General features: G+C 40.7%; 1 protein-coding gene and 2 long non-coding RNA genes across 11 annotated transcripts; 1 reads left to right on the top strand and 2 right to left on the bottom strand.

Moving 5' to 3' along the window:
- Window positions 1-152,604: 152,604 nt before the first annotated feature.
- On the top strand, window positions 152,605-529,044 carry SIPA1L1 (signal induced proliferation associated 1 like 1). 9 transcript variants are annotated; one of them, XM_082384312.1, is made up of 24 exons: window positions 152,605-152,658; window positions 239,367-239,433; window positions 336,567-336,628; window positions 391,996-393,796; window positions 412,078-412,208; window positions 417,597-417,785; window positions 431,159-431,333; window positions 439,729-439,832; window positions 442,719-442,876; window positions 452,744-453,317; window positions 453,913-454,187; window positions 463,179-463,448; window positions 478,332-478,481; window positions 482,984-483,108; window positions 485,441-485,503; window positions 485,941-486,059; window positions 489,085-489,527; window positions 503,806-504,042; window positions 504,832-504,997; window positions 510,033-510,279; window positions 521,494-521,640; window positions 523,534-523,648; window positions 526,260-526,344; window positions 527,021-529,044. In XM_082384312.1, the coding sequence occupies exons 4-24, from the start codon at window positions 392,299-392,301 to the stop codon at window positions 527,162-527,164; spliced, it is 5,415 nt and encodes a 1,804-aa protein (XP_082240438.1). In that variant the 5' UTR covers window positions 152,605-152,658; window positions 239,367-239,433; window positions 336,567-336,628; window positions 391,996-392,298; the 3' UTR covers window positions 527,165-529,044. The 9 variants fall into 9 exon arrangements, with proteins under 9 accessions (XP_082240438.1, XP_082240443.1, XP_082240437.1 ...); XM_082384317.1 differs by lacking the exon at window positions 152,605-152,658 and adding an exon at window positions 187,847-187,915 and having other exon boundaries at window positions 526,263-526,344; XM_082384311.1 differs by lacking the exon at window positions 152,605-152,658 and adding an exon at window positions 187,847-187,915.
- Window positions 353,765-357,101, bottom strand: LOC309625893. Its single transcript, XR_014242782.1, has 2 exons — window positions 355,196-357,101; window positions 353,765-355,160 (listed from the first exon to the last, which is right to left on the bottom strand). It is a non-coding gene; the product is annotated as an uncharacterized lncRNA (long non-coding RNA).
- A 31,824-nt stretch (window positions 529,045-560,868) lies between the features above and the next one.
- Window positions 560,869-574,941, bottom strand: LOC309625201. Its single transcript, XR_014242384.1, has 2 exons — window positions 568,553-574,941; window positions 560,869-564,409 (listed from the first exon to the last, which is right to left on the bottom strand). It is a non-coding gene; the product is annotated as an uncharacterized lncRNA (long non-coding RNA).
- Between the last annotated feature and the right edge of the window lie 1,775 nt (window positions 574,942-576,716).

The raw sequence follows: 576,716 nt of genomic DNA, 5'->3' as shown, positions 1-576,716 counted from the left end.
TTCAGGCCCTTCTGAGGCTCCCTAGGGATTGTCTGAGTGTCTCTTGTCACCTCAGCACTGAATCGCAGGACCCAGCCTGTCCCATCACCCCCAGCTAGCCCATCCACTCTCCTCCAGGCTACTTTTTCTCCACACCCCACTGTCCTTTCCCAGGGCTCGGTGAGCACAGAACTGACCAGCTTGCTGAATGAAGACTTGGGTGTGTGTGCAAAATGGGAATAATAATCATTATTATTTTATATCTCAAGGCTGTGTAAGGATTAGGGAGAACTAACCGTGTAACTGTTAGTTCTTACACAACCTTGAGATATATTATGATGACGATGATGCTGATGATGGTGATGATGTGTAACTGTTGCGTGTAGCTGTTATGCTCTGTGTCTCCAATGTGGAATATACATAAGAACACATTCATTCCCTATTCAGAATAAATGGCTTATGCACCCAGGTCACTATCATGGCATTAGCCTTCCTCTCCTGGGGGTCCCTCCCTGATAAATCCACTACTGCCAGGGACAGAATCAGTCGCTACTGCCAGGGACAGAATCAGTTTAAGCCATCTGGTCTTGGTTGCAATTTCCTCGTAAAGAGGAGCTTGGCAGACCTCACCAGTCTGCTGTGGAGTAGGAATCTAGGCCACTGCTGCCACTCTGGGTCATGCCCAGCACCATCCTCTTCTCCCACCCGCAGACTTGCTGGGAACCAGGCCCGCACCCCGCACCCCTGAAGCCAGGCCTCCGCTGGCTGTTGTAAGTCCTGTCCACCCTGGTCTCAGTCCCCTCGGGGACAATGGGGGGGCATGACTGCAGGGTGTGCGCATCTGCCCGTGCCACTGCCTTCCTCCTGCAGGAGCTTGGCCAGGGGCCCTGGTCATAGGTAACATGTAACACGTAAATGGGATTACGATCCAGCGTGTTCTCTAATTACCTGGCAATTTGATCTCTTAATCATTCCCTTCCCCTCCCCACCCCTCCCCCGTCTCTCTCTCTCTCTCTCTCACACACACACACACACACACACACGCACACACCATGCTCCTCTTCTACAGCGCCAGTGAATAGGGTGTAAAAGCGTTTCTAACCTCAGTCACATGCAGAAACCCCTACCCTCTCCAGCTCCTGATCCCTGGCCAGTGACCCTATAGCCCCACACACCCTCCATGGCGGCCACCTTGCTCCCAAGGCCCACCAGCTTCCCCGGAGGACCCACTCCTCTTCCAGGGACAGGTCCATCTCCACCCCGTGCCGAGAGAGCCCCCCGACACTCGCCTGACACGTAATTGGGACTCACACTCAATAAACAACAGTAACTTCGGTTACTACTGAATCCCCGACTGACTGCCTGTCTGTGTCGTGAGGCCCCAAATCCCAGTCCCCAGACTAGTCATTAGAATTCTTCTCATCCCCACAAGGGGGAGTGGGGGGCAGTAGAGATCTTATTGCTGATCACAGAGGCCACATGGTAGACACTGGGCCTCTGTGAGGATCCATCTGACAGGCTGAGTGTCCCTGGGATGCCAGCACAGTCATTAAACTGATTGAAAGCACCCCTGCACAATGAGGTAGGAAGAGGACCATTTTAATGAGCTCAAGGAAACCGTTCTGGAATGACTTAAATGTTCACCAGGGTAGTCCAGAGGGAAACGGGGGGAAAGGAATGCGTGAGAAGACTCTACGTTTTGGCGTGACCCATGCCATTCAGCCTTTGGACTGACCCCCTGCTCCCCACGGAGACTCGCTGGGCGCTCAGACCTGTGGGCTGGAGGTGGCCCAGCTCTGCTTGCCCAGCCAGAAAGAGGCAGATGCACGGGAGATGGGGGCTCCCAAGGCCATCAGCCTTTCTCTGGGGCAGATCGAATGGCCCCAATCCTTTACCTCTCCCTGCATCCAGACCCTTACCACGGCCTTATCGTAGGCAAGGCGCATACCCCTTGACCTTGACTTTGGCCAGTGATGTGGATGGAAGGAATGGTGTGTGGTTCTGAGCCTAAGAGGCCTCCTATGCTTCCGCTTGTTCCCTTGCGAAGGTAACAGCCACCTTCCGCCTGAGCCCCGACTGAGCGCGGGGTGGAGCAGAGCAGCCCCCAGACCTGCGGTGCGGCTCAGGTCCCGCCAGCTGAGCCCGGCCTAGCCTGATCCATGACAATAAAGGATTGTTATTTTACACCAGGGCTGTGGGCTGCTCTGCTATGTGGCAAAGTGATACCCAGTCCCATCCCAGTCTCCATGGTCCGCCTCGTCCATGGATCTGGGAGGTGCTGGCGGCCACGTGTACTCTCTGAGGCCTTCCCTTCCCGCCTCGGGATGTGGGAGCTGGCAGGTCCTTCCGTGCTTTCCCACAGCTCGGGAGCGGACTTCTCTTCAGCTGTGGACTCTTATTAAAAGGCAATCTCTTACGTAACCCCATGTGTATATAAAGTGGTGTGACCAGTTTGGGGTACAGATAACTATATTTTTTCATTTCCAGTGTGTCGTTCAGGTGCCCACCTGCTGGAAGCCCAACACCTTCTTCTTGAGGCCTTGAATTGTCCTTCGGACTTAAGGGGATTCAGTCCAAAGGGCCCACCTCCTTCCCAATGTCAGGCAGAGACTGTGGTGGAGGTGTCTGCTCAGCCTGCAGCAGGGCCAAGGACTGGATTATTGTTGCTTCTGTTACTGCCACATGGCAGCATGATGCAAGCAGCTTCTGTACTGCCCAATGTGTCCCAGGCCCTGCTGGGCTGACATTCAGCCTGTCCAGGTCCCCAGACATGGAGTCCCCAAGGTTCCGGCCTTTGTATGTTACACTCACGTATTTTGCTGTTGTTTCCTAAGCACGAGTGTTACGTCAAGGTTTGCAAGTCTGTGGGAACTTCTAGCGCAAGACACACATGAGAGAAATGGCCCCAAACCTCACGTAGGAACATACTGATTTAGTCTATATCAGCTCTTCATTCTGATGAACTTCCCCTTGGGATCTGTGATTCCTTTTGTCCACAGGGGACCTGGGTAATGACCATCGTAGCCCATTAGAAAGTTCTAATACTATTGAGCATTATCAATTCACATGTTTTTGTCTCTCATAATACTTAGAGCCCTCAGTTTTTAGCTGGGCAAGTATAATGTTCAAAAATTAAAAGCATGACTTTCTTACAAATATGGAATGAACCCATGTCAAAAACTTTATTCAATTCATTCATTAAGGAGGGAAACAGCGGAATGGTCAGGCTGGTTCTAAGAGCATTGGAGGCCTTGGGGTTTACGTAATCGTACTAAAGAAAGAATATTGGCTACATAGGTTGGATACAAAACTCATTAACGTCCTCCTGGCAATTAGCCCTCACCTTTGAGGTTATCTTTTCTACTACACAGGAGTCATTTGCATCTATACAACTCTACAAGACAACATTTAACTTCAGAGTCTGAGCCCTTAGTTAATAGAAAATAGTGCAGTCAAACAATAGTACATTCTCCTAGAATGTTGATAATCCTTGGGTGAGCCTGTTAAACAATACTTCAGCATGATGTTAAAAGGACACGCAGGGCTTTCCTGGTGGTGCAGTGGTTGAGAATCTGCCTGCTAATGCAGGGGACACGGGTTCGCGCCCTGGCCTGGGAGGATCCCACATGCCACGGAGCAACTGGGCCCGTGAGCCACAACTACTGAGCCTGCGCGTCTGGAGCCTGTGCTCCGCAACAAAAGAGGCCACAATAGTGAGAGGCCCGCGCACCGCGATGAAGAGTGGCCCCCGCTTGCCGCAACTACAGGAAGCCCTAGCACAGAAACGAAGACCCAACATAGTAATCAATCAATCAATAAATAAATCTTTAAAAAAAAAAAAAAAAAAAAAAAAAAAAAAGGACACGCAGATAACCCCTTGGCCTTGTTTCCAGGTTCTGGGTGGTTTTTCTTAATACTTGTCAGGTGACCCTTACAGCCATAGCAGCTGGTCAAGGGCACGGCCTCACCGCAGTGGGGTACTGAACACATCAGGCTTTGTCAGGCAGGCTGCGCAGAAGTTGCTGAAAGCAGAGGTAGAACGCCAGTGGAAAAGGGCCAAACTTCCCAGTTCTGTGCTTTGACCAGAAGGCCATTCCTGGTTAATTGGACATTCCGCCTGTTGGTCTGCTCTCCAGGGTCCCAAAGTTCTCCCAGCACAGGGCCCAGAGAAATGTGTCCCTTGTCTGAACCCCTACACGGCCCTGGGTTTTCCTCACGGCCCTTTCTGCCAGTGACTTCTCTATATTTGGAATGCACGAATGTGCTATCATGTAAGAGCATTTGCTTTTTTGTCATTTCCTGAGGCCCCTATAGCACGTAGTAAATGCTTAGCAGACACGATTAACCACACACCTCCGTGCCGTATCAGACACACCAGATCCGTTCTGCAGACGTGCTCTTCCCTCCCCCTCCGCCTTCCCTCCCCTCCTGGACTGCCCATCCTCTTCTCGGCTCTTCTCCACCCACCACAACCCGACCCAGCCATGGCGACTCCATTCTGATGCCGCGTCCTCCAACGAAGTTTCTTCTCCCCGCTCACAACTGTGTTCCTTTCCCCACAGTTTTCTCTGTATTTGGGCCTCCTTCTCCCCCTGCACTGTATCACAGGTCATTCACACTTCACACTGCCTGCCCCAGGGTCCTGGGCTCCCGGAAACACGGGCCAAGTCTTAATCATCTCTGTGCTCGTGGGCAGCGCTTTGCACCTAGTGATGCTGAACGAATGTTCCCTGACTGAGAGAATAGCCATGTGAGTTCAGGGGTGGCTGTTCCTGCCTTTGGCAGCAAATTCTTCCTTGTTTGCTGTTGCCAGCGCTCCAGGGCCCACCCATCACCTGCTGGCGTCAGGCCTCTAAGGCGCTGAGGAGGGGACACGTGGCGCCCATCCTCTCCCGCACTAACGGGAGTCCGTGGTGCACGGCTGATCTCGGTGGAGCAGGTCCCTTCCTGCTTAATCAGCAGCTTATCACTTTCTCTGTTGTTGGGCCGGGGTGGGGGGGGTGGTGTCGGGTAAAAGCAGCTGCTGCCTTTGCCGTTGTCCCAGCCTGCATCCTCTCTGGAGCCTCAGCCTGGTGCAGAGGCAAGCATCCCCGGGGGTACTCCCGGAGAGCCTGGTGGCTCCCATGAGCTTCTGCTCAAAAAAGGCCTGCCTGCCCCTTCCCTTGGAGCTGGATTCTCCAGGAGAAGCAGCAGAGGCTCTGCAGCTCTGGCAGAGAAGCTCTGGATGCAAGTTGCTCAGCGTGGGGTCCGTGGACAGGAGCACCAGCATCGCCCGGAGCTGATGAAAGATGCAGAATCTAGGGCAATACCGGACATCCTGAATCAGACCCTGCACCGAGGGTAACACTGGGCTCCGGTGGTAGTTTGATTGTTTTATGGCAGGAGACTGGAAATGCTCAAATGCTGTCTTATTTTTTAAACACACAGAATAGGAATCAATACCCCACTTTATTAATAGCTGAGCCATAACTCAGTAGCCTCTTTGCAGACCTGGGGCGAAAACTGGGTAGGAGCCCGTAGCCACCATCCCTCATCCCACTCCTGAATCCCCGTCTCAGGATGCACGGAGAAACAGAGCTGAGGGCAGAGCTGAAGGCCAGGAGGATCCGGATTCAGTGAGCCATGCCCCTCCCTCGGAGGAGTAGGGGAGGGTGTGGCAGAAACAACCGCGCTCACGCCTCTAACAGCAGTGGCCTCGGCGCCTGCTGGCAGAGTGCCGAGTCCTTGGTGGGTGTCTTGTCCTCATCTGCTCAAGTGTCCATAAAAAAAACTGTCTTTTGAGATACTTTCATTTTCTGAAACTACTTTACTGAAGTCTAATTTATTTTTATTTTATTTTATTTTTTTAACATCTTTATTGGAGTATAATTGCTTTACAATGGTGTGTTTGTTTCTACTTTATAACAAAGTGAATCAGTTATACATATACATATGTTCCCATATCTCTTCCCACTTGCATCTCCCTCCCTCCCACCCTCCCTATCCCACCCCTCTAGGTGGTCACAAAGCACCGAGCTGCTCTCCCTGTGCTATGCGGTTGCTTCCCACCAGCTCTCTATTTTACGTTTGGTAGTGTATATATGTCCATGCCACTCTCTCACTTTGTCACAGCTTATCCTTCCCCCTCCCCATATCCTCAAGTCCATTCTCTAGTAGGTCTGTGTCTTTATTCCCGTCTTGCCACTAGGTTCATCATGACCTTTTTTTTTTTTTCCTTAGATTCCATATATATGTGTTAGCATACGGTATTTGTTTTTCTCTTTCTGACTTACTTCACTCTGTATGACAGACTCTAGGTCCATCCACCTCACTACAAATAACTCCATTTCGTTTCTTTTTATGGCTGAGTAATATTCCATTGTGTATATGTGCCACATCTTCTTTATCCATTCATCCGATGATGGACACTTAGGTCTAATTTACATACCATAAAATTCGCCCGTTTTAAGTGTGCAGTTCAGTGACTGTCAGCATCTTTACAGAGTTGTGCGCCATCCCATAATCTCATTTCAGAGCATCCTCACTACTCCAAAGAGGGGCCTGGTGCCCATTGCAGTCACTCCCCGTTCCCACCCCCAGCCCTGGCACCGCTGATTTCCCTTCTCTGTGTCTCTGTCTCTCCCTGTCTCTCTCTGCCTCTCTCTTCCTCCTTCCCTAAATGTCCACAGCAGTCTGGGTTCAGGCACTTTTCTCACCCAGATTTCCCAGTTCCCCCCACAGGGCTCAGCAACGGATGTTTTCTCCTGTCAGGGCAAGGAGTGATTTAAAAATGCCGGGAGTTTAGATTTCTAAAATGATTTAGAAGTGCTTGGCGCACAGTAGGCATGTGACACACATTTCCGAAGTAAAACAAAAGAGCTGCCGTTGAAGTGTGTTTGCATTTTGTAAGAGGAGGGAGCAGTGACCTCAAAGGAACGAGCCCTTGAATGGGGGTATTTCAGACCCGGTGGCCCTCACAAACACCCACCCAGTGCGGTGCAGCTGGCGAGCTCCTTGCACACCAGGACGTGGTGGCTTCTAGAACCAGGTGCCTCCTGTCTACAAATCGTCAGAGCTAGAAATATTCCACCCAGCTTCCGGTTGCTGACTCTGGGCCAGGGGGATAGAAGGAGCTCCTGCCTTGCCTGTGACTCCTGCTGTCATCAGACTCTCTCTTACTCAACAGTTGCCCTGCTCCCCAGTATTTCCACAACTGAGTTCCTGTCCTACGTCCCCAGCCTCCCGGGCCCTCTGCTGTGAATGTTTCTTGCTCTGATTGCCTGGCATCTCCTTCAGACCTTTTTTTCAGAAGCCAGAAACCTCCTTCCTTTGGGGAACACTTACCTCCCTGTGACACTTATTAAGTAATTGCCTTTCTGCTTCACACTCACCCTTTCCTATGATGCTTTGGGACTCCACACCTTCCCTGCTCGGCTCTGCAGAGAAGAGTCCTTAAAGAGACTCTGAGAAGCAGGAGGAGGGTGAAGGGTAAAAACCTGCCTATGGTTTTCTGTCTACTTGCCTTTCCCCCCCAGATTTATTGAGACATAACGGATGTATAACGTTCTGTAAGTTTAAGGTGTACAATGTGTTGATTTAACACACTCCTATCTTGCAAAATAATTACTACCATAGTGTGGGCTAGCCCTGGGATCATCCTTGCTTATTTTTTAAAAAGATTTTATAGAGGTATAATTTACGTGCTATAAAATTCACCTGTTTAAAGTGTGCCATTCAATAATTGCTAGTATTGTTGACAATTGTGCAACCATATCACAATCTTATCTTACAGCATTTCCATCAGCTCGTAAAGAAACCCGAGCCTGTGAGCAATCACTCTCCACCCGAGGCAACCACTAGTCTCCTTTCTGTCTCTGTGGATTTATCTTTTCTGGATGTTCATAAAAATAGAAGCACACAACCTGTGTCCTCTTGTGTCTGGCGTCTTTCACTTAGCGTAATATTTCTGATGTTGTTCCATGTTATCAGCAGGCATCGGGACTTTGTTCCTTTGTGCTGTCGAATAGTACGTACTCCATTGGGCGGATATACCACATTTGTTCATCCATCAGCAGCAACGCAGTCCTGTGCAGCAGCTGAATCCAGTTAGCAGTTTTTCCAACCCGAGTTAAACCAGTTTTATTGCATCCCCCTCAGAGATACCAACCAGCTGGTGCCCCCTCTTCAGAAGTCTGGTTCCCAGCTCGCAGGGTCCCCATCTTTCAATTTCTATATTTAAATAATTCCAACATCTTCCCTTTCTTCCCCAGTCCTAGGATTAGTAACTGTTTCAGGCAGTTGCTAACTCTGTGATCCATTAGAATTCTCTTTTTACCTTTCCAGGTCCTCAGTTAACAACTTGACACATAATTAGAAACTCTTTCTAGAAATTCCTCTCTGTTCCCGGAACTGTCGTTTCCTGACCCGTCTGGAGGTGAGCGCGGCAGTCCAGGTGGGCTAATCAGAGTCCTTCCCAATGCTTTCATTTACCTGAAGCTTGGTCAGAGGAGAGAAGTGAGTGGTCCCCTCTGTTGGTGACATAGGGTGATGGTGGGCCTGGGAGCTGTCTGAGTCTGGACAAAGCAGGTCTGAAAGGACACAGCTGGCAACTGGGGGTGGGGTGCAGATCCGAGAAAACCACAGAAAATGCCTCCTCTCAGCCCTGGAATCCTGGTTCCAAAGGGTAATCCGTGGAGCAGCCCTGATTCTGCTTCTCAAGCCTGATTGTGTGGACTAACGTCCTTCTCTCATGCCCCTAACCTAGGTGAGTTGGGTTTCTATCACTTGCAACCCCAAGGATGCAAAATAACCCACTGGGTACTGGGTTTCTGGGTTTGTTCCTCCGTGTCCTGGATTTCTCCAATGCCATCAACTGCCCCCTGGAATCTTCACTGATCTTTCTGGTCTGTGTCTGGATAGCACCCCTTGGGGGCAAGAATTGAATCAAAGCTGTGGGGTCTTAGCCCCAGAGTGACCCATGTCACCTGGTAGGTGTAGATGGTCTCACCTCACGGCAGGTGGCTGGCACAAGGATGGTGTCTGGCATGAGGTATCTCATTGTTGGCTGGTCCAAGGGATCAATTAGAGCACAAGATTCAGAGCCTCCCGCCAGGCTCCAACTTTAATCAGAGAGGCAGCGTGCAGCCCCGCAGGGGGAGCCGGTGCCAGCACGCGCTGAAAGCTCTGTAGGGGGACCTCCTTTCCCAGGGCGTGTCAACGTTCACACCTTAGCTCTGATTGGCTGTGTGCAAATCAGCCAGCCATCATCTGTTGTTCCTGGCTCTGATTAGTGCACCGGCAGGCACTGCTACCCCACGCCCCATCCACTGAGCTATAGGTTTTTACAGCGATGGGTATTAAGCAACCCTATTGTGCTGAGATAAGGTGTGACAGTCCTTTCCAGGAGGCCGGCAGCTCCCTGGAGTTGTTGATGAGGTGCTGTGACCACAGCTGGGCGTAGAGTCATAAGTCCTTTTTTTAAATTAATTAATTAATTTATTTATTTTTGGCTGCGTTGGGTCTTTGTTGCTGCGAGCCGGCTTTCTCCAGTTGCAGCGAGCGGGGGCTACTCTTTGTTGCGGTGCGCAGGCTTCTCATCGCGGTGGCTTTTCTTGTCGCAGAGCATGGGCTCTAGGCGCGTGGGTTTCAGTAGTTGTGGCTTGCGGGCTCTAGAGCGCAGGCTCAGTAGTTGTGGCACATGGGCTTCATTGCTCCACGTCATGTGGGATCTCCCCGGACCAAGGCTCGAACCCGTGTTCCCTGCATTGGCAGGCGGATTCTTAACCACTGCGCCACCAGGGAAGTCCGAGTCATAAGTCTTGGCTCTCCAGTGTGTTTCTTCCTCTGCTTTCTGTCCTGTCTGGTACCTGATCAAAACCGAGTTGCCATGTGTGGAGCACTTACCATCTACTAGGCACTGTGCTAAGCACTTTTCATGCTTTATCATAATCCTCACAACACTATGAGGCAGACAGTAGTTTTTAACTAAATTTTTAGTTTTAGAACAGGTTTAGATTTACAGAAAAGTGGTGAAGATTGTTCAGAGAGTTCCCATATAACCCATTCCCAGTTTCCCCTATTATTAACATTTTACATTAGTATGGTACATTTGTCACGGCTAATGATTCAACATTGATACATTATTATTCACTAAAGTCTGTACTTGACTCAAATTTCATTTTTATAGAAGGTCCTTTTTCGGTTCAAGGATCTCATCTAGGATATTACATTACTTTTTGCTTCCTCTTGGCCATGATAGTTTCTCAGACTTGCCTTGTTTTTGATGACCTTGACAATTTTGAAGAGGAGGTATTTTATAGAATAGCCCTCAGTTGTAATTTGATGTTTTTCTTGTCATTAGATCAGACTTCGTGTGTTCTGGGAAGAAGACCCCAGAGGCAACATGCCGTTTTCATCACATCCTATCAAGAGCACATGCTGATAACATGAGGTATCACTGTTGATGTTAATCTTGGTCACCTGGCTTGAGAGAGGCTTTGTCGGTTTCTCTGCTGTAGGTTTACTCTTTTTCCCTTTGCGTACTGTCCTCTTTGGAAGGAAGTCACCAGGCACAACTCATGCCTCCTTGAAGGCAGAGCATCTATATAAATTATTTGGAATTCTTTTGCATGGAAGATTTGTCTCTTCCCATCCATTTATTTATGTTTCTAATCATTTTTTTTTTTTTTTTGGTGTTACTTTGCAGTCTTTTTAAAAAGTTACTGAAGTATAGTTGATTTACAATGTTGTATTAGTTTCTGGTATACAGCAAAGTGATTCAGATACACACATTTTTTTTCAGATTATTTTCCATTATGGTTTATCACAGGATATTGAATAGAGTTCCTTGTGCTATACAGTAGGACTTTGTTGTATAATAGTTGTATAATAATTTGCATCTGCTAGTCACAAACTCCCAATCCATCCCTCCCCCACCCCCTCCCCCTTGGCAACCACAAGTCTGTTCTCTGATCATTTCTTTGTATCAATATGGGCTCATGGAAATTTATTTTGTACCTTGGGTTATAATATAACACTATTTATTTCATTGTCAAGTTGTCCCAACTTTGGTCATTGAGAGTTCTTTCAGTTCCCTGCTGTGTCCCTTTCACAGAACTCCCCATCCCCACCCCGCCCCATCATTGTGAGTTGGGTAATTTTTTGTTTTATTTGTTTTTTCAGTACTTCCTTACTTTCTGGCACTACAAGGTACTCCAGGCTTATCTTGGAAATTTCCTGCTCTAGTCCTAGAATCAGCCATTTCTCCCAGGAGCCCTGGTTCCTTTTATTGGAGACTAGTACTAGCAACCAAGATCTGGGAGCCAGGTGTGCTCAGGTCGTTAACATTATCCTTATATTACAGAGAAACAAACCGCAGCTTGGAGAGGTTAAATAATTAGCTCAAAGTCACATGGCTACTTTACTCCTAATGCTGTGCTCATTTCATTAGAAAGCATCACCTGTCTGCCTCCCCTTCCTAATTATTCTTCTCAAACTAAGCACGATGCGTCCGGCTGGGTTGCACAAGAGAGACTATACCCATGCTATTCCTGCTCCTTGTAAACTGTAAAGTACTGCACTCCTATGAGTTGTGGTTATTGTTATTACTGCCTCACATTGTTCTTTTATGAAAGAAAGTCTGTGTGTGTGCCTCCCAGGCACATGCCGTGTGCTATGAGCAGCCGACTCAAATGGGAATGTCTCCAGCCTCCCCCGCCTTCATCCCCAACTTGACCCAAGGCGCACAGGACTGCTGAGCACGAGGTTCCCGCAATCTCCACCAGGCGCCCAGTATCCCTGGGGTGACAGTGGGTCAGCACTGCCGCCTGCCATCTGGCCTCCCTCTTCCACCTGGGCTGCCATCAGCAACCCCCTGCTGGGGCAGAAGGTGGGGCTAACGTCTGGAAATTGCCAGAAGGCTGAGCCCCATAATGAAGTGAGACAGGAGACTTGAGAAATGAGAGGCAAACCAGCCGGAGGAATTGGGAGAGCTGCAGGCCCACAGGGAGGTCTGGGGTCTCTGCTCCCTGTCCCATCTCTGACGGCCACCCAGGGCAAGCTGCCTGCCCAGGGCAGCTTGGACAAACCTAAGTGCAGCCTTGCAGTCCCTGAGCAAACCACTCCTCACTGGGACCCCTCATGGCTGGGCAGCCCTTCAGCCCAGGCGTGACCCTCTCCCGGTAATTCACTCCCTTCCAGCCAGGGCTTTCCTTGGCTTCTGATGTTTTCCATGAAAGAATGGCCATGGCTGAGCCCTGCAGCCCTTTGAGAGGCCCCCAGACTCGGACCAGCTCTCCCCGTCCACCCCAGCCATGGCCCTGCCCTTGGCTCAGAAGGTGGCCTGGGGATCGGGTATCACGGTGGAGAGCCTGGGGGTGGCAGCAGTGGCTCGCCTGCAGGCATTTGGAGCCCAGAGTCCTGGGCTGGCTGCTATGAGCAACGCGAAGACCAAGCACAGAGGACGGGCGGGTATTAGGATGGTAGCACCATAGAGGTGTCCTTTCTCTATTCCTCAAGCGTTCTGTAGTGTGGTACCATATTTCTCTTCATACTAAGGGGAAAACCCAACAAAAAGAGAGCCATGGACTCATCAGACACGGGGGAGACAGAGTAATTTTCAAGTGAAGTTTTGACAAGAAAAGGGGGAGCTGGAGGCCGATGGAAGCAGCAGCTGCATAAGCCTCTCTGCAGAAGACCACGTGGAATAGCTCACCGCCTCCCAGCAAGAGGCCCCGACCCCAGTCAGCGCACATTTGGGCTCAGCGGGGTCTGTGAGGGTGTCCCAGATGCAAGTGGGGGAGGGCCCCAGGGCTCTAGCTGGAGGCACAGCTCTCCTCCCCTCCCCCTTTGGGAGTGGCGCTGCCTCCTTGGCTGCTTTTCTCCTCTCCCTCAGGGGGGCCCGAGGAGCATCTCCTGCAAGCCTGAGGTCGGGATGCAGAAACAACAGTGGGATCCAGTCAGGGCACACACCTAGCCTGCCCTCCGTGTTCTCTCTCCTTCTCCAGGGAGGACCGAGCAGGACTTGTGTTCTTTCATCCATTCGTTCCTTCGTTCGCCAACCATTTGCCAAGAGCCTGCTGTGTGCCAGGCACACAGGTAGGTGCAAAGGCTTCTTCCTTTCCCAATTACACAGGAACGCAGTTTTCCACTAAAATCAGTGGTTCCCAGGGGTGCTTGGCATGGACTTCCCCATCTTTGAGTTTTGGCTTCTATGGTGGTCCCTGTCCCCCACTCCTCATCTCACTGCATCACTCCAGGGACTGACTTCTCAGGTCACAGCATGTAAGCAGCGGTAGAGGAGAGTCCGGATCACAGAGCCTTGCAGCTCTATTCTCGCACGCTGTGTGGTGCCAGTTGCCGCCTTCCAAGTGCCCTGTATCAGCATGCCACTTGGATGCAGCTGGGGCAGTGAGGAGGTGTCCTGGGGATGGAGACTGGAACGAAATCCAAGCCAGAAGAGGAGTGGGTTAGGATGGAGGGAGGGATATCGTCGGTTCCTCAGGTGTCGGAGCAGGAGCAGCCTTCTTGGGCTCTGAGCACGGCAGCCTCATGAGCCAGGCCAGCTCCCCTGTCCTCTCAGAGCTGATCAGCAGTGCAGGTGGACCGGGGACCCGGCGAGGGCCTTCTTGGCAGGGGAAAGCTCACACATTCCCACACCAGCACTGAGGAATGAACAAGCATTTGGGGAACAGAGTAATGCGCTGTCTGAAACCCTCTTCTGTCCACCCTGTTACCCCCCCAAGTGTCACCGCCTTAGAGAAGGTGTCCTAAAGGTGTCATTCCCTTTGTCACACAACTTCAGAGATGGCTCTGTGTTCTTCTCCTCCATGGAGCTAATCAGTTTTTAATTGTAAACATTTAGTGTGATTATTTGATGGTATTTGATGGCAAGCGCCAAGAGAGCAGACTCTATCTGTGTTTGCTCCTCCCTGCACGTAGCACATGGAATTTCTCAGCAGTTAATAAAGGTCAAGCTTCAGGACCCTCCCCTGCATGGCCCCTGTGAGGGCTGGGAGTTCCAGAACATTCTAGTGTGGCAGGCTGCAATGAGGGAAGCATTTCTGTTCAAGCCTGGCACATCATTGCTGAATAAAGGAGCTGAATGTCCAAGACACTAATAAAATGTTGTGATTTCTCTTCTCATTCTAAATATTCATTATTGTACTTAATTTTTTACTTGTAATTTTTCTTACAGAGGGTTCCCAAATAAGTGTCTGGCCCTACAAAACTAGATCTGCCCTTGAGAGAGAATTCAATAACATTTTATTGAGTGAATAAAAGAATGAATGAGTCAATCACAAGTAATTAGAATAAAATACTGGTGTAGGAAAAAACAGTGCACATGCAAATATTCCCCTCCTATCCTCAGGGCTGCCTGGGCATTCAAAGTTTAGCCTGACAGCTCAGCTGGAGGGGTCATCCACCCGCAGGATGCTGTGAGCTTTGGAATCTGTGGAACTTGAGTCCACGAGGTGCCCATGGATCGGAACCTGGCTTCCCCGCTTGCCCTGTCAGCCCTCTTGAAACACTGCTAATTGCATGAGGTGGCTTGGAAGAGAGAGTGGGGAGGATCTGAGTTGGCTGCTGACCCCCATGCCCTTCAGACCCTGCAGGAACAGTAACTGGCAGTATCCTGGGCAAGTCTCAGTTTTCCTGTCTCTGAAATGGGTCGAGAACCTCACTTTTTATGGGGCTATTGTGAGGATCAGAGTCTCTCTCTGAAATCCCCTGCAGCTAATGTGTTGCAAATGCCAAGTAACATTCCCTCCTCTCCCAGTTTCCCTTGGAACCTCTCAATTACCACCTGATTAGAGGGGAAGTTTGATCCCATGGAACGAAAGAACTGGCTCAGCGTGGGGTCACTGCCCAAACTGGGTTAGCACTCTGAGAAAACAGCCCTGTCTCCAGACCAGAACTCACTTGCCCACGTCCCCGAGGTGGGTCAGTCTGTCCGCCCCACTCTCTGTCTCCTGCTTGAGATTAAATGATGGAGAAGGAGCTATGTTTCTCACCCAGGGAATTTGTAATAATTAGTGAACGCCGCAGGGTTGCAAAAGGCCCAGTTTCTTTGCTCTGCAAGTTACACCACAGAGGAATTCTGCTGGTGTGGTTGGCAGGGGCTGGGCTTTTGTTCGAGGCTCATGGTGCCACTTCTGCAGTGCAAAGAACCCAGGCCAGCCAGGGTCCTGAAGTGAGTGAAAAGAGAAGGCTGCAGGTCCAAGAGTTTTCTGGGCAGCAGAAGAGACCAAATGTGTTTTATGATATTCCACTGAGTAAAGGATGGATTTTCATTCTTGCAAAAGCATTTTAACATTGCTGGCTATTTAGGCTGTTTCCAAAGTTTTTGTGAATAATGCTGCCACCAATATTCTTATATATAAATTTTGACGCTGACTATATCATTGGACTATATTTCTAGAAGTGTCTTTCTGGTTCAAAAGATATGGACCTTTTGGTAAGTATTGTTACTTCCACATTTTGGAGGCCCATCATTAAGAGAATACCCATTACAATGGCATGCTCGCCAACAGCGTAAACCATTGTTTTCTGATCACTGACAGTTTGGTGGGTCCCAAATTCTTTTTTCCAAAATGCCATTTTAGTGAAAGCTTTTAGAATCCGCTTATACTTTCCGTTTTATTATTCCTAATGACATATCCTCAGAAGGCTCACTCCTTTGATTTTCCTGACACCCTGCTCATTTTTCCTGGAAACATACCCCCATCTGAGCTGGAGTCCTGTGCCCAGAGATCACACCAACATGTTTGTCAGGAGCTAGTTTTTCTGAGAACAGCAATTCCAACCAGCCGACATTTACTGAGTACCCTCAGCCTGAGCAAGGCATCGCTACCCAGTGTTGAGTTGGGCCATGTCCAGGAGAGGCTGGCCATCCTGGGTCTCACAGGAGGCAGGTAGGTGCCCGTGATGGGGGCTAGGCAGGCCAAGACAAGCAGGGTCTGAGAGATGCTTGGTTGAATAGATGATGACAGAAACCAGGAAACTGAAGGTCAAAGGCAGGAATATGGGTATGAATGAAGTCAGGAAGCTACTTCCCAGAACAATTAGGCTGTTGCAGAGAATGATGATAATAATGCAATAGCTATGATTTATTGAGTGTTTACTGTTTGCCAGGCATTTAATATGTATTTTAGGTGCATTATTTTCTTTAATTCTTTCAGCAGCTCCAGGGGATATATACTACAGATGGCCCCGACTTAAGATGGTTCGGCTTATGATTTTTCAACTTTTCAGTGGTGCAAAAGTGATACACATTCAGTAGAAACCATACCTTGAATTTCAGATTTTGATCTTTTTCTGGTGTTATGCAGTACGATCCTCTCTCCTGATGCTGGGCAGGGCATTGAGCCGCATTTCCCAGGCAGCCTTGCGATCACGAGGGTAAGCAACCCATACACTTACCACCATTCTGGACCCAGATAACCATTCTGTTTTTCACTTTCAGTACGGTAGTCAATAAATCACATGAGCTATTCAACACTTTATTATCAAATCGGCTTTGTGTTAAGATGATTTTGCCCAAGTGTAGGCTAATGTCAGTATTCCGAGCATGTTTAAGGTAGGCTGGGCTAAGCTATGATGTTTAGTATTTCAGTATTTTCAACTTACAATGGGCCTATTGGATGTAACCCCATCATTTAAGTAGAAGAAGTTCTGTATTTATATCCCCATTTTACAGAAAATGAGGCCCAGAGAGGTGAGATAACTTTCCTGATGTCACCCAGTGAGTAAGGGGCCGAGGTGGGGTCTGAGCTTGTAGTGACACTCCAGTCCCTCCCGAAGCAGGGGCCCTGGCCAGTGGTTGAATGAAGCTGCAGTCAGTGGCAAGCACAGAGGCCACCATTAGGGTCTCCCTGTGACAAGTGTATAGGTCAAAGCCATCCCACAAAACTCTTCAGGGTGGACCCTCCAGGGTTTACGAGGATCAGGTCCTGCTAATTAATGTCTGCCACGTTACGACATGGCACCCCGTGCTGGGCTGGGTGACAAACATGGGGCCTTTCACTCCAAGGAGTTTGCTATCCAATAGAGGAGAAGAGGAGGCCGACAGACTACCTCGGGTTCAAGGCACGATGCATAAGTACTCTTGGAGATTTGAAAAGAAAGAGCTAAGAGGGGCTTCACAGAGAGTCAGGGAGGTCCTGGAGGTGGTGGCATTTGAGACCGTGGAGAAGAATGGGGGAGATTTTGACAGGCAGAAAAGGTGTCAAGGACGTGCCTGTCTATTCATCTGTGGCCGGGGAAGAGTGTGAGGAAAGCCAGCAGCCCTTAACTGCTCCGTGGAAAGCACTGAGGGGGCCTTTTCACCCAACTTCATCCGCAGCCTGGATCTGAACTGGTGACTGGTTAAGCTGCCAGTCACGAAGCTGCTGGCACGTAGCGTGGCCTGAAAGGCATTCCCAGTTGGGGCCCTTGTGAGCCCAGGGACACGGGCTTTACACAGCCTCCCCTACCTGTAGGTCACCAGGTGGACTCTGCTCTCGCGCAATGCGTTCCTGGGAGAACGGTCCTCGCCAGATGGCCCTTTTATCAGGACTGATACTTCAACCGTCAGGCGGGGTTTTTTGTTTTCTTTTCTTTTTTAAATTTTTTACTTTTTAAGCTGCGTTGGGTCTTAGTTGCAGCACGAGGGATCTTCCTTGTGGTGCGCGGGCTCTTTGTTGTGGCACACGGGCTTCTCTCTAGTTGTGGCACATGGGGTCCAGGGCGCGTGGGCTCTGTAGTTTGCGGCACACGGGCTCTCTAGCTGAGGCGCGCGAGCTCAGTAGTTGTGGCGCGCTGGCTTAGCTGCGCCGCAGCACGTGGGATCTTAGTTCCCCAAGGAGGTAGTGAACCCGCCTCCCCTGCATTGGAAGGCGGATTTTTTACCACTGGACCACCAGGGAAGTCCCAGGCTGGGTTTTTAAAGTTTATTTTTATTAAAAGCTAGGTGAATCAGTCTGGGAGAGTGCTGTCCAGTAGAACTGTGGTGATGGGAATGTTCTATAATCTGCTCTGTTCAGTGCGATAGGCACCAGCCCCCTGTAGCTATGGAGCTCCTGACGTGGGGCCAGTGTGACTGAGAAACTGAATTTTTTATTTCACTTAATTTTTACTTATTTAGATTTCAGTGTCTAGTGGCTACCATATTGAACAGATGGGGGATCTTGGTCAAAATGAAGAGGCTCACAAATTTGCAAATACAAAAACAGTGCCTGAGTCTTTTGTCATATTTACAGAGGACCCTGGTCACAGAGAACGGGAGAATCTTATGCAGTGTTTTGAAAGGGGACAAGCAAGCTAGTATTCCCCTTTCCAGTGAATAGGTGTGCTGTTCTCTAAATGTGTTAGTTATCAGATGCGGGGATGACCAGTCAGCTTGAGTGTGGAAAGTATAGAGCAGAAAAAAATTGAGTACTTCTGAGACCCAAAACTAAAAATTTCAAGATGTTTGCTTTTGATAATTTTTTGTTGTTGTCACCACCCAAAGGACAACCGCGTTTTCCCTTTGATCACAGATCATCACGTTTCATCTTCAATTCCTTTATTTTAGGAATGGAAATTCCTTAAGTGCCTACTATGGGCCATAGGCCTTGCACATGTTATCTTTAATCCTCATATCAACACCCTGATGTGGGCATTAGTAAGGCCATTTGCATTTAAGGAAACTGAAGCTAAGAGAAGTCAAGTGACCCTATGAGTGGTAGAGTTCCAAATTACATCTTCTTTGTGTTCTGAGGCCATCTCTTAGAATATGAGTGACACTCTAGACACCCGAGGGTACAGAAAGGAGCTTGACGTGGACCCCACACGTGATGACAGGATTGTCAGTTACCCAAGCTGGAAGGGCACTCAGATATCCTCTTGTACAAATACCTATGTTACAGCTGTTCACCTGTTTGAGACTCTGAAACCCGTGTTAACAATTTGCCAGGCACTGACTAGCACCACTGACTAGCAAGCTAGCACCAGGGGGGAGTAGTGGGGTGGGGGAGTTACTGGTAATAATTAGTGTTGAATCTCTCATTTGGTTGAGTTCCAGAGTGGAGTCACAATCAACTGTGCAAGCAAAGTCATTCCAAAATCCTCATGACTTTACTTACATTTTTCTAACCCAATGACAAGGACTGTAGCCCCCAGCTCCTGTGCTCTCTCTTCAGAGACCTTGGGAAAACTCCTAATTACCTTCCTAATTCTATTCTCTTTCCCCTTCCTTCTATCAGACTTTTATGAGGTATATTGACACACTTTCTCAATAAAGTCTACCTTGCTTCTCCCATCTAATTCACTCCTCTTTGCCCATTACAGAATAGGTTTCTTTGCCCAAGAAAATCATTTTGTCTGGGCAGGTTCTTTCTTTGGAGGGCTGGAGCCAGGAGCAGGGGAGGGAGTGAGAATTCACTGGCAGAACTAGAGTCCACTGGAATGCACAGGGGGTCTGTGTACAGCCTGGGAATATTCACATCCCATCGCATTACAAAATGCAAACATGACATGTGACAGGGAAATCCGCCCAAAGTCAGCTGCTGCGTGCGGTGACAGGCAGTCAGCAGCCAATCCAATATCCATTCCTTCACCCCTTTCCTTGCAAATGCAGCCCTGATTTGATTTAACAAAGACACCAGATTCAGATGATGAAACGTGATTAGTCTAAGCCAGTCGTGATCTCCTGCTCCCTTTCACAGACTAATTGATTTACCAATCTCGCTTGCAATTGGTGGTAGCCACGGGATCTGGTTTGGCCAAGGACGCTATGGTAGGCAGAATAACGACCTCAGAAAGATGTCCGCATCCTAATCCTTGGAAACTGAGACTATGTTACACAGTAAAGGGGATTTAAGGTTGTAGAGGGAATTAAGTTTGCTAATCAGCTGACCTTTACATAGGGAGAGTATCCTGGATTATCCAGGTGGGCCCAATATAACCACAAGTGTCCTTTAACATGGAAGGAGGAAGCAGAAGAGTCAGTGTCAGTGTGATGCAGCATGAGAGAGGCTCAGCCAGGCATTGCTGGATTTGGAGATGGAAGTGGGCCATGAGCCAAGGAATGTGGGCAGCTTTTAGAAGCTGGAAAAGTCAAGGAAATAGATTCTCCCCTAGAGCCTGCAGAAGGAATGCAGTCCTGCTGACACCTTGATTTTAGCCCAGTGAAACCCATTTCAAACTTCTGGTCTCCAGAACTGGAAGATAAATAAATATATGTTGTTTTAAGCCACTAAATTTGTGGTAATTTATTACAGCAGTGTTACGAAACTAATACAGACACATAAGAGAAACTCTAATGGGGGGTTGCTGCAAAAACTTTTGCTTTTCTGATTAAAAAACCAAAAAACATGGCTGGGTCCACCCTTTACTCTTTCTGCCTTGAAAATAGACATGATAGCAAGGGCTGTGGCAGCCCTCTTGTGGCTATTAGGTCACAGCAAGAGAGTGAAAAGCCACGTGTCAAGGATAGCTGAGAGATAAGAAAAAAACAAACCTGGGATGTTGATTACATTGTTGAATTACCAAAATAATCCAAGAACTGTGAACTTCCACACTCCTTGTTATATGAGAATGATATATCATTTAAGCCCTGTTAGTTGGGTCTTCTGTTACTTACACAGCCCATCAAAATTTTTATTGTAGCAGAAAATGGGCATGAATCAAAAAGAAACAAGGAAGTACCGTTTCCTGAGCACCTACTGTCTGTTAAGCATCATAGAAAGCACTTATTTGATCTCACGTGACTTAAGTGGAGGGGAGACAAGGGGGTGGAGGATATGGAGCCCATTCCCAGCCCCAAGGCTTTAGGAAAAGCTAATCAGGCCCCAGATCTCAGCCCCTCCTTGGACAGCCTGGTCCCTACCTTTGGAGTTTGGAGAGGAAGTGCGGGCTTCCAGCAACTCTCACACCTGAGGAAGCAGCCAGACTTCCCCGGGCAGGTGCTGAAACATGGACTCCTGCCACCTGACCTCAGCTTGAAGCTGTAGACTGATTTCTGAGGGACTCCCTGAACCCCCTGAAAATTTAGAGAAGTGGAGCTAGCATGTCTCCCTGACCTTCTCCAAAGCCTGGGGAGCAGGGAGGGAGGGTCTTGTTCCCTCCAGGCTGGGCAGAGAGCTGCGGTTCCGGACAGGGTTATGATGATGGTGACATAGGGCTGCAGCTCCTAAGGCTGCTTCCTCAGATGTCGAGGGAAGCCCGTTCACACCTGTGTCCCTTCCTGGAGGGGGCAGGCAGCTGCCCGCAGTGAGACTGCGCCGGCATTAATGCCGGCCAGCAGCGCCCTTGATGATAACAAAGCAATCACTCTCCCTTGAGCCCCTGGCAGCTGTGGGTCGCAGCAAAGTAAGTAAATAGAGCCCCAGTGCCCCTTCCTGCCAGGCGGGGTGGGAGCAGGACAGAGAGCAGACAACAAGCCCAACATCCATTTATTTACTGCTGTGCTGCTGTGATTTATAAGAAATGTATATTTGTTGTTCGTCCCCATTTCTGGCACAAAGCTCCTAAAACCCTGGGACTTTCCTGTGAAGAGAGAGCTATGGGGTGACTTTGAACCCACACCCGTGGATGGCACTGGTTGCCAGAACTAATCACTTTCAGTCCTATCCCCCTGACCTCGGGGGAAGGGAGAGGGTCTGGAGGCTGAGTCAGTTGACCTTGGCCAATGATTTCATCAATCATGCCTATGTAATGAAGCCTCCAAAGAAACCCAAAAGGATGGGGTTTGGGGAGCTCCCCAGTTAGTGAACACATGGAGATGCAGGGAGACTGTCCAGCTTGGAGGGCATGGAAGGTCTGTACCCGCCCCCATACCCTGCCCTATGCACCGCTTCCGTCTGACTGTTCCTGAGTTGTATCCTCTTATAACAAACAGGTTATATAGTGAGTAAAATCTTCTCTGAGTTCTGTGAGCTGCTCTAGCAAATTAATTGAACCCAAAGAGGGGGTCATTGAAACCTGCAATCTATAGCCAGTCAGTCAGAAACACAGGTGACAACCTGGACTTGTGAAGTGGCATCTGAAGTGTGTGTGTGGTGAGGTGGGGGGGGAGGCAGTATTATAGGACTGAGCCCTTAACCTGTGGAATCTGACGCTATCGCTGGGTAGACAGTGTCAGAATTGAGTTCGACTGTAGGACGCCCAGCTGGTGTGGGAGACTTGCTTGGATGTGTGGGGACACTGCCCTCCCCCCACCAACACACACATTGAAAATTGGTGGCTAGAATCTTTAGTTGGTGATCAGAAGTGGGAGCAGAGTCAGACCACTTTAAATGCTCTTGTTGAGGGCCTGCTGTGTGCCAAGTATCGAATTACAAAGAAGGATGAAAAAAGTCCTGGCCTTGAGAACCACACAGCCTTGTGGAGAAATCGTGGATGAGAACGACTCCAGCCAGGCAGAAGGTGCACAGCGCCACGAGGGAGGCACAAAAATCATAAGATGACTTCAACTGAGAGCCCCTGGAGGGCTTCCTGGAGGAGGTGCTATGAAGAGGAGGCCACAGGGAAGCCACTCCAGGTGGGGAGGATTGGCATAAGGAGAGGAAACATGAAGTGTGGGAACAGAAGTGCAGCCTGACTGAGGCACAAGGCCCAGGTAGGGTGGTAGCTGATTGTTAGGCTGAGGAGATGGCTTGGAGCCGGATGAGTGTCTGGAACGCTGTGTGACAAGCCATGGAGGGCCGTTAATAGGGAAACAACCTGAGTGTGTTTGGGGGAATTGAACCTGGCTGAAGGAATTGAAGAGGGAGAGAGATCTGAGAGCCATTCCACGAGATGGAACCCCTAGCGATATTCCAGGCAGGTAAGGAGAGTGCAAACAACAGTAGGGCAAAGGGCAGGGCGGAAGATGAGGGCCGATGCCAGCCCTAAGGTGCCCACCCTGCCCATCAGATTCTCTGGTCCCAAGTACAACCGAAAGAGCTCATTTTGCTGCACAGGAAAGCATACCTTTGTTCATCACCAAGCAGCACTTTCTTTGATAAAGCAAACCGAAGTTTAAAGTTCTTGAAAGTTAAAGCTAAAACTACATAAAATATAAACGAAAGAATTCTGTCATTTAAAAAAATAGATAATTTTGCTTTAAACAAACCTAGAATGATCTTCACTAGGATTGAGCATTGAATGCGGGGGCAGGGGAGACATAGGGTCGTGTCCCCCCACCCCTCTCTGCTTCAAGCCCCGGGGTTCCTGAGCTCTCTCTTCAGAGAGAGACACCCCACACCAAGCTGGGGAGGTGTGCTTACCCCTGCCCACGTGGGCGTGGGCTCAGCTCTGACACAGCCCCCCTCACAGGGCCATCGGTGGAAACACATCCTCTGATGAGGGGGCAGTGCTCTAGGGACCCTGAGCAGCACCGGGTTGGTGTCATCACCTCTGAGACACCTCCAGCAGGTGCTGTGGTGCATTCACACAGCCTTTGTGCCCTTGGAGGGTGAGGCTGAGCTTTTGCAGGCATCTCTTGTTGAGGTAAATGTCCCAGGGTTACCCAGCCCAAGCTCACACTGCTTGCCACGCAACAGGCCAATAAATCGAGAGACGAGCTGTTGGGTCCTCAGAACAGCGACTTATTTGGAAAGCCAGCAGACTGAGAAGCTGGTGGACTAGTGTCCCAAAGAACCATCTTCCCCAAGTTAGAATTCAGGCTTCTTTTATACTAAAAGGGGAAAGTCCTGGTTCTGGCCAGACTCGGAGGGGATGTGTTAATTTCTTCCTTCCTGCAGCCATTCACAGGTGAGCCTGGTCAGGATGTTTCCCTGTGAGCTAAACAAAGGTATTTTAACTTAATGCTCATTACCTGGGAGGCAGGGTTCCCAGAGATGAGCCATTACGTATAATTTAAGCTTATAGGCAACATCCCTTTAGTGATTAACTTGTACTAGAGTACAAAGTTTCTTCCCTATTACACTCCCATTTAAAATGTACAACTAAATGGTTTTTAGTATATTCACAGATTTGCACAACCACTACCTCAATCAGCTTTAGAACATTTCATCACCCCGATTGAAACTCTGTACCCACTAGCTGTACCCCCTGGCCGTACCCACTCTGTACCCATTCTTCCCTCCCTCCAACTATAGGCAGCCAATCTACTTTCTGTCTCTGTAGATCTATTCTGAACATTTCATATGAATGAAATGGCACAATATCTGGACTTTTGTGACTGGCTTCTTTCAGGTAACAATGTTCTCAAGATGCAGCCACGTTGTAGCAGGTGTTGGTGCCCCAGGCCCCTCTATGCCTAATGATATTCCACTGTGTGGACCCATCACATCTTCTTTATCCGCTCACCTGTCGATGGACACTTGGGTTGCTTCCACTTTTTGGCAATTGCGAACAGTGCTGCTGTGAACATTTTTGTACAAGTTTTTTAAGCAAAGATGTAAAGGAGATGAAGGAATTAACCACACACAACCACGTAAAGGCCCTAAGTCGGGAGCCTGGGTGGCGTGTGTGAGGAAAAGCGAGGAGGCCTCTGTGAGGCAGAGACGGAGGGAGACGAGGGCTGAGAGAAATGGGTGGTGAGTCACGGGGGGCATCGGGAGCCATTGTAAGGGTTTGAGTAACTTGAGGACCACTGGAGGGTGTTGAGCAGGGAAACGCATGAGCGGACGCCTGACCCTCTGTGTTCGGTCAGCGTGTTCTCTGAGGTCATGGGGAGGATGGGAAGATGCTGGATAGGGTGGAAGAGAGAGGGGAGGAAAGTGTGGGAAGCCCCTAAGGAGCCAGGAACGCCCAGTGAGCAGAGGGGACGGGCCACGAGGCCCCAGGCCCAGGAGCGGCAGCCTGGCTGATGCTGGGAGGGGCTCGGGGCAAGACTGGGCAGGCCTGAGTGGGCCAGGCTTCCACGCTCCTGGCGTCCCCCCATGAACACTGATGCATCTCTATCCAGAGAGCTCCTCTGAGAAGCACATCCTCTGACATCCTGGGGAGGGCAGGTGATGGGAGGTGGGCAGCTACTGTCACTTGATCAGGAGTCCCACACCCTGTGACATCTGCTCTCCCTCCCCCGGCTGCCACCCCCATCCTCAGCTCTCAGTAACTTGGCTTTCACCCCAGGGACTCTGCGGAAGTTCTTTTGATTACCAGAGCTCTTTGAAACGGCCCAAACGCTTCCTCTTTCGGTCCACTCTGTCTTACCCTGTAGAGCTTTTCTCCCAAAGGATGCAAGTACTCAGGCACCAACAGCATCGACCTTGACCAGGAGCAGGTCGGAAATGCAGAATTCCAGGCCCAGCCCCACGGAAGCAATCTGCCCCTTAGCAAGATGCCTGGGTTTGAGAAGGACAGTTTTATCTGCCCATGTTGAGGGGGACAGCTCTTTCCTCCACTTTGCCAAATAAAGGAGTGAGGGCTGCTGTCCTTTTATAGGACTTCGTCCCCCAGGACTCAGTGACTGTCGAGCAATGGGCAGAGTTAAAGTCAAAACCCTGGGTTTTCCCTCTCTGGTCAGCTTTTGCATGCCCAAGCTGCAGAGAGTAGAGCCTGGGTCTCTCTATGCCTAAATGATTTGGTAGAATAAGTGCTGCCGTCCAAGGGAGAGAAAGTGAAGCCTAGAGTACCGAGTGCTAGTGCTGTTGCTGGATACTCAGCGGACACTGAATCAGGGCACTGTGCCTTTAAGAAAGATGAAAGCACATCTCGCGGGTGGAGCCTGGCCCAATTATCCAGGTCCTGGGAAGTTGCTAGGGCCTGCCTTTGTTGAGACCAGGCCTTGGCGGTTCTGGTTTGCAGTTCTGGCAGCCCCGGCCCCGCGTCCCCACTTCCCTGCTGCCACACGACTGAGCTTTGGCACCGGTGAGCATCCCTCCCACCCACCCGCCCACGAGCTCTCTGTGCCGCCGTCTTTCCAAGCCGAGTGTTGACAGCTATCATTTTCAAACTCCTCTTCAGGCCTTTCTTCTTCCTTTCAAGTTCAGGCTCTTCTGTGGTTAAAATCATCTTCTCTACATTTTCCCTTTCCTACCTGTCAGCCTGTGCTGGGGGGAAGAGCAGCCAAAAGTAAGGAAGAAGGCTGATTTTCTAGGCTGAACTTCAGAGGGTGAAGGTGAGGCCACCCAGTCTGCTGGCTGAGCAGGTGTTTTGAATCGTGTGTGTGTGTGTGTGTGTGTGTGTGTCCTCTGAGCTGGAATCAATGACTCTCTGGAGAGAGGCTCCAGGTGTCCCATGCCGCCAACCCTTACCTGGCATTCCAGGTACACACAGTAGGTACTCAGCAATAATGGGCAAAGATTAAGAAGTGCAGAGTAATGGCAGGAGAACTGGTCTGGGAAATTAAGACACTTGGATTCTATCTCCAATTCCACCTGTAGCGTTTTCAAACCTCCTTAACCTCCCCAGGCGTGCACTTTCTATAAAAGAGGCCAATAATTCCATCCTCACCTCCTCTGGCTACTGTGAGACCAATTAGAGGACTGAGGAGATATTTTCTTCCAAGGACCAGAGAACAGAACCAGGTGGGTGGAAGTCACAAGGGGGCAGATTTTAGGTCAAAATCAAGAAGAAATTTCCATTAACCAAAGTCCCTTCTATAGGCCACCTAATCAAGCAGAGAGCCTTCTGTTCTGGGAACTACTCAAGACAGACAGGTGGATCACCTGCCTGAAGTCCTGCATGAGGGGGGCTGAACCCTGGGCTGTAAGGTCCCTTTGAAATGCGAGCGGCTACATTTTGGTGGATATCAAAGGGCTTTGGGAAGAATCTACGTGAGGCTGTAAGTATGTTGGCCGTTCTGCGCATTTCCCAGAAGCCAGGCCAGGTTCAGGGACGGGAGATGGGCCCCAAAAGCCAGGGGAGAGCCAACTGACCACCTGGGTTCTGGCGTCACAGAGTGACCTTGCCACTGCCGGCAGCACCTGGAGTCCAGAGCTTCTGCGTGTGGCAAGTGCACCGACAGAGAGCACAGGCACTTTCTGCTCAGGTTCCCGCAGTGGGCTGACTCTAGTGGGAACCGGCTCTCGGGACCCGTAGAGCCCAGGCTCCTCTGGCTGGGCCGCATGCTCCCAAGGGAGGAGGCCGATGGTGAGACTGGCCCCTCAAGGAGATGCGAGTGCTCAGACAGGGAGGCCAGGTGTCTTCCACCGTGAAATCAGGCCCTGCAAATCTGGTACAAGCGGGGCCTCCCCGGGAGACAAGCCCACCCTTCTTTCCTGGTGGTTCTTAGCTATAAACTCTGATCAAAGGAAATGTTATCTTTCACATCTTTCAAAGCCTACCCCTCGGATCCAAGACTGAGAATCAGACCCTCTCCTTCCACTCCCTAAAGGTCCTTCTGGAAGGATTCTCTCCCATTCCACAAGAATTGACTCAGGGTGGCTGGACAGACAGCTCCTGCCCTCAGCGCCCCTGCAGGAGCCTGGCCCTCTCCTCCCCACCGTACGCACCCTCCGGTCTCTGCTGCCCACCCTCCATGCAAGGGAGATTTTCTTCTGTAACTTGGGGAGGATAAAATATTTTTGGTAGGGGAAAGGCCAGAGGAGGTAAAGGGGTTATTTGTCATCCCTCCTTTTGGCTGGTCCTGTGAGCTGGTGTATCGCCCAATTTGGCAGTGGGGGGTAGGTAGGGAGGACAGAGTTGGAGCTGAAGGAGACCGTTGAGGAAACCTTGAACACAAGTACAGCTGCTCTGGGGCTCAAGAGAAGATGTGCAGCTGGGGGTCAGGGGGCCCTCCCCACTCCCCTGCTTGAAGCCCAGCCCGCTCTGGCGCCCCCCGGAACTAGACGTGTTGGGAACATCTGAGACAGCCCCAGGTGTTGATGTGCCCATGGTGGACGCCAGCCAGCGGGGGGAACTGAGCAGGGGAGGAAGCAGAGATGCCAGGCAGCACAGAGAGAAATTTGGACCCCTTGGGTGGTAAGAGAGGAGAGAGAAAAAGTGCTGCTCTGAGAAGAAGCTTTGCAGTTAGGGAAGGAGAGTAACCAGAGTGGAACACATGTTTGGTTTAGCTGTTTTTATGTAGGAGAGACAGAAACGTGATTATAGACTGAGGAGGAGGAGCTCACAGAAAAGCCGAAGTTGAACCATTAGGAGGAAGAAAATTAATGGATCAAAGACACAGCCAGGGCGGGGAAGGGATCCTGAAGGCAGAAGGGATTTTCCTTAAACAGGACAGGGGAGGAGGAAGGCAGGAAGGAGGTAGAGACCCACCAGGTAGCCTTCACCCCACCCCTGCAATGGAAGGGGGAGGTCCCTCACAGCACCCGCTGCAGGCGAGGGGCTCGAGGAAGCGGAAGGTCTGAAGTGGCTGCAGTGGGGCTGGGGAGACACTGCACAGGACCTGGGGACCTCAGGGCTTGAAGATGTGCCGAAGCCACCACAGCCAGCTGTGAGCCTCGGCTGGGAATCCGTAGAGGGGACAACTAGGGAAATGGCCCAAGAGTCACCAGGAGGGACTGCTGAGTGTAGACATTCACCACCCCCCCCACCCCAGGGAGGGCTGGCCTGAAAACCCCAGAGGCCCACTTCTGGCTCTGTTCCCATGATGCCATAATGATGGGATATTGGGCGAACCTGGAAACTCTCGGGGTTTCCTCTGTCTGGTTGGTGGAGACAGTGGAAACTCATCGCCTGGCTCAGGAGTTGATGAAGGTGGGGAAAGCTGGCTAAAGGCTCACTGTAGCTCTTGGGAAGAGCAGAGTACATTATTAATGGCACCACCCACTGCCCCGGAGAGCAGATATTGAAGGCAAAGCAAATCCTGCAAGGCCCATCGAATTATTTCCTTGGGATGCAGGGTCTAGTGGCAAATGATGAAGGATTGGTGCTCAGGATATCGAAAGCCCAGCCTGACTGCCTCAGAAAACTGTGGGACTTTGCTTAGGTCATTGGCCTCCGTTTCCTCGTCTTCTTGGGGGGTGTATTTGTGGTCACATCATCTGGTGAGGGAGCAACTTCATAGGAGTTGGGTCTTACCAAATCTGAGAGCAGAAAGAGAGTCAAGAGTCAGTCAGGTTCGCATCTCTTCTCCCCCCCACCCCCCCGAATGGGCGCAGACATCCCACAGATTTCGGAGCAGGATCTGCGTGAACTGGTCCATCCAGTACCCAAGGGCTCTCTTTCCCCCCCCCCACCACTCCCCACCTGCTGCCGTCATCAGACACAGGCAGCCGGGGTGGGGAGCCCACCCCTTGTCACATGCTCTAGTCGCTGCACCAGCTTCTTTGCTGCTGACCCCGACCTGGCTCTCCAGCCAGCTCTGTGACCCGCACAGCTCGGGCTGCGCTCACCAATTTGGCGTCTGAACCCAGAACACCACCAGAGCAGCCCCAGCTCCCTGGCGGCAGGTGGCTTGTTCTCTGCCCCTACAGGGATCTGAGATTGATTTAGCCTGTTTCCGTGGCAGCGCTGGTTGCAGTGGCAGCATCTGCTTCCCCACGAGGCTGGGTGAGCCACGGCCGCCCACGCTAAGCCGTGGCACAGCACCATCCTGCCGGGAGCATGGATAAATCAGCAGGAGGTTGCCGGAGTGCTTTGCAGTGCCTGGTGGCTTCCTGCCCTGGGTCTCAGGCCCAGTACAAATAGTGCACTGGGCATAGGGCCATGGACTGGGCTTACCCACCCAGAAAACTGGCAGTCTCTGCCCACGAGAGCTGTTAGATCAGCCTTGACTGAATTCAGAGTGGTTTTATCTTGGCTCTTGCCAGTAGCTGCAAGGCCTTATGGGAGAGAAATGCAGGTTTTCAGACTCCAAATCTAGTGCTCTTTTTCACTACCCAATGATCAGCTCTCAAACTTGTCTTTCTCTGGCTACCTCAGCACCCAGGTTCCTTCTGGCTCTCATCCCAGGACCTTCCTTTGTGACACCCATCAGCCCTCCCCTCTGGACAACAGTCCTCAAATTGGATTCTTTCCCAGGCCTTCTCCTCCCTGAAACTTATCTTTTCTTCATCCTTTCCTCTCTGCTGAACTGGGTAATCTGAAAAAAAAAAAGAGTTCCTTCTGTATCATTAAGGCTAATAGTAGGTTATAGGGCTAATCTCAAAGGTATTGCTTTTATCCTTGACTTTGAGAGGCAGAGCATCCATCTAAGGCAATGGTTTCTCCAAATATAGTCCCTGGACCAGCATCAGCATCACTGGGGAGCTTGTTAGAAATGCGAATTCCCAGGCCCCACCCCAGAGCACTGCATCACAAACTCTGGGAATGAGTGTTGACAGTCTGTGTTTGAGCAAGCGCTCCAGGTGATTCGAATACGCTCCAGAGTTTGAGAACCCCTGGTCTAAGGAAGTGGGTCTGTGGCAGTGGGGATGGAGTGTTTTGGTCCTTACCTCTGGCTGTGGTCACAGCACAGCTGCAAGTGTCTCTGTTTTGTGTGAGCCACACTGGGGGGCTTGGGTAGGCAAAGACCCCAACTGCTCCAACTCTGGGGGCCTGGAGTTTTCCTCGATTACGTCCTTCCTCCAGATTGTTTGCATCAATGGAAAGAAGCTGGTGTGTTTTTTCCTATGTGGAAAAGGCAGCATTACCTTACCTACCACAGAGAGGGCCTTGGGGGTAAAAGGAAACCCACCTATTGGAAATGAACAATCCAGCCATTGTGTCTGGGGCCTGGGGCCCACAGAGCACATTCTAAGAGCTGAGGAATTCCAGCAGAGGTAAAAGGCACTGATAATACTTATTAATCCATGTACATTCCTCTTCCACCTCTCCGTTCTTTTTTTTTTAACATTTACTGATCTCCTCTGTGCTTCGTCCAATAAACGGCCCCATGACCCAACTCACAGGAAAGTGAGAGCATCAGTCGGAATAGATCAGTCTATGCCAGGGTATCAAACAACCCCACAGACTCAGTGGCTTAACATAACAAAGGCTTATTTTATAAATGCTTCTTAGCCAATGAGGGGCCGCTCTGCTCCGCTCCACAGAATCTCTCAGGGGCTCAGGGTGATAGAATCCATCATCTTATAGCTGCCTTGGTCACCGCAGCAGGAAAAGAAACAGCTGGAGGGGATCAGGCACCGCACCCCACCCCGCCCTGCCAGCCCAAAAAAGTGAATCCTGGCACTTCTGCTGGCATCACACTGGGCAGATTTAGTCACAGGGGCCAGGAGGTGTGTGCAGAAAGAAAAATGGATACGGTCAGACATTAAAAGCCGTCACCACACTGGGGAAGACCCCTCATTTAATCCTCTTTTGCGCTTTAACAAATCTTTACAGCATCGGGCATTAGGCCAGACCCTGGGAACGTGGTGACACGAGGGCTGCTGCCGCCCTGCACAATCTGGGGAACATCACCCTCACTGTGTTCTGTATGAATCTGCCCCCTGGACTTGGGCGATGCAGGAGCTCTGCCTCTGTTTTTCTTGGTCTGTTCTCTTTTATCACGAATATCCATTTTCCCCAGCAGAAGAAACACTCTCAAAGGGCGGGGAGGGTACCTGGGTAGCTTAGCACTTATCATCTTAGAGTTTAGCACAGTGCCGGGTGGGCTCAGTCAATGCTGGTTAAGTGGATGCTTGAAAATGAATAATTCTTGACTGCGTTTCCCACCAATCCCAGCCTTCAGGGAGCTTATAATCGGCAGAGTCAAGAGCGATACAAACAGTTAACTGAAATATCAAAAGAAAATCTCATGCCAGAGAGAGCAAAATACATGTCACATAAAAATCTGGGCTACGTGGCTTGGAGCACCGAAAAGCACGGGGTCACTTTGACCCAGATGGGCTCAAGGAAGCTATCCTTGTTCTGTCGGTGAAGGACTCAGGTCCAAAGAGGTTGATGGCCCTGTCTGACACGGGGTGAGCTGCAAAGCAGTGGAAGGACCCTGTTGTATCTCTTGGTCTGGTGTTATTTTCTTCTCCCCACACTATTAACTAACAAATCGCTATATTTGCAGAGCAGTTCACAGTTTTCTGACAGCTTTCCTGTGCAGCTAAGACCTAAAATACCCCCAGGCGCCCAGCCTGAGAATTCGGTTAGCTTTTGGTGCTGCTGCGTTCACTTCCCGTAGGGGATGTGGGATGTGTCTTTTGTTGTGAGGCTGGAACGTCTAGTTCTCCCTGCCTGGCTCTACCTCACAGCACTTTCCCCCCACCTGCCCCACTCCCCAGCTGCCCAGGACAGCCTCGAAGAGCAGGTAGCATTTCCAAAAGGCATCTGCAGAGAGGATGGGAAGGCCCCATCTCAGCAGTGATGGACAGAGAGAGGTGGAGGATGGCTACCTTCCCCCGCAGGCAGGAACGCGACCCATTATTTTGAGCTCGCGAGGGAACACAATGACATAAGCTTCCCATCTGGCTCCCCAAACACTTTTGAAACGATTCCATCTCAAGTCCATTAATTTTAGGGGGACTCCAAAGACAGGGCAAAGTTAGCGTTTATCATCTGGAATCTCCATCATTCAGGCTTTGTCACTCTGTGTCCTTTTCTCTCTCACCTGCCTTCCTTCCCCTTCTGCAAACCTCTCCCTGACTCAGGCCCAGCTAGGGCTCCATTCAGTCTAACAAACATTTCCTGAGTGCCAACTCTGTACCAGGCCCATGCTGGGTGTTGGAGATTCAAGGACGAGTAGGACAAAGTCGGAACCTCAGGGAGCTTGCTGTCAGTGGGTTTGGCCCAATCGTGACACCTTCCTAAGATACCTGCTTTCATCCCGTTCCACCTTCTACCGTCTCCCTTTCACAGAACACGTGTCCTCCTTAGAGTCTTCTGTGTGCCAAGCAGTGAGCTAAGGGTTTGCATGCATTCTTTCATTTAAGTTTTCACATCAGGCAGATTCTATTGTGTCCATTTTCCAGATAAGGACATTAAAGCTTAAGAGGTTATATAAATTGTCCAAGCTCACACAGCTAGGAAAGGGCCCAGCTGGGATTCCTCCCAGACGGACTGCCTTCAAGACCCACCTTCTTCCTTCTTCCATTGTAGCCACCTACAAACTCGGCAGTTGGCTACCTACACTCAGAACAAAAAGAAGAAAGAAATATCTAGGGCTTTAGCGCTCTCTCTACCACGCCTTCCTTTTGACAGTTAGGGGTTTTTTTTTGTTGTTGTTGTTGTTTTTAAGTCTAGTGATTCTTTCTAAGACCAGGGACTTGGAGGTCATTGTCTCAGATTCCTGGAGTTTTAAAAACTGGATGTTTTAAACATTTCTTCACCCTCTAGAGGGTAGGGGAAACCTTTTCTGACACCACCACTTGAGCACTGTGGCTTGGCCTCTGTCTCAGAAGTCATCTCCTGGAGTCCGGGAAACAGCATGGATGCTGGACTGTCTTTTCACATCCTCGGAGAGGGAGTTTCAATGGTCCAACAGGTGGTTCACACTGTCAATCTACTGAAAAGCTTCATTCATGACCCTCTTTCATCCTGTGATCCCCTTGGAAGAGCAGGAGATGGCACAGACCCCCATGGAGGTTTCTGAAGGGTCCCATCAGGAAAATGGACAGCACTGGAGGGCCGTCTGTTGGTTGTCATGTGATTTGCATGTTGCGTGTAGTTTTCAAGCATTCCCACAAACTAGCCAAATATCTATGGCAGGATTCACAGTATGATTTTGTTATTCTGGTGTTTGAAGCTGTCAAGTCTTGACTTTTTTTTAAATTGGGGTACAGTTGTTTTACAATGTTGTGTTAGTTTCTACTGCACAGCAGAGTGAATCAGTCATATGTATATATATATCCTCTCTTTTTTGGATTTCCTTCCCATTTAGGTCACTACAGAGCACTAAGTAGTGTTCCCTGTGCTATACAGCAAGTTCTCATTAGTTATCTATTTTATACATATTAGTGTATATATGTCAATCCCAGTCTCCCAGTTCATCCCACCCTCCATTTCCCCACTTGGTGTCCATACGTTTGTTCTCTATGTCTGTGTCTCTATTTCTGCTTTGGAAACAGGTTCATCTGTACCATTTTTCTAGATTCCACATATGTGCGTTAATATACGATATTTGTTTTTCTCTTTCTGACTTACTGCACTCTGTATAACAGCCTCTGGGTCCATCCACGTCTCTACAAATGACCCAATAGCGTTCCTTTTTATGGCTGAGTAATATTCCATTGTATATATGTACCACATCTTCTTTATCCATTCGTCTGTCAATGGGCATTTAGGTTGCTTCCATGACCTGGCTATTGTAAATAGTGCTGCAGTGAACATCGGGGTGCATGTGTCTTTTTGAATTATGGTTTTCTCAGGGTATATGCCCAATAGTGGAATTGCTGGGTCATATGGTAGTTCTATTTTTAGTTTTTTAAGGAACCTCCATACTGTTCTCCGTAGTGGCTGTATGCATTTACATTCCCACCAACAGTGAAAGAGGGTTCTCTTTTCTCCTCACCCTCTCCAGCATTTATTGTTTGTAGATTTATTATTATTATTATTAATTTATTTTATTTTTGGCTGTGTTGGGTCTTTGTTGCTGTGCGTGGGCTTTTCTCTAGTTGTGGAGAGCAGGGGCTACTCTTCATTGTACTTCGTGGGCTTCTCATTGCGGTGGCTTCTCGTTGTGGAGCATGGGCTCTAGGCTTGCAGGCTTCAGTAATTGTGGCATGCAGGCTCAGTAGTTGTGGCTCACGGGCTCTAGAGTGCAGGCTCAGTAGTTGTGGCACACGGGCTTAGTTGCTCCGCGGCATGTGGGATCTTCCTGGACCAGGGCTCGAACCCGTGTCCCCTGCATTGGCAGGCGGATTCTTAACCACTGTGCCACCAGGGAAGCCCTGTTTGTAGATTTTTTGATGATGGCCATTCTGACTGGTGTGAGGTGATACATCATTGTAGTTTTGATTTGCATTTCTCTAGCAATTAGCGATGTTGAACATCTTTTCATGTGCCCCTTGGCCATCTGTATGTCTTCTTTGGAGAAATGTCTGTTTAGGTCTTCTGCCCATTTTTTGATTGGGTTGCTTGTTTTTTTGATATCAAGCTACAAGAGCTGTTTGTATATTTTGGAGATTAATCCCTTGTCCGTTGCTTCGTTTGCAAATATTTTCTCCCATTCTGAGGGTTGTCTTTTCGTCTTGTTTATGGTTTCCTTTGCTGTGCAGAAGCTTTTAAGTTTCATTAGGTCCCATTTGTTTCCATTACTCTAGGTGGTGGGTCAAAAAAGATTTCTTTTTCGTACTCCCCCTCACCCAGCCACTCCAGCCCATTCAAATTCCCTATGCGTCTGTATGGAGAGGCAAGGAAAGCAGGAAAAATGTAAGAACTCCCTCGATGGTCTTTCGCGGCCACCTGCCCTCCCCGACAGTTTTGGCGCCAAATGCCTCCAGGAACACTGACTCAGTCTCATATCGCGTCACCCGCACCAAAGCCTGCAAAGCCCTCACACTGAGCTCGGTCTTGAAAGCAGCCTTGGTTAGGTAGTGATCAAGACTCAGTTAACTGCAGCAGGAAGGGGGCAGACGTGGAGCTGAAAGTATGGCCGCTGGGGATCCAGGAAAAGACAAGAGGTCGTGTGTTGACATAAGGAAAGTCTCTCAGCAGATAGTGAAGCTGGGGACATAGGTCCAGGTTCAGAATAAGGACCTCTGCCCCAAGAAGTCCAGTCCTAGAAAGACTGAGTTACTGGGGCAGGTTACAAAAGTGGGGACTCACATGGTGCAGGGTGAAGAACCATAATTAGTTTCAACAATCTGGGTGGGGATTTGTTTTCTCATCCTCACTCACTTTTTAGAACTGGGGCTTAATATCCGAGTCACAGAAGCAACAAGAGTAACTCAGTGCTAAGTGGCAGGACGTTGAAGTTGAGCTACTGAAATCTCTCCAGCTAAAGGCAGGCATACTGAACACGTGTTTTTGTCTGTCCTGCTCCTCCCCAGCCCCAATTACCCTCTGATAGTACACGATCCACATCATTACCTTCCCTGCACGGCTACTACAGAATCATCAGCTATTTTTTTGTGACATACCCCTCCCACTATGGCCCCAGTTGACTGGTCCAAGGGCAACATCTGACCAGGGTGACTGACCGGGGCCCTTCCCAGAGATGTTTAAACTTGGGACCCAACTCATTGAGACACCTTCTCCGTGGTGACTCTCGCCCACCCTGCCAGTGCTCAGCATGTGTCCCCTCTTTCTTACTCTCTGTTCTGACTTCCTATGACACATCTCCTGTAACGGATTCTCTATCCATTGACCAGCGCGCTCTCCAAATGGGTAACATGCCATTGGAAATCTGATGTTCCCGCTTCTTTTCCACGTATGCCTTGCTCTAAAGCCAAAAATCAAGAATGATTTAGTCATTTTCTTCATTGGATTTCACACAGCTTCTTTCAGGACAGTCAAAAGATTCTGACTTCATTTTGAAGCCAAAGGATTCCTTTCAACACTACAGCTCTCTGTGCAACCTCCAAAATCTTTCCTGGTATTCAGAGCTTCTGAGTGGCCCTTTTTATACCAGATACTTGAGTCAAACCTTAGCTAATTTCAGTTAAACTCCTCAAGCTGAGAGTTAGGTGAACTTAGTAAGCTGTCTTTTTAAAGAAACAGACTGATTCTGGCATAGAATCATATTTAGTTATTTTTGTGCTATGCACTAATTTCATCTAGTAGATTGTAAACTTTTGGAGGAGACTTAAGTGTTAAATACCTTTGTATCCCTTGGCTCACAACCATACACTTATTAAATATTCAATAAATACAAGTTTAATACATAAATGAATCATTCAATCACATTCCTTATATTAAATATAAAATTAATGCTTTAAGTATTATTAATCAAATAGATAATCCCACTAGCATACATTTTAAGGTATACTGTTATATATTAGAGTGGTTTTATTTATTTATTTTTTATTAAAGTATAGTTGATTTACAATGTTGTATTAGTTTCTGGTGTACAGCAAAGTCATTCAGTTATACATACATATATACATATTCTTTTTTATATTCTTTTCCATTATGGTTTATTACAGGATATTGAATATAGTTCCCTGTGGTATACAGTAGGACCTTGTTGTTTATCTGTTTTATATATAGTAGTTTGTAACTGCTAATCCTAAACTCCTAATTTATCCCTCTCTTACCCCCTTTCCCCTTTAGTAACCATAAGTTTGTTTTCTATGTCTGTGAGTCTGTTTCTATTTCATAAATAAGATCATTTGTGTCATATTTTAGATTCAACATGTAAGTGATATTATATGGTATTTGTCTTTTTCTTTCTGACTTATTTCACTTAGTATGATAATCTCTAGGTCCATCGTGTTGCTGCAAATGGCATTATTTCATTATTTTTTTATGGCTGAGTAATATTCCTTTGTATGTGTTTCCCACATCTTCTTTATCCATTTATCTGTCAATGGACACTTAGGTTGTCTCCATGTCTTGGCTATTGTAAATAGTGCTGCTATGAACATTGGAGTGCATATATCTTTTTGAATTAGAGTTTTCTCTGGATATATGCCCAAGATTGGGATTGCTGGATCATATGGCTAACTAAACTAAAACTATTTTTAGTTTTTTGAGGAACCTCCGTACTTTTTTCCACAGTGGCTGCACCAATTTATATTCTTACCAACAGTGTAGTAAAGTTCCCTTTTCTCCACACCCTCTCCAGCGTTTGTTATTTGTAGACTTTTTAATGATGGCCATTCGGACTGGTGTGAGATAGTACCTCATTGTAGTTTTGATGTGCATTTTAGAGTGGTTTTATAATAGACCCCGATATTAATAAAATTGGGCTAAACTAACTGACACTTTCCTTTTGCATATGGCACACCCAACTTCTAAGAGACCAGTTTCCAAATATGTGTCCTATATAAGGAAGATCTCCTGCCTTTCCCATCAAAAACTGTTTAACCCTTTGATGGAATAGGAAAATCTCACTGGCAGAGCAGAAATGGAAGCTGTTCAAGGCAGTTGGTTGGGGGGGCCACCTTGAACCGTCAGTGAGTATTTGTTCTGTCTGCCATGCGCCAGAGCTCAGTTAGAAGGAACTTATGAGATCCCTCTCCCTGCCCCAATCCAGAAAGCAGGGGTCATGGCACCCCTGACAGATGCACAAGGAAAACCCATTAGAAGTGGGCACAGAAAGGTCCTACCAGGTGGCAGGTCTGATAGGTCATGAGTGGGGACAGAGCAACCCCATGGAGAGAAGCAGTAGCTCCAGGGGCCCCCCAAAGCCTGGGACACAGGCTTACCCCAGCTTCCCCTTTTCTTGCTGCACCCAGACTCCCACACATGGCAGGCCAGGTCTCTGGTGTGAAGTCTTCATGTGGCCCCAGATTTTCTGAGTATTGAGGGAAGGCAGTCCACTCTCAGAGGAGTACAGGTATAAGAGCACAGAAATTTCTACCACCTTGTAGCCAGGAGAGGAAATTAGAAGGCCCAGGGCAGAGCAGAAATGTGTTATAAATTTACACCTTGACTCTGTTTCTCAGCTGATGACCTGGGTGAAATGCACACACACATACAGGTGAACATATAGGATTCCGGTGGCTCAGTGGAAGCACAGAGGAAGAGAGAGAACCCTTGCTCCCAATTGCCTCTCCAGGTCCCACCTGCTCCCAAATATCCTGCATTAGAATAGGTCAGACGGCTGAGGACATCAGTTGTTCTGGCCTGCCCAGTGTCCATTCCACCCTGTTCTGACAATGGCATCCTGATTTTCCTTTGGACATCCACCCTTCCCTTCCCCCGCCCCAGTCCTTGTGACCTCATACTCCTGCTCTAGAAGTGGACACCTGCTCCCATCCTGGCCAAACAGTGGGTTCCATCCCCCTGGCCATGGTGATGATTTAGGAGAAGGGCATGAGACCCAAGCTCAACCAGTTAGCCCAGGGTAGATGGCTGGAATAGGAGAAAGAGGCACCCTTTTCCCATGGGGCAAGCCCAGGGATTCGGGGTGGGGTGGGGAGGAGAGGGGTGCTGTGTGGGGTGTTGGTGCCTGAGAATAGAACCAACATGGGGAGGTCAAAGGGAGCAGCACAACCCTTATTCAACAGGTTCCCAAGCCAAGAAATTCCCTATTCTTAAGCCAGATTGAGTCAGCTCTTAATGCAACCAAGAGTCCCTTTGGTGAATACAACTGCCAATGGTCCCGTCAATTAGAAAAGGGAACAAAGGGAGGGACCATCACTGAGGTGACAACCTGGAAGGGGTCCACTTCTGGGCCTTTTCCATTTTCTCCCCTGAGAGGGGTTCACACAGAGGCAATACTCCTTGAGAGGCCGCCTGCAAATCCCAACAACCAGAGGGCCCTCGGCTCCCTCCCCACTTCCCTCCCTCTGTGTCATTGTTGAGGGAGGGGTGGGTTTCTTGTGTGTGCACTTTACCTGCAGAGCCATTTTTGGACCTTGTTTTCTGTAGACCAGAAAACTGCTGAAATTAGGAGGCATTTGAAGTGGCTCTTCATCAAGCCCAGAAGAGATTTCTGCAGTTGCTATATTTAAAAGCCCAGCAGCAGGTTGTTTGGGCTTATGTCGTGCTGTTATGTAATAAACATAATGTTAAGCTTTGGAAGACTTGAACACTGGTTGGGAGGGAGGAAAACAGTTAGCCTCACAATGATGTGTGCCCTGCAGATGCTTTGTAGAGGTTGGGGAGAAGATAATATAGTTTCTGCGTTAAATAGTGTTAAAATAACAACGTGTACACAGCAGATCTGAATTACTATGTAAATTCCTAAAGGAAACAGTAGGGGAAAAAAAGAAAGAAGAAGAAAGAAAGGAGGTTGTGTATTAATATAAGGGAAAATGTAATCAACAACCAAAGAGAAGCTGGTTTTAGGAAGATAAAGGGACTCAAGAGATGTGGGCTGATCTCCTGTAGAAAGGAGGTTGTATTGTTTTTCTAGGCTGTGTAACAAATTGCCATAAACTTAGTGGCTGAAAACATCATGAATTTATTATCACAGTGTTTTGTAGATCAGAGGTCCAGTCATGGTGTGGCTGTGTTCTCGGCTCACGGTTTCATGACATGAAATCAAGGTGTCAGCCAGGCTGGGGCCTCATCTGAAGTATGGGATCCTCTTCCAAGCTCACACAGCTTTAGGCAGAATTTAGTTACTTTTGGTTGTAGGGCTGAGGGTCCCCGTTACTTTTTGGCTGTCGCTGGGAATTGCTGTCAGCTCTTAGAAGCCTCCTACGTTTCCTTACCATGTGATCCCCTCCATAGGCCCTCTTACGACATAGCTCTTAGCTCCTTCAAGGCCCCAGGAAAATCCCTCTCACGTTTCCAATCTCTCTGACTTCTTCCATCTCTGACCGCTAGACCCTCTTTAAAGAGCTCACCTGTTTAAGTCAGGCTCACTCACCTCAAGGAAGGAGATTACATGAGTATGCACACTAGGGGGTGAGAATCTTGGGAGCCATCTTAGAATTCTGTCTACCTCAGTGATCAAACTTTCGTACAGAAGCAGGGATCCAAAATACGTAATCTTAATACGCTACTGACAGGGGCTAAACGTTTATGTCCCACCAAAATTGATATGTTGAAGCCTTAACCCCCAATGTGATGATGTTCAGAGGGGAAGCCTTTGGGAGGTGATTAGGTTTATTTGAGGTCATGAGGGTGGGGGTCTCACAATGGGATTGGTGTCCTTATAAGAAGAGGAAGAGAGACCAAAGCCCTCTGTCTCTGCCATGTGAGGATATAGTGAGAAGGCAGCTGTCTACAAGCCAGAACGAGGCCCTCACTGGGACCTGAACTAGCTGGCACCTTCATCTTGACTTCCAGCCTCCAGGACTGTGAGAAATAGACGTCAGTCTGTGGTATTTTGTTATAGCAGCCCAAGCTGACTAAGATGACTACAACACCAAAGGTCCCATTCATCTACCTTCACACGAGCCTTCTGGAAAACAGGGTGTTCAAAGGCTGTGAAAACATTCAGTATCTAGAGTTTTCCAATGACTGTCCTTCTTCTCTACCTCATTTGTTTGTGCCTTTATTCATTCAATGACTGAGCTCCTATTCTCCCCTTGGCACTGTGCTTGACCCCAGGGCCATGTCTAGAGTGAGATTAGTGAGACACCTGGGGACAGGTAAGATGTAAAGGGTGCCCATTTGCGCAACCCTGAGAATGACTGCCCCCCTGAGATTTTGCACACTAGCTTCAGAAGGGCACAAAATTTCTCTTAAAAAGCATAGTTGAGTACAACTAAAAACTGACCCCTTCTGACCTTTGATGAGTCCATAAATAAAGGTGTAGAGTCATTTATAACACTATTAAGATAAAATCTGACCCTAGTATAAACTTGGTGCTCTGTTTCATTGAATCATAACTCTGATGAAACCTCCGCCACCTGGTGCTCCACCAAAATGTTTGTGCAGTTTTCTCACATCCCGGGGAGAAGCCCATGTGTCCCAGCAGCATCCTCATATCCTCTTCACCTCTAGCTCAAGTTTTCTCCCTTATTGGCCATTTCAGTGCCAGCTGGGTTGCCTGTTGGGAGATTTACATGAATTTCTTTCTTTCCCCTTACTTCCATCCACAATACGGAGCTGAGCCACTCATCAAAATCTGACTTGCCATCCTGTACGTTGCCCAGAATTTCTCTCATCTGACTGAGAAGCCCTTGGCTCTGTTCTGAGTGCCCTGGGGGCCTTGCCGGTCCTCGGGTGCAAAGGCAGCTGAACCCTGTGACCTCAGCCCTAAAGCAGAGCCTGGGAAAGGAGACCACCCCCAACGCTGCCTCTTGCTCGGGAGCTTTCAGGCTCTTTGGTGAACCATCCTCTACTCACTGTTCTCTGCTCCCCCGTTGGGTGGGAAAACGAGCCCCACATGGTTACAGCTTTGGGGCTGAGAGCCCTGCCACATCCTTGTTTAGGTTAAATTTCCTTAAGAAACCAAGCACAGCCCTGAGTTAGATTTCCTAGGGTATTTCTCTGTGCTGAGTGCTTCACCGGGAAGAAAGTTAAACAGAGTACTGAGCTGATGGCAAATACATGGGACTGATTCCCCAACCTCAGCCACGGAAGGGACTTGAGGGGTTGGACCTTGGGGCCTCTCGTGCTGCCACAACCCAGATCTGCGTCTTCTAGAACTCTTTGCACAACAGCAAAGGACTGTTGCTGTTGTGAGGACTTTCTTTACTCCCACCCTCATGTCCTGAGCAAGGCAGATGTTTACTTCCAGCACTAGAAGACGGAGGGGGTGAGGGCAGAGATGGGAGGAATGCTGACCATAGCTAACCTAAGTCAGATCACCAGGCTGACCGCTAGCCAGGCTCTGCATCGCCCTCTGCAGATAGCATAGGCAAAAAGCTGGGTCTTTGCGCCCTGCTCTCTAGATTAAAGTTCTGATTCAAGGCTCAGTCACTCCCCCTCTGATGCTATTATTAATCATCCCTTTGCAGAGGTGACTTGTTTAGACAACAAAAGAAACTTGAGATGGACCCTTACCTAGGGGTTCTCAGAACTGAAGGAGGTTCATTAATTTCTGTCCACCTCAGTTTCTTCATTCAAAAAAGTAGGCATAATTATATTTGGCATTCAGGATTTTTTTTTTAATTAGAAATAATATATACCTGGCACAATGCTTGGAAACTGTTACCCACTTAAGAAAGGGTTGCTATGGCTATTACTGTTATCCCTGCCTCAGGGTATGTGTTATTGATCTGGGCTGTGAGTTTGAGAGCTAAGATTGTGTGCATGGCTGATGGCAATGACAGTGCCTGACACAGAGGAGGTGTGCAATCAATGAATAAGTCTGGAATTTGAGCATGGGACATCAGCCCCACCAGGAAATAAGAGTCTACATGCAATTACCTGCTCTATTTCCTGGGTTGGTAGTTCTCAAATTCTTTGTGTTCTGGACACATCTGATGGAACTGATATATTCAGACAGCTGTGAGTCAGCAGTAATTGCCACTCAATCCCTGCTATGGAAGAACGATGTCTCCCAATATCTATGAAAGCAACCACTGTGGTCCTACCATGTATTTGGATGCCCTTTGTCATTGTGGTTGGGGGTAGAATGTTTACTGCCCTGACCTCCCCAACTAACATACGCAAGAAGAATTCTCACATACCCACTTAACCACTGTATTTCTTGGCCACTGGTTTGATAAAACACACCTTTTACCTTTTCCCAGCATTTCAGGTTGTAGCCATGGTATGTTGGCCTGCAGGTCTCAGGCAGGCACTTCAATTGCCCTTGGAATTCCAGGATTTAGCTTTGCAGTCTCTATTTGTCAACAATCTCAAAGGTCCTTGACATATAGTCATTTGTAATTTTGCAAAAATGTCAATTTTTAGAAATTAGTTTATTATGGACTTCCCTGGTGGTGTAGTGGTTAAGAATCCACCTGCCAATGCAGGGGACACGGGTTCGAGCCCTGCTCTGGGCCGATCCCACATGCTGTGGAGCAACAAATTCTGTGTGCCACAACTACAGAGCCTGCGCTCTAGAGCCTGCGAGCCACAACTACTGAGCCCACGTGCCACACCTACTGAAGCCCATGAGCCTAGAGCCTGTGCTCCACAACAAGAGAAGCCACTGCAATGAGAAGCCCGCGCACCGCAACGAAGAGTAGCCCCTGCTCACCGCAACTAGAGAAAGCCTGCTCACAGCAACGAAAACCCAACGCAGCCAAAAATGAATAAATAAATAATGTTAAAATAATTAAACTATTAAAAAAATTAGTTTATTATACAAGTAATATATGAGTGTATATATATATTGCAAAATGCTTATATAGTTGAGAAGTACACAAAGAAAATGTGTAGAAGTCTTCCTTTATTTGTATCAGTCAGAGTAGGCCATGTTATACTGCAGTAACAAACACCCCCAAAATCTCAGTGGCTTATAGCAACAAATGTTTATTTCTTGTTCACACTACATGTTTATCACGAGTTGGCTACAAGCTTTGCTTATTGCCTTTTTCACACCAGAACCAAAGCTGATGGAAAAACCTATCCTCTATCTGGAACACTGTCAATCTGGCAGAAAGAAAAAGACAAGACAAATGAGGCCCTGACTTCTACAACTTAGCACAAAAGTGATCAACATCTCTTCTTTGGCCAAAGCAAGTCACATGGCCATTCCCAAGGTCAACAGTGTGGGGATATATCCTACAGAGAGGAGCGCAGCTGGGAAAGAAACTGGAAAGTTTGGTGAACAAGAAGACATCTCCCACTACCTCCTCCTAGGACAACTTCCCTCCCAGAGGTAACTGCTCTCAGCACTTCAGTCCCCTTTCTTATGTATTTGCCTAAGTGTGTGTGTGTGTGTGTGTGTGTGTGTATGAATATATATATGCACATAAATGTAGAATATTCACATGTTGTTCTGCAGCTTGCTCTGTTCATTTAATCTACCTCAGAGACCTTTGCATATCAGTACATATAAGCCTACCCCACTCCTTCTAACAACTGTATGGCATTTCATGCCATAATATATTTAAATTCTTGGTGTACTTTTGGATCTTTTCAAAAATTTTTTCTATTGCAAATAATGTTGTGATATTTATCCTTATGCACATGTCTGTGCACATGTGTATTTCTGAATAATAGGTTTCTAGAAATTGTTAAAGTAGAGCATGTGTGCATTACCATTTCTAATAGATACCACCAATTTGCCTGGAAAAATGCCTCATCAATGTACACAGACATCAGCAATATGCCTGATTTCCCAAATCCTCAACAACTCTTAATATTATTAAACTTTTTCTTTTTGTTGATCTGATAAGGTTTTTAAATGGTTGTTCATTGTTTTAATGCATAGAGTGCATTTTCTTGTTTGTTGGTGAGGTCGAGTGTCGTTTGTATTTATTGGCTAATTTCACAGTTTTTTCTTTTGTGAGTTGTCTGTTTCCCTTCTTCACCCATTCTCTAGTGGTTGTTTATTCTTTCACATTTGAATATGTAGAATTATAGTTTTTCTCAATATTAATCCTTTGTACTACTGCTTGTGAATATGAGTATCTTTCATTTACCATCAGGAACCTTTCTAAAAGCCAGACACAGAGTGAAAATATTAACCGGTAGCCCCTTTTTTGCTAATCCATCACTACCAACCAGTTTCCTAAAACAAAGAGAAAGTCAGTAAACGTAACAAATTACTTAGTATGTCAGATGTAGAAAACATTGCTTCCTGTTGACCACACAGTGACTCTGACGTTTAACAGACATTTGCGTGTGTGCAGCCGCACGGCCTCTCAGCACCGTCAACATCTGACTCTCATCCCTTTGTTGACATTCTGCCTCTTCAAAACATCTGCATATGATTCTGAAATTCCTCCAGTTATATTTGGAAAGTAACTAAAGAATTCCTGCCCCCTCCACCATAAATATATTACTTTGTTTAAAATGTTATATTGAGTTTGGGAGATGTACAAATAAAGTTTTCTATATAAATCTAGGCCCTAAACATGTTACATTGGAGAGGTATGTATGCTTTATGAAATCTGAGTGTTGATAAAGAGGAATTCTACTGAGAAAAGATTGCTAGGGAGGCAGCTTGTGAGGTGTATCTCTATTTGCTTCCAGTTGGGCCATTTAGTTTTTAATTTTGTTTTTGGCTTTTTTTCCCCAACTTTATTGAGATATAATTGGCATATAACATTGTGTAGGTTTATGATGTACAATGTGATGATTCAATATGTAATATATTGAAAAATGTTCATCACAATCCATCACCTCATGAAAATATCTTATGTGTGTATGTGTGTGGTAAGAACATTTAAGATCTACTCTCTTAGCAGCTTTCAAGTGTACAATACAGTATTGTTACCTACAGTCACCATGCTGTACATGAGGTCCACAGAACTTATTCATCTTGTAACTGGAGTTTGTACCCTTTGATCAACATCTCCCCACATCCACATTTGCCCCTGGCAATCACCATCCCACTGTTTCTATGAGTTTGGCTTTTTAAGATCCTACATATAAGTGAGATCATCCAGTATTTGTCTTTCTCTGTCTGACTTATTTCACTTAGCATAATGTCCTCAAGGTCCACCCATGTTTTCGATTTCCTTCTTTTTTTATGGCTGCAGAATATATATATACCATATTTTCTTTATGCATTCATCCCTCAAACAAACTTAGGTTATTTCCAAGTCTTAGCTCTTGTGAGTAATGCTGCAGTGACTATGGGAGTGTGGCTATCTCTTGGAGATAGTAATTTCATTTCACTTAAATACATACCCAGAAGTGGAATTGCTGGATTATAGGATAGTTCTAATTTTAATGTTTTGGGGAAACTTCATACTCTTTTCCACTGTGGCTGTGCCATTGTTTTTCATTTCGTTCATGGCATTTTTTTAGTCGCACAGTTCGCCATTTTCATGTACTCAAATCTCAGTTATTTTTATTGACTATTTCTGGATTTGAAGTCTTGCTTTAAGAAGGCTTTTCCTAACTCAGGATTTCTTTTTGAAATTATCCTATATATACAGATATTTTAAAGTTGTTAGTTTTGTTTTTTGTTTAGCCCTTTAATCATAAGGAATTAATTATTGGATAAGATGTGAGGTGGGGTAGAGAAGGCTAGGCTACCTTTTCTCTGCCCTGAAGCAGGTAGCATATCAACCCAATACCATTTATTGGATATTTCTTTCTTTCTCCAACTGGTTTGAAATGTACCATGAATTAAATTCTCAGCATTAAAAAAAAAGGTATTCTGTATCTTAAGGCATCAGATTTTATGGTGGAGCTGGTGTACAGGTGTGCAAATCTCAGGGAGCATGAGGTTAATTACAGCATCCGTGGATCAACACAAGCATTCCCTGCACATTGTAATTATTCTCACAAACATAAAAACTTTCTTATGTGTGACAAGCGATTCTGATAGCCAGACAGCTGCTAATGATGCATGTCAAGGTGTTACCGACTTGGGTCCTTGGACTCTTTAATCAATAGAAATTGATAACAGGCCAGACTAGGAATTCAGGCAAGGCTTTATTGGGAGTGAAAACAAGTAACAGATTCCCTTTCTTGCTCTCCGAGGAGAGCGGGCTGGTTCCTTAAATGGGGTGAGTGTAGGGGTGGATCTGTGGGTCAGGCAGGGGGGGTGGCTTAAGTGATCTGCCCGCCCCCTTGGTAGTGCTGTGTGCAGGGATCATGTGCAGTGCCCTGCTTTTGCTCCCCACACCTAAGAAATGGCAGTTGGTTTGTGGCTTTTTTGTATCTTATTGCTCATAATTTGTCCCAACTGCACATGCATGCAGTTATTTTTAGTCCCTTATAGTTTCTTTGTATTCTGTTGCTGGAGGAGACATTAGCAAGCACTCCGGTAAAGGGTCCCAGGTGCTAGGTCCCAGCCTATCTCGAAGGGATCTAAGAAAGTGAAAGACCATTACAAGTAACTAGAGTCCTGTAGTAATAGAATTATTAAAGTTTTTAAGGGGTTGTTTTAATTTCTCAGTTATCCTTTAATATGTTTTACACGGGGCCTGTTTTGGTTTGATGGTGTTCAAGAATTCAAGGATTCAATAGTTCTGGGCTGAGTCCCTGGAAACATTCAGGTTCTACTGTGCCATGAGCTTTCCTGGTTCTGGAGATTTTCCTGCAACTGGTACCACCTTGGGGGCAGGAGCGGGTGAGACTTTTCCAAGTGTTTCCGTCCCCCACGTTGTGTGAGAGAGAAGGCTGTCGTCTGTGCGTCCATTTCTCACCACCAATGGCTCCTCATCCCATGGCAATCTGAGTGGCCCTTCTCCACACCTCAGAAATGCCTCATGCTGGTCTAGTCAGAGGAGTTTAAAGGTGCTGGGGGGGGGGGGTGTGTAGAGGAGTGCAGGTAGTATTCAGAGGATGGTTGACATCATACGGCAGATGCTTTGAGCCTACTGTGTCCCAGGGGGTGGACTTAGATAATTAGCACATGAGTTGACAGTTGCCTAAAGAAAGAGAACAGAGTGCGGTAGGAAAGGGGAGTGGGTCAGAGGTCCGTCTCCTCTCCCCCCACCACATGCCCCACTGGCTCCTTTGTGTCCCAAGACAAACAGTTTCATCTACACCCTGATGGAAGATTAGATGATAACTTAAAACAAGAGGGGCTTCCTGGGCTGAGGAGACAACACTGAAATGTTCGTGAAGAATTTGGAGAATGCCACAGCAGGTAAAGGAGTTGCTGGCTGCCAATCTGGGCCAGGGATCTCCTGGCCCTGGGCTGCCCCCCAGCCAGCCAGAAGGTGTCTTCTCATGTCTTTAGAGGGCTTCACCCCTGGAGCCCAAGCCCACTGTGCCCCAGCCAGGGTTTCTCAAACTCTTCCTACTCAGCCACCCCTTGAGGCTGGAAGACTCAACACAGAACCCAGGAGAGGATGAGGCATAGCCAGGCCCACTCCAGGCAAATGCGATTTCTCTGCCGTCTCCACCTTTATCTCTAACACTGAAGCAAGTTTGTGTTCTACATCATGTATCTATGCTCGTTTTGATATAAAAGTTGTGTTTGCAATTTCATGCCTAACCTCCCCTCTCCCCTTTCCATCAGGTCCCAGTATAAAATCCAGTGCTGCTCTGTATTTCATGGGGTTCATTAGAGTTGTAATTATGTTTGCCCATCATGTATTTGCTGTCTTTCCCACTAGAGTGTAAGCTCCAGGAGGGTAGTGGCCATGCCTGTCTGGCTCAGTGCATTCTCAGTGGCTGGCCCGTGCCTGTCTGTGGCCTTTAGCCTTGGTAGTTAGAGCCTTCTTACAATTAGGCACCTGTAGGTCAAGAGTCTGTTCTTCCTTTCACCAGAAGAAAGGCCTGGTAACTCACAAAGGGGCTATTGTTCTCAAAGGGTCCAGGTGAGAGGAGCCATCCTTCATTGCTGGGCCCCAGCCCTGTCACAATTCCTGGCCCCCTCCCAGTGAACGTGAGACAATGACATCGTCTCAGAATATATACAAAGAACAGCCTTTCTGTAAATCTCTTTGTGGAGAATTACTTTAAGCTCATTCCTACTCTATTAGGTGCATAATATCATAAGTCAGAGTTTCCCAGATTTAGTTCAAGGGCATAGATGATTTGGTTAGGTATAAGATTTTTAGAAATTTTCTTGTCCAAGAAGAATTTGAAGCATGTCTTGCTGATGGTAGGAAATCAACTCAATTTGGGAGAGGAACTGATTTTTCAAATAAGTAATTATAAGTCATACCAACCTCCCTCACCTATGGGTCTAGTTCTCCCATCTCTTACATGGATTTTCTGTGACAACCGTTACCATTATCATTCTTGATATCCACAGAGCACTATTCAAAAGATTTATTGGTTAAAAAATGCAAATTCCATAAAACAGAAAAGTGCTGGCTCCAAGTTTCATGTAAAGGTGTGCTTAAACAAATGAGCCCATATTTGAAGACAATGCTAAAGAAAAGTAGTAAGAAATCTGAATTGTGGGATAGTTATTTTTACCATAATTCCTTACATTTATTGAATAAATATTGTGCCAGATACTAAACTGAGTTCTTTGCATGAATTGGCTTGTTTAATTCTCACAGAAACCATTTGATATAGGGAGAATTTTATTCCCATTTCATAGATGAGGAAACTGTTACTTGGGAGGGAGTACGTAACTTTCCCAAGATCAGGCCTAGTGGGGAACTGGGCCAGAGCTCCGGTGCTGATTTATACCGTTCCATGGTCCATTCTCTTACCACTGGACGTGAACAAGTGTTACCGAATCAGGTCTGGCTGCTCGCCGCTCGAAAATCAATACCCAAGAAAGATATGTTGGTAGAAAGGAAAGTTGCTTTTAATCAGAATGCTCGCAATCTGGGGAGTTGGTGGACTCAGTGTCCTCCAAAAGCATCTCCGAAGATTCTGCTCGGCCATGAAAGTTTTTAAAGGGAAAAAGGGAAGTAATCTCCGTTAATCGTGGAGATAGGGGATCGGAGTCGTTGCCATTCCCCACTGCGTGCAGGCTTGTCGACTTCTTGTGATTTTTCTTTCTATGCTATCTTGTTCACACAGTTTGTTCACAGGATTACTGAAGGGGAAACTAGGGAAGAGATCTGGTCATCTGATAATTACTTATTCTTCATTTCTATTTCTTTGATCTACAGAAAGAACCAACAAACTAGGCAAGGTATTGGGTGATCAAAAGATTTGAAAAGGGTGCTAAGACCGGAGATGAGTAGAGCATGGGGGTGCCTGGTTTAAGTTTAGTGACAAGACAAAAGGGTGCCTTCTGCAAAGAGCTCTTTCCTGCCAAAATCTGCTTACACAAGCAGTAGACATCTGTGAAAAAGAAAAAGAAAGAAACTTTCACCACTTTAAGTGCTGGTTAGCTTGTGCTGCTCAATCCAGGGCCTTACAGATTTGTTTCAGTGAACAAATTCATAATGATCCTTTGTAAGTGGCTCATTGGTTCATTCATTTTTTCAGGTGATGGAAAATCTGTTAAACGTTGCCTCTCCCCTCCAACCTCATTACAATCTCACAAAAACAATTTTCATAGGTGAGTTTGGCCCATTTCTAAATTGCTTCAAGATCCAAATTTCTGTTTGACCAGCCATCAAACAGGAAGTCCTGACTAGTGGTGCACTTTTGAACAATGTGTTGACATTTAAAGTCCCTGTTTGAGTTCCTGCTCCAGGCATTATCTCATTGAATGCATTATCTCATTTTATTCTTACAGTCACCCTCTTGGTCCCATTTTTCAGACAAGGAAACTGAGGCTCAGAGTGGATGAGCCCCAGGTCACACAGCTAGTGGACTAAGGATCTAGGTTGATCGCAGGTCTGACATCACAGTCTGAGCTTTTAACCTCTATTCTTTAGTACCTTTTCAGTGAGTGCCAGGGAGTTTGGAGATAGAGGCTGTAGTAGTTCAGGAAGATTCCACGGAGGAAGTGGAAGATGAGTTGGATTTTGAGGATTGCATTGGAAATATGAGAATTGCATTGGGGAGGGAGTAAGGCAGAAAAACAAACAGAGCAGGCTCCCTTGCTTCTGTAGAGAAGGTGAATTAGACCATTTTGTGGTTGACATTGCCAGTTAATTTTCAATTCAACACCTGCCTTGCCATTTGAACTTAATCTTATTATAGCAGATCTCTTTGCATGCCTTTTGTTTGTGCAGATTTTGCACACGGGGGTTTTTAAGTCAATCAATGAGCATCTGTGCTGAAAGGAATTATTTTTGTGTGCATAAAAATAATTGACCCAATTCCTCTGTGAACCAACAAGTAAAACCTATCTAATTCCTGTCTTAGAGGTAAAGAGTGATGCAGTATAGGAAGAAAAGCCTTTACCTAACTACCTCTCTTCTGTTTCTAGTCCATTCCATGATTTCCAGGGAGATGAATTTATACTGTTTGGAGGAAAGGCTGAGATCAGCATAACTAGCCTGAATTTAGCATACAGACAGTGTCCTTGACAGTCATGCTCAATGTGCATAAATGTGCAAGGTATTCCAATAGCAGAGAGGGAACCAGCCAAGAAAGAGATTTGAACTTTAATTTCCCACACATGACATCCAGATATACCACTGTCCTTTTCTTAAATTCTGTTTTGTACCATCCCACCATGAGAGTGTCTCATATAAAATATTCTTTCTCAAATATCCGGACTTCGTTTCCAAGTCATTTAATTTTCGCCAGGCTGTTGACTCTGTGTCCTTGTCTTTAAATCATCTACTTCTTTCACCATTTCCATTTTTCTTATCTTTTTTGCAGAAAGTAATTTTTCCAAAGACATATTTCAATGCATAGAAGGGGGAAATTACTTCACTTTTATTTAGCATCTCCCGAAACTTTCTTTGTTTCAGGGAAAGCTGGAATCAAGTGACTTTCTCCTCTGTATATCTGAGCAACGCAGTTTCTCCATCTCTGTATAAAGGTAAGCACCACTGGCGGCAGCCATCTAGCCATTGTTGGGTGGGACCAAACCTACTGTCAGCTCCAGCAGATAGCCCTGATTGGTCTAGGCTACTGTCAGCTCCAGCAGATAGCCCTGATTGGTCTAGGCTACTGGAGGCCCAATTGTCATGGTCACAAGCTTTGGTTCAGGGATGAGCCAGTCAGTGCAAAGCTTTGAGCTGCTGTTGGTGGACTGTGAGAGACAAACTCTCCTGTAACGTGAGAACAAGAGAGCGTGAAATCCTTCTACAATCACCAGGAAGTTAGCCCTAGGAGGCAACGAACATTGGGTATAAAAGAGAAGAGAGGTAGAAAGAAACTGAGTCTTCACATCGTTGTAGCCATCAGTACAGTCCATTTACCTCTATGCTCCCAGTTAGCCGATAAATCCCTTCTTGTTTGTGAATTCCAATTAGGTTTTCTGTCACTTGCAGCCAAAACCCTTTTATCTGATACACCCGACTACTGGGCAGTGGAACTAAAACACAATATTACACCTCAAAATGCAGTTTATCCAGTCTAACCATCTAACAATAGAGTACTGGATAATTAAATTGCATTCGATGGTGATATATTAGCCAGGACAGACTAGGCTGTTATAAATAGAAATGACAGTCACATAACAATAGGAAACAAGTGTTCCTGGTCAGCAGCTGGCTTTCTTCTGCATGGTTTCATTGGTTTTTCAGGAACCTGGGTTCCTTCCATCTTTTGGCTCCCCCGTCGCTTAGGGCCTTGTCATCACCCTTATCAAGCTGGCGGAAGGGAAAGGAGGATGAGGTGGGCACCACTGCTTTTTAAAAGCCTTGGCCTAGAAATGGGACAAACTCTTTACACCCTCCCTTGGCGAAAACTAGTCACGTGGGCACATCTAACTGCAAAGGAACCCAGGAAGAGGAAGTGGATTTTTGGTAACTAGTTCCTAGTCTTGGCCTAGATAGAATACTTTAGGAGACTATTAAATACGTGGGGAAATGCCAGCAGAGCATTGTGCATAGTATGAGCCCAGGTTTTCTAAGGTCCCAGTCTCTAAGGTTCTAAGGTCCCACATAGCGTAAGCTATGTCTCTTTCTGCTCCAGCCCTGTGGCCAGGCTCCGCTCTTGCTCTTTTCCAGCCGTGTTGGTACATTCATGATGTTCTCTATAGCAAACCCATCCCACCATACCCTGATGAGCAATATGGATGTCACTGAAGTTCTTGGAGGAAGACAGAAATGTAATCAAATTCCTCCATGGATATCTGTTCTTTGCTCCAAAATTCTCTTCCCTTGTAGCACACTCACCTCACTTGTTCCTCTTCTCGTCCACATGCTTCTCGGCCACATGCTTCCCTTTCGCCATCTCCAGCCCCTGAAAGTGTCCTCATTGAGCAGTTGGCTCTTGCCCTTTGTTATATGTCCACTCAGCAAAACAAAAACCTGATATTAAGCCTAAAACCAAACAAGATATTTTTACCTCCAGCATACCCCTCAGGGAACTTAGCAGATCATTCACTGAACAAAAAAGGTCTCTTCTTGGGGCAGGGCTGGGTGGGAAGTTGCTAAATAAGGAAATGAATTTTTGCCATAAAAATTCATTTACATAGAAAGAAAGGCTGGAAGGATATTCCCAAAATGTTAACAGTGTTTATCTCTAGGTAACTGGATTGCAAGTGGTTTTTTCCTCTTGTGTGTTCCTGTACTTTAATTTCTGTTTCCCTATCTTTCAAATTTTTTAAAGTACATGATGTAGTTCTTTAATCTGAAAGAAAAAAAGTAAAGAAAATTGTCTTTTGCTCAATTTTACTTATCAGTAGGGAAATGCAAATCAAAACCACAGTGAGATACCACTTCATACCCATTAGGAGGGCAATTACGGAAAAAAAAAAAAAACGGAACAGAAAATAACAAGTGTTGGCAAGGATGCAGAGGAATTAGAACCCTTGTGCATGTTGGTGGCGATGTAAAATGGTGCTGCCACTGTGGGAAGCAGTATGGTGGTTTCTCAAAAAATTAAATATAGGATTTATCATATGATCCAGCAATTCCACTTCTGGGTTTACACCCCAAAGAACTGAAAGCAGGGTCTTGAAGAGATAATTGTTCAGCCATGTTCATAGCAGCATTATTCACAATATCCAAGAGATGAAAGCTACCCACATGTCCATCAGCGAATGAATAAATGAAATGTGGCATATACATATGATGAAATATTATTCAGCTTTAAAAGGAAGGAAATTCTGACACATGCACACGGATGAACCTTGAGGAATTATGCCAAGAGAAATAAGGAGTCACAAAAAGACAAATATTGTATAATTCCACTTATGTGACTACGTAGAGTGGTCAAATTCACAGAGACAGAAAGTAATATGGTGGTTGCCAGGGCTAGGGGAAGCAGGGACGGTGTGTTAGTGTTTAATGGGTGTAGAGTTTTAGATGGGAAAGGTGAAAATGTTCTAGAGATGGATGGTGGTGATGGTTGCAGAACAGTGTGAATGTACTTAATGCCACTGAACTGTACACTTAAAAATGGTTAACATGGTAAATTTTATGTTATGTATATTTTTCATAGTTTTTTTAAAAAAAGAATTTATCTTTCCATAGGCAATTTTACAAGAATTTTTGACTTGGATAGCTTGTGATCTCTTTTGAAAACCAGATATTTCCCTAGTTTGGGCTTTCCACCTACACAGTATGCCTTTTTATATGAATTTGTAAAAAAGAAGAAATACTCATTTTACCAGTATTACATAAGGCTCAGGGGTTTAATAAGATATGGCTTCTCTTCAAGGATTTGCCATCTAATAAGTGGGAAAGACAGGTAAGCAATTAACTGCAATCCACAGGGAAGTGCAATAGTGGCCAAGTGTAGAGATACAAGCAGTGAATTCTGCCTGGGTAGTTAAAGAGGCTTTTCAGAGAAAGAGGTGTTTAAACTGGACTTTGAAAAACCCTTATGAATTTACTCATGAAAAAGATGGGATGAACATGGGGGGCATACTGGAAAGTGACATAGAGACGGGGGACAGCACTGAGACAGGAGGAAATCAGTCACCCCAGTCTTAGGGCATCATGGGACACTGAACACACCTGGCTGAATGCCAGCAGGGGGGCAAGCTGAGGCCTGGACGTGGCAGCGTTGTCTTTCCTGGGGAGATGACCCAGGATGTGGGCTGAACTCAGAAAGCAAAGTCCAAGCCAGCCATGTGTCAGGACCAGAGCTGAGACCTTGGCTGGCTCGGTGGTGTGATTCTAGAGGGACATGGAGCATGCTGGAGCTTCCTGTGCAAACGGGAATGGCTCCCTGCATGTTGGTGCCTGATTGTGTGCAGCTGTTGGTTTTGCAGTCTGACAAGGAACGGAGTAGAAGTGCTTTTCATTAACTGCAAAAGCTTATGTAATATTTCTTGTCGGCATCTTGGACTTGGCCATTCTGCAGCACGTCTCCCCCCAGTACCCACACACACATGGACTTGCGTGGGGCAGTGGAGTGCAAATGGTGCACAGCTGTACAACCAGTGCCTTGGCCCCAGCAGGGGGAGAACAGAGCGTGCTTGTGAGCTGGAAATCCGTGGGTGCTGTGTCAGTCATTCTGAGTCGTGGGATTGGTGGTGGGGGGAATCAGCTTGCGAGAAGGAGACAGAGGGCGTGTAGAATTACACGTCTTGGACCTGGAAGATCATCAAGATCAACTCATTCGCTAGTTTATTGTCGATCGGTGTGGGTCACTCTTGTCACTGCAGCTGTTTCTGCTCTTTGAATCCTCTGCCATGTGCCGGTCCCTGCCTTCTGTTGGGCACTTCTATTTCCAGCAACCACAAAGGTGGCCTTTACGGCTCCTCTCTGCATCCCCAGGCTCCCCTAAGAGGAACTTTACCCCTGCTCCCAAGGCCACAGAAGTGTCCAGGATCCATGAGCGTCCACAGCCAAATCTCATCTGGCCATGGCAGGAGCACAGAGTATAGGGGACGGGCCATGTGGAGAATCCTGCAAATGTACCCTATCTCATTTTCTAAGTTCCCAGGATTCTATCACCTACCTGGGGTCAGACCTTGACTCTCTTACCCAAACAGCACATAAACCTCTACCCTCTTCCCTTCTTGGAAGCCTCCTTAATTCCCCAGGTGGGCCTGACTCACAAAGAGCTGGAAATTCCCTGCCTGGGGTCAGGATACCCAGGTCTGGGAACACAAAGCCCTGGCTGCCTTTCCTGGAAGGGAAAGGGGGAAATTATCTTCCCATTGTTTTTTGCTGATAGGTCAGAATAGCACAAAAGATAAGCTATGATTAATTTCTCAATATCTCACCTTGTTGCACATGGATGGTCTCATTCACCTGAACACCTGGAGACAGGTGAGCTGGGCTCACTCATCTGATAGCATAATGTCAAGTGGAGCCGTTGGCCCTACCACCTGGTAGTCTGTTCATGGGTCTTTCTTGACTCCCCAAGATGTAACTCCTGGACACTTTTGGGTGGGCCACTGATTGCTCCTTCATTTCCTTTAATTTACATTCACAGCTGCTCCTAGGTGGCACCTCCCATCTCATCCCAGCTCTGTCTCCTGTTCACTCCTAGACATTCTCCTGCATCCCTAGGCACAAAGTCCCAGGGAATCTGATCTGATTTTAGGGCAGAGTCCCACTGATATAGCAGGACCTAACCCTAACAAAGCAGTGACTGAGGGTTGGGAATCTAAGGTATGAACCCTCCATACTTTCATACAATTCTAAAACTACTTTTGAACTAGGAATCCTGGCACTTCTGACCCAGAGGAGTACTGCCATTTGTGACAAGCCAGCTGTCCCCAGGCCCAGGTCAAGAAACCCTGGGATCAAATGGCCTGAACTCTGCTAAATGGACAAGGCCCTTCTTTTCCGGAATTTGAAACAATTAACTGGCTCAATGGAGGCACTTTTCTTTGTTCACTGAAGGAAGGGCCTTGTTGGTTGGCTTTTTCTAGAGTGTTCTTTAAGGAAGTTTCCCACCTTCCAGGTTCTATATATTTGATTTTCCATCTTGTCTGGGTTCCTAGGAAAGCTGAAGCCTTCCCTCTGATGTCCAAATGCAGGAAATTGACAAGCTCTTTACGCTGGAAGATTTGCTAACATCGGGGCCACTCCTTAGGCATCCTTTTCCAGCCCCTCCCAACAATCTCTGAGCCTGAACTCCACTTCACGTCTGGTGTCTGGGATGTATGTCAGCACGTTTAAAGCTTCTTCTGCATGTCAGCTCCTGCCCTCCGTTCCCAGGTCTGGAAACTACGTCCTTTTACCTCCTCCTGGCTGTAGCCCCCAAAGAGTTGGAGGGTATGTCACCGTGCCTGCTGCAGCAGCCTATGTGTACGAACAGATATAGCATCCAACGATCTGATTTATGTTTTCCAGATTTACCGCATCACTCGCATACCCAGGCCGGCTGATATTTTAGGAGCGTGAATCAGAGTGTCTGGCATGGTTCCCTCTGCAGCCGAGCTCCGGCTGCAGGCATAATGAAGTTGGGAGGGGGGAAGAACTCTACTTATCGGGGAGGCAATGTGTGTCAGTAACAAGTCTGCCTGGCAACAGCACTAGGAGAGATCCCAGGCCCCAAGATCAGAGCCAGCATCTCCACACTGGTGGAGAAGCATCACGCTGCACAAGTTTCCTCCTTGGTGGGCTGACTACCCTCTTTAAAAAAAAAAAAAAAAAGAGGAAAATACGTGTTTTGTACATGCATTCTCCAAAAGATATCCCCTAACTTGCCATCAAACAGGGAGACTGCAATAAACTGAAATGTCACCGGGCTGGGTCTGTCCACGGAGATGTTATACATGAATAATAAGAAACGAGTTTCTGCAATACAGTGAGAGGCAGGAAGATGAAGCTGAAAGAAGCAGAGCTAACTGACTCTCTGCGACTCAGTGTAGGACTCTGCTTAGGGAGAAGGGCTCAAGGCTAGGGAGACAGGGAAATATTCCTCTATTTTTTTCCTAAGCTTTTAGGCATGTGCTGCTAAATATAGAGTTTCCTATTTCTCAAGGAGTCTATTCAGAATGAGGGAGAAAGTGGAACAAGGACTGATCTAGACATCTGCACATGTGGGGCTATGTCAAGAGCAGTGGTTCTTTTTCACCTCTGGATCCCAATGCCTAGAGCAACAATAGACACCAGGTTGCAGCCTCATACAGGTGTGTTGAGCCAAACCTGGACCTGGCTCTGTTTGTACTTTGAGTGCCCTTGAGTGTATCTCTTTGCCCTTCCAGGCATCCTTTTTACCATCTGGAGAATGAACCGATGATCTCTTAGGGATTGTCCCAGGTCCAACATTCTAGGGTCTCAAGGTCAAAAGTGGTCTTACAATTTTTAAAAAGCAGGGAATTAAAAATGTTCCCATAAATGTTTATATCTCAAATGCCTGATCTTCAGGTTCTGCTTTATTATCACAGTGTGTGCACACAACTGTTCAGGCTTGAATGTTCCCATGAATACATCATTCAGTGGTATCTGGGATACATTTACATTTTTAGCATCAGTGTAATTCTATTTGGTTTTATGCCATGGGAAGTTCAAGCCTGATTCAATTACGGGGTTTCACAAAATGAGTTTTTAAAAAGGAAAGACAATGCATTGCACATGTTATACCATTGTACTTTGCATTGTTATCCAATCAGGCATGTTGGGTGTGGCTCATGCTTCGGTCCAAGAATCTGTTAGCAATCCATAAAGTTGAATATTTTACTATCTTATTTGGAAACATGGAATTTAAGAGCTGGAATGGACCTTCGAGGTAGGCAGGCATCACCTACTAAAATAAGGGCAGGGAACTTTGCGTGCACTTTTGCATACCTCTCACCTCCCAATGTAGCTTTCATATTGTTGGCCTGAAAAACTGAACAGAAAAAGCCCTGGTTGCTAAACCTGGGAATGAGGAGGGGTTTGGGAGCATCAAACAGAACTGCATGCAATCTGAGAGTGCTTCCCTTTCTATCAAAAACAGCCATAGCAAGATTGCAATTCCTGTCTGTCAGAGAAGGGGCAAAGGTAACCGTGCAGAACTGCACAGAGGGAGAATTCTTCCCAGGTAACAGCTGCAGCTGGCTTTTTCCATAAAGTACACACTGAAAAGAAGCAACCCTCCGTGGAAATAGAGTTGAAGTCAACTCAGACTTAACAGGGGGAACACTGAGTCAGTTCAGCCCGACTGAGGAGTTATAGCAGTTGGATAAAACCTCTGGTCTGAGTAAGCAGACATGGTAGCTGTAGAACCCAGAAGGGAAATTCAAACCAAAAAGGATGAGAAACAAAAGTCCTGAGATCACCCAAGTGAGGTATGAGATGAGAGGGGAAATCACAGGGACATCTTCCTAAGTCCTACTGAGGCCATGTAGTTGCAGGGAGACCCCTAGTCTTAACCAGTGAGAAGTGTAAGCTGTAATGGTGAAGGCAGGTCTCACGGTCAAGCCTGAGGACGAGGGGAAGTTGAATACTGGAGACTGAAAAAAGAAGTCAAAGGCAAGCTGGAAGAACTGAGGGAAGGGAAGGGTCAAAGCAGCAAATTCAGAACAAAGACAGTGAGTCTTAAATTTCTGGAGTTCTTTTATATGATGCTTGATCCATGGCTAGGGTGACCATTTAGAGGGACTACATAGAGGTTTGGACAAATAAGAGGATCCAAACAGGATCGTGACAAAATTATTTCCTTTAGACAATGTCCTTAAATATTAGAAGTTAATACCAGAACCACAATCTATATGTATCTATCTTCATTTTATTTTGGCTACAAGCAATGTTACCCCAAAACTGGGTTCATCTTTTGGTGGGTGTCAAGCCAAGAGACAAAACGGAGCCAAAGATCGGGAGAAGGCAGTATTTATTACTTGCAGCAAGTAAGGAAAACACCGGGGAAATTTTAAGCTAAGGGTACATGCATATTCTTGAAGGGGTTTGGGCAGTATATGCATATTCATGAAGGGGCTTGAGCAGAGGAGAATTCAGCATTGAATTGGGGCAGAGGTTGACAGAGTCTAAGCTTTAGTTGATTGAAGTCATAAGGGTCAGAAAAGGTCAATGTCATCATTCCTTAGGTCCTGACCAGACTGGGGTCTCATTAAGCAGTTACCATCCTCCACCTAGGTAGGGACCTTAGTTCCTGCAGAATTCAAAGATGCGTATCAGATTGTGATGTATATCGCCTGAGGAGGAACTAGGATTCTGTTTCATTGCTGAACTATTGTTTCTTGACTGCTTTTCATTCCTTTGTTCCCTAAAGGTCATTAATTACTGAGACCTCCTCAAGGACAAGCATTGTGGCCAGGCTCAGATCACAAAATGGCTTCTCTTATGTCAAGAAGGCCATGACTGGTTCTCTTTCTCTGGGCACCCCCCACCCCCATCTACTAACAGTAACAGAAAACCCGGCAGAAAGGAGTTTGAACCATAAGGAACAGTTATTGTCTCATAAAACAGGAAGTTAGGTGAGATAGGGCAATTCCAGGGTTCTTCCAATCAGGGTCCCCATGCCTCCTGCAAGAACCCAATTCTTTCCATCTTTCGCCTCCCCCATCCTCAAAGTGGTGTCCTCTTAGGATGGCTCTCCTCATGGCTTCTGCAGTTTTAGGCATCCATGTAGATAACAATGTTCAAGACAGGAAAAAAAGAAAGTCCCTCACTTGTGTAACTTCTTAACAGCAAAGAATCCCTTCCCAGAAGTGCTTCTCATAATTTTTCCTCACATCTTTTCAACCATAATTGCATTACACTCCCATGCAATTGCCGAAAGCAATCTTTTGGCAAGGGAAGCTAGATAAACAGACCAGCTGAGACTGATAAAAGTTCATTCTGTGGGGCCTTCCCCTATGCTACTTTGAATGGGATTGTTTTCTTCTCTTTCAGATATTTCATTGTTAATGTACAGAAATGCAACTGATTTTTGTACGTTGATTTTGTATCCTGTAGCTTTATTGAATTCATTTATTCTAAGAGTTTTTTGGTGGAGTCTTTGGGGTTTTCTATATACAAGATCATGTCATCTGCAGATAGAGATAATGTTTTGCTATTCTTTCCAGTTTGGATGGCATTTATTTCTTTTTCTTGTCTGATTGCTTTTGGCTAGGACTTCCAGTACTATGTTGAAAAACAGTGGTGAGAGTGGTTACCCTTGTCTTGTTCCTGATTTTAGAGGAAAAGCTTTCAGCCTTTCACAGTTGAGTATGATGTTAGCTGTGGATTTTTTCATATATGACCTTTATGTTGAGGGATGTTGCTTCTATACCTCATTTGTTGAGAGCTTTTATCATGAAAGGGTGTTGAATTTTGTCAAGTGCTTTTTCTGCATCTATTGAGAGGATCATATGATTTTTATTCTATTAAAGTAGTGTATAATGTTTATTGATTTATTGATTTGTGTATATTGAACCATCCTTGCATCCCATGTATAAATCCCACTTGATCATGGTACAGGATCCTTTTAATGTGCTGTTGAATTCAGTTTACTAAAATTTTGTTGAGAATTTTTGCGTCTATATTTATCAAGGATATTGGCCTGTAGTTTCCTTTTCTTATAATGTCCTTATCTGGCTTTGGTATCAGGGTAATGCTGGCCTCATAAAACGAATTTAGCAGTGTTCCCTCCCCTTCAATTTTTTGGAAGAATTTGAGAAGATTGACATTAATCCTTCTGTAAATGTTTGGTAGAATTTACCAATGATCATCTGGTACTGGGCTTTTCTTTGTTGGGAGATTTTGATTACTGATTCAATATCATTAGTCATTATTGGTCTATTCAGATTTTCTGTCTCTTCATGATTCCATCTTGGTAGGTTATGTGTTTCTAGGAGTTTATCCATTTCTTCTAGTTATCCAGTTCGTTGATGTATAATTGTTCACAGTGACCTCTATGATCCTTTATATTTTTGTGGTCTCAGTTGCAATGCTTCCTCTTTTATTTATAATTTTATTTGAAACCTCTCTCTCTCTCTCTGTTAGTCTAGCTAAAGGTTTGTCAACTTTGTTTAACTTTTTAAAAAATCAACTCAGTTTCATTGATTTTTTTTTATTGTCTTTGTACTTTCTATTTTATTTGTGTCTGCTGTAGTCTTTATTATTTCCTTCCTTATGTTAATTTTGGACTTAGTTTGTTCTTCTGTTTCTAATTCCTTGAGATGTAAAGCTAGGTTGTTTATTTAGATCTTTCTTTTTTTTAATGTAGGCATTTATTGCTAAATACTTCCCTCTTAGAACTTCTTTTGCTGAAACCCATACGTTTTTGTATGTTGTGTTTTCATTTTTGTTTTTTTTTCTTCTTCCATAGTCTATGATTAAAAGATTATTTTAATGTTATTGACAGATAGAGAAGTGCTGAAATCACACATGAATTATCACAAAGTGAGCACCCCAGTGTAACCAGCGCCAGGTCAAGAAATAGGACTACATCAGGACCCTCAGAAGCCCCTAGTATGCCCTCCCAATCAGACCCCCTCCCTTCTCCCCAAGATCTCCATTCATCTCATTTCTAACACCACATATTGTTTTTGAAGCTTACATAAATGGAACCCTACAGGATGTGTTCTTTTATGTCAAGCTTCTTCACTCAAAATTGTATCTGCCAGATTTAGTCCTGCTGGTGACTGTAGCGATAGTTTGTTCATGTTCATTGGAGTATAGAGTTCATTGCAATTATTTACCCATTCGCTGTTGATGGGCGTTTAGGGTTTTCCAATTTGGGACTGTTACAAACAGTGTTGTAATATTGTTGTGTCTTTTGGTACATATGCACTCATATATCTAGGAGTGGAACTGCTTGGTAATAGGATATACACACATTCAATTTTAATGGATAATACCACACTTTTCTAAAGCACCTATTTACATTTCTACCAAAAGTGTTTGATGGCTCCAACAGTTCTTCAACAACACTGGTATGATCTGTCTTTTTTATTTTAGCTTTTCTGGTAGAGTCTATAGTGGGACCCCCTAGTTGTTTTCATTGCATTTCTCTCATGACAAGTGAGATTCAGCATTTTCCCATGTTTATTTGGATATCCCCTTTTGTGAAATATCTGTTGATCAATCCTGCCCACTTTTCTATTGGATTGTCTCTTGTTTGCTTATAGGAGTTCCAGATATGAGCTCTTTGTCAGTTATATGTGCTGTAATACCTTCTCCCATCCTGTGGCTTGTGCTTTCACTCTGCCATGATGTCTTTTGATGACCATGAGGATGAATGGCAATCAAGCTCAGGCTCCTTCCTGGTTTTAGTCTTATCTTCTGTTCTCTTTCTAGCCTTCCTGCTTTTGCTGGAACAAACTTCATCATAAGACAGAGAACTCACCTCTTCCAATCCTGCAAGGTATAGTTTTACCTGGCTCTCAGCTACGAAAGGCAGAAAAGACATTTTATCAGACATATTTTTCTACTTGTAGATGGACGAACTTTGAGAGAAGCTTATCTCTTTCTCGTAAAAACTCACTGAGATCTTTAAGAAGCAGCAAACACATTCTACAGCCTGAAAAGTTCTGCTAAATAATGATTCGGTCTCAAACGGCACATGCCCTGAGTCCCAAGAGAGAATGGGCAACAATTTAACCAGCTGCTTTGTTAAAGCATAACAAAGACAGCTAACTTAGCCAGGGATAGACAAATCCTCGCTGACCTTCATCCTACCTTGGATGGTACCTTTTAAAGTCTATCATTTGTAACACTTCACTGCTAGGTACTGATACCTATTAGGAATCATTCACAATTCAAACTAGTTTATGTGAAAAAAAGGGGGGTGAAGATTTATTAGGTCATGTAACTGAATAGTCCTAGTATAAATCTGTCATAGCTGCATACAGGGGCTCAAGCAATTTCATTTGGACCAAGTTTCTCACTATCTTTCCATTTTACTTTCCTCTGTGTTAGCATTGTGTGTCATTCATGGGAATTTCTGGTGGTCCACTGGTTAGGACTCCATGCTTTCACTGCCAGCGGTGCTGGTTTGATCCCTGGTCAGGGAACTAAGATCCCACAAGCCACGCGGTGCAGCTGCCACTGGAAGTGAGTGAGGAGGGCCGTATAGGCATTTCCTGTGATGCAAGAGCCTGGACTCCATTGGGCAGCAGGTGGGGAAGAATCAACACGCCAGGGAGCAGAGCGGAGCAGACCCAAGGACAGAGGTGGCAGCTGTCTCTGCTGCCACCCGCCACCACCGCCACCGCTGTCGGGGCTCAGCCCAGCGACAGGCCCTGTGCCCCCGCAGCTGCCCCGCGGTGCCCGCCCTGTGTTTTCATTTTTGTTTGTCTCAAGATGCTTTCTGATTTCCCTTTAGATTTCTTTATTGATCCATTTGTTGTTCAGGAGTGTGTTGTTTAATTTCCATGTATTTGTGAATTTTTCAGTTTTCTTCCTGTTCTTGATTACTGGTTTCATACCATTGTGATTGGAAAAGATACTAGATATGATTTCAGTCTTCTTAAATTTGTTAAGGCTTGCTTGGTGGCCCAACATATAATCTATCCTGCAGAATTTCCCATGTGCACTTAAGAAGGATGTGTGTTCTGTTGGATGGAATGTTCTGTATGTGTCTGTTAGTGCCATTTGTTGTACAGTATTATTCAGGTCAGGGAAAACTGATGTTGCCATGAAATTGGAAGACATATCCAACATAGCAATAATGAGATGTAGCCATTTCAGTGAAGAATCAGACAGACTTGGTTTCATTCTTGACTCCATTTTCTAGTTGACAGTCCTTGGGCAGTTACTTAGTTTCTCTAGACCCATTTCCATTGCCAGTATTCCTTTGGCACATGAGTTCTTTCATGGGAGGCAGTGTTGTGAAGGATACCACGGCAATGAATGAGGCATTTTATAAGTCCCCAAAAAAGAGTGCTGGCCTAGAGGCTGTGGACAAGGAAGCAGGGGAAACAAATGTCCCCATTTTTCTCTCCTCTCACCTTCTGATCTCTGTTACTGTCTCCCCACCTTGGCCAAACCCAACAAGAAGCCAAAGAGACAAGGGTGGAGAATGGATGGGGGAGGGGCAAAGGAGAATAGCCAGCAAAGTTGTTGTATGCACCTGGTACGTACTACCAGATGTATGCAGGTAAATGAATATTATTTTTATTTTCATAATCTTGAAGTCAAGTTTTGGAAAAACGAAAAGTCAAATTTCCCACGTATAAGAAACAAGCTTGGTGCCCTAGACTGTATGTTAGGGATCATGGTTCCCGACCTTCCTGCTCCTCACTTCTCTCATCCACAGATCAAGACATGTTAAAAGAAAGTTAGTATCTACTGAGATTCAGCTCTTTGAGGAGAGTTGTGAAAAGTGTGTTTAGAATAGCTTTGTGATCTTCCTGCCCCTGTAAATGCACTGTGGCCCCCCTCTACACAGATTGTCTCTTTGTGCCAAATGAGTTCCTCCCATCTAACTAAAATGACCTGGCAGTATAGCCAGACACTCGATAAACACGTCTGACAGAAGCTGTGGTAATAACAAGAAGGAAGGCCATCTGTCTTCAGCTGTGATGACAGCATCAATAGTGCATGCATCTTGAATAGTTTTTTCTGAAGTGATGGTGATTCCAGCCAACCATTCAGTACAGCCACTCTCTCTTCTCTCTACCCTTCAGTGACCAGTGAGTGATGACAGGTCACTATTCCATTCTAAACTCAAGAGCCAAACTTCTGCAGCCCATGCAGGTTTCTCCTAGCTCAGAGATGATCCAGTGTCAATGAGGGTCAATGAATTACAAATGGGATCTGATGAGTATGGACATTTAAAGGTACACCCTTCTCACACCTCCCATTCTCACCCACTTCACCTTTCTTCACTTCTCCCCACTGCCTCAGATTTTTGCCTTCCTTATCTCCTCTTTACTCTGTGCCCTGCACCTATGGATTCAGGTAGGATGAACCACACAGTCAACCAGGCTTAGCTGCCTTTGAGGGGTGGAGCACATTTCCCAGCCACAGAAGAAAACCAGCTTAGTTTCCAAAGTAGATCAGTTTTCCTCACTAATTTACCTTGAGACAGTAACCGATATGGCCTCCAGTTTTGATTACTTACGAACTTGGGTGCCATTCCTGGTTGTTTATTCCACAAATTACACTCTTCTGATGGCTTGACTCATCACACAAGGATGCCAGATACTCACCAGTTCTGTTCCAAGGGAAGTAATGTGTGAATCCCTCCCCTGCTTACCCCTTACTCAACTGCTGAAGGAGCCAGAGAGAAAGTATTTTTAACTGGGTCCTGTTTTGATAAGATTTTAGGTGTTACCTTTAAAATAAACACATAAAAACCTTCCTCTTCTTCCGCTCTTCCAACTGTAGCTAAAGAAATAAAAGAAAAGCACACCTGGGGGAGGGAAGAAGATGTTCTCTCAACAGTAAGAAATGTGTCAGCAGCTACAAGTTAATTTAGAAATTTATAGATAGTTCCAAAGAGGGGAAGATTTAGTACAAATTACATTTCTTGTAAAAGCAGCAGTTACCTTTATTTAATGGATACGTGGAAGAACTTCTTGTCATCTGTGCCTGGAGTTATTTGCTTCAATTATCTTGGTAGATGTCAATTTCACCTTTTCCTCTTCTCTTGAAAGAGAAAACATGGTTTATTAAAAAGGAGATCCAGTTCCCTTCTAAAGTATCAGGTGCCTGTCATGTCACTAAAGAAAAATGTCTATAAGCAGCCTCCTCTGCAGGGGTGGGCGTAGGATCCTTGCTCAGATAAGATGATTAGATTTTTTTCTGTTTTTTTCCAAACAACAGTCATTTATTTCTCACAGTTCTGGATTCTGGGAAGTCCAAGGTCAAAACTTTGGCAGATTCTGTATCTAGTACAGGACATCCCCCTGGTTCATAAATGGCTGTCTTCTCTCTGAGTTATCACACAGTGGAACAGGTTAGGGGGCAAGATGATTAGATCTTAACATCGCATCTGAAAGGGTACAAGCTTGAGCATCATACCCTTAGAGCAGTACTTCTTTTTTTTTTAAAATGCTTTGGACCCTAGTGCTGCCATTTATTAGTTATGTGTTCTTTGGCAAATTTCTTTTTTTTTTTAATTTTATTTATTTATTTATGGCTGTGTTGAGTCTTCGTTTCTGTGCGAGGGCTTTCTCTAATTGCGGCAAGTGGGGGCCACTCCTCATCGCGGTGCGCGGGCCTCTCACTATCCTGACCTCTCTTGTTGCGGAGCACAGGCTCCAGACGCGCAGGCTCAGTAATTGTGGCTCACGGGCCCAGCTGCTCCGCGGCATGTGGGATCTTCCCAGACCAGGGCTCGAACCCGTGTCCCCTGCGTTGGCAGGCAGATTCTCAACCACTGCACCACCAGGGAAGCCCAGAGCAGTACTTCTTAACTGAATTTGCACATTAGAACCACGTGTGTGTGTCTGTGTGTGCACGCGCACATACATACACATACACACTGATTTCCTGGGCATCACCCTGGAGAATCTGGTTCAATTGTTCTGAGGTAGGGCCAGGCACTGGCAAGTTTTTAAAGCTCCTTAGTGATTCTAACGAGCATCCAGGTTGAGAATCACTGACTCATAGCTTCAAGTAGAAATCTGACCATTCCCATACCTGGCTTTGTTGCCCTATGAATTAGAAAACTTTCTTCTGAGATTCAAAAGGAGATTCTTGAAACTGGTTGCCTGTCTGCAGCCAATGACAATCAGCAACGAAGGAGAAAGGAAGTGTAACACCTAAAGATAATAAGGGCCAAAGTTCTGAAAAGTCAAATATTAGAATCTGAACGCTGGGCAAACTGTGATGATGCTTCTTTCCCTCCTTCCCTGCTCCTCCCCCATGTGCATGCATGTGCAACACACATGTGTGTTAGCGCACCCGCACACACACATACACACAGTGACATACTGTAGCTCTACGCACAAACTCCAGCTTTGGCCAACCTGGCACAAAGCAGCGAAGTGGCTGATGTCTCTTTGTCAAAATGGTCTTCCTGCCCTTACTGGGCTGCAGGTGGCCTCAACTTAGTGACAAGTTGTATTCCATCTTAAGTTATTTGTTTGGAATTCCAACACGTTCTCATAGAAATGGTGTGATCGTTGTGATAAAGTTCCTAAGTCTGCTCAGTGCAGCCTGTTAACCCGTAATACATCTGAACCAAAGCGCACAAAAAATTCTAGGGCAGTCGTGGATTTAGAGCACTAATGGCATGTGTCCACCCTGCTGGATTCCTGATATAGCAAGGTGTTCCCTGAAAGACTAATGGCAGAAGCAGGAAGACTGACATGAAATGGCAATGGTGTAGGGACAGGGGTAGATCAAGAGCAGAACTTTAAGATCTAAGGGATAGGCTGAGGCAGCTGTGAGTGAGGTGGTATGAGATGGGGCCTGCCTGTTTAGTAGACCATTGACATTCACAAGGAGGTATTTGGAGATCTTAAAAATTCCCAAATACTTGAACAAGGAGCTGTTTATGGAGGGTCTGGCTTTCCTACAAATCACATGCCCATGGAGATTGTTCTCTGATTTTTGTGAAGATCTTGGTATACCTTGACCATGTTTTCAATTTAAACAGAAATTTTAATACTCTCTTGATTGCCATTTTTCACAAAGGAGCAAAGTGTTGTGACCATGAATGGCGGGGACTGCAGTAAACTAGAAGCAGATACTCCATCTCAACTCCAGCCAACTTCTTCCAAGATAGGCTGCTTGCCCAGTTCTCTATTTTTTTCAAGAGAAGCCAGAAATAGAGATATTTATATTAAATATCCTAATTTTAGACTAGAAATACTAGTTAATGCAATAAAACAGGGAAAGGAAATACAAGATATATAGATTTAGGAAAGAAGAAATAAAACCGTCTTTGTTCACAGATGACATGATATTCTGTGTAGAAAATCCCAAAGAACTGGAACTAATAAGCAATTATAGCAAGTTTGCAGGATACAAAATTAATATACAAACGTCAATTGCTTTCTTATATACTAGAAATGAACAGTGGGAATTTGAAATTAGAAAAAAAACCACCATTTCCATTAGCACAAAAAATTTATATACCTAGGTACAAATATAATAAAATATGTATAAGATCTATATGAGGAAAACTGCAAAACTCTGATGAAAGAAATCAAAGATGTAAATAAAACAGAGAGGTGTTTCATGTTTATGGCTACAAAGACTTGACATTGTTGAGATGTATGTTCTTCCCAACTTGACCTGTAGATTCCACACAATCCCAGTCAAAATTCCAGTAAGTTATTTTGTGGACATCAATAAGCTGATTCTCAAGTTTATATGGAAAGGCAAAAGACCAAGAATAGCCAACACAATACTAAAGAAGAACAAAGTCAGAGGACTGACACAACCCAACTTCAAGACTTACTACAAAGTTACAGTAATCAAGGCAGAGTGGTATAGGTAAAAGAATAGACAAATAGTTCAATGAGACAAAATAGAGAGCACAGAAATACACCCACATAAATATAGCCAACTGATCTCTGACAAAGGACCAAAGGCAATTCAATGGAGAAAGGATGTCTTTTCAATAAATGATGCTAGAACAACAGCACATTCATGGTTAAAAAAAAATTAACATAGATCCGGACCTGAGACCTTTCACAAAATTAATTCAGAATGGATCATCATAGTCCTAAGTTTAAAATATAATACTTCTAGAAGGTACCATAGGAGAAAATCCAGGTGAGCTTGGATTTGGTGATGACTTTTTTGATAAGACACCAAAAAAATACAATCCCTGAAAGGAAAAGCTAATAAGTTGAGCTTCATTAAAATTTAAAACTTCTGCCCTGTGAAAGACACTGTTAAGAAGAATGAAAAGGCAAACCACAGACTTGGAGAAAATCTTTACAAAACGCATATTTTGTGGCATTGTATCCAAAATACACAAAGAGTGCTTAAAACTCAACAATAAAGCAAACGACACAATTAAAATAGACAAAAGACCTGAACAAACACTTCACCAAAGAAGAAATGCAGATGGCAAATAACATATGAAAAGATGCTCTACATCATGTGTCATTAGGGAACTGCAAATTAAAAAAAAAATGAGACACCACTACACATCTATTAGAATGGCTAAAATCCAAAGCACTAACAACTCCAAATGCTGGTGAGGATGGGGAGCAACAGAAAATCTCATTCATTACTGCTTTAGAAGACAGTTTAGCAGTTTCTTACAAAGCTAAACACAGTCTTACCATATAATCCATCAGTCATGCTCCTTGTTATTTACACAAATTAGTTGAAAACTTGTGTCCACGCAAAAACCTGCACACAAATGTTTATAGCAGAGGAGATTGGTTCAAGATGGTGGAGTAGAAGGACGTGCTCTCACTCCCTCTTGTGAGAGCACCGGAATCACAACTAACTGCTGAACAATCATCAACAGGAAGACACTGGAACTCACCAAAAAAGATACCCCACATCCAAAGACAAAGGAGAAGCCACAATGAGACGGTAGGAGGGGCACAATCACAATAAAATCAAATCCCATAACTGCTGGGTGGGTGACTCACAAACTGGAGAACACTTATATCACAGAAGTCCACCCACTGAAGTGAAGGTTCTGAGCCCCGCGTCAGGCTTCCTAACCTGGGGGTCTGGCAGTGGAAGGAGGAATTCCTAGAGAATCAGACTTTGAAGGCTAGTGGAATTTGATTGCAGGATTTCAACAGGACTGGGGGAAACAGAGACTCCGCTCTTTGGAGGGCGCACACAAAGTAGCGTGCGCATTGGGACCCAGGGGAAGGAGCAGTGACCCCATAGGAGACTGAACCAAACCTACCTGCTAGTGTTGGAGGGTCTCCTGCAGAGGCAGGGGGTGGCTGTGTCTCACCATGAGGACAAGGACACTGGCAGCAGAAGTTCTGGGAAGTACTCCTTGGCGTGAGCCCTGCCAGAGTCCACCATTAACCCCACCAAAGAGCCTGGGTAGGCTCCAGGGTTGGGTCGCCTCAGTCCAAACAACCAACAGGGAGGGAACCCAGCCCCACCCATCAGCAGACAAGCAGATTAAAGTTTTACTGAGCTCTGCCCACCAGAGCAACAGCCAGCTCTACCCACCACCAGTCCCTCCCATCAGGAAATTTGCACAAGCCTCTTAGATAGCCTCATCCACCAGAGGGCAGACAGCAGAAGCAAGATGAACTACAATCCTGCAGCCTGTGGAACAAAAACCACATTCACAGAAAGATAGACAAGATGAAAAGGCAGAGGGCTATGTACCAGATGAAGGAACAAGATAAAACCGCAGAAAAACAACTAAAGTTGTTTAGTGGAGATAGGCAACCTTCCAGAAAAAGAATTCAGAATAATGATAGTGAAGATGATCCAGGACTTCGGAAAAACAATGGAGGCAAAGATCGAGAAGATGCAAGAAATGTTTAACAAAGACCTAGAAGAATTAAAGAACAAACAAACAGAGATGAACAATACAATAACTGAAATGAAAACTACACTAGAAGGAATCAGTAGCAGAATAACTGAGAGAGAAGAACGGATAAGTGACCTGGAAGACAGAATAGTGGAATTCACTGCTGTGGAACAGAATAAAGAAAAAAGAATGAAAAGAAATGAGGACAGCCTAAGAGACCTCTCAGACAACATTAAACACACCAACATTCACATTATAGGGGTCCAAGAAGAAGAAGAAAGAGAGAAAGGACACGAGAAAATACTTGAAGAGATTATGGTCGAAAACATCCCTAACATGGGAAAGGAAATGGCCACCCAAGTCCAGGAAGCACAGAGAGTGCCATACAGGATAAACCCAAGGAGAAACATGCCAAGACACATAGTAATCCAATTGGCAAAAATTAAAGACAAAGAAAAATTATTGAAAGCAGCAAGGGAAAAATGACAAATAACATAACAAGGGAACTCCCATAAAGTTAACAGCTGATTTCTCGGCAGAAATTCTACAAACCAGAAGGGAGCGGCATGACATATTTAAAGTGATGAAAGGGAAGAACCTACAACCAAGATTACTCTACCCGGCAAGGATCTCATCCAGATTCGATGGAGAAATCAAAAGCTTTACAGACAAGCAAAAGCTAAGAGAATTCAGCACCACCAAACCAGCTCTACAACAAATGCTAAAGGAACTTCTCTAAATGGGAAACACAAGAGAAGAAAAGGACCTACAAAAACAAACCCCAAACAATTAAGAAAATGGTAATAGGAACATACATATCAATAATTACCTTAAACGTGAATGGATTAAATGCTCCAACCAAAAGACACAAGCTTGCTGAATGAACACAAAAACAAGACCCATATATATGCTGTCTACGAGAGACCCACTTCAGGGACACATAGGGACTGAAAGTGAGGGGATGGAAAAAGATATTCCATGCAAATGGAAATCAAAAGAAAGCTGGAGTAGCAATACTCGTATCAGATAAAATAGACTTTAAAATAAAGAATGTTACAAGAGACAAGGAAAAACACTACATAATGATCAAGGGATCAATCCAAGAAGAAGATATAACAATTTTAAATATATATGCACCCAACATAGGAGCACCTCAATACATAAGGCAACTGCTAACAGTTATAAAAGAGGAAATCGACAGTAACACAATCATAGTGGGGGACTTAACAACTCACTTACACCAATGGACAGACCATCCAAACAGAAAATTCATGAGGAAACAGAAGCTTTAAATGACACAATAGACCAGATAGATTTAATTGATGTTTATAGGACATTCCATCCAAAAACAGCAGATTACACTTTCGTCTCAAGTGTACACAGAACACTCTCCAGGATAAATCACATCTTGGCTCACAAATCAAGCCTCAGTAAATTTAAGAAAATTAAAATCATATCCAGCATCTTTTCTGACCACAGTGCTATGAGATTAGAAATCAATTACAGGGAAAAAAACGTAAAAAACACAAACACATGGAGGTTAAACAATATGTTACCTAATAACCAAGAGATCACTGAAGAAATCAAAGAGGAAATCAAAAAATACTTAGAGACAAATGACAATGAAAACACGACGATCCAAAACCTATGGGATGCAGCAAAAGCAGTTCTAAGAGGGAAGATTATAGCAATACAATCCTACATCAAGAAACAACAAACATCTCAAATAAACAATCTAACCTTACACCTAAAGGAACTAGAGAAAGAAGAACAAACAAAACCCAAAGTTAGTACAAGGAAAGAAATCATAAAAATCCGAGCAGAAATAAATGAAATAGAAACAAAGAAAACAATAACAAAGATCACTAAAACTAAAAGCTGGTTCTTTGAGAAGACAAACAAAATTGATAAACCCTTAGCCAGACTCATCAAGAAAAAGAGGGAGAGGACTCAAATCAAGAAAATTAGAAATGAAAAGGAGAAGTGACAACGGACACTGCAGAAATACAAAGCATCCTAAGAGACTACTACAGGCAACTCTATGCCAATAAAATGGACAACCTGGAAGAAATGGACAGATTTTTAGAAAGGTATAACCTTCCAAGACTGGACCAGGAAGAAGTAGAAAATATGAACAGACCAATCACAAGCACTGAAATTGAAATTGTGATTAAAAATCTTCCAACAAAAAAAAATCCAGGACCAGATGGCTTCACAAGTGAATTTATCAAACATTTAGAGAAGGGCTAACACCCATCCTTCTCAAACTCTTCTAAAACATTGCAGAGGAAGGAACACTCCCAAACTCATTCTATGAGGCCACCATCACCCTGATACCAAAACCAGGCAAAGATACTACCAAAACAGAAAATTACAGACCAATATCACTGATGAATATAGATGCAAAAATCCTCAACAAAATACTAGCAAACAGAATCCAACAACACATTAAAAGGATCATACACCATGATCAAGTGGGATTTATCTCAGGGATGCAAGGATTCTTCAATATATGCAAATCAATCAATATGATACATCATATTAACAAATCGAAGAAGAAAAACCATATGATCATCTCAATAGATGCAGAGAAAGCTTTTGACACAATTCAACATCCATTTATGATAAAAACTCTCTAGAACGTGGGCATAGTGGGAACCTACCTCAACATAAATAGGCCACATATGACAAACCCACAGCAAACATCATTCTCAATGGTGAAAAACTGGAAGCATTTCCTCTAAGATCAGGAACGAGACAAGGATGTCTACTCTCACCACTATTATTCAACATAGTCTTGGAAGTTTTAGCCACAGCAATCAGAGAAGAAAAAGAAATAAAAGGAATACAAATGGGAAAAGAAGAAGTAAAACTGTCACTGTTTGCAGGTGACATGATACTATACATAGAGAATCCTAAAGATGCTACCAGAAAACTACTAGAGCTAATCAGTGAATTTGGTAAAGTTGCAGGATACAAAATTAATGCACAGAAATCTCTTGCATTCCTATACACTAATGATGAAGAATCTGAAAGAGAAATTAAGGAAACACTCCCATTTACCATTGCAACAAAAAGAGTAAAATACCTATGAATAAACCTCCCTAGGGAGACAGAAGACCTGTATGCAGAAAACTGTAGGACACTGATGAAAGAAATTAAAGATGATACCAACAGATGGAGAGATATACCATGTTTTTGGATTGGAAGAATCAATATTGTGAAAATTTCTATACTACCCAAAGCAGTCTACATATTCAATGCAATCCCTATCAAATTACCAATGGCATTTTTTACAGAACTAGAACAAAATATCTTAAAATTTGTATGGAGACACAGAAGACCCCGAATAGCCAAAGCAGACTTAAGGGAAAAAAACGGAGCTGGAGGAATCAGACTCCCTGACTTCAGACTATAATACAACACTATAGTAATCAAGACTATATGGTATTGTCACAAAAACAGAAATATAGATCAGTGGAACAGGATAGAAAGCCCAGAGATAAACCCACACACCTATTGTCAACTAATCTATGCCAAAGGAGGCAAGGATATACAATAGAGAAAAGACAGTCTCTTCAATAAGTGTTGCTGGGAAAACTGGACAGCTACATGTAAAAGAATTAAATTAGCACACTCCCTAACACCATACACAAAAATAAACTCAAAATGGTTTAGAGACCTAAATGTAAGACCAGACACTGTAAAACTCTTAGAGGAGAGCATGGGCAGAACACTCTATGACATAAATCACAGAAAGATCCTTTTTGACCCAAGTCCTAGAGAAATGGAAATAAAAACAAAAATAAACAAATGGGACCTAATGAAACTTAAAAGCTTTTGCACAGCAAAGGAGACTATAAACAAGAAGAAAAGACAACCCTCAGAATGGGAGAAAATATTTGCAAATGAATCAGTGGACAAAGGATTAATCTCCAAAATATATAAACAGCTCATGCAGCTCAATATTAAAAAAACAAACAACCCAATCCAAAAATGGGCAGAAGACCTAAATAGACATTTCTCCAAAGAAGACATACAGATGGCCAAGAGGCACATGAAAAGCTGCTCAACATCACTAATTATAAGAGAAATGCAAATCAAAACTAAAATGAGGTATCACCTCACACCAGTTAGAATGGGCATCATCAGACAATCTACAAACAGCAGATACTGGAGAGGGTGTGGAGAAAAGGGAACCCTCGTGCACTGTTGGTGGGAATGTAAATTGATACAGCCACTATGGAGAACAGTATGGAGGTTCCTTAAAAAACTAAAAATAGAATTACCACATGATCCAGCAATCCCACTACTGGGCATATACCCAGAGAAAACCATCATTCAAAAAGACACATGCACCCCAGTGTTCATTGCAGCACTATTTACAATAGCCAGGACATGGAAGCAACCTAAATGCCCATCGACAGACGAATGGATAAAGAAGAGGTGGTACATATATACCATGGAATATTACTCAGCCATAAAACAGAACGAAATTGAGTCATTTGTAGAGACGTGGATGGATCTAGAGACTGTCATACAGAGTGAAGTAAGTCAGAAAGAGAAAAACAAATATTGTATATTAAAGCATATATGTGGAACCTAGAAAAATGGTGCAGATGAACCGGTTTGCAGGGGAGAAATTGAGACACAGATGTAGAGAACAAACGTATGGACACCAAGGTGGGAAAGCGGTGGGGGGTGGGGGGGTAGTGTGATGAATTGGGAGATTGGGATTGACATGTATACACTAATATGTGTAAAATGGATAACTAATAAGAACCTGATGTATAAAAAAATAAATAAAGTTCAAAAATTCAAAACAAAGCAAAAAGAAATGTTTATAGCAGCTTTACTCATAATTTCTAAAACCTAGAATAACCAAGGTATCCTACAGCAGGTGAATGGATAAACAAATCATGATCCATCCAAACAGTGGAATATTATTCAGCACTAAAGAGAAGTGAGCTATTAAGCTAAGAAAAGACATGAAGGAACCTGAAATGCATATTGCTAAGTGAAAGAAGCTGGTCTGAAAACTCTATACACACTGTATGAGCTCAACCATATAACATTTTGGAAAAGACAAAGCTATAGAGACACTGAAAAGATCAGTGGTTGTCAGGGGGTTGGGAGAAGGGAGGGAGGAATGAAAAGGAGGACCATGGGGGATCTTTAGGGTGATGAAACTACTCCTATGATATAGTGGAGGATACATGACATTATCCATTTGTCAAAACCCATAGAACTGCACAATGTAAAGAATGAACCCTAATATAAACTCTGGACTTTAATAAAAATATATCGGAATTTTAAAAAATGTTGGTAACCAATGTGTTTTTCTAAATTTGATACAAATCAACACTGAGTAGGCCAAACAAACATATCTGAGTCCAGTTACCTCTTTGAGACTCTAGGCTTTCCCCTCCTGAGTCAACAGAATTCTAAAGTGACTAGCAAACAAAAAAGCTGTGTTGAAATATGGTGGGTGGTCAGCTGGGTATGCCCATCTTCAAGTGGTTTACACTTTCACACGAGGCAGCTCTTATAAATCCAAGTCCCTGGAAGATCATAAATTATGACACATCGTTAACCTCCTAGGCCACTCATGAGTGGTCAAAACTATGGGTGAGAATAGCTTGCTCTGTTAGTAATCCAAGTTAAATGCATGTTTGAAGATGAGCCATCAGCAGTAGGGGATGGGAGAGGAATTCTCCATGGGACCAAGCTGTTGTTCAGTCAGAAAAAAAAAAGACAGATCTGCCTGGCCAAAAAAAGAAAAAAAAAAGTATATAATTTTAAACACATATATAGTTTTAAAATAGAGTGAGGGGTAAGTTTTTGAGAAGGAAGTCACTCTATCTCCAGGTAAGGTCCAAATCAGTTCACTGCAAATAAACTGAAATCGTTTCACTTTCCATGCCCAATAGATGCCTTCTGCATTGATCTGCACTGGGCTGTACTCTAGGAGATTGAGAGACAAAGTGGTCAATGACATTTGCAGTTGAATAAGAGAAAACAAGTACACAAATAACGACTTGAAGATAAAAGTCACAGAAAAGGATTCTCTGCAAGGAGGGAGACTAGGGCATCCATTGGAGAGAATAAAAGAAAGCCTTCAAGGAAGAGGCACATTTTGGAAGAGCCTTGAAGGATTAGTAGAATTTTTATAGAAGGAAATATAACAAGGGGACAGTCCAGATCAAGAGGGCATTGTGAGCAATGACCCAGATCAACAAAGGACAAATATAAGCGACGTAGTTTGGCTGAACTGGGGCACACACACAGGGATAATGGAAAATGTGGCTGAAGGGAGAGATTTGGATGTTAAGTGGATAATTCTGAATGTCAGGCTAAAGCATTTGCATTTAATTCAGTGGTCACTTATCAAACATTAAGCACTAGATGAGATGCTAAAAATTTCCTTCTCTACTCTGTCCTTGCACCTGATGCTGATGGAAAATTTCTTTTCTTCCCATATATATTTTTCTTTCTACTCTTGTCTTCCCCCTTTGCCATCCTTATTCTTCCCTTGCTTCCCCCCTTTCTTACTCTATTCCTGATAAATTTCAGGACTCCTTTCATCTGCTCCTCTCCTCTAGGCAAGGAAGAATGGCTGTTGTCAAATCTAATTCCATTCTCCTTGGGCCTATTTTTAAGGACTTTTTCTGGGATGTTTCTAATATCCTAACCTAACATATGCCACTAAATAAACAGCTCTCTGATCTCTGACTTTTAAAAAATCTTTCTTAAATCCCCAAGTTAACAGCTCCATCAAGAGGTGAAAGAACTTTTCCTATGTGGTTATGAAATGACAGATAGTGTTGGTGGGCCCAAGGTAGAGTGGGTCCAATTATTTGCTAGAGGGTGATAATTAAAACAAACCTTGGTAAGAAAGCAGCAGCCAGCCTTAGGTGCAGCCCTCACCAAAAGCAAACAACTTCTTAGTAGGAGTGTCATTATCCCCATTTTATTCATCCTGTAAGCATTTATTGAACATCCACTCTGTACCAATTGCAGTGTAGGTCTAAGGGATAGAATTATAAAAGATGATGTTTCTATGTATATTGGTCACATTCTAGCAGGAGATAAAAAGAAAACATCACAATGGTATGATGATGTCTAGAACTGTGCTTCTCAAAATTTAATGTGTATGCAACATTACCCAAAGATCTTGTTGAAAGTATCTTTTCATTCAGTAGGTCTGGGGTTGGGCCAGCCTGCATTTCTAACCTGAGGCAGTCAGGTGATGACCATTCTACTGGTCCTGTACCACATTTGGAGAGGCAAAGTTGCAGGGAGGTCCCAAGCACTACAGAACCTCTATGTTCTCTCTTGCTTACAGTTGGCCACCAAAGATTTAGAAATATTAATGGTAACATCTGAATATACATGTGTGACATAGTTTTTTGTAGCCAAAACAAAAACAAAAAAACAGTAGTCATTAAAAGAACAGAAATGCAATGATACAATGTATAGCTCCAAATCCAGAAGAAGGGAAAAAAAGAAAAGTATCTTCGGTTTTGTCATATTCCACAAAAGGTATAAGAGAAGAAAGAAAGAAGCAAAGGAAAAAATAGCAAACTGAAAATATCAATATAAAATAAAATGATAGAAATTATTCCAAATATATCAAATAACAATAAATGTAAGTTAGTTAACTCTGCAATAAAAATATAGAGATTAACAAATTGCTTGTTTTATTTTTCTGTGGTAAGAACACTTAACATAAGATCTACCCTCTTAAATTTTTAAGTGTATAGAACTCTTCATTTCCATCCTACCCCCACTCCCTGGTAACCACCATTCTACTCTCTGATTCTACGACTTTGATTATTTTAGATAGCTTATGCAAGTGGAATCATTCAGTATTTGTCCTTCTGTGACTGGCTTATTTTACTTAGCATGCTGTCCTCAAGGTTCATCCATGTTGTTGCATATTGCAGAATTTCTTTGTTTTTTTAAGTCTGAATAATATTCCATTATATGTTTATACCACATTTTCTTTATCCATTCATCTGCCTACAGACATTTAGGTTGTTTCCGCATCTTGGATATTGTGTGCTACAATGAATATGGGAGTGCTAATATCTCTTCAAGATCCTGGTTTCAATTCTTTTGGATAAATATACAGAAGTGGGGTTACTGGATCATATGGTAGCTCTAGTTGTAATTTTTAATTTTTTAAGCATCTCCATACTGTTCTCCATAGTGGCTGCACCATTTTGCATTCTCACCAACAGTGTACAAGGTTCCAATTTCTCCACATCCTCCCCAACATTTCTGTCTTTTTTTTTCTTTTTTTTTGATAACAGCTATCTAAACAGATATGAAATGATATCTCATTGTGGTTTTGTTTTCTGTTTGTTTGTTTTTAAATGTAGGAGGAATTGGATTTTTTTTTTTTGGCTGCGTTGGGTCTTTGTTGCTGAGCGTGGGCTTTCTCTAGTTGCGGTGAGTGGGGGCTACTCTGCATTGCAGTGGGTAGGCTTTTCATTGAGGTAGCTTCTCTTGTTGCGGAGCATGGGCTTTAGGTACGCAGGCTTCTGTAGTTGTGGCACATGGGCTCAGTAGTTGTGGTGCACAGGCTCTAGAGCGCAGGCTCAGTAGTTGTGGTCCATGGGGTTAGTTGCTCCACAGCATGTGAGATCTTCCCAGACCAGGGATCAAACCCGTGTCCCCTGCATTGGCAGGGGTATTCTTAACCACTGCACCACCAGAGAAGTCCCTGTGGTTTTGATTTGCATTTCCCTGATGACTAGTGACACTGAGCATCTTTTCATATACCTGTTGGCCATTTGTGTGTCTTCTCTGGAGAAGTATTCAAGCCTTTGGTCCATTTTTAAATTAGGCTATTAGGGTTTTTTGCTATTGAGTTATAAGAGTTCCTTGGATATTTGGAATTAACCCCTTTCCAGATGTATGGTTTGCAAATATTTTCTGCCATTATGTAGGTTGCATTTTCACTATGTTGTTTGCTTTGCTGTGCAAAAGTTTTTTAGTTTGATGTAGTCCTACTCATCTATTTTTGCTTTTGTTGCCTGTGCTTTTGGTGTCATAGCCATGAAATCATTTCCAAGACCAATGTCCTGAAGCTTTTCTCCCATGTTTTGTTCTATGAGATTTACAGTTTTGTTCTTACTTTATAAGTCTTTAATCCATTTTGAGTTGATTTTTGTGTATGGCATAAGATAAGGGTCTAATTTCACACTTATGTATATCCAATTTTCCCAATGTTATTTGTTAAAGAGACTATCCTTTCCTCAATGTGTGTTCTTGGCACCCTCATCAAAGATCATTTGACTACATGCATGGATGTATTCCTGTCCCCTTGGTTTATATGTCTGCCTTTATGCCATACCATATCAGTTTAATTACTGTAGCTTTGTAATATATTTTGAAATCAAAATATATTACAAAAGTGTGATGCCACCAGGTTTGTCCTTCTTTCTCAAGATTAATTTGGCTCTTTGCAGTCCTTCATGGTTCCAAATAAATTCTAGAATTATTTTTCTATTCTGTAAAAAGTACTCTTAGGATTTTGATAGGGATTGTATTGAATCTGTAGATTGCTTTTAGTAATATGAACATTTTAACAATATTTAGTCTTCCAGTCCATAAACATGGGATGTTTCAATCTGTTTGTGTCTTCTTTCATTTCTTTTAACAATGTTTTGTAGTTTTCTGTGTATAAGTCTTTCACCTCCTTAGTTAAGTTTATTCCTAAGTATTTTATTTTTGATACTATTGTAAATGGATTGTTTTCCTAATTTCTTTCTCAGATAGTTATTGTTGGTGTAAAACCCAGGTAAACAGCTTATTAGAAACATGCCTAAACAAACTACTTCCCCCAAAAAAAGGTTTGAAATAAAGAAGTGAAAATAAATTACCATGCAAATGCCAATCAAAAGAAAGCCTATACACAGAAACTAACACACCATTGTAAAGCAATTAGACTGCAATAAAGATGTAAAAGAAAAAAAAGAAAGCCTATGTACCAATATTAATAGCAGACAAAATAGAATTTAATAAAAAAGTGTTTAATAGGCTTTAAGAGAGATTAACAATAAAAAGTCTACCAATAACAATAACAGTGAATATTTAGTTAGGGATGAAGAGGCATGATGTCTGCAACTTGCATTCAAATGGTTCATCAAAAAAAAAAGTTAATGGAGAAAAAATGTGACAAAATGTTCCTAACTTGTAAATCTAAGTAAATAGTATAAGGGTGTTCATTTTACAATTATTTCAATTCATTGTATAAGTATTTCAGTTTTTCTACTCTTTGGAAATTTTTCAAAATAAAATTTTACAAAGCAAAATGTTGGGGAAAATTAACTTGAATAACTCATGAGCTAAAGAGGAAATCAGAAGAAACTATAAAATATTTAAGATGGAAAACAAAAACACATGTTAAAACCTGTGGAAAACGGCTAAAGTAGTATTCAGAGGGAAAATTATAGCTTTAAATAAATTTATTAAAACAAGAAATATTTAAAATAAATAAGTAAATCCTTATGCTCAGATACCTAAAAAAATTGAATAATAAAGTAAATCCAAAGAAAGTAATATGAAGAAAAAACTTGATATGAAAAAATGTTGATGATATAAAAAACGAACAATGGAGAGATTCAACAAAAACAAGAACTTTCACTCTGAAAAATTAAGAGATACAATACCTAGAAAGACTGAAACAAAACCAAAAGAAGTTCAAATAAACAATAGTAACAAAAAGGAGGGTGTAATAACAGGCACAGTAACTATATTAAAAATCAATAGTACAATGATACAAATGAATGTGGCCATTAAATTGAAAAACTTAGATAAAATATGTATTTTTTCTAGAAAAATGTGAATTACCAAAATTACTTTAAGAAGCAATTATTAAAATTAACCTAAGAAAAAGTAGAAAATCTGTATAAACCAATACTTACTAGAGAAATTGAATCAATAATTTAAAGTACACGTAAACCCACCACCTTCAAAATACCAAATGTATTACAGGCAAGTTTTAGGAGACTTTCAAGAAACAGATAATTCCCATGTTTAAAATTTTTTGCAGTGAACAGAAAAAGAAGGAAATCTTCATCAATCTGTCACTTTGCTCCTGTGCAAATTTATGAATAAAGTCCTACCAGTAAAGTTGCTGGATCAAGGGTATATGCACTTGTAATTTTGATAATTATTACCATAAAGATCATACCAATTTATACTTCCACCAGCAGTGTATGAATGGAATGCCTGTTTTCACATATCTTTACCAACAATGTCTTCAAATTTTAAAACCTTTGCTAATCAAGTGATGAAAACTGGTATTCCATTGCAGTTTTAATTTGCACTTCTCTTACTATTAATATAGTTTATAATAAATTTTATCTTTTCATTTGTTTAAAAGCCACATGTAACTCTTTTATGCATACTATTTATGTTCTTTGCCTCTTTCTATGCATTTGTTTTCTTTATTGATGAGTAGAGGCTCTATATGAGATGTGTAGAGGCTCTATATGAGATATATTTAGAGATATATCTAAATATCTTATATTTAGATATTTTATAATGTTTTTAACATGGAGAATTCAAAAACATTTACGTAATTGTATCTAATAGTCTTTCTAAATTGGCTTCTGTGTTTTATGTCATATATTCAAAGATTTTCACCACTCCAAGATTATTTTTTAATCCTCCTATTTTTTAATCCACTGGGAAATTATTATGATGTATGGATTGAGGTAGGAATCAAACTTTATTTTTCTTCCCAAAGAGCTGAAAGTCCCCCCCAAGCTTATTCTATGATGCCCATAGTCATGGCCACAGATGATGAGGGTGCTCTGGGTAAGCCATAAGGGAAAATGGGGACATCTTCCTGAAAAAGACCATACCTGAGCTGAGTCTTAAGGAATATGTAGGAGTTAACCAGACAAATAATGACTGGAGAACTGAAATAATTCATTCCAGCTAAAGATTAGCATTTCAGAGAGAGAATGACTTAGAGACGAGTCTCAAGAGATGAGCAGGATGGCCTTGGATGCCACACTTAGAAATTTGAACTTTATTTTGAAAATGAAAGGGTACCATTAAAGATTATTTTTTAAGAGGGAAAAGGTAACGTGCTTAGATTTGCATCTCAGAAAAATTACTGTGGCAGCAACTTTGAAAATGAATTGGAATGGGGCAAACCTGAAGCCAGCAGAGCCCATTTAAGCGAAAGCAGCCTTTTTGTGAAAGTCACCTGACCCACATCCCTTGGTTAATAAGTGGTTGGACCAAGCATGAAACCTAAGTATCCTACTTTTAATTATTTCTTCATAGTTTAGACAAAACCAGCAGACAGTGTACCAGGAAAGGATATAACCTGCCAATAAGTGGTTTTAAGTGTGACTATTTTAAAGCCCACATCTAGTGTACTTGAACTCCAATAAGCTCATCTGAAGCCTGACTGTACAGTGATTTCTAAGTCAGTTCAACTATCGAATCACATTGTTGGAGGAAGTCCAGTGGGCCCTCTCCCACCCATGACAGGAATCTCTTCCAAAACACGCCCAACAGATGGTCTAAGAGCCCTGTGTGAACACTCTTCACCTTCAAAAAGAGCTCCCCGGCCTCCTGTTCTTCTGTTTCAGATCTAAACATAGAAAGTTCTTTCTCATGTTGAGCCAAAATTCTTCCTCCCTGTAACTTTCACCCATCAGTCAGCAAGGTCTTCTCCCTGAGTCTTTTTTCCTCAAGGAGAAACTATTAGCCTTAGGAAACACTGTCATAGAGCCATCATAAAGGCTATAATGTTTATACCAATGGTTGCACAACCATGTGAATGTATGTAATGCCACAGAACTGTGCACTTAAAAATAGTTAAGATGATAGATTTTGTGTTATACGTGTTTTACCACAATTAAATTTTTTTAAATAATTTTTTAAAGATACTAGCGATACCTGACCAGTTAAAAGGCTTTGAACTTGAAATGTTGATGACTCTTCACAATGGTACTGAATTTTTATTTTGCTTCCTTTTAACTCTCTCTTATTTCCCTCTCATAACATTTTCATGGTGTACCCCATCCCTTCTGGCTTTTAGCCAGGATCTCAGTTTATCTTTGAGAGCCAAGTCTTACTCTCTTTGGCCCTAAATCCTGATGGTTTGTTGGATCATGTGAACTTGCTTTAAAAAAAAAAATCTAAATTAGGGTCATTAGCTCTGTTTTTTCAGGGCAAAAATTATGATACTTTGAACTCAATAGTCCCCATGTTGCTATGACACAGCTCTAGAGGAGGAAAGATTTTTAAAAATATTTTCATTCCAAAATGTTAAGATCTTAACAGGAGGAGTTTCATTTTTAAAAGTGGAATCTGAGAGAACACTCATGACCCAAGGGAACCCGTGATAATAGTGGAGTTTTTAACTGGCCCATCTTGCTAATCCATTAACCAGTTATCTGCTTGTAAAACCAGCTTCAGTCATGTGACTTAAAATATTTTGATCTGCATGAGATATTTACTATAAAATTTTCTTGCCAAAGAGTGAACCTGAGCTTTTCTGTGGGGACAAAATCTGTCATGAGCTCTGCTCATCCAACAGGCCAGTCCCTGATGTGCTGCCGTTCCCCACAGCAGCTAGGACCTTGAGTCTGTGGGATCACTCTGTGCCCTACCACCGTCAGCCTCACTGGCTCTGTGGCAGCTGCTTTAGTGACAGCCTCAGGAATGCTTGTTGTTTGTCATTTATAGCTATAGATATTTTGAGTGTGATGGGATCAACTAGAAGACATCTAACATAGCAATTGACCACAATTTGAGAGAGTACATTTAAAATTTAAGACTTAGAATGACACGCAGCCATGCATCAATCTCTTCGATGTTAAACAAAGTCTTCTATGAAAAATACCGATTTTTAAGTTTGGTATAATCGTTTGACTGCTTACTCCTTCTTCAGTGTTCTTTCCCTTTTAAAAACTAATGTAAGCACCTCAGAGAGATGAATGTAATTTTCCCATAAAGACTTATATTTCCTTAATTTTTATATTCTTAGTTAATCTTGATTCTTTCCAAAACCACATTCTCATGATCCATCATACCTATATCCCTTCCCTGTAAGATCTTTGCAAGTGGTATGCTTTTAAAAAAAATTGTTTGAAAACAAATTTTGACTTCTGATAATGGCAGAGCAGCTTGGTTGGACTAACTCTCTCATAAACAATAATTATAAAACCTGAACAAGATGTTTTAAAAAAACAATTTGAGTACACTGGAGACCTATCAAAAGTAAAAAAAGTGGAGAGCAGTCCACCATTAAAAGCAGAAAGTGTACCTGTGAGATTTGCAAGTTTACAACTTTTTACCTGAGCACACCCACAATCCACTGTCTTGGGTTGTCAGGGGAGAGTTCAGGCTGGCAGATCAGCCAGAATTAAGGGGGAAATCCTAGAACAAAATGAACTGCAGGAGGTGTGAAACCCAAATCTATCTAAAACATCCACCCAACTTCTTGACGAGGAAGGAAGGAAGGAAGAAGGGAGGGAGGGAGAGAGAAAGGGAAAAGAAAAGAATAAAAAGAAAGGACTTCCCTGGTGGTCCAGTAGTTGGGACTTCACCTTCCAATGTCAGGGGTGCAGGTTCAAGCCCTGGTTGGGGAGCTAGGATCCCACACACCTCACGGCCAAAGGACCAAAACATAAAACAGAAGCAATATTGTAACAAATTCAATAAAGACTTTTAAAAACTGGTCCACATCAAAAAAAAATCTAAAAAAAAAAAAAAAGAATAAAAAGAAAGAAGGAAAGGAAGGAAAAGGCATCAACTGGAAGCTGAAAGAACTGAGCAGAAAATTCAACTGTTGTTGAGTGCAGGAAAACATAGTTTGGAATTTGAGTCTAGCCAAGTTAATAACGATTACTCTTCAAAGGAACATAGCAGAATCTAGTCTCCACATTGTACATTTCTTTATAACCAGCATCCAATTATAAATCACTAGATATGCAAAGTAAGAGTAAAATGTGACCCATACTCAGGGGGGAAAAAAAAAAAAGGAACTCTGAGATTATCTAGATGCTGTTGCAATAAATAGACAGGACTAAGGCAACCACTTTAAATATGTTCAAGGATTTAAGAAAAAAATAGTCACAGCAAATGAACATAATGGGATAATCACAGCAGAAAAACAGAAACTATAAAAACAGAACCAATGGAGTTTTAGAACTGGAAAGTACAATAACTGAAATGAAAAATTCATTGGATGTTTTTAACAGCATTTTGGAGGCAGCTGAAGAAACAGTGAACATGAAAGTAGATCTTAGAGATTATTCAACCTACAGGACATAGACAAAAGTCCCACACATTTGGAAGTTAATCAATACATTTATAAAAATCCATGGCTTATTTCATAAGGGAAATTTGAAAATATTTTGAATAGAATTATAATGAAAATATAAGATATCAAAGTTCATATGATGCAGCTAAAGGAGTTGTCAGAGGAAATTTTATATCTTTAAATTCATATATTAGGAATGAAGAAGACATTAAAATCAATCATCTATTCATACATTGATTAATGGATACATAAAATGTGGTGAATCCATACAATGAAATATTATTTGGTTGTTAAAAGGAATAAAGTGCTGACATATGCTACAACATGGATGAACCTTGAAAACATGTTTAGTGAAAGAAGCCAGTCACAAAAGACCACATATTGTATGATTCCATTTATAAGAAATGTCCCAAACAGGCAAATTATAAAGACAGAAATTAGGTTAGTGGTTGTTTAGAGCTGAGCGAGGAAGTTAGCAAGGGGCAGGGTGACTGATAAAGGGTATAGGATTTCTTTGGGGGGTGATAAAAATACTGTAAAATGTATTTGATTTTGGTTGCACAGCTTTGTGAATATACTAAGAACCATCATACTGTACATTTTAAATGGGTGAATTGTATAGAATGTGAATTCTATCTCAATAAAGCTGTTACCAAAAAAATAATCTAAATATTCAACATAAGAAACTAGAAACAAAGTGAGCAAATTAAACCCAAAGTTAGTAAAAATTAGGAAATAAAAGATAAGAGCACAAGTCAATGTACTAGAAAAGAGATGAACAATAGAGAAAATAAAGCCAAAAGTTGATTCTCTGAAATTAGTCAAAGTGGTAAACACGTAGCAAGACTGATAAAGAAAAAAAGAGAGAAAATATAAATTACCTATGTCAGGAATGGGAGAGAGAAACACAAGTCCTGCAGACATTGGGTGGTTGCATGGCTGTAAGTATATGTGCCAAAATTCAGTAAACTATATGCTTAAAATGGGTGAATTTGATTGTAAGCAAGTTAAACCTCAATAAAACTGTAAAAGAAACAATCAGTGTAATCTACTTGATTAATAGAATAAAGAAGAAAAGCCGTGTGATTATATCAGTTGATGACAATTCTCCAGACTTTGAGATAGAGGACTCAAATTAGTTATTTGCACACTGATCTAAGCATCTTTCTTGACCGTTGCTTGGTAAGAGTGATCCCCATCCATCTCCATGATGTGAGACTGTACATCTTTCAAAGGCCATGTTATTTCCTCTCATCAAGGTACCCCATGATTTGTAATGACCATTCCCACCCTACCGCTACCCTTTTTCTTTCTCACTTGAAAAGGCCCAGGTGAAACTCTGAAGATTTGCTCGTGCTAGCCACTTCTGTCTTAGCAGGATTCCAAGAACAGGTCACTGACTAACCGCTACTACAGTTTATTGACCTTGTTGTGACAAAACCATCCCATTCCATTCCATTCAGTGGTTTCTTTTTCCTCCTGTGGTGGTGATGTATTATAACAAAATGAAGTTCAGTGCCTGGTTCTGTGAGTGAACACATATCCAAGGAGGATCAAATAGGCAGAGACGGCCCTGTGGGAACCTCACCTCGGGTCTATGACAAAGAACAGGAAAAGCCTGAGACTTTCTTTAAAAGCATAACCAGAAGTCACAGTTAGTTCCTACTGAGTAAAGGGAAGAAAAGGTGAAAATAAGTTTCCTTTATTCCTATGTTATTCACACTGCTGAAAACCGTAAAAGGGAGACCTCTTTATGTAAGATTCTTGAAGGTTTTCTTATTGAATAATACTGCTTTGTGGCTTTGTGGTGTCTCAGACTTACTCTGGGTAGTATTGATTTCTACCAAATTCTAGCCTTTGCAATGTTAGGGCTTCTGGACAGAATCCTGAGGCAAGATAGACAAGTCTTTCCATGTTTTTCCATGTAGACTAAAGACCCAGTAGGAAGAAGTTGTAAGGCAGTAGAGTACAGGGTTTAAGACAATGGACTTGGTGTCAAATAAGCCTAGGTTCCAGTCTCAATTTTGCCAATGATGAAGTGACTGGCCTTGGGCAGCTGTTTAATCTTTCTGAGACTTAGTTTCTTCATCTCTAGGATGAGTATAATAACACTACCTGCCTCATAGGGTAGCCAGGAGAATCACATAAAATAATGATTTTAAGGGCATATGATGGTGTCTGACAAAGAATAGAAGAACTCATAATATTTATTTCTTCATGTTCACGTGTATTTTCTGCTAGGCGAATTGGCACACTAGAACATTGCTGGAAGGAATATAAATTTGTACAGTCTTTTTGGAGGGCTATTTCTGTTAAATTTTTTAAATCTCATGGGCTTCAAGCCTGCAATTGCACTTCTAGGTGTCTATATTAGAGAACTATTCATAAGTGCATATTTAACTGAAAACTTGAATTTCATATGCTAGTAAGCCTTATTAAACATACCTATAGACAACATTTTCCCTGGGTCCTACACTGTGCCCTTCTGAACAAATTTATTGAAGAATCATCAACAGGTTTCTCAGGCTTCCAAGAAAGTCAGTCATAGTCTCCTGCTATTTTAGAAATAGATGTTATATAAGCCCTTAAAATTATAGATTGTACAATTTTTTTAAAACTTAGAAACAATATGGCTTAAGCATCTCCTCTTATAGATGAGAAAAATTTAGGCCCCCAGTTACCCAACTAGCTAATGATGGAACCCAGGACAAATTAGTGCTATTAGCAGTTTGTGTTCTCAAAACCTAACTGTGTCCTTTACATTGCCTGAGAATTCATTCTTACTTATTGTCAGTGCAGCAGGCATAGCTGGTTGTTTACCCAATATCTCTTTTTTCCTTCCTAAAAACACTAACTACCCAGCTTCCCTTGCAGCCAGACTTAGTTCTGGCCAGTGAGATATAAATGGAAATCCACTGGGTGAGGGCTTTCAGGAAAGCCATTGTCTTCCTGATTTAAAAAGAGCAGGCTATATAGCTGGCATGCAATTTCTTTACCCTTCTCCATGTTTCCTCCTGAAATGAAGACACGCTATCTGGAGTGTCAACTGCCATATTGTCCCTAGGGTGACAGAGAAGGACTATAGAAGGAGTCTGGGCATTGGTGACATTTTGAGCCCCTGCATCAGCCTCAGACTGGCTCTTCTTGTTGCTTCTTATTATGCTAGAAAAATAAGCCCCTTTTCGGTTAAGGGACTGCGGTCCTATTTTACATTCCTCTCAATTCCCAAGAAGAATAGAGGCTGTGGGGTATAAACTCTGCCATAGCTAAATTCATCTTGCCTTATTCATTCTTAGAGGAGGAAGGGACCATCTTTCTTTCCAAACATAACCATTTCCATCTCTTTCTGTCTCCTTCCATTTCCTTTTCTTTTTGACATACCAAAATGTTTATTTTGTATTTATGAATACTATTATTGTTATTACATCTTAGTTTGGTAAAGTACTTGGAAGAACAATATTTTATTAAAGAATTTATCAAAAGTTTTGTAAGCTATAAAACACTAAATATAGATTACTTTATTAATTTTACTTTTTTTTTTTTTAAAGCAACACAAGTGGACTTTTTTTTTTTTTAAGGGAATGCTATTTATTTATTTATTTATTTAGGCTGTGTTGGGTCTTCAATTCTGTGCGAGGGCTTTCTCTAGTTGCGGCGAGCGGGGGCCACTCTTCATCACAGTGCGCGGGCCTCTCACTGTCGTGGCCTCTCTTGTTGCAGAGCACAAGCTCCAGACGTGCTGACTCAGTAGTTGTGGCTCACGGGCCTAGTTGCTCCGCGGCATGTGGGATCTTCCCAGACCAGGCCTCGAACCCGTGTCCCCTGCATTGGCAGGCAGATTATCAACCACTGCGCCACCAGGGAAACCCATTAATTTTACTTATAATTTTAACTAATATTAGTTTTACCTCTGCTTCTACTATTACTATTTTTTTGTTTTTTGTTTTTTTTTAACATCTTTATTGGAGTATAATTGCTTTACAATGGTGTGTTAGTTTCTGCTTTATAACAAAGTGAATCAGCTGTACATATACATATATCCCCATATCTCCTCCCTCTTTCGTCTCCCTCCCATCCTTCCTATCCCACCCCTCTAAGTGGTCACAAAGCACTGAGCTGATCTCCCTGTGCTATGCGGCTGCTTCCCACTAGCTATCTATTTTACATTTGGTTGTGTATATATGTCCATGCCACTCTCTCACTTCGTCCCAGCTTACCCTTCCCCCTCCCTGTGACCTCAAGTCCATTTTCTAGGTCTGCGTCTTTATTCCTGTCCTGCTCCTAGGTTCTTCAGAACCTTTTTTTTTTTTTTTAGATTCCATATGTATGTGTTAGCATACAGTATTTGTTTTTCTCTTTCTGACTTACTTCACTATGTATGACAGACTCTAGGTCCATCCACCTCACTACAAATAACTCAATTTCGTTTCTTTTTCTGGTTGAGTAATATTCCATTGTATATATGTGCCACATCGTCCTTATCCATTCATCTGTCAGTGGACACTTAGGTTGCTTCCATGTCCTGGCTATTGTAAATACAGCTGCAATGAACATTGGGGTACATGACTCTTTTTGAATTATGGTTTTCTCAGGGTATATGCCCAGTAGTGGGATTGCTGGGTCATATGGTAGTTCTATTTTTAGTTTTTTAAGGAACCTCCATAATGTTTTCCATAGTGGTTGTATCAATTTATATTCCCACCAGCAGTGTAGGAGGGTTCCCTTTTCATCACACCCTTTCCAGTATTTATTGTTTCTAGCTTTTTTGATAATGCCCATTCTGACCGGCATGAGGTGATACCTCACTGTAGTTTTGATTTGCATTTCTCTAATAATTAGTGATGTTGAGCAGCTTTTCATGTGCCTCTTGACCATCTGTATGTCTTCCTTGGTGAAATGTCTATTTAGGTCTTCTGCCCATTTTTTAACTGGATTGTTTGTTTTTTTGATATTGAGCTCCATGAGCTGTTTGTATATTTTGGAGATTAATCCTTTGTCTGTTGTTTCACTTGCAAATATTTTCTCCCATTCTGAGGGTTGTCTTTTTGTCTTGTTTATGGTTTCCTTTGCTGTGGAAAAGCTCTTAAGTTTAATTAAGTCCCATTTGTTTATTTTTGTTTTTGTTTTTGTTTTTGTTTTTTAAACATCTTTATTGAAGTATAATTGCCTTACAATGGTGTGTTAGCTTCTGCTTTATAACAAAGTGAATCAGTTATACATATACAATATGTTCCCATTTCTCTTCCCTCTTGCATCTCCCTCCCTCCCACCCTCCCCATCCCACCCCTCTAGGTGGTCACAAAGCACCGAGCTGATTTCCCTGTGCTATGCAGCTGCTTCCCACTAGCTATCTATTTTACATTTGGTAGTGTATATATGTCCATGACACTCTCTTACCCTGTCACATCTCACCCCACCCCCTCCCCATATCCTCAAGTCCATTCTCTAGTAAGTCTGTGTCTTTATTCCCATCTTGCCACTAGGTTCTTCATGGCCTTTTTTTTTTTTCTCCTTAGATTCCGTATATATGTGTTAGCATACTGTATTTGTTTTTCTCTTTCTGACTTACTTCACTCTGTATGACAGACTCTAACTCCATCCACCTCATTACAAATACCTCCATTTCATTTCTTTTTATGGCTGAGTAATATTCCATTGTATATATGTGCCACATCTTCTTTATCCATTCATCTGTCGATGGACATTTAGGTTGCTTCCATGTCCTGGCTATTGTAAATAGAGCTGCAATGAACATTTTGGTACATGACTCTTTTTGACCTATGGTTTTCTCAGGGTATATGCCCAGTAGTGGGATTGCTGGGTCGTATGGTAGTTCTATTTGTAGTTTTTTAAGGAACCTCCATACTGTTCTCCATAGTGGCTGTATCAATTTACATTCCCACCAACAGTGCAAGAGTGTTCCCTTTCCTCCACACCCTGTCCAGCATTTATTGTTTCTAGATTTCTTGATGATGGCCATTCTGACCGGTGTGAGATGATATCTCATTGTAGTTTTGATTTGCATTTCTCTAATGATGAATGATGTTGAGCATTCTTTCATGTATTTGTTGTCAATCTGTATATCTTCTTTGGAGAAATGTCTATTTAGGTCTTCTGCCCATTTTTGGATTGGGTTGTTCGTTTTTTTGTTATTGAGCTGCATGAGCTGCTTGTAAATCTTGGAGATTAATCCTTTGTCAGTTGCTTCATTTGCAAATATTTTCTCCCATTCTGATGGTTGTCTTTTCATCTTGTTTATGGTTTCCTTTGCTGTGCAAAAGCTTTTAAGTTTCATTAGGTCCCATTTGTTTATTTGTGTTCTTATTTCCATTTCTCTGGGAGCTGGGTCAAAAAGAATCTTGCTGTGATGTATGTCATAGAGTGTTCTGCCTATGTTTTCCTCTAAGGGTTTGATAGTGTCTGGCCTTACACTTAGGTCTTTAATCCATTTTGAGTTTATTTTTGTGCATGGTGTCAGGGAGTGTTCTAATTTCATACTTTTACATGTACCTGTCCAATTTTCCCAGCACCACTTATTGAAGAGGCTGTCTTTTCTCCACTGTATATGCTTGCCTCCTTTATCAAAGATAAGGTGACCATATGTGTGTGGGTTTATCTCTGGGATTTCTATCCTGTTCCATTGATCTATATTTCTGTTTTTGTGCCAGTACCAAACTGTCTTGATTACTGCAGCTTTGTAATATAGTCTGAAGTCAGGGAGCCTGATTCCCCCAGCTCCATTTTTCGTTCTCAAGATTGCTTTGGCTATTCGGGGTCTTTTGTGTTTCCATACAAATTGTGAAATTTTTTGTTCTAGTTCTGTGAAAAATGCCAGTGGTAGTTTGATAGGGATTGCATTGAATCTGTAGATTGCTTTGGGTAGTAGAGTCATTTTCACAATGTTGATTCTTCCAATCCAGGAACATGGTATATCTCTCCATCTATTTGTATCATCTTTAATTTCTTTCATCAGTGTCTTATACTTTTCTGCATACAGGTCTTTTGTCTCCTTAGGTAGGTTTATTCCTAGATATTTTATTCTTTTTGTTGCAATGGTAAACGGGAGTGTTTTCTTAATTTCACTTTCAGATTTTTCTTCATGAGTGTATAGAAATGCAAGAGATTTCTGTACATTCATTTTGTATCCTGCTACTTTACCAAATTCATTGATTAGCTCTAGGAGTTTTCTGGTAGCATCTTTAGGATTCTCTATGTATAGTATCATGTCATCTGCAAATAGTGACAGCTTTACTTCTTCTTTTCTGATTTGGATTCCTTTTATTTCTTTGTCTTCTCTGATTGCAGTGGCTAAAACTTCCAAAACTATGTTGAATAATAGTGGTGAGAGTGGGCAACCTTGTCTTGTTCCTGATCTTAGTGGAAATGGTTTCAGTTTTTCACCATTGAGGACAATCTTGGCTGTGGGTTTGTCATATATGGCCTTTATTATGTTGAGGAAAGTTCCCTCTATGCCTACTTTCTGCAGGGCTTTTATCATAAATGGGTGTTGAATTTTGTCGAAAGCTTTCTCTGCATCTATTGAGATGATCATATGGTTTTTCTCCTTCAATTTGTTAATATGGTGTATCACATTGATTGATTTGCGTATGTTGAAGAATCCTTGCATTCCTGGGATAAACCCCACTTGATCATGGTGTATGATCCTTTTAATGTGCTGTTGGATTCTGTTTGCTAGTATTTTGTTGAGGATTTTTGCATCTGTGTTCATCAGTGATATTGGCCTGTAGTTTTCTTTCTTTATGACATCTTTGTCTGGTTTTGGTATCAGGGTGATGGTGGCCTCGTAGAATGAGTTTGGGAGTGTTCCTCCCTCTGCAATATTTTGGAAGAGTTTGAGAAGGATAGGTGTTAGCTCTTCTCTAAATGTTTGATAGAATCGCCTGTGAAGCCATCTGGTCCTGGGCTTTTGTTTGTTGGAAGGTTTTTAATCACAGTTTCAATTTCAGTGCTTGTGATTGGTCTGTTCATATGTTCTATTTCTTCCTGGTTCAGTCTCGGCAGTTTGTGCATTTCTAAGAATCTGTCCGTTTCTTCCAGGTTGTCCATTTTATTGGCATAGGGTTGCTTGTAGTAATCTCTCATGATCTTTTGTATTTCTGCAGTGTCAGTGGTTACTTCTCCTTTTTCATTTCTAATTCTATTGATTTGAGTCTTCTCCCTTTTTCTCTTGATGAGTCTGGCTAATGGTTTATCAATTTTGTTTATCTTCTCAAAGAACCAGCTTTTAGTTTCATTGATTTTTGCTATTGTTTCCTTCATTTCTTTTTCATTTATTTCTGATCTGATCTTTATGATTTCTTTCCTTCTGCTAACTTTGGGGTTTTTTTGTTCTTCTTTCTCTGATTGCTTTAGGTGCAAGATTAGGTTGTTTATTTGAGATGTTTCCTGTTTCTTGAGGTAGGCTTGTATTGCTATAAACTTCCCTCTTAGCACTGCTTTTGCTGCGTCCCATAGGTTTTGGGTCGTCGTATCTCCATTGTCATTTGTTTCTAGGTATTTTTTGATTTCCCCTTTGATTTCTTCAGTGATCACTTCGTTATTAAGTAGTGTATTGTGTAGCCTCCATGTGTTTGTATTTTTTACAGATCTTTTCCTGTAATTGATATCTAGTCTCATAGCGTTGTGGTCAGAAAACATACTTGATACGATTTCAATTTTCTTAAATTTACCAAGGCTTGATTTGTGACCCAAGATATGATCTATCCTGGAGAATGTTCCATGAGCACTTGAGAAAAATGTGTATCCTGTTGTTTTTGGGTGGAATGTCCTATAAATATCAATTAAGTCCATCTTGTTTAATGTATCATTTAAAGCTTGTGTTTCCTTATTTATTTTCATTTTGGATGATCTGTCCATTGGTGAAAGTGGGGTGTTAAAGTCCCCTACTATGATTGTGTTGCTGTCGATTTCCCCTTTTATGGCTGTTAGTATTTGCCTTATGTATTGAGGTGCTCCTATGTTGGGTGCATAAATATTTACAATTGTTATACCTTCCTCTTGGATCGATCCCTTGATCATTATATAGTGTCCTTCTTTGTCTCTTGTAATAGTCTTTATTTTAAAGTCTATTTTGTCTGATATGAGAATTGCTACTCCAGCTTTCTTTTGATTTCCATTTGCATGGAATATCTTTTTCCATCCCCTCACTTTCAGTCTGTATGTGTCTCTAGGTCTGAAGTGGTTCTCTTGTAGACAGCATATATATGGGTCTTGTTTTTGTATCCATTCAGCCAGCCTGTGTCTTTTGGTGGGAGCATTTAATCCATTTACATTCAAGGTAATTATCGATATATATGTTCCTATTCCCATTTTCTTAAATGTTTTGGGTTTGTTATTGTAGGTGTTTTCCTTCTCTTGTGTTTCTTGCCTAGAGAAGTTCCTTTAGTATTTGTTGTAAAGCTGGTTTGGTGGTGCTGAACTCTCTCAGCTTTTGCTTGTCTGTAAAGGTTTTAATTTCTCCATCAAATCTGAATGAGATCCTTGCTGGGTAGAGTAATCTTGGTTGTAGGTTTTTCTCCTTCATCACTTTAGGTATATCCTGCCACTCCCTTCTGGCTTGCAGAGTTTCTGCTGAAAGATCAGATGTTAACCTTATGGGGATTCCCTTGTGTGTTATTTGTTGTTTTTCCCTTGCTGCTTTTAATATGTTTTCCTTATATTTAATTTTTGACAGTTTGATTAATATGTGTCTTGGCGTGTTTCTCCTTGGGTTTATCCTGTATGGGACTCTCTGTGCTTCCAGGACTTGATTAACTATTTCCTTTCCCATATTAGGGAAGTTTTCAACTATAATCTCTTCAAATATTTTCTCAGTCCCTTTCTTTTTCTCTTCTTCTTCTGGGACCCCTATAATTCGAATGTTGGTGCATTTAATGTTGTCCCAGAGGTCTCTGAGACTGTCCTCAGTTCTTTTCATTCTTTTTTCTTTATCCTGCTCTGCAATAGTTATTTCCACCATTTTATCTTCCAGGTCACTTATCCTTTCTTCTGCCTCAGTTATTCTGCTATTGATCCCATCTAGAGTATTTTTAATTTCATTTATTGTGTTTTTCATCGTTGCTTGGTTCCTCTTTAGTTCTTCTACATCCTTGTTAAATGTTTCTTGCATTTTGTCTATTCTATTTCCCAGATTTTGGATCATCCTTACTATCATTATTCTGAATTCTTTTTCAGGTAGACTACCTATTTCCTCTTCATTTGTTAAGTCTGGTGTGTTTTGACCCTGCTCCTTCATCTGCTGTGTGTTTTTCTGTCGTCTCATTTTGCTTATCTTACTGTGTTTGGGGTCTCCTTTTCACAGGCTGCAGGTTCATAGTTCCCGTTGTTTTTGGTATCTGTCCCCAGTGGCTAAGGTTGGTTCAGTGGGTTGTGTAGGCTTCCTGGTGGAGGGAACTAGTGCCTGAGTTCTGGTGGATCTTGTCTTTCTGGTGGGCACGTCCACGTCTGGTGGTGTATTTTGGGGTGTCTGTGGCCTTATTATGATTTTAGGCAGCCTCTCTGCTAATGGATGGGGCTGTGTTCCTGTCTTGCTAGTTGTTTGGCATAGGGTGTTCAGCACTGTAGCTTGCTGGTCATTGAGTGATGCTGGGTGTTGATGTTGAGATGGAGATCTCTGAGAGATTTTTGCCGTTTGGTATTACGTGGAGCTGGGAGGTCTATTGTGGACCAGTGTCCTGAAGTTGGCTCTCCCACCTCAGAGGTACGGCCCTGATGCCTGGCTGGAGCACCAAGAGCCTTTCGTCCACACGGCTCAGAGTAAAAGGGAGAAAAAATAGAAAGAAAGAAAGAAAGAGGCTATAATATAGTGAAGTAAAATAAAGCTATTATAAAGCAAAGCTATACAGACAAAATCTCCCCCAGAAGCATTTACATATACACTCACAAAAAAAGGAAAAGGGGAAAAATTAATATATCCTGCTCCCAAAGTCCACCTCCTGAATTTGGGATGATTCGTTGTCTATTCAGGTATTCAACAGATGCAGGCACATCAAGTTGTTTGTGGAGTTTTAATCCGTTTCTTCTGAGGCTGCTGGGAGAGATTTCCCCTTCTCTTCTCTGTTCGCACAGCTCCCGGGGTTCAGCTTTGGATTTGGACCCGCCTCTGCATGTAGGTCGCCTGAGGGTGTCTGTTCCCCGCCCAGACAGAACGGGGTTAAAGGAGCAGCTGCTTCGGGGGCTCTGGCTCACCCAGACCGCGGGGAGGGAGGGGTACAGAGGAGGCGGGGCGAGCCTGCGGCGTCAGAGGCCGGCGTGACGTTGCAGCAGCCTGAGGCGCGCCGTGCGTTCTCCCCGGGAAGTTGTCCCTGGATCACAGGACCCTGGCAGTGGCGGGCTGCACAGGCTCCCGGGAGGGGCGGTGTGGAGAGTGACCTGTGCTCGCACACAGGAATTTTGGAGGCGGCAGCAGCAGCCCCAGCGTCTCACGCCCATCTCTGGGGTCCGCGCTGATCGCCGCGGCTCGCGCCCTTTTCTGGAGTTCGTTTAGGCGGCACTCTGAATCCTCCCTCCCCGCGCGCCGTGAAACAAAGAGGCAAGAAAAAGTCTCTTGCCTCTTGGGCAGCTGCAGACTTTTTCCCGGTCTCCCTCCCAGCCAGCTGTGGTGCGCTAACCCCTTCAGGCTGTGTTCACGCCGCCAACCCCATCCTCTCCCTGCGATCCGACAGAAGCCCGAGCCTCTGCTCCCAGCCCTGCCCGCCCCGGCGGGGGAGCAGACAAGCCTCCCGGGCTGCTGAGTGCTGCTCGGCGCCGAGCCTCTGTGCGGGAGTCTCTCCGTTTTTTCCTCTGCGCCCCTGTTGCTGTGGGATCCGCGCTGTTAGCTGCGGCTCGCGCCCGTCTCTGAAGTTCGTTTAGGCGGCGCTCTGAATCCCCTCTCCTCGCGCACCAGGAAACAAAGAGGGAAGAAATAGTCTCTTGCCTCTTCGGCAGCTGCAGACTTTTTCCCGGACTCCCTCCCGGCTAGCTGTGGTGCGCTAACCCCTTCAGGCTGTGTTCACGCCGCCAACCCCAGTCCTCTCCCTGGGATCTGACTGAAGCCTGAGCCTCAGCTCCCAGCCCCGCCCGCCCCGGCGGCTGAGCAGACAAGCCTCTCGGGCTGATGAGTGCTGGTCAGCGCCGAGCCTCCGTGCGGGAAGTGCGGGAATCTCTCCGCTTTGCCCTCTGCACCACCGTGGCTGCGCTCTCCTCCGTGGCTCCGAAGCTTCCCCCTCCGCCACCCGCAGTCTCTGCCCGCGAAGGGGCTTCCTAGTGCGTGGAAATCTTTCCTCCTTCACAGCTCCCTCCCACTGGTGCAGGTGCCATCCCTATTCTTTTGTCTCTGTTGTTTCTTTTTTTCTTTTGCCCTACCCAAGTACGTGGGGAGTTTCTTGCCTTTTGGGAGGTCTGAGGTCTTCTGCCAGCATTCAGTAGGTGTTCTGTAGGAGTTGTTCCACATGTAGATGTATTTCTGATGTATCTGTGGGGAGGAAGGTGATCTCCGCGTCTTACTCTTCCGCCATCTTCTCGTAAAATTCTATTTTTGTTTTTATTTCTGTTACTCTAGGAGGTGGGTCAAAAAAGATCTTGCTGTGGTTTATGTCAAAGAGTGTTTTTCCTATGTTTTCCTCTAAAAGTTTTATAGTTTCAGGTCTTACATTTAAGTCTTTAATCCATCTGGAGTTTATTTTTGTGTATGGTGTTAGGTAGTGTTCTAATTTCATTCTTTAACATGTAGCTGTCCATTTTTCCCAGCACCACTTATTGAAGAGGCTGTCTTTTCTCCATTGTATGTTCTTGCCTCCTTTGTCATAAATTAGGTGCCCATATGTGCTTGGGTTTATCTCTGGGCATTCTATCCTGTACCATTGATCTATATTTCTGTTTTTGTGCTAGTACCATGCTGACTTGATTACTATAGCTTTGTGGTATTGTTTGAAGTCAGGGAGCCTGATTCCTCCAGCTCTGTTTTTCTTTCTCAAGATTGCTTTGGCTATTCGGGGTCTTTTGTGTTTCCATACAAATTTTAAGATTTTTTGTCCTAATTCTGTGAAGAATGCCATTGGTAGTTTGATAGGGATTGCATTGAATCTGCAGATTGCTTTGGGTAGTATAGTCATTTTCACAATATTGATTCTTCCAATCCAAGAACATGGTATATTTCTCCATCTGTTTATGTCATCTTTGATTTCTTTCATCAGTGTTTTACAGTTTTCTGAGTACAAGTCTTTTGCCTCCTTAGGCAGGTTTATTCCTAGGTATTTTATTCTTTTTGTTGCAATGGTAAATGGAAGTGTTTAAAAACAGCTTTTAAATTTTCCTTCAGCTTTGGCTCCCTTCCAAAATACCATTCTTTTGCTTCACTTCACATCTAAAAATCTTGGGAGAAGAGACTCCCAAAGCCTGCCCTCCCTATGGCTAAAAATGAATTACGAATGCCCTGATTCAACCAACACCTTTCACTCTTCTTTCTATCTGAACTTTGTAACATTTGACATTGTTGGCCCACCTTTCCCATCTTGGACTCTGACCTCTCTTGACTTCTTGACACCACACTCTCCCACCTCTCTGACCCCATCGCTGCCCGGGCTCCTTCCCTGGCCCCTCTTTCCCTGCCTTGTCTTTGGATGCTGGTGTCCTCAGGTGTCCTGCTAGACTCTCTCTGTCCACACCTTTCTCTGGGAAGCCTCTCTCACTTATGTGGCTTGCTATTTGCTAATTGTCTACAAACTACTTACATATCCCCTAGTTGTTTTTTTCCTGAACTTCAGATCAATATTTTTAGTCAGTTCCAACTGCTGGAACTTCAAACTCAGTATGTCCAAAGCCAAAGCCGCAATTTCCCCTGTCCCCCCCACCAAACCCCCTTTCTATAAAGTGAATAATCATACATCCAGGTATTCGAAGCAGAAACCTTAAACGTATAGTCAATCGTATTATAAGCCTAAAAATTTGAAATCATCCTTGAAAATTTTGTTGTACAAAATTGATCGATGAAAACCACAGGGTTCATGGGGAAAATGAGCACAACGCTCAGAAACTTCATCAGTGACATTTTATTTATTTATTTATGGCTGTGTTGGGTCTTCGTTTCTGCGCGAGCGCTTTCTCCAGTTGCGGCAAGTGGGGGCCACTCTTCATCGCGGCGCGCGGGCCTCTCACTATGGCAGCCTCTCTTGTTGCGGAGCACAGGCTCCAGACACGCAGGCTCAGCAATTGTGGCTCACGGGCCCAGTTGCTCCGCGGCATGTGGGATCTTCCCGGACCGGGGCTCGAACCCGTGTCCCTTGCATTGGCAGGCAGACTCTCAACCACTGCGCCACCAGGGAAGCCCCATCAGTGACATTTTTAAAAAAAGAGATAGAAACGTATTAAATGGTAGCATGGTCTTACACATGTTCAGTAGTTGAGAAATTTGTAAATAATAGAATAAATGTGGCACTTTCTAAAGACCTGAAGTTTGCTTGGGGAAGTGGGCATCAGAAGGGCTGCAGTTTGTGGGTTATTGTGAAGTGGTGGAAATCAGGCAGAAAGTTGTCACCCCAGATGTGGATAAGTGTGACTCATAACACACATGGTGAACTGAGGAAGCTGGTAAATGTCTGAGGGGCGTGTGTGTGTGTGTGTGTGCGCGCGTGCATGTGTGTATGCATGTGTATCATGCATTCCTAAACTAGGTGCAGTTTTCTGCCTTCACCTAGTGTTTTTTGAGGGACAGGTATGCTCAAAATGTTCCCTAATATCTCAGTAGGGTTGGAACAAATTTGAATTCTCAAAGCAAAGACTATAGTTGAACTACTGTGTCCTGAAAAACTCCATCTTTTCACCCACACAGGGCTTTGGTCGTGAATTCCCATGCATTTTGCTCCTATTCACATCCGTTCTCTTCTCCTCTTCACTTCTTCGCCGTCCCTGCCGCTGCGGCTCCAACCCGGACGCTCATCACCTCCCATGGCAACAGCTGCCCCCGCTCTTTCCGCTGCAAGGGCCCTGTCCCGCCCCCATCAGAGGCTTGGGAACTGCCACACCTGCAGGCGTATCCCTGAGCAAACATCAGCCGGCGAGGGCTTCTGTTACTTGATCAGGACATGGCCCCTGATCCCTGAGCCATTTGTTCATTTTTTTTTTTTAATACTTTTATTTATTTATTTATTTATGGCTGTGTTGGGTCTTCGTTTCTGTGCGAGGGCTTTCTCTAGTTGCAGCAAGTGGGGGCCACTCTTCATCGCGGCGCGCGGGCCTCTCACTATCGCGGCCTCTCTTGTTGCGGAGCACAGGCTCCAGACGCGCAGGCTCAGTAATTGTGGCTCACGGGCCTAGTCGCTCCGCGGCATGTGGGATCCTCCCAGACCAGGGCTCGAACCCGTGTCCCCTGCATTGGCGGGCAGATTCTCAACCACTGCACCACCAGGGAAGCCCCCATTTGTTCATTTTAACATGGGGCAGTGATAGCTTTCCAGTAGAGCTGTCGTGAGGATTAAAGGAGGGAATCTATGTAAAGCATCAACACGGCATCTACCACATAGAAGGCATTCAATAAGTGATTATTCTTCTTCCCCTTTCCTATTTCTCAATTTAAAAATAGGATTTTTAAATATTAAGAATACATGTACTGACTCTACACTTCCCGTGGGATCTAGTGCAATCCTTTGAGAAGGGCTTAGAAGACCCTCTCCACCTGGATCTGACACAGCTTTCAGCCTTCTATTCTTTATCCCCAGCCCAGCTCCCAAGTCACCTCCTTTTTGAAATCTTCCCAGCTGCCTCCCTCATCCAGAAAAAAACTTTGTCTTTCCCCATGAACCCCACCATGCAATGTACATACACCTCTGATATAGCATCTCCCTAGTCCTATGTAGTAGATGCAGTTTGCCACCTGCCAAACACCCAGAGCTCTCACTCCATTCTCCTTTGCTAGCAGAACTCAGTTTTATTCAGGTATCTACTCCTGCCCCCATGAGACTCGAGGATGGTGACCTCATTCTCAGCATTAGGAATAGAACCTAACTAGTCTGTGCCCGTCAGAGTTATCTCATTCCCTTTGCCAGTGATGAAGTTTGGAATGGGCACATGACCTGATTCTGGGAACTAAGACATGAAGGAACGTCTGCTGGGAAATTTGTGAGAGGTGTCCTCTTTTCTTAAAAAAAAAAAAAAAAAAAAAAAGATACAGGAAGAAGTGGTTTTCTTTCTTCCTTTGGCTGTTGTGATATCTGATGTGATGGCTGGAACTGCTGCAGCCATATTATCTCTAGCCTGGTTTACACACCAGTGCACATAGAACAGGGCAAATTCAAGAGTATTACAGAGAAGAGGAACTAAAATTTATGTAATGTTCATGGCAACTGCCCTACCTCTGGACTATTTGATATTTGAGGCAATAAATGTCTTTGTTGTTCAAGCCATTCTGAGTTAGGTTTTCTGTCACTTGTAGTGGAACACATCTTGATGAAAATTGGCATTAGAGTTATTTATGAGTCTCTCTCCCCAGTGATGTTGAGAACCCCAAAGAACGCCTTTGATTTTATACCCCCAGCACTAGGAAGCCCATGCCACTTACTGGATGCTCAGCACATTTTTGTTGGATGGATGGATGGATGGATGGATGGACAGACAGATGAATCTTCTGGCATCCTGCCCATTGTGCTTTCCAGTATGTGCCTCCTTCTCAAATATCCTTCTAATCCTTTTATCCTTGACATTAGATAAAATATCAAGGGGAGGTAAGGTGTTTAGTCAGGAAGTCCAGAAAGCCATAAAACAGAAAGGCAGCCAAGATTGGTATCCTAGGAGTGCCTTAAGGTTAGTCAGGGTTCTTTCCAATGTCCCACAGCTGCTTTCATTCTCAACTCTGGCAAGAGCCTAGAGAAGATAAGCTATACATAGGAAGGTACCCATGCATTAAATCCAAGAAGCAAGGTGAACATTTTGTAACAAAATTGGAGAATGGTGACCTGTATTCCCAAACCACTGAAGTACCAACAAGCAGTCACTGAAGGGCCTGAAACCAGGGCCAAGTTTTCTTTGCAGACAGTAGTGTGCTGTAAACTGGCTCTTTGGAAGGAAAGTTGTAATTTGTAATGTTGTCCTCATTGTGTAACTTCTCCCCCCAGAGCTGATTTCAAGTAACCAAACGCTGAGCAGCTGGCTTGAGGGTGTAAGCTGGCTCCAGCACACTCTACCTACAGGGCAGTGGTCGCTCTGCTCAAGAGGCAAGATCAACATTGGCCAAGGCCCTGGAATTCCAGACCATGTGGGACTCTGGTTCCCTCTCTCAGGAATGGCACCTCCGTCTATCCAGGTGCCCAAGGGCGAAAGTCATGGAGAGCTACTTTACGGCCCCCTCTGCCCACTTCTAAACAGTGACCACATCTGCTCTCTTCCACCTCCAAAATATCCTTCAAACCCACCTATTTAGCTCCCTCCCCTCTGCTCCTGCCAGATCCAGGCCTTTATCTTCTCTGGCCCAGACATGGTCTCCTAATTGGTCTCCCTTCATCCACTTTCACCCCCTGAGTAAGTGTATTCATCATATTGTGCCTGAGTCATCCTCTGAAAATGCAAATCTGATCGTGTTAGTCTTTTGAGGAAAACCTTCACTGGCTCCCTGTAGCTTTAGGATTATGACCAGTCCTTACCACTCTAGATGCAGCCCTACAGGCGTGGCCCCTCCTTAACTAGCATTAACCCACTACCCTGGCCCTGGCTTACTATGCTTCAGCCTCTTTGATGTTGTTTTGGTCCACCCAATGAGTCCATGCTTTTTCATGCCTAGAGTCTTTATATGTGTCTTTTCCTTTCCCTGGAAAGCTCTTCCCCTCCCCTCTTTATCTCCTCTATTCCTACTCATCCCTTAAGTCTCAGCTTAAAATCAATTCCTCCAGAAAGCCTTCCCTTGGATCCTCAGACTAGGTCAGATCCTCCTTTTTTAGATTCCAAAACATCCTGCATTTCTCTTTCCAGTTACCCTTTACCTGCCTTCCCCCCTGGGCCATCAGCTTCCTCACTGCTTATGGTGAGAAATGCTAGGCTCTGGAGGTAGCATTTTCCACATAGCAGCCAGAGTGGTCCTTCTAAAAGGCAAGTCAGCTCTTATCACTCCTCTGTTCAAAATTTTGAATGGCTTTGCATCTCTCTCGGCATAAGCTTCAAGGTCTGTAAGAGGGCCTCTAAAGCCCTACAGGTCTGGCATCTTCGGTCACTCTCACCCTCTCTTACTCCGCTCTAGCCACACTGGCTTCCTTGCTTTTCCTTGACTATGGCAAACATAATCCTGCCTCAGGACCTTTGCATGTGCTGTTTCTTCTGCAAGAAAACCACAAGGCTCACTCCCTCATTTTCTTCAGATCTCTGCTCAGATGTTACCTTATCAGAGAAGCCTTCATGGTCCAACCTACCTCACTCTGATATTTGTTTTCCAAAACCACCAAGGAATTCTCTGATTCTCAGTGGACACTGATTGGGTGTCCTACAAATTAAATTAAGTTCTGACACTATCTACCTGGAGATAGTGTTATATTCCACAGGTTAAGAGCTCAGTCCCATAAGACGGCCTCCACTTCAGGGGCCAATCACAAGTCCAGGTTGTTGCCTGTGCTTCTGACTGACTAGCTATAAACAGGAGATTCCTACAACTCCCTCCTGAGGTTTGATTAATTTGCTAGAGTGGCTCAGAGAAAGCAGAGAAACATTTACTTACATTTACCAGTTAGTTATAAAGGATATTATAAAGGATAAAAATGAACGCCAGATGAAGCAGTACATAGGGCAAGGTCTGGAAGGGTCCCAAGCACAGGAGCTTCTGTCCCCATGTAACTGGGATGTGCAACCCTCTGGCATGTGAATGCATTCACCAACCCCCAAACTCATCAAACCTTTCTCTCTCTCTCTTTTTTTTTTAGTTGAAGTATAGTTGATTTGCAATGTTGTGTTAGTTTCAGGTGTATAGCAAACTGATTCAGCTATATATATATATACATATATATGTATATATATATATGTATATATATATATATATATATATATATATATATATATATATATATATACACACACATACATATATATATATATATTCCTTTTCAAATTCTTTTCCCATATAGGTTATTACAAAATACTGAGTATATTTCCCTGTGCTATACAGTAGGTCCCAGATCTCATTGTTCAAGAGTTTTTATAGAGCTTAATCTGTAGCCCCCTCCTTCCCTGTCCCAGAAGTCAGTGGTGGGGCTGAAAGTTACAGCCTTCTAATCTCAGGGTCTTTCTGGTGACCATCCCCATCCTGAGGGCCTATCTAGCAGCCCAACGCTGTCATCTCATTAACATAAATTCAGGTGTGCTCAAAAGGGGCTCGTTAATGAATACAAAAGACACTCTTATCACTCAAGACATTCCAAGGGTTTTAGGAGCTTTGTGACAGGAATTGGAAACAAAGACTAAATATATTTCATATTATACCACACCTTGCAAACCCTCATCTCATCAGTATCTCTCCCCCTTGCCCTGCTTTTTTTTCCTTCTTAGCCCTTATCACAACATGACAAATTACATACTTACTGGCTCATTTGTTTATTGCCTGTCTCTTCTCCTCTAGAAGATGAGCTCCAGGAGAGCAAGGATTTCATCTATTTTGATCACTCTGTGCCCCTGCCATCCAAAACAGCACCTGGCCTAACAGTACTTCCCTTATAATGATTTATTCAATTGCTGAATCCTGGAAAGTTTTGTGGAAGAAGCTCAGAATGGCTCTGGTACACTGCTGGTTGTTTTTAGTTACATTGCCCCCAGGTGATACATTTACTTGTATTTTCTGGTAATAGCCTTCCAGCATTGGTCACTCTACTTTTCCACTAATTCACCTTTGTGTGGAGAAAATAGTCCCCTAGGCCATAGTTCTAGCACTTACCATGTACAGTTAGATGCAGCTTTTGAGAAGAAAAAATAGAAGGGTTTGAGGAGACTGTACAATCTCCCTGTGCTTTGGCACACTCTGAGGAAAAAGGAAAGATACTTTAATACCAAAGTTCAGAGGCACAGTTTATTTTATCCTCTGTCCCTCAGAAGAAATTACTTTTAGTTTAAAGAACAGGCGCAGGCAATTTCTATCAGTAAACAAAGGGAAATTGAAAGTGAATGGATTAACATACCCATATTTGCTCAGTACGAACCAATCAAAAGAGTTTCTTTTGTTCCTTCTTGTCTTAAGGAAAGGATAGTATCAGAGGGTAGGGGGTTTTCTGGGATTCCTTAGAAACGACTTGAAAGTGATAGATCAGATTTGGAGTGAGGGGTGGTTCATGTCCATTAGAAAGGGGGAGAGAGAGAGAGAGTCCGAGACAGAGAGAGAAACAGAGATGCATCTGGATTTCTAACATTGCCATGAGAAATGCCATCTCCTGGTTGGGCTAGAACTGAACCCATGTCCTGCCACGAGGTTGACTAGATGCTTCTTGGGCCATTTTGACTGCCCTCTATCCTTGTCTAACCTTGGTTCTGCCCTGACTTGCTGCTTTGGCTGGAGAAGTTCTTTAACATACTTCAGGCTCTGTTTGTAAAATGCAGCCTGGACCCTGTAGAGCAGGACGCTCAAGTGCACAGGCTCAAGAACTTGATGGCTTGGGTTCTAATCCTGGCTCTGTAAGGTACCAGATTCCTGAATTGGGCAAGTTATTTAACCTCTCTCACATATAAAATGAGGAAGGCATGTACCCACCACTTAAGGTTGTTATAAGGATTAAGTGATGGCTTAATCCAGAACAGTGTCTGGACTTCCAGACTGCCTGGGCAGACGGTGTCAGGACAGGCAGCGTCTGGATCCTGGAAGCCCTGTGTGTGGTTTTTGTCACCAACTTGTGTGTCCCTGAATGAGTTTCTTATCCAGAATCTTTACTTTCTCTGTTTACAGAATGATAGGCAACCATTGCCAGCACACCTGCTCAGAGGCTTGTCAGTATAGGGATGTATTAGTGGGAGCGGGAAAGGACCTTCCTTGGCAGGTGTGGGGAGTGACATAGAAGCTTGGCAATGGTGTGCAAGCTCGCCCTTGGCCTGACTGTTTAGTCCTAGCGTGGGGACAACGGCAATGTCGCCACACAGTGATGTCAGGGGGCTAGGCACACATGTCAGAGATGAAGATTCACAGACTACAGCTAGGATATGTACACTCTACAGAGATGAGAAGAAAAACAGAGCAAACTCCCACACATGCTGTCCTATGGCACCAATACCTATTCTCCAACCACCTGAAGGATTTGCCTGCAAGGATGGCAATGAAAATGTGGCCTTACTCATTGGACAAGGTCTGGAAAATGTGAATGAGGAAAAAAAAGCTTACGGTTCCATCGGAAAATGCCATATATCTCACGAATGCAGCAGAAGCTCTGGCTGTTGTTAAATGGGAGGGGCTGGTCACAGAGCAGAGGGGAGAGCTCAGAGTCCGTCAGAGCACCAGCTGTGGTCTCAGAGGGCATCACAAGCTCAGAGGGCATTCCCAAGGGAATGAGTGATGCTGGGCTGCGTTCCAGGAAGACAGCATCTCTGTGGGAGGAGGAAGACGAGTGCTCTGGCCTCTGCTGCTCCCTATAGCTGGTGGATTACAACCCCCTACCATGGGCACACAGTAGCTCCGTACTGCCCCTCCTATGGGCAGAGCCTATAAAGACAACAGCTGAAGCCATCATGCTACGTAATTGGGGTAGAGACCCGGATTTTAATCATTTGGAGATGGTTTAAAGACCCATAAATAAATGAGAGTAAAAGGACATAGAGCAGAAGTCCAACAAAGGAGGAGAAGAGGGAAAGGATGGGGACCAAGTCTGAAGGAGACTGTACGTAATCCACAATGGGGACACATTGTGCTGGTCACCGAGGTGGGAGAAACTCAGCCCTCCTGGAATTAGCAACTCAGGAAAGCCAAGGACACAAGTACAAAATAATGCCAGGACAGCTATAAAGCAAAAGTCAACCAGTACAAAATAATGAAAAACCCCAAAGAGGGATTGCATAGAAGTAAAGAATATTCTGGGGCAGTTGGTGAAGGCTGCTTAAGAAGTGAGTTCTGAGCCAGGCTGAGTTGAGAAGAGGATGAGAGATGTACGCTGAGTAAAGGAGAGAGAAGGAAGGTTAAGGCACTATTTCAAAGAAGGCTGAGTTTTTTTTTTAATTGAAATATAGTTGATTTACAATGTTGTATTAATTTCTACTATACAGCAAAGTGATTCAGTTATACATATACATACATTCTTTTTCATATTCTTTTCCATTATGGTTTATCACAGGATATTGAATATAGTTCCCTGTGCTATACAGTAGGATCTTGTTGTTTATCTTGTTTGCATCAGCTAACCCAAAACTCCCACTCCATCCCTCCCCCCACACCCCCTGCAAAGGAGGCTGAGTTCTGCAACATGATGCACTGGAGAGACAAACTTGGATGTGAATCCCAACAGCTTGATTTACAGCTCTGTGACTTTAGGGTTCTCTCAACTTGACTTTCCCATCATTGTAAAGTAAGCATTATAATATCTCCTTCTTGGGTGATTGTGAAGAATAAGATAATGTATATTGTAGGGCCCAGCATTGTGCTTAGCATGCAGTAGGCACTTAATATGTGGTAGTTCCCTTTCTCTTTCCAGTCTTTCATATAAACCCATTGCTCAGGCTCCAATCAGCATAAAGGTATGTTCTTTTACATCTGGTAGAGGTCATTACTTGCTCCAGAGTTATCCTATGCTCTCAGGTTCTAAAAAGAAAGTGGCTCAAAAGAGAGTAAAAATACCAAAAATGGAATTGTGACAAAGTAATCACTGTACTGGAACTTCCTGTTTATTTGTCTATTTCCTCCAGCTTCTTGAGAATGGGAACCATGTGTTATATCCCCAGTGCTCAACACAGTATCTGGCACACAGTTAAACCCTGATAAATATTTTCAAAATGAATGGAAATGGGTGAGGAAAAAATGGGGAGATGGCCAAAGAATTAGATGTGATTATACAGAGAGCACTATGAGAAACTGAGTGTAAGAACAAAAAACAGAAGCACACAAACAAGGAAGAGAAGAATGTCTTTAAAACTCGAAGAGGATTAGACAGATCACCACATATACATGGTAAATAATCAAAGAAACGAGCAAGAATAGAAATGAGAGTGACAGAGAGAGAAAAAGAGAGAAATTGAGAGTCATTCCCAATTTGTAAAAGCCATAGGGATTCTACAACGCAGAACAGCTGGGTCCTGTGTCCTGCTAAGACAATGCAACAGGCTTTTTCAGTTATAGGAGGAAGAACAAGGAAGACACAGTCCTTTTGCTTGGGGCAAGGTGTGTAATTATAACAGATGACAGAGAAAACAGAGCTACTGGGTCCGGCAGTGCTCCTGCCTCCCAGGAAGAGAGGAAGTTCTTCATCCTGGAAGGGGAGCTACAGGAGGTGGTGAGCATGAACGGAAGCCAGGGGTCCAGAGCCCCAAGCATCCCAGGTGGATGTGAGTCTCTCCTCCCAAGTAAGGTATGTCATCTCAGAAGTCAGAAGGAACTTGTTGCAGATAAACTTGCTGTCCTCTTCTTGTGACCTGTGACAGGCCATAAAGACCTGGAATGTTGTTTTTAAACTCAAGGGGTGCAAAGGATAAAAAAGCGAGATCTCAATATAGCTCAGACCAGTTGTTTCCAAATGATGGCTCTCAGATCCCTCCTGATGCCCTTTTTTAAAAAATGCAGTCTGAGGCTACAGAACTCAAACATAGAAAACTGGTCAAAGCAGAGATGCTCTGGGTGTCATAGGGAAAGGAGGCTAGGAACACCCCCATTTTGCCTCCCCCTCTTCCCCTGGAAAGGGGGCATACTCTGAGACACTCTATTGAAGCCTAGAGTGAAAACCACCTCTCTAGATCAGGAAAGTTGACATTTGCTGAATAAATCATTCGTTAGCTCCTATAAAGGGAAGCAGTGAACCCTGGAGGCCAGCAAGCTGGGGTTGCCTAAGAAAGAACAAGGCCAGACCAACTTCATTTCCTTTTCCATAGACTGTTGGTGGAATGCTACAGCAGAGTTCATCAAGACTTGAGCAACATGTATAACAACATTTTTCATTATAGCATTACAAACAAAATGAAGTTTCTATGATGATGCCATTGGGTGGATGCAACACTATTAAGACCATCCCCAAAAGTTGTTGGTTAAAGGGTTAATGCAAACTTCGGGGGAATTTCTAATGACCTGCCAAGGGGCTCTTTTCAGTCGGCTGTTTTTTGACATTTTAATCAATAATTCTAGCAATAATTACCTTTCATTAGATGCTTAATATATTTGAGGCATGGTGCTAAGCACTTTATATTCAATCCTAAAGGCAGGTACCATTTTTATCTCCACTTCATAGGCTCAGAATGGACAATTAGTTTATTCAACATCATATAACTAGCAAGTGGAGGAGTGAGGACTATGCCTAATGGATTCCAAACACTTTGCTATTACTCAGATGAAGACATTGGTGACACTCTTATGACGTGAAACTATCAGGGATAAGTAATGAGTCAGATAATAAAATTATCATCCAAAAAGATCAGCAGTTCAAAATGGTGGATCACATTTAAAATAGTGAATGTAAACAGAAAGAATAACTGAAGGTCTAAAACAAAACAAACAAAAAACAACAGCAAAAAAACACACAAAAAACCCGCTACCTACCTCCAAGATAGGAGAGATATGGCTTGACAGCAGCATGTGTAAAAGAGTCTTGGAGGTTTTAATTAAAGACAGACTTGTCATGAGTAAATGGTGAAATATAGCTGCCAAAAATGTTAACATGAACTTGAGCCATATTAATAGGCTTAGCGGGTCCCAAACAAAGGAAGGCCCAAGTCTGCTCAGACCTGCAGTGTCCTTGCAGATATGTCATTGTCATATCTGCAGTGTTCTGTGCTGGAAATCACATTAGAAGAGGGATGGTGATAAAAAGAAATCCTGTCAAGATGGCAAAAGATGTGGAAATGATTTGGGAACACTTATCCTAGAAAGAAGTAGAGACTGGGAATAGGAGAGCCATTTGCAAACATATGAAGGGCCACTTCTCAGGTTGCTACTTGTAGCAGGAGTGTACTTTGCTCTAGCAGAGAGAACCAGCCTGTAGGGACACTCTGAATGTGTGCCTTCAATATTTATGAACAATAGAGGCCCCAGGACCTGGCTACCAGATGGAGTTTCCAACACTGATCTTCCAAACAAGTCTTTGGAGAGTTTCAGGTAAAGGTGGCAAGGAAAACTGGTTCCCAGATTAATATGCAATAATATGCAAATAATAAAACCTGCCTCTCCAAACAAAACAAAAACAACCAACTAACCAATAAACATACAAACAAGCTTCACTAACAACAACCAAACAAGGAGAAAAGTACAACTTCTTCCAGAGGGCAGACAGCAGAAGCAAGAAGAACTACAATCCTGCAGCCTGTGGAATGAAAACCGCATTCACAGAAAGACAGACAAAATGAAAAGGCAGAGGACCATGTACCAGATGAAGGAACAAGATAAAACCCCAGAAAAACAACTAAATGAAGTGGAGATAGGCAAACTTCTGGGAAAAGAATTCAGAATAATGATAGTGAACATGATCCAGGACCTCAGAAATAGAATGGAGGCAAAGACTGAGAAGATGCAATAAATGTTTAACAAAGACCTAGAAGAATTAAAGAACAAACACCTAGAAGAAATAAAGAATAAACAAACAGAGATAAACAATACAATAACTGAAATGAAAAATACACTAGGAGGAATCAATAGCAGAATAACTGAGGCAGAAGAACAGATAAGTGACCTGGAAGACAGAATGGTGGACATCACTGCCATGGAACAGAATAAAGAAAAATGAATGAAAAGAAATGAAGATATCCTAAGAGACCTCTGGGACAACATTAAACACACCAACATTCTCATTATAGGGGTCCCAGAAGGAGAAGAGAGAGAGAAAGGACCCGAGAAAATATTTGAAGAGATTATAGTCAAAAAATTCCCTAACATGGGAAAGGAAATAGCTACCCAAGTCCAGGAAGCACAGAGAGTCACAGGCAGGATAAACCCAAACAGAAACACGCCGAGACACATAATAATCAAATTGGCAAAAATTAAAACAAAGAAAAATTATTGAAAGCAACAAGGTAAAAACGACAAATAACATACATAGGAACTCCCATAAGGTTAACAGCTGATTTCTCAGCAGAAACTCTATGAGCCAGAAGGGATTGGCATGATATATTTAAAGTGATGGAAGGGAAGAACCTACAACCAAGATTACTCTACCCAGCGAGGATCTCATTCAGATTCAACAGAAAAATCAAAAACTTCACAGACAAGCAAAAGCTAAGAGAATTCAGCACCTCCAAACCAGCTCTACAACAAATGTTAAAGGAACTTCTCTAAATGGGAAACACAAGAGAAGAAAAGGACCTACAAAAACAAACCCAAAACAACTAAGAAAATGGTAATAGGAACATGCACATCAATAATGACCTCAAATGTGAATGGATTAAATGCTCCAACCAAAAGGCACAGGCTTGCTGAATGGATACAAAAACCAGACCCATATATAAGCTGTCTACAAGAGACCCACTTCAGACCTAGGGACACATACAGACTGAAAGTGAGGGGATGGAAAAATATATTCCATGCAAATGGAAATCAAAAGAAAGTTGGAGTAACAATACTCATATCAGATAAAATAGACTTTAAAATAAAGAATGTTACAAGAGACAAGGAAGGACACTACACAATGATCAAGGGATCAATCCAAGAAGAAGATATAACAATTATAGATATATATGCACCCAACAAAGGAGCACCTCAATACATAAGGCAACTGCTAACAGCTATAAAAGAGGAAATCAACAGTAACACAATAACAGTGAGTAACTTTAACAACTCACACCAATGGACAGATCATCCAGACAGAAAATTAATAAGGAAAAACAAGCTTTAAATGACACAATAGGCCAGATAGATTTAATTGATATTTATAGGACATTCCAACTGAAAAGAGCAGATTGCACTTTCTTCTCAAGTGCACAGGGAACATTCTCCAGGATAGATCACATCTTGGGTCACAACTCAAGCCTTGGTAAATTTAAGAAAATTGAAATCATATCAAGCATCTTTTCCAACCACAACACTATGAGATTAGAAATAAATTACAGGGAAAAAAACGTAAAAAACACAAACACATGGAGGCTAAACAATACCTTACTAAATAACCAAGAGATCACTAAAAAAATCAAAGAGGAAATCAAAAAACACCTAGAGACAAGTGACAATGAGAACATGATGATCCAAAACCTATGGGATGCAGCAAAAGCAGTTCTAAGAGGGAAGTTTATAGCAATACAAGCCTGCCTCAAGAAACAACAAAAATCTCAAAGAAACAATCTAACCTTACACCTACAGGAACTAGAGAAAGAAGAACAAACAAAACCCAAAGTTAATAGAAGGAAAGAAATCATAAAGATCAGATCAGAAATAAATGAAATAGAAACAAAGAAAACCATAGCAAAGATCAGTAAAACTAAAAGCTGGTTCTTTGAGAAGATAAACAAAATTGATAAACCATTAGCCAGACTCATCAAGAAAATGAGGGAGAGGATCAAATCAATAAAATTAGAAACGAAAAAGGAGAAGTTACAATGGACACTGCAGAAATACAAAGCATCATAAGAGACTACTACAAAAAACTCTATGCCAATAAAATAGACAACCTGGAAGAAATGGGCACATTTTTAGAAAGGTATAACCTTCCAAGACTGGACCAGGAAGAAATAGAAAATATGAACAGACCAATCACAGGTAATGAAATTGAAACTGTGATTAAAAATCTTCCAACAAACAAAAGTCCATGACCAGATGGCTTCACAGGTGAATTCTATCAAACATTTAGTGAAGTGCTAACACCTATCTTTCTCAAACTCTTCCAAAAACTTGCAGAGGAAGGAACACTCCCAAACTCATTCTACGAAGCCACCATCACCCTAATACCAAAACCAGACAGAGATACTACAAAAAAAAAGAATATTACAGACCAATATCACTGATGATTATAGATGCAGAAATCCTCAGCAGAATACTAGCAAACAGAATCCGACAGCACATTAAAAGGATCATACACCATGATCAAGTGGGATTTATCCCAGGGATGCAAGGATTCTTCAATATATGCAAATCAATCAGTGTGACACACCATATTAACAAACTGAAGAATAAAAATCATATGATCATCTCAATAGATGCAGAAAAAGCTTTTGACAAAATTCAACACCCATTTATGATAACAGCTTTCCAGAAAGTGAGCATAGAGGGAACCTACCTCAACATAGTAAAGGCCGTATATGACAAATCCACAGCAAACATCATTCTCAATGGTGAAAAACTGAAAGCATTTCCTCTAAGATCAGGAACAAGACAAGGACGTCCACTCTCACCACTGTATTTCAACATAGTTTTGGAAGTCTTAGCCACACCCATCAGAGAAGAAAAAGAAATAAAAGGAATACAAATCAGAAAAGAAGAAGTAAAACTGTCACTGTTTGCAGATGACATGATACTATACTTAGAGAATCCTAAAGATGCCACCAGGAAACTACTAGAGCTAATCAATGAATTTGGTAAAGTTGCACAATACAAAATTAATGCACAGAAATCTCTTGCATTCCTATACATGAACAATGAAAGATCAGAAAGAGAAATTAAGGAAACAATCCCATTCACCATTGCAACAAAAAGAATAAAATACCGAGGAATAAACCTACCTAAGGAAGTAAAAGGCCTGTAGTCGGAAAACTATAAGACACTGATGAAAGAAATCAAGGATGACACAAACAGATGGAGAGATATACCATGTTCTTGGATTAGAAGAATCAGTATTGTGAAAATGACTCTACTACCCAAAACAATCTACAGATTCAGTGCAATCCCTATCAAATTACCAATGGCATATTTTACAGAACTAGAACCAAAAAATCTTAAAATTTGTGTGGAGACACAAAAGACCCCAAATAGCAAAAGCAATTTTGAGGGAAAAAAACGGAGCTGGAGGAATCAGACTCCCTCATTTCAGACTATACTACAAAGCTACAGTAATCAAGACAATATAGCACTGGCAGAAAAACAGAAATACAGATCAATGGAACAGGATAGAAAGCCCAGAGATAAACCCACGCACCTATGGTTCAACTAATCTATGCCAAAGAAGGCAAGGCTATACAATGGAGAAAAGACAGTCTCTTCAATAGGTGGTGCTGGGAAAACTGGACAGCTACATGTAAAAGAATGAAATTAGAACACTCCCTAACACCATACACAAAAATAAACTCAAAATGGATTAAAGACCTAAATGTGGGCTTCCCTGGTGGCACAGTGGTTAAGAATCTGCCTGCCAGTGCAGGGGACATGGGTTCGAGCCCTTGTCTGGGAAGATCCCACATGCCACGGAGCAACTAAGCCCGTGAGCCGCAACTACTGAGCCTGCGCGTCTGGAGCCTGTGCTCCGCAGCAAGAGAGGCCGCGATAGTGAGAGGCCCGCGCGCCGCGATGAGGAGTGGCCCCCGCTCGCCACCACTGGAGAAAGCCCTCGCACAGAAACGAAGACCCAACACAGCCAAAAATAAATAAATAAATAAATAAATTTATTAAAAAAAAAAAAAAAAAGACCTAAATGTAAGACCAGACACTATAAAACTCTTAGAGGGGGCTTCCCTGGTGGTGCAGTGGTTGAGAATCTGCCTGCCAATGCAGGGGACACGGGTTCGAGCCCTGGTCTGGGAGGATCCCACATGCCAGGGAGCAACTGGGCCCGTGAGCCACAATTGCTGAGCCTGCGCGTCTGGAGCCTGTGTTCCGCAACAAGAGAGGCCGCGATAGAAAGAGGCCCGTGCACTGCGATGAAGGGTGGCCCCCACTTGCCACAACTAGAGAAAGCCCTCGCACAGAAACGAAGACCCAACACAGCCATAAATTAATTAATTAATTAATTAAAAAAAAAAAAAAACTCTTAGAGGAAAACATGGGAAGAACACTCTTTGACATAAACCACAGCAAGATCTTTTTGACCCACCTCCTAGAGTAACGGAAATAAAAACAAAAATAAACAAATGGGGCCTAGTGAAACTTAAAAGCATTTGCACAGCAAAGGAAACTATAAACAAGACAAAAAGACAACCCTCAGAATGGGAGAAAATATTTGCAAACAAATCAATGGACAAAGGATTAATCTCCAAAATATATAATCAGCTCATTGCAGCTCAATATTAAAAAAACAAGCAACCCAGGGCTTCCCTGGTGGCGCAGTGGTTGAGAATCTGCCTGCCAATGCAGGGGACACGGGTTTGAGCCCTGGTCTGGGAAGATCCCACATGCCGCGGATCTACTAGGCCCGTGAGCCACAACTACTGAGCCTGCGCGTCTGGAGCCTGTGCTCTGCAACAAGAGAGGCCATGACAGTGAGAGGCCCACGCACCACGATGAAGAGTGGCTCCCGCTCGCCACAACTAGAGAAAGTCCTCGCACAGAAACGAAGACCCAACACAGCCATAAATAAATAAATAAATAAATAAAATTTAAGAAATTCTCCCCTCAATAAAAAAAAAAAGCAACCCAATAAAAAAATGGGCAGAAGACCTAAATAGACATTTCTCCAAAGAAGACATACAGATGGCCAAGAAGCACATGAAAAGCTGCTCAGCATCACTAATTATTAGAGAAATGCAAATCAAAACTAAAATGAGGTATCTCCTCACACCGGTTAGAATGGGTATCATCAGAAAATCTACAAACAGTAAATGCTGGAGAGGATGTGGAGAAAAGGGAACCCTCTTGCACTGTTGGTGGAAAGTAAATTGATACAGCCGCTATGGAGAACAGTATGGAGGTTCCTTAAAAAACTAAAAATAGAATTACCATATCACCCAGGAATCCCACTACTGGACATATACCCTGAGAAAACCATAAAGCAAAAAGATACATCCACCCTAATGTTCATTGCAGCACTATTTACGATAGCCAGGTCATGGAAGCATCCTAAATGCCCATCGACAGATGAATGGATAAAGAAGATTTGGTACATATATACAATGGAGTATTATTCAGCCATAAAAAGGGACGAAATTGGGTCATTTGTTGAGACGTGGATGGATCTAGAGACTGTCATACAGAGTGAAGTAAGTCAGAAAGAGAAAAACAAATATCGTATATTAACACATATATGTGGAATCTACAAAAATGGTACAGATGAACCAGTTTTCAGGGCAGAAATAGAGACACAGATGTAGAGAACAAATGTATGGACACCAAGGGGGAAAGTGGCCGGGAGGGTGGTGGTGTGATGAATTGGGAGACTGGGATTGACATGTATACACTGATATGTATAAAATAGATAACTAATAAGAACCTGTTGTATAAAAAATAAATAAATTTAAAATTTTTTTAAAGGTTTTAAAAAGTACAACTTCCTGCCAGAAATATTTTAAAGGCTTATGAAATCCAGTTAGACAGGATGAATAGGTAAACTGTAGTAAACACAAACAAACAAACAAAAAACCCTGCACAGGGATTTCCCTGGTGGCGCAGTGGTTAAGAATCCACCTGCCAATGCAGGGGACACAGGTTCAAGCCCTGGTCCAGGAAGAGCCCACATGCCGTGGAGCAGCTAAGCCCGTGCACCACAACTACTGAAGCCCACGTGCCTAGAGTCTGTGCTCTGCAACAAGAGAAGCCAATGCAATGAGAAGCCTGCACACGGCAACAAAGAGTAGCCCCTGCTCGCCGCAACTAGAGAAATCCTGCGTGCAGCAACGAAGACCCAATGCAACCAAATATATAAATAAAATAAATAAATAACGTTTTTAAAAAACCAAAAAACCCTGCCCAACACTCAATGCTAGGTGACAATAGAAGAATGTTTACTATCTTCTCAGAGAAAAGATTTGTGACCTAACAATTTATGTAGTTTATCCTTCAAGAAAAAAGTAAATAGGCACATAGTCTCAAGCATGCAAGAGCTCGGTATATATTACTATGGGTCCTTCTTGAATAAATTACTTATTGATAAAGTTGAAATACAAGACCCTAGGAGAGGAATCAAAATAGAGAAGTCAAAAAAGGAAAAAGAATCAGAAATTAGCCTTGGATCCTATGGGATTTATGCTATACATGTGGATGTAAATGTTAAAACCTTGACAAGGTAAATTTAATATAATCAAACTTCAGTTGTATTCAGAGGGGCACTGGGAACAAGCTATGAATGTATACCAGGAAGTCAAAATATCTTGTCTAAAATTAAAGCAGTTGTTTAAAGGCACTTTAACCTGTTGAGTTTTGTTTTGTTTTGAGTAATATTTTCATCTTAATTGTAGGGGGCTCTTTGAGGAAGCAATATCTTGAGTGGTGAAGGTAACATTTATCTGAAGTTTGGCACTTTCCTCTTTTCACTTCAAGTTCATTTATTTTCTTTTTTCCTTTTTTTTTGAGTAATATTAAATTTAATACTTTCCTAAAAATAGCGTGGATAGTATGGTAGATGCAATATTTAACATCTCTTCAGTTTCAGTCTACTGTGTCTTCCTGTTCTTCTGGGGCTGGAATGATACAGTGGGTCTGTATTTCCACACTCTTGCAGCTCCTGTTCCAATAGAATTTAGCAGCCACCAATCAGATGCACTTCTGTGAGATGAATTCAGCACAGGGTTCAGTGAGGATAAGGTGGTGGCATTGGAGCTTCAGCAGTTACATCATGGCTCTGGAGCCCACAATTCCTTTGGGGCTTCTGACTCCTGTGTTGCAGCTAAGGCAACCCCGTGGTTCCTGAGCCACCACTGAGAACTAAGGTGGTGACTTCCTTGTGGCCAGATCACCTTCAGGTGGTATATTAATTTCCTGTGGCTCCTGTAACAAATTACCACAAACTTGGTGGCTTAAAACAACAGAAAATTATTGTACTATAGTTCTGGAAGCCCAAAGATCAAAATTATTATCACTGGGCTGAAACTGAGGTGCCAGCAGGGCCAGGCTCCCTCAGGAGGCTCTAGGGAGAAATCTGTTCCTTGCTTCTTCCGTCTTCTGCTGGCTGCCAGCATTCCTTGGCTTGTGGCCACATCACTCTAATCTCTGTCTCTATCTTCAGTTGCCTTCTCCATTTTTGTCTGTGTTAAATCTCCCTCTCCTCCCTCTTATAAGGATTCATTCACTTGTATCCATGCCTTTAGGGTCCACCCTGATAATCCAGGATAATCCTACCATGATAACCATCTCGAGATCCTCAGTTTAATCACATCTGCAGAGACCCTGTTTCCACATAAGGTAATATTGACAGGTTCCAGGGATTAGGACGTGGATACATTTTAGGGCTATCTTTTAATATACCATAAATGGCATGATCCTGGAGCCTGAATTTGGGGCAGTATCTTACTGGTTCTCCAGATTCCTGATGTGGCAGAAGCAGACACTGCCTGACACACTAGTTCTAAAGCATTGTTCTGGAGATTATACCTAGAGGCCCAAGCCTGAAGCCTGATCCCTGGGTCCCTCCTGAATTCTATTTGCACACAACTCCCTGTCTGCTTACACTACAAGAGCTTTCTGCTACCTGCAACTGTGTCCTAATGGATACATACAAACATGGTCACATGTTGGTACAACTGTTTATATTTACCTCTGTATACTTTTATCTGTACATCTATATTGCTGAGCTGTACATTCACTATACTCCTATGTACAAAGAAAAGACACCACTTTGTTTTAAATAAATGCTCTGGTATTGGTTGTAAGCTTCTTCAGCTATGTTGTGGTGGATGGAATACAAAGAAGGAGGGATTGAAATTTTACTCCAGTCTGGTAAACTTAATATAATGAAGTGGTTTAAGGAGTTCATTGCGGTAAATTCTCAGTCTCTCAGATTCTCCTTGCTCTTCTCCAAGGTGGAGTCTGTGGATTTTATGGCCTTATGGTGTCATCAGCAGGGCGGGAAAGACGAAGTCCTCAAATCCACGCTCAACCCTCCGATCACCAGTGATCTCTGCTTTACACTGACAGTTGTAGGCTGTTCCTGGCCTGTGGCTTCTGAGGCACCCACCACTGGCGTTGATGGCGCTGGCCTGTTGCCTCTGGTCTTGAAGTCCCACACAAGCAGGCTTCTGCCTGTCCACTGACCTTGTCACCTCCTCTGCATTCCTGCCCTCAGTCATGCAGGAACTTCTGGGCCCCTTGCAGGCCACACCAAGCCATGGGGGATGAGGAGCACGACCTCAGGTTGAACTATCCTCCTGAGCCCCACCAAAGTTGCTGCACTATTGCCCTGTGCCCTATCGGAGGCGGCGGCATGCAGTGCCGCTCTAGAGATTGACAACCTCCTTGTAGGATGGGTGGGGAAGCCCTCCAGCTCTTTGGCTTCGGTTAGCTATGTGGATGTTTTAAGATTCCCTCTGTGCATACAAGTTTGGTTCTGAGGCAGGCTGAAAACCAGAACTTTGTGTCTGACCTTCTCCATCTCTGTCTGACCCTTCTTCTCCTACAATTCCTGGAGTGAGAATTGGGCAGGTTTGGGGTTTTCTGTTTCATCTGTAGCACATCTGTCTTCTGACATGCTGTTCCTAGGGTAGCCAGCCTCATGACATGACCATCACACACCAGAGAGAGGTCCCCTGTATGCCAGAGAAGAAGCTCTATGATCTAGTACTGATGTTAAAGGGGGAGATGACATAGCTTAAAAATCCTTTTCTCTCTTGATTACATCTGGCTTTCCTGAATATTTTCTTGTTTGAAATCAAGAGGTCAAGGAAGTTAGCTGTGACCCATGCTCCCTGTTCCAGGCCATACTTGTTCTTCCCCAGTAACAATAAGCCTTGTAACTCAACAACTCAACTCTGATGAGGGAAGGCTGCTGGGGAACCAATTCAGAAGGAAATTAGAATGGATCAGTTTCATATTTAAAAATATTAGCTGTTAATCCATGCATTAAGGTATGTCTGGAATGATATCCACTAAATTTTCATCAAGGTTACTTTTGGATTCAAGCAATTGGTAATTACTTTATTCTTTGTACTTCCAGTTATTGCTTGGATTTCTAAAAATAAGCAGTAAGTCTAATAAAAACGTCCTTAAAAATTTGGTTTGAATCCTTTCTCTGCAACTCCCTTTTTTTTTCCTTTATCAAGAACTAGCATCATATAGAACCTCCATAATTCAAGAGTCACTAATTCATTAATTGATTGGGCATCTACTGTGCTCCAGGTCATATATTAGGCATTAAAAATGAAATAAATAAAAATCATGTTGACCTTTTAGGAAACCACAATTTAGAGAAGAATACTAAGCACACAACTCTAACACGTTCTGATACGTATGATGACACCATTTCCTGACTTAACATGTCATGAAGAACTGACTCAATTTCACAACACATTTCATTAAACATCCACATATGAGCCAAGCCCTAGGCAAGTGCTGGGGACAGAAACACATCATTTCATCTGGAGAGCTTTTCACCAAGAGGTCTCAGGGCTTTCAAGTTTCGCCTGAAAGTCTGCAGGACAGAGTTCACAGGCTGGAACTCTCTTCTCCTTCAACCTCCATCCAGTTGGTCTACCTGCAGGAAGCAAGAGCTGTTCTAAGAATTCAGAAGTGACAGGTTCTGTGTTATGGATCAAAGAAAACACAGGTGCCAGGATGGGCAGCTGCATATATCCTGGTCGGGTCTCACCAGCCACCAGGGAGGAGGTGACTAAGGCTGGGAGTCAGAGTTCTGCTCTGTCCCACACAGGAGGACTCTCTTCAAACCTGGTCTCCACGTTGAGCTGACTCACTGGCTTCCTCCTCCTACGGTGTCAGAGGACCATGTCTCTCTCCCAACTGCAGCGCTGAGCTAACGGAGAGAGCGCTTATTTCAAGGTAGATAGTGGGAAACTGGTTTCACTTCTCCTTTCTATTTCTAGGTATGTCACTGACTTGCTGAGTCATATTTGGCAGGCTCAGAACCTCTCTTTTCTCCTGTTTTTTCCATCTAGATAATATGGTTTATAAAGAGCTCTAGGCATTTTGTTTCAAAAAAGGTATAAGCATGTACAAATAATAGTGGTGTTTACCAAAAGGCTTTTTTCTGTATGTAGTTCAATTAAAATATGATCTTACTGCAGTAAAAATATTTGTGTCTATTTTATTCTTCACTGGCATGAAAGCTCTTTGAAAACAGGGACCATGTGTTTACATATTTCTATTCCAACACTCGGCATAGTACAGTATAACAAAGCCTGGTATTCTCTGCCTGGTCCTTGAACCCAGTGGGAAATCCGTGCATGCTGACAAGGAGCCTGGAAGTGTCCTGAAGTTTTGTGATGCATTTCGGCATCTTTTGAGATGTAAGTCTATAGCTTTCATCTGATTTTTCGATGGTGTGGGCCAAAAAACAGAAACAAAAACAACAACAAACAAAAACAGTTAAAAACCATAAAAGAGGCTCTTAATATCTATTTATTGAATGAATGTGCAGCTGCAACTCTTCTCTCTCAACATTATCAATTAATTCTGGTCATTCCTCAGAAGTGCCAGAGTTCTGGAGGAACTTACACCGTTTCACAATATCTGCATTGTCCATTTAATACCAAATGCAAAGGGATAAAATAGAAAAGAAAAAGGTGAACACCATGACCATCTTGCTGACACTGAAGTAGCAAGGGATAGGAAGACTGTCACTTAATACTATGCTCTCACCCCAGCTCAGTGACAATGTGCTCAGGTTATCTATTTAATTCACAACAATCAAACTACTGTAAAACCCTCAATACAGTGTCTTACAAAGAGAAGATACTGTATAAATATTTGATGGTAACAAGAAGGAAGCAAGATGAAATAAAAATAAGATACTGTAAAGATATCACCATAAAAATTTTGCTAGAACTTAATTTTGTCATAAATATTTTAAGAATATTTGGAGGCTTGGGTTATAAATGTGATTTCTAAATTTATACTCCTGTAAAGTTTTTTTTTTTAAAACAAATGTATTGAAGAGAGCAACCAAAAGTATAGTCGATGTTTCTAATTTTATGTAGCTTTATTTGTAGCTTTAAAAAATTCCACTTCTCCCCAATAGACCAAAAGTGCCTTGAGGTTGGACCCATGTTTTGTGTTTATGTGTTCCTTTCTTGTTCCCAACATTTTATACTGAGCACAGGGCTTTACTTTCATTGATGCTTTAGAAATATTACTGATAAAGATGAATGAGAAGTATCTAGTTATGAATAGGTTATCAAATGTCTCTCATATATGAGATTGTTCCATTTTTCACTGATTTATCTAATTTCTGTAGTAGGGTACATGACAGCCTATGTTGAGTCATGAATTAGAATATAGACTATGCAATATATGAGACATATATGTCACAATTATTGTAAAATAAAACACAGATACAAAAAAGCCACCTAAAACAAATGTATACTCTAAAGAATTATTATATGGCTAACATTCCTTTTCTTAAGTATTTATTTATTTATTTATTTGGCTGTGCCAGGTCTTAGTTGCGTCATGCGGGATCTTCACTGCCGCATGTGGGATCTCCGTTGCAGCATGTGGGATATTTAGTTGCAGCATGTGGTATCTTTAGTTGTGGTATGTGGGATCTTTTAGTAGCGGCATGTGGGCTCTTAGTTGCAGCATGCAGGATCTAGTTCGCTGACCAGAGATCAAACCCGGGCCCCCTGCATTGGGAGCATGGAGTCTTAACCACTTGACCACCAGGGAAGTCCCTACATGGCTAACATCATTATAACCAACACCAAAGTCAAGAAATAGAACTTGACCAGCCACCCCAGAAACCCTTCCATGTATCCTGTCCCAATTACAGTTCCCTTCATTCTTTCTCACTCTCCCATCCCAAGTAACCACTGTCCTGATTTTTATAGCAGTGGTTCTCTAAGAGTGGTCCCTGGACCAGCGGTTTCATCACTACCTGGGAAATTGATAGAAATGCAAATTCTTGGGCTCCATCAGACCTACTAAATCAGAAATTCTGGAGGTGGAGCCCAGCAGTCTGTTTTTCTGAGAAATCTTCCAAGTGATTCTGATGTGTTTTTAAAGTTTGAATTCAGCAAGGTAGCAGGATACAAGATTAACATACAGAAATATGTTACATTTCTTTACACTAACAATGAAATATCACAAAAGAAATGTAAAAACAAAAAAAAAAATCCCTTTTAAAATTGCATCAAAAAAAATACTTAGGAATAAACCTGACCAAGGAGGTGAAAGACTTATATGCTGAAAACTATAAAACATTAACAAAAGAAGTTGAAGACGATTCAAAGAAATGGAAAGATATCCCATGCTCTTGGATTGGAAGAATTAATATTGTTAAAATGGCCATACTACACAAAGCAATCTACAGATTTAATGTGATCCCTATCAAATAACCCATGACTTTTTTCACAGAACTAGAACAAATAATCCTAAAATTTATATGGAACCATAAAAATACCAGAATTGCCAAAGCAATCCTGAGGAAAAAGAACAATGCAGGAGGCATAACCCTCCCAGACTTCAGACAATACTACAAAGCTATAGTAATCAAAACAGCTTGGTATTGGCACAAAAAGAGACACATGAATCAATGGAACAGAATAGAGAGCCCAGAAATAAATCCACACACTTACTGTCAGTTAATCTTCAACAAAGGAGGCAAGAATATACAATGGAAAAAGACAGTTTCTTCAGCAAGTGGTGTTGGGAAAGTTGGACAGCCACATGTAAATCAATAAAGTTAGAAGAAACCCTCACACCATACACAAAAGTAAACTCAAAATCGCTTAAAGACTTAAATATAAGACGTGACACCATAAAACTCTTAGAAGAGAACATAGGTTAAACATTCTCTGACATAAATCATACAAATGTTTTCTTAGGTCAGTCTCCCAAAGCAATACAAATAAAAGCAAAAATAAACAAATGGGACCTAATCAAACTTACAAGCTTTTGTACAGCAAAGGAAACTACAAACAAAATGAAAAGACAACCTACAGAGTGGAAGAAAATATTTGCAAACAATGAGACACACAAGGGCTTAATTTCCAAAATATACAAACAGCTCATACAACTCAACAACAACAACAAAGCAAACAACCCAATCAAAAAATGGGCAGAAGACCTACACAGACATTTCTCCAAAGAAGACATCCAGATGTCTAACAAACCCATGAAAAGATTTTCATCATCATTAGAGAAATGCACATCAAAACTACAGTGAGGTACCACCTCACACCAGTCAGAATGGCCATCAGTAAAAAGTCTACAAATGGGAATTCCCTGGCGGTCCAATGGTTAGGGCTCCGTGTTTCCACTGCCCGGGGCCAGGTTTGATCCCTGGTCAGGGAAGTAAGATCTCACATGCTGCGTGGCACAGCCAAATAAATAAATAAATAAAAATAAAAACTTAGTACCAAAAAAAAATAATTTTTAAAGTCTACAAATAATGAATGCTGGAGAGAGTGTGGTGAAAAGGGAACCCTCCTACATTGTTGATGGGAATGTAAACTGGTGCAGCCACTATGAAAAACAGTATGGAGCTTCCTCAAAAAACTAAAAATAGAGTTGCCATATGATCCAGCAATCCCACTCCTGGGCATATATTTGGAGAAAACCATAATTAGAAAAGATACATGCACCCCTATGTTCATAGCAGCACTATTCACAATAACTAAGACATGGTAGCAACCTACATGTCCATCAACAGATGAATGGATAAAGAAGATGTGGTACATATATACAATGGACTACTACTCAGCCATAAAAAAGAATGAAATAATGCCATTTGCAGCAACATGGATGGACCTAGAGATTATCATACTAAGTGAAGTAAGTCAGAAAGAGAAAGACAAATACCATATGATACCACTTATATGTGGAATCTAAAATATGACACAAATGAACTTATGTATGAAACAGAAACAGGCTCACAGACGTAGAGAACAGACTCATGGGGGAGGGATGGATTGGGAGTTTGGGATTAGCAGATGCAAACTATTATATATAGAATGGATAAGCAACAAGGTCCTACTGTATAGCACAGGAAACTATATTCAATATCCTGTGATAAATCATAATGGAAAAGGATATGAAAAAGAACATTTACATATATATGTGTATATATATATATATGTATATATATATATATATATATGACTGAATCACTTTGCTGTACAGCAGAAATTAACACATTGTAAATCAACTATACTTTAATAAAATAAAATTTTTTGAAAAGTTTGAGAACTACTGCTTTACAGTAATCTCTTCCTTGTTTCTCTTTATAGTTTTATCACCAAAACGTGCATCCCAAATACTGTCCTTTATTCTTACCCATTTTTAAGATTTAATATGTTTTTTACATCTCTTTTAATCTAAGTGTTTCCCCATCAGCCCTTTCTTTTCCTTACAATTTGTGTGTTAAATAACTCAGGCTATCTGACCTGTAAAGTTTCCCATGGTTTGGACTTTGCTGATGGAATACATGAATTTGAATTTGAATACATGAATTTGCTGATGAATACATGAATATTCATGGTGCAGTGCAACATATTCTTCTGTCCTCTGTATTTCCTGCATATTGGCAGCTGGATCCAGAAGCTTAATTGGACTTCAGTTTGATCTCATTGGCAAGCCTATAGGTGGTGTTCTGTTCTTTCATCAGGAGATACATAAAGTCTGGTCGTCCCTCCTTTTGTGATGTTAGAAGCTGATAATAATGTCTAGATCCATTAATTTATTATGGGCTGAAAAATGGTGATGTACGAATTCTATCATTTCTTTTTATATTTATTAGCTAGAATACTTTTACAGAGATGTTTCCCTCATCTATTAATCTGATAGTACAATTTATATAGAAAAGGCAATAAATGTTTATTTATTTATTTATTTATTGGCTGTGTTGGGTGTTAGTTGCTGCGCGTGGGCTTTCTCTAGTTGCGGCAAGCAGGGGCTACTCTTTGTTACGGTGCGCAGGCTTCTCATAGCGGTGGCTTCTCTTGTTGTGGAGCACGGGCTCTAGACATGCAGGCTTCAGTAGTTGTGGCTCGCAGGCTCTAGAGCGCAGGCAAAGTAGTTGTGGCGCACAGGGTTAGTTGCTCCGCGGCATGTGGGATCTTCCTTGACCAAGGCTTGAACCCGTGTCCCCTCCATTGGCAGGCAGATTCTTAACCAGTGCACCACAGGGAGGCCCCAGCAATAAATGTTTGCTTCTTTCCCATTTTTTTAAACCAGGTCTGAAGATAGTAAATTAGTTCCCCATTATCCTCCAAAGGTAACCAGTTATTTTTTTAGTATCATTATGACTCATGGATTTACACATATTTGATATGTTTCAATCCATTACTAGTATGATCATTTTTGAAGCTCAAACCATCCCATCTTGGGCCAGTGGGAGTCACTTTAAGTTGACTCCTGAGTCCTTCTGTGAGGACCCTAATAGTCTTTTGTAGCTTCCTTGCTATCTGGAATAATAAGATGTTCCAGATCCATCTTGTACCTTTCTTATCCTGGACCTGAAATCACTTTTTAAGAAGCCCTGGCTACTTTTAGAGTAAAATGGTGCTTCATAACCACAGTCTGAGCACTAGAGGAACCCACTAGGGTGAGACATTGTTTTTAGGCCTTTTCAGTAAATGGAGAAAGTTATAAAATATGTGTGTGTGTTTATGTGTGTGTGTGTTAGTTATCTAGTGCTGTGTAACAAATTACCCCCAAACACAGATGCTTAAAACAATAAACATTTCTTATCTCAAATAGTTTCTGTGGGTCAGGAATCCAAGACAGGCTCACCTGGGTGGGTCTGACTTAGGGTCTCTTATGAGGTTACAGTCAAGATGTTGGCCAGGTCTGCAGTCATCTGAAGGCTTGACTAGGCTAGAAGATCCACTTCCAAGGTAGGGTATTCCAAACCTGGCAATTTGGTGCTGCCTGTTGGCAGGAGGCCCAACTGCTCACCATATGGTCCTCTCAAGGGGCTGCTTAAGTATCTTCAAGACATGGCAGCTGCCTTCCCCTAGAGCAAGTGATCTAAGAGAATAAAGCAGAAACCACTATGTCTTTTATGATCTAGCCTTGGAAGTCACATTCTCTCATCCCAAGTGATCTTCCTAGTTACACAGGAAGGGTCAGCAGAGGGGAGGGGATGACAGAAAGTCACGAACATCCAGAGGACAGAATCACTGGGGACCATCCTGGGGGATGGTTGATATTTAAAGATAAAATAACACACACATTACTACTGATACTTCCATTTCACATGTAAGACTCAGGGTTTTTATTTATTTATGCTATATTATATTGCCTTTCTTTCATACTGAGAATCCTAGCAATTAGAGTTATCTCATAATTACCCATTTGTTCTTAGGTTAGTTCAGGTCTTTCAAGTGTCAAACACCAAGATGGGATTAGACATGCAAAAGATTTTGGAGAGGAAAAGCCTGGAAAGGGTGAATGGGAGGAAACAAGAGTAGCAGGGACAGTCTGCAGACTACAATGCAAGTCTAAGACCTGGGAAAGTGACTGGGGAAAGAAGGAGGATGGGTAGGAAGAGCCCCAGATTACAGCCCAATTCTAAGAAAGTTTGGGCCAGGCAGATGGGGAGCCCTCAAGCCAAAATGTGAGTTGGAGTCTTGCATCCAGCAGGAATGTACTAATGTACCCCGCCCCCCACCTCAGTGCTCCGTTCATCGGTTGAGAGGAGGGGGCGTGGCAATGGGAGATCCAGAGGGTGGAAGTTGGGGCTGTCAGTCAACTACGCTCCAGGAAGCTGAAGATCTGAAAAAGTGGTTCATTTTCATGGATGCTATGGTTTCATCCCACCTTGTACACAACAGACTCAGAATAACGATACCAATACTCTCACCACTAATATGATCACTGAAAAGAGTTAAAATGTTTTAGTATATGCTCATTCCAAAATCCCTCTTGTAAAAATACTTCTGTGTTTATGATTCAGAATATAGTCATTGCATACTGTATTCTCTCCTTTCAACCCTCATTTAAGATGTTTATATTTTTACAAATCCTTCCACCAGGATTTGTAAAGTTACACACATCCTCTCCCTTTACAATCTCCTCTGTCCTTAACCATAATCAGCAAAACTAAACCTGACTTCAGTGTATCCTTTCGTATTTGAGAAAGGATCTGAAATTCTGACTGTAGCACAGTCTGGTTACTTAGACTGCTCTAAGTAAAATGTAATAGATCTATGGCATTTGGTCGCACATGTGACCTCAAAGCCCAAACTGGATAATCCAGAGCTGATCTGATGGCTCAGTAGGTAGATACCTGACCTGCACCCATTCCCATGCTGGCGTAACTCACACCCCCAGCACCAAAGCAGGAATGCAAAACTACATGAATTTTTTAGCTGAAACATGTGATCTTGAGGAGGATGTTCCTTTGAACAGGCTCCTTGCAGGACCCTTAGATATCAGGAGAGTATGGGGGCTGAGGCAGAGCGTGGGTTCAACCCTTCTGCTGTTAGAGGTACTTCAGTTGAAAAGTTTGAGAAGCATTGTTCTATATATAGCTCAGGTATTAGGGGGGATCTTTCAGCTTTGTAACATAATTTAAATAACAATAAGTGAAGAGTCATAAAGAAGCTGGTGCAGGAGAGCAGTTGTTCTGGGAGCACAGGTTTTAGTCTGGGTGTTATGTCTTCCCTCCCCTTTCTTATTCATGGCCCCAGAATTTTCACAGGTCAAAACGGCTTTGTAAATCAGTTAAGTACATAGAGACAAATCCAGGCAAACTCACATCCGTGAGAAGGATCCCATTAAGATTCCCAAGATGAGAGGTCCCTGTGAGAAACTGCCATTGAACTTTTCGATAGTTCACCCTTGGATGAAAGTGTGGAAGAGTTACAAACGATCTCTTTGGCCTTCAGTATGAGAACTACTGCTTCACGTTTTTCTCTCATTTCCTTGATCTTTACCAAAAATTGAATGAGGCTGGCCTTCCAGATGCTGGTGGTCTGGTCCAGTGTTCTTGCTAGGCTTCCGTGGAGTCCACTGTGGGGATTCTTGCTGGGTAAGGCAGCTGCCCCCTGGCATGAGGGCAGCAACTCCCCAGGCAGAGAAATTCACGTCCAGGGCAACCATGCCCGCTCCTGCTACCTTTGTTTTAAGAAGAAGGATTAAAAAAGCAAATGGGCTCTGGCTTTGGCTCCTGATTTGTCCTCTGGGCTAAATTCTTCCCACTCAAACCAAACACCTCCTACCTGCCAAGAAAAAAAAATTCAGACTTATAAACTGGAATATGGAGTGATTATTTTCATTACAAGAAGATTTTTCATTTTCAAGGAGAGCACTTGCCAGTAGATTCCTTCAAATAACCAATTCCCCTGGAATGTTTAAAAGGAGATATGATTGACAATGGCATGACGCATGTGGAGCTTTTGAGCTACACATCCCATACATGTCATCGTGGTGGCCTTGCCAGACAAGAACGATGGAGACCCAGGCGACTCAAGGTTGCATTAAAATAGCATTTCTAGAATCACAGTGGAGAGAAAGAATCTTTGAATACACATTGTCTGACTCAAATGTTATGAAACCAGGTTTTGTCCTTGTCCTTGCCCCTTCAGCCAACCCTTCTTTAATTCAATTCCGCCTGCAGTTGCAGTCAAGTGTAGGAGTTAAGAGTATAAGCCTTGGAGGTTGACTGCCTGGATTTGAGTCCCAGCTGTGCCTCTTTCTCTTTCTGTGACATTGGGAAAGTTATTTAGCCTCTGTTTTCTCATCTGAAAAATGGTTCACATGAGGATTAAGTGTGACAGTGTATTAAATATGATAATATATCTAAAACCCGATCTGCCTGGCACATACTAAGTTATTAAGTCCTGTTAATAACTGTTAGATGAGCAGAATGCCATTTCCTCAAACTCAGCAAATAAGACAGGTGTCGTGTTCTGTTCTGATTACATGATCCATGAACCAAGAGAGGGCTCAATATGCAGATTCTCCTGACTTCGAATTAACACTGAGAGAACAATTCTATGTTAGTTAGACGACACTCCAAACAGCACTATCTTCAGCTAATATCTCCTTAAAGTTCAAATGATCGGTATTAAGCAACTCATCCAGCACATCAATTTCTGCAGGGCACAAAGGGCTGTTAACCCTTCCAAGTGACTTTATGGAGATGTATGTTAATTAAAATTAGAAAATCTTCAAGTGGTATATCAAGACTCTTCTATGATTAAGACAATTGGAAACAATTGTAGTTTTTTAGATGTCCTGGGTAAAATGATTTATGTTATAACCTATAGAAGCCGTTCTCAAAGAGTGGTCCCTAGATCAGTGCCATCAGCATCAACTGGGAACTTGTTAGAAATGCACATTTTGGGGCCCCATCCCGGGCTTATTAAAACACAGCCGTCTGTGGTTTAACAAGCCCTCTGTGACACTGATCTATATAGCATGGATGGCATATAGACCCATGCTTCCCACTGCACTCTACCTCCTCCCTATCCCTGACAGATACTGTTAATGAAACTGAGCATTTCTTTTTTTTTACAAGATTCTTTTTTTTAATATTAATTAATTGATTGATTGATTTTTATTTATTTGGTTGTGCCAAGTCTTATTTGTGGCAGGCGGGCTCCTTAGTTGTGGCTCCAGGGCTCCTTAGTTGCGGCTCCAGGTCTCCTTAGTTGTGGTAGGCAAACTTAATTGCGGCATGCATGTGGAACCTAGTTCCCTGACCAGGTATCAAACCTGGACCCCCTGCATTGGGAGAGCGGAGTCTTATCCACTGCACCACCAGGGAAGTCCCAAACTGAGCATGTTTCCCACTGAGTCTGGATGAAATCGTAGAACCCTTTTCAATACAGTGTCCACAGTCACTACAAATCAATCCAAGTTGGCATGGCTGGTCAGGGGATGGTATTCTGAGGTCTCAATTAAGCATTCTTTCTTTATTATTTTTCTTTTTCTCTTATTTTTTTTTATTTAGCCATGCCATGTGGCATGTGGGATCTTAGTTCCCCTACCAGGGACCGAAACTGCACCCCTTGTGTTGGAAGTGTGGAGTGTTAACCACTGGACCAGGGAAGTCCAAGCATTCTTTCAATTACTTGAATTTTCCTGAAGGAAAATTGTGCCTCTACCTTAAGAGGTCAGGAGACCCTCAGGACACCAAGAAAGTACTTGGTGAACTTTCATAATCAACTCTCCTCCCTGACATATGCATGCTCAGTAACCACAGCGTATGAAATTTCCCCCAGTTAGCAACACAGGCACAATGTATGTAGCACAAGCTCCTGCCAGAGAGCTCAACCTTGATGTAATTGCCATTGAAATCCTTTCAGACGGAACTTCCCTCGTGGCTCAGTGGTTAAGAATCCGCCTGCCAATGCAGGGGACACGGGTTTGAGCCCTGGTCCAGGAAGATCCCACATGCTGCAGAGCAACTAAGCCCGTGCACCACAACTACTCAGCCTGTGCTCTAGAGCCCGTGAGCCACAACTACCGAGCCCACGTGCCACAACTACTGAAGCCTGCACGCCTAGAGCCCGTGCTCCGCAACAAGAGAAGCCACCACAATGAGTAGCCCGCGCACCGCAACAGAGTAGCCCCTGTTCACCGCAACTAGAGAAAGCCCGCGTGCAGGAACAAAGACCCAACGCAGCCAAAAATAAATAAAATTTACTTTTTAAAAAAATCCTTTCAGACCGTGTTAAATGTCCAACTGACATAGTATGAAAGTCACATGCTACCTACTTATTTATCTATATCTAATTATTCTAATATGCTGCATTTCATGGGAAATAGATCACAACAAATTTGTATACTGTGACCTGATTAGCTTCGATCCCTTTGGATTGCCGCCTTCCCACCTTAAAAAACCCTCTCTTTTGAAAAAAGACTTTGAGATGGCTTTCAATAAGACATATATGTGATAAATCAATTAGAGAAAAAAATAGAAAATCAAAAGCTTTGCAGAATTTCAGGGCTGCACATGTACTAGGACTCTAGAATAATTGGTTATTGTGGTTAAGCTTATTCTTGGCTCTGAGCAATAGAGAAATATGGTAGTTTAAATAATTCTCATTATCTGGGTAAAACAAAGTACTTCCACTCTTCAGAGGAGACACGCCTGGAATATAAGCGTCAGGATTCATACGTGATGTCACCCTATTTGCTACCCTGTTATTCTTTAACACTTCTGACTTTCTCTTTTTACTTCTTTAAGGTAAATCTGAAAGCTTAGTCATCAATATTCAGTGTAAATTGGCCATACCGCACAAGATCAACCCATATTAAGATTTGTCCTGTTTTATCATTGTCTGTTGTTGTGGCATTATTCAGCGTATGAAACGTCCAAAAGTTTCCTTTTTAAAAATGGAACTTCATTTATCTTTGACCATATTGCCTAATAAATATGAAGGTAACTTGCTACAAATCTTCATTGAATGAGGTTATTTCCTTAATAGCATTTCTGAAAGATGGCTATTGCTGTTAGTAACAGCCGTTGACATCCTGAGAATTTAAATGTTCAAAGCAATTCAACATGAATTTGTTTAGCAATCTATTATGTGTCATAAGTGGTGTGGCTTGAGCTTCAAGGCATGCTGGGAGTTCCCAGGTAGGAAGAGGATTTGAGCTAAAGTCAGCCAAGACCAAAACCCAATCCAGGTCCAAGTCCAAAATCAACAAGTCTGATTCGGAAAGGTAGAATCGTGCGTGATGCAGACCTTCATCAGTAACAAACAGCACTAGTTCTTAGAGGTCAAGTCTGAGTCCAAGACCAGGACATCTGTTCAGATCGCCAGAAGTTATAACTGGTACAAGGTTCAGAGAGGTTAGCAGGAATTAGCTGAGTTCATGGCTTCTATTCATAACTGGACTTCAGTTCTAGCAGGAAACTGAAATGGATACTAGCAAGGTAGGGAAGAGGGCTGTAGCTGGATGTATATATTGCTGCCCAAAGACTAATTTCATCCCCAAGCAAATTAGACATTGGATTATAGGGCCATAGATGACTTTCATGCTCTACCATGGCAGACACGGTTACATGCCTCTCTGGTATCCAGGACCTTTTTCTTCCTTCTTCTTTGTTCTGGGCAGCAATGTACCCAGCCCAAGGCAATGGATTATGAAAGGTCTAAGAAGCTAGTTATAGCAGTCATGTTCCCTGGCTTCCTAGACTCCCTTGCAGCAGTAAGTGCCATGTGACCCAGTTGTAGCCAGTGAGACAGAGGGGGAATTTGTTTAAGATGCTGTTGGAAAAACTTTTGTTTTTCTTTTAAAAGGAACAGAATTGGCACAGCCCTTCTTCCTGACTTGCCTGCAACTTGTTAACCAGGAAGAAAAGGTAAAGAGAATCATAGGGAGGTCAGCCCTGCCATCACTGAGCCAATAAACTAATGCCAGCAGCCATTTTTGTCCAGACTGCTGTGATGTAAGGATTATAAACCTCTTTGTTCAAACTATTGATAGATATTCTATTATTCACAGTGGAGAGCATTCCTAACTGATACCCCACTCACTATGAAGATGGAAATCCTAACCACTATCACGTTCAGAGACTGGAGCTGAGTGTGAATGTGGCAGAAGATGGAAACAGACATGGCACACTGTGCTTAGGGTTCAGGGCCATGGAAAGGGAAAAGGCAGTGATTCTGGTTTAAGAGCCTCATACTTTTGTTTGGGAAACCAAACTTGCAACATGGTCTGATCAGATCCCATCTGAAATATCTGCTCTACTTCCGAAGGCCGTTTCTTCTTTTTTTATTTTTTTAATTTATTTTTTAATTATTTATTTATTATTTATTTTTGGCTGCGCTGGGTCTTCGTTTCTGTGCGAGGGCTTTCTCTAGTTGCGGCAAGCGGGGGCCACTCTTCATCGCGATGCGCGGGCCTCTCACTATCGCGGCCTCTCTTGCTGCGGAGCACAGGCTCCAGACGCGCAGGCTCAGTAGTTGTGGCTCACGGGCCTAGTTGCTCTGCGGCATGTGGGATCTTCCCAGACCACGGCTCGAACCCGTGTCCCCTGCATTGGCAGGCAGATTCTCAACCACTGCGCCACCAGGGAAGCCCAAAGAAGACCGTTTCTTGAGATGGACATTATCTAAGGTTAGCCTAGGATAGTCAAGACATTGGAAAACATGCCATGAAAAGAAAGGTTGAAATAAGAGAATTCTAGCAACAAGGATGTTGATAAATGGAAGGCGTTGTTGCATTAGGTAGAGAATTCTATGTACTTCACCTTTGCTATACTAGGCAGCAATCTTGTGGTCTCTAGACTCAGTCATAGCTAGTCCCAATCTGGGTTCCCGCTCCTATTAGCCACATGATCTTGACAAAGCTGTTAAAGCTCACTATCTCTCTAATGTAAAACATGGTGACTGTAGTTGATAATGCTGTATTATATAATTGAAATTTGCTAAGAACTTAAATGCTCTCACAAAAACAAAAAAACGAAAACAAACCCCCACTACCTCATACCTCAAAACCTCAATATCGTCATCCTTAAAATGGAGACAATAATGGAATCAAGCTCATGGATATGTGTGAAAAATAAATGAAATAGTCCCTGTAATACACTTAACTCAATGCCTGGAACACAGTAAATATTCAATAAATGTTATTGGTATTATTTTGAGAAGTAATTAAGTACATGGACTCTGGAGTCAGAATACCTGGATTTAAACCCTAAATTCATCATTTGCTGGCCATATAACCTCGAGTACATCTGTTTCCTCACCTGTATAATGGGGATAATGATAGCACCACCATCAAAGGATAATTATGAGTATTAAATGGTGGAAGTGAAGCTTTTGGCACAGTTAAGTGCCCGATAAATGCTGGCTTTTATTATTATTATTAGCTAGACTTTGAGCAATATAAAAACTTGATCGAATTCTTGTTCTCAAAGTGCTTATTATTTTAGTTTCTAAAAACTGAGAGATGGGGATATATATATATATATGTATAGCTGATTCACTTTGTTATAAAGCAGAAACTAACACACCATTGTAAAGCAATTATACTCTAATAAAGGCATTAAAAAAAAAACTGAGAGAATTCAAAAATGATGTATGTGCAAGAGGAGATCAGGGAGGGAAATAATCAGCTGAGGCTGGAAAGGTTAGGGGGAACGTGGTGGAGGAAGTAGGATTTCAGGTGATGGGTAGAATGGATGTGGTGGGAATGGAGAGAGGACAGGGGATTACCAGTACCTTTCATTTTCAGGAGACTACTTTATGTATGTCATTTATTTTTCCTTCTCCTGGAATAAACTGAATATTTTAATAATGTGATTTAGAAAAACACAGCGTGTGAAATAGTTTATTCCTTGTTTCATAACTGCTCATCTAAGCACTTTCAGTGATATTTTTTAAGTTATTGTTCAACGCACAGTTCAGATCATGTCTAAACCAAGAAACATATAAGAACAAGAAGCCAAAGAGAGCACAGGGATGGGTACCTAACCAGTAGGCATTTGATCCCGTGTGTAAATGATGTTTAACAGTGATGACAACAAAGGTATATGAAGCATACAGGTGCTTTTCTTTTTTCGGTGAAGTATGGATTATACCTTTGGAAAGGAATCTATCAAGAGTTCTTTGCCCCCAACAAAGAAATTTCTATTTCTAGAATAAGGAATACCGGCTGCAAAGACTTCGGCAGAGGACTCAAGTGCTTCCTATCTTGGCCACGCCTATCTTGCTAGCCTTATCTCCCAACTTCCTTCAAACACCCATAGAAGCCAGAATGGGCTAGTCTCCTCGAGGCCTCCCGAGTGTGTCCTGGTCCCATGCTTTGCTCATTAGCAGCCAATGCCTGCCCTTGAGTAGGTGCCACTGGCTGGAACCACACCCATTTTTTCCATGTGCTGTTTTGCCAGCCTGGAATCCTTTTCTTGGACATCTCTATTTAGCTAAAGCTTATAAACCCTGTAAGAGGCTTTTTCCCTCCATAAGAGTCCTCATTGATTTCTCTCTTTTCTAAACAACAGCGTTTATCATCTACATCACGGTTGGAAACATTTGCCTTCCAAATACTGGGCTGCTAAGGCCACACCTCTGGTCCCAACTACCGTCTCTTGTTTTCCTTTCTCTTTTCCATGCCAGCCAGACGTATCAGGTAAGAGCAACATGGGCAAAGCCCAGAGGCCCCAAAGAACCTGGCATTAAGGTCTGTGGGCTAGTGACTTAATGGTTGTGTCCCCTAGAAACATCCCTAAAAAGCAGAATGTAAACCAGTTTCTCCATGGTCCGAATCTTAACCATATTTTTGCTTCATGAACACAACGTCCTGTTACAGTGTGACCATCTTTTCCCGCTCTTGCTAGAAATCTCAAACCTTAACAAACTGTGACATATCAGTCTATTAAGTTAAGTGGCTTCATGCCTAACAGGTGTGCTTCAGGGCGAGGCAGCCTCCTAGCTGCAAAGCTGCTGAACTAGAAACATTATCTTCCCTCTTCCCCCTAGAAGATGATGCATGATCGCTCTGCCTTTCCTTTATGATCCTAACACGCTGTTACAAGGGGAAGCCTTCCCTGATTTGTGATTGGCAGGTTTGCACAGGGTGATAACTGGCCTAACTGCTTGCCTTACAGCTGAGAACGGAAGTCGTCTGGAATTTATCCCACTATCACTGAGCTTGGACTCCAATTTCTTCTTAGCGTGCACAAGATCCGTTCCTCAGAGAAGTTGTCTCTGCCATTTATTTTCCCCTCTAACACTTCAAGCTTCGGCTCCACATCACGATGTATTTGTATGCCAGGAGTTGTTGGATAAACAGACATTTGAATTACAAGCAACTGGAGATTATTAGACAGTGGATCTTTCTCTCTTTTTCTTTTTAAATTATCTCCTTCCAAAACGGATTCCTGGTTTCACTCTCTTGGAGAGTTCCTGAAAGGCTGTGAGGAGGAACTATACAACACAGCAGCTTCCCCTCTAGGCTGTGGGCTTATCAATGGCAGGGGGTGTGTTAACTTTCCTCCACACACGCAGAGTCTTACACTGGGCTGGGCCTTAACTACATGCTCTACAAATGTTTGGTGCATAACCTCTGAGATGGATTAAATATGTCACTTACTATTCCTCTCTCTTACTGAATAGGCAGATGACGTAATTTCTTGACCAATAGAATATGGCTGAAGTGATGTCATGCCAATTCCAGGCCCAGACCTTAAGGGACTGGTGGTTTCCGTTTCCTCTCCCTCAGAACACTCTGAAAGCCCTGCCAGGTTAAGTCCAACTGCCCTGAGACAGCTTTGGTGAAGAAGCCATTTGGCAGTCCCAGCGAAGTTCAGCCTTCCCCCCTCTCCCCAAAGAGATGCAGACCTGTGAGTGAAGACTCCAGACTACCAGCTGGGTACCACTTACAACAGAGAATTGCCTGGCTGGGCTCTCCCAGAATTCTCTAACCCACAAAATTGTGGCATATTAAAAAAATGGTTGTTTTAAGCCTTTAAGTTTTAGGATAATTTGTTATACAATAATAACCAGAACAGAATCCTTGGGGAGGCTCCACATATACTATTCAGCATCCTAGAGATCAACTTGTATCCTTATAACTATCATTCACCTGGCTAGAGCAGGGCAGTACACATGTGAGACGAGTAGGGCTGATTCACTCCAGCTAGTTATGGCCCAATAAATGTTGTTTCTCATCTTGTGTGCTGCTGGGCAGTGTAGACCAGAGAACCAGACCAACCTCAGGACACAGAGATTTCAAATAGGATTATATCTGGCACTTGGAACCCAAGAGGACTGAGTCATCCTAGTTTTTTCTTGTGAGTATTGGAAGAGTTAACCACTGAATAGAAATAACATTTCTAATAGAATGGGATAAGATGGAAATTAGACAGAAGACCCAGACTATTCATGGTGATGATGGAGTGAGAACCACTGGACTAAATGAACATAATGACACAAGGCAGATGCCCTTCCTTTCTCATCCTAATGGTAGGTCCAGAGAAATATGGTTGCAGATATCGACTGGGGGTGGGATGAAGAATGAGAGAAATTCGAGCAGAGAACAAGAGGATCTAATCATTCTGTGTGTACTTGGAATTTCTGGTTCAAGCGACTGGAAAGCATCTTAACATTTAAAATTTTTCTGGAAGCAACTGAAGGGAATAACTCAAGAATAAAATAATGACAAGATAATGGCTTAATAAGAAAACCCTCGGGCAGGGTATTAAGAAACTTCCATTTCAGTCCCAACACCTTGCAAATGATTTGACTTCTTTTTTTTTTTTAATTAAATGTTTTTAAAATTTTATTTATTTATTTATTTTTGGCTGCGTTGGGTGTTCATTGCTGCGTGCTTTCCCTAGTTGCGGTGAGCAGGGGCTACTCTTCATTGCGGTGCACGGGCTTCTTATTGCTGTGGCTTCTCTTGTTGCAGAGCATGGGCTCTAGGTGCGTGGGCTTCAGTAGTTGTGGCTCACAGGCTCTAGAGCGCAGGCTCAGTAGTTGTGGTGCACTGGCTTAGTTGCTCCGCGGCATGTGGGATCTTCCCGGACCAGGGCTCGAACCCGTGTCCCTTGCATTGGCAGGCGGATTCTTAACCACTGCGCCACCAGGGAAGTCCTTGACTTCTTCTTAACTCTGTTTTCTTGTAAAATGATACCTTAATGGAAATTATGTGGGTTGAATTGCAGGAGAGGAGATTAAGTGGCTTAGAAAGAAAAAGAAATAATGTAAGATTAAGATATATACCTACCAACTCTTGAGAAGTTTGGAATAGAAACTCTTCAAACAAACAACCTCTTTAAAAAAAAATTAAGAAAAATCACTCTTTTACTATTATATAAAATCTGATTATTAAATTTATATAAAAAATTAACTGTGGGGACTTCCCTGGCAGTCCAGCGGTTAAGATTCCGTGCCTCCACTGCAGGGGGCACAGGTTCGATTCCTGGTCGGGGAACTAAGATCCTGCATGCCATACAGCATGGCACCCCCCCCCCCCCAAAAAACCAAAACTGTGGTTAGATAATGAAAGGCAGTAAATGAACCAGCAAGACATACAAACAGCAACATTGTCTAAGAAGAATTCAACAGCTAGATTCTTTCTGCTGCCTCTTGGTCTGGGTGTAATCCCCCTACAATGAGATGAAGGCCAAGCCAGCTGCCCTTCTGACGTTTGGGGACACAAAGGAGCCCCAGGAAGTGGCCACAATGGCACTGGCTGAGAGCAGCTCTCCTGGGCTGGTAGTCAGCTTCTGTCACTGAGTGAAGATTCTTAAGTACATCCTCAACAGGAGAAGCCATATCTTTTGCCTTGCAGGCAATGCCAGTGGAGACAGCAGTGCATCTCAGAGTGTGCTCTGTAGCCTCTTAGGGTGCTAAGCATGTTGAATCCTGGGAGCCACCCAGACCAACTAAATCAGAACCTCTGACCCCAGGGCCTGGGAACATACATTTAACAGGCACACTGGGTGCTTTCCCTGTGCATCCCGCAGTTTCAGGTCTGCTGCTCCGCATTCCCTTGCACGTGACTATTCCCAAATACTCTACGTGTACTCCAGCCTCGGTTCCTTTGTTTGCTGTTCTCCCTCCAGGAACGCCCCACCCCCTCTACTTCTTCACCACATGGGCCAAGATCCACTGGCTTCATGGAGCCATCCCCAACTTCTTGATCTCTTTTCCATAAACTCTAATTATGCTACTTAATCCTGTCTTATCCTATTTTGTAACCTATTTGATATGGATAGCAAATCCCCCTTCATGACCTAATTCCATTACTTCCTGCCCAGGGCAGAAAGATCCCACCTCAAATGGTTCCCCTTTCTGGCAAGACCTGTCTTCCAGCCATCTTTTATTTTGAGTAAGTGTTTTTACTTCTCATCTTCCAAGACAGAAGGAAGGGTGGGCCTACAGGCCACCCCCACCATTGTATTGGGTTTCAGTGATTGGACCTCAAGAAGCACAAGACTTCTTCCACCACTATTGATTGTTTTGGGGGTTTTTTCCCCTACATTATCCTCCTCAGCATCAAAATCAATTTAAACTGAAGACTTAATGTTTCTGTTTTCTCCCAAGTACCTAATAATTTCCTTGAGGGCTGATACCTAGACTTATACTTCTTACATAACTCTTCCATCCTGCACGTTTATTGTTGCCTGCAGGACCTCTTCTATGGGAACTGCCACTTCCACAGCTATGCCATGGTTCCTTTATGCCCTTTTGTGCAACATGGCCCTGGGCTCCTGGTCACAGCTGATTGGGCTAGAGGCAGGCACCTAATCCAAGGCTGAGTTAGCCAGGTGTTTTGTAAACTTTTCTCTTCGGGAGTTTTGTAAACTTGGGAGATATTTGAATTCCGAATGAACCCAGAAGGTATTTTCCCCATGTGGACAAAAAAGTCGAGGAACCAACCTGCAGAAAGAGAGAAGGATGCTATAGAGGCAGATGCAGAGGGAAAAGCACGTGAATGATGGAGAGAACTCGGATGGTACTGTAGAGTTGACTCCTGAACAAGGCGAAGGTTAAGGGTGCAGAGTAGTTGAAAATTCGAGAATAATTTATACTCACCCCTTGGTATCTGTAGTTGCTCCTTATCCTCAGATTCAGCCAAACATGGATTGTGTAGTACTGTAGTATTTACTACTGAAAAAAATCCAAGTGGATCCCTGCAGTTCAAACCTGTGTTGTTCAAGGGTCAAGGGCCTACCCCTGGGTATCTTGGAATCAGAGTTTTCGGAATAAAGTCCCTGTTTCATTCCAGCTAGTTCTGGAGGCTACGAGGAAGTCTGGAAAGAAAAGGAGGGCAAGGGAAAGGGGGTTTATGGATGGCTTTTAGGTAGCCAATCCACAGGGTCTAACAAAATGTGTATTATCTCATTTAATCCCCCAAACAATTATGTGGTTTTTAAAAAAATCCATCATTATTACTATTCCTGTTTTGAAGGTGAGAAAATCAAGGCTTAAAGAGGTCAAATAACTTATCCTAAAGCCACTTGACTACTAAGGGCAGAGGTGGAGGTGGGATTGAGCCCAGGTCCTTCTGTCTCCACCACGTTGAACTGCCTTCAGGTGAGGACCAGTGGGTGTGATACTTTCATTCTTGCCCCCATAGTATCAGTCTGGACTAGGGGGATGTGAATGAATTCCACAAGTCAATCCTGCACCGTTGCGTTGTCCCCAGCTACTTGGCAGGGACTGTGATTTGTGCTGCCCTCTAGAGGAAGTATGGAGCAAGGAACTCAAAACTGCTCAGCATCCCTAGAGCTGGAGCTGATCTTCCTGAGAGGTGGAAGCAGCTGGGGGCAGCAGTCCTGAGAGCTCCACTCCCAGCCAGAGCAGCTCACATGAGCGAGCCGCACCACAGGCACCGATGAAGATCCACTCTAGCAGTGCCAACAACAGCCACCAAGAGAGCCCAGCAGGAGGTGCCTTTGAGAAGAGTCCACCCTACCAGCATGAGTTAGGGCTGCCCTTGATATCTGAGACGGGCTTGTGCAATGGGAGTGAGGGGAAGGGGCAGGAGAGGTGAGGGGAAGGTAGAGACCATGTTTAAAAGGGCAAAACCAGTGGGGATGGAGGGAGGTTCAGGAAACTTTTTCTTTTTCAGGAACAAAAGCTTCTTGACCAGGAGCATAGAGACCTCTGAAAGAGGATAATGCCTCAACACATAAGTGTTTAGTCTAAAGGGATGGGCCCTTGGCCTTCTCCTTTTGCATTTAAAGAAACAGAAGTCCAGGAAAATTAAATAATATTAGAGTTGAGTTTGAGTCCAGAAATCCACACCAGAATCCAAGGTCTAGTAGATCTTCCTCCACTTCACAGGGTGATCATTTCTCTGTGTATCTACAGAATAAATTTAATAAATTTAATAAATCTACAGAATAAATTTAAAAATTACATGTATTGTCCTCAGCCATTTCTCATACCTGAGTAAATATACTCATCACTACTCCCCCCAAGTTAAAAGAATCAGTGATACGGAAAGAAACTTAAAACGTTCATCTCTAAAAAACGAGCTGTTTTAAGGTCCTGAATATACTTGAACCATCAGCATTATTCATTGTTACCTCTTTGCTCTTCAATAAAGGCTAGGACGGCTTTAACGATCCAGCTGTGCTCCTTGGTATGCCCTGCGAAGGACACCCTCGTTACATCTGTTCCCTGCCCTCAGGAACACGCCAGGTGTGATTTCTCTTGCAGAATCTTGCTGCGCTCTCCTTGGATGCCTTGAGGCAGCTGCAAACTCAAGTGCCCCTGCAGCTCCTGGGTCCTTGTGAATGTCGCCTCAGCTCTGGCTGGGAACAAGGGAACCAGATGGTTCTAGGAGGCCTCAGCCCACAACTTCCAAGTCACGAGCAAGTCTCTTTTCATTTCTAGGCATTTTAAAAAGACAAGGGAGTGGAGAGAGACCTTTTTTTTCCCCCCACCTTCTTTCCCTGACACATCCTCGACCATAAAATCTGATGAAAGGAATAAAGAGACAAGAGTGAGTGGAAGGAAATTTCCACCTCCTAAGAAAATATTCAAGTTGTTTAAAAGAGCTCCCTGAAAGGAAATACTATGGAAAGGATGAATAAAAATATTTGAAATGATCCAAAGATGATTTCTTTTTAAAATGACTGCTGGAGTAGCATGTGCTGATGCCTACATAGAAAAGGATCCAAAGGACAGGTGAACTAGGACTTTCAGTCCTCCTGGAATTTTTATGGAGCCCATGTTAATACGAAAATCATCAGAAAGCCAGGAATAGCTTGAACAGCTCCATGGAGTATGTTTCAAAAGAAGATACCTATGAGAAGGACAAGAAAATTTGTGATGGTGCTTTTAATTAAAACGTTATTTAATGTGACGTATCAGCAGCTATAAGCTACTGCCTCTCACATTTATAACTCTAGTTCTGACCTCTTCTCTGACCCATGGATTTCTAAATATCATGCTTTAAGTGTTCTATAACCTCTTACGTGCACATTTGAATGTGTCTCTGCCTTCTGAAAATCCTTCAGTGGCTCCTTATTGCCTACAGAATAAAGCCCAAGCTCCCGAATGTATCACACAAAGCCCCTTGTGACTGGTCTTCATTCTCTCTAGCTGGCATTGGTGCCTAAACCCTGGATTGTCTCCCTGCCCCAGTCCCCCATATCTTCATGGCTTCAGAAGCTCAAAGAGGCTTCCTAGTAGCAAGATGCTTTCTACCCTTTCTAAGATCAGGTAAAGCCAGTTAGCGATTTGGCCACTCCATCAGGATGGAGCCCTAATTCTCCTTTGCTATTAAACTTTGTTCATTTATTCCACAAACATTTATTGAGTGCCTTGCTTGTGTTAGGAACTATGCTAGAAAGTGGAGATTTAAGAGGAAACAAGACACATATCATGTCTAAGAGTTTATATACTGAGAAAACTCTGTGTATTGGTTTCCTATGACTGCTATACCAAATTACCACAAATTTAGTGGCTTAAAACAGCACAAATCTATTGTCTTGCTGTTATAGAGGTCAGAAGTCTAAAGTGGATTTCACTGAGCTAAAATCAAGAAGTCAGCAGGGGGGCTTCCCTGGTGGCACAGTGGTTAAGAATCCGCCTGCCAATGCAGGAAACATGGGTTCAAGGCCTGGTCCAGGAAGATCCCACATGCTGTGGAGCAATTAAGCTCATGCGCCACAACTACTGAGCCTGCGCTCTAGAGCCTTCGAGCCACAGCTACTGAAGCCCGCATGCCTAGAGCCTGTGCTCTGCAACAAGAGAAGCCACTGCAGTGAGAAGCCTGTGCACCACAACAAAGAGTAGCCCCCGCTCGCCACAACTAGAGAAGGCCTGCACACAGCAGCGAAGACCCAATGCAGCCATAAATAAGTAAAAGTAAGTAAGTAAGTAAGTAAAGTCAGCAGGGCTGTAATCCTTCTGTAGGCTCTAGGGGAGAATCCATTTCCCTTGCCCTCTCTTGCTTCTGGAGGCTGCCTACACTCCTTGGCTCATGGCCCCTTCCTCCAGGGTGAAGCATTTCAACTCTCTCTCTGACTCTGCTTCCATGGTCAGTCCTCCTTCTCTAACTCTGACACTTCTACCTCCCTTTTATGATTGCATTAGGCCCACTTGGATAATTTCAGGATAATCTCCCCATTGCAAGATCTTGAATTTAATCACATCTGTAAGGTAACTTTTGCCATGTAAGGTAACATAGTCACAGGTTCCAGGCATTCAGACATGGAGAGCTAGTCTGCCTACCACACTCTGCTAGCCCTTTTATTTTGTCTTTAAAACAGCACTATTTGCTCATTCGGCAAGCATGCATTGAGTGTCTACTATATGGCAGGCACTGTTCTGGGTGCTGGAAATACAGCGGTAATAAAGCAGACATTCTAGATGAGAGACAGACAGTAAACCGGCAAACAAGTAAACACTGTGTCTGGGGGTGATAAGGACTCCAGAAAAGAATAAAGTTGGGTGAGGCGCCTGGGGAGTATGAGATGTGGGTGGATGCTATTTCATAAAGGGTGACTGTAACAATCAAGGTCCAGTTAGGAGAATATAAACCAGTGTTGGTAATTCAAAACGAGGGAATTTAACACAGGGAACTCTTACATAGGTGATGGAAGGGCTGAGAAGCTAACCAGGATGATGAGACAACCCAGAGATTCTTAACACTAGGAAGTTGCTACCACCCTTAGGCTAAAGATATTACCAGAGCCTGGGGAAGGTTCTTACCCAGTACAACCTGGGGCCAAAGAGGAGATGTATCTGCTGCTAAGACGCTGCCTGAGGCAGACAGAGAGGAGGAGAAAGGTCTGCCCCTTTATCTGGCCACATTCCTCTCCTGCTTCTCAGTGGCTGAACCCAACCAGCTAGAGGCACCAGACAGGGAAGCCTGGGAAACACAACCCATGGGGGGTCCACTGCCAGTAAGATATCACAGGAGGAAGGACAGCAGCCAAGAGCAAGACAACAGATGACCAACACGGCTGCCTTGGAACAGACACCGAAAGGAACTCAGAGAGTGAGTCATGCAGACCCTTGGGGAAACAGTTTTCCAGGCAGAGGGAACAGCAAAAGCAAGGCCTGGAGGCAGGAGAGTACCTTGTGAATTCAAAGAACAGAGAGATGCGGGTATGGCTGGGAAGGAGAGAGGGAGGGTGGGAGGAAGGAGATGAGGCCAGAGCTCCAGACGGGAGTCAGAGAATGAACAGCTTTCCAGGCCAGAATGGGGACTTTGGCTTTTTCTCTGAGTGTGATGAGAAGGCCTGGAAGGCTTTTGAGCAGAGAAGTGACCTGATCTGAGTTGCTTATGCTCCACACTCTGGTTCTGTGTGTAGAATAAAATATTGAGGGAAAGCGCTGGAATCAGGAGACCAGATAGGGAAACTCTTGTGATAATCCAAGTGAGAAATGGCTTGAATCAGAGAGGGAGAGTCGTGGTGGGTAGAAAATGACTGCATTCTGCACATACTCTGAAGGAAGAACCAACAGAATTCATTGCTGGTCTGATGTGTGATCTGAGAGACACAGAAGAATCAACGACACCTCTAAGACTTTTGCTCTGAACAAAAACCTCTGAATCTCTGGAGGGGTACCCTTAGCTGAGGTAGGGAAAACTGCAGGAGGGCACTGGTTTGGGAGGATTATCTGGAGCTTTCCAGTTTTAGACATGTGAAGTTGGAGATACCAACTACACAATCAGTTGGAAATGTTGAGTCAGAGATGGATGTGTAAGTCTGGAGTTTGGGGAGGCATCTGGACTGGAGATGTACATTTGGGAGTTGTCAGTATATGGATGGCGTTTAAGCTATAGGACTGGTGAGACGGCCATGGACTAATAGGAGACCACAAAGAGAAGGTGTCTAAGGACTGAGTTCTGGGGACTTTTATGTTTAGAGATTCGATACTGAGAAGGCCAGAAAGGTAGGAAAAGAATCAAGACAAACTCTTTTTTTTTCTTAAGCTTAAATTTATTTATTATATCGAAAAGACAATTTTAAAAAAATTTTATTGGAGCATAGTTGATTTACAATGTTGTGTTAAGTTTTGGTGTACAGCAAAGTGATTCAGTTATACATATACATGTATTCATTCTTTTTCAGATTCTTTACCCATATAGGTTATTACAGAATACTGAGTAGAGTTCCCTGTGCTATACAGTAGGTCCTTGTTGGTTATCTAGTTTATATATAGTAGTGTGTGTATGTTAATCCCAAGCTCCTAATTTACCCCTACCCACCCCCACGTTATTTATTTTTTAAATTTAAGTATAGTTGATTTACAATGTTGTGTTAGTTTCAGGTATACAGCAAAGTGATTCAATTATATGTACATATAGTGGGTTGGCCAAAAAGTTCGTTCAGGTTTTTCTGTAAGATCTTACCCCAGTGAACTTTTTGGCCAACCGAATATATGTATATGTATGTATATATACATATTCTTTTTCAGATTCTTTTCCCATATGGGTTATTACAGAATATTGAGTAGAGCTCCCTGTGCTATACAGTAGGTCCTTGCTGTTTATCTATTTTATATATAGTAGTGGGTATAGGTTACTCAAGACAGACTCTTAATCCAGAAGCCATGTGAAGAAATTGTTTCAAGGAAATTGTTTCAGACCTCTCCCCAGTGTCTGAGAAGTTGGGTGAGGTGAGGATGGGAATTGCCTACTGGATTTAGCAATGAGGCAGTCACTAGGGACCCTGAGAAGACCTGTTTCCTCTGGAGTGGTGGGCGAGAATGGCTGCTCAGAGAGGATTCAAGACAATGGAAGGGGAGGAATTGAAGATAGCAAGTGTGGAAAAACCTTTTGAAGAATCCAGAGGCGAATTGAAGCAGAGGGAGATATGGAATCTATGAAATGTTTGATTTTTTACCAAGCATCTATTACAGCATGCTTGTAAGCACTCAGAAACAATTCCATAGAGAGGGAAATTTTCCTGATGCAAGAGAGAGAGGCAACAATTGCTGAATCAATGTCCTGGAGTCAGAGGGGATGGGACGGGTACACAGGTGGAGAGGTTAATCTTGGCTAAGAGCACTGAGAGTTTATCCTAAGTGCCAGGAGGACAGAAGAGTACATGCAGACAGTTGCAGGTGGGTTAGTAGATAGAGACGTAGGGATGGAGTGTGTGCTAAGTTCTCTTCTGGTTGCCTCTGTTTTACCAATGAAAGATGCATGGCAGTTATCTGTGAGTAATAAGAAGGAGGTTTGATGGAGGAGGAGAAGGTATGAAATAGTCCTTTAGAAGAGTGGGAGGGTGGACAGGAAGTGTAGTAGCTTTGCTGAGGAATGTTCATTGATTATCCAGTAGGTGATGTTTTAAACATGTAATAAATACTGTAATGTAAATGGGAGAATGAGGTGTTCTAAGAAATCTAGTATTCAGATCAATAGAATTATATCATCTAGGGCTGAAACAATCAAATCCTAAAAGTGAAACAGCACTGGATATAATTTAATCTTGGCTGATTTGAGGAGCACTTTGGTCCTTCTTTATGGTTGAGTCATTTCTCTGAATATTAGTTAGTAATGCCCTGTAGCTGTATAGCCAATAACAGGAAGTTCTGAACTGATGATAATAGGCTGGATAGACCAGATTTTAACTGTAAAACATGCAAATGTGAATCGATGTTTATAATATTAATAAAAACATATATTTTCCTTGCTTGGTAGGCCTTTGTCAAAATTCATTCCATATTTGATATGTTAGGGTGCGTTGTTGAGTAGAAGCGAATAACCAGAGGAAAGTGAATTCAACTGTGCTTTAACAAACTAAGAAGTTAATAGGGAGGGAGTTCGTATCAGAGAAAAGGTTACACGTCCCTTGAGTGTGTTGGGGAGGGGGCTGGGCAGAAGTGGGTAGAGAGCCAGCAGATGGAGTGGGCAGGAAGTGGTTGAGATCTAATCTGTGCTTGACAAACTCTCTAGTCTCACTTTCCCTCTTCTGCTGCCCCTTGTCTACTATTTTGAAACCCCAGGAAGGTCAGGGAAGATGCAGACAGTGCCTGACCCAGAGAACCAGGTAGTTGAAACCTCAGCTTTGGTGGATTTTGCCTTTTATTTCCTTCAAACATACTGCTGAAAGTTCTGCCACCAGTGAGGGGTAAATAGTAGCTTAGGGTCTTGAAAGAGCAGTTTTAGAACCCTAGGACAGTCTTTACTCTTCCACTATGCCTGAAGGTTAGGGAAATTATCTTTGTAATTTGAGGCCAATACCCATCTCTTGAGCCTCATAAGAAACACTGAAAAAAGTTAATAGATTTGGCTAGCACTTGGGTCAGTTATTTCAAATGTATCAAATGGCTATCTGGGAGTCATAAAACAGGTGGTTCTGAAATTGTACTTGGTTGGTGGATACAGATTGGCAGCCATCCTTTAAGGGCAAAAATATGTTAAAAGCGGATCCAGGGCAAATGAACAACTGATTTACAATAGTGTGCTATTTTATGAAAGATAGCTCCTGAAAACAGATCAACAGGATTGATGGTGATGCTCCAATGTGTTTCTTTGTAAAAATTTGATACTAAAAATACCAGTCTGTGAATTTAAGACTCACCCTTCTTCTCCTCCTTCCTTCCCTCCTTCCTCCCTCCCTCCCTTCCTTCCTTCGTTTCTTCCTTCTTCCCTTCCTTCCCTCCCTCCTTCCTTCTTATAGTTATTTTGGTGGGGGTGTGGATGTATTTAGTTTGGGTCTTTGAGTTACCATATTTATTAAATAACAAGAAATCTGTTTTGAGTTAGTGTAAAAGTAAATAAAGAACAATGGATTCCCTTTAAAATTACTGTAACATGGTCAATTTTTAAAAATTAATTAATTAATTTTTGGCTGCGTTGGGTCTTCATTGCTGCGTGCTGGCTTTCCCTAGCTGCGGTGAGTGGGGGCTACTGTTCATGGGGGTGGCTTCTCTTGTTGCAGAGCACGGGCTCTAGGCACGCGGGCTTCAGTAGTTGTGGCATGTGGGCTCAGTAGTTGTGGCTCGCGGGCTCTAGAGCTCAGGCTAGTAGTTGTGGCTCACAGGCTTAGCTGCTCCGCGGCATGTGGGATCTTCTCGGATCAGGGATCGAACCCGTGTCACCTGCATTGGCAGGTGGATTCCTAACCACTGCGCCACCAGGGAAGTCCCTGTTGTTTTTACAGTTGAGACAAGAGAACTTTAAAAGCAACTTGTCAACATGTAGCTGAACTTTGTGAAACTGACCTACTGTAAAATGAAACACTCATTTTGAAAATTCTGTTTGATGTAAAAGGAAAATATCTGTTATTTACTGGAAATTTGTATAGGTCTAAGAGCCACAGAATTTTAAAGCTGTAATGACCTAACATGTGGGCTACCCCTCATTTTAGAGATGAAGAATCAGAAAGATTAAATAACTTCTCAAGGAGACTCAATTATTAGCAACACAGAAAAACTCAAACCCTAGTTTCCTGACTTTGTCCAGTGTTTTTTATCACTGTATCACTATATCACTAGGTTTCTAACATAAAAACCTTCACCGACATGACATTTAAGCTTGCATGTAACCTAAAAGAATCTTTATGTACTTTTTGGGCTTCTGGTTCCAAGGGATTGATTTAAATAATGGTTTCCCCATATTTATGTAAATAGAGATGGCATTTTTAAAAAATTGAGATATAATTCACATACTATGGAATCTATTTTTACTCATTCATTTTGATATCGAAAGTTTAAGCTTAACTTCTATTAACAGTACCCATTTTATTTAGGCAGTGAGTATATAAAACCCCCAAAGAAAAGTTTCTACAATCAAAAGAAGAAACAGGGGATGAGAAAATTTCATCTTCATCCTCAACAGCATTTTGGAGTAGGTAGGATGGTATCTGAAGAAGCTTAATGATTACCCGGTCCCCCATGGTGAATAGGGTTTTTATGAGACAAAGATGGAGAAAGAGAAAGGAGGGATTATAACTCTTGAAAAATAGGTAACTCTGTGTGAAGAGAAGGGGAAGGATAGTTTAGCAAAGTCAAAAGCCAAACTGTGGAGCAGAAAATCATAGTCTAAGCCTAAGTACTTTCCAGGGTAGGGTGAAAGTACTGAGGACACGTACAGCTTGTGGCGTTCATTTCCCCCCACAGACATTAAGTAAATACCTACTATGTACCAAGCCTGTGGAGGCGCTGAGAATACAAAGATGGATAAGGCAGGTCCTCAAGGATCTCAGTCTGATGGTGGCGGTGGTGATGGGGCGGGGGGGGGGGGGGGGGGGCGGGGAGGAGAGAGGGAACGTATGGAGTGGGTGAGGGGTGGGGGATGAGACTAGACAGGAAGGTCGAAAAACTGAATATATGGTAGGAAATTGGGGGTTCAGATATGTGCTGACTTCTATGGCAGAAATCTATCTCAGAATCTCTTAAATAATTAGCCTCATTTGCCAAATTTAGCCAGATATCATGACGCTGGTCTTCTCCGGATGCCCTCTCAAATAGGTTCTAGCTTCTAGCCCTTGCTTTCCCCACCATTAGGGCGTCGGGCAAGGGAGGGGGCAGGTTGCAAACGGCACCCACGTTTGCTGCCTGGGCTCTCTGCAGGAGACAAGAATCCAGGGCTTTGCCGTCGTCATAGCAACTATGAGTTCCGCGGTCCCCCACCTTCCTCTAATTCCTACCACTTCCCCCGCCGTCTGGGCTGAGCTGCCTCTTCTCTCGCGAGATTTGAGCGCAGAGCTGAGCTGCACAGAGGTGATCTCACCCGAGAGTTGGGGAGGGAGTGAAGGAGGGGAAGGAATGGGGCGGGGAGGGGAAGGGCGAGGGAGGCGCCGCCACCGCCGGCAACTTTGTGAGCGAGTTCACTGTGTGCGTGAGCGAGTGAACGAAAAGTCAGAGCGGCGCTGAGTCTCCGGGAGGAGGGTCCTCGGGGAGGGCCAGGTCTGGGCTTCAGAGGCCGCCCTCCCAGCCACTCCACCCTCTCCCACCTCCGTGGCTCCCTCCTCATTTCCTCCCCCCACCAATCCTCCCGGGCCTTCCCGCCCCCCTCCTCTGCAGTTACCTGTCCCCTCCCCCACTCGGCACGCACCTCCCCTTTCCCCGGCGTCCACCTCGGACTCTGGCCCCCGGCCGCTCAGCCACCCCGCGTTCGCTTCCCGCGCCGGCCGCCCCCTCAGCTTTTTCTCTTGGAGGCAGGCGGGTGGGATGGGGAGCGCTGAGCCTCGGAGGCGGCGCGAGTGGGGACCCGAGCGCCCAGACAATAGTTGATGCCCGGGGACGGGGGCACCTCCGCCCCCACTCCGCCGGGAGCGCGGCCCCAGCCGGCTGCTCTCCAGCCTGCATTCCGCGTCTCCTTCGGAGCCAGGCTCGGGAGTTGGGCTGATTCCGCCCCCGCCTCCTCCGGGTCCCCCTCCGCTCGGCGCCCGCCCCTGCCTCGCCGCCTGCCGTTCTCCGCAGAGCAGGCGGCGAGTGAGCGCGCGCCGACCGTCTGTAAGGTTTCTCTTTTACCCCAGGGAGAGCGCGCGGCGGACGCGCCCCGGACGTGCGGCGGCACCGGGAGGCCGGGCCGAGCGGTAAGTGGCTCCCGCGCCCCGGGTCCGGGCAGGGGAGCGGGGGTGCAAGACTGTTGACAGCCCGCACCCCATTTCTGGCCGGGGGGCAGGTCCAGGGCACGGAGCAGGACGCCGAGAGGCCGGTCAAAGTTTTATTTCCGATTTGGTGGCGTGCTGATAGCGCAGCCCGGCGGGGGCGAGTCCGAGCTGCACCGCACCCGGCGCGCGCGCGCGCGCACCTCGGAATCCGAATCTGCACAACTCTCCGCCCGGCGTCTGTGCGAGAGGCCAGGAGACCCGCGACCCCTTGGGGTGGCTGCGCCCACCAGGCTGCTCTCGTCTCCACCGGGAGACTCTTCCAGTTCAGTCACGTGGGTGAGCGCTTTGCAGGCTATGCCGGAGGGACAGGCCGAGAGGTTTGATCGTGAGAAAGGGGGAAGAGCAGCTCGTTGCCCGCGGGTGGTTCGTTTCTCTCCCGGGGTCTGGGGGGGAGTGAAAGCCGGAGCTGCTCTAACCTGCTTTTCTTGGAGCAAGTAAACCACAAGAGGGCTGGGGAGGCGAGAAGGTACTGCAAAAAAGAAGTTTTTCTTCTTCGCCCCATTTGTTTCCAACTTCTATCCTGACCTTAAAGGGTATTTGCCAAGCTCCCTATCGCTCCACGGCATTTCTAGGTGGACAAGTAATCTTGTTGGACAGGTTGAAATTTCATCGGGTTCACCATTTGGAAAACATATAGGCAAGGGAAATGGCTCACTTTCAAGGAAGATGTTTGAGTTGTTGATGCTTGTTTTGAAGAGAAGCATTTGGGGACTGATGGATCCTAGACTGCATTTTCCTTACAGATTTTATTTATCATGACGGGTATTTTAGAGGCAGCACTTACTGAATTCTTACTACCTGCTAAACGATTACATTTCTAAACTGGGAGCCAGTGACGCGATGCAAATTTTAGAGTAAAGGTGTTGACTTTAATCAGGTTCCAGGTCTGTCTGGATGGACTGGGGTTGGCGTTTCCTCTATAAAGCAAACCTTTCATGTTGAAACTCTGACTCAGACTCTTAAAGACATTGTTTTTATACTGGTACGCTGTGGGAGTTGTGTCAACTTTCTCTCGTTTTCTCATATGGAATATTCATCCAAGGCAAAGATTCTCTGACTTCATCTTTTGGAAAAGTACAAGATGAAGTCCTATGGAATCCTTCTCTGCACCCAGTTTAGTAACAGTATTAATTTTCTCTAAAATCCTGATTTAATGACCTTCACTTTCCCCCTTTTCATTTTTTGAAAGCTGCAATTAAGCCACCTTTACCAGGATGAAAAAAAAAAAGCCGATGGAAATAATATAGAACACTAGAAACAGCAGTAGTCTCAAATAAAAGGTTTTCATAAAGAAGTTTATGGTCACTGAAGTGTCCGACTATTAGATGACATACCAGTTATTAACGAGAATATTAATATTAAAACATATTTTTCCTATGGAATAAATTATACTCAGGCATTAGCAATTAACAGTGCATTCAAAATGATTTGGGTGATGATTTGCACGTAAATGGTTAGGGGCAAAATAAGAGATTTTGCCGGATGAATGGTATTATGTGGCTGACAACTTATTTTCTTATCTCTTTATGCTTAAGTAAAGGACTCCTGAAGTTGACTATCATTAGATTTCTCTAGTTGACTGAGAGAACAAGTTTGGCAAGTGGCTCAAGACAGTCAGTAGGTGTTGCTGTTAGCTTCTCTGGGGTTCCTGGTACTGCTCCTCGAGTTCGAAATTGCAGTTCTGGTGCAGTGAACTTTTTAGCGCTGAAGTGTCAGTATTAGTTGTGAGTTCATCATCGGATTCTGTGACAAGGTTGACTTGAACTCCTGGTAATAATTGCAATAATAATTGCAAAGCAACTCACTGAAATTTTGTATTAAGAATCTTTTAACTGTACCCTTTCGCTATTATTTCCTGACTTCCTTACTTGCTTTGCTTTTGCATTGAATTAGGTGTGTAATTTTGGTGTAGGTCTCCCCACCCCCACCCGCCAGCCACATCTTAATTTTTTTTAACAACTTTTAAAATACACCTTCTAGTAACTTTATTTTTATTTTTTTAAATTAATTAATTAATTTATTGGCTGCATTGGGTCTCCGTTGCTGTGCGTGGGCTTTCCCTAGTTGCAGTGAGCGGGGGCTACTCTTTGTTGCGGTGCGCTGGCTTCTCATTGCGGTGGCTTCTCTTGTTGCGGAGCATGGGCTCTAGGCGTGCCGGCTTCAGTAGTTGCCGCTCGCGGGCTGTAGAGCGCAGACTCAGTAGTTGTGGCGCACGGGCTTAGTTGCTCCGCGGCATGTGGGATCTTCCCGGACCAAGGCTCGAACCCATGTCCCCTGCATTGGCAGGCGGATTCTTAAATCACTGTGCCACCAGGGAAGTCCCTCTAGTAAATTTATTGAAGTCATGATTTTGCTTGAGATGAGCGATTCTGTAAAAACTTTGGAGGATCTTGGTTGACTATGAGTTGGGACGTGTGTCTGTTCTATCTTACTTTTGCAGTTTGAGTTTTTCAATACATGGCTGTTCTCTGTCTCTTTGAGCTGTGAAACAGGAGCATGAGAAGAGGCAGAACAGTGTAAGAGTAAATATTCTTTGACTCTTTCCCGTTTAGGAGGAGGTATGTAGTGATTGATGATAACATGGTTATGTGCTTCTACTGGTCTTCACTGTCCTGCTGTCATTTCTGTTGGTCCACTTCAGTGCGCGTATGAAGTGTGCCTAGCCTGAAGATTTTCAGGTGACGTGGCAGATTTGAGCCTTTTGATTCACTGACCAAACTGGACTTTCTCTAAGGAAGACAAATAGACTCATCCCCCACGTATAGAGCTAGCGCTCTGATATAGAATGCTTCTTTCTTCCTTTTGACTCAGATCACAGAAGTTCATATCTCAAATTCAGAAAAAAAATTTTCCTTCATAATGTCACCATATTCCTAATCTTTTGAGATTTGTATTAAGTCAAAAGGTAGTTATTGAGTGCCTCTGTCTGGGAGGCATGCTGTTGAGTTCTGTGATTCCAGTGGTGGGTAAAAGTGTGTTCCTTGCCTCAAGGAACTTACAGTGCAATGGGGCCATTTGTAGTGACCTTCCCTGGTTTGGTGTTCTGATACACTGAAGCCCCCATAAAAGTTTTGCAGAGCAGGCAATTATTTCTGAGTTGTAACTTATTTAAATTAATTTTTTAAATTTATAATAAATTTAAATAAATTTATTTATTTATTTATTTATTTTTGGCTGTATTGGGTCTTTGCTGCGCGCGGGCGTTCTCTAGTTGCGGCAAGCGGGGGGCCACTCTTTGTTGTGGTGCATGGGCTTCTCATTGGGGTGGCTCCTCTTGTTGAGGAGCACGGGTACTAGGCGTGCGACCTTCAGTAGTTGTGGCACGTGGGCTAAGTAGTTGTGGCTCGTGCGCTCAGTACTTGTGGCTCGTGGACTCTAGAGCGCAGGCTCAGTAGTTGTGGTGCACGGTCTTAGTTGCTCCGCGGCATGTGGGATCTTCCTGGACTAGGGCTCAAACCCGTGTCCCCTGCATTGGCAGGCGAATTCTTAACCACTGAGCCACCAGGGAAGTCCTAAATTAATTTTTTAAATAATGGGGCCCAGTATTTGTCCTCAGAAGGCCTGGGTTTCAAATTTTCCAGCTATGGGATCTTAAAAAGTAATCAAACCTCTTCCTGAACTTTCTGAAACAGCGTCTTTTTTTGCAGCAGTGGGCACAATGCTTGCTTCACTGCCTTGCTGCAAAAATTATTGAGAATATATGTATGAAAGTAATTTGTAAACCATAGTCTTACTTGCAATTGCATTTTCTTGCTTCCTGATGAACAGATTCATAGATTGTTGGGTTTAGAAGGGATTTTGAGTATAAATCATTTGGCCCTTCTTCCCCATTTTACGGATGAGGAAACTGAAGCCCAGAAAGTTGAAGTGATTTTTTTAAAGGGTGTAGAAGAACTAGTCAGTGATCATGCAATGATTGGAAGGCAGGTTTTCAGATTTAACTGTACTCTTTTGCTCCCTGGTTTTTTTTTTTTTCCCCCTACCTTAGAGTCTATTATGTTAAAATTTATTTACTACTTTTTCCCCCCCACTCAAGTGTTCAGTATTTATTACATGTCTAAAATGAGAAGAAGAAAAACTTACTGAAACAAAATGTACATGAAGGTTGAAAAGCCATGAACCACACGGATGTAGTGTTTGGTAACTCAGGTTTAGAGTTACTCAAATTACAAAGTTATGGCAAAAGAAATTATGAGTTAAAGTATTTACATGGTAGAGCCTGTAGGTTTTTTTTTTTTTTTTAAAGGAATCTTGGTTAACTCAGAGCATAATATACTTATATGCTCTTTAGAGAAGCCAGGCTTAATTTTTTGTAGTTGACCATCTTTTTTTTCTCTTGTTAAACTCATTTTTCATTTGTAAAAGGAAGTGCTGTGCCTCCCTTATTTTTGGAACAGTGGCTACATGTACGGGTTACTGGGGGCAGGGGTAGGGGCTAGGGAGGATCTGTTAGGTGGAGGTATAACTGCACATAAAACAGGACAGTGTTGTAGGAGCTTCCTGTTGAAAACATGAGTGATTTCTATAGCACCACCCAACTTCCACTGGGGTAATCTGAGCCAGGAGAGAAGAAACATCCCTGCCACTTGGGTGACTGCCCTTTAGATGAGGGACTCTCCCGTTCCCGAGGAGGGTAAAGCATTATGTTATTCCTTCAGCACTCACACAAAAATCTGTGTCTGTTCCACATACGGTGCTATTTAAAATAGGGGTTTTCCACTATCACTTGAGATTGACAGTCCAACCTTATATCCACTGCATGTTTACTGGTTTGGTATGGGAAATAAATTGGCCTCATTGGATTTTTGTTCTTAGTTTTTTTCTGTGCTTAGCTAATAAAGAAAAAAAAAGCAAAACAAAGCCCACACACTTTGATGACACTTTGTTTTCCAAAGGTTTAATACAAATTAAGTTACTTATTCTCAGATGATAGCTCATTTTTTCTTTTGGTGGGTTTCTGATGAGCTGTGGAGTGAGTCATAGAAACGTGGGAAAGAGCCCCTTTTCTTTGGATCTCTTAAAGGCAGGTGATTTGAGTGAGGGTTAGAATAGCATGAGTGTGATTGGGTTTGTGATCAAGTGGGTAAGAAAATCCATTGGGTGTATCTTTTGAGGGTAAGGACTGGTCCACATCCATTTTCTCCTTTTATTCTGGCCTGGGAAGAGTGAGGTAACCCCAGTTGCAAAGATAACATGAAAGCTTTCTTGAAAATCTAGAGAGATGACACCACAGTGACACAGAGGTATGTCAGGGGGTTCTTTCATTGGACGTTAGTCAACAGTAGTGCATTGGGGGTGTGCCACAGTGGCAGGCAAAGCTGTTTCTCTTGGCCTCCGGAGGTCTGGGATGAGAATTTTCAGCCTTTAGATTTCTAATTTGTTATTTGTCACGTTGCACTAAGTTCTCCCTCTAATTAGGATTGTAGTATGCCTAACTTTAAATTGTGGGAAGCAGGCAATTACATAATGTTAGATTTCCCTTTTTTTCAATTATGGAGAGGCACGAGGAGAATGTATGCTTGCTGGAGAACGTTGGCCTGGAGAGGGAGAGTTACTGATTTGCACACATACAGGGGTCACTCAGAGGCAACTTGAGCCGACTGGCCATCCACCCGTGGCGGCCACTGGATTCCTTTATTCCTCTCTCCTCCTCCAAAGCAGGTCTTAGGTTAAATGAATTTCGCAGACACCAGAGTGAATTTTGGTTATTCCTCTTTTCTCTTTCTGTTTTTTCCAGGAAGCCTTTTACCAAAGCTACAAGTATAGTCATTGATTGTTTTTTTGTGGCTTAATGTCTTGCTTCCTTTTAGAATGAGTTCCAAACGTCTCAGAATAAAGCTATTTAGAAGTAAAAAGCAAAGGACCATGTGCTGAATGACCACGTTTCTATAATCGAGACTTGACTATGATCAGTATCATTTACGTTGGCTTCTATATTATCTTTTTCTAATTCATTTTTTTCAATTTTTTCAATTCAATTATTTGTCTAGATAGGGATTCTAGTTTGATATATTCTAAGCTCCTTGCATTTCCTTTAACATCTTAGTTCTCAGAATTGATTGACTATTTGTTTTTACAAGTTTCTTTTCATTTCTTGATGCTTTCAGCAAAGCAACTGATAACTGAACTGTGGTATCTCATGCCTTCAAGAAGAGAGGGTACTTATAAGGAGATACCTATAGGATATATAATTGTACATTAATAGAATGTTCTAAAATTTTCACCCACTTTGACTAACTTTTATTCCTTGCTTCACCTGTACATAGTTAGGGAAAAAAATGGAAAGAAGTATTTTCCCATATTTTTGCAAGAAATATAAGTATGTGACTTTTGAGAACCATATTGCCTTTTCTTCCAAAGACTTAGAAAACAAATGTTCTTACTCTTGAAATGAGGGTTAGTGTGTAGTTGATTTAACTCCTCCCTTTTCCCTAACCATACTTCTGGCTGCCCCAGCGAAGACCTCAGAAGCTTCTGCCAATATATTTTGCCAGAGTCTAACTTCTGAGTAGCTGGAATTTCATGTGTAAAGAGACGGTGCTCTGTGTGTATATATGTTTGGGGTGGGGTTTGACTCCTGGCTCAGAATGTGCCCTTGGGAAACCTGTTAGGAGGCTTGAGACTGAATGTGGTTCCTGACCCTCATCTCTTTTCCAGTTTGAGAAATGCCTGTGATTCTTCCAAGAGTCTCAGTGTTACTTTTTTTTTTTTTTTTTTTTTAAATTAGGATCTTAGTGCTGATCCTTTGTAATAGGAAATGAGGTATGATAATTGCATGACAAAATAATGTTTCAGTAGATACATGATACGTTATGGAGAGCTATAGGATTCACAGAAAAGGCTTATTAAAAGTTAGAGCCTCAGCCTAATAATCGCTTTCAGTGGGATTGTTCTGAAGGTCATTTTCAAGGGAGCATTTTAAAATAGTGGTTTTCAGCGGGTTGGGTCAGGTGTGTGTTTGGGGGAGGGTGCAGGATCGCAGAGAACTCTGGGGTATTACTCTGGGTGGATGGGTTGGGTGGTTTGAAGAAACTCAGTAGGTGGTTCTGTTACGCTTCTCTCCCACCCAGTTGAGAACACAATGGCTTTTATGTCATTTTTGGATTTATGCTTGACAGTAAGGTAAAGGGAGGGCCTTCGATCATGTGTACAGTTCCCTTGATTAAAAAAGACAACTTGGAAGAAATTTGGAAATGACTGCCAGCAGGTAAAAAAGAGTCAGGCTGCTTAGACTCCGGCAGTGGCTGTAGAACAAGTAAATCCAACTTGGTGTTTGCATGTTGGCACTTACTTTTTTTTATTGGGATAAAAAACACGTAGTGTAAAATTTACCATCTTAACCATTTTTTTTTTTTTTTTTTTTTTTTAAATTAATTTATTTTTGGCTGTGTTGGGTCTTCGTTTCTGTGCGAGGGCTTTCTCCAGCCGCGGCAAGCGGGGACCACTCTTCATCGCGGTGCGCGGGCCTCTCACCGTCGCGGCCTCTCCCGTTGCGGAGCACAGGCTCCAGACGCGCAGGCCCAGCAGTTGTGACTCACGGGCCCAGTTGCTCCGCGGCACGTGGGATCCTCCCAGACCAGGGCTCGAACCCGTGTCCCCTGCATTGGCAGGCAGACTCTCAACCACTGCGCCACCAGGGAAGCCCCATCTTAACCATTTTAAGTATGCAGTTTAGTTGTGTTAAGTATATACATATTGTTGTGAAACAGAAGTCCAGACTGTTTTCATCTTGCAAATTGGAAACTATACCCATTAAACAACTTCTCCTTTCCCCTCCCCCCATCCCTGGGACTCACCATTCTACTTTCTGTTTGTATGAATTTGACCTCTTTAGATACCTCATATAAGTGGAATCATGTAGTATTTGTCTTTTTGTGACTGGCTTATTCCACTTAGCATAGTGTCCTCAAGGTTCATACATGTTGGCATGTGGTAGGATTTTCGTCCCTTTTAAGACTGAATAATATTACATTGTATGTATATATCCCGTTTTATTTATCCATTCATCCATAGATGGACATTTGGGTTGCTTCTACCTCTTGGCTATTGTGAATAGTGTGGCTATGAACATGGGTTTTCACATAGCTCTTTGAGACCCTGCTGTCAATTCCTTTGGATATATACTCAAAGGTGGGATTTCTGTATCGTATGGTAGCTCTATTTTTAATTTTTTTGAGTAACCTCCATACTGTTTTTCATAGAGGTTATACCCCACCAGCAGTGTACCAGTGTTATTCCTCATCCTTGCCAACACTTGTTATTTTGTTTCTTTGATAGTGCCATTTAATAGGTGTGAGGTAATATCTCATTGTGGTTTTGATTTTCATTTCTCTGTTGATAAGTTATATTGAGCATCTTTCATATGCTTGTTGGCCATTTGCATATCATCTTTGGAGAAATGTCTTTTCAAGTCTGCTCATTTTTTGAGCAGGTTATTTGATTTTTTGTTGTTGAGTTGTAGGAGTTCTTTATATATTCTGGATATTAACGCCTTATCAGATGCATGATTTGCACATATTTTCTCCCATTTTGTTTTCTTTTTGCTCTTTTGTGTCCTTTGATGCATGAAAGTTTAAAATTTTGATGTAATCCCATTTGTCTATTTTTGCTTTTGTTGCCTGTGCTTTTAGCATCGTATCCAAGAAATCGTTGCCAAGTCCAATGTCATGAAGCTTTCTGTGTTTTCTTCTAGAAGTTTTATAGTTTTAGTTCTTACATTTAGGTCTTTAATCCATTTTGAGTTAATTTTTGTCTGTGGTGTAAGACGAGGATCCAGCTTCATTCTTTTGTGTGCGGATATCCAGTTTTCTCAGCCCCATTCATTGAAGAGACTGTGCTTTCCCCTTTCAGTGGTCTTGGCATCCTTGTTGAAGACCAGCTGGCCATATACATGATGGTTTATTTCTGGGCTTTTTGTTCTAGTCCATTGATCTATTTGTCTGTCTTTATGCCAGTACCACCTTTAGCTTTTTAGATTACTTTAGCTTTGTAATACATTTTGAAATCAGGAAGTTTGAGTGACACTTATTTTTAACTTATGCTATCGTAGGTGCTGAGAAATAGAGAAGTAATAGAGAAATTAACAATTGAGAAAACAATTCAAAGAATTTTTCATTTTTTGGAGGGGACTAGACCCACTTAAAGAATGAAGTGAGGTGATTTAAATGGCAGAATGTATGTGAGGCTGTCAACCGGCAACTAGTATAGTAAGAGCTATAGTCTAGCATTTCCTTGGATATTGAATACAATGGCTTGCAAAAGCTTCAAAAAGGTGATGGACCTTGAATTGGTCTTGAAGCTTGGATGTGTACCTCAGTGGGTATAAAACCTCAAACCATCTGTGTCAGTTCTATCACTGCACTAAAGGGAGGTCTTTAATGAAAGCCTCTGATAGTAATCTCAAGATTTGCAGTGGGGATCAGTTATTATAAGACCCGTCACTATTTTTTTCCTTGACACTCTATTGTCTTCCCCATTCCAATCCAGTAGTTGCTGATTTGCTATTTCTGCTCATTGAATAGCAGTGGGCCGCATACAGAGATAGAATACTTAGCCACAGTACGGTTTTATTTTCTAGGATGTGCAAAGAACACAAAATTCACCTGGCTGGGTTGTATAGGATGAGTTGAAGGAGAGAGATTGAACACAGAACAGCAAACTCAGTGGCTGCTTTAGTAAGTAATTTAGGCTACTTAAGACATACTTTCTCACCTTCTTAATAAAACTATAAGGATATTTTGGTTGGGTGTATTACTTGAGGGGACAATTGGTAGAACTTCTATGGAGGAAAAATATAGTATGCTTGCATATAGTAGGCCTGTAGTAAAGCGTTGTTTAGTGGTGACCAAATGAATTTAAGTCTACATGGGTGGGTCCGTTAAGGAGTAATTTACTCATTTATTTCATAAGTATTTATTGACTCTCACTATATGCCAGGGGCTAGGGGCTGCTTCTAGTGGAAAAAGGATGCATGGCTCCTGCCCTCATGCGGCTGATATTCTTTTAGTGATTGATGTGGTCCTTTTCAGTGTTCCATTCCTCTCATCTGGTTGGATTTTTCTTTTTTTGCCAAAGGCCACCTGTTTTACTTTTGATGCAAAACAATTGTAGTTGTTTATTATGAAAATAGTTCTACATTAAATATTCTTTGTGTGGAGGAAGAAAGAAACACTAGACAATTCTGCCTTTTGGTTTCCAAGGAGATCTGTCTTGGCTAAATTTACTTTATCAAGTGCTTTTCTAAGTAACAGAACTGAAGGAAACTGGCTTTAATGAATTTTGCTTAAGGTTTTCCTGGGGACCCAGATATGGTTTTCAGATCTGCGTTTCCTCTACTTCCAAGCCCACTCCAAGAGAATCTAAACACCTAGTTTTGGCTGATTCTGGATTTTTCCATTAATCGTGAGATCTTGAAAGTCATATACCCCTTTTGGATCTTCATTGATTTGTTCATTCATTTAACAAGTCTTCATTGTTCATTTATTATATACCAGGTAACCTTTTCATTTGTAATAGGAAGGTTGAAGGTTGAATTAAGTTTCCTTTAAGGCCAACTGTTAAAATTCTGTGAATTTATTATTATGGTTTAGTGAGATTTAGGGCTTTCTTTTGCAGATAGTAGAAGTGTTTTTGAAAGAGCTTAAAAAAAGAGAAATTTAGAGTTTTGGTTTTTAACTCAAACATTTTAGTGGGAAAATTCCTCATTGGTGGATAATTTTAGTATTAATTTCACTCTGATCTGAAAATAATCAACATTTTAACTCAGCTGAAAGTCTTTCCTTGTAATTTTGGCAGGACACAATTTTAAAGCTAGCCTTTCTGATGTTACTTGTAACACGCTAGAAACTTAATTCCTGTTTCAGATGATTGGTGTAGTGCCAGTGTGTAGAGATTTAGAAATGCTTAGCACCTCTTCTCCTAGGTGCTCAGTTCTGTGTCTCTTAGAGCCCTTGTCATTTATGTATGAGGTGGTCTTGAGGTATGGTGACATCATGTCACACAGAAGATCTGCGTACCAGTGCTGTGACAATAAGCTGGCAGTTGCCTGTGCTGCCAAATCTGTAATACTCAGATAACCTAGCGTGAGATTTCATGGCTTTTTTCTTTTTTTAATATTTATTTATTTATTTGGCTGCGCCGGGTCTTAGTTGTGGCATGGGGGCTCATAGTTGCGGCATGCATGTGAGATCTAGTTCCCTGACCAGGGATCAAACCCGGGCCCCTGCATTGGGAGCTTGGAGTCTTAGCCACTGGACCACCAGGGCAGTCCCTTCATGGCTTTATAAAATGATATTTTTATTTTAATTTGTTGTTAGAAATTTGACATAGTATTGATTATGTGTTATGTGTTATAAGGTTCAGTTACGCAGAGTAAAATTTAAGAATTTTCTCTCATGTGGATTGTTGGCTGTTATAAATCTGGTCTCCTGTTACCAAAAGAACATTGGAAGATTTGTGTAGCCCTGGCTCTGTGACTGTGGCCATTTTTCCTTCACTTACTCATCAGCAATATTCAGTAAACACCTTCTAGATGGCAGATACTGTTCTCATCCTGGATATACAGCAGTGAACAACTCTGAGTGATAAGGGAAGCCACTGGAGGGTTTTGTACAAAGGGTTTTGATCTGACATATTTGAGAATAGAATGAGGGTTTTGATCTGACATATTTTTAAAGGACAGAACTCCATTGTGTGGAGAATAGAACTCCATTGTGGGGGCAGAGGTGGAGACAGGGAGATATTAAAGGGTTCTAACAATGACCTAGGTGGGGTGTGATGATAGCAATGGTGGAGGAGAAGAGAAGTGCCTGGATTCTGGACTCATCTCAAGTGAGGCTAGCATGGCTCACAGAAGGGTGAATGATACGCGGTGAAAGAAAGAGTGGAGTTAAGGGGAACACCAAGGTTTTTGGCCTGAGCAACTGGAATAATGGTGGTGCCAGGTATTGAAATGGGGAAGGCTGGAGGAGCAGGTTTGGGTGGGGAATTGAGCTGATAGGTACATGTTGGGTTTGAGGTATCCGTGGATGAGGTCAAGTTGGCAGCTGGGCAGGTCTGTTAATCCTCAACGAGCTTCAGTTTTCTCATCTGTGTGAAATGGGGAAAGTGTTTGCCCTTCTCAGAATTCTTGAGATCAAATGAGAGCAAAAAAGTTCAGACTTCTAAAGTAATGTCTCGTTGTGATGGTATTATTTCTGGAAAGTAGACTAGTTTCCATCTTACATACTTTGTGGAACTGCTTAACTCATAGGCCAGAATGTATTGTGGAAAGTTGGCATTTTCCCTCCAAAGGCTGGTTTCCTCTCTGGATAGATGGAAAAGCTTTCTCTTTGATCCATTCTGTGATTCCTGAGCAGCTTTTGGGAGTACTTGGTATTTTGGTTCCCTCCGGCGTGTCAGAGGGCTTCACTTTGTGTGGAGCCATTGGGGCAGTACGTGGTGTACGGTACCAGACTCGCCCCTTAATAAACATGGCTTCGGGCCAGAGTGATTTTATGTACGTGGGAGGATGTTGTAGTAGGAAAAAACCCTGGCTCTTTCCTTTCTCAAAGTCTCTATTATTTTATGCTTTCCATAACTTGGATCAGTTAACAAATAAGGTCTAATAGACCATACTTATTAGGGAGACCATTCTCCTTGTTTCCTGATTCAGAATGCCTATTTACATATTCCTAGGTTTTTTTGATTGCTTAAAATTTTCTTCTGGGCAGGTGAAATATGTTAACTATATATTTGAATCCACTGAATTAAAATTCATTTAAGGGCTTCCCCGGTGGTGCAGTGGTTGAGAATCCACCTGCCAATGCTGGGGACACGGGTTCGAGCCCTGGTCTGGGAAGATCCCACATGCCGCAGAGCAGCTGGGCCCGTGAGCCACGATTACTGAGCCTGCGCGTCTGGAGCCTGTGCTCCGCAACGAGAGGCCGTGATAGTGAGAGGCCCGCGCACCGCGATGAAGAGTGGCCCCCACTTGCCACAACTAGAGAAAGCCCTCGCACAGAAACGAAGACCCAACACTGCCATAAATAAATAAATAAATTAAAAAAAAATTCATTTAAGATTCAAATAAAAGTGTTGAAAGCATCAGTCATATTTCAATCAGTGGTATTTTGAAGTTATTACATGTCTTTCCTTTGAGGTAGTAGTAAATGGTTGTGTCTTTGAAATGCAGTATTTGCTGATAATTGATACCTTCTCAACAGTTAGATGTTGCTTTAGGAACATCTTCAGTCAAGAGATAGGATGGTGGTTCTTGGTTCTTCTCATCCATAAGGCAGTTTGAACAGAAACACTGCTGCTCTTTCTTCACTGCCCTCCTGGTTTCATCCGTGGTTCACAAGATTCAATTGGCATCGGCGGTGTGTGTTCATTGCAGGTTATGTGATGCAGGAGAAGGTAAAGCCATTTTTAAAGGGTGCCTTTGAGAGCCCGACACATGTAGCGAATGTAACGTTTGATGAATAACTGACAATCTTTGGGAACTTGGTCTAAAAAATATTCTGGGTGTTCAGTGGAAAGAGCAGTAATGGCTTTAACACTGAAGCAAGGCGTCGGGGGAACAGGAACTATGTTTTTCAGTAGATATTGTGGAGGAGAAATTGCTTGGGTAGTTCTCTGGTATCTTTCAAGTAAGAGGACATCTCTTTATGTTAGGGCTTTTCTCAGGTCCTCAAATTTATAAAATAAGTTGACCCAGCTGCTCAATAATTGTTAAGTTACATAATCTTTTTGCTTTTCATTGAATCGGCTTACTATATGTTATTTTATTTCAGCTTCTAAGAAACTGAACTATAGGTATTCAGTACAGTATCACTTGACATAATTGTCTGATAAAACCCTAAGCCTTTGTCTTTCCTTTTGAAGTACGTTTTAGAAAACTTACATCAATTGTAAGAAATAATTTGAAAGGCATCTATATATTTAATTCTGTATCTTTTCCATGCCTAATTTTTTTCTCCTAGGAGGAATACAACTCACTAGACTTTCTAAAATCTTTTAGGATTTCCAGATTGCCTAATGGCTTTTTATTTGAACTCTAGTCTAATAATCATTTTTACTGGGGAGATAATCTCTAAGCTTCTGAAGTCATAGTACCTATTTATTGCACTCCTAAGGTTTTTTTTTTAATAACCTTTATTGAGTTTTAATCACTGTACAGTTTCCCCGCTTGAAGTGTACAGGTCAGTAGTTCATAGAGTAGTGTAACCACCATAAACAATTTTAGAACATCTTCATCACCCCAAAAGAAGCTCCAGCCCCATTTGCAGTCACTCCCCATTTCTCCCCAATCCCACCCCACTTCCCTGCCCCCAGCCCTAGGCCACCACAAACCTACTGTCCACCTTTATAGATTTGCCTCTTCTGGACATTTCCTATAAATGGGAACATACGATATGTGTTCTCTTGTGCCTGGCTCATTTCACCGAGCTCTATCAAAGCACTTTAACTTTGGTGGTAATGTTACATATTTCAGAGTCAAAAGCAGACATTCCCTGTCTGCTGACACAGAAACTGCAGCCTGTGCTGGGACCAGAGAAAATAGCAAAACCACCTGTTGCCGGGTGCGTTTGTGGAACCGGGAGTGAACTTTGAAGCTTTTGTACACAAAGCCACCCTGGCACTAATCCACCAATGTGCTCACTACTCTCCATTGCATGGTTGCTTGATTCTCTCTGCCTGACCACTGCCTGCTTCTTCTTTGAGCATTTCAGATACTTCTGAGAAGTCATCTCTGATTCTTGCCTTTCTTTTACCTTGGGTCTGGTCCAGGAGCAAGCCTTGCCTTTTTTTCTTCCTTTTGAATTGACCGTTTTCAACTCGTCCTCTTTGTTTTATCGCCACCATCTGATACAGACCCTTGACCTTTATACCTGGGTGGCTGGAGCAGGCTCCTTTCTGACCAGCTTGAGTCTTGCTAACCCCAGGCTCCGGGTGTCTTGCCTGATTATTCTTTCTGATGGATCGTTTACGTACGTGTGCCACCTGGAGGAATTTAAGTTGTTCCAGCACATCAAAACGTGCGCTTTCCTGCCTGCCTCGTGACCTTTCTCTTGGGTCTCTCCTTTCCTGTTCATCTGGTTTCTTTGGCCTCTCCAGGACTGTAGGACTGTGTTTCTGCCTTCATGTGCAAGGCCTCTGTTCTCTCCTCTTCCCAACTATTTCTGACTTCCTTTGAGCCTTTGTTCATTTTCGATTTTAGTTCCATTCAATTCAAAACGTAGGTGAAATCAATATACTTAGTTCTTTATCTGTCTTATCCCCCTCCCTGCGTATCTTGCTTTTCACCATTATCTTGTCTCCCTTGTCCCTGCTGAGGCAGTTCCAGCCCCTGAACTCTAGTTTTATCTGTAACTTTCTCAGCCTTCAAGGCTCACCTCCTTCATTGCTGTCTTTCTGGTTGCTGTAACTCACCTCGATTTCTCCCTTGTTTGGAATGCTGTTGTACTGCATTGTATACTTAAAGAGCTTACAGTTTAATAATTAATGCATAATTCATCAAGGATGCTTAACCTGGAGAAGACTCAGAAGGAACGTCATCCCTTGTCACAGGAATTGAAAATCAGTCTTAGGGAAGGAGGAGAGTTTACCTTTGTCTTCTCAGACCCCACAGGGTAGAACGGTGAGTAAATACAGGTGTTTGAATGAGCATCAGAAAGGACTTTTCTAGAGCTGCATGCAGGTGTGCCAGGCTATGTTCTGTTCCCCATCGCATGCATAGGCAGGATCATTTAGGACCGGGTCATTGTAAAGGCCATTCATACATACAGTTCGCGGGGGCTCAGTGAGAGGCATGGTTCTCAGTCTCCCTGGAGTATCAGAATCACCTGGGCAGCATTTTAAGTACTCAGATTCTCAGTCTTTGGAAAGTTCAGGTTGAGTAATGAAGCCAGGCTTGGAAACTTTTGAGTTAGATAACACTTTTAGGCCCAAGATCCAATGAGTGTCGCATTTGTTTGCCAAATTTTTATTGAATGCGTGCATCGTGTGGCAGTGTAAAATTGTGGGTTTTGCTTTCGTAGGACCTCGAGTCAAGGGGGACATGCAGACAGACCGTGAAACACCCTGTGATTTCTTCTCAGGCAGATGTAGATTCTTTGAGGATAGGAACCATTTCTCATTTTGTTTATTTGACCCAGAGGGACGGGCCCATTGACATTCATTCTTGGGTGGTAAACTGATTAACCTGCTGTTGACTGATTTACTCCCCGTTGTAAGGCTTGTTACTGTGTTCTTTAACCAGTCGTTTTCATGCAGCTTAACTTCTCGGTTGAAAAGGAACAACTTTATTCCCAATTGCATCATGACAGGTTCATCCTTTTGATTTTGTTGCTTTCTAGTAATAACATTTACATTGGCTCCCATTTATTGAGTACCCACTGTGCCAGGCACTTCGTGTCACATTATTGCTAATCTTTATAATAAGCCTGCAAGATAGATATTAGGACTCTGAGTGGGAGCCAAGATGTTGAGTTCTTGTTATAGAATTTCTTCTTATACATATTAACAGACATTGCTATAGCCACTGAGCTGAGGAATTGTCTAGTACAGTCGTCCGTTGGGACCAGATGGTTGAAATCATGATTTGGCTGTGTGCATAGGATGTGTTTTCTTGTTGGAATGCTAGAAAGCCTGTCTACGTATAATAGGGTTGCTATGACCATCACCCTTAAACCCTATACCATGCTGATGATGAAGCTCCCCACCCATTTCTCCAGTGAAAGGCTAGTTTTGCTGGTGTAATTTTTAAGCGTGGTGGCCGTGTTGTACCACGGTGGAGAGTCAGGGACAGTTCTTTGTATCTTAAGCGATGATCTGGATTTCCCAGAACTGGCATGTGACCCATTTGGTGGTCTCTTTCCCTGTATCTGTTGTAGGACTTTGGCCTGTCAACGTGACCTCCACAGTGCTCCGTTAACAATGGTCATAAATATCTTCCGCTGAACTTCCCCCATGCATTGGTTTTATGGTAGGTTCTTTACTTATACCATCTCATTTTTATCCTCATGGAATTTCTGTGAGGTAGGTATTATCAATATTTAACAGATGATGAAGCTGGAGCTTGGAAAGGTTCAGTAACTTGTGTTGTTTTGAGACTCTATTTGCACTTTTCCAGGGGACTCAGGCATGGTTTACACAGGAGTTAACATCATTTCTTTCCATTTCTCTTACTTCCTCCTATTGCTTCACCAAGAAAACTTGGGTGGTACATGAGTGAACTTTTAGGAGTTGAAGAAAACTATGTCTGATCCCTATCCAAATTTTTGGATAATGTATTTTTCTCCCTTCCAGTGGAGTCAAAATAATAGTTGTCATTGAATGTTCTCTTTGGTCAGTTTTCTGAGATGTGGGAAACAACCTCACGAGGGGCTCCCACCTGCCAGAGAAGTTCCAGGCTCAGGGTTCCTACTATGTCTAGTACAAATAGCTAGAGGAAATGTAAATATTTATAATTGTGGTGAAATAAATAGAAATCTGCACAGAGTTTGGAATAACCACAGAATTTTTTTCTTCTAGTAAGAACACTTTCATTTTACTTCCCAGCTGAAGGCATGACCAAAAAACGTGAGAAATGTATTTTCTGGGTGAAATGCTTACTTTCTCATCTTGCAGCATGAATTCTGCTGTGAAGTTATCATCTTGTCATTGATTTCTGCCTGTTGCCCTAAAATTATTGTGCTGTCATCACGTCAGCATCTGCACTGTTTTGAAATAAGTGTCTTTTAAGAGGTCGGAGGCATGTTAGAAATACATGGATTTTTAAAGAGAGGTTAATGGAACTGAAGTTAATTGCAAATACAAAAAACAGGTGTAAGATCAGTCCTGGCAATCAAGTGTGCTTCTAGGAAACACACATTCAATTGATCAAACAGAATTGAAGTCACTAGAAAAAGTTAATTAGTTAACTTAGGTCATGGTGAAAAGGGGGAACATTTTTAGTGCCCTGATTTTTCTATTGAGTTGTGGGCTTTGTATGTTTATTGAATCCTGCATACCATTCTTTAAGCTTTGTGTTCAGGTCATTCCTCCAAACCAAATATTTGAGACTTCTCTTTCACATTAAATCAACCCTCTAGAGTGTGCTTTAGTATTTCGGCTTATTTAATCTTAAGGACAAAGGTTAATTTTAAAGTGTGTTGTTGGGACTTCCCTGGCGGTCCAGTGGTTGGGACTTTGCCTTCCAGTGCAGGGGGTGCGGGTTCGATCCCTGGTGGGGCAGCTGGGATCCCACATGCCTCATGGCCAAAAAACCAAAACAAAAAACAGAAGCAATATTGTAACAAATTCAATAAAGACTTTAAAAAAAATGGCCCACATCAAAAAAAAATCTTAAAAAAAAATTAGGTAAGTTCTATCTAAAAAAAAAAAAATAATAAAGTGTGTTTTTGAACTTTGGTGGCTGACCAGGGCCAAGATGTGCCTTCTCAGTAGGGCCCGGAGCCCCGAGGTTATTTAATGAACTCAGTTTGTGGTGCCCTCATTCATAGCAAGATGCACAAGGATCTTACATCTGTCACCATCCTGGTCTTGGTTGACCACTGCAGCAGTGAATCACCTTGAGTAGTTCACCTTGTCTTCAGGTTGCAGACTTTTCATGTTTAACTGCATTGACTGTTTGAAAGCTACCTTGTAAATAATGATACACAACTGCAATAATCCAAGTCCCCTAAGGACATGCCACATTCACACCTTGGTCTGCCCACCATCAGTCGATGAAGTCCATTTCTAAATATTACCCGAACATTCATCATTCACTCCACAGCTACTGATTGAGCTGTTTTGTGCCAGGCACCTGCTGTGCATCAGATACTGTGCTGAGTGTTTGTTTTTTTTAAAAAAATTTATTTATTTTTGGCTGCATTGGGTCTTTGTTGCAGTGCACGGGCTTCTCATTGCGGTGGCTTCTCGTGTTGTGGAGCATGGGCTCTAGGCGCATGGGCTTCAGTAGTTGTGGCATGCAGGCTCAGTAGTTGTAGCTCGTGGGCTCTAGAGCACGGGCTCAGTAGTTGTGGCACACGGGCTTAGTTACTCCCCGGCATGTGGGATCTTCCCGGACCAGGGCTCGAACCCGTGTCCCCTGCATTGGCAGGCGGATTCTTAACCACTGCGCCACCAGGGAAGTCCCCTGTGCTGAGTGTTGTGCAGACAATTTAGCAGTCCTGTTCTCAAGATGCTGCCAGCTTGTTGGGGAACTCAGGAAGAATAAAAGAAAATGACCAGCAGGAGACTAAGGAAATCATTTCAATGTATAGTCTTTCTTTTTTATTATGAAAGCATTGCATAAGGCTTTGTGGAAAATTGGGAAACTACAAGAAAGTTTGAAGAAGAAAAAAGTCATCCACCATTCTATCACCCAAGGATAACCACCATTGTTTTCATGTTCCCTGTCTTTTAAAAATGGCTTCTAAAAACAAGCAAAACAGAGAGATCTGTCCAGTAAAAGAGGGCTTTCAGGTGCAGTTTGATGGGGAGAAGGAAGAGAGGCCCTGGGAAAAGTGCAGCGTTTCTATCGCTGGGGCTGTGACACGGAGCATAGCAGCCTTAGGGAGGGGTGTTTGGGATTCCTCAGGAAGGAGGCACTGGGAGCAAAACCAGAGCTGCTTTGACCGTAGATTTCTCTCTGAATAGTTTCCGGGTACAAGTGTGGTGGGTTCTGACGGTTTGTAGGGCGGTAGTTGGCATCCCAGATGCTTTTCTCAGACACTGATTTCACTTATCTATTCTACCAGCGTAAGGCAGAGCCTACCCTCCAGGACAGGATGTGAGGGATGATATACAAATTACATTGTGTCCACTGCTTGCCCAGGGTTTAAGTCTGGGAGAATTCATAGCAGGAGAAACAAGGAAAGAAACAGTGTTATTTTTCAGGGTCATTTATGTACTAGCACTTGTTTTGATATATTGTCCCATTTAATTTCCATCGCCAATGTTTGAGGAAGGAATTTTCCTCATTTTTTATAGTTGAGATTTAGAAGATGGAGTCGGGGGCTAAGGTGCCGGTCTGTGTTACACAGTGTTTCATAGTAAGTGGCAGTGGCGCATCCGGGCTTTGGCACTGGAGGCCTGGGTTCCATCCTACCAGTGTGACCTCAGGTCATTTCTCAACCTCTTTCTTACTGTTTAAAAAGGGGACAGTGCTGATGCTTAGCTCACAAGGTTATTGTCAAGATGAGATGAGACAGTGTATGTAACGTCCTTCTCAGAGGTGGGATTTAGTACTGATAGATGGGAGCACTTAGGATGGCAGTGGGGTGGCAGCAGGCACAGTGCCTGGCACATAATAGATGTCCAAGAGATGCCAGTTACCCGTCCTTCTTCTTTTTTTTTTTTTTTAAATGTTGAGTTTCTTTAGGAGTTTTTGTTTAAATTCCTCTACTTTTTTTTTTTTTTTAATTTTTTTATTTATTATTTATGGGTGTGTTGGGTCTTTGTTTCTGTGCGAGGGCTTTCTCTAGTTGCGGCAAGTGGGGGCCACTCCTCATCGCGGTGCGCGGGCCTCTCATTATCGCGGCCTCTCTTGTTGCGGAGCACAGGCTCCAGATGCGCAGGCTCGGTAATTGCGGCTCACGGGCCTAGTTGCTCCGCGGCATATGGGATCTTCCCAGACCGGGACTCGAACCCGTGTCCCCTGCATTGGCAGGCAGACTCTCAACCACTGCGCCACCAGGGAAGCCCCGTCCTTCCTTCTTACAAGCCCTCTCAGCTTTTCAGTTTTCCTAGTATCTTTCCCTCCGATTTTTAAAGACCCTGATGGAAAGATACATTTCACTTGGGTTGTAAGGGTGGGTTCTTGGATTTATAAAATCAATTTCATCTGCATTACACAGGAAAATCCCATCTCATCAGTAGTTGTCTTTGAAAGGTCATCCTGAACATTTCCCCCTGGGTATCAGGTGAGGAGAGGTTAGGGGTAGGAAAGCTAAGAGCTCAGATGGAGGAAAGGGGAGTGGACAGAGGAAGGAATCAACTTGGGTATTTTCTCAGCTTAATTTGCTGCCTGCCAGCCTCAGCCAGGTGTGGCTGGGATTTGTAACAGTGAGCTGAGGTTAAGAGGGCAGGACAGGAACTTGTGTGGGACACATTTGGTTCTCCTTGCATACTCATGCTTCTTCATTCACATGTTCAATCAACAAACAGTTGGTTGAAACTGTCCTGTGTTCAGGGCACTCTCAGTCCTTGGGATTCAAAGGGAGGATCTGTTTTCATGAGCGTGAGCCAGGTTGATAGATGAGTGACAGAAAATTACAAGTCAAGTTTTAAGTGCCAGGATAGAGGGAAGCTGGGGGAGCTTTGTCAAAACATCTTAAAATTATTTTTCTGTGTTTGCTTCTTCTGTTAAACCTTGAAGGCTGGGGCTGTGTCTTTTTTGATTTTGCAATCCCAGAACCTAATCTGAAATGCATCCCTGAATAAATATGTGTAAGTTCAAAGCTGGCACAGGGATAAAATAGTTTATAAATGGTGTGTTTCAACTATCTGTATATTTGTGGAAATCTCAACCCTATAAATGGAGACATCTGATAAGTCCTTGACTTATTGGTAGTTCTTTTCTTAGAAGGCAAAAGATGGAAATTGTGACTAACTGATTCATACCGAGAACTTTGGGTGAAAGTGGCTATTTCGTCTTGGGGTTTTGCCATGATGGAAGAGAATCTTTTGGCCTGAATTTTTAGGAAGAGATTTCACAAAGTTCAGAGAACAGATAGTGTACCTCCAAGGCCGGCAGAACTATAAAAAGGAGTATGGCTTCATCCAGATAGGTAGGGAGCTCCAAGAAACAAAAGTTGTGATTGTAGGATTTCAAATCCCGCTGATAAGGAAAAATGAGGCCCGCTTCTGAAGAAGTCAGCACAGCTGTTAAAGGCCATTGCAGAAAAAGGCAGATTTTAAAAAAATAACAGCTTTATTGATATATAATTCACATATCATATAATTAGCCCATTTAAAGTATATGGTTCAATGGTTTTTAGTGTATTCACAGCTATGTGCAACCATCACCACAATTTTAGAACATTTTCATCACCTCAAAAAGAAACCTCATGCCCTTTAGCTCTCGCCCCTCCCATCCCCCCAGACCTAAGCAACCACTAATCTACTTTCTGTTTCTACAGATCTGCCTATTTTGCATATTTTATATAAATGGAATCATATAGTATATGGTCTTTTGTGACTGACTTCTTTCACTGACCGTAATGTTTTCAGGGTTCATCCACATTGTAGCATGAATCAGTACTTTATTTTTATTGCTGAGTAATATTCCATTGTATGGATATATAACACTTTGTTTATCCATCAGTTGATGGACATTTGGGTTGTTTTCACTTTCTGGGTATTAAGAATAATGCTGCTGTTCATGTGTAAGCTTTTGTGTGCACATGTGTTTTCATTTCTTTTGGGTCTATACCTAGGAGTGGAATTTCTGGTCATATGGTAACTCTATGTTTAACCTTTTGAGGAATTGCCAGACTGTTTTCCAAAGTAGCTGTACCCTTTTACATTCCCACCAGCAGTGTATGAAGGTTCCAGTTTGCCCACAGCCTTGCCAACACTTGTTTCTATACTGTTTGGCTTTTTTATTTTGGTGATCCTAATGGGTGTGCAGTGGTATCTCACTGTGGATTTGATTTACATTTCTTTAATGACATGATGTTGAGAATCTTTCATGTTTTTATTGGTCATTTGTATATCTTCTTTGGAGAAATGTCTATTCAGATCCTCGGCCCATTTTATAATTGAGTTGTCCTTTTATTATTGAGTTGTAAGAGTTCTTTATATACTCTAGACACACATCTTCTATCAGCTATATGATTTGCAAAATTTTTCTCCTATTCTATGGTCTGTCTTTTTACTTTCATAGGAAGCCAGGTTTTAAGCGGTATATAAAAGAGAAAAGGGCACATAATAAGCATGAAAACAAAATAGGCTGAGTGACTACAAGTGTTTTAGAAAGGTTATAACTAGGATGACCTGTGGCTTGTAGGAAAAATTTAAAAATTACCACGATGATTTAAAAAAGCTTTTTAGAAGTAGAATACATATCAAATGCACAGATCGTAAAGATACAGGTCAATTAGTTATCAGAAAATGAATACACGTGTGTAACCACTATGCAGGGTCGAGAAAGAGAGCAGACCCCCAGAAGCCTTCTCATACATCTTTGCAATCACTAGCCCTCTTTCTTCCTCAAAGGTAAGTGCTCTTTTGACTTCTAACACCAGAGATTGGTTTTTACATATTTTTGAAATTTGTACAAATGGCATTATACAGCATGTTTTCATATGTACTGGGTTTCTTTTGCTTAACATGTAAAATTTATCCGTATGTTACTTGTAACTGTAGTTCCTTTTCCTTGCTCTATAGTTTTCAATTATATGAATGTACAACTATATATTCTACTTTTTTATTGAGGTATAGTTGATTTACAAGGTTGTGTTAGTTTCAGGTGTACAGCAAAGTAATTCAGTTACACACACACACACACACACACACATACATATTCTTTTTCAGATTCTTTTCTAATGTAGGTTATTACACAATATTGAGTATAGTTCCCTGTGCTATGCAGTAGGTCCTTGTTGTTTATCTATTTTATATTTTGTTTATGGTTTCTGTACTTCCAAAAATACATATTGGGCTTCCAGTTCCCATAGGGTCGTGGCATTCCTGGTGCTGGGGGCACAAAGGTTAGTGTCAAGTTCACAGTTTAGATGATCAGCTTGAAGGAAGTATTCTTAGTGCATTTTTTTGCCCATATATATATTTTTAAATTAACTTTTTATTGAAGTGTAGTTCATTTATAATGTTGTGTTAGTTTCAGGTGTACAGCAAAGTGATTCAGCCATATCTAGCTAGCTAGCTAGCTAGCTAGCTAGATAGGTAGATAAAGATATCTACCTGTATATATGTTCTTTTTCAGATTCTTTTCCATTGTAGGTTATTACAAGGTAGTGAATATAGTTCCCTGTGCTATACAGTAGGTTCTTCTTGTTTAATCTATGTTATATACAGTAGTGTATATATGTTAATCCCAAATTTCACCCCCTTTCCCCTTTGGTAACCGTAAGTTTGTTTATGTCTGTGAGTCTGTTTCTGTTTTGTAAATAAGTTCATTTGTATCATTTTTTTAGATTCCACATATAAGTTATGTCATATGATACTTGTCTTTCTCTGTCTGACTTACTTCATTTAGTATGATAATCTCTAGGTCCATCCATGTTGCTGCAGATTTTGCGCATATTTTTTGAAGGGCTCAATTGTGGGAGAAACAGACTGATAAGCAAGTAATTGCCAGATGTAGGCAGAGTGCCTGTAAAGCTGGTTGTGAAATGCTTTGTGACGCTAGGTTGGAGAGTGGGGAAGAAGACTTCTTTGAGGAGGTGGTGTTGCTTCTCAAATCTGCACAGACTAAGGGGAAGTGGATAGGTTGGGGAGGGCAGGTAGGTGCTGGGGCTTGTGTGTAAGAACATTTCTACTCTACAGAGTAAAATGATTATGAAAAAGCTTTCTAGAAGTGGGAAGATGTTGCCACTGTTTGGCTTCATAGTGGAAAGCTTTGCATATCATGCTGAGGAGTTGGGACTTTATCTTACAGGTAGGAGGAGCTCTGGAAGGATTTTAAATGTCCAGGAAGCAGAATGGTCAGATTTGCATTTAAAACATTTGCTAATACATAATGTGGAAAATAAAAAATACTAATCTGAACTTAGGGAAACAGGAAATTCTTAGAAGAGTGAAGGTAGGGATTACCTGGACCAGAAGGCCAAGGAAAGTAACAGATTTTAGAGGGATTTAGGACAGACTAAAACAGGTCATTCTGTGCTAATCTTGTTTTCTTTTTTTTTTTTTTTTAATTTTTTATTTATTTATTTATATTTATTTTTGGCTGTGTTGGGTCTTCGTTTCTGTGCGAGGGCTTTCTCTAGTTGCGGCGACTGGGGGCCACTCTTCATCGCGGTGCGCGGGCCTCTCACTGTCGCGCCCTCTCGTTGCCGAGCACAGGCTCCAGACGCGCAGGCTCAGCAGTTGTGGCTCACGGGCCTAGTTGCTCCGCGGCATGTGGGATCTTCCCAGACCAGGGCTCGAACCCGTGTTCCCTGCATTGGCAGGCAGATTCTCAACCTGCACCACCAGGGAAGCCCCTTGTTTTCTTTTTAAAATAGATTTCAAGAAGGTTCGATAGGTATTAGTCAAGGGACTGCTGTCTTTTGCTTTCAACAGAGTGTTTAGTTTAACAAAATGCTGTCCTTATGAAGAAGATGGAAAATACTGAGTGGGTATTTGGTGGGTTTGTAGCTCGTTGAATAAGTATACTTAAAAAATGGTAGATTTAGTGGATTTGCATCAGCTGGGAGGGAAGCTTTTCCTCCGGTGCTGTTGGACTCTGTACTTGACTTCTGTTAGTTACAACTTTCATCTTTGACTGAAATGGTTTTCTTGTTGACAAATTTACTCGTGAAGTAAAATTAGAAAGGTTAAGGTAATGTAGTAGTTGACAGAATCAAGGTTTTAAAGTATGCGTGTTCAAAGAAGTGAAATTGCTGGGAGGAGGGTAGAAATTTTATCTTTTAATGTTTCAAGCACAATATACATAAGTATATAAACATATACAGTGTAAGTACATAGACATATACAGTATATCTGTGCTATTAAAGTTTCATGGAGAATGATTAAGAAAAATGTCTAAAAAGTCTCCTTTGGGAATGATAGCGAAAAAAGGTTGAGAAGCAACACTGCTTTAAAAAGCACTTGAGGTTTGGAATGGTGAGCAGAATCTTACAGTGATGGATGGGTAGATGAAAGAGCTTGCAGTTTTTAGAGAATCATTGTTTATAACTTTGATAACATCTATGCCAAATGAATACAATGCAATCTCTTTTTTTACTTTTGGTATTGGGGAGAAAGGCAGATAACAAAAAAAAAAAAAAAAAAAATCTTACAGTGAGGTAGAGATACGAGAAAATTTCTACATTTAGGATCAGAAACCAAAGACCTCACTAGAGGATGGGAATATTTCATGATTTATATGTTTATGTGAAGGGAGAAAAATTAGAGTTAAGTTTCTTTGTTAATTTTATTTGACCCTAAACTCAGTATAAGTTGAGCCCACAGGGTAGATATGATAAGAGAATAGTTAATGCCAGCCTTATGCTTCATTTGTAAAAAACAGATGTTATGAGTTCAGAGTGTTCTGTTGTACTCCAAACTGGCCGGAACCTAATCTGGAAATGGGAAAAACTTGAGCATCCAGAGGGTGACCAGGAAGATGAGAGGTCTCGAAACCAGGTTGAGAAATGTACAACCAGAACAGCAACTGGCTTATTGCTTAAATATACCATGATGACTGCAAGAATTTGTGGCATGAATCCACAAACATAATTAAGTTGGGCAAGGCTGTATCATTAATAAATTAATTAAATCAGTGTTTATTGAGTGCCTGTTCTCTGCCAGGCATTGTTTTAGGCATTGGGGACCCAGCACCCAGCAAAATGGACAAAATACCTGCACTTGTGGAATTTGTAGTTTAATGAGTGGAGAGAGACAGTAAACAAGATATGCTTGTAAAATAGACCTAGTGTGTAAGATAGTGTGTTAGATATTGACAAGTGCTAAAGTAGAAAAGTAAGAGAAGAAGAAGGATATGAAATATTGGGGAGTGGTAGAAATTTTAGAGAAGTCAGGCTAGAGAAGGCCTTATTGGGAAGATGATTAAAAGGAAAAACTTTATATATCATAGTATAACAAGCATACAGAAAAGGGCAGAAAGCACAAGTATATGGTGAGATGAATTTTTACAAAGTGAGTACACTGGTGTAGTCAATGCTCAGATTAAGAGCAGACTATTATATTACTGGTCCCTCAGAAGGCCTGGTTACCCCTTCCCAGTCAAAGCACTACCCACTGACTACTAACACCATGGCTTAGTTTTTTTTTGGCCAGTTTCTGAGCTTGATTTTACTGTGATCATGCATAATCTATTCTTTTGTTTCTGGCTTCTTTCACTCAACATTGTGTTTGTGAGACACATCCATGGTCTTACAAGTATTTGCAGTTCATTTATTTTGGTTGCTGCAGAGCATTCCATTGTATGATGATACCACAGTTGTTTCCTGTCTTTGGCTAGTGAATCGTGCTGCCATGAATATTCCCGTATATGTCTTTTGTCAAGACATCTATGGGGGATATAATTAGGAGTAGAATTGTTGGGTCATGGGGTATGTGTATATTCACTTTAGTAGATACTGAGAAACAGTTTTTCCAAAGTTTATATGTCCATCAGCAGCATAGGAGAGCTCCACATTCTTGACAACACGTGGTATTTACTGCCATTTAACTTGAGCTGTTCTGGTGGGTGTGTAGAAGTATTCTATTGTGGCTTTAATTTGCATTTCCCTGAAGACTAATGCAGTTGAGGACTTTTTCATGTGTTTATTGGCCATTTTGATATCCCTCTTGGGGGTGATGGAAACAATCTGTGTCTTCCTCATGCTGGTGAGAATGAATAGGGACACATTTTAAGAGTAAGGCTGACAGGTTTTGCTCATGGTCTAGAAGTGGGGTGTGAGAGAGGAGTCGGGAATGCCATTAGGTTTTATTTATTTTTACTTTTTGCCTGAGCAGCTGGAAGGAGGGGAGTTGGGATGTTGGAGATGGGAAAGGCAAAGAAGATCTGGAGCAGTGGTACCTAGACTTTGGCATTTTACACATGTAATTATGATCTTTTTTTTTTTTTTTTTTTAGCGTTTTGTAAAGAAAGGCCATTTGTATACCACAAGAATAGGAAGGACATAATTTCAGAATAAAGGGCAACCCTTTAAATGAGATAAATTTAGCTTTATGTAAGACTCATGAGCAAGCTTTTTTCCTCATTTCTCTGAGGACCTACAGATGCAGGTATTGTTTTGCAGACCAGCTTTGGGAATCACTGACCTGTGGTATTATGTACGCATCCCTTGATTTTGACACTGTTAATAAATGAGCATCATATCTGTCCTTAAACTTGCAGTAAGATAGACTGAAGTTAGAGTCTAAATATGAGAAACCATAAAAAACATCATAGTAGGCCATGTGTCATTTCTAGCCCAGAAAGACTTCATTTCTTAAAGAAAAAAAAAAAAAAAAGAGAACACCAGATGCATCCAAAGGACACATATGGCACATGCGTAATCATAGTAAAGCTCGGTACTCATCTTAGTAACTTCTTTGCCGATAGGCTCTATGAAATTATTGTTTCAAAGATTTTGTTTTGAAGTAGCCAAGCTCCAAGTTTCCTAGTTTTTTTTTTTTTTTTAAGCAAATTGATTTGCCTGTCCTTAGGGAATCGTAGAGTTATGTTTTAACTTTTCTGTATTCCCATTCTTCCCACCACCAGTGTTAAAGCTAAGTGAGCTGTAAAGTATTTGATGAAAGCAGTTCGAGGCAGCGGGAGGGAAAGTGGTCCTGCAGTAACAGAGGTGAAGCTAGCCTCTGTGCCCGTGCCCCAGAGCTAGGTTGGCACGAACTTTAGTAGGCTGTCTCGAATCTCGTGCTTTCCTTTGAATTGAATACCCACTTTCTATTTGGCAGAGCATTGAGACGCCTTGTGAATAGTATCAGTGTCGTTAATTGGCTTCGGAAGTGTGTAAGTGATCTTTTATATGAAAGTTTTGCCTTTGAGTATTACCTGAGAAAGATTTTGTGCCGTCAGATATACAGAGTAATTTGATTATTCAGAGATATCGAATGTCCTTTGTGAGATCCTGCGGCCATCTTAAAGAACAGTATTAATAACAACTGATTACATTTCCCCTCTTTGCTAATTGATTTTATGGGACGTAATGTCTTTCTACCAAGAAGAGAATTTTAACATGCATAATCACTTCTCACCATTTCCAGTCTGCTTTTGGCGTTAGGTAATAGTGTCATATTTTAGTTCGCTGATGTGTCTGTGGTTTTAACGTGGTTATCTTGCCCTGAGGGATGGGAGAACGTAAGTGAAAAGTTCATTGCCGCCTTGTGAATTAAGTTGTGCCTTGGCACAGAGTGCTGATCGCTTTGGCATTCAAACACAGCATTAGATCACCTTGTCTACAGTTTGGAAACGTTCTCAAAGTGCTACCTAACCCTACAGGATTCTCCATAAACTTGAGCTGCTATAGGAAGTGATGTTTATTGTATCTCGTTCTCTACCTTGCCCAGTTACTGTCATCAGACTCCTTATTGATAGAAAATTAGTTAGGCAAAAATCATTTTCTTCTTTTTGTGTGGCAGAGGTGATGAAATTTAGGAGAAAATACATACAAGGAAAGGTTGGAGGTGTTGATTGTGGATTTGAGCCCTGGCTCAAAACAAAGAACTTTTGACTTACAGTGGAATGTTCTGTGGATTAGTCGTGTCTTTCAGTCTTAGCTCTTGTATGGGGAAATAATGAAAGGAATATGTGCCACATGAATTGGTCAGGGTTTTTAGTTACAGATACTCAGATCTATTCTAGTTATTATTGTAAGCAGAAAGGGATTGATTAAGGCTGCTAGGTAACTCAGAAAATCATCAGGAGAGCTGAAGAAAGAGACTGGGAGTGGTTGGCTATGAGTACCGCACTGTGGAACCTGCCCTCCCAGGAGCTGCAGCCCTTGCTTGGGTCAGGATGCTTTAGATGGGAAGCCAGAGCCAAGATCACTCTGCTTTTGTCTGTGAGCAAAGTGGGTGCCGCACACCCTACCACCCACCTTGCTTCTTTCCCCACGTAACTCTGAGACTCCATTCTGAAGGAGTCCCGTGTGGTGTGTCTGGTTGGTGGTACTGTTACTGACTTGAGTCCTTGGACTCTTTAATCAGTAGAAGTTGAAAAGAGGACAGATGAGAAGTTCAGGCAAGGCTTTATTGGGACTCTTGTTGTGAGGGAGCAGAAACAAGTAACAGGTTCCCTTGGTCACTCTCCAAGGAGGGCAGGCTGGTTCCTTAAATGGGGTGAGGGTCGGGGGATGAGGGTAGGGGTGGAGCCGTGGGTCGGGCCAGAGGTGGTCTGCCCACCCCTTTGGTGGTACTGTGTGCAGGGATCATGTGCAGTGCCCTGCTTTCGCTCCCTGTATTTTGTTGCTGGAGGAGACGTTTGTCCAGGTGTAAGTATATCCCAGAGGAAGGCAGGAAACAATGCTCCCAGCCGAGGTTTGTTTATTTGCTTTTTAAAATTCTCCAGTGAGAAGGTGGGCTTTACACAGCAGGGAACTCTTAATTAAACTGTGGAGAGAATGGACCAAGGATTTTCGGCCCTCCTGAATAAACAGCTGCTCGTTACAGCACCTATTTTTTTTTTTATACATTTATTTATTTATTTTATTTATGGCTGTGTTGGGTCTTCTTTGCTGCACGCAGGCTTTCTCTAGTTGTGGAGAGCGGGGTCTACTCTTTGTTGTGGTACGTGGCTTCTTATCGCAGTGGCTTCTCTTGTTGCGGAGCACGGGCTCTAGGCACGCAGGCTTCAGTAGTTGTGGCACGTGGGCTCAGTAGTTGTGGCTCGCGGGCTCTAGAGTGCAGGCTCAGTAGTTGTGGCTCATGGGCTTAGTTGCTCCGCAGCATGTGGGATCTTCCTGGACCAGGGCTTGAACCTGTGTCCCCTGCATTGGCAGGCGGATTCTTAACCACTGCGCCACCAGGGAAGCCCTACAGTGCCTATTTGAAATAACGTCATAGCAGCTACACTAATGGGTTACAGGTAACTTTTAAGGAAGCCTACTATTTAAAAACATACTTTAAAAAATTGGGGGTAGTGGTTCATAAAGAATATTTAAAACTCTGGCAGTTTCATGCTTGTGTTACTTTAGAATTTCTATATTAGTCTGGTCTAATAAGAGTATGTAGATAATAAAGTTGAGACGAGAATATCATCTTTTTGCACATTCTTTTGCCCTTGGTGAGCTAGTCAAGGCCCATTCTTGTGGATCTTTTGATCAGAGAGGGAGAGTGGTGATTTTATGCATGGGTCGATATGAATTGATACTGTTACTAGAGGAACAAATTAAAGTGTATGGATCTGTGATGGTGGGTTAGCAGAATCACAAAGGGTATATAGGGTTTCCTATAACCCTATGTCAAAAAGTATTATACTTTTTGATATAGAGTTATTTACCAGAAGTTTTTTTCTGAAGTGGACTTATCCCTAGAGGGGACTTAGAAATCATTTGGTTCAAACCCTAGTTTTATAGTTAAGAAAATCGTGTGACGTGATTTGCTCAAGGTTACAGGGCTGGTTGGTGGGGAGACCTCCTGATTTCACAGTCCAGTCTTTTCCCATTAAACCCTAGAAGAGCAGAGGTTTCACCACAGTGGGAAAAGCTCAGTGCCTTTTGAGTGTCCGTCCTGAGATTTAAGTCCTGACTTGTAGTTGGGCCATCTCAGTGGGGTTGTTGGTTGGATAACACTGGTGCTTTTTTTATGTGTCAAATGAATACTTGGAAATTTCTTCTTGAGTTTTGAGGAGTATGAATCATAGAAGTAAGAATTTTGTTAGAACAACCCTTGTGGGTGTGGAGGGGAACGCACAATGAGCATGCCTAATTGAAGATGTAAGTTTCACTTGGTAGACTAAGCTGCAAAAATGAAGGGGGTTTACACACGGCTCTCTTTTATTTACTCTTCTGGGCTGTTCATATGTTTGCTCATACACAGAACTTTTTCTCTTAAGGCATGTGTTATTACATGCATAATAAGTACGAGGTAAAAATTACTAGGAAAATTAAATCTGGTTCACTTCTCATCTCCTTCAAGTCTTGGCTCAGAGCTGTTTTTGTAGTGAGTCTTACCCCGACCCATTCTGTTTAAGAGTGCAACCCATCTTCCCTCCATTTATTCCTGAATCCCCTTATTCTTCCATCCTGGCCTTTTTCTTTTTAATAGCACAGATCCCCTCTAATATTATATGTGTATATCCCATATAATTTGTCTATATATTATGTTTATTGCCTATTATGTATCTTCTCCATTAGACTACAGGCTCCACAAAGGCAGACTTTTGTCAGTTTGTTTGTATATCCCCAGCAAGAAGAATAAATAATGCCTGGTCCATAGTACGTATTCAATATATATATGTTGAATGAATGAACTTGGCAAAAGCAGCTACTCTTTAGGATTCCTACTAGTAAAATGACAGATTCTCAATCCCAGTGATTATTTTATTTGTGAACTCGTTGGGGATGGCAACATCTTCAGTTGGTATATAAAGAAAATAAATTGTTTTAAGTGTGTGAGTTGTGTTACATACAGTGTTCTGGAACCTCCTTGCTTATTTGGCAATAAACAAGGAGTTTGGACTCAGATGAAAAAAATCATTACAGTTTCAGCTTGAATCAGTGGAACAAATTCTTTAGATTTTAGAATCTAGATAACTAAATGATAAAAATGCACACAGAGCTTCTCAAATATAGACTTGGACAGTAGCTGGTTTTAAATGTAATTGACTTAAAAGGTTTTCATTTTCAACATTGAGGCCAAAAAAAAAAAAAGGGCAGGTTTCAGAGTCTTGGGGTACTGAGGCAATAGGGGAGGGAAGAGGAGGGAATTAGAAGTCTCTGCAGAGTGGAAGATGCTTTGGTAGAGTCATCCAGCTGTGAAAGTACATTTCTGGACTTTTTTGGAAAAGCTGAAACACGAGACAAGGAGATACATTTCGTGCAGATAAAGTCTAGACTGTTCTGAAATTGTCACTTCGCTATGCTGGTGGTAGCCTCCTAGGAAGTTCTAGGACATAATGTAGTTTATAAATGCTCATTTTTATTATTTAAAGAGATATTTGACTTTAGAAATTCAAGGGGAATAAAGATGATGCTTTATTAGGAAGATGTTAAGAAACCTAGAAAATACCTTAGAAATCAAGTATTCTGACTTTTTATATAAGCTTAAGCCCAAAGCTTAAATGATTTGCCCAATATCACACAACTTATGAATGGCAGAATTGGTACAAATTTTTTCACAAATTTTCACTGAAGTATCCTTAATAGGAGAGGAGTGTATAAACCTGTCTTTGGAGGTAACCTAGGGAGCAATTATGAATTTGTTTAGAGATTTATATTTTATCTTAAAAATTTCAAAAATTTATGCAGATATTTTATCTTATTCAAATTATTTATGTCCTCTTTTTATGTGTGTAGGCATTTTTTTTTTTTTTTTTTTGCAAAAATGTGCTTATTTGAGGAATCGTCATTTGGAATTTGAGGAAATGAACAGAATGAAAGAACACCTTAGGTTATTACTGTCTTAGAAGTGTTAAAAAAATCAGAGTTTTAAAGAAAACTACAACAGGGAAATAGCTCTACTTGATCTGTTCTGAAGGTAAATATATTGGGGAAACTAATTACAGTGCAGTGAAAATATTTAGAAAATATTTTAAACCTCAACTTGAGAAGATAGGGTTGCTATTTTTGTCATTTCAACATTCTGTGTAAATGAAGTAAGATATGATTGGTATCTTTTTGCTAAAGATACTGGTTTGGAAGGGATCAGTTTTAAAAAAGAGAGAGAGATGATTTGTATATATAATTTGTACATATTTTTTCCTGACCATAAAATTAGACTATACTTATATGGAGAAAGACAATCAACCCCACCCTATCCTTCCCCAGCAGGGAATACTCTGAAGGTTTTTACTTCTTGATCTTTTATGTTAATTGTTTCTTTTGTAACACATGGTTAAATGAGATACTTATTATGTGGTCCCTCGAGTCATAACTTGATTTTAATATGCTCCAAAATATTGTTTCTACAATTAATTAGAGAGCAGGATGTAAAAGGAAGAGCACTAGACTGGTGGTCAGGAGATTGTGATTTAATCTTATTGGTGAAGTGAGAGTTTCACAGTGATAATGGAGTATTGAGGTCCCTTGCAGCTCTAAGAGCTTATGAATCTATATTTGCTCGTAATATGCTTAGTGCCTCCAAACACACATTTTCTAAATTTAAATGTACAAAGAGTGTGCATATTTCAAGTTGTTCATTGTCTCCACACAAAAATTTCCTCAAGATGAATACTTTGGGAGTCAGTGCCCATTGGTTTAGTCTGGTCAGTGGGTTTTCCTATGTGACTCCAGAGGCATCATTATGCAAGAACTTGCTGAATGGTCACTGGTGGCTCATAGCAAGCTCTTCTCTGCTAAGCAGGGTGGATTCTGTGAGCCTCTTGGCAATTTTCAGACCACCTCCTAAGACATGAGGAACTTTCAAATTGGGCCTGCAATCTTAAGGAACTGGAACTTGGAGTCTATCTGAATTTTTATTGTCTGGTGTTTGCAGATTTTCCTTTGATTGCAGGTGTCAAGGTCGGGAGGCCCTTGTCCTTGTCTTGCCATGCTAGTATCACCTTGAAGGTGTGCTGTTGTGTGTGGTTTCAGTGGTCTGTGTCACACTAGCTAGTTTACTAGTGCTGGGTGGAGAGGATATTTCTATACCCTACAGAATTACTGGATTCATATCCCAGTCTGGCAGAGTTATATGTTTAGAAGTTCAAGAATGGTATCTGTTGGCAGGCATGACTTGGCAGATAGTGAGCGGCGAAGAAGTGCAGCTATGATGAAGATAACCAGGCCAGAGCCCCAGCTCCTCAAATAGCTACTATAGCGTAGTACCCAAGAGAGTCATTTTTCAGAAATCATGGCTCTGAAGTGAGAGATAGCTTTACGGCCCCTGAATTATTTTGTGATTTAGCTCTCATTTTTCACATCTTCTGGATTTGAAGTTTTGAAGAACTTGGCAGTGTGCTCAAACATGGTCTAGACAGAATAAGCCCAAGGTACCCCGTTAAAGACTGAGTTGAGGCTGAAGAAAGCCTTTATGCCTCTTTCATTTAACTAAGGTATGACAGTATTAGAGCAGATGGGGGGCTAGCATTTGAGCTTAAGTTGTGTGAAAACTTCAGCAGCCAATTGGCTGACTCTTAATGGTAAGACAGGAAGAACCACCCACGTTTTCCATTTTGGATTTGAGTCACAGAGAACAGGTTTCCTGCAGAAACCATTTGGCTTTAACAAGTGTACGGAAATTTCGTCTTTGATTAAATTGATGTTTTTATCTTCATTATACATGTGGTTCACATTAATTATTTCCCCTTTTCAATCCATAGGTTCAGTTTCAAATTTGAATCTCCTGTAGGACTGACTGTAAACTAATTTCCCAAGATTTTTGTATAAGAGATAGATGAAAAGGACTGTACTTTCAGGTAAGGATCGAGTTTTACTTTCTCTTAGTAATACACGGCTCCCTTGGCCGAAGTTTGGGGTTCCCCTACCCCCTTTCACATGAATAGAAGTATAGGTGAATTTTTTAAAAGGTGGCAAATTGAATTCTCCAGACAAGTTTCCACCTGTTTGGGATGACCTAAGAGGTGTCAGTGGGCTGGCTACTTAAAACAATTAGAGAAGCAATATGTGTTGACGATTGAAACACATGCACATGTTCATTCAAAATGGCTTATAAAACTGTAAGTTTTTTTTAGGGGAAGGAGATCATCTTTCTGATACCTACTACTTCCTGCCTATGATTGATTGATCAGTCTGTCATCTGTTTGTCTGTTTTCTGTTTTAAAGCTTAAAGACATGGATGGTTTTAAGATTAATTTTTCTATCTCTGTGGCATCCCAAAGTACTATAAGAGTTCTGGGCATGAGAAGATTACAGAAAAAAGATCTGTACTCAAAATAATTTGGATAGGGCTAGTATTTAGAAATGAGTTTTCTCTAGGAAGAAAGGGATCTGTGCAGACCAAAACCAAAACCAAAAGCAAAACCAAACACACAACCCCCCCCAACCCAATTTCGAAAAAACCACATGGCATAGGAAAAATTGTGCTGAGTTGGGATTGCCATAGTGTTTCTGGTTACAAATGAAAGTACACTTCCGAGAAGTAATAAATTGGCTTTTTAATCAGTTGCCTAATTTTCCTAATTGATTTTGAGGTATTGAACCACTTCTAAGTTAATTTTTGTACCTCTTTAGGATGGTTACTTCTCAAGTTTAAAATATGTAAAACTCAGCTTTAAGTTGTTGGCATCGTTTGAAGAGGGACAATGGCAATTGAGTGAATAATGCAAAACTCACTTAGTAATGCATTGTAGGATGGCTCTTGGTGCAGATTTAGTTTCCTAACTATATTACTAGTTAAAGGAATTATTTAGCAAAACATTAACACACCAACAAAGAGGCAGCTCAGTAGAGAGAAGCTGGCTTGGGATTTATAACAAGCTACAGATGATGTGTGGACATAATTTCTTTCCAGTGCATCCTGGGATCAGTCTTACTCAGACCTTTGTAGTAACTTAACTAATTTCCCTGCACCATTCTTTGTAAAGTTGGATCCCATTACTTTCTGCTTGAACACTTTAGGGCCTCCCTATTACCTATGGCAGTGGTTCTCAAACTTTTGGTCTCAGACACCTTTTATGCTGTTAAACATTATTAAAGCCCCAAGGGAACTTTTGTTGATTATATCTATCACTATTTATTCGAAATTAAAATGGAGAAAAGTTTAAAATGCAAGAATATACAAGCTTACGTTCCCTTCGTGCAGAGTGTTGACATCATCAAGTCATGCAGCTTCTGGAAAACACTTATGAGAGAATGAGAGTGAAAAAGGCAAACAGCAGCATGGTATTATTTTTAAAAGTTCAATTTATTGAGGTATAACTTATATACAGTGTAGTCCACCCTTTTTAACGTATAGTTCTCTGGATTTTGACAAATGCGCATGGCTCTGTAACCACAATGAAGATAAAGAACATTTCCATCACCCCAAAATGTTCCCCTACCCCTAGCCTCAACACCCTCTGACCTGTTTTCTAGCTCTGTGGTTTTGCTTTTGCTCGGATGTCATGTAAATGGAATTGTACAGTCTGTAACCTTTTGAATCTGGCTTCTTTCATTTAACACAGTGCATTTGAGATTCATCCATGCTGTTGTGTGTATCACTAATTTGTTCCCTTTAATGGCTATCTTACTCCAATGTATGAATATTTATATTCATCCATAGACAAACAGATGAATATGTTTGTCTATTTAACAGTTGGAAGACATTTGAATTGTTTCTAGTTTTTTTTTTAAATTATTTATTTTTTATTTATTTATTTATGGCTGTGTTGGGTCTTCGTTTCTGTGCGAGGGCTTTCTCCAGTTGCGGCAAGGGGGGGCCACTCTTCATCGCGGTGCGCGGGCCTCTCACTATTGCGGCCTCTCTTGTTGCGGAGCACAGGCCCCAGACGCGCAGGCTCAGTAGTTGTGGCTCACGGGCCTAGTTGTTCCGCGGCATGTGGGACCCTCCCAGACCAGGGCTCGAACCCGTGTCCCCTGCATTGGCAGGCAGATTCTCAACCACTGCGCCACCAGGGAAGCCCTGTTTCTAGTTTTTTGGTGGTGATGTGTCTTAGTATTATTATTAAAATAGTTTTAACCTCACAGATTCCCTGAAAGGGTCTCAAGGATTCCCAGGGTCCTGAGACCTCTCTCTGAGGACCTCTGGCCATCCTGAATCACTTGCCTGGGTGTGATGTGCCCCCTGTCTAGAATGTCAAGATCTAGCTCAAGGGTCTCCTCTGCACTGCCCTTTCTAAGCCCTCTTACCCCTACACACCTTCATACCCCAAGGCTGGGCTGGTCACCACCACCTGCTTGGCTGTTATTTGAGGACATGGCAGCTTCCCAGCTTCTTGAGGAGGATGCCTTTCCTCTCCATCCCAGCACATGCCTGGTACACAGAAGATGTGCCACCTGTTGGAAGGAATAAATAGCAATCCGTTACATGTGTTAAGGCATTTTATTGTTTACATGAGGCTTTCCCATATATGATAACTTTGATCCCTCATTTCAACTCTGGGGAAGTACGTAGCATGTGAATTTTTAATTCACTAGTTTTATTTATTTTTATTATTTATTTATTTAATTTATTTATTTTTGGCTGTGTTGTGTCTTCATTGCCGCACGCGGGCTTTCTCTAGTTGCAGCAGGAGGGGGCTACTCTTCGTTGCGGTGCGTGGGCTTCTCATTGCAGTGGCTTCTCTTGTTGTGGAGCACGGGCTGTAGGCGTGTGGGCCTCAGGAGTTGTGGCTCGCAGGCTCTGTAGCGCAGGCTCAGCAGTTGTGGAGCATGGGCTTAGTTGCTCCGCGGCATGTGGGATCCTCCTGGACCAGGGCTCGAAGCCGTGTCCTCTGCATTGGCACGCAGATTCTTAACCACTGCACCACCAGGGAAGCCCCATAGCATGTGATTTTTAATATCTTTTATTTTTATCAGATAATAACATTTAAGTCTTAAAGCTCTGGTCTTAACCAAGCTGCACCTTAGAATAACCAGGGGAGCTTTTAATAAAGGTACTAATGCCCTAGACCAATTAAGTCCTATCTCTGGAGGTTAGGCCTGGGTATTAGTATTTTTTAAAAGTATCACTGTTGAATCTCACGTGTGGCCACAAGAATCATGGTCGAAGGTTTGACTTACTGTGAAGGCTTAGTGGTGGTGTAGTCAAGACTGGAACCCGGGATGACTCCCACTCTAATGCCTTTACCTCCACACTGTGAATTTTCATGAGAAGGGAAGCGTTACAGCGGTTTAGAGAGCCTCGGTATAGATGTCAGCATTTCAATTTATGGAGGGACTGTAGCACAAGAAACTCAACACTGAATTTAGAGTCAGGAGACCATGTTTCCGTTTTGGCTCTGCATTTACTAACTGTGGATTAATAAATACTTGAGTCTGTTCTCACTTGTAAAGGAAGGATACTACCTTAAATTCTAGAAGCTATTGTGGGGATCAAATTAGATGATGTGTTAAAGGATTTATTGAAAGGATTGCAAAATCCTTTTGTAAACTATGAAGTGCTGTCTAAAACTTATTTTTACTTGATTTTAGCCTAGTGTATTTATTGGCTAGCTTTCCTGGGGGTTCATAAATTACACAAGTAATATATAAATAGAGTCTCACTGAAATAGTCAAATAACAGGATTATGCAGAGTAAAACCAAGAGGTTACTATTGGTCACATACTTTGAATCCTTGGTGTATGCGTTTAAGTGCATAAATATGTATGTATGTAACGTAAGTTATTTTTTCAGCTGTCTTAACATAGAGTCTTTCTTTATATGGTTTTTTAAAAAAACTTGACATGTCTTAGATCATTCCATATTAGGATATATAAGTCCCTCTCATTCTTTTCATAGCTGCATATTTTTTCATACATTTTCAAGTTGATGGACATTTAGCCTGTTTTCCACTTTTTTACTTTTATAAAAAAATGCTAATTAACATTCTGAGCTCTTATTAAAACATTAGTTTATTCTTATTAAAAGATTTATTCTGTTTTCAAGATACCGGGAGGTGAAGTAGTAAATGATTTACGTATGAAATCTTAGACATTGTCTACTCAAGTCAGAATACAACTAAGAATTTATTAAAAAAAAAAAAAATCATGGTAAAATACACTAGACCTTGGATAACTTTTTCATATGTTCTTGTATATTTTGTTTTATTTTTGTGGTATTCTTATTTCACTATTTGGATAGACTTTTAAAGACTAGTATGTGTATTGCTTAAGTTTAACTCTTTGGGGTGTGATTATACATACTTGCCCTCCAGTAAAAACAACGCAACAACAATGGCCAGTACTCACTTATGTGGGTACTGCCCTGAGAGCTTATTACATCCATGGTCTCACTTCTTTCTCTCAGTAAGTGGGTGGTGTTCTCCAGGTAAAGCATATAGAAATGGAGAATCAGAGGGGTCAACTCACTTGACCAAGGTTATTTATGGATATAGGATTCAGAGGTCCTGCTTCCAGCTTTGATGTCAGGATTTCGCTGAATCAGAGATGGTACTTTGTATCTATGACACCACAGTTTACTTTCTAAATTAGTTATATTTGTATATTTTATTGTTTAATACCAGTAATAATTTAACATATACAGAAATGGTTCATGCTCTGGAATATCCATTTTGTAGAAAGTATGTATAATAAAAGCAGTCTATTAATGTAACATTATAAAGGCAAATGCTTGCTTATTGAATTTGATAGTAAGAATGGTGTTTTGGAGTGAAAAAGGCTACTAAATAGGAAAGTGATCTTGAATTCTATTTATTATCTAACAGTGACCTTGATAAAATAATGCTTTTTCCTCACTGGTAAAATAGTTCACTTTATACTTAATCAGCCATCAATCCTGAGAAACATTAGTGTGAATAAGATATACTTGCGAGAACATTTGGCAGTGGTGGTCTAGATGACTTGCGAAATGGAATTCTAGTAATACTTCCCTTACCTTGAGTAATAAGAACATTTCCGGAAGGGTTTGTTTATTCATGACAAATGAAAGATTAAAATGATCTGTCTCTATTGATGAAAGTACCAGAAGGCAGCCTCCGAGTTTTTTTAAACACACTGAAATACACGTTCTTATAAATTTATTCTAGGCATAATTGAGTGTTAATTTAAGGGGCCATGAGTGGTTATTTCTCAATAGTGATCATTATAAATGGACTTGTAGCAGAGATACAGTTTCACATATAGTCTTTGTGTACTCTTGTGTTACATCTTGCTTGAATGATAAAATGAAACTGAGGTCTACGTGCATAGTCAGAGCCCAATGATGGTGAGTGTTAGCTCCTTATCCCTTCCTCGGTCTCCTTAGTGTGACTTTCCTGTTCAAGTATGAAATATGGTGGCTGAACAGTTGAAATAGATCTTTTGGTGGACTCTTGGCCTTACAGGCTGAAGTCTGTATTTTATTAGGAAGTCAGAAAACATGATAAATCACAGTTAACACATTATCATACTATCTTATTCCTAGTTTTTAATTTATAAGCCTTTTTCTGAAGGAAATATTTTGGGCCAACACGTATTTGGTGATTGACTTAATGAGTGCATTGGCTCACCTTCCTGTGAGGACTTGTTCACTAAGAATTAGTCACAGGAAGCGACTGGGTGGTAGTGACTTTTGGTTGCTATTGATAATGCATGTGGATTCAAAGCAATAATCTAATGTAATCTACTCGGAACAATACCTTTAAAAAATGTTCTCAGATTCATTTTTTTCTCCTGTTTCTAGACTTACTAATTTGCTTGGATAGATCCAGAGGCAACATCGTCCTTTACTGCCACCTACTTGGAGCTGCTTTCTGAGATAACATACTCCACCCTTCAGAGGAATTCATTTCTTTTTCCAAAATTAAGAATTTGTTATTTTTATCCATGTTCTGTATTTAGATTTCCAGCTTTTAGAATTTAAATACTCATGTACATTCTGCCCTAGAGACTAAGAGGCGTTATATAAGGATTTCCCTCTTTTTTCCATATGTGAACATCACATTCCTTGGCCTAATATTTGTTTTGCATCTGTATTGTGGTGTGATCCTAGCAAGTTCATTCAAGCAGTGGTTGAACTGAGGTTAAGTGTATTATGGTTGTTTGGCAGGATGTGGCCGTAAACACATCTCTTTAAATGCAGAATGGCCTGGGGTGACTGTCATGTTAAGTTGCATAATCACAAATTACAAACATAGGAATGAGCACATGGGCCGCATATATCTTTAGTGAGGAACTGCCCCACAGAATGGAATCTGCTTTAGAAACTATCTGTAGAGTTCCCTTAAGTGTTTTCTTAGACAGTTATATTAATATTATGTGTTTAATTAGAATGCTTCTGATTGAGTAGAACTATGAATAGTTTATCAGAGTTTCCAGAAAGTCTCCCATTTGACCTCTCAAAGAATGAGTTAAAATGTTAACGAGTGTTTTAGAAATATATTGTACGGATTTTTCAAAATTTTATCATATTTTCTCCTGTCCGCTTTTTTCCTTCCCCTCCTGGTATTTTTGTGACTTAAAAGCTGTTTTGCAAAAGATACCCTCAGAAGTAATTCACTCTCGGGCTTCCCTGGTGGCGCAGTGGTTGAGAGTCTGCCTGCTAATGCAGGGGACACGGGTTCGAGCCCTGGTCTGGGAAGATCCCACATGCCGCGGAGCGGCTGGGCCCCTGAGCCACAACTACTGAGCCTGCGCGTCTGGAGCCTGTGCTCCGCAACAAGAGAGGCCACGATAGTGAGAGGCCCGCGCACCGCGATGAAGAGCGGCCACCACTTGCCGGAACTAGAGAAAGCCCTCGCACGAACCGAAGACCCAACACAGCCAAAAATAAATAAATAAATAAATAAAGTAGCTATAAAATTAAAAAAAAAAAAAAAGAAGTAATTCACTCTCTAGAGACTGGATGGAGAGGGGTCCTTCTCAAATACTGGTAATGTGTCCATTCAGTGCGTCTCTGCTATGAATGTCACTGGTCTTTGGAGGTCTTAAGGAGTATTCAAAAATACTCCAGGTACTGTGGGCAGCTGAAGAACTGAAAGTGGGTACCAAGGCCTTTTGGGCATATTATATATTTTTTGAGGTTGATGCGAGTATATTTGAAAAAAAATTTTTTTACTTCCTTAATTACCACTTGCAGTATTTATTAGGAAACTGGATATATTTGATATGGACTCTGTTTCTATAGTCTTAACTTTTACTAAATGTTTTTATTGAACTACTTGTTCTTCAGTTTACAAATAGTTTTAATTTTTTGCAACTGTTTATATACATTTCTCATGTGTTTTACTGAAACTGATTTTTGTCTGTAGACTTGTTTAGAGAAACCAAATTCAGTTAAAAATATTTCCTTGGCAGTGGCCCCAAGGTTGGACAGTATAGATTTTTATTCGAAGTGTTTATTTATTTTAATTTAATTTTAACTTTTAGCAAAGCAATAATATGCCTGGTTTAAATAGTGAGTAAAATAGTTAATACTAATACAGCCTTGAAAAAAAAAAATTCTGTGCTCCAACCTTTCTACCTCTCTTCAGAGGCAATCATTTTCAAGGTTTTTTTTTTTTTTTACATTTTATTTATTTATTTATTTATTTATTTTTATGGCTGTGTTGGGTCTTCGTTTCTGTGCGAGGGCTTTCTCTAGTTGCGGCAAGTGTGGGCCACTCTTCATCGCGGTGCGTGGGCCTCTCACTATCGTGGCCTCTCTTGTTGCGGAGCACAGGCTCCAGACGCGCAGGCTCAGTAATTGTGGCTCACGGGCCCAGTTGCTCCGCGGCATGTGGGATCTTCCCAGACCAGGGCTCGAACCCGTGTCCCCTGCATTGGCAGGCAGATTCTCAACCACTGTGCCACCAGGGAAGCCTGGTTTTTTTTTTTTTTTAAAGCTAGTTCTTTTGGCATTTATTTTCCTATATCTAAATAATTTATTTTTACTCCTTCAGCTTGAGTTTTCAATTCTAAACATTATCTTTTGACGTTTTCCTGCAGAAGGTGATGATTTAGCTCCCCAACTACCCTTTCCCCCTTCTCCCAATGACAGTTTTATCTAATTTTTGGTTAGGCCATCATTCAGTACTTACAGTATTATCATTTGAATATTGATGACCTTGGCCAGAGAGTATTCAGTGATTACTTATTCTTTTTTCAACTTTTTCCCCTCAGAGATAGTGGTTACTTTGTTTTTAATTTGCTTAGCTTTCTATTGATTAAGTGCTAATTTTGCTCTAAGCATTCTGATGGAACTGTAAAGACTCAAATGTTAAAACTTGTTAGGGCATCCGTCAGTTCCAGTTTTCTCTTGGCTCTGTCTCTCCCAGAGCTCTGTGTCCTGCTGGTTCTGAGCTGCTTATTGTTGAGCCTCCACAGAGCTGCCATTTTGGATTTACTGCCATCTTGGGGATTCCCTTGGGTTTTCTCCTTTGAGGATCTTTTATTTTCTGGATTCTGTGTTGTCATCTTTCTTTGTTTATTCCCTGACTTTGCGGGGAGATATATGTATATGTTTGTGTGTGTGTGTGTTTCTCAATATATACCACTATTTGTATGCCCATGAGTAGGATTTAAAAATAAAAGTTCGTTTTCTAATTGCTGCCAGTAAGAACATACTTGATTTTTTACATCAACTTTGTATTCTGCAGTCTTGCTAAATTCATTTATTAGTTCTAGTAGTTGTTTTGTGGATTCCTTGGAATTTTCTACAAGAATGATCATAGGATCTTCAAATAAGTTTTACTTTTTCCTTTTTGATCTTTATGCCTTTTATTTATTTTTCTTGCCTTATTTCAGTGGCTGGAACCTCCAGTATAGCATTGACTAGAAAGTGGTAGATGTGAGCATTCTTGCCTTATTCTTCATCTCAGGGAAAAACAATTCAGTCTTTCACCTTTGAGTGTGATATTGGTTTTAGGTTTTTGGGGTAGTTGTCCTTCATCTGTTTGAGGAGATTCTCTTTTAGTTGCAGCATGTGGACTTCTTAGTTGTGGCATGCAAAAACTCTTAGTTGCGGCATGCATTCGGGATCTAGTTCCCCTACCACGGATCGAACCTGGGCCCCCCTGAATTGGGAGCATGGAGTCTTACTCAGTGGACCACCAGTGAAGTCCCTGAGGAGATTCTCTACTTTTCCTAGTTTGTAGAGAGTTTTTGTCATGATGGTTGTTGGATTTTGTCAGATACCTTTTCTGCATCTATTGAACTGATCCTGAGGTTTTCTTCTTTATTTGTTACATTGATTGATTTTCAAATGTTAAAACAGTCTTGCATTCTTGGGATAAACCGTATGTGCTCATAATGTACCTTTTAAATATATTATTGAATTTAATTTGCTGAAACTTTGTTAAAAATTTTTGTGTCTATATTCAGAAGGGACATGAGTCTGTAATTTTTGTTTTTTGTTATATCTTTGTCAGGTTTTAGTATTAGTGTTATGCTAGTCTTGTAAAATGAGTTGGGCAGTGATCTCTACTTTCTGAAAAAGTTAAATTTCTTTCTTGAATGTATGATAGAATTTATCAGTGAAATCATCTGAAATTGGAGTGGGGTTTTTTTTGGAATATTTTTGATAACAGATTCAGTTTCTTGAAAAGAGATAGGACTAGTTAGATTTTCTGTTTCTTCTTGTGTCAATTTTGATAGGTTTTATTTTTTTAAGAAATGTGTCCATTTCATGTAAGTTGTTGAATTTGTTGGCATAAAGTTATACATCATATTGTCTTATCCTCTTAAATGTCTGTAACATCTCTGGTAATATATGTTTTTTTCATTTCTGATATTGGTGATTTGTGTTTTGTCTCTTTTTTTTTCTTGACTGGTATAACTAGAAGTTTGTCAGTTTTGATGATAATTTTAAAACCCAGCCTTTGACTTTATTAATTTTATCTCTTGTCTGTATGTTTTCTATTTCATTATCTTGTTATTATTATTTCCTTTCTTCTGTTTTGAGTTTAGTTTGCTCTTCTTTTTATTGTTTCTTAAGGTGGAACCTCAGGTCATTTTGGTAGATCTTTCTTATTTTCTTATATTAAGCACTTAGAGTTTTAAGTTTTCCTCTAAGTACTGTTTTAGCTGCATTCCACAAACTTTGATTTTTGTTATTGTTGTTGCCATTCAGTTCAAAATATTTTCTAGTTTCCTTTTTGATTTCATCTTTGATCCATGAACTCTTTAGAGCTGTGTTGCTCAATTTCCTTATATTTGGAATTTTCCTAGATATCTTGTTGATTTCTAGTTTAATTCCATTGTAGTCAGAGAATATACTCTGTGTGATTTCAATCCTTTTAAATTTATCGAGATTTATTTTATAGCACACCATGTGGTCTATGTTGGTAATGTAACATGCATTTGAAAGGAATGTGTATTCTTCAGTTGTTAGATTTTCTATGAATGTCAATTAGATCAAGGTAGTTGATAGTGCTTTTCAGATCTTCTGTGTCTTTCCTGATTTTTCTTCCCTGATTTTTTTTTTTTGGTTTAATTATTGTGTCAGTTACTGAGATGGGATGTGAAAATCTTCTCCTCTAATCATGCATTGTCCTTTTCTTTCCATAATTCTATTTTTGCTTAATGTATTTTGAGGTGCATATACATTCATAATTGCTATGTCTTCATGATAAATTGTCCCTTTTGTAATTACGATGTTCTTTTTTTTTGTGGTAATACTCTTTGTCTTACAGTTGATTAAAAGTTCTGTGTGCATGGTGGTGAAACCGCTGAAATGTGTTTTGGGGTGCTCCGAGGAGCTCCGGTTCTTTCTGTCTCAGTGCAGAAAGAATTCAGAGAGGCAGAGTGGTAGATAAAAGAAGTGACTTATTAGAATAGGACGCGTGTGAGGCTTACAAGTGGGTGGGCAAGAGGGTGCCGCGCTGAGAACTTAGTGGGCTAGAGTTTTATAATCAAGGGAAAAGTAGGGAGGGAGAGAAGACCACCTTCTTCCTCATTCTTAGGTAGACGTCAAGCTTCCATCATCAATTCCTCCTCCATGATGGGTGGGGGAGTTTTCTTGTCCCTATGTGGTCAAACCAGGACTGTCACAGTGCACAGGAAATGTGCAAAAAGGCGGTAACATATACTAAAATATGGTAAATCATCTCAGGTTTCAGTATAATGTCACCTTTTCCTTGTGCTTTTGTATTTAGTGTGTGCAGAGAAGCATGTCCTAGGAATCATTAATGTACTGAGCTCGCTGGGCGGGATGTGGGTCTCATGCCACCATTGTTTTCTTGTTTTGGGCCTTGTCTCATGTTTCTGTTTCATGGTTTAGTTGCTGAGCAGGCCTGCTTGGTTTTCTCATTAAGCAAACCTGCTTTCTTGAGTGTTCATTAACTTGCAGGGGTCTCCCATTCTTTTTTCTTTACTTACAATCCCTTTGTGGGATTAACTGTTTAATCACCTACTTTGTCCTTTACTCTGTCCCTGTCATTGGGGCTGATGTTTCTGGTGTTCTTCTCCTGTGGATGGTGAGCTTGGCTTGTGACATTTCGTTGAGAGTTCTCAAATGTCAGTTTCTATTGATCTTTACTTTCATTTGGTCAGTTTCTCCAGTAAAGAATCTTCTAGTCTATAAGTCTGAAGGGGGCTGGCAGTCTACTATTAACTTGATGGACCCATATTTTTAGTATAGAGATTCATTCCTATTCTCAGTTATGCCTGGTCAAACCCTCTCATTTAATAAACTCCAGACTTATGCTGGTAAAATGCCCAGTTATTGGGTTAGGGAATTGGTTGTTTAGACAGACTCTAAAACCAATTCCTTTTGTTTTCAGCTTCATCCTTTATGTAGAAATCCTTTCTGGAATTCTGCACCATGAATAGACTTGCTTCTTCCTAGCCTATTCCTGGGTTTTCTCCTTATCCCTGACAGGTAGGTTTCAGCTTTCTCCAGTTTGCTAAATCAGTTTTTAGTTATGCATTGGTTTTCCATCTTTCAGAATTTTGTTGGCATCTCTCATATATTATTGTTTCTTCTCCCATTTTTCTTTTATTGTTATTTCTTGAGGGAATGGAGATAGGCATGTATTTGGTCATTCATTTTTATCCTTTAGGGACTTTTTGTTTTATGACAATAAGCCTTTCGATTGGCATACGTTATTGTTATGTTATGTTTACAACCTGATCTTTAGGTTGTAAAACACGAATTCTGCATGATCTGTTGATGTATATGGAAAAAAGAAAGTATGTGTAGGTGGGGTCCATTATGCATGGGTTAGTGATTTGAAAACTAATGTATTTCCTGCTAAGGATTTCGTGTACATTAGAAAGTCTTAGTGATGTTTACTTTCTTTGTGCTTGGTTTGGTAGACATTGAGTAGTAATTTGTACATTTTCTTTTTTCCAGTTTTCATAGTAGTCATTTTTTGTTAAGGGGCTAACAATTGCATGAAATGTTGTTATAAATGATTACCTTTTGTTTTTTGAGAATTTTTAATTGTTGCCATATTCTTTCAAGTGCCTTCTTTTTGAAAATGAACACATTAGGTCTGTTATGTAAAATGGAGATTTCCTAGATTTAGGATTCAGAAGTCACTGAGTTACCGGTTTAATCTGGGTAAATCATTTAAATACATTTTCAGTTTCTGCACCTGTACATGGGAAATGTAAACTTTGTACGGTTGTTAATAGTATCTTACTTGTAAGATAACAGACAAGAAAATATTTAAAAAAAATTATAAAGCAGGACATCTGTGTAAAGTGGTGTATTGAGTGTAATTAATGTGTTCTTGGGTAGTCAGGGATTAAAGTGTTTGTGTTTATACTCTTTGGTAATTGAATGCTTCCTGCAGATAACTTTTAGTAGAATATTTTTCATGGTGTAAAACTTGTCCTATGTTTTCATAATGCTCATTTCGTAATATCTTCATGCCCAGTTCCAGTCTTACATGAAAACAGGATAGACAGCTACCTAAATGCTGTTTTTGCTGTTACTTATAGAATGCTCAGGAACTCAACAAACCTCTACGTTGATCCATGGTTCAACCTGATATTTTGGGATGCTTTCCAAAGACTGCTGTTAAGTTGCTGGTATTATCACTGAAGAAATTATATCTTGAGATGATGTTTGCCTGTGGCATGCCAGCTTACTGTAGTTTATCTGGAGGACAGGACCTTAAGCGAATAGGATATAGGTCTGTTAAGTTTCTTGGAAGAGGGGAGGGTAGAACAAATTAAAATCTAAAGCAGTGCCAAGAATAGTAGGCCTCGATAGACAGCTGTAGCTGTTAACCTTGGGAAGCATGGAAATGATCTCAAGTGGAGTAGGGATAATATGACTATTTTGTAGTACTTTAAGATCCAGCCCTGTCTGATCTCTCTTTTTTTTTTTTTAATTTTTAAATTTTATTTTTTTAGACAGCAGGTTCTTATTAGTCATCAATTTTATACACATCACTGTATACATGTCAATCCCAATCACCCAATTCATCACACCACCACCCCCATCCCCCCGCCGCTTTCCCCCCTTGGTGTCCATACGTTTGTTCTCTACATCTGTGTCTCAATTTCTCCCCTGCAAACCGGTTCATCTGCACCATTTTTCTAGGTTCCACATATATGCTTTAATATACAATATTTGTTTTTCTCTTTCTGACTTACTTCACTCTGTAGGACAGTCTCTAGATCCATCCACGTCTCAACAAATGACCCAATTTTGTTCCTTTTTATGGCTCAGTGATATTCCATTGTATATATTTACCACATCTTCTTTATCCATTCGTCTGTCGATGGGCATTTAGGTTGCTTCCATGACCTTGCTATTGTAAATAGTGCTGCAATGAACATTGGGGTGCATGTGTCTTTTTGAATGATGGTTTTCTCTGGGTATATGCCCAGTAGTGGGATTGCTGGATCGTATGGTAATTCTATTTTTAGTTTTTTAAGGAACCTCCATACTGTTCTCCATAGTGGCTGTATCAATTTACATTCCCACCAACAGTGCAAGAGGCTTCCCTTTTCTCCACACCCTCTCCAGCATTTATTGTTTGTAGATTTTCTGATGATGCCCATTCTAACTGGCATGAGGTGATACCTCATTGTAGTTTTGATTTGCATTTCTCTAATAATTGTTGAGCAGCTTTTCATGTGCTTCTTGGCCATCTGTATGTTTTCCTTGGAGAAGTGTCTATTTAGGTCTTCTGCCCATTTTTGGATTGGGTTGTTTGTTTTTTTAATATTGAGCTGCATGAGCTGTTTATATATTTTGGAGATTAATCCTTTGTCCTTTGATTTGTTTGCAAATATTTTCTCCTATTCTGCGGGTTGTTTTTTCATCTTGTTTATAGTACCCTTTGCTGTGCAAAAGCTTTGAAGTTTCATTAGGTCCCATTTGTTTATTTTTGTTTTTATTTACTCTAGGAGGTGGATCAAAACAGATCTTGCTGTGATTTATGTCAAAGAGTGTTCTTCCTATGTTTTCCTCTAAGAGTTTTATAGTGTCCAGTCTTACATTTAGGTCTCTAATCCATTTTGAGTTTATTTTTGTGTATGGTGTTAGGGAGTGTTCTAATTTCATTCTTTTACATGTAGCTGTCCAGTTTTCCCAGCAACACTTATTGAAGACACTGTCTTTTCTCCATTGTATATCCTTGCCTCCTTTGACATAGATTAGTTGACCATAGGTGCATGAGTTTATGTCTGGGCTTTCTATCTTGTTCCATTGATCTGTGTTTTGGTTTTTGTGCCAGTACCATATTGTCTTGATTACTATAGCTTTGTAGTATAGTCTGAAGTCAGGGAGTCTGATTCCTCCAGCTCCGTTTTTTTCCCTCAAGACTGGCTATTCGGGGTCTTGTGTGTCTCCATACAAATTTTAAGATTTTTTGTTCTAGTTCTGTAAAAAATGCCATTGGTAATTTGATAGGGATTACACTGAATCTGTAGATTGCTTTGGATAGTATAGTCATTTTCACAGTATTGATTCTTCCAATCCAAGAACATGGTATATCTCTCCATCTGTTGGTATCATCTTTAATTTCTTTCGTCAGTGTCTTATAGTTTTCTGCATACAGGTCTTTTGTCTCCCTAGGTAGGTTTATTCCTAGGTATTTTATTCTTTTTGTTGCAATTGTAAATGGGAGTGTTTCTTTAATTTCTATTTCAGATTTTCCATCATTAGTGTATAGGAATGCAAGAGATTTCTGTGTATTAATTTTGTATCCTGCAACTTTACCAAATTCATTGATTAGCTCTAGTAGTTTTCTGGTGACATCTTTAGGATTCTTTATGTATAGTATCATGTCATCTGCAAACAGTGACAGTTTTTCTTCTTCTTTTCCAATTTGTATTCCTTTTACTTCTTTTTCTTCTCTGATTGCCGTGGCTAGGACTTCCAAAACTATGTTGAATAATAGTGGTGAGAGTGGACATCCTTGTCTTCTTAGAGGAAATGCTTTCAGTTTTTCACCATTGAGAATGATGTTGGCTGTGGGTTTGTCATATATGGCCTTTATTATGTTGAGGTAGGTTCCCTCTATGCCCACTTTTTGGAGAGTTTTTATCATAAGTGGGTGTTGAATTTTGTCAAAAGCTTTTTCTGCATCTGTTGAGTTGATCATATGGTTTTTGTTCTTCAGTTTGTTAATATGGTGTATCACATCGATTAATTTGTGTATATTGAAGAATCCTTGCATCCCTGGGATAAATCCCACTTGATCATGGTGTATGATCCTTTTAATGTGTTGTTGGATTTTGTTTGCTAGTATTTTGTTGAGCATTTTTGCATCTATATTCATCAGTGATATTAGTCTGTAATTTTCTTTTTTTGTAGTATCTTTGTCTGGTTTTGGTATCAGGGTGATGGTGGCCTCATAGAATGAGTTTGGGAGTGTTCCTTCCTCTGCAATTTTTTGGAAGAGTTTGAGAAGGATGGGTGTTAGCTTGTCTCTAAATGTTTGATAGAATTCACCTGTGAAGCCATCTGGTCCTGGACTTTTGTTTGTTGGAAGATTTTTAATCACAGTTTCCATTTCATTACTTGTGATTGGTCTGTTCATATTTTCTGTTTCTTCCTGGTTCAGTCTTGGAAGGTTATACCTTTCTAAAAATCTGTCCATTTCTTCCAGGTTGTCCATTTTATTGGCATAGAGTTGCTTGTAGTAGTCACTTATGATGCTTTGTATTTCTGCAGTGTCTGTTGTAACTTCTCCTTTTTCATTTCTAATTTTATTGATTTGAGTCTTCTCCCTCTTTTTCTTGATGAGTCTGGCTAATGGTTTATCAATTTTGTTTATCTTCTCAAAGAACCAGCTTTTAGTTTTATTGATCTTTGCTATTGTCTTGTTTCTATTTCATTTATTTCTGCTCTGATCTGTATGATTTCTTTCCTTCTGCTAACTTTGGGTTTGGGGTTTTGTTTGTTCTTCTTTCTCTAGTTCCTTTAGATGTAAGGTTAGTTTGTTTATTTGAGATTTTTCTTGTTGCTTGAGGTAGGCTTGTATAGCTATAAACTTCCCTCTTAGAACTGCTTTTGCTGCATCCCATAGGTTTTGGATCGTCATGTTTTCATTGTCATTTGTCTCTAGGTAATTTTTGATTTCCTGTTTGATTTCTTCAGTGATCTCTTAGTTATTTAGTAACGTATTGTTTAGCCTCCATGTGTTTGTGTTTTTCACATTTTTTCCCCTGTAATTGATTTCTGATCTCATCGTGTTGTGGTCAGAAAAGATGCTTAATATGATTTCAGTTTTCTTAAATTTACTGAGGCTTGATTTGTGAGCCAAGATGTGATCTATCCTGGAGAATGTTCAATGCACACTTGACAAGAAAGTGTAATCTGCTGTTTTTGGATGGAATGTCCTATAAATATCAATTAAATCTATCTGGTCTATTGTGTCATTTAAAGCTTCTGTTTCCTTATTTATTTTCATTTTGGATGATCTGTCCATTGGTGTAAGTGAGGTGTTAAAGTCTCCCACTATTATTGTGTTACTGTCTATTTCCTCCTTTATAGCTGTTAGCAGTTGCCTTATGTATTGAGGTGCTCCTATGTTGGGTGCATATGTATTTATAATTGTTATATCTTTTTCTTGGATTGATCCCTTGATCATTATGTAGTGGCCTTCTTTGTCTCTTGTAACATTCTTTATTTTAAAGTCTATTTTATCTAAAATGAGTATTGCTACTCCAGCTTTCTTTTGATTTCCATTTGCATGGAATATCTTTTTCCATCCCCTCACTTTCAGTCTGTATGTGTCCCTAGGTCTGAAGTGGGTCTCTTGTAGACAGCATATAGATGGGTCTTGTTTTTGTATCCATTCAGCAAGTCTGTGTCGTTTGGTTGGAGCATTTAATCCATTCACGTTTAGGGTAATTACCAATATGTGTGTTCCTATGACCATTTTCTTAATTGTTTTGAGTTTGTTTTTGTAGGTCCTTTTCTTCTCTTGTGTTTCCCACTTAGAGAAGCTCCTTTAGCATTTGTTGTAGAGCTGGTTTGGTGGTGCTGAATTCTCTTAGCTTTTGCTTGTCTGTAAAGCTTTTGATTTCTCCATAGAATCTGAATGAGATCCTTGCTGGGTAGAGTAATCTTGGTTGTAGGTTCTTCCCTTTCATCACTTGAAGTATATCATACCACTGCCTTCTGGCTTGTAGAGTTTCTGCTGCGAAATCAGCTGTTAACCTTACGGGAGTTCCCTTGTATGTTATTTGTCGTTTTTCCCTTGCTGCTTTCAATAATTTTTCTTTGTCTTTAATTTTTGCCAGTTTGATTACTATGTGTCTCGGCGTGTTTCTCCTTGGGTTTATCCTGTATGGGACTCACTGCGCTTCCTGCACTTGGGTGGCTATTTCCTTTCCCATGTTAGGCAAGTTTTCAACTATAATCTCTTCAAATATTTTCTCTGGTCTTTTCTGTCTCTCTTCTCCTTCTGGGACCCCTATAATGCGAATATTGTTGCATTTAATGTTGTCCCAAAGGTCTCTTAGGCTGTCTTCATTTCTTTTCATTCTTTTTTCTTTATTCTGTCCCACAGCAGTGAATTCCACCATTGTGTCTTCCAGGTCACTTATCTGTTCTTCTGCCTCAGTTATTCTGCTATTGATTCCTTTTAGTGCATTTTTCATTTTAGTTATTGTATTGTTCATCTCTGTTTGTTCTTTAATTCTTCTCGGTCTTTGTTAAACATTTCTTGCATCTTCTTGATCTTTGCCTCCATTCTTTTTCCGAGGTCCTGGATCATGTTCACTATCATTATTCTGAATTCTTTTTCTGGAAGGTTGCCTATCTCCACTTCATTTAGTTGTTTTTCTGGGATTTTATCTTGTTCCTTCATCTGGTGCATAGCCCTCTGCCTTTTCATCTTGTCTATCTTTCTGTGAATGTGGTTTTTGTTCCACAGGCTGCAGGATTGTAGTTCTTCTTGCTTCTGCTGTCTGCCTTCTGGCGGATGAGGCTATCTAAGAGGCTTGTGCAAGTTTCCTCAAGAGGCTTGTGCAAGTTTCCTCTGATCTCTTAATCACCATCCTACTTCTATGGTTATGGTCATACTTGAACATAAGATCTATTGCACTTGAGGACCAAAGATGTAAGTACTAGTGGCTTAGCAATACTTATATGCTGCTCATGTAAGCAAGCCTCTTTCGGCATGTTTCACATGTGAGAAAAAAAATGGAAGTTTTCCCAGTCTTAATTAGGAAAACTGGAAAAAAAAAGAATGTTAATAATTGGCTATTACTATAGTGCAGTTGGCCTTTGGACAAAGTATAAAGCATCCATCCATTTAATGAGTTTGGACCACCCCCGTGCCACCCCCCCAAGCACTCTTGTTTAGTGTATTTAGAAGCAGCTAGATTATAGAGGAAATGGTAAATTTATAGTGATTTTGACAATTTTGGGATAATGGTGATCAATCCATTAGAAATAGTTTTTTTTAAATAGAAAATACAGTCATATAGCTATGAACTTTTTATATTTGTTGATATAAGGTGTAAATAGCTTTACTGCTTGAAAAGTCATGTAGATACTGGTTTTAGAAGCTTTCTAGTGCTTTGCCTTTGCTTATGACCTTTTTGGTCTTAGAAACATTCAGAATAACCTTTATTATAAAGTAACATTACTATTGAATTAAACAGACTTACTTTGGTACTTTGTTGGCCATGTGATTTTATGGATTTCTGATGGACTTTGTGTGTGCTGGTCAGGTTGCATTCTTGATACCCTCGTCTCTGTGAATGGATTTCTGGAATGACCACCTCACTTCTCTCCTGTGCCTAATTCCTTCTTTTTGAATCCATGATATCCAGTGTTTTACTGTGGAAAATAATTGCATACATATTTTAAAGACCAGCCAGTACTATTTGAGTTCTGTTTTATTCTGTTTTCTCCTTTTTTGTTGTTTTGTTAATCCTAATTGTTTAAGGCTCTTCTTTTGGAAAAGTCAAAGTAAATGAAAAAAGAAAAGCATAGTCATTGAAGACTGTCTTTGAATTGCTTGAATGTGCTTGACTGTCAGAATGTTCTTTTTCTAAGAGGAAGCCCATCCTAGTTAACATTTTTCTGTTAATTAAACTTTGGGATTTTAGTCAAGTAACAGTTAGCAATAATTATGTTTTTGAGTTAGATGGGTGTTGGAGGAGAGTGGTGGTTCTGTCTTCCAGGGGACTGTCACTGGAGATAAGGGACACCAGAGATAAGAGTTGTGCATAGTATACTGACACTGTTACTGTGTAAGCCAAGGGTTCTGGGTGGTTCCAGGCTAGCCTTCCTTTGCATGGGTGGAAGAAAGCAGCAAAATCCAGACAGAATAGGTTTTAGAATCTGGATAATCAATGAAAATGACATTGCTATGGAGACTTTGTCCCACCTTTTGTTAACATGTAACAGAAAAGCAATGGCTTAAACAAATTTACATTAGAACTTGTTCGGAGAATGAAGAAAGGAGAGAGATTTGTTTACACAGCAGCAGTCCAAAGGTGACTCAAGTCTGTTGTCAGTCATTCTAAGAATGCCATCTTTATTGACTTTTCTTTAGGATTCACTAACAAAGGAGCTGTGTAGAATTGCATCAGGTTTCTCTCTGGGTGAGGGTTTTTATTAGGAAGAATAGCTTGGTAGATGTTTTAGCAGTTTCAAAAGCTTTTGTCTGTTCTTGACTTAATTAAAGGGGAGAGTATTTTAATTTGTTTGACAGCAAACATTGAGTGTCCAGATGTGAAAAGGACTGTGTCAGTTCTCTGGGGAAGATGAAGATCAGTGAGATGCAGTATGGGTTCTTAAAGAGCTATAGCCTTGTAGGGGAATCAGGCATGGGCACCATGGTGATAGAGTGATGAATGCCCCAAGAGAGGCCGTCCAAATACTGTGGGAGTTAAGAGGAGGGAGAGAGAGACACTCATTTCCCCAGTGAGTGAGGGGAGCAGGCTCAGTTAAACTTCATGTAGGCCATGGTATTTAAGCAGTGTCTTGCTAGGTGGGATTGGGACATGTGAAGAATTCTTTAGTTTGAGGCATGGGCAAGTGTTGAGGATAGGAATTTCAGATTTGCTACAATGTCTAGCATGGAAAAGTAAATAATAATAATAGAAATGGTAATAATAATATAATAATACTAGCATTTATTGAATGCCTAACTTGTGATAATTACTTGTTTTAATTCATTTCCTCTTAACAATAACATAATAACCCTAGGAGGAAGGTACTGTTGTTGTCCCCATTTTACAGATGGAGAAACTGAGTTATAGATAGGTTTAGAAACTTGGGTAAGGCTACGCAGTTAGTAGAATTTGACCCCAGACTAGTTCTGGAGAGCCCACCCTTCCTTGCTGTGTTATACTGTGAGAAATGTAGCAGAAGGGGACTGGGGTCTGTTTATGTAGAGCCTTGAATGCCCACATGAATCATTTAATATATTGGAAGATATTATTTTTTTCTCAATGGTTCTGTCATTTCTTTTAATATTCTGTGCTTTAATGCCTTTGACATGCCTTTCCCACTTTACCCAGTCAATTCCTACTCATTTTTCGATTCTTTGCTCATACAGTACCTTTTCTGTGAGGCTTTTCTCAGTCACCCAGGAAGAAGAGCCCTCCTGTGGCTCCCAGGGCTGTTTGTTTGCACCTTTAATACAGCGTTCATCATTTACTTTTTTTTCCTCAGCTAGGCTGAATTCCTTGAGGATTGGGACTACGTATCCTTTTTGTATCCCTGATGTTAGGCTTATCTTTGTTGTTGAATAAAGCTCAGATAAATGACTGATTGAAAGGGAGGGTGATAAATTTTCAGAGGTCCTGCTGACTCTTTTTCATCACTCTTCTTCTGAGTTACAGGTGTTAGAAATACCTAGAAAAGAGAGAAAGGAATGTATGAGATAATACTTTGGTTGATTGGGTTTCTGTGAAAATGAAGGTGAGAGATTATTTTGGATTTGGGGTTACTGGGGACGATTTCTGTGAGGGCTGGGCTTTGGGCTTGGCCCTTCCAGAGGTGTAACATTTAAGTTGGCCGAGGGGACAGGGCACGCCGGCTGAAAGAGCAGCATGAGCTGAGGACACAAATGGGGTCAGATGGGAAATAACACTGTCAGCTGTGAAACGTGAGCCCCTTGGCTTCCTGCTGTACCCAGTAGAGCATTTTACAGTGTAGAGAATCTCTTGAAAGCCCTGGTTTTCTTTACAGTCTGCCAGGAAGATGTATGGGCAAGCAAAACATTTGCCGTATTGTGGTTTGAATTTAAGGTAAGTTCCTAACACGTGGAATAGGAAATTCAAATGTCCAGGATACCTTTTTGGTAGGCAAAGTGCTGTTGGAGGACAGATCCATTTGGTGTAAATTAAACTTATACTCCAGAAATTCTTTAAAATCTTAAAACAAGGAACCTTACATTTAACAGGCAGGTAGTCAGCCTGACTTGAGCTTTCTTTGCCCGTCTCCTTAGACCAGTAGAGACTTTCAGGTTGCTGTCATGGACTTGTGTTGTTGAATTGAGCTTCTTGCTCTTCATCTAGCAGCACTCTGCTTGTGATGTGGGGAACTAAAGTTATTGAGGAGAGGCAGGGTTAATTGGACCCGTGGAGAGGAACATGCTTAAGAACTCTCATAATAAAGGAGGGCATTGGAATCCAGAGAGAGGGGCTCTTTGTTAAGAAACATCTTCCAACAATTGGAAACCTTTTACAGTACTTTTGAGGCACAACCCAGTGTACTAAAAATGATGCCTTGAAACTGCTGATGCCCAAGATTGAAAGCTTTTCTCCTTCACTAAGTTCGGATTAAAAGCGGTCATGTTCTCAGAAGCATCTCAGAAGGGAAGGGGCAGTCTTCCCCAAGATGGTAAAGGCCATAGCTTACCATTTTACTGACTGATTATTCTGGGGACCAGAGGCCCTACCTTTGGTAGAAGGAAAGACTAAAGGGAAGGTGTGTCTCGCTCTCGTGCATGTGGCCTCCATCCCAGAGTCTTCTCTATGCAAAAGTTTTCCTTTTCTACTGATTACTGAAGATTTTAGGGCTATAGCTGTTTAAACATAAGCTCCATGAGGTTAGGGACATGGTCTTGTTCCCTAATATATCCGCAGACTCTAGAATAGTGCTGTCAAATAGAAATATAATGTGAGTCCCCATACATTTAAATTTTCTAATTGCCACACTAAAAGAAAGAGATGGAATTAATTTTTTTTTGGAATTTTTGAATTTTATTTTATTTATTCATTTTTTATACAGCAGGTTCTTATTAGTTATCTATTGTATACATATTAGTGTATATACGTGAATCCCAATCTCCCAATTTATCACACGCCCCACCCCCCACCACTTTCCCCCCTTGGTGTCCATACGTTTGTTCTCTACATCTGTGTCTCTATTTCTGCCTTGCAAACCGGTTCATCTGTACCATTTTTCTAGATTCCACACATACGCGTTAATACGTGATATTTGTTTTTCTCTTTCTGACTTACTTCACTCTGTATGACAGTCTCTAGATCCATCCATGTCTCTACAAATGACCCAGTTTTGTTCCTTTTTGTGGCTAATAGAGATGGAATTAATTTTAATAATGTATTTAACCTGAATATCCAAAATATTATCATCTTAACATGTAATCAACATAAAAAATTGAGCTATTTTACATTCTTTTGTTCACAGAGTCTTCAAAATCTAGTGTCTATTTCATGCTTATAGCACATATTAATTTGAACTAGAGCTGTTTTGAATGCTTAGTAGCCACATGTGACTACTGCCTGCCGTATTGGACAGTGCAGGTCTGAACTATACCTGGTATATGGTAGAAGCACAATAAATATCAGTTAAATGAAGAAAGGAAGGGAGAGAGGGAAGGAGGAAGGAAATGGTAAAACTTCAAAAATGCGTCAGAGGAGGAACACTATTTTACTTATTTTGGGGTGTCTTAGCAGTTTCTTACTAGACCAGCTGCTGAACGATCCTTATTAGATTAAAAAAATCATTTGCAAATGTGTTGTCTCATTGATACATACCTTCAACAGCATTGTTTAGATAGGTCAAGTTTTACTGTCTTTAATTTAAAGGTGGCCTACCTGAGGTGAGGTTGAATGAGTGTGTGGCTTAACCAAGATTCATACTCGGGTCTTTTGAGTCCTAGTTCAGTGCTTTCTCCTCACTACTGTGTACCTTCCTGTGGGTTTGTTTTAGGTATGCTCATCCTCCTGTGGACACTAGTTGGTTCTCAATATGGATAGATGCTAAAAGATAGACTGAATAAATGTTGTTAATACAGAGCTATTTAAAAGTAGTGATTGGGAGTTTGGGATTAGCAGAAGCAAACTATTATATATTGAATGGATAAACAACAAGGTCCTACTGTATAGCACAGGGAACTATATTCAGAATCCTGGGATAAGCTGTAATGGAAAAGAATATGAAAAAGAATATATGTATATATAACTGAATCACTTTGCTGTACAGCAGAAATGAACACAACATTGTAGATCAACTATACTTCAATAAAATAAAAAAAATAGTTATTAAAGGCCACACTTAGAGTTTGTTTTTGATTCAATAATCAAAGACATGTGTGGGTACAAAGCTGAGAAGGTTGCATGTGTGGCTTCTCTGGATGTCAGGATCTTCTGAATTACAGAAGGCACATAAAAATTTGGTGAGTAAAAAGAGTGTTTATGACAAGGTGTGTGTACATATGTTTGAAATGATCCCTTAGTATATAACCATTTTCCCTCTACAGACATTATTCTGTAGTAGGAATGGGTCATGATTTGCTGTTCTAGTGCATGGCGAAGTGTCTTATCTCTTACACAGAGGAAAAGAGACTTAACCAGCATAATAACCCTCCAGTGCTTAAGTTATCGGAATTAGCGGCTTTCTCGTTTCTCGAGCCGTTAAAATGGTTGGTTTTATTGTGCTTAACATTGAAATAAAACCCTAAAGCAGATACTTTTGGTATCATTCAATTTGTTATGGTTAAAATGCTGAAGAGGAATTGAAGTTAATTTCTAGAGTATCAGTATGATTTTATGGAAACTTTGCATTTCAGCATCCTTTTGGAGAGAGGCCAACGCTGATCACTTTTTGGACCCAAATCCTACTGTGCAGAGCAAAGTGTGTTAATGAGATATCAGTGCACAGTACATACTTTATACAAGGTGTTCAAATATTTGAATTTGTGAGAAGTAATTCTAGTTTGCAGAAAATGGCATTTCTTGAGGAGAAGACAGGCCTAAAATATATAAAGCTTTTCCCAGAGTCAAAAGATATTTGCAAAATATTTTGTTCACTGTTACTCAATTTAGGATAATGTACCATGAATTTGAAAAAAGTAATGCCGAAATTATTCAGTAAAAAAAAATGTCTTTGCAGGTCTTTGTCACAGCAAAATCCACTGCCTCGATTTTAATTGACCCAACCTATGAGCAAAGAAGTGAATTCTAATTTATCTTGCATATTTGGGAGATTATTCATAAGGAATTTTGTACAAAACCACATGAATATCATTATCTACCCTGTACACTAAGGATTTGAGAGTAGGTAGCTCCTACACATACTTTCCCTTCTCTTTTCATAGCCTGGGAAATGCTGTGAATTCACATAAGTGGACTTTTAAAGTGACTGAAGCTTACCCTTTCTGTGCCACCATCCAGACTCCAGAGGTACTTTGGTGGCCTGCAGAGTCATAGCTGCTTTTCTTTCCTAGTAGGATGACTTAGAACCTGAATGGGTGGGGAACCTGGAAGTCCTCCGTGCAGAAGGTAGTGGGCTCCTGATGACACTCGAGTGTGTGGATGGCCGGTGACTGAGGATCTGGGACAGCAGCGCCAAGTCCTGGATGAACATCAGAATCCCCTGGGGCGCTTTAGGACCTTACAGCTGCCCAGACCCATCTGTTTCACATCAGCGTCCCCCTGGTACTACCTACATTTCAGCCAGGATTTTAATTTCTCATTGAAGAGCTTTCTTGAATCTGTAATCATGGGGCGTCATATATATTTTTTTACCACCTCACTTGTTTATTAGTAGTGATTTCTCATGGGTCTCCGAACTATTCAGGAAGGTTGGTTGGTTTGTTTCTGAGACAGAGATAGTAAAGGATGAAATAGAGCTAGCTCCTCTGCAAGAAGTCTTGAGGCAAACGGACCCCGAGGAGGTGGGTAGGTGGTGGCAGTTGGAAGGAAGAGGGCCAAGTAGGCCAGAGCTTAGAGGCTGTCAGTGCACAGAAAGAGATGGGTTGTACAAGGGGTCTTTCTGAGATGGCTCAGTGGGCTATGTATGTGTTTAAACCACCTGGAAACTGTGCACTTCTTCATAATTTATGTTTCCCTTTTGCCATTCCTTGAATAAGGAAGAGACACGATTAATGACCATTGCTCAGAGAACCTTTTACTTCTATTTGGACTGCTTTTAAGATAGTACTATTTGTAGGAGGTCTGACATCTATTTAAAGTGGTAGTTTTTTCCATCACTGTTATATGTTTTATGTAGCCTTACATACAGAAGGGTACTTTAAAACTCCCATTTCAGATTTCCAGTAGATGGCAGGGCATAAGCTAGACACCTCACGTTTCAGAATACTTAGTGTACTTTCCTTCTTTTATTTAGTAAAGAACAGTATTTTGTGGCATTCTTCTTGTTAACCATAGACGAAGGTATCTATTAATTCAGATAGGGACTTTCGTTTATGTTCTGAATGTTTAACTGAGATCTGTTCTCAGAAGCCCTTCTGTCCCTCAGTTTGATGTGCAGTGTGGTGGTGTTGACACATGTAGTTCATTGTTCGAAGGGCCCAACGGAGGTTGTGGAAGGGAATTGATGTTCTGTGGACCAGTGTGGTCCCTGATGCTAGCTTCTGGTTTTTAGTATTACCTGTAAAGATAAGTCCTTTGACACTAATTGTTAAGGCTGAAAAAAGTAGATTAGAACAATCTGGGGGTTGTGGAGGGATTATTTGTAATATTTCTTGGGGACTGAAATTTCTTATCCAGCATTCCTTCTGCTTTACAACGTTCCCATAAAGTATGACATAGAAAAAAACAGTCCACAAACCTTTTGCGATAAAGCCTGAAGACTTAAAACGTTATAGCACTTTCATCCGAATGAGTTAAAAAATCTAGATATTTCCCCCCAGATGATGAAGATCTTTATTATAGAAAATATGGCAACTACAATAAAGTGTAAAGAAGAAAATAAAGATCACCAGTAATCCCACAACCCAGCAGTAGCTACTATTAACATTTAAACTATTTCCTTTTAGGTTTGTGTGTGTGTGTATGTGAATGTGTGTGGGGGGCACATACTGTTTTGTGTCCTGTTTATTACTTCCCATATAAATAACTGTTCTTTAAAAACATAGTTTTCATTGGTTGTTTTCTTGCCCAAATATTTTCCTTATTTTCAATATTTAGTTGAAACACCATTAAGAAATCAGCTTGGATGCCTTTTTTTCCTCCATGATTACTTTCATTCATAGAGGAAGTTGAAAGAATCTCCACTGGGCTTCCATGGAATGTTGATTTAACACTCCTATCACACTGACCATAACTTGCCTCATGTAATATTTTGTCTACATCTAATTCTTCATCTAACATTTACTGAACCCTTCCTTTGGAATAAGTACTATGCTAAGACCTCACGATACAATGGTAATACAAAGGAAATAAAAAGCAAAACACCAAAAACCAGTTTTGTACCTGCATTCAGGTTCCTTAGTTCATGGGCTGGGGAGATGCAGACATTCCTAAGATAATCCCACAAATAAACGTTATCTTATAATTGTGATACGTAATTTGAAGGAGAGGTGAATGGGAACAGTTCAAATGAATAAGGACATGCATTTTTTTTTTGACCACAGATTTAATATGATCCAGGTCCTGTGCTTCTGTAAAGGTCAGTGCAACCAAGAGATACCTTGTTCACTCGAAAACCGTCACGTGTTTGCAGTGCTCTGCTGTGGGTGGAGGACGTGCGGGCTCTTTGTGCCCAGCTCTGGCCAAGTGGGCTACATTCTAAGGGGGACCCATGCTGGAGAAGATTTTAGAAAGGATGTTAACGATGCCTGGCTGGAAGAACTGTAGCAAGTGTTCTGGGGAAATGAAGACCCAGGGCAGACATCGTAGCTGTTGTCCGGTGTGTAACCATTTATCAAGGTGTGTAGAAGGGATTCTGATAGTTGATGGGAAGTGAGACTGCTCTGCTGGTTTCCTTTTCATTTTAAGATTATCTGAAGTCATTCAATATCTGCTGGGTACCAAGAGGACGACCCTCAGGGTGGTGTACAGCTGATGTCCACTCCTCTCCCTGCCCAGTGACCCCACTCCCGTCTCCAGGCAAGAGGAAGCCACAGAGGCTTGGGGACCTCAGGGAAAGCTGTGACTCCCAGTAGCCAGTATCTGCTGAGGACAGGCTCCTGCAGGCAGGCGCTTCAGGAATTCCTCAGAACCCATAGGCTGCCCATAGGTTAAGGCAACCCTGAATGCCTTAATATGGCAGAAGACCATCTTGCTTCCTCTCTGACTCCTGTCCTCACTCTCTGTCCCTGAGCCTTGTTTGTTCCAGTGATGTAGAAATTCCTTGTGTGACGTGACTTCTTGTCCTTTGCTGCCCTTTTCTTTTTCTTAACACACTTTGTCTTAAACACTCCTCTCTACTGCTGAATAAATTCTTTTCTAGGACCAGCTTAAAAGTTAGCATCTGTAGTGTTTTTCTTGCTTCCTAGAGTTAGTTACTTTATAGCATGTACCTCTGTTACAATATTTCTGAGATTAAAAAAATATATATTTATTTATTTTTGGCTGCGTTGGGTCTTAGTTGCTGTGTGTGGGCTTTCTCTAGTTGCGGGGAGCGGGGGCTACTGTTCGTTGTGGTGCGTGGGCTTCTCATTGCGATGGCTTCTCATGTTACGCAGCACAGGCTCTAGGCGCACGGGCTTCAGTCGTTGTGGCACATGGGCTTCAGTAGTTGTGGGCTCTAGAGTGCAGGCTCAGTAGTTGTGGTACACAGGCTTAGTTGCTCCGCGGCATGTGGGATCTTCCCAGACCAGGGCTCAAACCTGTGTCCCCTGCATTGGCAGGTGGATTCTTAACCACTGCACCACCACCACCACTGAAATTTTATGTATGTATGTATGTATGTATGTATTTATTTATTTTTGGCTGTGTTGGGTCTTCGTTGCTGCGTGCGGGCTTTGGTGATGCAGTGGTTAAGAATCCGCCTGCCAATGCAGGGGACATGGGTTCGAGCCCTGGTCTGGGAAGATCCCACATGCTGCGGAGCAACTAAGCTCGTGCGCCACAACTACTGAGCCCACAAGCCACAACTACTGAAGCCCATGTGCCACAACTACTGAAGCCCGCGTGCCTAGAGCCCATGCTCTGCAACATGAGATTTTTTATTTAGCTGTTTAGCTTGCTCCCCTAGAATGTAAAGTCCTTGAAGACTGGGACTGTGTTTTCTGTTTGACTTTTCAATGTCAAAAAGGCAATCAATAAATGGTACATCCTGGGCATCCAGTAATTTTTGGCTGGAGGAATATGATTCTCATTGGCTTTACAATATTGATGCCTTATTGTGGCTTTGGCACTTAATGTCCATGAGATAAATAGTTGAACTTTAGATTGGTTGATTAAAACATTAAGAAGTGCAAGAGTCTGGTTTTCTTGAATCCTTTATTAAAGATGCTAGTAGAGAGGATATTATTATATGGTGAGGCATTCCTAGTTTCCACAAGACCATTTTGTGTTTTGGGTTACCTTCTTTTTAAGCTCTTTCAGAGTTATCAAATTGTTGCAGTCATATTTTCAAGAAGGACCACATCTTAATCAGGACTGAAAAAGGGTGAAATGAGGCTAAGAGAAAATTGAAAATCACCATTTTTTTAAGGTAATCATAGTAAAAAAGTGATAGGTATTTATAGAAAGGTACTAGCATTTGGGGATGAAGGAAATCTGTAGTAAGAAATGTTCCAAATTAAATCAGGTGTACACTGTGGGCAGTTAAAGCACAGATTGTGTTCTAATATGGTGTAGAGCTCAGAGTTTGCAAAAGCTAATTTTAAAATGTTATCAGACCACACTTATGCTTGCAGGACTTGCTTTAAAAAGAGCTTCATAGTTTAACAACAGTGGTCTGGTTATCTAGGGTTGATCAGACTCTGGAAAATCTGATATGCTTAAATAGAAATTTTTGAACATTGATGTCTACTAGAAAATCAGTCGTTAAATGCAATGAGAAATATATTTCCAAGCAGACAGGAATTTTATAGTATAATAAGTGGGTAGTGTTCCCAGATGGCAGATTTCCAGGGCAGTGTTATTATCTTCAGAAAGCTTCCTGGTACATGTGTGTGGCATCAAGACTGGTAAGGGTGAAACTGATTGGTTACTCCCACAGGAGAAGCTTAAGACTTGCTACCCAAGTTTTGTTTCCTGCCAGCATACCATCCTAAATTTCTTCAGGGAGTTGTTCTGCTGGGCACTAATCCTTTTTTCTCATAGCTTCTGGCTGATTCTAATCAAAATAGGGTGTACCTCTCCTGCTACCCTATATAGTTTCAGTTCCTCTGTTCACCAAATTACATCATATTCATTTCTAAATGTTGATTCATTAACTGGAACCCTCTGTAAGGGACTATTATTTTGTAGGTGGAGACGTTGTAAATTGGTTTAAGTTCTTAGCATATTACATTGTTGATCTCTTGTTCCATTAATACACTCTCTGAACTTTAAGATGGATACCCAGATTTTTGTTTATAAGGAAGAACTTTTACTTGAGAAACTGTCTGTGGTGTGACGGTCCCTCTTTATCCAAATCTGTTCTCCAGCTGTATACATCCTTTGTAAAATGTTCATCTAAAATCAGCAGTGAATAAAATGACCTTCATCCAAAAGCAAATTATTTAGCTGTGTATTTGAGTTTAATGATTTAGATTCATGTTTGAATTAGGTGATGTGGATTCATATTGCAAAAAAACAAACATTTTAGATATTCCTGAAGCTTATAGTTGAATAAGATGCTCAAGGCACCTTCTGAAGTTAAGGTACATTCCTTTCTGGCTGATTAAGAGGAAAGGTAACCTGCTGTTGACTTCACCTGATGGATAAGCAATAACTAGAAAGTTAGTTAAGAAAATTTTTTTGATTTATTTTGCTACTGACTCAAAAGAGGAAACTTATATTAGAATTTGTTAAAATATTATTTTCACCTTTTTGGTTATGGATAAGAGGTTTGGGGGTTTTAGTCATGTTTTATAATTGGGCTGCATTGTATGATATGGTGCTATAAAAGTAGGAAAGAGAAAATACATGAGGGCATAATTATAGCCAAATGTGTAGTTAGTTGTCTTGGTTTCTTAGAGGTGGGGCCTGGATAGGACCCTTAGGAAATTTTTCTCAGAAAGAATCCTTAATGATGCATACTTTCATCAAATTAACAAAATATACTTCAGATATTATCAATAAAGTAGCTTTGACGGTATAGCAGAGAGAAGTATGCCTGATTTTGGCAAGTGTGAAATTGTCAAGCACGGAGCATATGCTAGTTGTTTCATTTTATATTTCCTTGCACTGTCAGAGTCCTGTTCTCTTTTTGAATCCTGTGAAGGCTCATGCTATGATTGTTAATTCCTCTAACGTGATATGATGAGCTGGGCCTTTGGATTGATAGTTTACAATGACTCCAGAGCTGTCCTGCTGTGGACTACACTAGAATTCCTTTCACTGAGACCCCTCCCTTGGACTTTATCCTTAAGACCAAGACTGTGTCAGCACTAGGGGACGTTTCTCTTGGCCCAGTACATGGAGAGATTTATATTTATTAAGTACTACTTATGTGCTAGGTACTTGCTAGGTACTCCATATATGTTATTTCATTAAAGCCTTTTTACAACTTCAAGATTAAGGAATTAGTCTATGCATTTCCGTCATGGAGTAGTCATCTGTCCAGGGACACACTAAAGGTAAGCCTGAAACTTGGCTTCCCACCCAGGTGTGATGAGGAAGCCCATGCTTTTCCCACTCTCCTGTGGCCTCCTGTATTTGGAGAAGGGAGCGGAGCGGCTTGGAGACCATTTCTTGCTCCCTCTCTCCTAAGCTGCCAGGATCTCTTTGGGTCTCTGTGGGTAGACCAACATTGTTATTAAAAATATCTATTCATTCATCCAGCAGCCCTCCATACATTCATCCATGCACCTAATAAATATTTATGGAGTACTTACTGTGTGCCGGGTGCTGATTGAGAACCTGGAGATCTGCTGGTTGCCAAGCCCTCTACCTTCATGAAGCTTACGCGAATTATCCAAAGACTCATTATATAGTGGGTTTGGGGTGGGAGTGAGTGTCTGCACTTCTTAGCCCTGTGCCAGACTTAGAGGAGGCCCTCAATGAGTGTTCGTTTCTTTTGCCCCATCCCTTTTAACCTAATTTTTATGCCCCCAGCCAACCCCTGCCCTTTGTTCATTTATGGTTGTACTTTGAATTATTGACTTGGGTCTGTATGTTTTTTTTCTCAGTTCAAGATCAGTCTATTAATCTTTAGAAACTAGCATGTTCCACAAAGACATTTGGTCTAAGTGGTCAGTTACTCTGATTTTGAATATGAAAAATGTGGTATGGGCTACAAACTTTCAGTTATAAGGTGAATAAGGTCTGAGGATATAAAGTATAATGTGGTGACTGTAGTTGATAACACTGTATGGTATCATTGACATTTCAGTTCAATAATTGAATTTTTTAAAAGTCTATAGGCAGAGCTTTATTTTTTTTTAATTGAACCGTCTTTTTCCCTTTATTTATTTATTTATTTATTTATTTATTTATTTATTTATTATTTATGGCTGTGTTGGGTCTTCGTTTCTGTGTGAGGGCTTTCTTTAGTTGCACCACTCTTCATCGCGGTGCGCGGGCCTCTCACTATCGTGGCCTCTCTTGTTGCGGAGCACAGGCTCCAGATGCGCAGGCTCAGTAGTTGTGGCTCATGGGCCTAGTTGCTCTGCGGCATGTGGGATCTTCCCAGACCAGGGCTCGAACCTGTGTCCCCTGCATTAGCAGGCAGATTCTCAACCACTGCGCCACCAGGGAAGCCCTGAATTTTTTAAAAAGTTCTACTTTCAGGAAGAAAAGAGAGATAAATATGGGAAGTGATGGATTTACTACTTAACTCAGTGGAAAGTATCCTTTCACAGTGTATATACATATATCAAATCATCACATTGTACACTTTAAATATCTTACAAATATCTTAACAATATTTTACAATATCTTACAATATTTTTATTTGTTGATTATACCTCAAAGTTGGAAAGAAAAGAAGATGGTATGATAAAAATGGAGTAATTTTTTGCTAAAAAGTTGTCTTTTAGCTCTTGTATTAGGCATTAATCCTAATTACATTGTATAGGTATACCTTTGTATTGTTTTGAGTAGCATTGTTAATAATTTACCATATATTAAATTGTACGTTTTTTAAAAGGTTTACTATATTTTAAAATGTGATGTAATGAGTTAATGCTAAAACTCATAAACTAGAGCGTCAACCTTAGATTCTATTATGAAATTGATTGAGCAAATGTTTTTCATTATGGAGAATCTTGAGTTAGTCCTATTTTTGGAATGTTTCTTCTGTAGGGTATCTTGTGTCTTTTTGATAAATTTAAACTATTTCCTGACAGATTTTCAAGGTAAACTCAATTGACAAATTTCAAAGTGCCATTTGGAGCTGAGTCTGTTTCTTGGACCAGTCTCTGTGTGGTTAATGGATGATTTCAGACCGTGTTGGAGAGAAATATTAATAACGTCAAAGATCAGTTAAGTGTCACCTTGACAGAAATATGAGTTTTGAGAGAAGTGCAGGGATTCATTTTCTGGCGATGCAGCTTCTTACTTGGGCAACAGCACCACTGTCCTCTCTGGTCCCTCAAGACAGAGATTTTAGTTGATTTTGGTTCCATTTTTCTCAGTTACCCCATCTGATTGCTTTGCATGTGTTGTCAGTGTTCTGTCTCTCTTAAATTCCTTCTTTTCCCTCTTCCCACTCTCCTAGTTCAGGTCCCAGGCATCTCTCACCTAGAAAATAGCAACAACTTTGATAGTAGCATCTCTGTATTCAGTGTCTGTCCTCTTGCAGGCTCTCTTCCACAGCACTGTTGAAATTTTTGGGGGGGAAAATAAAAAATATATATATGCATGTGTGTTTGCACACATATATACGTGCACATTTGGTTCTGATGATGACAATCTCCAGTAAACCTTTGATAGTTTCTCATTGCCTCTAGGGTAATCTTAAGCTCTGTAGCGCGTTGTTTAAAAACTTTGTGGAATGGTTCTAGCCTTCCATCACGAACCCCTCAGTCCTTCTCCTGCCCCTTCCAGTTGGTTCCAGCGAATGAACTACTTTCTTTGCGATTTGTCATTATTGGTGCTTTGTTGGCATTATTTGCCAGGTGTGGTACTCAAACTTTCTTTGATCTAGGCAGCCTTTAAATGTATAAGCCACTGTTTTGTCTTGTCTGAACATCTCATGTAAGTAAATGATGAGTCATTTCTACTGTCTAAGGTAGCAAAGTTTGTTTTCTGCTTTACAAGGTGTGAAGAAGTCCCACATAGAGTACTTTTTTTCTTGAAAGGCTTTTGGCCTAAATGGAATTAAATAACTAAAATTTAATTGCAGTTCTTTAGACTAATTTGTTGAAGGTTATTATCTTCCAGTTTAGGCACTATGTGAAAATTCTGAACTATTTTTGTAAATAAAAGTAAGTTTTCAAATTCATCATTAGAATTGTAGCCTTCTCTTCTGCTGTGATAAATACTCATTTATTTGTAACTATGCGAAGTGATGGATGGTAACTAAACTTATTGTGGTAATCATTTCATAATATATAGATACATCAAATCATTATGTTGTATACCTTAAACTAATACAATATTATATGTCAACTGTATTTCAATAAAACTGGAGGGGGACTCCCCCCCCCCACTCACTGTGCTAGCCTGCCTCTCCCTGTACAACGAACACCAACACCACCACAAAGCTTCATAAGCCATTAACACTACCATAGGTTAAAAAAAATAGTCATTTATGTTTCAGCTGCCTGATAGAATTACAAGTCCTCCAAGTTTCATCTTAATGCTTCTCTGTATTTAAATGTCCACAGCACAACAGTAACTCTGAATGACATGCCGTGTGCTGGTAACTAGCACAGTTAGAATGATGAGATTCGATGGTCATCTCTGTCATCATGTGATGATTGATCCCACACAAGTTCACGGGTGCCAGAAATGATGTTGAAGTAGGCAACATGAAGGATGAGGCCAAAGCTAGAAGACAGCCACTGAATGGACAGTAAAGCCAATTCATCTCCTGTGGCTCTCAGGGAAAATTTCCACGCAACCTTTAGAGTTTAAGTGTTTCTTTGTATGTTTGATATTTAAAATGTGTTTCCATGGTTTATACTTTCTGTTTACTTAAACACCACATGCATGGCAGCCTTTTCTGTCCTTATTCTCTTTTCTCCCCCTAATTGCTTTTCCTCTGCCTCTTGTTTGCCCATTGGAAACTTATTTGTTATTCTTGCCATTGAGTTGACCTTCTGAACTTTATGTTCTTTTGCCATCCTTAAAGTTGTACCTACCAACACTTCGGTCTGTGTTATTGCTGTTTTTACATATCCTACCCCATGAGTTAGGTTGTAAACTTTTTGAAAGGAAAGTCTGTGCCACTGTGATCTTTGGAACACTACAGCTTTTTGCAAATTGATGTCGGAGAAGTGTTTGAATTGAAGTAAATACTTGTTTTAATAAAGTAAATAATTACATCTCAATTAAGATCTGACTTGCTTGGCTGGTGGGTGAGGTTACAGATGGACCCCAGTTTTAACTGAGACTGTGGCAAGTGTAACGCTCGTTTTTGAGAACAAGGAAACAATTTGAAATGTTCTTTGTCCTTTAGGTCTAACCACTCCTTGATGCTCATAACAAGTTCCTTGATGTTTGTTCAAGACCTGCTCAGCTCTGAACTTCTGCTTTTCTAGTTTGTTTCATTATTAACTGAGTGTTTCTTAAATTCTAGTGGAGGGAAGAGGGTGGCAGTTGATTATCTCGTTGCATCATGCACCCCATCTGTTTCCTGAATATGACAGCAGTTTCCACGTAGTGCCTTTGCCCACTGAGTCAAAAGCTCCATACGAATGTGGATTCTGGTTCTTTCAAGTGAGAGGAAAGTTAAAAACTCACTTTCTAAAGATCTGTTTAGTTTTTTTCAGGTCACAAGCTTGCCCTTAATAGAGATCTTCTTGTCACTTTAATACCAAAAGTGACTTTTTTGGTGTAGGTGGCACATTTTGTAAGGTGTCTTGAGCCTGTGGTTTCCCGTGGGGGATTAGGACTGTCTGTTCTGGAAAAGTGCCGTTCGAGAAGTAAACTTATTTATTTTCATTTTAGAAATGGATTCAATACATACACACAGAACTTCTCAGGTGCTTTATGACTATTCTGACATCATTACATAAAGAATTTTAAATTTTATTTACCTATTTACTTTTAATTGATTTTTTATTGAAGTATAGTTGATTTACAATGCTGTGTTAGTTTCAAGTGTACAGCAAAGTGATTCAGTTATACATATATATATTCTTTTTTAGATTCTTTTCCCATATAGGTTATTACAGTACACTGAGTGTAGTTCCCTGTGCTATACAGTAGGTCCTTGTTGTAAGAATTTTTAATTTTTTTATTCTGTCACATGGCAGTTTTTTTGAACTCATGCTTTGCAAAGGAGCAAACGAAATATTGGGGAATGTTTGGTATTCATGTCAAAAATGGCTTCCACAGGGGTGTAAAATGCCGCATGTTGGGCTGGAGGGACGTGGATATGGTGTGTGTGTGTTTTCATCAATACAGGAGTGCTGAGAGGAGTGAGAGTTGTATTGACGTACACAAACATTATTATTTTTTTAACTTAAAATTATTTCAGATGGACTGGAAAAGATAGGGGCTTATATGTAATACCTTCCAGCTTCACCAGGTCTTAACATTTTGCCATATTTGTTTTAGATCGTAAAACATTTTGGAAAAAGTTGAAGCTCTGCTTTTCTCCCTCCTGATCCAACGGTGTTTTTTTCTATTGGAATGCATTTTATTTGATGGCTTTGAAGACAGATTACATAGTGAGTAGTTGAGTGGTGGTTTCCTGTAGGGAAATGAAGTTTATGCACCTCCCATTTTCAGGTTATGGTTACAGCGCTTCTGAAGAGGTTGTGTGAACATGACATAGGGTCATTGAACAAGATGAGAAATGTATGTATTTTGAAAAGTAAACTTGGTTGAATGTGGGCATTCACATTCCAATTAGTTGTTTGGCTTACACGACATTCCAGAGCCACTAAGTAGTAGTTTCTTCAGATTAACTGTTAATCTGTTAAAATGCCTGGACAATCACCAAAACTGACTGTTTTCCATGAAGACTTTGTACCGTGGTTTCCAAGGGTGTTTTCCTCGAATTGAATTGACTTTTGTTGGTTTTGGTAATTTTCCTCTAAGCATTTCCTTCAAGTTATGGAATTCTGACTACCTCTCTATTTTACTTACTTTTTTTTTTTTTGGTTAAGTATAATACAGAAACCGAAAGGCTATTTATTTTTCCTTAGTGCTACCAAGTTTCTCTGTGATTTTAATGCTGTGCCATATTTTTCATTGTTGTTCACCTTTTGTTCAACTCTGAGCCTCTGTTAAACTTGTATCATGTTTTATCATCTAAATTTAGTTTTGATAGGTTCCAGAGAACAGGGGGAAGAATGTCTGTACTAAAGTGTAGTTTTTTGGTGTGTGCTCTACTTTTTGTAAGTTATATATCATAATTAAGGAGAAACTAGAAAAATAGAAATTGAGAAGATTCACTAGCGATCCAATCACTCATAAATATAATAAATTTTTTTGCCGTGTATTTTTCTGAAAAAATATTTATAAAATATATATTTTAACATAGGCTATAGTTTATAATGTGCATTTTCGTGTAATGTCATGAACAATAAACTAGTAATATATAAATAATTCCTAAATTACAATTATCCTATCTAATATACTGTAAGGTAGAGGTTGTATAATACAGTAGTAGAAACACAGGCTTTTTATCAAATAGACTTGGGTTTGGATTCTTGCTTGTCTGATTACTCAGTTTGTGGTTTGACCTTGGCCAGGGGACTTTATCTTGGGTAAGATTTAAAACTTCACTGATTCCTACGTGTACTCCTTTGTACAATGGGGATAATAATACCCATCTCCCTGGATTGTTACATTGATTACATGAGATAGAGAATATAATGTGCCTGGTGTATTGTAGGTACTCAGATAGTAACTCTCATTATTATTTATAAGGGAGATTACTTAATCAAAAGACAAGATTAGACACTGGCTATTTAAAGCAGTATCAAGGAAGAAGTTTCTAGATGCCTATATTGTATTTACTATTGTAAAAGTGTGGTTAACGAGGCCTGTGTGAATAGTTTGGTAACTGCTCCTGTCCCCTTCCTCCCAGATTTGGAATAGGTAGCCATCTTTAAAATACATAATATGTATGGAGGCATTTTTTTTTTTTTTTAACTTTGGGTTTATTTATTTATTTATGGCTGTGTTGGGCTTCATTTCTGTGCGAGGGCTTTCTCCAGCTGCGGCGAGCGGGGGCCACTCTTCATCGCGGTGCGCAGGCCTCTCACCATCGTGGCCTCTCTTGTTGCGGAGCACAGGCTCCAGACGCGCAGGCTCAGTAGTTGTGGCTCACGGGCCCAGCCGCTCCGCAGCATGTGGGATCCTCCCAGACCAGGGCTCGAACCCGTGTCCCCTGCATTGGCAGGCAGACTCCCAACCACTGCGCCACCAGGGAAGCCCTGTATGGAGGCATTTTTTGAGAGATCTTCACATGTGTAATGAAAAGCTACTGAATACAATTGTGTGTGTGTGTGTGTGTATAGACGCATATGTCTCTAATGTTTCTCATACGTACGTTGTGGATCATCTGTCTCCATCCCTCTTAACCTGGATGTCTTTCTTAGCTCCAAAGAGCCTTCCCATGTACTTCTCTCCCCCATTTTCATACTTTCTTCTTCTTTTTTTTTGAATTTTATTTATTTATTTATTTATTTTGGCTGCGTTGGGTCTTCGTTGCTGCGTGTGGGCTTTCTCTAGTTGTGGTGAGCGGGGGCTACTCTTCGTTGCGGTGCACGGGCTTCTCATTGCGGTGGCTTCTTTTGTTGCAGAGCACAGGCTCTAGGCATGCGGACTTTAGTAGTTGCAGCACGCGGGCTCAGTAGTTGTGGCGTGTGGGCTCTAGAGCGCAGGCTCAGTAGTTGTGGCTCACGGGCTTAGTTGCTCTGCAGCACGTGGGATCTTCCCAGACCAGGGCTCGAACCCGTGTTCCCTGCATTGGCGGGCGGATTCCTAATCACTGCACCATGAGGGAAGTCCCTCATATTTTCTTCTTGATTTTAACTTTTAACTTCGTGCTAACATGAATTAGTACCAATTCGTGTTATTCCTCCTGTTTACCAGCACTATGTACCTGTGGTTAGTTATTTCTGTATAGGCATATTGAGTTTGAAAAGTGTTATCTAAAAGGAATCTTAGTCATATGGTTCTCACATTCCACTTTACCTCCTTTCTAAAGAATGTTGCATAAACTCTCATCTTTATCAGTTTATGCTTCATTTTGTATCATAGAAGCAATACCCTTTTTAATTAATTTCGAGTAATTTTATTGTGAGGTCATAGGAGATGAGTTCATTGGCGAACTCACGCCAGCTGTGTGGTGTGTCTGCCTTGACTGTCCCTGTTTGCAGTCAAGTTGCCTGTCCTCTGCTCACACGTCAGCATTTTCGCCTGTTGGCTACCTGGTGCGATGACTCTGAAGCTGCTCTTTTTAATCTAAGATGCAGCTTACTTTCCCTTCATTTTACACACACAGACACACACACACACACACCATGTTGCAGTGAAGAGACTGTGTTTAGTTTCACATGAAGTCAGTAAAAGGAGACAAAATTAATAAATTCCTAACTTTGTTAGAAGGCTAAAAATTCCTGTTTTGGAGATTGGCATTCAGGGATGTAAATACAGTCTAAAATTTTTCTAAATTGGCATTTGAATGGCTTGCTTAAAAATCACTTAAGCTGGGGCTTCCCTGGTGTCGCAGTGGTTGAGAATCTGCCTGCCAATGCAGGGGACAAGGGTTCGAGCCCTGGTCTGGGAAGATCCCACATGCCGCGGAGCAACTAGGCCCGTGAGCCACAATTACTGAGCCTGCACATCTGGAGCCTGTGCTCCACAACGAGAGGCCGCGATAATGAGAGGCCCGCACACCACGATGAAGAGTGGCCCCCACTTGCCGCAACTAGAGAAAGCCCTCGCACAGAAATGAAGACCCAACACAGCCATAAATAAATAAATAAACCCAAAGTTTAAAAACAAAAAAAATCACTTAAGCTCACTGCAGCACTGTTTACAATAGCCAAGACATGGAAGCAACCTACATGTCCATCAACAGATGAATGGGTAAAGAAGATGTGGTACATATACACAATGGAATATTACTCAGCCATAAAAAAGAATGAAATCACGCCCATTTGCAGCAACATGGATAGACCTAGAGATTGTCATATTGAGTGAAGTAAGTCAGACAGAGAAAGACAGATATCATATGATATCACTTATATGTGGAATCTGAAAAAAAATTAATACAAATGAACTTACATACAAAACAGAAATAGACCCACAGACATAGAAAACAAACTTATGGTTACCACAGGGGAAAGAGGGGAGGGATAAAGTTGGAGGTTGGGATTAACATATACACACTATTATATATAAAATAGATAACCAGCAAGGACCTACTGTATAGCCCAGGGAATTATACTTAATATTTTACAATAACCTATAAGGGAAAAGAATCTGAAAAAGAATATATATATATATATATATATATATATATATATATATATCACTTAAGTAACCAAAAAAACATGATATTCTGGGATCAGGGGCAGATAAAGGTGACTCACCTTTTATCTGAAAGTTTTTAAGATATGTCCATAGGGTATTTAAAGGGGAAAAATGACTCCCCTTCAAGTTTATTAAAGAACAAAACGTTTTCTAATTTCATTTTAAGTTATACATTTTTATTATAAATTCCCATAATAAGGTCAGCCTCATAGTAGGGGCCTAGTATATTCTTGTTGAATGAATAACTATCTCATGACTGTTAACTATCAATTTGTTACTTGTTTTAAATTATATTTAGCATTGCAAGGGCTTCCAAATAGATTCCATCATTTGATCCTCACATAATCTTGTGAGTTAGGCGGGAGAGGGATTTTCTTCATTTTACAGGGAGCTTAGTAGAATTGCTCACGTATTACCAAAAGATGACTCCAGGGTTTGACTTTAGGACTTTAGCTTCTTATTCCATCCTTTGGTGCACTGCTCTGCTGTTTTCCCATATTGACCTGGAAATATTTCAGTACTTCATATTGTAATAGTTGTTCATTTATTCAGCAGAATTTTATTGAGGGCATGGTTTTAAGTTCTAGGCCTTTGTGGCTGAATGTAAAGACAAAGTTTCTACTCTCAAAAGGAAGACTGTCAGTAAATAAATAAACAATAATAATAATAATGATTAGAACATAGTAGGTGCTCAATAAATGGTTATTGAATGAGTGAATGAGTGATCAAAGTGATAAAAAGGAAATGAGGGCTTCCCTGGTGGCGCAGTAATTAAGAATCTGCCTGCCAATGCAGGGGACATGGGTTTGAGCCCTGGTCCAGGAAAATCCCACATGCTGCGGAGCAATTAAGCCCGTGTGCCACAACTACTGAGCCTGCGCTCTAGAACCCGCGAGCCACAACTACTGAAGCCCACGTGCCACGACTACTGAAGCCTGCCCACCTAGAGCCTGTGCTCCACAGCAAGAGAAGTCACTGCAATGAGAAGCCCGCGTACCGCAACGAAGAGTAGCACTCGCTCGCTGCATCTAGAGAAAGCCCGCGCGCAGCAACAAAGACCCAATGTGCAACCAAAAAAAAAAAAAAAAAAAGCCTTTAAAGTTATTTAAAAAAAAAAAAAAAAAGGAAATGAACAGTGAGTGTGGGGTTGTAAATGGATAGGTTGATGAAGGAAGGTCTTCCTGAGGAAGTGACGTCTAAGCCAGGGAAAGAGCATTTCAGATAAAAGGACCAGTACAGGCAAAGGCCCTGAGGCAGCAAAGAGCTTGGCTTATTTAAGAGGACACCAAAGATGGCCAATGGAGCTAGAGCATAGTAAGCTGGGGAGACAGGGGGTTCCACATGAAATTGAAGAGGAAGGGATCAATTTTTTAGGGCCTTGTAGACCATATTGAGAAATTTGACTTTCATTCTAGTGTTGAAAGAGAGTTTTCCATGTGTCTTATGTTTCTGCACTGTCTACCTTTGTTCTGGACTGCCTTTTCAAGGATGATTTGTATGGTCAGCAGCCTTGGAAGATAGAGTGTCTCCCTCCAGAGCAAAGATCAGGCACACTATTGTCTAGTGTAGTAAAGACAATGTCTCCTTCTGGGGAAAAGGTCAGACGGGCTTACTGCCCACTGTAAAAGACTTGGGTTCATTAACCTTAGGGTTCCTCTCCTGTTACACAACCCACTGCTGTGCAGGTGTCATCTGGCCTTTTTTGTGTTACCTCATGGGAGTTGGGACTGAAGGGACTGGCACCAAAAGTGCTGATACTCTGGTTGTTGCTATTGCTGTGAGTAATGATACTCTGGTTGTTGCTATTGCTGTGAGTAATGATACTCTGGTTGTTGCTATTGCTGTGAGTAATGATACTCTGGTTGTTGCTATTGCTGTGAGTAATGAAGTCCTTTGTCTTTGACCCAAGAGTCTCATGTCTTCTGCCAGCATCCATACAACTGTGGCAGCTAACTTGTTAGCTTGAAATTAGGGTAAAATCTTACATCCTTCACATTCTTGGCATCTCAGGACATGGAAAGCATTGGGGGATTTTCAGCAGGGGGATAATATATAGTTTAGCCTTTTAAGAAGTCAGTGTGACCACTCTGTAAAAATTGATCAGGGGTAGAAAGATGAATGTGTGTCAGCTGTCTAGTTGAGAGATAACAGTGGCTGGGATCAGTGTGGTGACTGTGGACGTGGGGAGGCGTGAGGAATTCAAGGTGGTCTTCAGGAGGTGGAAGTTATAGGTCTCAACAGCATGGATATGGGCTGTGAAAGAAAGGAATGGAGAATGAATCCCGGGTTTTTGGTTTGAGCAAATGAATAGATAGAGATGGAGAAGCCTTACGATGATAATAAGCCTGTAAAAGGACTTGTTTCTCTTGTCATCACCACTTTAGCCTTTTTCCAGTCAGTTTATTTGCTTGACTCTCTCCTTCTCTGTGTAGAACTTTTATGCTTAGAATTACAGGGAAAGGAAGAATAAGAAGTAGTTTGTACAACTCGGGATCAAAGAACCACTGGTATGTGCTTTTCTGGGAAGAACATTTTTCCTGTGTCTTCACGAATTGTCAAATCCATTAACGTTAAGAAATGCAACTCCTGCAGTCCCTTGATAAGTGGGTTGTCTCAATAACAATAAATTAGATTAGCTTGGGAGGATTTATTTTTCAATAGCCATATTGATTTTTACCCAAAATTCATTATCTGGGAATTTACAATGAAACTCTTTAATGTGTTTCCAGGTTTTCTCTTTTTTGATGTTAAAGAAATACATTTTTTATGTATGTTTCAGTTTTTAAATTTCCTTTAAAGCTGGGCTATTCTCCCTTAATTCTCAAGGATAATTACTGCTCATCTTGTGATCACGTAAGCTTAATACAGTAGGATGAAAGAAACAAGTGCCTATGGGCTAATTTATTCAGTTTGTCATCCTCACTGAGAAATTCCTTAGGATAACTTCTTGTCTCTGTAATGCCTGATGCTGATTTCAACAGCACCTGATTGCTTTTCATAAAGAAAGTAACTACAAAGCTTAAAAAAAAAAAAAAAAAAGGCTTGGCCCTGAAGAGTTCTTTTAAATGACTTCCCTTTTTTATCTAGTGAGATTTATTTTTGTGTGTGTGCTTTTTGTGTGCTTATTATATTTACAGGATGATTTTATGTTTCTTAACCTTTATATATTGTAGACAATTTTAGGCTACAATATAAAGCTTGAGTGAGTTTTGATTTATCTTTGCACCGTCTTGCACATGTCCTTTTATTTCATTTGTTCTGTAGCATTTCCTATAGTCTCTCGCCTAGGTCTAGATTTTTCCTCTTCAGAAAGAGAAGGTTGATAGAGAGGGAAGATAGAGCTTCGTGAATTTGGGGGAGAGGGTTTGGGAGGAAGGCTAGGCTTACAATTATTTCTGATTCAATTTATACTCTGCTCCCTGGAAATCAACAATGGAAAAACTTACTCCTTTTTAAAGATAAACTTAGAAAGCATGAACTGAGATCACAAAATCATTAGTGCTGATCATGAGACTTTTCCAGGTGGTGTGAGTTGTTATTAATCACTTCAGTAGACTCTGGAGATTTTTCTACCAGAAATGCAGTTAGAATGTGTTTATTTCTGAGTCTTTGAGACGATAAATATACTATCTTTTTGCTTTTTTTTTTTTTTTCTTTTGTTTTCTTTTTAAGGAGATCCATCTTTTGGGGTTTTAGCATTTTTAAACCCCCTCAGGTGGTTGAGTGGTATCTAAGCTTCCCAGGATGTCCCAGTCTTTCCTTTGGAGTAGTATTGTTGTTCTGCCTTCCTATCTCATTGTATAAATTCTTAAAAAGGGCCTGATGTTGTGTCACTGATTTCATGTTTCAAGCTGTGCACTAAGTCATGTACAGATGCACCATATTTAGGCTGTGGTTGGAATTTCATGAATGGGTTGCTGGTCTTCTCTCCCTTGTCCCCTGATTTCAAAACAAAACCAAGCAACAATTAGTAGGATTTTACCAGGGGCCTCTAAAGAGAGACCTTATTAGTGACTGAATTGAACTAGAATTTGTAGCCTATGGAATGTGATAGAAACTATCCCTAAAGGATTGTGTCCCTGCCTTCAGGAAGATTTTTACCCGCCTGGTTTTGGCCTAGACTCTCCCATACCCTGAAAACCATTCTGGAAATGGTTCAGAGGCACAGAAGGAATCTTACCCTCAGAATCGTAACTTCACTTCTCCTACCCGTCTTCTTTCCTCTGTTGGAGGAATAGTAGAGGGCACAGTAGAAAGAGGATTTGAGTCAGACCTGGGTTTGTATCTGAGCTCTTGTTTATTAGTTGCGTGACCACAGGCAGCGTGCTTAACCTCTTTAAGCCTCAAATCTCAAATATAAAATTGAGACCGTGCTAGACTTTGTGGTTTGGTGAAGCACTGTGTCTGTCAAGGAACTGGTGCTCAGCACGTGCAGGTTCTCACTAAGAACTGGAACGGGGTCAGGACTTGAACTTGCTGTGTGTTCCTCCAGGATCCCACCCTCCTGCCTCCCTGTGGAGGGGAGAGCTGTCCTGAATTTTATGTTCAGCACTCCCTTGCTTTTTAAAATGAGTGTATCTGTAGACAATACGGCAGTCCCCCCTTATCCGAGGGGTAGTCCCCCCTTATCCGAGGTTTCTCTTTTTGTGGTTTCAGTTACCTGTGATCAGCTGTGGGCTGAAAATATTAAATGGAAAATTCCAGAAATAAACAGTTCATAAGTTTTAAATCGTGTGCTGTTTTGAGTAATGTGATGAAATCTCGTGCCATCCCAGGCCGTCCCTCCCCTGATGTGAACCATCCCTTTGTCCAGCATATCCCCTCCCGGTTAGTCACTTTGTAGCCGGCTCAGTTTATCAGATTGACTGTTGTGGAATCGCACTGCTTATGTTAAAGGGATCCTTATTTTACTTAATAATGGCCCCAAAACACAAGAATAGTGATGCTGGCAATTCACACGTGCCAAAGAGAAGCCGCGAAGTGCTTCCTTTAAGTAAAAAGGTGAAAGTTCTTGATGTAATAAGGAAAGAAAAAAAAATCATATGCTGCTGGTAAGGTAAGAATGAATCTTCTACCCATGAAATTGTGAAGAAGGAAAAAGAAATTTGTGCTAGTTTGCTGCCACATATCAGACCGTAAAAGTTATGGCCACAGTGTGTGGTAAGTGCTTAGTTAAAACAGAAAAGGCGTTAAATTTATACAATAAGGTATCTTGAAAGAGACTGCATTCACATAACTTTTATTACAGTGTATTATAATTGTTCTGTTTTATTATTATTGTTGTTAATCGCTTACTGTGCCTAATTTATAAATTAAACTTTATCATGTATGCATGCATGATATGTATGTATGCATAGGAAAAAACATGGTATGTGTAGGCATACCTCATTTTATTACGCTTCGCTTTATTGTGCTTCGCAGATATTGTGTTTTTTACAAATTGAAGGTTTGTGGCAACCCCGTGTCAGGCAGTTGCTCACTTCGTGTCTCTGTGTCACATTTTGGTAATCCTCAAAATATTTCAAGCCCTCCACCAGCCAAAAGATTACGATTCCCTGAAGGCCCAGATGATGGTTAGCATTCTCTAGCAGTATTTTTTTTTTTTTTTTTTTTTTTTTTATTTTTTTATTTTTTTTTTTTTTTTATCTAGCAGTATTTTTAAATTAAGGTATGTATCTTGTTTTTTTAGACAAAATGCTGTTGCACACTTAGTAGACTGCAGTATAGTGTAAACATGACTTTTATACGCAGTGGGAAACCAAAATTTGTGTGACTTGCTCTATTGCGATATTTGCTTTATTGCAGTGGTCTGGAACTGAACCTGCAGCATCTCCGAGAGGTACCTGTTATAGGAGTCAACATTATCTGTGGCTTCAGGCATCCACTGGGGGGCTCGGCACGTGTCCTTTGAGAATAGGAAGGGACTCCTGTGTGTTTTTAGCTTTGCCTGTTTGGGCCCTGTAACAACGGCATCCTGTTATATGTAGTCTCTAATAAGAGTGCTTCATCACTGCCAAGGAGTGTAGAACTCTTGGTTCTCCACTTGGCCTTTGCTGATGGTCATGGATGTGGGGTTGCAGTTTTTTCTGTGGTGTTTGGTGTAGAGTGGTTTTTACCTAAGACGTTTTTGTCTATCTAGGCTTCCCCATTACTGATCCTGTAGAGCAGGCTGTTTCTGATACTGGGTCAGACGTAGGGACAGCATTGCGTGACACGGGGGTGGGGGTGAATCCAGTAAGGAAATAGAGGTTAATGGGAACTAGATATACCACTCTTATAGGAAGGGAAAGGGGAAAACTAGAATGAATCTTGCAGTATTGGAGTGGAATTCAGGCTAACTGTATGAACTCATGGTTTTCAGTATACATGGATAGATATAGAAAGAAATGAAGAAGTAAGTGTGTGCATATATGTGTGTGCCTCTGTTCACCTAGATGACCTAGGAATAGTGATAATCCAGTTGCAATACGCACACCCAGATCTTGGTTTCTAAATACCATTTTCCCCCACTAAAATGGTTGAAATTATCGGACTAAAAAATTACTTTTTTAAAAAAATTATCAATGGACAAAGTATTGGGTGAAAGTTGGTTGAGAAATAGGATATTTATATAGTCTGAAAGTATCACCTCGCAAAATACTTATTAATTACAAAGAGGAAAAGAGTCACTTTACAGTGGGGAAATCTGGCAGATACCACCCTAATCAAGTGATGTAAGTTCACACTACCAGTCAGGGAAAAAAATCAAAATCGCGTACTACCTGATAGGGTACAACGAGAGGAAGGAACTTTTCTGTGGTATTCCTGCTGAAAAGTCATAACTTGAATCTAATCAACAATTAAGTATCAACAAACCCAAAGTAAGGAACATTCTATTCAATATAAAACTGGCCTGAAATCTTCAAAATTGTCAAGTTCATGAAAGTCAAGGACAGTCTGAGGAGTTCTAGTTTGATATAGACTAATGAGCAGTGAAAGGTCAGTGCCAGTGTGAGATCCTGGATTGGATCCTTTTACTAAAATGGACACTATTGGGATCATTGGAGAAAGTCAAACCTGGGCGCTGTTGGGACCATTAGATGACCATACTATGTCCGTGTTAATTTCTGGATGTTGATGGTCATAGTTATTGCAGTTTTGTTTATAGAAATGACTCAGCAAACTCTGTAGGGGTGATAGGCCGTGATGTTGGCTACTTAACTCTCAAGTGGTTCAGGGAAATTATTTGTTCTAGTCTTGCAGCTCTTTTTCTTTTTTTTTTCTGGTACATTGGTCTGAGATTATTACAGAAAACAAAAAAGACCCCTCCTGTGAGTTGACTTTTTCAATATCATTAGCTTATCAAACCAATCATTTGAAGGGTTTAAGAGGTTTGCTTTCCTGTGCTGTCTTGTCTGGCAACTGCCCTTCCTGTGTGGCTTCCTGTTATATCTTTTGTCTTTTGGTATTCTGGTTTTAAAATATTCACCATCATTTCCTTACTGTGTTCTTTTCCCTGCTCATTATTTATTTCCCTTCAATTATGTTTTGTTTTTGTGACTAACTTCTTTCGAGGGAAAGTATGATTTACAGAAATCTGGCACTTTACTGTGTTTCAATTCAGTGATAATATTGTATTTAGTTTCAACTTACTTTGTGCTATTCTTTTCTCCTCAGTTTTCTGGTGAGCTGTTTAAGCTTGCTTTTTCTTTCTCTTTTTTTTTTTTTAATTTATTTATTTATGGCTGTGTTGGGTCTTCGTTTCTGTGCGAGGGCTTTCCCCAGCTGCAGCGAGCGGGGGCCACTCTTCATCGCGGTGCGCGGGCCTCTCACCATCGCGGCCTCTCTTGTTGCGGAGCACAGGCTCCAGATGCGCAGGCTCAGTAGTTGTGGCTCACGGGCCCAGTTGCTCCGCGGCATGTGGGATCCTCCCAGACCAGGGCTCAAACCCGTGTCCCCTGCACTGGCAGGCAGACTCTCAACCACTGCGCCACCAGGGAAGCCCCTCTTTTTTTTTCTTTTACCATACTGCCTCTGCCTTAGTACTGAGCATGTTTCAGTAGGCTTTTAGTAAAATGTATTGGGCTGGTTGATTGCCGTCTTAGAATTTAGAGTTTTCAGAAAGTATAAGCAGGGTAAGGGGAAATTGATAGAGTGGCGAATTCAATGCTGTCCTAATCCACAATCTGGTCGTCTCATTACTGTGTGTATGATTGGTTAGCCCCCAAAGGTTTAGGTTAAGCGTATTAGGACCAAGCTGGCCCTAGTCTAAAAATTTGCATGGTTTGAGATGGGAGTAGGGTGTTATGGGGAGAGGGTTAATTGTCAGAGCAGCCTTCTCTTTCTGTGAACGTTAAGTGTAAGTTATCTATTTGGTAGAATCTACCCTTTCCTTTTAGTACAGAAAATCGCGGGGTAAAGCCTTGAATTGCCCACCCCCCTCCTCTCTTTCTTTCGTGGAACTAAAATCCATCATAGGGCTTGTTTTCCTTAGATAGGTTAGAGGACAAACTTCTCTTTAGCAGTTACACTAATTTTTATATTTCTCAGAATGATCGAGGAAAAAAAGCTTTTAAAATCCAGAGTGGTAGTTACATTTCACTTAGAACACTCCCACACATACAGGCTTTTCTTCAGCATTTTTTTTTTCTTTTTCTTGCTGCTTTTACAGTGTAGGTGGCCTTCTCTGGATTGCTTTTGACAGGAAATTGAGCAAGCTTTCTTTTTTGGAACAGCATATATTTTACTGCTGAGAGAGAGAGAAAAAGAAGTGTTTATGTTTTGAAATTTAATTATGAATTTTTATTTGAAGGCTGATTTAAATCTAGAAAAATGGAGGTGGGGCTTAAATTTCAGATTGTGCACTAATATTTCTGAACCTTCCTATTTATTTTTGGGCTTTCTTTTCTTCCTTTCTTGGAGGAAGAAAGGAAGGCCCCCAAATTACTTTGCTTCGTAAAGCCACAGCCATGGATGGATATTAAGAAGTTTGTCTTTGTTTTTCTGCTTTTGTCTGAGGCTGCCTTCCCCGGTTGTCTTCTTTTTGTAGTGGGGGTATGTTTGGCTCTACACTGAGTTAATGGGCATCTTGAATCTAGAACGTGTGTTAGCCCTACCTTTGGAAAAGCGTGTCATTCAGCAAAGCTTCCTAATGATACGGCTTGTGCACAGGTCTCCAGGGCTGGGCAGGGAGCTCTAGACTGGAACCCTGCCTGTGCCACAGATTCTACCTGGACTCCTGAACCCCCTGGTGCTTTGAGATAGGAATACCAGTCCACCTGCCAACCAGCCAGGTGCTTGCTGCCTGGGATGACTGTGGGTGAGTTTGATTTGTGTAGTTTCTTTATAGCACTGGAGATTCAGGGGAAGAAATCAGACTGTAATTAGAATATAAGCGCATATGCCACATCATGGAAATGTTATCCAGTTGGAATGGAGTAATTCTGGTGGAATCTTTCTAAGTATGTTTATAAATCATATCCTTTCACTTGAGTTTGACATTGGCATGTTTGTTCATGTCTCTAAGTAGACTACTAGTGCAAATCGACTGTCAGGTGTGTTTTGTTTATATAATTAGCTGGTTATAGCTTATTACTTAAGATGAACAAAACAAAGTATATATTTCAAGTGTTCCAGGCTTCCTTACCCATTCTGTAGGTGCAATTTGTAGGCCAATCATGTGAAAACTGCACGTTTCATCATCTGGGGTATCCGATGCTCAGAATATCCTTTTTAGGTTTCTTTTTCCCACAGTTTTCGTCTGATGTTTATACCATTGATTATGGTAGGGTAGGAAAGACCTGTTGCAGGGTCTTCTGGAACTCTGTTCTGCTGTATTATGTAAGATCATAGTGCCAGGGACATGGTAGGCCCTCAGCGAGTCTCATTTTGAATGCAAGTAGTGTAAGTTTTGAAGTACCTTTATATTTGGCTGAATGAAAGATGTCCTACTATCCAAGATGACAGGCTGGGAAATTTTCCCCTTTGTCCTCACCAGGAATTGGAAATACCTGTGAGTGAAACGAAGTTCTGGTTCTTCTTACTCTTCTAAGCTTCCATTTTATATGTTTGGGAACAGGGTTTGGGAATTAACCCAGTTTGAAATAGTGTTTCATCTCAGCAAATATTAAAACTTGGTTTCTTGGAAGCTCTTTTGGACATGTATAGTCTGACTTATTTTAATATTTTTAGAAATAGGTACATGTGCTGCAAATTTTAATGTTGGGCATATATATGTATTCTTTTAACTAATAATATGCCTGCAGTCACAGGAAATGTTTTATGGTTATAGTAGAGTTTTTATATATAGCCTATCTGAAATGACAAGTGTGAGAATTGTAGAATTTCTAAATCGTCAGAATGTTTGGTTGCTTTGGAACAGGCTTTCTCAGTCTCACTGCTATTGACATTTTGGGCTGGAGAAGTCTTTGTACTGTCCTGTGCCTTGTAGGATATTTAGCAGTGTTCCTGGCTTCTACCCATTAAATTCCAGTAGTATAACCCCTTCCTCTGTTGTGACAACCAAAAATATCTTCAGACATTGCAAGATGTCCCCCTGGGGTATAGAATTGCCCCCTGTGGAGAACCACTGGTTGGGAACAGTGGTTCCCACAGGCAGGTGATAGACCAGCTACATCAAAATCACCTTATTGGGGCACTTCTTACTCATATTGGTTCCTGGGTTTCTCCCCAGACTTTCTGATCAGATCATGTGGAGAGAAACGTGATCTTCCAGACTGAACAGTCAGGTTTAGGAATTTGTTGTATAAGTGGGAGTGGCTGTTGGTTGGCTTAAATTTAAGTGTGTGTTGAACTGCACATAAAGAGATTACAAATTAAAGAGGGTTTTAGAGGTAAAGTATGACATTTCACAATTATGATTTGATTTGTAGCTATGATTTTTCCCCTTTATCACTATTTTCAGAATTTGAAAATAATCTTATACTAAAGTTCATAATTATTTTACTCTAGGTTTTGCGAGAATACCTCAAGTTGGACTCGGAAGCAAGATTTACCACCAACTTTGAAGTGGAATCAGGTGAGTTGGTAGATAAGTCACAAAGGCTTGTCAAACTCCTGTGTTCATTCCTAGAAGACCTGCCACTCACAGCAGACTTTTGATTTAGTAAATTTGGATTCTATATTTTTTCCCCACTGGTGTTTCCTTCTTTGTTGTTCTACTGCTGAGAGGCAGAAATGGGGAAGAGGGGAGACTCCTGTGCCGTTTTTAGTCATTGATTTCTGAATTCAGCATTTTCATTGTTACAGTAAATACTTAAGATATTTTTCTGGCAACTTAATAATAAAAATAGTTTTGTTACATATGTCTATTTTCATTCCATAATAATTGCATTTCAGAACATCTTCTATGTGTTTCTTAAAATTTGATGGGAGGTTGTACCCCAACCCATGTTCTGAATAAGAGCCTTGTTAACCCTGATGCATTAATGTATAATTTGGAATACCAAGTGTATCCTGAAAAATTGAGAGATGGCTGGATGATCTGATTGATTGACATTTGCCATTGATTTAAGTGATTGCTCTTGGTTAGTGCTAGGTAGAGACCCAGTTCTGTCCTGTGCCTATCCCAGCGTTTTAGTGGATATTTCTCAAACATTTGACTCAGTTGTCAAACGACATTCTCATTGAACAAAATAACAGTTTAATTCGACTGAAAGAGACTTTTCTACAGACTGAAATGCTATAATATGCTAAGCTCCTAAATTCAGATAAAAAAGTGGTTTGGGGTTATGTAGGTTTCTTTGGTTTTGGTACTTTGTACTTAACCTTCTTTTCAGCCAGATGCTGAAACAAAGAGTTTGGGAATTTTTTATCGCCTGCTTTGTCAGAAGCAGAAACAAATTGCCTAAGGAGCCAGCTCTTCTGGAGAGCTGCATTCTATAAAGGACAGTCAAGGTTATCTGAGCATCTCACCTCTGTAAACCTGTGTGCAGAGCTGAGGGCTTCTTTTCAGACTCCCGCTGGGTAATTGGAGCACTGATTTCAAAGTGGCTTGCTATTTCTGACCTTCCTTGAATTTCAGTAAGAGAAATTGGGGAATGATTATCTCTGAAAATGTTTTTAAAGTACATTAGGACACTTTCCTGTTAGCATTGATTTGACCATTCCCAGAGTCATTCTTTAAAAGAGGTAGGAATCCAAGAAAGATTTCTAGATCTCTGTAATTTTTAGCCATTTGAAGAGTCTAAGTTTTCTTATTAGCAACACAACTGAAAAACTACCTTTGAGAATGCAGCACTTTGCAACCATCAAAAAATTGCTGAGTGGTGAAGCAAACAGCCTGCAGGGTTGCTCAATGTAGGTAGCTGTAGCTCAGGTACTTTGCGAAGGACGAAAAAATCAGTGCATGTTATTGAGTGCCCTCTGGTTTTCACCTCTATCTTGGAAGTTGTTTTCCAAGATTTACTTTTTTTTTCTCTCCTCAGTACCTGTATACTATTGAAATGTGCACCTTCAGTGCACTCCCTGTATGTCTTAAGGTATTTTTAAACACTCTTAAATAAGGGTCATCTCCTGGTTGGTACACTTGAATATGACAGTTCTTAGCAGAAGTGTTAAGTTCTAGGGTTACTATGAAGGCCAAGCCTGTTTAGCTTTTATGTTGGAGCAGCTACATCTTGTCTTTTAAATTGAGTTTAATAACCTGAACGCCTGGGCACTTAGATCACTTCTTTTAACGGTGGTAACATCTGATGATGCTGGTACAGTACATCTGTTAGGTGAGGTGGGAGAGTCTTCTCTTAAGCATTCATGCACGCTGGCTCCACTGGGGCAACAGAGGGGAAGAAGCCATGAATGCAACAGTTCTCCACACCTACTGGTGGCATGACTCTTGGCTTTTCTAAATCGATTCTTCTTTCCTAACTTCTCTCTATTTAAGGAATATCCAAAACAATTCCCTTCCTTCAAAAGAAAACAAAAATCCAAAAAGACAAAAAAAAATCCATAAAGCCGAAACCCACAAAACCTTGTATTTTATATGTAGTCCTATGTGTATCTTATTGAATGCATCATTCTTATACTTTTTAATTTATTTATGTTTTGAGTAGTGTTGTTCTAGAACATAAAACTGAACTGAGAAAGTATACTTTTTTCCTTCCCTTAACAATTTTAAAAAATTGCTATATTCTTTCTAAACACCCAACGAGAAACAGAGTGATATTAATTGAAAATGATCTCTGACTAAATTATGTGCTTTAGCTTTAACTTTAAGACATTTGAATAATTTTCTCAAGTATATTTTTCTTTGGATTTTCCAATTTTTGTATAGACAATTAGGTACTCATAGGTGAGTGAGATATTACTTAAATTTTTCCCTTGTTTCAGTTTGGTTATTGCATTCCAAGCTTCTGCTTTTCATGGGAGAGTAACTGAGGAAATTTTAAAAAGCTCTTCACTTCTTTTTTTTCTTGAAAATAATATAAAAAAGAATAACACTAGTCACATTTACTTAAGACTAATAGCTTGCGGGTGTAATACACAAAAGTAAAGACATCCTTTTTGTTGTTTTATGGGAAGTCCCAACCATTTAGTAAGTGTAAAAAGAGAGAAAAAAGATGTGTGTCATTGCATTCTCCTAGACTTTTCTTGGTGTTATATGGAGTGGTAGCAAGAAACCTAATAATCTAATGCCTTACATTGGCCATCCAGATGATAGAACGTCTGTAGCAGATTCACAAATCAGTTAAGAAATGGAAGCTTGGAAAACATTTTCTCCCTGGCTGTCCATCCTGTAGAACTCCCTCTTATCCACTGATGCACCCTACCCCTTTTCTCATTTTTCTTACAAATTATGTCTTCCTTAAAACATGCGAGAACAGCTGTTTATATCCAATATTTCCTCTTTAAACATAGCCCAGTGACAAAGACAGTAGATTAACTAATAACAGGAGTTTGAATATATTAACTCTTAGAAGAAAAAAGCTCAAATGTTGACCTTGAGTAGACTTGTTAGATTCTGTGGGTCAACCTGAATTAGAGTTTCACAGTGGCACTGAGGGTACAAAAGGGAGGCAACTTTTTCAGATAAATAATAGTTGAAATTTTATATTTTGTTTTTTCTAAACTTTTACTGTATATTATAGTTGATTTACAATGTTGTGTTAGCTTCAGGTGTACAGCAAAGTGATTCAGTTACACATATACATATATCTGTTCTTTTTCAAATTCTTTTCCCATTTAGGTTATTGCAGAATATTGAGTTCCCTGTGTTATACAGTAGGTCCTTGTTGGTTATCTATTTTAAATACGGTAGTGTGTGTATGTCAATCCCAAACTCCCAAGGTATCCCTCCCCCGCACCTTTCCCCTTTGGTAACCATAAGTTTGTTTTCTAAGTCTGTGAATCTGTTTGCATTTTATAAATAAGTTCATTTGTATCATTTTTAAGATTTTTTCAGATAAATACAAGTTGAAATTTTATTAACTAAAAGCTGACTATAATGTAATATGAAAATATTAAAAATTTAGAGTAGCAAAGGGATGATTGCAGAGTTTTCCTTTTGTCTTTGGCCATGACTAATTTGACTTGAATTTGGCATGCCTGGGGGTCACTTCAGCATTATTTCATTGTGCTTATTTATTATTCAAAACTTCTTCTTTGTTCTTAAAAAAAAAAAAACATTTTAACAGACTGTAGAACTGTACTGTGACCCCTGCACATTTGCTAATGCTATCATCACCTTTCTCTTTTCAGTGAGAACAACTTATTCTCACCGAATTCTTACCTTTATCTTCTTCAGAACCTAAGAGTACAGCTGTCCCCATCAAATAGAGCGTTGCCTCTTCTAAATTCATTGGTGACAAATAGAACACATGGGAATAGGAATTAAGTTGTCTTTGGAGGAGTGTCTTGTTTCTTAGTACCTGCTCATATTTTGAGGGCCCTGAATTTGTATGGATATGATTCTTTCTAACGATACCATGTTACCCACTTTCTTGACTGTCCCATAAATTTAAAATTTGCTGTTAGGAGTAGATTTGAACTTCTAAAGTAAGGAATCAGAAAATAGAGAAGCAAGAACATGAACTGTGTTTGAGTGTGGGTGGAGGGCAGGGTGGGAATTGTGCATCGCTCTGCCTCCCCTACCTGCCTTGAAAACCTGGGTGGGTGAAAGCATTTTTGAACACCTGGCTTCTGGGAGCGGATCACAGGATGGAATGAGAGGTGAAACTTGGGGAGAGCTAGCACCTGCCAGTTCTTCATGATACACTGGTATTTCTCAAAGGCCTTGGGAAACTCTTAGTGGTGGGGGTTTTGCTTTAAAACCTGAGCTTTGTTTTAATGTTTGTCAATACCTAAGAATATTTTAGACATAAAAGGAACTTGTAAATGTCTTCACTAGTATTTGAGTGGCTTTCGTCAAAATCATGCAAGCAAAATTCGGGTCATGTGGTGGGTGAAGTCTTATGTGTAGGAGTGTCCAGTATGCCGTGTTTTGGGGGTCTTGGTACTCCTTCTCCTGGGAGGAGGGCTTTATTGTGTCTTTTTGGAAAAGACTTTTTTTTTTAGTTGACATGTTTGTTTGTTTCTTTCTTTCTTTATTTATTTTTGGCTACATTGGGTCTTCGTTGCTGTGCACGGGCTTTCTCTAGTTGCAGCGAGCTGGGGCTACTCTTTGTTGTGGTGCACAGGCTTCTCATCGTGGTGGCTTCTCTTGTTGCGGAGCACGTGCTCTAGGTGTGCGGGCTTCAGTAGTTGTGGCGCGTGGGCTCAGTAGTTGTGGCTCACGGGCTCTAGAGCGCAGGCTCAGTAGTTGTGGCGCGTGGGCCCCAGAGAGTGTGGGCTTCAGTAGTTGTGATGCATGGGCTTAGTTGCTCCGTGGCATGTGGGATCTTCCCGGACCAGGGTTCGAACCCATGTCCCCTGCATTTGCAGGCAGATTCTTAACCACTGTGCCACCAGGGAAGTCCCTGGAAATGACTTTTAAGCAAGACCCTAGGCTTGAGGAAAGCTACTGTTCACATCTGCACAGAAGATGCCAGAGTTTCTAGTGAGTCTATGAGAGTTGTGGGTGTACAGCCCTTCCAGATAACATCAGCCTTTTCAGAGCAGGGGATGTTTCTCAAACCATTGTTTGTCTCCGCACATGGCTAGCTCTGTGTTCTTCCTGTAATGGTTTCCTTAATGAAAATGGACTGATCAGTGCTCTGGAGGAGTCTTCAGTAGCTAAATAATGAATGGTTGCTCAAGAACTAATAGACTTTGATTTTTTTTTTTCAAGGAGTCATTAAAAAAAAAGTCTAACTCAGTTCAGTAACTGACCCCTTTCTGCTACTGACTGATGTTTTTTTCCCCAGTCAGTTGGAAAATAAATGGTTTGAGAAATTGTCTAGGTAACATTTGATGGGTATAGGGACCTCTGGGCATGTTCTAACCATAAAGCTTTTGTAGTTACAAGCAGTAGGATATTCTACTGCTATTGCCGCTTGTTTCTTCCCTGGATTTATTAGTGGAAAAGTTAATTCAATTAAGTATATAACTATTTAACTCCAATTATTTAGAGAGCTTTTTGCTTAGTGTTGACAGGAATGGAAATACAAAAAAGAAATGCCCCTTATTTTTCTAAAGGGGGAAATAAGACATAATTAAAAATTGTCATACTAAGTGATCAAATATAATTAGGCCTTTAGTGGAAGTACAAGTAAAATGTATTGAGGTGTCTGTAGAGGGAGAATTAAATCCATGGAGGTGGCATCATTGGAACTGGGCTTTGAAAGACCCATCCATCCATCCATCCATCCATCCACTAAAAGAGTAACATTTATTTCTTCAAACAACCAAAGTAATTCATATTTATTGTGTAAAATGTGGATGTTCCTAAAAGGCACAGACGTCAAAGTAAAAATCACCAAATTCCTACAAGATCACCCAGTCTCTACCACCCAGGGATAACTAGCCCTACAAGCATTTTCACTTTTTATTTGTGAGGTTTTTCAAACATGCACAAAAATAGAATAGCACAGCAATCCCCCATGTTCCCATCAGTCTAGCTTCAACAGGTACAGACATCTTGCCTTTCTTGTTCCATCCATCTTCTTCCTGTTTTGATTGTTTAAAAAAATTTTTTTTTTGAGTTTTAAAGCACAGCCCAGATATTATACCATTTAACCAAAATACTTCAGTAAGAATTTTAAACAGATAATGACTTCAAAAATAGTCACAATGTCATTACCCTTAATGAAATTAATGATTATTGTTTAATATTATTTACTTCTAGTTTGTCCTGGTGTCCATGTTCACTTCCTTTGTCTCAAAATTGTCATTTTACAGTTTGTTGGAATCAGGATCCTAGCCTGATGAACACATTGCGTTTGTCTCTTTCAAAACTTTCTTAATCTGTAACATTTTCCTTCTCTCCTTTTTTTCATGTAATTTATTGTAGGAGAAATTGGGTCATTTGCTTTTTAGGATTGCTAATATTTTAATAGTTTTCTCTCATTTTTGTCCTTCTACGTGACCATGTATATGTTTTAAAAGCAAAATTGGGATCATACTTTGCATGCTGTTTTATAAGATGTTTTTAACACATGATATAAGGAGGACAGTTTGTTATTATTTACTCTTCTATGATTAGTTTTTCTTTTCTGTTAAATCTTATGGCATTATAGTAACTAAAAATGAGAAGGATGCGTTTGTATTTAAAGTAAATCTTACATTGATTATATGTAGTATTACAAAAACGAATTGGTTATTTTTCCCCTCTCTCCCTCCCTCCTTCCCTCCCCCCGCCCCATTCCTCCCTCCCTCCCTCACTTCCTTCCTTTCTTCCTTCTTCACTCTAGGACTTCTTACAGATAGACATAGTATTGGCAATGCAGTTGCCTGAATCGAGAGCCATTTTATTTTCCCTGAAGAATGGAGCTATGGATGGGTGTATAAATGAGAGCCTGGCTGATGATGGTTCACTCCTCGCTGAGGAGGTAAATGGTGCCCATGCAAGGCCCTGATTTTTCTGGAGAGTCCCTGCAAGAAGGGAACCCTCCTTGTTATTGTTACTGTAAGCTGACCTTTATTAAAAAGTTGTTTGCATTCTCCCATAAACATTGGCCACTGGTGGGAAAGGATTCTTAGTGGTTAAAGGGAACGTTAACTGTTTTAATTTAGTGATGTTAACATAATCTTGACGTTTCTATATTAGGTCCTCTTTCAGTTGCTGTCAAGTTTTTAGCCTGGAAAAAAGAATATGTGTGCAAGCTCCCGCCAATAATAATTCGTTATACCAGCTTGAAGCTTCATGTGGCCATTTAAGTCGACAGTCTTTTGTTCTTCATCAGATAAAACCCCAGCTTCATTTGTGATGTTCTGGTTGCTCCTGGTAGTTTGTCTTCTTTTACATTTGATTAGATTTTAATTTAGCAGTGGTTGCAGGGATATCTGTATTTCACCTTATTCTGTAATCCTGTCATTTGATAACCCAGTAACATCCTTGCAAGGTGTTTTTTTAAATTAATTTTTTAATAAAAGTAATAAATGAGTTTATAAGATTTACTCCCTGTCTCCTCTTGCTGGTTCCCCTGTTCTCCAGAGGCAAACACTTTGTTGATTTGGTATTTATAATATAAACGTATTGTATTTTGTGTTTAAAACTTCACGTAATTGGTGGTGTATTGAATATCACTATTTTTTTTGTCATTCAGGAACATGGTTTGGAGGTCTGTCCATGCTAGTTGATATAAATCTAGTTCATTCTTTTTAACTGCTGCCTAATGTTATGTAGACTAGTCATGGGAATATACCATAGTTTTTCTGCCATTTTCCTATTGCTGATCTTCTAGGTTGTTTCCGATAGCTTCCAATTACAAAGAAAGCTGCAAAGAATATCCTTGTCCTTGGTTCTGTGTACGTGGGCATGTGTTTCTCTAGGCAGTTGTCAGGTCATGGGATATTGTAATAGATACTCCCAAATTGTTTTACCAGAGTGACTCCCATCAACAGAGAGAATTTAATATATAGAAGTGTTCTTTAATTCCACATATTTATCTAGAGAAATGGGATGGAGCTGGGGCTAAATTTGAAGAACTGACTTATTTACAAATAAGTAGACCTCATTAACATAATATTTGGCTATGAATTTTTTTTTTAAGGCTAGTTTTATTTATTGGGCTCTATTTTGCTACCAGATGTGAATTTATTTATATGTATGGAATTCTGCAATTAAATAATGACAAGTACATTGTCATAATTGCTGTTGAGCTTTTGTATAGAAATAACAGCTTGTTTTAGAATCTGTGCATTGGCGGTAAAGCTGGGTGTGAGGGCTGTCTTCTGTGCTTCTGAGGACGGAAGGCCCCTTCAGTTAACTGCTCACCTCTGTTCTAAAGGCTAAGGAATGTGCTGAACGTTCAGTGTAACACCTACCTCATTATGGACACCGCAGGCAGAGGGAATACATAATTAAATGAGAGCCACTGCTGTCACAGGAAGACATACCATGCTTTGTCCTTTGGTTTCCCTTAAAGGACTTCTTAGAGGACACTCTTCAAATAAAGGATGGTCTATACCCCTTTGCTTTCCTTTGTCTAGCATGACAGGGAAGACAGATACAGTTCCTTATTCCTTTGCTCTCTTAAGAAAAGAATATAACCATTATTTTATCGGTTGATTATGTTCAGGAGCTCGGATTTTTGAAGTCAGTCTTAATATGATGCCCCTTCTTTCTCCACAGTAGTTATCGTGCATTTTTTTTTTTTTTTTTAATTTTTTGGCTGCATTGGGTCTTCTTTGCTGCGCGCAGGCTTTCTCTAGTTGCAGTGAGCAGAGGCTACTCTTCGTTGCGGTGGGCGGGCTTCTCGTTGCGGTGGCTTCTCTTGCTGCAGAGCACGGGCTCCAGGCACGCGGGCTTCAGTAGTTGCGGCCCCCGGGCTCAGTAGTTGCAGAACGTGGGCCCTAGAGCACACAGGCTTCAGTAATTGCGGTGCATGGGCTCAGCAGTTGTGGCTCGCGGGCTCTAGAGCGCAGGCTCAGTAGTTGTGGCGCACAGGCTTAGCTGCTCTGTGGCATGTGGGATCTTCCTGGACCAGGGATTGAACCTGTGTCCCCTGCATTGGCAGGCGGATTCTTAACCACTGCGCCACCAGGGAAGTCCTCGTGCATTTTCTTTTTAACATCTAAAATCTTCTACCTGGAGGCCTCATCGGGATGCTGAGCCTCGCTGTTTTCATCTGTCAATGGGCTCCCAAGCCATGCACCTCGCAGGGTTGTAAGGTGTTCATTGCCTGTGTGGTGCCTCCCAGGAAGCGAGCTGTCCAAGTCTTGTGGGCCACCCTTCCCCTGTAACAGACGAGGAAACCGAGGTTCAGAGCGTGAAGTGACATGTATTCTCCACTTTTGGTTTGTCTTAATAACTAAAATAAATCTCTGCCACACATTGCGTCACATTGCATCTCTGCTTCTTGAGAAAGCACAGTGGTAGCTTCTGTGTGCATCTTTCTCCTTGCCTGGCGTTTCCTTTTCTTCTCTCTACCTGTCAGTCACCTTTCTCTCCTTTGAAACATGTTCAAGTTCCTTTCCTCAGGGAGGCTGTTCTGGCTAATCCGGCAGATGGATATTATTTCATATTCTCATCCCCTCAGATGTGTCTTTTCACTGTGGACATTTGAACTCATTTGTATGTTTCTTGGAAAACTCTTCTCTCTCCCTATATTATTTAGAAAGGACCTATACCATAAAATGCTGGTTATTTAGGGGAAAAGAACTACTTTAGAAGAAAACCACATTTGTTAGCAATGCAATGTTATTTCTGTGTTTTGAAAGGGAAAATTTCAATGGACAGAGATAAGCTCTTAATATGCACTGTACCATGCTTTTAGCATGTTCGCTGCTACTCACAGACCTCTGTTCTGCCTTTTACAGAATCACCTTTCAAACCAGTAGGTTCAAACTAAGGATTGTGTTAAATAAACAAGAACAAAACTCTCCACTGATCATTCATGTATCTCTGCCTGTGGATGAGTTTGCCTGTGACTTTCCCCCAGTGTTCCCCTCTTTTTTCTGTGCTGTGAAAAGTGGTAAACAAAATAAAAATATCAAGTAGCAATATGCACTCCTAAAGATAGCTTGCAGAAGAAGTTATATGTGGCCTAACCAGTACATAGAAGATCACATGAAAGCCAAGTGAGAAGCTTTTATAATCTTAAACATGAACAAATGCACAATTCAGTGAATGTTTCACTGTACAGCGTACACATTTCAATTTCATTTCAACATACAGTTGGATGAATCATTTTCTCAATCACTTGAGAACTGCTTATATATGGCACCAGTTTGTAATCAAATATCATTTTGTTTTTGTGTTAGGCCACTCTGGAAATAGGGTAGTAATGTGGGGACCAAATGCGTGTGTTGATGTGTGTGTCTGTGTAAAAAGACTGCAGGATCTTAGTTTATATTTGGGGTGTGAAGGAAAAAAAGTCTGATAGATCTGGAAGGAGGCTTAACTGTCATCTGTACATTTTGTAGATGAAAAATAGGTATTCACAGAGATCAGTGTTTGCCCCAGGTTATATTGCTTTATGGTGTTGGTGCTCGGGCTTAGGGCTCTGAGCTGGTGGAAATGGGACGGCACTATTAATGCTTTTGCGACAGATTCAGTGGTATTTCTTTACCCATTCAGGGACCTCAGAATATTTCCTAAGTCATTTGTCTTTTGTATTTTGAATATGTTTTTAATTAATTTTTATTGGAGTATAGTTGCTTTACAATGTTGTGTTAGTTTCTACTGTACAGCAAAGTGAATCAGCTGTACGTATACATATATCCCCTCCTTTTTTTGGATTTCCTTCCCATTCAGGTCACCACAGAACATTGAGTAGAGTTCCCTGAGCTATACAGTAGGTTCCATTAGTTATCTATTTTATACATAGTATCAATAGTGTATATATGCCAATCCCAATCTCCTAATTCATCCCACCTCCCCCTTCCCCCCTTGGTGTCCATACGTTGGTTCTCTACATCTGTGTCTCTATTTCTGCTTTGCAAATAAGTTCATCTATACTATTTTTCTAGATTCCACATATGTGCATTAATATGATACTTGTTTTTCTCCTTCTGACTTAACTTCACTCTGTATGACAATCTCTACGTCCATCCACGTCTCTACAGATGACCCAATATTTGTTCCTTTTTATGGCTGAGTAATATTCCATTGTGTGTGTATATATATATATATATATATATATATATATATATATATATCACATCTTCTTTATCCATTCATCTGTCAATGGATATTTAGGTTGTTTCTATGTCTTGGCTATTGTAAATAGTGCTGCTATGAACATAGGGGTGCATGTATCTTTTCAAATTATAGTTTTGTCTGGATATATGCCCAAGAAGGGGATTGCTGAATCATATAGCAACTCTATTTTTAGTTTTTTGAGGAACCTCCATACTGTTTTCCATAGTGGCTGTGCCAAATCTTATCAGCAGTGTAAGAGGGTTCCCTTTTTTCCACACCCTCTCCACCATTTGTTGTTTGTAGACTTTTTAATGATGGCCATTCTGACTGGTGTGAGGTGGTACCTCATTGTAGTTTTGACTTGCATTTCTCTAATAATTAGTGATGTTGAGCATCTTTTCATGTGCCTGTTGGCCATCTGTATGTCTTCTTTGGAGAAATGTCTATTTAGGTCTTCTGCTCTTTGGACATTCTTAAGCATGCTGCCCACAAGTTTTTTTCCTGAAGAGACATCATAGAAAACCAAAACTTTGTCTAAATTGGAGTTTTAGCATTTTATTCTATTGTTAAATACGTGATTTTTCTTTGAAAAGCATTTTAATGGCCTTTGTGGAAAAACTTTTTGAAAATCCAAGGCAGTTGCACAATGTCACCTTTGCAAGTGTTGATGTTAATTATGCCTAGCTTCTACCATAAGGACTTCATCTTACTTGTCTTTATAGTCCCTGCAGCTCTAGCACAGAGCAAAATGTTTACGAAGTGAGGTTGGAGGGTCGTTTATCTAAAATACTTCTATGTTCCTACCCAAATCCTCAGTGAGAAGTACTTCACCCATCTCTGCCCCTCGCTTCTCTCTTCCGTGTCATTGTGAACTAAGGATGAGAGGAAACCCCTAGAAGAATTGTTTGGCTATTTGAAATACAAAATTTCTTACTAATCAAAAATTGGACCATTGGACCAGAACATAATAATTTTGGCTCTCATTTGTTAAACTCTTACCATGTGGCAAATGTTCTCCAGATTCTTTGAGAACAGAGCTGAGTTGGCATGGCCTCTATCTTTAAGTACCTAAAACCTAGCGGGTGAGGCGGGTGTGTGTTTAGGTGCAATAATGGAAGTATATTAGAAGGTTGAAGCATTACACGTACCCTTGGTGTTTCTTGTTAGCAGTATGTGGAAGGATATGAATACCATGAACGATGGAAGTAATCAGGTTTTTTAAAATTAAATCTTATGTTTTGAATAGCTAATATATACCCATAGAGTAAAATCCAAAAGGTTATGCAGTGAAACTAAACTGTGTAGATTTTATTCGGATTTCACAGTTTTTCTGCTGATGCCCTTTTTCTCTTCAAGGATCCAATCCAGAAATGTCAGATTACATTTAGTATATATACTTTTTAAAATTTATTTTTACACAAATTGTAGCATACTGTACCGTGCTTTCACTCTTTCATTCCAGTTTATGATTGTACTTTATTATCCAGTCTCTTAATAGTGGACTTTATGTTGTTTCTGATCTTTTGATATTGTTAACAGTGCCTCTATGGCTTGTCCTTGAACTTTTAAGTGTGCAGGTTTATATAGAGGAGTTTCTGGGTTAAAGAATATGTATCCTAAAACTGGTGTAGCCACTGTGGAAAACAGTATGGAGGTTCCTCAAAAAGTTGAAAATAGAACTAGCGTATGATCCAGCAATTCCACTTAGGGGTATCTATCTGAAGAAAGCAAAAACACTAATTTGAAAAGATACGTATGCACCCCTGTGTTCATTGCAACATTATTTTCATTAGCTAAGATATGGAAATAACCAAAGTGTCCATCTGTAGATGAATGGATAAAGAAGATATGGTATAGATACACAACGGACTATTTGCCATAAAAAAGATGAAATGCTGCCATTTGCCCTACCATGGATGGACCTGGAGGGCATTGTGCTAAGTGAAATAATTCAGGCAGAGAAAGACAAGTACCCCATGGTTTCACTTATATGTGGAATCTAAAAAACAAAACAAACAGAAAAACCAAAACAAAGTCCAGACTCATAGATACAGAGAACAGATTGGTAGTTGCCAGAGGGGAGGGGATTTGGGTTGGGTAGATTAGGCGAAAGAGATCAAGAGGTACAAACTTCTATGTATAAAATAAGTCATGGGGATGTAATGTACAGCATGGGGATGCAGTCAATAATACCGTATTAACTTTGTATGGTGACAGATGGTAACTAAACCCATTGTGGGGGTCATCTCACAATATATACAAGTGTCGAACGACTATATTGTACATATGCAACTAATATAATATTGTATGTGAAATATATGCTTCAATTAAAAGAAAAAAAGAAGCAAAAGCCATTCAGCTAAAAAGGGGCTCTGCCAAGATTAGAAAAAAAAAAAAAAGCATGACCATCTGCCATACATTTATGCTCTTCTGGTATGGTAATTGTTTCTCCCACTAAAAACCCCCACACCAAGAATATGTATCTTCACATCTTTGATAAGTATTGTTAAACTGTCCTCCACAGACACTGTACAGATTTACACTCCCACCAGCAATGTATGCCTTTCTCTTCCCACTTGTCAGTAGTGTGTGAATAAACCTTTGATCCTTGTCCGTTTCATAGCTGAAGAAAGGAATCTTCTTGTGGCTTTCCTGTGCGTTTCTCTCATAAATGAGGTTGCACATACTGTTGGGTGTTTAAGAGCGGTTTTTCTTTCTGTGAATTGACTCTTGTGATCTTTTGCCCATTTATCTAATGAGATAAGAGGTTAGCACTTTGTGATAGGAGCTGTTGATTTATTTTCCTGGGTTCATATTTTGTCATTTATGGTAACTTTTGCCCTGTGTAATTTGTTACTTTTGGATAATCAAATTTATTGATCTTTTATTTTATGGGTTTTGGATTTTATGTCCTACTTAGAAAGGTTTTACACTCTCAAAGAGGATGAATGATATCTCCTGGTTTCTTTTAATATTAGGTGGGCCAAAAAGTGCCTTCAGGTGTTTAAGTAAAAATAAAAGGCACATTTTTCATTTTCACCAAGAACTTTATTGAACAATGTATTCACCCTTTTGTTCCACTACCTTCTGCCATTTTTCAGGCAACTTCATAATTCCATCTTCCCAAAACTTTTTATATTTCTGAGCAAAGAACTGTTCCAGGTGCTTTTTACAGTCTTCCAGGGAACTGAAATTTTTTCCATTAAGAGAATTTTGTAAAGACCTAAATAAATGGAAACCCGAAGGTGCAGTGTCTGGTGAGTACGACAGATGAATCAGAACTTCCCAGCCAAGGTAATAGTTTTTGCCTGGTCATCAAAGAAACATGCCGTCTTGCGTTATCCTGATGGAAGATTATGCGTTTTCTGTTGACTAATTCTGGACGCTTTTCGTCGAGCGCTGCTTTCAGTGGGTCTAATTGGGAGCAGTACTTATCGGAATTAATCATTTGGTTTTCCAGAAGGAGCTCATATAATAGAGGACTCCCTTCCAATCCCACCATATACACAACATCACCTTCCCTGGATGAAGACCAGCCTTTGGTGTGGTTGGTGGTGGTTCATTTCACTTGCCCCACAATCTCTTCCTTTCCATATTATTGTACAGTATCCACTTTCATCGGCTGTCACAATTTGTTTTAAAAACAGAATGTTTTCATTATGTTTCAGTAGAGAATCACATGTGGAAATATGGTCAAGAAGGTTTTTTTCGCTTAACTTGTGTGGAACCCAAACATCAAAGCGATTCACACAACCAAGCTGATGCAAATGATTTTCAGTGCTTGATTTGGATATTTCGAGTATGTTGGCTATCTCCCTTGTGGTATAACATTGATTGTTCTCAATTAATGTCTCGAGTTGATGGCTATCAACTTCAACTGGTCTACCTGACCGTGGAGCATTGTCCAGCAAGAAATCTCCAGCCCGAAACTTTGCAAACCACTTTTGACACGTTCGATCAGTCATAGCACCTTCTCCATACATTGCACAAATCTTTTTTTGTGTTTTGGTTGCATTTTTACCTTTCTTGAAATAATAAAGCATAATATGCCAAAAATGTTGCTTTTTTCCTTCCATCTTCAATATTAAAATGACCACAAAAATTCAGCAATTTGATAAGTCTTTCCTTTTTTTTTTTTTTGGCTGCATTGGGTCTTCATTGCTGCGAGCAGGCTTTCTCTGGTTGCTGCGAGCAGGGGTTACTCTTCGTTGTGGTGCTCGGGCTTCTCATTGTGGTGGCTTCTCTTGTTGCAGAGCATGGGCTCTAGGTGCACGGGCTTCAGTAGTTGCAGCACATGGTCTCAGTAGCTGTGGCACGTAGGCTCTAGAGCGCGTGGGCTTCAGTAGTTGTGGCACGCGGGCTGAGTAGTTGTGCCTCGTGGGTTCTAGAGCACAGGCTCAGTAGTTGTGGCGCACGGGCTTAGTTGCTCCGCAGCACGTGGGATCTTCCCGGACCAGGGATCGAACCCGTGTCCCCTGCATTGTCAGGCGGATTCTTAACCACTGTGCCTCTAGGGGAGTCCCAAGTCTTTTTTTAAATGCATGCTGATAGGACAGCTGTCGCATACAATCTAACAAAATTGTTTCGAATGAAGTTAAAGACAGCTAAGTGCTACTAGAGCCATCTTACGGAAAAAACCGAATGAACCTTTTGGCCCACCTAGTACTTTTGTAGTTTCTTTTTTTTTGAATGTTTAAATTGTTTGATCAATTTGTAATTTGTTGTCATTGTGAGTTGATATCCCATTTTCTTTTCCATATCGCTGTGTAGTTGTGCCTGTACCATTTATTGAGGAATTTATCTTTTCTGCACCAATTTTAGGTGTTATGTTTTATCCTATATCAAACTCTCTGAAGTATTTTTAGAATTTTTATTTTATCCTTGGTTTGATGGTCTATTCATGAACCAGTTTCACACTTTTAAATTGTTGTATATTTATAACACATCTTACTATCTGTCAAGTATTAAAGCTAGTTTCCTTTATTACTCTTCTTTTTCATAATTACTCTTACTATTCTTGCTCATTTATTTTCCCATATGAACTTTAGACTCAGATTCTGAACTTCCATTCGTGATAAATTGGCACATTCATTTAGATTTTTTTTAAAAGCATTGATCCTCTAGGAATTTGTTTGGTATAGCTCAAATATTTCTCAACTTCTGCATTTTTTCAGGTGCAGTGTAATTGACATATAACATTATATTAGTTTCAGGTGTACAACATAATGATTGGACATTTACATACATTGCACAATGATCACCACAATATGTGTTGTTAATACCTGTCACCATACATAAGGATAGTTACAAACTTTTTTTCTCTTGTGATGAGAACTTTTAAGATCTACTCTCTTAGCAACTTTCAGATGTGCAATGCAGTATTATTAACTATAGTTGCCATGCTGTACATTATATCCCCCTGACCTATTTATTTTATAAATGGAACTTTTTACCTTTTGACCCCCTTCACCCATATCACCCACCCGTTACCCTCTGCCTCTGGCAACCGCCAGTCTGTTCTCTATCTATGAGCTTGGTTTGTTTTGTTTTTGTTTTAGATTCCACATATAAGTGAGATCATGTGTTATTTTTCTTTCTCTGTGACTTATTTCACTTAGCATAATGCCCTCAAGGTCCATCCATATTGTTGCAAATGGCAATATTTTATTTTTATGGCTGATATATATTCTCTCTCTCTGCATATATATGTATACACACACACACATATATATATATATTCTAAATCTTCTTTATCCATTCATGTACTAATGGGCAGTTTGGTTGCTTCCATATCTTGGCTATTGTAAATAATGTTGCAGTGAACATAGAGGTGTATATATCTTTTTGAACTAGTGTTTTTATTTTCTTCAAGTAAATACCCAAATGTGGAATTGCTGGATCATATGGTAGTTCTAGTTTCAGTTTTTTTGAGGAACCTCCATACTGTTTTTCCATAGTGGCTGCACCAATTTACAATCCTACCAACAGTGCACAAGGGTTCCCTTTTCTCCACATTCTCGCCAACACTTGTTATTTGTCTTTTTGTTGATAGCCATTCTAATAGGTGTGAGGTGATATCTCGTTGTGGTTTTGATTTTCATTTCCGTGATGATTAGTGATGTTTAGTATTTTTTCATGTGTCTGTTGGCCATCTGTATGTCTTCTTTGGAAAAAATGTCTATTCAGATCCTCTGCCCACTTTTTAATCGTGTTGTCTGTTTTTTTCATGTTGAGTTGTATGAGTTCTTTGTATATTTTTGATATTAGCCCCTTATCGGATATATTCTTTGCAGATATCCTCTCCCATTCAGTAGGGTGCCTTTTTGTTTTGTTTGTAGTTTCCTTTACTGTGCAGAAGCTTGTTTGATGTAGTCCCATTCTGCCTTTTGTTAAAGCTTATTTTAAAAAGATTTATTACTGATAATATAAAGGGTACTTACCCATAATCTTACCTTCTTATCAGGACAAACTACTGTTTTCATGTATTTCCTTCCATTTCCCCTACAGTCTTTGTGATGATGAGTCATGTTTAAAGGTCTTTTTTTTTTTATTACTTTACATTCTGTAATTAGCACAGTGTCATGCAAATAGTAGGTAAATGTTTAAAGAACTCATCCATACTGCTGTGGGATCCTCGCTAGAGAGTAATTGGGGAGTGTCTATTAAAATTTAAAATATATGCGTGCATACGTTAGAACCCCACAGCTGCATTACTCAGCGTCTCCCCTAAGGAAAACAAGTGCATCTTATCAGTGAGGTATAGACTCCAGGGGCCATGACAAGTACTACTTTTTGCAGCACCTCCTGTCACCCTCATTATTTCTTTCCCTTTTAGTCATTAAATTCTGTTGACAATGTGAAATCTTTCAGGACTGGTTCATAGCCCATGCTGAGAGCACTTTTAATTTGATTCTCCACCTTACTTATTAATTTAAAAAATCTGCGACATAGTAATTCTTGAGATGAACATGTTAGAATTGATCAATGCCCCTTTCTGTGTTGAAAATCACCATCATGAGGCACTGTTGCTGACTGCAGGGCCCTTGACATGTGTTGGGGACGGAAATGCTCTCAGCCTTTGTGGGCCTCCTCCTCCTGTTCCCCGTCCTGCTGAGTCAGCATAAGGAATCCTCTTCTTCACAAGAACAAGGTCATCTCCATCCACTTCAGCTCCCTTTTTTCTGCTCTTCATTCCTTTTGGGAATGCAGCTTCTTCACCCTATCCTGGATCTCAAATCTGTACCCCTGAATCTTTGAAATCTTTATTTCTATACCAGAGGAGTCCTTCATTAAGCAAACATTCATGCACAGTGTGGCTGGGGGGACACGATTGCTCTAGTACCAGATAGACTTGAATCAGGATCACGTCGGAACACGGAATATGGTTTTGTGCAGAGTCCTAGAAAAAAAGAGTCCCCTTCATTATCTTAGCATCAAGTCGAAGGGAGAAAGGAGAGAACCGGCTGGTAACCTGGGGATTAAGGGAAGCAAGGAGGTAGAATTGGAATGTTTAAGCCACTCAGCAGTGATTGGATTGGGTCATGCTCTCAAGCGCTTCATGCGTGCCTCCCTTTTGGACCAGTTGGAAAGCTGTGGGCTGGTTACTGTGGGAATTGATGGGTGCTGCTGGCAGTGGGAGATGGAAAGTTCTTGGAATTGATCCAAAAATCCCAAGAGAGCAGGGTTTTTCCCCCTCTGGCTTCCCTGCTGTTCTTTCAACTCACTTGCATTTAGCTTGGGGAGGACATTTCCAATAGCTCGTCGTCCCTGATGTCCCAGGGAGTGGTTGAGCGGGGCTCTCCCAGGCAGACTGTGCACAGAGAAGAGGGCTACACAAAGGACTGCTGGTTTCCGATGAGTTTCTGTTTTAGCAATTAGCTCCTCGGGCTTCAGTGAACTCAGAATTAAATGGAAGCTTCTGTTTCTTTTTACACTGTCAAGGAATGTGCTCCACACAAGGAGAGGGGAAAGTCAATATTTAATTCTGGAATCACAACCTCTTCCTCTTCTTTACTGCCACCACCCCTCACTAAAAAAGGGGGTGGGATGGGGAGCATTGTGTTTTTGTTATAGGTTTGCTGTTTCTGAAATGTTGGAGATAGAAAACAGATGTTTTATTGAGGTGATATCCACATTGGAAAATAGTGAGTTCAGAATGTATGTCAGCTTTCATTAATTTGATTAATCAATAACTTTAAAAAGGCTCTACCAGAGTGTATGCTAGTTTGTTTTTGTAATTACTCATGAATATGGAATGTAAAGCATTGATTTATTTTTCTAAGAAAAGTATTTGGCTTGAGGAGAGAAGAATGTTCAAGTATCGGGGCGGGGGGCACATTATAAAGTTCGAAAGGACAGAGTTGTTTCCCCTGACATTTTGGGTTTCAGTTCACCGTTTTCTGTTGTTTCTGATTCTTTTACCACCAATGAAAACCTTATTCAGGGAAGATTTTTTCTTTTGATTTTAGGAGATTTTGTTGAATTCCTTCCCGAAAGATAAGAAAGAGGTCTAGGCCTCTTCAAACCTTGACTTTGGCATCTTAGAGGTGAGGAATCACCTGGCAGAGCAACCATGTGATGTTGAATTACCTCGTGATTTGGATGATATATTTCTAGCGGCTTTGACACTCCCGTTTAGTTGGTTCAATTCCTGTTCTTTGGAGCGGAGGAGGGACTGGAAAGAAAGGCCAGTCACACACAAGCCTTGCCCTCCTCAAGCTTTTTTTTTTTTTTTAATAAATTTATTTATTTTTTTAAATTTTTGGCTGTGTTGGGTCTTCGTTGCTGTGCGCGGGCTTTCTCTAGTTGCGGCAAGTGGGGCCTACTCTTTGTTGCGGTGTGCGGGCTGCTCATTGCAGTGGCTTCTCTTGTTGCAGAGCACGGGCTCTAGGTATGCAGGCTCAGTAGTTGTGGCACGTGGGCTCAGTAGTTGTGGCGTGCAGGCTCAGTAGTTGTGGCACATGGGCTTAGTTGCTCCGCAGCATGTGGGATCTTCCTGTACCAGGACTTGAACCTGTGTCCCCTGCATTGGCAGGCAGATTCTTAACCACTGAGCCACCAGGGAAGCCCCCCCCCCCTCAAGCTTTTGATCGGGGAGATAAGATGATGGGAAAAATTCAAGTGCAGGGAAGGGTGTGGGGAGTTGTACGAGAAGTGAATTGATGGAGTGGGTGTGCGTCCAAAGTTAAGCACCTTCCTTGGGAAAGTACAGAAGCCATCATAAAGGAGGTAGCAGTCGAGGGCCAGGGCTGTACTCCACCTGCAGGAATTCGGGAAGTCGCAGCTATTACGATTCGAACTGGAGCTTAAAGAACAAGCAGCATTTCAACAGGTGTTGTCCTTTTTTCTCAGCCTCGGTATCTCTCAACGCCTTGATTTTTTTATTTGTGTGCTTTGATTTATACCGATGAAGCACTTCATACTAAAAATACTAGGCCGTCTAGGCTCAGGCCATAAAGCTGCCATGGGAGGGGAGCGTCTGTTGGAGGAGACAGGTAATACTGTGACAGAGGGGAGCGCAGGTGCGGTGGGAGCCTGGAGAGAGGAAGGGCCGCTAATCCTGAGGAAGGGATGTGGGGACTCAGGGGCCCAGGGCGTGGGAGGCAGGGTTGCGCAGTGACTCCCGTACATTTGTCATTCTGCTGTGAAATTCGTGTAGCACCTCCCCATTGACCAGTGAGAAAGCTGAGGCTCGTGGTGTGTCCGTTCCTTTCCCGAGGTCAGAGCATCCCCATTTGTTAGCATTGAGATTTAAACCCATTGCGGCGGATGTTGCTCAGAACCCCAAACCTTGCAGAGTAGTTATTATGGCCCCTTGTTGTTCAGATTGAGGTTAGTGAGGCAGGTACCTTGCTCGAGGCCTGACTTGTACATGGCAGAGTTGAGATTTCAATGATGTTTGGTTTCCAAAGCACATATCTGTCCACATAGAGAGCCCACCTGTGGAAATTCAGCAGAGGGGCACTAACAGAGGCTCAAAGAAGAGGCCGCCCTTCAACTAGGCATAGTAGGGTGGATGCAATTTGCAATTACAGACAAGTATCAATGGGCCCTTAATGCAGATGCAATATATGAGAAAAAGCATGGTGAAAGGTAAAGTGCAGAGTGTGTTTAGTAAGAGAATAGTTCAGTTTGCCTGGAGCGATGGCTGTGTGAAGAGGTATAGAGGGAAATAAGTTGGAAAATTAGCTTGGAACCGACTTGTCTAGGACTTGGAATCCCTAGATAAAGAATTTGGACTCTATTTATGTAGGTATTGAGAAACCATTGATGAATTTGGAGCAGGTGAAGGTGGCTGCCCCAGAGGTGAGAGATATGATTTCTTTTTCACACTGAATTTGAATTTTATCTTTAACTATATCTTTGAATGAAATAAAATTTTTTCTAAATTCTTTAAAAGATAGAGCTAAGGAAAGTTAAGATTCAGTAGGAAAAGAATGTAAGGTTAACTGTCTAGGAAAGATTGTGAAACCTAGTTGTTTGTTTTATGGGCTCTGATTCTGATTGTATAAGTTTTCAGAATCTTGTCAGCTTCGTGGGTTCATGGCTATGAGATGACCGTAAACATGGTATTATCATAAATCTATTTAAAATAGTGGTGTTTCTGTGACTGACTTTACATATATACCCACTAAGTCTGCTGCAGGTGAAGGTTGTTTATGGGTCTGTTTCAGATCCAAAGTCTTGCATACGGAGTCTTTCCCACGGGGTGGAAGGCTGGCCAAGCATTTAAATGGGACCCCTGTATGGCTTTCCCTGGGCTGGCTTTCCTAGTTCCAGAAAAGAGTCAGTTCCAGCCAGACCTCTGGTGGCCGCTGTGCTCGTATTATTGCCCAGAAGTTCCGAAAGGGTTCTGGTTAAACCTTTTTTTTTTTTTTTTTCCTATTTATTTTAATTTATTTATTTTTGGCCACGTTAGGTCTTCGTTGCTGCACGTGGGCTTTCTCTAGTTGCGACGAGCTGAGGCTACTCTTTGTTGCGGTGCGCGGGCTTCTCATTGCAGTGTCTTCTCTTGTTGCGGATCATGGGCTCTAGGCACACGGGCTTCAGTAGTTGCAGCACGCGGGCTCTAGGGCGGGTGGGCTTTGGTAGTTGTGGCGCACGGGCTTAGTTGCTCCGTGGCATGTGGGATCTTCTGGACCAGGGATTAAACCCATGTCCCCTGCATTGGCTAGTGGATTCTTAACCACTGCGCCACCAGGGAAGTCCCTGGTTAAACCTTTAGCCAGCTAGATTATTTATAAAGATAGAGCCATCATACTGCTGTTTGGAGAGGTTATACTTTTATACTTCTTAGTAAACATTTTCTCATTTTTTAGTGTTAGTGTCAGGAGAAAAGTTGTTCAAAACTACCTAAGACTGGTTGTGAAGCACATTTTTTCATTGAACCTAGAGGTGGTGGCACAGAAGGGTGCAGTCTGTGAGATTCCTCCAATCAGGTACTTTGTTTTGTTCGTCATTGTCCCTCCATGACTGAGTAGATATAGTGTGTGAGAGAGAGTTAAGTCCTAAATCAGTGCCTGTTGAATGAATGTTGGATGAATCTTGGGCAGTTGTTCCTAAGGAGTAACTATTGCAGTTGATGGGAAAACTAGTTAACTTTTTATTTAAGACCCCTTTCTCTTGGGTTCTACAGGGTTTGCTAGTGATAAAGATTTTTAAATGCTCTTTTGATATGTTGCTTCAAAATGCGAATAACACTTTACAGTTCTTTTTAGATAAAATAACCAAATAGAATTGAAGTTACTAAAAATGTAAAATCTTTTAGGCTAATTTAAAAAACATAGAATATTTAGTATTGGCGTTCTCTTCCATTCTCTTTAGAAAGGGTCACTACCCTAAATTAAGATATCTCCTTTCTAGCCAAGATTTCATTGACTTGACTCAAAGCCCAGAGTATAGATGGAAATGCAAGAAGGTTTGCCAAATCCCATGGAACAGTAATGGGATTTTTTTTTGGCTCTGGCAACTTGGAATTTATTTTTGTAATTCTAGTAATTAATTATGAAAAAGTGTTAACTTTGTTAACATTTAATAATGAGAAAGTTGAAATAAATGTGTATAAATATTAAATATGTTTGTTTTTCTGATAGAGCAGTGAAAGCAAGATATGAGGGAAATGTAGTTACTTGAGGATTTGGTCATCCTAAGAGAGCCTGTTTCTGACTTTTGACATTTTCTTCAAGATAATGTATCATCGTAATGTGGCAGTTTGCACATTGAGGGGATTATTGCAATATTCTTTGGAAACTTCTGGACCTCATTCATCTGGGAGCCAGTTTACAGTAGCAGGTGGGGAGATAAATTTTGTACTTACAGCTCTGGAGTTCAAAAAGTCTTGAGATTTGATTTTTATACTATAAGAAATTTCACAGTGTCATTCTGTCTCTGAAAATATGTAGCCTTTCATAATTCCATTTTATAATTTTGTGGCCCAGTATCTAGTGTGAGGGGGTTAACTGATGTATTAAATGTAAGATCTCAGTAGTATTCTGGGTCCTGTCTGTTGTTTTTAGTATTTTTCATAAGGAAATAATCTTTTAGACTAATCAATATATTGGTTTTGAAATCTGGTTAAATTTAACCATTGATAGAGAATTTTACCTTTTAATACTTGTTGTAGTTCCTTATAATCCTCCTGATGGGCTTTTGAAAGGGTAAAAATGAAACGGGTTTTCACACGGAAGCTGCTTATCACATTGAAGCAGAGGGTGTTGCAGATATTAAATGTACTTGAGATGATTTATGCAACAGAACCTTTGGAAAACCAACAAATATGCTTGCAGAATTCCTTCCTGGACATTTTCTGTCGTGACCAAATGATTTTTCTTTTCTTTTCTTTTTTTTTTTTTAACAAATGATTTTTCTTGATGGTTACAATCTTGTTATGCTAAGCAGGTGAAGCAGAATAATTTCTACTAAGTAGAATTTAGACTTTTCAGACCGAAGTAAACTCAGAATCTTGAATGGTGTTTGTATATATCTGTAGCCATAGTTGCAACGACCCTTTTCTTAGAAAGAAAGGAAGTCCATAGGAACAGCGCCCATGAAGTGGTGCCACCCTCTCCCATCAGAGACCCACTGTCGTCCTCCTGATGCTGAAAAGTACTTGCACAGGGACCCCTTTCTTCATAAGCTCCATGGAGTCCTTTGGCATCTGCCTAGGTGGGAGGAGCAAGAACAGCCTAGAGGGCTTCCCTGGTGGCGCAGTGGTTGAGAATCCGCCTGCCAATGCAGGGGACACAGGTTCGAGCCCTGGTCTGGGAGAATCCCACATGCCGCGGAGCGACTGGGCCCGTGAGCCACAACTACTGAGCCTGCGCATCTGGAGCCTGTGCTCCGCAACAAGAGAGGCCGTGATAGTGAGAGGCCCGTGCACCGCGATGAAGAGTGGCCCCCGCTTGCCGCAACTGGAGAAAGCCCTCACACAGAAACGAAGACCCAACGCAGCCAAAAATAAATAAATAAAAAAAAAAAAAAAAAAAAGAACAGCCTAGAGTTACAGTTTTTATCTCTTGGACCCATAGGAGGTAAGTAACGTGAAATCCAGACAATCTTGGAAATGTTTTTCTTTGGCTAACAGTTTCTGTACAGGCAAATCCTACTATGGTCATTAAAACACAACAGAACAAGACATTTTTTGAAGGTTAGATGTCAGTGTTGTTAGAACGTTTCATGTTTTTGCGTTCATGTACTCTGAACCAGGGGTCTAGCTTCTGTGTATACTTAGCCAGGTGCATTAGGGACAGAGCCAGGCAATTCATGTCCCAGAAAGTAATACCCATGACTACCTCTTAGGTACCCAGAGCCTTTACAAATAATGTAGAGCTACAGCCCTTCCCATCTCTCTGTGGACACAAAAAAAGACTTCATTCACTTCAAGGGGACCAGTATAAAATTCCCAATCAAATTAGCATTCATTCTGAAAAAAATGAAAGTATGCCATTCAGTACTTTTCCTTGGGGTTATAGGAGAATGTCCTGAAATCAGAGCAACTTCAGAAGACAGAAGTTTAAAAAATTCCCAGACTCTCCTGATTTCATGATTCTTAGGACAGGGAATGAATATGCATCAGACTTTTTCAATGCCTGATACTGTTTCCCACTCACAGTTCCCCAGTTAGTATTTCTTTTGCTCACCCTGGAAGATCAGGAGATGTGATTTATTTTTTTGAAAATAGTTCATGTACTTAGCAGAACTGTGAGAAACAAGAGTGACCTCTTTTCCTTTGGTTCCTGGAGAATGATGTTGACATTAGGCCCCACTGAGCCAGGACCAGGCGGTGTGTGCTGCTCACTCCTTTGTTTGCACCAAGAGAACAGGGTTGGACCCTTTAGACTTTACCCTGACACGCTGTCGAGTTGTAGTTTTTGTATTATGTGAAGGAATCGTGAATGATAACTGGAGGCTTTGGGAGATTTAAATTGATGATGTGGTCCTCACCACTACAGCCTGGAATGGGGAGCTACTGGCACTTGTTCTGTGCCCATAACAGCCAGAGGTGCCCTAAACGTGGGGGCATCTCTACCCTAGCCAGGGCCTGTTGGTGTCCAGAGTTATAAGGCTGAGTGAAAGCTAGCAGACACCAAGTTTAACATATTTATGATATGAACTTTTAAAAAGGGCTTATATTCTAGCTGGGGAGAGAAAACTTGTTCATAATTGCAATTAGTGGAAGACAGCGTACAATCTAATTGCTTCATTGACAGTTTTTCCTTATCCCAAGGTTAGAAAGAAAATCCATTTAGCAAGCTGAAAATACGAGTATATTGACTTCTGAAGTCTGAACAAGTGGAGAGAAGGTAAATTAGAGAAACTCTGTTCTCCGAAAAGTGTGATCTCCATGTTCCCTGATGTGTAGAGGGTTCTCTGTTGTCTGAGGGCTTGATGAGAGTCTTGGATTAGAATCAAGGTACAATTTTTTTCCCCTTTGTTGATGTCTACCCCATATTTGGGGAATATTTGATGGAGTGTCTACCCCATGTCTTAAGGAATGTAAGCAGTTTTCCTCTATCTCCTGTTGTCTTGAGATGAGAGAAGTTATTAGCCAGAGTCTCTCTCTGATTGATTGTACTGGTGGTTAACTATTTAAATGCATATGTGCTATATGGAGATATGAATTTGATATTAATATTGCTTAGCATAATTATCTCTTACTTAAATGTAAAACACTCGGATTGGTGTAAAAATCTTCAACATCTGTTGATCATTAACAGTTGGATGACAAATACTTCTTAACTGAATTGCTGTTGCAAAATACATTTTCCTTCCCTGTTATTGTAGTTGTTGTATCAAACAAAATAAATCCTGTAGATATTAGGTAAACATAACAGAGTTTTTAATTAAAATCAAATACTTTTCCATACCTTTTAATTTATTTTAAAAAGGATTCCTTTTTGCTGACTAGGTAGGAAATAGATGCTAATTTTAGCTCGTTTGGAAAATAAAAAGGGACAAAAAGAAAACCTCATTTATGTTTCTAATATTAATATTTTCTAAAATTATTAAAATATGCAAACTGTATTTGAAAGTACATTGCCTGTTAATGAGTTGATCCTTCAGATAAAGAGGAATGGCGTCTATTCAGAAAACTTCACAGGACAGGAGTTGTCTGTTTGGTATCTGTGATCTCACAACACTGACCACAAGATGAAAATAGTGCCAGAAGCTTTTGTGTTTGTGCGTTTGAAGTTGTAGAAGCCTGAATTAGAAACTTTACCTTCTATTAACTTTTACATTAGTATCATAGGTGAAAGGAAACTTTGTAAAACATTTATTTATAATAAAAAGTAATGCTTGAAAATTGCTTTGTTCCAATGTTCAGAGTTGAAATAAAATGCAGTTTAGATCTGCTATACTCTGTTTGCTTGTTGTGCCCAAAACGAGCCTGTGGTACCTTGATACAGTTGGGTGTTTGTTTGTTTTGTTTTTTTTAGCACTTCGTGGTTGCCTTTAAAATGATGTCAGGTACTTCCCTCAAAGTTCCGATTATTCTGCAGTGCAAGGCTCCAGGTATGATATTTGGTGTCACTAGGTAGCAGACAGTTTACTGTGCTTTTTACTTTTTATCCAGCTATTGTGGGATTTAAAAAAAAAAACATATACTCTTGATTTTTTTGTTGTTAGTATTGTCATTTAACGTCCAGTTATTTGACTCACGGCTCACTGCGAAAGTTCGTTGTTTTCCAAGGTTTGTGGAGGCCCTCTGGCCAGTGACAACGTGTGATATTTAGCTTTGTGTTCTGTGGTTAAAGATGCTTTCGTGTGGCCTCCAGGACAGTCTTGTGAGGAGGAGGATGGAGCAGGTGGTGTCGTCCCATTTTACAGATGAGGAAACTAAAGGAACTTGTTGAATGCCCTTTGGCTGTTAGATGGTGGCTGCCATTCTTCTTTCTCTTAGTGCTCTTCCCTTTGTTTTATTTTTATTTTGTTTTTCTTGGTTGTCTTTCCAGTGGTAATAACACCAACCACACCGATGATTATAAAAATAGTAAGAGCTGACCTTTACTGATCAGTTGCCATGTGGCAGGCAGTGTTCTAAGTGCTTTGCGTGAATTGGCGCTCACCTTAATCCTGTGGAGTAGGTATTACCCTCTTTTCAGAGATGAAGAAACTGAGGCACATACAGGAGAAGTAACTTGCCCAAGGGTTGTAACACTTATGTCATAAGGTAACTGAGGATCTTAAACGAAAATATGTACAATTCTAAGCAGGTACTAAGCTCTCAGTAAATGATAGTAATTATGATTATACTGTGTATCCAGTTGTAACTTCTGCCTATATGTCATCATTCATTAGTCATTGAGCTCATTGAGGGCAGTGGACGTGTCTTGCTGGTTGCCATAGCCCCAGGGCCTGGTCCACAGTTGGTGCTGTGTTACTGTTACTGCTGAGCGATCTACTGAATGTATGTGTAGCTGTATTCTGGGTTTTAGGATTTTATATATCAGTTATGCTTTTCAGCTTCTGGTTAAACACTTGATTAATCAGTTGTCATGCTTCATCTGTATAGGTTAGAGATATATTGAACCCTGTAAGACTGGTTGTGTTCTGAGACACACTTAAAGTGGCCTTTGTGCTACTGTAGCCACTGGAATTCTGTATTCTGAAGATCCTGACATTTAACGACAAGTATAACATGAACTTTCAAGTTGAAATAGAGAACTTTCTGAAATTGGCTGAAGTGGAATTTGGGAAAGCTGAAAATGTTTTTGCATTAGGATGTTCTGTTTCCCTTGAACTGTAGTCAAGAGACTCTTCATAATAGCCTGCATTTCAAATTCAGTTGTAAAAAAAAATAATAATGACAGCATTATAAATGTAGGTGTTTACTCTCTTAGTTTTCTCTAGTCTGAAGTTAGCGTGGGAGAATATGGCCTTTACTATCAGTGGGATGTTTACTCTTTGAGTCAGCCTATTTCTTGCAAAGTGGGAGAGTTCCTGGTTGATTCAAGATGGTGAGCAACCTTCGTGGAGGTTGAAGTCAAAGGGACACCAGAAAGGCTGCTGCTGTTTTGATCCTAGGGTTTTGATCTTCTTTGGTTTGCCAAAGCTCTGTTTTTAATTACTCTTAATAAGCAAGACATTACCTGGAAGGAAGGGATCAGGAAATGTAGATTCTAATTTTGGCTTGATTTCTATAGCTCAGTGTGGATATGATTGGCTAGGAGAGTAAACTCCACTTGGCTTTTGTTTTTTTCTCCGAACAGATGAAGTGACATCAGTTCTCTTGGGAAAGGTGGTTGAGATAATGGGTGAAATCCACCTGGTGAGTAACTTAACTCCTGTGTCCCTAGGGAGCTGAATCAACCATTACTGGTCTCTAGGACATAACTGACGTTAGACCTGAGGCTGCACTTCTGGCAGCAGGAAGTCTTTTGCTCAGATGTAGGGCACTTGGAGGTTATGGTGATTTTAATAGATAGCCATGAAATGTCGATATACTTAATTCTGTCTTAGGAACTAAGAACGACTTTACTAGCAGAAAATGACCACCCATGTAAAGTCACAACCACTGGCTCTGGTTTGAAGGTGGGGTGAGGTGCCAGTTTCCTGCTACTGCTGTTTCCTTATTTCTTCTGCTGTATGTTTTTTGTTGGTATTTGCCAGCAGAAACCCTGTGGCAGATGCTGGAAGATTGATGAAAAATATATGGGAGAGAAATCTCATCAATTTAATTTGTTTTGTGAACAGGGAAGAAAATGTCTATTATCCTATTTTTTAACAGGAGACTCTTTCTCTCATATCTTCTAGTTAACTTTTTAATCTTAAAAAGGATATATGTTTACTGTAATACAAGCAATAAAAGAAAACTTAAAAGATTAAAAATTACCCAAATCCTAAACCCAGCAATATATTTTAACTTTTTGTTAAAAATCTTTATATATTTTTTCTGTATATAAAAATATATATACATATATAAAAAACTTTTTATTCAGTTTTATATTCTGTTATATTTCTGTTTTGAGGCTTGATGGATTTTTGATCACGCCTATACTGATGTCATAGATTTAATTTATTTCTCAGGGTGTCCTTTTCTAGCTATAGAGTATTTTCTCTAAGACCCTGTACCCATTTATATAAAATGCTCTAAAATCTTTGTAAGAAGAGGAGGCTATTACTTAAGCAAAACTTCAGAGAAATTATTTATTCTGGATAGCTAAGTTTTCCATGTAGTTAAGTGTTCATCTAGCTGATGATTACTAAGATTTCTTAAGCAATGTTGATGAAAAAATTCCCAGAGTTTATGGCACACTTCTAGCATTGTTAAGTGTCTGTTTTGGCCCTGGGAATTTATTTCTAGGAATGTATCTTAATGAAATAGAGACATGCAGAGATTTGCCTGTACCATGGTGCTGGTTCATTGAGCATTGCTAATGAAGGCAGAAATTTGGGAATGAATTTGGGGATAATGTGCAGTGATTTATGGCTGTATCCAATACTGTACCCAACAGCTCAGCCGTAAAAACTTTCATTCTAAAATATTTGAGAGAAAGGAAAATAGTTATAGTGTAATAAGAGAAAAATGCCTCTTAGGAATTGTACACCATCCCAATTAATATGAAGAAAAATCACTCTATTCTTTCAAATATATTTGTGTATTTTTATACTTAAGTAAAATATATAGGCACATGCACTCATAAGTACCTTGATGTTTTTTCCTATAAATAAAAAAATAAGGTATAACATGAGTATGGAAAAGTACACAGATCCTAAATTTTTATCTTTGATAAATTTTTGTAAACAATACACATGTATAAATATCACCTAAATTAAAAATGAGAATATTACCAACATTCCATAAGCTCCTTCTGTTTTCTCCCATTTCCCTACCCTTCCCCACCAACCAGTACTACCAAAGGTAATCATTATCCTGACTTACATCACCATAGATTAGTTTATAGTATGTACCCCTTGGTCTGGCTTCCTTTGCTTAATATTATGTTTGTGAGTATAACAGGTCCCTTCTTCACCAGTTAGTATTCCATCGTGTAACTATACCATGAGTTATTTGTTTACTCTACTACTGGACACTTGGAGGGGTATTTTTTGCAGTTTTTGGCCATTAAAACTAATGCTACTGTGAGTATCCTTGTATCTGTGTTTTGGGCACATATGTGTACATTTCTGTTGGGTGTCTATACCTAGGAATGGGGTTACTGAGGTTGGATAAGTGTTTGTTCAGCTTTAGTAGATAATGCAGAACCTTTTACTGAAGTAGTTGTACCAGTTCACTGTCACTAACAATGTTTGAGAGTTCCAGTGGCTCCACATCGTCATCAACACTAGTTTTTAGTCTTTAGTTTTAGCCATTCTAGTGGGTATGGAGTCGTATCCATTGTCATTTAGATTGCGTTTTCCTGATGACTAGTGAGAATTTGAGCTTTGACCTGAAAACCTTCCCTTCTGAGGAAATTTTATGTTATTAAACCTTGTACTAATTCAACATTATTTCAGTATTAACAGAAACTATTATCTTCTGGCATTGAGGATGTGTTGTGCTCCAAGTTCCAACTTCTCAAATCACCATACTGAACCCTGATTCTTCTGTCATTTAAGTGGGGCAGTCACTAATAGACACAACTTGTCATGATCCAAATTCTCCTGCTTGATGATGTAATGTAATGTGACTTTCTGTTCTATCTTAAGTGAATGTTTGAAATTGTGTAATATTTCACATTATCTATTCATTTTACCTTGTGACCAATTAAAATGTTGGTCAATTTAAGAAATCCAAAGGAAAAAAACTTTCTGGCTTTAGTGCAGTGATTTTCTTTCGACCAGTATATCAAGAATGACTCATCTCCTGCTTTATTCACAGTAACTTTGAAAAGAATCTCACTGTACAATAGAAAATTCGAAGTAAATTTAATGCTGGTGGAGAGTGCATATGGGAACTCAGTGTGAGTCTAATCACCACATGGAATATTTATAGGAGAATTGTAATCCTGGAGTCCAGTTCCTAGCTTTTAATATGAAATTTTCTTTGATCATGAAATGAAACTAAGAGATCCTTGAGTTATCAAATTGTTAGTCTTAGAACAGGGAAGCTTTAGAGTAGAATTTCCGTTTACCATCTTGAAATATGGAGACGAGCAAGTCCTGTGTACCTGTGCTTGGGGCCAGGCATTGTCATACAGGTTTTCTCATTTAATCCTCATCAATACTGTGAGGTAATATCATACCCATTTTATGTATGAGCAAATTAAGTTTGAAAAAGGCTAAAGGAGGCTACATAGTGAGTAAGGGTAGATGGAAATGCCCTTAATTCTGATTTTATGATTATACTGATGGAAGCTTTTCGTATTTAGGACCTTTGGTTTAAACTCAACAACCCTCTGTCAACTCTTTAGATGTCCTGGGGCACGAGTAATATATAAAAATGGAGTGGCAGTGGTTGAATCTCAGATGAAGGCCAAGTAGGGTATTTTATGGAGAGAGTTGTTCTTCTAGCTTCATCATTTCCTCAAACTATTGTGTAAAGGTTTTCAAGCAAGCATCCTGATTAAAGATGCGTATATCAGTAAATGTAGATACCGCCAGCAGCATGATGAAGTTAGAGAAATTTATGGCTGAACTTCAATCTTAGAAGAAAAAAAAGCATGCATTTATTAACATTTATTTTGAGCCCTGAAGCTCCTCTCGGGGGTTCTGTCTTAGGTAAGTCATATATGAACCTGCTCTCAAGGGACCTGAATTGTTATGGAGATCTAAGATGTATAGGAGGATAACCTTAATAAGAGATAGAAAGGGAAACTGGTGAGAGGTAGGTGCAGGCAAAGTGCTACAGGAACTCATGGCATCAAGACACAACTTTCAGCTCAAGCCAATCAAGAAATGCTTTCTGGAGAAGGTGGTCTTGGAACTGTCCTCGAAGGATGGATAGAATATGGATACTTAGAAATTGGTATCTGGGACTTCCAGAATATGGATACTTAGAAATTGGTATCTGGGACTTCCCTGGTGGCACAGTGGTTAAGAATCCGCCTGCCAATGCAGGGGGCACGGGTTCCAGCCCTGGTCCGGGAAGATCCCACATGCCGCGGAGCAACGAATCCAGCGAGCCACAACTACTGAGCCCGCATGCCACAGCTACTGAAGCCCGCACGCCTAGAGCCCGTGGTCCGCAACAAGAGAAGCCACTGCAGTGAGAAGCCCACGCACTGCAACGAAGAGTAGCCCCCACTCACTGCAACTAGAGAAAGCCCGCTTGCAGCAACAAAGACACAACACAGCTATAATTAATTAATTAATTAATTAATTAAAAAAGAAGAAATTGGTGTCTGGTTGGGGCAGAGCCACTATAGACTTTATCTTTTTATAACTCTAAATAAATATGCTGATCAAATGAATACCGTAAATAAAATTTAAACAGAAACTTACCTATCAACAATAAAATGGTATTTATTGTAAAGCCACAATGTATTGGGTGAAGATCAGGCAAGTCCCTTTTAGCTCTGGCCTCATCTATTTGGTGTCACTCTGTTTTACTCCCTTTATCTGCTCTTTTACTCTGGAGGTTCAGAAGCATGTGCTGTGAGAAACAGGACACCTATGCCGCATCTTCACACTTTTCAAGGATGCTTTTCTCCTTGCAAGATTAATCTTGTTACCATTTTGATATTTGACTGTTTGGTGGGGAGTAAGAACTAGATAGATACTTGATGAGTGAATGCACAGATGAAGAACTGCATGAAATAGAATGTCGTGCCTTTTTACTAAGTTCATATTTTCGTCACGCACAGGTACTTGTTTGGTTAGTTGCAACCTGCCCCAGAAAATCATTGCAGTGTGACGACAACAAGTTGATTTAGAGCTAAGAGGAACTGAGTGTGCAGATTAGTGACTTCACATGGAAATCATTTGGTTTTATCTTTAACTATGATTGTATGTGTGCCATTGTTTAAGTGAATGATTGCTTGCAATGGTTGATCCTGAATGATTGTTCTTGTTGTTTTTTTTAAAAATATTTATTTATTTATTTTTGGCTGCATTGGGTCTTCATTGCTGCACGCGGGCTTTCTCTAGTTGCGGCAAGCGGGGGCTACTCTTCGTTGTGGTGCGTGGACTCCTTATTTCGGTGGCTCCTCTTGTTGCAGAGCATGGGCTCTAGGCACGCGGGCTTCGGTAGTTGTGGCTCGCGGGCTCTAGAGCACAGGCTCAGTAGTTGTGGCGCACAGGCTTAGTTGCTACGTGGCATGTGGGATCTTCCCAGACCAGCTCTTGAACACGTGTCCCCTGCACTGGCAGGCAGATTCTTAACCACTGCACCGCCAGGTAAGTCCCTGTTCTTGTTTTTTTTCCCCTCATTCCTTTTCTCAGATTACTTGGACCAGGAAAAAGGAAGGAGAGGGGCTTATTCCCACTGCCTGTATTGCTAGTTTAAAATTTAAAGTTCTGTTGGTTTCCACAACGTTGTTGGGATCATGAGATAAAATGCTGAAACTAGAAATCTTTAATTGGTATATTTTTGTGATTAAATTTGTTTTACATTATGGCTTTTTAGTAATTCCAAATCTTTATTGAAGTAATTTTAAATTAACTATAATAATAATAGTTACCATTATTGAGTGTTTAATTTGTACCCAGAACTTTGCTAAAGATTTTTGCTTCCATTATTTCTTTTAATCTTCATATTCATTCTGTGAGATGTTGACAGATATCCTCATGTTACTAATAAGACTAAATGGTTTCTGTAGGTCATGTAACTTGTAAGTGGCTGAGGTGGGATGGACCCAGATCTGTCTGTCTTTGGTGCCTGAGCCACTATTTTGAATTGTACTTCCCTGTTTTATCTAACCATTTACATTTCTCCCCTCACATATTATGGTGGTAGGATGCACTCTTGTTTTAGCTTAAAATAACATACTTTCGGTTGTCACAAGTCCTTTATGTAGCAGTTTTTGTTGGTTTGACATCTTAGCGATCATGATCAAAACTCTTTCATTTACTATTGTGTTAATGATACTTAGAAATCGTTTTTGTTTTTGTTTTAACAGCTAAAAGGAAAAACGTAAATTATTTTATTTTCTGATTGGCAGTTCAGTCTAAACAGCTTCTAACAATCCTCTGAGACAAAACCCTGGCGTTTAGATATTTCTCTTACTGATTTGTGCAGAAGAACCCTGGTGTTTAGATATTTCTCTTGCTGATTTGTGCAGAAGAGCATCTCAAGTTGTTGCGTGGTGTAACTGCAAGGGCGCAGGGTATGGATAGCAACAAAGCAACCCGCTTACATGTAAGGTCAAATAGCAAAGAGAAGAGTAAATAAATGAAAAAGTATGAGTACACATTAACTGATCTGTCATTTATATTCTGTTTAGACTTGCACCTGAAAAACTTGCAATAAATGTCAAAAAACTCTTTTTGTTATAAGTAGTTAACATCTACATGTTAAAAACAAAACTATCAATTTTCATGTCCTGTAATACTACAGTGGATAACTTTATTATATATTGGTCTGCCAGCACTTGTGGGGTTGGGTGGTGTGCTTTATGAATCCAACTGAATCACATGTCTAGACAGAACTAAATGCATAATTGTATAAAATCACAGCTCAGGAATTATGGCTGAAAAACTTTAATAATTATTGGCAACTCTGTGCCATTTTAGATCACTCTATATCCTTATTTTCTTGGTATATTGTAGAAGAATTAAAGTTTATCTTTAGACAAAACAAAATGTCTAAAATGCAATATGATACGAATCCAATTTTTTAACTAAAATATATTTTCAATGCAAATATATCTTTCTTGATCTGGAGAATTGAATAAACCCAAATAAGAATAACGCTTCTAGCATTAAATTTTGGTAGAAGCTTTTTGAAAACAACTTAATAGGACAACAAAACTGCCACTTTAAATCCATATTTCTTTTATTTAAATTTTTTTAACTTTTGGATTTTTAATATAATGTTTGCATTTTTATTTTATTTTTAAAAAATTTTAAATTTTATATTGGAGTATAGTTGATTTACATTGTGTTAGTTTCAGGTGTAAAGTAAAGTGATTTGGTTATACACATACACACATATATATATTCTTTTTCAGATTCTTTTCCCATATAGGTTATTATAGAATATTGAGTAGAGTTCCCTGTGCTATACGGTAGGTCCTTGTTGATTATCTCTATTATATATAGTAGTGTGTATATGTTAATCCTAAACTCCTAATTTATCCCTCCTCCCAAATCCATATTTCTTTTAAACACAGACTTACTGGCACTGTGAAAGGTATATTTTTAAATAGCTCAAACTGCCCTGGTGTCTATCTAATTTGTTTTTTCTGTCTTCTTCCTCAAGCAGTGTGTTAGGCAGTCTCCTCTCCTCCAGCTACCAACCTTTAATTCTTTTTAAAAATTTTTTAATTAGTTAATTTATTTTTTGGCCGCGCCGCACGGCATGTGGGATCTTAGTTCCCCAACCAGGGATCGAACCCGCACCCCCTGCATTGGAGGTGCAGAGTCCTAACCACTGGACTGCCAGGGAAGTCCCCCTTAATTCTTCACAGGAGAGAAATTGCCAGCATCTCCTCTTCCTCTGTTGAGTTGTCCCCTCCAAAACAGGCAACTGTATGTAAGCTGCAGTGAACATTTTATTACTGAGTTGTAGGAGTTCCTTACATAGCCTAGATATCAGTCCTCTTTGCTTTAGGTTTATATTCTACATTGATTTCTCCCCAGGTTTTTTTAATAGTGTCACCTCATAATCAAGTTTTTACTATGATTAAATCTACTTTATCAATTTTTTCTTTTATGGTTATTACTTTAAGTGTCTTAGAAAGCCTTTCCCTACCCTCCAATCCTGAAAATATTCTCCTATGTTTTCTTCTGAAAACTGTGATCCATCTTGAATTAATTTTTCCACATGGTATATTATTGACATTCAATCTTGAAAAGGTATTACCTCTGTTTTGTAAATGAGGATTTTGGCACTGTGAGGTTTTGGCACTCCAGATACTGTATGTAATAATAAATATCAGTTAGAATTGTGGAGCATTTTGAGTATGATCATGGCGAAAATAGGTTAGGTCATATATATAGCATTTTGGTCAAAACCTTTTTTTCAGATATACCGCCATTGTTGTTACAAAAATATTGTTATTGACAAATGAACAGCCCGCTCTAGAGCTCGCGGGCTCTAGAGCGCAGGCTCAGTAGATGTGGCATACGGACTTAGTTGCTCCGCGGCATGTGGGATCTTCCCAGACCAGGGCTCGAACCTGTGTCCCCTGCGTTGGCAGACGGACTCTTAACCACTGCGTCACCAGGGTTTATCCCCATAATGAAACCAGTGGTGTTAAATGCAGATTAAGACTGAAACCTTGGTGTGCATATATTTTATCAGATAGAGATGTTGTATTTATGTACAAATGTTCTATGAAGCTGGCCTGGCGGGCTTTGCCTGTTGATTCAGGATACTTAATCATATTGCAACAAGAAAGAATCAAACTGATTTAACTATTTCACCTGGCCTAATTCATTGTTTTTAGTAGACACAGTATGGGGCTCAAAATTGCTGTCAGTTCTCCCAGGGTCATCCCTTAGTCCTAGGCTGTAAAGTCTCTCCCTGACATTGCAGTAATGTCACCAGTACCAGCATCTAAGGCTAAAGGGAATTCTCAGCAATAGATGTTGTTTTGTTGGTATATATTTTGGGTGTTTACTATGTGCTAGCCGTGCTGCAAGCATTGTATTTCTCACAACAGTCTCGTTTTAAAGAGGAAGTTAAGAAAGATTTTCACAGCCACAGACTTGGAGGTGGTATGTGGGGAAATATACTGAGGTGCTCTAGTAAACTTTCTGAATGGTGGCTTCTCATAAGTCCTTACAAGTGTGTTGAGTCCAAATAGGTAACACGACAATATACTGGTAATTCAGTCAGTACTGAGATGTGTGTGGAGTCCTTTGCTTTGGGGGAAGAGGAGCGGTTTCATGTATTGGATGTATGTCCAAGACAGTGTACTATAGGGGTGTTCAAAGATGAGCAGGACAGGGAGAAGCTAATGTGACCCCTAAAGGGAGCTCCACTCTGTTCCTGGGCTGCCATCCGTCAGTATGCACAATTAAACTCATTTTAAACTTGCTATTTATTGGGGGAGGGGAGGAAGGCTGCCCTTCATTTTTAGCTGAACAAATGAACACAGTGAGGACTATTGAGAGACACCACTTGAGGATACGAAGATTCCATCGCAAAGCTAGTGTTGCCCGAGCTGCACATCGGCTTGTGTCCATGTAAATAGCAGAGGAAACTGGCCAGGTTCATAGTACCCTTCTCACTAAGGAAACATTAGCTTCAGTTGATAGCTCTCAAATGAAACTAGGACAGTTCCCAGGCTGCTCTTTATTTATATAGATAAACAACGGGCATTAATAGAACTGTGATGAAAGCCACAGTAATAAAATTCACTGTGTTCTAATTGTATCCTCTTAGCAAGATTATATTAATTTGAAAATCCAAACATTGTGCCTGAAGTGGAGATTTGTATGCATTATGAACTAAATTAAATGTTTTTTCTTAAAAAGTAATTGTTTTGCCTAGTGTTTACTACTATTTCTGATTAAAATGGATTAAAATGGGTGTTTATAGTCTCAAGCATGTTTACCAGTTAGTTTTTATGAACTATTTCATATTGTGCACAGGAATCCAATTTAATGGCCTTAGTTGTTTGTTCTTTCAGTATATTTTGATAACTATTTTCTCTTTCATATTCTCTCCATTTTAATCAATGTAGTTATGCTATATGCATGCTTTCAATCTATAAATCCATTATTAATATATGTAGTAGTTAATGATTTGGGATATAAGTCAAACTGGCTTTGTCTTAACAACTCATAGGCAAGATTTCAGAACATTTCTACAGAAAAATTTTCCGTTTGGAACAGCACTTGTGATGTGAAATCAGCCATTCCCATCATTGCCATCTCACTGTCCTGATTTGTGTCAGCATTGACTACTGTCGGTGGGGGGTTCTTTGAGTCAACATTGTGTGTAGATATTTACAGATATACCATCAGATGCTGCCTTGTCCAAGTGAGTGTTGACTATTATTTATAGGTAAAGAACTCTCTTGTCTTTGTAGATAGCAGATTATTTGCATCCAGTAATATTTGCTTAGCTATTTATACATTAATATGTTTAAAAAGAAATCTAAGGAGAAGCATTAATCATTCCCTATTTGATCAGATAATGGCACTGACATTGTGTAATCATAAAATAGCTAATTTTGTTGTGTTTGATGCCAAGAGCAGATGTACTTCCTAGAACAAAGAGCATGCAAAACCCAAATCTAAATGCATTATTTAGAAGCATATTAAAATCTTTGTATTTTTTGTGATTTTAAAAAAGTAATTGCAATTTGCATTGTGTCAAATTTTCAAAAAAAAAAATATGTGATTACTGCCACAGCTCAAAAACTGAAGAAGCAAAACTTGGCCCATAAGTTTTCAAGTATAATGTGTTATTTTGAGAGAGGTTTTTTCGTGTGTAGAGGTTTAGTGCATTAATTCTAGAGCCAGACTGTCTGGATTTAGATCTTGCCTCTACCACTTAGCAGCTTTGTGATATTGGACAAGTTACTTAACCTCTCTGTGCTTCAGTTTCCTCTTTTGTAAAGTGGTAATAATAGTGATAATAGCATGCGCCTCATAGGATTGTTAGGAGGACAGTATAAGTTAATGTTTTTAGAACAGTGCCTGACTCATAGTAAGGAAAAATGAACAGGCGTGTAAAGGGTGAAACAGGTAGGTGTGTGTGCTACAGGGGCTTCTCCTATAATCAGTTCTAATTCTTTTAAAATAGAATTATTAAAAGATGATTTTCTGATCAGTCAATGATATTTGTAGGGTGACTTTCATGACAAGTATTATTCTAAAGTCTACGGGGCAGATAAAAGGAATAAAAGGCATGGTCCCACTTGGAAAGCTTGCGCTATATTTAAATAGGTTCCCAAATGCAGATATATACAAATGAAAGTGTAACATAGCAATGCATAAGTAAAAAGGTCTGAATCTTTTTCCAATGAAAACAGAGGGAATGAAGAAGTGTAAAAGGTGAGTTTGGGTCTTGGAGGACAGGAACTCTAAAATCCCATTCAGAAAAGTCTCAGCTTTGTGGCTGTGAGAGCCATGCATCTTTATGAAAAAAACAAAAAACAAAAACCAAAACGAACTCATTGTGTTTATTGTTCTCTTGGAGAACTAGTCATTCGTTTTAGTTGAGTCCCCCTGTTGTTTTTTTTTCCAACACTCCTTAACTTATTTATTTATAAAAACAAAAGTAAAAATAGTTGGTCTTTGAACTCTGTGTTACTCTAGCAATAACTAGTATCCATCTGTGGACACAGGAGCTAAATGGAAAAAAAAAAAAAGAATACCCCTATTTTGCTCATTAAATAACTAATTTCTGGAAATTTTTATTTTGTTTTGACCTATTATATAATAAAACTAATTTTAGTGACAACTGAATCTGAAAGAATATATTAACATTTACAAGGGTTTTCTTTGGTCACAGAAAATTCTTATTTCAGTTTATTAACATATTCTGGAGAGAACTATAAATGGTCAATTAAATATCTTTAACATAAAGCTATGATACTTAAATAAAAATTTCTGTGAAAAAATGAAATAGAACCACAAGTTTGAAGAGGAAAACAAGAATATCACGCAGTATCCCAACCTAATGTAAATTGTGTTCATGCATTTTTAATATATTCTCCCAATTTCTTTTTTTTCTTTAAACATCTTTATTGGAGTATAATTGCTTTACAATGGTGTGTCAGTTTCTGCTTTATAACAGAGTGAATCAGCTATATGTATACATATATCCCCATATCTCCTCCCTCTTGAGCCTCCCTTCTACCCTCCCTATCCCACCCCTCTAGGTGGTCACAAAGCACCGAGCTGATCATGTGCTATGCGGCTGCTTCCCGCTAGCTGTCTATTGTACATTTGGTAGTGTATATATGTCCATGCCACTCTCTCACTTCATCCCAGCTTACCCTTCCCCCTCCCCGTGTCCTCAAGTCCATTCTCTACATCTGCATCTTTATTCCTGTCCTGCCCCTAGGCTCTTCAGAAACATTTTTTTTTTTAAGATGCCATATATATGTGTTAGCATATAGTATTTATTTTTCTCTTTCTGACTTACTTCACTCTGTATGACAGTCTCTAGGTCCATCCACCTCACTACAAATAACTCAATTTCGTTTCTTTTTCTGGCTGAGTAATATTCCATTGTATATATCTGCCACATCTTCTTTATCCATTCCTCTGTCGATGGACACTTAGGTTGCTTCCATGTCCTGGCTATTGTAAATAGAACTGCAGTGAACACTGTGGTACATGACTCTTTTTGAATTATGGTTTTCTCAGGGTATATGCCCAGTAGTGGGATTGCTGGGTCGTATGGTAGTTCTACTTTTAGTTTTTTCAGGAACCTCCATACTGTTCTCCATAGTGGCTGTATCAAATTACATTCCCACCAACAGTGCAAGAGGGTTCCCTTTTCTCCACACCCTCTCCAGCATTTATTGTTTGTAGACTTTTGATGATGGCCATTCTGACCAGTGTGAGGTGATACCTCATTGTAGTTTTGATTTGCATTTCTCTAATGATTAGTGATGTTGAGCATCCTTTCATGTGTTTGTTGGCAATCTGTATATCTTCTTTGGAGAAATGTCTATTTAGGTCTTCTGCCCATTTTTGGGTTGGGTTGTTTGTTTTTTTGATATTGAGCTGCATGAGCTGCTTGCATATTTTGGAGATTAATCCTTTGTCAGCTGCTTCATTTGCAAATATTTTCTCCCATTCTGAGGGTTGTCTTTTGGTCTTGTTTATGGTTTCCTTTGCGGTGCAAAAGCTTTTAAGTTTCATTAGGTCCCATTTGTTTATTTTTGTTCTTATTTCCATTTCTCTAGGAGGTGGGTCAAAAAGGATCTTGCTGTGGTTTATGTCATAGAGTGTTCTGCCTGTGTTTTCCTCTAAGGGTTTGATAGTGTCTGGCCTTACATTTAGGTCTTTAATCCATTTTGAGTTTATTTTTGTGTATGGTGTTAGAGAGTTTTCTAATTTCATTCTTTTACATGTAGCTGTCCAGTTTTCCCAGCACCACTTATTGAAGAGGCTGTCTTTTCTCCACTGTATATTCTTGCCTCCTTTATCAAAAATAAGGTGACCATATGTGCATGGGTTTATCTCTGGGATTTCTATCCTGTTCCATTGATCTATATTTCTGCTTTTGTGCCAGTACCCTACTGTCTTGATTACTGTCGCTTTGTAGTATAGTCTGAAGTCAGGGAGTCTGATTCCTCCAGCTCCGTTTTTCTTTCTCAAGATTGCTTTAGCTATTCGGGGTCTTTTGTGTTTCCATACAAATTGTGAGATTTTTTGTTCTAGTTCTGTGAAAAACACCATTGGTAGTTTGATAGGTATTGCATTGAATCTGTAGATTGCTTTGGGTAGTATAGTCATTTTCACAATGTTAATTCTTCCAATCCAAGAACATGGTATATCTCTCCATCTGTTTGTATCATCTTTAATTTCTTTCATCAGTGTCTTATAGTTTTCTACATATAGGTCTTTTGTCTCCTTAGGTAGGTTTATTCCTAGGTATTTTATTCTTTTTGTTGCAGTGGTAAGTGGGAGTGTTTCCTTAACTTCTCTTTCAGATTTTTCATCATTAGTGTATAGGAATGCAAGAGATTTCTGTGGATTGATTTTGTATCCTGCAACTTTACCAAATTCACTGATTAACTCTAGTAGTTTTCTGGTAGCATCTTTAGGATTCTTTATGTATTGTATCATGTCATCTGCAAACAGTGACAGCTTTACTTCTTCTCTTCTGATTTGTATTCCTTTCATTTCTTTTTCTTCTCTGATTGCTGTGGCTAAAACTTCCAAGACTATGTTGAATAATAGTGGTGAGAGTGGACAACCTTGTTTTGTTCCTGATCTTAGAGGAAATGCTTTCAGTTTTTCAACATTGAGAATGATGTTGGCTGTGGGTTTGTCATATATGGCCTTTATTATGTTGAGGTAAGTTCCCTCTATGTCTACTTTCTGGGGGTTTTTATCATAAATGGGTGTTGAATTTTGTCAAAAGCTTTCTCTGCATCTATTGAGATGATCATATGATTTTTCTTCTTCACTTTGTTAATATGGTTTATCACATTGATTGATTTGCATATATTGAAGAATCCTTGCATTCCTGGGATAAACCCCTCTTGATCATGATATATGATCCCTTTAATGTGCTGTTGGATTCGGTTTGCTAGTATTTTGTTGAGGATTTTTGCATCTTTGTTCATCAGTGATATTGGCCTGTAGTTTTCTTTCTTTGTGACATCTTTGTCTGGTTTTGGTATCAGGGTGATGGTGGCCTCGTAGAATGAGTTGGGGAGTGTTCCTCCCTCTGCTATATTTTGGAAGAGTTTGAGAAGGAGAGGTGTTAGCTCTTTTCTAAATGTTTGATAGAATCACCTGTGAAGCCATCTCGTCCTGGGCTTTTGTTTGTTCGAAGATTTTTAATCACATTCTCAGTTTCAGTGCTTGTGATTGGTCTGTTTATATTTTCTGTTTCTTCCTAGTTTAGTGTCGGAAGTTTGTGCTTTTCTAAGAATTTGTCCATTTCTTCCAGGTTGTTCATTTTATTGGCATACAGTTGCTTGTAGTAATCTCTCATGATCCTTTGTATTTCTGCAGTGTTAGTTGTTACTTCGCCTTTTTCATTTCAAATTCTGTTGATTTGAGTCTTCTCCCTTTTTTTCTTGATGAGTCTGGCTAATGGTCGATCAATTTTGTTTATCTTCTCAAAGAACCAGCGTTTAGTTTTATTGATCTTTGCTATTGTATCCTTCATTTCTTTTTCATTTATTTCTGACATGATATTTATGATTTCTTTCCTTCTGCTAACTTTGGGTTTTTTTTGTTCTTCTTTCTCTGATTGCTTTAGGTGTAAGGTTAGGTTGTTTATTTGAGATGTTTCTTATTTCTTGAGGTAGGATTGTATTGCTATAAACTTCCCTCTTAGAACTGCTTTTGCTGCATCCCATAGGTTTTGGGTTGTCATGTTTTCATTGTCATTTGTTTCTAGGTAGTTTCTGATTTCTTCATTGATTTCTTCAGTGATCTCTTGGTTATTTAGTAGTGTATTGTTTAGTTTCATGTGTTTGTATTTTTTATAGATTTTTTCCTGTAATTGATATCTAGTTTCATAGTGTTGTGTTCGGAAAAGATACTTGATAAGATTTCGATTTTCTTAAATTTACCAAGGCTTGATTGTGACCCAAGATATGATCTATCCTGGAGAATGTTCTATGAGCACTTGAGAAGAAAGTGTATTCTGTTGGTTTTGGATGGAATGTCCTATAAATATCAATTAAGTCCATCTTTTTTAATGTATCTTTTTTTTTTTAACTTATTTATTTATTTTATTTATTTATTCTTGGCTGTGTTGGGTCTTCGTTTCTGTGCGAGGGCTTTCTCTAGTTGCGGCGAGCGGGGGCCACTCTTCATTGCAGTGTGCGGGCCTCTCACTATCGCGGCCTCTCTTGTTGCGGAGCACAGGCTCCAGACACGCAGGCTCAGTAGTTGTGGCTCATGGGCCCAGCTGCTCCGCGGCATGTGGGATCTTCCCAGACCAGGGCTCGAACCCGCGTCCCCTGCATTGGCAGGCAGACTCTCAACCACTGCGCCACCAGGGAAGCCCCTTTAATGTATCATTTTAAGCTTGTGTTTCCTTATTTATTTTCATCTTGGATGATCTGTCCATTGGTGAAAGTGGGGTGTTAAAGTCCCCTAGTATGATTGTGTTACTGTTGATTTCCCCTTTTATGGCTGTTAGCATTTGCCTTATGTATTGAGGTGTTCCTGTGTTGGGTGCCTAAATATTTACAGTTGTTTTATCTTCTTCTTGGATTGATTCCTTGATCATTATGTAGTGTCCTTCTTTGTCTCTTGTAATAGTCTTTATTTTAAAGTGTATTTGTCTGATACGAGAATTGGTATGCCAGCTTTCTTTTGATTTCCATTTGCATGGAATATCTTTTTCCATCCCCTCACTTTCAGTCTGTATGTGTCTCTAGGTCTGAAGTGGGTCTCTTGTAGACAGCATATATATGGGTCTTGTTTTTGTATCCTTTCAGCCAGTCTGTGTCTTTTGTTGGAGCATTTAGTCCATTTACATTTAAGGTAATTCTTGATATGTATGTTTCTATTACCATTTTCTTAATTGTTTTGGGTTTGCTTTTGTAGGTTCTTTTCTTCTCTTGTGTTTCCCATTTAGCGAACTTCCTTTAGCATTTGTTGTAAAGCTGGTTTGGTGGTGCCGAATTCTCTTAGCTTTTGCTTGTCTGTAAAGGTTTTAATTTCTCCGTCGAATCTGAATGAGATTCCTGATGAGTAGAGTAATCTTGGTTGTAGGTTCTTCCCTTTCAGGACTTTAAATATGTCCTGCCACTCCCTTCTGGCTTGCAGAGTTTATGCTGAAAGATCAGCTGTTAACCTTATGGGGATTCCCTTGTATGTTATTTGTTGGTTTTCCCTTGCTGCTTTTAATATTTTTTCTTTGTATTTAATTTTGATAGTTTGATTAATATGTGTCTTGGTGTGTTTCTCCTTGGATTTATCCTGTATGGGACTCTCTGCACTTCCTGGAGTTGATTGACTATCTCCTTTCCCATATTAGGGAAGTTTTCAACTATAATCTCTTCAAATATTTTCTCAGTCCCTTTCTTTTTCTGGCACCACTATAATTCGAATGTAGGTGTGTTTAATGTTGTCCCAGAGGTCTCTGAGACTGTCCTCAATTCTTTTCATTCTTTTTTCTTCTGCTCTGCAGTAGTTATTTCCACTGTTTTATCTTCCAGGTCAGTTATCCATTCCTCTGCCTCAGTTATTCTGCTTTTAATTCCTTCTAGAGAAATTTTAATTTCATTTATTGTGTTGTTCATCATTGTTTGCTTGCTCTTTAGTTCTTCTAGGTCCTTTTTAAATGTTTCTTGTATTTTCTCCGTTCTATTTCCAAGACTTTGGATCGTCTTTAGTATCATTACCTTGAATTCTTTTTCAGGTAGACTGCCTGTTTCCTCTTCATTTGTTTGGTCTGGTGCATTTGTACTTTGCTCCTTCATCTGCTGTGTGTTTCTCTGTCTTCTCATTTTGCTTAACTTACTGTGTTTGGGGTCTCCTTTTCTCAGGCTGTAGGTTCGTAGTTCCCGTTGTTTTCGGTGTCTGCCCCCAGGGGCTAAGGTTGGTTCAGTGGGTTGTGTAGGCTTCCTGGTGGAAGGGGTTAGTGCCTGTGTTCTGGTGGATGAGGCTGGATCTTGTCTTTCTGGTGGGCAGAACCGTGTCTGGTGGTGTGTTTGGGGTGTCTGTGACCTCATTATGATTTTAGGCAGCCTCTCTGCTAATGGGTGGGGTTGTGTTCCTGTCTTGCTAGTTGTTTGGCATAGGGTGTCCAGCACTGTAGCTTGCTGGTTGTTGAGTCAAGCTGGGTCTTAGTGTTGAGATGGAGATCTCTAGGAGAGCTTTCACCATTTGATATGACGTGGAGCTGGGAGGTCTCTGGTGGACCAATGTCCTGAACTCAGCTCTCCTACCTCAGAGGCAGAGGCCTGACACCCAGCCAGAGCACCAAGACCCTGTCAGCCACACGGCTTTTCGGAAGTCTGAGGTCTTCTGCCAGCGTTCAGTATGTGTCCTGTAGGAGTTGTTCCACATATAGATGTATTTCTGATATATTTGTGGGGAGGAATGTGATCTCCATGTCTTACTCCTCCACCATCTTGAAGGTCTCCCCTCGAGTCCCATTGTTTTTGTTTAAACATTTGCCTGGTTTTCATCTGTAGCTCTTGTTCCTCCACAGTGAAAACCAGACACTCCAGCCTACAGTCCTGACTCTTCAGGTATTTTTCCATTTTCAGGCCCTTGTGGAATGCTCTGGAATGCCCATCTCTGTCACCCCAACCTCGCTGAGGCCTTACCCCATCCTTTAAAGTCTCAACTCCAAGATGCCTCTTCCAGCCACCTGAACTGAGTCCCAGCTTTGCCAGCTTCAACCTTAGTGCTTATGTATTATTCTGGTAGGCACTGATTCTATGTGAAACTCTTTGCAAACTATGAAATGCAGTACAGATGGAGGGAGCAACATTGCTATCTTTTTCTTGCATTATTTTTTACCTGTTTTCTGTTTATTCTGTCATACACACCTCTGTACATGCCCCTTGACATTAACTGAGAGCTCATAGAAGTCAAAAGTTTCATGTGAATCCATCCTAGCCTGCAAAACAGACAAACAAAGAAATAACAAACAACAACAACCCAATCAAGGCAGTAGGGAGCTGTAACGAGTGAGTGAGTGAACTGAAGGGTGCTCTGTCAGGGTGGGTAGCACGGACACGGATGCAGCTCCCTGAAGAGGCCATGTGGTTAGGGCAGGCAAAAGAGCAAGGGCTTTCGATGTGAACGACTTCAGTGCAGGTGTGGACTGTACATTGGTCACCTTTCTGAACCCCTTCGATCATCCACATTCTCATGTGAACAATGAGGAAGGTGATATTGCTGTATACTTTATGCGGTGGTGTTTATGAGGAGTAGATGAAGAGATGCTTGTCGAAACGTGTCATGTTATTTACTAGTTGTTATATCCAATAAAAACAAATGTCAGGGAGAACTTGGGGCCACACATTGGATACATTCATGCGTCATGCCCAGCCCCGGCCAGGAAGTTGATGTGGTTAGGTGAGTAGGCACAGGAGTTGAGGGGGGACCTGGCTGACCTTAACAGCTGCAGGGTCTGGTGGCAGCAGTGGGGGGTGCCTGGCAGCCCCCTTATAGCGTGCCGAGGGAGCTTAATGAAGTGATACCTGGATCTTTGTAAGCACTAGGGTATTCAGATTGGGGCAGGGCAATGATAAAATCGATGAGGTAACATTACTTCACTCATGTAGGAAGTTTACCTTGGGGAGCTTTCTGGGTGGGGCTTTCCTTGAGTGCATTTTATGATGAACCTTTGAACAGTAAATTTGAAACCAGGTGACAGTTACCAAATTACAGACACTCAGCTACTCTCTCTCTCTCTCTCTCTGTCCTGGAAATTTACAGCAGCTTCTGTTAGGGAAGCGTTGGTAAAAGGAGGAAGCCACATTTGCAGCAATAGCTTCCTGGAGTGACTTTGGGATTTTGAATCTGGGCAACTAGACTTTGAGTTTCTGTCTGCTGGGGATTGTTCTGACACTTCAGCAGCCTCCAAACTAGTTGTGGGCTTTTCAAGAGACTGTGCAATTGGGGACATTGCAGGAAGCCTCTTGCTGAATGTTTTCTTACATACACCAAATGAAAAAAGTGCACGTCTCTGATATTAACTCAGTCGGGTTCTGCAAACACTTGCAAGAGATGCATTGTATATAAACAAAAGGAGAAGGGATGCCAGGGGTGATTGTTTGGTGGGGCTGCTTGTACATCATTAGACATTTACCTTAGGGGTTGTGTTCCCATGGTCTTGGTTAAATTATGTAAACTTTCTGGACCTTAAGGTTCACATCTGTGAAATGAGAGTGTTGGGGTAGTGGCCTATTGTCACTCCCCACCTGTGAGTATTGTATATTTTAAAAGGTGTTGGAAAATGTTCTCCTGGTCTTCTAATTATACATGGAGCACTTCCTAGAGGAATCTGAAATTTTTTAGGAGCTCTTTTCACTCATGTTTAGTAAGGACTTACTTTGTACTTGGGACGCTTTGGGGGCTGGAAATACAGCCGTGAACAAAGCAGGTCCCCAGCTTTCTAGATGCTTACGTTTTAAGAAGCAGATACTGGGACTAAGTTCACATACACGTGAAGAGGTGACAGGAACTACTATTACATTGCATGTAGAGTTACAAATGGGAAAAGTCGAGAACAACTGAGCCTTTTGTCCTGAGCGGATGGTGGTGGTGTTACCAGTCTGGTGAACGGAGCGGGCCTGGGAGGTAGGGAATCCATGTTCAGCTAAGTTTCACATGCTGGGGAGACAGGTTGTCTAGGGTTTTAAATTTGAGGGTCTTCACTACATACACTGTATTTGAAGCTTTGAGACTGGATGAGATCAGCTGTTGGCTGAATTAGATAGAAAAGGGAGCAGGAGTGGGGACCAAGGCTGGACTCCAACATTTGGACTTGGATCGAGGGGGGGAATAGGAGAGAGACCTTGGCTGGTTGTCCTCAGCCTGCATTCAGCAAGTTTGTGTGTCTGTGCGCTGCCCTTCCTTTAAGTTCCGGGACGGCCTGTGTCTGTGTGAGTTTATACTGCACCTACGTGTATACTTAATACTCAGTCCTTGCAAGGTGCTGAGAGATGAGAGCTCTCTTTGGTGACCTTCACTTCCCTGTTCCTTCTGCAGCCAAGCTCATGGGTGCCTGGAACACCAACACCTACAAGTGGCAACCACCCTCTAGATGCCCATGTCCTTTGGGGTAGGGTGGTCGTGTTGAATGTTGATCATGGGTCAGTTTTGTTTATAACAAGAATCTGTTTTTGTCTGTGGTACTTGTTATTGTAATTGCATAATTAAAATTTTATGTAATCTGATTAAATGTGAGCGTTATTTTTCTACAGAAATATGCTAAATACTGTGGAAAGCCTCCAGAGGCAAGCCTCCAAGAAGAATGCTGCAAAGTATGGTCATGCAACTATAAAGGATTGGAGGAATAATTAAACTTCTATAAGTATTCTCAGCTTGCGTCTTGAGAGCCTTTTGAGTTTGTACTCCAGTCTAATAGAAAAGGGAAATCGGAAGTTGTGGATGATATTTTCTTGGGTGTGGTTTGTGTGAGAATGAGTAGCCTAACAGTCAGTCTGGAGACTGATTGTTCATGAAGAAGACATTGACCCTACATCAGGAACTGGATAAAAGAATATATATCGTGTTAATGTCAAATAAAATGATGAAATGGCTAAGGTAGGGGTGTGTGTGTGTGTTTGTGTGTGTGGGCCTCTGCTTAAATCAGCCTTTTTAATTTCTAAGCCAGTTATCATCCTGTTACCTTGTAAAGTGGGGTTTTACTGCAGGAACTTTATAAACAACAGTTTTATAGTCTATGCCAAAGAACTTCAAACTGGTTATGTCCTACTTTACCACTTCTAGGACTTGATTCTATGAAAAAACAGTTTTTTAAAAATACATAAAAATTTCAAGCATGTTTATCGCTTTTGTAACATGAAAACTGGGTGCAATCTACATGTCAGGTAGCGCAAAAGTGGTTAAATTGTGACACATACATGTAGAAGACTATCATACTGTGATTAAGCATCCGAATGACACCAAATGACATGGAGAAATGTGCATAGGATAATGTTAAATTACGAAGGATAGAAAGCACTTTATATAATATGATCTCAATTTTAAAAACGACTACAGTATTAGCAGTTTATCTCTGGGTGATAGGATTGTGGGTGACTTTGAGTTTATATTTTATACTTATTTTGAATTTTGTAATTTTCCACTTAAAGAGGTGTTATTTTTGTAATTACATAATAACTATTACAGTAATGGATGACTTGAAACTACAAAGAGGTCTTTTGAATTTCTTGCTGTTGAGAGTTGGTGCTTCATAGAATGACTTACTAAGGAGGGAACATGAATGAAAACAGTAAAAACTACTTGTAGTCTTTAAAATAATTATTAACTATTTACAACTAAATATATAAAAAAGTAAAATAACCTTTATTTCTAAAGTTAAGTACACACATATATATAAAATTATTATCTGTATAATAAAGATTATAATATATATGTTAATATTTATAGATATAGAAATAAAATTGCTTTTATCTTCATAATCACTATTAATCTTTTATAATAATTATCAATCTTTATAATAACCGAGACAGTTGAACAAAATAGAATTTTCCTCATTTTGAAAATAATGAAACAGTCTCAGAAATGTAACCGGCCCCAAGTTACATGGTTGGTAATGGCAGATTTTGAACCCAGATTTTCTCTGAATCTCTTGGTCTTTCTGCTCCTGACACTGCTTTCTGGTCTTTTCTTCAGTCGAGTTAGGTTAGAAAGAAGGAGTAGTGGGAATCTGGCTTGAAAGTCCTGAATTGAGGACCTGCTTGTGGGTAGAAGGTTAGATAAACTGGGTGAGGTACAGGTCTCTCTTTGAAACAGGAAACTTGAGAGCAGAAATGCCATCACAAGGAACCTAAAACTGTGTTTTCCCAAATGGGTGCATATGTCGGAGTGCAGGAAATAAATATGAGAGCTGTTAATAAGCTATTAAGAAAGAAACTAAAATTTACTAATATTAAACATTGGAATTGAAACCGGGACCCTTGCTTGGGTCCTGGGTCAGAGGATGTGTCCCGTTTGGAGCACAGCCCTCCTGGGAATGGTGGGGGAACTTCCACAGCCCAGAGCGTGGGGAGGGGCCCTCACTCCTGTTTGTTTTTCACCTATTGTGACATGCTGCTTTTACTCAGTAGACTTACAGATTAGGTTAACCAGTTTTCATTAAAGCACCAGCTACAAAATTGACACTTGGCTTACAAAGATTCCTACTAAGAATCGTGGTGTGAAGGTGATGTTGGTAATGCAAACACAAATGAGCTGTAAAGAATTGTCAGAGCGGAGAATTCTCTCTGTACACGCTACTATTATTAACCAAGAAATTAGCTGAAAAGTGAATTTTGTCTAAGAAAATTCAGTTCTCTTTTTGGGGACTCACTAAGCAGTTGTACAGGCTCTCCGAAGTAGAGGAGATGGTGCTCATGGCCAGCACCAGGAGTGTTCTGTGTACCTCAGGGGACCAGTGGATAGTGTCTGCTGGGAGTTATGGTCATTTTCATGCAATTCAATTTCTTTTTTAATTCTATTCAGCAATTATTTATAGAGTATCTCTTAGGTACCAGGCACTGTGCTAGTGTGAAGAAGAAGATAATTCCTTTAAGGGGCTCACTGTCTGAAAAGATCTCAATCTTGTACTAAAATTATAGAATGAGAATTTTTTTAGTTGTCAGATTCGTGGAGTACCTCTTGCAACCCTATTACTGTTCAAGTGAGGACTCCTCTGCCATGCACCCCACTGTCAGTACCTAGGAATCGGAATCCCTCCCCTGACTTGGTATCACCAGGCTTCACGTATGGCATCCAATTTTTCCTTTCTTCATTTGTCTCTTTACAATTACCTTCTGAAGCCTGATTTTCTAACTTGCATTTTTGCCAGTAGGCTTTGGTAATATAGTCCAGCCTGAAAAAAAACTTTCTACTTTAGGCTTCAAATCATGTAAAATGAATGAGTTTTCTTTAAAAAAAAATTGTGAGTGTGGATGAAATTCTGTGTATTGATTTTATTTTGAATGCAGATGACGATCTTTGCTGGCTACTGAGACTAATAGAAATCATAGCATCCTAGGCAACAGAAAGGGGAGCACTACTGTGGTGGCGTCATGGGACATCACCTTTCACTTTTGACATCTAGCAAAGAGAAGCACTGCCTGTGCATGAGTCAGGGTTCCGTCATGTACAGTCAGGTGATTATTTTTAAGTACCTGTCTGAAAGAACCCCAAGAGTACCACTTTTAAAGTGGTACTTTTAAGTACCACTTTTGAAGAATAATGTAGCTGTATACACTACCGAATGTAAAATAGTTGGCTGGTGGGAAGCAGCAGCATAGCACAGAGAGATCGGCTTGGAGCTTTGCGATGACCTAGAGGGGTGGTATAGGGAGGATGGGAGGGAGGCTCAAGAGGGAGGGGATATGGGGACATGTGTATGCATATGGCTGATTCGCTTTGTTGTGCAACAGAAACTAACGCAGTATTGTGAAGCAATTATACTCCAGTAAAGATCTATTAAAAAGAATAATGTAGCATATACTTTAGGCTTGAAATATGATAGTCAAAGCAGGCTTATTAAATATTCATCTGTTCCTGTGCACTGTTCTCAAGCAAGTGAAACAGATCAAGGAGGAATCGCTCTCATTTAAAAATAACCGGACTCTCCTTATGGTTGTAACTGAGTTATTTTTGTAATAATTGGTGAGAGCGATGTTACCTGAAAGTTTAGCGTATCTCAACCACTCCCACCCTTGCTTTTGGTGGTGATAGTGAGATATTAGATAGAGCCACTAAAAAGTAGGATTTTCTTAAGAGTATTAAAAATGAAGACATGATGGTCACCATCATCATTTATGGCAAATTATGTTAGGAGTAGAAGAAAGGGAGTTCAACTGTTTTCATGTTTCAGTATAGGGAACCTTCAAGAAGTAAAGAAAAATAGAAAGAAAAAAATAAAAATTATCCAAAGCTTCATCATTAAAAAAAAATTCTGTTTTAAGAATACTTTTTAAAGTAACATATTGATAATTATTTTATGCAATCAAACGGCCAGCGCTAAATCATATAGAGCATATTGAAAAGGAGCACCAATGCAAGTGGGGTGGGGTGACATCTGCGTTACCCTTTTAGTGGTTGTTATTGTTTTTCTTTGAAATAGGCAAAAATGACTCCATAAAAAAATGCTTTGAGGAAATGGAAGACTAACACAGTTTGACAGAAATAGTGCAGAGACGTGTGTTAGAAAATGTTTTATCATAGCGTTTTGGAGTTTCTTTCCGTTTAGTAGTGCAGTTGAGAGCTGGTCCTCCCCTCCGTTCACTCCGTTGAGTAGAGCCTCAGTTCTAACATTAGGCTTATAGAAATTAGGCTCAGCTGCTGGCACATTGTGGCGGCATCAACCACTTGTGGTCATGGTGACACAGTCCAGATGTTCTCAATGAAACTGGTTTCCTTGACCTTTTCCTTTTGTATACATGCTCTTCATGTTTTCAAACAAACTTTATGTGCATTGAGTGCTTCCTGTAGAGGAAATGGAGGAGGTATGGAAAGCCCTGTGGGGATAGAGATGGGACCGGACTGTAATGGACAGACTTCAGATGTCTCCAGGTTCATGCATCTGTGTCCCTGTTGATTCACCTGCTTTGTAACATCAACATCTCAAAAGCCAGATGCTTAGATGTCTAGCTCTGTTGGGCTCTACTGAATATTGGCTTTCTTTCATTAAGCAGTCATACTTTTTGTGGCTGAGCAGTTAACTTTGGAAAGAGATGATTTTATGGTGTCTTTTAAATACTTTATAAATAAATTTGGTTTAAATAATACTTCATACTACATTGCTCCATTGTCCCATTGTCTTTAAAACCCATTTCTGTGGCAATATGCAGTACAATATTTACATAATTTAGTTATACAAGATGTTATTGTAAATTTGAGGTATTTTTATGTTGGTTAAAAAAATCAACGTGAAATAAAAGTTAAATTGCCTTTTTTTATGTCGTACAATTCTGTGGGTTTTAACACATATGTAGATTTGTGTAACTATTCCCACAACCATTCCATCCCCTCAAAATGTTCCCTCATTCTCTCTCCACCCCTAAATCCTGGCAACCATTGATGTGTTCTCCATCCTTGTAGTTTTGCCTGTGCAAAGATGTCATTTAAATGGAAGCATACAGCATGTCTTTTGATGCTGACTTCTTTCACTCAATAGAATGCCTTTGAAATTCATCCAAGTTGTTGGGGGGTATTGATAGTATGTTCCTTTTAATAGCTGAGTGGGATCCCACTTTGTGGGTGTATTCCAGTTTATTTATCCATTAACCCATTGAAGAGCATTAGGGTTATTCTCGTTTTTTAGGTTTTACAAATAAAGCTACTCTGAACTTTTGTGTAGCAGTCTTTGCATGTACGTATGCTTTCCTTTCTCTTTGGTAAATACCTAGCAGTAGAATGGCTGGAGAATATTGAAGATGTACGTTTAACTTTTTAAGGACATTTCAAACCATTTTACAGAGTTAACTGTATCAGTTTGCATTCCCGCCAGTAGGGCATGAGAGAGAGTTTCAGGTGCTTGGCGTCTTTGTTAGCACTTGGTATTGTCAGTACTTTTTACTTTAGCCATTCTAGTAGATGTGTAGTATCTCCGGTTTTACTTTGCATTTCCGTAATGTCTAGTAACGTTGAACGTTTTTTCACGTGCTTACTTGAAGCTTCTTTGCAGCCATTTTGATGTGCTTACTTGAAGCCATTTATATATCCTTTTTGGTGAAGGGTCTGTTCAAGTCTTTTGCCCATTTTTAAATTGGATTGTTTCTTCTCTTGGTTTAGTTTTTGGAGTTTTTTTGGTTTTTAACATATTCTGTACACAAATCCTTCACTGCATGTGTGATTTGCAAATATTTTTCTCAGTCTGTACCTTATTTCTTCATTCTTTATTAATAGTGTCTTTTTCAGAGCAAGAATTTTTAATTTTGAAGAAGTGCAATTTATCTTTTTAATTTTTTTAATGGATCGTGCTTTGTGTGTAGCTTCCAAGAACTCTGCCTAGCTCCAGGTCGTAGATTGTTTTTTATGCTTTGTTCTAAATGTTTTATAGTTTCACATTTTATATTTAGATCTATTTTGAATTTATAGTTGTATAAGGTCTGAGGCTTCAGTCAAGGTTCCTTTTTTTGCATATGGATATCTAATTGTTCTAACACCATTTGTCGAAAAGACAGTCTTTTCTCCTTTGAATTACCTTTGCATCTTGGCCAAAAATCAGTTGGCTATATTAGTAAGGGTCAGTTTCTCTGGTACTTCCTGTGCCCCTGAGGTTCTCTTTTTTTAAGTCCTCCAGACACAGAGGGGGGGCTTTAGAATGGGGCAGTGCGCTTCCCATTGTTGCAGGAAGGGGGACTCCTTCCGGGGCCCTAGAGTGGGCTCTTGTCTAACACTTGGAAATGAATTGTCTGAGACACACGTGCTGACAAAGCAAGAGACTTTATTGGGGAGGGGCGCCCTGGGCGGAGAGCAGCAGGGTAAGGGAACCCAGGAAAACTGCTCTGCAATGTGGCTTTGCAGTTTTGGGTTTTATGGTGATGGGGTTAGTTTCCGGGTTGTTTCTGGCCAGTCATTCTGACTCAGTACCATATGCAAATTTACATTTAGTATCATTTGAATTTTGTTGCGGAAAGGCACCTGGATGCACCTGGGAAGCCTGTAGTCATTCACTGTTCTGTTTACCTTGTAGCTCTTACCTTTATTACATCAAGAATTGTCTGATTTTAAGCCCTCAGTATCCAGCTACTGAGCTGCCTCCGAGATGTGAGTTGATTCATCTTCACTCTGAACCTCTTGCAAAAGCTTTAAGAGGAATTAGAGGATTTAGGGAAATCCAAAAAGAGGGGCTAATTATTAACATATTCATTCTCTACCACCTTTAAAAAAATGTGGACTAAATATAATTATCCAAACAGCTGGTGAAAAACAAATATAGCTCAGTAGATTCCTAGTGGAAAAACTACATGGTCTAGAAATTAGCTAATTTATTTTAAGTAATTATTTATCAGTAGAAATTCATTAAAAATTAGGGAGGAATCGACTGTAGGTGATCATAAATCTCTTCAAACCAACCTCAGGAGGCCATGTTAATGGGATCACAGCGGGCTATAGGAGTAGACAATTAGAATGACCAAGTTGAAGGTAATTAAGGATAACTCGTGGCATTTAAATGATAGAAAGTGACAGAAGATGAAGATGGAAGATAGTTGAAAAATCGTATGATATCCCTTTACAGCTATATCACATTGGTTATTATAGTTATTTTTATGCAAAATTTTAGCATCTGTTTTCCACAAAAGGGTCAAGTCTTGAGGGCTTGGATCTTGCCTCCCTTAGTGCTTGCCATGTTTTTACTGTTTAAGGCTAATAACAATTTGGGAGTGTTTATGGAGCTCTGTGCCGGACCCCGTGCTGAGCAACCGTATGTGGGTTATCCCATGTCATCCTCACAAGAACCCTGTGAGGTTGGTCCTGACGGACAGGGAAGGAGACAGGCACAGAGGAGATAAGTGCATAGGACCGAATTCACATGGCCTAGCTCTAGAGCCTTGCTTTGCTCTTACCCTTTCAGCTGTGAGATTGCTTCATTGAATGGGGCAAAATTCTCGGAAGGAAAGGATTAAGTCCAAATTAAATACTAAAAATTAACTATACATTTTATAAATGTAAAGGGCATTTTGACTAGGTGTGTTGGAGCTTCAAAAATCATAGGCTGGGTTTAGTGATTATCCAGCTTAAACCAAAGTAAGAATCGGAACAGTCTCGGTTTTATGATTCATTATGTCATCAGACTATTTCTTCTGCCAGTTTTCCCCATGTCAGCTAGGTGTAAGTAACCACTTTTTATCACCACCCTTTTCCTGAGTGCATGTCTTCAGTAGAATTATGCCATTAATCCAGTGCCAGGGGACTGAATCCAAAGGAAGATTTAGACAAGTTGAGGTTCAAGGAAATAAGAATTTGGTACTTTTTTTTCATGTGGATAATTTGGGGTCCTAGTTGCTTAATCTTTTAAACTTCTCGAATGATCTTATGGAGATGGGTCCTTATTGTGTTCAAAAGAGATGATTCCTTCTGTCCGTCCTCCCTCCCTCTCACCCACATTAATTAAAGTGCACTTAAACCAGTTGGTTGATTTTATACTTCTGAGAGATTAAGACCCTTAAGGAATCGAGGAATGGGTTAATATCCTGTCCGGATGGATACTTGTGCCTGAATGTTCATGTTTATACACATTTTTCTTTGTGAATATACAGGCAGCAGCCAACTCAGTCAGCCAGACAACTTGTGTGGTATTCTTCCTTTTTACAAACAGTTTCAGCTGATAACTAAGCACAGATAAGAGCCTTTTTCAATGCCCACAGAGTTGCTTTGCTCTTTTTGATAAGTGACTTCACAGTTATAGGCCAAGGGCATGCTATGAAGTCATTGGGGGGGAAAGTCTTAAAAGTGGTCAACATTTGGGGGCTATCAGAATTTTCTTCTTTACCTAAATCTAAACACTTATTTAGATAGTAGATTATCCACATCGCATAGGCAAATGATAAATGTTTGAGATTCAGTTTTTATTTCTGTTAGTAACGGTTGATCATAAGTAGAGGCATTTGGTTGTGGAACTGAGAGAGGGGAATGTTTTCTGGTATCTTTCAGTGAAGTTGAAAATGTCCCTACATTCACCTTTCATCCACATTGTACCATGCCTAGTGAGAATTTCAAACCAGGCCACTTGATCCTATTCTTCTGGAGCCATTGATATTGTTGGGAGATTACATATATACAAAATCTCTTCAGAAACCAAAGAAGACCCAGCTTAACTGTAATTGCTTAGAAAATCTTGTAACAGCTTAGCTGAGCTTAAAATGTGAATTCTAACTCTGTAGCCTTATTGTTGCCCACCTGGACTACTGGTTTACCATCCCATTCTGCCCCTGCCGCATGCAGTTCATTTTACACGTTGCCACCATGATTTCTGTACAAAAAAAGCATGTGTAACCCTGTCACTTCCCTGCTGAAAACATTTCCAAGGCTCCTCGCAGCCTGTGGGAGAAAGTCCAGTGTTATTCCGTGGTCTTCCAGCCCTCTGATGGGAAGCTGGGCAACCACATTATCTACTGCTCCCTGCTTTGAACCTGGTACTTCTGATACCCTGGGCTGTCTCTCACCTCAGGGTGCTGCTCCCTTTCAGCACTTCTCTTTCTTCCTCCTTGCTCTGTAAGATTTTACTCAAGGGATTCCTTCCTTCTGACACCCTAGGTTGGGTGGTGTGCCCCACCTCTGCCCTCCTGCAGAACTCTGTGCTTTTCTTCCCTCATTGCCTGTCACATATTGTATTTATGAGAGGGAGCTATGAATTCTTTGAGAGCAGGGGACCATGTCTTAATTATCTGTTTCCTCAAGCCGGATACAGAAACTGACACATGGTAGATACCATCCTCGGTGTGTGCTAAGGCAACGTTGCATGAATGACGAGGTTGCCTTTTGAGGTAGTGAGTTCCCATCACTGGAGTGTTCCAGGCAGGAGCTAAGAGGGCTCTTGTTACTCAGAAGTTACTCTGTCTCTCATTTTGCTTTTTATTTTAGTTGATACTTTTAGTTATCTTTTTTTAATTTAGTTTTTTCATCTCTCATTTTATCTTTGATAGTTAAATAAATAAAACCTTTCTAGTAATTAGCATTATATTAATAGCTATAAAATGCCTAATGTATGCATTAGCACTAATTTTTTCAACAATGCTAGGAGGAGAATGATACCATTACTTTCATTTTATAGTTGTAAGAATTGACATCAGAGTGAAGGAAATTAATCTGCCCAAGGTTTTACCTACAGTTAGTAATTCTTAGAGCCAGGATTCAAATCCAGGTTTGAATCTAGACATTATATACATTTCACTATGCCATTTTGCCCATAAACAAAACCAATGTTTTGGAACTTCCCTGGCGGTCCAGTGGTCAAGACTCCGTGCTTCCAATGCAGGGGGCTCAGGTTTGATCCCTGGTTGGGGAACTAAGATCCCACGTGCTGCATGGTGTGGCAAAGAAAAAAAAAGAGGCAAAGCAAATGGATGTTTGTGTGATGATCCAGCATAGAGCAGGGATTCAGTAGTTGTCTGGTGGTGTTGACTTCACAGTAGGCTTGTTGTTAGTTTGGCTAAATATTTGAAATAGAAAGGAGTACTCTTTTTTAAAGAAGTGAACAGAGATAAAAGGGGAAATAGATTATATTCTGTTTAGTTTCTTCATTTGGATTTTGTTTCTAGCTTCAAACAAAAGCTGTACATCGAGTTACAATGGAGGTGATCCTGGCTTTCCTACAGTCAGTAAATTTCTGATTCTGCCCAAAGACAGGAGTCCCCTCCCCTACCCCATCCCAGCCCTGTGGAATTATTCTGTTTTTGTTGGGCATAATCCTAGCTATTTTGATGGTAGAGGATGGAGGAAAGGGGTGCAGTACTATTTCCACAGAAATACAAGAATGTGTCTCACCGATGTCAAGGAAGTTACTGTGAAGCAACTATACCTTTAAAAAATGAAATAACTGGGGTATCAAGTAGAATAAGAATGCTATTACATTTAAATCTCAGTGTGATTCTATGAGCTTAGGCAGTGGCTGCCAGAGATTAGTTTAGATCAAAGACCTCCAAATTGAATCTTACCTAATAATTCACCTGGCTTGCAAAACACAATGAAGCTTTTTGTAAACAGCTTGTGTTGTGCCCTGTTATCGATGTGTAACTTCCCTGTCCCCCCTGCACACTGCCCCACACGCCTGCTCTCCAGGGATTGTTCTGCCGGCCCCCCTCACTCTCCCCATTCAGCTCCCAGAGTAGGTCAGATATTTATTTCAAGAACCAGATGTCTTGTGTCCAAAGAAAAAAATTAGAAAAGATTTATTTTGATTTAAAAAGGTTGTTTAATAAGGATGTAGAATGTGTGATTCTGATGAAAAAAGACAGGGACTCATGAAATATGTTTTAATACTGTAAGTCTAGTTGAAACTGCTTTTTGCCAAATCTTACCGTGTATAGTTTAAATATTCACTCGCATCTGCAGTGAAATTTGTGTTTGTCTGGTAGGAACAGGAATCTAATTAGACAGGCTTTGATTTGCTCACATAAAATGTCTGTAGGGAAGGTGCTTGGGTCGGGGGGTTCTACCGCATCATTGGGAGGGTCTTGGCTCCTTCGGGCTTTCAGCATCCTGAGGATAAGGCCTCCGTCCGCATAACCACAGGGCTCTCTTGGAGCTCCAGCCAAGATGCCTGCAAGAGGAGGGGAAAGAACAGCGGCAGAGGGGCTTTCTGGAATCTTCTGCCTGACTTGTACTTGAAACTTCTTGGCCACCGCTGTCTTCAAGGAGGCTCCAGTGTGGTGTTTAAGTGGGCACATTGCCAGCCCAAATAAAACCAGATTTCTATGACTGAAACAGAAGGGGAGGGGAGGGGAAATCAGGTTTGAAAGAGTTGACTCTGCTGCCAAATGCAAACTGTATTTTTAAGTCATGAATCTGCTTAACGGTCTTTTCAAAGTTGAAAGGGAAATGCATTATGTAGGGACATTTTGAAGAAATATTTCAGTTTTGGGAAAAATTTTTTTCCAGTCCATTGCTATGCTTTTGTAAAATTCTTAATGTCCTTTTATTACTCTTCAATAAGTAATCTTTTAAAATTATAAATATTAATAACCTGGGCTTAAAAATAGAGCAGGATCGATACTGTGTGCTTCAGGTTAAGAGAGTCTTTTCATGCCTTTCCTGAAGGCACATGATTTAGAAATATTTATGAAAAATCATCAGGCCTTTCTCTCTGAGCCTCTCCCTTAGATACAAGTCGTGAAAGCTCAGTCCCTCAGGTGTTAAAAACTGCTTTGGGTAGGTGTGTTCCCTGATCCAGCAGCAAATTCTGCCATGCTGTTCTGATGAACTATAGTCTTTTCTTGCCTCTGGATGTTTCTGCCTGGTTAATTCTCTGTGTGAAACCTTCTGCCTACACCTTTCAACCCGGGAAAATTCTGTTGATTGTTCAACTTTCACTTCACCGCTCAGCCTTTCCTGTCTTCCATGCCGTCCCCTCCTGACTGGTGCGGTGGCTTGGTCTCTGCTGCGCCTGTCACAGAGAGGAAGTCCAGCAGTGATGGTGTGGAATCAACGAGATAGTCAGATTAGTACGCGCTCCAAACTGTGCTCAGCCTCCCCAGAGGAAGCTCACATTATGTACAGTCATCATTTGTTCACGTTACACTGTAATCGCTTCTGTGCTTTTCTCTTACTTCTTGTGGATGATTGATTCCTTGAGGATGGTTCTTTCGGTCATTAACGTTATTCCCGGCATTCCTACACAGTGCGTGGTGCGTAGTGGGCGCTCAGTAGACTTGTAATGGGTGAGCAAGGGCGAGTGGGCAAGCAGGAGGAGCAGACAGGAAGACCGGGGCTCTCCAGTGCCCACTTCCCCCGACTCAGCCTGTGGAGACATGAGGGAGTGAGGTCTGTACACCCCGGAGGTAAAGAGCAGGGCTCCTCAGCTGGCCAGGGAGTGGCAGTTTTCCCACCGTGCTGTGCTTTGTGTCACTGAATGAGCTGGCCCTCCGGCGGATACCGGCGTCCTTCAGAACTATAGAATTATCTGTCACTGGAGGACTCTTGATGGAGGAGCTCTGCATTCATTCGCTTCAAGTTGTTCTTTTAACATTTATTGAGTATCTCCTGTATGCTGGGTTCTAGGGCTGCGAAAGTGAACAACAGTAATCGTCACCTTTAAGTTCTTCTAGGAGAGTCGGGGAGACAGACAGACACTCACCGCATCCTCGGTATGTAGACGCTTAAGTGAAAGGTTAAAAGTATAAACAGAGAAAGGACTTGTGATTCTTATGTTTTGTTTCTTCTTTAAGAACATTAAGTTCTTGTTAAAGAAAGTAAGTGCTGTTCCTTAAGCCCTGTTTTTTCAGAGATTTTATAAGCTTGTTTATATTTCTATATATGTGACACCAGACTGTTGGTAGCAATAATGAGGCAAAAACAGCATCAGAGATGATCCTATAGCCTCTGCAGTTACCAGTATCTTTGACCATGACTTCCCTGAACATGACAGCACTAAAGAAATACTGCTAAGGCTTCCCTGGTGGCACAGTGGTTGAGAATCTGCCTGCTAATGCAGGGGACACGGGTTCGAGCCCTGGTCTGGGAAGATCCCACATGCCGCGGAGCAACTGGGCCCGTGCGCCACAACTACTGAGCCTGCGCGTCTGGAGCCTGTGCTCCGCAACAAGAGAGGCCGCGACATTGAAAGGCCCGCGCACTGCGATGAAGAGTGTCCCCCGCTCGCCGCAACTAGAGAAAGGCCTCGCACAGAAACGAAGACCCAACATTGCCAAAAATAAATAAATAAATAAATTTTTAGAAAAAGAAATACTGCTTAGACTTTCTCTTTAAATTCTTAGCATGCATCCTTAAGGCCTAAGATGGCTACTGGAAGCATCATGTTCATATTCTAAAACGTGGAAGAAGGGAAGAAAAAAGGTGAAATTCTGAACAGAGTCAGCTCCCTTTACGTAACTTTTCTTTGCCTACTTTTCTCAAAACACGTGCATGTGTCTCATTGGCCTGAACTTAGTCCTGTGGACTCATCGATCTGTAAGGAGGCTATGAAAGGTAGTCTTTCAATTAGTTGTCTTGCTTTCCCCAGATAAATTAGGGGTTCTGTTAGGAACAAGGAGAGAGTGGACACTGGGTAGCAACAAGCAGCCTCAGCTGTATTGCTCAGTAAAATGTTCTTTGAATGAATGAATGGAAGTGAAGGAGGCATGATGGAATCAAGGCTTTTGGTTCATATACTGTGCATTTAATTTTCATGGTCTATATTTTTTGAACCTTGAAATCAGATTGATTATCCACATATCTAGAAAATCAAATACTTGGATTTGCTTTGCCCTCTAAATCGTAATGTTAGTTTATCTTTAGGTATGATGGACTGGGCCAGAATTGTAGGCTAGTGAGAGGAGATAGGTTTTGGGTGTGACATACATATATGGACACGTTTGGTATTTTAATTTCATTCTTGATTAGCAATTGTTTACTGAATTCTTGTGATTTTGGTTTATAGAAATAGATATATAACTTACATAGGTTTATATTTATAGTGTTTTTTCAGAGATTTATTTGTTTTATTTTTTCACCTCTGCCCTGGCAGTGATTTTCCTAATGTGGATACTAAAATTGATAGGACATAGTTTCCTAAGTGATACATGAACCTATGCTAGTGTCAACCTTTACCACTGTAATACTCTTGAAATGTAAGTTTTAAAGATTGTAGAAGTTCTGTTTTGAAGTTTCTTAAAATTGAGAATGATACCAATTTCCAAAATTATCAATTGGTACCATAATTATTTAACTGATAACTATGATAGGATATTCATGGTTTTCTTTTTATTTTCCAGTTTCTGAGCCCAAAATTTAAAAGAAAACTCTTTCTTCATTGTCAGTGAGGCTATTTTGGACAGGATTGCCCTGTGAACTTTCTAAAGAGAAGTGTACTGTGAGGAACCTTAAAAATAGGTCTTTGTTGGCTTCTTTGGGACGGTATTCATGTCCTCTGCACGCTGTTGAAAATATGCTCTATTCCTTCATTCTGTTGTGCTGAGCAATCGGAAATTGGTTTTCCCAAACCATCTCAATGCGAAGAATGGCCTGCTTTTATTAGTTACGTGAAGAAGTAAATTCCAGGGACCCTCAGCTGCAGGATGGCTCTTTCTTCACAGCTGCTACTCTTCCTTTGTGGAGGATGCCAGTTGCTAAGAGAAGGCTTTGTCTGTTGTGCATAAAATGAATTTTGTTTGGACCTCCCTCAAGCACCTTAAAGTGTGTAAGCGTCCAGCTGGACATTCCTCACCAGATGATAATTTAAATGCAGGTCAAATTTAGAACCCAACTTATATTAGTTTAAAAATAGATGTTGCCTTTAGAAAGCTGACCTCTGGTACATTTGGGGCTTGGGGATCTGCTAGGCCATTTCTTGTGATTCACACAGCTGTTTTAGACTCTGAAAGGGAGTGCACATTTAAGAGTAGATGGAGCCAGTGTCCTTGTAACTTGGGACCCCAGTCTTCTGCCACGCCAATTTCTTCAGCCCATGTGTGTTAGTTCCAGTGAATTCATGGCAAGACAAGAATATGTATGGTAGAATAGAATCAGATTTCTGTACATTAATTTTACTGGAGGTTTTCCACTTTGACAATGAAAGCCTCAAGAACACAGAAGGAAAATCTAACAGGTTAATTTTAAGGTAATAAAACTATTCATTATATGATGGATTCTTCAGTTTTATTTAGATGAGTCAGAAATTTCCCTCAGGGGACGGGGTAAACGTTGGTAACCCTAAAGATGAGAAAGATATGACTACTGGCAGCTTTCACCTAGGGCTGGAAGTCAAACAAATGATGTTATGTACCATTTATAATATGCAGATGAGTTATTGGTTATCAGAATATGGAGTCATTCTTTCATGTCTTCATTTGTCACCCCCAAGTCCAAAGTTTACATGGAAGGTGTTCAGCAAAAAAAGTTAATAGGGTAAGGTTGGGATTGGGTATTGCTGTATTGCTGTATTGTAGCTGTATTGCTAGCTTTTTTAATTATCAGAGAAGCAAACATATTGCATGGATGTATTTGAATTATTGCCTAAAATTTTGTCCAAAAGTGTAACAAAATGGTAAGCTTAAAGTTTTAAATACTTGATTATAAAAATAACCATTAAGGGCAGTTTTTTTCTTTATGATTTAAGAAGGTAAAGTAAACATTTTTTTAATGCAGTGAGATTTATCTTTATTTCTGGACATCACTTTTCATATAGTCTTAATAGTTATCTCTTTACTGACACTTTTGTATGTTAAAATGCACTTTGTTTGCACCTCCCTCAAGCAGCTTAAAGTAAGAGCCCGACCGGACATTGCTCACCAGGTGGTAATTTAAGTGTTTCTTTGAGGCTGATACCTTTAAACAGAATTAGTTTAACACTGAGTCTTTTTGGTACATTTAGCAGCACAAAATTATATATTATTTTGTGATCCACCTGTATTAATAATGTTATTTTTTTTCATCAAAACAAATATCTTTTAAAAAGAGGAAATATGGGTTTTTTGCTTGCTTTTTGTTTATAAAAGGTCAGAGTATATTGCATATACTCTGCGTGTGTGTGTGTGTGTGTGTGTGTATAGTCCGTGTTATTGTAGTATTTGACATGTTTTTGACAGAGGGCTACTGTGAATATTTTTGCATTGCACAAGTAATGTTTGGACATCTCTAAGATTACCATGCCATAATAGCTAGTATAGAAATGTCATACAGTGACATTGTTTGACACATCTGTGGAGGCGTTTATAATTTTTTCTTTGTTGTATACATATTTGGACAAAAGCAAAACACTTGTTTTCATTATAACTTAAAAGCTGAAACTAAATAAAGTAGTATTTCCTTCAAATAGGCAACATTAGGTATGAGTAGCTACCTAATAATACATTATAGAGAACATTTTCAAAGTTAGTGTTTTAATAGGAATCAAGATGCCTGTTCTCATACTATGAAGATGGTTCATTTAAATTAGTAACAATAATATTTATAAAGTCTTATTTTTTTAAAAAAAATCATTTATTTATTTATTTATTTATTTATTTATGGCTGTGTTGGGTCTTCGTTTCTGTGTGAGGGCTTTTCTCTAGTTGCGGCAAGTGGGGGCCACTCTTCATCGCGGTGCGCGGGCCTCTCACTGTCACGGCCTCTCTTGTTGTGGAGCACAGGCTCCAGACGCGCAGGCTCAGTATTTGTGGCCAACGGGCCCAGTTGCTCCGCGGCATGTGGGATCTTCCCAGACCAGGGCTGGAACCCGTGTCCCCTGCATTGGCAGGCAGATTCTCAACCACTGCGCCACCAGGGAAGCCGAAGTCTTATTTTTTAATAATGCTCTGAGTGCTTAAGTAATAAACACTCCTTTTGATCCTCAAAGTCTTCCTTTTAAATAGACAGGATATCCACATTTAAAAATAAAAAGAAACCAAATCCACACATTAGATACATTTCTAACCCATTGGAAAGGAAGTGTCAGCTACAAGTAGATTTTCAGCAGTCTCTTAATCAGTCTGGCTTTCATTTTCCTAGTAAAGTCTTCATTACAGCAGAAACTCAAGCAAAACAAAATGTGGCTCTTGGAACTGAGCTATCTTTGGGAGCAGTTCTCTGAAGTTTAAATTACAGTTATTCCCATTGGTGGTGATCATAATTCATTTGCTTTTCTCCTTGAGTACCTCCTTTGTGTCAGTCATCATCCTGCTAGCCTCTGGGGACATTGTATTTCCACAGACTGACACCTTACTTGTCTTCATGGAACTTAGGGCTTAGTGGAAAAGACATGAACAAAATAATATGGTCATACAAGTAAATATATACATGTAAACTAGTAAGTGCTCTAGAAGCAATATACCCATGTATTTCCACTAGTATAAAGGAAACCTGATATTTTATTTAAACACACACACACACACACACACACACACACGGAGCAAGAGCTGGGGTTTGCAGGTTACATTTTCAGCAAATAGTACATGAAAGCAAATTATTTGGAAATTTGAAAATGTACCTGACATCCTCATTTAGTTCAGGGTGTGTATGGGGTGAAGGTGGGAGAGGAAGAGGATAGGGGCAGGGGAGAAAGTGCTTCCAACAAAGATGAGTAGGGGTTATCCAAATTGGGACTTGGGAGGTAGGAAAATATTTCAGACAAAACCCCACCCCTGACAGGAGAGCTGAGTGTGTTTGACAAGTTTAAAGATTGGTGTGGCTGGAGCATAGTACCTGGGGACATGGTGCCTTCGAAGTTGGAAAGATTTGCTGGAATATCACGCAGGGGCTTTTAGACCACGTCAAGGATTTTTAGCTTTACGCCCAGTGTAATGAGAAGCCATGAAATGGCTTTAGGCAAGGGTGTATTATGTTTTGCAAAGGCCACTTGGTTGCTGTGTTGAGAGTATATTAGCAGGTGGCAAGGGTAGAGGCGGGGAAATCAGTTATGGAATTAAAAAAAAATTATTGAAATATAGTTGATTTACAATGTTGTGTTAATTTCTACTATACAGCAAAGTGACTCATTTATACATATATATACATTCCTTTTCATATTTTTCCATTATGGTTTATCGCAGGATATTGAATATAGTTCCCTGTGCTATACAGTAGGACCTTGTTGTTTATCCATTCTATATATAATAGTTTGCATCTGATGCAATTTTTTACTAATGTTATCCTGGGACATAAAGGAGTTGACTACTTTATTTTCTTCCCCTAACTAGAGCTGGAATTTTTACTTTCTGCATTTTGGATGACCTTTAGTGCTCTTCCCGAGTAGAGCATGGGCTCCTTGAGGTCCTGCGGTTTGGTCCTATTCCCTGTGATGTGCCCATAACCTTGAGCAGAGCCTGACACAGAGAAAGTGCTCAATAAATATTTCTGAACTGACTGTTTGATGGCCTGAGAAAAATGAACTTCTGTTTTTTGCTCATCCAAGTCTGTCAGCACCTTCTCCTCTGCCACCCGGCGGTTCAGGCTGTATTTAAGTCTACTTAATGGCCGCGGGCATTGCAGCCAGGTCCACATAGACTCTTGTCCTTGACAACAGGCCTTTGTTTGGATACTTTGGGAAATACTGGCTACCACCAGGGCTGAAAGTGCAAAGAAATGGTATATTAGCTTAATTTTTTGGGCTAGCAGCCTGATGGCACAGCAACAAAAAGGACTTGGCAGTAAGGAGCAAGTGTGGATTGCTGGAAGTTTCAGGGGTGGTGAGGCACACCAGAATATAGGAACATGGTGTTGGTTTTATTAGTTCAGAAGTTTTAAATTTCAGTATAACCATGTTTTTCCAACAGTATAAAGGATGGACTTGATGTTTTATTAAGGAAAAAGAAGAAGCAGCAGCAGCAACAAGTAGGGTTGGAGGCTACATTTTAACATGTAATTGAGAGTTCCTTTTATTTAGGATAAATCTTTGAAACAGCTTGACAGATAAAACTGTTTAATGCTGTGAACATCAGTTGAGGGAGATAGAAGTTTTGTTTTCGGATATAGATCATATATATCAGCTCTGAGTATAAAATATTTTTGTTTTCTGGTTCAGACTTGTAGACCGTGTGACAGGGCCAGGCTCATGCATTTGCTCTTTCTTGAACTAAAAGGTTGTATGTGAAAGCTCGCCTTCTAAGGGAAGCATTTGAAGGAACCAACGCGGTCTCTGCCCTAGTGGCCAGGGATTGTGGGTAAATCCTGAAGTGTGCTTTTCCTTTGCCTTTGGTTACAGAGCTTCACCAAGGTGGTTACTTCCTCCCATAGATGGGTCTGGAAGTGGCTTCAATTGTACTTGTAAAGCTTGAGATAAATGTCTTCATTTTCTCTCTGATGAAAGTAAATGGCATTTTCATACATCTGTCTCCGTATTTGTTGTCCCAGAAGGTAGGGTCTTCCTCCGTACTATTCTCCAGTTTCCAACTTAATTCGCTTAATTCCCATACAAGGAGCACGTCTGTGATGCCTGCCCCGCTAACCCTCCCTGCAAAAATAGTCACTGAACAACTACTTGTGTGGGTGCCAGTTATTGTTCTAGTTCTGTGTTTCGAGCAATACAAAATTATATATTTTTTGTGTATGCGACTATGGACTTGTGATATTAAATTGATCGACCAGGGTGACTGAGGAGACCTTTATTTTATTTCATCGTAAGTATCACCGTGAAAGGAACCCTCACTAGAATATAGTTCGAGTTCATATTGGAAACTTAGATTATTGCTTCCTTTCTAAAACAAACAGTGGAAAAAAATGTTATGCATGTTATGTCAGGAGAGAAGCTGATATTATGAAGCCTATATAATTTAATTCCAAAGGATTAAGATACAATTAAAATGTACTGACACTTGGAAAATGTGTCAGCTATTTTAAAATGAATAAATTTTAGTTCAGCAAATATTTTTTTCTGTTAGTCTTTAAATTGATATATTCAGTTCCTTGCTTGTGTTTGTTAATTCCAGTGAAGAACTTTCATACTGCTGATTACTGATGATGTTGACAAGCTAGGCTAAGGGAAATCCATGGTTTAATATTTACCACACAAAAAGCACATTGGCTCTTGTTTTTAAACATAAGTTGTCTACTTTGGTACTATGTGTGTGTGGGTACTGAAAATCTAGAAAATTGAGGCTTTGAAAGCTATCAGTTTTAATTCTTGCTAATTTGGATACCTTTACTTTTTTGTTTGTTTGTTGGGTGTTTTGCCTTACTGTACTAGCTAAAACCTCCAGTAGATTGGTAAATAGAAATGGTGAGAGTGGACATCCTTATCTCGTTCTTGATGTTGGAAGAATGCTTTCAGTCTTTTAACATTAAGTATGATGTTAGCTGTAGGTTTTGTACAAATACCCTTTATAGGCTGAGGATGTTCCCTTCTGTTCTTAGTTTGCTGAGTTTTTTTTTTTTTTTTATTAATCATGCGTGGGTGTTGTATATATTGATATGATCATGTGGCTTTTTGTCCTTTATTAATATATTGTAGTAAATTAATTTGTTTTCACATGTTGTATTATGTTAATTGATTTTCAGATGTTAAACTTGCATTCCTGGGATGAATCCCATTTGGTGATAGTATCTAGTCTTTTTTATTTGTTGCTGGATTTGGTTTACGAATTGAATTTTGTATATATGTATTCATGAGGGATATTGATCTGTTGTTTTCTATTTTTGTGATATCTTTGTCTGGCTTTGGTATCAGGATACTATTGAATTTATAGAAGGAGTTGGGAAGTGTTCTCTTTTTCTCTGTTTTCTGGAAGAGTTTGTGAAGAACTGGATTTATTATTTAAATATGTGGTAGAATTCAGCAGTGAAGCCATCTGGGCCTGGGATTTTCTTTGTGGGAAGATTTGTAATTGCTAATTGAATTTCTTGTTACAGGTCTGTTCAGATCTTCTGTTTCTTCTTGAATCAGTTTTACTACTTTATATCTTTCTAGGATTTTGTCTGTTTCACCTAAATTAGGTTAGTATTCAGTTTCTCATAATATTCCCTTATAATCTTTTTCTATAGGGTCAATAGTGATGCCTCCTCTTTCATTCCTGATTTTGGTAATCGGTGTCTTTTTCATTTTTTCTTGTTCAGTCTAAATAAAAGTTTGTCAGTTTTATTGCCCTTTTAAAAGAATCAACTGTGGTTTTGTTGTTTTTTTCCTCTACTGTTTTTCTGTTTTCAGATTTGTGCTCTAAACTTTAATATCCTTCCTTTTTCTTGCTGTGGGATTTAGTTTACTCTTTATCTAGTTTAAAGTGGAAGTGAATTGAAATTTTTATTTTCTAGCATAGGCTTAAGTTTATAGCTATAAAATTCTAATAACTGCTTTAGCTACATCCTATAAATTTTCACATACAGTATTTAACTTTCTAAGACTTGCTTACTTCACATAGCATGCCTTTGAGATTCATCTGAGTTGTTGCAAATATCAGTAGTTCCTTCTTTTTTACTGCTGAGTCTTCCATTGTGCAGATGTACCAGTTTGTTTATACATTCCACCCATTGCAGGACACTTGGGTTGTTTCCAGTTTGGATGATTATGAGTAGAGCTGCTATAAACAATTGTGTTCAGATTTTTCTGTTAATGTTAAGTTTTCATTTCTCTTGGATAGATACCTAGGTGTGTGATTTCTGGATCATAGGGTAAGTGTATGTTTAACTTTAAAAGAAACTGTCAAACCGTTTTCAAGAGTGGTTGTATCATTTTGCATCCCCACCAGCAATGTTTGAGCGTTCTCCTTGCTTCCCATCCTCACCGCCACTTATTGCCAGTAGTTTTCATTTTAGCTATTCTAACAGGTGTGTAGGCATACCTCGTCATGGCTTTAATTTGCATTTCCCTAACGGCGAATAATTTTAAACATCTTTCGTGTGTCTGCCATCTTTATATCCTCTTTGGTGAAGAGTCCTCTTTAAGGTTTAAAGTCCCTATGTTAAGGATTTCTGAGAAAAATTATTTTAAGTACACTGAATATAATCTTTTCTTGATACCAGAAGTCATTGTTATGGACTATAATTACAAGATGGGTTTGGAATTACCGGGAAGCTTTTGAGGACTATTGAGTGGTGTTGTACTACTTATGTCTCTTTCGGGCTTTTCTTTTCTGCTGTTGGTGTGCCTGATTCTGGCAGCAGTCCCATTTCCCGTCCCCTTTCTGGTTTACTGCTTTTATGAAATGATCATGAATAAGCCTGTTAGAACTGTGTTTGAAAAAGAAGAGTGGAGTGCCTCTCAGTAAATGCTGCAGGAGCTCTTCTCTAAGTACAGTACGTTTAACCATAGGTGGGTGGTTAACCAAATGTTCTTTACAAGGCTTATATCAATTTTTGATGATGCAGTATAGCATAGTTTTGTTGAAAGGCTTCTTGTACAAAGTTAGAATACTGGCAAGCTCTTTGAATTCTTCAAATGAGAGGACCTATATGAATTGTTATTAACACCAACCTAAACTAAACTAAAAAGTGGCAAGAAAAAGTGTATTCTTCGAGTGATTGTTGCATAAATGAGATGTTTATATCATGGGTTCCACGGCTGATTCTTTTCCCATATTCATCATGTCATTTTGATGTACTTGTTATAAATAAAACTTGATTAGTGGCATGGTGGCGCAATACAAAGATTATAAAAATAGAAAAGAAAGCTGTTCCTATGTGTGTAATTTATATAAACACGACATCTGCTTGCATATTCTTGGTCAGATTCTTACTTAAGTCTCTAAAGTACTTTGCTGCTTTGCATGCCTCATACTGTCAAGCAAGTTCTTGTTCAAAGAATATGTAATTATGTCATAATATGATAGTTTGTTATGCAGGTATTATATCTTAAATTATCAATCTTTTTTTTAACTTAATTAATTAATTAATTAATTAATTTTTGGCTGTGTTGGGTCTTCGTTTCTGTGCGAGGGCTTTCTCTAGTTGCGGCAAGCGGGGGCCACTCTTCATCGCGGTGCGCGGGCCTCTCACTATCGCGGCCTCTCTTGTTGCGGAGCACAGGCTCCAGACGCGCAGGCTCAGTAGTTGTGGCTCACGGGCCTAGTTGCTCCACGGCATGTGGGATCTTCCCAGACCAGGGCTGGAACCCGTGTCCCCTGCATTAGCAGGCAGATTCTCAACCACTGCGCCACCAGGGAAGCCCTAAATTATCAATCTTAACACCTTTATCTTCCTAAGTTATTTTTGGTTCTCATTTCAGGATACGAAGTAAGAGTAATTCCTTCTATGTTACTAGAGATTATCTAAGCAAAACTACCAAAAAAAAAGTTGTTGATGTACTAAGTTATCGGTACCCTCATTTTAATTATGAGATATTCAGGGGTGTGTAATATTCACTTTCTTTTATAAACAGGCTAGTATGTTAATTGAAAGTAGTCTAAGTGTCTCTATTTTTTACATTTAGGGAATAGTATTTGAATTCCATTGAGATTAACCATAAAGGAAGAAATTGATAAATTGAACTACATTAAAGTTAAGAATTTCTCTTCATCAAAAAACATTGTTAAAAGAGTGAAAAGGCAAGCTACACAGTGACGGGGAGGTATTTGCAGTATACTGCATATATATTGAACGGAGGACTCATATCCAGAATACATAAAGAACTGTAAATCAATAAAAGCCAGACCCTCCATTCCCTCTTACCCTCCCTTTGGCCAAAGATGTAAGTTTTGAATAGGTAGCTCACAAAAGAAGATCCTAAATCATTTCTTATAAGGAATTAGAATGAGGAATTAGAATTCTTTAGATATGGCTTTATAGTTCTCAAAGATCTTTTTTACCTTTAAGGGCTGATGCTCTTATTTGCCAGTTTTGGTTTTAACTGCTCTAAGGATCTTGGTCAAATCTGAATAGTTTGAAGGGTCAGAAACAAAGTTTCTTGGTTATTAGGTTAGGAATAAACTATAGTGAGTTTATTAAATATGAAAACTTATCAGTTTTTAAAAATTTTTACAGAGAACTAAAATAAGCTGCTGATAAGGTATTTAGTCCGGAGACATCTCTGTTAGTCCAGAGAAAATATTTTTCACTTGCAATAATGCAAATCCAGTTATGGTCTAATACACTTCTCAGTTAATGGTATGTTTTTATCATCCTTGTATTCTCATAAAACTCCTCTAACACTTACTATATTATGCCACATGTTATATAGGTCTTTATATTTCTTTCCCCTGTATACTGTAATTTTCTTGAGGGCAGAAACTGTTTCTTTATTTCTTCTAACTGATGTATTGCTTATATTAAATAGAAAATGTTGATTGTCTTCACATTTTATAGAAGAGTGATAAAGTACTAGAAGTTTTGAATTCTACTGCATATTCCCCTTTTCTTATTTCAGATGAAATTAGTTGCAATTTCTTACATGCTGATGATGTAACATCTATCCTGGTTGATGGTCTTGAAATTTTATAGCCATCATAACCTCTGACCTTTAATGAAAAAAATGTGCTTAATATATATATCAGTGTGATGAACTTTGCCAAAGTTTAGCCACAAACAGTGTAAATAATAGTATTTAAAAATTGGAAGATCGTATAGCTCATTTTATCCTAAGAACAATGCTGTGTGAAAGTGCTTTGTAAGTTTACAAAGTTATTAGAACCAGAAGGTCGTGAAGGAATTTTCTGGCACGGTTCCTATTTTAGATTTGATACAGAGCCCATATTTATATTCAGAATCACTTTAAAATGTTTTATGAGTAAATCTGGCCCAACATAAGTTGATTGTGCTGGAGAAACATTTTAAGATGCTGATTTCATTGATTTGGTTATCTTGTGCATTTCCAGTAGAATAGGTAGGGGTATAATAAATGTATTAGCTGGCAAGTTTGGTTTCCTTGTAAAATATTTAAAAATTTGTAATGCATGCCAGTTTGGAGTTGCTCTTTGTTGTGATTATGGTAATTGCCAAAGAAGCTTGATACTATAAATGTTTCATTAAGTATTTTTCTTAAACTTTTATCTTTTCAGATAACCTATTTGTTGAGGTTAAAACACCAATGAAACTGCCAGTAAAAATTGTTCATATGTATATCTACTTGTTTATTTTAGTAAAGTCTTTATTTTAGAATAATTTTAGATTTACAGAAAAGTTGTAAAGATGTGAATATTTTAAAATGCCTAACTGATAGTTCCTTTAATTGGCATTTCTATTAAAAATTTTAAATCTTTAATAAAATGTTCTTGCCTCTGATTTTTTTTTTTATAGATTTATTTATTTATTTATTCATTCATTTATTGGCTGCGTTGGGTCTTCGTTCCTGTGCGCGGGCTTTCTCTAGTTGCGGCGAGCGGGGGCTACTCTTCATTGTGGTGCGAGGGCTTCTCATTGCAGTGGCTTCTCTTGTTGCGGAGCACGGGCTCTAGGCGCACAGGCTTCAGTAGTTGTGGCACACGGGCTTCAGTAGTTGTGGCTCGTGAGCTCTAGAGCACATTGCCTCTGATTTTTGTTCATTAAGAAATTATTTTGTTTTAATGTATGTATAAGTGAAAGTATGCTATTTTAGTTGTCCTTTTTCCTTAAATATCACTTTTCCTGTGCTGTAAAATGGCTATCGATTACATGGACAGCTGTGAAACATAAATGTATATATATGTGATTTATGTTCCACATTTATGAGCAGGAATAAACCTTATTGAATCAGGACCATGGGGATCATTTAATTATAGAAACAGAAATCTGCCTGGTAAAATGTTCACAATTTTATATTTTTGTAAAAGAAAGTAGTTTAAAATTGCATATGCCAAGTTTCTCTTCCCTTCTTCTCTTTTCTGTTGTAGTTATATAATAACATGAGAGAGTAGTTTGTAAGGACAGAGAGATACCACATTTTATTGAATTTAAGATGCCTTCAATTGTAAGACATATCACTATTCTATCTATCATTAAGGAAAAGACCATAGCTTTTTAAACTATGACACAGTGCTAAGATGCCAGTGATTATAAGATGCATCCTGATTTTACTGATGTTAAAATGAAGAAAAATGTGAATTTTAGATCCATGCAAAACATTCATCACCCTGACACAGTTATTTTATTTGGGGTTTAACTTAGGACCTCTAGCATTTTTAGAAGTCAGCGTGAGAATCATTTATTTGAATTGTGTTGCTTGCTTTTATGCTCAAATACTGTTGGTGACATGTTCTAAACAGTGTCTCTTATTTTTTTTTATTTTTATTTTTTTTAAAGATTTATTTATTTATTTATGGCTGTGTTGGGTCTTTGTTTCTGTGCGAGGGCTTTTCTCTAGTTGTGGCGAGCGGGGGCCACTCTTCATCGCGGTGCGCGGGCCTCTCACTATCGTGGCCTCTCTTGTTGCGGAGCACAGGCTCCAGACGCGCAGGCTCAGTAGTTGTGGCTCACGGGCCTAGTTGCTCCGCGGCATGTGGGATCTTCCCAGACCAGGGCTTGAACCCGTGTCGCCTGCATTAGCAGGCAGATTCTCAACCACTGTGCCACCAGGGAAGCCCAGTGTCTCTTATTTTAAGAAGATATCAAAGTTTTCATTGAAGTATTATTTCTGTAGACAAATTTGAGTGCTTTACAGGAACAGAGAATAAAAAACCAAATTCCGTTCCATGTAAGTTGAGTACTTGCACCATGTGGCCTCCAAGAGCTATTTCATCATGTTCCTTCCTTCTCTTCTGAATTTTCAATTTTTTTCTTTACTGATCACTCACTCTCTTTCTAGTTTATAGCCTAAAAAATTGTTCTCAATCCTAATTCTTCCCCAAGCTACTATCATGTTTCTTTTTTCCTCCAGATTACTAGTTTCTTTTTTCCCAGCATTGCCTGAGTCACACACTTCCTCACCTCCATTATTTAGTAAACAATTCTCTGCATAAGATTTATGTCTCTACCATTTTGTTGAAGCTCTTCTCTCTGAGGTCCCCGGTAGCTTTCTCATTTTCTAAAGCTGGTTCCCTCTTTTTAGTTCAGTTGTTAAAACCCATCTCTCTCTATGCTCTCTCTTTAGAACTATGGCTACAGTTTTTGTTCCTGTGCCACTTTTATAAAATCGTGATGCCAGATTTTCTTCCTGTTTCACCTATTCTATTATTAAAACAATATTGAAACATTAAAAAAAATGCTCCATGCATCTGCCATTCCAGTATTTATATAAACTTATAGATTCTAGTGTGGATGCACTATAATTTTCTATATAATGTGTCTGTTGTTGGACAATTTACTTGTTTCCAGATTCTTTATTTTGTTTAACAAACATTGTAGCAGAGAGTATTTTCATTCATATAACCTTTTGCTTCTCTTGTATTATTTACATAAGATCCATTTCTAGGAGCACCACTGATGACTTAGCCATCAGTTACAAGGGTTATGAGCATTTTGCTGAACATTAACTACAATTATAGGTGCCATCCCAATTTACAGGGCCACAAGGAGTTTTAATTCAGGCTTATTAGTGTCAGTGTACCAAAATTATTTTGCTAATTTAATAGTTATAAATGTATAAAATATTACCATGCTAATTTAATAGTTATATGATGGCTATTTCATTTTTGTTTTAATGTTTGTTTCTTGATAATTAATGAGGGTGAGCATTTTCACATTTGTTTTATATTGAATTTCTATTTCCTTATGAATTCTACCTTTATACTTTATCCTGTTTATCTATCTAGTAATCTAGTACAAAAGCTTTTACAGAGAAACTTGTCTTAGATTGCAGGATTTCTAAATTACCCTCTTTTTAAACCAAATGTACAGAAATATTCCTACTTATTCACAGTCTGATGGCTTTTGCCAATGTGATGCTTTAAATTCATGTATATCTTTTCATGTTCAATGGACTTTTTCCCTCTACTCATTACATAGAAATTTGGAGGAAAACCTGGTGACTTTTTCCATTTGTTAGCTGACCAGTTTTGTTATTATGATAATAAAAATTATTCTCTGACAACAATTTGTTGTTGAACTGTGCCTAATGTATTTTTCTGCCTCTGCTCTTTATTTGAAAATGCTTTTAACATGTAAAATACGACTTAATTTAGATACCATATGATAATTCTGCTGAATGAAAAAAGGCTTTCAGAGAGAACTTGGTATAACATTTATATTGACAGAAATTAAAAGATACATCTTTCTGTATTAACCTTAACTAACTGATACGTAGTACAGTTTCATGGGTAGTTTAGATTTGGTTTGTTGTTGCTGTTGCTAAATAAATTACGGTGGACCCTCATCTCTCTCTATAGCACTGGTCTCACAACTGAATGAATTTTTGCTGTAATCTGTGCACCATCAACTTAATTCATTTTGAATTCTTGAACCTCTCACTCTGTGACCTTGCCCTTTACTTATTGTTACTGTTACCCTGTCTTTTACTGGCTTGAATTATTGGCATTTCCTAAAGTTCCATCTGCAGTTGCCACCTCCTTTTTTATACATTCTCTTTTGTAAGCTCAGTCTTCTTCCATGTTAACCTATTTCAAACCCACCTTACACCCCAGCTCTAGCCCTCTGTTCCTCTTACCAGCCAGAGACCCACATTTTCAACTCCTTTCTTGACTCTGTTGTTCTACAGCAGATTCACAAGCTTAAGAGCCTGGCTAACAACGTAAGTGAGTAAAAAGCAGGCCATTGGGTAAGAAAAAAATGTTTTTCTACACTAAGAAAAACAACAGGGTAAGTGGGGTGATAAGTGGCTGTTGACATAGACTGAGGGTCAGGAAGACAGTCATGGGGGTGGGGAGAGTGCAGGCCCCATGCAGGCTGTTTGGCTCTGGCCTTTGTTGCTATTTGGGAATGTTGGCCCAAAGTTACCAGATCTCCCAGTTTCTCAAGAGAAGCTGTAAATCAGGATTTGCATGTTAAATACCTTGAATTTTAAAGGATGGGTTGAATTTTTGTAAAATACTGCATGGGCCAAAGAAAACATGCCATGGATCAAGTTCAGTACACAGGCTCTTAGTTTATAACCTTTTTCTGTTAAAGACACTTTAAATTTTGTATGTCACCATCAAGTTCTCCCCCATTTCCCACCCTTCCCTTTAGTTTTATTGTTCATCTAGTGGGAGAACCATCTGCCCAGTTATTTAAGCCAGGAACTTCCAAATCATCACTGACATCTTCTTACTGCATTACTTCTTTATTTTGGAGGAGTGTTTGGGTCAAGGGACAAGCTTTTTATGAATTAAAGGAGATTACAACATGTTTCTAGGCAGAAAGGAAGAGGCCAAAGGAAGAGGATAATGGACAGAGCCCAGGATGTCCACTGGAGATGGGATCCAAGGTGTAGAATCCAACTACAGACCTCCATGATCAGATGCTAATCACCCTTCATACTTTTATTTCCCAGTAATCTTATTTTAACCAAAACTAATCATTTTCTCTTTTCTTTTCTTGTGGATATCATATTTCCTTGCATTTCTTGTGGAAATTTATTTTACTTTTAAAAACATGTTCTTTGTTTTGTCATGTTAATACTCTTTTTCCTTGGGCATTCTTGAATTTGATAATTTTTTCCATATTGCTGGTTTTCTTAGAATGGTGTTTGGGTAGGGGAGGTAAAACTTTTCCTTTTCCCTTCTAGGGTCTCTTGCTGGGCCTGTGAATTAAGTTCACATAAGACAAGTTAACAGCAAAAAAGCATATAGATATATTTTTTTTAACATGTACATGGGAGCTTTCACAGGAAAATGAAGACCCAAAGAACCAGTTAGGCCTAAGTGTTTATATATCAGGTTGAACAAAGAGTAGTGATTGTGAAAAAATAACTAAGATACAGGCAGAGGCTAAAGGAAGATAACAGGGTTATTTTAAAAAGGTTTGTTTATGCAGGTTCTTCTCAGCCTTGACTCCCTGTCTCTGGTGATCAAAATGTTCTTTTCTTCCAGGTGCAGGGAGGGCATCTTTCACATGGGAGTTTTTTTTATCTCCTGTTTTCAGGAAGAAAAGGGGAGGTTAGAGTGCCTTTCTCACACCTGTTGTTTTTAAGTGCCTTTAGCTCAAAATAGTTAATATGCCAAATCAGCATGTTTTGGAGTAGCATGTTCTAAACCCCTTCAGTTGTTTATCATAAATTTATTTGTAGTAAATGATAGGACCAAAAGGTTGAATTCAGCGTTGGGGAGACTCTGTCCACCTGTGCCCTTGGGCTCTGATTTATGGGAGCCATGGTGGGAGAGCCAGCCACATGGGGTAGGGTGGACTTCCCCAGATGTGTGGGTGCTTTGCCTTCTGAGTGCGGGTAAACTCTAAGTTATCTGGAACGTTGTCCAGCTTCTCTAGTCCCAAGGATCAGTGTGCAATAGATTTTAAGCCATAGATGTTGATGTCATCAGACATCCAATTGAATACTCCCACTTAAGGTTCTTAGCAACAATTCTGCTTTTAGTGACAGTGGAGCATGTATGGTGACGGTGAGGTCTGTGCATGTTTATCCAACTTGTCTGAGAAGGCTGTTCTCCCCCATTTTGAGTAGCTAAATATGACAGTTATGATTTGAGCCTGTTTCCTTCTTGCTTATTTTGAGTGAAAAGATCTGTATATTGGCTGAATTTCAAGAATTTCATAAAGAACCTGGTTATTTAGAGTTCAGGCCAAATGCACAGTTGCCGCTGTAGAGAGGAAAGCAAACATTGCCTTCTGATTATCCAGTGTGCTCTGAAGGAAAGAATGGAGAATTTGTGTAGCAAAATTATGGCTTAATCAATTTGGTGACTGTTAGACCTATACACTTGGTACATACCCTTGAGAATGAAACGAATGGTTTCCCCTGACTTATCTCTAGTGTATTCCATTGCAGTTCATGTCTTTTGCTAACCTGTATAATTGCTTCTTACATAAGTAAAGATTGTCACCTCTGCTTAAAATAGAGATATTTTCTATGGGCTACAGAATTGCTCTTTTTCAAATAGTATCGTTAGAAAGCAAACAGTGAATTAGAGCTGAATCAGCTAGAACTGTCACTTGATGTTTCTATGGAAGTTACCATCTGTTTTAAAGATTTTGTACATACACCCACCCATATAAAATACGGACCATAATACTCTAAATTCTGAACAATATTATATAACATTTAAAATCAAGGAAAATAGATTATATCTTTGATGCCAAATTTAAATACATAGCTTATGATTTTTCCAAATTGTTATCATTGGTTTGGTTTGAGGGTAGTTGTGAGGTTTGTGGACACACTTCACCCTAACCTCGGCCGGGTCAGCTTAGCACATGGTGTCATCAGAGCTCATTGCTATCAGAAGATTGCAGATACAGCTCAGAGCGTTTTGCTCATCTGAGTGTTTTATTTTGTTTTTAATCCTGTTGCATTGATTTAAAAACATGGTTTTTTGGGGGGTGAGCGATGGAAAGTTATACTGTTCTAATATATATTTTTAAATGCATTGCTGGTCTAATTGGTATAAGTTCTTAGAAGCAATCTCACATGTCTCAGTAGCTGACTAACAAAATAACATTTTTTTCAGTCTTTAAATACTTAAAGAAAAAAATTGGAAGATCACAATGTAGATGGTACCTTCGCAAGTATATTCAATAGACCTTGGGAATTTAAGCACCCTCTTCTTTAAAAAACTAAATGAGGGGCTTCCCTGGTGGCACAGTGGTTAGGAATCCGCCTGCCAATGCAGGGGACACGGGTTCGAGCCCTGGTCTGGGAAGATCCCACATGCCGCAGAGCGGCTAGGCCCGTGAGCCACAACTACTGAGCCTGCGCGTCTGGAGCCTGTGCTCCGCAACAAGAGAGGCTGCGACAGTGAGAGGCCCGCGCACTGCGATGAAGAGTGGCCCCCGCTCGCCGCAACTGAAGAAAGCCCTCGCACAGAAACGAAGACCCAACACAGCCAAAAATAAATAAATTAATTAATTTTTAAAAAAAACAAAACTAAATGAGACCTATGGTTTTGTTAGTTTAATCTAGTGTTTGCCATGGGCTCAATGTTGTGTTCAAAGCTATAGGAAGTTATGCTGTTATCTCTTGGAGGACTTAATTGTCTGTATCTTGGAAGCATTCAACAGTTCTGAGCACAAAACTGTGGAAAGCTTTTAATGACTATTAAGGGGTATTGACCCAGCCTTCAGTGAGCTTGGAATCTAATTTTTAAAAATTTAGTTTATCACTAATCTTTTTCTGAAAAAGTATTTAGGGATATTGTTCCCTTGACTTTTTCCACACTGATGCATTTAGCATCAGACTTCACTGATATTACTGCAAACAAAGGCATATTTTGTTTTCCTATTCATTCTACTGTTGGAATTTGGGTTTGCAGTTTTCTGTGGTTGTGAATAATTGTATTTGTCTCTGAGTGACAGTTCTGGAGACCATAAACTCAGGAGTGAAATTGCTGGCTGGTAGGGTATGCTCAAGCTGGACAGTTTTCAAAGTGGTTGTTTCAGTGTATGACTCCCACCGGAGTCTGAATGTTTCCATTGCTCCTCATCTTTGCCACACACTTGACATTGTCTGACTTCTTAAATTTAGTCAGCCTGATAGGTGTGTAAAGGTGCTTTTTATTTGTATTCCCCTATTTACTAAAGGAACAGAGCATCATTTCATGTATTTAAGGAGCTTTTGTATTTCCTTTTATAATTTTTGTCCACTTTTCTGTTGGATTGTCTGTCTTTCTTACAAATTTATGACAGATATATTCTAGATAATTATATTTTGCTGGTTATGTGTTTTCTAATTTGTGGTTTATCCTTTTCTTTTTTCTTTTTTTTTTTTAACATCTTTATTGGAGTATAATTGCTTTACAGTGGTGTGTTAGTTTCTGCTGTATAACATAGTGAATCAGCTATACATATACGTATATCCCCATATCTCCTCCCTCTTGCGTCTCCCTCCCACCCTCCCTATCCCACCCCTCTAGGTGGACACAAAGCACGGAGCTGATCTCCCCGTGCCATGCGGCTGCTTCCCACTAGCTATCTATTTTACATTTGGTAGTGTATATATGTCAGTGTTACTCGCTCACTTCGTGCCAGCTTACCGTTCCCCCTCCCTGTGTCCTCAAGTCCTTTCTCTACATCTGCATCTTTATTCCTGTCCTGCCCCTAGGTTCTTCAGAACCATTTTTTTTTAGATTCCATATACATGTGTTAGCATACGGTATTTGTTTTTCTCTTTCTGTCTTACTTCACTCTGTATGACAGTCTCTAGGTCCATCCACCTCACTGCAAATAGCTCAATTTCATTTCTTTTTATGGCTGAGTAATATTCCATTGGATATATGTGGCACATATTCTTTTTTGTTATTTATTTATTTTATTTTTGGCTGTGTTGGGTCTTCGTTTCTGTGCGAGGGCTTTCTCCAGTTGCGGCAAGCGGGGGCCACTCTTCATCGCGGTGCGTGGGCCTCTCACTATCGCGGCCTCTCTTGTTGTGGAGCACAGGCTCCAGACGCGCAGGCTCAGTAGTTGTGGCCCACGGGCCTAGTTGCTCTGCGGCATGTGGGATCCTCCCAGACCACGGCTCGAACCCGTGTCCCCTGCATTGGCAGGCAGACTCTCAACCGCTGCGCCACCAGGGAAGCCCTGTGGCACATATTCTTTATCCATTCATCTGTCAATGGATACTTAGGTTGCTTCCTGGCTTTTGTAAATAGAGCTGCAGTGAACATTGTGGTACATGACTCTTTAGTGAACAGAAGTTCTTCGTTTTAATACAGAACAAATTTATTATTTTTCTTTATGGTTTTTCTTTCTTATGTTGTTAACGTATTCTGAGGCCATAAAATCTACTTTTATTGTCTACTAAAAGTTTTATAATCTTGCCTTTTAGATAGAAGTCTTCAGTTAAATTGGAAATGAATTTAATATAGAAGGTGGAATAGGGATTCAATTTAATTTTTCTCCCACCTGGATAAACATATGTGCCAGTACCACTATTAAATAATTCAACCTTTCTGTGTTACTCTACAATTATGGCTATGTTGTACTTGATCGTTGGTAGGGCAAGTCCCTCACTACTGTCTTCTTATGGAGTATCTTGATTCTTCTTGGGCCTTTGACTTTTCATGTAAACTTTATATATAATCACTTTTTGAGTTCCTTGAAAAATCCTGTGGATGTAGATGTGTGTGTATATGTATATATGTATAAGCACATATATACATCTGTCACTCGGTATCTGTGGGGGATTGGTTCCAGGACCCCTGCAGATATAAAATCTGAGGATGTTCAAGTCCCTTATGTAAAAATGGCATAATATTTGCATATAACCTTCACACATCCTCCCTTATACTTTAGATAATCTCTAGATTACTTATAATACCTAATGCGATGTAAATGCTATGTAAATAGTTGTAAATAACATGTAAAGGCTATGTAAATAGTTACCAGTGGAGGGCAAATTCACATTTTGCTTTTTGGAACTTTGTGGAATTCCCCCCCCCTCCAATATTTTCCATCCATGTTTGATTGAATCTGTGGATGTGGAACCCATGGATATGGAGGGCCCACTCTATTCCCTAGCTCTTTCACTAAGAGTGCCTGAGAGTGGCCCCCAATAGCAATAAACACATCTAACACCTGGATCTTGAATTCTTTCTTTCTTTTAATTTAAGTATGATTAATATACAGTTATTGTAATTGTTTCATGTGTACAACATAGTGATACACTTACATACTTTATGAATGATAAAGTTCACCATGATAAGTTACCATCTGTCACCATTTAAAGTTATTACAGTATTATTGACTATATTCCCTATTCTGTACATTGCATCCCCATGACTGACTTATTTTATAACTGGACATTTGTGCTTCTTGATCCCCTTCACTGATTTTGCCCATCTTCCCACCCCCCACTCCTCTCTGGCAACCACCAGTGTGTGTCTGTATCTGTGAATCTGTGTCTGTTTTGTTTTGTTTGTTCATTTATTTTGTTTTTTAGATTCTACATATAAGTGAAATAATACAGTATTTGTCTTTCTCTGGCTGACTTATTTCACTTTGCATAATACCCTCTAGGTCTATCTATGTTGTTGCAAATGGCAAGATTTCATTCTTTATGGCTGATTAATATTCCATTGTGTGTGTGTGTGTGTGTGTGTGTGTGTGTATATACCACTTCTTCTTTATCCATTCATCTATTGATGGACAGATGCTTTGGTTGCTTCTATATTTTGGCTATTGTAAATAATGCTGCAGTGAACATAGGGGTGTATATATCTTTTCAAATTAGTACTTTTGTTTTCTTCAGGTAAATACCCAGAAGTGGAATTGCTGACTCATGTGATAGTTCTATTTTTAATTTTTTGAGGACCCTCCGTATTGTTTTCCATAGTGGCTGCACCAATTTACATTTCCACCAACAGTGAATGAGGGTTTCTTTTTCTCCACATTCTTGCCAACACTTGTTATTTGTTATCTTTTCAACAATAGCCATTCTGACAGGTGTGGGGTACTATCTCATTGTAATTTCATCTTTTCATGTGTCTGTTGGCCATTTGTATGTCTTCTTTGGAAAAATGTCTGTTCAGGTCTGCTGACCATTTTTAATTGGATTGTTTGTTTTTTGATATTGTGTTGTATGAATTCTCTATATATTCTGGATATTAACCCCTTATCAGATATATGATTTGCTAATATCTTCTCTCATTCAGTTGTTGCTGATTTCATTCACTGTAAAAGCTTTTCACTTTGATGTAGTACATTTGTTTATTTTTGCTTTTGTGTCCCTTGCCCGAGGAGACAGATCCAAAAAAAATATCATGAAGACTGATGTCAAAGGGGTGACTGCCCATGCTTTCTTATAGGAGTTTTACGGTTTCAGGTCTTACATTCAAATCTTTAATCCATTTTGAGTTTATTTTCGTATATGGTATAATAGGGTGATCCAGACTCATTCTTTTGCATGTCCAGTTTTCTCAATGTCATTTATTGAAGCAAGGCTGTCTTTTCCCCATGTGTATTCTTGCCTTTTTGTCATAGATTTATTGATCATATGTGTATGGGTTTACTTCTGGGCTCTCTCTTTTGTTCCATTGATCTATGTGTCTTATTTTATGCTAATACCTTACTGTTTCGATTACTGTAGCTTTGTATTATAGTTTGAAATCAGAGAGCATGATACCTCCAGCTTTGTTCTTCTTTCTCAAGGTCACTTTGACTAATTGGGGTCTCTTGTGGTTCCATACAAATTTTAGGATTATTTGTTCCAATTCTGTGAAAAATGCTATTGATATTTTGATAGGAATTGCATTGAATCTGTATGTTGCTTTTGGTAGTTTGGATAGTTTTTCTAAAACTGATTGTAATATATTTTTTCAGTACTAGTTCTTTTGTTCTATGAGAACAGTATATCGTTCTGCTTACTTGTGACATCTTTAATTTCTTTCATCAATATCTTATAGTTTTCAGAGTATAGGTCTTTCACTTCCTTGATTAAATTTATTGCAAGGTATTTTATTCTTTTTGGTGTAATTGTAAGTGGGATTGTTTTCTTAATTTCTCTTTCTGATAGTTTGTTATTAGTCTATAGAAATGCAAGAGATTTTTACATGTTAATTTTGTATCCTGCAATTTGCTGAATTCATTTATTCCAATAGTTTTTGGTGGAGTTTTTAGGGTTTCCTATATATAGTATCATGTCATCTGCAAATAGTGACAGTTTTACTTCTTCCTTTCTGATTTGGTTGACTTTTATTTCTTTTTCTTATCTAATTGCCATAGCTACAACTTCCAATACTTTGTTGAATAAAAGTGGTGAGAGTGGGCATTCTTGTCTTGTTCCTGATTTTAGAGGAAACCTTTCAGCTTTTCACTATTGAGTAGGATGTTAGCTGTGAGTTTGTCATATATAGCCTTTGTTATATTAAAGTGTGTTTACTCTATACCTACTTTATTGAGAGCTTTTGTTATAAATGGGTGTTGAATTTTGTGAAAACAACTTTTTCTGCATCTACTGAGATGATCATATAATTTTTATCCTTTGTTTTGTTAATGTGGTGTATCATGTTGATTGATTTGTGGATGTTGAACCATTTTTGCATCCCTGGAATAAATACCACTTGATCATGGGGTATGATCCTTTTAATGTATTGTTGAATATTATGTATGATCCTTTTAATGTATTGTTGCTTTGCTAATATTTTGTTGAACGTTTTTACATCCTGTTCATCAAGGGTATTTTCGTGTAATTTTTTTTTTTTTTTTTTTTTTTTTGCCGTGTCTTTGTCTGGTTTTGGTATCAGGGTAATGCTCATCATGTAGAATGAGTTTGGAAGCTTGCCTTCCTCCTCAATTTTTGGAAAAGTTTGAGAAGGACAGGTTTTGACTCTTCTTTAAATGTTTGGTAGAATTCACCTGTGAAGCCATGGGCTTCTATTTATTGGGAGTTTTTAAAATTACTGATTCAATCTCATTGCTAGTAACTTGGTCTATTCAGGTTTTCTATTTCTTCCTGGTTTTTGGAAGATTGTAGTTTTAAAAATTTTATCCATTTCCTCTCTGTTTTCCAATTTGATGGCATATAATTGTTTATAGTAGTCTCATGATCCTTTGTATTTTTGTGGTATCAGTTTTAACATCTCCTCTTTCCTTTCTGATTTTATTTATTTGGGGCCTTTCTCTTTTTTTCTTGATGAGTCTGATTAAAGGCTTGTCAATTTTTTATATTTTCCAGGATTCAGCTCTTGCTTTCATTGATCTTTTCTGTTGTTTTTTGGTCTCTATTTTATTTATTTCCACTCTGATCTTTATTATTTCCTTCATTTTACAAACTTTGGGCTTTGTTATTTTTTTTCTAGGTCATTTAGGTGTAAGGTTAGATTGTTTATTTGAGACTTTTTTCTTGTTTCCTTGAGACTTTTTTCTTGTTTCTTTAGGTAGGCCTATATCACTGTAAACTTCCCTCTTAGAACTGCTTTTGCGGTGTCCCATAGATTTTGGAAGTTTAAACACAACCTTCCAACTTTTCATTTGTCTCAGGGTATTTTCTTATTTCTTCATTGCCCCATTTATTGTTTAGTAGCATGTTGTTTAGTCTCCATGTGTTTGTGTCTTTTCCAGTTTTTTTCTAGTAGTTTATTTCTAGTTCCCCACTGTTGTGGTTGGAAAGGATGCTTGATGTTACTTCACTCTTCTTAAATTTATTGAGACTTATTTTGTGACCTTTTTCAGATTCTTTTCCCATACAGGTTATTATAAAATGTCTTTCATATATTTTCATTTCTAGTTATGGCCTTTCTTTTCTTCTTAAATAAGTCTCTTTAACATTTCTTGTAAGGCATATTAAGTGCCTTAGCTTGTGCTTATCTGAGAAACTTTTTATCTGTCCTTGAGTTCTGAATGATAACTTTGCCAGGTAGAGTATTCTTTGTTGTAAGTTTTTTCCTTTCAGGACTTTGAATATATCATGCCGCTTTGTTCTGGCTTGTAAAGTTTCTGCTGAAAAATCAGCTGATAGTCTTACAGGGATTCCCTTATATATAACTAGTTGCTTTTTTCTTGCTGCCTTTAAAATTCTCTCTTTATCTTTACCTTTTGACATTTGAATTATAATGTGTCTTGGTGTTGGTCTATTTAGGTTCATCTTTTTGAGAACTCTCTTTGCTTCTCGGACTTTGATGTCTGTTTCCTTTGCCAGGTTAGGGAAGTTTTCAGCCATTACTTCTTCAGATAAGTTTTTTGTACATTTCTCTCTTTCTTCTGCTTCTGTGACCTATATAATATGAATGTTAATGTGTTTGATGTTGTCCCAGAGAGCCCTTAAACTATCCTCATTTTTAAAAATTCTTTTCTCTTCTTACTCTTTTTTTTTAAAATTATTTATTTATTTATTTTTATTATTATTATTTTTTGGCTGTGTTGGGTCTTTGTTTCTGTGCAAGAGCTTCCTCTAGCTGCAGCAAGCGGGGGCCACTCTTCATCACGGTGCGTGGGCCTCTCACTATCGTGGCCTCTCTTGTTGCGGAGCACAGGCTCCAGACGCGCAGGCTTAGTAGTTGTGGCTAACGGGCCTAGTTGCTCCGCGGCATGTGGAATCTTCCCAGACCAGGGCTGGAACCCGTGTCCCCTGCATTAGCAGGCAGATTCTCAACCACTGCGCCACCAGGGGAGCCCTCTCTTACTCTTCCATTTGAGTGATTTCTACTACCCTCTTTTCCAGATCACTGATTCATTGTTCTGCATTATCTAATCTGCTGTTGATTTCATCTAGTATAGTTTCATTTCAGTTACTGTATTCTTCAGCTCTGATTGGTTCTTTTTTATATTTTCTATCTCTTTGTTGAAGTTCTTAACTGTGTTCATACATTCTTTTTCAGAGTTCAGTGAGCAATTTTATGACCACTTCCTTGAACTCTTTATCAGATAGGTATCTCCGTTTCATTTAGTTCATTTTCTGAGGTTTATTTTGTTCTTTTGATTGGAACATATTCCTCTGTCTCCTAATTTTGCCTCTTAGCATGTTTTTTTTTTTTTTAAATAGGTAGATCAGCTGTGTCTCCTCATCTTGAAGGAGAGGTCTTATGTAGAGCGTTTCCTGTGGGACCCAGATGAACAATCCCTCCTGGTCACCAGAGCCAGGTGCCCCAGAAGACTCCCCCATGTGGGGTGCACGCACCCTCCTATTGTGGTGGTCCTCCAGTTCCTGCAGATGCGCTGTTGGGTGGGTTGGCCCCCAGTCTGGCTTGTTATAAGGCTTGGCTCTGACTGCTGCAATTGTGCTGGTGGGCAGGGCTGGCCTCCAGGGGTAGGAGCCACTTTGTTGGGGAGGGGTGGCGATCTGGACCAAGGCCACCCGCCAGTGTAGAGGGACGGGATCTGCTTTGGGGGTGTTACCGTCCCGACAGAGGCCACCTGTTGGTGTGGTGGGAGAAGGGCCACTTTGGGAGGGTGCTGGCTGGAGCAGGTCCACAGGGGAAAGCTGGGGCTGGGTGAGTGGCACTAGCAAGATACCTCGCTGATGTCACAAACGACATCCACCAGTGCCAGGCCAGCTCGGTAGAGGGAGGATAAAATAAATTTTTCTTTTTAATGGCACCCACCAGAACTTCATTCTGGGAGGAAGTTCCAACAGATCCTTGCCCCTTTGGCACTTGCCGTAACATCGGTCATTGAATCTCCTTTATGTATGGCCCAGATGCTTTTTCAAACTGCCACTTCTGCACTGGGACTTGGAGTGAGTAAGTTTGTGCACAGGCCCTTTAAGCATCTTGGTTTCTATGAGAAAGCCCTCCAGCTCTCCTGAATGTAACCCTGCTGGCTTTCAAACCCAGACATTGTGAGGGCTCATCTCACTGGTGCAGGACCCCCCTGCTCTTTAGGGAGGACTTCCACATTAGTGATATCCCCTCTTGCTTGCGGGTTTTCACACTGGGGGTGTGGGTTCTGACTAGACTGTGTCTCTGTCCCTCCTGCCCATCTTGGTGTTTTCTTAATTTTCTTAGTTGTAGATGAGCTATTCTGCTGGTCTTCAGGTGGTTCTCAGAGAAATTTGTTCTATATGTAGCTGTAGTTTTGATGTGTCCATGGGAGGAGGTGAGCTCAGGATCTTCCTACTCTGCCATCTTGATCCCACCTTGGATTTTGATTTCTAAATACCACTCTCTAATAAAAGGAACCAGGGCTCCTTGGAGAAATGGTAAGAAAGTACAAAATGAGCCTGAAACATCTAGTTTTAGAAAGTAAGGGAATGCTCAAAAAATGATGAGGTCATGTCAAAATGACCTAGAAGCCATCTTGAAGGGGTTTCCACTGGCCCAATCTGGGGCTGATTGGGCTACAAAACACATAACGGTAATAATAGATTATAAGAAACCATAATAATAATATAACCCACTGAATACATGGATGAATAATATAAATGTAAGAATGAATGGATTGATTAATTGAAATCTTGATGAGGAACAGTATATGTACATAGCTTCAGAGTACTTCCCTAAGAAATACTTACTAACTACCAAGAGGAAAAGTGTAAGTAGCTCTGCAGTGGAGAAGACTAGCAGATACCACCTTAATCAGTTCATCAATGTGAACATCATCAGTAATAATACAAATGAAAATTGTGTGCCACCTGGTGGGTTGCAATGAGAAGAACACAGCGTTTTTTCCTGTAATATTCCTGCCAGTATCTTTGCTCATCATTCATTCTGCTTTTAAATAAATTTGTCCTGAAGTATGACATACATACAGAAAGGTGACAAATCATATGTGGATAGATCAATAAATTTCAAAAATTGAACTTGTCTATGTAACCAGCACCCAGATCAAGAAATTGAACAGTCTGTCACTCTAAAAGCACCTGTTCTGACTTCAAATTATAATCATTGATGATTAATTTTGCCTGGTTTTGTACTTTATATAAAAGGAATCATATAGCATGTATTTTTGTATATGGCTTCTTTCTCTCAGCATTATATAGTCATGTTGTTGCAGGTAGCAAATATTTTCTTCTTTTTCTTACTGCAGTGTTCCATTATATGAATTCATCAGTTATTTTTTCTTTCTGTTATGGATGCACACTGGAGTTGTTTTCAGTTTGGGGCTGTTATGAATTGCACTGCTGTGAACATCCTTGTTCATGTCTTTTGCCACACATGTGTCTGTTTATGTTGGCTATATACCTAGGAATTGAATTGCAGAGTTATAATGTATGCACACATTCATCTTTAGTAGATACCGCCAAACAGTTTTTCAAGTAGGCAGTTAACACCCCTACCAAAGGTATAAGGGAAGTGCCATTTGCTCCACATCCTTGTCAACATGGTTTTTAATTTTAGCTATTCCATTGGGTATGTAGTGGTACCGCACTGGGGATTTTAACTTGTGTATCTCTGATGACTAATGAAGTTGAGCATCTTTCATCTATTTGTTAACTGTTGTCTTTTGTGAGGTCATCATTCATTCTTGCCTTTCAGGTCTTCTATCCGGTATCATTTTACTTCTATGCAAAGGTCATTTCCTTTATAATTTAGTGTGTCAGCTGATGGTAAACTCTCGGTTTTGTTTGGCTGAAAATGTTTATTGTTCTAGAAGGAATCGTCTTTAGTTATAGAATTCCAGGTTAATTGTTATCTCTGTTAGGTCACTGAAGATAGTAGTCCTTTTCTGGGCTCCATTGTTGCTGTTGAGAAATCAAGAGTCATCTTAATTGGTGTTCATTTGTAGGTGATTCTCTTTTCTCTTTGCTGCTCTTAAGATTGCTTTTTATTTAGTGTTCTGCAGTTTTACTCTGATGTCCCTCAGTATTGCTTTTCCCCCTGCTTGTTGTTTGTTGGCCTTTCTGGATTCAAGGATTGGTGTCATTTACAGTATTGATTCTCTCCATTTTCTTTCTCTAGTATTCCTCTTAGGTGAATGTTATACCTATTCACTCTACTATCCGTGCCTCTTAATGTCACTTTTATGGTTGCATCTGTCTATTTGGGAAGCATTCCAGATGGTTTTTTTTAGATCTGTCTTCCAGTTCCTGATCCATTATTCATCTGTGTCCAAATGTAATTTATTCACCTAATGAATTTTTTTTTAAAGTGTGGGGATCTTTTTTTAAAAAAATATTTATTTATTTATTTGGTTGCAGCGGGTCTTAGTTGCGGCTCGTGGGCTCCTTAGTTGCAGCAGGTGAGCTCCTTAGTTGTGGCATGTGAACTCTTAGTTGCGGCATGCATGTGGGATCTAGTTCCCTGACCAGGGATCGAACCTGGGCCCCCTGCATTGGGAGTCAGAGTCTTATCCACTGCATCACCAGGGAAGTCCCATGAATTTTTTCTAAGCTTTTTTTATCGTATTTTTAGTTCTAAAATTCTATTCAGTTCTTTTTTCAGTTCTGTTTAGTTATTTACAATATTCTATTTGTTCATTACTTTCAAGCTTTTCATTTATACATTTATGTATATATATATATACCTTAAAAAAATACCCAAACTATTAGCTTTAATATTTGGCACAGAGAGAAGAGGGCCTGAAGCCAGGTTTTAGATTAAGACGATTGTAACTCACAATCTCTCATCTCTTCCTTCTTTTCTTTTTTCTCTCTTTCTTTCTTTCTTTTTTTAATTTTTTACTTTTCATTTTGAAATAATTTTAGACTTAAAAAAAAATGTTGCAAAAACAGGTCAATTTCTACATACCCTTCACCCACCTTCCCAAAATGCTAATATCTTATGTAACTATAGTAAACTTATCAAAATCAGGAAATTAACATTCATACAGTAATGTTAATTGAGCTACAGACCTTATTCATATTTTGTCACTTATCTCAATAATATTTATGTCTGGACCATGATCCAGTCTAGGATCCAACATTGCATTTAGTTGTTTTATTTCCTTTGTCTTCTTTAATCTGTGCTGTTTGTCAAATGGTGGTTTTTCTATTTCCATCATTCTTCTCTACACTTATTAATTGAAATTCTCTTACAAGAAGGAGCTTGGCCTTCTTGCCCATTTATTTGTGTATTCAGTTACTTATTTTTTATCGATATGGACTCATGGGTATTTGTTTTATCCTATAAGTTATAATGTATTAATATAATTTTTTAATTTTTTTGCTCAGATTGTCCCAGATTTGGCCCCTTCAGGTTAGTTCCAGTCGTTTTGATAAATCCATATCTTTTTTGAGCCCTCCTTACTTTGTTGTACCACAAAATGTTCTAGGTTCATCTGGTACTTTCCCTTTCCTAGCTTTGCAGCCAGACATTTCTCTAAGTAGTCCTGGTTCCCCTTATTGGAGGGTGGTGTTTAGAAGCCAGTATTTGGGTGCAACATGTGCTCATTGCTACAGGGGTATCATTGCTCCTAGTCTTTGTCAGAGGACAGAGCTACACATATCTGCCTCTACCAATATCTATTATCTACTGAAATATGTATTAAAAACCATGATATCTCTGATTCCAGTCTGATACCATACAGTTCATTCTGGTCTTTCCCATTCCTTTCTTTGTTTTTTCTCTAGTCTCAGAGTATATAGTCAAGATACTGGCTTCCACAGCGGTTAGGTTAGTTCTTTTCTTCTGTACTCAGTTAAGTGTGGTTACTTATACCTTTGTAATACAGTTCCCTTATTACTGAATGTGTTTCATTTTGAGTTACCTTCACATACTGTTTGATTTTGGTTGTTTACCTTTTTATTTTGTTTAACAGTACTATGGTTATAAATGTCAAAACTATGCAAAAAGATACATCTGGAGACCTATCACTCCCCCTCTATTCTTTGTATCCCATTCTCATTCCCCCAGTTCCCACCTGAATGGTTCCATAATGCCTGTAAGATAAAATTTGAACTTAGTATAATTGACAAGTCCCTCCATCATCTCAGTCTTAGCTTGTCCTTATACATCATGTTCTGGAAGCCTCAGATTTCCTCTTATTCCTCAAGCATGACTGGCTCATTCATGCCTCCATGCCTTTGCATATTCTCTCCCTCTGCCTGGAATAATGCTCTGCTCCTCTTCTTGTCTTGCCCATCTCTAATCATTCAAAACCCATTTCAGCTCTTACGTACTAGGTAAAGACTTCCTTTCCTCACCCATCTCTCCCCATTTGCATTTCACTCCTCCATTTAGTAATTCTCTTCTGTTAATTCATAGCTCTATAGCACTTGTAAATATCGTGTAACTTTTGTGACATTTGATTTAAATTATTGATGCATAGGCTTTTCATCTTCTTTATAACTGAGCTTCTTGAAGACAGGAACTTTGTCCTTGGATTTCTAGCATCTCGTTCAGTTTCTTGCACTTATCAGTTATACAGTGAATACAGTATAGTGAGTGGATGTCAGTTCTTTTCACTTTTTCTTTACTCTTTCTCTCTTTATTTCACCCATGATATAAGCCCATATTAATAGAATGTGATGCCCATGATCTTGTTATCTTTGACATTTTTGTATTTTCTGCCTCTCCTCATATATTTGGGCACAACCTTGGTAATTTAATGGCTTCCTGTGATCCCTGGGAAGTCACAATATCTAATTAAATTTTCAGACGCAGTATAGAGGGATGAGATGAAACCGGGGTATAGAAATTGTTTAAAATATGCAGACCTAAAAAGTCAAGACTATATTATCTGTCTGATTTGCCTCTTCATTTGAAAAGCTGAAGCTTGCTGCCCGTTTAACCTGTTAGATTGGAAGAAATTGTTGTACTGGAAACAAAATCCCTTCAACGGTCTTTTAGGAGCACTAGTCAGCTTTTAAAACGTCATTATTATTGTCCAAAAGACAAGTTTAGTAACCTTCCACATTGTGTTTCTAAGCTGCTTACTTTACTTTCTTTTCTGTATAGATTATTCAGCAGATTATGTTAAAATGTAGGGGCTTATTTCCACCAGTCTCTTCATGCACCATCTGTTACTTCCCTCTCTCCCTCTGTATTGCATTCTCTTCCTGCCACTCCTGTGTGTTCTATTTAATCATAGCTCATTCTCCAAAGTCCTACCTGCTACTCAGCACAGAGGTTTAGTTGTAATGTAGACGTCACACTAAGCAAAGGGGCAGGGATGTTGTTTCTGGACCGCGCTTAGCAAGGGTACAAAGCTACAGCTACTGCATCCGGGGCTAGTGAGCTTTGAGAAATCATTCACTTATATTACTGGCCTGTTTTCTTTATTTATAAAAATTGAAAATATATCACTTTTTTATTCAACTGTTATACATATGGAGACAAATGTGTCATAAAGGAGCACTTTGTTGAATTTTCCTAATTGAGTATAACCGGAAAACCACCATTCAAACCAGGAAACCCAGTATTACTAGCCTGCCAGAATTCTTCCTTCCCCCCAGGCTTTACTGCTCCCTCTAAAAGGTTACTATCCTGATTTACATAGTTTTACCTACTTTTGAACTTTATAAAATAGAATCATATGGTACATTCTGTCATGTGTCTGGCTTCTTTGTCTCGACATTAAGTTTGTGAGATTCATCTGTGTTGTTGAATTACTTATGGTTCATTTATGTTAATTACTGTGTAGCATGCAAACTGCCTGTTTTTGTAAATAAAGTTTTATTGGAGCACAGCCACACCCATTCATTTACATATTGTCTGTGGTTACTTTTGCACTCCAAAGGCAGAGTTGAGTAGTTGTAACAGGGCGCAGAGACCATTTGGCCTGCAGACCCTAAAATATTTACTATCTGGCCCTTTGCAGAAAAAATTGATTGACCCCCTGCTGAATAGTGTTCATTATATGAATATTCCACAGTTTATTTGTTACTGAGTTTTGGCTATTGCAATTAATGCTTCGTTAAATATATGTGTCTTTAGGACCTATGTATATGCATTCCTAGAAGGTATTTCCCCAGGAGTGGAATTGCTAGGCCACAGTTTTTGTTCTGCTCTATTAGATATCGCTGAACAGTTTTCCAGTTCACACTCCCACAGCAGCATATGAGAGTTGAATTGCTCCGCATCCTAAGATGTGGTATTGTCAGATATTTGCATATGAGCCATTTGGATGAGTATGTAATTTTATCTCATTTGTGGTTTTTAATTTGTATTTCCATGGTAATGAATGATGTTGAACACCTTTTCATGTGCGTTTTGGCCATTTTTGATATCCTGTTTGGGTGATCTGTCTTTTTCTTATTTTGTCAGAGTTTTTTATATTCTAATGAGTCCTTTGCTGGATTTATATATTGCAAATATCATCTTCTTTTCTGAGACTTGCACTTCTATTCTTTTAATAGTGCTTTTGTTTTATTTTATTTTTATTTTTATGAACATGAAGGGGATCAGAATATGCCACCACAAAATATGCCACTTTGGCATGAAAATTATTTTGGACTGAAGGAAGTCTAAAAACATCAGACACAGGAAGAGCTTTTTGCCCTCCCCCTTTCTTCCAGAAAGCAGGGCATAAATTTCCATTTGTAAATTTCCATTTATAAAGCAGGGCATAAATTTGGGGTGTAAGCAGGACACCCCATCTGCCATAGCAGGAAGAAGAGAATGACACTTGAGTCTGTGTAACAAATCTTACTAAACAATTCTTATCCACGATACATTTCCTAGTCACCTTCCCACAATTTATCATCCTTAGGAGCCTAACCCCCTCTTTTCCTTTGTTTACTCACTTCTCCACTATTTATTGCCCTTTGTTAAAATGGTGTATAAGCCCCTGGATCTAACTGACACTTTAGGTTTTCATTGTTCCATGGCATCTCCATGCATGTAAAAAACATTAACATCAATAAAGAAACATATGCCTTTTTCTCTTATTAATTTGTCTTCATCAGTTTAATTTGCAAGTCCCCAGGAATTGAATCCAAGAGGGTAGAGGAAAAGGTTTTTCTTCTTCTGCAGACCATAACTAATGCCAACAACATGGCTGAATCTTACATACACTGAGGAAAGTGAAGTTAGACATGGTATTTGTAGATAGATGGGCAGTAACTATCCTCAGCCTTGCCAAGGCACACCATCCCCAGGAAACACCAGGCATCCATGGTTAGAGTTTTATGTTTTCAAAGTCCTTCTGAATTAAGAGTGTGACTTGCCATATTGTTATTTGTCCTGAGGTCTGGCTAGGGACAGACCTTTTTCTTTTGAATATTAAAAGACATTCCAGTGTCTTAGAGTCCCCAGTTCTTTGGCTGTGTTTCTTTAGCATTTCAAGGTATGCTGAATATTCCAAGATTTTATTAAGATGCAGTGTCAAATATTTGAATCAGATATGTGCATTCTTTTCTGAGGACTGTTTCCTCAGATCTCTGAGTTTAGGAATTTAGAAACTGAAGCTGATTTATCTAGCTTTAAGTTGCGTTGAACTCAGTAGGTTGGATGTGTGTTGTAGGGGTTAGAGGACATGGTTTTTGAGGTCCGTTTAATAATTGCTTTTGTTTCCGTTTTATAAATAGCAGTCCAGGGCAATTTTACTTGCTTAAAATGTATTTTGTTTGTTTGTTTGGTGGTGGTCAGATCTACAAAAGACGCAGATAATTTTAACTTGAAGATAGAAGAATTTTTATACTACAGATATTTTTCTCATTTTTAATTTAAGTTCAGCTGCTTGCTTTAAAAATGCTGGTTTACTTCTTTCAGGGAAAAAAATAAGACTTGTTAAAGTGATGCAACTGTTTTTAATGAAATTTCTTCTGTACTTAACTATTTTTATTCTTTTTTTTTCAGATTATACATTGTTAATGTGGATGCTATTATCTAAAGTTCTGTAGCTATGGCACAAGAATATAGTAAGTACTATACCATACTTCCTATGACCTACGTGCTTTATAAAGTGTTAATTTTCTGTCTTTAAATGTCTCATTGGAACAGTGGAGGTATAGGAACAAAGTTTTTAAAAATCTACTTTTCTCGGGAGTTCCCTGGCAGTCCAGTGGTTAGGACTCAGCATTTTCACTGCCGTGGACCTGGGTTCAATCCCTGGTTGGGAAACTAAGGTCCTGTAACGAGCACGGTGTGGCCAAAAAAAATCTGCTTTTCTCAAAGGAAGTAATTCATTTGGTCATCTGATTTTTGCATCTCTAGCTTTATATATATACAAATATATCACGATTATGATATATTTAATCTTCTGATAAACACAGAATGGCTCAGGCCTTTCCCTGTAAATGCTAGTGAGTAGACATTAGGATTGAATCCATATTATGCATCTCATCTACCCCCCCACAAGCCCCTCCTCCATGTTATGGGGTTGAGGAGCTGACCACAGCTCCAGGGTGGGCCCTGATGAGGGACAGTCCCATCCCTGCTGTGTTCACACATGATTAACTCATCGGGGAGGAGGCATCAGCCAGTGTTGGGCATTAACTGGCCAGCGGCCTGGCTTCAAGAATGGTTCTCTAATCCTGCTGTAGGCAAGGAGACTCCAAAGTAGGTTTGCCAGGAGCTTCTGGCAGAAGTCTTCTCATACTTCAAACAGAGCTACCGGAAGAGCTTGCCTCTGCCTCTCTTCTTCTGGATGTTGTTTTGCTCTGGTGTGAGGTCTGGTGTGGCTCCAGGCCGAGCAGGAAGTCACACAGAGTGGAGGACAGAGGAACCAGACTTGAAGGCAGTTTCTCCTCCAGAAGTCCAAGCATGTGAGCCAGTAACATTTCCTTTTTGTTTAAGCCAGTTTGAGTTGGGAGCCAAAACAGCCTAGGTGATTCACTTCATCTCCATTTGTTTTTAGTACTCCATTAGTTCCTCCCTGGGGAATGTGGGAGCAATTGCAAAGGGAGGCAAACTCATACTGTTAAACTAATCTGACAGGGTGTGTTGCTGTTGAGGGCACCCTCTTCACTCTGAACAATTCACAGGCAGTGATTTCATATTCAAAGACATGAGAATGAAATACATTGCTTTCGGATTCTCTCTTTTCTTTCCCTGGAGGTTTTGCCTTTTAATCAACCCACTTGGGTTGTGAACGCTGAAAAGGGTCTTAGACTGCTGACCTGAAAACCATCCCCTTGTATAGGTATATATTTAACAGTGTGGAGCTGTCCCTTGTGTTTTCTTAGAACAGTCTATACCGGACTTGTAATTCCTTGTTTGCTTTTGTTCTTCAAAAATTACTGTGAATACTCAAATACAGAAACTACATAAGGGATGATATAACAGATATTTATTATGTGTCCTGCTACAACAGTCTAGACAAATAGAATGTTTACCAATTCTATGGAACAGTTAAAAACCTACGGCCATCCTCCCTCATAGCAGTGTCCTTTCTCCGCCTCTGAGGAACCTCTATCCTGGTTTTGATCTTTGTTTTCTCATGCATTCGTTTGTGCTTTTACCACGTACGTGTAGGATGATTTTTGTATGCTTTTTCACTTCAGGTAAACGTAGATACTGTGTGTGTATTTGTTGTTTAAAATCACAAAAAAGTTGAGAAGAAATTCAGGATCACAGAAAGAAGCTATAAATGTGTTCTCAGATACTTGTCCGAAGATCTGTTATTAGGCCTCTTGGTGATCCGTAATGAAATGTGTTAGATTTTCAGTGGCTGATGAGTCTAATCAACACGCTTATCTTCTGGAGTCTGGTGCTTGGTCTGCTGCTGAGTTCACACCCGCGCCTGCACTCCTGTGAAGGTTTGGCATGTGCAGGACCGACTGTGTCATCAGTGAGCTTTTCAGAGTGTGTTGGTTACTTTTTCATATAAATAGCTCCATTCATCCTGTGGTCATAATGCATGCTTTTGGCAAACTTGGGTAAAACTATGCATTCTCCTGCACTCTGACAGTTAGCCATCATACTGACGAAGCTGACTTACGTGCTTTCTAAATTTGTTTCCGCCTTGTACTGGTGGCAGCAGTTATAGAGGAGACATCCACTCCTATGAACAGATTGTGAAGCATGGTACTTTGAATTGTAGTATCTCATTATTTCCTTTTGTGCCCCAGCATGAGTCTTGGAGACGATTTTGTAGCATCCTTGTCTGAAACATTTCTTAGGTCATTTAACTTGTGCATTCAAAACACCCATTCTTTGCCATTTGAGGAGTCGTATCCCCTGGTTCTTGTTTGGAATGTTGCCTCCACAGACTGAATAGACATTTCCACTCAGAGATCATTAATCCTCTCAACTTGGGAGCGTAAATACCGATAAAATGTCAGAGGAAGATTTATGACAATCAGAAGAGGATTTCCATTTTTTCCCAGGGTGTTATTTTTCGCTTAAATTTTTTTTTTTTAACTTTGTTTATTTTTGGCTGTGTTGGGTCTTCGTTGCTGCACGCGGGCTTTCTCTGGTTGCGGTGAGCAGGGCTACTCTTCGTGGCGGTGCATGGGCTTCTCATTGTGGTGGCTTCTCTTGTTGCGGAGCATGGGCTCTAGGCGCGTGGGTTTCAGTAGTTGTGGTGCACGGGCTTGGTTGCTCCGCGGCATGTGGGATCTTCCTGGACCAGGGCTCGAACCCGTGTCCCCTGCCTTGGCAGATGGATTCTTAACCACTGCGCCACCAGGGAGGTCTCATCTCTTAAATGTTTAACATGTGAAAAAAAAGTAAACCCAAAAGGTTTTTTTCCCCTTAATTCATATAGATTGTATCCACACTACAGACTCAATAACATCTTTTATAGAAATCCAGTTTTAGGTTTTTGTGCATGCATTTTTCTGTTGTTAAAAAAATGGATCCTTCTTTTAATTTTATTTAAATATAACTGTCTTTAGCTATTTTCCTTCATTGTGGGCCCAGGATCATAAATTAAAATGTTGCCAATGCTAGAAGATTATAGCCATCAAATGGAAACACCCAATCAGTGAGGCCCCTATGAAAAGAGCTAGTAAATCTCTTCCATTGGGAGATGACCAGCCTTCAAATGGAATGCCATTTGTATAGCAGGCCAAATATAGACAAGAAATGCAAGATATTTAAGCTATAATCCTGTAATGAATTTTATTTCCATATTCTTGTTTCAAAAACTTTAGTGTTATAGTTGTTTTTTAAGGGAAAAAGACTACTGACGTTTTTCTTTAAAAGATCAATTCAGTGAACTGATATTTTTATTTCTTGTGGAAGGATGTCTTCTTATTTATTTCCTATGTAAAGGGATCTGTAGACTTGGCTTGTTTTTATGCCTCAAAATGAAATGGTGCCCTTTGGGGGATGCTCCACTGGGCTGAGGGAACTTATAGACAGTGACTCAGATCTGTAATTAGGTCTTGCTTTCCGCACCCTTGTTGACTTGAAATCACTAGCCATAGACCGTTTAGTCTGGGGAAGCAATACATGAATCATCTAAATTGGTGCAAATTATCCAGAATGCTACTAAATGTTTTCCACTCTTTATTTTGATTGAGGGAACTAGAAAGGGAGACTTGTTCTTTGAGTTTAAAGATACTCCTGTGGGTATGTACCCATTTGTGAAAGCAAATTTCTTCCCTAGATAGAGTGAAAAGCAGTGGAACATTTGACATTTGTAAGCAATTCGGGTTTTGCGGGTCTGTTTTAGAACATTCCTCCACGCTTTTTAGCCTTTCCTTTGTGAAGGGGTAGTAGTGGTTGCCTATCTTCCAGCTCCAGTTTGGTCTCCCATCCATGTCTTTCAGGAAGGGAGGCCCAGGGGCTGTCTTGCTGCCAAGAGTCTCAGCTTAACTCCTGCAGCATGGTTGTTGGAAGTTTATATTGTGTGCGTTTTGCGTCTTCTAACTTGAACCACTCATCAGTGTCTCTCATCAGTGTCTCTCATATTTAGGATGAAATTTGATATCCTTTTCTTCTCTGACTTATTGACACCTGTCAGTTACCTGGCAATGAAGTGGGTGAAAGTCTTTTTTTGGTCTTCACTGAATCATAAGTTCACTTTGTTCCAATTTATTTTAGTGCAAAACATTAAAATAATCATATTCATTCTAAAGTGGAGGACATTTGTAAGTCATTTGGGGATAAAGATAAAGTGAAGACTTTTCTTAGATAGAAAGTAAGCCTTTTAATTAGGTTTTTTGTTTTTTGGGTTTTTTTTCCTTACGGGTTTTCTCTGATGGTGCATTAGGGATCTTGCCCAGCACTTAACATCTTATTGTTTCTGCTCTAAAGAGAAAAAGACAAGCAGATTTAGCCAGTCAGTAGCCAAAAGACCAGATTTTCAACTTGTAATGTTAGTTGACTTTTTAATACGTGGATAAATCTTTGTTTTCATATTGGAATATCTGTGAGTGGACCTCTCAGGAATGCATCTTTTGACAGGAAGTAGAAGAAAGCCATAGCTCGCTGTGTAATTGTGTGTTTTGCAGGCGTGACTACTGTTTTGCGTCTGTGGGTGTATGTGCACAAGCACGTGAGTTGGGTTGTCTTTGTTGGTCTGGGTCATTGCTATTTGTTATACACTGTCATGTTCATTTTGGAAAATCAGGTGTTCAAATTGTAAAATTATGGTAAGCACATCTGCTGAATTAAGTTGAAAGATTTTAGAGTGAGTTTCTAAGAAACTGATTGGTAAAGTATTTCATGTCAGTGAATACCCTTGATAAAATTCCTTATTACACAGTTAGTTAAGCTCTTTTCCCTGATATAAATCTTAGAGACCTTCATATTAGCAATTTAGGCTGTGTTTAAAAAGGGTGCCTGTTTACGAAGAACTGCCATCCTGTTTGTTGTAAGGACTTGTTTAATACCCAATTAACCTCTCACTTAATCTCTTTTTGCAACTAGGAGCCAAGAGACCATGCTTCCGTACCAAATACAAATCACCCAACCTTATGGCCCTTAGTTTGCATATTGTGTAAATAATTGGGTCATTAGCCAACACCTAAGCAGACGAGTGTGAAAGGTTTATGTCTAGTGGGAATTTAACATCACTTTATGGCTTCTCGATTACATTGTGTGAATTGTTTCTTCCATGGCAGTCAATATCTCTCATCAGTGGGTGCAGTGGCAGGCTAGGTCAAGAATTCCAAAGTTCTTAACGAGTGTAGAAATATCTGGAGTTTTATGCTTGATGATATCTTATCCCCTCAGTAGCAGATGCCTTCTAACTTTGTGGAAATGAAATCTCAGTTTTCTAAATGAATGCTAATCCCTGGTGGAAGCTTCCCACCCTCTTTGTTTTTTGGTTTTTTTTAAATTTTCTTCTCAAATCAATTAAATAGAATTAGTCTGATCTGTACCGGTAGGTGCCCCCTCTGTACTCTGGAAAACTCTGCTAAACAGTGTGTGAAGACAGGCCAGCTGTCTCTACTTCTGTCTGAATATTTGGCCCCATCCTGAAAATTTGATGGTATACCCATTTTATTACTGCATAGTGGCCTCATTTTTAAAAAAATAAATTTATTTATTTTTGGCTGCCTTGGGTCTTCGCTGCTGCACGCGGGCTTTCTCTAGTTGTGGTGAGTGGAGTCTACTCTTCGTTGCGGTGCGCGGGCTTCTCATTGCCGTGGCTTCTCTTGTTGCGGAGCATGGGCGCTAGGTGCATGGGCTTCAGTACCTGTGGCACGCAGGCTCAGTAGTTGTGGCGCACGGGCTTAGTTTCTCCGCAGCGTGTGAGATCTTCCCGGACCAGGGCTCGAACCTGTGTCCCCTGCCTTGACAGGCGGATTCTTAACCACTGTGCCACCAGGGAAGCCCAGTGTCCTCATTTTAAAGATGGAGACATCAGTGTACATCCATTCACTCTGCAAATGCATGGAGCTTGTTGTTTATAAAGATTCAAGCCAAGGCCCAGCATTCATTGTGGCTAAAATTCTGTTCTTTTATTGTATTTTGCTAATCATTTGGAGTAATATCCATTTGGTTGTATTTTTTCGAAGTATCCAGAAAACCTCATTTAACACTGTGTTCCTCCCAAATTTAAAAAATAACTTTTCCAAAAACAATACATACCTACGAAAATGTGGAAAGTACAGCCAAACATAAAATGAAGATGAAAATGAAAAGCATCTGTGATTTTACCACCCAGAAGTAGCTGTGGTTAACATGAGCTAATAATCTGTTCTCACAGAATACAGAGCACACCATTAAAAGGGTGGTGCAGGGGGACCCACACCAATTATTAATGAAGGACTAACCTGGGTGGTGGCACCCAGAAGTTCTTAAATACCTGTATATGGAATGTGTTAAACATAATATCATCTGAACTTCAAGTATTTATATCAAGAGGTTGTTGACATTTCATCATAGGATAAAGAGGGAGCCTCTTTAAAGGGAAGCTGGGCTCTGGCCTATTCTGGTTAGCTTTTGTTTTTAACGATTTTAGGGAGAGATTTTTGGTATAGGGTATATTTCTCTATGTAGGCCTGTGGTTTTGTTTTGTTTGTTTTTAAGTGAAGGAGTCTTATAAAGTAAGCTGTTATATAGGAAGAGGAATACTATATCTTTAAAAGAAATGTCTCCGTTCCCCTGATAGAAAGATAGGAGAGAAAAGGCAAGTGACCGAAGGCTGCATTCGGTAATTCTCCAAGGGTAATTGAATTCAGGGTCCCTCCTGGACTTGTTTTTGATATGGTATATCTGTCCCCTGCCTCTTTCTGTCTGATGTACCCCTCCTCTCTGCTCCCTCCCCTGTCCCGTAACTTAAACAATGCAACATTGCAAAGCATAGGGAACTCTGCGCTGACTCACATCTCCATTATCCCACTTCATGCTTCAATTTACAGTAAGTCCAGTTATTGTCTGGTTTTCAAATCATCACACCACAAGGAAGCAACAGACATCTCCCTGGATCAGAAACTATTTGCCCTTTGTGGTGTTTTGATTGTTTCTGAGGATTTGTTTGCTGGCCTCTTTCTCTGAGGCTCAAAATAACTTGGTATGTATGCCACAACCCTCTTAGCTTCCAGAGGGCTTCTTTTAAGTGTCTGTCCATAACGGAAACATTCTCTATGAGCAGGGATGCACTTCAACCAGTTGGCCAGTAATCACCCCCAGAGTTTCTTGTCCTGAAGCCTTTGTGGTGTAAACAGAGCAAATGATGAGAGCTTTGTCCTTTGTCCTTTCTTCCAAGGAAAGAATGTAAAAGTTGTTTTAAAGGAAGTCTGAATTTTGTGGTATCACTCGGTTTTGGCCCTGTGTCCATTTAGATTTTAGCCTGGGATTCTTTGGGAAACTGCACCCCTGGAAGAAAATGAGGATTTTTAAAAGAATTGTTGTTTCAGCAGCTGTTAATGTTAGCAAGAACACAGCACTGTCTTTGAAGATTCTTCAGACAGCAACAGCATGTGGGATTTCACTTTTGCGACGTTAGTCTCTTCCACTGAGAGACTGATTTGAATTATATTGGTCAAATACCGTCCAGTTTTAAATTATTTTATAATTTTGTATTGTTGGAAAACACTCAAACTTTGATTCCTGGGTGTTATAGTGTGTTTTTAGTTATAGGCATCAAATTAAGATCTTTGCATTTAAATGGTTGAAGAAAGCAAATTTTAATTTGTTTTCAAAATATTATCATTAATAAATAGTGATCCTATCTTTTCTGCCTGTTTTACTTATGGGTGGCTTCATGGGACTTTTAGACTTTGCATGATCGTGTTTAATATTCTGAACTGTTGTCTTTGTATTCACAATGCTGGGGGTGTGTATCAGTTGATTTTCTTGCATAACACTCATTAGATTTATTTCAGATTTATTTCAAATTTATTTATTTTATTCTCAGACCCAATGCTAAAGTTATAAATAAAGAAACCTCCCTATTTTTTAATTTGCTACTTGGACTCTTAACACGTTATAACACTGTCTCTTTATCAGTGGGTTCCTGATTCTGTTAAGTTCACTACTCCTTCACAGAGATAGCTTGATAGGGTTTTGTTTGTTTGTTTGTTTCAGATAAGATTCCAATGTAATCTCTTCTCCAGAAGGATTTGGATAAGTCATTTACAGTTGGTCTCCCAATCTTCATTCTCATTCCTTCAAAATGGGTTATCTTTTTACCTCTCCTTCCCCATTTCCTTTTTTTTTTGATTTGAAAGACATGGGGGGCAGCTGGTAGGAAGAGGGGGGGGAGTTTGACTTTGTTCTAAATGGAGGATGGGAATAAAATCAAGTTCAGGTAAAGAATGAAGGGGTCAACCTGATGTGGGAAGAAAGTTAGAGAGAAAAGAGTTCAGGTGAGGAATTTGTAGTCTTAAAAAGTAACCCACCACAGAGGAATTGCAAACTCTGCCATTGCTTCTTTTTTGACCTGAAATAACACCAGGTAGCTACCATTTCTAAGCAAGGTCTGAGGGCATCTTTAAGCAGTAGCTAATTTGTGCATGTTTTGTTTTGCTTTTCATAGTAGATGCTCAGTTAATAGAAAGTTTGATTGACTTGCTGATGTGTTAACTGCAGGGAAAAAAATAGGCTCACTCTTTTTTTAAAATAGCCATTCTAATTTCCGACCAGATGGATTCCTCCTTCATTAATTCTGTGAGGAGGCTGTGATATAAGTTGAATACCCTTTTTTTAAAATCAAATCTTCTTCCCTAATGTTATATAGTCGGATCTCTTTTTCTCTAGGGGAGTGAGAAATGTGAGAAGTTACTTTATCTTCATGTTTCAAAGTAAAAGGCTGTACTGTTGCCTAGTTCCCAGAGAGGTGATTTCCAACCATTCCTACACTCAGTTTTTGGGGTACATTAGTCCTCCATAAATTGGTGGGATTAAAATTATGTTCTGAAATTTTGCCATATTCTTTGAGATTCTTGGACTCCCCTAGTGGTCGTCTGAAACCACAGTTGGGAATCACTGCGTGAGGGATAATCCTTTCACCTGTTAGGTGGGGATATCATCCTTGGCAGGGAAGGCAGTCATCTGGCAGAATGGGATCTGGACTTGAGCGTTTCTTTTCTGCCTTCTCTTGTTGCTACTTCAGAGCTCTCTGTCTTCATTACTAGGGCTCTAAATTTCATTGTCAAGTTCATTTTCTTCCAAATGTTATAAAATAGAGGCAGGGTCATGATGCTTTTTGGAGTTTGTGTCTGTTTTTGGTATTTCTGGATACAAAAGGACAAAGTAGGCCCCTTCCTATACGTTTCAATGCTTGAAGAACAATCAAAGAAAAAAAAAAGTCTGGTTTCTTAGTAAGTAGTTACTGTCTTTCTTTTCCAGACTCCCCTTTTTTTTGGTTGTGTTTATTGCATGTAGCTCACCACTAACTGTGGTCATGGGATGTTGCTTTCAAATCGGGCCTGCAAGATAGTTTTTTAGTTACTGTTTTTCAGCACAAGGGAAAATGCAGTTATTTTGATTTTGTGAGTATTTTCCCTCTAAGGGCAGAGGGCCACATGCTCTTTGGTGCTGGGATACTTCTTACAGTTCTGAGTGGACTTGGCCTATTTTTCCAAATGAGATAATGAATACAAAAATGCTCTCTAGTAAACTGTAAAGTGTCATAAATGGGAGAGAATGTTGTTACAGTTATTCTCTGCTTGAGTGGCCAACTATAAATATTCTCTGTTCAGTTCTTGACCTCCGTCTGAGAACCGGCTGCTTTTGACATTCCTGTTTCCAGGGAATAGCTATTTCTTGATTAGGCCAGCTTTTACCTACTTGGACCTTTTGCAGAAGAAAAAGCTTCACACATTGAACAAATGTAGCTTGTATTACATTCAAGCTAGTGGTTGGTATTTCATAATATTTACAAAGAGAGGAGTCACTGCCCTTTATATATGGCAGTACGTTTCTATTGGCAATGACCATGAAGTTCCCGGCCCCATGAAAAATAACTGGCTCTTGGAATTACGCTTTCAGTTCTCCATCTCCCTTCCTATTCAGCGAGAGGACGGTTTCTCTGACAGATGGACTTGTAGTTTCTGTTGAGCTTTCATACAGAATACAGCTTGTGTGTGTGTGTGTGTGTGTGATTTAACTCTTCACCCTCAGGCTTTTCAATTTGTGTACATTGATGTTCTTGTGGAGAGCTATATGACCTGGACTACAGAGAGAGAACTTGCAAGGAGAATTAAAGGTGGAGGGAGACATTTCCTTCCCCTGTCTTCCAGAGTAGCTGGAAAGCGGAACTGTTGTGAAGTCCCCAGCCCCCTGTGGGTGAAGAGATGCTGCTTCTGCCGCAGATATCATCTGAGCGGGTGCCTCATCCCTGGGGCGATGCCAGGTGGCATTTGGAAGCTGGCCTAAAACTGCTTCTTCATTGGCAGCGGCTCCTCATGAGAAATGCTTTCCTGCATCTCATAGTAAACCAGTGCTGACTCTAATGGGGAGCTCTAAAAAGACCGCATCATGGAGATTTGACATTCCCTGTAGCTGGCCAGTAGTTTACCTTCACAAGCCTCTTGGAATTGTTTCAAAACACCAGTCGCTCGCTGTCAGCGGCTTGCTCCACCGAGGGGAAGAGGTGAGCTGATTATTGCATGGATCCTAAGACTGCTTGATCGGAGGGACATTTCTCAGCTCACCCTGTCTGTTCTTTCCTTTCCAGTGTATATGGAACTTAAATTCTGTGAAAGACTGTAATAAAGTTGATTCCTAGAATTTACTTTCCAGAATTTTGGATTTTTGTAGAGTATAGTGTTAGCTAGGGAAGACAAAAAAGTTGTGTCAGTTATCCTGGAAGTAATATCTTTGTTGAATAAGAAAAAGAAGGATACACTAGCAGTGGAAACACTTGATTTGCCCCGAGGAAAACATTTTAGCTCTTGTTAGGTCAGAATTCTCCTCCTTCAAAAGAGAGATGATACCTCTCATCAGTTATTTAGACATTTTAAATTGTTTGAAATTAGGGTAAGGTCATGTAGTGTTCAAAAAGGGGACTCAAATGTACAGAGAAAAGGAAGTCTAAGTTGTAGCTTCTACAGAAACCAGAACTTGTTCATGTTATGTGTAATTTTTTACCTCCACCTAATAATAATTCATACTCCATATGAGGTGAATTAGCTTCTTTACTGGGCCATTTATTGGGCCATTTGTTAAGTTCCACCTATTGGCAAGTAAATTAACCTAGAGAGCATGTTCTGTATTCAGAATGTTTGGCTAATGCAAGGATTCTAATGTTTATTAGTCTGTGATGTACATTTTAAGTATAAGTAAACAAAGGCCCAAATGCATAGTTGTTTGTTAAAGATAACAAAACAAGTCATTTAAAGAGCAGGGAACATATGGACTCTTGCATACTTCTTTCTTTAAAAGTTAATCCATGTTGACACAATGCATATATCATTCAAAAGAGAAATTCGAGTCTTTTGCCAGATAGTCTCTCCTTATTTTAGGCAAGTATTGTAGTGGTCACACAGCACCAACTCAAGGCTGTCCATGCAATACATTTTCCATCAGATGGCACAAAAGAAGAGACTATTGGGTTAAGGGAGAGGAAGGAGTTAAAGGCAGCTTTGTTGCAAGCCCGTGGATCCGCCATGCTGGAGGATAAACTTACTTCTCAGCACCCAACTCCTTCCTTTCCTCTGTCCTCCATGCTGAATGAGGTCCTGTGCCTTCCCACAGTTGAACTCTTCACGCAGTCTGTGGGTGCTGGGACGCTGTGGTCCCCTCTTCTTCTCCAGATGTGAATTCTCTAGTCCTGGCGTTCCCTTCTCTCCTCCCCCTTCAGCTCTTTCTCTCTCCAGCAGAAATTTTTCTCACCACCTCTCAGATCTCTCACTCTCTCTTTCTTGTTTCCAGTGTAGGAGAAACAAAAAGTAGGGGAGGGAGAGATTAGTCCATCACTCTTATATACCTTAATTCTTCTAGAGTTTCGGGGATTTTATGGGGGAGGCTCATTTATAATATACATGAAATAAAATGCATAGGTCTTAAGTGTTCTAAGATTGGGCTGTTTCTAGTTATTGGCTGTTATGAATAAGGCTGCTATAAGCATTTTTATAAAGTCATTTTGTAGACATTATTTTCATACCTCTTGGATAAATACCTAGGAATAGAATTGTTGGATCATAGAGTAGATGTATGTTTGACTATATAAGAAACTGCCAAACTGTTTTTCCAAACTGGTTGTGCCATTTTATACTTGAGCAAGGAATCATGTGTGAGGGTTCCAGTTGCTTCATGTTCTTACTAGTGTTTAGTACTGTCAGCTTTTTGTGTGTGTGTTGGAAGGCAGAGATATTGAGTAGTATCCTCCGAACTGAGAAGAAACTTTGAGACTGAAAAATGGAAACAGGCAGCTCCATAAAATGCAGTTATGAAGTTTATTGTAGGTAACTTACCTACAAGCAGGATTGGGCGGATGACGATCCAGAGGCATTCGCAGCTGCATATGGTGCTGCCAAAAGAGGTACAGGGGATGTAAGGGGGGGCCAAAGCTAAAAATAGAAGCTGACTACCAAGGGAGAAGAAGTCCACACCTACGGGAACCAGGGATTCCCCGCTCCCCAACCCCGGGGATCTCATGACCATCTGTGTCAGCAAAAGGTATTCTTCAGTTTTCATATCAGATGAAGGCAAGGGTAAAGTTGATAGGGCACCTACCTGCCTTGGGTGCATTCCTTGTGAGCAGGCAAAAGCTCGGTCACACAAAGGGGAGGGTGGGTAGGACTTCGGGCCTAGGATGGAGCTGGTAAGATGGAGTCTGTGTGGTTCAGCCACACAGTTTGTTTGTTTTTTTAATTTTAGCTGTTCTGGTGGGGTGAGTGTGAAATAGTATCTCATTGTGATTTTAATTTGTGTTTTCCTGATGTGTAATGATTTTGCGGATCTTTTCATGTGCTTATTGGCCATTCATCTTTTTTTGCAGTATCTTCAAGTCTTGATTGTTTTTCTAAAATATTATTGAATTATCTTTTTTGAATTATAAGATTTTAAATATATATTACCTCTATATATTTAAATAACATATAAATGTGTACCCATATAGAATGTATACGTACATACGTATGTATATGTGTATATATTCATATATATTTATATTTTCTGTTTTGGATTTTTAAAAATTAAACTATAGTTGATATACAGTATTATATAAGTTTCAGGTATACAACATAATGATTCATAATTTTTAAAGATTATACTCCTTTTATGGTTATTATAAAATATTGGCTATTTTCCCTGTGTTGTATAATATATCGTTGTAGCTTATTTATTTTATACATAGTAGTTTTTACCTCTTAAGCCCCTACCTCTACCTCCCCCCTCCCCCCTTCCCTCTTCCCACTGGTAACCACTAGTTTGTTCTCTGTATCTGTGAGTCTGCTTCTTTTTTTGTTATATTTACTAGTTTGTTGTATTTTTTAGATTCCACATATAAGTGATATCATACAGTATTTGTCTTTCTCTGTCTGACTGACTTCAATCAGTATGATAATCTCTTGGTCCATCCATCCATGGTGCTGCAAATGGCATTATTTCATTCTTTTTTATGGCTGAGTAATATTCCAGTGTGTGTGTGTGTGTGTGTGTGTGTGTGTGTGTGTGTATGTATATATATATATACACATATATACACACACACCACATCTTCTTTATCCATTCATATTGATGGTTGCTTAGGTTGCTTCCATATCTTGGCAATTGTAAGTAGTGCTGCTATGAACGTTGGGGTGCATGTATCTTTTCAAATTAGTGTTTTTGGTTTTTTTTGGATATATACCCAGGAGCGGAATTGCTGGGTCATATGGTAGTTCTGTTTTTAGTTTTTTGAGAAACCTCCATACAGTTTTCCATAGTGGCTGCACCAATTTACGTTCCTACCAACAGTGTACAAGGGTTCCCACTTCTCCACATTCTTGCCAACATTTGTTACTGTGTTCTTTTTGATGATAGCCACAAAATGAGGTGATATCTCATTGTGGTTTTAATTTGTGTTTCTCTGATGACTAATGATATTTATTTAGCATCTTTTCATGTGCCTGTTGGCCATCTGCAGTTCCTCTTTGGAAAAATGGCTATTCAGGTCTTATGCCCATTTTTTTAATTGGGTTATTTGTTTTTATGATATTGGGTTGTATGAGCTGTTTATATATTTTGGATATTAACCCCTTATTGGTCATGTCATTTGCAAATATTTTCTCCCATTCAGTAGGTTGTCTTTTCATTTTGTTGATGATTTCCTTTGCTGTACAAAAGTTTTTAAGTTTAATTAGGTCCCATTTGTTTATTTTTGCTTTTATTTCCTTTGCTTTGAGAGAGAGAGAGATTTATATTCTTAATGGTGTCTCTTGATAAGGAGAAGGTTTAATTTTAAGTCCAACTTATAATTTTTCATGGTTAGTGCTTTACTATGTGTTATCCAAGAAATCCTTGCCTGTCTAATATTGGGAAGATGTTTTTCTGTATTTACTTGAAGGTGCTTTAGGGTTTTATCTTTTACATTTAGATTGATAACCTATCTTTCATTTTTTGTGTATGAAATAAGGTAATTGTCGAGGTGTGTTTTTTCCCCCCCATCTGTATATCCATTACCATTTGTTTGCTTAAAAAGATTTTTTTCTGCTTGAACTGAGTTGGTGTCTTGGTTGAAAATCAACTGACCATACATGTATAAGTCTATTCCTGGACTGTTTTCTACTTCTCTTTGTTTTCTGTCTCATTTCCCAAGGAGTTACTCTTTTTCTTCTTCTTCATTTTGGTTCTCCTGCTTCCATGAAAATAGCTTCTTCTCTTTTACTGTTTTTTCTTCTCATTCATTTATTTTTATATCGAACATTTAATGAGCAGGTACTTTGTGACTGTGCTGGTATCTGGGACTGTACAGGTTGATAAGAGCTGATCTCTGCCCCAAAAGAACTCACTGTAAAGTGTGGAAAGTGCTTTGAAAGAATGGGATCCTCGGATTCCCTGGAAAGGATGATAAGAGCTGATCTCTGCCCCACAAGAACTCACTGTAAAGTGTGGAAAGTGCTTTGAAAGAATGGGATCCTTGGATTCCCTGAAAAGGATGGACATCTCACCTGGTCTGGTGGTCAGAGAGAAGACCTGCTGGGGGAGATGATGGTGCTGCCTCCTGTTCCCCTTCATGGGCAAAGGCCCAGGATTAGGGATTGGCTCTTTTTTATTCCTCCTCTGCATGTGCTCACACCTGTTCTCAGTTGTTTCTGTGTCATCTCTCTGGGCACAATTTCCAAATCCAGCCAGAGGAATAGTTGTCAGAATTATACTGTGGTGCTTATTGCTTTGTTCCTTATGTGGTTTTATGTAAAGAGCTCCCCTAATAGCTTGTTAGCACTGGACAGTAGTAATTTGTCTTAATCTTTAGAGGCTCTGTAGAATTTAATATGCATCAGAAACTTAAAGATATTTTTGCAAAAAGTAGCTCATTGAAAACTTCTTTGTGGGTTCATTTGTATCTTACATTTCATTACTGGATAGGTTTTAAATTTAACTTAATTATGAAAATACTTTCAGAGTATGTTACTTTTCCAGCATAATTCTTTTTGTTGAAATATTCCTGCGGAGGTCTCCTTTCCCTCCAGCTGCTGGGCAGTAGGATGGCTCTCTGGCTTGTGACTGTGGGCACAGCAGACTCTTTCTTTGGAGAACACATGTCCTTGAGCGCCCTGCCTTCAAGACTCCTACCTGGAGTTTTTCATTTCATTTTTTCACCTAAACGGTGTCTGCTTTTCTCTGTTTGTCAGAATGCCTCTAGTAAAAAGCTCTGCGTATCCTTATAAAGCCATAATGACATCACAGAACACATTTTTTAAAAGGATTAATGTATTTTCAGATCATTAAATTCTAAAGCTATAAATAATGTCTTAATGCTAATGGAATAGATATGTGAAGCATCGTTTAGTGATTTCACTGGAATGAAGGTGAAGCAATTAAATGCATTTAAAAATATATAAATTAAAATATGTATTTCTTGCTTCAGGCAATTATATGCAACTTAGTATCCATTAAATGTGTCTGTATAGCTTTACTGTGCTTAAGCATAGTGTCAGAAGTCTGTAAACCCAATTATGTTATGAAGTTTGCTATCAGCATTTTTTTCATTGAATTTCTATCATTTACAAAATTTAAATTACTTTGAAAGATAAAGAAATGATCTTTTATTACCAATGGATTTTAAAATTTACATCCTTACAGAGAGGAATGTGGTGATTATAGAAGGTATTTATATAGCAGATAAAATTATTGTATATGAGTATTTTTTACATACATGATATATGATATATTTTTTTAAAATATGATATATTTTTTAAAATTTATTTATTTATTTATTTTTGGCTGTGTTGGGTCTTTGTTTCTGTGAGGGCTTTCTCTAGTTGCGGCAAGCGGGGGCCACTCTTCATCGCGGTGCGCGGGCCTCTTACTATCGTGGCCTCTCTTGTTGCGGAGCACAGGCTCCAGACGCGCAGGCTCAGTAGTTGTGGCTCATGGGCCTAGTTGCTCCGCGGCATGTGGGATCTTCCCAGACCAGGGCTCGAACCCGTGTCCCCTGCATTAGCAGGCAGATTCTCAACCACTGCGCCACCAGGGAAACCCCCAATATGATGATATTTTTTGAGTGCCCTGAAAATGTAGTTATCGACAATCAATCAACAGGAGAATCAGTGTTTTAAGGGTGATTTACATTAGGATGTTTAAATTTCTAATATAGTTAGTTAAAAATAAAACAAATTTGGTATTCAGTATAAAAGTAAAATGAAAAGGCATAATGATATAATAAGACACTGCTTAAGCTGTTTGATCAGAAACCTTTGACCCTTACTCTTCTGAGGTTTTTATTATTGTTTTTATTTTTAAACTCAAGTCTGCCTTTTCTGTTTCTTTTTCTTTACATATGATTAAAAATGCTTCATGTTTATTAAACTTAGTAAGAGTTCAAAGTGATCCAGCATGTGAGTGTTTTTAAGTGCCAGAGAAGAATTTGGGAAGTCCTTTTGAAGAGTGACTATGCCCCTACAAGAGGGACCCTACAGAGGGGCCCACAATGGGGGCGGTCCATTTATCAGTAGAGTAGGGTTTACTAGGTATAATTTATTCTCATTAATTGCTTCTCTCTGAAATTCTACTGTTTCAATTATCTTATCTTTTAGACAGAGTCTTTTTTTGGTGAGAAAGCATCCTTTTTTTTTTTTTTTTTAATTTTTTAATGTATTTTTTTAAATGCCCAAGTCTTCTTGTTCTCTCTAGCCAGGATGCTTACCCTCATAGGAATGAAGATGTCCCACAGGGGAGTCAGGTAATTCTGCTATGGCCATTCCAAGCCCTGCGACCTCTTTTGATTATTTCTCATGTTTCATTCTCTTACTTTCTCTGCCCAGATTGGCCAGATAGAGTTAGATTTTACAAGGTCTGCTGCAAACATTTGATATTTTCAATCACAAGTTGGCCAATTGGGAGGCTTCTATTTAGTTACTTGAACTAGGTCACCAGACACATTGTATTAATCCCATAGTTTAAATGGGCCATCTGTTGAGTCACTCTGGTAATTGTTCCTTTTTTGAATACCAATGTACCCAAGTTAAGTTGCAGCCAAGGGTGTTAGTAGTTTTTTCAAAGAGACTAATGTGCTGAACTGTGAGTCTCTCTCAAGTGAAACTTGCCTTTGGAGAGTTTTTATTGTCAACTTATTTCTTTCTGTGTTCCTTTTCCTCATTGTGACTTTTTGATTGTGGTAGTTGAGGGTCGTGCTTCTTAAAGATACTTAGAAAAGGAGGGAAGTGGGATTGGAAGTAGGGAAAAGAGGCCAAACATTTGTCAGTAGTAGTCGTGGGATTTCTTTGCAGTCAAGCTTTGGGAAAGAGAAGGGAAAGGACGGACAATAAACAAACCTATTCTGTATATTTGGGCTCTTCTGTGACTGTTGGGAAGGATCTGACATGGGGCCCTCAAAGCTGAGACTTTAAGCAAACTATCAGTAGCTTAAATAAGTCACCCAAAGCATCTAAAATGTTCATTTTACTTTGTGTTTCTATAATAATTTTCTGGCAAGATCTGGAAAGTAAGAGTCAAAAACATGGAGTCTTAAGTGTGAAAGCCTGTGTAGATGGGGAACTGTACTGATGCAGACATCTTTATATTATCTGTGAAAAAGAGAAATGCCAACTCTGTTCTAGGACCTCTTCTCTTCTCTCCCGAGGTGATATCATCTAGTTCTGGGACTTTAAATGCCACCTGTATGCCTCTGTGATTCCCAGTTCTGTGTCTCCAGCTCAGAGTTGGTTTCACATCTGTATTTCAAACTGTGAGTCTGATAGCTCCACATAGATATCCAGTAGACACGCTCAGCAGAGAACTCTTGATTTATATCTGGGGTGATCAAGTTATCCTGCTTTCCCAGGACTTCCTTGGTTTTAACACTGAAAGTCCCACATTCTAGGAAACCTCTCAGTCCAGGACAAACCAGGATGGTTGGTCATCCTGTTTATAAACCTGCTTCTCGCCCACTCTGAATTCCTCAGGAGAATCATCCAACCAGTTGCTCAAGCTAGACATTCAAGAGTTATCCTTGATTCATCTCTTTCTAGATCCATCAGCATGTCCAGTTTCTAAACCATATGTGATCCATCAGCATGCCTTGTTGTCTCTACCTCCAAAAGTACCCAACTCTGTCCATTTCTCTCCATCTCTGCTGATCCCACCTTAGAGCAAGCCATTTGCATCTTCTGCTGGGTCATGCACAAGACAAGGCCGTGGAGCCCTGCAGCTGCTTCACATTGCTTTTACTAAGGCCTCCGAGCTTCCTTACAGTCTGAAGCTGTCTGTCTCTCTTACCCTGTGTCATCTCCCTGCCCTCCAGCCACACCTGCTCTCTTTACCTTGGACATGCTAAGTTTGTTCAGGTTTTAGGGTCATTCTACCTACTCTTCCTTCTGCCTAGAACGTCCTTCCTTTGTGTAGTCGGTTCCTTCTGGACATTTAGGTCTTCTTATCTCAAATCACTTCTTCACAGAGAGACCTTCCTTGACTGGCCAATTGATGAGAGTATCCAATCAGCCATCTTAGCCATATTACTTTTTTTTTTAAGTTTAATAATGTTTCTAAGATTCATTGTGTTATGTTATTCATTATGTTATTTCTCGTTGCTTTAATTCATTTATTTTCACTGCTGCCTAATATTCCATTGTGTGAATATACTGTTTATCCATTATTTCCTCAATGCAAATTTAGGTGGGTTCCAGATATTGCTGTTATAAACAGTGTTACTATCAACACTTTTGTACCTGTTTCCTCTTATGTGTAGGATTGCCAGATAAAATAAATGAGACCAAATTAAATTTGAATTTCAGACTGTTTCTGGGGTTACTATTTACTTCCAGAGGTCAATTTAGATTTTGATACACTAATATTATACTCTAATTACTACAGCTTTTTTTTCTTTTCCAAAATCTTATCTAGGAAGGAAAGTCCTTTCATCTTATTCTTCTTCATGAGTATCTTTTTTTTTTTTTTTGGTCTGCTTTTCTTTTTTTTTAACATCTTTATTGGAGTATAATTGCTTTACATTGTTGTGTTAGTTTCTGCTGTATAACAAAGTGAATCAGCTATACATATACATATATCCCCATATCTCCTCCCTCTTGTGTCTCCCTATCCCACCCTCCCTATCCCACCCCTCTAGGTGGTCACAAAGCACCGAGCTGATCTCCCTGTGCTATGCAGCTGCTTCCCACTAGCTATCTATTTTACATTTGGTAGTGTATATATGTCCATGCCACTCTCTCACTTCGTCCCAGCTTACCCTTCTCCCTCCCCATGACCTCAAGTCCATTTTCTACATCTGCGTCTTTATTCCTGTCCTGCCCCTAGGTTCTTCATAACTATTTCTTTTTTTTTTTTTTTTTTTTTTTAGATTCCATATATATGTGTTAGCATACGGTATTTGTTTTTCTCTTTCTGACTTACTTCACTCTGTATGACAGACTCTAGATCCATCCACCTCACTACAAATAACTCAATTTCGTTTCTTTTTATGGCTGAGTAATATTCCATTGTATATATGTGCCACATCTTCTTTATCCATTCATCTGTCAGTGGGCACTTAGGTTGCTTCCATGTCCTGTTAGCCATATTACTTTTTAATTTTATTTTTCCGGAGGGCATTTTTCACTTCTGATCTTTACATTATTTATTGATTTCCTTGTTCTTGCGCTCCCCTACTAGAATGTAAGCTCTTTAAGAGTGAGGGTTTTTCTGCTCTGTTCACCATCCTAGCCCCAGGGTTTAGAACAGTTCACAGAGTAGGTATTCAGGAAATATTATTAATTGAAGTAAAGAATAAATTTAATTACCTTAAGCCACGTCATTAAAACTGAGGGAAGGAAGATTGTGAAAGATTTTTAGCAAGCAAGGATCAGTCGGTGGAAATGAACATTATCAATATTGCTACTACCAAAAGCATAGTATCATTGATGTTTTCTTCATTTAATGAGTTGTCATCATAATTTTACATTGGTTAACATTTTTAAAGTACCTTTTCAGGTTTATTTGTAAATGTATTTTCCCATACTCTGCATTTCTTAAAAGTTCATAAGTTATTCAACAGTGAAATCTCTTCCTATAGCAGTTTTCAGGACTGTATCCCGTGTGAAAGTAGAACTATTGCAAACATCAGCCTGTAGGGAGTACAGAGAGCCTGGGAGACTTCCCTACTTGCTTTGACCTAAGTTTTGGAACTTGGATGATTATTAATCTTTGCATTTCACTGTTAAAGATACTTCTAAACCGAAATCTCAGCCTTAGAACTGTGCCATTTGAGGCCAGAGAATTCTTTGTTATGGAGGCTGTGTCACTGTAGGATGTTTAGCATCGTCCCTGGCCTCAACTCAGTAGACGCAAGTAGCACTTCTTACCAAGCTGTGAGCACCAGATACTGCCAGGTGTCCCCTTGGGGGGCAAAGTTGAAACCCATTTTTCTAAACAATGATTATGGTTTCTTCTATATTCTTTACATTGGGAAGTTACTAATGTGAAAAAGTCAAGTAGAAGGCTGGTTTTTTTTGGGGGGGAAGGAACGTATCAGCCTTTTTTTAAAGCTATTCTAAAGACTGTTCATCTTACATCATTACGAAGTTATAAGAATCTATTTTCAACTTGAATGCCTCTGTAATTCCATGTTAAGCTTTGTGTTGCAAACCCTAAAATATTCTGAGGGAATTTGTTCTTTCAGTGTTTCTGTGTTTTTTGCCTGCTCTCATCACCATGGAGCTAAACACTTTGAGAGACATGTTAGGTTAAAAACAGTAGTGACAGAAGAGAAAAAATGTTTTTCTTCTGCTTTTTTCTTTTTTTCTCTTCAGTTCTTCCTTACCCCTCAGTCAACCAAGTGGGATATTCAATTTGAATGTTTTTAAATTGGGTGTCAGGGTAGGAAAGGCATGCTTTTCAGAACATTTTCTTTTCCCCTGGAAAATATCAGCATAACTTGACCCATGAATTGATATTCTAAGATAATGGAAAGTATACCAGAACTGGAAAGGAAGCAAGCCTTTTTCCTTGGCCTGAACCCATTTTATAGACTTATGTACTTAGACCTCCTCTACATCATATAGAAATTTTTTCTCATATGGAAAGCAAGTATCAGAATGTGTATGTACTAGTTTTTAGTGTAGAACTGATTGATTCTATGAATAAATACAATTCTTATCAGCTTTCTTTTTTTAAATTTTTTAATTTAATTTAATTTATTTTTTTATACAACAGGTTCTTATTAGTCATCAGTTTTATACACATCAGTGTATACATGTCAATCCCAATCGCCCAATTCATCACACCACCATCCCCACCCCCCCGCGGCTTTCCCCCCTTGGTGTCCATACGTTTGTTCTCTACATCTGTGTCTCAGCTTCTGCCCTGCAAACCGGTTCATCTGTACCATTTTTCGAGGTTCCACATACATGCGTGAATATACGATATTTTTCTCTTTCTGACTTACTTCACTCTGTATAACAGTCTCTCGATCCATCCACGTCTCAACAAATGACCCAATTTCGTTCCTTTTTATGGCTTAGTAATATTCCATTGTATATATGTACCACAACTTCTTTATCCATTTGTCTGTCGATGGGCATTTAGGTTGCTTCCATGACCTGGCTATTGTAAATAGTGCTGCAGTGAACATTGGGGTACATGTGTCTTTTTGAATGATGGTTTTCTCTGGGTATATGCCCAGTAGTGGGATTGCTGGATCATATGGTAATTCTATTTTTTAGTTTTTTAAGGAACCTCCATACTGTTCTCCACAGTGGCGGTATCAATTTACATTCCCACCAACAGTGCAAGAAGGTTCCCTTTTCTCCACACCCTCTCCAGCATTTGTTGTTTGTAGATTTTCTGATGATGCCCATTCTAACTGGTGTGAGGTGATAGATACCTCATTGTAGTTTTGATTTGCATTTCTCTAATAATTAGTGATGTTGAGCATCTTTTCATGTGCTTCTTGGCCATCTGTATGTCTTCTTTGGAGAAATGTCTATTTAGGTCTTCTGCCCATTTTTGGATTGGGGTGTTTGTTTCTTTAATATTGAGCTGCATGAGCTGTTTATATATTTTGGATATTAATCCTTTGTCTGTTGATTCATTTGCAAATATTGTCTCCCATTCTGAGGGTTGTCTTTTGGTCTTGTTTATGGTTTCCTTTGCTGTACAGAAGCTTTGAAGTTTCATTAGGTCCCATTTGTGTATTTTTGTTTTTGTTTCCATTACTCTAGGAGGTGGATCAAAAAAGATCTTGCTGTGATTTATGTCATAGAGTGTTCTGCCTGTTTTCCTCTAAGAGTTTTATAGTGTCTGGTCTTACATTTAGGTCTCGAATCCATTTTGAGTTTATTTTTGTGTCTGGTGTTAGGGAGTGTTCTAATTTCATTCTTTTACATGTAGCTCTCAAGTTTTCCCAGCACCACTTATTGAAGAGACTGTCTTTTCTCCATTGTCTATCTTTGCCTCCTTTGTCATAGATTAGTTGACCGTAGGTGCGTGGGTTTATCTCTGGGCTTTCTATCTTGTTCCATTGATCGATGTTTCTGTTTTTGTGCCAGTATCATATTGTCTTGACTACTGTAGCTTTGTAGTATAGTCTGAAGTCAGGGAGTCTGATTCCTCCAGCTCCGTTTTTTTCCCTCAAGACTGCTTTGACTATTTGGGGTCTTTTGTGTCTCCATAGAAATTTTAAGATTTTTTTGTTCTAGTTCCATAAAAAATGCCATTGGTAATTTGATAGGGGTTGCATTGAATCTGTAGATTGCTTTGGGTAGTATAGTCATTTTCACAATATTGATTCTTCCAATCCAAGAACGTGGTATATCACTCCATCTGTTGGTATCATCTTTAATTTCTTTCATCAGTGTCTTATAGTTTTCTGCATACAGGTCTTTTGTCTCCCTAGGGAGGTTTATTCCCAGGTATTTTATTCTTTTTGTCGCAATGGTAAATGGGAGTGTTTCCTTAATTTCTCTTTCAGATTTTTCATCGTTAGTGTATAGGAATGCAAGAGATTTCTGTGCATTAATTTTGTATCCTGCAACTTTACCAAATTCATTGATTAGCTCTAGTAGTTTTCTGGTGGCATTTTTAGGATTCTCTATGTATAGTATCATGTCATCTGCAAACAGTGACAGTTTTACTTCTTCTTTTCCAATTTGTATTCCTTTTATTTCTTTTTCTTCTCTGATTGCCGTGGCTAGGACTTCCAAAACTATGTTGAATAATAATGGTGAGAGTGGACATCCTTGTCTTGTTCCTGATCTTAGAGGAAATGCTTTCAGTTTTTCACCATTGAGAATGATGTTTGCTGTGGGGTTTTCGTATATGGCCTTTATTATACTGAGGTAGGTTCCCTCTTATGCCCACTTTCTGGAGAGTTTTTATCATAAATGGGTGTTGAATTTTGTCAAAAGCTTTTTCTGCATCTATTGAGATGATCATATGGTTTTTATTCTTCAGTTTGTTAATATGGTGTATCCCATTGATTTATTTGCGTATATTGAAGAATCCTTGCATCCCTGAGATAAATCCCAGTTGATCATGGTGTATGATCCTTTTAATGTGCTGTTGGATTCTGTTTGCTAGTATTTTGTTGAGGATTTTTGCATCTATATTCATCAGTGATATTGGTCTGTAATTTTCTTTTATTGTAGTATCTTTGTCTGGTTTTGGTATCAGGGTGATGGTGGCCTTGTAGAATGAGTTGGGTAGTGTTCCTCCCTCTGCAATATTTTGGAAGAGTTTGAGAAGGATAGGTATTAGCTCTTCTCTAAATATTTGATAGAATTCACCTGTGAAGCCATCTGGTCCTGGACTTTAGTTTGTTGGAAGATTTTTAATCCCAGTTTCCATTTCACTACTTGTGATTGGTCTGTTCATATTTTCTGTTTCTTCCTGGTTCAGTGTTGGAAGGTTATACCTTTCTAAGAATTTGTCCATTTCTTCCAGGTTGTCCATTTCATTGGCATAGAGTTGCTTGTAGTAGTCTCTTAGGATACTTTGTATTTCTGCGGTGTTTGTTGTAACTTCGCCTTTTTCATTTCTAATTTTATTGATTTGAGTCCTTTCCTTCTTTTTCTTGATGAGTCTGCCTAATGGTTGATCAATTTTGTTTATCTTCTCAAAGAACCAGCTTTTAGTTTTATTGATCTTTTCTATTGTTTTCTTTGTTTGCATTTCATTTGTTCCCCTCTGATCTTTATGATTTCTTTCCTTCTGCTAAGTTGGGTTTTGTTTGTTCTTCTTTCTCTAGTTCCTTTAGGTGTAAGGTTGGATTGTTTACTTGAGATTTTTCTTGTTTCTTGAGGTAGACTTGTATAGCTATAAACTTCTCTCTTAGAACTGCTTTAGCTACATCCCATAGGTTTTGGATTGTTGTGTTTTCATTGTCATTTGTCTCTAGGTATTTTTTGATTTCCTCTTTGATTTCTTCAGTGATCTCTTGGTTGTTTAGTAACGTATTGTTTAGCTTCCATGTGTTTGTGTTTTTTACATTTTTTCCCCTGTAATTCATTTCTAATTTCATAGCGTTGTGGTCAGAAAAGATGCTTGATATGATTTCAGTTTTCTTAAATTTACTGAGGCTTGATTTGTGACCCAAGATGTGATCTATCCTGGAGAATGTTCCATGTGCACTTGAGAAGAACGTGTAATCTGCTGTTTTTGGATGGAATGTCCTATAAATATCAATTAAATCTATCTGGCCTATTGTGTCATTTAAAGCTTCTGTTTCCTTATTTATTTGCGTTTTGGATGATTTGTCCATTGGTGTAAGTGAGGTGTTAAAATCCCCCACTATTATTGTGTTACTGTCGATTTCCTCTTTTATAACTGTTAGCAGTTGCCTTATGTATTGAGGTGCTCCTATGTTGGGTGCATATATATTTATAATTGTTATATCTTCTTCTTGGATTGATCCCCTGATCATTATGTAGTGTCCTTCCTTGTCTCTTGTAACATTCTTTATTTTAAAGTCTATTTTATCTGATATGAGTACTGCTACTCCAGCTTTCTTTTGATTTCCATTTGCACGGAATATCATTTTCCATCCCCTCACTTTCAGTCTGTATGTGTCCCTAGGTCTGAAGTGGGTCTCTTGTAGACAACATATAGATGGGTTTTGTTTTTGTATCCATTCAGCAAACCTGTGTCTTTTGGTTGGAGCATTTAATCCATTCACGTTTAAGGTAATTATCGATATGTATGTTCCTATGACCATTTTCTTAATTGTTTTGAGTTTGTTTTCGTAGATTCTTTTCTTCTCTTGTGTTTCCCACTTAGGGAAGTTCCTTTATCATTTGTTGTAGAGCTGGTTTGGTGGTGCTGAATTCTCTTAGCTTTTGCTTGTCTGTAAAGCTTTTGATTTCTCCATCGAATCTGAATGAGATCCTTACTGGGTAGAGTAATCTTGGTTGTAGGTTCTTCCCTTTCATCACTTCAAGTATAGCATGCCACTCCCTTCTGGTTTGTAGAGTTTCTGCTGAGAAATCAGCTGTTAACCTTATGGAAGTTCCCTTGTATGTTATTTGTCATTTTTCCCTTGCTGCTTTCAATAATTTTTGTCTTTAATTTTTGCCAATTGGATTACTATGTGTCTTGGCATGTTTCTCCTTGGGTTTATCCTGTATGGGACTTCCTGCGCTTCCTGGACTTGGGTGGCTATTTCCTTTCCCATGTTAGGGAAGTTTTTGACTATCATCTGTTCAGATATTTTCTCTGGTCCTTTCTCTCTCTCTTCCCCTTCTGGGACCCCTGTAATGCAAATGTTGTTGCGTTCAATGTTGTCCCAGAGGTCTCTTAGGTTCTCTTCATTTCTTTTCATTCTTTTTTCTTTAGTCTGTTCCGCAGCAGTGAATTCCACCATTCTGTCTTCCAGGTCACTTATCCGTTCTTCTGCCTCAGTTATTCTGCTATTGATTCCTTCTAGTGTAGTTTTCTTTTCAGTTATTGTATTGTTCATCTCTGTTTGTTTGTTCTTTAATTCTTCTAGGTCTTTGTTAAACATTTCTTGCATCTTCTCGGTCTTTGCCTCCATTCTTTTTCCGAGGTTCTGGATCATCTTCACTATCATTATTCTGAATTCTTTTTCTGGAAGGTTGCCTATCTCCACTTCATTTAGTTGTTTTTCTGGGGTTTTATCTTGTTCCTTCATCTGGTACATAGCCCTCTGCCTTTTCATCTTGTCTGTCTCTCTGTGAATGTGGTTTTTGTTCCACAGGCTGCAGGCTTGTAGTTCTTCTTGCTTCTGCTGTCTACCCTCTGGTTGATGAGGCTATCTAAGAGGCTTCTGTACTTATCAGCTTTCTTAAACTCTGAACTTAGCACAGGATTGTGAATGAAATATTAAGTAATCAGATATAGTCTGTTAATTGAAGGATTTGAGTTTCTAATCTCCTTAGTGGAGATGTTGGAGTCTGACAGATGTAGCATGCTTGAACCAGTCATTTAATATTCATAGGAAATGCACAAGATGGCTCTGGTTGCCGTTTATATTTTTCAGGTTGGGTTTTTTATTTGAAATTCATAGCCTCACCCAGTTATAGACTTTGAGCCATGGCCTGTCTCAGTGGAACATTCTACTCAGTACTTTCACATGTACCAAGGATTAATATCAAATTGGTGAGAAAAGTTTTTCACCCTCATATTTATGAATGGTAGCATCTTCTGTTAGTTTGTAGGAATATGCACTAGTATGTTATTTTTTTTTTAAGATTTTTAGAAATTTCATGTAATTAGTATGTTATTTCTGTTCAGCAAGGGTGGTTTGGAGAGTTCTTCTATTTAAAATGCTGCATTGTTCTAAACAAATAATATCTTTTGCTATTAATTATCAATCCTTTTGTGGTTGCACTGTGCTGAAACCTTCAAACAATTTCAGAAAGTTTACATGCCTCATTTCTTTTTAAACAATATTACTGCTGCTTTTTGCATGAATGAAATCATGGTACTGAATTTAAAAGTGGATGACCTTCAAGTAAACTGTGGAATTTAAACATCAGAGACTTAAAAATAATTGTGAAGATTAAAAACAGAAAGTTTTAAGACACAACTGCTTTTGTGATATGGGCTAATGAGAAAAGATGGTCTTTTTCTGTTGCATTAATTCTTTAGCTCCTTGTCAGTTACCCCCAGTTTATAACATAAGGAGACAGTCTTTGCATTCTTGAGTAAAACTCCCCACAGGTGACCTTCAGTATAAAGAGCTAGAGAGTGCTTTTCTCTGTTCATTAACAAAGATAACAGTTCAAAATTACAACACCCTCTGATTTTATTCTTATAAAAACTTTTCAAGCAACTTTTTGGATTTTTTTTTCTTGTTCCCCTTACCTCCTGTACCCAGATTACCCTGCTTTTTACAATATTAAGAATATAAACATAGATGCTGAAAAGTTACCCCCCTCCCTCTCTAAGTTTTGATATTGGTACTCTGGATGCATATATATATGTGTACACATCCACACACATACATGTATATTTACATGTGTGTATATATGTATGTGTTTGTTAATTTTTCTATAAAATATTTATTTTTTTCCCTTTGGCTTTAAATTTAGTCAACAGATATTTCTAAGTACCTACTGTGTGAAAGGCACAATGCTGGGAGCACAGTGATGACTGGGCAGAGACCCCATCTTCTTAGAATGTGTAGAAAGCCTGGCATTTACAGTAGAGTGGAAAGAGAAAGGTAACCAACACTATCAACATTACCAACCCTAAAATACTACTTGCTGGTGGTATTCTCCCCATCTGTGTGTGTGCTATTGTTATTGGCTTTTTTCCCTCTTTAAATTGTTGAGGTCACATTGCACACATAGCTTTTAAATTTAAACTTAACATTATATTGTGTTCTCTCATAATTAAAAGCACTAATTTTTTTGAGTATATAATATTTTAGACATTCCATAATTTATATAGTTTGGGGGCATTTAGGTAGTTTACAGTTCTTTTTTATTATAAATAATGCCGTGATGAACATCTTCTGCATAACATTTTGTCTTTTGGAATACTTCCTTAAGACATTTTCAGGAGTAAAATGACTGGGTAAAAGTTTGTAAACCTTATAGAGGCTCTTGATAGATATTCCTAAAAGTTCCTTTTTTTTTTTTTTAAGATTATTATTATTTCTTTAATTAATTTATTTATTTATGGCTGTGTTGGGTCTTCGTTTTTGTGCGAGGGCTTTCTCTAGTTGCGGCAAGTGGGGGCCGCTCTTCATCGCAGTGCGTGGGCCTCTCACTATCACGGCCTCTCCTGCTGCGGAGCACAGGCTCCAGACGCGCAGGCTCAGCAATTGTGGCTCACGGGCCCAGTCGCTCTGCAGCATGTGGGATCTTCCCAGACCAGGGCTCGAACCCGTGTTCCCTGCATTGGCAGGCAGATTCTAAACCATTGCGCCACCAGGGAAGCCCTAAAAGTTCTTTTTTTCAAACTAGTTTTCACTCCTCACAGTAGCCAATGAGTGCATTTTATGAAAAACAAAAACAACCCCTCCCCCCAAAAAACTCTTTTCATTTTTATTTATTTATTGGGTAGAAACATTTTTCAAATGTTTAGCCAGTTATCTATTGTTTTCTTTTGTGAATTTCCTATTAATGTTTCTTCTCCCATCTTTCTTTTGGAGTGTTAATATTTTATCTTGATTTACAGTGACTCAATTCAGTATTTTATAGAGTATTATGTATATAATTATCATGTATAGTCAGTACATTAAACGTATGTTGTAGTTTTCTTACTAGTTTTTGGTTTGCCTTTTAATATATAGATGTTTTAAAGTTTCATGTAACCAAATCTATTAACTTTTTCCTTTGTAATTTCTTTCATTACTTTTACACATGGAAAAACTTCCTTCATTTATATATCATATTTTCCTCTGACATTTTATTAAATTTTTAGCTAAGTCCTTTTCACTCATTAATTCCATAAGAAAGGAAGTCTGCTATTGACGAATCAGGAGGACTTTGCTGCTAAAGATGGCTACTAGAGGTTGTGTTTCTGTACTTCTCTGCACAAAGGGGCTACTTAACGCTATTTGTTCTTCTGACTTCGCTCTGGCACTCAGTACTGGAGTGCCTATGTAACTCATATCACTATGGTTCTGTTAAACTTGGGTCCTTGTGAAAGTACTTCATTAGATATAAAGGATGGGGCTTCCCTGGTGGTGCAGTGGTTGAGGGTGTGCCTGCCAATGCAGGGGACACGGGCTCGAGCCCTGGTCTGGGAAGATCCCACGTGCCGCGGAGCAACTAGGCCCGTGAGCCACAGCTGCTGAGCCTGCGCATCTGGAGCCTGTGTTCCGCAGCAAGAGAGGCCACGATAGTGAGAGGCCCGCGCACCGTGATGAAGAGTGGCCCCCGCTTGCCGCAACTGGAGAAAGCCTTCGCGTAGAAACGAAGACCCAACACAGCCAAAAATGAATAAATAAATAAAATTAGATGACTGTTAAATATTTGTAAAAAAAAAAAAATATATATATATATATATATAAAGGATAGAAGTGAACAAAGTAAAATTAAATTAAACCGAAGTCATGATTGACTCCTACTCGAGTTCATACTGTGTTTAAGAGGCCCAGATATGAAAGTTGACTCTTTCCAGGTTGTAAATGATATAAAGAAAGCTACCTCACTTTTCCATGGTAGGAGTATTATGGATTGTAATACTAGGCTAGAGTTGACTGCTAAAAAAGAATGTAAAATATTATTTTTAGCTTATTTTATGATGATAACTACTAATTTTCTAATTTGTACAAGTTCAGTTTTTAAAAAATATGCAATTCAGTTGAAATGAAAATACTTCCAACTTGCCGGAAAACGAATACTGCTAAACTATGTCGTAGGTAATTCTTAAAAGTATTGGTTTGTGATATGTAAATAAGTTGTCTTTTAGGATTTTTAAACCAAAATCCCACTTTTAGAATTAATATTCTTGATGGCATTCCAGGTAGAATAGGTTAAAAAATATTTTGTTGAGTTCAAAACCTGAGTACTGTATGTTGCTCTTACATCATGTTTGTTTGTTCATTTTCTCTCCCACTAAATGTAAACATTTTTAGGGCAGTAACTTCAGCATGTAGAACAGCGCCTCAAATATTTGTTGCCTAATAGATATTTGTTGAGTGAATATTAGGGTATAGACTGAAAAATAGAGGAAAAAGCAGTGCGTTTGCTTGAGTGCCCAGAATGTACCAGGCGTTGTACTAGATACTGTTCTTATGACCATATTGAGAGCCTTGCTTTTCTAAAGATGAACCTGGTTTTTACCTTTTCTGTTAATTTTCTGGAGACATTATGGGCAATAGATTATTAGGAGACTGCAGAGAACTCCCCACCCAGACATGTGGGGAGCTCCAACATGTTTGAAGGTAGATTTCTGTTCTGAGAGAAGGTACGTCAAGAGCCTCAGTGAACCATTCCCCATGCTTTCATTTAACCAAGTAATCAGAAGTGGCGTGGATGGCTGGCGAAAGCTGCGATGCGGTCATATAGGTGATTTCCTTGTGAAGGTTTAGTTTGTGAATTCAGATGATCTAAGTCACCTGTTGAATTTTCTGAAGCATTTTGAATGCATGCAAACTAGCAGCACACATAAATATTTCATTTTCTATTCAATCTTAACTGCAACTTTACTTTTTGTAGAGAAAGGCATAGTAAGACAAAAAAGTTTTTATTTTTTTTTAAATAATATACACCATTTATAGGGGTTTTTTTTCCCATGGCAATGGACTCCCCCATGAAAAATTTTATACCAACATTTAAAACATTACAAAAGATTCAAGGTTTTATCAAATAGGGCAGTAATGATCTTATAGAAATATCTGTGCAAAATACTGTGACCTTTTAATTTACGTGATGGGTAAACATAGAGTAATAGAGAGATTTTTTTTTTTTTTAAACCAAAGGATTTGGACCTAGTTGCTGATTCATCACTAGAACACTTTGAATCTGATTCATCTTTACAAACAGAATAAAGAGTTTTCTGCACTTTTTCCTACCAAATGTAAAATTAAATTTTGAATTTCCAAAAGCAAGTTTTCCAACTGTTGAAAAAACAAGAAGGCAACTCCCATTTAAAGTGGGAAAACTATGTAAATTTATTTTTTGTGTGAAGATTCACTTCGTTTTCCTGAGCCAGATTTGATGTGGAGAACTTTTTCTTGAATAGTCATTAAAATATGAGCTGAGAGAATGAGACTTCTTCATTAAAATCCAAAATTTATCCTTCATATGTACGATTTAAAAATATTTTTAGTGGACTCGTTTCTATAGGAACTAAATTTAGAGATGCATCTTAAACATCCTCTTGTCATCTCCCATTTATTTATTAATTTGTTTCTTCATCCCTTATTCTCCTTACAACCTCTTGTTTAAATATCTTTGATCAAAATATTGTCTACTTTCGGTAAAAATTAAATAGCAAGTATTCGTGAATAAAAATCACATTTACCTATTCAGATTTATTTGCTGTATATATTAGGAATGTGATCAGCTTCAGACATTAGAAACCCAGTCTAGTGACTTAAACAAATGGAAAGAAGCAGCCCCAGAAGTCAACACTCCAGGGCTGGTGCATGTGCTGCTCAGGAATGCCACGAGGGACCCAGGATTTTGCCCTTCATTTCCTTGGTATCTTCCCTCAGGCTGGCCTTGGCAATGCAAGATACCATTGCTCTTCCAGGCTTCCTGTACTCCAAGAGGAAGAAGGGGGAGGCAGAAGGTGGCAAGCTAACGGTTTGCTAGCCCAGTCTGTTGCTTTTTATCAAGAGAGCTTAAGTTACCCAGAAAGTTGCACGCTGCAGACATCTGCTTCCTTCTCATTGGTCAGAACTACATTAGGTAGTTACCCCTAGACCAGTCACTGGCCAAGGGGCATGAGAGTCCATGACTGCTGTGGAGAATTCCTGATTTCTCCCCTGGGGTAGGGGAAAGGATACCTGCCAAGGTGCTCCATGGCTACCCGAACAAATTGAGAATCTCCTGTTTGGGAAGAATTGGGAGGGAGAGATACGGGGTAGGTAATGGATAGTGTCTGCCTGCCACACCTGCTGGAATGAGTACAGCATGTACCACATGAGTTTAGAAGCCCTGTGCATCCGCAGCTCCCTCAGCTCCTCAGATTTCCTGGAATAAATTACAGATTTTTTTTTTTTCAAAAATTTATTTCAAATATTCTTATTTAGTCATAGCCCATCATTTTCATGAATGACTTAGATGTTAGAACAGCAAATGCTGTGTTTTAGAGTCTTCCTTAATATTATGATGAGAAAAATGGGAATTTAGTCGTAATACTCTAAAATTGGATTTTGGAATTAATTTGAAGAATTTGTACTTTTTGAAGTTCTCTTCAGTAGCCATCTAGAAGGTTAATTTTGTTTTATTTATGAGTAAAATACCTTGAAGGTGATTCATTTTTAAAATGCATTGACAGTGATCATTTATATATATGTGTGTTTTCTTCTTTTTAAGCTTAACATTGCATTATAAAATGTTTCCCATGTAGTATATGCCGTTTAAAAAAATTGCTTTGGTGTCTTAATTTACTTAACCATTTTCCAGTTACACATTTGGTTTACTTCCATTTTGTGCTGCTGTTAAAAATGCTGAAATTTATATCTTTATTTATGTGGATTAATTTTTAATGTTATAGATTATTTTTTTAGAACCCTCACATTTTAATGGCTTTTGAAGCATTTAGCTAATTGCATCCCAGGAGCATTGTACTAAAGAATTAGTGTGACCTTTTTTTAAGGTAGTAAGGTGACACATTTTCTTTCGTATTTCTTTCTTTTGTGAGCCAGCTCTTCCTGTTCTTTTCCAGTTTGTTACTTTTCTAAATAACAAAATACATTTTTTACATTGTAAAATGATACATTCTCACTGTACAACATTTGTTAGCCATAGTTGTCACTTCACAAAGAACAAGTTTATTAATATTTTCTTGAACAATTTGTGTAAGCTCTTTATGTAAGTAATTATATATTTTATTCCTAATATATATACTATTGATTTTTCTCAGTCTATGTGCCTGATAACGTACTAGACCCTGGGAATACTATTGTCAGTATAACAGCTATCATGTCCATGATATCAGAAAAAATAATTGTACTTTGTCTCATTTTTTTCTAGTATTTCTGTCATTTCATTTTAGGTCATAGAGAATTATCTAATCTTTAATAATAATAATCGGTTGTTTTTCTTTTTGGTTGTTTGAAATATGTACCAAAAATAGAAACCATTCTTATAGAAATTTGTATAGAACTTTAAATGCCTACCTTGTATCTATTAAGTGATCTTATACTTTTGTTCTTATTTAAGTTATTTATGCGGAATACTAATTGTATTGCCTAAAATTTCATTTGTATCTGCTGATAACATATGTAAAGTTATTATTATAGTGCTTGGCAAATAATAATCTCTCAATATGTAAAATACAGTAGTTTAGTTTTCATAAACATCTTGAGTGTTGAGACTGAAACCCTATTTAACTTAGGTTTAATTGGATTGGATAACCTGCTAGTTTTTCCTTCACGTTTTATTATGTGTGTTTTATTATGTGTGTTTCTTCATATACATGCAGAACACACTGTGATTTCTTAGTTTAATTAAGAAATTAACATTTCTTCAAGTTGGAAAGAATTACCAGCAATCTCTGTATCTCCTATATTTGGGATGTAGTTTATTGATAATTTTTCATTTCTTCTTTAGTTTTATTGGTCTTTTCTCGTATTCTACTTAGGCTATTGTATTTTTAATAGGAAATCATTTATGTCCATGTTTATCTTTCATTTTCAGATTTTTAAAAAGATTCTCTGGTTTATATATCTAATCTCCAATTTTTTTTCTCATTTCTAAGATAGTGTGATTTCTGGGGATACGAAGATTTTATTGTTTTTATCAAAGAATTATGTTTGAGATATATTTATTTATTCTATTAGTATGTTTATTAAATTTTACTTTTTTCTTTATTTTATTAACATTTTTCTGTACTTTTCTGAGGTTTTGAGTTGAATTCTCAGTTTATAGTTTATATTAAAAGCCACACATTTACCTCAGTGTATGATTTTGGCTTAATCCACTAGGTGAGAAAGTTTGCTCTTCTATTTTTCAGGATTGTAAATGACTTCTTGTGTTTCAATATGCTCATACACGTAGTTGTTTTGTTTTTATTGAACACTCCTAAAAATTAAATTTTGATCCAAGAATATAGACTGTGTATTAAAAAAATACATTTTAGGTTTTTAAAATACTTTATGTTTGCTCAGTTTTTATATACATACCATGGACAATTGACTAGAAAGTTGAACCCATTTTTAGGGCATAGAGATCAGTATAACTTTTATTGGTTTCATTAATTTCATTCTTTGTTTTCTATTGTCATTACTGTGTTTGTGCACTGGGTCTGTATGATACCGTGATTACCTTGCTCCCTTACCTCCTTCTGCTGAGGGAGGAATGTCCACTTCTCAATTCTTGTCGCCCCTGTTTTTTAGAACTGAGACTCCCAGCATTTTTCCCTTTCCTGCTTTATTATCCTTTGTAGCATTTCGCAGCATGTCAAAAATAAATTTTATTTATTTGTTTGTTTCTTTACTTATTTATTTATTGTCAGTCTTTCTCCCTAGAATGTAACTTCAAGAAATGCAGAGAATTTTGTCACTTTTATTCAGTGCCTGGGTGCCGAGAATAATACCTGGTGTACTGTAGACACGCTGTTAATAATTTATCTCATTAATAACTAAGTGTGGTTATTTTCAGCTGATTTCTCCTTCTGTGTCTCAGTTTTTGCCTTGATTTCATTTGTTAGTACTTGACATAAAATGTCGTATTTTATTACAAATATTTCTTTTCATTTCTTTTTTTTTGGCCATGCTGCACAGTTTGTGGGATCTTAGTTCCCTGACCAGGGATTGAACCTGCACCCTCGGCAGTGAAAGCTCGCAGTCCTAACCACTGGACCGCCATGGAATTCCCTACAAATATTTCTTTTACCATAACATCTAGCTTGATATTTTTCTTTTAATCTTGACACCCAATAATATTGCTTCCTCTGGTTTTTTAAAAATACAGTTTTATTACTATCTCCTTTAAAATTTTTTCTGTCTTTTGGTTTATACATCTTTAGAGTAACATGTTGGATTTTGGTTTTTTGTTGTATTAACAACTGAGGTTCTTTCAGTAAGTTGAGGTAATTAGCTTTTGCTTTCATACGTCTATTAACTAAGTTTTCTTTTTTTTTCAAATCTGAGAACCTGTGTGATGGTTTTAAAGCTGTGAATCCTTAAGCATTATAATCAGTTCTTTCTGATGTGTTGTTGATCATGATTTGTTTCCTTTTGTATCTTTATGTGGTTTGGAGTGTAATCCCTGGACTAAACTATTTCTTGTGACCTGTTTATATATTACATCCACATTCTTAATCCCATTGTTACTATTTTTTATGCTTCCATAGTGTGTTTTGATTCATTTCTCTCTGCAATAGCACATGTTCCTTTTTACTCAACTACTCTCTCCAAGCTCTGCATCCAGTTCCATCCTATTTTACCCTCCAGATTCAGCTCAACTGTTTTCTGTGTGAAGCCTTCCCTAACTCCCCAGCAAATCTTAGGTATTTGTCTTGTATTCTCTTACTGCACTCTGTGTACATTTCTAGTCACTTTCTTCTTGTAATTGTGATTTTCAGTCTCTTGACATACAGTCAGTGCTCAATAAATATTGCTATCTGTATTCTTTTCTTCCCTTCTTCTTCCTTAATACTATTTTCTTTTATAACTCATAATGTAGTTGCACATTTTTCTTCTCTATACTGCAGACCCACTTTTCTTTGGTTTCACATGAATAAATGATTTAATTTTTTATGAGTTTTTAAAAAAATACACAGAGGCCTGCTTTGTTTTAGCATGTACTCCACACAGAAATATCAGCAATATTTCTTCCCCTTCCTTGCTGTCATCAATTCCTGTCCTTAGTTTTTCTGTCCTCTTCCTCACCCCTTTCTCCACTCAATGTAGCTGTTTACTTTAACTCTAAAATAAGTACTAGTTACTTTTACAGGTTTTTATCAGTACTTTAACATGCTTTAATTCCTCAGTTAAAGGTACCTTTTTTGTTTCCTTTCATCCCCTGAATCATGCCCTCCATTTCTCACTGTAGAAAGAGTACTTGGATTTCACATCAGCAAATTGGCAAAAATGAAAAGTTGTTGGATGGAATGTGGAGAAATGGACCCTCTCATGGAGAACATTGATGCTTTTCTACTTGTTGATATTTTCTCTTTTGGAGTTTCTATTTGGAAACTTTCATTTTTATTCTGTTGTCTTTCACTTTCACAGTAACCCTAATGTCTTTCTTTTTTATTTTTCTGACAGTTTCCTTTCATTTTATTTCTCAGTTTTTGTTTCACTTGTACCACACAACTTTCTCAGTTGGGTCAGGTTGTTATTTTTGTCTGTTTTCTTATTAACTCGCTAGGCATTTGGGGATATAGTCTTAAAGGAGACTTTGTGAAGTCATTTCCTGTATGTGCTCTTAATTATAGAGATACTGAATTTGGTTTTGGGAAGGTGGTGGGTAGGCCTGCCTTATGGTTTTACTGAAGGTTCCATCATTCATTCATTTTGTAATCAAGTCCAAATTAACAGCATTTTAAAAATGCTTTTGAAAGTATAATCCATCTCTTTTTCCTCCTAAAATCATGCCATAGGGAAACAAGAACACACTCCAAAGTGGACTTCTGCCCATTTGCTTTAGTGAATATGTTGGACTGCGGGGAGTAGAGCCATTTGGGTGGCTAGCTGGCAAGGCCTTCATCATACCCCAAATAAATTCCCACATGTGGTTAAGACTTATTCCTCCTTTAAATATTTTGGCATATTTTCATGACTTTCTAACTGATCTATCAGTACTTTTAATAAAAATTATATAGAGTGTATTTTCTTGCATAGTACTTCCAAAGTCATATGTGTTTTTTTTGAAAACTACTATGTGACCAATATTTATAAAGAAGAAAATCTTTCCTCCTAAAAAATCAACTATTTTATTTTCTCAAAGTCCCTGTGCTTCTGCAGATATATAAATATGTTTATAAAGTAGAATATAGCCTTTTTTTTTTAACTTAACATACATTTTAAAATTAAGCCATGTTAACTACTAGCCAAGGCAACAAAAGGAAAAAGTTGTTTTGCAAATGGTATGATTGTCTAACTAAAAAAATTGAAAAGAACCATCAAACTGATATTAATGCTAATAAGGGTTCAGTAAGAGTACTGGATATGAAATATACAAAAAAATCAGTGATTTTTTTAGTACACTAGCAACAGTTCATTAGAAAATGTAGTTACATAAATGATCCTAGTCAGAATAATAAAATATTAAAATGTACCTCATAATAAGTATAACAGAAGGTATGCAACGACCAAGTTCTCATTAGTTTATGAATTTGATGCAATTCAAAAAGTAGAACAAAGCAACAAAGCCAAGAGAGTTTGCCATGAAACATGGCAGAATGATACTAAAATTAATTGGAGAAGTAGAATTAATGTGGTCAGTAGGATTTATTATAATGCTTTGATATTTGAATTGGTGCTGCATTGGCATACGGATAGAGAATAGACCATTCAAACAGAAGAGAGACTATAAAAAGAGACCTTCATGGTGTGGGAACTTGTTTTTGACCTTGTATTACAAATTTGTATGGAAAAAGCAGACTATTCAAAAAGCAATGGTGGGACAGTGTGGTAAAAATTAAAATTATATTCCTGTAAATAAATTCTGAATGAATTAAAGACATGCATTTTAAAGAGAGACCTTTAAACTCTTAAAAGAAAATATAGGAAAACATCTGTATAATATTAGAGATTGGGAGGATTTTTTTTGAACAAGATACAAAAAGCCCAAACTATAAAAGAGAGGAGAGATAAATTTGACTATGTTAAAAATTTTAAATGCGTTTATAAGAAAGTATACCTTAAACAAAGGTAAAAGACAACCTATAGAATATTCAGACACATGTCTAATGAAAGATTAATATCCATAGTATATAATGAAATCCTACAAATCAGTAACAAAGAAAACAGGGACCTAGTAGAAAAATGGACAAAACAGAAGTAGATAAGACCAATAAATGAATTAAAATTCTCACTGATTATCAGGTAAATGCCAGTAGAAGCAACAAGGTAACGTTTTATGCGATCCTGATAATTTAAAGTAAAAAATGTGGCAGCAAATGTTGTTTTATATGTGACTGTTGGATTGTAAAATTGTTACAACCGCTTTGGAGTGTAGTTTGATAGTATCCAATAATGTTGAAGAACGCTCCAACTCAAGGTTTCAGCACTTGCCATTATAGAGTCCTCTAGAGAGACTGACCCATGTTCACAAAGAAGGTGTGAAAGGAATGGCCATTCTGTCTTTGTAATAGCAAAGAACTGGAAATAACCTAGATATCAAGCAACAAACCCAAGTATATACACGGAGTGTAAAGCATACAGAGGTTATCATAAAGGATCTGTATCTTTTTGTATCACAATGAATAAATCTAGAAGACAGTTTTGTGTGAAAAAAACAAAGTTGTGAAAGAATGTGTTCCCAGTGATACTGTTTAGATTTCATAAATATACAAATACTTGTGGGAAGGGTGCCTAGCATCTTTAGGAGAGAAGTTTATCTGGAGAGGCTGAGAGAAGAATGGGGTTGGAAGTTGATATTTTCTCTATATTTATAACATTTTATTTCTTTGTGATCTGAAGCAAATCTGGCAGAACACTGACATTTATTAAATCCAGATGAGGGGTACTACGTATCTCTAAGTTTTTGCATGTTTCAAATATTTCATAATTGAAAGTTTTCAGCTCAGACTAATAACATTGCAGTCCTCAGTTAAACACGCCAGATTGAACACATGCTGCAGTTTTTTCTTCCCCTCCCATACCCTATGCCAGTGTTACTAAAGGAATAGAAAAAGATACAAATATGCAAGGTCAAATATGAGGAAGAGAAATAGGAGCAGATTAGCATTATCAACACTGTTTTGGTCAGCAGAGAGAAATGGATGTATTGTAACTAATTTAGTGATGAGGAGAGAGCTGCATGTGAAGGCCTTTACAGAGAAATTCTAGAAAATTTTGACCCTATACAGTCCAAGAGTTGGAGGCCCCAAGTAGCTGGGAAGATTGCACTGAGAGGTTGGTCATGGGTACATAGTCGGGTCCCTTTCCAAACCGGTGTAATTGTAAAGGCTCTGGAAGCAGGGAGGAATTATTTGAAACATTTTTGGCTGAGCTTGACTCCCAGAATGCTGGAAGCCAGGCAGGAAATGGAACCATTCTTCTCTAAAGAAAGTGAAGTGTATTCTAAAAATGATCTCTGAGTACTAGCATTTTGGGGTCCCCAGAATAGGGGGAAAACTGTCAGTCTGATTTCAGCAGGAAAGGAATTTATGGAAATAGTGTTTAGTGACTTGCTCAATTACTGGAAAGGCTGTAGAACTAGGTTTGGAAAATGGGTAAGAACAAGGGAGGCCAGCTGGCCAAGACAACACTCAGATCACTCAAGAAAGCCGGCGTGGTGCTGCCTCTGAGCACGGCATGTCCAATTTTGCATTGTCACCACCAGCACTTTTTTTTTTTATAAATTTATTTTTATTTATTTTTGGCTGCATTGGGTCTTCATTGTTGCGTGCGGGCTTTCTCTAGTTGTGGCGAGCGGGGGCTACCCTTCGTTGAGGTGCGTGGGCTTTTCATTGCGGTGGCTTCTCTTGTTATGGAGCACGGGCTCTAGGCGCGCGGGCCCAGTAGTTGTGTCTCGCGGGCTCTGTGGCGCAGGCTCAGTTGTGGCTCACGGGCTTAGTTGCTCCACGGCATGTGGGATCTTCCCGGACCAGGGCTTGAACCCGTGTCCCCTGCGTTGGCAGGCAGATTCTTAACCACTGTGCCACCAGGGAAGTCCCACCACCAGCATTTAAATGAGGGAGCTATTACACCGTCGCCACTACTGATGCCACCAGCTTCCATGTAAATGTATTTGCTTCCTCCTTGCTCTTTCCAGATGCTGCCTTTCAATTCAGAGTCCAGGATGTGCACACCTCATTGGCTGAGGAGCAGGTAATGTCTGTGCCCTATCTGTAAGAATAGCTGGTTAACTGACAGTGTGGCACTTTTAGGCTTCTATTGTGGAAGGCAGGCTCTGTATAAGGCAAGGAATTTCCCTGGATATATGAAGAGACTACACAGATGCTAGGCAGTGATGATTATATTTCCCCCTATGTCCAGTTTCCCCAGGTAAACCAATGGGTCCCCACCCAGTCCCCTTCAGGAAAGTCTACTTAGTAGTCACCAGGCCCTGCCCCCACCCAGGTACTAAATGTAAAAGGATGGCCAGTGATAGCAGACATATGAGAAAAAGCCTTCCACGTGAGAAGGACAGTGCTCACAACAAACGGAAGAAAAGTAAATTGAGAAATTTACTTTTTCATTTCATTTCATTGATTTTCATTGAATATGAAAAGAACACTTCTAGGACTTCCCTGGTGGTCCAGAGGTTAAGACTCTGCGCTCCCAGTGCAGGGGGCCCAGGTTCGAACCCTGTTCAGGGAACCAGATCCCGCATGCCACAACTAAGAGCCTGCATGCTGCAGCTAAAAAGCCTACATGCCACAACTAAAGATTCTGCATGTGGCAACGAAGATCCCGTGTGCCACAACTAAGACCCAGCGCAGCCAAATAATTTTTAAAAAAATAAAAAATAAAAATGAAAGTAGTATTAAAAAAAAAGAACACTTTCAATTTAGTTTAATAATAGCAGGGATAAGACAAAATATCATAGTCATGAAACAAGAACAGATTTTTTTTTTAATGGAAGAAACAACCAGAGGACACAAAATTTTTTCAAAATTGAGTTCAAGAATAAATAGGAAAAATTAAATAGTCTGGTGGAAAATGAAGTTCAAAAATTTTCCCAAGTACCTAAATGAAAAAGAAATGGGGGGTGTGAGAGAAGAGATAAGAAACTACTGAGGAAGTACAGTATCCAATAAATAAAACATTTACAAAATGAAAGAAAAAAGGAAGAAAAGGAAATATCAAAACAAATAATGAAGTAACATTTCACTTAACTGAAAGAGGTATGTTTTTATGTTGAAAAGGCCTATTGGGTGTCCAATACAAGGACTATAAGAAGACTCACACAGAGGCCACTCCAGTATTGAAAAGATGATCCTAAAAAATTACTGGAAAAGAACTTGTGTAAAAGATCAGGAATCAGAATATCATTGGACCTTTCAATTCCAACAGTAGAAGCTAGAAGATAATGAAATAATACCTTAAAAATTCTAATGGTAAATGTCTTACTACCTAGAGTTTTATACCCAGCCAAACCATCAGTCAGATTAAGGCTAGATGTGCCAAGACTCAAAACTTTAACACCTAGGTACTTTTCTTAGGCAGTTGCTGAATGAGGATAGTGGTCCATTAAAATGAGGGAATAGAGTAAGAAAGAGAAAGATAATGAGATCTGGGAAGCATGGAATTCATCCCAGGAGAGGAGGGAAGGAAATGTCAGGATGATGATGGTGATGATGTCTTTCTGGAGATGCCTGTGCAGTAGACCTGGAGATCAGCAGGGCTGGATTGGAGCACAAAGATGGAGAGAAGTCTCCAGGAGAGAGAAATGGAATGGGCACCTGTTACTTTTGACCATGTGAGAAACAGGAATGAGAAAAGTGTTTTTGTCTGCTTGTTTGTTTGCTTCTCTTGTTGAATTTAGAAAGAATTAAGGGTAGGTATATAGAAACTAAGCAATTGAAAAAAAGCAATTATTAACTCCAGGAAAAATAAAAGTAAGCAACTGAGCAAATATAGCCATAGTAATATAAATCCTGATGTATATATGTGATATAACTGTGACATACATATATAAATCTATCCATGCATAGTTACATAAAATAGGGCAAGGGAAATGGGGAGACACTTATTGGAAGCATGCTTACTTCTCATCTTCCAAAACAGAACTTCAACAGAGAATATCTAAGATTGATAAATCAAGAAATAGCGCATAATCATGTTATTTAGGAACATGGAAATACTGGAGGAAACAGTGCTATGAATTGAAAGTGATTGCTCCTGGGAATGGAGAAGATGAAATAAAGCACTACTGTTTGGTTTTGTTTTTTCCTTAAATGCCTGAAGTACGATTTGCTTTAACGAGTGTATGCATTACTTTGGTAAAAAAAAAAAAAAAACATAAGTGAAAAGCTAAATAAATAGCAGAGTAGTGAGTATCTTTGTACCACAGGTTTTCCTTCTTACAGATGGTAAAAATCACTTCTCAATGTTTGTTGTACCACTTGTTTTCCTGTTCAGATGTAGTTGACATTCTCTATTAAAGGCTAAGGATCATAAAGTTAAATAAGGTGCAGTTCCTGGCCTGAAACACTTGTGGCTTAGTGGGTGGTGTATCAGGAAACTTTAAAAAATCAAGATGTTCTTGATGATTGCCTTTTGGGGACTAAGAATGTGGGGGGAGTGTTAGGGACCGTAAGAGGAGTGGATGCCCGTAGCTCACAGGAGTGGGATATTCATGGGGCTTGCTGAAGGAACAGTGATTAGAGAGGGCTGGTGTAAGTGTGAGGAGTCGTCCTGGGGCTCAGCAGAGGAAAATCCCTTCTGCTGCTGGACAGCCATCCATTTGCAAATGTTGAAAGAGAGAATATGGAGCCCAACAGTATGAATATTTTCTGGTTTACCCACCTTTTTTTTTTTTTCCTGAAACGGTTCTACCAGTTTCTATTGCTTCTACCAACACAAGGATGTCTGTTTTAACTGTAGCACCATTAACAGTGGGAGGACTGACATCCCTAGAATGTTTCCTAATAGGTATAAAATGATGCAGTGTTGTTTTGATTTGTATGTCTTTTGTTGCTTATTATACCCATGATTGTTGTAACACTAGTTAGGCTTTTTCTTGCGTTTGTGCTCTGTTGAAAGATTTTTTGTTTTTTTGTTTTTTTTACTCCAACATATCCTTTCTTTTAAACCTATTTTAACGAAAGTTTCATCAGAAAATTTTCAAAATCAGTTATTTTGTCAGAAAACTTCAAACTGACAGTCCCTCGCTTTTTATTCCCAGCAGAGCTGGTGTTAGAAGGTAATAATGCAAAGTGAAATCAATTTCTTTAAAGTGGAGAATCCCTCTCTTGTTTTTTATTCACCATAAATTACCTGCAGTCCTCTCAAGGGATGCTATTAAAAAAGGTAACGTGTCAAGGGATGGGGCGGAGTGTGGACAACTTCCTGGAAGAGACAATACCCAAATGCAGTCTTAAAGGAAAAGAAAGAGTTCAGCAGGAGGAAGAGGGATGGGTAGGACTAAGCACAGAGAAGGAGGGAAGAGAATTGGGTGAGGTTATGTTTCAGTAGAAGTTGCCACCTGGTTTCTCCTGAAGGCTCCAGAGTGCGTTCAAGGTGCATTCAAGTACTTGCACCTGGTTCCCCTTTCCCTTTTACTAGAGCTGCAGGTTCAGAGAGTGCAGAGAGGCTGTGCTGTTAACCAGGGAGATGCATCATGCGTTTGGGAAATTCTCTTGCCTGAGAGCAGAGGGAAGTTATCGTGAGGTTTCGAGCAAGAGAGTGTAAGTGTTGTGCTTGCCTGCGTGCACTTTATAGAAACGCCTGCATAGGTAAAATGATCACATTTTAAAGCGAGTGATAATGCAAACAGGACTGCATTTTAAGATCGAACTTACTATGTCCAGTTAGGGGATTTATTTCACTTTGCCACAAAAATGAAAAGGGTGACCAAGAAACAAAAGAAGACTTCCTGCCACAAGGTTTTATCTTGGAACACTTGGTCAGTTTGCATTTTACTTAACTTTTTTCCCCCTAGTTTGTAAATGAACATTGAAGTGATAAAGTTAATAGATTTGTAAGATCTCATTTAGAAATCAGAGGTTTTTAAGTTTGGAGGCATAGATAAAAATAACTTCATTTGAAGGTTATAATGTTTATGTATATTTGTATATGTACATAATTAGTAAAAAATACTAAAATTTTTATATAATTAGTAAAAAATTGACATAGTAAAAAAAAAAAAAACCTTGGAGGGTTGTGGTGTGCATTGACTTAAAGTTCTTTCTTTGCTTTTGTCGTAATTTTTGTTGACAAGTTGCCAGAAACATTTGTATAGGGCTCCTGTTTTCAGAACCAGGATAAGTATATAAAAGATTCAAAGTGTGTCCGTTGTGAAGTGTTTCATCAAGTGCTTTATGTCAGGTTGGCAAGGGAGGTCCCCTGCCTCTCCTGAACGTAAGTAGATGGTTTCATGCTTCATCACCCACCCTCCACCTTTCTTTTCTTCTTTTTCTGGTTCTGTAAGCACTGGAGTCAAGTCTCTTCAGATGTGAGCTGTTCCCTGCACTGCTTCCTTTCTCTCCCTCCTTCTTATTCAGTGCCTGTCTTATTGTGTTTGTACTCCCGACCTGACCCCGGCACAGAGTCTAGAAGAATTCATGAACCAGTGGGGGGGCTACCATTGGGGTTGGGATTGGGATATCTTTTTTTTTTTTTTTTTTTTTTTTTGGGATTGGGATATCTTGAAGGAAAGATGTATTTTTCACTTTTTTAGCACTATTTCAGTTTTTTTTTTTTTTTAACAAAGCGTATTCATTTTTTAAAAACAACTGAAAAAGGGGGCAGCAAAGTGGAGACTTTTGTATGGGAGAAAAATTATTTGAGGATAGAAGATAAAAATTATTTTGACCATTATTAATTTGATGGCAGTGATCTTTAATTTCTGTTTTCTGTTGCCTCTGCCACCTGTGCTGTACTAACCACCCCTCCTTCCCTTTTCCTGTGAATGTGTTTACTTACTTTGCTAGGATTCTTAACAGCAGATTCTATTGTGCATTTGTTATCTCATGTGATGGTGCCTTAACCAGTTCTGATTCACTTCTTGTTGCTCTTTTAAGAGATTTTTCTCATTATTATGGCTATTTTTCATGTACTTTGATGATGAGTGGATTGAAGAGAGGAAGGTCAAACCGCTCTTATTTTTCATTCACGACTGTTGTGAAGACTCCTTAAGAGAGAACAATGAAGCTGAAATCTGTATTAAATTTCAGTGAAGGCGACTTTTTTTTGACATGTCTCCCTCAACACAGTTTTTATGAGATAACCATAATTACTTTTTAGATTACAATATAAATTCTATTAATGTATCAATTAATTTCTAGTTCATCTTAGCTGAGACCGCATGGCTTTTGTTGCAAAGGATTCCATTTCAAGGATACTGAGCTTAGGTGCTTTGAGGGTAAGGATTGGATGAATCTCTGTCCTCCCGAACCTAAAATCTAATTGAGGAGGAAAGGCCCAACCATGTGTAGAGTTAATTTCAGAAAGTAGGAGAAGGAGAGGCATCTTATGGAGGGTGGGTCCTCCAGTGCCAGGAACATGGCTTAGGGATCAGACCCAGCAGTGACCCAGTCTTTTCTGAGTGGCAGGGTCTTAGTACGAACTGCGGTGGATGATACCTGCGTGCAGATTGATGTGGGGAGTAAACGAGGTAGTTAGTGCACAGTAGGTGGTACAGATGGATGCTCAGACTGTAGTTACAGCTGGTGGCAGCAGGTTGTTGAAAAAGCATTTTCCTGAAGGACAGCCTGGTGAAGCGGACAGGGTAGAAGTCAGGGAATGGGGAAGTCTGGCTTCACATGTGGGCTCGGCCCCAGCTGTTTAACCTTGGTGGACTTAACGGTGGCCCTGAGACACCCCATGTGGAAAATGAAGGGATCAGACAAGGTATTCATTCTAATAACTCACAGTTTTAAAATTCTGAATGTAAGGTCAAGAGGGACACCCTCAATTCCGGTTCAGTCATTGTGGAGCCTTAGGAAAAGGTGCTGGTTTGTGGAGGGCAGATTAGTCCCTGCTGTTACAGGAAGAAGGCAGGCTTTTGGGGGTGGGTGCCACTTAATTCTGAGCTCCAGGCCTGAGTCACAAAATAATGGGGTTGCAATTGAGGGGTCTCTGAAGTTTCACGAAAGACAAGTGACGTGACCACTGCAGCATTTTAAGGAAGTTAATTATCAGTATATTTTCCCCACTGGGTGTAGAGATTCATGTCTGGATTGGGCTTCAGAAGTGATACTCAGGCTACACATGGAGGCCTTTCTTCTTTTATAATGTATTTTCAAAATAGTTTTTCTGCCATAAATCCTCTAACTGCTATCCCAGTATTTATTGAGAGAGAGCCCTCCACGCAGTGAGCGCTTTGTCAGGCACGGTGTGCTTACCTCTCCAAAGGGGAGATACTCACCTCCCAGGGTGCTCGTGAGGGCTGAGAGGATGCACAAGGGCCAGAGAGCGGAAAGCATGGGAGAGTCCCACGTTCTCCGAGCTCTGGGGGGAGAGAGTTTATCCTCAGAAATAAGAGTACAGTGAAACAGACAACCCATCTGCAGTCTGTATTTAAGGAAACACTAAGGCAATGTGGAATGATTTTATGTTTTAATTTTTTCCTTTTAAGCTCTTGGTTCTTGGGTGGTATTTTAAAAGCTGCTATATGAAATATGGTTACTGTTTTTGTTTTTTTTTAATTGATTAATTAATTTTTTATTTATGGCTGTGTTGGGTCTTCGTTTCTGTGTGAGGGCTTTCTCTAGTTGTGGCGAGCGGGGGCCACTCTTCATCGCGGTGCGCGGGCCTCTCACTATCGCGGCCTCTCTCGTTGCGGAGCACAGGCTCCAGACGCGCAGGCTCAGTGATTGTGGCTCATGGGCCTAGTTGCTCCGCGGCATGTGGGATCTTCCCAGACCAGGGCTCGAACCCGTGTCCCCTGCATTGGCAGGCAGATTCTCAACCACTGCGCCACCAGGGAAGCCGAAATACGGTTACTGTTGATATCAATCGTGATTAATAATGTTTAGGATATTAGAGTGTCGTGTAGAAGGAACTTTCTGTTCACCTGTTGTTCTTACTGATGTGGCTTTCTACTCTTTTCCTAAGCCAAAGTTAAATATGCCTCAAAGTGCCCTTTCTTAAATTGTTTTTGGAATATAAATACTCAAATGAGAAAACCATGGTGTCTTTGACAAAGCCAGTTGTTCTGTCTTACTGAACCCTCTGGTTTCCTACACTCCTCTTTTCCTCTTCCGGTTAGATTTTAGGAACTTGAGAGTGGAAATGTTCCTTCTTTGCCTCCCCCTCTGATAGTGACTAGCTCAGTGCAAAGCATTGAACAGTGCTCGAATAGCCCACGCTGGCAGCCTGAAAAGCTGTCCTTAGTGATGCAGATTCTCAGCTGTGGTTCATCCCGTGTGGATCAAAGGCAATTTTTCATGGCTTGTATAGTTTAAATCTGACTTAATACAGTTCAGACCATCTCTTTCCTCCCTGCCCTCAGAGAAAATCAGTACTACTAGATTCTTCCTTTCCGGGTTAAATGTACAGTTTCAGTTCCTTGAGCCATCGATACCTCATAGCACTGTTATAATGCTCTCCAGAGTGTTGGTCTGCAGTCCAAATGGCGACCTTCTTCCAATTTAGCTCGAGTCTCCGCAGAAGGGGGGTTGTGAGGACAAAAGGTGAGACGTACGTGTACATCAGAAAGTAGATGTGTTCCAGGAAAGGGCAACGAGTGATGATGACTCGGTCGGTGCTTCGTTTAGGCGGCCTCACCTGACTGCCCACGTCACTGCAACCTTGTGAAAGGGTGAAATGGAGACTCTAGGGTATGTCAATATTAAATATAAAAAAAGCGATATTAAATACGAAGAAATGAGGAAATATAAGCAATTGTGTTAATCATCTGTATGGAGTAATTATTCAAATCCTGTAAATACTGCTAATCTTACAATCTTTAGTAATCTATACTTTATGTAGCCCTCTTTGATTCCATTTTAATCAGGGGATTTAGCATAAGATCATCTTATTGGAAGGACCTGATAGCTGTTGAATTTTGACTTGTTTGGTGATTTGAATGGTTGGAGGTTTAATATGGTGCAGTCTTTAATAATTAGTATTCAAAATCATACTACATACCCAGATCATATTTTATTTATTTATTTTTTTAAAGATTTATTTATTGATTGATTGATTGATTGCTATGTTGGGTCTTCGTTTCTGTGCTAGGGCTTTCTCTAGTTGCGGCAAGCGGGGGCCACTCTTCATCGCGATGCGCAGGCCTCTCACTGTCGTGGCCTCTCTTTGTTGTGGAGCACAGGCTCCAGACGTGCAGGCTCAGTAGTTGTGGCTCACAGGCCTAGTTGCTCCGCGGCATGTGGGATCTTCCCAGACCAGGGCTCGAACCCATGTCCCCTGCATTAGCAGGCAGATTCTCAACCACTGTGCCACCAGGAAGCCCTTATTTTATTTTTTTAGTAACAGAATGATGTTTCTTTTTTTTCTCCTAAGTTTTTTCTTCTGATTATAAAAGTTATAGTGCTTATTTTAGAAAATAAATAATATAGACCAATACCAAAAAGAAAGAAAAAAAAATTATTCATAATCTAACTATGTAACAACAAGCATTATAAATCCTTTGGTGAGCTTCCTGTGGCTTGTTTATATATCTTTATATAACTTTAAAAAGCATAGCTAAATTTATAATATATATACCATTTTGTTTGTATCCTGAATTCTTCTGAAACTGGGCCTGTTTGTGCCCAGTTACATTCAATAGGATGCACAGTATAAAAATTTTTTTTTTTTTTAAAGTTAGTCCATGGTCAAATCGGTTAAGAAATATCTTAGTTTAATAGTAAGTGTTGGGTTTTTGTTTTTCTTGTTTTTTTTTTTTAATTGTAGATTTCATAGAGCCTTAGTATACTAACATGTATTATCATGTCGTAACAGAGGTGATAGTGTGTCCCTGCCTTATTTACTTATGGAACCCTTTCTTATGAATTAATAACTTGGATTTGAAGCACAATTCAGGGAAAGTTGATAAGCCTTTCCCCCTGCATAGTAGACATTTATTGTTTGTCTCCCCTGACATCCATTTCTCACATGCCATTCCCCAGATCCTATTTGGTAATAGGATGATCAGTACTAGATCACAGTTTGCAGGATTGATGAATAACTTTTTAATGGATTTTAAATGAATATTAATGTACAAATTAGTATTTTCAAAACACTCACTACCTTCGTGGATTTAGTCTGCTCTCTTGATATCCTGGGTGCCAGCCATGGAAACGCCATGCCCCTGATGAGTTGGTGAGCTCTGATTTCTTTTCCTTGAAAGTGTTCATTTGCTGCACCTCAAACACTATTTTTCCCCTAATAATGCTGGTTCACTGTTACCTTCTACTTATTACCTTTTACCCTACTTTTTACCTTTTACCTCCCTACTTCAAGCTCCTCACACCTAGCTCTTTGACATTATATTAATTGTTTACTGCGTAAATTTTGTCATGTTTAAATATAAGTGTTCGAATTTATTCTATTCTCCTTTACTTTGCCAGCTATGGAATCGTTTCCCTACCCATCAGTAATTCTATCATGTATCTTGCTCCATACGTTTTTAATTTTATCACCTCTCTTCTGCCATCAAGCTCACTGCCAAATTTTCATGTTGTTTCCTTCACCCGCAACTATGCAAAGTATCTTCAAGCCTTACTAGGCCTTTGAAATGGAACTTTCTTCGTTGAACTTTTTTAGTTTGGAGGGTGGGTGGGAGGCAAATGTTATTATCTCTTTTGGTCCTCACTCTGTCCAAACAAGCACTTTTTAAAAAATATTTATCCTTATTTTTTTGTGGCTGCGTCGGGTCTTAGTTGCGGCGCATGGGATCTTCGTTGAGGCAGGCAGGATCTTTTCGTTGTGGTGCGCGTTCTCTTTGTTACGGCGCTCGGGTTTCTCTACTTGTGGCGCTTGGGCTTCTCTGTAGTTGTAGTGTGCAGGTTTTCTCTCTCTGGCTGTGGCGCACAGGCTCCAGAGTGCGTGAGCTCTCTCATTGGGGTGCGCGAGCTCAGTAGTTGTGGCGAGTGGGCTTAGTTGCCCCACGGCATGTTGGATGTTAGTTCTCCCACCAGGTATCGAACCTGCATCCCCTGTGTTGGAAGGCGGATTCTTTACTGCTGGACCAACAGGGAAGTCTCCAAACAAGCACATTTTAAATTGCTTTCTTATCTCTAAACTCAAATGTAACTTTATCCTGTTATGTATGTTTTGTATCCATAACTTCTTTTTTCACTTTGGTAATTCCAGGGCAAGTTATCTGAATCTACTTTGTCTCCATCAGTGCTTTTTTAGATAGTGAACATTTGGAGAGCAGGAACTAGATTTATCAACTCCTCTCTTCCCAGTCCTTCCTACTTTTTGTTGAAGGGATAGAACGGAAATGAAAGAAGGGGGAAGTCCAGTCTAAAAAGTTATGTGCTGATTCATAAAGTTTAAATTATCCAGGACATTGCACGGAGTCGTTTGTATGTGTTTCAAGGCTAACTTGAAAGAGTGAGACGTCCCTTCTATCTGAGATGTTACTTTTATGTAATGTGAGTGAAATTCAGGAAAGCCAAGAAGGGATGTAAAGAGAATTGTTGGCCTTATTTGGTTATCTTAGCTAATCTAATGTTCAGGCACTGTGGTGTGATATTTCTGTTTTAAAATAAAGTTTCCTGTTACAATCCAAAGCAAGAATATTTATGGGTATTTTAAGTCTGTATATACAACTTCATAAACTATTTACATTGACATTTTCATAAATACTGATGTTGTATATCTGTGGAATCTCGGGGTATTTGTATAGTTATTCATCATCAAAATTCCTTCTATTGCCTGTAAGCATTGAGAGTTGGCCCTGTATTTGAGGCTGTACCAGTTAAGGAATCTAACAACATCCCATTTTGGAATACGGAAGTAATTGATGAGGAATGCTACATCTTTTTAGTGAATGTAACATCGTATTGCAGATTATTTCAGGGCAGGAACTGTAAGTTGTTGTTGTTTTTTTCTTTCCTTCCCACATCTTCTTGTGTAACCTTTAAACTATTCTTTATGCCCTTGGCACAAAGAAAGTTTCCCATGTTGTTCCTTTCGTTTGGTTCCTTCAATTATTTATTGTTCTCACTTCCTTATCACCCATTTATTTCTTGGAAAAATTTTATTTTCCCATTTTTTCTGCTTGTTAGTTAATTCATTGTTGAAAATAGATAAAAAGGGAAGATATCAAATGAGCACGTGCATATATTTTATCTGGAGTTTAGGGGAGAGGGTCATGAGAAGAAATTTGGAGGTAACTGCATAGAGATAGTATTTAAAGCTGTGGGTACCTATGACATCACCAGACAGTAGTGGCCACCATGCAGATATCTCCCAAAGTAATTTCATTATTCTGCTTCATTCAGTTGCGCAGGCAGCTGATCCAATGAAGTCAACACCCTGCTCTCCAGAGTAATATTTTTACTCCAGTGTAGCCAGGCCTGCGATCTCATCCTAATGCACTCAGTGCTCAGATGGATCCTAATGCTGATACCCTTTACAGCCCCTTCCAAAACTCTGAAGACTGGTAAGAGAAGTAAGCCAAGCATACCACCCTGGAATCACTAGCTTTTGAATGGAGCCCACCAGCGATCCTGAGGAATGAGCCAAAAGAAAGAGGCACCAGAAATTAAGGAGAACGTGTTCATCATGGAGGCCTAGAGAAGACACAGTTTCAGGAAGGAGGGGGAGAGGTCAAGAATGTAAATGTCTCAGTGAGCCAGGATGACAGGGACTGTTTTTACACCTGTAGCTTCCCTTGGAGGGAGGGACTGTTTCCCCAAATATCCCTAGCACCAAGTGTGTGGTCTGTGTTCAGAAGAGAATGCAGCAAGGCTCAGGGTGATTTAGAGGAGAGGGGGAGGTACTTCTTCTGGAAAAATGGTGTTATCAGAAAAAGCTGATAGGTTACCTGGTGATAGACCTTGAGTGATGGAAAGACTTTCATCTACTAGACGTTGAACGCATCTTCTCCTTTTCTGATAGTTTCCAGGACCTCACAGAACTAGACTGGTACTGGTATTCTAGGTAAATGGATCTACCATGGACTCAAATAGTACCTAGAGCTGTAAAATTAAACATATATATAACAAGGATATTTCTTAAATAGTTTACTCTTTCAACAGATGGAGGTGACATGCTGTAAATTAGTATTGCTCTTCTATTCTGTTGTTTTTTACCATATTTAATGATGCTTAGGCAGGTTTGCTGATAATTAGGAGAATTGCTGATAACTGTCAGTATATGTTTGCTCTTTCCATCAACCCCGAGGAATAGGTTTTAGGTGTTATTGATGTGTCATCATATTACACACATGGATGGCATCTTTATTTTCAACTAGTACTTGAATAAATGCAAAGCATATATGTTTGTATAGATGCTACTCCGTGTCTGAAGTTTCATATTGTGCCTAAAGGGGTTTGTTGCTATAAATAAGGATGGGAAAGAGGAAGGGGAAGAGAAAAGGAAAAAAGGTCCTCATGACAAGAAAAGAAAATCTGTTATTTAACTTAGTTGTCCATCTGGAACCTTCTCCGTTTTTACAGGTCATTAAACTGTGGGTACTCTCTCCCCTATGTGCCCGTCTATATTTTGAAATTAAAAGATAACATTGAGTTGTTATTATAATCAAGATGTAATAGGAGTCTTGGCATTTCTTTTAAATTACAAAGAAACATAGTTATATCTGTATAAGATTTTTTTAAACCCATTAAAAAACACAGGAAGCATATGAGATGGTTCTGAAAAGGTGTCCTGTAGTAGTGACGATCAAGAGTGGAGATTTTTCAAGTCAGTGCTATTTACTGTATTTTGGTGCTGGCCTTCAGTTTCCTCCTACAATGGATATAACTTCACATATCCTAAAAAAGGCAGTCCTGCAGTGAACTCTATTCTAAGGGAAAGGAAATGTGGAAAGAAAAGAGTTTTTACCCCGGTGGGATTGGTGCATTGGCTTTTTAGAGAATGTCTGTTCTGGGAATGGTAGGTGATTCATTTGCATTTCTGTGAGCTTGTGAGAAGCATTGCAAACATCTGATTTTCATAAGAATCTATTGAGAATTATTTTGTATGTCAGTGTATTCTTTCTTTGAAAGCTATTTCACTGAAATAAACAGCTTCTTTTTCCCTAGTTCGTTACAAAATAGCTCATAAATTGTGGTTTGGGGTTGTCAATTTTTTTTTTGAAATGGGCTAGTGTTTATTTTGCATCTTGCTTCAGTTGCCCAGTTTCCTTCCATTTTATAAGGAGCACTTCTTGAACCTTGGCTGTGGCCACACGGGCTGCCTTCAGATTCAGCAGTTAGCACATTATTCCACTTGAAGGTTTACAGTTCAAGAGGAGCTTGGACAGTTCCCAGATGTAAAGTCAACTCATAGCAATCTGACGATAGAAGTATCTAGAAAGCTCAAAAGCCAGGTTTAATGGGTAGTTGTGCAAAACCATTATCCCTTTCACAAAAGATGGTGAAGAGGAGCGAGAGGGAAAACAATTGGCGTTACTGTGCCGGGCTGGTCTGAGCAGCCCGTGCGAGCGCAGCTGGAGTTCAGCTGGCCCTGCATTCTGCAGGCGGCCGTACGCTTTGAAACACCCCTAAATGTTCCAGCCCTTAAATAGCAGCGCGTCTTCTAAAATGATGCTGCATAGCGCAGGAGAAATTAAAGCGGCTGCCTGGGAGGCAGGAAGCCGACTAGCGAGATGCTTAATTATCGTGGAAGTAAGTGCTTGTTGCCCGGGAGCGGAGCGCAGCGAGCGCGGGTCGGCCTGGGTGTCAGCCGTGATTTGTAGACAATGCGGCCCCGGCAGCGCAGTGCTGGTTCAGCAGCATCTTTCCAAACATGCATCTGGCAGGAATTTAAAGGCCGCCTCTTGTGTAATTTGTGGAACCTTGGAAAAGGGTGCTCTGCCTTTATTTTCATGACGAACGCAACCATTCAGGATTTTGTGCTCAGAATTTGTGCCTCTCTCCTCCTGATTGACGTGCTCCTGAGGAAGTTGGCTTTCTTCACCTGTCACCTGGAAGGATGTTAGCAGTTCTCTGTCGTCGCCTGGGGGATATGGAAAGGTCTGTCCACAGCAGCATTTGGTTTCTGCTGTCTTCATAAATTAGTGCCAAAGGGTGGGGTGGGTTGCAGTGTGTAAGGAAATGCAGGCATTTTGCTAATGAGTGAAATGTTTCTAGCTTTAAGGGTAGATGGATCTCAGAGCTTGGGAAGAGGTGGTGGAAAACGCTGGATGCATTCTGAAATACTCCTCTTTGGCATAAGTAATAAAGTAGAGGGAAATATAGAAGCGTGCTAATGGGTAGAATGGCTCCGGGAAAACCCTGTTTATTTTCTCTCTATTGTATTTGCTCTTGCCAACTCTGTTAAGCCTTTGTAAGGAAACAAAAAAACAAGTTTGGATTTTGAAATACAGAAGAGGTTAAAAAGTGAGCGTTGCGACATATTCAGTGACATAATTTTTCCATTTTTAGTCTTGTTAAAAAACTGTACGTTGCTCTAATTATCGAACTCTGTTGGTTATGCCTTGAACTTCTGGTCAGCACAGTGGTTCATGATATTCTACATTATTAGAGGTCATTGGAGTCTGTACGTCGTCTTTACTTGGGCTAGGAGCCTTGATATCCTGGAACGAGATCCCTCACCCCCCTTCGTAGTGATATGAAACAGTTCAATTAATCTGAAGTGTTAATAGTCTTTTAAAATATATATAATTTAAATGATGGATATTATTAAATGCTTTCACTTTCTTCCTTCCTTTCAAGCCTCCTTTACTAAAAAGATGGGTTGATCCTTATCAACCACAATCCATTAGTGAGTCTTTTATTTGCATGTGTCTGGTTTTGGCAATTGCATGTTTATTTTTAGATGTATTTATCAAATGCTAATTCCAATTGTCCTTCTCTCTTTTAGAGAAAGCATGGGATTATGGCAATCACAGAGTCCCAGAGATACAAGTTGCATTCAGTTTTTTTCTGAAAGAAAGCCATCTCTCAAAGTGAAGCAGAGGAACTCTTGTGGATTATAATGTTTTGAAGGTCTGGATTTTCAGAGGTTTGAAAATAAGGCATTGTTTAACCTTTTAATTGAAAAAGATTAAGATCTCATGCAACTGATGTATTTTCTGGAAGCCATTCTCCAAAAGGGAAGTGCACATTTAAAACTTAGGTATGATGGTCCTTTCTGCAGGGATTTAAGTCTGATTGCTTTTACATCATGACCAGCTTGAAACGGTCTCAGACAGAAAGGCCGGTTGCCACTGAAAGGGCGTCTGTTGTGGGCACAGATGGCACCCCCAAAGTCCACACGGACGACTTCTACATGCGACGCTTCAGGTCTCAAAACGGCAGCTTAGGGTCATCAGTCATGGCTCCTGTAGGCCCCCCCCGAAGTGAAGGTTCTCATCATATAACCTCGACCCCTGGGGTCCCAAAGATGGGGGTTCGGGCAAGGATTGCGGATTGGCCCCCAAGAAAGGAAAATGTAAAAGAACCTAGCCGTTCAAGCCAGGAAATAGAAACCTCAAGTTGCCTTGAGAGCATGTCCTCCAAAAGCAGTCCTGTGAGTCAGGGAAGTTCTGTAAGCCTCAATTCCAGTGACTCAGCCATGTTAAAAAGCATACAGAACACACTGAAAAACAAGACGAGGCCGTCGGAGAGCATGGACTCCAGATTTCTCATGCCTGAAGCCTACCCCAGCTCCCCCAGGAAAGCTCTGCGCCGGATACGGCAGCGCAGCAACAGCGATATCACCATAAGTGAACTTGATGTGGATAGCTTTGATGAATGTATCTCGCCCACCTACAAGACGGGGCCGTCACTGCACAGGGAATACGGTAGCACATCTTCAATCGATAAGCAGGGAACGTCCGGAGACAGCTTCTTTGACTTGTTAAAGGGCTACAAAGACGACAAGTCTGATCGAGGTCCCACTCCGACCAAGCTCAGTGACTTTCTCATCGCCGGTGGGGGCAAGGGCTCAGGTTTCTCCTTGGATGTCATAGACGGGCCCATCACACAGAGAGAGAACCTCAGGCTCTTTAAGGAAAGGGAAAAACCACTCAAGCGGCGTTCCAAGTCTGAAACCGGAGACTCGTCCATTTTTCGTAAATTACGCAATACCAAAGGTGAAGAACTTGGGAAATCGTCGGATCTTGAAGATAATCGATCGGAAGACTCCGTCAGGCCCTGGACGTGCCCAAAGTGCTTTGCCCACTACGACGTCCAGAGTATATTATTTGACTTGAACGAGGCGGTTATGAACAGGCACAGTGTAATTAAGAGGAGAAACACCACCACGGGGGCTTCGGCAGCTGCGGTGGCATCCTTAGTCTCGGGGCCTTTGTCCCACTCGGCCAGTTTTAGCTCCCCGATGGGCAGCACAGAGGACCTGAACTCCAAAGGAAGCCTCAGCATGGACCAGGGAGACGATAAAAGCAATGAACTTGTAATGAGCTGTCCGTATTTTCGGAATGAGATCGGTGGAGAAGGGGAAAGGAAAATCAGCCTGTCCAAATCAAATTCTGGTTCCTTTAGTGGATGTGAAAGTGCCTCCTTTGAGTCTACCCTCAGCTCCCATTGTACAAACGCAGGAGTGGCAGTACTTGAAGTGCCCAAGGAAAACTTGGTGTTGCACCTGGATCGAGTGAAAAGATACATCGTGGAACACGTGGATCTCGGCGCATACTATTACAGGAAGTTTTTCTATCAGAAGGGTGAGTAGAGATCTTTTACTATTTTAATTTTCTTTTGCCATACTTTCTGAAAAAGAGTACTGTCTATTAGGTTTTTTAAGCAGCGTGATGTAAAATTTGCATGAATGCCTTCTCCTGATGGTGAAAGAGTTAAATAGTTATTTGCTGCAGTGTATTTCCTTTTGCATTTTTGAGTTACTTTCTCCTTTTAGATACATTAAATATCTTGTATTGACTAGCTTATGAAATATTAATTTTTTTAAAACCTTTGATTTAATGGATGAAATTGTAATCTTTGTGTAGAAGACTTGCTGTGTCACCTTTAGGGATAAATGTCGTATAAAGTTAAAAATATTATAAATACAGCTTTTTTTTAAAGGGTTACTAAAGCAATCTTAATGCTGTTTTTCATTTATTTAGCACTTTTACAGTTAGTACGGGACCATTTCTTTTCTGCCTCAATGTTCTCATCAGTAAATGGGAATTATAATACATTCCTATTCATTTCACAGGAATTTTAGTGAGAATTAATTTTACTATTTGACAAAAGTATCAGAGCCAGGAATCAAACCTAGGTCTTCTAGATTTGAGTATAAAAGTCACTGGAGTGAGAAGTACTGTTAACATGTTGGTGACTTCCTTTTCCGTTTTGTATGGGGGGAAAATATATGCCTATATTGTTGGATTGTACTGCATGTGAACTGTATTTGTATACAGTTTTATCTCATGCTTTTAAGAAAACTCTGTGATTCATTGAAAAGTAGTTTAAATGAACTCTTAAGAGCTTTCTAGTAGTGTTTTTGAGCAGCATTATTAATTGAAGAATGAGTTTGTCACGCGAGCACCCAAGCTAGGAAACAGGATGCTTGCCGAGGAAGAACATACACCTGTGGTCCACTAGCTAGCTCAGTCATTTCTGCATTGAACCCAAGTGAGAGGCCCCCTGTATGCAAGCTACTAGAGCAGTTTTTGTTTTCCCACCTACTGTTTGGGGGTTTTGAGTCCTGCCTAAGTCCTTTTGAGATTTATTCTTCGGAATGAAGTTTCATTTCTAGTACTTCATTCTGGTACTCTAGCTTTATGACAGTGCTCACTTTAAAATAAAATTTATTGTAAGGTTATTACTTGGTCAACCCCATTCACGGGAGTTTATTGACCAAAAGAATCTTGTCTTGGTGCTCAGTATCCATGTCTCTTAAACATCTATGGCATAGGTCCTGAAACCAATATGATAATGAAAATCCCAAATTCATTTGTAAGCCATCTTTATTTTCTCAGCATAACCTTCTGGAGTTCAGATTTTAGAAATCACTTCTTTCTCATTCTGTCCGTTAGGCTACAGGGTTTCTCGACCTTGCCATCTTGGCATTTGGGGCCAGATAATTCTTTGTTTGGGGGGATGTGTCATATGCGTTGTAGGATATAAGATGTTTAGTAGCGTCCCTGGCCTCTACACCCCAGATGCCAATAGGTGCCCCCAATTGTGATGACCTAAAAAGTCTCCAGTCGTTGCCATGTGTCCTTAGGAAGTAAAATTGCCCCTAGCTGAAAACCCCTGTTTTGCTGTACCTGGGGAAGTTTTCCACAGGTGTTTGTGAGCTGTCTATAGGTGAGGCCATCTTGCTAAAGAACTGACACTCCAACATGAGAAAGAACATGTTACTTACAGTCTTTATTTATGTAGTAGTTGGCTCTTTTCCTATTAGGCAATATGATCACATTAATGATGAACATTTTGAGTACTTACTGTGTACCAGGAACTTAGCATTTGGTATGACGTGCATTTTCTCATTTCACCCTCTCCATGCCCACTGGGGTATAGGTATCGTTATCGATGGCATTTTCCAGATGAGAAAACTGGGGTGTAAGTGGCTGGTTTTAAGCTGTTAAGCTGTCACGAAGCTAGTAATATTGGAGCCAGGATTTCACCCTTGGAGTGGCTGACCAGAGTCATGTTCTTGACTGCCTTGCCTTGCTCTCTATTATATTAGACTAAAGGGAAGGAGTATATTTTTATCTTTAAACCTGGTAAAATTTTGTTCAATGTACTTTGTCTTTCAAAAGTAAGGAATAAAAATTTGAACACCTATATTCCAGAGTAATCCAGCTTAGATCATAACACTTCATAAATTTAAGAGCAGTTAATTGAAAGTAGTTTCTAATTTAAGCCATAGAAAATACCCTCTTAGCTAACATAATTGGAACAAGTTAACTGAAAAAAATCATTAAGACAGGGAATCTTTCAGAAGTATACATACTCAAAATATTTTATTTTCATTAAAATATATAATAATAACTATATATTTGCTAAACTCTTGTGAGAGGCCGAGGGCGTTTCTTTGACAGTGATTCTACTATTTTGAATTCTATATTGTGTGAATAGTATAAACCATAAGAGCAAAAATATAGACGCTAGCAAAGCAATCTGAATCTTACAGAATCTGAGGCTTCAGAATTTTTTCTCATTTTTTATAGGTCTCGCCCACATCTAATCCAACAGCTTTCCTTTAGTGATTGCTTTTATGAAGTCTTTCCAAAGCCTTCAGTTTAGTTTTTAATAGAAACAAGATTTATCTCTTGTACTCATATTCCATCAGCTTTCATAATATTTAATTAAGTTTCATAATTACAATAACAAGTCAACTGGCATAAACAGGTTTGGGAAGACACAGCCGATTCTTTGTCAGCATGGAGTCCCAACTGGTGGGACCAGAAAGTGTGTGTGGCACTAGAGATTGCCTGCTAGTGCCATTGGGCATTTATCATTGTGGTTTACAGAGGGAACACAGAGCAGTAGTTAATACATGAAGCTGGTCCAGTGGAAGGCAATATCAGAGAGCACCTGCTGTGTTTTCTTAGGCTATACAACTTAGAATTTTCAAATTAGGCAGGTCATTTGTCGCAATATGATAAGATACAACAAATTATGGCTCTGAATGACATCACTTGAAGCTGCAATTAACACCCCTAAAGTATAACTGTGTATTAAAAAATTTATATAGTATCTAAACTTTTCTTAAATTTTATTTTCTTGAAGGATAGTTTATTTACAATGTTGTGTTTAATTTCTGCTGTACAGCAAAGTGATTCAGTTATACATATATATGCATTCTTTTTCATATTCTTTTCCTTTATGGTTTATCACAGGATATTGAATAGAGTTCCCTGTGCCATACAGTAGGACCCTGTTGTTTATCCATTCTACGTATAGTAGTTTGCATCTGCTAATCCCAAACTCCCACTCCATCCCTCCCCCGTTCCCCTTCCCTCTTGGCAACCACAAGTCTGTTCTCTATGTCTATGAGTCTGTTTCTGTTTCATAGATAAGTTCATTTGTGTCATATTTTAGATTCCATACATAAATGGTATCTGTACTTTTCATCACAGTATAAAATAGAGTTAGACAAGTAATTCTGTCTTATGATTTTTAATATACAACTTGATTCAGTGAAATTAGTGCACTAACTCATTTTTCCTAATCAGAACCTGGAAGTGAGTCATCTTGTTGAAGGAGTACGTCAATGTCAGATATAATTTATCTTCTAGCAACATGGAGTAGCACTACTGACCTGGTTGTTACTACAACCTCTTTATCACCAGATATTTTCCATTCTGCCATTTAATGAATTCCTGACTTCACTGTGGCTAAGTCTCTGAGGGGAAAATATTCACTTTACTGAAGTGTATATTGTTGACGTTATATGTAAAATTTAATTGTATTAGGCTGATGAAGCTGCCATCACTTTTTAATATTACATTGTTTTTATGAACATCATTGTTTTGCAAATTTAGACTTGAGAGGATATTTGGCTCTATCACATAAGTCCAGTCCGTTGCTGGAAAGATGCTGGCCCAGTAGAGGAATCCCACTGTTTGCATTTATTGAAAGAAGCAACACACCATCAATGTTTTTTCTGGTCCTTCCTCCTGCCCACTTCTCTTTGCTGTTTTGCCAGTGTGTGTGGTGTTTTTATTGAGACTCACCTAGGATTGAATGACAGTAATAATGTAGCTAACATGTATTGTGTTATTACTTTGTACTTTATGCAGACCTCCTCACATAATGCTCATAAGACCCCAAGGCAAAGTTGTCATTGTGATAAGTCCAAGTGATACAACAACATCCTTCTTAGACACAAACTAGGCAGTAGGATAGCATCAAAATTAATCTGGTCATCTCCCTTTGAGTACATATATATTTTGTGTTTAGTTTTTACTTAGTCACCATGATTAAAGTAGCAGTACAGGACTTTTTCAGTTTTGCACTGAGCATACAAGTATCTGAGGCACATCCTCGCTGAATCCCATTCAGAAGGATGCACTAATGGAAAAGAGAGGAGCCCATGGGTTGCCTTGGCAGTGGTGTTTGTTGCTCCATTGATCAAAAGTGTTGATAGGCTTATCTGATGCCAGACAGGGTGTCACTCTCAAAGTCAAGTTATTGAAGATGCTGTGATAGGAAAGGGCCTCTTCCCCCTGCCCAGTGGCCAGGAGCAGCTGCCATTATCTGGTCTGAAGCTCATCTGCGAATATTTGCCCACTCCTGAAAAGAAGAAACACTAATGCTCTGCACCTGATTATTCTTCTGATAACTTTGAACCACCAGATTTGATTGTTCTTTTCCGGCTTACCTTCCTCCTCCTACACCTCCACCCCGCCCTACCCCACCATACATGAGTGTTCGCACACCCACACCCACACACCCACACCCACACCCACACCCACAAAAGTCAGGTTCAGCAGTCCGCTGGGCTCCAGGATTATCAGTTTGAGGACACAAACAAGTTGGATTTCAGTTGGTCTCGCAATGTCCAATTTTCTGTATTTACCTCTCACCCTCTTCTAATCAGCTGTCTTTAACATTTCTTTAGACTTGACTATATGCACTGAACTTCACTTGTACTTGAAGTGACAGCTTTAGTGCTCTGATATACTCTCCAGTTGTGTTATCAGGAGCTATTCTGCTAGTTCAGTTTGTTAAATGAGCATCATTAAGTACCTATTGTAAGTTTTAGTGGATTATCGTAGGGTACATATAGAACATCAGAGAACATCGTACAGCTAAACTTATTTGTAAAGCCCTGGCTTATTTTGTTTGTTTAATTCTTCTGTAAGTATAGCAACATTAAGCTTGAGGAAAGTACTATGGGATGCCTTATACTCAGAGTTATTTTTTTTTTAATTAATTAATTTATTTATTTATGGCTTTGTTGGGTCTTCATTTCTGTGCGAGGGCTTTCTCTAGTTGTGGCAAGCGGGGGCCACTCTTCATCGCGGGGTGCAGGCCTCTCACTATCGCAGGCTCTCTTGTTGCAGAGCACAGGCTCCAGACATGCAGGCTCAGTAATTGCGGCTCACGGGCCTAGTTGCTCTGCGGCATGTGGGATCTTCCCAGACCAGGGCTCGAACCTGTGTGCCCTGCATTGGCAGGCAGACTCTCAACCACTGCACCACCAGGGAAGCCCCTCAGAGTTCTTTAAGGATAGCTATTCTATGGTTAGTTTTTGTGGACAGTCGTATTTCAAGGAAGTGGTAAACTCCAGCGTCAGCACGTCTGCTCTCCTGAACCATGTTGTGCTCTTGAACTGAACGGTTTATTTCTGCCAAAACTAATAGGGAAAGATTTTATACATGTATAATAACTTATTGTCTTAATGCCCTTGCCTTTTGTTTTTTCTTGAGAGCATATCAACTGTATTTAATTTGTTCGAAGGTAGCTCTCTAGTTATTTAACCCTTTTCAGGGAGATCTGGGGCACTAAATAACTTCTTGAGAAACTCACCTAGGAGTGTTTTGCTGCTGTGTCTTTACCTGTTCAGGGTTTCTGGTAGCAAGAAGGCCATTCGGTAGGAAGGTTTGCATGTCTGCTCTTTGGAAAACAAGCATCCTCTCCTTTCTTGGCCGTGATCTCTCGAGTCCCATCACTGATCATCTGAACTCTGATCTGTGAGGCGTTTGGGATTTCATGTTACCTGAGCCATCTCCGTGCAGAGGTTTGTGAAGGCTGGTTAAAAGGGCATGTGCCTCAACTGTTCCTTTCTGTTTTGTTTTTAAAATCAAGCTAGACCGGCCGAAGGCCACATTTGCTCAAACACTTGACTTTACTCAAAGTCATCTTGTAAAGATCCAATCATATAGAAACAGAATGTGCTTTTGCAATAAAACTGATGATGGTGACATTGGCCATTTGGTCATCCTTCAGCCCTTTAGGAAGTTCCACGTGAGAAATTTACTTTAGAATTTGATGCCAGGAATTGTTTTCTGGTAGCTACCAAATGCCTGCCTTTCTAATGACAGGTGTGTTTTATTTGTTTGCTTGTTTTATTTATTTATTTATTTATTTTTACTGTAGCTCCTGTTTTACCTCAACTCCCAGAAGCAAATTTGATGCTCCAGTTGTATAACCTTCATTAATAACACATTTGTTTCCACTTTTGTCTTTTATTTTCCAATTTCTGTTTCATTAGCACAACTTACATATTTCCTTTATAATGAATGACCTCAAAAAATTCTTTTTAGAAAAGGTAATTAGTATACGTTTATATCCAAATAAAAGACCTCTGTTCCCAGGCTATGTCTTCAGTTTTAGCTACGTTTCTCACTCTCCATTACCTGCTTCCACCTGGTTGGTTATCTAGTTGGCAACTCAAACCCTGGGACACAAATTTTGACTTCATTTTTCTCCCTGAACAAGCCTCCCACATCCTTGCCCTCGTGCTGTAAATGCCACCATTATTATCAGTCACTTGGATTTGAAACACCAGAGCCTCTTTGTTGCCTCTCTTCATTGTTCTCAACCTCCAATCAGTTGGGAAGGCCTCTTGAGTCTACCTTCGAATTGCTGCTAACTTCCGTTCTCTGTGTCCCAATCCCAGTTCTGTCGCTTCAAGCCCGCATTACCTCTTGCCCCAATTCTTGGCCATTGTCTTAGTCTCTCCATCTCTAGTCCGCCCTACTCAAAATGCAACATCTTGTCTTTGCCAAATACAGTCTAATCACATAGCAGTTTACATTTTACATGATTGCATATATGATTTAATCATGTAACAAATACATTATTGGTCAAGTCCTCTGAGAAGCAGGTGTTGAAACAGTATAGGCGTGCAAGTGGTTTGTTAGGGACCTGGAGGTAACGCCTGTGAAATAAGAGGGCAGAGGAAGCAGAATTTAGCAGGGAAGGCCTTCAGTCCACAATGCAGGTCTGACACCATGAAAGTAAAAGGGAAAAGAAGCAAAAATGGGCAGGGGGAGCCTCAGCCCACCGTGCGCATCTGACGAAGTCTCAGCCAACGCCATGGAACGAAAAAGAGCATTAGCGAAGTCATTTGTTGGGCAGTAACAGCAGGCCCTGTCACCCCTGGCATGCTCAGTCCTGGGGCTGCCCAAGAAGAGTGTGGCTGGGCTGGAAAACTGTAGAAGATCCAAAGATGCTACAGCCAGAGACTTTCAACTAATTGCATTTCTTGTGGCCAAATGGGTTGTGAGCCCTTTCTGGAAGGGAAGATGTTAAGTGTTGCACCTCTGTGGCTGCCACATGTGCATGAGTGCCTTCATCATGCTCGGCATGATTTTGGACACTTGGAGTGAGAAATAAAACGGAGTACCTTCATGAGCTTACATTCTGGTGGAGGGAAACAGACAGTAAACAAATCAAACAAAAGTATATACATGCTTACTGTGAAAATTAATAATGCAGAGTTGGAGAAAGTAATCCCTCTCCTAATTCTAATAGTTTGATTTGTAATCTTCTCTATCTTTTCTTTTTTTCTTTTCTTTAAAATTGAAGTATAGTTAATTTACAATGTTGTGTTAGTTTCAGGTGTACAGCAAAATGATTCAGTTATACATACATATAGAAAGATTGATACTTTTTCAGATTCTTTTCCATTATAGGCTATTACAAGATATTGAGTATAGTTCCCTGTGCTCTACAGTAGGTACTTGTTGTTTACCTATTTATATATAGCAGTTTTTATATGTTTCTAAATCTTTTCTTACTCAAAAATTTATTATCCAATTTACTATTAATGAGTGCCCTTCATATTTTTTAAGTAGTTTTAAAAATTAACAACTGCACATTCATACATTTATTTATTTGTTCATGACATAATGTTTGTTAAGCATCTACTCCATGCCAGCTACAGTGCTCAGAGGAAGAACAAAAGCAAATAATTTTTTTTCTAATTTCTTTCCCTTAAGGGATCTGTACCTTCTGAGTTGTATTTTCTGTTTGTCTTTCATGCTGTTGGTTTTCCTTAGTTGTCCAGTAATCTTTGCCACATTTATGAACAAAGGCCAAGGAGGATTGGTGTAGGTGTCAGGCTTCCTCTGCAGCGCTGTGGGTCTCTTTCCCTAGCTGGCCTCACATTACATGGGGGAAGTGAGGACTAGCACTGGAAAAGTAGTGAGACCCCCTAACGGGGGGGAGTGTGTAGAGTGAGAGGGTAGTGAACCCGGTGCAGATAGAAACCCACGTGGGCGCCGGAGTTGGGAGGGCTTTATTGTGCTCCCTCCTGCCTTTCCTCCCGCCCATGCATCAGAATGGGTTGTTCTCCCTGTGTCTCCTGGGATTCTGAGTAACCTGCTCCTTCCCAAAGGTGCAAGTGCTTTCCCACCACTGTTCCAAGTCACCCTATGCCCTGGTTTCTGCCCAGGGCTTTCTATGGCGCCCTAGTTCATAACCAGTCTAAGCACTCCTTGAAGGCAAGGACCACAGATTAGGCAGACTCAGCAAACGTTTCACAACTGAACGAATGTTTGGTCCTGATGCAAAGTATAAAATTTATTGAGTTGAGGAGCCAGTGTATCTTATATTTATAGCATCAGGTAGCGGCAGGGAGGGCCCACTGTGTACATGACCTTGTGTTATACTCTGGACACCAGATAATATGTTACAGTTCCTTTTCCTCTCTTTTCAGGAAATGAGACCACAGATAGGTCTGTGTGTGGTCATGGTGGTTTTGTGGAAATTAACCAAGACCACCAGTCGATCCCCATAGACCCAAAACACAATTATGGAGACTGGTTTTTACTATTGTAAACCTTCTTAGACACAAATGATGGATGCTAAAGTCAGTGGATGACAGTTTGAGGAGAAACAGGAGAAGAAGCAGGATTTACATAATCTCAAAGTATCTCCCCAAAGATATTTGTAAACCACAAGGAGAAAAATAGTAACTTTTCAGTGAAGAAACCTGTCACGTGCCACCTTAATGGAATGAATCAGGTCTCTATCATGAACTCCATGAAATGATGCACTGAGGTTACATCATTTCTGTGGTTCTCTTGCGCAAAATGCATAACCTTAGTCCAATCATGTGGAACTACCAGACAAACCCAAATTGAGTGATAAATACTGTTCAAAGGTGTCATGGTCATGAGAGACTGTTACAGACTGAGGAACTGTAACAGACTGCAGGGGACTAAGGAGAAAAAATAACAATTAAGTACAACATGGGATAATGAATGAGATTTCAGAACAAAAAAGGACATAGTGGAAAAACTAGTGAAATTTGAGTAAGATCTTTAGTAAATGTTAATTTACTGATTCTGATTAATGACGACTGTACTATATGTAGTTACATAAGATGTTAACATTGGGGAAGACTGGGTTAAGGATATATGTACTGAAACTCTTTGTGCTATATTTGCAACATCTCTGTAAGTCCAAAAGCAGTCAAGATAAAACGTAAAAAACAAAAACCTTCAGGTACAGTCAATAACAGCAGCTGACATATGAACCATCCACATGAAAATGGGAATGCTTCCTCAGCTTTGTGTGTCAACATGCATCAAGGCGAATGCCATGCTTACTAATTCCTATACCCAAAGAATTTCTATGCTCTTTGTTTTGCAGTTTCGAGGACATAAGGGCCCTTTAGATCTGTTATTTCAGTACAAGTTAACATATAATAAATCCTGCCACCTATTTTTCAAATTCACACCTCATTATTAACTTCAGACACCAGTGAGCCACCGAAATTAGGTGCTCAAAACATACTTGCTTTATTGTACCACTTCCTTTGCTTATCTTCTCTTGGAGCTCCCTGCTGTGTATGGGGAGGTCATGCATCTGAACTTCAGGGCAGCAAGAGGAGAGACCTCCCTAACTGCATTCGAGTCAAGTAGAAGCATTCAGTGATGTAGAAGCATCAGCAGAAGCAACCTCAGCAACTCATATCGACACAAGTGTGTGGGCTGTGCTGAGTTTTTGAGACACATTGCATGGGCTTCACCCTCATGAGCGGCAGTGACTTCGGCCTTGACTGAATTTCTGACTGTTTCTGAGGGGACTTCCTTTCAAATCCTTCAGAAGCATTTTACACAGACATCTTGCTGCAATATCCCTAGTAAGGAGATACAAAAGTTTTTTTAAAATATAAAGACATTTGAGTTAGAGACAGGTGTTTCATTATAATTTCTTTCATTTGGATGTTAAATACTTTTATTTTTCTGAGCTGGCATTTGTAACTAACATTAAACTTAAAGAGTTACATTAATATGCAACCTTGTAAACTATGCTTTACACTCTTTGGCCATTTGCAAACCAAATACACTTTTTATACTTTTAAAAATCTTCCTATTGTAAAAGTCACATATATTCATTACAGAAAAATAAGCAACTATAGCAAATTAATCATGTGATTACTACTGATTTTACTTCTCATCTTTTTTTTAATACATATTCATTTTTTTAAGTAAAATAAGGATCATTAAATATAGTTTTATGTATTTTTTTCCTGGTTCCATAATTGGCTATGCCATCATTTATTTAAAGTTTTCCAGCTGTTCTATATTCAGGCGTTCCAGTTTCTTATTATAAATCATTCTTACATTAGATCTTCCTAAGTGTCTTTTGATTGTTTGTTTGTTTTTCCCCCATTGACCCCTTTGGCAGTTTGGTGAAATCTATGGACTCTCCTTAGAATAATGTTTTTAAGTGCGTAAAATAGACGTACAAAGCAAACCAAGCATATTAAAATACAATTGCAAGAGTGTTAAAAATTTTGTGACGTACTATATAGATGCTTCTTATTGCATTAACAAAAAGATCTAGCCTCAGATCTGATAACTACCATAATTTCAAAGCTGTGATGAGCATAATTGATATTTTGATATGTCTGCAACAGCTGTAATGTGATATGAAAATGTCTATGATTTCTGTTGGTATCAAAGTCACATGTACAGCTAATATTACTGTAGTTGGTTGGCTCATTTACAACTAACAGAAATGCTATGTTTCATTTAGAAGTTAGTGAAAATAAAGGTATAATTTTTTTCATTCAAGTTCATGGACCCCGTAATTGCTATGCATAGACAAGTTTAAAAACCTTGACCTTACATAAATGATCTTGTTATGTAACTTTTTTTTCCACATGTCCAATTATTTACATAAGGTAGAGCCCTGGTGTGAACTTTATAGGAACCTTGAATTTTATTGCCAAATTTTTCTTAAGAAAGCTTAGACCAGGAAGGTCCCACCGATATTTTAAGACTGTATAGTGTTTAACATTTTCTTGACTACTTTGAATATTTACAGTTTTTATTTTAGACCATTTATTATAGGTCCAACACATTTTCATTTCTTCGATCACTAATGGGATTGAATTTTTAAAAATATAATTATTGGCTATTTGTCATAGATAATGGCCAATTAAAAATCTCCCATTTTGACGCTGATGCTTTTTTTCCCTTTGTTTCAATTAGAGCTTTCTTTGTACTTTTTTTCTTTAACCATTGGTATGCAATTTATTAATGTCAGTCTTAGTCTACCTTTTATTGGCAAGCTAGGGGGCTACTGGGGGCTGCTTAGTCACGTGAGACTTTTAAGCCTAACAACTTCATGTAATTTTGGCAAATAGACCACCTTACCTTTTAAGAGTTACCTATGGAAAGAAGAATTGGAACTTCAGAGTACTGTGCACTTTGTAAATGTGGGCAATTACTCTTATGCAACCATAATTATAAGCTTAGTGGAGTGCTTTGGGACAGAATTGTGGCCTGTGGCCAGTCCTGTGTAAGTGTCCCCATCCATTACTCTGACCTGCTTTTGATTATGATGCAAAGTCCTAGGCTATTTAGTTCTCGTGGAACCTCCACCCTTATAATTAGGATGAGCCCTTTGGGGACCAGAGACAGAGTAGTGCTCTTCTCGGAAAGAGCCATTCATTCATTCATTCATTCATTTAAATTTATTATTTATTATTGTGACTGTGTCAGCCAGAAATATGGCTATTTGTGTGGAATGTTCTAGTGATAGCAGAGCTAGGCATTGGTGCTCTTTGTACCATCCTTGTTAAAACTCAAGAACTAGAACTAATAAGAAGACTTAGGCTGAAAATTTTTTAGATGCTAAAGATGAGAAATGAAGGCAGCAGAGAATCAGCCATATAAGGATAAAACATGAATATTGCTCCCTTTAAACCCAGTGACAGGGGCTTCCCTGGTGGCGCAGTGGTTGAGAATCCGCCTGCCAATGCAGGGGACACGGGTTCGAGCCCTGGGCCGGGAAGATCCCACATTGCTGTGGAACAGCTAAGCCCGTGCGCCACAACTACTGAGCCTGCGCTCTAGAGCCCGCGAGCCACAACTACTGAAGCCCATGTGCCACAACTACTGAAGCCCATGTGCCTAGAGCCCGTACTCCACAACAAGAGAAGCCACCGCAATGAGAAGCCTGTGCACCTCAACAAAGAGTAGCCCCCGCTCGCCGCAACTAGAGAAAGCCTGCATGCAGCAACGAAGACCCAACGCAGCCAAGATAAATAAATAAATTTATTAAAAAACAAACAAACAAAAAAAACCCACAGTGACACCTTGGCAATATAGCACATCAAGGAATAAAGCTTTATGTGTCATCTGGCTAGTTAATCCCTTTAGGCATCACATTTTATTACCTATTTTTTATTCACAATACAGTTTTAGAAACGTTTGGGAAGATAATGTTAGATGTAATGGCTAAGAAAATGAGCTTTGGAATTGGTACTTAAAATAATATGTTTGAGTTCTGGTGTTGCTGTTTACTAGTTGTGGCTGGGAAGTGACTTATTCTCTCTAAATCATATTTGCCACATCTGTGAAAAAGAAGGCAAAGCCTGTATTTTCATGGTTGATGTTGAGTATTAGAGTGCTTGGCAAAGTTCCTCACTTTGCTGCATTATATCATTCTAATGGAGTGATTGCAATACTGGTTTTTGGCATTCCAGTAGGCTGGCACAAAAATATCATTATTTTTGGTGGTGTAATCCCTATATTTCAGTTCATCCATCAGCAGATTTAACCACCCTGCTTGAGTCTCCAACTCCTCTTTCCTTTCCCTTTCCTTCCTCTGACTTTCATCATCAAAGGCTTCCTGGCCTTTCTTTAACACTTATCATCTGCATCTCCCCTGTCCTGTACCCCTTCTCTCCCTTCTGTCCCGCCACCCCCAAAAAGACAAAGCTGATTGTAGGTATGGCTGGAAGAGCTCTCTGCAGTTGATGGATAGCACCGCCAGCAAAAGGTGGAGGTACATGGCTGGTAGGAAGAGATAAAACATGCTGCAGCAGGGAGTAAGTGCAGAAGTGCTGCCCCAAGGCTGTGGTCCCAAGAGGAGAGTACCGCAGTCCAGTGAACTTGAAGGACAGGCAGCGGCAAGAGTGGCCAGAAGGACAGGACACAGGATATCCCTGAAAGGCTGGGTTTTAAGTTAAAAAAAAAAAAAAAAAGTCATTTGTCTTGAGATCAAAGTTTAAAGACTCAAAAATTCAATTTAAGGTAATTTGCTGAACCGGACTCCTCTATTGGCGAATTATACATTGCATTCGGATTTTGAAGTGAAAAAGTTGTGTTCATGTAGAAAGGACTTTTGTCTATACTTCTGTAATCCTCAGGAGCAGAAAAATGGATGGTGGACCAAAAAGCAAGGCTTTTATTGCAAGAATAATTCTTGCTCAAGTTGAAAGACTTTTTGAACAAGTAGAGTCTGAACATGATATTAGTGAATTTAACACAGGAAGCCAGACCAGAATCTTCATCTCTACTGATGAAACTGAAATAAAGATCAAATGGAAATACCTTCTTGGAAATAATAGCTAGAGCTCTTTTTCAGTAAAAAAAAAAGATTGATGTTTCTGCACAAACACACAAATAAGTTTTTAAAAGATCTTCCTGGAGTTATCAAACCAGAGATGGGTTTGTTTGAACATAGAGTCTGAAGAAGGTGTTAGAAGTTAGTTTATAATGATCTCATCAGCATTCCCCCAACTCAGAAATGTACTTCTTCAGTAGCTGGGAAAAATTGCACAAAAATATAGCCAGGTGTTGAGGATGACACACACAAAAAAGTTTAAATGATCTTTAATTTTTTTTTCATTTTTAAATCAATATTCTTCATTTTTATGTAGGATTTAGTTTCTTTTTAAAATAACACTATTATTTTATCTGCCAATTTATACCCAAATGATTGTGTTTAATATTTATATTTTTCTGTTGTAACATTTCTAAATTTTTTTAGTTGAAATATATTAAATATTTGGTTTCCCTAATTTGTATTTTTATGAATTCTTAAAGTATTATTGTTACTATACAAAGTACACATTTTCATTTTGCTCCAGTGTTCAATCACTCTTTGAGAGGATGTCTAAATAATATTTCAGATGCGACCTGAAGGGTGAGAGGACTTAGTCAAATAAAGAGTTGTGGGAAGAATGTTCTAGGTAGGGTGTCTCAGGTGAGAAGGGGCATAGTGAGTTGAGAAGTTCAGTATGGTTGGTTCTCAGAGTTCAGAAGGATGATGGAATTGTCCAAGTTGAAACTGGAGTGATAGGCTGGTGACAGGCTGTGAGAGCCTTTGGGAAGCCATGAGGAGGGTTTTAAACTTAATAGTGATGGTCAGGTTTGCATCTTAGAAGCCAATCAGGAAAAGCCAACCAGTCAGAAGACTCACAAATATCCAGGCAAATGATGATGAGGGTAAATCAGTGGCAGTGAGATGGAGGGAAAGTAGGTGGATTTGAGAGCTATTTAGGAACTAGAATTCACAAGGCATGACATTGGGTCTGGCATGAGCAACTAGAGGAATGTGGTAGCAGTCGCTGAAATTGGGGTTGCAGGGAGAGCTGTATAGGTTTGTATGGAAGGTGATGGGTTCACTTTTACAGATGCCATGGGACAAACAAACAGTGAGTTCCGTGAGGTACACGTAAAAATCCAGGGCTCACAGATGTCTGGAGTGGGCAGGTGGACTCTTGAGAGTCATCAGCATTGAGATGGCAGTGGAAGTTCTGAGAGTGGATGGAAGATTCCAGATGGGAAGAGGAAGGGAAACTGAGTAAGAAGAGCCAGAGTGGTGGAAGGAAAATCAGGAGAGGGTGGTGTCTGAGAAGCCAGGATGAGTGTTTCTAGAAAAAAAATGAAATAGCCAACTGTGCCATTGGCGAGTTGTTGTGGCGAATTTGAGCAAGATAAGGACCAAAAGTTTCCATTTGTTTGAACTTTAAGGCTGACATTGGTGACTGTGCAATGGTTTCAGATGATAGGAATCCTAAAGTGAAGAATTAGGCATCTCTTTCAAGAAGCTGCCAGTGGAAGGAAAGAAAAAGGAGATAACCTGGAGGTGGATAAGGAGTTGAGGGTAAGTGTTACGGTTAAAGATGAAGGAGACTTGAGCCTGATTAAATGATGATGGGAATGAGCAGGCAGAGGGGAAGCTGAAGATACGGGGAGGGTGATCAGGCATCAGTGTCCCTGGGAAGGTGGAATGAGTGGAGACCAGACTTTCGGGGGAGATTGGGTTTTAGATTGTAAAGGAAAGGAAGCAAAAGTCTGGACCCAGGTAAGTGTGTGTGATGGTGGAAAGTGAGGACAGTTGCTTCTGAAATGGCTCTTTATCTTCTCTGTGACGTAGACAGCATTATCTGCTGAGATTGAGAGAAGGTAAGATGGGGGGAGTTTGAGGGAGAACAGAGAATATTTGAGACATCTTCTCTGGAGAAGGAGAGCGAGAGCAGACCAGGGACAGCTTGAGGATGAGTTGAGGTTACTGACACTAATTGAGAGCGACCCCCATCTTTGTGAATTTCTCCAGCAGCAGAGAATAGCAGTCTCACCTGCCCTTCCTGAGGTTTGTGGCGGGGGTGGGGGATGTTTGAGGAGTTTCTGGAGAGTCAGGTTTCAGTAAAGTCCATGAAGTGCAAGGAACAGGATATAATGAATGTGATGCTCATTTTTGACACATTGACTGGTGTTCTCTGCTGCCGGGTTGAAATACGCTCTGAAGTTACTGAAGTTTGTTAAGCTCTTTGCTCCTTCAGTGAATAGCCCCAGACAGCTGTCTTGTTTCTCTTTCAGTTCTTGTCCGCTTTTTTATACTATTTCTGTCTTCTCCCTTTCTGTTTTCTTCCTTGTTGTAAGTTGTTCTGTCCCATTGCTGTCTGCATGCAAGTCTCTATCAGCCCTACACCCTGGACTTTGTCAACATCTGGAATTAACACACCTCTGAAATCAAGCTGTGGGCTTGAAGATCAGACAACCACGCTTATTAAAATTATGTGCAAAGTAAGAGTAAATAACCTCTGAGTGTGATTCTCACGTGCTGTGCTTTGAGGGTGTACATAAGTGTTTGTACATGAATTTTGTGATGTTTATTGGGTTGTTTCTCAGCTGTCCATATATGAGATGTTTGTTGCCTGTATTCCCATTGTTTCCCTTATTTTGAATTTCCATGGATTATGATAATATTCTTTTTTTTTTAATTAATTTATTTATTTATTGGCTGTGTTGGGTCTTCGTTTCTGTGCGAGGGCTTTCTCTAGTTGCGGCGAGCGGGGGCCACTCTTCATCGCAGTGCGCGGGCCTCTCACTATCATGGCCTCTCTTGTTGCGGAGCACAGGCTCCAGACGCGCAGGCTCAGTAGTTGTGGCTCACGGGCTTAGTTGCTCCGCGGCATGTGGGATCTTCCCAGACCAGGGCTTGAACCCGTGTCCCCTGCATTGGCAGGCAGACTCTCAACCACTGCACCACCAGGGAAGCCCTGATAATATTCTTATAGAGCCCGTGATATTAATGAGTACATCTTTTATAATTGTTCTTTAGTACTTGCAAAGCATTTTCATACGTATTACCTAAATTTTAAAATTACGTGATTAGATATTTTATGCTGTTGTTTCTTATTATTCTCATGGATTTTCAAATACATGTTTTGTATGAGAATAACATGTATTTTCAAATATTGATGCATTTTGTATGAGAATAGCCTACCATGTCACAACTCAGTCATTTAACCATGTCACACGTAAATGAAATAGGACAATATAAAGTAAGTGTTTTGGAGGTTCGAAAAGTAAATTATCTGTTCTAGCTTTTCATATATTTGTTTTATTCGCTTTCTCATCTGTAAACGTATCATGTCTGTATCAACGATTTTAATTTTTTTTAAGAAGTAGATACTTAGGTGTACAGTAAATATCACTTTTTACATTTTCTGTAAATTAATTTAATTTTGATCGCGACCTTCCTTCTTGTCAGGAGGAAGGTAAAGTCAACACCAGTCATTTGGACACTTACCCCCAAACCCCAAGGTTGTGCTAAGGTTTGGAGTCCGGAGCAATGCCAGACATTGAGGAGAGAGGCCCCTGAGTCGCCATTAGTCATAGGGCCACACTGGTTGCCTAGGAGAGACCCGTTATCCCAGCCCTCCCTTCCCTCCAGGTTCAGTGGCTCCGTGGGATGCCTTTTGTGCTTACTATGTGGGAACCATTGGTGCGGCCCAGAGCCCTGGGTCTGGGCTTCTGCCTCCCAGGGGCACTTGGAAGCTCTTACCTCTGAGCTAAGACTCCATCTTACTTGGGCAACGTGGGAGGAAAGCTGCCGAGTAACTCACGGACCTCTCTCCTCTCTCCAGTCCAGGGAATCTTTTTTAATCTGCAGGAAATCCCTCCATACGCAAACTTTGTTCTCAATAGGTTTGGGGGGAGTTTGTTGTTGTTGTTGTTGTTTTTATGAAAGCTAAGAAGCCCTGACACAATATAGCCTGTTTATAAGGAGAAACCACAAATTTCTTTTTAAAAAAATAGCAGAGCAGTAAGTTGCCGAGTAGTAAGAACCTGAACAGGCCACCTCTGTTGTCTTACCTCCTCTGAGACTAAACCTGCATAGTTAAGTCTTTACTTTTATAACTCATTGAAGAATATTAATTTTGTTAAATGCATTTACATTTTATTGGTATAGAGTAATTTCTGAGTGATCTAAATAGCAAACAGCATAAAACATTTTTAAGCGTTCTGTAAATATTCTAATTTTGTTTTGTCTCATTGTACCTAAGAACACTGGAACTATTTTGGGGCAGATGAGAATCTTGGTGCGGTGGCTGTGAGCATTCGAAGGGAAAAACCAGAAGAAATGAAAGAAAATGGATCTCCATACAACTACCGAATAATTTTTAGAACTAGTGAGGTAAGTCGCACATGAGAAAGACTTGAGGCTTAATTTAATTGAGGAAAAAATAGAGTAGTAGCAGTAGCAAAGCAATTAAATTTAATAGCGCATGGTTACAAATGTCTTTAGAATAAACAAAGACCCCTTTCATTCATTCCAGTGGTGATAGGGCTGGACATAATGGTTAGATCTGGACCCTTTCTTCCCATCTAGCCCTGGATAGATGCAATAAATGAATGGGAGTTTTGATTCACAGAAAGATATGTCCATTAAGTGTGACCCAAGGAAATTGGAGTCCTCAGAATCCCAAACTGGATATTACATATCCTGCTTGGGCAGCCGGAAGGCACCGAGCCAGCTTGAGGAGGCAGAGAGGGTCAGCCAAGACTTAACTCACTTTTCCAAACTATTGCTTAGGACATTTCTTGACCCAAGAAAACTCTTTTCTTCTTGCATTTTCACTTTGCCATCTTGGACCTATTCTCGGAGGCCTAAAATGCGGACTATTTGAATCAGAGGCTGTCTAACTGTGGGTAAGACAGGTTCTTGGAGCTCTTTAGGGATCTAAGTACACATAATATGTGAGTTTTTATTTTAAAATGAAATTCAGGTCAAAAAAAGAAAAGGAAACATAAAATAGCCAACAAAGCATTTAAAAAAAAAAACTCGTGAACAAGTTTGGGACTATGAGGTTTTTTTCCTTTGTTTTCTTTCTAAACATATGTTTAGTTGTGCCAGCTGTCAATTTATTTTCTCTTTGAACCAGATCACTTTAGGATTGTTGTTATGCATTAATGCCTAATGCTCCCTTGAGGTATCTAGAAAATAATGGTTTTGAAACTAGTTTAAATAGGGCATTTGGCTTCATTTCCCCCATTGAATACAAGGCAGGTTGCAGGGGTTGGCTTCACTTAGTAATTGTTCCTCAGCTTGAACTCTGGGGAAATTAAAAATAGGATTTTTAAAGGCACAGCTTTAATACCTAATGTGTTGTGTCGAGTGGCCCGAGAGAAACGAAGAACTCACATGCCGTAGGGTCCTTTTTCTCCATGCCAAAGCTGATCGTTAAGCAGGGTCAGTACTTTTGTTGAACGTGAAAAGCACAGAGAACACAGTGTGTTTTTGAAGCTGGGTGTAGGTAGTTGCTCCTCAGACCCCACCGGATTTCTGAGAGCCACACTTACCTCCTCCCACCTGTTTCTGTCTTTCCTGTCCTTACCTTTCCCCCTCCCCAAGGCCACTCTGATTTAAGTCCGCATCATACTTTTCCTTTTCTCTGTTTTTTATCCATTTCAATTTCTCTTCTTGCCACTATCCTATCATTCTTCATGCCAGACGGTGAAGCTTTCTAAATTGGTACTTTCGTTCTCAGATCCTGTCTCTGGTGTCCACGATCGTCCCTTCCAGCTTGCCTTGCAGGCACGCCATGGCTGGTCACAGCCCCTCTCTCTCCAGGTCAACTCCTATCCTAAGTGAATGTGGTCCCTCTGCTTCTCCCTGCCTCAGCCTCAAATGCTCCACCTGCACCTCCCACCTGCAGTTACAATTAAACCACACTTAAGGATTCTCTAGTCCTTTTCCTGCCAACCCATTCGACGGTCCATGGGGCCACTTCCTTACCCTTTGATTGAAACATCCAAGTCAAATGTTGTTCATGGTTCAAAAAACCATTACCACCTGTTTTCATGTTCAAATTAATGTTTAACCAGTGACAACCCTGTTGTTACAATTGTTCAAGCCAGAGACCTTGAGGTCACTTTTGACTCCTCTCTTCTCCTCCCTCCTGCTCCCCACATCTGGTCTGTCCACAAAACTGGTTGACTTTGTCTTCAAAATGTATCCAGAATTCTACCGCTTCTCCAATCCCACTGCCTCTGCCTGGGCCAAGCCACCATCATCTTTCTCCAAGAACCATTCTTCCTGCTTGTGCCCTTAAGCCCTGCATCCTTTCAAGCCCAGCAGGGGTCCTGTAGAAATGTAATCCACGTCTTGTCATTCCTCAATTCAAAATTCTTTCATGGTTTCCCATCTTCCAAGTTAAAGTCATTCTCCTTGCTAGCCTAGGAGTCCAGACGCGTCTGCTTCCGACCTTGACCTCATCTCCGAAAACTCCCCCTCACTTAGTCTTTTCCAGCCACACTGGCAATCTCAGGACACCTCTGTCTCAGGGCTCAGATAGTCCCTATTCCTTCCTCTGTATTCAGTGTTCTCCCCAGGCATCCTCGTGGCCGCAGCTCTCTCTTTTCCTTCTGGCCTTTACTCTTAAGTTACAGGGGCCTTCCTTGGCCCCTGGATCTAAAATTTCTACTCCCTCTCATATCTCATTTCATGTCCAATTCCAGGCTTTCTTTTTTTCATGAACACTTAACCACTATCTCATGCATTGTACTTACTTACTTGGTTCATTTTGTGACCCTCCCACTCAAATATAAGCCCAGGGAAGATGAGGACTCAGTTGTTCGTGACTACACACCTAACGCCTAAAACAGCCCTCCCCCTTCATTCCGTCCTTCCTCTCTAATGTTTATTTCATTAATTGCCACTAGCCTTTGTGTAATTTTTTTCATTCCGATAGAAATAATCCTTAAGTGTGGTTTAATTGTAATACTGTTAACACAGATTCGTGTGCCTGACGCACAGTGAGGGCAAACAAACTGAAACGTCGGAGTTTGGAGCAGAGAAAGGTTTATCACAAGCCCGTGCAAGGAGACGAGGTGGCTCATGCCCTGAAAAGCCTCGAGCTCCTCGAAGGGTTTCGGCAAAGCATTTTGAAAGGCCAGGAGTGGGGGTGGGTCACAGGGTACGTGATCAGCTTGTGCACAGTTCTCTGACTGGCTGATGGTGAGGCAGCAGGCTGGTGTCACGGGGGTTAACATTATGAGTCCTTAGGCTCCAGGAGGCCTGAGAAGAACTACTCAGGGTAGTCAAGTAGTTCTTCCATTTGGTGGGGGATTTTCACATCTGCAAAACAACTCAGGAAATTTGCATCAAATCTAGGTCCTTCAGAGAGGAGCTAAAGCAGAGGATATGGGGGAAGGCCTGTCCGAGGAAGGCCCCCATAGGGTCCTGCTCGGTTACAGTATCTTTATGAGAGTTTTCATAGAAATAAACTAATGAAAGTCCTTTGATAGAAATATCTCTAGGTGTTGGTTCTGCTCCAGAGCTGCACATTGTAGGATGGGCAGTTCACTCTTCTCCACTGAAGGCAGTTCACTGAGTATATAATAAAGTAAGACTTAATTCTTATGCCTTTGTAGCAGCTTCTCATGCTATTGATTTCTCCTGTTAATAAATCCATTGAGAAAAAAGAAAACGTAGTCACCACAGTGACACTCCTGTTGCTTCAGTAAATGGCATCAAGATAACAGAAATACAAACAAATCTCTTTCAGTAGAAATAGGCATTGCACAACAAAGAAACAAAAAAGGAATTTACATGTATTTGGAAGCATGACAGTTTGTTTATGAACAAAATCTGTGGTGTGAGTGCTTTTAAGCATGGGTGCACAGGGATGTGGGAGGATTCTCTTCCTGTTTCTGGAAGTCATTAACAAAAATATCAGTAACACTAGTGATTCAGGTATAAAAAGGAATCATTCCTTTTTGGTTTTCTGCTCTGGCTTTCTTGAGGTGGGCTGCTGTCTTCCTGCGGTGCAGGATTAGCAATGATTAGCATTCCTTGTCTGGGGTTCTCAGTTGGAAATACATCCAGCCTTTGTAGCCTCCTGTCCCCAGGAGCAAGAGAGTTGCTCGTTTCCCGTGATTTAAAAAACGAAACAAAAATTATTTCTGTCCAATTAGATATTAAGTCACAGGAAAAAGATTTTTTACACAACTGTCATTTGAAAGCAAACTATTTATAAATGAAAGAAAAGATACTAATCAAAGGAACAGACTGCAGATACCCCCCAAGCACCTTTTTCTTGTCTTGAGAGTCAGAGGTTGGTAACCTTGGCTTTTCCTACCCCCATCTCTCTTCTCCATCAGTTGGCACAGTTATAGATTTTACTTCCCTGGTGATTCTTCCTTTGATTTCCATTTTCCCTGCTAATCCTCTGTCACACCCTCTGCCTGTTACTTGAAGACGGTTTACAGTTTGTTTCTAACTGTTTTCTCTGCCTGTAGTTTCTTCCTCGGGCAGTTCATCTTTATTTGCTAACTGAATTTTCTTACATCATCATCCCTATGCAAACAAGTTCTGATATGGCCGGTTGGAGCCAGATGAGGTGCATGCCCGTCGGGGTACACTCGGCTCGGGGCTCCGGCCTGCCTGTAGCTTCACCACCCACTGCCCCTTTGGGCTCGCTTAGATCCAGCTAAGCTACAGCAGTCGCTCTTTCCCGCTCACACCCCGATCTTTCTCATCTCCACACCTTTGCTCTCTGACATTGTCTTTTTGTATAATTTTTCCTAGATTTCAAGGCCCCTTTTCAGTGCCACCCTTTTCCATGAGGGCCTTTCCTTATGCCCTGAGCCACGGTGATCCCTTTTCTGCCTTTGGACTCTTGTAGAACCTGACCTTGTTAAACTTTTCTTAGTAGATATATCCTCCTGAATGGGTATTTCTTACCTCTCACCCTCTTGCATGCCACACCCAGCCCTCAACGTTTGCTCCTGTTGCAGTACAGCGCCTTGTAACCTACACACTTAACGGAAATTCGTTCGACTTAATGGGTTTTTTCTTTAGGTCACCGTACAGTGTTTAAGTTATACTGACAACTTTGCCACGTGGAAATGTCTGAAAATTAAGACTAGTTTACTTCGACAGATCATCATTACTTAAGGAAATTTCTTTGCTTATGTTTTTATTTCATAATAATAGAAGGGATCTCAAGACATAAGGGTAAAGCAAAAGTCATTTTAAATGCTGTTGATGGTGCCGCTCTACTGCCTATAATCACTGTCCTATTGTAGCAGCATTTGGGGATGGGACTAGTTTAAGCTAGTCAACAGTACATTATGAAATTTAAAACTTACTCTCCCCCCACCCTTACCTTTTATAATTCAAAAAGGTGTAACATCTAAATTCTCAGCATTTAGTCTTCAGATATTCTCGGGGGTAGCTCCTTCTTAATTTCCTGGTGAGTGTGTGTGTGGCATTGTATAGCTATATGGAGACCTTGATCTTTCTGAGCTCTCTAGGGAAATACGCACTTTATTTGGTATTTAAGGAAATGTCCTCGGAAGCCTTGATTATGAGTTCCGTTGGACTTGCCTGGGTCTTCTTGAAAGTGTTGGTCTCATTTTTCATATATAAAGTATCTTACATCACTTCCCTCATCCTTTCTCCCTCACTGGCTCAATCAATCAAATGTCATTTCCAGCTCCCTAAGGGGGACCTCAGACTGGGCTTTCAGTGCATTTGATGTATTTGCTCATCTCACCAGAGCACGTGTCTCTCTTTCAGCTCATGACACTGAGAGGGTCAGTGCTGGAGGATGCCATACCCTCAACGGCAAAGCACTCGACGGCCCGGGGACTGCCCCTGAAGGAAGTGCTGGAGCACGTGATTCCCGAGCTCAATGTCCAGTGCCTGCGGTTGGCCTTCAACACCCCCAAAGTCACAGAGCAACTCATGAAACTGGATGAACAGGGGGTAAGTGTGGCTGCCAGGGGAGAACGTTCTTGCTGCTCAGGTGTCCACTAGGCATCCAGAATACAGACCTGAATAGTTCTTTTTTGATGGGGAAAACTGATACTATTTATTGTGAAGGACCTTCTCTTTGCAATTATTCACTTTCTTTTTTCTGAACTCTGAACTCTGAACATTTTCTCATCTGTTGAAATTCTCTTTGTCAGGACTGACTGACTTAAACAATGTTCAACTCTTCTGGTAATCTTCCATAAATGCAATGAATTTTTCAAATACTCCAGGAATAAGTAGTAACAATAACAGTAATAACAATAGCTAACACTAATGAACATATTCACCAGGCTCTGTTTTAAGTACCTTAATATGTTATCCCAACTATTGTCCCAGCCCCAAGAGAATGATACCATTTTTATCCCCATTTTAGAGATGAGGAATCTGAGACAGAGAGAGGTTCAGTAGTAAGTCCAAGTTCACACAGTTAATAAGTTCAAAGCCTCTGCTGGGAGCCACTACTCCACACCATTCTTAAAAGCTTTAATTTTTAGTCTATTAATACCACCAAAAATGTATTTTAGCCGAGGTGTTTAAATAAAAAATTCAAAATTTAAAAAATCTGGGTCCTAATTTGTAACAAAATGAAAGTGCTCAAGATTTTCTCACCTGCATATTTCCTGTACCTTAACGTGGGGCCATTGATCCAGATACAAATGAGTGATAGGATAATCCATATGGAGGAGGCAGAAGAGTAGAGAGTGCGAAACTATAATCCGGAAAATCCACTAACCAGAGAGAGTATCCACATTCTGCTTGGAATCATTTGAGCATATGAGCTAGTTTTATTAGACTTTGTATCTATATACTCTTATTTTAATTCTTTCTCTGAATATTTTAGCCATATTGCGTCCTGGCAGTGAGTGGTAGTAGCTTTCCCATTGCACTTTTAAAAAATTCTACCAAAAGTAAAATTGGTCCAGTTATTGAGTTCCATTTTATAAACAGATTTCGATGGTATTTTCTTAATTAGGAAAAAATTTGAATTTTATTAAAATGAATGGTAGTTCAAAAAAATCAGTTTCAAGGAATATTCAGTCTTTTAAATCAGCTGATAGGAATATATTATTAGGAACCAATATTTGGATGTAACTTTTCTAATCATTGCTCCTTTCGTCCATTCATCTCACTTATTGTAAAGCATAGCTAATATCTATTTCATATGTATATTTCAAATAGGCTGTGAGTATCCATGTTTATAACATGTAAATCTGAGCACTTCAATGCTTCAGAAGACTACTGATACATAAACTTAACTATTTTGGATGCTGTTTTTCCAATAAATATTTTGAGCATTTATTCTAACAATGGAAGAGTAGAAAAATAATGATTAGGTTCAACTTTATGGATTCAGTCTTTTCAGTTACTACACTTTTCAAGGAAAACAACAACATTTAGACATTTATAATATAATCATATGTTGATAATATAAGCATATACTGCACATTCTAAATTCAACAGATTATTTTGTGTAGAGGAGGTATTTTCTTCCTTTTTCCTTTTGTTTTACTTATATTAAATTTAAAAATGGGTGCCCCAATTGTAGACATTGTATGGGCTCTCTGTCATATTTTGTGCCCTCTCTTAGTGTTTACAAAATGTTGGAGATGGGGCTGCTCTGTGATAAACACTATACGGTCCCATCCACACAGGAAAAATGAGAGCAGTATAATGAGTTTAACTTAAAGGTACATTTATTTAATTCAAAAAACTGCCCATTATTCTGAAATGATGGGTTTCTTATTCTTGGGGATATTAAACTATCCTTTCCTTCATAAATTATTGATGATAATATGTGTTAGTTGTCTTCTTTAATGCCTTCCCGGTGAAATTAAAATTTAGCAGTCTAGGTGAGTCTCTCCAATTTTATTTTGGAAATTTTGCTAAATTCTAGGCAGTAGAATCTAGACGTTTAAAACCTGCTATTCTGTATGAGCAGCTCTTTATCTGAACTAAGGGACACCACTGCTTGGCCTCTCTTTCCGTTTATATATTCATAGCATTTAAAGCCCAGAATTATACTGATAAAAAACAGAGGACACACGTACTTAGGTGTTTAGTCTGGGGAGTCATATTTTTGGTAGGAAATTTTATTAATGCCTTGAAATCCTTGTGAGAAACTGATTGTTTTGGTGCCTTTACAAATACAGATTTTGAAAAAGAAATGCTTGTAAGTGCAGTACATTATGCATTTGAATCTTTGCAAAGCATTTTTGGTTTCTCTCTATGTCATCATTGTTTGAAATTTCGTGCTTTGTACACCCTTATATTTAAAGAGATTGATAGTATGAATACCAAAAAACTGGACTTGCTAAAAGGACCTTCTACATCTCCCTTTAAGTTTTATTTAAATGATTCCTTTAAAATCTTTTCTACTTTAACAGCTCACGTAATTATGCTTGGATAAAGAAAACACTATTTGCTTGCTATATTGTGGCATTTTGCCTTTCAGATCTTTGGTGCTTTTTTCATTTTTTTTTTTTTAATCTTACCATTTAAAAATGAAATGAACAGAAGAGCAGATGTAAGTTATATCTATATACTATAAAAGATAGTATTTCACAAAAATATAAAAATTTGTTTGTCATTTGACTAGACTCTGATATTTATGTGGGAACTGAAGTAGGCATTTTAATTCCCAAAGTTTTAGGAAATGATTATATGCTTTGTGGCTTACCCATGCTTTCACATTCACCTTCCTGATACCTTCCTGGGTCTTTTTCACTATTGATTGATGTCCATTTCCATTATCATGAAAGGTCAATAAGAAGATGAAATAACCTGCCAATGATTTCACATTATCAAGAATTTAGAGCAGTTTGTGACCCAGCAAATTTAGATCACCTCTGGATTTAGTTTTTCCATCATGGTCCTACATCTTCACGTATTAGATAATTGAGAGCATCTCTTATGATGAAAACACATTAGATAAATATATATGTTTACTTATTACACTGTTCTAAGCTCTTTACCAGCATCATCTGATTTAATCCTCACGGCACCCCTGGGCAGTAGGTTCCAGTTATTGGCCTATTTTACAATTGAGAGGATCGAGGCTTTCAGAAGCAGTGCCATTTTCCCTTAGGAGTCCTGAACATTGGATACGCGTTTGCACGATACTCCCTTTTGTTTTTATTTATTTGTTTGTTTGTTTGTTTATTTATTTTTGGCTGTGTTGGGTGTTCGTTTCTGTGCGAGGGCTTTCTCTAGTTGCGGCGAGCGGGGGCCACTCTTCATGGTGGTGTGCAGGCCTCTCACTGTCGCGGCCTCTCTTGTTGTGGAGCACAGGCTCCAGACGCACAGGCTCAGTAGTTGTGGCTCACGGGCCCAGTTGCTCCGCGGCATGTGGGATCTTCCCAGACCAGGGCTGGAACCCATGTCCCCTGCATTGGCAGGCAGATTCTCAACCACTGCGCTACCAGGGAAGCCTCCCTTTTGTTTTTAAGATTTGCAAGTTTTCATCTCTTTTTGCACATCTCAAATTATTTTGGTCCTCCAAACTACACTGTGAAATATCAGGAATTTCATTATCTATTCAGGCCAACTTTTAAATAATATGGCTAATTCAGTTACTTTTAAATTTGCCATATTAATGCCGTTTTTCTTCATCAGTCATTAAAAAACACCTTTATCTCATCTACCCAGTGCAAGAGAAATGGAAGGTCATTATACCAGGCTCTGTTTCAAGGAGTTCGCATGTGTAAAGCACTTACTGCAATGCCAGGCATGTGGTGAACACTGAATAATGATAAAATAATAACTCATTAGTCCTTTACATGCATTATTTCATCTTTATCAGCATCCTGTGAGAAAGCTGCTGTTATAGATAGTATAACATATTGTGCTTAACTTTCAGAAGTAAGCGTAACTTTTAAAATTCAATAAATGCTAATTGAGTAACCACTCTTTGCAGATTGTTAAATACTGTCGAAAATAAATAGGCTAGTAAGACACAGTCCTTACCTGTGAAGGAGACAGAGTCATAAATTACTGTATATAATGAGTATAATAAGAGAACTGCAAACAGAGAAGCCAGTGGGGCCAAGTTGTGATTGGTTAGATGGGTCAGGATGAAACGGACCTTTCATCAGGCTAGAGAATAAGCCTCACGGTGGTCTAGACTCGGAACAATGAGAACAAAGCGCAGCAGGACAGAAGCACAGAATGTGGTTATGGGACAGCAAGCAGCCCTGCTGAGCAGGAGTGTGAGGCAGTAATAAAAACAGATTACTAAGCCAGGAACTGAGCAGTGACTAAACCAGGAGCTGTGTGAAGCAGTTTACATGAATTATTTTAATTAACCCTTAGACTCCTTTGATATAGGTGCTATTATTGTTCTTGCTTTGCCGACAAGAGCACCGAGGCACAAAGAGGCGGAAGGACCCCCCCAGATCACAATTAGGATCTGGTGGAGGCAAGTCTTGCATCCAGGCATTCAGGCTCCAGAATCCACTTTCTTACCTGATACACTGTACACCCCATCCTCCCCTCCCCTCCCCTTGAGTGGGAGAAGGAACTGGAAATATGGATCCAAGTTTTATTGCTACAGGCTACAGTGCCCAATATTAAGTATAACATGTAAAACCCAAATAGGATCAGAATAGAGCTTAAAAATAAAGTGCAATTGCCAGTTTGCAGAAGAGAAAATTGGAAGACCTGTTTTCATTAGGAAATGTCAAGGTTCATGTACACAGTAGTGATTTTACCTAAATGAGTATCTCCACTGTTTTTCTAGATACTATTAAAAATACAAAGAAATGAAAATATTTGTTGGATTCTCTATTCTTTAAAATGTTGTCCTTCAAGTTATTGAAGTTAAAGGGGAAAAGTAATCATATCTAATTAGGTCTGTAATATATATCTCAAGAATAGATGTAAGGAAAGAAGCAGTGTTCATTTGATAATGAATAGCACTGTTCCTTTGATTAAGGGCATGGGTGAAATTCTCTGCTGACTTAGCCTGTTCATTGCCCTGGTGCATTATTCTATTGAAGATAAATGAGTTTGACTAGCCACTTTCCTCTTTGATTCAGGCAGCTGGATTTAAAGAATGAACCATAGGGAAAACAATTTTTCCAAAACCCATTTTCTATGAATGAAGCTTTGGCAGAACAATTACCATTTCTGAAATTTCAGTCTTCTTCTAGATTATGGTATCAGCTAATGCATGTTGAAAGTTCAGATGGCCACCAGATGGGTTCCATATGTACATTTTCAGGAAGACATATACGTGGCCGTCCTCAGGTCAGAGAAAGGAGACAGTGGCATTGGTTGCTTTGTCTCGTCTGTTCACAAGTAATGATTACACGGGCTCATCCATGCTGTTTTGCCTGGCTGAGGCTGGGGTGGGTGACTGGATGGAGGCCTTTCCAGTAGTAAGATTTATGATTAACATGACTGATAGCAGTAGCATTTGGAAGACGTTTGGTTGGGTAGGACTGCAGTTTGCAGTTGAAGGAGCTCAGCATGGCTAAGACTTGCAGTGAGGATTCTTTGGTTCACAGTCCAAAAAGACAGAGGAACTGTTTGCAGATATTTCAGTCTTCTTGATTTTAAACTGTGAATTGTGCTTTAAATTCAGCTTTAAAATAAAAAGGTAAACTAGTTTCCTTCGTACAGGACTTTAATTAGCTGATATCGTCAAATGATCCAAAAATCAAAGTATTTACATTGAGGGATCCCATTTCCACCCTGTTCCTATCCCTCACCTCTCTTCTCCCCTATATTACCACTCTTATTAGTTTCTTATGTATTCCTATGTTTCTTTATACAGATGCACCAGATATGCATATGTAGTCTTAGTTCCCTTTTTCTTATACAAAATATAGCATGCTGTAAACATTTGCTTTTTCACTTAGTAATACATTTTGGAGATCTTTCTATGTCAGTACACAGAAAGTTTTCCCATTGTTTATATGGCTGCATAATATTCTGTTTTGTTGCTGTACCATAGTTTACTTCATTAGTTCCTCTATTAATGGACATTTAGATGGGTAAGAGTCTTTTCCTATTACAGACAATGCTGCAATGAAGAGCCTTTTCCTATGTAATTGAAATTCATCTTAATGTCAAATCAATACAAGTACATAAATCATTTTAATACCCAATATGAAGCTTTCTATTTTTGTGAGAACTTTTGCACAGCATGTTATTAGATAAGATTACTGTGTGTGTGTATAGAATATTTCCTTTACATTATGCCAAAGATAAAAATAGATTAGAATCTGTCTGTGCACATGTATATAAATAATTTTGACAGCATCTCTGTCAGATTTTTTTTAAATGACCTTTCTACCCAGTATCCATATGTCATTTTTTAAAGCAATTTGATTTTTGTTAGTAAATTCCAATGAAGATAAATTTTCTAACTAGCATTTTTTTGCCCCCAACACTGAATTTTTCCAGTCTCTTTGTCATTCTTTTTGAAGGACAGTACAGTGATAAATCTTTAGGAAGTAGTTAAGACAGTTATCATGTTTATGAAGAACCAGCCAAAGTAAATGTTATCAATGTGAATCATGAGGATTTGAAAAAATGACCAAGGTCTTCATGCCCAGTAATGGCAGAGTAGCTTGTCTCAGACCAGCCCACCCACTGAGAATAACCAGAAACACTGGACAAAGTATTTTTTAAAAATAAATTTGGACTTTTGCTTTTGGAAGTATGGGATAGATGTAATTTTCCCCCATTCTTCCTGCTAAGTACAGCTAAAAACCTTGTGCACTGTATATAAAGCAAACATGAATCTGAAAGGTGGAACGAAGGAAGCAGATTGGCTGGGGAACTTGGGATAAGGAACGACATAGTGCTCACTCATGATAAGAACGGAAATAGAGAGGAACTTCCTCAACTTGATTAAAAACAGCTACAAAAACCCTACAGCTTACATCATAGTTGATGAAAGACTTAATGGGAACAAGTCAAGGATGTACACAGTCTCTATTGCTATTCAACACAGTACTAGAAGTTCTAGTCAGTACAATAAGGCAAGAAAAGGAAATAAAAGTCAGGTGGATGAAGGAAAGGAAAATATAAATTTGTCCCTATGTCAAATGACATGATAGTCTATGTACAAAACCCCAAGGAATCTACAAAAACTTTATAGAATTGCAAGGTGTGTCCAGCAAGTTTGTATGATTCAACATCAACTCACAAAAATCAGTTGGATCTCTTTTAATGAACATGTGGAAACTGAAAATAAAACACCATTTACAATCCTTCAATAAAAAATGAAATAGTTGGGTATATACCTAACAAAACATGTTTAGGACTTGTATGCTGAAAACTATAAAACACTGATGAAAGAACTCACAGAAGACTTAAGTAAAATAAAGAGACATACCATGTACTTGGATTGAAAGACTCAACCTATTAATGATGTCAATTCTCCCCTAATTGATATCAGTTTAACACAATCGGTATCAAAATCCCAGCAAGATTTTTGAAATTATAGACAAGATTATTCTGAAGTTTATATTGAAAGGCAAAGGAACTAGAATAGCCAAAACAATTTTGAAAAAGAATAAAGTGGGAGAAATCATTCTATGTGATTTCAAGACATTATATTATATTGGTATAACTACAGTAATCAAGACTGTATCTTATTGGAAGGATAGATGCATGGATCAATGGAACAGAACAGAGAAACCAGAAATAGCTCCACACAAATATATCCAACTGATTTTTTTGACAAAGGTAGAGGAAGGACAGGCTTTTCAAACAAGGGTGCCAGAACAATTACGTAGACAAAATAATGAACTTGACCTAAATCTCACACATTATACAGAAATTTATTCAAATGGATCAGAGTTTGAAATGTAAAACTATAAAAATTTTTGACAAAAACATAGGAGAAAATTTGGGGGACCTGAGGATTGGTGAAGAGTTCTTAGATATAACACCAAAAAATATTTCTTTTCTAGACTTAGTCTAGAAAAGAAATAATTGAGAAATTTGGGTTCATCAAAATTAAATCATCCTGCAGCACTTTTTTCCTTGGACATTTGCTGATTTGTAAGAGGCTTGGGGCTTAAGTATAGCATAAAGCTGCAGATAAGAAGTAGGTGACAGTTCAGAGTTTTCATTAATTTCATGGGGGCTGCAGAAATAAAAAATAGAGATCAAGGGTCACTGGAGAACTTGGGATTTGTTTTTAAAAAATCAAATTGAAATTCTAGAACTGAAAAAACAAAAACAAAAAGTTAAAATCTCAGCAGATGGGTTAAAACACATTAGACACAGCAGAAGAGAAAATTGATGAATTGAAGTTACCAGCAAATGTTTAACTGAAGAATGTAGACAAGAAAACATGAGAAATACAGAAAAGTGCCTAAAAGACACGTGGGCCATAGTGAAATACATGTATGTGATGGAATTCCCAGGAGGAGAAGAGAAGTTAAAGCAATATTTGGGGACAGAATTGATGTCTGAAGAAATACCAGTAAAGAAGTTTCCAAAACTGATGAAACACATGAATTGAGACAGAATCAAGGAGCTCTGCCTACTGTAAGCAGGATAAATACAAAGAAAATCAGACATAGGCCCATCGTAGTAAAAAATGCTGAAATTAAAAGAAAAAGAAAAAATCTTAAAAATAGCCAGAGGAAAAAATACCTTCAAAGAAGAACAGTAAGACAGACAATTGGATTAAAATTAACCCTTTCCTGAGCTATAAAGCGTAAAGAAGAGGTGGAAGCCACATTTCTAGAATGCTGAAAGAGAACTCTCACTAGGAATTTTACCCAGCAAAAATATTCTTTTAAAATATAGGCAAACCTATTTACAGTGGAAAAAAAAAGAACAGTGATTGTCTGAGGCTGTTAGTTGATGCAGGGATGGACAGCAAATGGGAACCAGGAAACTTGGCGTGATAGAAATGTTCTGTGTTTTGACTGGGTTGGAGGTTTATTAGAAATCATTCAACTGTGTATGCCTCAAATGGATGCAGTTTACTGTTCAGAAATTATATACCAGTAGTTGACTTTAAAATGGAGTCAGATTTCTGTTTCCAGCCAAGATTAAAAGAGAGGGACTAGATTTACTTTCCCATCTGAAACAACTTTTAAAAGCAAGGCAAAACAACGAAACATTGGTTTTTATGATGTTGGACGTCAGGCAACAAAGGACAGTGATCTCTGGGAGGTGGGAACCAAATGAACAGTAAGATTGCACCAACTTTCTGCCTGAAGAGAGTTTCCAGGCTGTGGAGCTGGGAGGGGCACCCACTTGAAGCCCAGGGGTCTTCCTGAGTAGAGATTGAGATGTGAGGCCAGGGAGATAAAGGATTTGCAGAGCTGAGTACTGGTAAGTGCCTGTATTTGAGGAAACTATTTGCGGCCAGGGTAAGAACCGCCCTAAGATTGAAGGGGGCAAATGCTCAGACCTCTGCCTGGCTGAGAATAGTTCCTGCTCCCACCAGGCAATCTGGAAAACCTCATACATAGTTCACATGGCATTGGGTAAAGTCTCAAAATGACTTTGCCTCAATAATGGGGCAAAATTAACCTCAAATTAAATGCTGCTCTGTCAAGACCTGTCAGAGTTTAACAGGAAGAACTGAAAGGATCAAACTATTTTCAATTAACTGTGTCCCAGAGCAAAGCTAAAGCATCTCTCAAAGGTTCATGACCCACATTTTGAGAACTGCTGGACAATGAAATACCTCATAGTGACTGTTTTAAATCTCTGGATTAAATCAGACAATTTAAAAGATTTTGTAAGAAGGGAAGAACTGGGTTGTTCTCATGGTCTGTGCTGCCCCCAGTGGCCTTCCTCTGGCTGTGACATCAGGAAAGAAGAGGTGAAAATACAGAACTTCTTAAGAGGTCTCTGAGAACTTGGTTATTCAAACCTGTTTCTACTGGTAGAGGGCTCTGACTTTATCATCCATCTTTCCAGGAACTCAGGGCTGCGTAAGTCAGATTTTGCAGTACCTGTTTCTTTGATTCTTCGTTAAAGTGCCTATTTTATGAGAGGAAGAGCAATTTTTGTACTGTTGGTTCCCAGCTGTGGGAGCCCAATGTCACTTTTGGTGGGTGTTGGAAGACACTTTCTTTATTGATATTCAAGACTTTCATCTCAAACGGAACCTTGGTCCTGTTGGATTGACCATCATCACTTTTTACAATGCAAACATTTGTTGAGTGTCCAAACACTTCCATCAGTGCTCCATATGAACAATAGATACGCAAGGATGGAACTGTACAGCATGACTTCACGGTCATCCAAATGCAAAATCCTAAACTGTGGATAAACCGAACTTGTTTCCAAGATGGCTTCTGGTGTCATCATAACTCTATTTTGAGCATTACAGGAAAGTATTATATATTCATATACATAAACCCATACAGATGTGTTTGTGTGTGTCTCAAAAAAAAATAGTGTTTTATATAACCTCAGAGCAATTCAAAACCCCCAAACCATAGCTCTATACTCCATTTCCATTTGCTCTTTCTCTTGAAATATTCCTTATTACACTTATATAACTCCTCCTTAACAACTTCTCATGTTCTGGGCAGGGAACAAGGTTGCTAACTGAAGATTCTAGGAGCCTGAGTTCACAGAATACTCACCTACCTCGACTTCATTGCAGCAGAAACAAGGATGCAGTCATAGTGTCACCTTCGAGGATAGAGCACTGACATTTGGCACTGTTTCAAAGGACAGGAAATTTGACATGCCAACAAATTTCCTCATCCTCTTAAAGGAGCCTTCCTTTTACAACCAGCAAATACCAGTCTGTTTTCCTGTCTGCAGGTGGAGCTCACTAGAGTGTGAGAAACCCGTCAGAAGAGGGCAGCGCTCTGTCTCATTGTCCTTGCATTCTGCTTCTACAGTGGTTTGGGGGAAGTTCCGTTACTTATCTTCTCTCCGAACTCTTTTTTCATATATGTAAATGAATCCTCTTGAATATTGCACAGTGAAATCTTAGGCCTTTATCTAAGAAGTTTAAAAAGCCACCCACAAATCCAATATCACTGTGATGCTTTCCACTGAACAGGGTGACTTTTGTTTTGCATTGTTGCATGAGAAGGCTGATCTGGGAGGCACAGATCCAAAGAGCAAATAACCCCAAGCTCCAGATTGCTTCCTTTCTTTGACAGTTCTCCCTGCAGGGGGAGAATAAGAATCTGGCTTCATTAAGGACTTCTTTTGTAACAGACATAGAGCCTACCACTACTTTTTTATTTGTTGAGACCTAATAGGATACTCAGCTGAATTCTAAAGCCAAGATGAAATCGCTACCTGTGGGAGTTCCCCTCTAAGTATTAGTAACATTCAGACCTTTGAAGGAGGCCAGCTGCCAGTGGTATGTGGTAGGTTTTACTTTCTTTTTCTTTACTGCATGTGGCATACAAAACAAATGAACTAAATCCTAAATGTGTTTCTGTTAATAATTTAAATGAAGTAGCAATAATGCAAGGTTGGATGCTATTTTAAAAAGATTCCGACATTGGTATATCCAGTTATTTGCAAGTTTCAAATTTGGAACTTTGCCTTCCACTTGTGGAAGTAGGCAGAGTAAAATCAATTCTGCACCGTTTTAGAAGTCCTAAGGAGCTCTCATGTCTATGGGTCATGTAAAAGCTGCTGAACCTTCCTTGTCAACTAGTTAGCATGCAGTGGCGAGGGGGGAAAGCAAGCAGGAGTTCCCTCATGATATTTTGTAGTTATCACCATTCTGAACCATTTGGTTTAGAAAGTTGAAAAGAGTTGCTTAGGTTCACAGTCTCTTGTGTGAAACAATAGGAGCTGGATATGTTTCAGAATTAAGACAGGTCCAGCTTTAGAAGGGTGATAAAATGCATGCAGCGTGGAGTAATAGTCACCAGGATCTGGAGCAGCACCCCGCAGCCAAACACATTAATATTTCCACAAAATATGAATATTCACAGAAAGAGGAATAAATTAAAAAGTATTACTGTCAGCTCCTATCAAGTTTTACTGCCAAATGTATTTGCTTAAATTTGGTTTTCACCTTTCAACTGTGGAATTGCTAAGAAGGGGCTATGGACATACGTTGCAGTGACAGAAGTAGAGCACGACAAGCCTGGTTGAGTCCTGGTAATATTTAATAGAGCCGAATCACAGGGCTGATAACTTATGATCTCTCCCTACTGGACCAGTTACTTGCTTTTCTCTTTTCTGACCTTCTCTTTGCATATCTGTCAAACAGGGGTAATATTTGCTTTGTAGGCTTTTATGAGGATAAGCTAATGTAAGTTAAACACTAAACAGTGATTGGCAGGCAGTGGCTGTTCCATAAATGTTAGCTATTAAAATTTTGCCTCTTCTCTTCCCCCTTCCCTTTTATGAGATAAAAGTTTACTGATAACAGTGGTTGCAGTGCCACTCTGGAAACAGGCCTAAGTGATATGGATTGCCCTGATTTTACTGGAGAATTAAAAGTCTAAATTTTAAGATTGAAAACTCATTTATTGTTAAATGACTACTACAACTTTAAAATTTGTTTATAGAATGACTGAACTTTTCAGTGATGAATGAGTGTTTCTATTAATGTTATATCATATTTAAATTTCTTGAATGCTTTGTTTTAACTGTATTTGAGGAAGGAATATTTACCACTAGCTGATTTGCCATTATGAGGCCCCTTTTAAAGTTTCTATCCAAGTACTCATCTTTTAGAAAAATATTTGAAAAGCATAGTGTCGATGATGCTAGTGCTGTCACAAAGATATAACCAAGGTTTATAATTTAATATATTGGAAAAATGGCATTAGGAGATAAGTCTTTTCCAATTTTACCCCCCCAAACTTTATAAGAACTTTAATGGGCTTTTAGTGCAAAACAGTTTAAAGTAACTTTTGTAAACAGAAATAGACCCACAGACATAGAAAATAAACTTATGGTTACCAAAGGGAGAAGCAGGGGAGTGATAAATAAGGAGTGTGAGATTAAAATATACACACGACTATATATAAAATAGATAACCAACAAGGACCTACTGTATAGCACAGTGAACTACACTCAATATTTTGTAATAACCTATAAGGGAAAGGAATCTGAAAAAGAATGTGTGTGTGTGTGTGTAACTGAATCACTTTGCTGTTCACTGAAACTAACACAACGTTGTAAATCAACTATACTTCAATTAAAAAATAAAGTACCTTTTGTAAAGTAGACCTTTACTTTTAAATTCTTAAGGCCTCCCTTTTTAAAAGGGGAAGAACGAAAGCAGAAGGATTTCAAGAGAAGAAAGAGGTTAGCTTACTTGATGGGCATATGGCCTACAAGACTTATTAGCATTTAAGCGTACAGAGTGGGTCCGCCTATATTTATATGCATTGTATCACCTGCCTTCACAGCTGAACTATCAGCAGAAAGTAGGCATCATGTACTGCAAAGCTGGACAGAGCACGGAAGAAGAGATGTACAACAATGAATCAGCCGGCCCAGCCTTTGAGGAATTCCTCCAGCTATTGGGAGAACGCGTTCGGCTCAAAGGATTTGAGAAGTATCGTGCGCAGCTTGACACCAAAAGTAAGAAATACTTATACCCTCCTACTAGGCTTATTGTCCTCCTGCTGTGTTGATGTTCACCTGATAAGTTGCCTGTAAAACAACATTGCCACTTACTGTAGAAAACTGCTGGTGATGTGGGAGAGGAAGCCAGGGAGGGAAGATGTGGCTCTAAAACAATTGAAAACCATAGTCAAAGTAGCTAGGATTGGACTTTCAAAAAAAACAGTGTTATCAGAAATGTGGAGGGTAGAAAGCAGTGGATGGAGATCATGCAGAATTGCCCCTGGATAGTGTTGCATAAATTTCACTATATTTAGCTGAAAAACTCCTGCAACTTAAAACCATCTGGTTGCAAGCCCTAGAATTTTTGACTTTCATTAACTCATTTCATAATCCTTGTGCGTATCTGTGTAGTCAGTCATTGTATGGTTTTCTTAATCATTTTTATATTTTAATATCTAGAGGTATTTTTGTTTATTTATTTCCTGTTATTATTGTCCATAGTCTAACTTAAAATCTAAGCAAATAGGCTTAGCTTTGGTATTAGTTTGGCTCGTAAAATGTGTTGATTCAAAGCACAGTCTGTTTAGCTACAGCTCATGAACATAGAGGTTTGTCCCTTCCCATTCCCAGGTGGTTAATAAAAGAGTTATGTTCTCAAGTATCTAGAGTATGTTGACTTCTGCTATGCGTCTGTGTGAAGGCAATTTTAAATTTTATCTCAAAATCCATCCGTAGACACCTGTGACCTGTTTTTCTTTGAGAGGGTCTTTGGATTAGCACATCTGTATTGCAGTCTATAGTAATCGCTCTGATTTTTCTGTACAGGAAATTAAATAAGGAGTTGAGTCATGAAAACAGAAAAGCATTCATAAACTCCACTGCAGGGAAGAATTTCCTGTTGCCATGGTTTTGCTGTTGCCAACTTGGAAACGACAGGCAGGAGAACCTGTGAAAAACCATAAATAGCCTAGACTATGAAATATTATTTTAACGTTCCATACTCTGCGTGCAGCTGCATAATATGTTAAATCTCAATATGCCCTTAAACTCTTTTTATCAAGATATTTTGACATTTCCTTTGTAATTCCTTCACGTTGTCCCGATTTGTTGTGTTATGTAAATTATCACCACAAAGAGCTATTAAAAGGGTCTGGGAAGAAAATGTAATAAGCGCCTTGATTCTGTCAATGAATGGCCAGATTGGGAGTTGGTAAGATTATTTATTATTTGTGTATTTACACGGTCCCAGCCATCTCTTGATGATGGAGGGCAATGTGAGAAATGTATAGCCAGGGCAGACTTAAGCAATGTGGCACTGAGTAAGGCAGTGGAATAAGCAAAATAAGCACTTTGCACATTTTGCCCCAATATCCCAGTAACTGCAAAGGCCTGGATCAGCAGACTGCCTCTAATGGCACATCTTTCAGTTATGTAATACATTCATCTGGGGAGGGTTCCTTTTCACTGAACTACTCTCCTTTAAGGTTCCTTGTAACCTTCTGAGGCGTAGCTCCTGAGAAAGAGGGTTCAGTTTCCTTTTCTATCCTTTCAGAGGGTCAGGTTTCCTAAAGTGAATGAAAAGTCGGAAAGTGTTTCCATTCTAAGGCCTGAAGAAGACGGTATGCATATTTATCTCTCTTACTCCAAGCTAGAAGAGACCATTAGCCTCATCACTTAAATGGGTATTTAACAGTAACAGACCACAGAAATAGGGATCAACCAGCCTCTGCACTCTCTCCAGCAGCCTCCTACTGGCCATGACACACCCAGAGGTGAGACTTTGTTCTGTGTACTGTGAGATAAGCTCACCACATCTTACCTAACTTTATGTTGTGTTAAGAAACTCTTTCAATATGATCTTTAAAAAGAGAAAATGCTTTCCAGAACATGTGTTCCTAAAGGATCACTCCACCTCCGTATGACAGTGTAGTTGTCACTGGGATCTGTGGATGTGTAGTCTTCAGCAAATTAAAATATTATTTGCCAAACTCATTTTTTAATTTTCCTGCACCCTCCACCTTCTGAATCTCTAATTACACATATATTAGGTCACTTATTAGTTGTGATTTGATTTTTAAACTTTTTTTCCCCTCTGTGCTTGTGTTTGGATAATTCCAGTTAATGCATTTAAGGCACTGTATTTTTCTTTTCTTCCATAGTGTCTTAATCTGCTATTATCCAATCTAGTGAAATTTTCATTTCAGATATTGTGATTTTCAGGTCCAGAAGTTGCATTTGGGTTTTCTTTTCTTTTTCTTTCTTTTGGGGGGAGTTCTCTTTTCTTATATTTTCCATATTATTCTCATTAGGTTCATGTCCTCCTTTAAAGCCTTGAACGTATTTATAATAGCTGTTTTAAAGTCTTTGTGTGCTAATTCCATCATCCCTGTCATTTGGGGTCTCCCTTTAACAGATTTTCTCCTGTTTTTGAGTTACATTTTACTGCTTCATCTGTCTGGTTATTTTTGATTGGATAGTGTGAATGTTTCATCATTGAGGATCTAGATTTTGTTGTCTTCTTTAAAGAGTGTCGTTTTATTTTGTTGGGCAATTAATTTAATTATAGAACAGCTTGATCTTTATGAATCTTGTTCTTGGGCTTTTTTAAAGCAAACCTAGAGTAGCCTTTACTCTCTGGCTAATTTAGCCCTCCTGCTAAGGCACCTGAATACCAGCATAGTCAGTGAGGTATCTCTGCTGTGGTCAGTCAGAAGTTGAATGACTTCTACCCCTGTGTGAACTATGAGAATTGTTTGGCTGACAAATCTCTGATAGTTGCTATTTCCCCAATAGTTTTTCTTTTCTTTTATTTTGTTTTTAATTGAGATATGATTGACATATAACACTGTATTAGTTTTGGGTGTACAACATAATGATTCAGTATTTGGATATATCCCAAAATGATGACCAAAATAAGTCTAGTTAACATCTGTCACCATACCTAGTTACACAATTTTATTTTCTTACAATGAGAACCTTTAAGATCTACTCTCTCAGCAACTTTCATTTATGAAATACAGTGTTATTAATTGTAGTCACCATGATGTACATTACCTTAATGTTTTTTCTTTCCCTGGCTTTTGGAACCTCACTCTATGCTTGTGCAGCTTAATATTCAGCCCAAGACTCAAGGGAACCCCTGTGTAGATTTCTGAGCCTCTTTCACCGTGTGGTTTCCTCTTCTTTGGTATTCTGCCCAGCAAATATCAGCCACCTCAACCTTCCAAACCTCCAGCATGTTTTAGCTCCCCTCTTCAAATTCCTGCTCTGTGCCATTGTTTTGAAAGTACTTCCAGGTAGAAAGCTGGGTGGGGATCATAGGGCTCAACTTCTTTGATACTTTTTTCTCAGGGAACACTGTCCAATGCTGCCTATTATAAAATGTCTGAAAAAAAGTTGTTTCAGATATTTTGTCCATTTTTCTATTTATTTACAATGGGAGCGCAGGTCCTATACCAAGTACTGTTATGGCCAGAAATAGAAGTCTTAGTTACTTTTTATATGTCATCTCATTTAATCCCCACAAACTCTGCTAGATGCCAGTTATCCCCATTTTACAGAATTGGCTTCTTTAGATTAACTAACGTGCCCAAGGTTAGGCAGCTAGTAAGCATTAAGGAGGGAGAACAGGTCCTAGTGTTATGGTTAACGACGTGTTCAGAGAAAGCATAAATGTAGAATTAGGTACAGTGAAGCCCGCAGAGCTCTGCCTTGTGGCTGTATCTTCCCCTCTCTCGAGCCCTTGAGCTAAAAATACCCAAGCCGTCTCATGAGACAGCTCCACTTGTCATGTATTATAATTATATTCAGATTTTAGTACTTTGGTAAAGGAGGAAGAGGCCCAGGAAAGGAAGGATTGATGGAACTGTCAAACCATTTCTTCTTTTTCCCAGTGTTCCATACAAAGTCCAGTTTCCATCTCAGAAATAAGGACTTCTGGCAAACAAGCTACAGATGTGTCAGGGGTTGGAACAGTTCTGCAATGAAGAAACTTTCAGGAGTAAATTTTTTTCTCCTTTTTTTGTTTCATTATTTGGATGGCATAACCTCTAGATAATTACCATCCCCTCATACTACGGTAAATACAAAAATAAGCTTCCCACCAAGCAGTTTATTATTTGAAAGCTGGAGACCACCCTCATTTTAAGCTGTGTGTATGGATTATTATTTGGGAAATTATTTCCCGAATGAAGCACGTTTGTCAAGTCAGCACGTAAGAGACTTAGAAACCCTTTGAAAAGCATTCCTTCAAAGCTCTGCCTTCTTTGATTTGCCGCAATATTAGTGAATGCTTGTTGCTTCCCCCATTTTTCAGCAGTATTATAAAGATCGTTGAGATTCACGGTCTTAGAGGAGATGGAAGACTTTTCATAAAGAAAATAAATCCTTTATTTGGAATATTTAACCTTTGATAAAGAAAGGAGTAAAACTAGCATTATTTAAATGTTTCACACATGCAAAGGACTATTTGGAGTTCTAGAGACTGATGAATGAAGAAAAGTTTTCTTTTTTCACCTCCTAAACTTTAAACTGTGTTATAGTATAAGGTTTTTTCCTTTGAGTGTTACTGAGATGCAGTTGGCAAAGAAATTAAAATATGTAAAAGGCCCTATTTAAGGCAGCTACACTTTTTATCTCAACTGCACAAAATTCTAAGTTCTGATCAGCACGTTTCTTGAGCATCTTTTATGGGCTAGTACTTTCATATGCATTGTTTCAATCCTCACAACAGTGAGAAGAATATCGAGGGGCGAGGGGCGGAGAAGTGAAGTGACTTGTTTGTGGTCATTTAGTAAATGATGCTGGAGGTATTGGAATTCAGGTCTTCTTACTTCCAGGTGGGAATCCAGGTAATTGCAGGTATCTTGCAAAGTGCTCAGTAGGTAGAAAATAGTAGTGACTGATTCCTAAGTACCTGTCCCACATCATCGCTTATCCTTTTCTCACCATATGTTAGTGATTTTAAGAAGCCTTCAGTCCCGGGCACATACACATGCATACTTGCACGTTCCCTGAACTGACACAGTATGAATTCTCCTGTCATGGCAAAGGGGGTGGTATTACAAACTCTCCTTGATCCCTTCCTCAGTGAAGTAAAGTAACCTACCTCCTGACCATGGTTAAAGGTACATTGAAAAAACATGAGTAAATATGGTAGATGCCAGAGAAGGTGGGATTCTTGACTTCCCCAAATACTTTGTTACTGAGTGGGTGAAATAGTACTACAAGGAGGCGTGAACAGTACTACAAGGGGTGTGCCATCCACTGTTCCAGATGTTAATACTTGTGCCCGGCTGTGCTTCTGACCATTGACCTCTGCATCCCCAGACCCGGAGGCAAGCTTTCATAGAAGGGAGATCTGGGGTCTTAAATGGATGGGCCTCAGCAGCCAGCTGACTATTGCAGGATTTCAAACTATGGATAATAATCAGATCCACAACCTGTCTGCGATTTTGTTCTGCATTTGATGTGTTCTGTAGTGGTGAGGACATTCATAAACTGAGCTTAAGCTTTCTTCATTCTATTGACTTTATGAGTCTACATGCAGTTAGGTCATGAGATTGCTTTTCTCCTTGTATTCATAAATATTTAAAACTAGGAACTTCCCCAAAATCAAATTGCTTAGGCTTGATCCTTCATCTAGCTTTTCTGAAGTCAAACGTATCTGTTAGTGACCAGGAAGTGGTTACATAAAAATCGAATTACTTTTTCCTGATTCAGATTCCTACACATCCACCTTTATCATCCAAGTTTTATTCCCCTTAAAGCAAAAGAGTTGAGCCAAGAGAAGTCAAGGATGAATATGACATTGACCGTATCTGAAACTGCTTCTACAAACTTATTAACCTATTCATACCATCTTCAAATAGAAGTGCCTAATGTAGGGTATTATCACTTATTGACACCTTTTCAAAGCAGCTGACAAGAATATTCTTATCATTCCTCAATTATTCAGTGTCTTCTTATCATCTAGTTTGAATATTAGAAATTTTATTTTCTATGACTTAGTGTAGAGGGCTGACCTTATTAGTGGATATACACCATTCGCTGGTAGTATAATTTGGAGGCAAATCACATGATTATCAAGATGACCGATTATCAAGATGACTTATGAGATGCCCAAATTTATTTTTTAACTTTTAAAGCTCCATACAAATATGAAGGAGCATTATCTTCTTTTTATCCTTCTTCTATAAACATATTTTTCCCCTTAGAAATCACTCAATGTATACTCTTTTCAACCAGAGAAAAAAAGATTTTTGTCATTTTCCCAATGGTCATCTTCCTGATTTTCATTCTGTTAAGTATTTCATGGTCTCAAGGTCACTAAAATAATAATAATAACAACATTAAATGCCTTATTCTTTAGAGAATATAACAAACATTCAGTTTCCATTCTCTCTGGTAAAGTTTAGCAATTCTATTATGTACACAGTAATTTCAGGATTTTGGAATTCCTTTCTTCTCAGAAAAGAAAATTTCATTGTCTTGGCCCTAGTTTCATTTCTAAAACTTTTGAAACTGTTTACAGACTGTTTAAAATTATCAGCAAAGCTGGGGTTTTCAGAGGTCCCTAGAAGAAGACTGGTCATGCAGCATCCATTGTATAAAATGAGGCAAGTGTTGGAAAGAGAGAAAGGACAAGAAATAGAAAACAAATTATCTTCAGGGTTGTCTTCACTTTTCTTTCCTGGTAGTAATGCCTTTAGAATTAGAAAGACATATAAAGCAAAATGTAGTAAATGAACACTGGATGATAATTTGTTTTCTAGTTCATTAACTTTGCTTTAAATTGACTTGAAACAGATGTAAGTACTCATCACAGCTGACACATTGACTTGAAAGTCGTAAAATGTGCCAATCAGTTCTAGAGGTATTTATAGCAAGGGTCCTTAACAATAGAAACCTTCTTCATCCTCAAGATCTGTCTTAAGTAGGTCAATGATTTATTGCAGTTGTATTTTTTTTGTGGTAGTGGTCATTAACATTTAGAAGATACTTTTCTTGGGGCCTTACGTGTTGGTACGTATCTTTGCAGTTTTTCAAAAGTAGTCTTTGCTTTATTCTACATTCATCTTGCTTTTAAAACCCTTTGTGTTTTATGCCCTCTTCAAGATTAAGATCCAAGGTTGAAACTCAGGGCTGTAGAACATCTGAACAAGTCTCTGCAAACCTCCCTTATGGTCTATTCTTGGAGCAGCGCCTAAGGGCAGTGCAGCTACTGCATTGGAGTCCCCTGGGGGTGTTTATTAAAATAGATTCTTCTGCCCAGCCCCACACCTACAGAGCAGTATTTCTGGGAGTGGAGGATGGGAAGCTGCCTTTTAAGCGGCTCCCCAGCCAACTCCATGCACACTCCAGTTTGAGAACTACTGCCTTTCGGTACATGCCAGAGGCTGTCTTGCAGCGTCATTCTCTAAAATGCGGTAAAGTGTTTGCTCCTTAGCAATATGGTTGGTGGAGGATTGAGTTTACCCAAAATGAATGCATTTCTGTTCATTTTGCCGCCTGTAAGTCCAGGTCCTAATCTAAAGATATTCCCCTTCATTTGGACAGTTAATAATTCTAATAATTCTTTTTGGTTTCCAGGTATTTATGAGCACGTTGATTTGTTAATGATTAAGGGGGTCAAGGTTGTTTTTTTCCTTAAGGAAGGTGAGAACAGAGCACACTCAGTCTTAACTTGTTGGACATTGCTGTAATACCTTTGTTATTCAGTGTTACAGTCTTGTTAAGTTTCCGTCTATTTGTTAAGAACAAAACGGTTCTCTTGCTTGAGTCAGAAGTATTGGAAAAGATGTTCTGCACTTGAAGTCTGTGGACGGAATTCAGGGGTCTGTGAGCTTGGATGGGAAGTAATTTTACATTTATCTTCACTGACCCCTAATTGAAATTTAGCATTTCCTTCAGTTATGAACGTAGGCAACACACCACAGTAGTATAAGGTCTACCTGTGATTTTATCGCCAGTAGAAAGCATAGGTATTTTCATACTATATTGTTTGTTGTTGGAAGTATGTCAAGATACTGCTTATGCACTTCACTATGTCAGAATTATAGTAGTTATTAGACCAACTGCTTAAACTTATTATATAAATCTTATGCTATTATATCATTTTAAAATTATTTTGATAGTGATATTTTTCAATCTATTGATTTCTGTTGAAATCTTATGTATTTTATGTTATGCATTTACAAATATTATTCTCAGAAGGAATCCAAAGGCTTCACTAGACTGCCAAGGGGGGATTGGGTACAAAGAATGGGTAAGAACTCCTCCTATACTGTGTCTTGTCTTAGGATGTCTTCATCCTAAACCATTTCCCTTTTTTTTTTTGAGACCCATCTCTTAAATGAACTATTTTTCATATTGTTACAGTTGTCTCATGTATTTTTTTTTTTTACTGTAGCTGACTCCACTGGAACCCATTCTCTGTACACAACATACAAAGACTATGAGATCATGTTCCATGTTTCTACCATGCTGCCATACACACCTAACAACAAGCAGCAGGTAAGAGATCCTTGTGTTATCTGTGGGTTTTTTTGCCCTTGTTTCATTTCCCCCAGAAGCCTAAGTGGCAAGTTTATAAAATCTTAAACCAGAATTTAATGTTGCACCTGTCACAGCAGCAGGAAGCTTTGTACTTTGTGGAAGTAAGGAATAGCAAATGAGCTGAAAACAAATGAAGAGACACAAATTCTAGGTTAACAGCCAGCTGGATGGCTTTGTGAATTAATCATTTGCTTTTCACCCACGAGAATTGAGGTTTTCCTGAAATCTGAAAAGAACAAGTTGAAATCATGGTGATTAGATGACTCTGCAGGGTTGCAAAGAACACATATGAGTGGGTGAAATTTCATCTCAAGAGGCCAGTGTACAAAGCAGGAAAGTACTGATGTTTCATTTCAAATTTCAAAGGAGGTTCCCTCCACTAACTTGGAGAAAAATCAAAATGTCGATGGGAGCTCAGGAAAATGTTTTTTCTTGATGTGTTCTTCAGGGGACAGCATAAGTAACAATTGCATTTGTGTACCTCATACAGAGAGTTTCTTTTAAAAAGATCTAAAAGCACAAGGCCTAGTACTAAAATGTAGTCTGTGAGATGATAAAATGCGAAAACTAAAAAATGGCAGATGGTTACAGAGCAAGATGGAAATGGTACTGTTTTAAAGAGTATGTGGTACTTGTTGTTTTTAAAAAATATTTTAAAACAAATGATATCAAACTGAAACTTAAAAGAACCAGAGAACTAACAGACTTCTTTCAGTAGCTGTTATAAACACAGCAGTCTAGTGTCACTTCTGACCTTAAAACGGACATAGATTTTGTTATTGTCAATTGTTGTACTAACAGAACACAGGGCCAGCTGCAGAATGAATCACATCCTCTTTCACAGAATTTAACAAAACATGGATCGAATCTAACACGTCGTCACTTTAGGTTTGATTACATCACACATCTCAGTAACAAAATCTTGCCTCTTACGATTACCAAAGCAATCAAAACGTAGGAAGCAAAGCAATGAATCAGCTATAAATCTGAAATAAACCTATTTTAAGATAAATTCCCCTATCTGGAGTTTGTTGACAGTCTGTTTTATGCAAATTCCAAGTTCTAGATTTTTGAGAGGAAAACACCATGCTAAGAAAAATATACTAAACTCATTCTGACCAGACAGTAGAGAGAATTTAAGAACATCAACAAATGATCTTTAAAGGGGAGATGAAGGCTTATTCTGCCTGATTGCTCAGCAGAGAAAGGTAACATGTGGGGGAATGGGGGTAAAATTTTAGTAACAAGACTCAATTGTATATCCAGCTAAATGAGTCAAAGGGCTGAGCTGAGTGAGTTGGCATTTAAGTGGACATCTATCCAAATTATTTAATTTGGGGTCCAATCAAGGCAAAAGTATTATGGTCCTGAATCAGAGTGAAAGAATAATTGGTATTCTACATATTAAGAAATTTAAAATTCTCTAGCTAAAGAATTTATTTCTTCTACATAGATTATGTTATGCTTGGAAAAACCAGAAAGAACGTGTCTTTCAAAACCTTTTTGCAGAAATTGGTTTATAAATACTGTCTTTTTTTTCATTATATATAATGTGAGATAGACAGATTTATTTCTATTTGGGTCCTTTAGTAAGACAGTAACATTACATATCAAGCCATATTTTGAAGGAAGAATGACATTGCATCAAAAAGACAATGACATCTATGCAGGAATGACATATACATAGATTGTATTTGAGCTTGATAGGTTCAAGATCCTGAGGCGATTAATAATCTTTGATGATGGGTATATTTTATATAGCAATCAGTACAGAGCAGCCTTTATTTCTGTAACATCTGATAATATAGCATGTTTAGAAATGAAGTACACAGCCTCATTAGAAGATAATTTGGGATGCTTTAAAATTCCTAAGGTTAAAAGTACATTTCCGGAACATTCTAACTCCCAATTCTCAACCCTAATCTAATAGGCTATTGTTTCTCCCAGCTGGCAGCCAATACTCAATCACTAATTTTACTGATAACATAATCTGTGTAAGTTAAAGTCACTGGAGAATTTTTTTAAAAAGGTTTATAAATACAAGCTTATGTCTAATGGATAGTTTATATAAATGTCATGTTTAGTTGTTTTCCTCCTGGTAGGAGCCTCCATGTAATAAATATGAGTAATACAAATTTTGTTCAGTTTTTCTTCACATGATTGAGTTAAACTCCCTAATAACCCCTTCCTAGAGAGGCGCTGAGCTAGGACGATTTTGAATGTCTGAATTTGAAAGCCACCTTTCCAAGACACCGTTTAATGTGAAACAGAAGGTGGTCTTAAGCAGCTTTTACTGTAATTAAAGAAGCTATTTAAACCTGAAATTTAACCTGCTTTAAAACTGTTAGAACATTTTGGAATATTATTAATTTCTGTATTCCCAGCTTGTGCCACAAAAAGTACTATCAGAAAACACCTTAGCCATATTTCTTTAAATGAAGCTAATTAAATCAGAACATAAATTGCGTTGTAATTACTTTAGCCGTTCTCATCTTTAAAAAATATTCCCTATGGCAAGTTTCTTTCTCACATGAAAATGGAACAAAACTGTTGTTATGGAAACTGAAGATTTGGAGATGCTGGGACTTGGCATAATATGCTAGAGATTAGTTAGATCTATTTGAATGGACTGTGTGTTTTATGCAAATTTATGAATATTCATTTCCATATTCTTCCTCGGAGGGAATGATAAGACCGGCTAAAATATTGACAATAACTGTGTAGATTACCTCCCCTAATATGTACTGATTAATAATGAATGTTTTAAATACAGTTACATAAGGGAATCAGGGAGGAACAAGCAGAGCGTTGTCATTTATGTCTCTTGCTTATGTTTTCTTTTAGCTCCTACGGAAGCGGCACATTGGAAACGATATTGTAACAATTGTTTTCCAAGAGCCTGGAGCACAGCCATTCAGCCCGAAAAACATCCGATCCCACTTTCAGCACGTTTTCGTCATTGTCAGGGTTCACAACCCCTGCACTGACAGTGTCTGTTACAGGTACTGGTTCCAGAGGTGGCTGGATGGGCATTGGTGCGTGGTCACATCGAAGGCCCCCTCCAGCTCTGCTTTCTGAAGTGGTAGTGGGAAGTCTATTGCTATTTATTTCTGTCTTTAAACTATGCTTGCGGATGGCTGAATTCACAGGATGACGTAACCTGATGGCATTGACATTCCCCAGACATGTTGGTTAGACACCTGCCGTTTCCATTTGCACCTCCTTCTTAGGTGGCATCCTTCATCCATGCCATCTGGACACCAGCTAATTACTCATGCTGCTAATTATATTTTGCTTTTGCCATGCCAAAAGCAGAGAAGAATGATCATAATAAGTAGGGAAGAGAAGTTTAATTTTTTTTTTAATTATTATTATTATTTTTAAAAAGCCCAAACCCTTGCTTAGGGCTGACTTGATTACCTCTAACATTTCTGACTGCAATCTTAGGGGTATTTCTATGCTTTGTTAAGCATTTGGTGGAATGGTTTCAGTGTCCCTCATTGACCTAGTCTCATGAGTATCAGAATTCAAGCATCTACCTGCAGAGGCCTCTGCAAGAATCCTGGAGAGGGTTGGTGTTGAAGAGGGTACGAACCTGTGATGCTGGGTTGACATGAATGTAGTGCCAAGAAGATGTGCGAGGATGTTCTAGCATTAGGAAGATGTCCTAATAGGAATCTATCCTTTCAAAATATGAAGGTTTATCGTATCCTTCCATCCCTAAAATTTAGAAGACAAGGCTTTGTTAATTTTGGATTTTTGTTTTTGAATTAACAGAGCCACCTACACAGAAAGTGGCCAGTGCAGACTGATAATTGGTTTGTTGTGAGATCCACAACTGTCTAATCCTAGGTGTAATGCAGGTTAAATATAGGAGAACAAGCAAGTTCAGGGAACAAAACAAGTCAAGGTTACATTGGACTCCTACTGACTGCCATCATCCTTGCCCATTCCACAGTAACTACGTATGATGAGCTCTAATTAGAAGCCCAGCTCTGATCTAGGTACCTTATTTGTGTTACCTCATTTAATTTTTTTTTAATTTATTTATTTTTGGCTGTGTTGCGTCTTCATTGCTGCACGCGGGCTTTCTCTGGTTGCGGTGAGCAGGGGCTACTCTTCGTTGCGGTGCCCGGGCTTCTCATTGCGGTGGCTTCTCTTGTTGTGGAGCATGGGCTCTAGGCACGCGGGCTTCAGTAGCTGTGGCACGCGGGCTCAATAGTTGTGGCTCATGGGCTCTAGAGCGCAGGCTGAGTAGTTACGGCGCACGGTAGTTGCTCCGCGGCATGTGGGATCTTCCTGGACCAGGGCTCGAACCCGTGTCCCCTGCATTGGCAGGCGGATTCTTAACCACTGCGCCACCAGGGAAGCCCTCATTTAATTTTTAAAACCTCTGAGGTAGGTGCTGTTTTAATCCCTGTTTTCAGATGAGGAAATTTAAGCGCGTGGGGGTAAGGTAACTTACACGAGGTCGGCTGGTACTGGATGGAGTTTAGGTTTGAATGTACCAAGTCTGATTTTAGAGCCCAGTCTCTTAATGGCTCTGCCATGCTGTCTCCCTCCATGCCATGTGCAATAGGGGTCTTTGCTGCCCCTGCTGCTGACGTACTAGCTATTCCTGAACTTCTCGGGTGCCAATATGAAAACCCCAGACCAGGGAGTTCTGTAGCTTCCTAGACTCAATGGGTGGAAACTCAAACAAAGGAAACCTAGATCTGAAGCTTTTTCTCAAGAATATGGTCTCCAAAAGCTGCTTTATTTAGGTGTAGAAGGAAAGAATTAGTGCAGAACATTTGACTGTAATTGGGATGGATAACTATTTGCATTTAGAAAATACTCCAAGCAATTGAAATGTTCTATGTACTGGATTCGTGCAAAGGATTTCATACTACTTTGTAGATAGAAAACTAAATCCTTTTTGCAGTGGTCGCTAGGAAGTTTGGGGAGTGGAAGGCTATGTACTTTCTTTTAAAAAGAGATTCTTCTTTTAAAGGTGTTTGTCTAAATTAAGTGCTGTCCGATAGAAATATAATGCAAGTCACATATTAATTTTATATTTTCCAATAGCCATATTTTTAAAGTAACAAGAAATAGGTAAAATTAATTTTAACAATATGTTTTTTGACCCAATAGTGTATTTTATTTACCTGATATATCCAAATATTATTTCAACATGTAATTTTTAAATTTTAAAAATTATTGAGATATCTTACGTATTTTTGGACTAAGACTTTGAAATCTGGAGTGCATTTTTGACTTACAGCTCATCTCAGGATGCTCAGTTTTCATTGGAAATAATCTGTATTTAGATTTCATAAAATTTGCAATTGGAGAAGTAGATTCATAATAGCTTATTGCAAACATACTTTTTAAGTGTGTCTCCCTCTCCTTCAGAGACTTTTGAAAAACTGAATCAAGTGTCAGTTTTTAAAATTTAATGTGATTTAATACTCTTTGGTCATACTAGCCACATTTCCAGTACTCAGTAGCCACTGGAAGTATGGCCAGTGCAAGTCTAAATAGACTGATAAGGAGCAAAGGTGTCTGAACCTTCTTCATTACTTGGCTGGATGAGTAAGTGATATGTTTTATTCTTTTCAAACCCTCCTTCCCAGCCTGAAACTCATGATTTTTGCTCTCTCTCTTTCTTATTTTTAATCTCTTACCTGGAGAGCCCATCTTCTTAAGCCCACCTTGTGATGCTGGGAGCCTTTGCAGGAGGACACTGGACACCCCTGCTCACAAGACATGGGCTAGTCTGGAATTTCCCTAGTTGCCAAGCTTACTTGAAGACCCAGTGCACTGTGATTTTTGGAACTAAAGTAGTGATCTTTTCCTATTATAAACCTTGGGTACATGAATTTTTCTCAGTCCTTCTCAAACTCAAGTAGGTGTGTTTCCTGGGGTATATGGTGATGCCAGGAGATGTTTAAAGGCCCAGAATAACTAGAGTACCTCTCTTGTGGTCTTTAATGCTTGGGGGAAGGGATGTTTATTTTCATGAGAAAATAAATGTGTTATGAAGTAGAATGGGAAATTTGTATCAATTTTAAGATACAATGTGGGTCTTCAAAGAGTTTTCATACCTGTGGGTTTTTCTCATACATTGGCCCCTCCCCAAACTACTAGGGATGTGAATTTATAGGCCTCTTTCATTAGGGATACTCTGGTGGGAAAGCTTAGAGATGCATTTAATTTGTACAAATTTTATTTAAATCTAATTTATCTCTAAGAGATGTAGTTAGAATAATTCAAAGCCTTTTCATCATTTAAAGTCTCTTGTTCCCACTTTCTCCGCTGTGAACACTCACTTTTATTTACTGACATCTACTTGGTGCCCAAAGTGTGGAAAGTTATTTCCTCAAAGGAATGTCTTGCTCTAATTGTGTAGAGAATTGTGGGGTCAACACAGGCTAAAGATATAAAGAACATTTAACTGAGAAAATGGGATTCGGTATGTGTTTTGAAGCACAGATGGTGGAATTCAGTGGCAAAATGAGAATAATTCTGTGAGTCTAGGGGTGGAAAGTGGTATAGATGAACATGTAGCCACAGGAAGGAAAGTGGAAAGTACAGTAAGAAGGCTGTGCTGTCAGAAAGATTAGTGGGCAGTGGAAGCCCTTGGAATGCTCAGCCAGCAAATAACACTGTACAAATAGTTCTAGGAAAATTTACTCACCATCACCACGCGAGGCAATTTATATACAGAAACACAAATGTAGGCTTTATTGTTATTCATTTATTTTTCACTAGTTCTTTACAGTCCTTATCAAAATATACTAGGCATTATTCTAGGCTCTGGGATTCAACAGGGGAACAAAGTGACAAAAATCCCTATAGTTCACATGGAAATGAGGCTCTGAAATAATGTGTGTTGTATCACCCTCGGAACTAGAAAGTTTATACAGGAAAAACTGACTAGTTTAAGTTAATTCCAGAGGCCAGTTAACCTTGAATAATAGACATAGCCAAGAACTCAGAAATTAATCACTAAGTCTGCATACAAAAGCTTATTATGCCCATACCTGATAAGAGGACCCTCTGGTCTCTGTTATTTTACTTGTATCATTACAAAGAGCTTAATTGTCTGGTTTCAGTTGATAGAGCAGATTAGAAGCAACAAATCAAAAAGATGAGACGTTTAGTGGCAGGAATGTACTGAAAGCATCAATAAGTGATTACCAATAAGGGAGATGTATGTAGAAAGACGATTCACATTAAAGGTACAAATTCAATAAGCATAGCAGTCTGGGGTCACTTGGTTTGGGACCAAACAACCAAATATACGTCACTCACCCCTGAGGGCCTCACTTTGTAAAAACATGGTGCAAAAACTTTGTCACCATTTTTTTTTAACAACTAATAAATTAATGGATCTAGGCATTGATCATCAGAGGCTGCAAACATCATAAAAAGAGACAAATGCGTTTCTCATGATGGAAGAATACAACCCCATCTAGGAATTAGTCTTATCCCCTCTTCCCAAAATTGAATGCGAATCCAATCAAACCTCTAGAGAGGCCAGGAAATACAAAAGACCAAAGAACATGTTTGTATTCAGCAAAATTCAGGCTCTGGACTATGTGACACATAGCCCAGTTTCTTCAACAAGTAAATTGCAAGAAATAAAAGAGAAGTGAAGTAAGAGAAGTGGAGGGGCATTAACAGAATATAAAAATTTAAGATAAAATTAATTAGTTGTAATGTATGGGCCTTATTTGGATTCATTTCAGACAGACTATTTAAAAATCTTAGGACATCTTAAACAATTGAAAGGTAGAACTTTGATTCACTCTATGATGAAATTAAAGAATTACTGTTCATTGCAAAACTAGTATAGTAGTAAGTGGTTTTTATAAAGACTGTCTTCAAAAACAGATGTTAAATTGTGGTCAGTAACTATGTTTGGGAAAGTAGATATATATGTTACTCCTCTCAGAAAGATTTCTGTATTCAGTGGTTAAGATGTAATAAATGTTGAAAGGAGTTAGTGTGATGTAGTATAAAAAGCACCTGGAATCAGACCAGACAGTTAAACATATCAGATTTTAAATTTCCCTTTCTGTTCAATGGAAGGTGGCTTGACATCTACCTGAAATCCCATAAGTAAAGTATCTGAGTTAGTGTGATGTAGTATAAAAAGCACCTGGAATCAGACCAGACAGTTAAACATATCAGATTTTAAATTTCCCTTTCTGTCCAATGGAAGGTGGCTTGACATCTACCTGAAATCCCATAAGTAAAGTATTTGGTGTAGGCAGGGAGTGTTGTGTATGCCCATTAAATGACCATGCCTTTTTCTTCTTTTCTCCTCTTGAATAAAAATAAATAAATATGCAAGCTTCAACCAGGAAGAAAAATAACAAAGGTGGAAATTTCTATCAGAAAGTCTATTCCAGGCCATCCTTAATCAGCATCCCTATTGTCCCATGTAGCTGACCTTTCTAAGACAAAACTCTGAATATGTCACTCTTTGTGCTTAAAACCATTTAGGGCAACTTTGAGACTCCCCAGCGTAGCCTACTTCATGGAGCCCTTCAGGTCTGGCCTCTCTTGTCCCTCAGCGTCCACTGGCACCTCTCCCAGTCCTCCCCCCAGCATAGAGCTACTTACAGCCCCTCCTCTCTGCACATGGCACTCTCTGGGCAAGAATGCCTCTTCTCACATACCCCTGCCACTTTCATCCAATGAACGCCTGCTCTTCTTTTCTCTGGGAGTGCTCCCTGACCTCCCAGGACTGGATAAAGTGCCGTTCCGAAGTGTTTCCAGTAGCGCGCTACACCTCCCTAGGAGAGCACTCAGACCATGAGCGGTAGCCCCACCAGGCTTTGAGCTTCTGTACGGCTGAGCCTGTGACGTCTCATCCTTGGTCCTGGCGTATAGTCGGTGCCCAGTGAGTGCTGGTGATTGAAGGCTGTTAGAAGTGGAGAGGCCCCAAGAGGGAACAGTGGGCACACATTTGTTCTGCCACTCATCTTTCCTGTCCTTTGCCAAGGTCTGCTTTCTTGGAAAGCTCCCCAAGCTGGCAGTCTGATCTAAGCTTCAAGGGGAAACTTCCCTCTACTGTTTTGATGCTAAGTTCCCTTCCTTTTAAACTTCGTTGATTATTGCTGTTTCCATGGTGCTTCCAAAGTTCAAGTGTCTTATTCTTCTCACTCTTTTTCATTGAGACCTCTGTTCAGATGTCTCTGGAACATTCCCATGTATCAACTTGCTACTTCATCAGAGATCTTTGATGCCAACAAAGGCCCAGGCCCACTAGAAACAGCCTGTAATGGTGGTCTCTTTGGCCATGTGACTCTTGTGGATGGTCCCTTTGGCAAGCACCTCAAGAGTGGAAGATTCCACACTCAGGGAATAAGTGTGGTCTTGTCACACTGCTGGCCATCCAGAAGCTCAGATTCCAGTCCTGGCTTTCTCTAATCTCTGGGCAAATCATTTTACTTCTCTGAGTCTGTTTCCTGGAGCAGTGAAGAATGTCTACCAGCTGTTCAAAAGGAGGCTCAGGGATGTGTCAAATGAGAGTGAAACAGAACACCTCCCTGCTCCCTCAGTTGTACTCTGAGATTTGGGGAACAGAACAGATTTTTGTGTTAAAATGTATACAGATATTCTTCAGTGGAATGCAAAATCAAGATGAATGTTAAGATGAAACTCAAGATTTTACTGGCAGAGTTTGAGGAACCCTGCCTTCTCTAAGTCCCCCACCCCCCAGTGCTAACTTTCCGTAACTGTTTCAGCCTCTGATCTTCTGTCTGTTCTGTCATCTAGATAACCCTCTTGAGTAGAACATCCTAGTCCTTGGCAATGCTGAGCAAATAAGGCATGGCTATAATTTTAAAGAATGTATTATTTCTAAGGAGATACAATATTGCATACTAGGCGAACATAAGTGTAGACAAGAAGCCCTTTGGAATCTGCTTTTAAAAATAGCAAAAACCATTTATAATGAACACACCTCAAGTATCTATATATAGCACACTGAAATTCTAGAAAGGCTTCTATTCTTAGGAAGGCAAAAATATTCTCTCCACTTAACTTAAAACAGGCCTTATTTAAGAGTTCAGAATTGGTGGCATCTAAATTAATGAGCTTTTAACCTTGTAGGAAACCTTGAAAGTTAAATTTACCCAAAACAAAACCCTTTATTTGAAAAGAACATTCTAGGGTATCATCTTCCTCATCTTCTTCTGTAAGGATTCTATTTCTAATGATGCAAAGCTGATTTTGGTGTCTGTATCATTTACCTCCCTACCATGATGAATCACTGATAATTATATGTTAAGGGTTCAGTCTTTTCCCTCATAGTTCATTCTAGAGGCTTCTGATTATTGGTGGGTTTTCAGTATATGTTTGTCTAAAGTCCTATTAGTTAATAAGTAGATCTATATATAACCAGTGAATTTAAGGGGCAAGTGGATGGATGGTCCTCATATCGACACCTTCTGCTAAGCATTTTCTTCTCCTTATTTAAAATAAAATCACAGCTGTTTCTTGAGAAAGAATAATGATGTGAAATTAGCAAGAGAAGAAATTGCCAATTTAAAAATGAAAGCTATTAAATATTTCTGGATCCTTACGGAATTCCTCTTAGAAAAGCTAGCAAATCTGGATATTAGCGTCATCTGCTTGACTTGAAAAAAAAAATAACATAATCAAATTAAAATTATATAGCTGTCAGCATTCAAGCCAGAGAGTTCACATTAGACAAGAAAAATTGCCTTTCTAATACTGATGTAATTAGGCTATCACGCATGTGGAGGTTTCTGTGAATTCTCATCTCCAGTTAGAAAATGGGATGTTGCTTGCCACCTTTCTTTGTCGTGAAGTGAACTAGGTAGTCTTTTTCTTTTCTTTTTTTTTAATGAATTTGTGAAAAGCCATTTTCAGAAATAGGCCATCTCGTGGCATTTTCTAACAAAATATATAATTTGTCTTCTGAGGTTGCTGATTTTTATTTATTTATCCTATTTTCACAAGCAACAAACAATTTTTTGAAAAGCAAAGCTGAATATCTTCAAGCAAACCCTTGAAATAAAGAAAAAATAGTGCAACAGAGCTCTTCAGTTTAATTTGAAAGATGCACACTCTCTGATTATGTCCTTTCCGTTCTGGGAGTTCTGGAGAAACACATTTTGTGTTGCTCTGCTAATACTTAGTACAGCTGCATAATTGACTCACTTTTAAATTATTAGATAATTTGAAAAGGGGATGTTTGATCTGTTAGAATCTTCATTTCCAGCCCTCTCAAACTCTGCTGAGGTCCTGGAAGGAGATCTTGAAATATGATATAAAACACACAACCTATCTCCATTTAATTTCTGTTGTTGTTGTTATTTTTTCTTTTAATTTAATTTATTTATTTATTTATTTTTGGCTGTGTTGGGTCTTCGTTTCTGTGCGAGGGCTTTCTCTAGTTGCGGCAAGTGGGGGCCACTCTTCATCGCGGTGCGGGGGCCACTCTTCATCGCGGTGTGCGGGCCTCTCACTACCGCGGTCTCTCTTGTTGCGGAGCACAGGCTCCAGACGCGCAGGCTCAGTAGTTATGGCTCACGGGCCTAGTTGCTCCACGGCATGTGGGATCTTCCCAGACCAGGGCTCGAACCCGTGTCCCCTGCATTGGCAGGCAGACCCTCAACCACTGCGCCACCAGGGAAGCCCCTGTTGTTATTATTGTTTTAGGAAAAACTTAGTCTTTTTCCTTTTGAGATTAAAAATAAAAGGTTCTTACAGATGCTTGTATGATCCTTTTCTTAGCCCCAATTTTAGCAGTGTAGATGCAGAGGAAATGACTGGAACAGGCTTTCTTAAATCAGTCTTGCTTAAAGGAATGGGAAAAGGAGCATAGTCTCACAAATAGTCAGACTCACATACCAAAAGTAGAGAATTGGGACCAAAGTTTAAAAATATGATTTTAGGGCTTCCCTGATGGCGCAGTGGTTGAGAATCTGCCTGCTAATGCAGGGGACACGGGTTCGAGCCCTGGTCTGGGAAGATCCCACATGCCACGGAGCAACTAGGCCCGTGAGCCACAACTACTGAGCCCGCGCGTCTGGAGCTTGTGCTCCGCAACAAGAGAGGCCGCGATAGTGAGAGGCCCGCGCACCGCGATGAAGAGTGGCCCCCGCTCGCCACAACTAGAGAAAGCCCTCGCACACAAACGAAGACCCAACATAGCCAAAAATAAATAAATAAATAAATAAAAATAAAAAATAAAAATATGATTTTAAAGCACTGTTGCTATTACCAAAAAAATCATAATCTCTTTCTGTTACTCAGATTTCAATTTTTGTTTTAAAATTATGCTTTTTGATCTGGTTGCTTAAGGCCTGACACATAGGACAACAAATAATATTTGTTTAATTTTTTTTTAATTTAATCCATTTCTCTTATGTCATGCATCTGTGGATATTTTCATTATAAGTTGACTGCTATGGGCACCATATCTAAAATGGGGATAACATTTATGTTCTTACATAATCTGTGCTTGTTCTGAAAGGTTATATGGTTACAGTAGCCAACACCCTCCCCCTTTGGAAATAATCACTAGGGATTTAAAATGTTATCTACTATGAAGAATATGGTTATAATGATGATGTGAAATTATGGAGTTATGGTTTAAATTTTTAGTTTAAGCTTTTTGGGTATTTTGACCTAGAAAAAATTTTGTTCTATAAATCCTAAATATGAGTGAATGAAAAGTGTGCACATGTTAAGTAGAAGTGTGTGTTGTTTCTTGTGGGAACATGACAGTTATTTTCCTTCTGAAGGGCATCTTTGTCTTTGAGAAGGTGTATTTTATTCTCATGCTGTGAGTCTGAGAAGTATTGACAAGCCTCTTTCTCATTGATCTTTGCTTTGTCTTTTAGTGTGGCTGTCACCAGGTCCAGAGATGTGCCTTCCTTTGGACCTCCCATCCCCAAAGGGGTCACTTTCCCTAAGTCAAATGTGTTCAGGGACTTCCTTTTGGCCAAAGTGATTAATGCAGAAAATGCTGCTCATAAGTCAGAGAAGTTCCGGGCCATGGCAACCCGGACACGTCAAGAATATCTGAAAGATCTGGCAGAAAAGAATGTCACCAACACTCCTATTGACCCGTCCGGCAAGTTTCCGTTCATCTCTCTGGCCTCCAAGAAGAAAGAAAAGTCTAAGCCATACCCAGGAGCTGAGCTCAGTAGCATGGGAGCCATTGTGTGGGCTGTCCGGGCCAAAGACTACAGCAAGGCTATGGAGATAGACTGCCTACTCGGGGTCTCCAATGAGTTCATCGTCCTCATCGAACAGGAAACAAAGAGCGTGGTTTTCAACTGTTCCTGCAGAGATGTGATAGGGTGGACCTCAACCGACACCAGCCTCAAAGTCTTCTACGAGCGAGGTGAATGTGTGTCAGTGGAGAGTTTCGTTAACAACGAGGACATCAAAGAGATTGTCAAAAGGCTTCAGGTCAGTGTTTTCCTTCCACTTAACCTACATGCATGTCCCTTTCATAAAGCTTTCAGTACAGGCTAGAGCTAAGTTACAGAAGCTTGTTCTGTTTTATTAGCTCCTCTGAAAACTCCCTTAGCAATGCGAAGGAACACAGAGTTTATGTCACACTTGCTTCCCATCATTTTTTTCAGAAGGAAAAGTAGTAGAACAAGTGGGGGAAGACACATTGACTGTGCATTTTTGTTGGAAACTCATTTGCATGTGACCTGATCCCATTGCCTTGTGACTGATGGGGTAGCCCAACCAATCTGCTTTAGTTGGTGAAAAGAATTGTTGGATCGGGCATCTGCTGCTTTGAATGTCTGTCTTAAGGGCAAAATGAGCAGCAGAATACTGGTTTTCTTTGCTGCCAGCTCCCTGTAGGCCTCTGAGAAGCCGTTGAGACAAGTGTGTTCTCTTTGGCCTAATGAATGGAGATTAGTGAAGGCAAAATAACCAGGCTGCTCTTCAGCTGGCATTAGGGTATTCAGAAAGAACCCTGCTTGCCACGCGTACCACTTAAGACCCCATTGCATTCATTAAACTGTGTATCTTTTGTTTCTGTGTCTAGTTCGTGTCGAAAGGCTGTGAATCAGTGGAGATGACTCTGCGAAGGAATGGACTGGGACAGCTTGGCTTCCACGTCAACTACGAGGGCATCGTGGCAGATGTGGAGCCCTACGGCTACGCCTGGCAGGCAGGACTGAGGCAGGGCAGCCGGCTGGTGGAGATCTGCAAGGTGGCGGTGGCCACTCTGAGCCACGAGCAGATGATCGATCTCCTGAGGACATCTGTCACGGTGAAAGTCGTCATTATCCCCCCGCATGATGACTGCACCCCGCGGAGGTAGGTCTGAGAGTCCAGGGCCATTAGTGTACCGTGGAGAACATCCCCAGCTGGGTCAGAGTGTAGGAGGTTATGAAGAGCGCTCGGTTACAACGTGACGCTGAAAGTTCCCTCCATGGAAAGTCTGACTCAGGACAGAGCTCCCTTTCAGCATGTGGCAACCGCAGCTGGAAAGAATCACTAACTTGGACCATTCACAGGATTTACATCTCTGAGTATATAAAGTCACCATTACAGATAGAGATGTCTGGTAATATCCATCTTAAACATCTTGCACCGGTAGCTGAGAAACAGTGAACACTTAATGTTAAAAAGAGACTCGGCGTGACAAACTGTTAGACATGTTTCTTTTATGTTCCGTGGCACTCTTATTCCCTCAAATCTCCCATTTGTAGCCAATTGCTGTCCAAAACTCAAAGTGCTGTTTTTGACCCCTGCGCTCTCAGCCTGGAGGGCTGAATGTGACTTAGCAAGCTTTTTCTTAACTGCATCTGCATGTGTCAGACGTTGGCTTCAAATGAGCTGGTCCTGCTTGTGACGCTTGGGCAGTTTGGTTCCCGGACTTTCCCAAAGGGAAGCCCAGGAGCTCCCCGCCCCTCCCGGCTCCTGCCAAGCCAGCAGCACTGTTGCAAATTTAATGTCTCTGTCTCTGGGGAGGTTTCCTGATGGAACAAATTTAATCAACTGTTTCTTTTCTCCTTTGGGCATGCACATGCTGTTTGTGCTGGGTTTTTTTTTTTTCAATCTGTTAATTTGCTTTGAACCCATTATTTTCTAAGAGTTTCTGTTAAGCTTTGGCAATTAATCCTTAGGCTTTCTGAAGCCAAGACAATATTCTTTATGCTATTTTTTCCCCCAAAACATGACCAGTCCTACACCTGAGCTCTCATAGATTCATGAACATCAGATGGCAGAATATGTAAACAGTTATGAGGGGTTATTTGTGCCCTTTAAAAAGTAAGCGCAATGACAGTATCAATGTACTTCAGTTCTTGAAACCAAGTGTTATAGACCAGACTGTGCTTGGAATGGTATTTAATACTGCTTACCTCCTAGATGGCCCAGAGATTATGTGCTGATATCAGAATGTGGTGAAAATCCCTTTGTCTGATAGTTTTAAGAAATGCTCCCATTCGGATGACTGGATTTCCCTGGAAACCAGAATTTATATCCAGAACTTTTTGTTTTAGCTGTCTTGAGGGCAGGGAGGGTATATTCTGAAAGTGCTGCCTTCCTTTCCTCAACCACATCGTATTAATGTTAGGTATTTTGCTGAACCGCAATTCAAGAATGACTCTTGAGGGTGATCAGAAAGGCAGCTGGGTCCTTACAGCACTCTCCAAGGGCTCTGTGATCCTCCTCTTCCTCTTGTCTGTTTTCCATCCCGAGGTCTTTCCTACAAATTGTCTGCTTTATAGTTTATATGTCTGAAGAGGCATCTATAAACTGGAGAAGATAACCAAGCTGTATAACTTGTCAACCTTAGATAGTACAGAGTTAACAGACGCTGGTCTAAGGACTAATCTACTCAAGAGGAAGCCTGTAGATCTTGCGACACCATCTTGTCTGCTCAGGTGTCTTTCCCCGTGTTTCTAAGCTCTTCAGTTCGTATGGGGGAGAGGGAAATAGGTGTGTGTGAGTGTGTGAGGAGATAGGATGGAATGGGCAACATGACTGCCATTGAATTGTGAATAGTAGTTACTAGAAAGATGGGTCCAAAGGCCTGGCCCTGGATAGATGATAGGTCCATGACAGGAGGTGATTTGTCTACAGCAAAATACTAGGCTAGATACGTCTTCTGCGGTGTATTGGTAAAAACAACTAATATTTGCCGAGTATTACTTTAATGTGCCAGACCCTAGAAAAAACACTTTTATATGGATTTGCACATCTAATCCTTATAACGACCCTATGAAGTAGTAGTATTACTATTACTCCTAATTAAAGGAAACCAACACTCAGAAAGGTTAGTAACTCCCCAGCCTCATCTGGCAAATTCAGGTCTAACTTCAGAATCCAAACTCTTAACTTTGTATGCTTGGGACACAAATCTTTTCCTATGTACCAGCATAAGCAGAGATATGATGGTAAACTGGCTTTCTGTTGGGGAAAAGAACCTTGATGTGTAGTATTTGCTGGATTTGTCTTCATCTCCCAGCACCGCTTCTGGGGCATCATCGTCATCCTCTCATAGCCAGGGAGCTGGCAGTGACGGGACAGAAGAGTGTTAGGAACCTGCCCCCATTAGAGCGTGGGATGGGGGGCTGGGCTGAAGGAGCGGCGCACCGCACAGCCCCTCGGGCCTCGGAGACACACTCTGCCCCTTGCTCTAGAGTTTCCACCAGAAAAGCCACCATCAGACCTTCTAGGTGGGTCTGAAACGATGCCCTTGATACCTCTGGAGGACTAGAAGCCTGCTCTCCCCTTCCCTCCTTTAGAAACAACTTCAGAGGAATAGTTGAAGCATTAACACCTTGGTACGATTTTCAACAAAATAAGATAATGCTCTTCTGTCACTTTTTCCTCTCCTCCGCACTTCACACTCCCACGGCTGTTGTCCTTGCAGCTAATTGCTCTGCTCTTTGACGGGTCACTCTCCTGTCTGTCAGCTGGTGCTGCCGCGCCAGCACCAGGAAGAGCAGGCCTCCTGGGAATACGCTGCCCTCCGTCCCCAGCCGCGTGCTTCTCAGGGTCACGGGGATCCAAGGGTCCCAGGACACAGACACCGGCGTGGGGATCATATGTAACCACAAGCACCCACGTATGTTCACATGGAAGAGTCACTAGTTTTAAAAAGGCAGGTGGTTTTTGTTTTGTTTTCTTAACATCTTTATTGGAGTATAATTGCTTTACAATGGTGTGTTAGTTTCTGCTGTATAACAAAGTGAATCAGCTATACGTATACATATGGCCCCATATCTCCTCCCTCTTGTGTCTCCCTCCCACCCTCCCTATCCCACCCCTCTAGGTGGACACAAAGCACCGAGTTGATCTCCCTGTGCTATACAGCTGCTTCCCACTAGCTATCTATTTTACATTTGGTGGTGTATATATGTCCATGCCACTCTCTCACTTTGTCCCAGCTTACCCTTCCCCCTCCCCGTGTCCTCAAGTCCATTCTCTACGTCTGTGTCTTTATTCCTGTCCTGCCCCTAGGTTCTTCATAACCTTTTTTTTTTTTTTTTTTTTTAGATTCCATATATATGTGTTAGCGTACGGTATTTGTTTTTCTCTTTCTGACTTACTTCACTCTTTATGACAGACTCTGGGTCCATCCACCTCACTACGAATAACTCAATTTCGTTTCTTTTTTATGGCTGAGTAATATTCCATTGTATTTATGTGCCACATCTTCTTTATCCATTCATCTGTTGATGGACACTTAGGTTGCTTCCATGTCCTGGCTATTGTAAATAGACCTGCAATGAACATTTTGGTACATGACTCTTTTTGAATTGTGGTTTTCTCAGGGTATTGTGCCCAGTAGTGGGATTGCTGGGTCGTATGGTAGTTCTATTTTTAGTTTTTTAAGGAACCTCCATACTGTTCTCCGTAGTGGCTGTATCAATTTACATTCCCACCAACAGTGCAAGAGGGTTCCCTTTTCTCCACACCCTCTCCAGCATTTATTGTTTGTAGATTTTTTGATGATGGCCATTCTGACTGGTGTGAAGTGATACCTCATTGTAGTTTTGATTTGCATTTCTCTAATAATTACTGATGTTGAGCATTCTTTCATGTGTTTGTTGGCAATCTGTATATCTTCTTTGGAGAAATGTCTCTTTAGGTCTTCTGCCCATTTTTGGATTGGGTTGTTTGTTTTTTTGATATTGAGCTGCATGAGCTGCTTGTAAGTGAAAAAGCCAGTTTAACAACAACAAATGGGGCTTTAGTAACACCTGTTAAATCAAGCTCTTTTCCCTATTCGCAGGACATAAGCAGACCCTCTATGAATTGTTTCCAAAGGCAACTGTTTTAAAGAGAAGAGAGGACAGGGAAAGTAAAGCAAAATTCCTGAGCCCCTGCTGTGTACTGGGCTTTAAAAAAAATCTTCAGGGCAGCCTCATTTCCATTGAAACAACGCGGAGAATGAGGGTTAGAGAGGTTTAGTAGCTGCCCAGAGAGTGAATAGGGCCAACTAGGATGACAGCATGATGGAAGCAGTCTTGGCAGAAACAGGTTTGGGATTTGCCTGCAGACATCACCAGAAGGCTCCCCCCAGGGAGTAAGATGTTGCACTGCAGGAGGGACCCCCACCCCCTCCATCGCCAGTCAGAGTGTATGACCAGCTGTATGTCTTAGTGTCTGTGACCTCTGACTCTTGAGCAGTCATTCTCTAGGCAAAATGAGAAGTACCCAGGTAGCAGATTCAGTTGTGATGCTCTGAATGGTATCGCATGGGAGTGGCAGGCCGTCATTCTGTTGAGGGCCACCGGCCTATGGGTTTGTTTTTTTAATTGAAGTATAGTTGATTTACATTGTTGTGTTAATTTCAGGTGTACAGCACAGTGATGTATTTACATATATGTGTATATATTCTTTTTCAGATTCTTTTCCCTTATAGGTTATTACAAAATATTGAATGTAGTTCCCTAAAGAAAGCAATCAAGGGCCATTCAAGAGGAAGAGCTAAAAACATGTTACCTAAAAGGACCAGATTACCTTTTAAGTAAGAATGGGTTGCAAAGTTTTTTCTTCATTTTAAAAAACAATTATTTCAAAGTGCAAAAGCATCCTACTTTAGAGCTAGAAGGGCTGTGAGAAATCATCTGGTTCAAGTCTCTCATTTTTTTTAGATGAGGAACTTTGGTTCAAAGAGGTTAAGTTTTTTTTTTCCAAGCCAAAGTCACATGAATGATTAGGGACACAGCTTTCCCCAAACATCCAACTTTTCTGATTCAGGAGTCCAGGTGTTGTGATGTTCTGTTCAATACACCGCTCAGCTGATTTTTCTATCTGTATTTCTTAGTGTCTTAGGAATAAAGGAGAGAGTAGTGGGTAATAAGAAATTAAAGGAAAAAGTTAGAATGAAACGACTGAAAAAGAGAAAGAAGATGGAGTGACTTTTCAATTAAGTTATGGTTTCAGCTTGTCATCATGTGTCACTTTTAGCACTGAAATTATAATTCCTTTTGAGCATAGCTCTTTAAGAATTGTTGACATTTTGTCATAGGCCATTCCCGAATGAAATGCAATAGTCAGTATAAGATGAAGTTTGGCAACCTGGAGTAGAAATGTTCTTTAGTTAGTGACTAAAATAAGACTAATCTACAAGTAGACTTATTCTGTGGGTTCAAATCCTGGCTCTGCCACTTCTTCTTAACTGTGTAGTCTTTGCAGATTAATCTCTCTAGGCCTCTATTTCCCCATCTGATAAACGGGGATAATGATACTCGTACTTCAGAGAGTTAGTGTAGGGCAGCCAGATTAGTGCTGGCCCATCGTGAGCTCTAGGTGCCTGAGTTTTTGTTGTTCAACACCAGATTTTACTTGGAGTAATATAATATAAATCCTTTTATGAACTTTCATGCATGTCATTAAAAACCAGCTTTTATCTTTGTCCTTCAGTGTACAGCCCACTTCTGGATTCCATGAATCATTCTCACAGGGATAAGTAAGGGAGCAGAAGCTAGTGGTGTCCCGCCCCCCTGTGAAAGGCAGTCAGAAGTGGCGGGATGGCAAAGGTTCAGCACTGTGGAATCTTTGCTTTTCATTCTCTGTAAATGAATCTTCTCTCCCTGCTTTGGCCTTATCTTACTTCATTCTATGATTATGGAGTATGCAGAAGGTCTCTAATAATATGCTAAGGGTGGTGGGGATGAAATATAGACTAGAGAGAAGACAAAATCTTTGCCTAATGGGATCTTTTAACCAGATTTAGTATTAAACGTTATGCAGCTTAAAAGACTCTTTCAGGGGGCTTCCCTGGTGGCGTAGTGGTTGAGAATCTTCCTGCCAATGCAAGGGACATGGGTTTGAGCCCTGGTCTGGGAAGATCCCACATGCCGCAGAGCAACTAGGCCCGTGAGCCACAACTACTGAGCCTGCGCGTCTGGAGCCTGTGCTCCGCAACGAGAGGCCGCGATAATGAGAGGCCCACGCACCGCGATGAAGAGTGGCCCCCACTTGCCGCAACTAGAGAAAGCCCTCGCACAGAAACGAAGACCCAACACAGCCGTAAATAAATAAATAAATAAATAAATAAAAATTTAAAAAAAAAAAAGACTCTTTCAAAGAGTGCTTGAACTAGAAGAAAGTTTAGTAATTATCAATTACAAGTCTTTCATTTTACAAAGAAACTAAGGCCCCAAAGCTGATATTGTCTATTTGATATTACATTATTATTGTTTCTATTTTAATTATTTACTTATTCTCTACCCTGGTGCAATATGGGCTTGAATCAGCCTATGAAGGTACAGAATTAAAATTCAGTGAGGGAATCTCTGTGTATGTGTGGTAGGGAAATGGGGAATGGGGGAAGGTAAATGGAAAACGTGGCCAAGGGGGAAATTTTTGAAAAGTTAATGCCCTGGAATACATGATAAAGGTCTGTACGTGTTCTGTACATGTGGTTGGTTCCTAGCAGCCAACAGAAAGGGACATGGATGATATGATCCACTGAGTTTACAAGTTAAACAGACCATTGCTGAGGAGAAGTAAAGCTAGTACTGATTTTGAGGTAGAAAGAAATTTTTCCATGCATTATTATAAATTTTTATTAATATTCCTGTGGCAAGCTACAACATTCTTGCATTTTGCATTCTTGCAACATTCTTGTATTTCCAGATCCAGAGCTCTGGATACTGCATGATCAGAAATGAAAGACTTCAGATATACTGCAGTAACACCTGTGTTAACAACCAAAAAAGTATGGTAATGGCATATTTTTGTCAGAAATATTGATTCAAAACTAGAAATTATATCAAGGCCTAAGGTGATAATCCTTCATTTCAGAGAAAAGCGTTTATTATATAAGAAGTCAATAACTGCTGAAACTAATGTCAAGTAGGCCATACAGTGTTTTGCGAACTGCAGATCGTAATTCTTAAGTAGATCATGAAATCAGTTTAGGAGGTTGTACCCAATGTATTTTTTTAATGAAATGGATTAACATAGAATATAGCAGAATGGAAGCTGACCAGAGGAAGAGTGTATGTGTGTGTGTATTTGTGGTTGTGCTGTATCACAGTGTAAAATGTACTTGTCACCAGGATTGTGGTCCAAAACATTTGAAAGCCATTGTCATCAAACCATTAAAAGGGGCACAGCAGCATCTTGGGCATAGGGTCAGATTAAGGTTGACCTAGGCTTCTGAAGAGTCGGAGGGAGAGGTTAAGGAAACTCCAAGCAAAGGTGCCCACTGGAGACTTGGGCTAAGACTGAGGAGGGCAAGGACCCCAGCAAATGCACATGCTCCAAAAGCAGCACTTTTCAAAACCCGTGGCTGTCATGGAGACGTGGGAGAGGACGCATGGTGGGGTACATTTAAAATGTCATGAGTCATACCCTGAGATAACACGGACAAGGTCATAGAGGGGGGCCCGTTCCATCGTGTTCATTCTCCCACCAACATAAACCCCTTCCCCAAATCAAGACCAGGCCTTCAGCTGGATGCCCTTTGGACCTGCACTGTCCAGTACAGGAGCCATGAGTCACCTGTGGCTACAGAGCCATTGTAACGTGGCTGGTCCCAAGTGAGACGTGCTCTAAGTATAAAATACACTCCAAATTTACAAGAATGTAAAATGTCTCGTAAAGTTTTTAATACTGATTGATTGATTACATGTTGAAATGATAGCATTTTGGATATATTGAGTTAAATAAAACATATTATTAATTCTACCTGTTTCGTTTTATTTTTGTAGTATGGCTGCTAGACATTTAAAACTTACATACGTGCCTCCTATTTGTGGCTTATATTGTATTTCTGTTGGGCAGCACTGGTCTGGACTCTCCTTACGCTATCTCTAAAGTACCTCTTAAAGGACTATTTCGTAATTACTCTTAATCTTTTCTTTCCAGATCTTCCCACCTGCTTCTCAATCTTTGAAATGTCTTTAAGAGAGAAAGTCATTTTTTCTCTTAGTGATGAAATTCAAATGCACAATTTGAGTTAATGTTTTAGTGGGGGTAGGTTTTTTCAGTAATTTTTCTATCAATCAAGTCAATAATTGTTCGAACCTTCCTTGGTTGTTTGGGTAAAGGTAATGGAAAGTGGGTTTCTCGTTTCCTAAGTTTTGGGGGATGGAATGATGGCACAAAAAGAGGGTAAAGTGATGGAAGACATTTGTGCCTGCCATTAATTTCACTCAGACTGCTGCCTGGGGACGGCTCTGCTATGGGAGATTTCTAGCTTTCAAGGGGGGAAAAAAGGCCTGATTTCAGATTATGCTTTGTTCCCTGGTGATTTGATAATTGCTGATTTCAATAACTGGCTTTTTTTTTTTTCCTCCTCCTGAGCTAAATTTGGCTCTCAGTTTGGATTTCAAGAATTCTCCCCACTTATTTTTGACTATCGGGATCCCAACGAATTCAAAACTATATACCCTTTTAGATCCTTAATCGTAAGGGAAGGATCTAAAGCTTCCCTTACGATTAAGGATATAAAGCTGACTCTTTCCTCCGAGGTCCCATCTTAGGGGTCTGTTCCCACCATGCTGTCTGGGCACCTTCCCTCCCCAGGTCTCAGTGCTGACGCTGCCCCCTACTCCACCCCCATCCCCACCAGGGTGACCATAGGTCTCACTGAATTTTCAAGACTCCATATCTCAGACTCAACATTTAGGATTGAGCAAAGGAAAATACTAGTATAATACTTCCTGGGATTCTGGTTTTTGAAAGGAAAATAGTTATAGGCCTAATGATTGAAAGATGGTTTGAAACTGAGAATGAAGTGTTTGATCCATTTTAACTGTTAATGAGAATCAGTGTGGTTCCACCAACAAGAAAAAGCAATATTGATTTTTCTTCTCTCTGTGCCCTCCCCACTAGGAGTTGCTCTGAGACCTACCGCATGCCAGTGATGGAGTACAAAATGAACGAAGGGGTTTCCTACGAATTCAAGTTTCCCTTTCGAAATAATAACAAGTGGCAGAGGAATGCCAACAAGGGGCCTCATTCACCTCAAGTCCCGTCCCAGGTGCAGAGTCCCATGACCTCGAGGCTGAATGCCGGGAAAGGAGACGGGAAGATGCCTCCTCCAGAAAGGGCCGCCAACATTCCTCGAAGTATCTCCAGTGACGGGCGCCCACTGGAGAGGCGGTGAGTGTGCCTCCCAAGCTTTTCTCTAAATCTCTGCCCCAAATTTAAATAGCACCAGGCCCATAAGCACTAGCTTTAGGTCTTCCCATATTTTACTAGAAATCAAGACTTAAAACTGAGATGCATGCACTAGTGGTTTTCAAAACATGGCAGCATTCCAAAGCCATCAGGATAAGTGAAGATGTATTCCAGCAAAGCATTCGGCTCTGTACAATGGTATTTGGGCTTTGCTCTTTCATTTTCATGGGATATCAACAGAAATCATCACTGCACACTCAGTAGCCATATGAACTAGAACTTGGCAGACTCTTTGAGGTGACATTGACCATATCATCATCTTTGACAGTCTTTGTCTTTTGGAGATGAGTGATACAACAGTGGCAAGAGAATGCAGGTTTTTGGTTGAGTGTCTGTGTTTGTGTCACTTTGTTAATAAAGAATTGTGAGAAGGGAAAGCCACTAGTATAGCACAAACCTATTTTACCACTGCTCTGAATGTAAAAGAAAATAGTGGATATGTTAAAACACTCAGTCCTGAGCAAAGTAAGCAAAAGGAGAGGGATTGAGGGATCCCAGAAAGTAACAAAACGAGGTTTGCTGTTAAATTGAAAGTCACAGTGGATTCCCTCACAGGTGATAACTGGTGAACTCTTCCTTAACCAGGATGCCCTAGCACTTTTGTCTCGAATTCACTGTAAAATGCAGCACTGTGAACTAAGAACCTCGGCCAAAAATTGAACTCGATAAAGTACTCTTAAAATGTGAATACAAATGGACTACATAATTTTAAATCATTGCACTGTAAATTCAGTTACCCCAAATTACCTAGGCTAATGAAGGAGACGGTTGAACTCAATGACCTGCTAGTGCCCTCCTAGAAGAAGCCAACTTCTTTCTGTCCATGCACTGTCCTTTCCCCACCACTGTGCTTGTCTTGATCACATCTCTGAGTGTTTTTGTGGCCCCCGCACTGCAGAGGGATCAGGAACCCTCAGAGCTGGTGGGGAGAAGTCTCTGTTCCAGGAGCTGCTGTGGGTAGAAGGAAGGTCTCTGGAGCCAAAATGTGAGCCTGACTCATCTGAGCCTCAGGAACCAGGTCCAGCAAGAACAGGGCGCCAAGGAAAACAGATCCCAGCTATGCTTCAGGAGTCATTGGTTCAAGTTGAGAGCAGAAAGTTGGAGATTTTAAAAACCACACAATGATGTCTTTTATCTTAAAAGACATAAAACATTGTCACTTAACTATTGCAGAAATACTAGAATACCATGTAGAAATAGTTTAATCACAACAGACAACCAAAAAAAAACCTAGTTGTCTTTCTAAAATTCCTCATTTAATACTGGGGATTTATTTACAGAGCCTTGCTATTTATCTCAATAAAGGATTCCTCTCCCAAAGTGGCTGCATTCCCATCTGGACTCCTCTTGCTTTCATTATTTTCGAGAAGGAAAAGCATCCAAGTGGTCGCTGAATAAATTCTTTGTTCTGCACATTCCAAACTTGGCTCCCTCTGAGGTGTGTGTTAACTGGAATTCATGATTTGGCCCACATTTGGAAGGATGAACCTAGGAAACCATTGTTTAGAGAAGGACCTTTTGTTCCTCTCAGTGCTATTTTCTTTCTCTCCAGGACAGTCATCAGGCTTTTATGAGTGAAATTGGATTTGTGTTATTTTCTTTATACAACAGTCCCTATAATAAAATAGCAGAATATATTTTGATTCCACGTCGAATTTAATTTCTGCAACAGAAACTAAAGCTTATTGCTGAACATACTGACCTCTGAAAGTGAAAATATTTTTTGTAGCTAATTATCCTCTTACGATGCAAGCAACTTTTAGTGCTGAAGACAACTCCATTTTTTCCAGATGGAGATCTTTGAGTTCTAGAGGTTCTTTTTGTGGGTACTTGTGTCTGCCTTTCATCGTAACTCCACCCAGAGGAAAGGGAATCCGCGTGCTCTCCCTTTAAGACTAATAATAGCCCTGTGGCTCTCCAAGCTATAAGAGGAAAGTGACAGAAGTGAGGCTGCCAATGGTTTTTTAACCTCTACTCACTTCCCTCTAAGGCTTCTTAGTTTCAGAGATCCTTGAGGACATTGGAGTAGGATTTAAGATCTTATGACGGAGGGCTTGTAAAATCTAAGCTTTACATTTTCGGGTTATTTGGCTCCTCTTCATTTTGAAAGGTGTGGTAATTAGACGGCTATTCTTTCATGAAAATTTAAGAGTTCGCTGTCCTATCCCATCATTCTTAACTTTTAGTAAAGCAGTATTTCTTATTTAAGTTTCAACTTTGAGTCATAAATAGAAGGTACTATTTGAGAAACTTTGTATTGCTACTGTTTGCAGAATATTTGAGTATAGAATAGACTCGTGACCTTCATCGGGAATACTTCCAGATTCCTCAGATTCATACAGTGTACCTGGGAATATAATTTCCTCCATGAAACGTAGTAAAATATAACTAAAAAATTTAAGCATTCCCTTCATAGTCTTACTGAGAACAAACCACCTTACTGTGACGTGAAAGTGAGGCCCCTGGCCGGGCGCGCCTCCTCCATCTGACTCTCCCCTTCATGCCAGCCCTGCCCTGGGTGCCATTTGCATTTGTACCTGGGCCATCTCGAGAGTGTGATATAGACCGTTCAGATGAATCACAGATAGTCAAAACAAATGCCCAGGTCTGCCATTCCTTGAATCTTGCCTTACCAATAGTGGCATGAGCCCGATACTGAGACTAAAGGATGGTCCCTCGGTATCCGCGAAGATTGGTTCCAGAGCCCTCCATGGATACCAAAATCTGCACCTGCTCAAGTCCCGTAGTTGACCCTCACGTCCTCGGATTCAACCAATTGCAGATCGTAAACATAGTAGTGTATGTATTGAAAAAATCCCCGTAGAAGTGAACCTACGCAGTTCAAACCCATGTTGTTCAAGGGTCAGCTGTATTGCCTTTACATGGTTGGTTTGTTCCATTTATTTTTCTCCTCCAGTTTAGGCAAGTTGTGTTTAACTGTAGAGAAACCAGCTGTATTTAAGCTTAAGTTAGCAGCCGCCTCAAGCCTACTCTGCACGTGCTGCACAAATCTGCCTACTTCATTCACCACGGTTGGACCCAGCACGGTTCATTTTAGATGAAAACTGAATATACTGCTTGTAGAAACTTAATCTACTGCTTGTAGAAACATAGATTTTCTTAAATGGTGTGCAGGATCCCAGAGTTAAAGGCCATTAGAAATAATTTTTTTTAAAAATACTTGTGGAACAGATTATCCTTTTTCCTTTAGTACCAAGGTCACAATTTTTGACATACTAAAAGGTGTTGGTATTTGGAGTTTCTAACAAGAATTATTTCACTGAATTGTGCTCTCTATACATTGTTAAGAGAAACTGATGCAGTAAGAACAGATGGCGCATTTGCCATCTAAGTAGAAAAAAGTCTGATTTGATTGGGTTTAAATACAGGAGCTTTATGCTCTCTAAGTGGCCTTTCAAGTACAGAATTTTATGGTATTTGTGGGAGTAGTTCGTATTGACAGAATTAATATTTAACGAAAATAGGTAATATGATGCAATCACTCTTCTGGCCTCAAATTTATCTAGAGTGTAAGGGTAGGACTGAAATAAAAATAGCTGGCTAGGGCTTCCCTGGTGGCGCAGTGGTTAAGAATCTGCCTGCCAATGCAGGGGACACGGGTTTGAGCCCTGGTCCAGGAAGATCCCACGTGCGGCAGAGCAACTAAGCCCATGCGCCACAACTACTGAGCCTGCGCTCTGGAGCCCGCAAGCCACAACTACTGAGCCCACGCGCCTAGAGCCTGTGCTCCGCAACAAGAGAAGCCACTGCAATGAGAAGCCCGCACACTGCAACAAAGAATAGCCCCCATTTGCCACAACTAGAGAAAGCCCGTGCACAACAATGAAGACCCAACACAGCCATAAATGAATAAATAAATATATAAATAAATAAATAAGTAAGTAAGTAAATAGCTGGCTATAGTACATTGAACTTAGCACGTTACTGTGTTTACACATAATGTGGGATCAGTAATAAAACCCTGATCTGGGTTAATATGTTCAGAAAAGCTTAACTATTTCAGAGGCTTTGCAAAAACAACAGGCATGTTGGCACACAAAGGAATTTTCCTTTCTCTTTTTTGTAGATGAAATATTTCCAGGCTTTGTATAAATATTTAATGTCGGATCTTACTGAACCATTGATACTTTTGCATTTTACCTGGATACCATACTATTCCCCTTTCCCTGCTGTATTTGGCGCTCAGCAGCTGGATGGAGTGTTGGTTCCTTTACGGAGTTACAGCTGGCTACACCTGCAGCCTCCCTAACGCCGCCCTCCTCTGCAGACACAGCTGCACCATACAGAGCATGAAGATTGTGCTGGAGGATACTGTTGAAACAAACAAAAAGAGTTCTCTCAGCATAATTAGTTGCGTGTCCATTCTTTTTTTTGGGGGGGCCGTGCCGTGTTGCATGCAGGATCTTTTTTTTTTTTTTTTTTTTTTTGGGCTGTGTTGGGTCTTCGTTTCTGTGCGAGGGCTTTCTCTAGTTGCGGCAAATGGGGGCCACTCTTCATCGCGGTGCGCGGGTCTCTCACTATTGCGGCCTCTCTTGTTGCGGAGCACAGGCTCCAGATGCGCAGGCTCAGTAGTTGTGGGTCACGGGCCTAGTTGCTCCAAGGCACGTGGGATCTTCCCAGACCAGGGCTCGAACCCGTGTCCCCTGCATTGACAGGCGGATTCTCAACCACTGCGCCACCAGGGAAGCCCCATGCAGGATCTTTTAACCACTGAACTTCCAGGGAAGTCCCTCAATCTTTATTTTCAAGGAAGTGTTTTCTAGGTTTATTTCAAACAGGTTCTGTGTTAATAATAATCCTCACGGTGTCATTTTGTTTTCAGACAAAGCCAGCACACATTTATTCTTTACTCTTCCTTTGTTTGGAATATTAGCTGTGGCTAGAAGTTGCATGACTTGTTCTTTCAAATACTGCCCTCCTGGATCATAGTTGTTTGAGTTGACATGAGGACCTTGACTCATGGAATTCTTGAGTTTCATTGGGGTTGCTCAGACTGCATCCCCATTGACTGCTGTATTTCCAGAGCCACTGGATGTTGTGGGCTGTTTGGAAGTTATCTTCCAAAACTTTCCTCCTGATTTTTTTTCTTTTTTTGGTCAGTTCTTTGCCTTTGTCTTATCCTCCCCCCCCCCCAAATGCTGTGTTCCCCCATGACTCCTTCCTCATTTTTCTTTTAATCCCCTACTGTGCAATATCTCTGAATAGTTTATTTGTTTTAGTAACCTCAGCCATCATGTGTATGTGGGCAGTTCCTGGATAGTACACATTTGGTCTTGACCTCTTCTTTATTTTTCATATTCATATGCCCGTCTTCCTCCTGAATATCTGCACTTGAATGTCACACCAGTGTCCCAGACTCACCAGTCCAAACTGACTTCAGCCATACTCCTGCCCGTCCTCCACCTCTTCCTTCTCACGTGTTGCCCATCTTGGTGAAGGTCTTTGAATTCTGCCCAGGTAGCCAGAGCAGAACTAGAATTCATAATTGCCCTCCTGCACCCTCATCCCCATCTCCACACCCATTTAGTTGTCAAGTTCTACCCTTCGGTTCAGTCCCTCATGTAAGCATGCTCCTTGTCATTGCCTTAGGGGCTCTCGTTTCACACTTAAGATTTTTCTGGCCAGAACAGCCTCCCACTTTCTCCCTGTCCGTGCTGCATACTGCACGGGACGGCCTAATACAAAGGGAATTGCTCCTCAGGCCCTGCCTTTCATCCTAGCCTTCCGCACAGCCTTCAGTATCAAGTCCACCTCCCGCTGTGGATTTACTGACTTGGCTTTGTCTTTCCCAGGCTCTAGGCTTGTAAGTGACTCTCTGCTGCCAGGTTTTCTCTTGATAACCTTTATACCTGCAGCTCCGCTTGATCTGCCTTCTACCCCATCCTTCAGCAGCTTAACAGCTGCTGGTATTTTAACACCAAGCCCAAGCCTCACCTTCTCTGAGACGTCTCCTCCCATCTCTGCCTTCATTGCCCATCCTGGGAATTTTCATATTGCTGCCTGTCTGCTTCCTTCACAGAATTTATTATATTTCATTTTAATCTTATTGGTCCATTTTTCCAATTTAAGGTAGCCTGTCTTATTCATCATCATATCCCAAGGACCAACTACTGATTCTGGCATTTTAATAGGCTTGCAGTGAATTTTTTTAAAACTTCATTAGTTAAACCAGTAAGCAAAAAAACTTAAAGAAGTAGGAACAGAAGTAAATCAATTTGGGAGAAAATAGTTGGGGTTTTTTTTCTTTTTTTTTTAACTTTTTTTTACTGTTGTAAAATATACATAACATAAAACTTACCATTTGGACCACAGTTCTGTGGCATTATGTATGTTTCCATCGTTGTGCAACTACCACCAACATCCATCTCCAGAACTGAAACTCTGTGTCCATTAAACAATAACTCCCCCTCTCCCCAGCTCCTGGCTGTTACCTTTCTACTTTCTCTGTGAATTTGACTATTCTTGGTACCTCACATAAATAGAAACTTTATGTAAGTGGAATCATAACAATATTTGTCCTTTTGTGACTAGTTTATTTCACGTCAGTGTAATGTATTCAAGGTTCATTCATGTTGTAGCATATGTCCAGTTTTCCTTCTTGCTTATTAGCTCAAGCTGCTATAACAAAATACCATAGATTCAGTGACTTAAACAATGGACGTTTACTTCTTAACAGTCCTGGAGTCTGGGATTCCAAGATCAAGGTTCCAGGACGTGTGGTTCTTGGTGAGGACCCTCTTCCTGACTTGTAGAAAGTGCCTTCTTGCTGTGTCCTCACACGGCAGAGAGCTCTGGTTTCTTCCTCGTCTTATAAGGGCGCTAATCCCATCATGGGGTCTCCACCCTTATGACCTTATCTTAACGTAATTACTTCCCAAAGGCCCCACCTCCTAAAGGCATTACATTGGTGGTTAGGACTTCAAGATATGAATTTGGGGGTGGGGGGGAGTCATTAAGTCCGTAACCTTTCCCTTTTTTAAGACTGAATAGTATTCCATTGTATGTATGTACCACATTTTGTTATCCATTCATCCATCAATGGACAGTCAGGTAAATCAGTTTATTTTTATAAAATTAAATGACACATAAAAGTGAAACATGCTTTAATCAGATAAAGCTATAGAATTGAAGCTTAGATTTAAGTAGAATTCTTTGCTTTTTGCTGACTCAGTTTAGAATACTCCTATTTTAAAAGTATATTGTGTGTAAAGCTGTCTAAAATTCAAAGTGAAAAGTGATTGTTCTTGGTTGAATTTCCTCTAATTGGTTTCAGTTAGGCTGAAACTGAATTATGGCATTTTATTTGTCAGCCAAGTTAAGGTAGAAAAGCAGAGGGCTGTACTTAACTTAAACTCACCGAGCTCTTAAGCCTCTTTTCCCCCAACTCTTCAAAGGAGTAAGTGTACTCTGGCATCTACATTGGGGTCAGAGTTTAGATAATGTGCAAGTTCACACTTTTAGATTAGAGAACAAAGGTGTTTCCTTTGTAAGCATTCAGGAAATGGGCACAGCGGCCTGAGCCTGGCACACGTCCCAGTTCCCTTTCTTTTATAAACTCTAGAGTGAGCCAGGGAATGAGACCAGGGTGCTCCCATGTGGTCCCCAGCTTAGGCTCTTGAATTGCTTCACCGTTCCTTGGGCCTTGGAAGTAGCTGCTTTGCACTCCACCCAGGGAAGTGCTCCAGGGGGCCCCTCCTTGCAGCGCCACCAGTGTTTTACTGTAACCCGCCCAGAAATTCCCAGAGGTGCCAGGAGTGCAGGCTCTGCCGTCCAGGGGCCTTGACTGGCAGCCTGGCCCCACCCCTTGGGAGTGATGTGATGGTGGGAAGTTCCTGATCCCCTCGACACTTCAGCGTCGCCAGGAATCGAACGGGCCACCAGCCCCACCTCTCAGAGTCAGCATGATGATTAACTAAGGTAATATAGTTACTCTGTGTTCAACCCGAGCTCTTAGGACGGGCCTGGCACACGGTAAGGCTTAGAAAATGGTAGTCCCTGTTTGTCTTTGGTGTCATTTTGTAGATGCTCTTCTACACACAGCTACATGGAAGTCAAAGAGAGCTAGTTGCAGTGGGGTACTTAGGGATATGGGTAGAGCTGGCCAGACCTGACTGACGAGTCAGTCTGCAGCCCAATGCAGGTCACGCATGTGGTGAGTCAGTGTGTTTCCAAGGAGCAAGTTGTGCTGTCTTCAGCGCCAGCGTCCTGGTTAACCTCGGTGAGACGGAGAGGCCGAGTTCAGGAGGGCTGCTGTGCTGGGAACAGTCATGGTGAGCAGGTGTAGGAGATACTGCAAAAACCATCCATTGAATTAGAATAGACTGAGAGGTGATCTTGTAGAAAGCGGTCGTGTTACGGGAAGAGAATGAGGTGGCAGCTGGGCACATCGTTCTGCGTGTCAGTAAGGAGCTGTCCTCCTCCGTGCATCCAGCAGCAGGGTCTTGCCCTCTTAGCCCTTTTTTTAAGGGAGTGCTGCATTAGGACCACCCAGGGAGGCCTGGCCTGGTCCCACCTTATGGGAAGGGTCTAAAGGCCCACAGTGGCCCTGGGGCTTCCTCCAAAAGCACCCCCTTGTCCACCCCCCGACACCTGACACGGGGAAGGCCTTCCCAGAAGCCAGATCTACTATGGGTCCTGCCGTAGCCCTCCCCTCATGGAGAAGGCAACAAGAGTCTTAGGCCCTTTTTTTTATTTTTTTTGGATGACCACAACAAAAGCAACAATGATTGCAATTACCAAACACGAAACACACTCATGCTATGTCATAATATCGACATTCAGTCCAGTAATCCTCCACTGTAACAGCTCCTTTACTTCGCAGTGAAAACTGATTTGTATATTCTTTGCCTCTGAGTCCTTGTGGGATTTTTTTTTTTTTTTAATTCAAACAGAAAGTCACAAAAATTATAATCATCCTCATCAGTTCACTCAGTCCCATGTAATTAATTTTTCTTTTCATCTTGATCTTTTGTTAGCACTTTTATGAGCTCATCAGTTTTTCATTAGAGTTCTGAAAATGCTTATTCATTCAGTTCAGCAGTACAGTCAGTTACCAGAAACCTGTACTTGTCAGAGTCTTTTCCATGAACTCCTTGAAGATGAAACCCTTTTATAGGAACATATTTGCAAAAGCATCAGAGTACACCCAGAACTGTCTGTAAATGACAAAAGACTTAAAAATGACCACGGTTAAAGATTTGATGAAAGTTCATAATAATGCAATTGACAAGGAAATTTAGTTATTTCTGAGATATACATATTAAAGTAATAACTAGAATTGTGACTTATAACATTATACCAGAACATATAAGATTTTTAGAAATTTCATGTAGTGTCTGAAACATTTATATTAACATATTTCCATACAAACAACCCAATGAAAGTTTAGTATTAGTTGTTTTGTTTGTTTGTTTTTTTTATATACTGCAGGTTCTTATTAGTCATCAATTTTATACACATCAGTGTATACAAGTCTTAGGCCCTTTGCCTGATGAGGGCACATCAGCCATATGGACACGTTTATCATTAGGAATTTAAATAATTCTCAGGGGTAAAAAGGGATATCCCGCTGCCTTATATTTGAAACCACTGACATTTTTCTTTAAGATTTGTTGATTGCACAACACGTATGTAAACGTGTGCGAATGCGTGATAATGAGACAGGTGAGCTACGTAGACCCACGCCCACAGTCAGCAGCGTGGAGTCTCCCCGGAAGCCTCTTGTGCAGAGCCCGGGACAGTGAGTGGTGTGACTGAGGTCTCCTTCCACCCGTGGAGCTCCCTCCGTATGGTGACAGGGTGGCCGTCTGGGACCCACCTATCATTGAAGTGCTTGCCGGGAAAAGTGGGTTTCGTTTCCTTTTTACCTGCAGGAACGATTGTCGTGAAATAATGAGATTGGCAGAGTGTCCTTGGGGGTGGTCAGCAGAGTTGAATTGATCTCTTCACCCGAGTGTGTATGTGTGTCTCTGGCCACTGGGCTCTCGGCTGGTGACTCGTACCACCGGAGGGCTTGCTGGACGCTGCTTCAGGCCACATGAAGACGGCCCTGGACCATTTGCTCTGGACCCACCTCCTTAGGATCTGCAGGCTCCTTTTAAGGAGCAAGCACCAATACACAAGGAGGGGTGGCAGGGGAGGTGGTTGACTCATATACCGCGGCCCTGCTAGCAAGTTCACTGCCGTCTCCCCACCAGTCCCCACTCCTGGGGAGAATCGGAATCCAGCCTGATTAAATAGCCTAGAGTCTCCCAATCTCTGGCTTTTGGTTTGACTCTTCTAGTTTCCCATTATATTTAGAAAATGACAAATGACGATGGCAGCTGAATGGCACGTACGCCAGGCTCTGTTCAGAGTCTCTTATGTGAGTTTTCTCAGTTAATCCACCCAACAGCCCAGTAAGTTGGTGGCTCTTTCCCCCTTTTACAGATAAGGATGCCCGGGGATTGAGAGATGAAATCGTTTGTGCAGAGTCCTGGCTGGTTAGTGGTGGAGCTGAAATTAGCACCAAGGCCACCAGACTGCAGAGCCCCTGCCTTCGCCACCATGCTGCAGGGATGAAGCCTACCACCATATATAGATGATGCTCAAGAAATACTTGCCAGATGAACGCATGCGTGTTTGTGTGCTAAGGGGGCCCAGCCACGTGTGCTGCAGTCAGGGCCAGCTTCAGGTGTGTAGCCTGTGTAGCTGCACAGGGCCACACGCTTAGCAGGGTTCAGTGTTCTGCTTGAAATTTGTAATACGTTTGAACAAGGAGACCCAGAGTTTCATGTTGCACTGAGTCCCACAAATGATGTAGCTGGTCCTGTCTGCAACCCATTTTAATGTTCTGTTCTGTAGAGTCACCCTTAGATATAAAATTGGCTCTTCTCAAGAGGCACCCATGATGTGTGCCAGGCTGTGGACCTCCAACAGCTTGCCAGCAGCTGGGGGATGATGCTCTGTTATCTCGGTGGATGTGATGAGTTGCTGTATTTCCCTAACTATGCAAGAGTTATTCTTTGTTGTAAATTGATCTCGTCACAGGAGGTTCATCAGAACAGGACTTCCATGGTCCAGTCGGAATAGCTGATAGGGATTGCACGGTCAGAAAGCCAGGAATGGCTCTGGTTCACAAAGTTAGGAAGAGATGAAACAACAGGGGGGTGGGGTGATTGAATTTGAATACAACTTGTTCAAACTCTAGTCTGGATACAGCACCCAAATGACATTACCTTGAGTCATCTTAGAGAATTTTTTTAAAACAATTCTGGAAGAATCCTGGTTGATAAGCATTGCTAAAGACAGACTTTGACTGGATCCTATTCCCTGGGTGAATAGTGTTTTAATTGCTAAGTTGTGGTAAAATGCTGTGCTTAGTTATGGACTCGGATATCTAATTCGTCAGTCATTGCTGCTCTTTGAAATCCTCTCGGTGGTTCTTGCCGTCATTCCGCTGTCGGCACTTGAGTTACAGAGGGCCTTATCTCCTTGGACACATCCAAGCAGTGCTGTCACTTTGGAGTAAAAAGCAGGAAACAGAGGCATAATTAAACCCATACATAAATACTCAGGAAAGAAAAATTTAGCATCAGTTACTCGGATACTGAGAGTTCCTTATCCATAAGTTGATGTCACGGTCTCAAGAGATCAATTTAATAAGAGTCTGTCAATGTTAACATCGTATGTGTAGTTCTGTGAGTTGAGTCATGGGAAGGGTATGGTGGGGGACAGGGGTTATTTTGTTAGAAATCTGGGGGGGTTTTGGCGCTTCTCTCTTTTATCCTGACGTGAGGAGGCTTCTGGAAAAATGAAGAACTGATATTGATCTTGGACCATCTCTTCCTAATCCATCCCGTTCAACTCTTTGTTTTCATTGCAGTGAAATGTGCTGCATATAAATGGAAAGCTGACATTGAGTGCAGTCCTGCAGACTATGGGAGTATTGTCTGTCGAGCTGATGATCATGACGTTTTCAATTGCTGCATTCTTTGTACAGTCCAAAAGCACTGGTGTTTTATTTCTGCAGACGGAAGTCATAGCCCTAGAGAACATTTAAGATCGGTTACTTTAAAAACATTTAGTTATTTCTCAGCTAAATTGTTAAAAATGGAGGGAAGAGAATCTACTGAAATTAAGGCTAAAAGATTTTTAGACATTTCCTTTCTGACAGTGACCATGGCATTCTTGAAGAAGATTATTTCTTATATTCCACAGAATCTAAAGATCTCACAGCAAGTGAAAGATGTATTCATCTTAGTCCTCTAAACCTATTTGGGCATTAACATCCAGATGCCTGGGCTCATTAAGACTGAGAGAAAGTAGAAAGATCTGGGTTTATCTCAAAAGAGAAGAAAAGACTTGTGATCCATTAAGGTAGAGTAGGGGGGATGTCAGAGATTCAAGAGATTAGCGTGCTGGCTTCCCACGTGAGCCAATGCGGGGGTTATTCTTTTTCAAAGTGGCAAGACAACAACCAGCCCAACCTCCAGAAATGATCAGCCGCAGCCTCTGGCAGAAGTAGACAGCCAGTGCCAGGCAGGTGGGTACCTTCCACTCCCTGACCTAGATCTGTTTTCAAATAATATTTGTGAGATGGTATCAAATTCAGAGTATTTGGAAAGAATAGTAAGTCATCAGAATAAGGGCTAATTCTGAATTTTTTTTGCCTACCATACATACATCTAGAGTCATAAAAACATTTGGGTGGCATTTCCATCAGTTGCTGTATGTGTGTTCTGTGTGTGTGGACAGCCTGAAAACAAAGCCACTGTTGAGTTATATAAATTCAGAAAAGGCATTGGAATGAATGCTGGCCTTCTGGAAATGCTATTTTTTCACTTTGGGATAACTCCAGCAACCAGATAGAATTTTCTGATACATTTGCCAAATAAAAGAGCTGAGGTTAAGAACTAGCATGATATATTTTAGCTTAATGTACGTTTTGGAGAGCAGGGTAAGAAAAGCAAGCTCTAAATATAAATACAAAAGTTACATCTTGACTTTGGCTATGGAATCATGTTGTCACTTCTTCGTAGATGCAAAAACATTTTAACATTCACCGTGAATATAATTTCACTGGCTATTACTTGTTTACCCCAAAGAGAGCTGAAAAGTCATCAGGCGCCCAGACGTGGCATTGGCCCCAACCCCGTTCACATTTCTGCTGCCGTCTCCTTTCTTTCCATCTTTCTGTAACACCTCCTCCTCTTCGCAGTAAGAAAATCAAAGCAGCTGCAAAATGAACTGTTTTTGAAGTTTCTCTGTATTAGGTGCATCTAAAAGCCAAACAAACTCTTAAAGCAGAAAGGAGTGATTCATGCCATTCCTTAATCCTTACCTAGTTTTCTTTGTGACCTACTCCTCCCATTCTTCCCCCACTCCAGTCCCCTTCCAACTGCTTCACAATAAACAGTGAGAAGTTTGGGAGATGTTTTAATAGAAAAGAAGGGATAACAGAATCACAGCTGATAACAGGTTTGTCGCTGAGGAAAGAACTGGGGCTCCCAAGTCAGATCTGCCACGTGGGCATAGACAGATTTGGGGGGGGGGGGTCATATTTTTCGGTGCCTGTCCTTATTCTTTTTCTGATAGAAAAGCTTCTCGGCGTGATTTTATTATGCCTTCTGTCAATTTCTGTACCTGAAGCCCCATCCTGCCCTGCTTCAGAAGGTATGTAGGTTCGCTGTAAAAAACTGCCATGTTTCAGTGAATCAGGTTCAGTCCCAAGGCTTCAGAACTTTGGCTTCAGTGTAAGACTCTATGTGCAAAATCGTCTGACCCTGCAGACCCCTTGCAAACTGTCTTATTAAGCACAGAAAACCCAGCCTTCTGTAGGGGGCAGAGTACAGTGGACTCAGAATCAAGAAGCCTGGCTTATTGAAAAAGTGACTTTGATTCCCCTCCCTCAGCTATAAAATGGAAATGACCTGCCCTGCTACAAGAGCCAGTGATCTGTGCCAACATTCACTTCGGAAATAAAATATCGTTGTTATCAAGATTTAGCCGACGTCTCATCACAGTCTTCAACCTCACTTGTTAATATCCAGCAGTTGCCCCAGTGCCTATTTGAGTGGAGACGGTAGAGGGCAGAAAATCACGTCTCTCCTAACTCCAAAGCTCTGGTTTCTGCGTCGAGCCAGTCCACAGGGTGAGGGATCCCTAATTTTAGAAAGAGATGTATTGTGGGCTACGTGGAGCACATCTCCGCTGTGTTATTATATAAACTCAGTCATTTCAGTGAAATTCAACAACTGCAGTTCTAGGCACGTTTCCATGGAAGTTTTTATATGGTGATGCTACTATCAACCAAATGTATACACACTAAATAGCAATATCTGAATATTCATTCCAGACTTTGAGTAATAAAATTGGAAAACAAAGACGCATACAAAGAATGTACCAGTCTCACTGTGGTCATATACTCTGAGTAGAGCCAGTGGGGAGATTGGAATTAATTGCCATGTTAATGTCACTGGGGCTCATTTATACTTTGTGCTGCCATACTACGAAATTGCATGAGCAGTGCAGCCCTTGAATTCTGGCAGCTTTTGGAAACATACATGTTTTCTTTTTTTCCCCTATTATTTTTTCACGCCCCTACCCCCTTCAAGGCCATTTTCCAGCTGTCCCCTTAGGGAGTAGTTTTATGGGGAAGTTTCTTTTCTGGGCTTCCAGCTGGCTTTATTTTTATTATCTCCACGAAGTGGCCGCGTTTGTCGCATCTGTATGTTATCCATCATGCATTGCCTTGGGATTTTCCCTTTGAATCGTTGACTTCACGTTTTTGGTTTGCACACACAGGCTGTCTCCCGGTTCAGACATCTATGTGACGGTCTCATCCATGGCTTTAGCAAGATCCCAGCCATGTCGCAACTCCCCGAGCAATCTGTCTTCATCCAGCGAGACTGGCTCTGGCGGGGGCACTTACAGGCAAAAGTCCATGCCCGAAGGGTAGGTATGCCGGAGTTGGCATTGCTGTCTCTCATATGTAATTTCAGACGTGTAAAAGAACTTCCATTCAGCCAGACTGGATCGGTTCACAAAAGAGCAAAAGGGAAAATAGGTTTAATACTCCAGATTAAAAAATGTTCTCATGGCTGGTTCAAACCACTTCTTAGAAAGTTTATCATTCTTTAGTCTCTAAGGACTCAATGGCAAAGAAATCAAATTACATCAGTTCCTCCATTATATGTATTGTCTAGTTTCACAGTACAGATTTTGCCACTTCTTAAAAGTTCCTCCAAAGTGAGCTCAGTAGTATACTGCTTTGCACTGGGTGGAGTTTGTATTGATGGTAAAGTAGGGGAAATGTTCATCATATCCAAAGCTAAAAGGGATTTTTCTCATACTTTAGAAATCGGTGATTTCAGCCTGTGGGTTGTTTGGGAGTTTTTCTCCCCATCTTTTTTGAAAACACTAAACACCCAAAAGTAACTGTTTGCTTCCGACCAGACTCACAAAGTAAAAAGCTAAAGTGTACATGATTGAAGAGGCTACTAAAAGGTAAAAAAATTGGAATGTCTGAAGCTGGGAAGTGATTAGCAGCAAAACATCGCATGACACACATAAGCTGGCTCTGCTCAGAGGGAGAGCAAAAGAACCATCACCAGCTTCCTGCTGGGATACCTCTGGCGAACTTGATAAAGAACTTGAAACCACTGGAAAATCAAAAATGGGGTGTTTAAAAAAAGGATGTTTCTATGCCAAGTTTTCCCTGAATTATTTTTAACAAATGCACATGATTTGTTTATTTTCTTGAGATTTTACCATATTACAAAATAATTATGCTTATGAGAATTCTTTCTTAATGGGTATTTTTTATCCTATAGTATTCTGTTGGTTTTTACAGCTAAGTATAATTTTATTCATGTTTTTGCTAAATGTTTATGTTAGCAGAAAGTAAGTAACAAAAACCACTATAAAATATACTTCCCACCCCACCACCAAGGATTCCCTTGGTAGCGTATCTAAAATGCACATTTCTTATTTTAATTACTTCAGTGACAATTAGTAAAAACAATTCTAGCTCTTATTTATGAGCCCCTGCAAGAAGTTTTATGAATTAAGTATTTTTATTATCCCACACCACAAGCCCAACTAATTATTTCTCTTTTTTTTTAAACATCTTTATTGGAGTATAATTGCTTTACAATGGTGTGTTAGTTTCTGCTTTATAACAAAGTGAATCAGCTATACATATACATATATCCCCATATCTCTTCCTCCTTGCTATTTCTTGTTTTAATTAGTAGATTTTAAATGGCCTGGTTTGACTTCAAAAGTAAGAATTCACTGCAACTTCAGTGTTAATACAGCAATAAAATATAAATGAGCTACCAGCCACAACAAAATCATTGTTTGCTTCTTCTGTCCATTTTGGTATACACTCTCAAGGCATGCCAAAATGTAATTTGAAACATTAATTTTTGGTGAATATTAATGTTAGAAACGTGGTTCCCAGTGTTCGTGCTACACTATTATTTTTTTAATGCAGTGGTAATTATCTGACTTGATATTTGATACTAAACCTGCCATAGGTGGTATTGAGGGTCTCCCCCATTGCTTTCGAGGTTACCTGGTGATTATTTACTATACTGTATAACATCAGTTTTACCCGGGGTGAAACTTTACAAGAAGATGCTGGTACAGTGTTTTCCTTTAGATCCCAAGCAATTGTTGACTGTATCAGTGATGCAAGAGATATTGGTGTTCACTGTCTGATTCACATGCCTTACTCATGGGCCAGGTTTGATCCTAAAGTTCACACTTACCAAGGGAACAATCGTTACATCTACTCTGTAACTTAGCCCAGTAAAAATAAATAGGTACAGGGTGACAGTGAAGCAGGAGTGTATGGAGTCTGCTGCGAACTCATTAATGTGAAACTTGGAAAAGCTCCAAAGTGTGAGGTAATAACACTGATCGTCCATAAATGTAATCCGCCCCTTTGTTGCCCTCCCTGTGCTTCCGCGGGCTCAGTGTCTGCTTGTACGTGGTGTGTGCTGCCCGCTCCCTGGTGTAAGGATGTTGAGACCATCCAAATCAGTTGAGAGGCACAGTTTCACAGGCTGGTTGATAAAACCTGCTCTACTTGAGTGAAGGCGGAAAAGGCACCTGCACCAGTTTAGGATGGGAATGAGAGAGAGTTAAAAAGCAACACGGATGAAAAGACATAGGGTCTGTTCTACCATCCTTGAGATGTCTTTTGGGGCCGCATACTCTGAGGAATGTTGACGAGGCAGGGCACGTTCAGAGGGAAGGATGGACTGGGCAGATGCGGAGTTTGGAGGTCGTGGTGTAAGAATCGTAACCGCGGATGTGCAGCCCGCAGGTGGGCATTGTGGAGGCAAGGAGGCCGCGATGGCTTTCTCCTAGCACTCTTAGACAAGGGATTAAACTCGTCTCTGAGGGCAACTGAGCTCAATAAGTGAAAGTTATAGAGAAGGAGTTTCTAGCCCATTATGAGGAAGGTATTTGGAAGCTGTCAGCCTGCCCAGGAGAGCAATGGACTGTCTCACAAGGTAGAAGTTCTTGGTCACTGAACACGTTTCATGTATCAGCCAAATGATTACTTAAAAACTCCTTCAAGTCTGAACCGTGACTCCTAAAGTATTAAGTGCTCCTCCAAACAAAGGGACAATGAAACTCTTCAAAAAGAGGCACAGTGTCAAATTAGAACAGGTTTTGTCTGAGCTCCTCAAGGATGGGACCTTCGTAGCCTTGATGCCCTGGCACGTAGTAAACAAGGAGTGTATGTGAGAACTGAAATTAAAAATTCATTGGATGAAAATGTTTTTCAAGGCAAAGTTGAAAGACAGCCTTACTTTATCATTTCTTTAAAAGCAGACAGCCAAAAAAGCATTTGACTTTAAATTCAGAAGTTCAAAAAGTTGGCTTTGGTTTCCACTGCTACCAAAAAGTAAAAGCAAAATTCCGATCCACTTCTTACTTTGATCTCTGTGGCTTTTTGAAAAGTTGTAACTTAGTTAGTACACGTAACTAACTAACTAAATAAGATATTTAATAAATAGATTTAATAAATCTATTAAATTATTAAATTTAATTAATCTATTGAATAAATAGATATTTAACTAAATAGGATAACTAAATAGAATAGGATCATAGGACCAGTTTGAGGATATTCATTCTCCTAACCTAAACAGGGACCCCACTTAGGGAGGAAGTGGCAAAGATCATAATTAGTGAATCCTTTTTTTTAAATGAGCCCTTTCACTGAAGTTTTCATAAATCAAGGTTTTTGTTTGTTTTTAATAATGGAGGTAACTTTGTTTAGTGAGGCGTATGAGTCAAGTTTGTAAATGATAGTCATTTGTGCAAAAAGTAATGAGGGAGATGTAGTAGGAGTTTTACTAAAATATTTTATAGTTTCCCTGCTTTCCAAATGCTTTTATATAGATTTTTTTCTCCCTGGATCCATATAAGAGTTGCCATGACTCTGGGTGGAGAAGCTGAACTTGGCTCCCAGCCTTCCTCCTCCTAATCTCCTGCTCTTTCCAATACACCCCTTGGTAGTTCTGCCCACACATTTATCAGTTTATAGCAAAGAAGACACCTGTCACATGCATCAGTTAATTCAGGCCCTTTTGTGTTTTATTGTGTAGATTACTCATAAATTCATTAGTAACCACACTCAGATTTGTAAATTTCCACATGAATCTTTGAATTTTATACTCTGGCCCTTTTTCCTGGGCTCAGTCAGTATTTCCTTTGCTGATGTTACTAATCAAGGCATATGCTTTAATTAAGCCTATATTATATTATTAGTCTACGCAGGGAAAATTAAAATGGGCTCATTAAATAGCTAAACATTCTTTCCAGAAGTAGACATTTGCTTTTATATATGCCAGTTTACCTATTTCCAAATTGCCTTCCTAAAGGCGATTTAAAATTTATACATTTTGGAAGCGGTCCCTATGTAATGTAAATGATAGCGATCTTTGTTTTTCAGACCTTAGAGTAAGTGCTCAGAAAATACTTGTTCCAAGAATGAATGCCTTAGTGATTTAGCAGATAACCGAGTTAAGAGAAACCCCTGCAATGTGCCAATTGGACGACAAAAAAGGAACACTAGGATGGTGACATTTTTCTTTTGGGTGCGAATGACAGTCTGAGCTTAGCTACTCAAGGGCCAGAAGTTTTTTGGCTTCTTACTGCATATCTCTTAGGTTGGCTCGGTCCTAATGGCCCCTGCCCTTGTTGACAGTTTACATACTTAGCATACATACCTTTCTGAACAGAGGGGTGTATACTGACCATAACATCCACAGTGCCAGCATCCATGTACACATGCACGAGGATGAGTACGCAAGTACAGAAACGTAAGCAAAACTAGTAGTACCTGTCGTTAGAATTTAGTTCATTACTCCCAGGACCGCCTTCCCTTATGGGTGAGGTCCCTGATGTTGTCTTTGCCTTCGGGGAAATCACCACAGGTTTGGAATAAGCCGCAGATCCCCAGCCTCCATCGACAGGCACAACACCCAGTCAGACATTGGTGGCAGCGGGAAATCCACACCCAGCTGGCAAAGAAGTGAGGATAGCATTGCCGACCAGATGGGTAAGTAACGAATTCCTACAAAAAGCAAGTTGCTTTTTTACTAAGGTGACTTTGGTTACCTTTGGATGATGTCATCAAGGCATTCTGTTCTATAATACAGCCCTCGGTCATAAATGGGAATGAGCATTAAGTCTCAGTTAGCTTATGTATAAGTGAAAGCAGCAATTAAGACCTGAGAGAGAAATCAAGGAATTCTAAGTAACCCCGACTTTAAAGACAGAAAGGACATAGGAATTATTTTCAGCACCAGAGTTAAAGTGCCAGAGTACCAAGCCGCATGTGTCCTAAGTATCTCCCTCCCCCCTTGTTTGTTTGTTTATTGATTTGTTTTTGCCCAGTATAAGTGCCCTGGGAGATTAGTTGGTATTAATGTTGAGTTTAAAAAATTTTTTTAAACTATGTGCAGAGAAAGAAAGAAATATAATTGTTCTTTAGTCACTTCTGTAGCTTGGTGAGAATGTCTTTCCTCCCTTTATATGCTTTTTCCCCTGGCTCTGCTATTAAGCTGTCAGCTAAGGAAATGTCTTAGGATAAAACAGCTGGAAGGGAAAGATTTGCATGAGTGAGCCTTCCTTTGGGTTTCTGGCACATAGCCCTTCACTCTCTCTCTAAGCAGTTCTACAAGATACCAAAACACTAGTTGATACAATAAAATTTTGCCATGAGCAAGATTAAGTTTCAACACAGTAGCACCAGGGATTAAGTGTCAACACAGTTGATACATCAGGGACTTGAATCTGGACTGTTAGGGTTTTTTTCCCTTTATCTTATCTCTAGTAGCTTTCCCATCAGTACCATAAAAAGAAGTAAATTTCAGGGCTGAAAGAAGATCAGCGTGTAAGGCAAAGACCGCATCATTTTATCTTCTCTGCAAATGCATCGTTTTGTTCTGTTTTAACCACTGTGCCCATGTTTCCATGCCTGGGAAGGGCATCCTCAGTGCAGAGGTTGGAGCCAAGTTGGGGCTCCCAGCTGCTCAACGGGGGGTCAACAGAAAAAACAACCCATGAACATGGAAGGGAGTGGAGATGCATTCAGCTAAGACAGGAGTTGAGGAAGAGAAACGAAATTCTTAGGTTCTGAAGATAGGCTTTGTTCCATCACTTCAGTGAGATGTGCCTCGTTATTGAAGCCATCTGTCATTCCCCCCTCTCATCCCAGCTCCCACCCTGCCACCGAGAACCTGAGCATATCCTGATCCGCTGTTCTGCTCTTGACAGAATGTTTCACATCCCATGTGTTTTGATACTGTTGAGAGGGTAAGGACATGTGAACAGGATCCCTTCTTCCATGTGACTTTAGCAGCTTTTTTTGGCTCCTAGTTGCAGGCTTTGAACAAAGCTGCCCTCGAGCCTTTGTGCACTGTTCAGGGTCCCTCTTCCCACTCATGTGAAGTCATGCGGGGAATGAAGCGGTATCTTGGGACTGGAAAGGGTAATTACAAGGTTTGTCCTAGACCCGTATTCATTCTTTCACATAAGCCTTCCTCTAGTCTTTCTTTCCTTGCATCCACTTTAGTTTAGTGGCATCCACGTTGCGTAGATGAGTCATCGGTGAATCTTTTTAACACATTCATTCATCCTTTTAGTAAGGTATACCTTTTTTTAAAAAATAAGATACCCCTAGAGCCTGCCAGAGAAGCCTTTTTTTTTTTTTTTTTTTTAAAACCACGGCCTTTCTCCATCCAGAATCTAAGGCTTCAAAGAAAATGTTCAAATACATTTTTATAACTTTTGATATTCCAGCATTCCAGAAGGATAACCCAGCCCTTTCTGCCTGGCACTTCAGAAGGAATCTGGGGCTTTGCTGGTATAAGCCATGCTAGGAAGGAATGGAGACAAATAATTGTTACGTTCTCATTCCTCAGTACACTGTATTGAGTGTATAAAGGGCTGACATTCCTACACTCAATTTGTAGGAACACAGTTCTCTAATGACCTTCAGGTCACCGGTTGAAAATGTCAAGCAGATTCTCACTTGTTAGCCAGACCTCACCTGTCTTTGTCCATCAGTGTGTGATAAACTGATGCCCAGGGGAGATGTGGAGCTTAGCGTGCTTCATTGGCTCACTCATCTCAGTGCAGTTTGTTTTTCTGCCTCTCCGCTTTTGGACACGGTTGAGAGAGTCAAAGAGTACACTGCCCAGTCCTGTACGTGTTAGGAATGGTGTTGCAGACGTGCAGAATTGTTGCCGTGAGCTCTTAGGTGTGTTAAAGAGGCTAAATCACTTACCTTTCACCTTTTGAACCCCATCTTGAATGCCAGTGGAGTCCAAAAGGAAGCAATTGTTTTAAGTAAACTAGTTGCTGTGTGTCTTTTCTGTTGTGCTTAGCTTACAGTTATAGAGGACCTCAGGATTTCAATTCTTTTGTCCTCGAGCAGCATGAATATACAGGTAAAATATTTCCAAAGTGTCATGGTAAGTAACGCGTGATTGCATCCATGCCTGTCTAGGTAATGTAGACCAAGCGAGGTTAGCCACACTCTGCAATGAATGAATTTCATAAATTTAATCCATGTATTTGAGACTTTCCCCCCAAACCGAAAGTTGATTCCTAACTTTGCCGCATTGTTCATGGCCTCTGGTTTGGTGGTACTTGGCTATGCTAATGTGTATGACCTGACACACTGTCACCAGCTGCAAGCTTTATCCATCAGCCACTTAGTTTTTGACATGCTGTCTATTGTGTAAACTTTCAACAAGCTTCTTGCTGAAATTCCGAGTTTGCTGGCCAGTGAACTGAGAGGTGCAATGGCAAGCCGTCTTCATTTGTCAACCTGTGCCAGTATCTGTTTAGTGCCTGCACCAGAATGTCCTGTTCTGTATTCCAGAGCCAACGTGCCACCTCCCAGCAGTATCAAAGGTACTGCCAGCTTTCCGAGAGAGCCCCGGTGGGAGATTAATGCGTCAGGATCCGGTGGTTCATTTGTCTCCAAACAAACAAGGGCACGTAAGTTCACTGTAAAATAATAAAAATGATACATTCCTAGCCATGTAGCTTTCTTGCAAGGTGAAAATGGTACCGGTCTGCTCTCTCTTTCTTCCACAATGTCAGAGAGGAAGTCATCCTAGTAGGTGGACATTGGCTGCCACGGCCCTGGAATTTCTACTGCCAATGGCCTTAAGCTTGCTTTGAGATAAATTGAAATTCCTCATGGGTATGCACCTGCAGATTTGGATAGAAGGCCGTGTGATCCAATCACAAACAATCCTAATGTCTGGAATAGAAATGTGCTAGATATAGATTTTATTTGCTTACACAGTTGCCAGCATGAGGTATGTATGGCTGGAGCACCAGTCAAGGAGACAGACAACTTCCTGACAACCCCCCCTACAGCTTCTCTTATCTTCCAGGGCTACGTACATTTTTGTCCCATTACCATAGTTATAAACAGTTCCTTATCACTTACAGGTGGAATTGGGAAGCAGAGGCTATCGTTTCCTCCGTCTTTAAATTCAGTTGATCTCCTTGGTCTGTCTCTTCACTGGAATGTGTACTTATATTTATGTCGTTCTATAGGATGAGGAAATACTGCATTTCATATTCACTAATTTATAAGATACTCAGAACTTTAATGAGAGGGCTCAGTTTTGCTTCAGTGAAATGAATATTGCAGCTTAAAGAGAGCACAGCACATTCGTGAGCGTGCTAGGCTGTGGGAGAGAGAGTTACTGATGAAATGTGACGCTGTCACAGTCACACTGGTAAGTGCTGGATTACCCTAGACCACCTGTCAATTTCCCCTCCTTCATTAACAATTTGTATATGGGCTACATGGTCAAATAATACTTTGGAAAGATTGGGGTAGATAAAATACATTCTTAAAGTTAATTTCACCTGTTTCTTCTTCCTCTTTAAAATTTGGCTAGAACACTTCAAATTCCAGATGTGGTTCGAGTTTTATCTCCATATACATCTGTCCTGTACTTTACACACTCAGCACTTCCGAATGCAGACGAGTCACGTTGAAAATGCCCAGTAGCCACGCGTGGCCGGGGCTAGCAAATTCTACAGCCCAGGTCCAGCGCTAAAGAGGAAATAGGAAAAATAAATGATGGCCTTATAATGCAGAAGTTGTTATTGAGAAAAACTAGAATAGCACCAGGAAAGTAACTGAGATTGATCCTTTTTCAAGGGGAGGAGATCTTTCACTTTGAAGTGAGACAAGATGGTCCTCCTGTGGCCCTCTCCCCACAGCTGGTAAAGACACACACACAAGTCTTTTCTCTCCTTTTCTCTCCATCTCCACCAAGTATCTGAACTTCTAGCCCCCTCTCATTTAAATATTATTTTACTCAGATATCTTTTGAAATTGTATTTCTTTGGTTAGCCATAAAATGTTCTTCCTAAGCAACTGAGCCACTGTGCAACAGGGGTTCTGCCCACATTTTTTTAAATTGAGAGATGATTCATATACCACATATTCACATATCATAACATTCCCACACTTAAAGTGTACTGGTTAGTGGTGTTTAGTACAGTCACAGAGTTTTGCAACCAGCACCACGGTCTAACTCCAGAACATTTTCATCACCCCAGGAAGAAACCTGTATCCTTAGGGAGTCACCCCACCTCTTCCATCTCCCCCCAAGCCCTCGACAACTGCGAATCTACTTTCTGTCTCTATGGATGTGCCTATTTGACGTTTCATATGAAAGGAATCATACAATATGTGGCCTTTTGTGTCTGACTTTTTTCACATAGCCTGTTTTCAAGGTTCATCCATGTTGTAGCCTGTATTAGTACTTCATGTCTTTTTATGACCGAATAACTGTGCGGATGTACCACATTTTTTTAATCCATTGATCAGTTGATGGACATGTGTATTGTTTCTACTTTTTGGCTATTATGAATAATGCTGCTATAAAATTCATGTAGAAGTTTTTGTGTAAACATAGGTTTTCATTTCTCTTGAGTAGGATTGCAACGGTTTTTCCACAGCAACTGCCGCATTTTACATTCGTACCAACAATGCCCACCATCTTTATTGTCTGCTTTTCTTATTAGAGCCATCCTAGTGTGTGTGAAGTGTTATTTCATTGTGGTTTTGATTTGCATTTCCCTAATGACTAATGATATTGAGCATCCTTTCATGAGCTTGTTGGCCATTTGTATATCTTATTTGGATAAATGACTATTCAAATCCCTTGCCCATTTTTTTACTGGGTTATTTGAAACACAGAGATTTTTAATTTTGATGAAGTCCAGTTTATCTATTTCTTTTTTCTTATCATTTTTGTGCTTTTGGTGTCATATCTAAGAAACCATTGCATAATTCAAGGTCATGAAGATGTACACCTATGTTTTCCTCTAAGAGTTTTATAGTTTTAGCCCTTACGCTTAGGTCTTTGACTTTTTGAGTTTTTTTTTTTCTATGTGGTAAGGACCCAGCTTCATTCTGTTTTGCATGTGGATATCTAGTTACCCTAACACTGTTTGTTAAAAAGATTACTTTCCCCCATTGAATTCTCTTGGCACCTCTGTGTAAGTTTACCTCTAAGCACTCCTTAGAAAGCTGTCTCCTAAATAGATGTTATATGGGGAAAGAAAAGATGTCTTTAAGAGAAAGTCTTATATTCTGCCTTCTATTTACTCTGATCAATAGGGTCTTTCTAATTATAAGCCCTTTGGAAGTATCACTTTCTATTTTAAGATTAAGATATTAAAGGCTTTAATGACAGTTTAGGTGGGGTTTTTTTTTCTGATTAAAATTCTCTCAATACCATCAATACTTTAGCATAAGCCAAATAATGAAAAATGGATTCTAAAAAACTAAGTTTCCAGCACTGTCTGCCATGGACTCTTCTGAGTAGGTTTTTCCAGATACCTCCTGCCTTATTTTTGTGTTCACAGGAGTTTTTGTGTCTTGAGAACCCCCTATTTAGACACATTTCACAGGGTCATTCCCCCGTTATTTTTCCCTGCTGTTCAAGAAGCCAAGCCTGTAGTTAAGGAAAGCCTGCTTCCCTTGCAGTCTGAGAGCCACTACTCCAGCCACTCCAGCAGCAATACCCTCTCCAGCAACGCATCAAGTGCCCACAGCGACGAGAAGTGGTACGACGGGGACCGCACCGAATCCGAGCTGAACAGCTACAACTACTTGCAAGGCACCTCCGCAGACAGCGGCATCGACACCACTTCCTACGGCCCTAGCCACGGCAGCACGGCCTCCCTGGGGGCGGCCACGTCGTCACCACGCTCGGGGCCGGGCAAGGAGAAAGTGGCCCCCCTGTGGCACAGTTCCAGTGAAGTCATTTCCATGGCAGATCGGACTTTAGATTCAGAGAGCCACGGCATGGACCGGAAAACCGAGTCCTCCCTGAGCTTGGACATCCATGCCAAGAGCCAGGCCGGCTCAAACCCTCTGACCAGGGAGAACAGCACGTTCAGTATCAATGACGCTGCTTCCCACACCAGGTAACTGCCCCTCCCTGCCGCCCCTCCCACTCCTGGCCTCCCTGCGGCCAGTTTCCGGCCTCATCCCACTTCCCTTTGCTCAAGAGTGTATAAAGAAAGGGTTTTTTTATTTTGGTTTGTTTTTTTTTGCACAGTGACAGTTATTTTTATATATTTAATGCCTTTTATTTACCACCCAAATCCTTTATTCCTACCATCCTAATGCATTATTTTAAACTGTGGGAAAGGTTTGCAGATTTGTTCTTCATAGCTGTATTTGATTTTATAAAAACGTTCCTAACTGCATACCAGCATGAGAGAAGAATTTTGTCATGTGGCTTCCAGATAGTGGTAGAGAATATAGAATGGGACAGTCTTTTGAAGACATTAAAAGAAAATCTTGACCATATTTTTAAAAGGAAAGGGTCTTTTCCAAGACTAACATGGCATCATTTATGATGCTGAACGCATCTCTCACACTGCCTCTCTATCAGAGGACATCGCTTACCCAGTGTTTGCACGGCAGTTTGTTTTCAGTAATTGGCTCCTGGCAGTCACGTGTTGGGGGGGTTGTCCAACAGGAAAGTGTAGCTAAAATTAGACACAGCCCGTCTACCTTTCAGAAGAGAAAAGTACACATCCCCCCCCCCCCCCCCCGTATCCTTGGAGATCACGGTGATAGGCAAAGTAAATACTATTTTTCATTTCCTCTTTTGGATTTGAGCCTACAATCCAAAGTATAAGATCCTTTCTTTTAGGGAGGAAACATTCCATCACTATCTTTTGGGGCCTGTTGATCTCTGTGGTGGTTTCTCCTTTTACCTTTTATCGTTGTCAGTCATTGATCAGCTTGTATAATAGCATCCAACCTTGTTGTCTTCCAGGCTTCTTTTACTGTCATGCCCTCAAGAAAAGTAGCAGAGAAGTTGAGTTTAGTTTTACTTTCCAAATGGGAATCCAGGCACATAATCTGTCAGTAAACCCCAGATAATCTTTTTTTTTTTAAAGATTTATTGATTGATTGATTGATTGATTGCTATGTTGGGTCTTCGTTTCTGTGCTAGGGCTTTCTCTAGCTGCAGCAAGCGGGGGCCACTCTTCATCGCGGTGCGCGGGCCTCTCACTATCGCGGCCTCTCTTGTTGCGGAGCACAGGCTCCAGACGCGCAGGCTCAGCAGTTGTTACCCCAGATAATCTTAATGAGAGAGGACATCCTTGACTTAATTTGGATTTAACTTGATAAGTTAAATATTCACTTCTCCCATTGTCTGTATTGTTACTGATAAGATTCGCAAGCTTCCCCTGTGTTTCCTGAGTTTTATCTCTGTTTACCACTACCACACTGCAGTAATAAAAAGTGATTGCCACAGGTCTGGAAACCGCATGGCCTCCAAGCAGAAAGGCAACTGGGAAAGTCATCTCAGGATTCTTGGGTACCATGCATCCAGTTACCTTTCCATAATTCAGAAAATAGAATGTTTGGTTCAAGTGGATTAAGGAAGTGTTTGGAAGACAGAAAGCCGGGCGTCAAATACCATAATAATATAATATAGACGTAGAATCACTTGACGCAGAGTTATGCCACTGGCTTGCTGTTTCCAGCACGCCCACCATCTCATTAAGTATGGCCTGTGCATGACCCAGAACATTTTTCAGTTCACAGTGGTTCCTCTGTGGTTTTCAGGTTTACCTTGACTCCTAGATTTGGTTTTCCGTTCTTCATTTTGAAAGGAGAATGTCTTTTTTGAAATGATACTCCATCTGGGGATGTATCTCTGGTTTAATTTGATGGCAGAAGAAAGTCAGTCATAGAAGTCTTGTCTCAAGTGGCATCACCACGGAGTAAAGTTGAAAAGAGCTGGGCCTCTGAAGCCAAAGCACAAAACGTGGGCTGCGCCATCTCACAGATCTACCAAATCCCAGGGGATGTACAAAGTACCCTCTGAAAAGTCAGCACCTGGGCTTGCATTATCTGAATATGCTGACTGAGGCTGCCTGAAGGTCTTAAAGGATTATCCACATTTTCTGCTTCCAACTGACCATGCAGAAATCATTTAAATCATCATTTAGAAATAACTCTTCTGTTGAAAATCAAAGTTGCCAAGGAAGAATGTGGCCTTTCAGGGAGGATGGCCAGGCTTCCCACCCACTGATAGGTTGAGTCACATTCATTCGTGACTCTGGTAACGGGGATGCTTTGTGACTTCAATCTGTTGATCTTGGCAGAGTGAGCTGGATAATCAGAGCTTTAGCAGACTTCCTTTTCTGGAGGAAAGGGGGACTTAGCCACCAAATGCACATTGCTAGAGAAACTAAAATCACTGCAAATTAGAGCGTTTGTGTCCTCGGAAGACAGGAACAGCAATTAATGTGGAGATCTCTTGACAGTGCATAAAAGAGCTTGTACCTGGGACTTGGTGACAAAATCTAAATTACAGTGATTAAGTTCCACTGCGTATTTCTGCCTAGGCTGTGTTCCTACTCCCTCTGTCCTCCAGTCTCCCTGTTGATGATTGTGCAGGTTTTTTTGTGGCCCCCCCCATGAGAATTGCTTAATGTAGGTTGGTAATTATATAGGGTTGTTATATTCGGATGTCATTAAGAGGAACCATACACATTGAAAGCTTTCTACAATTAAAAAGTCTATTAATTGCTCTAAAATGTTATTCCCTAGAATGTATTTTCTATGAAGCTTGGGAATTTAGGGAGAGATTTAAAAAAAAAATTTTTTTTTTTGTAATGGCTGTTTCACTTTCAGGTCTTAAACCACTCAAAAAAATAATCTGTGGTGAACATAGGAGAGGTGAAGATAGTTCCAATTTTAGTATACTGTTACCAGCTGGGTTCATTTTTGTCTTAGAGTTCTGGCCTCGGAAGTAGGCAGTGTGTCCGTTTGTGTGGTGACCAAAGACTTCCTTAGCTTACAGAACTCTAGTCCTGCTGACCAGTGGCCATCGCTAATGGCAGAACTAGATTCAAGATCACATATTATAAAGCTAAAGGGAATTCCCTGGCGGTCCAGTGGTTAAGACTCCACACTTCCACTGCATGGGGCATGGGTTCCATCCCTGGTTGGGGAACTAAGATCCCGCATGCCACACGGTGCTGCCAAAAAAAAAAAAAAAAAAAAGCAAACAACCCACCTCAGGCTTGCACATATACATCTTGTCTGTAACATCCTGACCTGACCTGTTCAAATGTCCAGACTTCTGCACCCACTCGTTACCAGCCGTTCTGCTGCTTCGTCTTGCTTCCTGTAGGCCCCCTCAGAGCTCTGGTGCCAATTAGTACCCACTTATGTGATCACGTACACATTTTTACTACCCTCCAATACAAAAGGACTTCTCACCCAGTGTGTTTACCCTCAGCACCTGTGCATAGTATGCACCACTGTGAGCATGACAAATGGGTGCTCAATACACCAGCATTATAGGCGTTCAGGACATTTTGATGAACAAATAGGAATAATTTCTTCCTTAATGTTCCCACTTTTTGCCTGATGACTCAAGGTCCCTACTAATAAACCAGTTTGAAAATAGCATAAATCCTTAACTCCTGACTGCTCTGGAAAACTACCACTACATTTCAAAGCTTACTGTATAGACCTGTCAGTATTTGCACAGAGCTCTAGCGCTTTTATATACAAGTGTATGTATAAGAGTGTACCTAAAGTCCTTGTATGGCATGAGTTTTTAGTTAAGTCACTTCTATGTAAGATTTTTTAATCTGCAAAGTATAACAGGGAGAGACTTTATAACCGCTTATCTACAAATATCAATCAAAATCTGGGTATAAGTTGGTCAGTGTCTGACATTCACTAGAGGGGATGATTAAAGGCCAGGAAAAATGCCTGCCCACAGATGTTAGTTACAGTTCAGTTTCATGAATGTGCTTTTTCTGGTTGACTAATAGTTAACTATTTTCTGGTTGACCTAATAGCTAACTATTAATGCCAGAAAAGCTGTACGTTTCTTGAGAGTAGGGGTGAAGAAAGACTTCTTATATTCCGTTTACATGGAACAGTAAGGAATGCCTCAGGCTACTCTAGTGCACTGACTATATGTGAGTGCCTCTGTGTGTGTGTGTGTGTGTGTGTGTGTGTGTGTGTGTGTGTGTGAGTGTGTTAGAGCTTATGAGTTTAAATTTTGTTCTCTACCCTCTTTGGCACCCTGGGTGAAAAATAGGCCTTCCTTCTTTGTTTAGAAATTATTCTGTTGTCTTTGTCTGTAATGTTTCCCTCTTAAATCTCTTCTGCCTGGGATCTTTTTAAATTGCTAATGATTAATTGCCTCTCTTCTACATTTTTTTCTTAGGGTGAGACTGTTATTTTTCTAAGTTTTATGGACTAAGTCAGACTTTAAAGTGAAGCCTCTACAGTTCCCCAGGACTTCTCTCCAACATGCGGTTGGCTCCACTTGCCGTATGTTTATGAATTGTTTTCACTGGTAATTTTTGCTTTGTGGTCCCGGACACCGTGAACATTCGGGGTTCTATTTTATTTTGCTTTTACACATCAGGACTCCAGGTGATCTGGCCTCAGCTCTCTTGCCCCATTTCCATTTCTTCCAGCTTATGAAAGTGGGTGATGATTTTAGCCAGAACTTCGGTGATGTTCAACTTACCTCAAAGAATGAATAATACGACGACTATGGTTGAAATTTCAACATTGAGAAAATGAGAGCTCTGTCAAGCCCCAGACGTCAGATTTCTTGATGCAGAGGTCACTGACAAAAAGTTTCTCATTACTTGGTTCTGTGAAGCAACTAAAGCATTCATCCAGTCCATATAGAAAGCCCAAATTCTCCAAATGCCATTAAATCGAAGACCAACAGGAATTCTGCAAGGACAGAGTCCCTATTCTTTGCCATATTTAAACCATCCTACTATACTACTAGGGTGAGAATTTATCCAATTGCTAAAAGAAAAGAAAGAATAATCTCAAGAAGAGAGAGATTCCATAATCTTTCTGAGTAATCTCAGTACTTAAGTCCCCTCCCTCTTCAAAATTTTGTCCTGTATCTACCTATCTGAAATTCCTCTAGCTGCAGCTTAAATCTATGATTAAGAGGGAGAACAGTTTTTCTGAACTGAGTCTTTTCTAAAGACTGAAGAAGATTTTTGAAGTCTAAGATTATGAAATTTATAGATACCAACAAGTGGTGATTTTAAAATAATTTAACTATATATATATATATATATATATATGTTAACAGCCCTTCACCTCCAGGCAAGTCAAGAGAGAAATGTAGGGAAAATAGATTTGGATCCTGAGATCCAGGTTCAAGTCTCAGTTCTGTTGTGAACCAGCCATGTGGCCTTTGGCCAGTGCTGCCATTTCACCGAGCTTGTCCCTTATCTGTAACTTAATAATACCTAGTCCCCTTACTAAATGGTTGTTTTTATATGTTTGTTGAGAATAAAAAAAAAATGTTATCAAAGGTGTTGCAAACTGTAAATGTCCTTTTTCTGTCATTTCCTTTTGTAAGCACTCCATCACTTAGTGTAGTTATCTAGCTACTTTTCCTTCAACAAACATGTATCTCCCAAGAAACTTTGCTTCTCGAGTTTCCTGCTTTGTTTTCTTTATCCTTTTTAGATGCCACATCTGGACATGACACTTTTCTCAGCTATGCCTAATAGAATGATAATATTCGTAGTTATCTTGTTAGCTCCCTATTAACTCACTCAGCATTGCAGACTTGTTCAGCTTGAGGTCCACGGTGACCCCTGAGGTCTATTCTGCTGGGTAGGCCTAGCTACTCATTTCCCTATGCTTTATGCATTCGTGTGCCCTTGTACTTATTAAATATCTCCCTCTTATAGATGAATAGTCTTCTTTACTGCAGTCACTTGGATATGCCCTTTGCCAGCTTCATCATTCCTGCCTCACTTCTTTTTCCCCCAGTCCTTTAGAATTAGTATCTTCTGAAGCTCTCCTAAATTGTAGAGCCAGTATTGGACATAATTGGCTAGTGCTGAACGCAGTGGGAGGAGTCGTCCTTAATCACTATCCTCCACATTATCTGTCACCCGAAGGCTTATTTGTTATCTGTGCAAGTAGTCACAGGAAACCCATCAGTTCCTCTCCCCTTGGTATCAGGCCAGCGTTCAGCCTTTGGGCAGATTTTGCCACAGTCATTTGACAAGTGACTAATTGCTGCTCTCCCCCTCCTGAAAATACCATCCCAGCCGGTCTAAAATCCGTCCCTCTGTGTCATGCCTGAATAGTGGTGACTCCAGGTGTTTCCTTCAGCAGCTCTCGGTGGCACGGAGAGTGGCTGGCAGGTGTTTTCTGTAGGAGGCGGTGGCCTCGTTGATGATGCAGAAATTGCAGAACAGTTTCCCAGGCCCTCATAGCTTCAGTACTTGGGGCTTTGACTCTTTTTTTTTTTTAATTTATTTTTGGCTGTGTTGGGTCTTTGTTTCTGTGCGAGGGCTTTCTCTAGTTGCGGCAAGCGGGGGCCACTCTTCATCGCGGTGCGCGGGCCTCTCACTATCGCGGCCTCTCTTGTTGCGGAGCACAGGCTCCAGACGCGCAGGCTCAGTAGTTGTGGCTCATGGGCCTAGTTGCTCCGCGGCATGTGGGATCTTCCCAGACCAGGACTCGAACCCATGTCCCCTGCATTGGCAGGCAGATTCTCAACCACTGCGCCACCAGGGAAGCCCGGGGCTTTGACTCTTAACATGCAGGCTGCCCTGTCCTGTGGGGTTCATCCCTTTGCAAGGTCGGCAAGCAGGTGTAGCTGCTCCTCTGCAAAGTGGCCCCCGCCGTGACTGGCATCCTTTTTGGAAACTAGTCCTCTAGCATCGTCTCCTAGAAAGTTTTACCACAGCTGGGAATGTAAATAACCAGGTTACAGCGCATTTGGTTCATGGTTTCGTTTGAGCAACAGATCAGGATGAGAAGTTTAGACAGATTCAGACTGTCCCAAATTCTCAGATGCCCCGTTGCCTCTTCTCCTCTGTTTATATGACGAATCATGCATATGTGTGTGTGCCCTCTCCTCCTTTTCAAAATTCATGTCCTGTAAACCCTAGTGTTCAGAGCAGCACTGTTTACCACAGCCAAGACATGAAGCAACCTAAGTGTCCATTGACAGAGGAATGGATAGAGAAGATATTACACAGTTGAATATTACTCAGCCATAAAAAAGAATGCAGCAACATGGATGGACCTAGAGATTATCATACTAAGTGAAGTAGGTCAGACAAAGACAAATACCATATGATATCACTTATATGTGGAATCTTATAAAATGATACAAGTGAACTTATTTACAAAACAGGAAAAGACTCACAGACAAAGAAAACAAGTTTACGGTTACCAAAGGGGAAAGGGTAGGGAGGGATAAATTAGGAGTTTGGGATTAACAGATACACACTACTATATATAAACTAGATAAACAGCAAGGACCTACTGTATAGCACAGGTAATCTATATTCAATATCTTGTAATAACCTGTAATGGAAAAGAATCTGAAAAGGGATATATATATATATATATATATATATATATATATATATATATATATATATATATATATATATATATATAAAACTGAATCACTTTGCTGTACACTTGAAACTAACACAACATTGTAAATCAACTCTACTTTGATTAAAAAAAAATTTTTTTTTAATTCATGTCCTGGAATGACCAAACGAATCAAAGGTTGGTCCATTTTTAGGAAAGGGGAAATGTCCTATACTTTATGTAAGAAAGAAAGCTAGTGTCTCTTCGTGTGGAATCCAGGAACACCCTGATTAAATTCTTAGTGCTTCCAGTTTAGCCATACTCACAGCTAATCTCACTTTTTTCTACAGATAGAAAAGTAGCAGATACTGCACTTGTCATTTCCTAACATATCTGTTGCTTGTCTCTTTTTGTTCCATATTATTGGCTTCTTACACAATTCCTGGGGAGAGATTTAATTTGCCATGTGTACAACTAAATTGCAGCGTATTGAATTAACATGAAATCTCCAGGATAATGAAACCATTCAGTTCCCTTTTGAAAGTATGAAGCTGACAACTTCATTTCAGTTGTTTTGTAATTAAAGCCACTCAGAGATTATTTGGGGAAGTGTGTATGTGCAGGTCCCTCCGAGTGGTTCAAGGCCAGCCAGTGGGTCAGCTCCAAGGAACCCCACCCTCCTGCGCCTCCAACACACACACACACACACACACACACACACACACACACACACACACACACACACACACACACACACACACACCTGGGCCGGGGAGGGGGCCACAGAGGAAGGAGGAGACAACCCATTGTGGAGTGGGAAGAGTTGAGGGGCTAATGCAGTAGCTCTTAAGCTCTAGGGAACGTGAGAGTCCTTTGGGGGTTTGTTAAAATAGACATTTCTGGGGCTCTAGGAGATGGGATGTGAGCCAAGGAATCATTATTTACATCAAGACTTGCAGGTGACCAAAGTTTATGGCTGCATAAACACTGCTCTGATGCCTTCCCTTTCTTGATCTTGACTGTGTGAAGCTGGATTTTGATGAAGTCATAACAATATGATAATTCCCCTGGATTCGAGCAGTTCTCAATGGATGTGCACACTTGGGGGAGATTTTTGCCAACATACACAACTCAGGCACCACCCCAACTCTGTTAAATTAAAATCTCTGGAATTAGGGCCTAAGGATGTGTATTTTTAAAGCTCCCAGGTGATCCTCCTGTGACAATCGAATTAGGGGGCAGGTGAACAAACTAAAGTGCTCACCTTCGTGCTGTGAGTTGTACACAGTAAAGAAGGACGAACCACCAATGGATTAGTCATTTGTTTTTGCTTTTCCATTGTTCCCAAATCTAATCAATTGTTAAGTAGGGCTGTCCTTGATTATAACCATTAGTGAACAAAAGTGTGCTGGCATTTCACACCTGGGAGCTAGTGTCAGCTGCCCTGTTCACAGATAAAACCAATAATCAGGGTCTGTGGTCACAGATAAAACCAATAATTGGGGTCTATGGATAATTAAGCATTTATCCTTTTAAGAATACACCTGTAAACAGAAGCATACTCTGTAGATTTAATTATTTCTTGCGGTAAAAATAAAGCAACATCCAGTTTTAAATAGAGTATGGGTAAAATACACTATCTTTGTGCATAACTCTCCCTTGCATTTAAAACAGATGGCTAATTTGTCATTTATTTGACAGTTTCCTTCATCAAATGTTGCATGCCTACAATGGCCAGGGACTATTCTAAGTAGGGAGAATATAGTAGTGAACAAAACAGACAAAAATTTCAGCCCTCATGGAGCTTACATTTAAACTGGGGGAGACAGATGATAAACAAGATAAAGAAATTAAATATATAGTGTGCTTTGTAAATACTAAAGAGAATCCCTCTGTGCAATAAATATCTTACTGAGAGTCTACTGTATTCTGGCATTGTTAAGTATACAAAGATATCCCTGCCTTCAAAGAGTTTTATCATCTAGTACAAAACCTATTAAATGCCTCTCAGGGAAATAATGGTAGTAATTTAATTTACATAGGAAGGAAAGAGCTTCAGAAACCATATATGCTGTATACTTTACTCTTGCCTTTGATGTTTCTAAGCCTTGTCCATAACGCTCCCTTTTATGGAGTACATACATTATGACTAAAAGCAGCATAGCTATTTCGTAAAACATGGGGGAAAGATTTTTAAATTAACAGACTATGCAATTTACTTTGTTTTCTCATGGTTAATTATTTATATTTTGACCAAACTTTCAGTCTTTGAAAGCCCCAGGGTTTTGAATACCGATGTTATCGTATCAAGATACTTACTGATGAGAAATGTAAAATATGAGCAGTCAAATGTACCTCTGGTACAGTGGCTTTTAGGGTCTGAGTCAGGGCCACGGCATCACCTGGGAACAAGTTAGAAGTGCAAATTCTCATGTACCCCACCCCACCCAAGCTCCCGAATCAGAATCTCTGGGTTGAAGCCCCACAATCTATATCTTAACATGCTGATGAGGAAGAATGGCTTGAGTCATTCAAACACACGTTACTCACTTGTGGATACCAATCAAGGCAGGTGAAGCAAGCATGTGATTATCCAAGATGAGAGGTGAGTACATCAGACACTAATTTGTTGTTTTTCACTTAATTGGCATCTGCTTCAGACACTAACCAGGGTTGAGGCTTGAGACATCTCCACATCTGGGCTACAAATGTGTATGAGGTAGGTATAGCTGGGTGAAAAAAATCTGCAAACTAAAGGTTAGATCTTGTCTCTAAGTAACAAATAGCTGCAAACCTGTCATATGCTTTTAAAGTATCCCAAAGGCTGCACTCTTGGTATTTCAGAAGCTTCTCTGGGTTGATGGTCCCTGTGTTGATAATGCATTTGCTGTTAACCTGGGTCTCTGGTGTTACTGTCCGTGGGCTTGTCTGCCTCTATCTTTATGTGTCTTTCCCTGCTTTTGTCTTTTTGGTTCACCTTTCCACTTTTAGTCTCTTTTCCATAACAGAGACCTACTATTATTTTGTTCTTATTGATTCATCAATAATATACTGCACTTATGGAAGAGTTTTGCTTTCCCTTAATTTTATTTATTTATTTTTTTGGCGTCGCCCCGCGGCAGGTGGGATCCTAGTTCCCCAACCAGGGATTGCACCCGCGTACCCTGCAGTGGAAGCGGGGAGTCTTAACCACTGGACCGCCAGGGAAGTCCCATTCCCTTAATTTTCAAAGCAAACAAATGGCATATCTGTTATCAAGAGGTTAAAAACTAAATGAGATAGCATTGCTTTTAAAGTTATGTTGCCCTTTGAGGTTTTGTGAGGGGTCTTTTCTTTCCCCTTCTCCCTAGAGAGAAAAATCTTTGGGGGAAAATTGTTAGAGGGATTATTAGAGTATGGCTAGTCATTTTTTAAGTTATATTTTCTATGAAGTTTGAACCTGGTTCCTCCTTCTTAGTTTCAGAAATAAAGGAGATGGTTATATTTAATCTGAAGTGTTAAGACCCACTTAGTGTGGAAAACCCTCGAGATCACCTTTGCCCTGTGTCCTATTCCTCCCCCCACACTCTGTTCCCCTCTCTCCAGTCTTTGCAAAGCCTCAGGGACTGATACGGCCTTCTTTCAGGTCATCTATTTTTGCTTTGTTTTTGTGGGTGTGTTTTCATTAAAGTATAACATGCGTACAAAAAAAGGCACAGGTCATAAATATACATCGGGTTGGGTTTTCCCAAAGTGAACTTCCCATGTCATCGCTACCCAGATCAAGAACTGGAACTTGACCAGCATCTAGACACCATTCCTCCTACATGTCCGCCCACCCAGTCACCTCCCACTCCTCCCCAAGTGAACACAATCCTGAATCCTAAGTCATACACTCATTTTGCCTATTTGGGGGCTTTGTGTAAGTGGAATCATCCCATATGTATTACTCTGTGTCTGGTGTCCTTAAGTCAACATTATGTTGGGGAGATTCATCCGTGTGTTACAAGTAAGTAGCATTTGTTTATTTTCATTGCTGTATTATATTTCCATTGTGAGAACACACCACAATTTGTTTATCCACTCTACTGTTGATGAGCATTTGGAGTATTTCCAGTTTGGAGATAATACAGGTTCTTGCACATGTCCTTTGGTACATGTATATATGCACTTCTTTTCAGTATATACCTAAGAGTGAAATTGCTTGCATAGGATTTATACATATTCAACTTTAGCAGAGACTGTGAACCAGTTTGCCAAAGTGGTTGTAACAAGTACCCACCTGCAGTGTATGAGAGTGCTAGTTGCTTCCCATCCTTTCTAGCACTTGATATTGTCTTTTTAATTTTAGCTGTTCTGGTAGGCATATAGTGGTCCCTCTTTGTGCCTTTAATTTGCATTTTCTTGATAACTGATAATGTTGAGCACCGATGTTTAATGGTTTTTAGATATCCTCTTTTGTGAAATTCCTCTCCAGATCTTTGCCCGTTTTTCTGTTGGGTTGTCTGTCTGGTTAATTTGTAGAAGTTAGTTATGTATGGATAGGAGCCCCTTGTTGGATATATGTTTTACATATATCCTCTTTGTCTTTTGATGAATGGTTCTTAATTTTAATGGGGTTCAATCATTTCCTTTACGATCCTATTAAGGAAACCTCTGCCTCTGTCATAAAGATGTTCTTCCATGTTACACTCCAGAATCTTTAGATCTACATTTAAATATACAGCCCATCTGGAATTGATTTTTATGTAAGGTTTGAGGTGGAGTTCAAGATTCATTTTCAGATGTGTGTATATGTGTGTGTGTATATATGTATGTACGTGTGTGTGTGTGTATATATTGTACATGTATGTATGCACACACATATAAAATCTCTGGACCATTAGGGTTTTATTTTTTGTTGTATTTTGTTTTGGTTTTTTGCTTAGTTTTTTATAATGAACTTTTCTATTTTAGAATAGTTTTTGATTTGCAGAAAAGTTGCAAAGATAGTACAGAGAGTTCCCATGTACACTTTACCCATTTTTTCCTGTTCTCATCATCTTATGTCACTGTAATACATTTGTCATAGCTAAGGAATCAATGTTGCTGCATTCTTATTAACTAAAGTCCATACTTTATTCAGAGCAGGACCATTAGATTTTGACCAGTGGAAGTGCTAGTGAGGCATGCTTGGAGACCACATCCTGTTAACTAAACCTTCAGTAACAAAGTCCCCTGGAGTGACCTGTCTTTGGTCTCAGCCTAAGCTGGAAAACTCAGCAGGGCTCAAGTGGCGTGAACGTAGGTCCCATGAGATCACTGGGAAGGAAGTATGGAAATCCTGCAGTTAAAGGCCCTCTAGGTTTGTTGTTAGCTTAAACTCTCATCTCTAGTTTATTTAAAATTCTGCCTGAGTTTTAAAGGTACAATGAGTAGTCTTCTCCTTGAGTCCTACAGGACTTTAGTTTTGTAATTTCTAACCAAAGTTTAAAATACATTGGTGATGAACAGTTTTTTATTTTTAATCACCATGCCTAATATTACATCCCCAGGACTTACTTATAACTAGAAGTTTGTACCTTTTGAACCCTCTTTAGCCATTTCACCCACCCTCAAGCCTCCACCTTTGACAACTACTCTGTATCTAGGAGTTTGGTTTTCTAATTTTTTGAGGAACCTCCATACTGTTTTCCATAGTGGCTGCACCAATTTACATTCCTACCAACAGTACACAAGGGTTCCATTTTCTCCACATCTTCGCTCACACTTGTTATTTCTTATCTTTTTGATAATAGCTATTCTAACAGGTGTGAGGTCTCATTATAGTTTAGATTTGCATTTCCTTGATGATTAGTCATGTTGAGCATCTTTTCATATACCTGTTGGCCATCTGTATGTCTTCTTTGGGAAAATGTCTATTCAAATTTTCTACCCAATTCTTTTATTCGGATTGTTTGCTTTTCTTGTTACTAAGTTGTATGAGTTCTTTATATATTTAGGATATTAACTCCTTATCAGATACATGATTTGCACATATTTTCTCCTGTTCAGTAGGTTGCCTTTTTATTTTGTTGATGGTTTGCTTTGCTACACAGAAGCTTTTTGGTTTGATGTAGTCCCTCTTGTTTATTTTTGCTTTTGTTGCCTTTGCTTTTGGTGTCAAATCCAAAAAATCACTGTCAAGGAGCTTACTTGCCTATGTTTTCTTCTAGGAGTTTTACGGTTTCAGGTCTTACATTCAAGTCTTTAATTCATTATGAGTTAACTTTTGTGTATGTTGTAAGGTAATGGTCCAGGTTAATCTGATAAACAGCTTTGTAGAGAGTCAATGTTACTGATAGATGCCATGGGGAAGGAGACCTCAAGGTGCCCCTTTGGCCTTGGAACGGAGTGTATAGAGAGCTGTATGGCTGATCCAGTCTTGTCTCCCCTCTTCAGCTCGGGCCTGGGGAGTGTCACCGTGACCCTTAGTTCTGAGGAAGGGAGGACAGAGAGCCATTGATACTCCCAGACCTTTTACTGCTGGCTTCCCCCTACCACTTGCCTCTTCTAGACTTCACCGTAACAAACTTCAGCGGTGCTAGCATACTTCAAAGTGTCCCTGACTGTCTTAACTATTTTTACTTTTCAACTTAAAGTGCAGAATAAGCCCCAGTCACCATCTTTCACTTTGACAGCAGACCTTTAAATTAAAGCGAGAAAGCAAGGAAGGCCAGCCAGCTCCATTAATATTTTATGAAATATTCATTGTTCTTTAACCTGGCCATAACCCCTGTCCTGGACGACGCTTGATAGCTGACATACTGACCCCAGGGATGCACACACGCACACGCGTCCTTTTGTCTCTGTCCTGCTTCTCCTCAGTACTATGAGCTCCCGACACTCTGCCAGCCCAGTTGTCTTCACCAGTGCCAGAAGTTCACCGAAAGAAGAACTGCATCCTGCCACCTCCTCGCAGCTCGTTCCTTCCTTCTCATCCTCCTCCTCCTCCTCCGGTCCTAGGACTTTCTACCCGCGCCAGGGCGCTACTAGCAAGTACCTAATTGGATGGAAGAAACCCGAAGGAACCATAAACTCTGTGGGATTTATGGACACAAGAAAGTAAGGATTCTTTTGCTTCTCTTGCTGGGTATCTTGCTTTTAACATGACAGAGAACAGAAAAGCTTGGGGCAATTTCCTGCAAGAGAGGAGGCCGGGCTAAGGGCTGGGAAGGGGGTGGTTTGGTAGGGAGATTTTTTTTTTTTTTTTTCCTAAGTGAAACTTGTCTTAAATTGTTTCTCTGCCACATTCCTTAAATAAGATAGATTGCAAAACATTCAGATTTGAGAATCTTAAGTCTCCTAGAAAAGAGTATGTCTGAAGAACAAACTTCAGAATAATCGCCCCTCTGGTGCTAAGACCACACTTGTCCCTTTGATGCTATTAATCACAGCCTTCCCGTGTAATTCCTAAATGGTCCAGGAGGCACCAGAGGGACTCTTAGAAAGTAAGTGACCACCTCTGAACATAAAGAACTTTTTGACAAAGTAGTACAGCAAAAAATAAATGATTCAGTCAATGACTTTGTTTTTGTTTGTACAAAGATTGCATTTGGGATTCATACCCTGTGGGCTTTAATTAATAAGTCTGTTGCTAATTTTGGCTTAGTGGAGTTAATAGTTTCCTGTGAAAGAGTGATTTGTTCTTCAGGCTTTTTATTTTGTATTTCAAATTGGTCTTGTTTCTCTAACAAGCATTTATCTGAGTAGATTCTAATGTAATTGAACAGAAGTGATTCTCCTTTTCTCTCCTTTAATAGCTCTCCATTGACTTACCTCTTTCAGAGCCCATCGTACCCTTGAGTCAACCTTGTCGACTTAATTTCAACCCTCTCTTCCCCTTCTTTCAAGGCGTCATCAGAGTGATGGCAATGAAATAGCCCACACCAGGCTGCGTGCCTCAACCAGGGACCTCCGGACATCCCCAAAGCCAACCTCCAAGTCCACCATTGAGGAGGATCTCAAGAAACTCATCAATCTGGAAAGCCCAACTCCTGAATCCCAGAAGAACTTTAAGGTACAGGGTAGAACTTGGGGTAAATAGCAGTTAGAGACCGAATAGGGCAGTTGCACCCTCCAGGAAGTGGTGGTTCCCGGCTCCTCTTCATCAGACCCCACTTCCCGCCATCACCTAACTGTCCCAGTAATTGGTTCACATGTTTTCCAAATGCTCTGTCCCTGCAGCCACATCTCATGAGTCGGGTTTATATTAACCTGTCCCTACCCCCATGGTATGTTTTCTTCCAATGTATTCTACGTACAGTGCACAAGCTACGCTTTCTTGACATTATTACTCAGATGACATTGCTTCTGAGAACTCTGCAGAGACACCCATGGCTCCCTTGTCAGGCAGAAAGTTTTCTGAAAGGGCTTTAGTGCCTTCTGTCCGAAGGGTCCCCGTCCTCCTTCCACAGTAGCCCCCAGTGTGTTTCCTGCCCTGTGTGTGTCCACAGCACCCTACACTCCGGCCTTGCCTCTGCCCCCTGCCCCTGGCCAGGCAGACCTACCAGCCATATACTGCATGCTGTTTAGTCCAGCAAACTAAGTCTGCACGTTTACCTTCAGAACTTTCCAGATTCTCTTCACTTCGTAAAACCTTCTCTCCACTCTCAGAATTCCAGACTAGAAATGCCTTCTCTGGAACCCAGCCACCCTCCCATCAAGTTCCGAGAACTTGCTCAGAGTCGGTGGGTATGTTGGTGGCCAGACTTTTGCATGAACACGAGGAAGGGTTTGTTCTGCTCACCTCAGCTTGGAGGACCCTTGAAGCACACCTAAGGCTCTCTACTTTCTTGTCCTCTGAAGTGTGCAGTCTCACGCTCCCAGGCTCAGAGCTAGTGTTGGCTTAGCTGGGCCCAAAGGTATTTCACTCCAAGCGTTAGGTATTCCTGTCTGCAGTGTACCGGGTGGCCCCAAGAGAAGGGAGTCCACCCCCCAGAAGGTCATGGCTACAAACTTTAATGTTTTCTGTTCTCTGTGTTCTTAGTTAAATGATTTGTAGTCTCTTTGAAGTGACTAGAAAGCTTAATTTAAGAAGACCTTTGAGAACTGATTGAAAATGGAAGCTGACATATTTCCTTAACCACTCACCATCCTCAAACTGTGATCAGAGGGTGAGAGACATGCCCAGCTGGATGAGCTGTGTGGTCTTGTCTCATCCAGGCTTTCTCGTCACCATTCTAGTGTATGTGCACACGTACACGCCTCTGCGTATGCGTGTGTCACACGTGTGTGTGCGTCTTCCTTCAGACAGGTCAGATATACCTCCTAAACTTACAAATCAACATTTACAGAGATGAAATGTGCTCCAAAGACCATTCTGGAGTTTTGCTGAGAAATCAGTGAGTTATTAACATAAACATTAACATCATAAATCATTTTAAAGACTTGCCATTCTGGATTTCTGTAATTTCTAGTTTATAAGCCAGCACTTAACAGTTCTGACTCATCACCCAGGACACAAATGGTTTCCTTAGCAACCTTGCAAAAGATAGTACTTGAAACTTCTTTCTTTATCCATCAAAAACCAAAGAGGTATATTAAAATTTTTAACTACCAGTTTCAAAATAAAAATTATTTCAGATTTTTCCTTTGAGGTTAGAGGAAAATAAAACCTGCCCTGAAAGGAATCTTTCCACCAATTCTTAGTTTAACATTTTTGGAAAGGAGCAAGCTCAGAGCTTTCATCCTTTTGATTTACTCATGCAGTGGAAATAATTGAAAGCAAATGTCTGTCTTGCCCTTATTCAGGCCTTGGCTTTTATTTCCAAAGTGAATTACTTTAACATTCCTATTTGAAATAGGAATGCACATTCTTTATGTTGTGACTATATTACCGTGAGACCCTCTGCAAAGAAAATGCTTCTGCTGGCTAAACTATTTTGGTGAAAAGGCTGGAAGCAGGAGCTGGAAATATGCTCTGTTTTCTCTCTCGTTTCATCCTTTTTGGTTTGGTTTCAGATGAGTTCAGCTAAGTAGCTCTGCGTGTCTTGTGAGACTCATCATCTGAATGGCCGTGCCTCTGCTGTGTCAGTAAGGCTGACATGCCCTTGAGAGGTCTTCCAGGCCATGCCTGGCTCAAGGCTCCGAGCCACTACATCAGGCTTCAGGGTACAAGGAGTAGCCTGTTTGGGGCTGTGATACTTGGAACCCACTCACGCCACATTGGCTTTCTCAGATAGCAAGTGCTACCAGTGAGCCATCATGAATATCAAATGACGGGGTTATTCCCCGGCTCGTTTGCCAGCAGAGTGAGATATCTGCTGCAGGACGTGGCAGGGCTCTGCTGGCCAGGCTGGAGCTGAGAGGTGGGTGGCTGCAGGGCCCCGAGCAGCTGCTGTGGAACTCGTATCTCAAGGAAAAGGGCAGAGCTGTTAACATTCTAAGAAACCTCATTGGCAGGCAGAGCTGGGATCACTGTATTCTCCCCGAGGGCTGCATGCGTCTGGCAAGTGAACAGACAGTAAGTAGTGCAAACTGAGAGCCTTGCTCTCCAGCCAGTACTCTCAGATACAGACCAAAGGAAGAGGCTTCATGCGGCTCTAGTGTTTAGGAAGAGCCAATACTTGCTTATTGCAAGTGCGGGTAACCCCTTCCACTGAGAGCCGGGAGGGGTGAAAAGAGTGAGGAGGGGAAGGAGACGGACCTGAAGCAAGATGCCACCTCTCTAGGCCTTGCTTCTCAGCCTTGAAACAAAAGACCAGACTAGATCAATGGTGCCCAAATGATTTTAAAGTTCAGGAACCCTTTTTTTCCTAATACAGTTACACGTGGCAGCCCAATATGTAGAACTAAGAAAGCAGAACTTCTCCGATGGGAGGGGTGGGGTGCCTTGGGCTCTTGGGTCCCACCTGAACATCTCCTCTCCGCAGGCAGTGATGCTGGGAGGAACCCTTAGGGCTCCTTGGAACACAGTTGAAATCCCCCTTCCTGATGCTCTCTAAAATCCCTTCCAAGTCTACCACCCACCGTATTGTGGTTCTTTCCCAGGGTCTGGCAGCACAGGGCAGCGCCACTCAGCAATCTCAGGTATGACCTACAGGGAAGACAGAGGGCGCCCTAGGGGACTGGATAGGTGCACATACCTTTAAGACTGGAGTTGAAGAGGGCTGGGGTCAGGAGCTATCCCAACGTGCTTGGCCCAGGCTAGGTCCTGCTCTTTTTTAACGGGTAGAAAGCATCTAGGCAGATTGCTTCCTTCCATCTCCTCCCCTGCCTCCCTTTAGCGCAGGATGTTATAACTGAATAAATCTCACTGCTCAAAGGATCTCTTCAAGGTAGCTGTTTACTACCTTGAAGTATGTTAACATTTCCCAAAGAGGCTGAAACTAGAACGGGTGGAAAATCTCTCTCCTGCAAAACCATCAGGGTGGGGATATTCACTGGAAAAGGAAATCCCTTTGCCAAACCCAGATGTGTTAAAAATGATTGAGAGCAGTTTTTGAATAGAGAGATCTGAAATCTGGTCTAGTAGGCAGGAGCCTTATGTGACAGTTCTAGAACCTTGCAGGTGGAGGGAGATGATCTGCTTTTTTTTTTTTTTTTTTTTTTTAATTTACAATTAGCAAGCCATTTAACCTCTCTAATGCCCACTCTTCTGTGTGAAGTGAGAAGGGAAATCATTTCCATACCAAGTCCCCTCCCACTTAAAGACTCACAAAGCATTTATCACAGCAGCTTAGTTTTCAAGGTAAGCACATAGGTACTTTGGGATTAACTCATTGTGAATTTTAAAAAGTGAACACAGTTGGCTACACCTGGGGCTCATTTACAATGCATTTGATTAGTAATTTTTTCATATTTACGCTGCAACTGTGCATACCACACTGTGGGTAGCTTTGACTTGATTAACCCTTGGCTTGTTGGACCGGAAGCGTGTTAGACCTGAGAACCCATGAATGAGTCTGAGCATCAGCTCTGTTCTCAGCCTCCTAGATGGAGGCATTGCCATATCATTATCTCTCTGTCCCTTCAAAGTGTCATGGAAAGTTTCACAGTGGCTTCCTGCCAGCAGTAACTCAGCCCTCCTACTCACATCCTCACCTGTTCTCCACATTGTTCTCCCTGCCAACGTGAACCGTTAACTAAGAGGAACTGAATAAGGATAACTCTGTTAATGGACCACATACTCTGTTGGCTTGCAGGATGCTGGATATTTCAATATTGTTAACGTGTCTATTTTTTCTCCATGAATGGAATTCTCAGAAGCTTGCTATTTGTAGGAAAATCTCAAATAAAAATCAAATCTGGTCACAAAGACAAAAGACATTAAAAGAGATACAGCTCTCTGGAGATTTTGTCATTTATACATAACTGTATAAATACTTGTCACTTATAAAGATGACTTCCCTATTTTTATTTCACGAATAGAAATCCATCTAAAAAAATAAATTATCTCCCAAGCTCATTAAGTATAATATTAGTAGTTAATGCTTTCAAAAGCCACCTGTTATTTGAGTGAATATATTGTGATGATCAGAGGCTCTTGTTGTCTGGCAAACATGCAGTCGCTTGACAGGCTTCTGAGGATACCTTCCTGGCATCAAGGCTGTTTCGCTGGAGACCATGACATTATTTCATAACACCACTGATAACATACTGTTGTGCTCAGTCCAGTGTTTCATGGAATCCTCATAATAATCCTGAGAGGTGGCCCCATTTCATAGACGAGGAATTGGGCTCAGAGCAATAACATGATTTGGTCAAAGACACGGGATTCAAATAAAACCCATATTTGTCTGATCCTAAAGTCTTGTTGTTAACCATGACACGATAGTGATGAATCCGCTTAATCCCACATCTGAACTTTGTACTGAGCACTGATCGGCTGCAGCCAGCCTGCTGGGCTGTGAGGATGCGGTGCCCGGAACTCCTATTTTAGCCCTTAAGGACGTAGACAGTGATGGTGGACCTTGAGGCTTCCTTGTTGGGCTCCAGGATTGGAAGGGTCGTGTCTACCAGAGTGATTTTGTTAACCCACCCATCCTCCGCCCCCAGTCTTGGGTATGTGACCCAGAAGATTGACTTTCTGTTGTCTTGACGCTATTTTTCAGTTCCACGCGCTCTCCTCTCCTCAGTCTCCCTTTCCCACCACTCCCACCTCAAGGCGGGCCTTGCACAGAACGCTGTCCGATGAGAGTATTTACAGCGGCCAGAGGGAGCACTTTTTCACCTCAAGGGCTTCGCTTCTGGACCAAGCCCTGCCCAACGATGTCCTCTTCAGTAGCACGTACCCTTCTCTCCCCAAGTCTCTTCCATTGCGGAGGCCTTCTTACACCTTGGGAATGAAGTCATTGCACGGTAAGTGTGTCTTCAGCTGCAGCTGAACAGCCCTGCTTATGATGGCCAGTGTCCCCAGACACGTGCCACTCAGTTTGCTCAAGAATGAGACTTAGAGGAAGTCCTGCTTGCTTGCTCTGATTATCTGGGCTCATCACCCCTCCCTCATTCAGCCTCTCACCTAGAGTCCCAGACCACAGGGATTGAGCCTCACCAGACCGCAAGAGTCATCTAGAATGCTTGGTTTATTTTTTTTTAGTTGAGGTATAATTGACATATAACATTATATTAGTTTCAGATGTGTAACATAATGTTTTGATATTTGTATATATTGCAGAACGATCACAACGAGTCTAGTTAACATCCGTCTCCATACATAAAGTTTTTTTTTTTTCCTTCTGATGAGAACTTTTAAGATATACTTTTGTAGCAGCTTTCAGATATGCAGTACAGTATTAACAATAGTCACCATGCTGTATATCCCCATGACTCATTTATTTTATAACTGGAAATTTGTACTTTTGACTCCCTCCAGCATCTTTCACTACCCCCACCCTACTTCTGGCAACCACCAGTCTGTTCTCTGTATCTATGAGCTCAAAATTTTTTTTTTTTAGATTTCACATATAAGTGAGTTAGATCGTACAGTATTTGTCTTTCTCTGACATTTTTCAATTAGCACAGTGCCCTCAAGGTCCAGCCGTGTTGTTGCAAATGGCAACGTTTCATTCTTTTCTTTAATTAATTTGTATTGGAGCATAGTTGATTTACAATGTTGGGTTAGTTTCTGCTGTACAGCAAAGTGAATCAGTTCTACATATACATATATCCACTCTTTTTTAGATTATTTTCCCATATAGGTCATTACAGAGTATTGGATAGAGTTCCCCGTGCTATGCAGTAGATTCTTAGTAGTTATCTATTTTATATATAGTAGTATGTATATGTCAATCCCAATCTCCCAATTTACCCCTCCTCCTCTTCTCCCCCCTGGTAATCATAAGTTTGTTTTCTACATCTATGACTCTAAATTTTCATTCTTTTTTTAATGGCAGAATAATATTCCATTGTGTGTGTGTCCACATTTTTTTTATCCATTCATCCATCAGTGGACACTAAGGTGGCTTCCATGTCTTGGCTATTGTAAATATGCTGCAGTGAACATGGGGGTGCACATATCTTTTTGAGTTAGTGTTTTCTATTTCCTTGGTTAAATACCCAGAAGTAGAATTGGTGGATCATATGGTAATTCTATTTTTAATTTTTTGAGGACCCTCCATACTGTTTTCCATAGTGGTTGCACCAATTTACATTCCCATGAACAGTGCACAAGGGCTCCCTTTTCTCTACATTCTCACCAACAATTGTTATTTGTTGTCTTTTTGATAATAGCCATTCAACAGTTATGAGATGACATCTCAATAGGTTTCGATTTGCATTTCCTGGATGATGAGTGATGTTGACCATCTTTTCATATACCTGTTGGCCATCTGTATGTCTTCTTTGGGAACACGTCTATTCAAATCTTCTACCCATTTTTTTACTTGGATTGTTTGCTTTTTTGCTATTGAGTTGTATGAGTTCCTTACATATTTTGGATATTAACCCCTTATCAGATATGTGATTTGCAAATATCTTCTCCCATTCGGTAGGTAGCCTTTTCATTTTTTTGATGGTTTCCTTTGCTGCACAGAAGCTTTCTAGTTTGATGTAATACCACTTGTTTATTTTTCCTTTTGTTGCTTTTGGTGTCAGAACCAAAAAATCATCACCGAGACTGATGTCAAGGAGCTTACCATGTATGTTTTCTTCTAGGATTTTTATGGTTTCAGGTCTTACGTTCAAGTCTTTAATCCATTATGAGTTAACTTTTGCATATGGTGTAAAATAGTGGTCCACATTCATTCTTTTGCATGTAGCTGTCCAGTTTTCCCAACACCATTTATTAAAAAGATTGTCCTTTCCCCATTGTATATTCTTGCCTCCTTTGTCATAAATTTATTGATCATATATGTGTGGGTTTATTTTGGGGGTCTCTATTCTGTTCCATTGATCTGTGTGTCTATTTTTATGCCAATACCATACTGTTTTATTGTACCGCTGTAATAAAATTTGAAATCAGGAGCATGATGCCTCCAGTTTTTTGGTTCTTCTCAACACTGATTTGGCTATTCAGGGTCTCTTGTGGTTCCATACAAATTTTAGGATTGTTTATTCTATTTCTGTAAAATATGCCATGGGAATTTTGATAGGGATTGCTTTGAATATGTTGATTGCTTCGGTGGTATGGACATTTTAACAGTATTCTTCTAATCCGTGAGCATTGAATGTCTTTTCATTTATTTGTGTCTTCGTCAGTTTTTTCATTAATGTCTTGTATTTTTCAGTGTACAGGTCTTTTACCTCCCTGGTTAAATTTATTCCTAGGTGTTTTATTCTTTTTTGTATATGGGATTTTCTTAATATATCCTTTTGATAGCTTGTTGTTAGTAAATAGAAACAACAGGTTTTTTTGTTTTGATTGTGTGTATTACAACTTTCCTGAATTCTTTGATTAGTTCTAATAATTTTTTGGTGGAGTCTTTAAGGTTTTCTACATATGACATGTTATCTGCAAATAGTGACAGTTTTACTCCCTTTCTGATTTGGATGCCTTTTATTTATTTTTCTTGCCTAACTGCTCTGGGTAGGACTTCCAATACTATGTTGAATAAAAGTGGTGAGAGTGGGCATCCTGTCTTGTTCCTGACCTTAGAGCTTTCAGCTTTTCAAAGTTGAGTATGGCATCAGCTGTAGGCTTGTGATATATGGTTTTTATTATGATGAGGTATGTTCCCTCTATACCCACTTTGTTCAGAGTTTTTATCACAAATGGATGTTGAAAATGTAAAATGCTTTTTCTGCATCTATTGAGATGATCATATGATTTTTATATTTCATTTTGTTAATGTGGTTTATCACATTGATGAACCATCCTTATCACATCCCTGGAATAAAACCCACTTGAACATGGTATATGATCCTCTTAACATATTGTTGAATTAGGTTTGCTAATATTTTGTTGAGGAGTTTTGCATCCATGTTTTTAGGGATATTGGCCTATAATTTTCTTTTCTTGTGGCATCCTTGTCTGGTTTCCACATCAGGGTAATGCTGGCCTCGTAAAATGTGTTTGGAAGTGTTCCCTCCTCTTCTATTTTTTTGGAAGAGTTTAAGAAGGAATGGTATTAAATCTCCTTTGAATGTTTGGTAGAATTCATCAGTAAAGCTGTCTGAGTTCTGACTTTCATTGTTGGGAGATTTATGATTACTGATTCCATCTCCTTACTAGTAATTTGTCTGTTCAGATCTTCTATTTCTTCATGATTCAGTCTTGGTAGGTTGTGTGTTCCATTTCTTTGAAGTTGTCCAGTTTGTTGGCATATGACTGTTTATAGTAGTATCTTACAATCCCTTGTATTTCTGTGGTATCAGATGTAACATCTCCTCTTTGATTTCTGATTTTGAGTCCTCTCTTTTTTTCCTGAGTGTAGCTAAAGGTTTATCAATTTCGTTTATTTTTTTTCAAAGAACCAGCTCTTAGTTTCATTGATCTTTTCTGTTCTCTTCTTAGTCTTTCATTTATTTTGCTCTGATCTTTGTTATTTCCTTCCTTCTACTAACTGTGGGCTTCAATTCTTCTTCTTTTCCTAGTTTCTTGAGAGGTAAAATTTGGTTTTTTGAGATCGTTCTCATTTCTTGATGTAGGCATTTATTGTTATGAACTTCCCTCTTAGAATTGCTTTTGCTGCATCCCATAATTTGGTATGTTGTATTTCCATTTTCAGTTGTCTCAAAGTATTTTTTAAGTTTCTCTTGCTTTCTTCTTAGATCCATCGGTTGTTCAGTAGCATGTTGTTTGTTTAATCTCTACCTATTTGTGAATTTTCCAGTTTTCTCCTGTAATCAATTTCTGGTACATACCACTGTGGTCAGAAGAGATGTTTGATATGGTTTTAATCTTTTTAAATTTAGTAAGACTTGCTGTGGCCTAACATATGGTCCATCCTGGAGAATATTCCATATGCACCTGAGAAGAATGTGCATTCTGTTGCTTTTGAATGGAATGTTCTGTATTTCCGTTAAGACCATCAGTCTAACATGTCATTTAAGGCCAATGTTTCTTTATTGTTTTTTTGTCTGGGTGATCTATCATTTGTTGAAAGTGGTGTATTAAAGTCCCCTATTGTTGTTGTATTCCTGTCTCTTCTCCCTTGAGGTCTATTAATATTTGCTTTATATAATTAGGTGCTCCTAGGTTATGTGCACAAATATTTACAAATGTTATATTCTGTTGTTGAATGACTGCTTTAGGATTATGTCATGATCTTTGTCTCTTACTACAGTCTTTGTCTTAAAGTCTATTTCATCTGATGTAAGTATAGCTACCCCAGCTTTCTTCTGGTTTCCTTTTGCGTGGAATATCTTTTTCCATCCCTTTGTGTGTGTCCTTACATGTGAAGTGAATCTCTTGAAGCAGCAATTAGATATATATATTTTATCCAATCACTCTATGTCTTTTAAGTGAAGAATTTAGTTCATTTACATTTAAAGTAATTATCAATAACTATGTACTTTTACCATTTTTGTTGTTTTCTGGCTGCCTGTACTTCCTCTGATCCTTTCTTCTTCTTTACTGTCTTCCCTTGTGGTTTGATGACTTTCTTTAGTGGCATGCTTTGGTTTCTTTCTCTTTCTCTTTTGTGTATATACTATAGAGTTTTGCTTTGTGGTTACCATGAGGCTTACTTAAAACAACTTATAACAGTCTGTTTTAAGTTGAGAACAACTTAAATTTGAACACATTCTAAAGCTCTAACTTTTACTCCCCACCCCATTTCATGTTTTTATGTAAAATTTACATCTTTTTATCTTGCGTATCCCTTAACTTATTATAGTTATAGTTATTTTTACTACTTTTGTCTTTTAACCTTCATACTAGCTTTACAAATGGTCAGTTCACCCCTTTACTATATATTTACCTTTTCCAGTGAGATACATACTTTAATATGTTTTCTTATTACTAATTAGCACTCTTTCTCTCTGCTTAAAGAAGTCCCTTTAACAATTCTTGTAAGACCAGTGTAGTAATGAACTTCCTTGCTTTTGCTTATCTGAAAAACTCTTATTTCTCCTTCAATTCTGAATTGACAGCTTTGCCAGGTAGAGTATTCTTTGTTGGCAGTTTTTTCCTTTCAGCACTTTGAATATATCATGCCGCTCCCCTCTGGCTTGCAAAGTTCCTCCTAAAAAATGTGCTGATAGTCTAACGGGGTGTTCCCTTCTATGTAACAAGTTGTTCTTTTCTTCCTGCTTTTAAGATTCTCTCCTTCTCTCTTCTTTTTTTTTTAAATTAATTTATTTATTTTTGGTTAGGTTAGGTTTTTGTTGCTGCGCGGGCTTTCTCTAGTTGCAGTGCACGGGCTTCTCATTGCGGTGGCTTCTCTTGCTGCAGAGCACGGCTTCTAGGCGCACGGGCTTCAGTGGTTGTGGCTCACAGGCTCAGTAGTTGTGGCTTGCAGGCTCTAGAGCACAGGCTCAGTAGCTGTGGTGCACGGGCTTAGTTGCTCCGCGGCATGTGGGATCTTCCCAGACCAGGGCTCGAACCCGTGTCCCCTGCATTGGCAGGCGGATTCTTAACCACTGCACCACCAGGGAAGTCCCTCTCCTTCTCTTTAACTGTTAAACTGTTAAACTGACATTTGAATTATGTGTTTGAATTATGTGTTTTGGTGTGGTTTTCTTCAGGTTCATCTTTTTTGGAACTCTCTGGACTTCATGGATCTAGATGTCTGTTTCCTTCCCCAGGTTAGGGAAGTTTTCAGCCACTATTTCTCCTGGGGCCCCTATAATGTGAATGTTGGTCCGCTTGATGTTGCCCCATGTGTCCCTTAAGCTCTCGTCACTGTTTTTCATTCTTTTTTCTTTTTGCCTCTCTGATTGACTGAATTCCTCTACCCTATGTTAGACTTCACCGATCCTTTCTTCTGCTTCATCTAGTCTGTTGTTGAGCCCCTCTAGTGTATTTTTCAGTTCAGTTACTATATTCTTCAGCTCTGTGACTTCTGTTTGGTACTCTCTTTTACGTTCTGTGTCTTTGTTGAAGTTCTCACTGTGTTCATCCTTTCTTCTCTCAAGCTTCGTGAACATCTTGGCCATCATTTTTAACTCTTTATCTGGTAAGTTACTTATCTTCATTTCATTGAGACTTTTTGCTGAGATTTTTCTTGTGTTTTTCATTTGGAACATTTTCCTTTGTTTCTTCATCTTCCTTGATGCTATGTTTGTTTCTACGTATTAGGTAAAACAGCCACCTCTCCCAGCTCTGATGGAGTGGTCTCATGTAGAAGGTGAACCATATCTTCCTACCCTGCCCTAGCTCTTGGTTGTCTCTCAAACTTTTGTCATTGTCCAAGCAGCCTAGTTTATTTTTAAGAGCCTCCAGGAGCTGAGGGTGTGACAAGACCTGTCAGTGTCTCCAAGGGATGGATCTCAGTCATCACTTAGATTCAGTCATCATTTAGATCTCAGTCATCACTTAGATTGGAAACCGGAATCTCAGGCAGCAGCTTTTAAAGTATGCATGTATGTACAGTCCTATGGGACCACAAGTATACGCACCACCCCACCACCACCACCACCACCACCAGTGACCTGGAGGTGTCTGCCGGGTGGCAGTCTTAAGTACTGGGGCACCAGATGTATGTATAAGCGCCTTTCTGGAGATGCCTATGAGCTGGAGTGAGGCAGATGGAGAGCACAAAGATTGTGTCCACTGGCCTCTGTTCCCTGAGAGCACCTTGTAGGCCTCTAAATGTGCCAAAACAGAAGGCTATGCCTGTGGCCAAAGCTCCAGGACAAGCAAATAGGACTCTTTCACAGAAAGACTGGGGGTGTGTTTCAGTCTGCTGCCTGGCAGTGCCCTGGAGGGGTGGTAGCCTGCCAAGAACTGCCTCTTCAGGTGTTAGAGTCCCGTGGGACCCAGAAACATGAGCTCCTCTTGGGCTCCAGAGCCAGACGATCAAGGGACAGACACTGTGTAGCAGCCACAGAACTGGGGCACCTGATGTGGTAAAAAGCTCTCCTTTGGGATGCTTGTTAAAAATAGAGATTTCCAGACCTCACCCAAGACCTGCTGAATTTGAATACAAAAGTGTGGTTTGTATTGTATTTTTACCAAACATCCCAGCTGCTGTTGTTAGGATTGGGCAAATTTGGCTAACACCAGATTAGTTATTTCTTAGAGAATTTTATCCACTGGCTTCCCTGAGCCACACCATTGTTCTGTCTTTCCCAGCTGTGAGAATATTAGCTGTGGTGCTGGCCACTCACTTGTTGACTCATTCATTCATTGAGTGAGTGAGTATTATTTAGGAAAAGGCTTATTGATGACGGGCACCTCCGTATTCTTCCCTTTGATTCATAAATGCCTTGTTCCTCCATCACCTTACTTGATCCCAGTTTTATTAAGGGCCATCTTCGGGGACCAAAAAAAATTGCTTTTTTTCTTTCTCCTCTGTCCAACTCCGTTCCAGGGTTCTGCACCTACCCTCCCACTATTGCCCAGCACAGCAGATACCTATTATGGAACCTGTGTGCCTGCTTATTATACATATGGCTGTAACCCCACCTCCCTTCTGCCCTTTTTCCTTCAGGGAGTTCTGCAGCTTTATCTCTCTCTATGTCCATTTATACCCAATTTCTTTTCCTTCTGCTTCTTCTCTGAAGCAGTGTTTTCTTTCAATCTCCTGCCTTCCTAGTTTTCTTTCTCCCTGCATCTTTTCTGAGCTTTCAACCCACTCCCATGACTGTTCCTCCATCATCTCCATCCTGCTTCCCACACAGTTCCCTTCTCCCCTTCTCCCCTGTGGCAGACATCACTCAAAAATCACATCAGCTTCCCCCTCCTCCCTCTTTATAAGAGGTCCAACTATGGCTTGAACCTGATTTCTCTTTGCTCTGAAAGGTCACCATCTATGAACCAAAGTTGACACATGAAATGACCACTTCTTACCATCTGGACACTAGAAACCACCTCCTCCTAGTTGTGCCCTAAAGAGTAGCCTTCTTTTCTCCCCTTCTCTCCCTGCATTGGGACCACCCTCCCTGCCCTCCATTCGTCTTACAACTTCCTGCCTACCTTGAATGTTTCTTTCACTTCCCCATTTTTTTTAACCTTTATAGGGATAAAAATAAACCCTCTGTGAAAGCCTGTGTGCATGTGTCATGTCACAGTAGGCCCTGCCTTCTAGAAGCTCACATACTAAGAGAACAGCCTGGAAATCTGCTCCCCTCACACCTTCCCTGTGAAGCCTGGGGCTGAAGGCCTGGCACTGAGGAAGGGAAGGAGCGGGCCACCCTCTCTCAGCCCCTTCCCATCACCTCTTCTTGCTTTCCTAAAAGTCAGGCAGCAGCCACAGTGATCCCACGCCCTAAACTGAGCAGTCCTTGGTGGGCTGATCCCTACGCCTTGGCCTCGGTGGTGTGACCACCACTGAGATACTGAGAAGTGTTTGGGGAATGGGCGACTTCTTTTTTTTCCAAGTGGAAATTTGGGCCCCAGAGATAAAAGGGCAGAAGGGTTGTGTGTGACACACAAAACTGTCTGTTCCAAAGAATCTGAAAAAGAAAAAAAAAAAAAAAAAAAAAAAAAATATATATATATATATATGTACTGAATCACTTTGCTGTACATCAGAAACTAACACAACATTGTAAATCATTCCAACTACTTACCCTTGGTGGGAGCAAGTTTAAATACAACTGAGCCTTTAATATCAGGCAACATTTGTTGATTTCCATTTACTCATAACTTTGCTAATGTTAAGCACATTAATAACTAGTAGCTGCACTTCAGACCAGTTCTTTATGTAATTTGAAAGGGAAAGCAAGCGCTAAATATACTCTGGTTTATAGGCCATCATAATTGACAAAACTTTTTAACTCATTGTACACAGTTATTTCCAGAGTCGCTTAGAGATTTTAACTGAGAAGTTCACTTTCAGCTTTGTGTTTGCGTGAGTTTTAGTGTTACAGTCACATTGTGCGGGTGACCCTTCTCACGGAGGCACATGCTCTGCTCTCGTTGCTGCCCCAGCTGCTGCCCCATTGAGAGCATCTTCGTTTCCTGAGCTACGTTTCCCTCGCTTCTCCACCTATATGAACCTGAGCGGTAGCAGCACGACCTCCACGGCACAGAGGGGCTCATTTCACCCACTCCTCCCATCCCCAGGATAAGCAGAGATTAGCTGTTACTGTAGTTTAATATTTGTATTTTTAAAAATTGTCACCTTAGAAGGGGCTTGGGATGTTTGGCTGCTGTAAATCGAAAACTGTACAGGTTTCTGGTAACTGACTATACTGCTGAACTGAATGAATAAGCATTTTCAGAACTCTAATGGAAAACTGATGAATTCATAAAAGTGCTAACAAAAGATTAAGATGAAAAAAAAAATTAATTACATGGGACTGAGTGAACTGATGAGGATGATTATTTTTGTGACTTTCTGTTTGAATTAAAAAAAAAAAAAAACCAAAATGATCTTCCCAATGAACAAAGTTTATCACATCACTTCCCAGCTGAGTCTCTCTCAGTGTCTTTTTGTCCCCATTGGAAGTATGATTCTTGTTGTGCTGGTAAACGTTTAACAGTCAGCTCCTGGAAGGAGGCAAAGGCCCTGACTTGCAGCACTTGCCGGTTATTGTGGTGTAGATATACTCCTACTACGGCTGATTTCAGGTTACCAAAGTGATGTCACTGAAAGCAAACTGGGAAGAGATGTCCATATAGATACCACCATATATCCACCATATAGATACCTCCACAACATAGAAAATAGCAAAAAAAAGTAATCAACCAGTGATGAGTCTTGAGTACCATCTTTTTTTTTTTTTAAAGGGAATAGTTTTTTTTTATTTATTTATATTTTTTTTTTATTTTTGGTTGTGTTGAGTCTTTGTTTCTGTGCAAGGGCTTTCTCTAGCTGAGGCGAGCGGGGGCCACTCTTCATCGTGGTGTGCGGGCCTCTCACTATCGTGGCCTCTCTTGTTGCGGAGCACAGGCTCCAGACGCGCAGGCTCAGTAACTGTGGCTCACGGGCCTAGTCGCTCCGTGGCTTGTGGGATCTTCCCAGACTAGGGCTCGAACCCGTGTCCCCTGCATTGGCAGGCAGATTCCCAACCACTGCGCCAGCAGGGAAGCCCAAGTACCATCTTTTAAAAATATGATTTATTTAGTCGTAAGTTTACATAATTGATTTTTTTTTAAGTTTTTTTGATGTGGACCATTTTTTTTTTGTCTTTCTACATTTTCACTGTCTTAAGATTATAACCCTGTAAACTCATTTATCAACTATCTTCCTTTTCTATATTATTCTTGGCACTCAACTAAGACTGCTGAAGTCTGTCGTACCTTGTATTTGTACATTCTTAAATAAGAACTTAAGATTATAAAATGTGCATAAAAAAAAAAAAAGAAAACTGATGCCAAGAGTTGCTTAGCGTGTCCTTGGGAAGGAGAAGGATGCCAACACCAGTTAACCTATGTTAACTCTGCTGGGTGACCCAGCACTCACTCTCACGTGCTCTGATTTGGTTCTCACACCACCCTGGATACATCCAACTGCAGAAACCAGTGGGCTGCTCCTGGGATACAGGACAGACGTGGGCCAGGGATGTCCCTCACCAGTCCCAGGGGTGCAGGGAGTCCACACGGAGGGCAGTCAGATCCCAGGTTCCAGTGAAGATAAGAATAAGCTTTCCTATCCCCTCACACAAGCATCACCAAGCCTCCCTGGCCTGGCTGCAAAACCCACCTCTCTTGAAGTAGGTCCCTTCACCCCAGCCTGAATCTCTCGACTCTGCGAGGAAACATGGGGAGCTGCCCTGGGTCCCACCGTAGACAAGCAGCTCCTGCCAAAGCAGACACATTGCCTCGGTGCAGGACTGACTTTTCCAAGACTCACCCCACTAGAAATGGGACAGTGGGAGGTTATACAAAAGTGAATTAAGGTTGGAGGAAGTCAATCCCTAGTTCCACTCAGCTTTAGAATGACCACTAATGGCCTGTTTGTTAGACTAGAAACTGATTCCAGGTAACAAATGACTTACCAATATATTGTAACAGAAAATGGGTAAAACTTTGAGGGGTTCTCCTGTGGGCATGAGAAGCATCTTATCCCTTGTCCCTTCCTGCAGGAGAGTTCTCAGCCTCGGACAGCTCCCTCAATGACATCCAGGACACCCAAAGGCCGCCCATGCCCGACCCCGGCCTGATGCCCCTGCCCGACGCCGCTGCGGATTTGGATTGGTCCAACCTGGTGGACGCTGCCAAGGCGTATGAGGGTGAGTCTGCTGACGACCCAGGCTGGGCCACACTGAGGCCGTGGGCAGCGTGAGAGCTCTGGACACACTGACAACACACACATTTTACCAGCGCAGCCGGAAACCAGTTGAGCTAACAGTTCTTGAGCACTTGGTAGGGGCCCCCACTGTCAGATTTAATCAGGTGGAACCCAGTGTTTCCTCTACACGGGACTTCGTCACACGGATGCCTCGCCTCCCTGTATCCGAGAAGGGCAGAGTGCAGGGGAACCCCAGCTGTCACTTGACTGAAAACAGCACGTGTCCGGGAGGGTTTTTTATCACCTCGTAAAGACGTCATTGCTCAACGCGCGGTTGGATCTGTTAGGATGCTCGTCCTGCTTGGCCCGGCCCCAGGCTCCTCCCTCTGCTCTTCTCACTCATCTCTCGGGTGTGTGGTAGCAGGTGTGCTTTCTGCCTGCTTCGTTCCTACGTCAACCCACTGGCTGTGTGCTTGCGTTAAGCCAGTGGTCCTTAAATGCAGGCCCTTAGACTAGTGCTGACCTGCTCTGCTGAAATAGAAAAAAACTAAAAGAAGTATTGCTGTGTGTGTTGACATGAGGCTGTCATAGGTCTTTTTTTGATGATAGACTGACTCTAAGGTTGCCCTTCCAGATTTTTTGATGCTAAAATGGTCTTTGTAAAATGATGGTGCTAGCAGGTGATTGATTGGTTTTGAGTTTTTGTTTTATTGCCCTTACTTGGAAGGATTGAAAGTTGCTCTTCAGTCAGGCTCCAGTTTGGGGGAGCCAATTGCCTAGGCCATGGAATTCAGAAGTCAGACAGACAACCACAGAGCAGTGAACAGTGAATCCCCATTTTAGCTGATGGCAATTCCCCAGGACTGACTTGATTGTAAATTTCAATGTGTTGGTCACTCTCCTTCATATAAAATCACAGTTTTGTTTTTTGTTTTAATTTTTATTGGAGTATAGTTGATTTACAATGTTGTGTTAGTTTCAGGTGTACAGCAAAATGAATCAGTTCTACATGTACATATACCCATTCCTTTTTTGATTCTTTTCCCATATAGGCCATTACAGAGTATTGAGTTCCCTGTGCTATACAGTAGGTCCTTATTAGTTATCTGTTTTATGTATAGTAGTGTGTACATGTCAATCCCAATCTCCCAATTTATCCCTCCCCCGCCTTACCCCCTGGTAACCATAAGTTTGTTTTCTACATCTGTAACTCTACTTCTGGTTTGTAGATAAGTTTATTAGTACCCTTTTTTTAGATTCCACATATAAGTGATATCACATGATATTTGTCTTTCTCTGACTTACTTCACTCAGTATGACAATCTCTAGGTCCATCCATGTTGCTGCAAAGAAGTTTTGGTTTTTCAGTGGGAGATTTTTTTTTTTTTAATTTGATTTTTTTCTTGGCTCAAGCCTGAAGTTTGTGTATTTTGAAACAGAGGTGGTGCGTGCCTAGGCTAAAGCCCACCAAGGTGGCCAGGAGTCTTAGGGAAAGCATACTTCAGGAAGCCTCAAGAAGCTTAGTACTAGCTCTTTAATGCGTTTCATGTTGTCACTGAGTGGAAAGCATCGGTCTGGAAATTTGGCACGAGGCCTGTTTCCGGGGAAACAATAGAATGGTACTTTTACGAGCAAGAAGGGAAAAGCTGGAATAGAAGTTGAGTCACAACAGCTGTTTTTAAAAGAGAAATTACAATGTTACTATCCTCTTCCAGCTAAAACAGTAAAAAATTTTTCCTACAAGGGTTGGGAGATAAGGTTTCCGATGCATTCCTGCCCCTTGATTAGATCTGACTGTGCGTGTAGGCCATTTCTTTTAGAAATGGAGGGCCCCCATAGAGAGGGCCCAGGATCCAGTTCCAAAATACTGAATGGTTTCTCCTCTCCGTTTCAGTCCAGAGAGCCTCGTTCTTTGCTGCTAGTGATGAAAACCATCGCCCCCTGAGTGCTGCATCCAACAATGACCAGCTTGAAGACCAGGCTCTGGCCCAGATGAAGTCTTACAGCAGGTTAGTCATCCAGTGGTGAGGGTACCACTCCACACCACACATCACCTCCGCTAGTGACAGACAGCAGGTGTGGGGAAGAGGCGATGGAGGCCACGTGGATCAGCTGACTGAAGCTCATCACTGCGGCGCCAGACGCTTCACTTCTTGTTCGAATGCTTTGTAACCAAATACTCTAAACACCATGAAACTGTTCTTGATGGCTTAAAAGTCATCATTATGAATATTCATTATTATTTAATGCCGTAGTACATTTGTGTCCTCAGGGTTTATTAGGTAAGGTAAGAGAAATCATTTGCGCTGAATATCCTCGGACTCCTATGCGTTTAGTCCTTGAGTCTGGTTTTTGAGTCTGTCAGTTTTGAAGCTGTCAGTTGGTCATGCTTGTAAATGTGCCTGCATCTTAGCAGCTCCCAACGTTCTGCTTCAGACCTACATTAGAACTGGGTCACCAGGATAGGTAAGAAAAAGATTTATGTAAAATAAGAAGTTAAAAAAAAAAGCAGTAGCTGAGTTAAGGGTATGGACTCGCTGACTTTTCCATTTCCCCCTCAGTTTCAAATGGTGAGGTTGTTGGATAAATGTGTGATGTTCCTATGTATTAAAGCATCCCAACGGTCAGCCGTGGACACATAGTAAGCCCTCCTTAACGGAGAATAATTTCATCAATTTGAAATCTCTTAAAACCTTTTGATGATGGATAAGCATCCAGGTATCTAGAAAACTTGGTCAGAAACAGCCAGTAACGGGAAGAGTGAGGTTGGCATAGGTTTGCAGAGACATACCGGTGACTTGTGCTTGAAGACTTCTGAAGCAAGTCTGTAAGGAAACCCTCTTCAAGAGGAAGTATAAGAGCAATGGCTCGTTCGTTGTGAGTGTAACAGACGCTGCATTTATCCTATTGTTGGGACAGTTGGGGAAGGAAAGAGGCAGTTAGTTTGGCTGTTGAGCACTTTTTTAAAAATTGCAGAGTCGAGGGGAGAGCCCCAAATGTCTCCCTTCTTAGGATGAAGAGAAGTCTGAGTGAGCAAAGACTGTTCTCCTGAGAAGGGATTATTAAGCGGTTCCTAAATCTTTGTAGAACCTGTAGAAGCTTAAGATGAGGAGGATGATTGGGGCTTTGTTCGGTGTGGATGAGCAAATGCAAATGGAGTTAAATATGTTCTTAAAGACTATCACAGTCACAGAATTCATTTTGCAGACCTTCAGAAATCAAGATACGCCACTGAGAGTTACTGACAGCCTGCAGTGGCTGCGTCAGCCCTGCCAGGAGCGGGGAGTGTGGACTCGACGGCTTGTGAAGGACAGCCCTGCCCCCATCCCCAGCCTCAGTGTTTCCCATCCAACACCCCTCTTATTCTGTCACATCTTTGGCCTTCAACCCATGCAAACCTGACCCGCTTGTGAGGTGCTGTGGATTGCAGCTGACCGCTTCCCTTTTAAAATCCATTCACTGTCAGCGTTTAACGGGTCGTCCTGTCTTGCTTAGAAGGGAGGAGGTCATGATCATGCCATTTTATTTACAGCCTTGTGACACTCCACGCCACTGTGGGCTTGCGGTAGACCTAGAATTAGCAGAAGACGTTGACAGACACAGCTTATTGTAGGTCAGGAATTCCAACTTGAACTTCGATTTTTAAAGTAAAGAATACCTTTTATTTCATGATGCCAAGAGTTCAGAGTCGCCACCTCTTCCCCTTGACCTCTGGAAACAGGTAGCTGCCAGTTGGCTCCGTGGAAGCCTTCAGATTCTTGGTTGTGTGAGGCTGAGGTTGTGCTTCTGGCTAGAACTCGCCTGGAAACTTTTTGGAGCTTGAATTCAAGTAGAGGAGAGTCGGGGAAGGAGAGTTGACAGGTCTTCAGCCCCTGCCGAGCTGTGTCATCTGTCCAGCTGGTTACACGGCCTTCTCGTCCTCTAACTCCCCCTCCTTTTGGTGCTCCACTGGCATGGCATTTTTAGCACTTAAATGAAATGGGAGAAAATAAGAAAACTGTGGGCCTTAGAGTTTGCTGATCATAATAACGAAGAGCTTAAGACATTAAGGTTGGACTGACAAGCTTCTGAAAGATGGAGCCTTATTTTTTTAATATTTGAAGATATTTAAACTAGTGTAAGTTAAGACGTGGGCCCGATGACTCAGTCGCCACTGGGTGAGTGGGTTGCCCCAAGGTAGAGCCTGCCCCAGCACCCCCCCCCACCCCAGCCAACATGCACACAGAGAGGAGTAACTCTCCTCTTCTTAAAGCCTCTGAAGAGATACTCATTTCACTGTTTGACAGTCGTGTCTGCCAGAAGGTTCTTCTTGTGCTGCCAAAGAGGCCATTTTCACTTACTGTCCTATGTTCTTTTGTCACAAAGATGCAGCATCTTTAACAAAGGAAGCCATTGATTGGCTGTAGTTCACACTTGTATTACCTTTTGTTAAGACTGCCATTTTCTTTTTTAAAATGAAAATGCACAGTTGTGTCACCATACTGAGTAATTTGACATTGAAAACCATTTTGAAAATTCAGGCGCCTCTTTAAAAAAAAAAAAAAAAAAAAAAAATTGCCAAACAAACAAAGCCAGCCATGGAGGCTCCTGCCAGCAAGGTCTTTTGTTTCTTGTTCCCAGCAGTAAAAATTCCTCTCCCACTCTGGCTTCTAAAGTGGACCAGCTGGAAGGTATGCTGAAGGTGCTTCGAGAAGATCTGAAGAAGGTAAAGCATATTCTCGAAGCAGGTTACCCCGTCCACGCAAGCTGCCCTTGAACTGTGAGAGCCCTTCGTCAGCAGTGTTTGTTAGTGGAATAAGATGTGGGCGTTTTCCCTACTTTCTCCGAACACATGTTTAGGGAGCTGCTTAGAGCTTGGTTCCCACTGACACACATAGTGCAAGAAAGCTTTCATTGTCACACGCACAGAAAAAGCGTTCCCTTTTTTGTGAACGCCTTTAGACCTCAGCCAGCCCTCTCCCGGCCTCCCCACTCCTGGTCCATAGCCCAGACCCACGTGTCCTCATTGCTATTCGGGCTCTTGCACCAAAAGAATTAGATGCTGTTTGTTTGTTTCTTGAGTGGCTTTATATTAAGACAGGAGCCCCCAGAGCAATCGTCTAAAATGTAAGACAGCCCTTATTCCTTACAACTTAACAAAGACATTAAACTATGCAGTCACGTATTTACATTCCAAAATCAACCTGTAGCGGATGCCTCTGGAAGTCCCGTTCCCTGGGTGAGAGCATCTTAAGGCCCAGCACCAGGCCACGTAGACAGCTGTTCAGTGGAATGAAGGAGGGAAGCGGGTGAAGGGCGCACACAGATCCACAGCCACTCCTAGCGGCTGGGCAGGGTGGGGCCACCCTCTTAGTTCTTGCCTGCCCTGCTCGCCCTCCCAGGAAAAAGAAGACAAAGCTCACCTTCAGGCGGAGGTTCAGCACTTGCGAGAGGACAACCTGAGGCTGCAGGAGGAGTCCCAGAATGCGTCCGACAAGCTGAAGAAGTTCACGGAGTGGGTCTTCAACACCATCGACATGAGCTAGGCCGGGAGAGGGGGCCGCGGGGGCGCGCGCCCCTTGGTGCCGCCGGTGAAGGCATCCTCCGAGCTCCCGCCCCAGCTCCCAACTCTGCCCCCTTGAGGGGAGTGCACAACAACACAACAATTGCAGATCAACAATCATTATCTGCCTTTTGTAGAAAAGAAAAAGAAAAAGGTAAATAAAAATTTTAAAAAGTAAAATAAAAGTTTAACTGCTAAAATGTGAATGTCTTTATTTTTTTGCACAATATCTTTATCTGTTGTTATGTATTTAAAAAGAAACTGGGCCTAGGACCAGGGTTCCCCCCACTGGCCCATCTGCCTCTATTTCCATCAGCTCTTTCTTATCTATTTCAGGTAACCCAAGCTTTCCCTCAGTATCCTGACAAATGTCATTATTCCTAGGAAGACAATAAAGTTTTAAAAAACTGTTTATTTGGGGAGGGGGATTTCCTTACCTTCGTTCCTGAAATGCCTGGGGAGGGAGGTGCTTTGAGAAAACGCCTGCCTCCCTCGAATGGCTTGTGCATGAGCTAGTGGTGTCTGTCCCTATCTTCCAGAGCTCAGCAGGATCGGGGTTACTTGACAATAACAAATCAGTGAACCAGAGAGAGGCAGAGACGGAGGCTGTGGGCCACACCCCTTTTCCAGCCTGCATTATGCCATCACTACTTCCTCCTTCCTTTCCCTGGGAAAATGGTCCCAGGTGCTGTGTGCTCCTCCGAGCTGGAGCCCTTTTTGTTTGGCTTAAGTCAGTCAGTCCCTCTAAAGTGGGATCAGCCTTTCTATAGCCTCCTGGCTCCAAACAGTAATTGGTTTCAGAATTCCTCCAAACTAAAAATCATATGATTTGTATGCATTTTGGTCAAAAGTGGAGTTTTTGTTTGAGATTTTTAAAGATTACAATGTGGCAAAATTGTATTTTTAGCTTGCTCAAAATGAACTTATTAATAAATTAGTAAATCCTTCTCTCCAAAGCAAGACTTCACCAGTATTTGTAACTAGGAAAAGTGAATGTTAAATTGTGAACTTTAATACTTACTTGTTAGGAGCAATGACTGTGATAATGGAATGGCCTTTTGAGACCTGCATGTCCCAGTGTACAATTTCAGCCCAGCATTTTCTGCATCCTCGTGTGGCCTTCCAAAGGATTCTGCTGCACAAATGATTGATGTGCTATTATTTTTCCTGTCTAGTGATGCAGCTGCTTTGGGCCCCTGGCCGTTGTTCCAAGGCTCTCAGTCCTGCACAGAACAGAGAAACTGGGTCACTAGTGTTGAGAGGCCCCAGGGGAGCTCCTGGTGGCCTTGTTTCTTGCCTTCACAATTGTCACTAAATTGCCACCTGTGCCCCTTCAGTGGTAACTCTGGTCTAAGGGAACGTTCAGCTATCCAGTGGCACCTGCTTGGAAGTTCCCTGCCCCAAGTAATCTCAGCCCATTCCTCTCTCCATCCCTGAAAGAAACGGGATGGATTTTCCTCTCTTCTCCCCCGCACCCCCATCACTAGACTTTTATGCTACAGTTTCGTTCACGATTGTGATTTCTCCATGGGATTTTTTTTTTTTCTGGTGACATTTCTGTCATGGAAATAGGAAGATTTCGGAGTGCTCTGTAAAGATCTCAATTGTCTGTCTCTTTCTCTCTTTGACTTGTATGAAGGAGATTGTACATTGCCTGATATCTCTTTGTAAATGAGAAATACTGCTAACATCCAAGCATTCTGAAGTCTTGCTTAGCCTTCTGAGTTTAGTTTTTATTTTGTTTTACATTTTGTCTGGGGACTTGGGGCAAGCTATTTATTAGAGTTTTGCAACAGAGTTCTTGTTTGAAGCCTTTAAAGACTACTTGTAAAATTCAAATAATAAAATTCATTTTAAACACTCTTTTAAAACACTTTGGTATTATTGCTTGAGGTTTTCTTATTTATTTATTTATTTATTTATTTTTCTTTTCTTTTCTTTTCTTTTCTTAACATCTTTACTGGAGCACAGCCGGTCCACAATGGTCTGTTAGCCTCCACTACACAACAAAGCGAATCAGCTATACACACACATACACCCCCATATCTCCTCCCTCCCGTGCCCCGCGCCCCCCACCCTTCCCATCCCACCCCTCCAGGTGGTCACAAAGCACTGAGCTGATCTCCCTGTGCTATGCAGCTGCTTCCCACTAGCTGTCTATTTTACATTTGGTAGTGTATCTATGTCCATGCCACTCTCTCACTTCAACCCAGTTTACCCTTCCCCCTCCCCGTGTCCTCAAGTCCATTCTCTTTCTTTGAAAGACCACCCAGCAACTCATTGACCCTCCTTGTATCCTTATTTTTCCATCAGACTCCATTAACACCCAAGATGATCCTTGAAACTTTGTCCCTTTTAGAATTTTAATAAGCTTTTATACTGTCTGTTCACATGTCCATAGAGAATTCCTAATTTGCCCTCTCTGCTTACAATTTAATATTTGCAGAGCACTTTATAATTAGTTCCCTCTTCATTACCCGTGTGTGGATTGTCCATAACAACACTCATTCCCTGAGACCAGCACATTTTGGACTCCTCTACGGCATCTGCCCAACTCTCAATGTTAGATGTCGTATGCTCAGGGAATACAAATGCCTGTTAATACTAGGCTGTGCAAGATGTAATTAGGAAAGTTAATCTACTGAAAAAAATCACAATGCATTCCAAAGCCAAATGGAACCAAATTTTTTAAATCTACCACGTCACTGTTCCTCTCCAGTGGTGCAGCTAATTGAGAGCTGACAGTAGAGTTTCTTCCTTTTATTTGGTTCAGCAATTCTACAAATTCTAGAATTACAAGACAGGCTAAGACTGGATGCCACAAGATACTCTGATTAGCAAGCTAAAAAGTCTGTTTAGACCATGATTTTTACCTGGTTTAGAGGGTTTCCGAAGGGCTTGGACGTGGGTTGTGAGTTCCTGGGAGAAGGTGCCACTGACCTACACTGATGGAGGACCTTCATCCATGAGCTGACTGGAGGGGCCAATTGGTTGCACTACAAGTCTGCTGCAGGTGATAAACAGATTGGGTTGTGTTGGATTACTAACTCTGTAGATGGGGATAAAAATGGTAGTACAAGGGCAAAGGAAATAGGCCCAGCAAGCTTAAGCCATTTGCCTCTAGTTAAATGCAGAGCAATGACCTGAACAGATTACAACCTCACAGTAGATATATGTAACCACCTGGTGCTATTTCCCCAGAAGGAACAAAATCGAGATTAAAGTGCAAGGTGGCACACCTTGGTCAGAAATGCACTTAAACAGTAAAGACTTGGGCATTGTTAAAGATGAAGTGTGTTATTTTAAAAGAATGAGAGCACAGTAATATTGGATACCTTTTCCCTGTATGAATTATGCCACTACTGACCTGTCCATAAGGAATCAACATACTCTAATAAAAAAGGCATTTGACTTGGACTCAAATCCCATCCAATTGTGTAGCGGCTGTGTCTTTGGGTAAATTACCTAATATATTTGAGTTTGGTTTCCTATCTGGTAAAATAGCAACAGCCTCATATTGTTTTAAGGATTAAGTGGGATCATATGTGTAAAGCCAGTGACTGGCAAATTCAAGGCACTCAGTAATTATGTGTCTTTCCTTGTCTTCCATTTCCAATATGTTAGGGCTTTTATGTTGTTTTTCTAGGAGAGAGTCCTGACATATTAATAGGAGAGGGGGATGGAAGAGTCAGAATGAGCTCGTCCACTCTGCCTAATATCGGCCCGGGGCTTTTCACCCTTTGCCGTGTATTTTAGAACGGTGACTCAAACTTGAGCTTGCATCACAGTCACCTGGAGGGTTGGTTAAAAACCTGGGTCACTGGGTTGCATCCCCAGGATCTGTAATTGGGCAGGTCTGGGGTGGGAACTTTGTATTTTCTCCAACTTCCCAGGTGATGATTTAGAAGCAGGACTTTTGAAGAATAGAGTTAACAAGAGGATAGCCATGCCCATTAGTAATTGAAAGAAATAGATGCTACGATGCGAGGCTCTTAACCATGTCCAGAAACCTGAGTATTATTTTGACAGGTTGGCTAACCACAGAGCACCTTGCCGAAGGAAACAGGCTTAAATTATAGCTAAAGAGAGCTTAGGCAAAATAACTTATTTTTTCTTTTTTACTAAAAAGGTAATTTAGAGACCCCTTTGCATGACATTTTCTGCCACTTGACTATTTTAAATTCTTGTGTTACCTAGATGTGACTGGAGTGTCCTTAACTACCATTAGTGGTATGAGACTAGTTACCAGGTCAGCAACGAATGACCTTGGTGACCTTGAGGAGCTAACAGTTTGGGAGCCAGTGAAGAGCCCTCAGCCAGGCCCACAGTGTGCAGCTTCACAGGAGTACAAAGACCGGGAGACTAGGTCCCAGGCTGGGAGCATTGAATTCCAGTCACTAATTTCCAAATTCAGCCCGTCCTGTTTACCCTACTCTCCAAGAACCTATCAACCCTCAAAGTTACTAGACAATCAAATTCCCCAACTGCCCTCATACCTGCTCCATACTTAAGAAATCTATCCTCATGCTGCATCACAGCCCATTTTCTGTGCCACTGTCCAGAGAGAAGGAAAGCATTGCTGATCCTCTATATCCTTTAGATAAGCCGCAGCTCAGGCTTGAGGACACTGGCTGTCTTTTTGGAGATCATTATAACCATGGTTTTATTTGCTGCTGCTTTGTCCCCTTACTGCTCTCCTTTCCTCGGGTCTCCCCCCTCTCCCCAGAAGAGTCGGCCAGTGTCGTGCTCCTCTGTTTCCTTGTCAGCTGAGCCCCTCCGGTCCTCCATCCTTAAATAGCCAAACATCTCCCCGTCTCATGCCTTAGCGCATCCGAGTCATCGTACCTGAGACCAAAGAGAGCTTTCACCTTCCCTGTCGCATTACACCTCTCATTATACACCTTCACCACGATTGCCTTTGGTCCTGTGAACGTGCCTGTCTCAAATGTCCTCCCATTACTTCTTCTTAATGAGCACACGTCACTATGCCCCTTAAAGAACTCCTCTGCCAGGACAGCCCCACCTTCAAATACATGCAGCTCATGTCATCCTTCAAGTTGTATTCCTCATGACCCATTTTCAACCTGAATGATCTCCCAGGCAAAATCCCCTAAGCTTCGGGCATTTTACTCTGTATTTTTAAATACTTTCCTCAAGGGATCTCATCACATGTTCTAGGGATGCACCCATCACTCCCTGTCCTTAACCAGAATGCTCTGTTCTCTTAAAGGGACCCATCTCTGTACACATTTTTTTAGATATTAGAACACTCCCTGAATCTCTAATGAGCCCACCCAGCCGTACCTCTCCTACACATTTCTGTAATTCAGCATGTAAGAAAAGAATCACAAAATGGCTATCCACCAATCAAATCCAGCTCCCTTGGCAAAAGTATAAATGGCTGGGAGGGTGTGGGTTCTCCCACTCAGCAGACACTTCCACTTGCTATTGCCCTACCTACCCCCAACTCGCTGCACACATTTAACTAGACTGGTAGGTAGACATTTGAGTGGGTGTCCAGATCCCCAGGCCAAACCCAGGGCGGCACTTCCGCCAACCCCCCCCCCAGCCCGCCCCATAATGGACAGACATTCCCACCCCACCCTGACCCCACCTGCTCTGTGTTCCTGGCAGTGAAAGCTCTGAGAAAATACATTTAAGAAAGGAGTTTTATTCAAGTTCAAAGAGCAAGCTAGAAGTAACTAATAAAATTGCCTGGAGGTGGTCCTTCTGTCCCTTGTCTTAATGAAGAGCTGGGAATGGATTTGTAAGTGACCCAGTAATTTTTCTAAAGAGCTTAGGGGTATTTGAACAGTTACTTCTCTTAAGCAGCTTAAACATTGCTCTACAATCTTAAGGCAAAGAATATGTTTAGCAAACTTTTGCAGTAGTTGGTACAAAGATACATTCAGCCCAGTGTAGGCACATATCAAATTAATGAGGCTATGCCTATTGAAACATGTGCTGTCAGTGCAGTCTAGCTTAATATTAAAGATTCCAGCTGGAGTAAGAACTTGAATTTCATTTACAGGCACTGGGAACAAGCAATTCTACCCCCAAAGAGAAAAGACTCAGTGGAGGGTAGGAGGGGTTCAGGGATATGGAACTACTGATCACTATCTTTAAGTATTTGACACACCATGGTGTGAAGGAGAAAGCAGCCTTGATGTCTGTGGTTCTAGAGACAAAACTGGGACCAATGGATACAAGTTACAGGAAACATATTATGTCTGATTGGGTGGTTTCCTGGACTTGAAGCCAAGAATTAAGTTAGGCCAGGAACCACTTTGCAAAGATGCCACTCATCACCTTTTCTAGTGGACTCTGCCCTGTTTAAATAAACTTGGAGTCATGAGTTACAGACTCAAGATGGAAAGAAAACTTCAACATTACGGTTCTACCTCCCTTCCCAGGAGTCAGTCTCTCTTCATCACCCAGCCACAAGTTCAGGCACCTGGGTTTTGAATACATCCAGTGATGGGGAGCTCACTACTTCCTGAGACAGCACATTTTATCTTTATATTTACTCCTCTTTTTAAAAAGTGCCTCCTTTTATTCAGAGAAAATCCATTTTCCTTTAATTTTTGTAACTACTCCCAGTCCTACCATTTTAAATTACACAAACAAATATAAATTTCCCTTCCCAGGTAATAACCATCAATATGTTGGGAAATATCAAGTCTTCCCAATATTATTTCTTCCCCAGGATAAGAATTCTCTATTCTCTCAACTTGTCCTCATGTGTCATGGTTTCCAGTCCCTTTCCCTGCATAATCTAATCACACATAATATGTATTAAAGACACAATTGCTTTATATGCATTTGCTCTTTGAATACTTATAACAGCCCTGTGAGGAGGGTGCTTTTTTTGTCCCCACTTTACAAAAACAAGAAACTGAGGCCTGGAAAGGTCAAATAATTTGTCTGCAGTAAAACAGCTGGTGAATGGTGGAGCTGGGATTCAAACCCAGGCCTCTGATTTCAGAGCCAATACTTAATCTGTACTTTCTCAATTGTATTGGTTCCAACTTATGGGCCCCCTTCACAGCCTGGTTGCATGGATCCTTACCAAAGGCACCTAGACAGTGAGCATCCCAGACACTGGGCCATAAGTGGGGTGGGGCTGAGAGCCAGGGAAGGCAACAAAGTGTCCCTAAAGGCTGGAGGACTAAGAGGAAACCATCTCTTCTGGGGACCCTTTAGCAGAGAGGAAGCTTTAAAGTGCTTCGACATTTTCTCTGATACAATATAGATGTTCTCCCTACAAATATCAATTCAAGAAAACATCTCTGTCCAATCGCAGGCCAACTCTGGAAGTAAAGAGGCTTTGAGAAGCCCAAGCCAATGGTTCCTAGACTTAAGAATGCATCGGTACCACCTGGAGAGCTTATCTAATTACCAATTCCTGGGCTCCAAGCTCGAAGGTTTAGTCTTATTAGGTCTGGGTGGAGCTGTGGAAGCTTCATTTTAATAAGCATCCCAAGTATTTATGGCGTGGATGGCTCCTGAACCACTCTCTGAGAAACTCTGCCCTAAGCCTTCAAAAACTGTTGGCCAGCTCTTCTGAATAAGGGAATGGTGTGCTAAGGCAAGGTGTTGTAGGCCAAGTGGTCATCTGGCTTGAGATTCCTGGATGCCTTGCTGCTCCCGCAGTAGGTGGAGAACGGCAGCCTGGGCCCTGCTGGCCAGCCAGGGTTCTTGGTGACAGAAGGGTAGAGTTACCCTCTGAGCAGCCATTTATACAGTGGCTGAGAATTCTCAGCCTCACCTCACCCTACTCCCAGGTTTTCCTTTTTTTTAAAACAAGAAGTAGTTGCTTAAGTGGAAGCCAATTAAAATCGTTATTTTAAAACCAACTTCTAAATATTGTATCTAACACTCTTCCCTCCTTAGGATAAACTGCAACAATGTTAATTTTACACCCTGATCTAATCAGATCTCATTACTGATGTTGCTGTAATAACCTGCTACCAGCTCTGTATCCTTACTAGTGAGCAGATAGAAGTCATAGATTTCAAAGCTGGTCCCTGTTTTTAGCAAATAGAAAGACAAAGAAGAGACTTCCAGCTTATACTTCGAAACCCATCTGTTGGAAAACCATGCCCAAGGTGCTTGCAGTCTGCCTGCTAAAGCAACAGACTGAGAGGAGCAAAACAAGCCCAGCTCCCAAGTGTAAACCCAGGCAAAAGTCCAAATGCCTCCCGACTGCCTGCCAAGGCTACAGCAGGACAGCTGGAGCCAGTGTCCCTGGCCAGGACCTCTTCCTTCAGCCCGTGTTCTGGTTATCTATGGCCACTTAAACTACTTCCTACTTGGTTGTCGAAACCACCACCATCGCATTATGCACAATCTCACATGTCAGGAATTTGGGCAGGACACAGCTGTGTGATTCTTCTATTCCATGTGGCATTCACTGGGGTGACTCAGTGGTATTCAGCTGGACTGGTTTGGAAAGTCCAAGATGACTTCACTCATGTTGCTGTCCCTCAGCAGGAACAGTGGAAGGTTGCGCTCAGAAGGGCCCATTCCCCTCTCTCTACAGTCTCAGAGCTTCTACCTGCATTCTTCCTGGCACAGTGGTTGGGCTGCTAACATGGTACTCAGGGCTCCAAGAGACCAAGGTGGACACGGCCAGTCTTCTTAAAAGGTAGGCCCAGAAATGGCTTAGTGTCACTTCTCGTGTTTTGTCAGGCCCCGAGTCATGGGGAGGGGAAATAGACACACCCTACCTTTCAAAGAGAGGCTTGTCAAAGAATATGCACCATCTTTATCTCCCAGAGCCAGCCTCTTCTCCTCTGGCTCCCATGGGTTCAGAGCCGTTCTCCCTTCACAGACCGCTAAATCCTTAAGACCAGAATACAAGGCTCCAGTTCCAGATGGCGATGTGGGAGCATCCTGAACTCACTTCTTCCCATGAACACCCCAAATCCCAAACCCCAAAACTAGATGAGTGACTCCTACATATCAGGCAAATGAGAAAATCCCACATCAAAGTGGGAAGGAGAGGCTGAGGCACAATCTCACTATAAACCCGACCGCCGGCACAGGATCAGGGGGAAACTCACAAACCTGAGGTTCTCCCTGAAGAGCAAAGGGTTTGGACCCCACTTTCGCACCCCAACTTTTAAGACCTGCACCTGAGAGATGAACCCCCCAAACATCTACCTTTGAAAGCCAGTGAGCCTTGTGTCCATGAGACCCACAGGGCTATAGTGAACTGAGAAGCAGTCCCTAAAGGGCTCACGTGCAGACTCACCAATCCAGAGCTTGATACAGAGGCTGCCGAATGAAAAGGCCCCAGGCTTTCTGTGAAAGAGGCTTATTAGCTTATCTTAAGGCAATGGCCAGAGGAGCAGGCATCTAATTGAACACACATCTAGGGCTCTACTGAAGTACTCTCCAAAGACGGGGCCAGCAGTTGCTGTGTTCGTGTTCTCCCTCTGCCTTGCTCCAGCTTGTTCGTATCTCCCAGAAAGGAGTTTACACCCTTTGTCTGGTACCCCAATTGTTGTGGCTGCTGCCTAGGGGACACGTCTAGATCTCCTGGCTTGGGTGGCCAGTGGAGTTTATGTTCACGGGTACCACAAGACTGTAACAAATGGAGAAAGAGTTCTTAACTGGCTGTCATTTGCAGGACGCGGCAGAGAGGCAACAGATGGGAGTGCCCAGTCTGTCTGTGAAAGAAACCTACTGGCTTGTCTTCCTAGTTGTAGCCTGAGGGGTGGCTTCTAATTAAACACACATTTAACGGCCAACTGTAATCCTCTCCAGAGACCTGGGAAGACAGGCACTATCTTCACACTCTCCCTCTGCTGTTCTCCGGAACACCATTATCTCCTGGAATGGGGCCTGTATCTGGTGCCCCGGTTTTTATGTCTGGTACCCTGTTGTTATGGCTGCCACCCAGGGGATACCCCTTGATCACCTGGCTCTAATGGCCAGTGGGACTTGTGTTCACGAGTTCAATGGGTTGGTAAGAAAGAAAAAAATAGTTCTTAACTAGCTCTCAAGTCTCAGCACAGGGAGAAATGCTCATCTCCCAGTCTTCCCCTGAGAGAGGTATATCTGCATAATTTAAAAGCTACTGCCTGAAGGTCTGGCTTCCGATTAGCCAGAGTCTAGGTGCTGACTGAAATCCTCCCCTTTAGGATACTGACAGGTCTTTTCACATCTTCAACTACTAGAGGCTATTAAAAATAAAATAAGCAGCTTGAACGATCACAAAGATTTGTCCTGAAAACTAGGGCAGGGTAGAATGATAAGTTTCCTCTCCTACACGAGGCCACCCCTTAAAGACTGGAAGAGGTGGCTGCTTTATCTAATGCATAGAAACCCAGCACAGTCAAGGAAGATGAAGAAACAAAGGGAAATATTCAAAATGAAAATGAAGATAAAACCTCAGAAAAAGACCTTAATGAAATGGAGGTAGGTGATCTGCCTGATAAAGACTTCAAATACATGGTGATAAAGATGCTCATTAAGCTTGAGAGAAGAATGCATGAACAAAGTGAGAATTTCAACGATGAGATGGAACATATAAAAAATACCAAGCAGAAGTCACAGAGCCGAAGAATACAGTAACTGAACTGAGAGATACAGTAGAGGGGTTCAACACACCTGAAGATGCAGAGGAAAGTATCACTGAACTCGAAGCCAGAGCAGTAAAACTCACCCAATCAGAGCAGCAAAAAACACAAATAGCTTAAGGGACTGACTTATGGGTCAACATCAAATGGACCAACATTTGCATTATAAGAGCCCCAGAAGGAGAAGAGGGAGAGAGGCAGAAAACTTATTTGAAGAAATAATGGCAGAGAATTTCCCTAACCTGGAGAAGGAAACACACATCCAGATCCAGAAAGCTCAGAGAGTCTCAAATAAGATGAACCCAAAGAAACCCACACCAAGACACATTACAAAGTCTCAAAAGTTAAGAAAAAAGAGGGAGGGAGATCAAGATGGCAGAGCTCACGGCCCACCCCCCCACCCCGCCATGAACACATCAAAAACACATCTACATGTGGAGTAACTCTCACTGAAAACAAACTGGAGACTGGCAGAGAGACACATACAACCAAGGCTGTAAGAAAGATCCACAAGGAAACAGGAAGGGAAGAGAAGCAATCATGCCGGGTCCTGCACTCCTAGAAGGGGAAGCATGACCTTTAGATCCTCCCTGGGGAGTGAGCCATTTGATCCACATATTGGGCACCCCAACCCTGCGGTCTGTCACTGGGGAGGACAAGTCCCAACGCTGGTTTGAAAAGCAGAGGGACTGATAGAAGGGCTGTTAGAAATCTAGACTCCACTTGTGAAAAGCATGCACATACTTGCTTACTGCCAAAAGAAGGCAGAGGAAGAAGATTGAAACTGCCCAGGACTCTGCCAGTTTCCTGTGGGTTTCCTGTGACTACCCCAGCACACGGCCCAGCTTGAGCTGATCACCCACTCCAGTCCCCTCTTGCTCTGTGCTGCAGCTCCACACTGGGGCAAGGCCTGCTGCAGCTGAGAGGAGTGCCCATTTGTGAGAGAAGAAACCAGCTCAGACCTGGCACAGCATCTGTACAGGGTGAGGATGGCCATTGCCGGTGCTCACAGAGGCAGAGGATTGGGAGTAGTCCAGAACTCTTATTGGTGCTGGGACTGCCAGAGCCTGCACCCACACCCATGTCAAGTACCCACTCTGACTCCTCTTGCTCCATCAGTGCTTCCCTCTGAGGTGAGGGTGCCAGTGCTAGGATGGAGGAGAGCACCCACTTAGAGGGAATAAAGCCAATTTGAACCTGGCCTTCAGTGCTTCTGCTCCAGCGACTTGGGACCTGACCCCACCACCAAGAGGGTGATGTTGGCCACTGAGCAGAGGAGAAGACACAGCTCACACCTGGCTCTGGCCATAGCCCTTCCATCTCCAGCCCCATCTCCTACCAAGGTGATAGCTGCCAGAACACCCTGAGGAAGATGTGACTCATGCTCATGCCAGATCCAGCTCACCAAAGCCACTGGGCACATACAGATTGTACAAGGATGCTCCCACACAAGGATACCCCTTCAAGACTGGGATGGGTAAATGTTTCACCCAATTTCATAGAGACAGAGAAAGTTAAGCAAAATGAGAAGACAGAGGAATTTGTTTCAATTGAAAGAACAAGAGAAAACCCCTGACAAAACAACTAACAAAACAGAAATAAATAATTTACCAGATAAAGAATTCAAGGCATTAGTAATAAGAATACTAACTGAATTAGGGAAAAGAATAGATGAACACAGTAAGAATTTTTCCAAGGAACTAGAATATATAAAAAAGAACCAGTCAGAACTGAAGACTACAATAACTGAAATGAAAAATACACTAGAAGGAATTAACAGCAGACTAGGTGATGCAGAAGAATGCGTAAGTGATCTGGAAGACAGAATAATGAAAATCACCCAATTGGAACAACAAAAAGAAAAATAAATTTTAAAAAATGAGAACAGTTTAAAGGATCTCTGAGACAACATCAAGCATACCACCATTCACATTATAGGGGTCCCAGAAGGAGAAGAGAGAGAAAAATGGGTCAAAAATGTATTTGACGAAATTACAGCTAAAAACTTCCTAAACCTGAAGAAGGAAACAGATATCAAGGTACAGAAAGCACAGAGAGTCCCAAACAAGATGAACCCAAACAGCCATAAAAAAGAATAAAATTCTGCCATTTGTACCAACATGAGTAGACCTGGAGGGTATCATGCTTAGTGAAATAAGTCAGACAGAAAAAGACAAATACTGTATGTTATCACTTATATGTGGAATCTAAAAAGCCTCATGGCTTTTTTTTTTTTAACCACAAAGCAAAAAACCTAGAGTATATACACAAATGATATAAAGAAATGAATCTAAGCATACCACTACAGAAAATCATCAAATTACAAAGGAAGAGAGCAAGAGAAAAAGGAAGGAAAAGAGGAATTACAAAACAGCTAGAAAACAATTAACAAAATGATAATAAGTACATACACATCAATGATTACTTTAAATGTAAATGGACTAAATTCTCCAAGCAAAAGACATTGAGTGGCTGAATGGATAAAAAGACAAGACCAATCTCTATGCTTCCTCCAAGAGTCTCACTTCAGATGTAAGGAAACAGACTAAATGGGAAGGGATGGAAAAAGATACTCCATGCAAATGGAAACCAAAAGAAAGTTGGGTGGGGTAGCAATACTTAAATCAGACAAATTAGATTTTAAGACAAACTGTAATAACAGACAAAAAAGATCATGACATAATTCTAAAGGGGTCAATACAACAATAGGATATAACATTTGTTAATATTTATGCACCCAACACAACAACACCTAAATATATAAAGCAAATATTAACAGACTTAAAAAGAGAAATAGATAGCAATACAATAATAGTAGAAATTTTAAAACCCCACTTACATCATTGGATAGATCATCTAGACAGAAAATTAATAAGAAAACATCAACCTTAAATGATACATTAGACCAGATGGACTTAACAGATACATAAGAATTCATTCAAAAGCAAAAGAATGCACATTCTCTCAAGTGAACATGGAACATTCTCCAGGATAGATCATATGTTGGGCCACAAAACAAGTCTTAATAAATTTAAGAATACTGAAATCATATCATGCACCTTTTCCAACTACAATAGTATGAAACTAGAAATCAATTATAAGAAGAAAACCAGAAAATTCAAATAGGTGGAGAGTAAACAACATGCTAATGAACAACCAAAGGGTCTAAGAAGAAATCAAAGGAGAAATTAAAAAATACCTCAAGACAAGTGAAAATGGAAACACAACATACCAAAATTTGTAAGATGCAACAAAAGCAATTCTAAGAGGGAAGTTCACAGCAATAAGGACTACATCAAGAAACAAGAAAGATCTCAAATAAACAACCTCACTTTACACTGCCAGAAACTAGAAAAAGAAGAACAAATAAAGAGCAAAGTTAGTAGAAGGAAGGAAATAAAATCAGAGAAGAAATAAATGAAATAGAGACTAAAAAGACAATAGAAAAAAATCAACAAAAGTAAGAGCTGCTTCTTTGAAAAGATAAACATAATTGACAAACCTTCAGCTAGACACACCAAGAAAAAGAGAGGACTCAAAATCAGAAATGAAAGAGGAAATATTATAACTGATACCACAGAAATAAAAAAGGCTCATAAAAGACTACTGTGAACAGTTATACACCCAAAAAATTGGACATCTAGAAGAAATGGATAAATTCATAAAAATATACAACCTACCAAGACTGAATCAAGAAGAAATAGAAAACTGAACAGATGAATTACTAGGGAGGTGATTGAATCAGCAACCACCAACCTCCCAACATACAAAAGTCCAGGACCAGACAGCTTCCTTCTCAATATCCAAAAAAACAGAAGAGGAGGGAACTCTTCCAAATTATTCTTTGAGGCTAGCATTACCTTAATACCAAAAGGTATTAAGACAGAAAGAAAAGGACACCATAAGAAAAGAATACTACAGGCCAATATCCCAGATGAACATAGATGCAAAAAATCCAACAAAATATTTGAAAACCAAATTCAACAACACATTAAAAGGATCATACAGCTGATAAAGTGGGATTTATTCCAGGGATGAAAGTATGGTTCAACAATGTGATACAGGGGGGAGGAGTCAAGATGGTGGAGTAGGAAGATGTGGAGTTCAAGTCTCCTCAAAATTAGGGCACCTACCAGGTGTTGTTTGGGAGCCTCGGACACCTAAAGGGATGGGAGGAATCCCCAAGCAACCGGGTAAGATGTAGGGGGGGGGGAAGGAGGAGAGGAGACAGGATGGGACTGGCACCCCAAGGGATGGCTGGGGGAGGGGAGGGGTTCCCACGATCTGAGGGGCCGACCCCCAGAGCAGGGATCAGTGGGGATGGGGAGAGACCTTCAGGGTATTGGGGGATCAGAGGGGAAGGAGGCTAGCATCTCCCCTGCCTGCTCGATCCCCAGCAAGCCTACTCGGGTCCCGGGCCTAAACCTCAGCCCTCCGGGGCCCCCTCCATCCGTGCTGAGCCTAAGGCCCGCCCCCCCCACACTCCCAGGGCCTTTTCCGGCCATGGAGGTCCTGAGCCTAGGCCCTGCCCCCCAGCTAAACCCTGCCCCCCTACCAAGGCCTTTTCCAGCCTTTTTCCTTTTTCTTTCCTTTTCTTTTCTTTTGCTGTTGTAGTTCTGTTTTGCCTTGTTGTTGTTGTTTCATATATATATATATATATATATATATATATATATATATATTTTTTTTTTTTTTTTTTTTTTTTTTTTTTTGCTGTATTGGGTCTTTGTTGCTGCATGCGGGCTTTCTCTAGTTGCAGCAAGCAGGGGCTACCTGTTGTTGAGGTGCGCAGGCTTCTCATTGTGGTGGCTTCTCTTGTTATGGAGCATGGGCTCTAGTTGTGCGGGCTTCAGTAGTTGTGGCATGTGGGCTTCAGTAGTTGTGGCTCGTGGACTCTAGAGCACAGGCTCAGTAGTTGTGGTGCACAGGCTTAGTTGCTCGACAGCATGTGGGATCTTCCCAGACCAGGGCTCGAACCCATGTCCCCTTCATTGGCAGGCAGATTCTTAACCACTGTGCCACCAGGGAAGCCCTATATTTTTATCTTTTCTAATATATTTTTTATTTTTCTAATTTTATCTTATTTTTTATTCTTTGTTATTGTTCTGCTCTTTTTTTTTTTTGCCATGCTGTGGGGCTTGCAAAATCTTGATTCCCAGGCCAGGGGCTGGGCCTGAGCTCCTGTGGTGGGAGTGCCAAGTCCAAACTGCTGGACTAACAGAGAACCTCAGACCCTAGGGAATATTAATCAGTGTGAGGTCTCCTGGAGGTCTTCATCTTGGCCCCAAGACCCAGCTCTATCCAACTGCTTGCAAACTCCAGTTTGCAGGACGTCTCAGGCCAAACAACAAGTAAGACAGAAACACAGCCCCACCAATCAAAAAAAAAAATGACACAACAATATGTTACAAAGGAGCAAGGTAAAAACCTACAAGACCAAATAAATGAAGAGGAAATAGGCAATCTACCTGAAAAAGAATTCAGAGTAATGATAGTAAAGATGATCCAAAATCTCAGAAATAGAATGGAGGCACAGATCAAGAAAATACAAGAAATGTTTAACAAGGACCTAGAAGAACTAAAGAACAAACAGTGATGAACAACACAATTACTGAAATGAAAAATACACTAGAAGGAATCAATAGCAGAATAACTGAAGCAGAAGAACGAATAAATGAGCTGGAAGATAGAATGGTGGAAATAACTGCCAAGAAGCAGAATAAAGAAAACAGAATGTAAAGAAATGAGGAGAGTCTCAGAGACCTCTGGGACAACATTAAATGCACCAACATACAAATTATAGGGGTCCCAGAAGAAGAAGAGAAAGAGAAAGGGTTTGAGAAAATATTTGAAGAGATCAGTCAAAAACTTCCCTAACATGGAAAGGAAATAGTCACCCAAGTCCAGGAAGCACAGAGAGCCCCATATAAGATAAACCCTAGGAGAAACACACCAAGACACATATTAATCAAACTAACAAAAATTAAATTCAAAGAAAAAATATTAAAAGCAGCAAAGGAAAAGCAATAAATAACATACAAGGGAATCCCCGTAAGGTTATCATCTGATTTTTCAGCAGAAACTCTGCAGGCCAGAAGGGAGTGGCAGGATATATTTAAAGTGATGAAAAGGAAAAACCTACAACCAAGATTATTCTACCCAGCAAGGATCTCATTCAGATTCAGTGGAGAAATCAGAAGCTTTACAGACAAGCAAAAGCTAAAAGAATTCAGCATTACCAAGCCAGCTTTACAGCTAATGCTAAAGGAACTTCTCTAGGAGGGAAACACAAGAGAAGAAAAAGACCCACAAAAACAAACCCAAAACAATTAGGAAAATGGTAATAGGAACATACATATCGATAATTACCTTGAATGTAAATGGATTAAATGCTTCAACCAAAAGACACAGAATGGCTGAATGGACACAAAAACAAGACCCATATATATACTGTCTACAAGAGACCCACTTCAGACCTAGGGACGCATACAGACTGAAAGTGAGGGGATAGAAAAAGATATTCCATGCAAATGGAAATCAAAAGAAAGCTCGAGTAGCAATACTCATGTCAGATAAAATAGACTTTAAAATAAAGACTGTTACAAGAGATAAGGAAGGACAGTACATAATGATCAAGGGATCAATCCAAGAAGAAGATATAACAATTATAAATATTTATGCACCCAACGTAGGAGCACCTCAATACATAAGGCAAATACTAATAGCCATAAAAGGGCAAATTGACAGTAACACAAAAATAGTGGGGGACTGTAACACCCCACTTACACCAATGGACAGATCATCCAGACAGAAAATAAATAAGGAAACACAAGCTTTATTTTTTTAATATAAATTAATTTTATTTATTTATTTAGTTAATTTTTTTAGCTGCGTCTGGTCTTAGTTGCGGCACAAGGGGTCTTTGTTGAGGTGTGCATGATCTTTCATTGTGGTGTGGGCTCTTCGTTGTGGTGCGCAGGCTTCTCTCTAGTTGTGGTGTGTGGGTTTTTTTTCTCTCTCTAGTTGTGGCATGCAGGGTCCAGAGTGCGTGGGCTCTGTAGTTTGCAGCACGCAGGCTCTCTCATTGAGGTGCGTGAGCTCAGTGTTGTGGCGCACAGGCTTAGTTGCCCCTGGGCATGTGGGATCTTAGTTCTCTGACCAGGGATCAAACCTGGGTCCCCTGCATTGGAAGGTGGATTCTTTACCACTGGACCACCAGGGAAGTCCCAGGAAACACAAGCTTTAAATGACACAATAGACCAGATAGATTTAATTGATATTTATAGGACATTCCACCTGAAAGTGGCAGAATACACTTTCTTCTCAAGTGCACATGGAACATTCTCCAGGATAGATCACATATTGGGTCTCAAATCAAGCCTTGGAAAATTTAAGAAAACTGAAATCGTATCAAGCATTTTTCCGACCACAATGCTATGAAATTAGAAATCAATTACAGGGAAAGAAAACTGTGAAAAACACAAACACATGGAGGCTAAACAATATTCTACTAAATAACCAAGAGATCACTGAAGAAATCAAAGAGGAAATCAAAAAATAAGTAGAAACAAATGACAATGAAAACATGACAACCCAAAACCTATGGGATGCAGCAAAGCAGTTCTAAGAGGGAAGTTTATAGCAATTCAACCTCACCTCAGGAAACAAGAAAAATCTCAAATAATCTAACCTAACACTTAAAGCAACTAGAGAAAGAAGAAGAAGAACAACAACAACAACAAAAACCCCAATGTTAGTAGAAGGAAAGAAATCATAAAGATCAGAGCAGAAATAAATGAAATAGAAATGAAGAAAACAATAGCAAAGGTCAATGAAACTAAAAGTTGGTTCTTTGAGAAGATAAACAAAATTGATAAACTTTTAGCCAGACTCATCAAGAAAAAAAGGGAGAGGATTCAAATCAATAAAATTAGAAGTGAAAAAGGAGAAATTACAACTGACACCGCGGAAATACAAAGGTTCATAAGAGACTGCTACAGGCAACTATATGCCAATAAAATGGACAACCTGGAAGAAATAGATAAATTCTTGGAAAGGTACAACTTCCAAGACTCAACCAGGAATAATTAGAAAATATAAACAGACCAATCACAAGTAATGAAATTGAAACTGTAATTAAAAATCTTCCAGCAAATAAAAGCCCAGGACCAGATGGCTTCACAGGCGAATTCTATCAAACATTTAGAGAAGAGTTCACCTATCCTTCTCAAACTCTTCCAAAAAATTGCAGAGGGAGGAACACTCCCAAACTCGTTCTACAAGGCCACCATCACCCTGATACCAAAACCAGACAAAGATATCACACACACACACACACAAATTAGACACCAATATCACTGATGAACATAGACGCAAAAATCCTCAACAAACTTCTAGCAAATAGAATCCAACAACATATTTAAAGGATCATACATCATGATCAAGTGGGATTTATCCCAGGGATGCAAGGATTCTTCAATATACACAAATCAATGTGATACACCATATTAACAAATTAAAGAATAAAAACCATATGATCATCTCAATAGATGCAGAAAAAGCTTTTGACAAAATCCAACACCCATTTATGATAAAAACTCTCCAGAAAGTGGGCATAGAGGGAACCTCAACATAATAAAGGCCATATACAACAAACCCACAGCAAACATCATTCTCAATGATGAAAAACTGAAAGCATTTCTTCTAAGATCAGGAACAAGACAAGGATGTCCCCTCTTGCCACTATTATTCAACATAGTTTTGGAATTCCTAGCCACAGCAATCAGAGAAGAAAAAGAAATAAAAGGAATCCAAATTGGAAAAGAAGAAGTAAAACTGTCACTGTTTGCAGATGACATGATACTATACAAAGAGAATCCTGAAGATGCCACCAGAAAACTACTAGAGCTAATCAATGAATTTGGTAAAGTTGCAGGATACAAAATTAATGCACAGAAATCTCTTACATTCCTATACACTAACAATGAAATATCAGAAAGAGAAATTAAGGAAACAATCCCATTTACCATCGCAACAAAAAGAATAAAACACCTAGGAATAAACCTACATAAGGAGGCAAAATACCTGTACTTGGAAAACTATAAAACACTGATGAAAGAAATCAAAGATGACACAAACAGATGGAGAGTTATCCCATGTTCTTGGATTAGAAGAATCAATATTATGAAAATGACTATACTACCCAAAGCAATCTACAGATTCAATGCAATCCCTATCAAATTACCAATGGCATTTTTCACAGAATTAGAACAAAAAATTTCACAATTTGTATGGAAACACAAAAGACCCCAAATAGCCAAAGCAATCTTGAGAAAGAAAAATGGAGCTGGAGGAATCAGACTCCCTGACTTCAGACTATACTACAAAGCTACAGTAATCAAGACAGTATGGGACTGGCACAAAAACAGAAATATAGATCAATGGTACAGGATAGAAAGCCCACGCACCTATGAGATAAACCCACGCACCTATGGTCACCTAATCTATGACAAAGGAGGCAAGAATATACAATGGAGAAAGGACAGTCTCTTCAATAAGTGGTGCTGGGAAAACTGGACAGCTACATGTAAAAGAATGAAATTAGAACACTGCCTAACATCATACATAAAAATAAACTCAAAATGGATTAAAGACCTAAATGTAAGGCCAGACACTATAAAACTCTTAGAGGAAAACGTAGGCAGACCACTCTATGACATAAATCACAGCAAGATGCTTTCTGACCCACCTCCTAGAGAAATGGAAATAAAATAAAAAATAAACAAATGGGACCTAATGAAACTTAAAAGCTTTTGCACAGCAAAGGAAACCATAAACAAGACAAAAAGACAACCCTCAGAATGGGAGAAAATATTTGCAAATGAAGCAACTGACAAAGGATTAATCTTCAAAATATACAAACAGCTCTTGCAGCTCAATATCAAGAAACAAACAACCCAATCAAAAAATGGGCGGAAGACCTAAACAGACATTTCTCCAAAGAAGACTTACAGATGGCCAAGAGGCACATGAAAAGATGCTCAACATCACTAATTTTAATGCAAATCAAAACTATAATGACGTATAACCTCACACCAGTCAGAATGGCCATCATCAAAAAATCTACAAACAATAAGTTCTGGAGAGGGTGTGGAGAAAAGGGAACCCTCTTGCACTCTTGGTGGGAATGTAAATTGATACAGCCACTATGGAGAGCAGTATGGAGGTTCCTTAAAATACTAAAAGTAGAATTACCATATGGCCCAGCAATCCCACTACTGGGCATATAACCAGAGAAAACCATCATTCAAAAAGACACATGCACCCCAATGTTCACTGCAGCACTATTTGCAATTGCCAGGTCATGGAAGCAACCTAAATGCCCATCGACAGGTGAATGGATAAAGAAGATGTGGTACATATATACAATGGACTATTACTCAGCCATAAAAAGGAACAAAACTGGGTCATTTGTAGAGATGTGAATGGACCTAGAGTCTATCATACAGAGTGAAGTAAGTCAGAAAGAGAAAAACAAATATTGTATATTAACTCATATATGTGGAATCTAGAAAAATGGTACAGATGAACCCATTTGCAGGTCAGGAATAGAGACGGAGAAGTAGAGAATGGACATGTGGTCACAGTGGGGGAAGGGGAGGGCGGGACGAATTGGGAGCGTAGGATTGACATATATACACTACCATGTGTAAAATAGATAGCTAGTGGGAACCTGCTGTATAGCACAGGAAGCTCAGCTCAGTGCTCTGTGATGACCTAGATGGGCGGGATTAGGAGGGGGGGAGTGGGAGGGAGGTCGAAGAAGGAGGGGATATATGTATACATATAGCTGATTCACTTTGTTGCACAGCAGAATCTAACACAACATTGTAAAGCAACTATACTCCAATAAAATGTGATACACCACAATCTGCCAATCATTGTGATACACCACATTAACAAAATGCAAGACAAAAATAATATGATCATCTTAATAGATGCAGAAAAAGCCGTCGAAGTTTTCAACATTCATTTATGATAAAAACTTTCAGCAATGTGGGTATGGAGAGGACATACCTCAACATAATAAAGGCCACATATGACAAGCCCACAGTTATCATACTTAACTTTGAAAAGCTGAAAGATTTCCTCTAAGGTCAGGAACAAAACAAGGATGCCCACTCTCACCACTTTTATTTTACACAGTATTGGAAGTCCTAGCTAGATCAATTAGGCAAGAAAAAGAAACAAAAGGCATCCAAATTGGAAAGGAAGGAGTAAAACTGTCACTATTTGCAAACATCATGATATTATACACAGAAAACCCTAAAGACTTCACCAAAAAACTATTAGAACTAATCAATAAATTCAGTAAATTTGGAGGACACAAATCAATACACAAAAATCTTGTGTTTCTAATAACACTAATAACAAACTATCAAAAGGAGATATTAAGAAAACAATCCCGTATACAGTTGAATCAAACAGAATAAAATGTCTAGGAATAAATTTAACCAGGGAGGTAAAAGACCTGTACACTGAAAAGTACAAGACATTAATGAAAGAAATTGAAGAAGACACAAAAGATAATCAATGCTCATGGATTAGAAGAATATTGTTAAAATTTCCATACTACCCAAAGCAATCTACATATTCAAAGCAATCCCTATTAAATTCTCATGGCATTTTTCACAGGAATAGGATAAAGAATCCTAAAATTTGTATGGAACCACAAGAGACCTTGAATAGCCAAAAATCAGTGTTGATAAAGAACCAAAAAACTGGAGGCATCATGCTTCCTGATTTCAAATTTTATTACAGAGGTACAATAAAACAGTATGGTACTGGCATAAAAACAGACACATACATCAATGGAACAGAATAGAGAGCCCAGAAATAAACCCACACATATATGGTTAATTTATGATAAAGGAGGCAAGAACGTATAATGGGGAAGGACAGTCTCTTTAGTAAGTGGTGTTAGGAAAACTGGACAGTCACATGCAAAAGAATGAATCTGGACCACTATTTTACACCATACACAAAAGTTAACTCATAATGGATTAAAGACTTGAATGAAAGACCTGAAATCATAAAACTCCTAGAAGAAGACATACATGGTAAGCAACTTGACATCAGTCTTGGTGATGATTTTTTGGATCTGACACCAAAAACAACAAAAGCAAAACTAAACAAGTGGTACCACATCAAACTAAAAAGCTCTGCACAGCAAAGGAAACCATCAACAAAATGAAAAGGCCACCTACCCAAGCGGAGAAAATATTTGCAAATCATATATCTGATAAAGGATTAATATCCAAAGTATATAAAGAACTCATACAATTCAACAACAACAAAAACAACCCAATTAAAAAATGGGCAGAGAATCTGAATAGACAATTTTCCCAAAGATATACAGATGGTCAACACACACATGAATGTAATGTTCAACATTACTAATTATTAGGGAAATGCAAATCGAAACCACAATATCACCTCATCTCTGCTAGAATGGCTATTATCAAAAAGCCAAGAGATAACAAGTGTTGGTGAGGATGTGGAGAAAAGGGAACCCTCGTGCACTGTTGGTGAGAATGTAAATTAGTGCAGACACTGTGGAAAACAGTATGGAGGTTCCTCAAAAAAAGAAGAGGATAGACTACCATATGATCCATCTATCCCACTTCTGGGTATTTATCCAAAGAGTATGAAAACACTAATCTGAAAAGATATCTGCAGCCACATGTTTATTAAATCATTATTTACTGTAGCCAAGATAGGGAAACAGCCTAAGCACCCATCAATGGATGAATGGATAAAGAAGATGGAATATTACTCAGCCATAAAAAGATGAAATCTTGGCATTTGCAACAACATGGATGGACCTTGAGGGTATTATGCTAAGTAAACTAAGTCAGATGGAGAAAGACAAATTTTGTATGATTTTGCTCATATATGCAATATAAAAACCAAACACAATAAATAAACAAACAAATACAACAAGCCACACCAAACAAAAACAAGCATGTAGATACAGAAAACAGTAGTGGTAAGCAGCAGTTAAGGGTGAAATTGGTAAAGGGGATCAACTGTATGGTGATGAACGGAAACTAAATTTTTGGTGGTGATCTACTATAGTGTATACAGAAGTAGAACTATGATGTTGTACATATGAAACTTATATAATGTTATATACCAATGTTATCTCAATTAAAAAAAATGGGCAGAGGATCTGAATAGACATTTCTCCAAAGAAGAAATACAAATGGCCAAGAGGTACATGACAATGTGCTCAACATCACCAATCATCAAAGAAATGCAAATCAAAACTATAATGAGGGGGCTTCCCTGGTGGCGCAGTGCTTGAGAATCTGCCTGCCAATGCAGGGGACACGGGTTCGAGCCCTGGTCTGGGAAGATTCCACATGCCACGGAGCAACTGGGCCCGTGAGCCACAATTACTGAGCCTGCGCGTCTGGAGCCTGTGCTCCACAACAAGAGAGGCTGCGATAGTGAGAGGCCCGCGCACCGCGATGAAGAGTGGCCCCAACTTGCCGCAACTAGAGAAAGCCCTCACACAGAAATGAAGACCCAACACAGCCATAAATAAATAAATAAAATTAAAAAAAAAAAACTATAATGAGGTATCACCTCACACCTGTCAGAATGGCTATTATCAAAAAGACGACAAACAAGAAGTGTTGGCAAGAATGTTCATTGTTGGTGGGAATGTAAATTGTACAGCCACTATGGAAAACAGTATGGAAGCTCCTCAAAAAATTAAAAATAGAATTACCCTGTGATCCAGCAATTCCACTTCTTGGTATTTAATCAAAGAAATAAAAAACATTCACTTGAAAAGATATATGCACCCCCATGTTCAATGCACCATTATTTACAATAACCAAGATGCAGAAACAACTCAAGTATCCATGGATGGATGAATGGATAAAGAAAAAGTGGTGTGTGTGTACACACACACACACACACACACACACAGAGGAATATTACTCAGCCATAAAAAGGAAGGAAATCTTGCCATTTGAGACAACATGGACGGACTTTGAAGGCATTATGCTGAGTGAAATAAGTCAGAAAGAGAAGGACAAATACTGTAATATCTCACTTAGATATAGAATCTTAAAAAAACAACGAAAAAGCCCTCCCCCAAAGCTGAATTTAGAGATACAGAGAACAGATTGGTGGTTGCCAGAGGTGGGGGCTTGGGGGGTGGGTGAAATGGGTGAAGGGGGTCAGGAGATCCATACTTCCAGTTACATAATAAGTAAGTCACGGGGAGGCAGTGTACAGCGTGGTGACAACAGTTCATAACACTGCCTTCAGTATTTGAAAGTTGCTAAAAGTAGATCTTAAAAGTTCTCATCACAGGAAGAAAATTGTGTGGTGATGCATGTTAACTAGACTTACTGTGGTGACCATTCTGCAATATACAAATATTGAATCATTATACTGTACACCTGAAACTAATATAGAGTTATATGGTCAATTATTTTTCCATTAACATAAAAAGACTAGAATACCAGAAGTTTCATCAGGAGCCGTAAGAAACATGAATGCTGATTTCACCTGTGGACAATTACCTCATTCCTCACGTGGTCATGGGGGGGAAGGGCAGGCCCTTTTCAATGTCTTTGCTGGACAGAGAGGCCCCACTGCCCCTCACCCCTTTCACCACCACTCCCATCAGCGGGTCTGAAGTTCACCAGTTGATAAACACTCCTTTTTATTTTTTACCCCAGCTTGGTCTGAGTGCCATGGCGTGCCATCAGAAGAGACCGGCAGAAGAAGAGACGGTCAACCCTCACCCCAGCCCCCTTCCCACTAAGCCTGAGAGTCTCCATCCAAAGACCCTGTCCACCCAAGGTCGACAATTGCTGTGGGGCCTGAGAGGCCCCCAACTCTGAAGGACCAAGGAAGAGCTGGCTCTCTAGGCCATCACCACATTCCTGAGAACTCGGGATTTACTATATATCTGGGGCAGCCCTTAGGACCCAAAGGCCATTTAAGGGCTACCACAAGGACAAGGGTAAGCAGAGCAGTCTGGAGGTGGCTGGTAGGAAGTGGTACAGTGCGGGGAGCCCCAGCCAGCAGGCAGGGAGCCAGGGGCCGAAGCTCTAGGGACAGTCCCCTAGCTGCTTCTGCAGCACCAGCGACGGCCTCCCTTCTGCTGCCAGGGAAGCAATGCGCCAGAATGCCGGTGTGCGGGGCTGCGACGCCCTCTGCCGGCTGTCTAGAGGCATGGGAAGCGGCCTGGCAGCCCTGTTTCCTGCACTTGAGTGAGCTTCGTGTGGGAGATCTGTCAGCGTAATCCCCTAAACAGCTCCCTCCTGCAACTCACACGGCCTGCCTGCTGCGCCCCAATGCTTAACCCGCCCGAGAACTGACCACGAGAAGTAGCAGGAAGTGGAATCAAGGAAAGCCCTCAGCTGGGGCGCAGTGAGCCCCCCCCATCCCATGTCATGTGACTCTTCATGAAAGACGCCCTCGGAGGAGCAAGGGATATCCACCTCCCCCGGCACCGAAATGCCTTTCACCTTTCCAACCACGTCCCGCCAGTCTCTGTCTTCGCGGCCTCTAAGCCTCACTTAATGGGGGCGCGATGAAGCACTGCCCTATGTTTGGGACAGCTTCCCCATGTCCAGATGTGGGGACATCTCCAGCCCTGCCCTTTGGCTGGCTGTTCTGCAGCACAGTGGCCGGATGGGCCAAGCACAGTTCTTTTTTTAAAAGCAGGGCTAAATTCTCCCTCGACACCAAGAGCGATACTTGTAATCAATCTAGCTGGGGCAGCAAAGTACACACATTCTCAGTATTATAACCACCTGAATGTTCCTAACCTCCCCAAACTGCACTCTGTGGAGGGGAAGCTCCAAGTGCTAGAAGATTCTTTTGCACTAAACCCCAAATTATCCCCCTCTAAGTACCCCCTAATAGTAACAACAAGTGCACTTTATCCAGGCCTTACAATGCTTCCGGCCCTCTGCTGAGCACTTTGTGGCCGCCGTCCCATCCTGGGTGCTGCTTGGGGGTGCAGACATACCAGCATCCCTGCTTTACAGCTGAGGTTCAAGGTTCAGTGGGCTAAGGAGATCGCTGAGTCACTTAGCTGGGTTTGAACACAGGTTTGTGGGATGCCCTGGACCAATGTTCCTCCCAGCCTGTTGGGCCTGGTTCTATCTTCTGAAACCCCAAAGAAAAACATCACCCCTCTTTCTCTAGGCCTCTCTACACCAGTCTTTTCTCCTAGACCAAGCATCCTTGGGCTTCTCATTGCCACTTACCAGCCTTGGCCTCAGTTCCCTCACCATCCTGGTCACTTGTTTGCCTGGGCTCCCTTCAGAGGGCAACAGGTGGAAATGGACACAATACTGCAGCATTAGTAACCACCTCTCCACTTCTGGATCCCATATGCCCTGTGATGCAGCTGAAGATTACCTTTTTTTGGCCTCTCTATCCCACATGAGCACAGAGGCAACTCCAACACCTGATACTTGTTCACACGCGGTATTTTAGGGTATTCCTTCTGCATTCAGAACTTTACATTTATCTCGATCAAATTTTGTCTTGTTAGATTGGATTGATTGTTTCAGTCTCTTGAATACTTTTAACAATGCCGATTCTGTCATTCAGCACACACGCTACCCCTCAAAGCGTATCATGCGTAAATGTGGCCTCACAAAGGACACTGATGACATGCCGACTGGCTGAGGCTGAGGATATGGCCTGAGGCCACCACACACCACATCCAGACTGGGATCCACTGCGTTTAAACAGGGCCCCTTGGGAAGCACCGGTCAGCCCGATGAATCCACCACCCAATCCCACCCCTGTACTCACCCCTCTCCTTCCAGGTTTCCTCCTCATCTCCACTGCTGGCTCCTGGCTCCCTCCAGGATTTTTGGAATGTCTGAGCAAGACAGTGACAGACTTCCATTCCTTTGTTAAACGTGGTCAATGTCTGCCCCGAGTCATGAAACTGTCAATGTTTTTCTGCGGAGTCTCCCGACAGCAGTTGAAAGTTGTGGAGCGGAGACCTCTGTGATGTTCCGGAGGGGATCAGCGTGCAGGCAACCTTGACCTTTTAAAATAACCAGGTAGCCCCAGTGGTGGACGAGGCTGAGGAAGGGAAGGCAGCTGTCCTGGAAGGTGAAAGCGGAGGCGTTTCTGAAACCCAGAGTCCAACTGTGAGCCTTGATCTCAAGAAACTTACAGCACCTGCCCCTCAAGGTCTGTGGGGACCGTGTGTGGGAGATGCAAGGAATTCTCAGCAGAAGGAAGGAAGGAGGGAAGGAAGAGAGGAGTTCTGGCCTGGCGGAGCCCACGGGCTTCTGGTGGAGAGAGAGGTGGACAGAGGCTGCCTCTGCTGCTTTTCTGCTTTCCATTTTCCTCAAGAGGCACGTCACCTGGGCTTTGCTGATTGGGTTCAGCCCCTCTTTGCAGCACAAAGTGCAGGGGGGGGAGCTTACTTGAAGAACACCTGTTTAAAATCAGGTATCAGATAGTTGGCTAAGGAGTTGATTAGCTTCATTACCAAAAGGTGCTTCTTATAGACGATTCGGGGTCCTCAGAGACAGAAAATGCCCCCAACGCTTTTCCGGGTGTCCACAGGTTAGCCATTCAAAGAGGACCAGAGGGAAAGGGCACACATTTAAGTTCTAGAGAGAGGGAAGGGACTGTCTACTGCAAAAGAATCGGAAAAGAAGGTAAATTCCCTCTGTAAATCTGAGAAAAATGAGCCTCACTAGACAAGCTGTATTTCCACCTGCTAATAACACAGCGGCTGTGAAAAGACGGGTTGACATGGGAGAGCGACACAGGTGATGAATTTGGAAGGAAACCACAGTAGGCCCTCGAGAGGCATTCACTTAAGTCAATGTGTATTTTCCGGGCGCTCCAGTTCCAGGGGGAAGAGCCAACAAGCCCTTGGAATACTTACTACACTTCAGAAGCCTGGCCTGAAAGCCAACGGCAGGCTGCCGGCTCCCTCTGCTGGATGCTTTTAAGTCTTGCTTCAGGTGAAGAAGGAGAGCTGTGCCAGGAGAAAATCTGAAGGCACGAAGACTTGGCTCAGGCTCTTGGGGCTCTCGCAGGACCGGGAGAGCCGCTGATCTGAATTTCAGCAGGACACACAGCCCTGTCACTGTCTGAGCTAATGGGCAGGGCTGGGAGTGACCCACTCATTGACCGGTGGCCTTCGGAGCACAATTTCTTTCAAGGACTTGGTACCTGGGGTGGCAGTGAAGAGGCAGTCTGTAAAGGCAAAGGGGTCCACAGAGCGCTGAGCAAATGATAAAGACATTGCTTCAACCTGAACAGACATTCCTCCAAAGAAGACATACAGACGGCCAACAGGCACGTGAAAAGATGCTCCACATCACTCATCATTAGAGAAATGCAAATCAAAACCACAGCGAGGTATCACTGGTCAGAATGGCCATCATCAAAAAATCTACAAACATGCTGGAGAGGGTGTGGAGAAAAGGGAACCCTCCTGCACCGTTGGTGGGAATGTAAATGGATACAGCCACTATGGAGAACAGTATGGAGGTTCCTTAAAAAACTAAAAATAGAACTACCATACGACCCAGCAATCCCACTACTGGGCTTATACCCTGAGAAAACCATAATTCAAAAGGACACATGTACCCCAATGTTCATTGCAGCACTATTTACAATAGCCAGGACATGGAAGCAACCTAAGTTTCCGTCGACAGATGAATGGATAAAGAAGATGTGGCACATATATACAATGGAATATTACTCAGCCATAAAAAGAAACGAAATTGAACTACTTGTAGTGAGGTGGATGGACCTAGAGTCTGTCATACAGAGTGCAGTAAGTCAGAAGGAGAAAAACAAATACTGTATGCTAATACATATATATGGAATCTAAAAAAAATGGTACTGATGAACCTAGGGGCAGGGCAGAATAAAGATGCAGATGTTGAGAATGGACTTGAGGATATGGGGAGGGGGAAGGGTAAGCTGGGACAAAGTGAGAGAGTGGCATGGACATATATACACTACCAAATGTAAAATAGATAGCTAGTGGGAAGCAGCTGCATAGCAAAGGGAGATCAGCTCAGTGCTTTGTGACCACCTAGAGGGGTGGGATAGGGAGGGTGGGAGGGAGGCGCAAGAGGGAGGGGATATGGGGATATATGTATACATATAGCTGATTCACTTTGTTGTACAACAGAAACTAACACAGCATTGAGAAGCAACTATACTCCAATAAAGATGTACAAAAAAACCCACAATGAGATGTCACCTCACACCTGTCAGAATGGCCATCATCAAAAAGTCTAAGAATAACAAATGTTGGCAAGGATGTGGAGAAAAGGGAACCCTTGTACACTGTTGGTGGGAATGTAAATTGGTGCAGCCACTATGGGAAACAGTATGGAGGTTTCTCAAAAAACTAAAAATAAAACTACCATAAGGACTTCCCTGGTGGTGCAGTAGCTGAGAATCCACCTGCCAATGCAGGGGACACGGGTTCGAGCCCTGGTCCGAGAAGATCCCACATGCCACGGAGCAACTAAGCCTGTGCGCCACAACTACTGAGCCTGCGCTCTAGAGCCCACAAAGCACAACTACTGAAGCCTGTGCACCTAGAGCCTGTGCTCCGCAACAAGAGAAGCCACTGCAATGAGAGGCCTGTGGACCACATTGAGGAGTAGTCCCTGCTCGCTGCAACTAGAGCAGCAACGAAGACAAAACACAGCCAAAACAAACAAACAAACAAACTAAAACAAAACTACCATATGACCCAGAAATTTCATTCCTGGGTATATACCCAAAATAACCCAAAACACTAATTTCAATGATACATGCACCCCAATGTTTATAGCAGCATTATTTACAATTGCCAGGATATGGAAGCAACCTAAGTGTCCATCAACAGATGAATGGATAAAGAAGATGTGGTGTGTATACACAATGGAATATTACTCAGCCATTAAAAAAATGAAATTTTGCCATTTGCAACAACATGAATAGACTTGGAGGGTATTAAGCTAAGTGAAATAAGTCAGACAAAGAAAAGACAAATACTGTATTATATCACTTATATGTGGTATCTAAAAAATTTTTTAAGACACATAATGAATATGACAAAAAAGTAGACTCACAGATATAGAGAACAAACTAGTGGTTACCAAGGGGGAGAAGGAAGGGGGAGAGGTGAGACAGGGGTAGGGGATTAAGGGGTACCAACTACTATGCATAAAATAAATAAGCTACAAGGATATGCTGTACAACACAGGGAATATAGCCAATATTTCATAATAACCGTAAATGGAGTATAACTTTTAAAAATTGTGAATCACTATGTTGTACACCTGAAACTTATATAATATCATACATCAACTATACTTCAATTTTTAAAAAGGCATTGCTTCAACCCAGAAGGTGTTGAGAAGACAGAGAACTTCTGTTGATGGCTCCACGTGGTTTCCGTTTTCCTCCCCTCAGACTGATGGGAAAACCTCCTCCCACCTATAACCCTCCCACCAGCATCTGGAAAGTCCTGGGGAGCCAGAGCAACTGGAAAGAACTAGGGAGTGGGGTGGGGATGAGCTGCGGGGGCCCTGATTTCTCTGACCAGGAATTCTCCACAAAGTGATCTGCTAAGTACCCAGACATTTTGTTTTTCCCCTAAAGCAAGTTCCAGACATGTCAAGATTGTCCAGCAGGGAAGGCCCTGGAGTCCACCCTTCCCCAGACCATGAGCTCCCCCCACTTCAAGAGAGAGAAAAGGAGGAGAAGAGTGTCAGGATTCACCAAACTTATTTATGGAGTGGATTATGACTTTACTGAATAAAACGGTGTGTAAGAAATGTCACATTTCTTTCCTTTCTTCCCAATCCAGATCTATCCTATCTGCTCTAATCTGGCTAGGTTGAAAGGGAATTCCATCTTGGTAATGACTGAAGCTCTCACCTGCCCTCCCAGGCTCATATAAAGGTGCCAGGGGTCCTAGCAGGGAGGTCCCAGGTCTTCTGGTCACCATATCCTGGTTTGATACGCTCCTTGTTCTTATCTGCTGAGCCAGGGCATGGAGGTCACTCCCCAGGTCACAGCCCCAGCTGTGTTCCAGCAGATATTCTCCTCGAGGTCCTGCCACATCCCAGCGATGCTGTGCTCAGAACCTAAGGACTCCCGTCCCCTTCCTGGGCATGGGGGAAGCTCTCAGAATCTCATTCCAGTCTTCCTGTTTCTCCGTGCCCAGCACAGCTTGAGGCAGGGGTAAGCTCCAAATGGCCCCTCACTCTCGGCACCAGCCTTTAAGCCTGGGCAAGAGGGGTGCCACGCTATACAGGGCCCACAAATCATGCATGTACACACACTACACACACACACACACACACACACACACACACACACACACACACGCACTCAGGACACAACCCCCAGTGCTGGCACAGAGTCACCTGTAAACCCCAAACAGTCGCCTTACTAAAACCTATCAGGCCTCAGAGAAATGCCTGCCCTTGTCTTTTGCTCTGTGGCTTCAAAACAAAAGGTGGTGGAGACGGAATGCTTGCAGGGAGCTGGATACCACTGTGAAATGTGGGGAGGAGTTGAGCACGGGGAATGTCTAGGGTGGAGAAAAGACACGTTAGCTTGTCAAATGCATCCTCTTAAGTAGCATCAAAGGAATAGCTTTGTGCACAGCAAAGTGTTGCTTCTGTATAGTTTGAAGTGTCCATTTTCTAGCTTCTCTTCATGTTCCAGTTCATGGTCCCAATTCTGTGACATTCACAACAGGTGCATATGGTGGCTGAGGACAATTTTGTACTATTAAACAATTCATATTACTCTTCAGCCTGTGTATGTAAAGGTCTAGGGGTAACATATTTGAAGTAATATACCAAATCATTTTTATGTTTACATTTATGGTAATTTACATTTTTGATAAATAGATATTAAAATTGTGTGCATTTGGGATACAATTCCCTTTAATTTCTCCAGATCCTTGAAAAGAGGAGAACAAATCAGGATGATGAAAAAAATAGAAAATCTGACAGAGGAAATCAGAAAAAAAGGCTGAAAAGATAAAAGAAATAGAAAATCTTTAGAGAAATGGACTGCTTAAATTTTTTAGAAACAGGAAATGTTGAAAGTGAGCAGGTTTGCATGTCAAAATGCACTCATGTCATTATGAAAATGGACAGAAGACTAGATAAGCAGCCAACAGTCAAGATATTCAACAATGACAAGGAAATACATGTCAAGACTTGAAATATTATACGTCCAATATTTAGCCAAATATAATGATGCTTTTGATGGCACTAACAGTGCAATATTTATAGAAAACAATGGGTAATTTTTAAGTTTAACAGAAATGATTTTGAAATGTGATGCTATAATGGCCGAAACATGTAGTTTGGATAAAAATTAAAGAAATAATCCCTCCCTAGGATGGAGAATTCAAAATGAGATTATTAATTTATGAGTAATAAAGTCAAAAAAACATACATATATCCAATTCAACTAGATTGTACTAGGGAGGGACAAAATCATGGTGCATAACTAACATTTTTATACATATCATTGAGCTGCCAGAAGAAAACAAGGAAGTTGAAGTTAATGAATGTTTTTAACTGGTTTTGCAAATATTGTAAAAGATAATATTCTTGTTCTAAGAGAAGAACTAAAAAAAGTTTAAATTTTAGGCATTCATTGCAAGCAGAGATGCACAAACTTTTTATGTAAAGGGCTAGATAGTAAATATTTTAGTCTCTCTAGGCTAGACTGTGTTTGCAATCCTTCCAGCTCTTTCAGGCATAAAGCATAGGTTCCAGGATAGTATTGGGGTCAGCCTGTCCCAGACGGAAAACTTTAGGAAATGCTGAAAGAGATCACAGGATCCCCAGCCCAGGATGCCTAAAAGGGTTCCTGTTTACAAATGAGCCCCGTTAAGGGGCTCCTGCAGACTCGGAGACCCCAACCTCAATTTCTCAACATCCTGTTTACCATCTGCCACTGGAAGGACAAAATTAGACATGTCTGTGGCACATGATATTTAATAATCTCTTATCGGTGCTGCATATTTACATTGTGAATATTTTAGGACTTTTATCATTTAACTGGATTCACATATCTTCTAAGGGATCCAAGCTATTTGATCAACAAAGTTGTCTTTACATTGCAAATTCAATGTAGAAGAGTTTCCTAGTTCTTTTATATTTTTAGGTTTCTTTCTGTGGTCCAACCCATCACCTTCATATTTCTAGAAGAAGGAACATGAAAAGAAAAAGAAAAAAGCCCTTGCAACTTCATAGGGGTGACTATAGCAGCACAGCATGCTGATATCCTAAAGAAAGCAGACAGCACAGTTCCAGGTAAAAGTTAGAAAGTTGAGACTATATTTTACTCTATATTAATAAACTCTAAATAAAAAAATTTTGTTATTTCTCTGATAACAAAGTCTTCTTTGAAGCTGTGGAAGGGAGAGTGTGTGTGTGTGTTTGCCATTTTTATTTTTCTTAATGTACTGATAGGCTGGGCTGGGCTGGGATTGGATAGAGAACTTCAGAGAAAAAGAGTAGAAACCACTCAACTCTTGAAGTTTGCTTGCTGGTCTCCTAGCAACTGGCTTCTTGTCTGAGGCACAATCGAGCTGTGCAGGGACTCAGAACACTGTGAAGGGCCACAGATTCGCTTTCCCACTGGATAATGAAGTTGTTTGTGATTAATACAAACATTTCATTTAAGGAGTCGTGAAGGAAAGAGGGAGAGTTTTCAGAATAAGCTTTCCTTTTCTTTTTAAAAATTCTTTTCCATTATGGTTTATTACAAGATATAGTTTCCTGTATTATACAGTAGGTCCTTGCTGTATATCTCTTTTATATACAGTAGTGTATATATGTTACCCTTAATTTATCCCTCGCCCCCTTTCCCCTTTGGTAAACATGTTTTCTATGTCTGTTAGTCTGTTTCTGTTTTTTGTAAATAAGTTCCTTTGTGTCATATTTTAGATTCCACATGTACGTGTTATGTGATATTTGTCTTTCTCTGTCTGACTGACTTTACTTAGTATGATAATCTCTGGGTCCACCCAGGTAGCTGCACATGGCATTATTTCATTCTTTTTTGTGGCTGAGTAGTCAGAATGAGCTTCCCTGGGTTGCTGTGTCTGCTGTTGTGACAAGAGAAGAGGTGTGTGTGAGGGTGATGGTTGGCTTAGTCCTTACGGGAGCCGGAGTTGCTCATGCAGCCTCCTCCATGCACACGGGGACCAGGCGGGCTACCTGAATGAGGAAGGAGGCAGGTGAGGCACTGGAGGGCAGGACCAGACTGGAGTGAGGCAGGTGAGGAGAGTGAGACATTGGGGTGAAAATGTAAGGAGGCGTTCACTCTCTGGGTGATGATACAAATGCTGGCTCTGCACTCGCAGACCCTGCTTACACTAAGCAACCCACTGACCCCACTCCAGGCTCTGCTGGAGGGGCATGTCCTGCCTCAGGACAGCATTTGCTTTTGAGACTATGAGCCCAGTTACCAGATCACTTGGTTTTTAAAGAAGCAACAGGAATCTAGATGTCTGTGTGTGTGTGTGTGTGTATGTAAATCTCCCAATTTAAATATACACTCTGCTATATATAAAATAGATAATCGACAAGGACCTACTATATAGCACAAGGAACTCTACTCAATACTCTGTAATAACCTATATGGGGAAATAAGCTGAAAAAGAATAGATATATGTAGGGAATTCCCTGGTGGTCCAGTGGTTAAGACTCTGCTCCCAACGCAGGGGACCAGGGTTCGATCCCTGGTCAGGGAACTAGATCCCGCATGCCACAACTAAAGATCCCTCATGCCACAGTGAAGATCCCATATGCCGCCATCTAACACCCAATGCAGCCAAATAAATAAATACATACATAAATATTAAAAAAAAGAATAGATATATGTGTATGTATAACTAAATCACTTTGCTATACACCTGAAACTAACATAATATTGTAACTCAAATATACTCTAATAGAGAATTTAAAAATAAATAAATAAATAGATAAATAAAATTTGCTTATTTTTCTTCAAAAAATAAAATAAAAATATTTTTATGCAAATGTTTGTCATTCCCTTGGGACACATGAGGGCCAAAATTTGAACCACGACCCTTTGCTTAAATCTTTTCTCAGCAGACTTTGCTTTTAAAAACTCTTTTCTCATCCCATTCCTAAAGCCATGCACTCCCCTTCGGGCAGGATGATGACCCAGGAGTGTCAGAAGCATCAGAGCCTTTTTAGTCCCACAGCTCAGTCTGTGAGCTACGCCCCGCCAGACACGGGGTTCAGCACTCTAGCACCTCTCCCCACACTGAGTGCAGATCCTTAGTGGAGGGCGGTGGTGACCGGGGAGACCAGGGCTGTGGTGGACAGGGGAGACCAGGGCTGTGGTGGACAGGGGAGATCAGGGCTGTGGTGGACAGGGGAGACCAGGGCTGTGGTGGACGCGGGAGACCAGGGCTGTAGGGGGGGTGAAAACTTGGTGACCGGAGATTGCCACCAGTATCTATAGAAGTGAAGAGTCCAATGAGGAAAAAGACTGCAGAATGAAGGGCATATTGAGGGTTCACATTTGGGGGGTGGGGCGGGGTGAGCAGCGGTTTAGCTGAGGGCATAGGCAAACTTGTGAAGCTGAGTTCTGCTTCTGGGTAGGCTAGAGTAGGTCATGGCACACCAACTCACTTACTGACAAAGAGCAGAAAAAACTGGATAAATTAGAAAAGTCATATTTTTAATGGCATCAAAGAGTTGAGGAAGCTACAAGGATAAATGGACTAACATTTCAGAAAGGGGAGAACTGTCCAGAGCTGAGTGGACAATTGGCTGCCCTTTATTTCCCTGGGTCATTTTCTGATTCTGGGCTGGGCTGAGCACCACGCGAGGCGGGGAGCAGCCAAACTCTCGGGGGCCCTGCGGGGTTGCACTGCTCAAAGCGGGGGTTTTAGGAGTCTCCAACTCGTGGCTAGCTCCCCCGTAAAAACTTTTCTGAATCTGAGGCTGTGAGGGTGACAAAAGAGTTAGGTGACAAGTTTTAAAAGGCGGAGTGAAATATTCTATGGTCTAGGGGTGCTGAAGAAACTAAAATGGCCAGGTGGAAATGAACTGAAAACAAAAAGGCAACTGATGAAAGCTATAGGGAGAGGGGTACACTGACACTGAGATTCCATAGGCCCTTTTTACCTGGGGTCACTTATGAATTCTGGAAGCTGCTAGAGCCTGGGAGTCGAGGCTTGCCTCTAAGTCTGCAGCTAGAGGTGGAGAGCTTATGATATTTATGAGAAACTGGGGTGATACAACTGAAGACTAAGGGACCTCAGACAGATGGCTGGGCTCCCTCTCAGGATATGTACTAAAGTTTGAATCTGTGTGAGGCGAGATGTTAAAAAAGCTAAGCTGCAAACCTGTGAAGGGCAGAGCTCTCCTGTAGTGTTCAGGTGAAGGAGCCAAAGACCGGCCAGGCTCTAACTGAAAACTCTGCAGAGTCACACCCTAGGCACAGGGTAAGCTGGAGGTAGACCGAGTCTTGCCAAAACTCTTACCAAAATCTCATCCTAGGCCTGATTCAGCTCAGCCTCTGATGGACAGTCTCCTGCCTGATGCCTAACAGAGGAAAAGGGGAAGATAACATCATTTGGAGCCTTTACAGGTCTTTCATCAAAATGTCTGGCATCTAATAAAAAATTACCAAACACGTGAAAAGCAAGATTGTACCACAGATAACTAAATTAAAAACCTAGACAATAGAAATAAACTCATAGATGGTCCAGATAGTAACAGATAAGAACTTTTAAATAGCTATGATTAATATACTCAAGAAAGTAGAGAAAAGGATGGACAAAAGAGATGACAGAATAGAGAATTTCACCAGACATTTGGAATAGAATCTATAAAGAAAGAATCAAATGGACATTCTAGAACTGGAAAATACAATATTTAAGCTTGAGAACTCAATGAATGGGTTTAATGTCAGATTGTGAACATAATTTACTAACTAGTTGGAAGACAGGCTACTAGAAAGTATTCAAAATAAATATACAGAAGAAAAATATGAAAAAGTAAACATCAACAGTGTGACATGTGGGGTCACTGGAGTCTCAGAAGCAGAGAAAGAGGGAATGGAAAGAAACAATAGGGGTTATGCTTAAAAATTTCCCAAACTGATGAAAGACAGATTCCCCTCCCACAGATTCAGAAAGCTCAGCAAACCCCAAGCAAGATAAATACAAACTTGTGGTGCCCTTCTGTGCTGTTTTTAGATCCTGAACTGAGTACAATAAGAAGTAAGGGCTTAGACTTAGAGAAATAGAAATATTTATTCTGGGGCATCGACCACCTTTGGTTAGAAAACTGACATATTTCACAAACTCCCTATGTTTACTCCCCATTTCCCAAGGCACTTTGGACACTGAAACTGCCCTGCTTTGCTGTTGTTTTTTCTCTGCTTGGAATGCTCCCTCTCATCTACCTGTTGAATTTCTGTTTGTCCTTCAAGACCTGTGGCATGTGATGCTTATCACTGCTGATCATTTTGAGGTTGAGGGGAGGGCGCACTTGCTACACTCACCAGGAGGAAACAGTACTGCAGAAACAGCACTGGCCCCTCTCTTTTCCTCTTGACTGTATCTCCTTATGGAAGGAGGCATGATTTATTTGACTGGACCATTGGAGAAATCTGACACCCTCCCCCATAGTTATATTTCTCTCTTCAGTGAGGCTAACAGGCTAAAATCACCCCTACACATGGCCTTTCTCTCTCTTCTGCGTTCAACTTTTTGTGTCACAGTTCACAACCCGGCCTGCTGCTGGCTCAGAGTCTGCCCTGCTCACCTGGTTTTCTCATGAACTCCCTGTGTGCAGATACTGAAGTCTAGACTATGAGAGAAATGTGAAGATTTTTTTCACCCATAGCCCCAAGCCTCATTCTCGAATCCAGTTTTATATGCAACATTTACTCCCTATTCTATTTCTCAGTTGGTTCAAACTCCAAGGGGATGAATGAGGTTTATTATCACCCTTAAAAACCCAATAAAACACATCTCAAAAGGTACACCTTATTTTAAGCCTTTCTTATTCTTTCCAAGTAGAATACACTGCTCCCTTTACGGCTCTGAACCACTTCACAATAGTACCACATTGTGTGGTAATTATTTCTTGATCCAGATGCCCTCCTCACTTGGCCCAGGCTCTTTGATTCAGGTACCATATCTGATTTCCTCATGTTACCTAACTCAGCATCTGGCACATCCTAGGTATTCAACATTTGTTTAAGGAGGGGATTCTGGAATTTCACCAAATATTACTATGTGAGAATCGCTAATGTTAGCAACTAATTCTTTGCTCTGTAGCTGTTTTCTATATCAGGTTCACCTTTATTAATTCAGAGTAACTAGGAATGGGCTGTTTTAAAAAGGCTAACTCTTACATAACAAAATTTTCTTCTCCAAGTGCCAATGTTTTAAAACTTTCTTTACCTTTTTGAATGAAACTTTTCCATACATACATAAATATATAACTTTATTATATTATTTCTCTGCTTTTTGAAATACTGGGTTGGCCAAAATTTTAGTTCGGATTTTTCCAGAAGATCTTACAGAAAAACCCTAACGAACTTTGTGGCCAACCCAAGAGACTATCTTGAGCGTGGCAGAATCTTTCTAAGTCTCAGGATCATGATTCAGGATAGGAATTCTGTTTCTACAGAACAATAAACTCCCAAGCGGCTATTGAGATATGTTTCCTTGCATCCGCATTAAGTGATGGCTGTGATTTTCAAGGTCAGGGTTTTCTACCTTCTTCCTTTCTGTTATCTGATGCTTATGATCTCTGATTGGGGCTAACCTCCAACCACCAGTTAGCTACCTCTCGTATTTTGAGGGCAAGAAAAGCAGGTAGCTAGCACTGTCATAACTATGTGTTAAAAAAACAGTAAAAAGATTCTGATTGATTGAGAAGCGCTTTTAAAGAATCCAGAGCCTGGGTTTAGAGCATAGACATGACAGCCACTGTGATCTACTCTGCTGGGTGATTCCTGCCTCTGTCACCCCCATGCTTGGATTAGGCGTTGGGGAGGGTGAGGAGATACAGCAAGAAGCAAAAGAGAAGGTGAAACTCCCGGCTCTGGAGGAGGCTGATTTCTTAAAGAGATAACAAGCATGGAAGAGGGGGAGGGGCACCAGGGAGGGTGAGAAGACAGCTGTTGAAACCACTTACAGGGGAAAAATCTGATTTGTTGTGCTTTTATTGATGAGCTCACACTTAGCAGCAACTCTGAATTAATTTACCTTAAACATCTTAAATACAGCAGGACAATATAGTTTAGCACCACGAGCTGAGCAATCAGCCTTTCCAGACTGAGCTGGATTAGGAATTAAAATAGAGTCTTCCAAGGAATTTAACACAGAAGGAATTTGGCTTATTTTGTAAAGCAACACAATTTTTAATAACTCTTCTTACTAATTACTAGGGAAATGAGGTATCAGCTTTGGAATCACTTAGGTAGTTTGGGCCAACATCAAATATATACAGATGTTTACTCCATTCCCACATTGGATTATATGTGTTTTGGGAAAGATGTGTGCAGGCACTTCCTATCAACAGTGTTATAGACAAAGCAGTAAAAGTAAGGGAATAACATACAAGATTTTATTTCTCCTTTGTATTTATATCAAAAACTTTTTTGATTCATATAAAACTGTTATTGTAGCTTTCTTTGGATTTTTATTGACAATTTATTGACAAGTGTAGCTTGGTGTGTTTTTATTTAATTGAGAAAAATCTTTCTCTTGTGAGTCCCTCTTAGTTATGTAAATATAAAGAAGGTTGGTCTCATGAATCTAGAGTTAGGGATAACAAGATTCCTGAGTTTTTCAAGGGTCCTAGAAAAAGCTACCTTATCCCATATTAGGCAGAGTTGATTTCCAAGGAGGAAATGAACTGATGCGATTAGTCCTTGTGTTTGCCTTCTTTCTTTTTTTTTAAAAAAAAATCTTTATTGAGTTAGAATTCACACGCCATATGTCTTAGTTTGCTTGGGCTGCTACAACAAGATAGATGGGTAGCTTAAATAACAGATATTTATTTTTCACAGTTCTGGAGGTTAGGAAGAACAAGATCAAGGTGCTGGCAGATTTAGTTCTTGGTGAGGGCCTCCTCCTGGCTTGTATACAGAACCTTCTTGCTGTGTGCTCACATGGCCTTTCCTGAGTGCATGCATGTGGAGAGGGGATCTCTCCATCTTCCTTATAAAGGCACTAGTCTCATCATGAGGGTCCCACGCTCATAACCTAATTTAAACCTAATTATCTCCCAAAGGCCCACCTCAAATACCATTACGTTGGGGGTTAGGGCTTCAACATATGAATTTGGGCAGGGGACACAAACATTCAGCCCATAACACCATACAATTCACCCATCTAAAGTATACAATTCAATGAATTTTCATATACGCACAGATATGCACAACAATCGCCACAGCCAACTTTGGAACATTTTTCTTATGTCAAAAAGAAACCCCATACTCCTTAGCTATCATCCCATTCTCCCCCAGTCCCCAGTCCTAAGCAACTGCTAATCTACTTTCTGTCTCTATAGGCTTACTTATTTTGTACATTTCATATGAATGGAATCATATAATATGTGGTCACTGGTGACTTAGATAAGCGGTCTGGTTGAGGGTCTCTCATGAAATTGCAGTCAAGATGTTGGCTGGGGCCTACAGTTATCAGCCTGAAGACTTGACTGTACCTGGAGGATTCACTTGAAAGATGGCTCACTCACGTGACCATTGGCAGAAGGCCTCAGTTTCTCACCACGCAGACCTCTCCATAAGACTGCTAAGTGTCCTCACGATATGGCAGGTGGCTCCTCATACAGCAAATGCCCTGAAAGAAAATAGAGGAAACTGAATTAAATTTTATGATTTAACGTCTCAGAAGTCACACACCATCACCACATTCTATTTGTTAGACGTGGGTCACTAAATCTACACTCAAGGGGAGAAGGATAGGTTCCACTTCTTGAAAGGAAGATCAAGGAATATGTGGACAAATTTATAACTCACCACAGAAATATTGCTGGATTAAAGATCAATGAAAAAACCAATACCAGTTTTTATACCACCAACAATTAACTAGAAAATGTAAGAACAACAACAACAACAAAGCATGCTATCTACAATAGTTATCAAAAATAAAAAGTTTCTAAAAATTAACCAAGAATACCAAGTCTTCTATAAGGGCTATAGGGGAAGATCCGATAAATGGAGAGATATCCTATGTTCTAGAATGGGACTACAATCCATTCCCCAGTTATCTAAAAATTTGCTATTATCAAAATGAAGATTCAATTTGAACTTTTTGAGAATATTGATAAACTTATGATAAAATTTACGTGGAAAAAAGTCAAAGTCTACAAATAGGTAAGATAGTTTTAAAAAAGAAGCATAAAGAGGGGTACTTGCCCTACCAAATACAGAACACATCACAGAATTATAACAAAAACAACAACAACAAAAAACCCATAAACAGTGTGATATTGACACAAGAACAGTCAAATGGACTACTGAAGCAGAAGAGAGAGCTCAGCAAGACCCAAAGGTATAGGAGAACTTAATATGAGATAAACATGGTACCACATATCAGTGAGGACTGACTGGCTTGTCTGTCAAATGGTACTGAGAAAAATAACAACTATATGGTGAAAATACACTGGATGTCTACCTAACACCACATAAAAAGATGCACTCAAGATGGAAAAAAAAAAACTAAATATAAAAGATTATATAGTTAACAGGAAAAAATGTCGACAATAATGTTTTGAACTAAGAGCATAAACCATAAGACAAAAATTTTATTTGTCTAAATGAAAATTAAGTATTTATTTTCAACAAAATAAATCATGGATGTCTTTTGATAGAATGACAGAAGATATCTGCAGTGTTTAAAACTGAAAAGGGATTAATATCTAGAACACTGCGTGTCAAATTTTAATAGGGATTCTAATTCCTTGGGGGATTTTGTTAAACTGCAGATTCTGATTCTGTAGGTCTGGGATGGGGCCCTGAATTCTGTACTTTTAACAAGCTCCCAGCTGATGCCAATGCTTCTGAATAGCAAGGATCTAGAGTATATAAAAAACTTCCAAACCATCAAGAAAATGACAGAAACCTTAATACAAAATGGACAAAGGTCATGAGAACATGATTTAAAGAGGAAACCCAAAAGGCCATCAAACATATGAAAAGAGTCTCAAACTCATTAATTATAAGATAAACGCAAATTAAAACAATAACAAAATATTATTTTACACATATCAGGGTGTCAAAAATTAGGAAGACTGATAATGCCACTTATTAGCATAAAGTTTGGGAATATAGAAATACTCATGCACTGCTGGTGGGATGGTAGACTGGCATAGCCATTTTTCTGAGTAGTCTAGCACTATTTGGTAAATTTAAATACAAATTCACACCATATGTATAGGCGATTTACTCCTGGTTACATTTTCCAAAATAATTCTCACATAGGTTCATAAGGAGACATGCTTATTTATAAGAATGTTTATTAGAGCATTATTTATGGTACTAAGGAATTGAAGGCTCTCTAGAGGTCCATACCTAAGAGAGTGGACAGATACCCACTTTAGAACATACACCAAGTTTATGGATCAAAAAACTTAATGTCTTTAAGATGACAATACTCACCTAATTGATGTACAGATTCAAAACAATCTCTATTAAAATCCCAGCTGCCTTTTCTGCATAAATAGACAAGCTGATCCTAAAATTCATATGGTAATGCAAAGGACCTAGAATAGCCAATTGTGCTGGACATGGGACTTTTTAGCATGGTGGAGTGAGGAGTTTGGCAAATCTAACAACTAACATCTTACTCAATGGTGAAAGACTGGATGCTTTTCCTCTAAGATGAGGAACAAAATAAGGATATTCTATCTTGCCACTTCTATTCAACATTGTACCAGAGGTTCTAGCAAGAGCTATTAGGAAAGAAAAATAAATTAAAGGCATCCAGATTGGAAAGAAAGGAGTAAAACCCTCTCTATTTGCAGACAACATGATCTTCTATATAGAAAATCCTAAAGAATCCACTTAAAAAACTATGTGAATTAGTAAATTAGTTCAGCAATGTTGCAGGATATAAGATCAATATAAAAAGTCAATTATATTTCTATATACTTGCATTGAACAATCCAAAAATATAATTAAGAATGCAATTCCATTTACAATGGCATTAAAAATATTAAAATATTTAGGAATAAATTTCATTAAAAGAGTGCAAAACTTATGCTCTGAAAATTACAAAACATTGTTGAAAGAAATTAAAAGGAGACCCAAATAAGTGGAAAGACATTCCATGTTCATGGATCAGAAGATTTAATAGTGCTCAGATGGCAGTACTCCTCAAATTGATCTACAGATTCAATGCAATCCCTATCAAAATCCCAGCCAGCTTCTTTGCAAAAATTGACAAGCTGATTTTAAAATGTGTATGGAAATTCAAGGGGCCTAGAATAGCAAAACAATCTTGAAAAAGAACAAAGTTTGACAGTTTCTGATTTCAAAACTTATTATAAAGCTATAGTAATTGAGACAGTGAAGTACTGATAAAGATAGACATAGTGGTCAACAGAATGGAAATGAGAGAAAATTTGTCACAGTTATAGTCAACAGATTTTAAACAAGGGTACCAAGGCAATTCAATGAGTAAAGAATGATCTTTTCAATAAATGGTGCTGGGAAAACTGGATATCCACATGTAAAATAATTAATTTGGATACCTACATCACACCACATGGAAACATTAATTCCAAATGGAACAAGGCCATTTTAGGAAAAGCCAAAACTATAATATTCTTAGAAGTAAACATAGGCATAAATCTTCATGACTTTCAATTAGGCAGTGGCTTCTTAGATATGACACCAAAGGCACAAATAACAAAAGAAAAAATGCATATATTGGACATTATCAAAATTAAAAACTTGCATTCATCAAAGGACATCATTAAGAAAGTGAAAAAATCTATAGAATGAGAGAAAACTTTTGGAAATCACGTATCTGAAAGGGGTTTTGTATTCAGAACATAGAAAGGATTCTTACAGCTCAGTAATAACCCAATTTAAAAATGGGCAAAAGATCTAAATAGATATTTGTCCAAAAATGATATATAAATGGCTAATAAGCGTATGAAAAGATGTTCAACATCATTGGCCATCTGAGCAATGCAAATCAAAACCACAGTGAGATAGCCACTCAAATAACCACAGTATTTGAGTAACAAATATTAGTAAGGATGTGGAGAAGTTGGAACCTTAATATAATGCTAGAGGGTATGTAAAATGGTACAACTATTTTGGAAAGCAGTTTGGTGATTTCTTAAGAAGCTAAGTATATACTTTCCATATGGCTCATTTATTCCATTCCTAGGTATTTACTCAAAAGAAATGAAAGCAGTATGTCCACACAAAGACTTGTAAGCAAATCTGTAGAGACAGGAAATAGATCAGCGTTTGCCTGGGGCTGGAGGTGGGAATAGGTATTGACTACAAGTGGAATGAGTGAACCTTTGTAGTGTTGGAAATGTTTTAAAATTGAATTTTTGTGACCGTTACACAGATCTATAAATTTAGTTAAAGGCATTGACTTATATAAGTATAACGACTGAATTTAATGGTATGGAAATTATACTTCAATAAAACTGCTTAAAAAATAATCAGCAAGTGGTAGGAGGTATGGATAAATCAAGATTGGCAGTGTGTTGAAAATTGCTGAATCTCAGTGATTGGTAATGGGTTTCATTACACTATTCTTTCTATTTTTGTATATATTTGAAAATTTTCATAATACAAAGTAAAAAAAAAAAAACAAAACAGTCGTGCTTTAGGAAAGTTGTGTAGCCAAATAACTTTGTGATGGGAAAAGTCTATTTGATGGTAAGGCTATTCAGAAAGAAATTGCACACTGAGACATTGCACACATCTCTAAATGTATAAATTCATACTAAGCATTTGAGTTGTCTTTCTTCAACTACCATTAAAAAAGAGATAAATTTTAAAAATCTGTATCACAATGCCCACAGGTCTGTATCCCCTAAAACATGTTGCTAGCACTCAGCATCCCAAGATTGGGATGTTAGTGCTCGACAAACAAGACTGTCCACTGAATGACCCCAGATGGTCTCTGCACGTTGCCTGGCAACAAGCCATCTGGGATCAGTATAAGGGGCTGCACACAGTCTGGACTTCCCACAAGGTCTCCAGGTGCTATCAGCATAGGTCTGCAAACTCCCTGGACAGTTGGAATTTATGCTCAGACTCTTTTCTCCTGTGTGTGAGGCTGTTCTCTGGCTGCCCTATAAAAATGCAAAGCAACAGAGGGAAAGTTTCCAGATGGAGCACAGGGCAAGGTACACCCATCTGTGCCTTGGCTCCTGAACTTTCCTTGGGATAATGAGAGCTTGGTGGTGGGGGACGCATGTCTCCTCTTACTGCTTGTAAGTTTACTCCCAAATTCTGCTTTGTATCTACACCCTGTCACATGTAGTATATTCCTTCATCCACATTCCACAGGTGAGGCCCAACATGGAGAACATACAGCTTCTTACTGCCATTTTGAAATAGTCAAAGGGATCAGTTAGGTCATTTTGGGTGTGGGAGACATGGCTCCTGGGGGCAATGGCAGGCCACCTGGCTGAGCTGGGATTGTGACCTTGTGGTCAGAGATTTATGCCCATGGACTGCAGGAGTCACAGAGCAGTGGTACAAACATAAAAGGAGAGGCAATGGAAGACAAGGCTACCCATAATTCTATTCCTTTGCTTTTCTGGAAATCCTTTTGAAGAACAAGAAGGAAGAGACAAAAGAGGTCTCTCCTAGGCCACCATCAGAGGGACTGGGTTACCGTAACCACTTAGATCTGAAATCTATTAATATGCAGGGTAGCAACCAGGGTCGTTTTGTCAGGAGAAGTGTGGGTCAGGCTCCCTCCTTCATTACCACCCTCGGTCAGAGGAGTCCTGAGAAGTTTGTCATTTACAGGACATGAAGGGGCTGAACAAGGGAAGTTAAGGGAAACCAAGAGGTGGTTAATGCAAGCTCCCCTGCTGCCAAATGAATTGCCTCGCACCTGTCTAATTCCTGAATTGGCTGCCAGGGGAATCAGGTCCTCATACCTGCACAAAGGAGGTTCCTCTGAGACCTTGCATGTGGAATCCTACTGATGTAGCCACAGCCATTTGAGACACTTTGCAATTTTGTTGTCATTATGTGATAAACCTGGGCATTGTGAGGCACGCTCAACAATGTGCCCTGGACTCAGAGTCTGCCAGATGAGTTAACAGAGACAGAGGTTTCCAAGAAGAAACCTTGTTCCATGCCTGGATGGGGGTGGGGTGGGGAAGTATTGTGAGAGGCAGGATAAGGATTTTAGCTGCTTATATATACCATATACCATGTCTCAAAGGAAAAGATGGAGTTAAGGGGCCAAATAGGGGCCATGTCTGGCAGCTATGGAAAGAAAGGGGGTTGAAGAAGGGGGTAAGCAAAAAGAGGGGAAGACCCAAGGGCCAGACTCTTATAAGACAATATGGTTGTTGGCCAAAGGGGTTGTTACTGAGGAAGCAGACTGACGGGTCACCCAATCCTAATCTGTGAAAAATAGAGACAGGCAGGTTTCAGAGGTCTGAGGTGCTGTGGGCTCTGCGATCCCCCTTTCTTCCTGGGTCAGGGGCCTAGGAGGTTCCTAAGGGGCTGTATAAGTCTCCAGGCTGACCCTGGAACAAGTGACCTCTGGCTCTGAGGCCTCTCTTAGCTGCTCCTGGGCCCCGCCTACAGGAACAGAGAAGATAGAAGCCACAGGCACAGTCGTAGGTGGTGGGGGTGGTGGCTGGAGAGACATCTGGCCCCAGACATGTTGCAGCTACAGGGTTTCTGGGGGGATAAAACATTGGGTCTCGGGGTCCTCTAGGGGCTTCTGGTTTCTTGAGCTCATGTATTGCTCCTTTCCTCTCCTCATTCCCAAGACGTCTGTTGTAGCTGGAGTGATCTTCATGATAGACAAGTCCTGGTTTACGCTGGGGAAAGAGTGATGCCCAGATGGGCTTTGTTACATTGGTCAATGACAACAATGACAATGACAACAGTAATAGGTAACCTTGCCTGAGCGCTCCCTAGATGTGAGGCCCTGCTCTAAGGACTACACATGCTAACTCATTAATCCTCACAATCTCTCCGTGATCATCTCTGAACATCTCCACATTACACATGAGGAAACTGAGACACGGAGAAGTTAGTAATTAGTCCAGGGCAATGCAGCTAGTGAGGAGCCTCTGGTCACATGGATGGACAGACACGTGAAGGACACGCAGACTTCAGATTATATACCTGTGCTGCTTCCTTCCATACCTCACCTCTGCTGTTTATCAGAAAGGCTGAGGGGGGGGGGCTTCCCCGATGGCGCAGTGGTTGAGAATCTGCCTGCCAATGCAAGGGACACGGGTTCGAGCCCTGGTCTGGGAAGATCCCACATGCCGCGGAGCAGCTGGGCCCGTGAGCCACAATTACCGAGCCTGCACGTCTGGAGTCTGTGCTCCGCAACAAGAGAGGCCGTGATAGTGAGAGGCCTGTGCACCGCGATGAAGAGTGGCCCCTGCTTGCTGCAACTAGAGAAAGCCCTCGCACAGAAACGAAGACCCAACACAGCCAAAAATAAATAAATAAATAAATAAATAAATAAATAAATAAATAAATAAATAAATAAATAAATAGAAAGAAAGGCTGGGGCAGTGAGCAGAGTGGTATGGGGTGAAAGTAAACTATGGAGTCAGATGGCCTGAGTTCAAATCCTGGATCTGCTACTTAAGAGTTGGTCCACAGCAAGTTACTTAGGCTCTTTAAGTCTCAGCTTCCTCATCCTTAACAAGCGGATGGTTATACTCGTACCTATCTCATAGGTTGTTATCAGTATTAAATGGGGTAACATGTTAATTCTAGTGACCAGGCTGGATGTTGGAGCCACAACCCACACACTGTATGACTATATTCTATCCATATATCTCTATATATCCAGGCAGCAGGAAGAAGGAAGGTGGGAAGGACTAAAAGGTGCTCTCTCTGTTTAAAGGAACCCTCCAGAAGTCCTACACAACTTTCCTGCTCACATCTCATAGTCCAGGACGTAGTCCCACGGCCACTCTAGGCACAAAGGAGGCTGGGAAATACATAGTTGCTCTGAATCCAGGTTCTGATTCCCAGGAGGAGGGGATAATGGATGAGGAGGTAGGCAGATAGCAATCTCTGCCACACTTTTCCAGACACGTGGAAGTGCTCAGAGGAAAATTCATCATGGAGGTGGGCGATGCATTTGATTTTACATTCGTAGTAGAAACTTCTAGTTGCTTACTCAATCAATACCCATCCTCACTGTCTCCCTTTCCAGAAGAATCCCCATTTGGGGGATGTGGTGGATGCGACTGTGAGAAAAAGGCTGTTTTCTTCACTTCCCTTGTATAAAGTGGAGCCACGTGATCCACTTCTGGTCTTTGAGGCATAAGCTTGGTATTTCTGGGAAATCCTTTGCTTCTTAGATAGAGATTCTGGAGTTTCCTTTCCTTCTTCTTCCTGCTCAGAATATGGACTTGATGGCTAAAGACGAAGCACAACCTTGAGACCAAAAGGGAAAGGCCAAGTGAATAGAGGAGACCTTAGTCCTAAAATCCCGAAGCTTCTCAACTAATGTTGGTGACCATGCACCTGGACCTCTTGTGTAAGAAAAGAAACCTAGGTGTTTAAGCCACTACTGGTTGGCTTTCCATTTCATGCAGATCATAATACACTCATGGATACACTTTGTCTAGGAGAGAACCAGTCATTGTGAACCTCATCCATGGGACCAGA

The sequence above is a fragment of the Balaenoptera borealis genome (genome assembly GCF_965194805.1).
Source record: "Balaenoptera borealis genome assembly, chromosome: 3".
NCBI lineage: Eukaryota > Metazoa > Chordata > Mammalia > Artiodactyla > Balaenopteridae > Balaenoptera > Balaenoptera borealis.
Note: the sequence above shows the minus strand (reverse complement) of the source record. Positions and strands in the feature narration are given on the sequence as shown.

Bases quoted from the DNA above. Each gene is read 5' to 3' on its own strand.
- SIPA1L1 (XM_082384312.1), top strand. From the start codon at position 392,299: ATGACCAGCTTGAAACGGTCTCAGACAGAAAGGCCGGTTGCCACTGAA. The intron at 483,109-485,440 runs GTAAGTAACGAA...TGTTGTGCTTAG, and splicing joins TAGCATTGCCGACCAGATGG to CTTACAGTTATAGAGGACCT. The intron at 521,641-523,533 runs GTGAGTCTGCTG...TCTCCGTTTCAG, and splicing joins CGCTGCCAAGGCGTATGAGG to TCCAGAGAGCCTCGTTCTTT.